This window comes from Ammospiza caudacuta, chromosome 8 (genome assembly GCF_027887145.1).
Source record: "Ammospiza caudacuta isolate bAmmCau1 chromosome 8, bAmmCau1.pri, whole genome shotgun sequence".
In the NCBI taxonomy this organism is placed as follows: Eukaryota; Metazoa; Chordata; class Aves; order Passeriformes; family Passerellidae; genus Ammospiza; species Ammospiza caudacuta.
In genome coordinates this window covers 18,891,445-19,468,160 of record NC_080600.1, presented here as the reverse complement: position 1 = coordinate 19,468,160, position 576,716 = coordinate 18,891,445, and the positions used below count along the sequence as shown (strand labels likewise).

Here is a 576,716-nt window from a genome sequence, read left to right as displayed (position 1 = left end):
GTTACAGCAAATGCCTGATTTCAAGTAAGTTGTTTACCTTAACATGAATTACCAGGACCATTACAAGACAGCTGGGATGTCTGGTTCATGTTTTGGTCAGCTCATTGGGCCCTACCCAGAGCGCCTTCCCAGCAGGCAGAACAGCCACATCCCACGGAGCCCTGCGGCTGGAAGCTCAGCCACATGCAGAGCCTCTTTGCTGGAGAAAAGTGCAAATCTGGTGTAAGCAGGTGCAAATGTCCCTGAAACCAACACTGCACTCTTGATACTCAGCATCTCTGGCAACCTCAGTTATGGTCTATTGAAGTTCTTATTCCCACGGTTTTTGTGAGATTGGCTGTCAGTCTACATCAACCATGGGAAAGATTCCAGCTCAAATACCTGCCTGAGAGAGAAAACTGGGACTGTGACAGCTCAGCTTAAAAGATTGCAAACAACTGGTTAGCTGCTAAGATGGTTACCATGAGCAAATAAATATAGTTTATTGCAATAAACTCTCCAGTTTATCCAGGGGACTTTCAAAACTTTAATAAATTCTCAGGTACATTTGTTTTCACACTGATATAAGAAACAAAACCAAATCTTCTACAACCCTCCTGGGGTCTACTTATGAGATGTCATGAAAGTTACACACTCCCTGAGCACTGAAGGTAAAGTATGCCCTTCTTAAATAGACCAGAAAAAAAATTCTGAAATTCTTCTGAGTTACAATCATGAGAAAAACCCCACAAAATAAAACCCTTTTATCACTCCCAGTGTACACAAAGTCTAATGAATTCCATGCTGAAAAATGCAGTTAAAGGTAGAGGTGGCTTGAGAATATGTTTCCTCTCCCTTAAAACATCACCATTAAAATATCAGTATGCACAGTTCTAATGCTTTAGATTAAAAAAGAAAAAGTAAAACAGAAACACCAGGGTACACAGCAAGTCCCAGACGTATCCTACACTGTTCTTACAAGCACATATTTGGCAGCTACACCTATGCTTTTAGTATGTGTTAGCATTATGAAACTCTTACCTCCCAGCTAAAATCCAAATCATAAACAGTTATCCACTGTGATTGTATTTCCCAGGCTTGATCAGGTGATTTACAGAACTAACATAGACTACTCCAAAAAAAGGTCTGTACTGCAACATTTGCACGTTATTAGATACATGATTATTTGTATAGCTCAAGTTATGCAATTCAACTTTGTAATGTTCTTCACAGTGTGAAGGCAGAGTTAATTCTAGTATTTCCATCTGACAGAATCTGAAACCTTAGTATTTATTCATAAACTCACTGGAAAACAATTTCAAATGATGATTCAATGTAAGAATTTCACAACTATTTGTGAATAGGAAAAAAAGAAGAATTGTTAAAGGAATTCTTTATTAAGAATGATTCCTTTCTGACTCCATAGCAGACTTCTAAAAGCTTAGCAAGGGAAGCTGCAGAAGTGTTTGTTAATGTTACTGGGGCTCCAGGTTTATTTTTGATGAAGGGACCTGTTCAGATTCTGGATAGGGCAGTTATTGTACGAATCTCCTCACAACCACCAGCACTATAAACTGAGCCTGGGATCAGAGAGTCATGCTGGAGCCCTTTGGATCTCTTCAGCATCCAAGAAAGCAAGGAAAGCTCTACAGCCCTCTGTATAGCACAGGGAGCCGCACTGCCTCCAGTTTATGAAGTAGATTTGCACAGGTGCTAAAGCGACAATGAACTATCAAGAATATTTTTCTTGTCACACAGTGAAAGGAATTGGAGGCAATCCTCTTCCCTGGATATTCCAATATTGCAGTGAGACTCTCAAGCAATGCAAGGTATTTTGGCCAGAAAAGTCAGCAAATGCAAACAATGACCAGATCATTAGAGCAAGACTTCAGTTTTACCCAATGACGTTTCAGAGTCAGATGAATATAAAGTTTCAAATGACACCAAAAACTTTTCATGCATTTTGTGGGTTTAGGACTTCTAAATTATACATTTCTATTAACATTACTTTAAAGGGCAGTCTTATCAATTCAGAAGAGTTCACATGGAAATAATTTAAACTCTACTAGAATAAATATTTCAAGCTCTCCCTTTTCGTTACATTCTAAGAATATCCTCATGTAACTGACAATTGTAACGTCCCTGTAAGATGAAATTTTTACAATTCAAATCCATAACTGTGTTTGCAATGCTTTAAAGACGGTGTACAATTGATTTATAGTGTACAATTGATTTATGCACTCTGTTTTTTCACTACCTGAAAAAATAGGCTGAATGGAGATGTTCCTTATTACAGATTTAAAATTTTTTTTCACCTGTGTTACATATTGACTCTTGATAGAAAACTTGTGTAGCTGCATATTGTGAAATAAGTACAGAGGAGTAGACCCTGACCTGAAGGTAAAAGACAGAGGCATAAGGAGGAGAGCAGGATGCTCTGGCTTAGCAGTGATAGATGTTATAAACCTCTCCCTACAGCTACCTTTGGAAAACCTGCAGTATTGCCAGGCACAGTGTTTGACCTTGATTTTTGATATTTGAATATCTCTAATATTAAAAAATTAGATTAGCTTTGTTTCAGCCAGGGAAATACAAGGGGAACCAGAGAGGAGACTTCAGGCTTCCCACAATCCCATGAGAGGGAGTGGTTGTGGACTTCCTTTCCTCTCATCAGCCTCTGTTCAGCAGTCTGACTGAACATAATTTCCTGCTTTATGTTGGTATTTCATGTTTCAGATGTATTTTTGCCATCTCTTCTTCCCCAACACTAACTGAGAGAATGATATAAAGTTTCCCAATCAAGTTTTTAGGGAATCTGAAAAACTTCATATCCGGTTATTATTCATGCCAGGGCTGATAAACAATCACTAGAAACCTAGTACAGGGAAGGGAAGGGAAGGGAAGGGAAGGGAAGGGAAGGGAAGGGAAGGGAAGGGAAGGGAAGGGAAGGGAAGGGAAGGGAAGGGAAGGGAAGGGAAGGGAAGGGAAGGGAAGGGAAGGGAAGGGAAGGGAAGGGATTCTTTCTTTACAGAGGAAGGCACTGTGCCCCAGGAGCTCTGCACATTTACCAGCTCTCCTGCACCTTTACTCACAGAAAAGGGCCCTGTGCCGTGACAATTCAAGCCACACCATCCACCCACAGAGCAAGAGGTGCTACCAGCAAGTGCAAAGAGCTGAGGCATCAGAGATGCAGATTGCAGATACCTTCATTGGCACCAAGAGGTGAAGGAGAGGCAGGAATCCTTAGGAGAAATCTACTTCGACTACTTTCTTTTTTTTTTTTTTTTTTTTTTTTTGGTGGCAATAGCAGTTATGATTTAGATAAAATGTATAATATATACTTTGACACAAAACCATGGTAAAACAATTTGGTCTTGGTGTTTTGTTTGCAGAAAGCATGACTTTATTGTCCACAGCTTTACAATAACACTGGGGAAAAAAGCACTGGGAAAAAACTGATGGGTCTAGCTAGCATCAAAGTACATACAAGGACAAAGTGTGACTAGAGTTTGACACTATGAAAACCAAGATGTTTCTTGTAGTCCTTACCTAGCTTGTGCCAGATTTGAGGCAAAGTAAAAAATTTCTGAGCTTAAGCTTCCTCTTTCTGTTCCTGATTTCTGAGGAGTTTTATCAGCTGATTTTTCCCCCTAATGAAAAAACAAAACAATTTGAAAACTACAGTCTCCTCTCTATTTCTTCAGGTTATATGCTACATTATAACTACTCCAGACTATTTATAGAACTAGGCAGTACCTTAGTTTCATACTCCAGGGACATATCTGTACCTGCTTAACAGGTACTCATGCTATTATCCCTCAAACATGCTGCTCTGAGTGTAGATGTCAGCAATTTTTCCCCACCTTCCCAGAGCTGCATTCTGAGGCATCCTAGGGTTCTTGCTAGCTCCAAGACACAGGACAACCATGTAAGCATTACCTACTAGCCAGGTAGCAGAAAAGAGAATGATGCCCTCAAAACTTCCACAGCCTCCTGGAGCTTTCTCTGTGCTGAATGGAGACTCAAAAATAGAATAAATTCCACAACCACATCCTAGTGTCACCACAGCCAGATCCTGACTAAGGTCCAGCTGTGGGTAAACAATACAGTCAGGACTCTGTCAGCATATCAACAGCAAGATACTATTTTCAAGGAACAGAATAATTTGGAGTAATTCATCTTCCTACAAAATTGGAATAGCAAAAGCAACATTTTTTCCCCAAGTCTTTTGGACACTGTTTCAGAATACATTTAGACAGTTATAGGAAGTTAAACACAAAGTTTCCCTGAGCACTTTGAAAGTGCTCAGGCATTTAAATGTCTTCATGAAGAAAGGCTTAGACCTCAAGGATAAGAACCATCTTTCGCTCTGAATATAAAAAATACCTGTCAGAGTAACATTACCTAAATGACAAACAGGGGATGGAGAAATTTGGGCCCTAGCTTGTAGGAATAAACTATTTTCAGTTGTTATCTGGAACCTTTCAGGATCACTTTGAAGATGAAAAAGAAAAAAAATGAAAAGTCACTTAGCCAGATGAGTTCTACCCAGTTCAACAGCAAATCTGGACTGACTCCATTGATTTTGGTGAAGTAATCTTCTCTTTATAAAAAAAAAAAAAAAGAAGAAGAGAAAAAAGAGAATATTTGGGGTAAGAGAAAGTGGGAGAAGGATGAAAGAACATGGAGACTTTTGAAAAGACTTCCAATTGGATTAAAATGATGATAAATGGAGGTGCAGCACAGGGGTCAGGCTGCTCTCGATAACAGGATCTCAGTGCTCTCAAACAGTTGGTGTCTGTCAGTTATATGGGAGCCCCCTCGGTCTCTTGTGACTAGAGTTTTTCATCGTGTGTTTCTGACAGGATAAAGCAGAGCAGCTAAACAGGATAATTCCCACATTCTGCTGGGTGAGTCATTTCCCTCATGCTTTTGAAAGCTTTGCAGGCAAAGGGGAGCTGTGCTGACAAAGCAGAGGAAGTGCACTTTTTTGGATTTCACAGGGCACCTGGTTCAAACATGTGTTGTGGTGACAGAGAACACCTGCAGCAGGGCTCAGCAGCAGTCTGGCAAGCACAGCCAACCAGCTCAGCTGGGGCTATGCACAACACATGGGCTAGAGGGCTTTGGTCTTTATTTTTATGTTGTTTATTTAAACCTTCTGGGTAGTAGGATGAAATCTTCAGCCAGTGCACTTTTCTCTCTCATTAGATGGCGAGAGGCAATGACTGAATTAATGAAGCTGGCCAATGCAGAAACAATCTCTACAGCAAAGAGCCCCATGTGTGAAAGAGTATATGTGCAGCTTATTGCTATTTGGCAAGGCTGAGCTCAACTGGAGCATCACAGCATTAACAGTGCTCCTGAATGCCAGTTTAGCATTATGGAGGTAAAAGAGCTGCCACTGAGAGCAATCTGAGTGGCTGGTGAGGTTATGGAACCTGGTGATTAGCAGACTAATTACCCCCTATGGCTCACAACTTATTAATCAACTATTAAAATAGTAATTTTCAAGAACAGACTCAGATGTGTCAGAAGAAAAAAGGCTGGGGTAATTAGTCTGTAGCCACTTTGGGCCAAGTTGAATTCAGCTATTCCTGCAGCCAGGAACGATACCTCTGAACTGTTGAGTGTTTCAGACCCTGCCAAGGACCCAGAGCTCTCCAAAACTTCTGAGTGAAAAACACCTTTGGCCTATGACTTCTCACAGCCTCCTCTTTCTTCCCTGTTCTGGTCATCCTTCTCAGCAGGATGTGTGTCCTATTCCCCTGCCCCAGTGCCATAACATCAGGCATTCCAGGCAGAAAATTACAGCCATGCTCTCAGTGTCAGACCTCCACCTGGCCCCTGGGTTGATGAGCTGACTGCAGTTGCAGCTGAGCACTGAACAGATCAGAGGCCAAATGTGCCTGGTCCACACTGAACCCCATTAGTGCCTTCATGCAAAGCTCTCCTTTAAGCTTAACCCTGTGCCAAACGAGGGAGAAAACAAAAGGCAAAATAAGGTTTCACTTAAACCACGGCTCAGCTGCACTCACACTGCTTCCCCAGAGCTGTAGCACCAGGATTGGAGGGGTTCTGAGTGGGCTCCAGGGCAGACATGCTGAGTGAAAACACCTGCCAGTGACACACCACCAAACACACCAGTGGACCCCAGCTGCTGGCAGACAGCAGATGGCAGGAGGCCTATCCCCCACTTGTTTTAACAATTTTACCTCAGCCCATGACTTGTGCTTCCAGCTCTGTGCACAGTGGCCAGCACAGCAGTCCAGGTGATCTCTTCATCACCGTTTGTTCCTAATGCTCATTCTTTTGTCTAGTTTTTATCCCTGCCTCTTCCATTGCTTTGGCAGATTTGTGTAAAAAGGGCAGGCTTGCTAAAACACTGTCCTCTTCTGACTCCTGCTTTAAACCCTCCCCTGCTGAAATGCCTGTAGAACATTTGGTAACAGCCAGGCCATGCACAAGAGGACACTTTTATCTTTCAAGCTAATGAAGAATGATTCATTGTTTCAGCTGCCTTTCTGCCTGGCCAGGGGCTTCCGCTCAGTCTCACGTATTTGTATGTGCAGCTAATCAGGTCTTCAGTGAAAGGACTGTCTTTATTACTGGTGTCCAGCACTTAGCACAACACTGTCCTGAACACATGCTGAGGCTGCTGTACAGAGTAGTAGGATAATTCACATATTTTCAGATCAGATGGGCTTAATGAAAACCCCAGTGTATTTCAAGAATTGGCCGAAGATGTCTCTGAGCACTAAGATCCCCAAAAAGAAAGGTGATGCTTCAGAAAACTCCAAAAGGGCAAGAATGCCTGTATCTGAAGGAAAAAAAAATATACTTGAGAAGAAATAATAGAGCTAAAATTCAATTCCTAGAAAAATGTTGGAAAAAGTAAAAAATTTACTCGTATAACTTGAAGGAAACAAAAAAAAAAAAAAAGAGTAATAGCCAACATGGATTTGTTACAAAGACACCATGTCAAACTAGTGTAACTTCTTTCTGTAACAGGGGAATAGCTGTAGGGGGAAAAGAGAAAATGTCATGTATCTTGACTTCAGTGAGGTTTTTGACACTGACATTTTACTTTGAAAAAGCAAATGAGGAAATGTGGGCCAGACAAAAGTACTCCAAGGGTCAGGCAGTGCAGACTTGGTTGGAAAATCATTCACTGTCAAAGCAAAAAGATGGGCCTAGTGAGGTTCCACAGGGATGATTTAATGTTCTCACTGGGCCTAGATGATAGATTAGTAAAGACACACACCAAAGCTACAAATGAGGTAGAGATCAACCAGAAACAATCTGCTGTGTTTGTACAGAACAAGGCTGGGCAGCAGGTCTGTAAAAAAGATCACAAACTGAACATGAGCTGACAGCACCATACCATTCCTTATGGGGAAGAAAAAGAAAAAGGAAAAAGGGCACATATCTTCCTGTACAAACAACATATGTATATATACAAACAACAAACAATAATATGTGTATCTTATGTAATAATGCTTTCAACCTATTATTAAGGCCTCCCCTGGAGCAATAACTAGGCAATAGACACCCAGACTGAGCTGGGAGACAAAAGGAGACTGACAAGAAAAGACAGCATAAGGACTGCATAAACTATTGTTGCTTGGTGTGGTGATGATAAAAGGAGGGGAACTGTGCTGAGTCCTGAAATGCAGAAAGACCAGCTTCAGAGGAAGCAGTGAGTTTGCTTTTCCACTGGTGGTGGAGAGGATGAGTCGTAATAGACTGAAACTACCACAAACATCAGGTTAATAATTAAAAATTCTAACAGCAGTATACCATAAAACTAGATTTTCTAGGGAGGCTATCAAATCACCAAAGGTTTCTAAAAACGTTAGATAAAATATTTTCAAAGAACAACATAGGTTTAGGTGCAAATGCCTTAGGACAGGGAGCTGGACTACACTTTCATATTGAAAAAAATAGTGCAGCTTTGGACCAACTTCACCCCAAAGTTCAAAAGCTCAAATGTTCTAATGCTTCTGCTTCCTAAAACTGTGATGTAATCAGGGAGGATTTTGTTTCTCCACGGTATACTTTACATAGGTATTCTTCTACATGCAAAATGCAAAATGAAGGCAAACATTATTATATTAAAGAATTTACACCCCGTTTGCACAGGAACAAACCCTTGTATTTACACAGTGTTGCATTAGACAGTAAGACATGAAGTTCAGAGTTGTTTCTGTGTTAGAATAACAAAAGCACAGTTCAGTTACCCTTTTGATATTGCATTTTAACCCTTTTTTCTCCTGAAAGAGAGGCATGCATCCATCTGTGCAGCAAACTGAACTCCTTTTCCACACTCCTTCTAACACAGAATCATATTACATTGCTCTGGTGTAGCAGCAGTTCTAAGGTGCTGTTGAAAGGAACAGGACAGACTCTCAACCTGTGATGTATGAGTGCAGCTCTAAGTGTGTCTAACACATCAGTACACTTGTTTCATGCCTAGAGTCAAATCATTGCAAGATGAGATCTTAGATCTTAAAACTAGGACTAAGCTCAGCTAACACTTAACTAGGAGACTTTCAAAGAAAAACCAAGGGCTAGGGGAAGTGTTCAACAAAGCTTTTAACCCGCTCCTCAGCATGGTGCTTGGGGTCACTCTAGAACAAAATGGGTCATGTTTCATACAGAAGAGTCTTGTGGTTACAAATCTGCAGAGAGAAGGAGAGGAGAGGAGAGGAGAGGAGAGGAGAGGAGAGGAGAGGAGAGGAGAGGAGAGGAGAGGAGAGGAGAGGAGAGGAGAGGAGAGGAGAGGAGAGGAGAGGAGAGGAGAGGAGAGGAGAGGAGAAATGGGAAGTTTTAAAAGGGAAAAGGGGAAAGCAAAAAGTAAAAGGGAATGAAAAGCAAGGGAAAAAAGAAAAGCAGCTGCTACAAAATGAAAGATATTTCAAAAGGAAAAGATTTGCTATAAAACACACAGAGGTAAAAGCCCATGTTTTTAATTTCAAAAATTAAAATGCAATGTTCCAACATTTTATTTTGTTTCCGGCATAATTTCTGTTCTCTTAAAAAACAATAGTTGACATATCAGCATTTTGTCCTAAGCAGTAATAAAAAATCTCCTGACATGCTGAAGTTTTCCACAGGACAGAAAGTCCAAATGTTGCTCATTTCTATTTAATTTTTTTTTCACCTTTTCTGCCAATTACATACTTTTGCCATCCCACAGACAAGAGGGTCTGTGGAAATGCCTTACTCTGGGAAAGGTGTCAAGAGGTTCCCAGCTATCCACTCTGTCATTCTCCCAGGGATTCCTGCTCTGACAGCAGGTTCTCCTGCTCTGCTTCGGAACTAACCCCTGGCTGTCTCTTGGGTTTTCCTGGACAGTTTGAGCTATAATTTACAGCAATTCTTAAGATGTTTCACAAATAGGCAAACCAGAGGTGCAGGCAGGAATGTCTGAGAAAAGGCAAGGGTAAACCCGGTGCAGGCAATGAGATAATCTTGTGCTGGGGTGAGGATGACAATAACAACAACATAATTAAGTCTTCTGCAAAAACTATGTATTTTCATGGGGCAGACCAAGCTGACTGTGTGTTCATCAAGTGTAAGGCTTGTTGCACCTCCTCTTGATAAACCTGAGTGCTGACAAACCTTACAGCAAGAGTGCAATGTGCATCATTACAACACAAACAGCAGCCAAAAAAAGCATTTGCTGTGAGTATGTGGCCATCAGCACTGGAAGGCTTCCCAAAAACACAGTGTTTCCAGCAACCCCTTCATGGATGAGAGGGAGGCTGTCCATCACACAGGGATCACCATTTTATTATTGCTGCACTGATTAGTTGGGATTCAGCCCAAGGAAGAGATGCCTTGGAGTGGTGTGCTCTAATTGATTTAACCAGCGCAGCACAAGGCCTGGTGAGTACTCTGTTTTTGTTCATGGGGAGGCAGAATCTTGCAGGAAGGTCAAGATGAACCAAAAATCTGTCATCTTGGGATAGACATTTGAGCCAGCAGCACAAGAGAAGCAAACACACCTTCCTCTGGTGACACACTTGTAATACTCCCATATTCACCAAATTGCTGTGGTGCTGTGTCAGCACAAGAGTGTGGAAAGAAAGCACGGCAGTCCAAAAGGGAAGCTGAGAGAAGGACAAGGATTGAGGACTGGCTGAACACTCCAGCTAAGAGGAAAGGGGTTTGCTTCAAAAGTGACCTGGCCATGGATGAAGGTGAGACCATCAGCCTCACCATAAGCATCAACATTCCATCTGCTCATCCCAGCTTCTCAACTAAAGAGTCAGCTGGGGGTTGGGGAAAGACATCTGAGAAGGGAAACACATTGTCCGTAATAGGCAAGGCAGAAAATCAAGCAAAATTCATTTGGATTCTTTCATTTCCTCAGAAGAAGGGAAGACCTGGTAGATTTCTCTTGAAAAAAGATGCAAAGGTGAGCTAAAGAAAGCCATACTGGGCTACCAACATTTCAAAGCCTAATACTGGGACTGAGGGGAGGACTCATCTCCTTCAAAGGGGATTTCAAGTTTTCCAAGAATTAAGTTACATCACATCCCATTTTCACTTTGATAGAAGTTATATATCAAATCAGAATAATTCATCTAAGCCTTGAAGATAATTTCTTCATCAACATGCTTTATTAAAAAAGCAATTGTGAAAAATCCCGACCTTTTATAGGTCACTTCTTTTTTCCTAACCAATCCGATCTTATTGTTCCTTGAGGTCCTAATCAATTATCAGCCCATTTATTTCACTTGATATGAAGACTGTGCCCAATTAATTCAGAGATGCATTAAAGTGAAAGCTTTTACAATTGAAATGAATGTTTTTCACTTTCTGTCATGTCCTGTTCTGGGAAATTAAGTTTAAATAAATGTTAAAGGAATTGTCAATAATGCATTGCAGAAAGGTCAGGGTGGTCAGGCATTAATACAAGGAGTGTTTTATTTCTTTATTATTAGAATGTGTTTTCTTCTTTTTTCAGGTAAAAGACGAAATGTGTACAGCTACACACCTCTGATACAGTTGAACCCTTATTGAAGTGAATTGTGATTTGATACCTTCTCAGGCATGGCCATTTCCTGTCTCTGTTCTTCTGTCTTAATTAATGCAAACTTAAATAGGCTTTCAATTTTATCATACATCAGGTAGACTGAACTCTGTACTAGTTAAACAGCTCATTAGAAAGACTGGTCTAAGTAGAGATGAGATCTCTGATTCTACAGCATAGTCTTCATGCATTTGAAAATGCAGTAATATCTCAGAGAGGTAAGACAGGCAGGCAGACTGGGTTTTTTAAATGGTAAATAATGTGCCAGCTTCATCCATATTCCTGCTCATAAATTTCTTTCCTTCAGTTTAGTTTAGTGGAATAAGGTTTTGCCTTGTGCAAGGTTTTCTGGATATTTTCTCTATGTGAATTTGGTATGTGGAAACTCTTGTCCCCTCTATCTTTGTAAGAGCCTTAGATGAGGGGACACCACATAAATCCCAGCAGGCTTATCAATAACGGTCTTCTGCAGGCACAAGAAACTTATCTTCCCTGCAACTCTGGCAGACAGGGAAAAATCCCCTTTGTTTTACAGAGGTGATCCTTAGAGAGGACCTAAGGCTAGGATCTGCAGAGGGACCTGGGCATCCCTGGTCACCCAGCAGCACTCTGCTGAACAGCCAGGTGGCTGTCTAATGAAAAAGAACACACAACACAATGTGGTCTTGTTAGTGTTTAGTAAAGGACCCTTTGAATTTTAGGGAAGATCTGGGAATCCCTCTGAATATGGAATACCTCCAGTACTCACATGTCTGCAAATCTGGGGCTACACACAGCCAGTTTTGTGTCAGTCAGGGAAAAAATCAGCATCTCATTAGTATAATACCAAGGCCTCAGTGTCATGGAAACCCTCTCTGTGGGCTACCTTGGGACTTGAGAAAGCTGGGCTGTGCCAACATACCATCTCTGTTTTCTTGTTCTGCTGGAGAGAGTTATGACAGAAACGAGCAGTGAGCAGCTTCCCCAAGCACTGCTTGGTTCCTTATCTTACTGTAGAGGAGCACCCAGTCCTTCCTCCTCTCCCAGAGCAGGCATTGAGCTTTACCACACAACACAGGCTAATCCCACACCACTCATTGCACATTGACTAAACGTGTCTGGAGAGCTGGGTTTGGCAGTTGCTTTGGGATTAGGCAGAAATAATTTAGAAGTGCTTTACAAAGCAGAACTGTACTTACCTCTTCTGCTGTTGTATTCCCTGCTAGAACAAGCAAGCCAATGTACAGTTACAAGTGTGTGAAAGGAAGGAAAGAGCTGGTGGCAGGTGGAATACATGCCTTCCAACTCAAATGCCAACAGTTGAAAAATGGATTGTTTTAAACCTGGAAGTTTGCACATGCAAAATGGCTTTGCTGATGCAGGAAAAAGCATCTTGTTCTTCCTCTGATGGCTCAGCTGGGAATTGCTGCAGAAAACATGCCATGTGGAGGAAGAGAGCTAAAACTAAGCTCCCCAGTGTTACCCATTTGTCTTTTACAATGTGGCTGCAATTATGGTGTTTTCATTGTTTCAACAAGCTGTACAGAATGAGCCAGGGTCCCCTCTGGTTTTAAAAAGTCCCTGGTCAACAATGATACTGCTTTACAAAATCTGGGTAGGAGGCTAGGAAACACAGATTTGAACTTCATGGGAAAACTTCTGTTGCTCTCCTCAGTTTCCTGCACTTTAATGACACCACTTGCAACAAAAAATTCATCCATCAAATGGGATACAAGTTTCTGTGTATAAAGTGGAAGCAGCTCAAAAGCAAGAAGTTCTTCAGTTTACAACCAGTTTGCCACGCAGCTGCCATTTTTCAAGGAAGATGTAAAGAATGCTCAGGCCTTCTTGTTTTATAGTTTCAGCATTCTTCTTTTTTTTTTTCTATAGCTTTTTAGTGTTTGTGAAAAGAGAACTACACCAGCCAAACAACTGTGGAAACACAGCTCAAATGCAATTAATTCATTTTCTGCTGGAGTTTGCAGAGAGCCTGAAACATCAACTCTGAGATGCATGATCTGATCTTGTCATTTCAAAGCAAGCCAGTTCACATTAGAACTGTGGTACCCAGCAATTCCACTGGCTCCTCCACAGTCCTTGGCATGTAAGAATGGTTAAGAGGCATAGCACTATGAAGATCTGGATTATGGTTAGGTCCTTAACCATGAGGCAGCACAGGAGATCCATGATTGGATTTCGTGAAGAAGAGCTAACTCTTAAAAGTTTGAAAAATATTGCTCCAAGATACTAAGCATCCTCAATTCCCACTGAGCTCCAAGTAATTAGGTAATGGAGCTTATTTCAATCTTTATCCCATACTCTTCTTAAAGCTTTAAGCCAAAATACATCATCACTCATTCTGAGCTGCTTCCTATCCTATGAAGCTGAACCAGCACTTACTACTAAACCTGTCTCTGGTTTCAAATTCATTGCTTGATATCACACCCCAGGAATAGGGCCAGCAGGTTTTTAGGGATTTATTTGCAAGTCCAGATTAGTACTGATTCATTTGCCACAACCATCTGTATTTCTTTAAAAGGGGTACTTATACCTTTAACTACCTTCATTTAATTTTATTTCTTAAGCATCAAACAAAATAACTGGAACTTTGTGGAAATATGGATTCAATCAGTGATCATTGGCTTTTTTTTTTTTTCTCAGTTATGAAAGGAGATGAGGTGTTTAAATTACTAGATTTCACATGTGGAAGGAATAAGTCTGAAAGAAATAGCATAGGATTCCTTCCAAGCTTGAATTACAAATTATCCCAGGACCCAGGAGAGGAGCAGAGCAGAGCAGAGAACAAGATTTGAGGAGATTCTTTGTCAAGTTAGTGTCTCAATCAGCCTTGAAAGGCACCTTGAGGACCCAATTTCTTCCTTATGTTGCATTCCTTCACTGGTATGGAAGCTTAACGGCTCCAGTTGGTACCTTTTTCAATAGCTGTTTATATGATGTGCTGAAGTATTTATCTTGCAATAATGCATGTTAATGTCAATTTTGCAAGAAAAATGAAGTAATAGATGCACTGCTTGCCTCAAAGAATTTACTTGTTAGCGTGAATCTTGTAGGTACATACTACTCACATATTACCAACCTACAGGCTCAAAGGGATTCTTTAAAAAAAACTCTTGTAAGGTTTAATATGTGAGTATTATTAAACTGTTAAGATATCAGCTAGGGGGAACTTCACATCTTCCTTTAAGCCCTTTCAATAAAGAAAGAATGGTTATCTCCATCCATTCTCTTACCATGCCAAGTTTCTTTTCCTTAACAGGCAGCTCTCTCTGGCAGGCCAGTAAAGTAAATGATATGAGTATTCAGATTAATAGTCCAGGAACTCTAATCAGCCATGTGCCAATGGGTGCTGTTCCTGCTCTGAATACCCACAAATGTAGAGAGAAATGTCTGCCTAGAGGTTATCTTTAATCTGGCATCAAAATAGGGGAAGACAGCTTCCCTCTCTGGTGCAATGCATTTCCCATGTCAGTTTGTGCCAAAAGCACTCTGCAGAGAAACAGCAGTAAAAGGAAAACCAGCAGCCAAGCTATTATATCATGTTTTAAATTTAATTTTTTAATTTCTTTTTTAATAATTGACCTGTCAAGATAATTACTGCAGATCATGAGACAGTGTCTCTAGCTCATTTAGGAAAAGCGAAACCATTTGGAGGAGGATATACATTTTCAAAGGGATCCCTGCCTGGAATGGAATGTAATTTCACTGTCATTGTAAGCATTAGGGAAGAGGGGCAGGAGGGGCACATGAGGGTGGGGTGGGTACTGTGGTCTTTGGTAATTTTAGCTTTTGTCAGGCTTTTGAGAGTTAAAAATCCATCGGCAGATGAGCTTGCTCTGTAAAGGCTCCAATTGAAATTAATGAGATAGATTTTGCTTGGAGATGACTGCAGTGCAACAGACTTTTTCAGTGACAGGCTAAGAATAATGCTACATCTTGCATTATTCAGTGTACAGTTTGCATAGTCTGTAACTATAAAGCCTTGTCCACTTTGTTTGACTTTTATGCTTACATCCAACGGGGCTTGTTTACACTCTGCTTCCCCTTCAAACTTTTCTCCTCCAAATACTCTCCAGGGACTATGATCTGGAGCATCTCTGCAGGCTGTTACACTGCACCATGCTGCAAAATCAACCCATTAATATGACAGCACATCTGATCCCCGCACTACTGTCCACCACCCCCTAGCTCTCCTCTGGGAACAGCTGCTTTTAAATGACAGACACCAGTGTCTCATGCTTTGATATTCAAAAGCTTAGTGGACCGTGCTCTGTGCACTGGGAAGAGAAATATAAGCTGAATCTGCCTGACAAGAATTCTGCTGCACAGTTTAACTTCCTCAGTTATTTTAATGCAGCACTGACCAGATAATAAAATCCTTAATATTGAATATGAGCTTCGGAAGTCACAAATGTCATCAGTTTGAAGTGGAAGCACACATCATCCATTCTAGTATAAAAGAAGCCTAAATCATGGCTCCTTTGAAATCAATATGAAAGCACTTCTTAGACTGAGCAGGCTAGAAAATGGTTGCAATTATCATAAAACATAAAATTTAAATTCCCGAAAGGAGCAGACAAGTTCTTTTTGGGTGTGGAGGTGTGGGGGAGGGGCAATGGGACATGACACAGCCAGATGTCTCGGTTGCTCACCAGACACTTTCCATTTTTAAGCACACTTCTAGGTGTAACAATTGATAAGGGAACTGTGAGAAAGCAGCCTGAGTATCACTGCTTAAAAGATCTGCTTGAGTCTGCATATAGCCTGAAATGCCAGCTTTGAATTGCTCCTGTCCAATCCGGTTTGGATTCCAAACTGGATACTTTCAGTATTACTAACTGCTCCATTGCTCAAAAGCCTTTGAAAAGAAGAGGAAGTACAGGTGTGAAATGAAGTACTAGGAGAGGGTGTCCAGTAATGGAGCAGAGAGATAGAGTAGCACTTTGATTCTGCTCAGTTTAGCTTTTAAATACTTGGACAGTACACTCTTGAGTCCTGGGTAGACCTATAGCCTAGACCTATTGTTCTGTATTTTTTAGTTGACCCTGAATTTAATAAGAGACAAATCATCCTGTTTTATTTTTGATAGGTAAGCTGCATGACAGACAGACTCTCACAGGATGCCAAAGACACCACTATCTGAGAGGCTACAGATGACCACTCTTGAATAATCTAAGGCTATGTGGGTAAGCAAGAACAAGTAGTAGAGGAATAGGATGTTTCAACAATGCAGCAGGACACAGTTAAAAATAAAGGAGAAATATTTCGAAATTATTCTTAACTTTGACTTAATAACCCCAAGGACAAGAAGGCCCTCATGGCTGTTGCTATATGACCAATCAGATGAAGAAAGGAGAGTTTCAGCTATTTGAAGCTCTATTATTTGCACTTCTTTTATTTTTACATATCTACCCAAACTCCAGCTACCATCCTGTGTAATGCTGTTTTCTGGTGCCTGGCAGGTTCTGGCGTTTTAATGCTGCTAGTTCATTGGGACATCTTCATGTCTGTAACAGAACCTAAATTTCACTGCAGAAAGGAAAGGAATTGACATGCTCTGAGTTACAATTACAAATTCAGCTTCAGAGCACTTTGAAAGCTGCCACGAGGCATTCCCAGCAGGAATTAGTGTCCAGCTGGGACCAAGCAACAGTGTCTGCCTGACTTCAGAAGCCATAAAAATACAGAAGCAACACTTAACACTGGAAGAAAATGCCTCTTTCCCCCCCTCCCTATCTTGCCTCTGCTGTTTAAATCGCCAAATAGCATTATTCAAAAACGGCTCCTTAGGAAGCTTCCATTCTGGTTTTTAGGAAATACTAAATGAGACATCAAGGCCAAATATGACCAGAAGTCAGCTTTGGTGAAAAATGCTGATGTTGAAACCAAGCACTTCATATCTGAAAGTCTTCACTGCTCAGGCAGAAGGGAAAAGAGGGGCAAGAAATATATACGTGTATGTTTCTGTATGACATGAGCTCTGTGTGTGGTTTACCATTCACAATTCACAATGCTCGTGCTGCAATTAAACAGAACAGAGTATGAACAAAAGCCCAGTACTGCCTTGTATTCATCCTCATTTTGGCTTGTTTCCTTTACCCAAAAGCTCAAAGGCTTTCCTGGCCAGTGTTTCTGGAAAGCGGTTGGCTGGTATGCAAGTTTCTAGCTGCTCCTTGACTTAGAGTAGGCCTGCAGGAATTCATGCTGTCCCAGCAAGGGGCTGTGGCTACCTAGGTCAACAAAAGCCCTGCTGCATCAGGGCTGGAATAAAGTCAAGAATGGAACTTCTGATAAGGTTTTCATGGTAAGACCTTCCTCTGGATATACTAAAGAGAACACATTCCTACCCCCAGCAAGCTCAGAGCAGCTGCCTCCAAGTACCTAAGTGCAATAGCTTGCAAGAAAAACAAAAAACTCCCTGACTCGGTGTCTGGCTTTCCAAACCTGCTACTACTTTAAAAACCAACCACCACACAGGAAAACAGAGACGTGCTGTCAACTCTGTTAATCACAACTGCAGATAAACCCTGATGACACAATATCTTTCCCAAGTGATATTGTGACCTAGGGCAACACAAGTGCCTCAGTCTTCCCTTTCCACCTGGATGTATCTTTCTTGGCACATCTGCTAATACACTGAATTGCTTGGTAAAAAATTAGAATTCGAAGAGCAGGGATGTATCAGTCTTCTGACTCTAAAAAACACATGAGTCAGACAATTCCTATTTAGTATGCAGGAGAGAAGCATACGTGCTTTTTATGGTTAAACATAGATACTACCTTTGTTGAGGAGAGGAGAGGAGATGTCCCCATTATTATCTGTGATTTATTTCTCCTAGCACTGCCTGACTGTATTTACAGTAAGTTTGTTCTTTGGGAAGCAGGTAGGTTCATCTACAGTTTCACAGTGGTCACAGGAGGATTTTCCTTCCCTCCTGGAAAGTATCCAGTCCTTCTTCTCTCTAAGGACAGGGTAATTCCCTCCCGCCTCAAGAAGAGCAGAGGGCTGGAAACCTGCCATGGAAGTCTGTCGCATCATTTTAATTTTACTGGTAACAATAAAGAGGGTCAGTGCCCAATTCTAGAGACAGTGACATGCATACTAAAGCTGCTGATTTTTCAGCCCCTGCTCCTTGAACAAAACGATAGAGAGCTGTAGTGCTAGATCTGTCTGTAGCATACTGTAGCCAGAGGGTTGCCAAGGAGCCAAATGCAGCAGGAACTCACCTCATTGCTTGGAAAGACTCAGAATTACATCTTCTGCTTCAGACAGGAAACAGAGTGTATGAGCCCTGAGAGTCTACCGTAGACATGCAGTCTGTAGGAGAATATAGCACCTCATTTTATGCTTTCCTGTCCTACTCCAAGCTTTCTTATTTGACCTGCACAGGTGTGTGAAGGAAAGTCCCAAACACAAAGGTCCTCTTGGGATGGCAGCTGAGGAAGCCGTGTTTACCTTTCCCACCTGTGCTTCCCCACCATGCTCTCTGTGCAGCAGTGCTGCCTTCTCCAGCTCACGCAGATCAACTGAGCTCTTGAGTAAGCTTGCTCTGTATGGCCACAGTCATCAGGTGAGCTGACACAGCTTAAATGTCAGGCTTTCACTAATCCCCTTCATTCTGAGTGAAATGTGATAGGCAGCACTCATAAAAGCAGCTTCACCAGTAGATTACATAGGAAAATATCTCCCACAAAGAGCTAAGGACAAGTTGCCAGCCAACTTGTGTAACAACATGACTGCAGATAGAAAAGGATGTACCACAGATGTGAAAGCCCAGTTTCAGACAGTCTCAAAGCTAATTAAATCACTGAGTCCAGCTAAGAATTTCTAAAGTTCTAAAACAAATCAAAGGGAAACACTGGGCACATATCACACCTTTTGGAGTGGATGCCTAAAATACATATTCACCTCTTGTCTTATGCAGAAGATGCCCATGCCAGTAACACAGCATTTTCTCTGTGATTTTTCTGCCCCCAAAACTTCTTCCAAATCTCTTTTAATGCTGCTAAAGGAATTGTGCATTGTTTTTCTTCCCCAGAATCCTTGTTTGCAGCCTGCAGGTATAAGCAGGCTTGCTGAGAACAAGAAAAAATTTACAGTGTGTTTTATGAAACAATATCATGCATGTAGCACTGCAGAGGTATGTGCTCCAGAAATCTGGACAATGTGATACCACATCCTCAAACATACTCACAGGATTGAGATAGTGATGTAGGTACATAAAGTTGTGTTCCCAGAGTAGTAATATTTAATATTATTGGCATACTAAGGAGCAGAGCACATTTAAATGCTATTTAGTTGCTCCTCCTCTCAACATTACAGTTCTTTAAAAAATACCTTATCAGGCTTCAAATAGCTTAGTCTATTGCTTCATATAAGTTTATATCTTTACTATATATTGGAATACCATTGTATATTAGAATAAGAAATTAGCTTTCTGTAGATCACACTTGTGAAATAAGTTCCAATGGCCAGCAAAGTTTTGGCTGAAAATTGTTACTAGCTAATGTTGTCAAGGATGATGTCTCCAAATAGAATAACTGTGGCAAAAGTCTATTGTGTAATCGTGCTGTGAGGCCCTCAGGCATTAAACTCAGCTGAAACTTCATAAGGGGGAAAAAAAAGAATAAAAATAAGGGAGAGGCTTCATGAAATTCCTGTGTTTTATTATGAAAATTCAAACTAGCACTACTTCAAGTTCTTTGTAGCTGAAACTGTCCATAGATTTCTAAAGATACATATGCCTCCAAAACCAGCAAAAGGCAGTCTGGTGTATAATTAAACGTGGTCTACCAGAACACTGAAGTAATTCCAAAATATTAGCTTATCATGGTGAGATGCTGAGTTGCTAGAAAGGCTCCTTATTTCCCATGTTCCTTTACTTGTAACTTTCTAGATTATCCAGATTTCTTCCTACAATCAAAGAACTTGTAAGACTTATGAATGTGTTTAGGTTGGAGTAACTCCCCTTACATGATCTTAAATGAGAAAGTCAAAGTACCCTATCCCTGCACTCCAGTCAGCCAACACCAACACTGTGTTCAAATGAGCTAGACTTGAAATGGGAAGAAAGGATTTGAATCTTGCACACACTTTTGTTCTGTTACATGAGGACATTGGCAGGCTTAACATGACAGCTGGGTTCTAAATCAGTTCTTACTACTCTAAAAGAAAAACTAAACTACCCCCCCTGCCCCCCACAGAAATGCAAAAAAAAAATACATCCCAAGCCCCTAAGTATGTTTGAGACATCCTCAGTGGAAAACATCTGGTTATTTCTTTTTTTTTTATAAAAAAGGAAAGGACATTAATGATGAACGAGAAAGAGGACAGAAAAACAACTATATTTTTTGTAACATCACTCTATAAATTAATGGTATGCTTCAGTGTGAACTCTATTCATTTCTGGTCACACATCCTGGGCAGAAACTTCAGTGACAGAAAAAAGCAAAGTCACAAGTGCTCTTTCCGTTCTGTGTTTGCCAACACACTTTCATCTGCTTTCACACGTTTTGACCCTCTATGTCATTTTGACTCTTCAGCCAGATCCTTTGTTATGTGAAAGGCCTTTTCTTGACTGGTACTGTCTGCTTCTGGGAATTCTCTTCTTACAATGAAACACTAACTAGTAAGTTGTTGGTATCCTTAAGGACACTTAACTCCAAGTGATTGTAGGATTTTTAAATTACTTATATGGTCCTTCTCAAACAAACTCCCATAGGAATCTTTCATGTTGATAGAGTCACCCATCCTCTTGGAACTGCTTCACAACCTATGAAGCTGCTGCTCTAAACCCCTGTGCTTTTGTTATACCCAAAACAGTTCATGTATGCTTGGTGTCAATTCCTTGTTATTACTCCTTCATTGACTGATTTTTCCAAAATCCCCCTCAGCAGCATGTATGCAGTATCTATTAATTGATGAAAAAGCTGTTTGCTCAAGCTGTTAGTCCATCTCTAATCAGACTGTGGGAGATTTCTATCTATACAGACTGTCACATGAATTTCACTAAAATTTTACCTCATCAGTTTATTCAGAGTAATTTCTTTCTTTAAAGTTACAGGACTCTCCTCACACCTCTGTGACCTAAGCTATCCTTTGGGTATATTTCATAGCCAGGAATTACAGTATCTTGCTGATTTTTGTCATTGCCTTGTATTTCAAGCTGTCTGTGGAATACTGTCTATGCTATCAAGGTCCTCTTCTCATCGTAAGCAGGAGTGTCTAGGGCTGTCAATCTTACTGCCATTCATAAGTACTAACATCCACTAAAAGTAAATTAGAACAAAAGTGATGTGACAATGAAAAGCTGTAATGTGAAGATATTGAAGAAAAAGGCTTCTGTTAAATTTGACTCACATGGAATGTGTCACATAACATGACCCAAACTGTTTGACAAGAACAAATTGTCACAAGATTCCCTATCAAAATAAGCCGAATCCATTAAAATATACAAATAAATCCCAGCTATGAGATCAGCAGCCTGTATTACAGGAAACTGTTTACTAGGTTACACTATTGAATTAAAAAATAGCAAATGTTCTCATCAATAATCAATCATTTTTTCATAATGGAGGCATTTTTAAAATCTTCAACCAAAATCAACTTCAAAACTAGATGGTGGAATTCCATAGGGTTACTATTATATTGAATAAAACAGAGATGTAAAAGATGAAAAAAACCTGACACTAACAAAATGTAGATTAACTGCAGAAACAGACAAAAGGCCACAGCAGCAGATCAAAGAGACAGCAGCTTGGCAAGTGTGATGGAGCATTACCATAATGAATTTTGTGAGTAAGCAGTGTCTTTTAAAATAATTCTTTTGATCCCTTAAGAAGGCATTAACTATGATCAAGAAAGGGTTTACTTAGCAAAAAATAAAAACTGAAATTAAAAGAGGAATAGGCTTATAGAGGATTTAACTTTAGCCCATTTCCAGCACCTCCATCATGATGTTTCATAGATTTGTAACAGGCTTACCCTGATTATCTAGTCTGGCCTTCTGAATTCCAGCCAAAAGAACTTCCTGCAGCAATCCCTGACTTGTACACTCCAAGAGCAATTTCCTCCTGTTTCCTTTCAGGATTAAGAATGAAAGTGAGAGACCAGTCAGACATTTAAATTTAACTAGATTTCAGATCAGTTTCCTGGACTAGAAGGAGATGCAGCTCATTAAATGCTTGAGTTGAGATTAAATTCAAGGCTTCCCTGTAACAAATGTGAAATTGAACCCTCCCAACCCAAGGACAGACAGAGGGAGTTGGGTTCTCTTAGGCTGCTAATGTGGGATAGTAAAGCCTGACAGAAAAGACCTGACAATCTGGGTTTGCTGTTTTCACTGTTGCTGACTGCACAGTAGCTTGGGCAACAAACACTGCTGACCAAACAGCCAATTCTGCTCTCCCATTTCTCTCCATCCCACAGTAAAGAGATCTCCACACACACAAACACACACACACATATACACACTTCTCTCAGGGAAAACAGGAGCCATCAGCAGTCAGAGCCATAGCTCTGCAGGGGACTGCAAACCAGCAAAAGCATGGGACTACAGTTGCCATGGGCAACTGGCTGCCTGTGTCTCTTCTGGGCTGTGCTGGGCTTTCAGTGAGCAGACAGACCACAGGAAGAGTCTAAAATATGGGAGGGACATGCCTTGTTCTATTCGAGTTTTGACCCAAACTAGACTAGCAAGTCTATAGGAATCACAGAGCAGACTGTTGCCCACCTTGGCATCCAGCTGCGTGCTGGATGCACAGGCCAGGCCAGGCCGTGCACCAGCACATCAAAAGGAGCTGTAACTGTCATTACAGCTGACACAATGAAGGTTTGGTGCTAATCATTGTCTGGAGCAGGAGTCTGCTCTTCTGAGAAATTTTCCTGAGTGCTGTTAAAGGGGCCCTGGTTGTTTTCAAATGAGCAAGTGAAATCTAAGGCACTCAGATCTGCTAACAATTATCTTCAGAGCCACTCTTGCTGCTACCTTTCTCAACCCTGTCCATCACACAGCTGCCTCAGAGCAGGAGCTGTGTGGCAGGTTGAGCACTCTGTGGGGTGGGCAGCCATTACATCTTATTAACTTTGAGAGACTAAGCCTTTTGTGCAGGAACTGAATATAATTAAGACACATTTTCTTTGCTAAACAGTTAGAATGAGGAGCCAGGCTTGGTCTTTTCTCTTCACCCTACCTGACCAATGAATTTGTGATAAATAGCAATGCTGAAGTTAAGAAAAAATCTAAGTTTAATTCTTGACAAAACAATTATAACACAAGCCAAAAGTGGAAGGCAAAAGAACAATGACTACATATTATTTAAGCCACATAGACATTTGATGCAAAAGGCAGGTATCTCATTTCAGAAAATGCAGAGATACTCAAAATGTGGGAACAACTATTTACAAAAGTTCCTTTCTGTACTTAATATGGCTGTTGACTTTGGAAGATTCCATTTTCCAGTCTTGACTTAAGCTACAGAAACTGCCAGAGCCATCTTAAATTATTTAAAAGAGGCTTCAACAAGCTGGATATCCATTCTACCCTTGTGGGAATTTCTGCAAGGAACTGATCAGGCTGAAATATGCCAAAAAACAATGTTTGGCATAAGTGAATAACTGTGGCTGCTGCTGCTATAGTAATTTAAGAAAGGCAGCAGCTGGGAAAAACTGTTTCTCATGGTAACCCTTTCCATGTGTGTCCTCCACCCAGATGTAAAGTCAAAGACCCTCCTCTCAAAGGAGCAGCTTTGAAGTTCTTAAGTGATATTTAACTCCAGCAACATAAACACTTTATCGTTGGTATAAAGCAACCAGTAAAATGAGATACCATACCCCAAAAACTCCAGGACTTCGGAGAGAATAGTTAATGCAGAGGATGGAGACAAAACCTTGCTTTGCTCAGGAGTCCTAAGGATTGTGCTACATTTGAACAGCATTATGTGAAGTCAGAGAATAATGCAAAGTCACTCAGAGAGATTTTTATCTCCTCAGCTCAAACAACAGTGGTAATAGAGACTCCACCATCTGAGTGCGCCTATGACCTGATTTTTGGCTGCTTCTCTGAGATACTTTTGAATTCATATGCTTTTAATTTTTGAAAGAAAAAGTGTTTGGGAAAGGAAGTTAGCCTGAAAAATATATCTGCAATCTGGGAGCTACAGTTAACAGAAAGGAATTGTCTGTTTCTTATTTTTGTGTATAAACACACAAAGTGATGCTGAAGGATTCTAGATTCTCCAAGTTTTTCAGAGTATAATGAAAAAAGCAGCTCCCATAATCTTACACACAGCTTGTCACATACAGATTGATGCTATTCACCCATGGAGGAGAAGCAATGGGGTCTTGGCATACTTTGCCCACTCCCAACAAGCCATTCCCAGAACCTTGTGGTACTGACACAAGGAGTTCCACAGACTCTTCAGCTACTCATTATGTTTACATAAATGAAAAACATTTTGATCACACAGCTGAATTTTAGAGTTGCATCTATTTAACACTGTAAAAATTATTTTACGATAGAGCAGGGCCAATACCTATGTATTTGTATGAAAACTGGGAGAGAAAGGGGAACATATTTGTTTGAACAAAATGGCTTATTTTCAGTGGTAGTCTCACTTCCATCCTAATTCTCTCCCATTAGTCTGCAAGCATCCACACTAGCTGCTTAGTAGCTGTAAAAAAACATTTAAAATGCTCAACGATGGCTTATAACACTATGTACAAATGGATATATCATATTTACATGACTACTTGTGGAGGAACTGTTCAAGAAACAAGCTGAAAAAGGCACGAGAGCTCTGGGGGAATGCTATAAAACTTGGGCCATCAAGCACACAGATACAGTATGACAGTCTGGTCTCAAACTAGAGCAGCAAACAATTAGTGAGAAATGTATTGGATGACAACCCTTATCAGCCACTTCTGAAATAATTGCAAGTATGTTTACAAAACTCAGAGTGTATTCAATGACAATTTGAAAAGTGAGTATGAAGCTCAATTCATTAAATAGGTTAATTATTTCAAATAGTTCAACTACTTCCTGTAAATCACAATCTGAAGAATGCAGCTCTGCCTGAGAAGGGCTTCTGTTTGGCATGGCTTGTCACCATGGTCTTTCCTATGCCTTCTGGTTTATGTAGCCTGCGATGGCTCCAATACCTGTGTCCATGCAGTTGCTCACTGCTTTATGAAGGATTGATAATGGTATTAAAATTACTATTAAAATTACTAAAATTGTTTAAATCCACAGCAAAGCAACAAATGCAAGCTTCTCCCCATTTTTGTCAATACTGTGAACATAGAGAGCTTGTGTGGATAAGCTTTATTCCTGAGGGACCCCCCAAAAAAGATTGCTGTTTGGACCTCCCCTGAGGCTGCCACACAGTGCCCAGCAGTTACCTGGTGTCTTCCTGCTCTGTCACCAACAGCCTCCTCAGTGGGGCATCAACACCCATTTCCTCAGCAAGGCAGGACACATCTCCTTGGCAGGCACTGGCAGCCATTTCTTCAAAGGGTTGGCCATCTGTCTTCTCAGAGGGTCACTGTCATCCATTTCTTAGGAAGGCAGCACCTGTCACCTTTGCAGGCACCTGAGGCCATCTCCTCAGCAGGGTACTGTCCGCCATTTTCTCACTGAGGCAGCGCTCATCCCCTCAGCAGGCACTGACCGCTGGTAGCAGGCCCTGGCACCCCTCTCCTCAGGATAGCACCGGCTGTCATCTCCTCAGCAAAATGCAGGCACTCATCTCCTCAGGTGGAGTTCACTCCCTGTCTCTGTGTGCCAGGCACTTCCCAACAACCTCTCTGGGGATCAGTGTGCTGCTGGCCCTGCCGCTGACCCTGAGGTACATGACATGGCTGCCCGCTGCCAGGTGAACTGTGTGCCTGAGGCGGCAGGTACGGCAGCCTGGGAGGAAGGCTGCTGGGATCAGGCAGCAGGGCGGTGCAGCTGGCACAGGAAAAGGTGGGGACTCACAGTGTTTCCTCAAGTTTCTGCTGCCCACAGAGGCTGCAGGATGGCAGCAGGGATGCCAGTGTGTTGTCCAGTCTGCTGCCCACAGAGGCTGCAGGATGGCGGCAGGCCCGTACATGAGGGCAAGTCACAGTGGGCAATCCCCACGTGAGGGGAGCAGAGCCCTGACTTGGAAAGTCCCAAGTAGCAGATGAGGCAGTAAGGTGTGCAGATGGGCACAGAGCAGGGCATCCAGAACTTTCTGTGTACAAAGTGTGTCTGTGAGGGCTGATCTCGTGGACTCAGTCTGGGCTACAGTGACACTGCCGACGTGTCAAAAGGGAGTGAATGCACTGACTGGTTTGAGTCTACTCCCATCCTTGCTCTCTATGTGACAACAGTGACACACAGCAGGTGAAATCCTAGAAGCCATGGTGACTGAGCTGTCCCAGTGTGAGTGATAGACCTTAAAGTATTTGACACAAAGTGACGACGCCATGCTGAAGTCCTGCAGCAGTGTGAGAGGCCTGGAACTTGTCCTCTGCACCCTCATGCAGTGAGCTGCCAGGTGAAATGGGACAGTGCTGCTGTTTCCTTGCACATTTGATGGCTGGGATGCATCTTTCTGAGGAATTGCCAGAGGAATAGCAAAGGATAAAGCTGAAGATGTCCAAAAGCCTGAAGGCGGGTAAGTCTGCTCTTGTCTTGCTTCCTCTTTAGACACTAGCCTTGTACTAGCTCCCAAGTACTAGAGAAATGGCAGACTTGGTGCGTTGTCTTAAATGCAATAGTAGAAAAAAATTTTGAAATGGTCCTTTGAATGCACAGGCCTGAGAAAAATTCAGTTTAACAGGTGCTGAATCACAGAGAATATGCTGTTGCTTCTGACTGAATGTCTTTGGAGAATCAGGCCCTGTGTCCCTTGTTACCTCACTAAGATCTCAGATGCAGACAGAGCAATAGCAAACTTGAAAATTTACAGATTCTGCCAGTTCACACTCATGCCCATTCATCTCCATGGACTGAATTTGTTAGAAAACCCTAAAACTAATGTATTTCTAAATACCTGTATGTTTGTGTAAAAGCATTGAAATTAAAACTATCTGTGCTTACTAGACAAACCTGTCTAGCTAAATCAATCAATATACACCCCTAATTACGAGAAAACTCTACTGACCATATTTGTAATTTGAATTATTGAAACAAGAAGAGCATTAAAGGAATAAAAATCATGGTAAAGGCGCATACTGCAAGCATTTCTATTCATGTTACTTAGTTTTTAAGTACTTTTTCTTACCTAAATGTAGTTGGAACATAATTTGTATCCATCTATTTTTTAAAACCTATTCTATTCCAAGCATCTTAAAACAGCTGGCTAAAAGGTAGGGCACCATAAGCATCCAGCAAGCTGCTCATTGCTGATGCTCTTCTGCACTACTGTCTTTTTTAAAGTCAGGAAACAGTGATTCTCCTCTTCAGGGTCCATGGCATTTTCTCATTGTTTTGCACTAGCACAGGGTGTTGCAAACAGAAATGCAGTATTTTTAGGATAATTTAAATGGAAAATATAACTAAACCCACACATTAAAATCTCCTGTGCATCTTCAGATTTGAATTGTCTGACCCTGTTTGTCTTTCACATTCCTTTATTTCCCAAATCCAATCCATGTCCCCAAATAATTTGACAGTGTGCCCTGAAATATCCAGCAAGACTCATATATAAGGTGGATATTTGTGGCATTTGTTAGTTAACAGGAAACAATTTACTGCTAAATTTCTTCTGGTGATATGTATTAGATTGCTGCTATGTGGTATTTGCTGTGGGCTCATATGCCATATAATCTGTGTGCTTTACAACCTATAAAAGATTAATCATAAAAGCAGGCTGTATCTTCGTCACAATCAAGGTAAAAAACTGCTTTTATGGTTGCCTGTTTTTTATTACCTACAGATTTTATAGTAACTATTAGATCTAAAAAATAAAATTTATGTATGTTCAAAAAGTTTAAATTCAGCCAGGAAAACTTTGCAGTCAGGAGAACATCCACAGTAAATGCAAGAGGGAACATTATAAAGTAGGTATCACTGTATTGGCAATATAACTCAATACAGAAGATGAACTGAGAGTGTATTTCTCATGACTGACTTTTTCACACTAGAAAAATAGTGTTGGGTTTGCATTCCAGGTTCTTGCTTAATTCATTATGCAGATATTACCACTACAGTAGACTATTTCTCAGCAGAAAACTCTACCTTGCCCAAAAACCTTTTGGATGCATTTAACCCACTGCTTTGCCAACAGGATTTAATAATTAGGAGACTTCTTCAGAAAGGAACTGCAACCAAGGATGCTGTGAGGGAAAAAAGTAGTAGAGGAAGACCTCCTACACATGTATTATATGTAAAGATATTTAAATTGTTGTTTTATGATGTTTGCAATGTAAGCCACATCAATCCTCCTTTTTTTTGTTAAGAGAAGATGGATAAGAGGTGAGTCTCAGAAGTACTTTGCAGAGGGGAGCTCAGACAGATACACAGTTGATTTATCAAGGAGCTCTTTCTGTTGTATTATTAGGCTAATGGCATCAGACAAAATGCACAATGATGTGGCTTCATGTTGTTTCTTATGATGTAGTAGAATTGTCTGAAAAAAAGTTTGCTTTCTTTAAGGGTTATCCTTACCTCAAAGCAAAGCTTTTTCATATGTGAAAATGTCAGCTGCTTTCATCCCAGGAAAATTACACAATTACTGGTTACCAAAATCATCACAGTATAAAACCCACAAGACCAGAAGTGGAACAGTAAGAAGGGATGAAGTTTCTCCTCAGCTTGTTTGCAAGCAGACTCATTGCAATTTGTTTTTCCCCATAAAAACACTTGAGTTTTAGTGCTAAAGAGTCAGTACAGATGCAATGTTAAACACCTTGCAAGACTTTCTACAGAACTGCAGTAGACAAGAGGTGCCAGTCCTGATACTCCTAATGTAAAAAGCAGGTTGAAATTAGCTAATTCTTAAAAACCTATACAGTCTTTCAGGCTTTCATTATACAAAAGGGCAAAGAAGATTTTAACAATCATGCACACGTCCCTTGTAAACTTGTATTAAATGTCCCTTCACTGGTTTTAAGATGTTGATCATACCTCTTTTAATGTCACCATACCACTTTTTTCCCCCCTACACAAAACAAAGGAAAACAAGGTAAGACCAGAATCTTCCAAACAGCTACAAAATTCTGGACATTTTCAACTGGTCTTCCTTAAAAAAAGAAAGAAGAGTATATAGAGAGAGGAAATGTCTTTGAAGGTGAATACAGAAGATCTCTTTAATAATGCCTCCAATACCCCTCCTTTCTTTGTCAACAAAATATTTGTATTCAGTTGATTCCACCTTGCCATGATGAGTTGGATGTTCCTATCTCTGGGTTATCACTGAGATATTTGAATCTGGGCAAGATGACAGAAATACACCATGGCAGCAGCATCTTTAAATTATGAACGGTGCAGGATTTCTCCGTAAACATCAATTTTTCCAGATTGCTGCTGCCTGAAAGCTTCAGAAGCTGTGCTTACAACTTGGGCCTACCCTAATAAATCTTGTGAATGTTTATGAGCAAAAATGTAGCTTGCAACAGTGCTGATTATAACAGCTCTGCTAGGGCAGGCCAGAACCACAGCCTGACAACCTGAGTAACGCTGAAGTGTTGGCACCTGTTCACCTTAATGCTAATACCTTCTTACATCCTTAGGCCAGCCCAGAGTGTTCACTCTTAGTGCTTCAAAAGCCTTTCTGAGCCTTGGAGAGAACTGTGCCACTATTGGAAAATAGGTGCTAAGTAGCCTGCATTAAGACTGTCAAACTGGCAATCCAGCTCCATCTGGATTCTGAATGATTTTCCATCATCATGTAACAGTATAAGGTTCATTTGCCATCTGGCTCCTGAATCAACTGCTGTCATATAAGCAGCACCCAGCTGGTCCAGGGTCAGAATTAATTTGTTATTTGGGAGATATCCATTTTTAGGTGCCCAGCTTGAGTAATTCTCCTTGTTGACTGGTTATCAAAGGGGGCTGCAAGCAGTTTTTTTTCTGGAATACTGGGAAACTTTAGCAAACCCTGTAGTGGCACTCACTGAGGTCAGTGTTTCAGCAGCAGAGAGGACTTGGAGCAGACATTGTTACAATAGCTAGAGTGTCTGCATGCACGAAGTTCGTTGGCTTATTTGGAACTCAGGCAGTTCTGTCCTGTTCTTACTGGTTTTGGTTGGCAGCTTTAGGAGCAAGAAATATTAAAGTGGAAAAAAAAAAGGAGTACCATCTTTAAATGCATTACTTTTGGGACCCGACTGTTCAAGTTCTGAAAAGTAATCATAGCTTCTAAAAACTTTCTGAGTATTTGCTTTATTCTTTTGGACATCATCAGTCTTTTCAGAGTCTCAGTTGTTTATTCTTTTCCCTGAGCTTTTCTCTGAACATAGCTGGTTCAAAGGTGTAATGAAGGGAACTCATTCAATGAAAGATTCTCTTTGCCCCAAGGAAACTGTGAGGTGGAGGAGCACTTTGCCATGAGCACTCCACAAACACGCACAAGGGGTAAAAGAGCCATTGGTTATGGGGCTCTCCAGCTACTAGAACACTTCATTTCTCATCTTTATTTCTTTTAGAGCCCTTTGTAATAAAACTACAGCCTGAAGTGGAAGAACTCAGCTGTAAAATTTCACTGCAAGGCAGCAAATTGCACTGTAGCATAATATCAACCTGATCTAAGATTCATGGAATGAATTATACATATTACATTGCCATAAAAATGAAACCTGGTGAAGTATTACTGTAATTTGAAAATCTAAGTAGATTTGTACAGTAAGATTTAAAATTTAAACCTCTTTAAATATTAAGCTGATTGGGAAAAATAATTTTGAGAAATGATATCCAATAGTAAAAGAATTTCCATTCAGAAGAAAGACAGCCCCAAACTAATTTTGTCATAAGAAAAAAAAATTAAGAAATCATATTCACTGGGCAACTTCCATCTAGGAAAGCACATAAAATCACAGTCACCTGAACAGGTTAACTCCCACTAATGTAAATTCATGCTGAATTAGGAATTCAAGGGAATGCAAGGTCTCATCCCCTCAGGATAACAGATTTGGGCAATATGAATTGTGCAAAATTTATTTTTATTGATTTATTTTGATCAAGTAAAAGAAAACAATTACTGTTGGTAGGTGATGTAGGACTTTTTCTATGTATTTCCAGCAGCAGAAACCATAGTGGCAACCAAATCCCAGGGTCTTGATTGCTGCTGACTGTTCTCAGGTGAAGTGGTGTTTTAGCCCACATGTTCCAGCAACCTTTACCTCTTGTCACAGCAGAAGAGACACCTCTGTGAGAGTGAAGTATCAGTTTCTATCCTTGATCTGCTGCTCAGTTGACCAGACCAAGGACCACACTCATCTTTCATCTTATTAACATTATCCTGCTGGAGTTTCATTTTACGTCTTCCTCTATAAGTGTTGCAGGATTTTATAGGTACCATTTTCCTGCTGAATAATGATTGACCATGATCCTGTTTACATAGCAGCATTGTTTGGCTCTGATAAGGATGGTGGTAGAATGTTTTACTTAGCAGAAAGGACAGACTTGCCCAAACACTGTCTCACAAATGTACTTACATTAGTGAGGTCATCTTGAAACTGATCTGAAATCAGACATTGGTTTTAATCTCAGCATTACTTGGTATGCTTCATACACCATGTGTTCTCTAAACAAATGTGCACTAAAGCAGGCTGGTGAAGTTAACCAGACAGATGGCTGAAATCCCACATGTGGGATGGATTGGTAAATGAATAGGTAAGGACACGGATGGGTGTTTCAAAAGGCAGAGAAAAGAGTAGTTGATTAGAAGGCTCGATAGAAAATGGAAGGTTTTATAAAAATAAATATGGGATAATATAAACAGAGCCCTTAATCCAGTTGACTGTAAATCCCTTTTTCTTAATTGGTTTAGAAACTGTGGGCTGTAATGTGAGACAGAGGGCTCTCAGCTGCTTTTCTTCTTTGTTGTCTGGAATCACATTAAGTGGGAAACAATAGCAGAGCTGACATCTCCTTGTCTGTAGGCGCACTTGGAGCTAATCTGCTATTGAGACTAATACAATTATATGGGATTATAGGATTGCCACTGATATACAGATTAGGGAACTCCCAAAGGGAGCTGCATCTTGGGGTATTACAAAGGAAGAAAATTTTTATACAAGGGCCCTGATTACCCAGAAGTCAAGGGGAAAAGCCACAATGACACATTCGGTTTTATTTTTCACAGATTTGTCTACAAACACAAGGTTCTCAACCTCAGGAGTAGGCAAATAATGCAAAAGACTTTAATATGTATTGTTTACTCCATACACAATGCTCAAGTGCTCTCTAAGCAATCCGAAGTCAAAGACAAAAATGCTTATTTCAATTGCTGTCGTGCAAGGAAACCACTTTAATGCAGCTACTTGAAATGAAGGCACAACCTAGATCCAGATTTCATATAGCAGCTAGCTGTCCTTGCTCTCTCCCTTCTTGTGCCTGCACAACATGTAAAGACATCACCCTGTAAACAGAGTGATGTACAGTGTCTTGGGTGAATTCTGAATGCCCATAAATACCACAGTTGTGAGCCTGGTCCTTACATCCTCTCACAGCTTTACTCTCTGTACTCTCAGAAGAATGAGCACAGAGCAGGGTTATCACAGCTCACCATGAATGTGTGTGCTGTAGGCATTGAGCTAACACTTCTGCTACCAGCTTCTGGGTGCCTTAAGTTTTTAATTAGTTACATTCTTAACAACATCATAAGGTGTGTAAATAAAAATGTCTTCAATTTAAAGCTTGTTAGCCAACTCACCACAAGTCACATAAAAACCTGCATTAGTGTAGCTATCCCAAGTCTCTAGTTACCAGGCCATGTTTCCAATATAACCCTTCAATTCATATATTTCATACATATTATTTTTCCCTGGCCAGTTGGCAACAAAATGCAAGCATGCTGTTCCCATCACTCCTATTCCCAACTCCAGGACAAACAGCTGCAATGCTGCTAACAGCATTTGCTCACTTGACAATAGCAAGTAAAGAACTTCAACATAGCTTCCCACTTCCTGTTCTAAGTTTGGTCCAGGCATCTAATAAGGGATTCCTGAATTCTAACATAGGAAGAAAAACAAACATGAAAATGAAGTATGATGATCTCATAGCAATGAATCACGGCAAAACTAGGAATAAAACTTGATTGACAGCAAAGCTCAGTACTTGCTGGATCATATGGTTGTAACTCAGACCTGGTCATTAGCAACTGTGGTGAAGGAGAGGATTGGTTTTCTCATTCACAACTTTAAAATATTTTTCCACCTATCCAGGGTGAAAATTATGAGAGAAAAATTGTAGAGAGAACTAATTCTGCTTCTTTTCCTTTTTTAAATTTAGGCAAGTGCATTTTTTATAACACTAGAGAGTATCTCCCTAAAAAACACATTCTGTGTATCTTGACCTGGAGGACTTTTTGCCTTCCGTGAGAGTTATGTGTGGGCCTAAGCACCCTTGGGAACTCAACCTTCATTTTCTTTTAGCTAAGGCACAAAACAAAGTAACCTGCAGGTCCTGAACCTGCATCAGGCACTACCCACTATTAAGACACTATTAAGATTGAAGGATTTAGTTGGTTGTTTGGCCTCCAGCTTCATCCCTCTCTTTCTTCTTGAGCAGAAGATGAGACTTGATCTTTCTTGGTGGTGCCTGAGGGTTGGTTTCAGGAACTGTCTTTCAATTGTCTGGTGTCATCCTTTAACAGACAAAAGCCAGTTCCTCTGTCTGAACCAAGCTGCACACACTGAACATTGTGTTATATATGGATCTGGAGTCTGAAACACTGCCTGAGCCTCAAGCACTGCCTGAGGGACTGACCTGGATTACTTCCCTAAAGAGATCATGCTACTTGCCAGGTCTAGCTGTCATCTGAGGAACATCCAGCTACTGCAAACCACAGAAAGAATAGTTAGGAACTGATTCTGAGAAGCAGTTAATTAATAGAGGAGTACATAAGACAAATTTCTATAAGGAAACTTAATTCTAATCATGGTCTCTGTGTGTATAATCAAGGGCTCTTTTGCTTTCTACAGACCCTCCCCCATGTTGACAGCAAGTTTGCAACAAGATGAAAAGGTGGCCTTTTTGTAGATATTCCATTACTTATAAGTTGTTTATCTCACTATTGACTTGAATAAGAGGGAAAATAGCTTCCTCTTGCCAGACTGCTGTGCTTGGGCCCAATCACTGCTCCATCCTCTATTTTCTTTCTTTTCTCCACCCTCCCCCTACCCCAGTCTTGCCCCTACCCTTTACGAGGGCATTTCCCTCTAATCTGCATTTTTCTGTCTTTGTAACAACTTCCAGTCACTAAAATTAAGCAGTTCCTGCTAAGGCTAATATAGTATCATGAATATACTCAGTGCAGATGAAATTTCAGCTCAAATACAGATCAGACTACCTGCACATTCAGAATAAAACTTTTGTGTCAAATCCTTGCCTATCTTGTGTGACTCAGTACAAAACAATACCTCAATACCTCTCCCTATAGATCTAGGCTTGAAAATACAGTATATTCATCATTTTATCCATTTTTTAGCAACCAGGAAGCTGTAACTTAATTTGTGGGAAAGCTCAGGTTGAGAAAGCACTCTCTCTAGGACATAGGTCATCCAAGCTTATTCAGCAGACTAAGAGTCTGTACCCCAAAATTAGATAAAACAGAGATTGGCTTCAATCACTCTTTGTGTTTGGTGTACAGAATTTTTAAAACTGGACTGAGTGGGTGAAAACAGAGGCTATGAGTCTGCCAAACCCCTTGGGCATTTAATCCAGCTAAAAGTGAAGACCTCTGTGGTGGAACTATCTGACAGCAAGACCAGACTCTGCTTGCAGATTTCTGTGTGTGTGTGTGTGAGATGGATACAGCTTCCCATCTGGCTGGGCACTGGGGGCAGAGAGAGAGTTGCAGGTGCAGCAGGGAATGTAAAAGGCAGTTAATGTGCAGCATGAACAAGAGTGCTATACAAAGCACTTGAAAGCAGCACAAGTGACAGTGCCTTGTTTTTATAGGTAAAGAGCATCTTGTTACGGTCTGAAGTGGGTTAGAGACTAGAGCTTACTGAGGTATTCTTGTAAAGGCAAGTGCAGCTTGGAAGGAGGAAATGGGGGGAGAGTGAGCCAAAGCAGCTCTAGCAAATGAAGTAGGAGAAAGACTGCCATGCAGAGAGCTGCTGCTGCAGAATCTCAAAGGAGGGTCATCTAGAAATAGGGCATTCTCTTACACATGTATGAGATGTCTGGATAGCTGTCACAGATCTGCTTACTTATAGCCCACAACAAGTACTGGTGCAGTGCTTCCAAGCAAAGTTGGGAGAGCTTTGCTCCAGAAGCCTGCAGTGTTTGACCAGTGTTAGACTTTGTGCCTCTCTCCTAGGGCTGCCACAAGGAGCCATGCTGTAACCTGTAGGTCACCATCAACAAAAAAGAACCCACAGCAAAACTTGTGCAAGGATCTATAGCTTTGATTTCACACATTCCCACAGGACCTGAAGTAGCAATAAGTGTTGCAACCAGCAATGGCCTTGAAAATATGAGCAGGTGAGATAAGTTTATCATCCCTAGTTAGCAATGCTGTGCTTTAGAAATGGTGTGCAGGGAGCTTGAACACAGCAACCTTTACAGCACATTCATCACCCACAATATGTGTATTCATATGTCCGCAGATTTGCCTAGGCAGACCTATGGGATCCACCATAAAGCTGAACACAGTTACATGTACAGGAGAATGTGTGGGATTCAGAAAATAAATGAGCTTGAACTAGTAAAGGGCAGATTAGATTCCTGCATACCTAAGCAAGAGATCACCAATACTATATAGCATAGCGTGGAGGGAAGTTGACTCAATAGCCTTTCTTTCCAGTGATCTACTGTACAACTTCTAATTGTGATGCAAGTGACACAGAATTACTTGTAATAACACGAAAAGAATCAATAATCCCATTTTTCACAGATATAACCTGAGTTTCTCAGGTGTTTAATTGCAATAATTGCCAGTTTTTCAGGTGTTTAATTGCCACCTGTCAGCAAAAATATTTGTGCAATTTTGGTTTACTTATTTATGGAGGATTGAAAAAGTGAATAGGATGAATTATTGTTCAGTCATTACTGAAGAAATACAACTGCAATTCAAGAGTGAGCAAAAATACAACTCTGCTGCCAGATTTATATACACAGCTTTAATCTTGGTTATATATGAGAGGAGCTGGATGCTTATGGTTTTCTAACCAAGGGACTATAAACTTTGAGAATAGACCAAGACAGAAAAATAATGTAATTCAAATGAGTATGGAGGGTCAATCAGAATTAAGAAAAGAGAAAGGAGAGGAGAGAAACTGATTTAATTTAAGCAGCATTAGGGGACTAGATATTAAAAATGTTATTTCCCTGGTGCTTGACTAAAAACTGCCTTGTAGACATGCAAGACTGTTTCTCATAATCACAAAAGGTATTAATATGTGCATGGAATGACAATGAAAATTCACTAAGTCCAAGGTTTCTAAGAAGAAAATTATAATTTTGGGGTGTTTGTACCATGGATTGTTAACCTTAGGACTCACAGTCTGTTCTTTGACCTTAAAATGTGTCTGACAAGTGAGAAGTTGAATGTTAAAAACCAGAAACCCCAAATATCATAAATCTTCTCCTGTAATAATAGAGGAAAACCCATTATTTTCTCTATATAGTGCTCACAGACTCTTGTGGGATCTTAAACATTGAAAGTATACTAAGATATACTTTTGATCCCAAAACATTTTACAAAACAATGTATCTGTCAATAAGCATGAACACAGATAAATGCATTCTGAAATTCAGCAACCACACAGAGATGTTCAGCACCACAGCAAAGTAGCTGAGGACACGAAGCAAAGGACAGGAGGTATTGTAAGCAAATAAAACTGTGAGGATGAAATTTGGGTGGCAGAAATTAATAGTCCAAATTGCAGCCTGATTAGATCACTTTCTTAGAGCTCACCAAGAGCTCACCGCATTTTTAATGACCAAAATTATTTCCAGAGTGATCAGGCCTTGGCTAGTCTACCTAGTTTCCAGCTATTGTTCCAGAAGACTCTAGGTGTAGACACAGCCTTCACAGCAACAGCTGAAGTTCAGATAGAATGTTCAAAGGTGTCTTAGAAGGTTCTGGATGCCTGTGTTCAGGCCTCTGAATCCCAGCGTAGGTCTCACCTAAAAGGTACTAAAACCATATTCATTCACCTAACACTGAAGAGACAAATAAGAGCTATTACAGGGTAGTCTGGTACTTCAGTGAAAAAGAACAGTGGAGGGAACAGCTGACCACAGTTTATTCACAGCCATGAGCAATGGAGCCGTCCTCTACCACATAACTCTTCAAGCAATCCAAAGTGGAGATATACCAGTGATGAGTTCCTGTTTACTTTAGGGTATTTCAACTTCCTTCACATCACTCAAGAGAGATGGACAATTTTTTCTACCACCTACCTGCCCAAAAACTGGGGCAATTACCATATGGGGGAGTACACAATCAAGGCTGCCTGAAGATCACTTTATGTTTTAGTGAGATATGGAAATCAATGTATTAAAAAGAAAGTATGTTATATTGTAAACTTGCATGCTTTTAAACAATATTAACAATATTAATTCAGGCCCTTTAGAATATAGAATGAAAGAGTATTTAAAAACTTCTAAAACTACACACAGTGAGCCCAACATTCTGTAACTGCTTTGTTAAAATATAAAATTTTTCAAGTTAACAAAATGGATTAATGGATAGCAAAGTCTGGAGGGATGAACGATGATGCTCATCCACTCTGACCTCCTGCACATGACACAGTCCAGAGCATTTCACCCAGCAATACCACCATCAAACCCAGTAATTTATAGCTGAACTGCGCCATTTCTTTCAGAAGGAAGGACATCCCATCTTGATTTAAAGACTCTAGGCGATTAATTTACCACATCCCTTTACCATCTGTTCCAGTGGTTAATTATCTTCGGTTAAATGTGTGTCCTATTTGCAGTCTGATCTTTGTCAGCTTTAGACTTTTATCCGCCTCACTGTGTGGACATGATGGCTCATAATACTTTGATATTTTCCATACATTAGGACTGAAATGTGATGCCTAGACTGAAAATTTCAGGTTTGGAATTTTGTTTTTGTTTCTCTTGTTGAAATCTTAACACAAAGACTTTCAAGGCATTGGCACAACACACTATAATTTCATTTTGGAGCAATTTCAATGGCTCAGTGTTAATGGCATATAGTATTCCAGATTTTGAAGAGTAAAAATATTATGTGCACTTCATCTGTTTGTTTAAAGTGGTTTTTCCTAATGAAGGCTGCACTGTGCTGAAATGTGGAAGCATGAGTTTGATCTAGTGGCAGGAATAAGGAGTGCTGAGAGTTTTAATTCTTGTACCCTGCTCCCAGTTCTACCACTGCAATGTGATTTGTGAGCCAGGCAAAATCACCTCACTCAATTATACTTAGAGGACTGTTACAAAGTGCACAGAGATTTGCTGATTGAACCACACTAAAAACAGTGCCTGCCTCTTTTGAAAGCTTAGTAGCCTCAGTTAAAGTGATTTCCAAGTCCAATCCCTACCCCAAACTTTTGAGTTCTAAGTCTATGATACCATTATAAAACACATTTTATCGACCAATATATAAATACATTTTTGTGACCAACCCAACACATCCCTATGTGTACCAGCCATGTACAGATGTAAAATATTATTTTGATGCTAGCATTTTTCTAATATTTAACTTCAGTTATTATATTGTCATGGTCCCTTTATAACTTTTTTTGTATCATATGTACTTGAATGATCTTGGTGCCTATTAAACCCACAAATCCATTAATTCTCTGATATTGGACTTGGACTGTTTTTCCTTCAAATGCTTTCCTCTATCTGAATAGTCACAAGTGGCTCAAGGATGACCATTTAAAATGTACTCTTTTATTCAAAAATGCTTTGCCTCTATAAAGTGCAGCTTTAAGGCCTCAGCCTGTGTTTTTGGCAGTACAGAGTTCAACCTTTTTCTCTATAAGCAATTAAATAAAGTTCTTTTAGGTTACTAAATTCTTAGAAGGTATTATCTGAGTGTACAGTTCCCCAAATACCTGACACTTTCACCACATAAGTATTTTTCTTCCCCATACCACTATGTCTTCAAATTTATGAACAGCATGCACTACTCTCAGTAAAGAAATCCACTATTCCCAGTTCCACAATTGCATTGGATTCTTTTTTCCTTCCTTGTGCCTTGTCCCATCTACAGAGTTGCCTTGCATGCCCCTTGCCAGGCCACTCACAGCAGGCGCACAAGCTCCCCACAGACACTTCCCCAGCCGCCCTCTCCTGTCTGTGGAGATGGAGCTCCATGTAGGGAGGGGTATTCCATGCGTGACTGGAATTTAGCCATTACAATCTACTTTGCAACTCCTCTTCTGGTGCCTGAGGCACAGCACGTGCTTTTGTGTGGTGGCAGCCCTCTGATTGCATGCACTGGTGCAGATTTGCTTAATGCAATTCAAATTCACACTGTTGGACGCTGCCAATAACTTCTGTGCACAGACAAGGTCAGGGTGATAGAACCAGCCATGCTCTGATAATAAAGATTCTGTTCTTTCCTCCAGAGGGATCAGAACACACAATGAAGGACCAGTGCCAGAGAGCACCATGCTATCTGTTTAGTTCATGAAGCAATTAGTGCTGAATGCTGGCAGAGTAACACAGATGGCCAGAAAACCAGAACTTTGGGAGTTAATGCCTTCCTATTCCTTCTCTCTTTCAACAGTTGTGGAATGCTCCTAGATCGCTTCAGTTGGGAGCTTTAATTAAGAGAATCCTTTTTTGTGCCTAATTAAAACCAAAGTCCAATTGGGTAACTTTAGAGATGTTCCCAAGAGGGCAGGAAGAATTTTTTTTTTTTTTTTTTTATTGAAAAGGAGCTTCAAACAACCACAGAATTATTACAGTAGTGTAAATGCAAATTGAGAAACTTCAACGAAGTCCAAATTCCTCTTGATTTCATTATCCTCTTCTTTGAATTGGTGTAATATCAAGTTTAACTTTCTTGACCTCAGCTTTTCTCAAACCAGCTAGCATATTCTGGATAATAGCTGTATTAGCTGAATCAAGATAAACTCCTGGAGACATTGGTCACATGGAGCTACAGGGATTAACTCGCAGGGAGGCAGTTTTTCTAAGTAATGAAATAAGTAAGAGTTATAACTGTTAAGAATGCTTTCTCCCTTCTACCTCTGTTTTATTTTTGAAAGATTATGTATTCCCAGAATACATCAGATATTGTGATCCTCTGCAATATTTGTGCTTACATTGTCTAGACAATAACAAAAGGTGACAAATGCTTTTTACCTCTCTACATAAACACAACATGAAAAAAACACTTCCCTTGAAGGATCTATTTATTCAGCTGAAGTTGACAATTACTAGTTCAGACACACTTGAGAGTACTAGAAACCTATGACTAGGGAAATACACTGTGCATCTAACAGAGAGTGACACTACAAAGCAGGATTATCTGCAGCAGGAGCTAATGGAAAATGAACCCCTTCTGGTGCAGAGTGGTCAGCAAGGACTAAGGTATCTGGCTGCCTGCAGCAGCAGATCTGGCACAGGACACAGCAGTGGTACTCTTATCAGAAATAGCTTAGAAATACTGCCATATTTCTGTCTTGCATTGACCTGTGCAAGACACTCAGAAGTCAGGCCAAGGTATCTGGCCATTATGCACTGGGAACAAAATTCCCTTGATATTAAATTTGTACCTTTTTATTTCATCAAGAGATGACTTGCATTTAGGCCATGGGACAGAATGAAATTAATTATCTCTTATCTGTTATCTTCTCTATTACTTGGCGCTTTTCAAATTAAGTAATCCTTGTCCTTTTTAACTTCATCTGGCATAGACTCTTCCATTCCTTCCATGCTGTGTCTTTAAAAATTTTGTTGGGGTTGTGTCCGCCTTGGTCTCTGCAATGGCCATTTAGAAATTAAGCCACCAGAACTGAATGCAGTAGTTTAGTTGGACCTATAAAACCTATCAACATAATCCTATTTTAATATGTTCTACATTATTCTTCTCTCATACAAGCTGACATTTTTACTGGGTTTTTTAATTTTTACCAGCTTGGCACATAGAGATGATATCTTTGTTGACACCTTTATTTTTCCCCACAGAAGCTGTAGCAGAGTAAAACAATCCCTGCATGTGCATGCATGCACCTCCAATACTTGTGGGTAGTTTAAGTAGTTCTTTGAAAAGTGCTTTGTTTTGCACTTCTCAGTGTAAAAACCTCAGACCTTATACCAGCAAATTGCCCTGAAACTTACAGGAAGTCTCTGGTCACATTCTCCAGCTTCTACTTTTCTTCCCTTCTCTCCCATCTCTGCTTTGCAAAACTTAATATCAGGGATTTCTGCAACACAGGATTCCCATTCCCTCCCTCAGTCTCAGCTCCCAGCCAGGGAGCGTTAGCAAGAAGTCAAGAAAAATGTGGCTCAATTGGAAACTTCCAGAGTTGAGTGATGAGAATAAGCAGAGGGAAAAATACATGGGCATAAGTGAAAAACAAGGAATTGCTGATGTTAATTAAAACAGAAAAATAAACTGAAAGGACTTGTGATAGCAGATAAAATAGTTATAAAAGGCAAGGAAAAAAAAAGGTAGCTATGACAAGCAGTAATGGTTCATCTTGAAGCAAAGGGAAACTAAATAAAGGAGTATAATTTTCTAACTTTAGGAATGGAGGAGTAGTGAGAAGTCTTGAATGCAAAGGCGTGGTAGCCTCCACCATTCCTCATAACAGGCAAGGCAGGCAGGGTGAGTTAGGCAGAGCAGATCCTGTTCTGGTTATGAAGACTCAAGAACTCTGTCCCACTGTTTCCTGTGGTTCTGCACAAGACATCTCCTTGCCATGTGCTGAGCAGTGTTCCACTCTGTTCACGGCTGAGGGCATGCAGCTTCCAGCCTTTACACAGGGTCTTGCAGTTGCTGATGATAAATCAGTACCAACACAGAATAATGGAAGAACTAAAAATGGCTCCTGGGTGTCATACCAAGTCAGTGGGAAGAGAGCTGTGTCTCACAGTGGTACTCTATAGCTCCATGAGAGCATGCACTGTCCCAGGAAAGGTTGTTGCTGACTCTTGTCCACCTGCTTGGTGATATCAATGGATCTCTTTCTGCCTCTGCCCTCTGCTAAGTCCTGTTTACATTGAAAGCTAAGGACAATCTTGCTAGGTGTCTGTCCAGCACTAATTCTAACACAGTTTCCATGTCAAGTCAGCCTGTTGAGCATTACCATAACACAACTAATAGGCAGGAATAGAAGACAATGTTGAGAATTCTTCCTGACTGCATATTTCTGTCAAAAAAACCCCAGTGGGATGTTACCTCTGCATCAGAGTAGCATCTTTAAGGGTAGAAGAATCTTTACCTATCTTCTACACTGTGAAGCGGCTCATGCTTTAGAATCAATGTATGTATACATTTATACCTACAATTGATATTAAAGATATATTTTATATATTTTTATATAAATATAAATATATATAAATATAAATATTTTCATATATATCAATATAGAATACATATCTTCTGAGAGGAAAAAAACTCAGCAAAATGACTAGTAATCACTATCATTAAAATTAATAATTTTGCTTGGATGCCACAGACCTGGACAAAATAAATGCAGACACAACCCTGCTTTTAACTTAGCTCAAGCCTGGTTCTACCAGGAACTGATTAATATAAGGCAGATAGTTTCATTAGGAACCCCAAGAAAGCTCTTCCAAGACTGAAGCAAAGCCTGTATTGAGACATAACAGCCACTACCATTAAACATGCAGAGCAGGATGAGATAAAACTTTGTTTCAGTGTTCATGAATTATATATTTAAAAATGCTTTAGAAGGAAATTGTTGCCCAGTCCCAAGTCTTCTCTAATTCCTTGTGTTCAGCCATCTACCCACTGTCTCTACCTTGAAGGGGCACTTCACATTCTCACCTGAAAAGATCCTACTGTCGTTGTGGGAACTGCTAAGTTTGTCCAAGTGCCCTGTATTTGTCCTACTGTATATCAGCTATTCAGGAGGAACAGCCAGTGTGCAAGATCTTATTGTTCCATAACTGTAGTGCCTTGAGGTCACACAATCTGCTCTGAAAAGAGTAGGTACCTCAGCTCAGCCACAGGGGAACAAGACATAGCCTGAGAACAGTCATGGTGGAGCAGCTAACCTGAGGTAATGTGATGCAAGGAAAGCACTGAGTGCAAGGAACCTGTTGTTGGATTCTGCAGATACAAAGCAAACCATGACAGAACTAAAGGAAGAAAAGGCATTGTTCATTGAAAACATTCATGACCAAATACATGTTTGAACCCTAAAGCTTCCTGTGTCCTGTTAGTTATCTGAGCTGTTGGAAGCATGTGTACCCTGACTACAGACACTCAAGAAGAAATTCACCCACTGCTCCTCACAGAACAGTAGAATAAGGGCTCTGATAGAACAAAAGATAATGTGCTACTTATTATGCAGAGTTTTCCTTCCAATAATTCCTCTTTTACTGAAGAATTCTATCTCAAATGCCCCTGATTCAAAGATTCTTCAAGTACTAGCTGCAGTATACCCTGATAATCAAAGCAAAACCACTTCATAGGAGTGTATTTCAGGAGTCAGGGGATTATAACATTTGCATGCTGTTTCTTACAAAACTACAAACTGGGCATAAAAATGGGAGCACAACACACTTGGTTCTCTTCTAAAAAACAGTCAAAATCCCAAGATCTCACATGGGGGGGTAACCCCTTTAATGACACGGAAACAATTCCTTCAGTGCTGGATTCAATTAACAATGAACAGAGACAGTTCCTGCTGTGCAAAGCCTCTCCGAAGGTACGGAGGTTTCAGGCCCTTCTTGACAGACAAATCAGATTCCTTGAATATTGCTCTTAGTCCATACACTCTCTTTTGCCATGCTATTAATTAGGAAGGCTGCCTGACAATTACTCACAGTAGTGTGCTGACGTGGTTTTCAGTATATGATATTCTTGAGAGTGCAATTAATCATTTGAATTGTTTGCCTGTGGAATTGTAGGTCATTCAACTTTTTCAGTGCTTAAACTTTCATGGATTGGTCTGGAGATTCCAAAGAATTGGCTGCTGTTTACACATGTACTGTTTTGGTTTTTTTTTACAAGAAACCCTTGAAAAGAAGTGAGCTTGTGAGTAAAGAATGGCCTTGCCAGACATGAGGCTCCCAAGAAGACAGACCATCTCACAATGATACAACATCACAAGGCAAATATCATATTGCATTGTCAGGATAACATGCAACAAGTGTTTTGTGGCTCTCTCAAAGTCTATTTGATGTGATCTATCCCTCCTTTCATTCCTCCTGTCTGTGCACAGAAAATGTGGTTTGTTTCTTCTCTCTTGCTGGATGCTTGAAAAAATCAGAGATGAAGGCTCAAAAAACATGCTGCATACCAGATACATTAGCTGCCCTCAAGAGCCACAAATAGCCCTATTATTCTTCCAGAATATTTATATTACAGTGATGCTTAGAGGCTCCAGCTAACTGCAGGACTGTATGAAATCAGGCTGTGTGCCATGGTACAAATGCCTGTTAACATACAGCCCATTTTCCAATGAGCTTGGGATGCTCACTACAGCCTCCTGTATATACAACAGAATTAAAGTTTTTTTCCCCTTCAAGTGCTCCTGTGTGACAGCAAAGTTCCATGTACCTGCCATGCTCTCACTGCAGCCAAATCCCTGGACTGCTCTAATAGGAAATTAGTGTGACAAAACTCAAGGTGCAATCTTATCATAAGGCAAGCTGGCATTTATCTGCAACATCTCTAAGTTGATTTTACCTGCTCATACAGTGATTCTATACAGTCATATTCCTTCTCTGTCTCAAAATATTTCTATTTTAGGTATATTCATATAGATTTGTATTATTTTGAAGAAGCAGGCTGTTTGGATAGTCAGCTCCAGGTCATATAGGAAGTGGATGTTTGTTTACAATATATATTAAAATTGTTACATATTTCAAGCCAAGGTGTTAGTAAGAAACCAGGGAGTTTTCCAGTGCAATGAAACCAGGGAGTTTTCCAGTGCAATAAAGATTATGTATATAAATGGATATGACTAGTACCAGCAAACCCAGCTCCTAAAGTCAGCAGTTTGAGGAATCTCTTCAGGTGACAGATTCAGCAATGCTAATTGCTGTGTTGATGAAGAGTTACAATAAAGTCTACTTCCTTCAGCTGATACACCATCCTTTTATAAGGAAAACCCTATCAACTGAACAGCAGCTTACATTGCATTCCTCTCAGGGTACCCTGACAGGAATAACAACCTCCCCACACACTGCCAGGGCTAAAGGTCTCAGGATTAGAGTGAAAAAGGTCAATGTTAATTAATGCTGTAACTAATCACAGGTTAAGTGCTTCCAGCCACAGGCAGCCTACAACACTGGTTTAATCTGCCCTATCTATGGTCTGGAGCTAATATGATTGTCATAATATTTTTTAAGTGTATGTGTATAAAATTTTGTTGCACATAATAGTGAATCAAGTATTAAACTTTCAAGAAGTCAGGCATTCTTTCATGACTGATCTTCAGTGCTGGATACCTTAATTTAAGCAGTTTACACAGAAAAGCACCCATGTATCCCCACCTCCCAATGCTGACTGTAGTTTGAGTCCTGCTCAGTGCCTGGACAAGCACAGCACTACAAGAGGCTGGCACCCAAATACAGTGGCCAATGTTTTGCTGATGGGTACACAGCAAGCTGCATCTAGAACTCATGGCCTTTGTCTTCCTGGACAGTGTGTGTGCCAAGGGTACAGTCACAGAGTTAATATAAGTTCTAGGATGAGATCAATAAAGCAAAACCAAAACCCCAAAACAAACAATAAAAAAAAAAAAAGGACCCAAAGAAGAACAAGTGAAGCCCTTTCACCTCCAAGTCATAAACATCTCTTTTTATCTCTGTGTCTCCTATTTCTGATCTGACAAGTATTACAAATGCCTAGCCCACACTCTGCTTCCCTTCAGTGATTAATGTGCTACAGTCTTTCTGAAAGCTTAAAGAGCTCTCCCTTCGGGCCACCACATTTGATAAAGAAATGAAGCCTGGCGATTAATAATTCCCGGGGCTGAGTTTTTGTTTAATAACTATTCTGTCAGTGATAGATCGAAAGGGCCAGGGTGTGGATGTGTGTGCATGTGGAGGGAGTAATTTGATTGTGGCCAGGAGATTCGGCAGGCTGGCATTACAAAGCAGCTCCTTAGCAGTTGCTGGAAAACCAGCATGACATATCACTCCGTTCTCTGCTTCCCCAGCCTACCCCTCTCAACAGAGCTATCTCATTAGTCTCAAGGCAGCCAATCCTAGCCTATGATTTGGGAAATATTTCCTTCTTGACATTCAAGAGAACAATTCCTTACCCAGGGAAAATTACATTTAAAAATAAATGGAAAAGCATCAATCAGCTAGGAAAATATATTCAGCTTTTCAGATCTCTGGAGAGAAAGGCTTTTTTTTTATTACATTTAAACAGGACTGAAGGCCATGGCTTGATTTTAAAAAACTGAGATAACTAAAAAGATAGCACTGTAACATTTGCATATTAATAGTTGTTTTCTTTATATAAAAGGACTGTATTTTTCATTAAAGCTACATCTTGGATATTTACAGACCTGTAGAGCTGTGCTAGAAGATACATGTTAGTAGAGACAGGCTAGACAGTACATCAAATTACAAAGTGATTGCAATGTGGTTTTTTAGATCAGCAAGCCAACTGTATTTCTATGTGAACTTTTTAAGAATTCTCAAGCCTCCTTTCAGGACTTAAAAATCAAATTAAAAGAGCGTTCCTTTAGAAACAATTCTCTCTGTTGAACAGTATCTTGTTCATTCTTGCTTCCCTAGTCCAGAAAAGTACACAAGTCAGTCAAGACGCTAAGGAATAATTTCCTCATGCAGAGTAGCTCCAAACTTGGCCCATAGAGGACAGTCTTTTTATAACAGCTCAGCCTATGCTCTGAGCAAAAAAGAAAACAACCACATAAGTGACAGCTTTTCTGAAGCATCCAGAAATCAGGGAGGGATCCTACCCCTTCCTGCACAAGTAACACCCAGGAACTGATACCCTACAGCTCTAGGCATCTGTCCTCTCCCAACCCAAGCTACAGTCAGGCCCCTCCACAGCTGTGCATCACCTTTCCCACTGAAGATTACCTCCCTGAGAGACAGGTTAAGTGACCCCAGCACATTTCACACAGATAAGCTGGATTGACTTTAGTATCTTAAATAAGTGAGTCTTTACTATGTCAGCTGATGGATGACAGATGACTTGGAAGAGTCACAGGAAGGAGTCTCAGCAGCCAAGGGTGCTCTCTCAGCATCATACAGCAGCAGAATCAGGAATATAATACAGGTTTTCTGGCTCCTAGTTCAGCTTCCCTGTGAATGAAGCTCTCTGCCTTTTCAATACTGACAGAAACATACATTCAGCAAACCCTTCTAATGAGATCCCCCACAAATGTATCTAAGAAGATATTTTCATATTATGAGAGTGATTATGAATCTTATCCAGGGGGTAAATAACGTAGAAAATTAGATGCGTCATTGCTAGGCCATGAAAGAAGAATTTATTACATCACCTTTTCCTAATGGGATATTATAACTGACCATGTATTATTTCTGCAGACTTGCAAGCTCTACCATGTCCCATAATTCAGTGCAAAATGTTGGAATTCAGGCTTTGCCCATATCATTACATGAAGATGAAATACTAGTGCTGCTTTGAATTACATTTCTATTCATTTTACTCATTTTTAAAGTATTTGCTTCCCATACACAAATTGTTACTATTATACAAAGACTCACTAAGGCACCTTGCTGACAATTTTTCCTCTTTTACTCTGAATTAATAATAAAATGCAAATCAGTAGCAGTGGGGTTTTTTCTTTCCACTTAATACAATGCTTGGATAACAGAGCATTTAAAGATTTATGATACATATTAATAGCATTTAAACACCCTTCAGAGTAAACACCCCTTTGTTTTTCATCCTCTCCAGCTATGCTTACCTTTTCCTATATTATGTCAGCTCTCTGTGCATCATACACTTTAAACAAGGCAACCTTATCACATTCTTTCTCCTCTGCCTCTTCCTTTTCAGTTGGCAGCAAAAACTATCTCACTACTTCAAGAAAAATGACCACTCATCCCATCTGCCACCTCCTACACTGCAGAGAAAAATCTCAATATATCTGCTCACCTAGATAAATCCTGGCAGTATTGTCAAGACTGAATATCAGGCCACAGTCACAAAGGCTGCTGCTCTATTAAATTCTTTAGCTGATAAAACACTGGTGTGATAGCTCTAGTCCATGCCATAATAAGCCATATTCAGTAGTTTGTAAAGTCAGACAAACAGCAATTTCTAGGACTGTGCCAGATGTTTACCTAATTTACCCAATTAAAGCAGTCTATTGTGCATACATTTTCTGCTGGTGACAGCACACAATTACTAGTTTCTATTCAATAGTGAAGTGACAAATTTTTTAAGAAATTGAAACCAAACACTGCAAAAAAATTTTAAGTTCTCTAGATTGTTCCTCTAGATTTTATGATTATTAGATTTTATATCTTTATATTATGAAATTTACACAATGTTTTTTTCCCCCTACAGCACTTTTAACTTTGTGATAGGAGAGTGATTTTGTGGACATAAGCTGTGTAAAGGAACCATGTTCTGCACCACCATACTTCAATTTCTCCCAGGAAAAGACCAGCCCCACAGTACTGTTAACCATTCTTGCTTTCCCAAAAAAATATTCCTTCCTCCCCTACTTTTCTTAGGTTGAAGTATTTTTGTGGTATCTTTAGAAATTATCCCTCTACCTAGCTCTGTTACCTGTTTTTTATACAGATGACACCCTGATAGAAATTTGAACACTATTGCCAAATTCAGCATCTTTTCGTGGATGTATTGGGTTTGGATTCATCACCATTCCAAGTGATTGTGAAACTGATCATTTCTAAACTGTCCTGGGGGAGTGGGGGGAAACCCCAGAGAGAATTACCTACCTCTCTTGTTTAAGAGGTACTAAAACCAGACACTAGCCCATCACTTGCCCACACCACCCAGGAGGCCCCAGCTACTGGTTAAGTCCACAATACTCAAGAAAGAATTTGAGGAAGTTGTCATGTGGTTCTCCAAAAACAGCCCATTTTAAAATATTGCTTATTTCTAGCAGGACATGAGCATCTGTTTCAGTAACTCAGAAGGGAATATTCCAACAGATATCAGGAAGAACATGGGAGGAGGTTCTATGCCAAGTACAGGCTGCAGTACTGGAGCACATGAGCAGCTCTGAGTGCCAGAAACCAGCACTGGGTGGCAGGCTAGGACAGTACTTAGCAGTGACTCCCAGCCCTGGTGCACCGCTTCTCAGCTTCTCCCAAAGACTCTCCTTGTCGCCTACAAAAGGCTACAAAAGCTTTAGCTGGGTGGTAGAGCAGAAGCCCATGCACCCAGCACTAGGGACTGCCTTGTCCTACTTGCTGTACTCAAGAAATCAGGTGGAGTTCTCCCTATCCCTGCAGCCAAAGGAAGGTGCAGATACTAGCTCATCCTTTTGTTTCTTTAAACTTGAAGTAAAAATGCCTTTGAGAGGGAAAAGTGGGACTGGAATTTGTCCAGGCAGCTAATTTTGTGGGTGTAATTTTAGAATGGAGCAGTCTGGTAGTCACAAACATTAACAGGTGTACCTTGCACTGCATCCCAGTGTAAAAACAGCTTGAGAGTCAGCAGCCTTCGTCCCCAAGGAAGCAACCACCAAAATATTCCTCCATCACCACTAGTAAGGGGCAGGAGTAACTTACAAGGCAACCCCCTGGACAAAGACCAGCCCTCCTCCATCCCTAGGAAAAGAAATTCATCTGTTAGGCATATATGCATGTGCCGGTCAAAGTCAGCACTTGGGGACAGAGACGTTTCAATTCTGCACAACAAAGCTACTGATGGTTCTGTGCATCTTGGCAATCTTCCTTCTGTGTGTTTGGGTGCTCTGTTGCAGTCCAGTTACTTTGTCTCCTTCTGGGCCTACTGTGATTCATACCAAATGTCTGCAGACCATCCAAACACCCGAGCCCTGTCTGAATGCATAAAATGCTAATCTCATTAGATTTCTCATTTTCAGTGTAATATTGTCACAGTGCTATGCACCACTGCCACAGATTAGCAGGCTTGCCAGAATGGAGACCTGCTAATGAGTTAATCCAAATAACACTCAAATCCCAAATCAGATTTAAAACCATCTAGACAGAGGACCCGCCAAGGATGGGTGAGGGGGAAGAGGGAAGAGCATGAGCCTAGTTTTGACAGAAGTAGTTGTCAATTAAGTGAGAGAGGAGTATAAGAGAGAAACAAGCATGCATTTTTTTCCTTGGGAGGACAGGCTCGGTCAAACTCCAAGTTACCATGCACAACCCAAATGCAAAACCTGAGAAATAATCTGCAAAAACACATGTATCTGTATGGACTGTCAGCTTCTGACTTGAGAGACAACTAGCTATAAAATCAGGAGCTAGAAAAGCATCTATTGACATAATTTCATTTATAGGGCTTGGAAGGTCTAAGCATCTTAGAGCTCCGAGTTTGATTCATTCCATCCAGGAAGATGGAACTGAGGGGAATGAATGGTTTTCATCTATAGTTTCTTATTTTACAAATAACCCAACATGCTGAAGAGATGCACAGAGGCTCAAAGGAAAGGCACCAAGGGAAACATACATCTTTCATTGTTTGCATTTGAAATAGGTTCCTAAAACATAGCTGCAGTCTGAAGGATAGAGCTGGCAGGGATCTCTTTTATTTTCCAATATGATTTTAAAAGAAATTTCTCCTTTAGTGGGAAAACACGGAATTACTAAAGCTGAAAAATTTCATGAGTACATACTGGCTTCATTAGGCCTCCAGTAAGAGAGTTCCATCTTAGGCTTGGGAAAATGTGGTCAGAGGCCAAGGAGGCCAGCATAATACAGACTCAGAACAGAGGAAAACAATAACACAAGAGGGACAGGGACATCTCCAACCAGGGTCCAAATTTTGAAAAGCCTCAGATTTATTTAATGGAGAGCAAAACCTTTTTACAGTATTGGCCTATATCTCTGTTGAATGGGAAGCCGTATTTTTGTCCAATTTACCAAAGAGTGCCTGAAAAACCAGTATAGTTTTCCATTGCACCTATTTCCTCCTTGTCCAATTGTGTATGTTTTACCAGAAATGTGAAAATTTTTTTGCCAACAGTAGACACTAAGTCTTACATCCTTTAATAAAAACCTAAGAACTTAGCACCTTGATTACATAGTTGCAGAGAAGGGAAGAGAAACATGTTTTATGCTGACATCATCAACAAACTCGTCTGCTAAGTTTTACTTTCATTTGGCTATTGGTGGATGGAGTTAGGAAGAAGAAAGTTTGAGTCTCAGATGTGGAATTCAGCTAAGCGAAACTGCTGAGAGAATTCTATTATGATTGGAAATGTAGCCATTTTTAAATGGAAACCTCTCTGTAGAAGCTTGTTTCATAAAACAAGTGTTGTGTTAAGTAAATACTTCCCAGAAGTCATACTTCTCAGCACATCCCTTGCTGTTGTACTTCACCTACTGTGGCAATTATCAGAGAACGCAAACCCACTGAGCTGAGTCAGAATCTGAAGAAGTCAGTTATAATCTCTGTTGATTTTGCAACACCTTGATGCAGGCCTTTAACTACATTGTGTGCAGACAGAATAGCTTTTTAATGTCTCTTTCCAGCTCTCACTGAGTAAACAAATAAATAGGATGCAGCACATTCAAAGAAAGTCCATTTGCTTTCTTGTGTCCATTAAACTGTCCTGATAATAAAGCATGCCAATATGCTGCCATTTTTAAGCATGGAACAAATTTTCCATCTTTCAAGATGTTACCTCTTTTTGTTCACTGATAAATAGATTCCAATGTAAAGGGAATGAAATAGCCAGCAATGCCAAACTTTCCAAATGTAGCTAAGCTGCCAGGAATATGCTTTGTGTGCACAGGTCCCTTCCAGAGACAACTGCCCACAACAATCTTCCTGCTCCATGCTAACAAGGTACTAATAACAATAGTAATCACAGTTTGCCTGCTCAGCTCACTCCAGGAATATGGCAGCAAATTGATGATCATTTCTCATTGTGAATTATGACACAGGCACATCACCTCACCCTTGGAATAAAACAGCACCTGCCAATCCTGTTAAAACAGCAAGGGGAAAAATGAAAGCCCTGCCGTAGCCAATCTGATTCCCTGCTGACTCTAATTACCCAGACGGGAATTTTACAATTGCTTCCTCCACCAACTCCCTCTCTGCAGTCTGCAGACTTTGGCTAGTTCTTTCTTTTGTATGCCTACTGCCACTGAGTAGATTGGGTTCCTAATGAGTCTTGACACTAATGGTACAGGGAGACAGTGCAATTACATATCCCTCTCCCATTCAGAGCAAACCTGGCAGGAAATGACCTGAGACCTCACACCCTTCTACCCCAAAGAATCCAGTTATAATGCCTCAGGAGCAGGGCCAGCTGGTGCACACTCCCCCCCCCCTCAGCACCCCTCACTGCACTTCCCCTTTCCATTGTGCAGGTGGCTGGAAACAGTTCTTCATGGCCTAATCCATGACCAGTGGGTTGAGGCTAATACAGAAGCCAGAGAAGCCTTAGCACATTTGGAACTGAAGCTCATCAAGAAAGGGAAAAAAAAAAAAGAAAATTATTTCACACATGTGCTGGACAGCTCTAACAAACAGTTGTTGTCTATTAGGTGTTTAACAATGTGTGTAACTCAGACTGCTTTAAAGTGGGGAGGGGAGAGATATGTGCTTCTGTGATTTCCACATTGATTGTAGTCCAGGTGTAAAAGAGACTGGAGCTACCTATTGAACTGTGAGCTAATTACAAGAAGAAACAGCTGTTGTCTGTTAATGAGGATGCAGATCCATAAGAAGCATGTTAGCTGGTGAGGAATAAATGTGTCTTCCACTCCTTGAGTAAGCAACAGCCTACAAAAGATGTCTTATATCTATGACTCATGTTACCATATCATCTGAACAACTCACAAATAATATGTTTGCCTCTGAGAAAAGCTCTGTAAGAGAGGAAAGCACTAGTCTAAATATACAAGTAGGAATATGCAGCAGAGGACCAAGGACATATAAAAAACTGATCAAAGCATAAAATAGGCCCAAATCAGCTTATTTGAACTCCAGTACAAATCTATTGTTTGCCTCATGCTAGTAACTCTGAAGCACTTTGCATATCATTGAAATACTTTCACTGCTTTACTACCCTGTGATAGCATAGTCTCCTATTAACATCACTGCTACTTCTGTTTCCCCTCAGGGCCCTGTAAGTCTTCTGCCTCTCAGCTATTTTTGTGACATACAGGATGTTTCTCTTAACCTTCAAAGAGTTCATCTGACTTTCAAAGTTCTTCCTGTTCCTCTTCGCCCTCAGGTACACAAGGAAGTCCCACTGTTCTCAGCTGCTCACCAGCTTCCATCCTGTTACCCTCCACACATACCCCCTGACAGATGCTCTGTACTCTGTCTCCTGGACAGCATTATCTGTGGTGGCTCTAAACCTGCCATCAGCAGGAGCTCTCAAATTTCAATGCTTACAGATTATTACAGTTTAACACCAAGGGGGAATTTGAGAGAATTTTTCTCCAGGGTAACTCCACTGGCAACAGTTACAGCACAGATAGTTTCAGGGATTATTTAAACGTTTTGCATCCTCTTTTCCTTCAAAACTTCGTCTAAAACATATATAATTTTTAGGGAAAAATTACTAATTTTAATCCTACTAATTGCCCTTTTCCTTTTTGACATAAGTGCTCTGAACCACATATCCTGTGAAGTTTTGAGGAATAAGAAATTGTGCAGAGAAAGCATCACAGTTATGCAGGTGTTGCTATTCTATAACCCTCCACACAAAGAATTCCATACTTGTAGTACACGAAAAAGGAGCAGTAATTTCAAGTGGCTTAGGGAACTCCTAATGAAGTTCTTGTTTTTTATTTTCCTCTCCAGTTTTAAAGTATTATTTACTGTAGTATTCAATTAAGAACAAGAGTTTACTATAGCAACCACAGCAGTGAGAGGTACTATTCATGCACAGTCCCTGAAATACAAGCTTTTAAGCATCTTCTTAGCAACACTTGTTGATAAACCTGCGACAGAGGAGAATGCTATGTGGTTTATAAGGAGTGACTTGCACACTAAATAAAGTCTGTTGTATTGCTTGAGATCTTCCAACTTCTCCCTTTACCTTCCTAGAGTTAGCACACCTGTTAGCAGAGAACAAGGCTAATAAGATAAAGACATAACCCTTGGATTGAGACCACAAAGGAGGAACTGTCATATGGCAGCTTTTCTCTCTGCCACTATGTGGCAGCAAAAGTTGCTTATGATTCACTACATCAGTATCTTCATAGGCATTCCAGCTGTGACCTTGCCATCATTCATTCTGGGGACCCTCTCTCATTCAGCATCTGCCAGCTGTCAGCTTGGAACTCCAGGGAAAATTACAGAAGATTTCTGGAAAATTACAAGGGGCAACAGAAGGGAGCATTTGATTTGTTTCTATTGTCTCTGTGTACGGCATTTCAGGTGCCTGCAGTTTGCCAGCTTCCTGAGTTTCTTTTGCCTGGGTGGCTCCATTCTTCAGTAATCCTCCACTTGAACTGCTTTCGTTTTTCTCATGTCACTCCATCGCACACAGTTCCTCTTCCCATGATGCCATTTGCCTTCTCAAATCCATTCCACAAGAATGGGAGAGCTACAAAGCATCCTCTCCCCTTCTGATGCAGAAACTGGGTATTATTTTACCAATGAGTACTGATCATTATCTTCCTTGTCAAGTTTTCCTTTCTCAAGCTGCAGTCCCTTTACAAAGGCACCTTCCAGACCCAGTAAAGCAGTAAATAGGTGTGCACTGGGAAAACCCACAATTAACAACCATGGTTAACCACAAGAAGATAAGACTATTTTAAACATGCCGATCTTTGTCTGTACTAGATGCTAAGTGGTGTTTGAAGTATACTCACTTTAGATGCTATGAGTAATTCTGCTTTCACGTTCCCACCTGCTTCCCCTATTGGCTGAGAAAGTAAATATATTCATGGTTGCCCTGGATTTAATATTCACTATTCACATTCTTTTATCGATTGAGGTACCATTGAATTCAAGCTGGCAGTGTTCCACACTATAAGACAGAAATGCTGATCACTGCATCCTGATGTCTCATTATGGCCTACTTTTTTAACTGATGTATTTTGTTGCATTTTCCATTTCTTTCCTAGAATCTAACTGCTAACATGGTCAGGTTACCACAGGATAGCTACCTTGGGACAGTTTTGTGGGTATGTGTTGGAGTTGAGAATGCTATAGGCACATACAGTATTACTGTTCTTTGCAGAAAGCTCTCTGCAAACATGTTCAAATTACATTCTATTGTGAATTTAGGGAAGAGTGTTGGATTGACATGAAGACCAAACACTCCTTTGGACAGGAGCTCCTGGTTTGTACTGTTACCTAGGCAATGGCTGTAGAAAGTGTCTGAGCACACATAAGTAAGGACCTGGTTGGCTGGAATTGGGTGCTGCTGATTACAGCTGCTATTTCCAGGAGACTTAAGGGAAACACAGACACATCCCAGACTCACAGAAAGAAACAGCTCTGAGCACTCATGCAATTACAGCTGCAGCAAAGGAAGCATTCTGGAGCATCAGGCTGCTCATTAACTTCTACTACCAAGGTTAACACCTATATTTTAGCTCTTTAACAGATGGCCTATGAAACTCCCTTTGATAATCTGCTTCTCTCCTCCTGCTGTAGGACCCAAATCAAGGCCTGATCAGACAGTTATCAAGCTTCTTTTAAAAGCCATGATCGATTTTAAGTGAAATGACATTGCACAAATTGTTTTAATTAAAAGAACCCTATTTTCTATTTGACTGGAATCATACTCCAGGTAGCAACAACACTGACAAGAAAATCAACAGGTGGCCTGTTTGCCAATTACCTGAGCACATCTGCTTTATTCAGCACATTTGCAGAAGGAGTTGGTTACAGTCAGACTTCTATAGTCTGATTTATTAATGACCCTTTTAAACCAATAGCTAGAAATTCAACTGAACCCCTTCAAAAAGATGTTAAGAAAGACTATGCTCTTTGACAGGCCAATGCCAAACAAGTAGTGCAGCCAGAGTCTCATTCATTAAAAGCCACGGTATTCAGCTCCAGCACATCCACCAGCTTGCTGGAAACCATGATTTTAGTACTGATATTTTCCCAAGTCCCACATTGCTACATATTTTGAATATTTTTTCCCAATATGGTCTGATTATTGCTAAGTGTGAAATCGCTGCCAACTAGTTTCATGCAGGCTGGATTTAATTTCAGAAATGGGTGGAGGATAAATACTACAAAAGGCTTTCTACTGCAAAATCCTTCAGTTCAAACTATGGCAAGCCACAAGCAGGCTTGGTACCCAGGCTAATCTTAATGTAACTTCTATCTCCAAGAAAGCTCTCTTCAGCATAAATACAAAGCTCTGCTTCCACAGCTGAGAGCAGCAGGAACTGCACATTCCTGCAGGCTGTGAAAGAAAATTCCCTAGACCTAGGCCCCCAAACTCACTAATCATGAACCTGAAATCCCTGTGTTACTGCCTCCAGGCTCTTGGTGCTCCATTTTACAGCACTCTCACTAGCACCCCAGGGTACTTGTATGCATTACTGCAGGACCAGCTTCACAGAAAAGGTAGCTGTAAGTTGCCTTCCTTTTATATGGAAGAAAAATCAATTGTTTTCTCAGTGTTCAAAGCACTGACACAAGTTGTAGAGACTCTGGATTCAACTCCAATCCTTGTCTGAGAGGCATGAGGCTTTAGCTCTCTGGTGGAACAGATTTAACCATCAGGCTAATTCTAGGAAGAGACCTTTGCTCAAACTACAGGACTGCCATGAGCAGTGAGGAATATGATCAAAGGAACAGGGAAGTTCCTTGAGACATAGCAGACATGGGTCCTCATTCTTTCACCAAAGGCTTTACATTAAGACTTTCTATTATTTACTTTATATTAAGAAGCTGCTGGAAAAAATACAACTGACAGACTCAAAAAGCCTAAGTGGGCAGACTTCTCACCTAACAGTGCTGAATGTGGTACCACAGTTCTAGAAAGGTATAAAAATTTAAATACATCTATCTCCAGCTTGCTGGCTTTTGTGAGTTGCTCTCTGGGATGCCTCTTTCTGAGTGAATACTGCAGAAAGAATATAGGTACCTCTGCGAGGTTTGTGATATTACAAGCTGTAAATTCTTACATCTTTGTGTCCCAGATGCTGACACAATTCTGTGCTCTTATGTACTTCAAGGGGCAATCTTTCACCCACACACTGATGGCTTATACCTCACAAGCTCAGGTTTGGAGGGCCACTCCTGAGAAAGAGATGCTGCCAGCCAAACTACCAGTGCTTGACATAACTCTACTCTCAGCAGAAAAAAATTGACTTTATAAACATACCCTAAAGCTGAGTAAGCTGAGAGGCTACAATGCATGCTCTATCACAAGCCTCTAGATTATCAGCAAAGATTAATAAAGTTACCTGTTCTCTACCTTGCTGCTATGACTAGGCCAAAACAGCTCTGCAGAATTGCAAGAAGAAAACACTTTTGCTGTGACAAGATCAGTTCTATGACTATGAGTAGGAAGAGAAATAGGAGCAACCACCTGACACAAATTTAGTGGGACAGCCAGTGGTTATTGAGGGCTTGCAAAAAGTGATTTCTCAGCTGAGCAACTGAACCAGAAAAAAAAAGGCATAAATATTTTATTTTATTTGGATTGAACCAAAGCTTTTGTTTTTAAATCTATCATCCTTCTTTTGGGTTGTATTAGTGCCCTATCAGGGTCAAAATAGGATATTTTATTTTCAAGGATTTGTGAGAAAAGAAAGAAATGGAAGATTAGATTCAGGAAGGTGAGAGAAGAGACTATCACGAGTGTAAGGGTGCCTCAGAAATGGCTGGCAAGCTTACCTCAGATTTGGGCAGTCATACCTCAAAAACTAATTAATAAGGGGGCAAAGATTAAAGCCCAGCTTCATGCTGAGTGTTTTGTACATTAGGTTAGAAAGCTGTGATCTCTCTGAACCTACAAACATTCACAATCTCCTGGAGAGATTCCAAAAATACCCCACTTCTACATAACCCATTGTCTGTTAGGCAAGGCCCCTTTCTATGGGAAGGGCCACTTCCCATAGAAAAAAGGGGGGAAATCCTCAGGTCAAAAATCAATTGGTGTGTAATCTCTCATGTCCCACAGGCTTCCACCATGTACCACTCTCTTAGCCTCTTCTGTTGCACAGTAAATTAGACTGTCTTCTGCCAGTAATGAGGTAGCTACAGCAAATCCTGCCCTAGAGCAAGAGATGGCCTTCTCAGCATCCCTTCCAGCCTTCTTTTTCTGCAATCCTGTGATCCTGACTGCTGAAGAAGTCCTGGGTGAAACAAACCCACTATTTACTACTTGCTTGTGCAGCCTAATAAGTTACCCAAGGATGAAGGAAACAGGACAATGGCTAGCAGGGTAAATTATGTAAATTGGTTTTCCCTGGACATCTAAATAAGCTGATTGTCTTACCATTAGGCAACAAATTATCTGAGGCCATAACAGAAGACACAAACAAAGTAACTACTGGATAAGGGGAAATGGCTAAAGGAATATAAAGTTCCTTTTTTCAAGGCAGTTGAATTTTAAATGTTAACTGGACTGCAGCATAGTGCATTAAAAACTCCCTGGCTTTTTTTTTGTGTTTTGAAATACTCTGCAGAGTGTCAGTTTTCCATGTTTACCCCAGGGTTATTTCTCCAATAGCAGTTCTCTCCCAGGCATGCACTATCAGTATGGATGCTTGTTGGAGTGACTGATCCTTTTTCCTGCCACAATGACAGTCTGTGGCATAGCTTTTTCTCCCATTAGACTTCCTGAGGAAAGCCAACACTAATGCCAGGTTTGGAGACAATACTGTCCTTCCATGGACAGTAATATGAGGTTGCAAAGCAAACTTTGCTTTCAAAGAGCCACAACAAAATAACAAATCCACCCCTTCATTTTCTACACTCTATTTTCCTAATTAGGTGGGTGGGGGAACAAATGTCCACATGCAGAAAGTAGGTGGGCATAGGCTGGATAAATCCCATGCTCCCAATTCTTGGCATGGAACAGCACAGCCATTATCCCTTCTAAATGTCAGGGAACTAGCTCCAACTCCATGAGGTGCCAGACACCTGCTCCCACTACTCCCAGCTTTGCCTTCTGCTGTTGCATCTCTCACTCACAGGCCTTGGTGTAATTCCACTCTGCACAAATTGAGCCATAAGTGCCAGGAAAGTGGGATTCTGTAAGCATTTCATAGAAAGGCACAGACCAGGGCAGCAACAGACCCACAAGGAGGGACACAGCTGCCACTTCCATGAGGATGAGCCACTCAGCACCAAGACTGTACATTGATAAAAAGCCAGGAGATGGTTAAAGCAAGATGCTTTCTTGCAAGCAGATGAAGTGAAATAGATTTGGGGAGGTTTGGTTTTTTTTTTTCGCAACAGGAAGAGGTGGAAGAGCCACAAAAGGCTATTGAAAGGCAGCAAGCTCTCCTGTCTGACACATGTCTGCACAGAAGCAATGACAACACAACAAGGCTGTCACATTGAAAATGCAGTTCTTCCAGCACAGGCTGGGCTGCAGGGCAAATCCTGTGCAGTGAAGTCCTTGGGTAGAAGGCAATCTGTCTTAGTGTAGGGAGGCAGCAAGGTGGGCAGAGCCTGCCTCTGGAGGTCATCATTCCCTGCCTATGATTAGGGCTCCCTATATGTTTCAATCTGTTTGAGGTAGAAAGGGCCAGCAGATCTATGAGCAACCATGATAGGTAGTACAAGATAGAGCTGCAAACAGTTAGGCAGAGGATAAAGAAGAAAAGGTGAGGATTTGTCTCAGTTTCTTCCTTTGGCTTTGTCCAGGGACTGTTTATCTTAGGCAAGTGACCCCTAATGGACCATTCAGCAGCAACCCTAACACCCTTCCCAGCCTCATGGTGCAGCAAAGCAGCCCAATGGCCAAAATAGGAGGATACTAGAGATCATTGCAACATTCTGATGTGGTCCAGCAAACTTACCACCATTCTTTGTAGAATGGAAGCATTTAATGCCCCAGATGGCTGTCAGCCCACAGCCTTACTGGAAAGGTGGTGACAGTGCCTCTGCCACAGTGTGGGTCTCTGCTCCCTGATCTGCATGGAATGTGCCATGGTGCTCACACTGCTCCTGTCAGCTGAGCTGGTTTCGTCTGGAACAAGTCAGAGAGCACACATGCAAGTGTGCTACTCTTCTGGCACATCTAGGGGAAGGCAGTGCCAACAGACAGAGGTAATAGCTTTTCCACTGGAGGCTTGTCAGCAGTAAGAGATATATCCTGCCAAGCTAGAAGCACAGCAAACATGGGTGGGAAAAAAAGGAACATGCTAGAGCCCAAGATGGTCATTCCTGTAGGGAATTGCCAGCATTCCTGTCTAGGTCAGACCACTATTTGCAATATATATTTCAGCAACTGAAGGTGTATATCTAGATTCCTTGGTAAATAAGAACATGCATAATTCCTGATGTACACCTATCTGTCACACAAATTTATTCATTTGTGCAGTTATTTGTCTTCTGACCGCTCTGCAGCGCATCACAACCCTTGTAGCAGAACAACTTCACCACTCTTGCACGTCTTTGGGCAAACTTGCAGGCTGCTGGCCATAGCACAGTAAATCACACAAGCCATTTAGCATCAAACAACAAAGGCAAAAAAAGGAGCCAGTACCTTGCTTTTGAGGGTCACAGCAGGTGCCACAGTTGAGACAGCCACAATACACATGATAATGAAATTATCATGACATAATTTCAGAAAGTTTCAGCCCATACAGAGTAACACCATACTACTTCAACAGGCTTCAAGCAGCTACCCCTCTTATGCTTTAGCCCAGCCTTTTATCCCCTCATGTTGATGCATTGCGCCTGTGTGCCCTCTGTTCCCTTTGGTGATTGGTCAGTGCCCCTGGGCACTCCAGGGCTCATTGCTGTCAGTGCTGCTCACCTGACCTACACAGCTGTAGCTCATTGGGGATGAGGCTCAGGCTCAGCCCCACTCCCAATTGCCACAAACTGTCTACCTGAATTATAGCTCTTCACTGGCTTCACCATTTTCATGGAAGTAGCAGAGCTGTTCAATTTTCGTAACAGTAGCAATGCTATCACCATGATATTCAGGTACTTCAAATAATCTCTTTAAAAAGCCCAGTGTGCTACTGACACATATTTTAATGCATAGTTGCAGGAGCTGTGGCACCACCTGAAGATAAGACATGTCTGTACTCAAATTGTGTATCACTCAAGAAAAATGGGACACTTTGGAATGACATGACCCTTTCTGCCACACCATGTTGTTCTGTAGGCTGTCCACTGAAGACACCAAACAACACACCAAACAAAGGACGAGTCTTCTTGTGCCTGCTGGGTGATTTCTCTGGCAAAGATAAGCACTGCTCTCCCCATACAAACCATTTGTCAGCTTAATGCTTCCGTGGATGTCAGTTCTGCCTGTGAGTGGACCTCAGAAAAGGTACCAGTTACACCATGTTAACTCAGAGGACTAGTATATTGATTGGCATAGAAACAGAATAATATTTCCAGACTATGTTCTGCCTCATTTCCAAACTCATGAGTCTTCCATGTGTCAGGTTAAGTTGCAATGTTTCACCTATTGAATTTTCTGTGAAATTGGTGAGGATCAATTTCAAAGCTCTTATGTAGGAATTCTGTCTGCGAATCATAAACATTAATCAAGCCAAACACTGTATGATAATAATGTTAATTGATATTACATTTCACCTAGCAATTCCCAACTAAGTTATAGAAATCTGAACAGTATTCATACAAGGCAAAGATATTGTCCTTCAGGAGACAAGAGGCTAACAGATGGAGAGAAAGGATGAGAAACTGAGAAATTATGTAGATTTCAGTCACATTCTGAGTCTTATTAAAAAACAAGTCACTTTATAGTGGAAGGTTTCTGTTACTGTAGTGTTGGTTTTTTTAAGGAAAGTCATTATTGAGAACTGCAAGATATGTGCCAAGCACATATTTTTCTTACAGAATTTCTTACTCATATAGTGCTTCAAAATCTATTGCTAAGGGCAAGTATTCTTCTGAAGTAAAAACCTCTGAAAATTACTATTGAGAAGATGAACATTCAGCATATAAAATAACATAAGACAGCAAGTAGCTGTATATGGAAAGGAGGAACAATACTTGTGTAATCAGATGTCAGTAAGGTTAAATTTTGATCTCAGATAACCAGTCTGAAATATGTCTGTTTACATGCTCACTAACCTGATGTCCGTTGGTTAAATGAAATCAGAATCTGCCAGGCAAACAGACAGTACACTTGAAATCTTTTTACTTCTCTGATACAAGTTCCATTGTTATGTGGATTTCCACTTCTGGGGTATTAACTTCTTTTCAGCCAGAAAAATCCACAGGATCCGTTGGTCTTGGAATCAGAAAGTGCCACCTGTCTGCTTCACCCAGTATGTATAAATGCAGATTTACTCTTTCAAAAAGAAATCTTTTGAATAACGAATTGTGGTTTTCTTTTAAATCTCCACAGGCAATCTCCAGACCTATTTTCCTTTTACACTACCTGTGGACTAAAACCTGCACACTGTGTATGAAGATCACTAAAGACCATTCTCCAGAGAGAGAAAGGGAGAAAGTCAGAGTCTAGTTGGAGCTATTGAAAAAGTTGCCAGGTTATGTTTACATTATGTGCTGTTTTGGAGAAGTGCCCAATTTCAGCTTTTATAGGAAGCATTAGCATGGTCAATTGTGCTATAAACTCATATCAGAGATGGCACATGGTCCTTCTTGGTTTGTTGCACAGCATCTAGCTTGAGAAAGGAAAGAAGAGGGAAGTGAAGGCATGGAGAAAGAAGAAAGTCAATAAATACTAAGGAAAAGAAAGGGAATTACTTCCTTCAATTTCAGGACAGAAGTAAGGTGGAGATGAGAACATGGAAGTTCCATTAATGTTGTTTATTTCTCTTCTCACCAGTGCAAACCATACCATGAAATTCAACAGATTGGTAGCTCTGTTTCCTTCTTCCTCCTAGTGCAAGTACAAAAGCACCTGCTGTTGCTATTGCAAGTGAAAAATAAATATCTGACAGGAGGGAGGTGCAAAAGAAATATAATCTGGATGGCTTTCTCCTCACTTAAATGCAACCCAATGCTAAAAAATCTCAGCTTGCACTCATTGTCCCTGACACAGAGGCCCAACAAAGAAACCATAAACTCTGACCTTTTTCATCATGCCAGGTTAAGAAGAAAAGGACATTTTGACTTAATTACCCTTGTTTGAAAGTGACCTTAATTTTAAATACAAAGCCATAACAGCTCTGACTGTTTTTCCCCAAAATAATTTAAAAGTTTCCCATGCAAGATTTTGGCCCAAAAGACCCACCCAGAGGAGGTGGCACAAATACCACAAAATACTGTGATTGGGATAAAAATCTCAATAATATCTCAGACCCCTGAGATGTACTGAGAGTCTCAGTAGACTGGTTTGATTTTCTTCTTGTAGTGTCTGGTTTGGAAAGGAAGCCAAATTAACAACAGATTCTTCAGGTCCCGCACATGAAATACAGGATCTTCTTCTAAATCCTAATCATCACTCTTCTCACCTGTCTTTAGTGTCTGATAGAGCAGTACTGTGGCTTCTTTCCTCATTTTGGGACACTTCAGGTCTGTGTGTTCTTCAGACTGCTGTATCCATCCTGCGCAGCTGTAATGGAGGAAAGGCAGTTGATCTCCTGCATGCAAGAACAGTGCCCGCAGCTACCTAGCATGACAGCCAGTGACAATATGACTTGGGGGTAGGCACAGCATGTCAGATGCTCCTTCACATTGCAACAGCCCCAAAACTGTTGTTTCACACTGAAAGAAGTCTGAGAACATCCATTGGGCTGGCTTGAACCACAAGAGTAGCTGAAAACACAGGTTCACATTTAAACCAGACCAAATAGCGTGACATAGCTATAAAGGTGCACCACACAGATGTCCTTGTAGGAACAGTACTTGGAGGGACTCAGATTAACCTTATTATTTCACAAATCTCTCCTCTAAACCTAAAAAACACTCTGTCAGTGTTTAGAAATGTTTTTGGTTTTGCCTGTTTACTTTAAACTAATTTCAGTGTTGCAAAGGCATTGTCTCTTCATTAGTGGGGTTTCCCAGAAAAAGTGTTGCTCTATTGTATATATTTTAATAATTAACTCAACCAGCATGTACCCACTAATTTCCTTTTCAACTAGCAGTGCAACCATGCAAGTGCAGCTCAGTGGATGAAGCAGCTATGAAAAATTGTTCAACTGTGACCTTAAGCAGCCTAGTTATGGCAGAAATCCTGTGCTATTAATCAATTACACTTTGTCTGTACAGTTGATTTTATACTCTTTATGAAGCCTTTCATTGAATAAAAGATAGTCGATAGCTTAAGAATGTAAAAATTACATTCAGATTTCAGAGCACCAAGAAAGTAAACAGGAGAATATATTTTGAAAATATTCTTATGCAGCCTCCAGATGCTGCAACATGTATTTTTGGAAATGTAGTAGGGCATTTTCTTCTGTTATTTGAGAAAGTGTGTAATCACCCAGTTGTTTGGCTTATTATACAAGAAGTTGCCAGCAAATAACTGTTATTTCTCAACTGTGAGATTTCTGTCCCTGGCTGACATTGCTGATGAAAGAGTTCCTGTGGTGAGTGAGGGTGGAAAGGCAGCCATTTTAGCTGGCGGTATATTATTCCCCATTCATATTACTTTCAAAAAAGGTGGGTGTTGACACAAAGGACAAACAGCATCATAGCTGGAAAGGCAGAAGGAAGCATGAGTTTGTAGGAAAAATGTTACAATTCAGCACCAGTGCAAGACTGTTGATGAGATGTTATGCTGAGGCTGGCAGGCAGCATTTAGTTTGATAGGTAAGATATTCTTACTTACACAGCTGCCTGCCAGAAGCTGTAGAAATCATCCTGATTAGAAAAAGGCAGTTGCAGAAGCTCTTCTGTCCCAAATAATGTTTCACTTGTGAATCCTGGCAATTCCTGAAAGTGCTGGTCAGAGGGATATATGTACCAGAGCATGCCTCTTACCTACTCAGCAGCACTCTGGGGAGAGCCAAGATGTTCAGGAACACAGGACACCTGGATTTCTGCAAGGAGGTGCTGAACAGTTAGACGGAAATCCCACAGGGGGCAAAAATTTCTTAGGAACTACTGTCTGTGCAGCACCCTGTGCTGTTGTCCTAACAGTAAAGGCTTAACAGAAAGAGAAAACTCCACATTCAATGACAAACACAGTTGGGGTTCATAATCTGAACAGCCATGTCTGACCTTTTCCTTAGCTGTCAGGGAAGAATATAATTTTTTTTATACAGGCAAATCCCAGAAATAATTGATAGAAATTGAGCAGGAGAGGCAGAGCACACAAAGTGAAAGGGTTAGCAGGTTCTTTTCTGAAAAAAGGTGTTGCTTCCTCCATAACTGATACCAAAGCAGCTTTGGGCACAATGCTTCCCAATGAGAGAGCATGTGGCCTAATTTGGCACTTCTGCCACCAGCAGGAGCCTCTTCTGCAGGCTATTCACAATCCAACTGAGGCTGGCATCCTTGCTTGCCTGAAGCTCACATGCTGTGCCACATTATGAGTGGGAACAGGACCATCCTAACAGATTAGCAGGAGAGCAGGCTTGCCAGAATACCAGTATGTGGATAATACTTAAGTGTTAAAGGGGGGATCTCTGTCCAAAAATGATGAAATGACAGTCTGTCTTCAGCTTGCCCAGTTACAGTTAGGAAGTCTGTCACAGGGTATCACAGCTGAGCTTTGCACACCCCAAAGCCATTTCTGCAGCCCATGTCAAAGAAGAAACTCTGTTTCAGCAATAAAGTTCTTAGAGGACATCAGAAATCCCCAGAAAGAGTCTCAGCAAACTAGTTGTTTTTCTTGCTGGAGTGTCTGGTTTGGAAGGGAAGCCAAATTACAAATTTCTTCTGATTTTTCAGGGTAATTTGTGTATCTGTGAGCTTCATGGTAAATTTTGCAGTGAGAAACAAAGGTTAGGGTCAGACTATGATGAAGTGTATGCAGATACAAGAAGCCTCTCCCCACTTCTTCAGTGCCTTGCGAGATGAAAGCAGTTTTCTCCGTTGGGCCTGGGTCCATTAGCTCCCATTTGCTCCTTGAAGAAGTACTCTGGCCAAATTAGCTGGCATGCTGGCTGTGTCTCAGCAAGCAATTCAGGCTAGCTACCTTCAAAACTTGCAGAATATGAACTGAATTTTTGCAGGATATTTGTTGTACATAACCAGGAGTTATGGTGTATAAGGCAGGGAAAAGTCATGCTTGCAGGATTAGCACAGCTCACTTGGTATCCTGCTTTACCTTTCAAAATCAGGGGTTTTCCCATCTGTAGCTGGAAGAGTGACTCACTATTTAGGCTGGACAGGTGATTTATTCAAAAAATATACTTCAGCACCCTTCACAAGATATTAATGTCACATGTGAATACTCTTTTCAGAAGGTCTTTGTAATAAAAGAGGGGAAAAAACAGCTATATTTGCACAAACCGTGGATGAAGTGTTTGACATTTTCAAAGATGTGGGCTGAAACACAGAAATATTTTTAATCCCACGTAAGATCTCAAGGAAATAATTACTGGGCCTCACAGAAAATGTAAATCAAAACTGCCAAAACTCTGTCAAGTAGATTTCATTACAGTTTACTTATTTAAGCTGAGAAAGAAAACAAGCAGAGTTCTGTGCAAGTTTGTACTCCTGCATCTCCTTTTAGATCTATCTGTTTACATTTTACAGTGTTTTAAGAGTGACACAAAGGTGGCAAGTTGCTGAATTCTAAATGTCCTTCAGTAGCTGGAACATTGCATTCCCATGCCTCTTGATGAGTCACATTACTTATTTGTCACATATGTTGTTCACACAAGGGAATGTAGTCAATGAAGAAATTAATCCAGGCAGCAAGCCATGGACAGATGAATGAAAGTGACCAAAAGCAGGTTGGAACAGATAGCAAGGAAGGGTGAAAGGACTGATGTATCTATGCAGTCTCCAAATCCTCCTGATATCAAACACAGAGGCTTTAGAGAGTGAAAACAGCACATAGCAATGCAGAAACCACTCTCTGCTGCTGAGCAGAAGCCTGGCTTGTTGGGACTGTGCTCCTCTCTTATCTTAGACCTCTCTCAAGTGCTTTTGCCCTTGACCTGGGGGCAGGGGAGGAGCAGCATTTGGGTAGGCTGCTTAGCAGAGATGTGAAGAGCCTATGGATCATTCATCACGACCCACTGGGAACACATTTTGGAAGGAATGAGAAAAGTGAATGCATTGCCAGCACTATGCTGAGCTCTTCTTCTTTGGAGTCCAAATTTCAGCCAGACTGTGAAATCAGAGGATTTGGAATTGAAACATAGAAAAACACAATTACAAAATATGGTTTCTACCCTATCATCTCGTTTCACCGTTGCCTTCAGAGGACATGTGGACACCAGGCAGGCCATTGCCAGATTTCTTATTCTAACACAACATCCTTTCATCGGCATTTTTTTGAATGGAAAAGTAGTATTCTGCTACGATAGCCAAAAATTAGCCCTGGTTATCTCAAACAGTATACCCAAACCCCTAATGCTTCAGAGCTAAGACACAAGGCTGTTGCCATTGTAAAGGCAACACAGTGGCTGCTTCTTCTATCCCACGCTGTTCTTGGTGTTTGCCCCAGCCAGAGATTCAGATCCTGGTCATGGTTGCAAAAACTTAAGCACCATAGGACAGTGTAAACTGTCCCTATACATAGGTGTCCCTATACATATTATGTATACATATACATAATCTAGCCTAGAATCAGTTGACTTACTAGGTAATGCAGAAAGTAAAGGAATCCTGATCCAATACCTAATGGCTGTGAACTCAGATGAAATTTGAAGTGATCAACCTCATTGAAGCTTTTCTCATGATTTCTTCTCTTTGACAGGAAACAAGTAACATTGTTACTTTTCTATCAAAGAATGGCTTCAAGAGCTCTGAATACTTTATCTTGAAAAAGATGGGCTCATGCCAGCTCTTTGGCATGATACCCACTCCCACTGCCCACTTCCCAGCCAGGGGTTGTTTCTTCGACAAGATGGCTTCAGGCCACTCATCCCACTGTGGTCTTCTGTATCCTGATCTATTCCTTGCTTCTAGCTCAGAGATGGAAGCCTTTCCCAGACCTTCCACAGCAGGAAGGTGTTGAGCTTATTTCAGTTCTGTTACCTGCTTTCAGGCATGCCTGAGTGGCAGACTGCCCTGGAAACAGATTCTGTGCCTTTTGCTTTAAGGGAGAGGTGTTTCCTCTCTAAGGAGGTGACTTCTGGCTGTGCAGGCTTGATGGACTCCATCAAGTACAGCTGTTATGCACAGGGTAGAGAGATGCATCTTGTGGCAGCCATGTGAGTGAAAGAGGGTTTGGTTCTGTTTGGGTTTTTTTCTTTAAATAAGGGAAATTTAATACTTCACTATTTTAGCCATGCTGCTTTCAAATCTGTCCTCTGAGAAACTGAGATCACTGAAGCCTAGAGACAAGGGAATTACAATTCTAGACTAATAAATTTTGGTCTGACCTAGAGCAGCTATGAATCACAAATAACCTCTCTTAATTCACTCATGTGAAGCTAACCACTGTGGTGTTTCAGACACTGAACTTTGTCCATGACCTCTTTCCTGGAAGGACAGTTGGACAGAAAATTTGTGCGTAGTGAAGCATTCCTCCTAGCCCAAATCCTTTTCATTAATTCAAAATACAATTAAAAAAAATATAGGAGAAGATGGAGAAGATGTCCAGTTTTAATACATTCTATTTTCTCCCCAAACCTTTCAACTTGAGAGCAAAACTTCTCATCTTTCCTTTGCTGGTACAGTCTCAGAAGGTGTCTTGGAAAATTGACGAAATAAAAGTGTAACTTGGGATCTCCAGCAGAACTTGAGCATGTTCATCTAAAGGCCTCATCCAAAAGAATTCTGTTGTCCCTCAATTCCCATCAAGCATGTTAGAATCTGTTGCTACCTAGCAAGGATTAAGTGGTTTACGGCATTATTCAGTTAACCCTGACAGCAACTCCACTAAAGCCAGGATGAGCCAGGCAGTAGAAACTGGATGGACAGTTTGAAGGAATTTACAACAAAGCCTGGATTTGTGCAGAAGTATTGGCACATAGCATGCAATTATGTTCAACAGATTTTGAAAATCTAGTCCTAAAAGTTAAAATCAGGTTTGAACTTTAGGTAAAACTCATATTTGCCATGGTTTGTCCCCATTCTTACAGGACAGACAAAACTAGCATTCAGTTCCTAAGGCTTTCAAATGTGATTTCCTGTCACTAAACCCACTGACCTCTGACATTCAGAAACAGCTCAGACTGTTCTTCACTGCTAGCATGCCTCCTTTGTAAAGCACACAAACCACTCCGCTGCTTGCACTGTCATTAGAGCGCACTTCAGATTCAAAATCAAAACTTTGTCTCCAGCATTCTCACATATACCATGGCTGCTTGCCCACTAGGGGACTCCTGATATTCTCATCTACCTAAATGAAAGATTAGCTGTCACTTCAAGCCCTCCAGCCACCTGGAACATGGAAATTCCATTTACATAAATTCAGGGCCCAGGTTGTATCTCTGCTCTCGCTGGCTGTCATAGCAGCCTAATTCATGGGTGGTAACGTCAGCCCTTCACCCTCGCATGGTGCCTTCGAGTTACAAGCAGCAAGCACAATGCTGAAGAAAAGAAAACACATTCTTCAATCTGGCACTGGACAACAGACCTATGAGACTTAAGGAATTTTTTATAATCAGAGGGGTTTTAAAGAGATAGTAAGTTACACTAAAAATAACTTACACACAAATTAGTAGTTAGTTCCTCTCTAATACAGATTTTCATGGAAGTCACCTTTACCCAGTAGTCAACCTCTGCAAAACCATCGGTGCCTAAGGGATCTTACTAGTTGTCTTGTGCTACAGAATGGATTATTTAAACATTTCAACCTTGGATTAAACACCTAGGGAAGCTTCAAATGTTGCGTTTCCACACCAAACAGCATCCAAATCAATTGTTGGCATAAACAACAGTCAAGCTGCCTTCTCTTCTTGCCAGAAGAATTAGGTCCAATGGGACTTAGCAATCATAATTTTTTCCACTGTAGCTTCCATCTCAAGACTTCCCACCAAGCAGCCACCCATTTTTTGTGGGTTCCAGCTATGGTATGATTTCCAAAAGACTCAATCTCAAGCCTAGGAAGGCAAGGGCATGGGTCCAGCTCCTCTCTGGGACATGGCAGATGATTCTCAGAAATCTGCAGGAATTTGTTTTGTACAAACCTGAGATGAATTTGATACTTTTTGAATTTCAATACAACTGGCAGAAATCTTATATTGCAGCTGTCTTCTTCTCATTTAGTCCATAGCTCAAAAACTAATATTATCCATCTATTAGCAATTCACAGTGAGTTATTTGTTTAGTAGCAAAGAAAAGTGATTAAAATATACAAATGGTGAAAATCACCTTCTCATCCTCTGCACTGCTGTATAATTCATGCTGAAGAACAAATGAGATTACAGCACAGGGATTGTCTCCAGGATGAGTTACATTTGTCCCATTTCCCATTCCTGTTATAATCCTTGTCAAGACAGTAGAGTGATATGTCCCATTTGGTGCCCCCTTCACAATATTTGTCAGGCTACTGCAATAATATAGTTGCTGGATACCCATATACACATCATGAATTATTTGTTGATGTAAGGAAAGGGTTCTTGCATTCTCTTTGAGTAATCTGTCCTTCCCTTTAAATCCAGAAGCAGGTACTGAGCAACATTATTTCTTTTTACTGCTTTTAGGGTGAGATTTGCTATGTTCATCCTTTTGTTTGGAAGTGGTAAAAGAGGAGGGGGTCTGCAGCAGAATGGCAGACAGAGTGTATCACTTTGCTAATTGCAAGGAGGGATCCACGTGCTGGTAGAGATCAAACCTACTAATATAATATCACCAGCCCTAAAGGGCAAATAATTGCAACAGATAAATCATTGTTCAATAAACAGACCATTAGAACAGCCTCTACCCTGAGCAAACAGCTTTGAGAAAACTTATCTTCTTATGCAAGCATTTGTGCAGGATTAATAGTCATCAGCTAACAGCATTTTTTAACTAACGTCAAAAATGGATAAGGTCCATTTGATCTGATATGGCTGCTGCTGAGTAAATGCAAATAGGAAAAGAAAATAAAAAAAATGAATGCATGACAAGTGGACAGTGCTTCAAAATTAATGGGAAAAGGAAGGAACAAACATTATGCTGTTTAGCTTGCACTACTAGGGATGCCTCACTTGGAAGGATACTTGAAAGCAGGGTCAAGTGATTACCCTAAACAAACAATCTTGTTATTTTAGGGGTTCAGTTTAAAAACTTACCTGCCACTCGTTGGTTGGAAACTGTGCAAGAACAGGCTCACTCCTGTCATCATCAATGCATCTTGAGTCTGGCTGGACTGGAAATTATATGGTTTTGAACACTGGGCCATAGTTGGGAAGTGCAGCTCCAGGCTGACTCCTGAAGGAGCTGTTCCCCTCTGGGGTGGAACTCACTGGAGCCAAGGCACCATGCAGCAGGAGTTAGAGCTGCTCCAACCTTCTCCCAACCCTGGAGCCCAGGATGACTAAATGCCAAATTTGAAAACAAGGGAGTTGAGGCTAAGGGTAAGTTGAATGTGATCAGAACCAGGACGTACAGAGACAAGGGGAATCCCAGTCCTACATGCCCAGAGCTGCTCAGGCAGCTTAGCAGCAGATGACTGTGAGCAGGTACCCATCATGAGCATTCACGGCTGTCTCTGCTTGTCTGCCGGCAGTAATCGGCGTTTACAGGGTGAGCTGCAGCTGTATAGGGGACGTGGTTTTGCTTCATGCTGGGTACACTAAAAGAAGTTGTGTTCTGGCAGTGCTGCTGCTGGTGCCAGCCATGCTGGAGAGGATCCAAAGGAGTGTACCAGAGAAGGAAGGAAAATTCAGGCCAGCTGAATCAGACTGATGGCAGAAGAAAAGCTCAGCTTTAAGCATTCTGCCTGCAGCAGAAAGACACCACAGGAACTAGGCAGTTTTTGGTGTATGCTGTGTCACAGGGACATAAAAACAACCTTTGTGTTCCAACCTGAAGGTCCCTCCAGTGCAGTTCACTCTCAGACCTAGATTTGGCATGGCTGGGAGCAGGGACTCAAGAAAATACTGGAACTATCATGGACACAATATGTAGCAAAGCAATCACATAGAAGGAGCACAAGAACATGCTGCCTCCTCAACAGCAGGGAAGAATGAAGTGGCCTGCCTAGCATGCCACTTAGGGAGGAAGGGTAAATGCACCAGCAGAAAGCCTGGTCAAAAGTAGCAGCAAGCTCACTGAGAAAAGGCAATCTCTCTATGATCCCAAATTTAACAAATCTGCTTATGAAGAGGGTGAAGGAAGGGAATTTAACACAGATAAATCCTGATTAGGAAACACATTTTTTCATCCCAAGTGAAGAGCCAAGGGGTTCACTGTACTACATATTTCTGCAGCAAGCAATTGATAACACATGACAGCTAACAATTAACAATAGAGACTTGCCTCTCCACAGAGAGGGACAGAGATGCCAACAGCAGGGTGGCCAGGGCAGCCATAGGCACAGAATGGGTTGCAGACCTTATTTGACCCACACGCTCAGCAACTCAAGGGCTTCCTCTCTGCTCTAAATGATACAGAAACCATTTTAGCTCTGTCCTAGACTGGATGTCATGAGACAGCTGTGCACTCATGGCATCTTTCTTCAAGAGGTTTGCAAGCTTAAGAATGCTAAATGATAAAGAAATCAAAAGAGGGAGACTATGATTCATGCTACTCACAAAAAAATTAACTTTTCTCACCACACAAACAGAAGCAGCAATACGGCAGTCACATTTGTATTTTGAAAGAAAACAGTAGCAATAGTGCTGTCATTTTTTTAGAGCATAAATTCTTCAAAGATACTTTTTATTGCTGTTTTAAATATGTATTTCCAAATGTGACATGTAGACATGAACATTGTGTACCAGTTTAAGAAAAAAACAACAAAACAGATACCACTGAGACAGTGACCAGATGCCTGAAGAGAATAGGAACAGAGAAAGCATAAGGATACTAATTCATCCCCCCTAATACAACCCTCCCAGCGCCCACCTTTTTTCAGCTCAAGAGACGTCCTCCCTATTCCAACATTTTCCTCCCTGAATTGTAATTTTTCAGTTATTGTGTTCATGTGAGAGCAAGGTTATAGTCAGCTGTCAATAATTTTCAGCAATGATCCACAAGGATTTCTTATTTTAGACTAAGAAGGGATACTTCATACTGATTAAATTTGTCATGAGCCAAATACCAAAAACAAAACAAAACCAAAAAAATTAAAAAACCAAAAAAAAAAAAAAAAAAAAAAAAAACAAAAAACAAAAAACCCCCAAAAAACACAAGTTAGGCTTACCAGAGGTGAAAGACTACCTGAGTTTTTGCACACATCAGTCAGACAACAAAGTAGGAGAAGAAAATCAATAAGCATAGGTTCCCCAATAAGAGCCAGTTTTGCATTTGCTGCTCTTTACAAAAGGTATGTAGGTTGATGTCACTTTCATACACTTTGAAAGCAAGACAAATTATTCAGATCTTTATTCGTGATTAAATACCTTTATTAATGTATTTCCCCTTGTTTTAGCTACAGCAGTTGTGTTTATGCAAAACCAGAAGAAGGTATGAATTCCCAGGAACCATTGTGGTCTTTCACAATGTACTGCACAAGGAAAGCAGGCAGTTGCATAATTATTCCAGCATGACATGTTCATGCATAAAATTAGGCCTTCTCTCCAAGCACTGTCTGTCAATAAGCCCTGCAAGTCTATAGGAGAGTTGTTCATAACACATTCAATTTTACCTATCAGTATGATGTCCAATTATTTGGGAAAGGGTGAAAGACTTTATGCCACATCTAAACATGACAGACATAACCTTTAAGTACTGGCAAATGCCAAGATGTTGCTGGCAGTAGGCATTCTGAATATGTTTGTGTTTTTCTTTGTACATTATTTCCCTCTTTTTTTAGATAAATGCAAATTGTTAAATATTTTAAAACCCTGCATTATCACATCTCACAAGAAGCAAGTTTGGAAAGCAGGAGAAGTTTTAAACTACCTAACATTTCCTAATGCATTTAATATCATATGGGTTTTGTTCCTTCCAAAGGTACTAAAGTAGCCCTTCCCTGATCCATTTTTCCAGCACACAAGTATAAAGCTTTTAGTTCAACACTAGGTGCAATCACTGAGCCCTGAAAAAAAAACAAAAAAAAAAACCCAAAAAACAAAGGAACAAAAACTCCCAAAAACCTAAAATAATTTGGTTGTATTATTCTAAGTAAAATACATCAAAAACCTCTGTTCCATCCCCAAAGGGTAAAGCTGATCTGTACCTCACAAATCTTTTGAAAGAGGCCAGCATGTCTTCCTTCTTAATACCTCCCAGCAGGGAGCACAACAGCAGGTCTAGTTTATCTTAATTATCTGTCTTTATCTCCATGGGTGAAAAGATTACTGCCAGTGTGTTGCTGGCTAGAACAGAAGAAGCCAAAGAGCATAAACCATTTCCCTTTTTCCACAACTTCTCTCACAGCTCAGGTAACTGCAATAGGAAAAACTGATGGAGGGAGTGGAGACCAGGAGAATATTTCCAGAGATATTTCTGTTGTTCTGGGTTATGCATTGCAGGTGAAAGTGGATGGTCAGTGTCACAGTGTGTGTAGAAGAAAGAAAAAAGTTTCTCTTTGTAAAGGAGGATTTGTTTTATCCTTGCTTACCACACAGGAAAAGAACAAAGAGAAAGCTGGCTGCAGCCACTGAGCCAAAAAAGAGAGATAGGGAGTATAAGGGATATGTACAGTGCTGAATGCCCTTAGGACAAAACCTGGCTTTCAAAATGTTCATTTTATAGGGTGGTGTGTATGATGGTTCTTTTTGCATTATGGAAGTTACCTTTTTGACAGTTACTGGCTCCATGCAACACCATACTTCAACTTCTCTTCTAGCTAGCTTAAGGAGCAGGGGCTTATGTTCCAGGGAAGGTTTTGTGGCATTTGATTTGAAGTCTATGGCTTATTGGAAATCCCAGTTTTGCTGCTTTGTGGCAATTTAGGTTGCTAATTTTTTAGTATCACTGTTGACTCTGTAACTAATGTGCCTTGTTTTTTGGTTCTTTGCCAGAATTAGGAGAGCCCAATTCTGTTTTAGAGCAGAACATCATAAACTGCCTTAGGAGTCTCATATGCTCCTCAGAGAAGTTGATGGGGAGTAAAACAAGATTCTCATATGCTTCCTAGCACCTAATTATTGAATCACAAATAAGATTGTGACATAAATCTAAGTTACCATTTTCTGTGTGCTTTGCTCATCTGTGGTGGTTTTTCCAAGACTGTCTTTCTCTTAGCTCTTCATGGCCCTGAGGAACAATCTTTTTTTGCTTCATTTGCATCTTGATCAGAACTCATAACTTAGTAGTAATTTCCAGAAATGTTAATGGAAATATTTAGCATATGAGACTCAACAGAAATACCTTGGAGAGGTGAAACAGGCAATTAGAAGTCTTCCAGTTCATCCCAAAAATTTACCTCTCACTGACCTTTTATCTGCTTCACATACTAAATAAACATAAACACAAAATCACTGCCTTACTGGCCTAATCTGGATTGTCATCATTACTCTTCCTCTGTGTATTATTTTGTATGAGAAATTAAAACACAGTTCAGTCACCTTTTGCTGCATATTTCATGTGATGGGTACTTACTGATGGTGAATTTTTCCTTGGCATTAGGAGCTGGACTATGGTGCACATCTCAGCCAATCAGATGAACCTTGAGGATTGTGACAATCTGCAGGTCTCTGTTATACAATGGGCTGTGGATAGAACTTGCCTTTGCTCTAACTCTTACAGAAAGGCCCAGTCAGCAGCCTGAGTCATTGCTAAAAGGGAAGCTCTGACCCTAAAGTTCCCCAGTTTAAAGGGAAAATGAAAGTTGGCCATAAAGTGAAATCAATGCTGACGAGTAGCCTCTCCTTTATCTTTGTGCAGCAAAGGGTGCATTTACAGGACAGAAGTCAGCAGGAAATTCTTTCAAGCAGCTTTGAAAAATTTAGCCAAGAATTTTTTTTCTAACAAACTTTTGGCAGCATGTGCACACCCTTCTGGTTTATGGTGAAGGATTTAAAAAGAAGATACCAGTAATAATAATATATTAATTTCAAAAACTGGCAAGTTTCCTTCCTCCAAATCAGGAAGGACCCTTGAGCCAGCTGGGCAATCTGAATACTGGTTATCAATGTTCTATTCCAAGACAGAAGTAAATTGGTAACTTATTTCAAGCATAAATCTTCGTCTCTTTAAAAATGATCTTTATCTTCTGGCAGTCCATAAAAAAACAAATCTGAGAAAGACCTCAGTTCTGACTGGGGCCTTCAGGACAATGCAGCTGATAAATTCAAGTGATGATCATGATGACCGCTTTAAGAAGCTGTAAAACTTTAACTGTTGGCATGTAGCCAACAAGTGAAATTGTTGCCTGTTCCACTGTTCTGGGAATTCCACAAAAGTCTGACAAATCTAAATTTTATTCAGAGACCTGTGTTTGAGGTTCCAGCCTTACAGGCCTCCAGGATTAGTGGCCCAGTGTTTGAGCATGACTTTTATGCCAGAAAACATGGGGAAATTTCATAGCAGAGACAGAATGAGAGTTTCAGATTAAGAAAATATCCATATCCAAAATATGTACCCACCTGCACTTTTCCAGTGATGGGCCAAACAAATTACTGACTCACTGAGTTTTTCTCCTGTGAAAAATGTAAAGTGAAGGTGGAAGAGTGATTCAAGCATGGCATTTTTCTTCTGAAGAAATGGGATAGGGGTAGCAATTGTGCACCTCTTTCAATGAGCTTTGGCTGATGTGGTGGTCTGTTCTTGGTGAATACTGTTAAAGGGAAGACTTTATTTTGTATCATAGTTGTGCAAATCTTTGTTCTGGAAAATGATAAAACATGCATCTCTTGTGTACATGTTTGGTGCTCAAGACTGTTAAACAGCAGTTTATGTTGTGCCAGATTTATTTTTGTTGCTGTCTTTTGTTATTGGAGATATTACAACAATGTTGCTAATGATACTAATCTTCAGTATACTCAGAGCTGGAGAAATCCACCTAGGCACAATCATCAAGAAGCATTTTCTTAATCTACCCTTGTGTGAATAGATGTGGTAAAACCCCACTAAAACAGGGGGGAAAGCCATCCATATTGTGCAGTTTCTGCTTTCCTCTCCCATCCAAGACCTATTTTCTTTTGTAACCAGCTCAATGACACTCCCAAACAGCTGTATGTTTTGCTTTTCTCTAGCTGGATTTTTCTAAGCAATCAGAATTCTGCTGCAGCACTAAATTAAAAAAATAAGAATAAATAAAATGAGCATTTCAACTACAAGCAGTCTTTGCTCTTTCACTGCAGTATGGCTCCTATCCAAAGCCAATTATGTAAAACAACAGCACCTCGGCACCATTACCACAGCCATCTAATGGGAAGAATTGCACCTGCTCAGAGCTGAAAACATTTTCAAGAAATTTAATTATTTTCTTACTTTCTCGCCTCAAGCATGCTTTTTACCTTACTTCACTCTGAAACGCCTTGGGTGTTATTCAGCCAGAACATATGGAGCACTATATAAATCCAAGTTGTTGCTAATTTTACTTAAAAGTCAGGTTTTATTTTCTGTTTTTAATTCTGCCTGTTTACACTCCTTGAAACATCTTTTGCATTGCCCCAGATGTCGCTTCCACAGTGCTTCATCTTTTGTACATGCTAATTTGCTTCTTCAGTACTTGTGATTTTTTGCTTCACACAGTGTTAGAGATAAATGCAATGCTAAAAATTAATTGTCAAAGAAAATAGCAAAATTATTTAAGTTCATGCCTTTAAATTCAGTATCAATTAACTTTAATGGTCAAAACCTTTTAATCAATTTATGAAACTGTGTAGATGATGATTTCCAAAGGAAGAAGTGACTCTGAGACAGCTCCATATAATAGAGAGATTTCTCTTTATTTTACAGCTTTCTGTCTTAACTTTTACCTACTGTGGATATAATTTGTAGCTTTTTGTTCTCATATTAGGCTTTCAATGATCTCAGTCAAGAATTCCAAGAATACTGATAAGAGCTCCTGGCAAAGCATGTTCCTTGTTCTGCAGTGGGCTATAAGACAGAATAATCAAAGCATGATTTACTCTCTGATATGGCACTAGTGGTCTCTCTAGAATATATATCAGAGTTCTATCCTGGAGGCACAGTGAGTTGTTAAATATTGGCCAAAGTTGTGGTGGTCTTCTGGAATGTTTTCATTCAACAACTGGGGTGCCCAGCAGGCTGTACTCATTTCCAAAGAGAGTTCTTCAGAATGAAGTCATTTTAATTTATAGTATAATACTTCACACATAAACAACACAATTCTTTGCAAAACTATTGTTGTTGTTTCATGTGTGCGCTCTTACTTCCTAAATGAAAAATGGTTAAAATGAAAGGAGTGAGTGATTTCTTCACTTTCAAGCAAAGTCACAGTGTTTTGTGTCTTCCCATCTCTTGGTTTGTATTGTGAAAATTCTATGTACAAGGGTATAAGGAAACAATAATTTTCTGTTTTATGTGTACCCTTTCAGTTTATACACTCTAGGTGAGGACTTCACCTGCTTCCAAATTATCTCAGGTGGCTGGCACCCCAGAAACCACAAACACTGCTTGTTCCTTGTCAAAGCTATTACCTTAGTATTTTTGAGACCGTGGCTACAAATCATTCCCTTTCAATTAATTTTTCACTCCTGTATGTACATTTCTTCACTAACATGAACTGAGAACTGTGAATGAAAGCAGTCATTTAGTTGAAACCTCTTTGATTTAGGCACATGATCAGACAACTTCTAAGAGCCACTGAAGGGTAGGGGAAATGGGGAGACAAGAACAGGAAGAAGAGAGTGGAGGGCACATGGGACTGACTATACCCAGGATTAGGGAATATATAAACAGAGGAATAGATCTTGGCCCCAGCATAGATTTTTCTTGGAAAGGAAATGATTAATGCAGTATAGTGCTGACCTGAATTCTTCTTGATATTATAGAAAATAATAAATTAGTAGACAAATACAAATTTTGAAAGAAGGAAATACATACTACTTTCCAAAACATGTGTGTTTCTATAAATTGAGCTTGTAGTGCTAATTGGGAAGAGATTAAAAAATCTGGAATTTTAGGTCTTATCCTCTTTGGAAGCTTCTACTCATTTAACCACCACCTATACTAACCTTCTATCTCCATAACTTGTCTTGATACTTGGGCACAGCTGAAAAGAATGGCAAGATCATCACTGTGCTCAAAAGCACTGGAATCATAAATAGTCTCTCTGGAGTCATTCAGGAGGGATATCAATAGAGGTGTGATGATGCCTGCTTACAGTAAAGTCCAAATTGTTCACCTCAGGATTCGATCCATGGAAAAGAAAAGAACAACAGCCCCTGCCCTTCAGTAGCACCATCCTAGGAGGCTGACAAGCAGTTCATTGTCAGTAGATGTATTAGGTTTGCACGGCAAGCATTTGGTACTAGGGAACTACAGGGTGGCTTCCCTGGGAAGCTGCCAGAGGCCTCCACTATGTCCAACAGCGTCACTGCCAGATGGCTCCAAGGTGGATCCATCACTGGGCAAACGAGAGTGGTAATGCCATGGGGTTAACGTATTTAATGAAGGGAAAGAAAGCCTACAGATGCATTTGCAGTCGGATAGAGGAGTGGGAACCTGTGAGAGAACCAGGAGGAAGTGTTCCCCACACCAGAGCTGAGATTCCCCTGCAGCCCATGTCAAAGACTGTGGGGAGGCTGCTGTTCCCCTGCAGCCCACAGAGATCTACAGAGAAGCAAATAATCACCTGCAGCCCATGGAGGACTCCATGCCAAGGCAGGTGGGTGCTCAAAGGAGGCTGAGGTAGTAGGAGGAAAGACGTTTTAAGATTTGTTTGTATTTTCTCATTATCCTACTCTGATTTGATCACTAATAAATTTAACTAATTTCCCCAAATATATTCTTTTTTGCCCATGAGAGTAACAGGTGAATAATCTCTCCTTGTTCTTATCTCCCTGTGCTATACCTGTCTTTTCATTATATTTTCTCTCCTCTGTCCAAATGAGGAGGTGGATGACAGAGTGCTTTGGTGGGCACCTGGCATCCAGGCAGGGAAAACCCATCACAGTAAATAATTAAAAAGGGGTTCTGTGTGATCCTGTTCCACATGGAACTTCTGAAATTTCATTAAGGCCCTACATCAATATATTATTATTCTCAGCAGTGTGTGTTGCTGCAAGAAATGTGTTGTTTTCTTGCTGCCCCTGACTGAAGATGTGTTGTGTGCAATGCTGTTAAGGCACCAGAGAACTCTGTCAAGGAAAAGAGCAGTTCCTTGGCTTAAAAACCCTAAGAGGCCTTAAGAGAGGCTTGTTGGTTCTGCACAAACAGAGCAGCATTAAATTACAACCTGAGCTTTTTACCAGGCTCACTCAAGTACAGCAAATACCAGCTGGAGGGTAAGGAGGGATTTGCTTTCCCAACTACTAGGAGAGGCATTTATTTCACTAAATTAAACAAATATCAGCCTGTTTATGGCAGTAAAAGTCAGCTGGACATCATGAGCTATGGTTTTTATTGTGGGCTGTTAAAGACCTGGCATCCCTGGGGGACCTGAAGGGAGCACAACAAAGCTGCAGAAAAATGTAAATGCGTGGGCTGTGGGTCAGCAGGATCAAGACATCTCAACATGGAGGTGCAGGACAGGTTTCTACCATGCAGTAAAACTGATGCTAATAGTGCTACACTGTTCACTCATGATGTCCTGAGAGACTCGTCTGCCTGCAGAAGAAATACTGCATGAACTATGCTTCTGCCTAGAAGCAAACCAACTCTATTCATCCTTTACATGAGTGGGGATATCAGGAGAGAATAGTCCCTGGACATTGGAGAATTAAGAAAAGGAAGAAAGGAGGCAGATGCATTTAAAGGAGAAGGACTTTTTTGCATCCTCCCTGCAACAAGACTCAGGAATGGCTGCGCACAGTCTCTCTAGAAGTGGGCAGGTGTTATTGCTAAAATAGAATCATAGAATGGTTTAGGTTAGAAGGGACTTAAACATCACCTAGTTCCAAACTCCCTGCCATAGGCAGGGACATCTTTCACTAGACCAGAGCTCCATCCAGTCTGGCCCTGAACACTTCCAGGGATGAGGCATCCACAACTTCTCTGGGTAACCTGATCCAATGCCTCACCCCCCTCAGAGTAAATAATTTTTTACTAATATCTAATCTAAACCTACTCTCTTGTAGTTTGAATCAATTTCCCCTTGTCCTATCACTACAAGCTCCTGTAAAAAGTCCCCCTCCAGTTTGGACTTCCATCAGTCACAGTGGTATGTAAATTCCCAGAAAAATAGCTTTTCTTCCCTACACTTGTATCACCCTAAGACCACACATACCTTGCTTTCTGTAACCCTGCATATGACCAACTCCTACCACTCGTCTTGTTTATTGCTTAGTCTCCAGATGCTGGCTGCAGATGGCCTGGAATCTCACTGCTATGCAACTTCACACAGCTCCATAATGCAAGAAAAGGGAGCCCCAACACACTGAATGATGGGGTTAAAATAGTTGGATTTCCAACCATTTCCATCAAATAGCTATTCTCACTATGGCCTGAGTTTGGGCATTTGTTGCCATTCATACACTGAATATCCTGTCAACCTGCAGACAGCCTGTGACTCTCTTCTCTGTGAGCAATCTAGGAGGCAATAGGGCATTCAGTTCCACAGATTGAGTGAGAAGGCTCCCTTTGTCGTCTTCAACTGATTTCAGGGCAGTTGGATTTTCACTCCCTCCCCAAATCTTTTGGCCTGTATTTTACATTCCCTGCTTTGCAGTATTAACACACTCTTTTTTCAATTTAATAAAGGCCCTTCTTTTATTCTTTTTCTTAAGTATATATGTCCATTCTGATAAAGCAGACAGCCTTGAAAATAAAAATCAGAACACACATACCACCAGGAACACGATAAACTTTCTGATGAAATGATTGTTGCTCTAGGCTTCTATTCTTCAGTGAATTGAGACCTTAAAGAAACCTTACCTGAGCTCTGCAGAAAATCTCTGGTGATGCCAGCATTTTAGTACTGCTCTTGAAACTCAGCATGGTGTTTTTTTCTGAAGACTGTCATTTTGCTGGTGGCATTAATGCCTGTGTAGTTGAGAGAGAGAAACAGGAGTGAATTGGCCAATGCTAATGCCAGTACACACACATGCAGACTTCCTTCATAAAATAAAAGAAATTGAACTTACTGAACAATAACTTAGCAAAATCTGATTTCTTATTTGTTCCAATGCCAAGAGGCATTTCCTTTGTCTCAATCTTCTTCTCAGCGGGAGTCCCACACTGATGAAGTGTCATCAAATTGTCATCTCCCACTGAGAGAGACACCCGCACTGCTCACTGATTGGAGAGATGGAAACAGGGACAGGTGTTTCTAAAAACTGTGGGGCTTTAAAATTAAAGGAACACAATATTTTTCCCCTTGTGGCACATATTTCCAAAATAGAAGAACTCTTGAAGTAAGGTGATGAAAGGGAGACTGAAGAAGACAAATAAAACTAGTTAGTGTGGCAAGGAGCTAGGTAACAAAAGTTTAAGACAGTCAGCCTCAGTGATGGAAAGGACTTTGTTTCAGGTCCCCTGAAGTCTTGATAATTCTGTGGCAGAGTAAGGCAAGTCTGTTGTTTGGGTCCATCTCACAATGGCTGTTCAATCAGAGGAGTTGGTGAGATTCTGAAAACAGGTTAATTATTGTTAAAAATAATGAGGGTATCTGTGCTTACATTGGTTAGGATAAAAAATGCAGGACTGGTAGAATCACTTATTATTAAAACTGAGCAGCTCTCTTCATGGTGAAACCATATTTCTTTAGCTTTTTTAAAGCATTTTAGAAAGAGCAATTGAATTTCTCAAAGAAATTGCTCATCAGTGATCTCCTCAGCTAAATGGGGATGATGCCAAGCCCTGCTTTTACACAAATGAAAACAAATGTGTTAATTTATGTGAGGTCCACAGCTGCTAAAGTCAGGAATGTGACAAGAATGTCCATGATAAGATGAGTAATCCTAACTTCAGTGTGAAGTGAATAGTGTTCAGTAAATAACCTGGGACCACACAAACAGAAGGGGAATGAAAAATATTGAGCAGCTTCTCGCACAGTGGATTTAGTCTGTCCCTTGCATTGTGAGACACAGGCCTTCTGGGGAGAAATAATATATGCTTATGCAATTAGATAATGCATGCACACAGGAGGGTTAATTAAGGTTGCACTGCTCTGACATCTCATATCTGTGTGTTTTTTAAATTTGCTGTCTTAGCTGCCTGCTGTTTTTCAAGGGATTGTTTTTAACTTTCATGTTGGTCTGTCAGAACAAAAAAAGTATTTGTGTTCTAATGCCCACCAGACTTTCATTTCACCCCTCTTGCCTAACTGTATTGAAGTCCCCCCTGCCCAACAGCACAGGATCCATCTTAGAGCTTAGGTCATGATCAACTCCCTACAGCATCAGCATATAGGAAAACGAACAACAAAAATTTAGTACTTTCTGTTTTATTTTGCCACTCCCATGAAAACCAACACTAAAGATGAGCAGTCACAGAAAAACACAAAATCCAGTCCTATCCTTTATGTGGAGATACTTTCAAAACAGGAGTGGTTATGAGAAAGCAATTGACTGGGAAGGCTTTGGTTAGTATAGGCATGGACACAGCTGAAGGGTCCCATCTACATTGGATAGATACATGCTGACTGAACAAAAATGACTGATTCCTTCTATGCTCAAAGTAATTCAATTGTCTCATGTAAGGACAAAACGTTTCCTTTGAATCCCTAGGATGGGGGAGCTTTTCACAGGCTATGAAATCATCAGTCTGGCAGCTCCACAGAATGGCTGGTTGCTGCTTCTGCTGAGCTGAGGGGCAATTGTCGTAGCCAGAGACTTTGTACTCCTCCTCTCACAATTAGGCAGGTAAAGCACTTAAACAGTGTATCTGCTGGGCCCTGCCCTGTTGTTTGGTTTTATCCCATTGACCCTCTTTGGAACACACCTGACCCCTTTATCATGAAGCTGAATAGTCACGCTATGTTTAGGCCTCCCAAGACAGCTTTCAGCAGTAAATTTAGACCAGACATTTTTGTGTCTCTCTACAGTAATTTTTCTCCAATTATTATTCTCATTTCATGTGCAAACCCTCTGAAAAGTCCTGCAGAAGTTAAGAGGGATGAAACCTGTAACAGTCTATAGAAGTATAACAGTGCTCTATTCTGGAGTTGAAATAGAGTCCTGTCTTCTGCAAGCTTTTCGAGCCTTCCTACCAGATTATATTATTTGACAAAGATGTTAATTATATTCTATTCTATAGGCTGTTCAAAATGTAAGGAAAGGTTATCATTTCCCCTTAGATTCTACAGGGCTTTACCACAGAAATCGACATCACAGACTAGAAAATGCAGTCACCACATGAAGTATGCTCTTGTCTCTTTTGTTAGGCGTCTTTTATTTTTTGTATGAATTATTTATTACTCATTAATACTGGGAGAAGTATGTGCTTCCGATCATGACCAAAAGAATGACAGGGACAATGTGGAAACAATTACAGGAGTGTTCAAGTTCTCTGAATGCCTGCAAAAATGGTTTAGTTGGTTGTAGGGGAAAAAAGGTTGTTGAATGTCTGGTTTTGTAGGAAGCACAAATACCCTGGTGATGAGTGCTATACAAATACCATATTACAGTATGGAAGCCTCATTTTGTACAAGTAATACACAAAGAGCACAGTAGTCTTTTACATTGTGACAGCTACTGTTAGATTTCCAAGAATTTGGTAGGATGAAATAATCATGACATCTCTATGTAAGGAGCTGAGCACAGAGTAGTACAGCTGCCCATCTACTCCTGAGTAAATACACTGTGAAATGGGGAGATCTCAAGGCACCAGATTCTTGCTTCAGAGCTCCAGGGTGTGCTCTCCCTGCAGAATATTTGAGGGTCATCCCCTAGGTAGGACCTTGCCATTTACTTTGCTTTTAATATCTCAAAGAGTTTTAATCTGTCTTGGGTACTGCTGAAATACTTAGACCTAACAGATTCTAATGCATTAGGGATACAATATACTCAACACACCCATCATAATTAAATCTTGACCTTTTCTGGCAGGTAACCCCAGCAGACTAACATCAATGGATTTAGTAGTGGACTCCTTCTTTCTAAAATAACAGTGTCTTCCCTTCTCCTAGTGGTTTTACATTGTTTTGGGCCTATATTTGTATAGCTGTTAGTATAATTAGTTGCTAAGATAAGTCATTCTTAAATGCAGGAGTAAAAGAATGGAGCAGAAGGCAGGTGCACTTGGAGAGCTGTCACTGAAGAGAGGATGTGGCTGATCATCTGAGTGACATGAACACACAAAAGGTTATGAGGAGTTATTTTCCACAGACAAGGAGCAAATGTCTGTGCACTCTGAATAACTCTGGTTTCAGATTAAAGAAAGCAGAGACAGAGGGTGAGGGGGAGTTTGAACCAAGTAGGTGGAGCTATGAAACAATTATGGTTGACTTTCTGTGGGGCTTATAGAGGCATCTTCTCGTTTTACCAATGTCATGAATAGATCTAGATTGCAATGCATCAACAGATACCAGTAGAAAGTTACTGGTGCTACTGGCAGCAGTGGTGGTGGAAAATTAAGAGATAGCTGTGTGTATAAGTGCACGTGCATGCACAGATGATTTGCTCTGTGACAGTGACTACAGTGGACTTTGCTCAGAGGGAGTGCTCCCTAAAGAGTGGCTTCAGGATCACTTTAAGCTTTAATGGAACACTATTAATAAAAACCACAAACCATAGGCACACATTTACATATTTGGCATATATCATTGCAGGAAGGAACAGCTAGGGTCAGCAGCAGAAATGGGGAGAGGGGAAATGAAGATTTTTGTCAGAGGTGCTTAAACCTCCTAAGAATCATAGACAGAAAAAAAACTGTGCTATTTTCCCTTACAGTCCTGTGCTCTTGTCTGTACAGGCACTGTCTGATCTTGCAACACTTTTAAAGTGTCTCACATGCAGACTCGGTGAAGAAATGGCTGATGTGCCCTCAATAGGGGACTGGCTCCTGCTGTACACAATACTGTATAGGCTTGCCACTGAGGGCAGAGAAAAGAAATGTCTCAACTCAACAATAACATGAGCTTCTGACTTTAGCTAAAAGCAAGACCAAGCTGGACTCGTATACTTCCTTACAGAGTTTATTTAGAGATCCAGCATAATTTAGCTCTGCAAGCAGTAGTCACACCATTTTCTTTTTCTCTACATAAATAAAACATTCCTATTGACATACTTGAAATATGAAGTCAGGTTGTACTAGGATCTTGGTACATACTTAAATTTAATCATGTAAGGAACCATTTTCCTTAGCAGGGTTGGGATAAAGAAATATCTGTTTCCCTTTTGCCTCCACCCTGACCTAAGTTTGTTGTGTTTCTAATTCCAGCTGGAAGTATGGAAAAGACAAAGCACAAAAAATGTCACATAAAAGCCATTTTGCCACAATTCAGGTCTTTTTCTGACCAGTGGCACTCACAAGTATTTCTTTTTATTCAAACTGCAAACCATAGTGAGAGTCAATTTTTTCCCCCACTTAAAACCTAGTAACAGAACTTACCTAAAAGTCAAGAGGTCACTGTTAAAAATCCAGATGTTTAAGAGTAATGCACTCTGAAGGTTCTTGTTTTTAGCTTTATAATTTTGCAGTTCTGTTGGATGACAGGTTTTCAGGCTCTCCTTTACCCCATCAAAAGGAACAGAAAGCATTTTTATAAGAGAAAGCTGAGATTCCCACAGACCTAGAGTTTGGAATTTAAAGAAAACAATCACCAAATATGGCAAGAAACTGTGAGCTGGAGATGTTGAAACACTATTATTATTATCATCTGCTCTCATCTTGTCTTTCCCAACAGGCTTCACACCAAACAGAGAACAGAGAAAATGCTCTCACCTAAGACAGGATGAATAAGCTGGTTACATTTTAAGAAGTGCCAGGCACCCGCAGATTTGCTATCAGTGGGAAATGCAGGTGCTCTAAGAATAAAACCCAGTTGTCAGCTTTTTTCTGCTGTTGACTTACCTTCTTGTTCACTCTTCAGAACACAGTCCCACTGCTTTTCCGTGTAATAATAATGGAGACTCATGGCTGTTCTCTGCCAGCTTCATCTATGGGCTTAGACAGAGTCATTCAGCCTCTTGGGAAAGACACAAACTGAGTGCTCTGTGTTTGTGGTCTGAAAGAGGGGTGTAACTTAAACACCTTTTCACTTTTCCCAGTTTATTTCCCACACAAACCAGAGTATCTGAGGATATGTATGACTATGTCTTCCTCCAGCACAAAGCCAGGATGAACCTGACTGAAGAATTACTTTTAGTTTTCTGTGATGACTTTATTGCAAACAGCAGTATATGTTATGAGGTTTGGGCTCAGTGGTGGAGTGCCAGACTGCAGTTAGTAGCCTGAGCAGGTGTCTGAAGTGTACCACTCAAAAAGCTTTTTTGTCACTCAGAGCAGGACTGTGACATGGTCTCTCTTCTCTGGATGTGGCAGAGCCAATGGCACTAGTGCTCCAACTGACTGGCCTAAAATCTTTCTTTTACTGCCAAAGGCTGACTATGGATGCCTGCTAGAGTGGAAATGGAAAGAAAAGTGACTTTGAATCATCTGATAGAAGGCGATGGTACCATTCTCCACAAATGTACCTCTGGTGGAGTACAAAGAAAGGCTTAAAGAAAGCTAAAATGTAAAGAGCATAGATTGAACAATAGGAATCCCAGTGATCAGTGACACCTGTGTGCATATTTCCATGCAAGGAAGGGGGATGGAGAGATTGTACCTCATCCTCTGCCAGACCTGCCCTGCTAATATGTCCTCAACTTAAGAACACCTATGAGCTAGTAACAGCTTAAAAGAAACCTGTATTTCTCTCCCTGATGGTCTTGCATTGACTGCAATTAAGAGGAGGAAGAAGGTAAGACTTAAATGAGTGCATATGCTCCCCAGTCCAGATGAGTTCTTGCTATTTGATTTTTTTTCCGTGTCACTTCACTCTGCTTGTTAAAGGTGCCAATTGTATAATTTCATGCTATGATGTGAGAACACTGTTCACACCCATGATAATGATGTTCCTTTCCATTGGCCTGCACAGCTTTTAATTTCTACTTAATACAGTATCAAGGTTTTATGTCCAACATTCTAAATGCCACAGCATTGTCGATGAAAAGAAATTACATTGATGAAACAGTTAGGCAGTGATTAATATGATCCATAACTCAGAGTGATGTAGCAGCCCCAGCTTTCTATCCTACACAAAATGATGTCCAATTACTTGCTATTGATCAGATATTGCATTGCACCAAATGGGATGCCAGCATCAATTCATTTCATCATATTGAATTTCAGCCAGTATCATGGGTATTTGGCACATGTTTTGCTGAAACATTTGTCTGCCATCACAGAGCTGATGAACAGGTTGGCAGGTTTTGTTTGTGAAAAGGGTGGGGAGGGGATGGTGAAAAGGAAGAGAAAGAAAATAAATGTGCTAATCCTGCTTGTGAATTTGTCCTCATACCTGGCACTGACAGGAAAGAATGCCTTCATGCATGAGCACATTTGTTTCACACAAGTAGCTGCAGGTCCCTTTCAGACGTGTTAACATTCTGTACTGCTCACTGCTTATTTTTTATTGATAATCAAGTGAATAATTAAAGCCCAAAAGCTATGTAAAACTCACATATATCATCTTCAATATGCAAGTAATGCACCTCTGCTCAGGCATGGCTCCTATTATGAATGATGGCCTAGAAATCCATGATTCATACCAGTGTGTATCACTTCCTCACTCTGAATTTGTTTGTAGGAGATGTGGGTGCCAGCCACACTCAGGGAAACAGGATGGAGGTACACAGAGTGGCCTTAAGATGTCTCTTCAACCCACTTTCCCATGAAATTATCATCTTGATTCTGTTTCTTCTTTGCTGTTGGTGTACTATTTTCCCAGCCGACATGCCATTATTTATGAGCTGCCTTTCCCTTTATTTTAATATTTTGTTTGTATTATTCTTGCCATTAATAGTTCACTTACAACATTTGTTCCACTCTCCCTTGAAAGAAAGCCCTCCCGTGGAAGCGCTATCGCTATTAACCTCTCTGGCAAAGATCACGCGTCGTGTGCCCACCACATGGAGCACTGCTAGGCCAAATGTAACAACATCTGCCACGCATTCAACAACTTCCTTTTGGATTCCTCACACTCTATTTTCACTTCCAGCTCTAAGCAGGAGTGAGATGTTTCTCAGATGCCAGAGGGCTGGGAATGTGCCATCCTTCCACTGCAAACTGGATGAGTTTTGGAGACAGACAAATTAAGCCAAGCACTAGAATAAAAGAGGAAATGAGCTGTCCACAGCTTATCTCTGTTGACCCTTAAGGCACCTGCCATTGAACTACTTTCCAGATCCTTGAAAAATACAGTGCTGGCAAAATTATCAGTTATGGAGCTCTGCAAATGTTTATGTATCTGCTCAATTTAATGTGCTTGAATGGCTCTGGGGCTGCAGAGGGTGTAAAATTAAGCATACATGGAAGTTTTTATAGGCTCCAGCTTTCTACCTTACAGACCAGATGGCATCTCTGTAAGCATTGTGGAACATTATATTTAGAACAATTCCATTTTTTATTCAAATTATTTGTTTTCTGGGAGCAAACAGCATAGTTAGTATGCTGCAGATGTTGAGAAATGTCCCTCTTTTCCAAAAAAGTTTGTGACTTCTGTCAATAGTGACTACAGATACCTCAGCCTACCTGAGCTTCTTTCTGACAATCTGGCTGGGATTACCAGATAGTGTCATTTCTTTTCAAGATACTTCACTCAATTCTACAGTAAACTTCTCTAGTGCCTGTAGCAAGTCTAGAATATATCATATAACGCAGGCATTCCTTATACTTTAAGTGTCTTAAGACAGATCAGTTGAATCATGTTACTCAAACTTGAGATCAAATATAAAGAGGAAAAATTACTGAGATCACAAAAAAAAAAAAGGTTAAATAAAGGAAAGAAAATTTGAATTTCTTTTTACTCCATAAGCCCTTACATTTTTCTTAATCAATTCTAGTGTACAGTAATAGTTTATTACTAAGATAGGATAATAATCACAGCTGTCCACTCAGTATTGAACTTCTAATTGAAGCCAAAGTATTTTCCATCCTTAACCTCATTTAGAATATTTTTTCCAAATGCAATTTCAAGTCTATGAGCAAATTATTACTCTGCACATATCTGGAGGGAGAAATATTCTTCTGCAGTTACTCAGTGCATAAAGCATTCAAAGGACAATTCCCCAGCAATACCTATTTTGCTGTGGCCAGTATTCACCAGCTGATCCTTGCACTTGGATTGCATCACTTAAAGACAGTTTTTCAGAGGAAAAAATCATCATTTCTTCAAAATCAGACCAGTGTCTCAGAGCAGGCATAAAGAGAACTGAGCAATCTCAACTCAGGAGACTTTTCCAATTTTGTATGTTTATATACTTATTTAATTAAAAGTGTCCCTCTTCTTTTGAATAAAATACCCAATACAGGATTAAGTTTCCCAATTATTCATAACTTGATCAGCTTCATTACAATTTTTGAATAGTCTGTTCTCTGGGCTGAACAACCTGGTGAAGAGAAATCTTCAGGGAGATCTCATTGCAGATGTCCGGTACTTAAGGGGGACCTAAAAAAATGAAGGACAGTGATTTTTAACATGGGCAGGTAATGATAGGACAAAGAAGAACAGTTCTAAAATAGAAGATGAGATGTTTAGATTAGGTATCAGGAAGAAATTCTTTACAGTGAGGGTGGTGGGGCACTAGAATGGATTGTCCTGAGAGGTTGTGGATGCCCATTCCTGTCAGTGTTCAAGGCCAGTCTGGATCAGGTCCTGAGCAACCTTATCTAGTGAGTAGCGCCCCTGTCCATGCCTGTGGGGTTGGAACTAAAAGATCTTTATGGCTACTTCCAAGTCAAGCCATTCTATGATTCTGGGATTGATCTCTCTGCATTGGACTACAAAGAACCTAAACATCTCAATATTTTCTACCACTTCCTCTTTTAAAGAGTTTGTGAGTTTTAAAGAGTTTTTTGGTCTTTTAAAGAGTTTTGTGGTCAAAAAGAAGAGGCAAGTCTGATTTTTTTTTTCTTTTTTGGCAGTAGTTCTGTGGGACTTATTAGTGCTTTTAAATTTTGGTTTTATATTAGAAAGGGGGGGTTTTTAATCTCAGTTGGCAGCAGACAGGTAAAAAATGAAAAGGAATAAGTACAGCTACTAATTAATTTTATCATACTTTTGAAAATTAAGTGCAAAACCCTTAAAAGTCAATAGTGCTGATGAAAATCCTCCTGTAAATCTCTGAAACAAACTTCAAACAAATTTGTCTAGCATTCTTCCTTGTTTTCTGCCTCTAGGTTCAGTTTCATGTGTGGTTGTTTAAACAGGGAAACATACAAAACACACTGGAAACTACCTAGATTGCAATCTCAGTGTTGAATCTTCAGCTCCATCCTTGCTTGCTTAAAGGGATGTTCACATCTCACCTGAGAATGTGAACATCAGTTCTAGCTGATTGTCTAATGCCTGCAGTTTATGTCCAGGGCTGGTCATAGAGCTTCCACCTGCTTAAGTGGGAGGATTGGAGCTCAAGGAAAACATAACATTGCCAACAAAGATCCTGAAAAGGAACAGATGAGGTCCTTCTCCCAGAACTGTAAATGTCTTCAAAGCCAGAAATTAATATTTAAAATCATAATTCTGGCACCCTGTTAGACAATCACAGCATTGCAGAAGAGCTGAGGTTGGGAGGCATGTCTGGAGATCCCCCAGTCCCGCTGAAGGCTGTGTCAGCTGGAGCAGCCTGCTCCAGGACATACCCAATCAGGTTTTTGAATAGCTCTAAGGATCCAGACTCCACAGCCTCTGTGCATAGTCTGTGCCAGTTCTCAGTATATTTCCTTATGTTTAAATGAAATTTCTTGTATTTGATTTTGTACTCACTGCCTCCTGTTCTGCCCTGGGCACAGCTGGGAAGAGTCCACTCCACATCCTCTGGAGTTTATACACATTGGTAAGATACCCCTCAGCTAAATAGTCCAAGATCTCTCAGGCACTCCTTGTGTGGTAGATGCCCTGAATTAATCTCTTTGTCCCTTTGCTGGGCTCACTCATTATACCTGTGTACCCCTCTGTGCTGGGGAGCCTAGAAATGGGCACAGCTGTGGTCTCACCAGTGCTGAGGAGAGGGGAAGGGTCATCTCCCTCAAGCTGATAGAGATACTCTCCTTGTGTTAATCACCCTCTCACTTTCAAACTATATCTGTTTGATTCTCATTTTAAAACTTGTTTTCATAAAAATGAAGAATAAATGGGGGGGAAAAAACAAGAAAAAAAAAAAAAACAATTAGAAAAGCCCAGAGAAGAAAGAGAAAAGACAATATGAGACAAGCCCTTGGAGCCCAAGGCCAGGGCTCTGACAAGAAATGTCACGTTGACACAATACTTGTAATAAATTAAAGAGCTGTCACTTCAGATGTTGCCATCCAGCCACTCTGGCTTTGACTTCACCCTTTCTTCTATGGAAAAGCACCAGGCACTTGAGGCACAGCTGGCACCAGCTATATTGGTTTCTGGTTTCTCTCTGCACTCCAAAGTGCCCTTAGCCTACAGGAAGCCCAAAGTCATTTATTTGGTTTCTCAAATATTTGTGCCTGTGGTACTTGCTCTAGGCTGGCCAGAGAGAATCTGAGATGAGTTTGGCCTTAAGCTGTATTTGGAAACCTGTAAGTATGTGTATCATGGAACAAATGAAGGGAAGATGGATGCTGCAATCACTTAACACAAGGAGCTAGGCAAATAAGGAAGTGATGTTGGATGAGCAGAGTGGGAGACAACCAAGGAAACAAAATTATTTAGCTAGCATATGATCCATTGCAGCAAGAAACTTCACAATTTCAAGAGGCTTTCCAATATTTATAAAAATGTAAGAATAGGTTTAAGCAAGAAAAGGCGTGAGGTTAAGTGTCATGTGATACCTGTGATAAGAGAAATATGTAATTGTGCTGGAGTGGAGGTGAAGCCTCTTCCTTCACATACAGTGCTATTACATTCTTTTCCACTTGGATGCCCTCTCCAAGCACACTAATCCATGGATCTGCAGAAGGATAATCTACTGACATCCAATTTTCTGGGATTTTTTTCCTGGATGGGCCAATTTGTTGAATGGGAGGTGTGGATGTTAACTCTTTCCTATGTAAGTGGACCTCAAGAACTAAAGATGGGTTTGTTCATGAGCAGTGAGCAAGCCTGTGTTTCTACCTGTCTTACTGATGACATTACTAAGTACTCCAAGCTAGGGAGGACATTAAAGACATTAGAAAGTAGATCAGTATTGCAATTAGCATACAGGTAAAGGAACAAGTTTGGCTCTCAAAATTAATAAAAAGAAGCAAAGAGAGAGGAGTAGGCTAAAATATTTTGACTGTGATTGTTGTTCAGATCTATTCCCTGGAGATCAAATAGAGAATTGTGGGCAAAGCCCAATTCTAACATAGATATTCCTTGGTCTCACAGGATGAATACATTCCTTTTTCCAACCACGAATGCCTTGAAGCTAGGATTAAAAAGGACATTGTGCTTTGCTAGTGCTCACTACTCCTGGTCCTGACAAAGTCACATTGTTCTCCCCAGGAGGAGGAGGAGGAGGAAGGGTGGGAATTGGGGTGTGACCTGCACAGCCTCACAGGGAGCTTTGAGGGTATTTTTCTCCTTTGCAAGACACAATGAAAATTTTGCAGCTGCTGTTGTAGGGGAGACAGTTTGGATGGTAGCTGGTGTATTTGTATTACACTCTGCATCCTTACAAGAGGTACTGGAAAACAATTTTATAATTTTAAAATGGTTTGATATATTTAGTGGAGAGATCTGTGTAGTGGTGCTGCCTGTGCAAACATGGGCTTAGGTCAGTGACTTGGCTCTTTCATTCTCTCACTGGTGTTGGGAGATCTTTCTTCTCAAGTAGTCCCATAGTGCACATACTACTGTTCTGCTTTCAGAAGAGGACATGCAGATGGCACTCAAAAAAACAGCCCAAGAAATATACCTGCCTCTGGTCAGGCCTGATGAAGAACCCTCAATGTGGAACTCTGTTGAATGCTGTGCATGGCAACAGTGCATTATCTCCCTCAGAAACCTCAGGCCTTCTGTTGAAGCTGAGTGTATGTGGACAAGGTTTCTCCCACAGTGTATCTCTGTAGGAAGTGTCTCTGCAGGGTATGCAGGGTATACTTCCAGAGACACTTCCTACAGGGGAAGTTTAAAGGGAGAAGACAAGGGAAAGCACAGTGATGGAATAAGGGAAGATTGGTAGAGGCTTTGTTACAAGGACAGAGGGACCTATTGTGGCACTGTCTTGGTCTGCTGAACTCCAGGCTCTGGACATCCTCAGCCACACCAATCCCCAGTCTGATCCAGCTATAGGCATGATGGATGACCATCCACCCAGCATGATCACTCCATTGAGGGAAAGGGAACACCTGTGGAGAGGACTTCTCTTTGACCTCTATCTCTAGCACAGTTGGGTTAATTCTGTGTAGAGGGACAGTGTCCAAAACAAAATTATTCATAAAAATCTCTTGTAGCAAGTTTCTCTCCAAAGGAAAATATCATTTTTATAGCTCACTCTTCCCTTACAAACACATGCACACCTCCTGTTTTGTCAATGTCTGGCTGAGTGTTCATCTTGTGGGTTGACCCCAGTCACCAGATAAAAGGGAATGTCAGACAGGAATTAATGAATCCCACTTCTTTCCACTGAAGCCAGGCAGAATAATTCCAATAATGATTTGCAAAATGGTCATTATTTTAATTTGTAGATCAAGGACATTGACTTTCATTGCCAGAAGACCTGTGTCGCACCTTGTTGGGGTTGTACTTTTCCTTTCCATTTCAGAGTGGCCCAAATCCCAGTACAGACAAACTGCAGCTCCGTTTCCGACCTCCGACACCCACCTCCTGGCTTCCTGTGCAAAGATTGAGCCAGGTCTTCCCTCTTCCTGCTTTGTTCATAGTCTTTCTCCCATCTCTCAGCAGATCTATCTCCCCCTCCAAATACAGCAGGGACAAACCTATTGTTTTTCTCCTGCCTTTGGATCATGACTTTGTGATGGATCACCCTTTAGCCCTGGAGTTGTCCCCATTTCAGTTCATACATCTTTCTGCTTCAGGTCCCTAGCCCAGAGAAACGGTCATCTCATTCCTGAAGTCTTCTGCCTGGGATGCAAATTGCAAATCAATTTGTGCAGAGCACAGGTAAATCATGAAGCATGCAAGCATTTGGAGTTACCAGGTATCAAAAGAAGGAGCAAATGGGGAAAGGGGCAAGTGATGTTTGTGGAATCTTTTCCCTTTCAGTGAAGAGTGACCCCAAACCCTCTGCTGTATTCCTGCTTTCTCCTTGCCAGTGTGTGTGAAAGGGCAGGCTGAAATTTCAATGCTGAGTCCATCCCAGCATGGATGGGATCGACTCGGTTATGAACAAAAATTCAGTTGATTTTTTTCTGTGAGAAAAAAAGTTACCACTACTGCTGGGCTGCTGCCTGTGTTATGGTAATTACGGGCCGTTGTCGTTAATGGTTGTTTTTGTATTAGTAAAAGCCCTGGCTGGGGCGAGGTAATGGCCCTTCTCTGAGACAGTGAAAGGTGGGGACCTTCCCAAACAGTGAGGAGAAGAGACTTAGAGGGGAGGGGTTTATGCAAAGTGACTCCAAGACCAGCATTCTTTGTGGGACCCCCCCCCCCCCCCCCCCCCCCCTACTCCAAACCCACGGAGAAAACCCCAAAAACAACGAGCCAAATAAGAGTTGAGAGACTGGAGTGATGTCTGGATGTGAGGAGCGGAGTGCTAGGCCTGCAGAGATGCTGGAAACCTTCATTGTTCCTCACCCTGTCTTCGAGAGCCCCCGGGCCAGGTCTGGGAGGAAGCGAGACTCGGATCGAACCAACAACATCTGATGGGAACTCCACGCCCTAAAGATTTCTACGAGGACCGGATCCCCCAGCCCTGCCCCTAGTGGACAGAGCTGCGCTTATCCTCCTCCTCCTAGTCGCCGTGGGAGACACGACAGGGACTGTAGCCCTGCCAGGCCGCCCAATCCTGAGCTGATCACTTCTAATAAAGGCATTAAGAAGGGGAAGTCTCCTGGCCCTGTTTGTTTCAGACTCAGCATTGACGCTTTGCTAATTCTTTCTGGGGGAGTGTCTTGCAATTCCTGCCTGTCTGGAGCTCCTAGTTCTGCTTATTTTAAATTAAATGCCTCATCTCCCAGCATGCTTACACGATGGCTTTGTGTCCCACACAGTTCACTGCTCATTCACCACCTCTAGCCCTGCACTGGAGACATGTACGCATTGCTTTGCTTAATACAAAATTCTAGCTAGAAAATTACCATCAGATCAGGCAGACAGACACAAGAAAGCATTTGCTGCTCTTCCTTTCCTCCTCTGTCTATCTGTGTGCAACCCTGCCTGGCTCAGGAGGGCAGAGGTAGCTGCAGCTGAAAAGAACGAGACAGATTTTCTTCATTATTCTATCAGGGCAGGAGACAGCAAAGCAGTTGACATGAGAGAGTGTCCCTTGAGGTGTCTAAGGCCTGGCTGGGTTGTCACGGTTGTGCTTTCCATGAGGACAAGAGCAGAGCAGAATTAGGGTTGGTGGCTGTTGCAGCAATCAATGAAGTAAAAGGCTTAGCCTGCTGTTTCCTTTCTCATCACTTCCATACTCATTTGTTAAGGTGGATGGCAACATGTCAATTTGCCTCTGGTCACTGTGAGGCTTCTTTTATTTCAAGCATGGCCATGTCCAGCAGCATCTGCAAAGGCACAGTGGCAGAAGTTGCAATCTTTGCATAATGGAGTTTTCAGGAAGAGGATCTGGGGTCAGGAACCTGACATCAGATATGTCCATTGCAAAAAATCAGTATTGGAAGCAAAGGAGCTATGCAAGATTCGCAGTGCTTATCTGAGATCAAAATATGGACATTCGGTATAAATGGGAAAAAAAAAAAGAGTTCTTTCTGCTAAGCCAGACAGCTGGCCAAAATTGCACAAACACGTTGCAATCAAAACACGTCTCAATAGCTGTGATTTTTTGCCGGTGGCCATGCGTGGATGTCACCTCTAAGGGGCAGTGTGTGTGTGCGCATTGAGCGGCTGGGATCAGGGCAGGGAGAACCGACTGCCGGCATCATTCCGCAGGGGCAAGTTGTTTTTCTGGCTGAGAAACAAGACATAATATATAAAATTGCTCTAAGGATAAGAATAGCAAACATGCAGCATAAATAATGTAAAGCTAGAAGAAAGTCCGGCATTGTTTAGAATATTTTATGAGGAATTTATTGTTGTTAATTGAAGGGGAGAGATTGATCACAGAGAAATCTAGTTCATTATTTAACAAAACCTGGATAAATAGTGTGTCATTTCTCTGTTCTGCTTAGCATTCTCCCGAAACCTTTCTGTTTATGGAAAAAAGGCGATTCAAACCAGATACAAAGTGATGCCCCAGGACCCCCCTTCCATTCCCACATAAATACATTATAAAATAAAGGCAGGCAGGATATAATGCTCTCTCCTTCCTTTCCTTTTTCTGCTCCCCGACATTTTGAAATTCCTGTTGAACCTCAGCATGTAAACAAGGGCTCCAGAAACAGAGGAAGGGAGGAATGCGCTGCGCTGTGCCCCATCTCCCTGGTCCCAGGGTTGCATGCGGCAGGGAATTGGAATGCTGATGGTTCCAAGCAGCAGCTGCAGGAGCGCTGTCAGCTCCTTCAGCGAGGAGCTGTGCCAGCTATCGATCCGGCACTGGGAGTCACCTCCCTGCATCGGCGCCCAGGGCCTGATTCTCACCAGCAGGACACTTTTGATAAAAAGGTTGCCTACGTGAGGTGGTTTAAAAGGTCTTTGCTGTTAATTTGTTAAGGAAGGAAGCAGAGGGAGGTGAAAAGCCATTATGCTAATTATTTTTTTTCTGCTTTCATTTTGGATGTAGTCTCCAGCCTTTGAATATATGCCCATAATGAGCTGGCTCTAAACAGAAATGCTACCAGAATTAAAATAAGACAATACTAACTTGGACATGCTGATTATACCCAGTACATTGCACCCACCCTCTCATGCCTGTCTAATACTCATTTTTCAATTATCAGCACCAGACTAGTGAAATTAAAGGGCACTGGGTAGATATTAGAGTCTAACCTTGCTTTTTCCATGCTGAAGTTGAGAAGGTTGGTCAGCTGAGAACTGCTGGATCCAGTCTCAGCAGCCAGAGAAACAAGTGAGAGGGTTCCATGACTAAACAAACCATTTCCAAGCCACTCAAAGAATGCTGTGATGGCATTGGGAAGGACCAAACTGGATTGATACAGAAGAAGCAAGGCTTTCTGGAGGCACAGTGGTATGCTTAATCTCCCATCCCCACAGCTGCTGAGATGTAAGCCCTAGACTGGAGTCACACAGGACCACACATTTCCCAAAGTGAGAATTACATTACCTGATTTCACAGCAGCAAGGTGGTTTTCAAATAAATCTTGATTTTTCTAGCTGTGTTTAAAAAAATTCCCAAAGCTCAAATTATCTCCATTTGGTATTTTATCCCTAATTAAACATTTTGATTTTCAGTTATCAGCATGACATTTTTATTTTTGAACCTCCATTTTATTTTGATTTTGTTTACACAATGTACAGATCAGTAAAACTGCTTGAATACAAATTTTTATTCAACCCAAAGCAAACTTTCCTTCAGTCATCAGCGCAGCAATGTTTTTGTACTTAATGTCAGCCTAAAAGTATTTTCACCCCATCTTTTTCCCCTGAAACTGCTAATACATCAATGTTTAACTCTAGTTTCAGTGGACCCTTCCTTTCTGCACCTCCCAGGCACTGAAGGACATCTAACCCTTTGGAGGGTTCGGGTCTTATAAGATCATCAAGGCAGACCCTCTTTCTGGATGTCTCCTGGTACTAGGGACAAAGACAATTGTGATTTCTTTTTAAATGACATCAAATCATTCTACCTGAGATTTGTCAGTGCTCTGCAATTCAGTTCATTAACTACTGCTTGTGTAAACATTTGAGAGATGACTGTCTATTTGCGTGGATAACAATATGTGAAGCTTAGTTATGGGAAAATTTTTGTGGTTTTAGCTTTCTTGGTTTTTTGTTCTGTCTTTCTTGAATTTCTATAAGGTTTTAATGAAAATCAGGCCTAATTCAGTCTGGGATTTTTTTTTTTCTGTCTGTGCCTTGATTATCGCAAACAATACTCAAGGGCTGTAAGGGAGAACAGCCGATTAAGAAGAAATCAAAGTATTTGGGTACTTTTTCTAACTACTCACCAGTCTCATTCTGCAAAATATTCCCACAAACCCAAGGGAAATCCCTGAGTCTGAGCAGTGGCACATGGGTGTAATTGCACCCATGCTAACCTGCAACAGAAAGAATTACTTTGACTGACCTTCTTCAGACCTGAAATGGTTTCTGAAACAGCCAGAGAAGAAGCTGCCCCTCAGAAGTCACAAAATGTCACTGCCAGATCACTTTGAGGTTTATGTCTAGGATGTGGTAGGGAGCTGCTCTCTGAGTGGGCAGGGGCAACTCATTTCCCTACGTTGTCTTGACTTTCCCTACCTGGATAGTTGTTCCCGGGCATGGATGAGTCCCTGGTAGTGGGGTGACCTCTCCTTGGGTGGGCTGTATTGTCCCTGCTGAATGGGCCTTCATGCACCTCAGGATCCTCCAATGGCTTGTTAGTTTTCATGCCTATCCCTCTCCACTATCTGTACAGAGAGACTCTAAAACCAGCTGCCCTAAAAGTCAGGCACACCATGAATATATTACAGATTTTTTCAGTATAGATGCTGTATTAGGCAGGTAAGTTTGTTTTCAAACTCACAGTTGGCTGCTTAAATACAGCCCCAGATGTCTTATGATAGAACTGCTACACTGACATTTTATTGTGTTTTTTAGAAGCAGATTTAGTCAAATGGTTACAAATAATTTGAACTTTGGAAAGCAAAATCCTTTTTTTTTTTTCCTGTGGGCTCAGTGCTGGAGAAAACAGGTGATTCATGATGCAACATTATGCTCTTCATTTGAGTGCTGCAAAGATTAGATTAAGCTTCTTGTGTACAGTGTTTGTGACTGAGCCAAAACACTGCCACGGAAAATCTGGTCCCTTCTGCTGCAGCACTGAGCACACAGCTCCTCACTTTGGGAGCCTAATGGTGCCAAGGGTCAGGCCAGGCACCAGTGCTCAGCTGTGGGTCAGCATTCCTGGCTCTGTATTTGCATGTCTTTATGTGTCCCTCAGGTCCATTTATCTTAGGTCTAACAGCATGGCCTTTCTGTGTCCTAATGCATTTGCAGACAGTGACACAGAACTGTGATATTCCCTTCCTCCACCTGTCTAACTGCTGAAATTGAGAGAATTGTAACAGAGTGATTTCCAGCAGAGAACAAGAATCAAGAGCAAAAGACTGAACCTTCACATGTATTCATGACCACGCACACTTTTATGGACCCAATAGTACTGTCAAGCATTTCATGGGGCTTTCTATCAAGGACACTATATAACAATAAGTTGTATTGTACTGCACTTTCAGTGAATATATGAGGTAATTGGTGTGCAGTTCCCTAGACTAATACTGGAAGACAGGCACCTGTAGACAGAGAAAATGAAGTTTAAAAATCTCTTTGCTGACTGCATTCCCTCAGCTGGGAGAGCAAAGCACAGCCAGTGACAGCCATAGATCAGTTGTTTTTAACCCACTTCAAGCCTGGGTCACATCCCTCCACTGCAGCCCCATCTTACTAGGAAGGAGCTGGGGACTGGTTTAATTTAGCAGTGGAGAGAGGGGTGTATGCTCACAACACCACCCCTTTCAAACCCCAGAAGAGGCTTGCCCCCTTTCTACAGTGCTAATTTGAGATGTGAGCTCCAGGACACAAGTGTTCAGCACACAGAAAGCCAGGAGAGTGAAAAGTCCCTGCCACCCTGAGCCATCCAGGCTGCTATGAAGGACTGGCTGCTTCCAGGTAGGGTGTCCCCCCGATAGCTCTCGAGGAGGGGGGGGTTGTGTAACACATTGTGTCATGGCCAGTCATGGAGCACTTGGGGAACAGAAAGAGCCAAGCCTGCAGTTCTCTTCTGAGCAGTTTTCCCCAGCCATCTTGGGTAATACAGGAGATGTGGGCTGCAGGCAGAGTGACTCCATATTTTCTCTGAGATTGCATTCAAAAATGATATTCAGCTATGCTGAATGAACCCATAAATGATATCTTTCCCCATTCAAGGTCTGATCTGTTAATCTGTTGTCCAGTTGCAGTCAGCTGGATCACTTAGGTTAGCTCCTCTGGGTGTGGTGTAAGCCCTCTTTGAAACCAACCCTTAGCACAGTGCATGGTTGTGAATCCTCCTGCTGCTGAAATGCTGGATATGAGCTAAAGCTAGTAGGAACAATGTATATTTTTTTTTCTTCTACTCTCTTACTCTGTGAGCCATCATAAAGTCATTTCATTGAGATGTTGAGTCCCAAATGTCTGGAATATGATTAGGCTGAGTCATCTTTTCATATAGGTTTCTTTATCATTATTATTTCTAACATTTACCCACTTAACCGTGAACAATGATATTTATAGGGAGCATGTGCATCTATACATAAATATTGCTGGTAATATGCCCAGGGACAACCACTTGCTAGGCAGCAGGACTTTAAAAATGTAGGCAGTTCATTAAAGCCCACCCATAGTGATTTATCCCCTGACCTGATTTCCACAGGAGGAGGTCATACTGGCAGTTCTGCCATGTTCACAGTGGCCAAAGAGCAGCTTACAGTGTTAGAAGCACTGTGCACTATGGTAATATTGCACTCAAGACAATCCATCACCCATTGCTGCCGGGCTACTTATGGATTCAGGTCACCTACCTGTGTGGGAATGTGAACTTGCACATCACCAGAGACCCTGGAGCTTTATTTCCACCACTCTTTGTATGCAGACCCATCCTCTGACCAAGTGACAGAACAGGTGCAAAGAACAAAGAAAAGTGACTTGAGAAAGGAGACAAGACCTATGACTTAGAGATTTGTCCCTCATAATAGAACAATGAAAAAGGCAGCAGTGGGATTTTAAAAGCAACATCCTGAGAAAAAATGAAATGGTTCTGTGGATATTCCTCATCAGATGTAGCGCTTCATGGAAGAGTGAGAAGAGACAGCACACTGTAAACTCTCCATAGGCAAGACCAGTGTTTGTAGTCTGCGTGTAGCAGAATAGCAAGCCAGTCTCTGTATGACCTGTCTTCCTGGGTGCTACTCAAAAGCAAAGGCTCCTAACAGGTTAGGTAAAATCATAAACAGAAGTATGTTTGTCAGTCTGCCTCTATAAGAAGCTTGTGTAGTTAACCACTAGCTATATAGCGACTGTGTTGTGATAATAAAAATAAAACAGATGCAATGTCTGGCATCAAACTTTTTCTTTTAAGATGTCTGCAGTATAACAATCTAAATGTCTTTCTATATCCTATTGACTATTTAGTCTTCCATGTTATTTTTTTACCATATCTGAAGACAAATGTTTTATATTATTCCTGATTTCCTTTAAATTGTCTTATTTCATGCTATTGAGCAAATTAATGCACTGAATCAAGGGCAGTTCTTTCTGTTGGGTAGCTCATCTTGCTCATTATTCATTTCTGAAGGAATGGAAATCCTTTATGTAACTTCATGCTTCTCTTGCTTACAGTACTCCCTGTAAATACAAGGAGTTGTTTTTCCAACATTTGCAATTGGGTTGGGAGCTGGCTGGAAATTGCCAGTGAAGCAAAGAAAGAGATAGATTAGTTTAACCCAAATCCAGAAGGAATCTGAAGTCCATTTTGCAGGAAGTTTGCTCTAGGATTGCTTTGGGCTTGAGGAAGCCAGCACATACGCTCCCAGTGTATGTCCAGGAGCTGCACTGTGTCTGCCTTGAACTTTGTGAACCTTTTCCCAACAGAATGTAACTGCTGGGCAAAATGTTCTGAGCAGAGCTGCAATATGCAATTAGGACTGTCTGGTTCCCAGGGAATCTGGAAGCTGAACTACAGCAAAATTGAATCTTTTTAAACCTTGATATTTTGGGAAAGAATAATCTCAACACCTGGAGAACACTGCAAAACACTGCAAAATATTCACACAGATTATTATTAGGTATTACAATATCTAATATAGTGTGTCCTATTCTTATAGCTATACTATATATATGTGTGTGTGTGTGTGTGTGTGTGTGTGTGTGTATATAATTTTTATATAGCATACCTTTTGGGGTCCCAGTGTAAGTCACATGCCCAGTGTATCCTCTGTCTTCTCCCAGTGCCCATGTCCAAGAGGCAGAGCTAGCACTGCCTCAGGCATTGAGGTTGCAGAGGCGATGTGGCCCTGCAGAGGGAATGCATTACAGGCAAAGAGGCCAGAACCTTGGCTAGTCCTCATCACACATGCCCACTAATGCACAGTTCATGCTGGCACAGGGAGGAAGATATTTTGTGCCATTATACGACCAATTTGAAGGATGCTCAGAAGCTGTGGGTTGTCTGTGAATGCTGCAGTCACACACATCTATGCATGTCACTTCTGAAGATAGTGGCTTCATCTGATGTGGAGCCTCTTGGTCTGATGGCTGAAAAAATGTCCCCTCCTGAGAGGGGAGTGAGTGACAGGGAATTAAGCTCCATTGCTTCTCCTGGAGTTAGAAAAACTTTTGTAGAGCTAATTTCTTATCTATTTGTTTTAGCAAGACAGGGCTGCATTTTCACCCTTGTAGGCTGATCTTGCTCATTCAACATTGTTCATTCAACAGGAAAGTAAATATCTCTTTGAGCTATACTTCTCTCCCCCACTTACTTGGCAGGAGACACCCGTAAAAGAAGAAGATAAATAATGTGTCAAACATGATCTGCAGAGGATTCAGCTGAGTGGTTTCTGGCTTCCCCTGCATGTCCTCCAGCTGTTATGCCCCTAGTAACTTCAATTGCTGTACACAGCCTTGGCCTGGCTGCAGTTTCATTCAGTTGGATCTATACTTCCAAATATTTTCTGCTATAACAATCTGGCTGGGCCAGGACTTCAAACCTCTTCCTTTGCGGACTGGGAAAAATATATAGTAACTATCTGCACTCTGCTATGAACAAACATTTAATAGCTGTAAGTTAAAGATTTCATTCAGAGCACTGGGTCAGCAAACTGCTTCTGTGGGAACCAGAGTCCCATGTGTCAGGTTCATATGTACCTCATCGCATACTTCCATGGCTTGGCTTGCCCAGGAAGGAAGACCATTTTTCTACCAGCATTTATCAACTTTTATGTGATGACTGGCAAAACTCCTTCATGAATTTTCCCTGAAAATTCCTTTATGAAAGAATATTACACTCAAACAAAGCTGAAAGGTGACTGCTTTCAACAGAAAGTTCCTGTTATTTGTCAAAAAGAAGTCCCAGCTGTCTTAATTGCAAGATTGTGATGCCCCACACCAAACCTGTTGTTCTCTAGCTTGCCCTGGGCTGAGATTGTGCTTGTAACAGCAGCAGAGCCACATCCCCACAGCAGGATTATCATGGAAAATGGTGGCAGATACCATGAGACTTGGAATATAGCCATGGTACTGAAGGGGCAGAGAGGAAGGGAGTGGGAGATATTTATACCACAAATATCCAAGAAGTATTTTAGAATGCAAATACTCAGGGGTTGATTTTTTTTGCCAAAAACTTGTAATTTCTATGAAAAAGATAAAGGGGGAAAGTTCTTAAAAGCTTCTACAGGAAAAAGATTAATTTCAGTCATATCTAATGACTATATTAAATGATGAATATGTTCTGTTAACCTAATTACTGTTTAGAAAATGGATTGCACATTGCTTTGCTATATGCACCTCAAACATAAAATATTAAAAATCATCTGCATTTTCTAAACTCACAGGGATTTTCTAGAATTAGGCACTCAGGGTGTGTGGGTGTGGAAAATAGAAGCCTTTAGCTGGACCTCTGAGAAAGTCTGGTGATCTGAGATTTTCCAAAACTCTTTACTCATTAGTGTTAACTGGTAATATCTGGTGACTCCTTCTCTGTCATTTAACACAAGAAAATTCCTCTCCATAAATCCAGTGACTAAAGATTTCAGGTCAGTTTTTAAGAGTGACACAAAGATGTTTCTCCATGAACTCCACAACAATAATAAACAATGCTTGGTGTGTAGATTTGTAGGTCTCCAGTAAACATCTTCCCTTCAGCTATTCAGTGAATTTTATCTGTGAAAAATATTTTACTCTTGGTATAAGCAGGTAACACCATCTGTATTCACTGAAGACCATACATGGGAAAAGCAAAATAAAATACAGGGAAAGCAAAATTAAATACCAGAACTGACATTAGCAAGGAGTAGAGAGGTCGCCAGAAATTTAGAAATGTCCATTTCAATGAGGGATCGAAGCAGGACAGTTACAGCAAATTGTGTCATGAGTGGCAATCAAACATGTAAAGGGAAGACAAGGCAGCTTTTTTTTTTGTTGTTGTTGTTTGTGGGATTTTTTTTAGATTTAAAATAAAAATTGTTTTTCTTTATCTGACAGCTATGAGGAAGAAAGATTTTTTAATTTTAAATTCATGTTATTAAATTAAAAGCTTATTTTTTAGAGAAGCATTTAATGTTAAAGCACTTGAACTTGGAAAATTTTTAATTTCTTAAGAAAAAAACACTGTCCTTTCCACAAGTGGATTATAGATTGATTACAGGACATCAAAAAGTCAAATAGATTGATTCATAGCTGTTAGCATGCTTGTGCTTACAAACCGCATACTGCATGTGTATTTGCTGTTAGTATGATTTATAATAATATGCTGATAATATTAACTCTATGCAAAAGCTTTGCAAACAGGGACCTGACTGAAACAGTTTAGAGAATAGTCAGGGACTGATTAAAGAATGGATGCAGCACACTGGGTTGTGCTGTGACTGACAGGGCAGTTTTCCATGTGCTTCCCTCAGATGGTAATTTCTGAGATTTCTTTTTTTAAGGGGATTCTTCAATTTTATTATTTGCTTGCTCGGCTCTGGAGGCAGGCTTGTTGCTTTTGGGAAATTATTGCTTCAGAGTTGTGATTTAGAGAGCTGGAGATGTAAGAGCAGGGAAAGAAGCAAGGTTGAAAGCTTGGAGGCAAAATGCAAAAGAAGTTACAACTGAGGTGGAAGAACATGGCACTGCTGGTAAACTTTGCAGATTAAATAAACTTCTCTGGCATGATAAGTGATGTTAATAAGCACAGAGCATTCCTGAGGCAAGATCTAGACTGCTTGGTAAGCTGGATTTTTTTAGAAAGCTTGTGTATACACACAGCCTCTGGGAAGGTCACATGTACACAAACCAAGAATGCAAGTTATATTTTCAGTTTCAGACTGGGAACTAGAAAGCAGAAATTCTGGAAACAGTGTAGGGGCTGTTTTGGATGAACAAATGAATGTGAATTCCCCATGAGAGGCTGGTGCTACAGGGGCTGATGCAATCCTTGTGATAGATTGTGGTAGATAAAAGGATTTAGTAGGGCTAGAGAGTGTTAGTGCTCATGCTCGGATACGCAGAAAATACACAGAAAACTGGACCAGCACTACAAAAACAACTGAAGTAAATTATATCTATCAATAAGAGATTTAAACTATTTTCTAACTTATCCACTGGAAGGTTAAGAAGTAATTTGACTAAGATGTTCAAGAATCAATATAATGATAGCATTTCTGATGCTGATCTTCCTTGTGGGAAAGAAATTGCAGCAGAAAGGAAGGCATACAAAGTACCAGAAAAAATAGATTGCCTTATACTAGTTGCTCTACAGGAGCTATGCACATGTGTGTTTACACCTCTTACCCTGGGAGACAGGCTCCCCTTCCATATAACCTCACCATTACTGTAGTTTGCTGTAGGTAAGAACGTGAATTTGAGTGATTACTTCAGGGAAGCTGACCCACAGTAATTTTTTCCCTTGAGGTGAACTGTTCAGATGTTAAAGTCCATAGAGAGGTCCAAGGGCTGTTAGCTGAGGCTAGCCACATTTGGATTAAAGATATGATGCATTTCTTTTTAACAGGGAGGGTTAAATATTTAGGTCAGGCTATCTAGGGATGTAGAAGGTTCTCCATTAGTTGCAGTCTTTTAATCAAGACTAGGTGCCTCTGTAAAAGACACACTAATTGTTCAAACTGAAGTTAAAGGTTCAACATCGAAATTCCTGGATGAAATTCTGTGGCCTGTTAGGCTAAAAGCTCATAATGAACGTTGCCTAGCCTTTCACTCTATTAATCTGTGAAAAAAATGAGCAGACCATTGACAGATAACCAGGTCCTCTGCAGTTCAGACTGAGGATAGCAAGAATGGGGTTATTAAATTTGCTGGAAAAAGTAAAAGAAATTTGCAAAGAAATCTGCCAGAAGAATGGGCAGAAAGCTGGGCTTGGCTACAGTAACTCAGAGCTCAGTGGAAGAACTTGTGGAACAATGTGGGACATTCTAAGAGGACAGGGAGGTTATTACTGGTGCAAATTGGAGAGACTGTGCAATGGAGTGACAGGCAGATCTTGAAAGAGGAAAATGAGTCCACACTGGAGGAAATGTCACTGCTGATTTAGGGGGTTACAGTGAGAAATTATTTGCCAGTTCTGACAGAGAAGGGAAGAGAGAGTAATTTGGGCAGAAAGGTGAGACAGCCTTGGGGGAGAGGGTGCAGAGATAGAAAGTCTGGACACTGTGGAAGAGAAGTGAGACAGACAGTAGAGAAGAGTTTGAAGGATACTTGCTTTGGAGAATACAGAAGTCAGCAGAGCATGAGCCTTTGTTCATATAGCATGTGCTTGGCTTTAATCACAGGCTTACCTGATGGCATTACATCCATGCTACTGAGGAAAAAACCAGGCCCCTCACATGATATAAAAGCAGTGCATTCAATTTTAACCACTCCATCACCAAAAATAAATTGTACAGTCATCCTATTCCAGACTACCAGATGGATGGCTGAATAGTTAGAACTCAGCAAGTTAGGTAATTTTGCACTGAATATAAATGAGAGTTACAAGATAAATGACATTTAGTGACATTAATTAACTGATTAAATTAAACCTGATATTTTAATCAGAATTTGTTTATGCAAAGCTCTGGATAAAAAAGAAATTGAGTTTAACCTAGTTACTTTTAAAATTCCAGTTACCATAACAACTTCTTGTGATATCAATTAAAGGTGGTCTTTTCTTTACATTATTTTTAGAATTTGAGTTACCATAACAACAGAATGCTGCTTCATTTGCAAAGAGTTAAAATACGTTGTTGTTCTTTGAGAAGCAATCAAAATACAAGTGGGATGCCAGGAATTAATACCCCAGAATAGTTGCACAAACACCATTTTTCAAACACCTCACTTGTGGCACAAGAGCCTGATGGATCTTCTCCAGTGTGACAGGCTCAAGATGTTCCTTGGTTGCTCAGATCAGGAAGAGATTATTTATCAATTGGAAAAGAGTGGGGCTGTCAGGCACCAGAGGTATTATGAGCTGTCAGATCTGCAAGGAAAAATGATGCAATAGCAAATAAATTCACCTGGCCCTCAAGTGTTTCCGCAGGGCAGGCAGGAGAGTGCCTCTCAGTGAGGCAGTGACCCCCTGCCTTCTCCCCAGAGATCCTTGGTGGGAAGAGAAAAATGCTGACAGATCATTTCAGGGACTGTGCGGGGCCCCCTCAGAGGTCATCCTTCTATTCTACCTCTGGTCAGTCTTCTCCTGGGAGAAGTTTTCCCTTATGCAAGAGCAACACCTGTTGACAGAGAGCAGCCTTGGTATAAACTGTCGACAGAGAGAACTGGATGCAGTTCTTGTCTCTGCCCAATCCCACAAGAACCTCCATGAGACAAAAGCATATGTAGGATTAAAAATCAGAGATGTCACAGTAACCAAGGTATAGAAAGGGCACCACAAATATGCACACACATATTTGTGTGTGTTCACCATCAAATTAGCTAACTGCTTACACTTATATTCCAAGCCTTATTTTAACATAACTACTACTCTAACTTACCTCCAAAGGGGAGGTAACTAACAACTACATACCTCTACAGGGTCTGTACAGATGGAGCTCTTCTCTTCTTGAGCTGGATCTTAGAGATCCCATTTACTTGTATGTAGAGGAAGGGAAGGCCTCTAAACACTTCAAAGCCCTTGAACCTGCAGAGAAAATGTCTTGAAGCAAAATATCAGCCCATGAAGCAATGGAGTAAGGTGTTTTTCACAGTCAGGATCCCACCTGTCATCCAGATGTAGTCTAGAAAATATGAGTAAGGTGGGCATCAGCTTCTGTGCTCACTGTCCTTCTGGGCATAGCTATTCATGAGAGGACACTGCAAAAAAACCCACAGTCCCTGTTATTCAGCTGTGGTTTCTAGTGGATCTAGGGAGATACTCTAGACTATTACCAAACTGGAGAAGAAAGGGGGATGTCAGAAAGCACAAGCTACATTTCCCCTACTTGCGCGCTTCCCACACACACTTGCACATTAACTGCAGAGGAAAGGCAGACTTATGCTGGATTTCTCCTGATGCCTTTTGGCGATAGGACAAAAAAACTGCTATAGCCATCTTGCATTGTTCTGCAGTGACCTTTGTTCCAGGCAAAGAATGCAGATGAAGTCCTGAAAGTAGGAGAGGTAAACCTGCATTCCTGGTTTGATTATGGTCTCCTCACTTAATGAGTTTTTAAGAGGAAGAGGAGGAGGAGGAGTGGGCACACAGGGGTATTTGCATGTGCTCTTGTGTCTGAGGCTTATTTAATTAAAAGACAATAAAAACGTCAGCTGCTGCAAGTTGCAATCTGGATCTCCTTCCGCTCCCCTTATCTCCCTTCCTTCTTCCTATTTTCCAAGCAAATAGATAAATCACGGGGAGGAGGGGGGTGTCAAAGGACAGGACTGCTGCAAAATGCCAGCTTGTGCTGATTTATGTTGGGCTAACATAAATTGTGAGAGGGCTCAAGGCAGAATCTCTGTTCTCTCAATAGCACCTCCAAAGTCAGTGTGTTTGTCTCTTGCAGCGCTCCACTAGATACAACTTTGGGGCAGCTTCCTTTTGAGGATGGATGGCTTGAAAACAGTCTCTTCTAGTGGCAGCCACTTTGGGGCAAACCCCAGCTGCTTCTCTGGGGTTTGCTCTGACACAGTCTCCCTCCTTGGATCTGCCAGTGTGTGTCTTCTGTGAGTGGTCCTGGCCCATTTAGGCTCAAGGGGGCTAGCTGCCTTGGTGAAGGCTTTGACATGGGTTACATGAGCTGGGAACAGCTCATGTTCCCAATGCAGACAAAGGTGTGCTCACACCAAAGGCTTATCTGGCCGAGCTTAGTGTGCTTCTCGCCAGCAGCAGGGAGAGGGCCCTGAAGATCTGGGATTGTGGTGGAGACAGCTTGTTGCCCTGGGACAAGGCAACATCAGTTTGTCCAGCAAGATTGTTTCTAACCTCCTACAGAAATCTGATTTTATAGAAAGGCAGAGAAAAGCTTTATATCCACTTCCCATTCCTTGAGATCATCTTGTGTTAGTCTCCTACCCAGCTGGGCCACACTGAACCTGTGTCTACATGCAATTTTATTACTTGAAGAGAGATTGAAGGAAAGTATAATCTCAGGCACTGTTTACCAGCTGGTTATCCTTCCCTCAGCAAGTCTGGGTTCTGGGTTGTTGGTGCTGTAGGGCAGAAGGTGCTCTGAGAAAGCCTGAGGGCATGGTGTAAATGCCAGAAGTGTCTAGCTCATGTCCTGCAGACATGAATCATGCAGCACATTTGGAGCCCCAAAGAGGAGCCCTTTTGTCTGAGTAAACTGTTCCTATTTGAACAGCAGCCATCTGCCTGGGACTAGTCAAGGTTTGCATGTGCTGAAGCTTGGAGTAATGTGTCCTGGTTCAGAACTAACTGGGTGGGGAACCCACCAGCCAGCAGGGCTGCTCCCTTATAGACTGAGCATCCAGTCCCTGCTGAGTCCTCCCCCTCTGTCCTCAGTCTGCCCTGTTGGGCAGAGTCAGCTGCTCAGAGATCCTGGCTCCCTGAAGCTGGAGTCAGAGTCAATTGACTGGTAAATGTGGCCAAATATCTGTGGTGTACCAAACACAAAAATAATTCTGCTGAACAGAGAAAAGCTGAAGTACTTTTCATGGCAGTGAGGGCAATAGTGCTCCTAATGTTACTTGGTATCAATCTGTTGCTAGTCTTCATGGCTCCTGAGTACCTTTCCTTCGGCAGCCTCTCATCAGCTCCTAGGAAAGCCAGCTGTATGGAGAGTGGATTGTTTTACTGCTGCAAAAAAGAGAAGCATAAGATGACGGAAATAAATGTATTGACAAGTGAGATGAATAAATGTTCCTCTTGCCTGCACTATCCAGAGGTGTTTGACATACCAAATTATGACCTAACTGTAGGAGTAATAGTTGCAGCTGTTGCCTTTGTAAAATGATCTGTAATGCCACATGCTAATAAGTAAGACAACACGTCTAAGTCATTTTATACCATGCCAGAAGACTAATCCCATGCCATGCATGCACAGTGCCAAAAGTGGTCATATCACAGCAGTAGGATCAGTCCTGGAATAATCACATCCTTAGGAAAAAATCCTCTGTGTAATACAATGAAATCCCACTTAAAGAAGTCAACCTTGTGAATCTATTAAAGCAGCATCCCCAGAGTGCTGCTACTGTAGCGTGTTTCTAGCACAAAGTGGAATGCTCACATAAAAATTAAGGCAGGAGCAGAATATTTACTCAGGTGAAGATAGTCTTCTTTTGGGAATCCTTATGGAGAGAGAGACTGAAAAGCTGCAGTTGCCATATGGAGGATATCAAAACCTAAAAACCGTTGTATACAACCAACCTGTCAGACTGGTTCCACACACCTAATCCACACAGAACTCCACTTGTCTTCTGGAGGAAACTTCTTTGAGCTAAGATGGGGGATCATCCCCCTAATCTAAAGAAGTTCAAGCCCTTGCTGCATTTTACAATTCATACATTCATCCTGAATAGGAAGAGGATGTCACAGAGTTCTGAAACAGCTTTGTAAGCCTCATCCTTTAGACCTACAATATCTGGATTATTTTTTCTGCTATTAGCTGTAAATACCACCTTTGAAAAAAATGCTTTTGACAACTTGCTTTTAAGTATCAACACGCATGTGTAAGTCTAAAAAATACATGAAAACTGCCTCACTAATTCAGGTGTGCAACAAAGGCAGATGTGTTTTCACTAATACCCAGGGCTTAATAATTACAGTATGTTAAGGCATATTTAAGCTTCAAAATCATAGTAGGTTTTTGTATATCCATGCAGAATGTCATCCAAGTGTATCTATTCCTTGCTTTTCTTTCACAGCATAGGAGGAAGTTAAAAAAATAAATAATTGAACATATTGGTCAGACATCCTCAGGAGCTGCTGAGTTTCCATTTTCAAGAAAAGCTGGGGAATTTGAATAGACTGAAGCCAGACTATTCATGGGACCCCTCTGCTTTCCTCAGCAGGGAGAAAACTTGACCTTGAATAGTTTCCTAGGCACAAACAGCATGCATCCACAGCAATAGTTGGAAATTCACCCTCCTGCTGCAAGTCTATTGCCTTCCAGTTGGTGCTTTACAGTTCGGCCTTGGGGCAGTAGCAGTGGAAGAGGGTACTGCCATCAAAGGAATGCTGTAATATTCTCCCCTTCCTTTTTCATTTTCAGACTGGCCAATGAATTATGTGCTGTTGTGGAGGATACACAGTTAGGGGTTTCAAAATATCCTGAGATCAGCACTTCACGGATGGCCCTGTCTTTTGCTTTCCTTCCCTCTGATGCCATTATGTCCTGTATGTCTTATGTTGATCACCATACAAACCATGCAGATCTGGAGAGGTCTTTGAGGCAGTAGGTCTAGACATGTTTCTGCCTTGAAAAGTACAACCTCTGGTCTGTCTGCAGGGATTTCATGCAAATTCATCCCAACTCAGTGAGTAGTTAAAGGACAAACACAATTTCTCTCTTTTTTCCCCCCAATATATTTACTGATCTCAAGAATTGTCATTCTGTCCAAGGTGGGTATATAGAGTATGAAAGCAGGTGAGACAGGTTTCCAAGGAGCAAAGCAAATAGATTCCCACAGAGCTTTAGCACATGCTGTTTCCAGACAGGTTTTGGTAACATTATAAATTAACAGGTGATGTGGGATAAAAGACTTAGAAAAGGTTCCTATGTAGGCAGAGATTACATATTTACCCAGTGAGTTGCACGAGTTCTCTTTGCCCAAGTAGCTCCTGAATAATCTATACAGCTGTGTATTCAGTATGCTGAAGATTTCAGGCCTCTTGGCAGCCCTACTGGAGAGGTGACACTACTATTCCAAAAATTCCCCTAAACAGATGGCCTCTACAGACCAGAAGTCCTACAAATGCCTTGGAGGGATGTTACTCAGTTTTGCATGCAGTAAATAAGAATGTATTCGGGATGGAACATTTTGAGGCTTAGTCACTGAAAACAGATTGAAGTTATTTATTGGAGGAGATTTTTGTTTGGGGACCAGGACAATGGCTGAGAAAAATCAGATCATTTTCAAAAGGGAATAAATCTACCCATACGGATTTTCTTTCTTCTTATCCGTCTTTCCCTCATTATTCATTTTTTCTGTCACTTTGTTGTCTTGATTTACTATAGCTTTTCCCAAAGCAAATTTTCTCAGAGAATGTCAGCTAATTAATTATTGTTTCAACATCATTTTTATCCCAGACCTTTGACCTCTTGGCAGCTTTGCAAAGCATTCTGAAGCATTTCATATTTGCTTAATAATTATTTCTTTTAAACAATAAATTGAGAAACAAGACAAAGAATGCATTCTCATCCTTCATTGCTATCCTTTTCAAAAAAGAAAGGAAACAATAGAGGCAAGTTAGAATAAAACCACAGGCCAAAATCACTTGACACAGATCAATGCATTAGGTCCCATGAAATAATGGCAAGCTCTATACCTAATACAAGGTGGAATGGAACATGCCCATTTATATTATTTTACTATTTTTTATCCTTAACTTTATTTTTTTTACTTTTATCTCTTGATTCCCTGTGTGAGTGCATGTTCTCTCTGGAGTGGGATCATTTGTCATTTATCTTTACTCTGGTGAGGAGGGGATTATTCCTTGCTGAGGCCAGTGCAGCACTGCAAATTATGGTAACAGCCATTCATGTAACTCCCATACAGGATGCTATGCAGGATGTTGCTCTGCAGGGCCAGGAGCTGGACTCAATTATCCTTGACAATCCCTTCCAACTCAGTTTGTTCTGAGATTCACCAAGTGATGCATCTGGCATTTTCCTTTGGAGGCTTAATCAGCATTCCTCTGCTTGCTTGCCTCTTTGCCTGCCTTCAAGTCCTGGCCAGAGAGTGCAAACTCCCATCACAGAGCTCCTCTCTTGCAGGATGTGGGGGAAACTCAGCTCTCTGCAGTCACAGCAACATCAGTGCTGGAAAGAGGGGAGAAGCCAGCTACAGGCCTCCTCGAGGTCTCAGGACTGTATTTTAGTGTCTGAGATGAAGTGGTGGCTTTATGTCCTTGATCCAGTTTGATGAGAGAGGAGACACATCTCAAAAGTCTCCAGTGATCTGGATAAGGCAGTGTATGCTAGGGAGTAGAAGGCATTAAGTCAGGACATTGATGTCTGAATGCAGCCCTGAAGGCAAAGTCCCAGGCTATTTGTGAAGCCAAATTTACTGCCTTGGCTGCATTTTACACAGATTAAGGGTTTGGTATTGCTCCAGCTCTCCTCCAGCTACTTTTTCCATACCCATCCTCATACCACCAAGGAGGTATCTGGCCTTGTTCTTTCAGACCATCCCAGATCGGTCTGATCATTTCTTCAGAGAGAGTTTTTAGCCAGAGAAATTAATTTTACTAGATTAATCCATTTGACTTGATCTGATTTCAGAAGTTCATCACCAGTTTGCTGAGCTTGCAACTGTCAGCCTTCTCTTATTGCCATGGATCCTGGGCTCCTGTGCCATTAAAGTGTACTCAGCACTACTCTGGCAAGCTGCATATATCTTTTGCCTTTATTTCTTTGCTGGAAACTGTGGGAAGGAGAGAAAGCATGAGAAGACAAAGCAAGGTTTCACAAGTTGTGGTCACAGTGGTCAGGAACTATGGAGAGAACAGTCCCTCAGCCAAAACACAGGGCCCTGAGCCAAGCTTTCTGTATCCTTTTTGTCAGTTCTCCTACACATTTCCTTGAGGATTTTGAAGTAATCATTTAAGCTAAATTGGGCATTTGCACCCAAAAGTGCAACTAAAGTGGCTTGATTTTCAGAGGCATGTAAAGCTTACAGCTTCTGTTCAAAAAAAGAAAGGCTGTGAGTTTCTTTACAGGGCAAGAAGTGCTTGCCCTTAGTGTCTTGGTTTCCTCATGTGATGTTCATCTCTCTTTGCCTGTGCTCTCCACATCTGTAGGTTAAGGAGAGCAATAACTAAATTGAAAGGCTCAAAGAGAGTTAATTCAGTAATGTTTGTGAAGATCTCTGAGATCTCAGATGGAAGGCACTATATAAATGCAAAGTATTATTTTATGAAGATCAGTTAGTAGCACTTCATTTCAAACAGCACCAATTATACACAATGTACATTGATATATACACTCTCTTTTCATAAAGTGCTGCTGATTTGATTCAAACTTACTTGCAGTCTGATAACTATACAGATATTAATAATGCCACAAAGAAGATACTTTTGCACAGTCTTTAGTTTTTAAATTTTTTTCCAAGTGTTGTTGTGTACACACTGAATGTCAGATTTACTAGTCTGTGTGCTGGCATGTGCTGGTGCATGTGCTGTGCTGGCGACACAAGGCAGCCATAAACTCTTGTATCTTCATGTCACCATAGTAGGGGTGTAAAAGCCAAAATGTGTTTGGTAGTGAAACTGGCTCTGGACAGGTTTAGTCTCTGAATGGTTATAGGTGAGATCTTATGTCCTTTTAATAGACTAACTCTTCCTTGAAGAAGTAACTAATGCTTTCTGTTATAAAAGCCTAAATGGATGCTTCAAATTAAGCTAATGCATATAATCTCCTGTCCATTTTCAGAATAAAATAGCTTAATTTACCCAGGTTCAAAAATAGTATCTAAGGATGCCCCTCCTTCCCCCAGCAGAAAAAATAAACACTGTTCCTGTAGCTCTGCCAGTCCTTTCTTTTTCAGACTATACATATGGCATCACTAAAAAAGCTCTTGAATCATAAAGCTAAACTCAGACATAGTGTGCAATTTTGTGTGTCCAACATTCATTTCTCTGACAAAATACTGGAAGGCAAACCAGGAGTTTTCTTTTATCCCCTCACCTCTGTCTCTTTGAGTTGCATCTATATTCCCCCATCGTATTCTCAGCCTTTGTAATTGTTTTAGAAGACTTGTGATATTTGGTTCTCTTTCTTTCTGTCCCATAGTTAGCACACTGCAGAGAAAAAGCCCAGAGGCATTGTAGTTGTTGAACAGCTTGAGAGCTTGAGCAAGTGTGTCCCAGTGGCTTCTGCATGGACACAAGTGGGCTTCATTGATCTGCATTTAACTGTATAGAAATAACTTGTGTGCTCTGTTCTGTGCTCACAGCCTTAATACATGCAGACAGGGGAGAGCCAATCAGGCACATCACCTGCCAGAATTTTTCTGTAGTCAGGAGTCACCAGACCTACCCCCTGTCCTTAAAGAGCAGGGACATGCTCAGAATGAGGTCCAATGAAGGGAATAAGTCCCACTACTCCTTGTAGATATGGACAATTTGCCAGCCCAGCAATAACTGCTGGCCAGCTTCTTCCTAGAGCAGAGCTTCAGGTGACCCAGGATATCTTGGCCTCCCTGCAGGTGGGAGCTGCCCTGCACTCCCTGGGAACATTTAGCTGCAGATGCCCAGTGCAGCCCCTCTGCCAGCTGGGGCTGACAGCACTGTGCACCAGGGTCCTGGGCAGCAGCTGGGCTGGGGGAGGGAGCTGAGCTGCCTGCAGAGGGTTCCAGCATCCTGGGAAGACACACACAGGTTTTACAACTAGGCACCATCCCTTGCTAGTGCAGAAGGCAGTGAGAAGATGATGTTCCTATGTCTCTGCTGGAAGTCTTTAACTCTGTGTTCTTAAAGACACAGACAGCAAACACAGAGGGCACTGGCACCCTGCTGACTTGAATTTGCAGTTCACTTGAGTTCAGTTTCAAAAAAGCCTTTCATTTGAGTACATAACATATCAACTTCCCCAGTACCTCACATGCAACTTAAGAAAAGCATTCACAGCTCTCTAACCTCTCACAGTGATTCAGACAGTCCTAGGCTTCAGAAAATACCTAGAAAGACTCAAAGAAATTATATTTTCAAATGAATGTACATTCATCAGGTATTCTCTGCATCTAAAAGCTGCGCTGTTTGTGAGTCTGATCTATTTTGAGGACAGCTGCATAATTTAGGTTATTGATGGAAGTATCTGTAAGATAAAGGTTTCAGTTTTCCCATTTTTTTCTCAGGCATATTTCACTCCCTCACTTTGAGTCCATGCCAGCACAGCGGGTTTAAATATTTGATGGCAAGAAAATTGTTTTATTTAGCTTATAGTTGAGCATAAGACTTTTCTAGCAACAGAACCACAAAAATCATCTTCACAAAAGATCTGGATGAGAAGGGTTTTATGTGCAATGACACGACATGATAAAAGGTTCAGATTGTACAAGTGAAGGCTGGCTATTGACACAGTGGCAGGGAAGTGAAATTCAAGGCTTAAACCAAGAACAAACTGCAGTGTGGCAGATACTGGCTGTGCATGAGAAATGAGCAGGCTGGGTGTTGAAATGGACACCTGAAAATCTGCTGAATTTGTATTCTCACATCTAGGACTAAACCTGCCATATTTCTAGGAATGACACAGGGTGCTTACAGCTCTTCAAAGCAGGACACCCTCACTTGCTTCAGACTGAAACGCTGGGAGTACCCCTGGCTCTCAGGTGCCTAGGAAAAATTTAGACTTTGGTATGAGTGGCCTCAGCATTATTTGCAGCATCTTTGCATTCCCTGCCATGGAAAAAGGATCACCCAGCTAAGCTGTGAAATCATTTCACTGTTCATGTGCACAGATATCTTTTTACACACAGTTTTATATTTTTTTTTCATTTTATTTCATTTTATTACAGACGTGTTGAATTTTTAAGCACCATGATCCAACATCTTCTCAACAAAGGGAACAGTGTGCAAAGTTCATTTTTCAGGCCTTCCCCTCTGCTGACCTAAGATATAACTCAGGGATAGATAATAAATATAAAATCATAGTTTAAATTTTAATGGGTATACCTTCACATGGAAAAATTTGCTAAGCAGAACACTTGCTTCCCTAAGAGAGACCCAGTGTATAAAACTGGGATATTATAGCACTCAAAATAATGGAATAAAAATGTCTGTTACTGTGTTTGCTTATTATACACTTTTATCTAACCACTCCTATTATTTTCCTTCCAATCTTTTAATGAAGCTACTGTGTGTAGAGATTTAGCAGGGTGCATTTCAAAACAAGATCTTTTGGTTGGGCAGAACTCAAAACCAGAGGCCTTTCACACTGAGTTAAAGCAATATATCTCAATGGGAAGCACAAGAGTGAGAATTCATTATTTTTTTCTCTACCTGGCCCTGGCTGTAAAAAGATGCAGCCATGCAGGTCAGCTGCAAACAGCTGTGGTGGTGCAAGATGTGAGTAGGTTTCAGCTGCTTGTTACTGCCCTTCATGTGGAGGTCAGGAAGCAGGGATCAGAGAGCTGGAGCCTGGGCAGAAGGATGACATCTCCCATTCCACTTCCATATTTAAGCTGTTAACAATCAGTGTATTCAGTAAGTTTAAATTCTGCCCCTGCAGAAATAATTCTGGTAGCACAGTTATAATAATTCATTAGTGAGTATGCAAAATGAGGAAAAACATGGCAGGCTTGAGGTGAAGAAAACCCTGCTTTCTATCTCCAAATTGAATGTGGAATGGGGAGTGGGCAAGCTGGGTTGCCAGGATCAGTGGTGTGGCCTTGTACAGCAAGGTTTGGTACCTCAACAGATGTGTGCAGCATTTTTAACAGGCATGGAGTTGACCTCACCAAAAATTTTCACCTCTGTTCAGGTGAAAGCTCAACCTCACAGGCTTAACTACTGAGTGAACAAGAATCAGAGGGAACAATTCCCATATTTGTCTAAAGGAACTGTAAGACTTAGAAGTGTAATTAATCATGGCAAGACCCAGATCAGAATTAGAATGTACATGGCCTATTTTTCAGGCTTTTAATGCTCTTATTCTTTAATTGAACTTAGTGTGGTTTCAGCTCATTTGAATAAAGCTTCAGATGTATTTGGATTTATCCTAATTTGAATGATGCCATATGATATTCCTGGGATTCAGTGAGAACTGTGGGATTCTCATAGGTATTTTAAGCTGAATTTTAATGGGAAAGGTTACATGGATTGTCACACAAATGGAAATTGCCATGGCTACCAATAATGCTAATCCAATGCCATGACTGACTAATCCCGACCACATTGTGCTCAATAAAGAACTAAGCAAAGATTTCTGCAGGTTGGTTGGTTTTCCAGCAATACCAGCAGCTATCTAACCCAATACAGCTTGAGGAATTTGCATGGATAATGGGCATGGATTGAACAGCATCCCAGAAAGCTACTTTTATAAATAATGCCTTTTGAAGATCACTAACAGAGTGCAATGTAGGGCTAGCTCATCTGAGCTCTGGGATGAAATGAAGATCTTATGCTTCCCTCTTTCATAGCACAGGGACAAGATCAACATACCAATTACTGCAAGAGATATTGCATCAACTCTCAAGTTAATGAAATTAAACAAGTCCCTGGAGCCAGCTGATTTTACTGCTTCATTAGTGGACCTTTTGCTCAGACTGTTCTCCCATAGCTCCATAAGAGCCTGAACTCAGGAGCTTGCAGCCAAGGAGCCATTTCAGCTCAGAAATTTTGGAGTAGGTGCAGGACAGGTCAGAAATGCAAGCACCTGAAAGACTTTGCAGCTGCTCTGCCAGGTTACCTGGCTAGATCCTGCACTGTGCTCTGGATGTGCAAGTGCAGAGAAAAAAAATGGTGAGCAGGGTAGAGAATTCAGCAAAAAGCAATGGAACCACTGCTCTGTGGCAGCCAAGCAGCTTGTCTTTAGCAGCAGGAGCAAGGCCAAAGCTGGGTCTGCATGGCTCAGAAGTTCATTGCATTCTGCCAATACACTTCAAAGCTGTTGTGTCTTCAGGAAGAAGGTCCCTAAAACTGTATTCCCTTGGACTCCAGGTTGTGAAAGAAGGCCAAAGCAAGCCCTACATGCTCCCAGAGTCCCTCAAGGATCTCAGGAAGGCTCTTGCAAAAACTTTTGACTGGTTGCCTTACCCCTTCACATAGGGAATAATTTCACAAGGACCTTGAGACTTCTTTCATTTCAGCTCCTGGAGTTACGCCTACTGCTGAGTGTTGACTGTGCTCAGAGATGGTGTCTGCTCTCCCTGCAGTCTCCAAATTCATGCAATTTTCATTCCCATATTTCACTTTAAAACACAGTACTACTGTAAAGACTGCAAATCATAGAATAGAATCATAGAATCATTCCAGGAGAGTTGTAGTGTATTTGGGGGCTCCCCAAATTCTGGCAAGAATTGAAGGGAAAATGAAATTTGTAGGTTTTCCTCCCAAACCTTGTTCGTATTGTAGCTTTTCACCTGCTCTTTTCCTCCTTAACCCCAAAGCTAATACCCTTGGGCAGAAAGAGAGCACCCAAATGTCTCTGTAAGACACACTCTGTAACTCATCTAAAGTGTGGGGTTCCCATGTGCTGATGGCTGACTTCTTATCTACTTACCCTCTGAGCTACTGAAATTACACTCAAGAGGTAACTGCTGAGCACCTGTCCAGGTATGCAGCAGAAAGGCTCTCACACAGGCTGCCTCTCAGTTCAACACGTTTCTCAATGACGCTTTCATTCCTCCATATCCTTGTTTTCCTAGCCTGAGGAGAGCCATCTCTGTGTTCAACGCCTGTCAGAAAAGATGAGCTACACTGCTGATTATTTGCTGCTGGGAAAGTCATTCTACTGAACTGTGAGAGAAATCATCTGCCCAGGAGTGCTGTCGACTGCAGAAGCACAGAGGTCTAAAACAAAGACACACACAAACAACTTCACCAAACCTGCTGGTTTGGGATTAAAAGTGATTTCAAAGGGGTGCAGGGGTGAAGATTGCAGTACCCATGGACAAGAAATTGGAAGTGGGTGCCTAATTACATTGTCTTTAATAACAGTCTCAGCCAACATCTGGAATTGTACATCTGGAATATGTACTTCATTGTAATTATGCCACCAATATTCTTCTCCTCTGATGCATAAAATACTTGAACATAACTGTCAAGACTATTCCTCTTACCTACCTCCTGTGCAGCTCCCTGGAATTCAATCCATCCCCAGGCCAGGCTGTGTGAGAGATGGAGTAGACTGTTAAAGAAGACCTCTCTGTTCATGCATCTGGATTTCAGTCAGTCTAATATGCAAGCCTGTTTGATGGAAATGTGATGTTTGGTCATGCCTGTGAAATGCCACTTGTTGTCGAGGAATAATTTGCTCATTGAAAGGGGACTTGGAAGACATTTTGATCAGGTGGCAGAAGGGTTTGCTCAAAGGTGTTGAATAGTGCTCTCGGCTCAGAACAGCAGCTGTATCCTCTGTTCTGAGCATGAGATGCAAGAGATCCCTTTAAAGCCAGGAAGGGAAAACAAGAGATATGAAATGGGGTGGTAAAAAAATAGTAAACCCATGAGGCCAGAATAGATGGGGATCCATCCTGATATATGAACAGTTTGTGATGGCTGAGACAGCCAGCCACAGCCTGCAGGTGATACCTAGCCTTCCCAGAATCCCTGTGAAGCTCTAATAGGAAGTTTAGGAATTCCCACTTGAAAGCTGCTGTCCTCCCTTTTTGCAATGATTCTCTACAGGCATTGGAGTTAATGTGAACTTGATTTTGATATCTGTTTGAATTTTTTGTATGCCATTCCTCAGACTATGTCTAAAACTTTGTTTCCAAAGTGAGAGCTAGATTTTTCTGAGTGTTCATCTCCTCTGAAAATCAGGTCCATCTTGTGTGAGCAGGTGGTTCCTTTTATTTGTCGCAAAACTAAAAAGAAGTTTTGATGGAAAACAAGTTTTATATCTTTTCTTTCATACAGACAACATGCAGAACTGCCCTTGGGGCTTTGAATATATTTACATCCTTTCACAATTAACCCTAATGGGACATATGTGGCTTTTTTTTCTTCTGTGAGCAGATACACTCAAAGCTGCAAAACATCCAGTGTTTAAATAGATCTCATTATATCAGCTACACCAGATCTCTCTTCTTTATATACAGAGGATTAGACTTCTTTCCACTGTCATGCAACATTAAAATAGGAAGGCATACACAAGGCTGACATGGATTTGACAAAAAATTAATGATTTGTACATCACTTTAATGCTTTAAATCTGCAATTCATGTATGCTAATTAGGTCATAATGGGGCTGTTTGAGAGCAGAACTGTCATCATGCTGCTCTGGCAGCTTCTGGGAGCAGAGATACAGCCCTGCCCTCCCTTGGTTGGCTCCTGGAGTCTGTGCTGTAACCTGGCAGATCTATGACACCATTTTTTTCTTACACAATTGTTTCCTGGATGTGGTGCTTTAATCTATCAGAGTTATGATGGCATATCTCAAATAGCGAGCTCCTGGATCCTGCAATACATCCTGGTGGGAACGGCATCCAGGCACTATATCTCAGTGATTGATTCCTTGATTTTAAACTGTCACAATCTATCTCACAGGGCAGCTGTCACCTTCCCAGATGCATGAAGTTGTATTTATGCAGTGTGCTATGAAAAAAAAATATATGATGATTTTGTTTACAGATAAGTAAGGTTGTAAAACTTCGAAAAACAAAAGGAGATTCAAAAACATGTCCATATTTTATTTTTCATCTAAAAAGCCTGACATATCTCTCTATTGCAGGAGAACAAAACTGCTCCCTTGTTCAGTTAGATCTCTTTAGTTTTGCACCAGTGGTGCAAAGACAAAAGCTGTCACAATAGAGGGAGAGAAAGCCAGAAAGCACCTTTACAAATGGGACAACAGGAAGCAGCAGAACTTGCAAAATGATAATGTTACAGAGTATCGTGCTGTGTGATAACATGATCCCCTGTCTTTGCTGACAGCTGCTCCTTACAGGTTCTACCAAAGCTGCTTTACAATTGGAACAAGAGTACCTTGTATAGAGATTCCAAAAAGCATGCAGTAAAAGAGGAGAAAGTTATGCCTTATGAGAGTTTCTTCAGGGAGAGTGTTATTAAGTGCCACAGGGCTGATTCAGGCTACCTGATCTTTCAGTCAGCTCCAGATCATAAAGGAATATTTTCAGGAGGCGTAACATATTCTTTGTCCTAGAAAACTGGAAGAATGAATGCCAAAAGATTATGGTTCTGCAAGGAATGATGTATTTTAAAAACTTGGTAAGCACAGGTCTGCAAAGCAACTGGATTATTCTACCTGTGGGATCCCACTGTTTGACTTCATTGTCTTCATTCTCATTCTCTTTCTTGTTTCATCTCTGTATACACACACACATACACACACACACATACAGACATCCATTCACTCATTTATAGTCAGAACTAAACTGGTGGTGAGTGTGCACTTTCTACAGCCAATGAAACCCATCCCAATAGGATATCAACCAGTCAGGTCTTTCCTTGGCCTATGCATCTCTGTTGTACCTTGTAAATATGGGGTGTTTTCATCACATTAGCACCGTTACTCATTAGTTTGTTAATAATCATTTTCAAGACATAAAATTCCATTTCCTTGCACTTCACATGTTCATTTATAGAAGCAGCAACTTTCTTATAGCATGCCTGTTTCATTGTCAAAAAGCACACATTCAAAGCATATCTTCGAGGCAAAGCAGCCCTATTTATAATCTCACTTTTCATGTGCAGTCAACAATCTAAATGAAAATATAGAAGACCTGCTATGTGGAATATCTTTCCTGCTCTGTGGACAGAGTGCAAGGTGATATCAGATGTGCTGATGTGACAAATATTGCAGTAGTGGCCCGTTTTGACCACTCTGCAATACTTTCATGCACAGAGCCAATGTAGACAGTATGGACTACAGAATATCTGGAGGTTTTGTACTGTACTCAGAGTCCCAACAGAGATTAAAGCTCTCCTGTGGTTGGTGCTGCATACTCATCCCCCTCCCAAAGCTTGCAGTCGAACAGACAAGACAGATGAAAGATGGAAAGTAGAAGAAGCACATAGAAGTGAAGTGATTTGCCTGAGGTCACACAGCAGGTCAGTGATGGAGCCAAGAATAAGAAGCCTTGCTACTTCTTGCCAGCATGATGTCCATTGCCTAAAGCTATGTACAGAATTTCTCTGAGGCTGAAATGCTCAGCCTTCTGAAGGGCTGCTGCCAGTAGCAGAGTGCAGCTGTGCCATAGAACAACAGCTAGTACTGCCTGCAAGGGAGCACCAAGCATGGCTCTGGCAGGGCTTAAGCACAGGGCACTGCAACGAGAGTTTGTGTGGCCACCCCGGCACTGGATCTTCACTGATCTGGCAGCCCTGAGGGGTAGGCACATCCTGATGCAGAGCAGGGGCTGTGTACACAAGAAATGTTCTTCAAGTCTTCACTACTAGCCAGTATTTGCCAACAGTGAAAAGTGATGAGCTTTCTCCTTCCCTCTTATCTAGGCTAGCTATGTTTTACTGATTGACAAAATTCTTATGCTTTTCTTACTCATTGCATCTTATTCATGATACAAGGGGTATCTTCCCTTTGCACAGGAAGTCCAGAGACTACATGGGAACTTGAAATATGTTTTTGTAAGGCCATCTTTTAAGACTTTGTAGTAAAGATGCCCTGCCACTGCTAATCCAGGTCTGACTTCCATGTTGGAGTAAAATAAATAAAGACAAATACCTCTGTAGCCTCACAAGTATCATTTAGCACAATACTAGGCAGGACAGGGACAACCCTGCTAATGACTTCCCCAGCTTTGCTGATTTTCTGAATGAAGTCTTCCCCTGATAGGACAAGCAGCTGTCAAAGGAAGCAACAGGGAATTCAAACAGAAAGCATTTGTCATAAGCACAGTTCAGATTTCCTTTAACTAGTATGCTGATGTTTCATGCATATTGTAATTGATTTAAGGCCTGGACCTTTCATCCTTGCTTAGTTGCATGCTACATGGTGTAGCACAGGAGTATGTAATGACTGCATGGAAAGTACAAGGTGCAAAATGAGATCAGCTGACAGCACTAAGGTGTGACGCTGAGTTTGGTAATAGTTTTAATCTGAGAAAACAGACTAAGTGCATGCAATCTTTAATATGTGTTTTGTTTGCTTTAGTAGAAATTGACTCCTAATTCTCTGGATACAGCAATTTTGTCAGCAAGCACATTAATTCCAGATTGATCTTTCCAGTAGCACATCATTTCACATGTAAACATACTGAGAAATAAAATTCTCACCTTTCCAGTAAAATACAGCAACTCTTTCTACAGGGAATTGTGGTATTTGGTGATTTCCCCCATATAGGACAGGAAATACATTGCTAAAAATTCAGGGTGTGAAAATACTGGCACAGTTTCAGTCCAGTTGTCCTGAGCATCATCACTTATGTCCTCAGAGTCACCAGTGTCATACTCCTTGTGGCAAAAGCTGAGCTCAGCTTTTCCCCAAATGACCCTAGAGCTGGGTATCCAACTGAAGATACCTTGGGTCTTAGTCCCAGGGATGTCAAACACCCACATCCACAGCAGCCATCCCACTGCAAACACCAACCACTACATGTCAAGAATGGCTGCCCAGCATGTGAATAGCACTTTGTCTGAGTTCCTGAACATTCTGTGGGCCCAGTTCCAGCTTTTTTAGAAATGGTTTCCCCTGCTTGAGGAAGCCAAAGGACCTTTAAAATATGTCTGACACTGCTTTCAGCATCAATTTAGTTGCCTCTCATTTCTGCACCTCTGTCAAGCAGCCTCCTCCATATGCATGTTGTCTGTCATCTTACTCAGAAAATGTAACTATAAAGCATAATTAGTATTAATGATGTGAGAGATTGAGTTTCTTATTTGTATTAATTGCTGCTTAATGCTTTAAACATCTCTAGCACTTAGAAGGATTTTAAATTAGAAGTATTCCTTTCTGTAGTGTCTTCTCGGAGGGGGGCTCTTACTGACTGGCACTGACTAACCCAGAGTGTGCCATGAGGTTGTTTATATGTTCAGGTCTGTTACCACTAAACAAGGAAAACACTAATGGAGCTTGCTTAAGGGGAAAGAATTATTTCACAGCTAGTGCTGCACTGTGCTGCGTGTTTGGATTTTAAATAAAAAATATTGCTGTGGAGCTGGAGGGGCCTTGTGTGAGCTCCCATTGCTAGTCCTACAGGTGGAGGAGGAGCTCAGCTTTTGTAGTATCTTTGTGTGTGGGTATGGAAGTCAGTGCCCTTTTCTCTGTGAAAGGAACTTCTGTAAACCAATCTCTTGTGCTACCAAATAGCAGCACTTGGCCTGCTTTAACAGCTGTAGGATGAGACAGATTTCCTACATGGAGTATTGATTTAGGCATTTATGTTTGTCATGTGTGTCCATGTATGCCCTTCAAAACCAGTGCCCCCCAGATTCTCAGCACAGTCCTGTGAATAGCAGTGACTGCTAAGAAGTCCAGGCAGTGACTTCTTTGGGAGACAGAAACAGTCTGAGAGATCAGCAAAAACGTCCTTGCTCTCAAAACGTGGTCCATACTTATGAATTAGATACGTGAACAAGGATTCTGGCTGGGCAGGTATATGGATGTATTGATGCACCTGTTACCCAGGAACACTTCCCTAAGGGGAAATGAAAATGAGAATACACTGCCCACAAAAGGTACCTCTGAATTATATGAATTTATGCATAGAAGAGGTTTTATTGATGTAACTATTTCACAAAAAGGAACTCATGTGAAAGCTCTTGGACAGACTGGGCCAGCACCTGGAAGCAGCAGTCTCATCTGTGTGGGGATCTGGTGGCATTGCTTCGCTACTGCTGCTTTGCAGTTTAATTCAGTTTCTGCATTCTGCTGCCGGTGTGCAAGTCATGTGTGGAAGAAGTAAATGCTGTGACTTATGGTGGTCAGATGGGCTGGTTTAAGAGATTTTTATGTTCAAGTTCTCTCTTATTATACCATAGCAGTTCACAATAGGATTGCCTGAAGGGAATATGTGCTGTCAGACCACCAGAGTCAGGACTGTATGACACTGCTGGACCAAGAAATTAAATGGTAAGGCAGAGGATGGTTCTGTCTTCCACATGTTCCAGAGTTCTTGTCAGTGCCTTGCATCCTAATTGAAAAGGTAATTCAACAGAGGTCAGGAAAAAATGGTTAAAGATTCCATCCCTTGAGCATTGGCTCAGACTGAGACTGCACTTGCTGAATGTACCCCAGAAGGATAGTGGCAGCCTGCAGGAAGGAGGAATTTCCCACTTTTTGCCCTCAGCTGGGGTGAGATACTTTCAGGGGTGTGGAGGCAGTTGCAGGCAGCCATTATCCTCTTAATATGATATAGTCCCTCCTTCTGCATGGTAAAAAGAATTCAAATTCTGAAATTCTCAAAATACAGACATGCCTATGCAATGTTGACTTCATCAGTATTCTGCATTTTCATTGGTAAGCCCAGTGCAGCCTGCCCACAAGTTTAGTGTGGCTATTGCAGAGGAAGAGGAGAGGAATTGCCAGCCAGTCCAAACACAGAATATTGAAAAGGTCAACATAATAGAGCAAGCTGCTATGATTCATAGAGACTTTAAGAGTCTAATATTTCATCTCATGACAAAGATTGTAATGAGAACTGAAAATGGCACAACATTAATTCATCTTTGTGACAAACACTATAATGAGAATGGAAGTGTACAAGCTTCAAATACTCTTGTTACTGATCTGTGGTCCTTGTTCTGCAACAGGACACAAACCTCAACCTGCTCACTTAGAAATAGAAATCTAAAATCAACGACTTCTACAGCTATTCTGAACAGCCTGTAACATATTCTGATGCTAATGCAAGCAGAAAGCAGCACAAGCCTGCCAAAGTCAACCAAATTTGCTGTGTTCTGTCCAAGCACACGTGGCCCACTAGCACAGCCTGGCTGCCATGGCATGACCCTGCTAAACTGTTTCCATGTCCGTGTGTTTGCACAGTTGTGGAGCCAACAATCTGTTTGCAGAGCCTTATGTTCACAATGGTAGAAATTCCCTGTAGATACTGTCAGTTCGCCTGGGGGCAAAGATGATAGGCTGGCTAGTAGCAAGCACCCTTATTTTCTGCCTCTGACTAGTCCTTATATAAGTGGGGTGGGAAGGAAGGTGTGTGTAGAAGTGCTTTCACTTATTACATTTTTAGTCGACATTTTCCATGTGATCTTCAGGGTCACAGCAATATAAGCAGAGCATGCGTTGCAACTCTAATTTTATATTCTGTTCGTTTGTTTTAAAAAAAAAGAAAAAGAAAAAAAAAAGAAACAGAGAGAAAAAGAAAATGGCATATGGACTCTGGCATCAGTTCTTGGAAATACTGAGATTCATTAAATAAATAGACGTGTACCGTGAGCACTGTGTTACAAGAGACTGCAATATCACACTTCACTTTCTGAGCACTGGGCACAGCCTCTGGCTTCAGCTCCCCAGTCTACTGTAAAATGGTGAGACTTTTGTCCTTGCAGACTGTCACTATACGACCCTTCCACCCTATACCCTGAGGTTTCCAGGCAACCCATCACACTCCAGGTACATCAGCCTATAGCTAAGATCTTGATCCACTCCCCTGAAGAGACTTGATAATTATGTGCCAAGCATCCTGGAAAGCTTTGTGTGTCTGATAAAAAGCAAAGCAGAGAACTAGCACTTCTCAGAGACCTAGCCCAAAACACAGTTTGGCTAGTGGGATCCAGCCGTGAATAGCACACAAAATGTTGCTAGAGAAGGGCCAGTTTTCTGTCTGAGAGCAGGAATCCACTATTGTGTGGTTCACATTAACCTAAGGGATGACATTTTAAAGAGAGATTCTTGTTGATCACCCTTTCCATTCCTTTCCCCCCATGCTTGCAATTGCAGAATTTCCTTCAGGCAGGGGAAGCAATTTACTTGCTTAAGTAACATTAGGAAAGCATTTAACGTATATTTAAGAGAGTCACAGTGCAATTTAGCAGCTGGAAACAAGGAGCAAATGAACACCATGTGACATACCAGCTCGTAATGGGCCATCCACAAGTACTGCGTGGAGCATAGTTTAAAGATCAGTGTCTTCTGTGTTTTAAAGAAATCCATATTAATAAAATACTCTGTCTCTTTTAAACACACATCCACAGGCACAGCGAGCTGTGTGTTTCACGTTGCAGACGACACAGCCAGAAGATGTATTAGCCACTAATGAAAGGCAGCGGCAGCTGCTGGAAAACACAGTCACGCTACACAGCAAGCTGGAGTGGGAAGTGAAGAGAAATATTGTATCAGGTTGTAACTACATGAGGAATTTAGATAAGCAGAAGGAATTTAGAAAAGCAGAATATGATCACCCACACTGAAATTTAATTAGCCCTCCAGAGCTTCCACCCCCTTACCAAAGGTGTCATAGGACTGCCAGCAAAGGCGAGCGGTTACTATTCTTGTGCTTGGCAATGTACAAACATGCAAGATGATATAATTTGTATCCTGAATACTTTACAGTTTAAAGCCCCCAATTAGAGTGTCAGGAAGGAAAGTGTAGAGACAACTGAGGAAAGGTGGGATGGGAGTAGGGAAGAGTATGTGTGGTTAACTCATGGTTTGGCCTTAGTGAGCATATCTGTAAAGTTTAAGGCGCAAATGTGTGTCCTTTTCCAGGGTCAGGGCTTTCTTGAAGCTACAATAGGGAGGAAAAGGATGGTCAAAGGATGGTGGAGAGCAACCTAGGGCAAATGTCCAAACACTTATGGTTGCAAACCTGACCCTAACCTGAAACTGGTTTAAGGATCTCCCTGACTTCATTGAAGGCCAAGTTTCACCACTCATACTTTTACGAGCAATTTTAAACAACTGTGGCATTTTAAACTGATTATTTTGCAACTGGTTTCCAAACATCTCTTTTCATGCTAAAATGTCACATTAATTTATTCTTAATTGATCCAAACACTTCCAATTTTCTGAATCCAAACAAGTGTAAAACTTGAGTAGTCAAGACAGTATCTTACAGTAACTTAGTATCTTACCAAAGATAAAGTTTCTGTAGGATACTTTATGTAAAGAGAAAGTATCTTATCCAATATTTGGTTCCTGTAGTTTAAATTCTCTAGCAGATGTCAAAGGTGGCAGCTTTATAGATATATAGAAATACAAGAATGTGTCTTGAAAGAAACGTGTGTTCCCTGAATTTTACTATTTTTCCGAATAAAGTTGTTTTAACTGTGGTTATTTAAGCTGCATTTGATCTCAGAAGATGTAAGGATGACTAGACACCATGGTTACTTGACTTCTGCAAGATGTAGCTGCTTGCCAAAATAGAGTTGGAAAAACTAATATCTAGCAAAACTCTTGTTAGAGGCTGTGGTTTTCTTTTGTCTCCCCTGAACAACATGAAATATGTCCATACTGACTAAAAATATTCATACTGCATGGCATACATAAAAATTCTAATTTATATTCTCATTCAAAATTAAGTTTTGTGGAAAATGCCTATCAATCTTACTTATAGAAAGGAAAGATTTTTTCCTATAGCTTTATAATTGTAACAATATGCAAATATGCTTTACTTCTCATTCTAGGGAAATAGGGCTTAAAATGTAGAGGGTGTTTTGAATTTTCAGAGTCTGAAAGGATAAGCTCATGTCTTATTTTGTGTCAGTAATGAACAGAAAAAATTGCTTCTCATACTTCCATTTGGCACTTATTTTGTATTTTCTGCAATTAAAGTGGGGCTATAGTCAAATCAACTCTAAAAATGACACATTTATCCTCTCACAGTGACTCCTGTATCAAATTCCCTCTGATTATATATCAAGAGATGATTTCTCTAGCTGTCAGCACTGCAAATTCATCCAGGGATCTCAAACTGCTAGCTGCATTCTTTATGCTTATTACAACATCATTCGTAACAAAGACCGAGGACTGTGGATGTGATTGAGTCTGCGAGATGCAAAGTCCAATCCAGCTCATTCCCCCATGGCACAGCTGGGGGCACAGCAACACAGGGAAATGCTCTGACACAGCTGAGAGCCAACATCCTCACCCATGCTATTTTCTTTCATAGGTGTGTTCACAGAACTCCCTCACACTGACTTTCTAACCCAGAATAACCTGTCCGGGTTGGACAGCCCTAAAGCTATTTGAACATCCCTTTGCATGCTGAATAACCTGCAATGACTGGGGTGCAGTTCCAGACTGCAAAATACAGATCTTCATTGAAACACAGTCTCTAACTTCATTTCAGCTCTCTTTTGTCTTTAAGAATGAAGAGATCCCAGTGTCTGTTTTGCCAGTTCTCATGTCACTAAGTACTTGCAAAGCTTTTAATTTTTTCTTTTTTTTTTTTTTTTTTTTTTTCATTTACATCAATCTCCTCTTGCTCAGCTTTGCACAGATAAACAAAGCTGCAGTCATAGGCGCTGAAGGCACAATCATGGAGCAGGCATGGTGTAGAAGCCCCGAAATGTTTGCAAGTGCAAATAAAGGTGCCTTCCCTTTGCTAGCAAGATTTATGGTAGCAGAGGTGTACCTTTCTTGTTCTTAGTTAATCTTCCACTATCACCAGCACCACAGGGACTCCAGCCTACCTGCCTCTGGGGGGCAAGATGGTTATTCTTCAAGCAATTTGTCCCACCAGAGGTCACTCTCTATGTGACAGGTTTAATAGTGTAAATGCTCCCCAGGCTGCCACTGCTGCCTGCAGCTTCTTGCCTTGGATCATCAGCAAAAGGAGATTTGTTCTCAGCTGGCAAACACTGAGGTGGGATTGCTGAAGACTCAGTGTCTGTTCCACTCTCCCAAATCCACTACAAGGGAAGGGAGCCCTTTGTGTCAAGGACTGGGGTTCACTGACATGCTTACAGTCTCCTTTGCTTACAAGACCATTGCTTAGGGAACTCTGCCCACAGAGTCCAGGGATGCAGGATGAAGGGCACCTGCATGGCTTCTCCCAGTTTCCAGTCCATAGAAAAGTGAACTCCAACTGGCATGTTAAGAGACCAGCAACTGTGTTGTGTCAACCATATTTATCATCAGGTCCAGGTGTGGGAGTATTTAATTTTACAAGTTATGTAGCAATTTAGTGTGCTGCCACCTCACCAGCCTGATGAGACATCTTCATGCTAATTATGCTCATTCATTAAGTGCACACTGCCATGAACATCTTTTTTTGTACTAGAGCATGGGTAGCACAAACTTAGCTGGCAAGAGAAATACAAAAATGGTTATTGTTGCAGTAGTGCTGGCACAGGAGAGAGACATTAACTTGCATACAGGCTCAATAATAAATGAAATGTTTGACAAAGAAAAATGAATTGGCAATGTTCCTCCATCTTTCTAAGAAACTGACAGTGTATCCTGCAGCCATGGGGTCCACATGCTGACAGTTACAAAGAGGTTTTGTGAACTCACTAATATAGATTGTGTCAGCCTGCCATTAATTTTGGAGTTCCTTTTCTGGGCAGTTCGTAAAATCTAATCAATGAGGCATTTTTCAAAAAAACTATGAAAATTTTGAGCCTGTAATTGTGCCTTCCTAAAATAATAACAGGGAATATGGCAAGAGAAGGAGTTTCCATCAACAATGTGCCTTTCTTCCTGGCTGCTGCTGGAATGTGTCCTGCAAGCAGGAGCTTTTCCCATTACACAATAGTGTCATGCAAAATCTTCAGTGATACAGCACTACTTGGAGGAATTGAAACTTCAGATCTGCTTTCCTTTCTCTCTTCTCACAATATATATGATGTTAATATAAAGTTAATATCATGGCTTTCCCCTTGCTTTTCCCCTACATAGTTTTAACTGTTTATTTACATATTTTCCTTTTATCTCAAATCATATGTCAGGCTCTACACATCTGAAGATGGGCTAGTTCCAGCCTCCCCATGCTTGAACTGCCTCTTGAACTTTCTCTGATTACATCATTATATATAATGATACATTATTAGTGCCATCAAGGCATGCAGAGCTGGTCACAGTGCTTACACTCTAAATCTGACAGAAGCCAAAAAGAGGGCAATAGTTTAAACAAAGGGGAAACTGGAGATGACATTGAGGAGGAAATTGATTGCAGAAAGCTTTATGAAATGAGCGCTTAGATGAAAGAGGGTTCTGAAGGAAAGAAAAGAGCTTGTTGGACTACAAGTTGGGGCTGTTCCAAAATGACGCCCCTACTCAAGACAGAGTTTCTGTTCAGGGTAGTATTTAAGCATGAAGTTAGACATCTGATGGACTGGGGCACATAGACCTTAGGGAGATGTACATAAAGACACAATGAGAAGGCAGACTCTACAGGAATGTAAGAGCAGGAGAACAAGAGGCCTCATAGTTTGTGTTCAGCAGGGTCAAAGTCAGCAAAGTAATAAAATGTGTGGGAGATTAGGGTTTTCATGCCAGAGGTTCAGGAGAAACAGTCTATCAGAGTGCAGGGAGAGGTGCTGCCTTACACTAAATAAACTCTCTGTTGGTGGGGAGGGGGCAGATGAACTTTCAAGCGCATGAACTTTTCTCCAAAGCTTTAGTAACATTGCTTAGTAACATTGTTTAGAGATCTGGACAGAAAAAAAAACAAATCCACACCTTTTCCACTCTCATACATTTTAAACTCTTTACTTCCTTAAATTAATTGCTTACTCTTTGTACCACTGTTGTAAAGTATGGACTTGAACACGAGGATTTTGCACTCTGGAGGAATGTTGAAGGTATGTTTAGATAGAGGACAGTGATAGCAGCAGACATGTCTCCATCAAGAAACATCACAATGGGCTTAAAGGATCTTGAAACCCAAACCTCTCATTTTATTTTTCTTATTTCTAAGTAATTGAATTGGAGGTTTCCAGCTATGCTTATTGTGTTGTATGGCCACACAAACAGGAGAAATAAAACTATGAGGGAAAACATGAGGCTGACTATCAGGAGGAAAAGAACAGTGTGAGTAGGAATAAAGGAACAGAGAACAGATCACCTGAGGAGCATACAGCTAATTTAAGATGAAGGAGACAATCTGCTCTTGATGCCTTTACCATACGCTTATAGTTCAATAGTGAAGTTTGACTATACAAAATCTGCTGTACTAGTATTAACTGTTATATTTTTATCTGTCTTCCAAGTACTGTATTGTAGGAGGATTATTTGATTTTTTAAAAGATGGATGATATAGAAGTATAGTGTAGGCCTGGATGGGGCCTACATGGATGGTGGTAAAGGCCTCCATATCGTTGACATGAAATAGGTGGTGCTTGTTTCAAGGGGCTTGTAGAATAACTAAGAAAAATACCTCTGAGCAGTCTTTCTTCCCCAAGAAAAAAAACCCCAGCCCTAAAACTTTCAACAATCTTTCATTTAACTCAGATACATTGCACACATGTGTGGTGTGTGTGGTTTCTATAGTATATGTGTTCTCCACTTGCTCATGATTGAATTATTTGATAGAGCATCTTTAAACTCAATATGACAAATTATTTATCTGCATATTCCTCTGAATAAATGCAAGTAAGGAGGAGTCTCATCACATAAAAATCAGCCACTCTAGTGGAGCTTGCCTTGACACACAGTTGAGTAATGACACTTTCTCTGTAGTTGCTGAACTGCCCATGCTGAAGGATCCTGGCTCAGCCAAGCTGTGCAAAGCAGCAGTGCAACTGAGGGCACTCCTTCCTGTTCAAGCCACCATTGTGCACGCTGACAGCTGGCAGGTGGTAACCTCTAACACTATGGTTTAACATCTTTCTCCTTTTTATTCAAAAGCAAGCCTGTAATAAAGTTTTACTGAAAAATAAAAGTTGTGTCAGTAACAGTGGGAGGTAGAACAAGAATTTAACAAGAGAAACAGTATGCTAGTGAATAAACTGTTAGTGGAGGTGTGAGTTACTGTGTCTTTGCCTACACTATTTGAATCATTTGCTTTCTTAAAATAAGAGCTGTTTATTTCAGACTGCATCTTACAGCTACCTTAGCTGTCAGAAGTCAAACATAAAAATATTCCTTTTTCCAGAGAGAGACATTCATCAACCAGTAAATATTACTCACTCCATTGATTATACTGTGATTATATTTTCTCTTTAAATAGCTGTTAGAATTGGCTATAAAAGACTCATTTGTTTCTGCTATAGATAGTCTCTTTCTTTAAATGCTTCATTGTTTTGAATTAGTCATTGCAGTTTGCACAGCTGAAATGCCAAATGTGATGCCTTTCTGGGTGATATTTGGGAGTTATCTCACTCAGTCGTTCTCCTCTTTATTTAATGGCCTTCCAAACAAACCTCCAAATCTTATACAAAGACTTAAGGAGTTATAACTGTCACCCACTTGTAAGAGATGCAACTTAACTTTCTGGAGCACCAGAAATTCTTAGAGACAAACAAAAAGGCTTCAGCTCAAGTGAAGTAGTTTTTATCAGATAAACAGGGTGTCTGGAGACCTGAGTCTCAGTCATAGCTCATCCCTGCCTTGCTTTCTTCCAGCATTTCATGCACTGTCAGCTGAAGATAGTGAAACCCCACATAAAGTGCTTTAAAATTTGCAGGTGGCAGTAAAAACTCCCTTTAATCAAGTCTATTCCTCCAGTTTTGAGTGCACTCTCTAGATAGAAACTGCCAGGCAAAGAACTCCCCATAAATATTGTGAAGCTTATGAACATTATCAACCCACAGACAACCCATCATGTGGTTAATTAATTAGACTGAATACTAATTAATTAAGGGGTATCCTTAGTGATTCTGTCCAGAGCCAGCTCAGCAGCACTTGCTTGGCCTGAGGCCTGAGATTGCTGCTTGCCTTGACACAACACTGTGCCATCATTTAAGGGAGCCATCGAAACTGTGGGAGCAGTGCTGTGTGCTGTGTGGAATTTTACCACACCTGGGTATCCCTACAGAGCAGCGTGCTGGCTGAGTGTGGGTCTGGCAACCCAGCACAGAGCCTGGGGACTGCTTTGTTCATTGTCCACATCTGTTCTCTCCTGACCCCTCTCTGTTGCCTTCACTACTCCTCTGGCAGTACAAAGCCCTCCCACCTGCCAGCTAAAGTTTTACTGATTCTTTTGAGGATGCTCTCAATATGTTCCCCTGCAGAGCAGCAGGGAACTTTCCAGCTGCAAGCAGCCTTAGCAATCTCTGCTGTACACCAGCCTTGCCATCACTACACATCATCTGCAGCACAGAGGCCTTTGATGGAACTGGAACTTGTCTTGCAAATGGCCAGTCTGTGTGGGACTGGCCACATAAGGGTAGGAAACTGCCCTCAAGTCTTTTCTTTAGATCCATCTCAAAGACATTTTTTAGGCTTGTTGCTGTGTGAGAAGGCAACCCTAGCAAGTTTTTCTTTGGAAATAGAAGTTTCTTCTGCCTGGAAAGGAGATAGAAATGTTCAGCACTTTCACAATGTCCAAGCACTTATCTACCATATATATATGAGTGAACAACAGTGTGTGGTCATATCAAAAACACAGCATGTTAAAGGTTGAGCTGTAACTCCTGAGCTCATTTTAAGTAATTTTAATAGCTCTGAAAGTGATCTGAGACATTTTATTAAAAGACGAATATCAACTGTTATAGATATGCTATGTTACCGCTGTAAGAGAAACAAAACTGAGCTTAAAGTAAAATTTTCAAAAGTACAAGTAAAACATGAAATGAGATAATCTAAGGCTCTGAAGTTATACTGAGATTCATTTATCCATTATCTTCAAATTAGGAACCACCTGTTCTTCATAACTGTCTGTTTGTATGAATGCGGAACTCTGAGTTTAATTAAGTATCGTGTGTGGGTGGAAAAGGCTTTCCAACAGCAGTGAGATTATTAATGGACATCTATATTGAAGTTCTTTGCATTTTTGAAATGCTAATTACAATGTGAATTTAGTTTTAAATTATTGCTTTGCTGTGGGATGGAAGTTGTCATTTATTATTAGGCAGATTTTTTTTTCAGGTCTTAGGAAAACATTGCTTTGTCTGTATAAGCACTCTGTAGTCCCTTATTTTTTCCTTATTTGCGCTATTTGCTCATGGTTCAATGTGCTGTAAAACATATCTCCATCTCTAGTTTCATTATTTTTATAGATTTTGGGTGGTTTTTTCTTTGGTTTTGCCCTGAAACCCTCCAAGGTTTCAAGAAAATGAAAGCTAAGCTTTTTTTTTAAAATGGCCTGCAGCTGAAACCTGAAAAAGGTGAACTTGTCTTAAGAAAATAGCCGTCACTGATTTCCTTGTACTTTAACATTTTAACTCCTAGTTTATTACATGTAGGTGGTGATGTTTGCAACATAAACCTAAATATGAGGGATGTCAGACCATGTTCTGTAGTAGTGAACCCACAATAATTCATACATAGTTTGTCAGTGCCCACAAGGAAAACAAGTCTCAGCTGTTGGACAGCCTGCAGCACAGCCAGCCCTTCCTTTGTACATAGCTCAAACTACACGAAAAGCAGTTTGGGCCCATGCTCTGAACCAATGTAATGCATGATTTGTGCTCTCCCTATTATCTCACCTGAGAAGTTTGAATTTGGCCCTGGCACAGGTTGAGCTGTGAGCCTGAGAGGTGCAGGCAGTGTAGCTTAATCAGTAAAGGCTCTCACAGACAGAAGAGGGTCTTTTGCATCAGGCGTTTTGTGCCCACAGTGTTTGCAAGCTGAGGGAAGAGAAAGGCAATGAACTAACACACCCAGGGACATATTACTTGACCTGCTTCTGCAGTGACAGAAAGTAGTTGGCTGAACACCCACTTTAGTCTGGGATTTTCTGTGCTGGGTGTTATTAGATGAAAGAGTGCTGTCTGGAGTAGGCTGCAGCCTGCCTGCCACTGGGCACAGGGTCACTTGGAGGCTAGTAGGAAATAGAAACCTCTGATTCCACCCAGACTACATTAAAGATCTATCTGCTTTGCCACTGATGGATAACCCAAAGTTTACAGATGGGAACAACAGGAAAAGATACCATATCTGGTCACATCTGAAGGACCTGCAGAGCATGGTAACTCAATTGTATGCAGCAAGCGCTTTGCTGGCATTGCCACTGATAGAACTCAATTAAAAGCTATTAGCATAACAAGCCATACAAGGGCTACCAGAGTGCAAGGAAGCTATAAAGCATCTGACTGGGACTAGGAGAGGACTGATTTGACAATTTTGATATTTTCTGTTCCTGCCTTATTTAATAGTGAAAGGTGACAAAGTGCTGATCTGCCCAATGGCATTTTTTCTTTACTTTTTTCTTAAGTAAGAACTACCTCATAGAGGTTTCTGAGGCCTACATCCATAATCTGTCTGCCTTAAGGCTCTCTTGAAAGAAAATAAGCACTATATAGCTCTTGTTATGAAAGTTGCACAGTTCATGTATTGCTCGGGGAGGGTACCCACAGCAGGAATTTTTTGATTGTGTGGGAGATCTCGTTAGGTATTTGTTGAAGTTTCCTTGGCCTTATAGTGTGTAGCTGTCAACATTTCTTTTCAGAGCATTGAAAATAAAACAGAGCTGTGAATTAGAGTAAATTCCTACTTTCTCTAGTGGTCTCTGAAGCAAAATTCTCATAGATATTGAGGAAAGCAGCCCTTGTCTGAGGCCTGTGACACCTGAAATACTGGAACAGTGTGTCCACAAAGGATTTGCCATGCCCTTAGCCTTGCCCTTGTTTTGCCTCACTCACCCACCCACTGTTTCTCCATGTGCGGGGGTTTTCTCCAAAGCTGCGTGCCACACTGCAGAGCTTCCTTCCCCTGCCCATGGGTCCACACCGATGGGGCTGGCCTTGATAGTGAGTAGCTGCCACAGGCTACAGGGGAAACAGGAATCTACTCTAGCCCTGGATCTGCCCATATCCATTACTGGGACTGGAGTTTTTTAAGATGACTGGAAAGAAGTGATCAATCAATATCTTTAAATTCTTAGAAAAACAATAAATTAAAATTAAATGGTAAAGAGCTTAAACAAAACTGCTTCAAAAATAACCTAACCTGGAGTACTGCATCCAGTTCTAGGGCCTCCAAAACAGGACAGAGACCAGTTGGAGCAGGTCCAGAGGAGGGACACAGGGATGATGAGAGAGCAGGAGCACCATTTCTATCAAGATATGCTGAGAGAGTTGGGGTTGTTTAGCTTGGAGAAGGCTCTGGGGAGACCTTATAGCACCTTCTAGAGCCTGAAGGGTGTCAGAGAGGGAGTTTTGCCAGGGCATGTAGTGATAGGACAAGGAAAAGCTGAAAGATATTTAGATTAGATAGAAGGAAGAAATTCTTCCCTATATAGATAGTTATGCACTGGCACAGGTTGCCCAGAGAAGCTGTGGATGCCCCACCTCTAGAGGTGTTCATGGCCACCTTGGCTGGGGCTCTGAGCATCCTGGTCTAGTGAAAGGTGTCTGTGCCCATGGCAGAGGGGTGGAACTGGATGATCTTTAAGATACCTTCCACTTCAAGCCATTTGTGGATTCCATGATGACATTCTATGGCCATTTCAATAAAGAGGAGATGCTTCAGGTTAGTTCTCAGTGTGACCCTTTGCCTCTTGGGACAGTAACACTTAGCAATGCCACAATGATATTGTGTCACTGCTGAACTTATGAGTTCCTGAGGTGAAAGCTTGTTTGATAATAAAAATGAGATTCATCTTTATTGTATTCCATAGTCCAGCTAAGGGCATATTTTGTGAAATGAGGAAAAATAGTATAATAATTTAATTTTAACTAGTTTTTCCTTAAAATATCTTTTGTCTGGTTTTTATATGTACAATAAGGTTTCCTTCCTTGCTTTGTACCTATGTAGTCATTCCTTCTTGTGTTATTAAAACTGAGCAAAAATGCCTTTAGGTGAAAAAAATCTTACTAGTGTGTTAGGTCTTTCTATCAAGAATAGGTCCTGATTTATGTTACTATTTGGGAATATTATTAAATCAAATTACTTTTGTAGAATGAGAAGATACATGTAAATTACAGAAAAATAACTGTGATTTAACAAAATAAAACCCTTTTGTTTTATCTATACCCTCTCTAAAGAAGAAATAGCAGTAATGTTATTAAATTATATAAAACCCATAGATTAGTATAAACTATCACCTGATAGCAACATTTTGGAGAGAAATATTAAAGAATTATTTGGTCTTATTCTACAATGAGTTCATCTAGCTTCATGCATATGCAACTCATTTCAATACAGTGCCATAATTTATTTAGGAATAACTTTACAGACTTATTTTGCAGTCTTAAGTTTAATACCTTCCTACAGATAAAACAACACAAATCAGTTATTCTCCATTTTGCCTGCATTAAATATTTTAGGGTAGGTAGGTCGAGTGGATAGCAAGAAGCTTTGAATCACATTTTCCAGTGCTTTCACATTTAAAGTTTTTATTTGATTATCTTGTGGGGTGGAGTCAAATGTGTTTCCAATTTTGTAGTGAATTGTTACAATCTCAAATGTCTTTTGTAAGCTTCTTGGCATCGATAAGTGTAAGTGGTTGTGGTTTTGAACCCAGCTCATAAGGACAGCTACAACACAATAATTCCTCCCTCTCTGCACATCAGCCCCAAGGCTCTGACTGGGGAATATTCCAAGTAAGCCAAAAGATGTGCATGGAAAAAATGCTTTGTTTTTAATAAATGTATAAAGGAACACACAAATGCAGTGTTTGTTCCTGTAGGCTAATATTTTCAGTTACATACTTAGTTAGATGTTTGCATTCACATATTTTAGCCCCCAAATCTAATCCTATTTGCCAAAGAAGTTACAGCATTCTTAGTAATGCTGTAACTTAGCCATGACAAAGAATCAGAATGCTGATTTAGACAGTTAAATTTGCACCTGCAAATTTATTGGAACAATGTAACTGTTGAAAATGATGAGTTTAGAAAATGTCTTCGTGATTAGGGCCACATGAATAATTGATTTTTTAAAAATGATGGCATCCAATTTTCGTAATTGGTTTAGATCAGACTTATTGTCCTGCTTAACTAAATTATTTCTTTTCCCTTCCCCAAAATTTTGATTAGTTAAATTAAAAAAAATCTGTAAAAAGAGGAGACAAAGACTGCAATTCAGAAAACTGCTTGAGGATGCAAAGGTGTTGTTGTTCTCCTCTTGTTCAGTAGCTCAGTGCCTAAGAACCCTTCCCTGAATGTCAAGAGACTGGTTCAAATCCTTCTGAGAACTGCTAAATTTTAAGCAGGAACCTCTTTTAGGTGGGTTTTCTAACTAGGCTAGAAGTACTTGGAACATGAACACAGTCCCTTCTCATGGGATTGCAGCTGTACTTTGTACTTGGGACTGCTGAAGTGTTTCATGTGGAGGATGATTCCACAGGCTCTTGGTTAGAGCACATGCCTGAGGCTTGCCCCAGAGAGTATTTTTTTCTGCTGAATATAGTAAAAATATCACTGGAAAAAGGACTATGCCAAAAAAATTATCTTCTCCAGTGACAATTCCTTCCTTGGGATGTGGAATTTGTGGTGTCTTTTCTGGCAAAGAACAGAATACATTTTGTATTCTGCATAATTTGCATGCCTTTGTAAAAGGAAGACCAAAACTGCATCTTTTTCTCATCCTGATTTTCCTCTCTCTTCCTCTTCTCTCATCAGGTGTTTTTAGTGGCACTCTTTATGCTGACTGGGTGAAGCTACACTTTCAGCAATGTTACAACTCATTAGCAGAGTTGTAGAGACCCTCTGTTCTGATACTGTGCTGCTCCTTTTCCAACTTGACTAACAGATCACCCTTCTTGCCAAAACACACCCTGCAGCCAATTGTCACACCAGTGCATATCTGGTAGCTATTTTAATGCAGCCTTGGAAAGATGAGCAATGGGTATAGCAATATTTTGGCATGAATATTAGCTGTTTAGTTTTCACATGTACTGTTTTAGGGAATGTGTTAAGTTTCCTAGCCACACCTTGAAACAGTTAAGAAATGGCATAAGGCCAGGTAAGAAGTGTAACTGAAATATAACATGAAGGGAAAGAATTTGGAGCATGGCAGTATCACTGTCTAACAAGTCCACTGTATAAAGGTGAAAAATAGTCAGAAGGAATATAAGAGGAAGAGCCATCCATTTCCAAGAGTAAACTGAATGCAAAGTATCCAGATTCAGGTTCACATTTATAATAAGGCAACAGCACACAGCTATACCTCCTCCAGTTCTTGTAGTTGACACCTCAGTCTGGCACAGTCATCTGAAACTGTAGGAAACATGACAAAGCTGGGAACTCCGTGTCTGTGAGGAGCAAGCTGCCATGGAAGGAGGACACTGTGTGGTCCCTTCATCTGACAAATCACATGAGAAAAGCTGAAGCCTTCGAAGTTTCATGTTTGCTCCAACAGGGATTTTTCAAAGTAAAAAAGCACTGGTTACGTCAGATGTATGATTTAAGTGGCAAAGAAGCAACCAAGAGAATCCCTAGATGAATTTGCACCTTGTTGACAAGCTTCATGTGACGTGCATAGCTACATCAAATGCAGGCAATTGTTACTTGTTCAGGAACAAAATTCTTTGATGTGGCCCTGATCTGAGAAAGCTGTTACGCCCATCTTTAAATATGTGCATAACAATCTAAGACAAAGAGGCTTTTCAAATGAATCTGGGTCATCTGTGGAGATACATCTAACAGAAATTATTAAACACAGCCTAGAAAGCAGTGTTTGCAAAAATAGAAAGCCAAGCTTGTCTCCCAGGGGCCTCAGGCTTCAAAATGGCTGAGGCCGCTCACAGGCACACATCTTTACACTTAAACCTGCTCAGTAATTCTGCATTGGTCTTTTGGGAGAGGACAGAAAGGGAGGAAAGTTGTTTTTTCTTGAAATGTTAGTTTTACAGAAGGCTTAATCTGTGTGAACGCTAAGGCAGAGAAAAATAAGGCAGGGCTCACTATTAGGAATGCACTAGCATAGGAGAGACAAATCCAAGGCTCCTGGGCTGATTTTGGACAATGTGAGCAGCTCAGCTGCTGCCATGGAGCCAGCCTGATGTTGTTCTTCTCTAGACACAGTTGAACAGCAGGGAATAGGGCACAAGAGCCACTCCAACTGCTCATGGGCTGCCTCCACTTGTCTGCCTTGAAAGCCACTAGGTTTTTCCATGTGGCTCCAGCTGCATTCCAAGGCATGTACATGCAGAATCACTGTAGGCAGGCTGGGGAGGGCACCCCTCAACCTTTACTCACCGGGGCAGAGGGTGGCAATGCTGTGATTGGCCACAGGGTCGGTTACAGCCCTGAAAGAAAGGCAGGGCATAGCCATGCCAGGTAAAATAAGCATGGCTGGAGACAGCTTTTCTGCAGGACTGGATAGTCTGTGCAAGGTTCTTTTCCTTGTGAGGGAACCAAAACCAGGCATTCTGGGCTCACCCCACAAGCTATTCGTTGCAGTTAGGTATTTTCTCCTTGAAGAAGCAGGACAAAAGGGATGTGATATGCTGAATCATTTAGGGGAAAAATCACCCTGTCAAGTGGATTATCATCAGCTAAGCAAGGCCCTGGAGGCCAAAACCTCAGTCTCTAAATTATACATGCTGAATGTCTGTGCTTTTACTCTTTGTTGAGGCAAAGCCTGCACAGTGGTTTCAGAGACATTAAACACGAAAAGAAAGTGATATCATAGCTGATACCTGCCCACTGATTCCACCTTAATCTTGGGACTAGCAGGTGTCCTAGACATGCCAAGTCCCTAGTAGGGAGGGAGGGATTTGTAATTGTTGGCAGAGATGCCAGTGGGGTCAGTCAGTTGCTAAAACATTAAAGCGTATAAAAGCAGGGAAGTGTGATTCTCCTAGAAGAATGCACACTCTGCACATGAGAGGAAACAGATGCGTTCTCAGGAGGTGGGTGTCACTCTTGCTTGTGCTACTCACTTCTCTGACATTTCCTCTGTTTAGTGTCTACCTTTTTCTCATGATTTCACTTTCAAAGCTACCTGTGCACATTAGCAGATGGTTGACTTTCTGTCTACATTTTCTTTCCAGGAGGTACTCAGAGTCAAAGTTTAAGTGAAAACACCCCTGAATTTGGCTTAACACCTGACATTGTCTGGATTACTTCAGGTTTGAATGTGACACGTGCAAAATTGCACAAATAATTTTCTTATTGGAAATTGTTCCCTGCAATTGCATTTCAATCACAGGGATTATATCCCAAGTCAGCTATTCTCCAGTGAATGATATTATTCTAACCCAAAACTTGAGATATTAAATTAACAGTTTCTTACCCAGGTGTTAGAGGAATGGGAATGTGAGATTCTGATGTGTATTTCTGGAAAAGAGCTGCAGCTTTCCCCTTCTCACTAGGTGCAGCTGCTCTTCTAGGACCTCCTGAGCTGACTGTACTGATCTTCCTGGGCTTTTTCTGCAATGAGTCCCTTCTTCTTCTCCCACTGAAATGCTGGCTTTGTGACAGTTTCTGTGGCATTAGTGTCTGCAATGGTAACCTCCATTCACTGTGCAGTACCACAGCCTCTGAACAGAGCATTTTTTTACATGCCTTTCCAAGAAAATTCAACTCACCTGAGGAAACGTGGAAAATAACCTATGAAGCACAGGGAATGGAACAGGGCCTTGATCTTCTATTTCCTTCATTGCATCAAGGTCACATGGTGCTTTGCATAGATGCACTAGGAAGCACAGAGCCCCCTTAGCCTTGATCACCACTTTCCTGGACTACAGGTAGCAACACAGTGGGAAAAGCTACACCCAAGAATTTCCACACATCCTATTTTTGTTTGTGAGAATGGGTAACTGCCACAATTATTTCAAACAGACTTGCATCTTATACCCAAGACAGTCAAAAGGGATGATGGTTCCTGCACTCTGCTCCTTAGGACAAGCCTGTAAGTACAAAGGCTTGTGATACTGTACTCTAATCGAGGGAAGCCAGTGTAGGGCTGAGTGTGCATGCACAGGTTTTGACATGCAGGAACTTCCCACCTCTAGTAACTGCCATCAGGACTTTCACAGCAGCTCTGCTCTGCTCCAGGACTCTGATCATAAGCTGCCCCCTTACTCTGAGCAGCAGTATGATTGAGTCCCCATTTAAAAACGGCATTGATTTTGATAGGAGCTTTGATAGAGTATGGCCATTGAAGGAGTGTCAGATTTGGCTGTTAATCTTCAGGATTGCTTCTTTCTGCTTGGTTGAGCACATGCTTCACGTTTGCTGTCTGCAGTGTGAAGGATTTAGGAACTGTCAATATCTATGTTGACATATAAAGCACTAAACACAGTAGGAGCAAGATGCATATTTGGGTCACTTTTGCTGAGGCCTGGCATTTTTACTGGGGTAGTTTAACAAGTCCTCACCTTCTGTCCCCCTGTAAGGGCCTATTGTCCAGGACCAGAAGTGGGGGAATCTTTTGGTTTCCTGTTCCTCTGTTGCTGGTGCTGCCACTCTACACTCAGACAGAAGCTGAGATGCAGGGTGGCTGCAGGTAATGATGACACCGTTTCATCTCCTGCCTTTGCTCTGTGAGGTGGTCTCTGGCACACCAGCCATCCTCAGCCTGGCATTGTTCTTAGAGGTGCCCTGCAGAGTGGTGCCTGCTTGAGCCCAAATCGGGTCTCAGCAACAGGGTGGGGTCTGAATTTCAGAGGCATTGACCCCATTGGAGTGCTCCCTGGTCATGAAAGGTACCCTCTGTGTATTGAGGGTTCTTTGAGGGAAGCTGCTTCATGTGTCTGTCTTTATAAATTTACAATGGGTGCCCTATTTTACTAAGAATGAATGGCTTCTGCTAGATGTCTGTAAAGACTGCAAGTGTTGTGGTTGAACTAACAGGTACATGAAGCATATATGGGAAATTAGAGTTGTAGAGGGAGTGATTCCTCTTTATTTGTTTTTTTAAGTCATGCCTGGCGTTTTTGCCACAACCTTAGCTGACAAAGCATTTTCTATCACATTGTCTCAAGACAGCACAGAAGATGAATGTCTGGAATATGCTAAGCTTTGAAGAAATGTAAAGATAAAACCAGAAAAGTAATTCAACATGTCCCTGAAGCTCTTAACCACAAATGATGACATTCTAATCTTTGTGGAAATGCAGGACAAGCACTGTCAGCCTTTCAAAGTGGTGTGTGTCACAGTGAAGACGGTGCAGAGCCAAGGTTGAACTTGGAAAAGGGTCACTGTGCTTTCATGATGCTCTCCCAAAAGCAGAAAATTCATCGGTGTACCAAATAAAATTCTGCTTTTGGCTATGATGTGGATGTCAGCTGGGCGTGGGATGCATTTCTAACTCTTCCTCAGAAGTTTCAGTTTGACTTGGGGCATGTGCATGCTGTTGCCACATCTGTGGAAACAGGCACACGAGCAATCTTTTTCACTACTTCCTTTGTGGGCTCTGCCAGAGCCTGGAAGCATGGCCCACAGACAGGAGCAGAGAGACGTGCTGCATTTGTAAAAATGCTAATTGTGCTGGGCTCAGGTTTAGGTGCTCTACTCTCATTTGCATGCAAACACACAGGAAAACAAGACCTGCAAATGTAGTTAATCTGCACGGTGGGAATGGGGTCACAGCGGGGTCACAGCCGTGGCACTGTGGCTGCTGCAGGCTGCCAGAGGCCAAGGGCTGAGACCTCACCCGCAGCAGGGAGGCAGTAATGCAGCGCTTTCCGAGGCACTCTGCCTCTCTTCCCTTTGAACTGCAGCGTGCCATGGAGGGGAAACGGATTTGCAAGAATTACCTTCAAAGTCAAAGGGCCTCAAAAGCCAAAGCTGCTGATTTTTGTAACAGCAGAGCAGTTTCTGATGTCCTTGCTGCAGCTGAAGAGAACTTGGCCTGCGGGTAGATTGGTCCCAAAGCCTGTGCTGTTTCCAGCCGAGGCAGGAGAGCAAAGCACAGCCAGGGCAGCAAGGGTGGAAGTCTCCTTGCCCCCAGAAATGTCCTGTGTAGATGCAGCCATTCCAGGAACAGGCTTGATGGAAAGGGGGTTCATTTCTGACAAACTGAACTTTATTTACACTATAGAGAAAGGGAAGTGACTTTCACTGACTTTTTGCCTAGGACCAAAGCTGAAGAAGGATGAGAAGGCTTGGCACAGGTTAATTCCAGGCAGGGGAGGAGGCAGATGCAAATGCTCTGCTGCTGATGGTGTTCTGTTATGCTGCTCTACAGCAAAGCCCTTAGCTGTCATCTAGGCATGCATAAATTGGTTTATTTATACATCACCACTGACTACAGTAACTCATGATTTTATCTGACTTGCTTGAAATGATGATTCTTTTGAAACAAATGCAGAAGTTAAACAAACAATCAAAAAAAAACAAACATAAAAGCAAGCCAGAAAGCCCCCAGCCAAGCAAAAGAATGCTACAACTCTAAAACTGAGCAAGAGGATCCCAATTGGAAAATGTCCTAAAATTCAAATTAACAAAAAAAAAAAAAAAAAAAAGAAGAGAAATATGTTCTTTTGGATTTTGAATCTTTACAGTGGCAACATATGATTTAAGAAGTCTCTGGCCCAAATAAATGCAGGTCTTGCTTGCTTGTTTTTTTAACAAAAACTGAAATGTTTATGTGTAAGTTGCCTCCATCTGCTGGGCTCTAAGGATGGTATTAAGTATCATGAGATTCAGTTTTGCCCATTCACAGTTTTATCTTAAATTGAGCTTATCAGCCAACAGGGGAGAAGTTTATTTTAGCTGTGAGGTCAGGACCATAAAACTGACTAAGTCAAGGAAAGAAAGTTACCTGACAACATCTCAAGTATGCCCATTGGATCAGGAGCACTACACACCATCTATCGCAAAAGAATACTTTATTTTTAAAGCTCTCCCTGTGGCTTCATAAGCTTTTGCCTCTGCCAGAAATGCAAGGAATAATAAAAGAAGACACAGTTCTAAATGCTGTAATAGATCCAAAGGGAGCAGATGAATACAGGACTGAACTCTCTGCTATGGAAATGGACATATCTGAATAGAAATTTCCCTTCAAGACTTAACAATGAGATTACAGCTCTTGAGACTGCATACTGCTGACCAGTACTACTTTTCTGGCACAATTTTCTGTAGTATCTTCAATAAAAATACCAAATTGGTAGTAGCACCCTTCTTTCAGAGACACTCTGAAAGACCCATGTATGTTAGGACAACTTTGTGGTTGAACCCTTATTCCCAAAGATCTCTTGAAAACAGAGAATCCTATGTGGAAAAGTGCTAAGAAGTCTGTTAAGGCTTCCAGCTGTTAATCTGGAAATTCTTTATAAAAAGAGAGTAACCTGATTCAAAATCTTCAAGTAAAATATTTTAAATTTATTCAAAATATCCTATTTAAAATTCATTGAGTAAATTCAAAATTTCAACAAAAGAATTCAAAGAACCATAAATTATCTGATTGGGGTTATAGATTCCCTCAAAAATCTTAATGACTAAAAAAAAATAATTCCCTATTAAACTATCAAATAAATTAGAAAAATGTAAACCATCTGCATGGCATATTTCACTTGTTGTAGCAGACATTAAAAACCTGAAAAAAATATCACATAAAAGTTATTGTTCGCATTTTGCAGCACCCAAAATATAAAATGTTGCTTTTTGTTCTTTTGATGTTTGCTTCTAAATCTCTAATAATTATATTCTGATGATTTGTGTGCTTAATCACTGCTCATTAACACCATTTTTCTACACAGCGCTGCTAAAAATATTTGTTTGCAGTTGCTCTTGTACTCTGAACTGTGCCATTTTCCCTGCACAGCATCCTATGCAAGGAGGCAGAACATTAATACTCTGTTCAGGTAATTCAGAGAACAGTGACACACTGGCATAATTAAATAATGTCATCAGACTCTGAGGTGAACTCCCTGTGGTGAGGCACCGCATGAGAAACCTCCTAATACAACACCTACAGCTTTCTTACTCAAAAGCAACTTTACTGTAATGTATTCCATTAGGAGAGCTGAAGTTTAATGGAGAAATCATTATTTTATTTTATTGGCATTTCATGGGTAACATGCTATGACGCTTCTGCCCACTGGGTCCTGTCATACTTTCATCCAGCTCAAATAAAGAGCTGTCTCTTCTCTCTCTGCCACAGAGGTGCTAGATCACTATGGTCCTGCCTCTTCAGTGTAATGACTTTAGATGGTCTCTGACAACAATGTAGATTTTGTACTGCTGAAGTCCTTCTGAGCTCTCCTCTAAAGCCTCTACACTTTTCAACAGCCACCTTGAAGTGTGGGCATCCAAAGCATGACACACTGCTCAAGTAACGGTGTCCGCAAATTCTAAATTGTCTAGCACTAAATCTGTCTCCAATATGTCTGTCCCAGCTGCAGCCCCAAGCATTTCTCCCTTCACACCATTCTCACCACAGCCATCAGGCAAGGTGAGATCCCAGTCCTGAGGAAAACAGCTGGGAGAGAGGCTCTGTGATGTTGCTGCTGCTCCAACATCAAGTAATGGGCAATATGTACCACATGGGTTATCACAGCAGGGCAGGGCTCCAGCTCTAATATTCATTGCCTGTGTCATATGCTCAAGATGGCTTTTCTCACAGCAAATCTGGACACATTTGTGGTGCTGCTGTCCCACATAATCAATGGAAAAGCAGAGAAAGCTGGGACAAAGCACCATTGCACCAGGGTGCCATACATGGCTTGGCTTAGCAGCTTCCTCAGGCTGTCATTCCTTCACAAGGTTTTTTGCTATTTTCGAGGTCTCCTGCCCTTCTTATTCCTACTGTGTTACACATGAGCTTGTAGGTTCCTACCTCTTATCCCCCTTGCAGTCAGGTTTGCTTTTTTTTTTTTTACTCATTCCTCACACTGACTCCTTGGCTCTCCTGTCTCCTGTAGTGTTTTATTTATCTATTTAATGCTGTTCTCATGATTATGGTATTTGGGCACCAAGCAACTCGAATAAACTCTCTCTTTCATTGGCTCAAAATGTTCCCATTTATGTCTGTTGCCTGGTAACAGCTGTTGTAACCGAAGTTGCAAAATTTTTAGTGAAAAAAGAATCCAGTGCTCCCAAACAGCCTGAACTTGAATAAAACTGCAAACAACAGAGCTGGAATTTTCCACGCTTTGGGGCTTTCCAGAGCTGATCTCTCGCTGTCAGCTTGAAAAAGTTCAAACAAAACCAAGTTCAGCCTCCTTAAAGTCCTGTGGGGGAGAATGCAGAAAGCCTCAGTCGTGTCTCTGCGCCTTAACTCCTGTCCTTGCTGCACTCACAGGAATGCAAATCACTACCTGAGCCCTGCAGCTGGCTGGAGGCTGCCGGAGAAGCTCGCTCTTGGCTGGAGGGTGTTCCTGACTCTCGAAATGGCAACAGAGGGTCTGCCTCTGTTTGTCTCTGCCAGTGATTTCCACCCTGCAGGACTGAGTTTTGAAGCTAAAAGATGTTTCTAATTAGAAGCCTTGCCGAGGCAGGCTGGGAGCTGGGAGGCTGCGGGAATTCGGCTGAGCCGAGGAGGCAGCAGAGGCTGCTGGCAGCCAGGCACGTTCCCCACCTTCCACCTGGGGTGAAGCCTCTGCGGATCCGGACGGCGCAGGCAGCACTGCCTCACATCTGGCCCGACTGTGTCGCAGAGCCCGCCTCATGCTTTGTGCCTTCATGGACTCGGAAAACAAGCTGAGGAGCAGAGTGATAAGAAGGTGGTTTGCCTGCTGAAGAAGCAGCTTTGATTCTAAGCCGGGCTGCAGAGGCGCTGTCTGCGGTTCATTGCAAAGACTGTGGCAGTTCTTGGCACAGAGCCCCAGGTTCTGGGATGCCTTCCCTTGGAGCTACTGCAAAACGGCACCAAACCATCACCCCAAATTAGGTTCTACAGCACCTAGTAATCCTTCTGCTGAGCAAGGAGCACCCAGACCTTGCAGGAACAGACCTTCATGTGACCATAAAATTAACTTTGGGGCCAAAATTGTAACGGCTGCAGGAAAATGTGGAAACAGTTGAGGTGGAGATTGGAGTGAAAAACTTACTGCTAACATTATAATGAAAAATCCATGCTATAGAAAACAGGAAGAAGGAGCAAAAGATTTCATGGGCCAGTTAGAGTGAAAAATAAGAATTTCCACACTTTGTTGTATCAATTGGAAAGAATCTAAAGCCACCAATAACATTATTTCATAGTATTATTAATGATTATTCAGTGTTCAAAGTTATTTAATGGTGAACCCAAACACAAACAAAATTAGTATGACTAGATCATAATCTATTTTTAAAAATATGAATGAGTTGTTGAAACAGCAAGGAAAAGAAATCAGCATGTGTTTGTCTGTTTGTTTGCTTTTTTCCTTATGGAATTAGTGGGTGTATTTCATTCCCAAAGCCTAGTGGAGGGCAAAAAGAGCATTTTGTCATCTATTTGAGTTCTGAAGGGGTGAGAAGCTGTTCTTAATTCCAACATGAAAACTTGCCCTCTGTGTTTGTCAATATGTGCACAGAGGATGGTGCAGGGTTTAACTGCAGAGTTAATCAGGGTAATGTTCTCATCCCAGGAGAAATCACCAAGATTTTCAAGCCTCAATTAAACCCCAAATTTCAAGCCTCAGATAAACCCAACTCCCACTAAGGGGAAGTGGCAAATATGCATTTGTGCTTCCCAAATCTTTGAGGTTCCTGAAAATCAGACCTCTTCCATGTGAGATTAAAGAAAAGAAACAAAGGAGCATGATGCTAATGGGTAACACAAACAATATTTACTTAAATTGTCATGTCCTTAATTACTGCTTAGATATAATTAATCTAAATAATGTATAAGATTTTATTTTTGATCCTTATTGATCTTTGCAATGTGTCTAAATATGTTGGGGAAAAGGAATTATAGCTGAAAAAAATATTATTTGTCATTAAACAGTGTGTCTTACTTTAAATATCAATGTTATGGCCTCCAGCATTAGCTTTGCAGTGAATAGTAGCACAGGAGTAGTTTTTCTATTTTGTGGACAGATCCAGCACTTGGTATATACTTGATATTATCTATACAGGTACAATCTTCATTTATTTTCTGAAAAAACCCTTTGGCTTTGCATGTAGCTAACAAGAACATTACTTGCACTTAACTTCCAAATTTCAGATTTCTCTTTTTCATCCTATTAAATGATAAGAAAGGTAAAATCTTGTTTGCCCCAAATGTAACATTTACTAAAATGGACAGTAGGTTTGCTTTGTGGAGGACTGTTGTTCTAGTTTCTTTTCCTTTTTTGTACCTTCCCTCACAGGTGTCTAGGTCTGGTCCATTGCCTTCTCTGTTATGTGCAGCACCCAAGCTGGCTGCCTCAAGCCTTGCAGAGGCTGACTTGGGGCAGCTTTGTCCCCAGCAGACACAGGGTGAGTCAGCAGTGTGGGATTCTCTGCAAAGAAGTTTTGGAAGAGTCCATGACAAACATGATTTCCATTTGAAGCCAGTGAATTCAATAGGAAATTATTTTCTTCCCTAGCACAGGAAAGATCAGTTTGTTACTGGGAGATGGGAGAAAACTGTCAGCAGAAGTATTTATGTCTTGCATCTATTTATTTATTTACCTTTTGTCCATCCCCATGCTTACCTGCTTTTTTAAAGCCACCCACACTGGCTAATCAGGAAATATACAGTACTGCCATCTGTGAAGGGTTCATTTCTTCTGTCCAGTCCAGCTCAAAATTCTTCTTGTCATTGCCAGGAGTCTGGGTTGAAGGTTTAAGTCAAGCCCTGTGCACCGCCCTCCTGTTAAGTGTAACTCCTGGTGATGGTGTCCTTCCACTCCTCATATCTTCCATAAAGCAAGGGAATGGCTGTTCAGGGATGAGGCTGATTTGAATGGCCTCTTCAGTCTAGTCTGTACTAGCTGCCAGCTCATCCTGAAAGGCTTGGGACAGCTGAGGTGGGGTTAGGGTGGATATAACCAAGGAGAGGGTGCATGTGGACGGTTGAGGAGCGGGGAGAGTTTGTCTTGCCTGCTGCCTCTGTGCTCCCAGGGTGCAGCCAGGGCTGGGCTCCCAGCAGGCACCAGTGGCAGGAGAAGGTGCAGCAGTAAGTGGGAGGCAGAGGAAAACTAGGAGCGCAGCTCCAGGCACACTGAGAGGAGCTGGAAAATCTCCTGATTTCCACAGACAAGTTTAGATGACCTGGGTTTCTTGCTATAGCTTGTAGAAAGCTGAGAAATCCCTTAGGAGAAAGAGAGAGATAAAATGATGGAGGGCTTTACACAAAGGCTGACAAGCTGTAACCAGAAGGCATACATTAATGAGAGAAAAGTTGAATTCTCATCTATTCCACCTGTGAATCCCAACTGAAGTCAATGTGGGAAGGCCTAAATGGCAGGAATATCTGAAAACCACTTGCAGTTTAATTATTGTCAAAAAGCTCTAAGAAGTATGAGTGGCGGAGGAGTTACGCACTCTGAATATATATCACCACAGCAAAATCCCTTTAGATGCAGATGAAATTACAAGGCAGTGATAGCTGGACCACAGAATAAAATCCTATTCAAAGACTGATGTAATGCATTTTTCCACTGCAGGGCAGGAGTGAAACTTCGAGTTATTGTGTAAAGAGAGAAAGAAACTTTGGCCCTCAGGGCTGCAGTAGGAAAGGTAGTTTAAAAAAGATCATTAAAGAAAAATCCCTCCTGAAGACTTTGATGTCTATTGATGCAAGGTGCTATTTGTTCTCCTACTGAAGACAGATCTGAAAAACTCTGCAATTACTAATAAATCACTTGCAATATTGAGCAATTACCAACAATGCAATCATAAAACAGTGCAATAACTAAATAATTATACGCTTGTTAGGAGAATATGTTATTTGGCTTCTTGGAAAGAAAGGGGAAGGAGGTGAGAATAAAAAAGACAGGATATTGAATACAACACAAAGAGCAACAAAAATACACTTTGCAGCCAGAATGCTGAGTAGCTGTAAATATGCAAGTCTGAATCCTAATCCTAGAGAAAATAAGAGCAAGTTTAACTATTGATAGGACTTTTTTTTTAAATAGAATGATTCATCTGTCATCCGAAATACTGAGTATGATGTCTGGACAAGCTTTTTTCTGTCTACTGGCCATGCTCTATCCAAACCCAGTCCTGAGAGTACAAACTGTCTCAGTGGAATTTGCTTTATTACTTGTCCTACTGTCCATAGGCTGCTACCTCCACTGGTGCCCCAGGAGCTCCAAGGAGAGCACTGTTCTGCAGTCACAAAGGCATGTCCATGCTGGTTACCCAGGCCCAGCGGGAGGAAGTGGATTCACACACTCCAGAGGCAGCTTAAACCCCTGCTGATGGATGGAGGCCACTCTTTCCATACCTGGTAATGGAGGCATTGGGAGTGCTCGAGCTGTAGATGTGCTGCACTGGGGCGAATGGGAAGCTCAGGTTTCATCAGCAGAAGCTAATTATGATGGGAGAGAGAGAGAACATTGCTGTTGTTTAGATTTTCCTCTTAATAAATCTGTGATTATTGCAAAAACAGCTGGAGAAAACATCTGCATAAATGAATTGCTTCTTGGAAGGAAAGGTGTGTATCAGTTACCATAATTCAGGCTGTTATGCTGTTGGCTTGGCTCGCTGGTGTTCAGCTGTTGCCTTAGGTGTGAAAGCTGGAATACAATGGAAAAGAATGAAGATTTTGAAATGCTTTTGGGAAATACTGTGAAGTGCTGTAGAAGCAGAAGGCACACTGTGTACTGTATACACTCAAGAAGAATATCTGTTGTTGAAGAGATCAAGAAATCATAGCTGAAGGATTTTGGATATGTTCAAGGATTAGGGACCATCTGGCAAAAGGATCATGCGAGGGACTGGCTCTGGTAAAACATTAAAGGAAAGGCAGGCTGCTGTGCATGCCTGACCCAGATAGTTTGGTAGGCACAGTCTACGTAAGTAGAGCACAATTTATGGAGCAGGCTGGAGACTGATACTCCTGTAAAGCACAATGTCATTCTTGGAATATCGAGCAATCCTTTTCAAAAGTGATGGCCAAGTACAAGAGGAAGGCAGAAGGAAGTAGGCTGTGAGTAGTAGGAGAGCCCAGACTCCAGTAGCCAAGGGCTATGCTCCCTTCCTCCTCCTGAACAAAGGAAAGGAGGGAGGGCTCTGCTCTAATCCTCCTTCTGGCATGCATTTTAAATAAATCCTTTGTGGTCAGGGGACGGGAACAGACACTTACACACCCTCCTCCTTCCGCAGCTGAAGGTAATGCAGCTGGCAACAGGCACAGCATCTCTTTCCACTGAGCCCTCTCTTCTCCCTGCCCTGTTGCTAGAGCGATTGATTTGTGATCTCAGAGATCAAAATTTCCTCTCTCTTTGAGATCTCCCAAGGCTGATCTGGCCTGGGAGCCCACAGGTTTTCCATGTTTAAAGCAAATCTTTCAGCTTTGGGGAATGAATGGGTAAAAACTTCAAGCATCTGTAGCTCATATGACTGGACAGTTATAAAACAGACTGAAAGGAAGAAAGGGAAAAGGCAAGAGAAAGTAAACAGAAAGCTGAGAATTTATGAGAATCTTTTTAAAAGCCTGCACTTTTAGCTGTGATGTAAATGGTCTTCTCATGGATTTTGTGCTGAAAAAGACATTTAAAAATCACATATATTAATTAAAATTATAGATACTGGCCAGATTACGACCCATATAGATGTTGCCATTAGCAGTCACAAACAATGGCTGCAAACAAAATGAAAGCAAAACAAAAAGCAACTAATGAAACCCAAAGGAAAAGAAATTAGTGTTAAAAGCTAGAAGTAAACAGAATCTAGAAATTACATACTCTTAAATAGAAGCCAGTGGTGGCCCTTGAAAGCTCACTTTTTTCTCTTGGATAATCAAAGGCCATATTGTGCCTTTAGGCACAGCTTTGAGTAAGGATAGATGAATAAATTGCATTGCTACAGGAGTAGCCTTAGGGTGGGAAGAACAGAGAGCCCGTGTAACACCTCCTTGCTCAGATCAGTAAGCAAAGGCAGCTCTGCTGTGCAGCAGTTCCAAGCCACCCTGGGAAGTGAGCAGCACTCTCCTAAGGAGGGTGACAGTGTTGGTGTCAGAAGAGAAAATCATCACTTATAAAGCTGTCATGGGACATGAGAGCATCCCATGGACACAGGCTCTAAAACACATGTTAAACACAAGATGTTTGGTATCAGAACTAATTTGACAGACCCCAGGATCTTAACCTAAATGTTCTTGATCAATGCTGTAGTAAAGGGCTGAACCTTCATTTTCTTCTCTAGCTCAAGAGGAGAATTCCTCCTGTGCAACTGTTAAAGATTTTTTGTCCACAAATTCCTGTGAGGAAAAAGTTAAGCCAAAGTGATTTTCAGGGCAGCCTATGTGCTCCTGCATAACCTCAATTTACCATACACTCTGTTTGTACATTTTGCTGCCTAGAGGATGAGCAAGGATTGTCATGGAGAGGTGTCTCCATGTAGACGAAATCCCGGGTAATAGTACACAGCTGATATTATCACAGAGTTAATAAACCTCTCCTTTGAGTTTAGGTGACTGTGGAGAATTAGGGATAGTCCAGAGCTGGGCATGCTTTCTACCATCTCACTGCCCAATAACATTCCCTGTCACAAAACAAGTCTTCCACATAGTGCTGTGTCTTTCTGTGCTGCTGCAGAGCAGAAGAGGACTTTGGTCCTTCTTGGATGTCCTGAAGAAACATCTTGTTGATCCTGGGCAAGATACATCACAGAGCAAGAATGAAACTCTGATGAAGTAATAAATAGGACCTTAGTGTGCCGTCATTTTGTGGTCATGAACCATAAAATCACCCTTCATGCCAAATGAGATGGAGATTGGAGTGAAGCAGAATTTAGTTGTCAAAATGAAAACAGTGAGTAAGATTATTTTGACATATGTGAACACAAATAAAAAAGAAATCTAGGATTATATCCACCTATGCTTTTAAGTTAGCTTCAAAAGGCTTTTCTTTCTCTCTCGATGTCCTAGAGATTGTATCACTAAGGTGTTAACATAACTTTGTGGCTGAGGACCATTTTGAAGAAATCTTTAAACATGTAACTTTTATACATAAATATCCCCTAGGGCTTTATTAAGATTTTCCTCCCCCTCTGGATTTCTCTGAACATACCTTTAGTTTTTTTTAGGGACTAATTTCTACACCTGCCAAACTTTTAAGAATGTTAATATCCTTTGGACCTATTTAGACAGAGCCATCTCCTGCCCACACTGTAAACAGAACTTGTTATCAACAGCTCTTATGCTTAATTAACTGTAAACAAATCATTATCCGATGAGCAAAACATTCCTTTCCACACTGCGGGGTGGGGTTCAACCCACAGTGTTCAGCTCTTCTGCACTCAGCCTTTTCTCCTGCAGGCGTGCACCCACTGCCAGGAGCCCGTGCTGCCCGTGGCAGCTGAAGGATGCCCAGTTCTGAAGGATGCCAGCAGGGCTTGGTGCAGCCTGGCAGGGGCTGGTACAGTCCGGCTGGCTGCCCAGCTCAGGGCAGGGCTGGGCCAGCACTCCCGGACCGCCCTGCAGCGCCAGCAGGGAGCAGGGATCCCTGCTCACCCGAATTCTGCCTTGACTAATTGAAAGTGGATTTCTCCCATCTGGTTCCAGACTTTTATTTTGATATTACAGGGGGTATAATACTGGATATTCAAGCACACTCTTCTTTCATATCCTTATAGAGCACAGATATTAAAAAAATATATGTTTTTCTTGAGCTAAATCAATATAGTTATATGAGCAGAAAGAAAATCCAGGGTGAACTAGGAGTGGCATCATGAATGGAAACTGAGAATCATCTTGCTTTGAAAGTCTCACAATTTCTTTATTTATTATTTCAACTTTAAATTAGGTTCCAATTCAAACTTTTGCGAGAACCTGATTTTATATAGATTGTAAAAAGATCTTTTATATTGTATTTTTAAAAATTCTACTGCATTTTCCAAGAATATTTGTTAGTTTGCTTTCCCTTTATTCACCAACATTGTACCACTGAGACTTGTCTGTGAAAGTGGTTTTATTGATTTTCATTATTCAAGCTGGGAGAAATGCAAAATATAACCAGCAGAAATTATGACCCTTTTTGCCTTTAGTAATCAAAGGGTTTACTGGTAACAACATTCAGTAGGGAGCAAACAAATACATTTTACTGTGTTACCGGAAAAAGTTTGAAAAATCACAAACCAGATCTCCAGGGATTATGAGATTGATTTAAATGAAAAAGGGTTTTTTTTTTTTTTTTGTTTTCATCTGGTTTAACTTTATCTCCAAATCCATTCCAGTCTCTGAAACCCCAGAAAAATCATACCTGAGTAATAACATCTTAAGGCTCTTTTAGGGCTTTTTCAAGTTCCTGAACTCAGACTGAATGTATTCCTCTCACACGCTATATTAATGGGGCTGAGTCAATAGTGCCCTAGGAGCATCTTCTTGGCAACCCTGGCTCCTGATGTCAAATAATTAATTGTCTAATGTGTGATGGTGTAGGAAGGAGACACTGCTCAGAACCAAAAACTAAAGGTCAGCACTTGTGTTGGCTTGTTAGCAGCAAAACTAGGGAAAATTCCTTTGTGTTTTTAAGCAGGTTGCTTAACCAGTCCATGTCTGCTGGCACAGTGATTACAAATCTTCACTGACAATTGCTGATTGTTTTGGAATCTTTAGATGAAGCCTCACAGATATAAACGCAAAGTGCTGATTATCTTTATTGTGATTTTCAGTTGTAGTAGAGAAAGTGTAAGAACCATTCAACATAGAAAAACATGATTTCAGAAGTTTACAATTCTACTCCTCTGGCTGGCACTGTGCTAAAGCCACTGTGGGAAGGAATGGTCAGCAGGGAGGGCAGGAGTGTTAGTGGGGCTCTATTGTAGGGGGATAAAATGTAAGTAAATAAAGGTAGTATAGAATGTAATCTTACCCCCTAAAGAGTTGCAGCTGAGCCAATTATTAAGGATTAGGAGCAGGCCTGATTTTAACAGGTCACACCTGTAGCCAATAAGAAGACTGTTATAGAAGAGTGGATTGGCTCGTTGAGGAGGAACTGGAGCCAGTTGGCTACTGTGAGGGCAAGGAAGAGTCAATGCCTAGAGAAGCTGCCTAAGAGAAATGTTAAGGAGGTATGAAACTCTAGTAATATGCAATCTTTGCAGTCTAATGACAATAGAGCTCTTGCAGTATCATGATAACACTGTATTGCTGCTACAGCATCTGCCCATCAGGAAATTGCCAGCAGTACCAATGTGACCTGGGTCAGGCACGGAGCTGTGACCACACTGCTGACCTGTGAAACATCACAGGCCAGCAGGGAGCCCTGTGCTTTCACATGGAGGGCTGACCCAGAGTAAGGGATGATGATGTTGTAAAGTGAGCTTACACTGGCTCAGCACCTTGTGTGGTGTCTGTAGAGTTTCCTATTCAGTGCTCAGGAACTGAGTGTACAGATCTGACAGCCCACAGCCTGTGTGGGGAGGAGGCAGATGGGATAGCAGACCAGTCAATTATAGGACAAACTCACATGAAGAGTGCAAGAAATTAGCTGAGGCAGTCATTTGGGCAAAGAACTTACTGTGGTTGATGAAAGTGGAGGTCTTGTCCACTCCCCTTCTGCTCCTAGCTGTTGGGCCTTGCTCTTGCCATCTAGCCTGCTCTGGGATGTGTCAGAACCTTCCCTGTGTGGCCTTTGCTTGCCAACAAAGCAGAAAACAATGTTTTCCCTTTTCCTGTGTTAATTTTCTGCCAGACTGATGCATTGAAATGGCTCAGAGAGATATCCAAGAAGCATCAGGTAGGAAAGGGAGGAAGGCAAGAGTAGTAATCCTCAGTGAGAATGAGTTGTTAAATCTGCTCATCCCCTCTCATGAAACTGATACCTGAATGTTGTGAATATTATCTCATGGATATGTATTTGTGTCTGAAGCTCATAACCAGGCTGCCTGCAAAGTACTGTAACCTGATATAAATCAAAAGAAAAAGGCTGCTGTCATGCTGTGCCATGTTCTCCCTTGGGCCAGCATAGGCTTTAAATCCCATTACAGAACTGAGTTCTGATCCATCTCGATTTTCTGGTTTCTGCAGAACTGATTTGGCTGAAAGCTAATCTGGCAAAAAAATTAATTTCCACAGCATCTCAATGCACAGACCTGCAACTGTGCATGCTGGCACACAAAAGGGAATGAACGGGAACAAACAGCTGGGGCCAGGAGGGAGCAGAAGTCCTCCTCTGGGGGGCAAAGCCAGTTTATGCTGCTTACAGCATTAGCTGGATGATGATCTACTTCAAATGAAATATGGTTCAGATTTCTGTCACAAAAGCAGGCATGTCCTCTTAAATGCACACAAGTATAGTAAAAACAAGACCTCATAATTAGTCAGTTTTAAAAGCTGCTGTTTTTTACTCTGAGTAAAGTAAATTGGACATAAAGATGAGATACTGATGACTTGATTCTTAGGGGTTTTGTGTGCCCAACAAGAAGTGGGTTTGGAACTTTGGGATTTGGAAGCCTTCAGCTCACAGAGGTCCATGAGGTATATTTTTCCAGGAAAGTATTTTTTGGTCATGATTCCTGATGATCTCATTCAGGAGCAAATGGTGTAGGGATCTGATAAGTTAAAATTACACTCTTCTCTCTTTCACTATATTGCAACTCATACTGTAGTTTCTTAAGAAGTGTTTTCTTTGAATTGTAGTTCAACACTCCTGCTCTTCTCATATTTAGCTTCTTGGCTGTCCAAATATTACAGCTTTTCTTGTTATGTTGTTACCTGCATTGGAGGAACTTGCTTTTGGAGAAGTGTTCTCCATCCCTGAGAAAAAAATCATCAGCTCTCTGATAGAAGATAGGATTTCTTTTCAGAAAGTTGTACAGGCTTTCTTTTCTGAAAGTTGTCTCAGGGATAGTTACAGGTAAACCCCTGATATGTAGGTGTTAATTGTTACCAGATGGCTTCAAAGACTTTCAGACTGTTTCAGCATAAACAAATGTGTAATTCACCCAGAAGAACACAATGTCTTATTAGCAATACCATGCATAACTTTCAAACAAACACGGGCAGACAGTAAACACACTGGTGATTCCTCTGTAACCTTTTCTCACTCCCCCTTGTTGATGTGCGGTAATTAAATACAACTCAGTTTCTGTAAGATACTAAGCACACACATTTAAAGACAACCTTTTATTTCCTTTCTTTCTGGAATAGCTATAGGTCCTTATAGTCTAATCATAGACACTTTGAAACCTGCTGCTTATGCTTCAGGTATGGTGTTGGGGGAAAATGTTTTTAATTTTTTTCAGACATACCAGTTGGTATAACACACATTCTCTGTCAACAAGCTCCACCCAACTCCAGTTACAGTGCAAATCACCTGCACTTTTCAGAATTTGAGGAAAAATAAAATCATACCACAGTTTTTCCTCAGTGTGTCAGACTTGCTTATAAACAGAGAGGGAGAAAGGGAGAGAGAAACAGAAGCCTTTACATTCACAGTCAATTAGTAACCTAACTAACCAAAACCATACAAGCACAGGGACCCAGGCTTCCCACCAGCACATCAGCAGCTGAACTCCTCCTGCCTCCTGCTTGCTCTGAGGCCGCTGTGTGGGACTGCTCCTCCTTATCATTGCTCAGGAGCAGAGAAGGAAGTGAGGAGCTGTTGCTCCCTACCCCAGGTACTGCTGTTTCTCCCTCCTTAAAAACCCAGTTTACAGAACTGGCTAGGAGTTATACCAAAGCTTCCCTTTTTCTCCTCCTTGATTACTTTTCATTAGTAACACTTTTGTAGCCTATCTGACTTGCTGGTCCTTCCAGCAGTTGGCAGAATCCTCATTTAGCATGAAAAATGCTTACAGTGGTGCTGATCCGCAAGACACCATTGAAACCATTGAAGCTTCTGCTATTGGGAGGCAGCAGTGAGCTGGCTTTGGGCTGAGTTGGCAGGAACACAGTGGTGGATCTGAAATGGCTATACGGGCTGACGCCAGAGAACCAGGTGTCCCCAGCACCATCCTAGCTGCTCTGGAGGTGTTTCTGGCCTACAAGTTGTGCTACCCTACCCGTGGTGTTTTCTGAAGAAACAGAAAATTCCTGTTTCTTTGTATTGCTTCTTTGCTCCTGGAGGGAAAAAGAAAGTAATTTTTCTATGGCTCAAAGCATGTGGGATGCACATTTGTTCACTTAAACATGCAAACACACGTACACACCCAGGAAAAGTTCTATATATGGCTTAATAGATTATTTCCCTGTGATTTGCTCTGAAACACTGCAGGCTGGTGGCAGACACTTCTGGGTTTGAAAAGGCAAGGAGGAATTGTTTACTACCTGCATCAGTCCCACACACCACAGCTGCCTGCTTCTGAGGAACCAGGATAAACTTTCCACTAGCTGGAGTTTATGTGGTTCTGTCCTCATCTCATCCCAAAACCTCTCTATTCAGTCAACCTTCAGCTTATGCTATTCTGGCCCACTTCCACTGCAACATCTCTGTTACTGTCATTTGGTTACATCACACAGCACAGGGCTTGGACTGCCCATTTGAATGCTAATGTGAACTGGTGAGGCAGTTCTACTGCAGTAATAGTCCCCTTGTGCTGTGTGATGTCATGCTGTGGTTTAGAGGTATTTTTATACTGCCTTTGCTTTGCAGTGATTTTCAGTAATACGCATCTTGGTGGGTAGATTGATCTGTTATGATTATGAGAAAACTGAGTACTTGTACTACGTTGTATGTGGTCTAGAGGTAGGTGACGTGTAGGGAGCACTATTTGGTTACCAAGTAGTACAGAAAACGGTACTTTGCAGAATAGCAGGTGTTTGGGGAGCGCTGCAGAGCCTCACACCCCATTATGCATGTGTATGGCTTTGCTGTACCACGACTTGAAGAGTATGGGCTGTCACTGTATGGGGGTGATGGGTTTCTCTGCGTGCTGTGTGTCCCGCAGAGCAGCTGTGGTGCTTGGCAGTGCCTGAAGGTCTCTGTATAGTGTGACAAGGTGCGCGTGAGGTCGCGGGTCAGTCTCTGAAGTTCAGGGTGGGCAGCTGTGTGCAGGTGTTTCACAGCTTCGTGGGACAAGGTCTGTGCTGTGGTCCCGGTCGCTGCACCGCCGAGCAGGTTGGGCACAATTTCTCTCTTAGGTGTGTTTTGTGTGCCACGGGGCCTGCTCGAAGCGCGAGGGATGCTCTGTGCCTACCGCGGTCCAACCCAGAGCCGTGCTGGCGGGAGGGCTGCTCGGCCAGCGGGGCACACAACTCTCCGTGCCCGGCAGAGCCCCGCGCTTCAGCGCAGCATTTCACGCCGGTGGCCGTTGCCGCGGACCGGGCTGGGTTCTGCGGCGCGGGTGCACCCTGGCTGCCCGTTCCGCACAGCGCGGCGTGCAAGGGACACCCATCCTCCGGCCGCGCGGCAAGGGCGCCGCTGCCCGGGGCGCTGACCCGCGGCCCCTTTAAGCCCGGCCCGGCGCTCCGTGCCCCGGGCGAGCGCCGCCGCCGCCCGCGGCCGCCCCGCCCGGCCCGGCCCGGCCCGCGCCTCCCGGAGCGCCGCGCGGGGCGGGGCGGGCACGGCGGAAGGAGAGGCCGCGGCCGGGCCTCGCTGCCGGCGCTGCCCGCGCTCCGAGGCGCAGCCCCGCGGGAGCACCTGCCGCCCGCCCCCGTGGGGCCGCCGAGCCGCACCTGCCGGCGCTGCCGGGCCCGGCCGGGCGCCGTTCGTGGGCGGGCAGGGCGGGCATGGCGGCGCGCTGAGATGAAAGTGACCGTGTGCTTCGGGCGGACCGGCATCGTGGTGCCCTGCAAGGACGGGCAGCTCCGCGTGCGGGACCTGACCCAGCAGGCGCTGCAGCGCTACCGCAAGGCCCAGGAGAAGGTGAGGGGCGGCCGGGCCGTGCGCGGAGCCAGCCCGGGGAGGGGGGCGGCGGGGGGAAGGCCCGGGGCCGCGGCGGGGGCGACCGGGCTGTAGGGACGCGGAGGGGCGGGTGGGCTCCGGGCCCTGCGGCCGCGGGAACACGGACACTGTCCACATTGTCCCCCTGCCTGAGTGCCCCTGGCAGACACTTTGTGTGAGCGGCTGATGCCGGCGGGCGGGGAGCGTGTCCCGCTCAGCTGCCCAGCCGGCATGGCTGTTACTGCTGTGCGTGTTGACTAACAAACTTGAAACAGACAAGAGCGTAACAATAAGTCAGTTTCGTTCAAGCTTGTGTTTTCTGGCATCAGCTGCTGGGTGAGGTGCTATCTGCATGGGAAGGTGATTTCCTTTACATGAAAGGAGCTCCAAGTTTTTCTTTGGCTGTAACTAATTGAGCATAAAAATATTTTTTCTTTTTTTCTCCAAGAGGCCGGTGCTGAAGGCTAATGGGATACTGTTCAGTGTTGATTAAAGGCCTAGTGTTGCAAATACTGCTCTGTGAAAGAGATTCCAGTTACAAACTATGAATTAAGGACTTGCAGTATTGTGTTCATCTTCCTAAAATGTCCGAGTAATAAGTACAGCCAACATCTTAAGGGCTCTGTTTTGTGACATGTGCTAATTTCTTATGGGCCCAGTCATCTGCTTGATATCCTGAATGCAAAACTGGAAGTAAATTCTTCTTCTTGCAGATTTAGTTTGAGAAAAACTTGCTACTATGTTAAATACATCCTGAACAGCTGAGACTGATCTAGTAGAGATTGCTATGGTCTCCATGTTGGTCCCTCTGAGCAAGTGTCAGGCTCTAACCTGCCTTAAGACACATAGAGCTTGACAAATATTTTTTCTTAAAAGTAGTTTTTCCCAATGATGCTGTCTTTGTGTAATAATTAGAAAATGCTTGTAGAATTCTTGGTACTGTTAGAGTCAGCAGTCAGTGAGATCTTTTGCACTGAAGCATGGTTAAGACTACTGAAATATGCCTTCAAGAGATTGGCTTTATCAGAAACAGAATTACTTTCAGCTGTGTTGAATGTAGAAATTTACAAACTGATTTCAGCTTGATTTGTGCTTGTGGTGAGATTGAAATTAGTCTCATGATGATGGCTTAAAGGTGGCCTACGAAGCCTTTGTATAAGTAGTTTAAATCCCTTTCCTCCTCTACTCTTTATTTGCTTTTTTTATCCCTTTAGAAAGAAGTAGAAGGGTGCCTGCCTTTCTAGGTGAGGCCCTGACTGTTCTAGAAGGCTCAATAAGCAATTATAGGATAGAAATTCCAACAGTGTGAGAGCTTCAGATAAATGCCAGACACTTGAGTGTACTGCTCTTCTCATGCATTTGTAACCAATTTGCTATTAATTAGTATCTTAAGATCTTTTTTTAATGTCTAGTAATAATCTCCTATGTTCTCTTATGCCCTTTGGGTGTGAGGTCAAAAACATCAGCTTTCTTTATAGGACAGCCAGAGGCCAGAGTCCACGTTTCTGACCTTGTAGTTCATGTTTCTGACCTTGTATTTCTTCCTTTGCAAATAAGCTTGGTGGGTTTTTTTCAGCTTATTTCCTTATAGAAATGTTGAGTTCCTTATTCTGCATCATAGGTGGACAAAGTGGTATGGGCCAGTTTGTTCAAAAATTGCTGATCACTTTGAGTAATGGAGCTTCAGAGCTAGAGTTTATAAAAGGATGTGTAAAGAGGCAGAGTGGGGGAGCACCCCAAGGACTTGAAAAGCAGAATAGGTTTTCATTCAAGTTACTAAAAAAAGTCTTGTACCTTGTGCACCCTCTCTCCCTCCCCCCTGCTGGAAATGTAAACAGTTCTGTTGTAGTACTTTGATTAGCTGGCTTCCAATCTACAAGGTTTGCAGTGCAACTGGCCAGAAAGATAAATTTCTTCTTATCTTGACAAGCATCATTCAACATTAGATTGCTTTCCTGGGGGGAAATTTGGGGTTGCTAAAACAGATCATACAGATGTCTCAAACAATTAATTTTATTACCTTTTGGAGTATTTTTTGTCTGATGTAACATGGTGGATTGGGTGTTTTGCCACTTTCCTTCTCTTAGCTTTTTCTGAAATTAACTTTCTTAAATGTAGAATCTTAATGGGAATGGGATTATCTCAAGATAATCAGCTAAAATGTGCTGTGAGGTGTGTGCATAAACAGGCTTGCGCTAAAGATAACCGAATATTTGTTTTTCTTTTCAAAATATTTAGAATGTTTGGAATACTTTGTGACAGAATGCTGCTCTTTCTTTTGGCGTGTTAAGTGTTCTTTTTGTAAGTTTTTTTTAAGTGTTAAAATGTTTTAAAAGAGCTAAGTGGAAAATTTTATTGTTAAGGTGCCTGAAATATTTGGAGAGGGAGGGAGAATTGATAGAAGGAATATCTTCAATAGTTGTAGAAGGGAAAATGAAAAAGGTAGCTAGGATACAAACTTTAGGAACTTTTTATTAGTTATGGTACTGTCAAATACCACGAAAATATTTGAGAGGCTCTGCATTTTGGGAGTTGTCCTGGAAGTCTAGTTTTGCTCTTACACTACAGTCACTTGTGTGGCAAAGGGGAAGGTACAACATTAGACTATTAATTAATGTATACTGTAAAATATTTGAATACACATATACAAACAAACATTTTTGAATTGGTTTAAACTACTTTGCACTTCTTTATATTTGTAGTGAGAGGAAAGTTGATGCAGTAAATGATTAAGTCTCTGGTTTCTGTGAGACTTTTGGTAGATAGCTGAGAACTTGGTGGGCAGTTGCTTATTGTAGCCTCCTGTGTTTCCTTAGCAAATTTGATTTGGTTTCTTGACGGGACTGTGTTGGCAAGGTTTGGTCACAAAGGCTCAGTTGCCTCAGTTAATGAAGTTGCTTTGTTAACTGAACCAGAACACTGGACCAATTTCAGTTGAGAAATCAGACAGTAATTACTTCTCAATGCTACTGAATTTAGTGGCTTTTAGAGGTACTGGAGTAGTTCCTGAATGGGCAGATCCTGTCTGATTCACTGGAGGATACAATTATTGCCTGGAATTAAGAACTTTTTGTTACAGTATCAACCAAGAGATTCCTGTGGTCTAGGATTTTGTGTTGTGAATAGTTATAGATGTTTAAGAAATTTTTTCAAACAGCTGCTTTGTGAGGATTATAAATAATTTTTCAGGGAAGTCACTGTCATCTCAGAAAAGTTACTTGAGCAGAATGAAGTTTGTTGGAATTCTTGTGACCCAGGATCTGCTCTTGTTGCTGTTTAGCAATGTACATTAAGGCTTCCTGCTGACAGGTAGATACAGAAGGATTAATGATTCCTTATCATCAGCCCAGCCCCTAACTTGATATTTTGGTGCCTTGGGGAGCAGTGGTGTGTCATGTGTTGCATTTAGGATTCTTTGCTTGAGTGAGAACAGATGTACTGCAAAAGATTTGAGTTGCTGTGCCTGATCCTGTTTGCTTCTCCGTAGCTGTAAGACCTAGCCTTGGATGCAGGTCCTTGTCGATTGTTTTTCAGTCAATTGTCAGAGACTTTTTTCCCCTTTCCCCAAATATATGAATGAGAGGAAAAAGAGGAGTTCTGGGTCAGCATGGGAGGGTTCCATGGGCTCTTGTGATGTTTGGATTTATGTGGCCCTGTTGAAGGCAATTTCTTAAAATGCAATGGGGCTAAATGCACTCAAGGTAGATCCTCTGTTGTGCTCACATCTCTCGCCTTGGAAATGCTGTTCTCCCACATTTGAGGCAACAGTTGAATTGCCAGCTTTGCAGTGGAGTCCTGGCTGAGCTGGAGATACTTGCTTGCTGTCTCTGAGGCCTTGAATGCTGTTGGTACAGAAAGTGATGTCTGCCCAGGGAAATGAGGCTAGCAAAGTGAAATCCACTGTGGCTTTTTCTTAAGCTGCAGTGAAACTTTTCTGAGGAAAATGTGTAAAACATCTTGCTGCTCCAGATGTTCTTTATCTCTCTGGAGGAGCCAGAGACAGGGAAGTGGTGGTTATCATCTGTGTGTTCATTTTCTAGTGTTTGCATATATGGCACTTACCTGCATGGCTTGATTGAAGTGACTACTTTGGCTGTCTGCAGTCTCCTTCTTGGAAGCCAGCTGAATGAGTGGGACATGGAAGTCATGCAGCAAAATTAATAATCACTGCATTTATGGTTTAAAATTTGTCACTTTAGGCACAGTTAAATTCTTGAGTGGCTTGCTCTTAAGAGCCTTTGTGAGCCTCCTTTGGGAATGGGGATGGAGACAGACCAATATTAGTTGCCTTGTCTTCCTGGAACTTGATCTCCACTTGCAACAGGAGTGTCTTTCCATTTGTGAGAACATACAGAGGGCGCCCAGTTAATCCTGGAATAGTGATGAGAATTTTGATTTACAGTCAGAGTGAGCAGGAAGCAGTAAAAGAGTAGGTTAATTCAATAATGGGGTGGTTTTGATTAGAATGAGAAAAAATAGGTGGTTTGGGTTGTATTGATGCTTTTTCCCAAATTAGATACACTTAGAGAGCTAATGCTGCTGGTTGATTGTTTGTATAATTTTGTGAGTTCTACTAATAAAATACTTTCTCAGTTTCTTTCTGTTCCTGCTTGCCGACCACATGACAATTAGTGTTCTGGAATTAGGTATTGCTATTGTAAATCAGCCAGCAAACAGTAGGAGAACTAAATGTTCTTGTAGTTTCTCTAAATATATTTGGGATAGGGAGAATGACAATTCTTCTGACTCTAATGCTTACAAAAGATGTTTGTAAAACCAGGAGACTTTTTCAGAAGATATATGTGAAATGTTTTGAAAGAAGTCCTTTTTTATGACTTTTTTTCTGTTTTGGGCAAATTCTAAGTATTTGGTCCTTTATAAAGGCAGAGTAATAGAGTTGTATTTGTGTGGCTCTTGTGTACTTTTGTCTTGGACTTGGTCTCTAGGTTTGGTATTTTTCCCTATCCTAGTTTGTCTTAGTTTATTTTGGTTTTTTTGCTTTAATAGGGATGGGGTGAATCCATAATTTGTTTTACCAAAACAATTCTAAGCTCTGTCTTCAAGTACTTTTTTCCTAGAAATTATTTTAACTCAATTTCCATACTTTTCTTAGTATGCTTAATCAGCTCCAGTATGTTAATGAGCTTATACATTGTTTTGGCAACTGATAGATTTCAATGAACAGCTTGATTATAATTTCTGCATTCAGCCTTCAGAGTTGTCACTATGATACTGCACTAAAAAATGAGAATAAAACTTGATTACACTGCTTTCTCATTACTATTGTATGAGTTTGTAACTGACTGATATATGGGAGTACAGGCTATATGAGTAGGGAAAGTAAAGAAAATGGAAGGAGACAAATGAATTCAGAAATTCCTTATTGACCTAAAAACGCTAGTGGTGATATTTCATTGAGATTGGGAACAAAGTGACAGAACTTCGGGTCCCTTAAAAATTTTCTGGATCACTTTTACAGGGACCCAGAAAAATTGAGACTTAAAAAGTGCCTGCCTTTTAATCACTTTTGTGTAAAGTATCTGCTGCTTTGTTGTATCATAGCCACTAGTGTTGAGGTAGTGACATTTTTGGTAGATTTTCAGACTCCTTTTCTCACAGATGTTTATAATCTCTGCAGAAAAACTGCCATTGAATTTAGGTTTGTCATAGAAAATGTCTTCTAGGACATTATGTACCTTCATAACATGAAAAAAGTTTGATCCCCTTTTTCCTTATAAGAAGTTGACTATTGCCAGTATTGGGCTTTTGGCTGAATACCGAGTTAGCTGATGTTCATGTTTTTCAGGGGAGCTCAGCTGAAGGTAGAGCTGGATAAAACTGCTGGAAATTCAACAGCAAAATGAGAGTAACCTGACCTGCAGTGTATGTGATACTAGTGGGTGTCCATTTTTTTTTCCTCCCAGATCATATTTATCAAATTCTGAACACAGTTCAGCTGTTACTGAGATACAGCAAAGGTTTGTGTAGTAACTGAATGTTAAATCAGCCATAGGAGGAAATCACTGAAGAGTAGTACGGAGTTCTAAGCAGTGACTGCTTGCTGTTGCTCTTTGCCAAGTTGAAGATGAACTCTGAGTAGACTTGTAGGAATTTGTGAAGAAGGAATTCAAACCTCAAGTGGTATTTCTGGCATGGGCTGGAACTGGGAGGTGCTTTTGCTTGCTGCATAAAATGCAGTTTTAATTGTTTTATTTGTTTAAGTATCTGAAAATTGAGGGTTGTGATTTACTGATATTTTCTGCAAAACATAATGTCTTTAGTTTAGCAGATACAACCATGTGGGCATAATGTTTTATGTTGTGTGACTTTACTTTCCTCTTTACTCATTCATCATGATAGGTCAGTTGAATTGCAACATACTGTGCTGTCTGGCATCCTGCTACTGTAGCAGCAGATTTCCTCCCCCGTTGAGCAAAACATTCTTTAGGCTTTCCTAATGATTCGAATGTCAGAGCTGCAGCTTTCCTAGGCATGAAGACCTATTGCTTCATTATTATAAACTCCCTCTAACCCCCTATAAACATGCCTGTGTTTCATCCTTAATGAATATGATAACACTAAAGGTCTTGAGCAATTAGTATAATTGAAAACAGATTCTGCTTTGTATTTTTATATTCCATTATTGAATCTTAGGCATAAGGATATACCCATTTTATGTCAGGGAAGTGACTGAACAGAAATGACAGGCTCATGTGAATGGCTTATTCATAGAAATTGTCTTGTAAATTCCAATGGAGTAGACAGTGCCCTGAATACATTGTTAAACTGAGAAAGCTGCTTCATATGAGAAATTCAGAAAATCACTATGTTACAAGAACTTTTGGGAAAAAAGCCTCTGCAGTATTTGTGTAATATTGTGATTAATAAAAGCATTTTTTGTTACCCTCAGGTTATATGTTGCTGTGGTAGTTCTGTAAGCCCTCTTGTCAGTACTTGATTACTTCCATAGAATTACTTCAATAACTTATTTGTAAAGGAAACTTAGTGTTATAACAAATTACTGTTTGCGCTGGATAGGACTTTTTTGGACTGTTTTCCTCACTTTAAAGAGAAAGTATGTAAGAGTTGGTTTTTTAAGTGTTTTGGGGTTTTTTCCTCTTTATGCCTAATCATTGTGCTAGAGACATCTCCATTAAGGGAACTACTGTAATGTTTTAATGAAATCGGAATGTCTTCTTTCCAGTGTAAACCTGTAATTGTTATGTCACCACTAAACAGATCCATTCAGAACTGATGACCTGGCGTTCTTGTGGCAGGTGCCACAGCGCTGCTCAGGCGTGTGGCTTGCTCTTGGGAATGCTCCCGAGGTGAGAGGTTCAGACAAGTTGCTCGTTGGTTTCACGAGAATGCAACATTTGTTGCCACAGAGAGACTTCTTACCTCAGTGTTTTTCTTTGTTGGCTGTTGTGTGCATGAAAAAGAAAAACACAGAATACTTGAATGAACATGCTTCTTATGGCCTGTAATAAGGATAGCGTTGGAATGAGGGGTAGGTAGGGAGGAAGATGGATGATTGTACTCTACAGAGACTGAGGGTTGGAATCACAGAATGCTGTCTGATGGATAGAAGCTAACATCCGGCACTGGACTCACTCTTTTTCCTGGCTAAGGATTTTGACCTCAAAGATGGGGCTCCATTGAGCCAAACAATTTTGCAGTACGGCTTGTCTGGTAGAATAGAACGTTTTTCAGATTACCAATAGAATACTGTCTGTTGGTAAATCATAATGCACACCCTCCCTATCATTTTCATTTACAAAAATGCAGTAATTTCTCAATCAGTAGAAGAAAATTAATGCTTAAAGGAGAATTACATGCAATCCAAAGAACAGAGGCCTGCATTCCTTGAAAATTGTGTGGCTTTATTTTTTTACTTTGACTAATCAGTTTCTCTACTGGTATCTCATTCCTAAAACCTTAAAAGACCTTCACGTTTTTGTGGAAGATACTATCTCATTCTCATCAATCCATCAACAGCTGAGTTGGTCTTTATTGGCAAACTTAAACATCTGAATTATAGATTCTCTGAGAGGACACAAAAAAATCCTTTATATAATAATCTCCTGTTTCTTTTGAATGACAATGTACTGTTCAAGTAAGAGTAGTTCCAGCTCAAAAGAAGTTATAATCCAGCAGGTCTCTTTGGTCCTTTGAAGGAGAGATGAGTCATAAATCCTGGTGTTAATGTGTTAATCCTGTGTATATGATATATTTGTTACATACATATCCTGTGTATATGCTGTATTTATTCTGTATCCAAACCCTGGAGCACCCATTTGTAGGCCATTTTACAATTAAGGGTTATTTTTTTGTACCTGCTCTGTAGCTTGTCCTCTTGGCTGGTGTGCCAGGGGGACAGGCAGACTTCAGTGTGTCTTTATAAGTTTTGGTGATGTCCACAGTAAAATAGTTCCCTATTTATGTTTCTCTTCCAACTACAGGTTTTGAGGCCATTTAGTGTTTGCTAGCCTTTGTTTATTATTTTTTTTAGTCTTGCAATGCTGGATGTCATTAATGGTGATAAGACCAGAATTTCATTGTGAATATCTGAGGATAATTCCATGGTTTTTCAATATTTTAAAGAGTTTTATTACTGCTAAATGTAGGCACTGTTCACGTCAGTTCGTGTAGGTTGGGCATTTTTTTGTTGAATGCAATTCATTGTGGTGCAGTTTGCCTAAAATGATGATGATTATAATTTTTTTTAAATCCTCTGTGATACTCTGTTGGTGGGTAGTATGTTGAGTGTCAGAAAGATTTCCACTAACATGCTCTGCTTGGCAGTTTTTATTTCTGACCACAAGCCAGAAGTGTAACCAGACTACAAATTTGAAGCTCTAAAGGCTTTGCTCATATTGGTAGTGTTGGCTGCAGGCTGCTTGGGATACAGACCCTTTGTAAGTGATGAGTTTCATGAACAAAGAAGATGGAATGTGGCCTAGAACTCTGCTTAACTAACTTCTTCTTGCAGAGCTTGTCAGAATTCCATGTGCCATCTCACCCTGCAGCTCCTTGCAGAACAGCCGTCCTATGGATTCCTGGTTGAACAACTATTAAAATTCTCTCTTCCAGCTGCAACTTTTTCTATAAGGCTTTCTTAACTATTTCAGTAAGGATTTTCATGGAGAAGTTTCATCTCAGAATTTTTTTGATCAGTCCTAGATATTAAACGCAACAAGGGCAGGACAGAAATACAATGGTGCCTGAGTAGGGTAAGCAATAAAGAAAGCTACTTGTGACAGTGTGTCTGTAGCTTTTCTAGAAATAGAAGTAATTCAGGGGTTCTGCAAATCTGACTGAGGCAATGTGGCTGTTTTGCAGCAGTTTCAGTCTAGAATGGCTCATTGTAGCCTTTTTCTTTCACAAGTAGTTGGAGCCTTGCAGCTGTGCAGTGAAAACTGTGCCTCACTCTATCCCAGGCAAAACCAAATGACTTCCTCTAGCTTGTGTCATACTTCATCAGTAAATTGGGTGGTGGTGCTGCATCTCACCTGTACATTTTTTAAAACTGAAACAAGCTTCTATTTTTGAAATAGATACTCCCAAAGTCTTCCATTTCCTGCTTAAGTTATTTCTCTAAGGAAGTTTTTTTCATTATCTTGGTTTTCATTTGAACTGTGGGTTAGTCTACTTGAAAGTCTGTATGGAAACCAGAAGTCATACAGGAATTTTGCTGAGTAAAGACTCCAGAGGACTTGCTTTTAGAAAAAAAAAAAAGTGCAGTACTTGTTAAGCTTGCAGGAAAAAAATGAGGGAAATATTGAATACATCAATCAAATGTTTATATATTGGGAGCTCTGTGAAATGCTGTTTGCCTCCAAATTACGTTCTTTCTACTCCGACTGAATTAAAAAGTTATTTGCAGTAACAATGATTTTTAAGGTATAATGATTTTTTTTGAAAAAATAAAATAATTGTCTGCAGTAGGGGGTTGTCAGCAATTTATTAGCTTATTTTTAAAAGGTAGATTATTTACTACTGAGTAGAAGTTGATTTATGGAAATATCTGGTCTGTTCTGGTGTGTCAAAAATGTATAATATTTTGCTTTGACTCTAGTTTTAATTGTATTTTCTTTAGGTTACTCACTCTACTGCAATTTCTGTAGAAATTCAGTATTTTCTCCAGGTTGCCCCCCTGGCCCTCTCTGTTCTATAGAATGGGTTACAACAGTGTACTAATATATAAAATTTGTTTAATTTGCATATTTTTTGAAAGTCTGTTTCTCACAGTTGCCTTATTTAGCAGATTTTTTTTTGTTAGTAATGTTGGAAATTTGACTTGTCATCTTCTGTTGCTGATGCCTCTCAACCCGTTCTTTATCTGCTCAAAGAATGGAACATTGGAGAGGCAATTGCTCTCTTCAATTGAATTTTCCCATGTTTTTGAAGGGTGGAAGAACTTGGTGAAATTTTTCAAGGACGGATGAGAGTTAGCATGCTCAGCCTCTACAGAATTAGGCTGGTTTGAAAAACCAAGCTGCTGCCAATTCACAGTTAATTTTCCCCTGCTGGCTGTAATAAATGTATCCTGAACAAATGTTTCAGGAGTTCCTGGCATTATGAGATACAAAAAGAAAACTCCCTGAAGAGCTGGAAACCTGAAATAGTTGTTTTAGGTGACAGAAAGGAGAAGGTTCATTGACATTTCAATATTGCACATAAAGACTAGCATTTGCATAGTAGTAGTCATGATGCAGGTGTTGTTTAGATTGCAATAAAAAAAAGTACATGTGTGTGGAAAAAAATAATTTAATGTTAGGATTTTTCAATTATAAATTATGACCCTTCTCTGTTAGGCAAGAAAATTTGCATGTAAAAATCCAGGGAAGACTTGTGTATTAATGTTTCAGGAGCAGTTATTTGGATAGCTCTCATTCAGCTGCTGACTGATGGGAGGTACTAACTTTACATGAGAAATCCTCATTGAAACCAGTTCACTGACTTCCTGAAGAGCAAAATGAATTCTTAATTTTTACTCTAAAAACTCATTATATCTCATAAATGCTTAGAAGAACACTCAGGACCTGTGAATTTTAAATATATTACTTCTAAGGGTGTTTTCTTCCTTGATTACTGTTACCTTGATACCCTGAGTCTGGCAAATGCTGGTTTAGGTAGTTTTCCGTTTAAATTGAATTTTGTGTGTTGTGGGGGAGTAATTGCTGCAAGTGAGAATGTGCAAGGAGTAGATGGTTTGTGTTTGTACATTCAGGGTGCTTTTTTCTTATTAGGCCTTTCATGTATTATTAAAAATGTAATGCTAAAGCTGTACTGCATTTTCCTCTGGTCACTTTGGGTCTCTGGTAGCCGTGCTTGCAGTGTGATTGTTTTTGTTTATTTTGTTGCAGCAATATTCACTACCATTTAACTCTTAATAGTGTCTGAATACATACTTTGGTTGTTTTTATTTATGTATCAGGAATTTTGCAGTTATATATGTATCATATTCTTTCTTGTGTAGTGTAACAAAACATCTTAATTTATATAGTCATTTTATTAAATAAGCTGTATTCAAAGACACTAAGAAAACACTAGGTAGATTTTTTGGTAACTTTCTATGTTCCAAATATAAAGTACATCTGTCAGTATGCACACATTATTTGTCCTGGTGTGACACAACTGTCTTTGAAAGCAGTGAAAGTGGAGGGGTCTGGCTTATTGTTTATAGCGCAGTTTGTTAATGGCTGGAGATGGGAAATGAGCATCTCACTAAATGGAAGTCTTGGTCAACCTCTGACTCTTGCCTTAAGGCTTTGAGAATAGACAATATGAAAAAAAATCTTCTTTCCAGATGGCTGAATGCTTGATGTGTCTTTATGTTTAGCTGTCATTCAAATGTGAATGCTGTGGTGATTATAAGTGTCTTCCATTTTTCTGGTTTGAAATGATCCCTTTTATGCATTGTGTGTTTAGAGATTAACTATTTGGCTTATCAATATGGATTTTACAGTAAAAAAAACCCAGCTTGATCATGTAGCAAAATCCAGGATGCTAATGTTCATAAGCAGACTTGACAGTGAGGGTCTTAGTTCCACATGCTGTGGTGCAGACCAAAGTAGTTTTGAAATAGATTGTAGTGGACTATTAACATTCTGCAAAATGTTGTTGCTTCAGTTTTGAAACATCTTATGTGTGATAAGTTTCATGCTAGTGGTTCTTGTTACTGAAAAAATACTATTCTGCAATCTGGCAAGAATAAGTTTTATGAAGGAGGCTTTGTGGAATGGAGTTTCTTTTGACTGAGAGGAAAAAAGCTAGATTTAACTTGTGAGAGGTGAGGTTGAATCATGTATTTTCATGATGCTTGAGTTCATAGTGAAAGATACAAGCTACAGTTTAATGATCAAACTCTTAAATAGTGTTGTAAGCTGAAGCAGACTTAATGGATTTTCAGGCTGTTTTTCTTGGAGTTTTCTGTGTGTTTTTGTTTTTGAACCTGAAGTCATAGTTAGTGTAAGAGATACCTTTTTAATAATGCAGCCAAAACTGCTGCAGGTTCTGTAGGAGTCCAGATCACTTACTTTGTGAGCATTAGACCAGTAAATTCTGATGTTATATTTTTTATTAACTGACATTGGCAATGTCCTTAGTAACCATTTAAATAAGTGAATGAACTGCTTCATTGTATACGCTGGTTTCCTTTTCAGGCACTGCATATGGTGATAAAATTTAGTGGAAATAGATCAAATTACTTTGCTGAAAAGCTTTCAGCATCTTGTGGCTGAACTTGTCACCAACCAGCTCTCTACCTGTTTTTTTGTGTGAGAGTTGGGAGCCAGGTCTGATCATCCCTGACTGAGCAGGGGGCTGTTACTCTGCAAGTCCTATTGACAGTGGATTGTGCCAAAATGTTCCTATAACATGCTTAGGGTTGAGCATTCTTGTGAGTAATGGCTATATTATGTCCACTTAGCTGTAGGCATTTTCAGTATATTTTTATTTTATTTCTTATTTCTGCTGGTGCTTGAGCATGGCATAGTATGTGGAGTTAATGTATGTGGGTACAGTTCTGGAGCCCAAAGAGAATGAATGAGGTAGCTGACTGAAAAGTAACTTGGCCTCATCATCAATGATGGATGGCATCAAGCTGCAAATGAAAATTAAGGTTGTAATAGCATCTCAGGATGGATGCAAAATATATGCAAGTACAGCATTTAAACAAGTTTGCTTACCAGCTGTTTTCATTTTTACTCTATTGTGGGGTTGTACTGGCTGGATTAAACTTCTGTAAGGAGGGGTTTTTTTCCATGTGGCCCCCTTGCAACCTATGGGCTGGAGAAAGTTGCTACCAAACAGTGACTGGAACATGTGCCTCGGGTGTCATTTTTCACATTTGGGCTAAATGTTGTACTTGACCTACTTAGACCTACCTGTCAGTTGTTTTGCAGTAACTTTTTGGTGCTGCCTTCTTTCTTCCTCTGAAACCTGTGAAGATGTTTGTTCCCAGCTCTTGTGATTCTGTTTTCCTGAAGACACTTAGAATACCAGAAGAAAGCAGCCCTTTGGGATAAGGGCAGGGCAAACCCTTCTGCACCCTTAATTAGTAGTATTAAATTTCAATGAAAAAGTGGATAATCTCACTCTCTTCACTGTTTTTTATCTGGCCAAAATCCCCTTCATGCGCTGAGGTTAGGCATATGGCATTTAGTGTTGATGATGTAATTGTTCTGGCATGTTCTGTGTATCAGTCAGGTGAAGGTGGAAGTTGTTCTCAGAAGCCTTGTTTGCGTTTCATCCAGTTCCATCACTTGGCTTTGGCAATATTTTTAAAGGTAGAGGTTGTTTCAGCAGTTTACCAGGTATATTTGCTTTATCTTGGAAGTGAAATACTAAAACTTACCCATGTTGTACTGTGATAATATGAATTTTATTAATACAGCACAAAATATGGCAGGTTATATAATAATCCCCACAGTGTAATATTGAACTGCTAAATATTTATATTATTTCTTAAACTTCCAGATTATTTTCTTTCAAACAATAGTCAGAACCACTGAGGCTGACTAGGCTTTATGGAGTTAGGCAGTGGTTGACTGTTAGCTGTGCCTTCAGAATGTTATTGACCCAATTGTGTTTTCTCCTGAGAAGTAAAGGGAAGAGAGAATCTGGTTCATTTAGTGTTTCACATGAGATGGAAATAGGTTACAGCATCCTCTAGTACAGATCTGCAAACCTTGCTCCAACACCTGTACGGTTAAACTCCTCTGTTTCCATCCCTGCACAACCAATTTTGAGTCTATTACTTTTCACTACCACCCTTTACAATTTTTCTTTTTTTTTTCCCCTTTTTGTTTTCATTTGTAATGAACTTACTTCTGCCTCACTTACTTACATCTTCTAATGCTTTGAAAATTTAACACTACCCTGGCTGTCTCAGCATCTTTACAGCACTGGATCTACGATTGTTCCTTATGGCTTGGTTTTGGAAGACAGTCACTGAATGTACTGTGAAAGGTCATGTGTTTTCTCTGAGTGAGCAAAGAGAGCCTTGGTCCACACTTAACTCCTCTATAAGGACACCAGTGAGCTGAGCCTGCTAGGAGGTACCATGGAGAGAGTTGATGTTGATATGGGCAGTGGTACCAGTGAGAATTAGTGGCATTTCTGAAATGGAACAGCTTTGGATGTGTGAGAAGGGAGTGGTAGTCTGACTCCTCCTACTGACACTACAAATCTGGCAGTCTTTGGCAAAATTCCTCCCCAGTCTCTGTTTGGTGATTGACTCATGCAGGAAATAGGGTGGTACTCCAGCAGAAAAGTCTTGCCATTCCTGAAAATGTGGAATTTCTGAAAATACCCAATGGTTTTCTGTGAGGAATTAAGGATATGTTCCTATAGTTTACAGCAATTATTTTCTCACTTGACCTTTATCTAAAGCTCAGTTTATGTTAAAAGTTTGACAGGATTCCAGCATGCTTGGTCTACATTGTCTAACAAGCATTTGTATTCAGTTTTGTTTAGAGTCTGGTGTTACTCAGTCACATCTTTGAAGCTCTCAGCTGCTTCTGATAAGCAGTCCTGTGTCAGCTGCAAATGCATTAATCACTTTATCAAAGAAAGGCCCAACAGTTGTAAATAAAACAATCTTAGATGGTTTCTAGATGCAGTGCTGAAGTGCTGGCTGCCCTTGGAGATGCAAATCTTTTATCATTTTTTGTTGAAGATCTGGTATCCTTCAGTGCTGAGTTTGTTACAGACTTGAATTATGTTAATTTGCAGCCAGCCTTGTTTCTATCTGTAGCTGTACTGAATGATTTGAATTTAAAGGATTATCAGTTTTTGTTGGCAGAATAACGGCATTGTTCACTCACTTAACCTGGACTTCACTTCTGAAATACGCTGCTCGTACACCCATGCCCTTCTTACTTTTTTTTCCCCCTTCTCATTTTTATGTGAAAAATGAGGTTTGAAGGAATAGCTTTATAGTTCTGTCTGCCCACTTAATGTTGAATTTTAAGAAATCATAGCTGTGGTCTTTAGCCCCCCCAGTGTTACCTTTAGGCAATCAAACAAAAAGCCAGATGCAGTGCTAATTAATTACTCACCAGGTGCCTGGAGCTGAGAAGCAGTTTGCTTATTAACATAACAATACTACTCTGAATATTGTAGATCACATTTGACATGGAGGACTTGGGATAGGAAAGGTAAGCCCTCAAATCTTGTAGGTTTATTTAGAGGTGCTTTGTTCTGGAATTTTTGTGTTAATTTGCACAAGGTTGAGTCTTCTGTGTTTCTGCATTGTTGAAGCCGTCTAATCTAATGGACTTGAAAAGCTAAAGGATATTCTTAGTTGATAACTGAAGATGAGTTTGTACTTATATTCTTACATTTGTGTAGTTGTCTTGGATTCAGTGCCTGGCATACAGTGTGCTCCACTTTTAACTGAGGCTTTGAAGGGGAGGTTTTGGCTGGTTGTTACAAGTGCAGTGTGTAGACCTCTGTCTACATGTGTATCTCCAGTTTTCTCAGTAAAGCTAAAACAGGCTTATATGGTCTTCTTAAATGTTGGAGTGTAATGTAAAGGTGGGCTATGGGATCCTCTGTTGATATATTCTCTGCATCCTGCTTTATTCGGGTAATATTCAGACAGCTATGTTCAGAGAGTGTTTTTTCATTCAGATTCAGTGTAAAATAAGAATGCTCTTATTTTTGAAGGGTTCTAGTGCTGCAAGTCAAGGACAAGTTGGAGTGTCAATTGAAATCATCTGTTTGTCAGAGTACAGATATATAAATCTTTTTAGATTCTGACAAACAGAATTCCATGATAGGGAGATTAGGAGCAGCTTTTTCTGTTTTCTTCCTCAGACTGAATATGGGAGTTAGCTTATCCTGACAGTTGAATATGCAGGGGGGAAAAATTCCTAACTCTCTCTTCATTTTCCTTTCTGATTACAGTGAAGTACCTTCTCTGCCTTGTGGAAAATGAAGACTTTATTATTAGTACATAGTCCTAGTCATTTCTCAAAACAATAATTTAAAGATGGCTAAAGGACAAGAAATCCTCTAGTTCCCTCTTTGCCAAAACTATCTCTGAGAGCCAGAAGAGACTCACTGTCCTTCCTTCTGCTGTGACCTGCAGTATACAAGTATCGAGTGACTCAAGTGGGAGGGTCCTTTTCACTGTGCTCCCCTTGTTTTTATAGCCTGTGTGAAGAACTTCCGCTGTATTCATGTTCTGTGGTTTGTCTACTGGGGTCTCAGGTCAGGATCTTTATCTTCAAGTGTAATCTGGTACATTTTTAACAGATGCAACTGTGTATATAACCTGTGTACCAGGTTCTTTGTAGCTCACATCTTGACTTGAGAGCTCTCTGTTAGATGTCTAAGCCCATCCTGCTGTAATGAGGTGGCTCTTATAACCAGTTTGAGTTATAACCTGTTTGAGTTTCTGTCTTCCCAAGGAAAACAATGTGTTAACTGTACATGAAAATGAATCAGAAGGAAAAAGTGCAAAAAGGATGAGTTTTATACCTCCAAAATGAAGTTTGGTATATGGTGGTGTGAAGAGAACAGACGAAGACAGAAAGACGTGATCATCAGTTGTTGCTGTTCTGTTTTGACTTCTAGTTATGGTGATACTTGGTCCTGTTAATTTCTCAGAGCATAATAATTTGAAGATGGCTAAAGATGAAGAAATATTCTGCGTTGCTCTGGTGACTAGGGATTGACTAATGGTATTTTGGACCATTTAGCATATCAATGATGAAGCTAGTGGTGAGCTGTACTTGTGCTGTGTTAGGCCTCATTTCAAAAACTAAAAGGAAGCTGTGCTTTTTAGTTGTTCACTGTGCCTGGGAAGAGCAAGAGATTTTTCTGCTTTTTTCAGGATTGGTAACAGATTGTTTTTGTCGCAAATTTGTGATAGTCCACTGGCTTCATGCATGAGTTGTTTGGTTGTCTGTTTTGTGCTCTTGCCATCCTTAAGGGCCAGGAAGGCAGTGTGGACCAGACTGTGCAAAAACTGTAAGTGCTCTAAGATAAACTCAATGTTTCTGACAAAGGTGAATGTTTCTCTGCTGACCTGATCTGATTAGTTCCCCTTTTGACATCAGGTTTTTAGTGCCTTCAAAGACAGAAACTTTAAAAAATTGAATATTTAAAGTGATCTTATGTAAATTATTGTGTTTTCAGAACTCCTTTTCTACTTTCTGCCATTTGGCTATATCACATCTCATCATGATTGGAAAAAAGAAGTGCTTGAGGGAAGATTACATTTTCCACAACTAGTATTAATAGATAAAATGAATGACTCTGAACAAAAATTTACTATGTGTGAAAATACATAGAATGAGATTTAATTTTTTAAATAGCTTGTTTATAGGGAATTGTTTCCTCTACTATAGTTTGAAAAGAGATCCTTCTAAATAGTAGGAGAAATTAGGATTTTTTGAAGAAAATAATCTTTATTTCACCTCATACTTGAATATTTAATTCATTCCTTTAAGAGTAAAACTTCTTCTGTGTTATCTTACTGTGTGAAGAAAACTTCCTAGCCAATCTAAAAAAATCAAAATGTGTGCTTTGGTCAGAAGCAAAGCATCATGGGAATAACAACTTAGATTGGCGTTACCTCTTGTGATCATGTTTTGGCATGAGGTTTGAAAGCTTGTTAGACCTGCTAAATTTATTGTGAAAAGGGAAGAGCTTTGTCTTCCATGTACTCACAAGTTTGATTGCTTGCAATGAACTTCTTTCTGTTCCCCATCACCCCTCCAGTTAAGGGTGAATTCCTCTCGGAAGATCCTTTCCTGTGCAGCTTTATTTTTATAGTACTTTATTTCATCTGGAGGACAGATTAGGAAGCATCCCTTACAGTCACCTTTCTAAGACTATTTCTGCTGTATGGCCTTCTGTGTTTTCTCTAGCTTTATTTCTGGATGCTTAAAAGTAGTTTCAGAGCAGACAACCTTGTCCTTTGCCCTTGCCTCAGCTTTAATTTCTGTCCTTGAGCTCACTCAGTAGAGATCTTTCTTTAATATTAATAACTTGAGAGAACGTGTGTCACTCCAGCTGGTAGAAGGCTATAAAGAAGTTTTATCTTCTCTCTAGCATCTTGCAGCATTTTCACTTCTAATACAAGCAGAGTCAGAGTGTTGGTGAAGGAGAACAATAGCACTATGAAATACATGAGGAATTTTTTTTTACTATCTCACTGTGTTGTAGCATGTTTCTCTTCCTTGTATTATCTTAAAGATTTCTGCTGCTTTTGAATTTCTAACTGGAAAGGGTTAAAAATGTGTTGGTTAATGTTATGCTATAAAGACAATGTAATTAATTAGAGGTAAGAATTTATTTTTTCAACAGTGAGACCTAAAAATATGAGCTTGTAACGTCCTCTGTTATGTGTAATGTAAACTAAACTCTGGAAGCTTCCTGAGCAATGAAACCTAAATATTACTTTGACTATTTTTTGAAGTTTGTGAAAAGGAGACCCAATTTGTACTCAGTTCCAAGTGTGTGTGTGTAAATATATGTGGGTACGATGTGTACTCATGGACATCATATAGGGAGGCTTATTCAGGTCAGGTCTGTGCCAGGAATTGCTGCATTCAGTAATGTCTGGAACGGACTTAATCTCTTGTGCAGATAGCTGTTCATCTTTGATTCTTACAGAAACTTCTTGTGGCTCCTTTTATTCCATAAAATTATGCCTGTAACCTACAATATTGTATGCAGTGATACAATTCTACATTTGTACATATGAAGAGAGTAGAAGTGGTGGTTTTTTGCCTGCTGTAAGGATGGGGTGTGATGCATATTGGGGCATTTGGTTTTTTCCTTTGCGTTTGTCTTAGGCTGTACAAGGACATCAATGCATGCATGTTATGTTGTTGCTGAGCTCTAACTGTTCGGCTCCAGATTGTGATAGTCTGTAGTGCGCAATGTTTACTTTGTGATCAGTTCTTGATTTTGGAAACTCAGTATTCATATCGCTGTAAAAACAGAGCCCCATCTCTACTGCAGTTGAAGATGACATCCCTGTTGGTGGCAGTTGAGATGAAATTTGAATAAAGTACCATTTCAGGCTTGTTTGGAGGTGGCTTAAGGCTCTTCTAATTCGGTGATAAACTTTGAGAAGGATTTTGAGATCAGGTTTGAGGCTGTGAACAATCTCATCAATATGTTCCTCTCCTAGCTGCTTTTTGTGCTCTGCTCCCCAAGCTGTGGTCTGAGAGTAACGAATACTTAGTGCTGTTTGGCTCTGTGTAATGAGGTTACACTGTGTACACTTAAAATGCTTATAGAAATCATTAAATACTACTTAATATATTGAGGTAATGCATCACATTACAATTTAGAATTGAAAAATGATAAGGGGTAGAAGACCTCTTTTACTGACCTTAACCTAAAATATCTCTTTATCAGAAAATATTTTATGATTATGGGATTTTTAGTTATACTTTTACTGTCTAAGTCGCAGAAAACAATATGACCAGAGGCCTGTCCTTCCACCAAGTTTGGCCTAACGTTTATTCCCTTGTTGTGTATGTGGAACAGACATATATGATTTCCAATTTAATGCTGTATTGCATTGGAGTCTGTTTGCTCTAGTGGAGCATTGATGTGGAGGTACTTCAGAAATATCAGCACAAGGAGCAATTTTAAGTCAGTCCTATTTCTGATTTTTTTAAGTGCATCCCATTGTTACTATATTTAATTAAAAATTCCAGTAGAGGGTTTGCTATTAATTTTATGCGTTCTGCACAGTGGAACAAAATACAGCATCAAACAATAATTAATTGTGAAATCATTAAGTGGTCGTGTTTATTTTATTGATGGTCAGCTGAAACATATTTAAACTTGTTTGGATTCTCTTGTTCATTAACAGTCAGAAATACCCAGTGTGAATTCTAACATTTATTAGCTACGTTGCTTAGGTTTCAGAAAAGGAGACTGATACTTTTCTATTGGAGTTGGGAACAAAAATAATCAAGAATGCACTCCAGCTTTCTGATACAAAAAAATGTGGATTTATTGATTTATTTAAAAAGCTAACAATAAATGAGAGTGCTTCAATTATAAATGGATTGGTTTTTCATTTGAGTGAATATGTTGACTGAAAATAAATGTGTAGAATTCTTGAACCTGTTTTAGACTATTTGAACAGTGATGGTTGTGTATTAGGTGACAACAGCTAAGTCAGAATTCTGTGACAAAATGAATGTCAAGCCCATTTTTTAAAGTTTATGTCACTTCTCTGCCTACATTGCACTTGTGCATTTGTGTGACCTGGCTTTAATTTAACATTTGGTAAATATTTGCATAGTAATTCCTCAAGTGTTCTCCCACACATAAAGGAAATGATGATAAACAGCTTTTAAGTGGCTTGATGTTAAACGCAAACATGACTTGCACCCTAAGGTAAAATGCACATCAGCGTAACTGTTCAATATTCATTTGCCAAGTGCTGTTATGAATTATACCAGTAACTTAGTCATACGTCTTCTATACGTAGATTGTTACAAGTTTGTACCTCAGCTGAATTTCTGCCTAGGGGCTATGTACTGTGCAGTAAGACAGCTTCTCCCCACTTGTGATGCTAGGGTTTTTTGGAACCATAGTTTGTTTTCATCAAGATGAACTTCCTAACAGGAGAGAATTTAGGAGCACAAATAGATTCAGGTAATCATACCTGATTGCTGCCCAGAGCTTCCAGGCTCTATTAGTGTTTTATTTTTACAAGAGTTTTTTTATTTTTCAAAACTTAAGTAATTATTTTTAAGCATGTCAAGTTTTAATGATGATGACTAAAAAGATACCATGAAGAATCATTCCTAGACACTCATTAATTAGAATACAATTTCAATCTCAAGCTAAAAAAACTTAGAGAAGTAACAATCAATCATCTAAAAAACCACCCCAAACTTGTCCTAGTATTTTAGAATACGGTTGTTAGACTTATTTTCCTTTATAATTCATAGGTTCTCAGCAAGTACCTGCTAAGTAAGTATGCTCTTAATCAATCTCTTCCCTGATCAAAAATGGGGTGTTATCCAGCATTTGCTGCTTTCAGCAGGTGAGAAGTGTTATTTTGTTGAAGCTGTCTGGCACTGACCCTTTGCACAGCCTGTCATCTCTGTTATGGGGTTCTGACTCGGACCATTCAGGAGACACTGTAGAATCAGCAAGATATTTTGCAAGGCTTTCACTCATATACTTTATGAACTATAAAGTTACTCTGTTACTTTAGAAAGGCAATCTATCTCCTGCCTAGGAGTTCTAAAACACATGGAAACCTGAAGTGTTCTTGATGCCCCTTTTGATTGTTCTATCATAGTAAATCATAAGAACCTTAAAATACAACAGTCCTTTTCCTGAGCAAGTTTCACTTTCTCTGATAATGATTCTTGGGTGTACCATGGTTATGTTTTGGACCTGTTCTACTCCTCTTGAGCTCTAAATAATGCGCAAAATGTGAGTTTGTGCTTATGCATGTGGATGCGGTGCTGTTTGGAATTTTGGATACTCAACTTTTATGTCTGCTGGTGGTTAATTGTGGAGGGATAGCATGTAAGAAAATAGTGCAGAAGGTAGTCTCACACCTGAGGAGTTGCAGCTGTACTAATCACCAAAGATTAGGAACAGGCCTGCCCTAAACAGGCCACAGCTGTGTCCAATAAGAAGATGAGTGCTGCAAAAGAGTTGCAGTTTGGTGGTGCAGTGAAGAGAGATGGAGTTTGTTGGTTGTGCTGTGAAGAAGGAGTCAGTGCTGCAAGGAGATGGCCATGAGAAATCACCAAGAAGGTATGGGAACCTTTGCAATAAGAGGACAACAGTTAATAGGTTGTTTTAAGTAATGAGTTTTCTAAAATATTAATGTTTTATTTAGTGAAGCTGTCTGGACTACTGGTGCAAGCAAAGAAAACACAGAAGAAATGGATATATAGATTTTAGTTGTTGGTTTTTTGGTCTTTCTGGTTGTTTGTTTAGTTTTTTGGTATGGATACATTGTATCCAACGCACGGCAGTGTTTGCAGTTCATTGAAAGAAGAGGAAATGTTCTCTGACTTTAAAATCTTTTTGAATGGCCAAGTGGAATTGCTGGTCAGATGAACCATTGTTACTTTTGTGACTGTGTGGATGATAACCTGGGCTATCTAGCAGTCATTACTGTTTGCTTCATCAAACATGTTTAAGAAAAGCTCCCTGTTTCCAGCATGGGTTTTTAACTTTCAGGGATGAAGTTTATATGCTAATAGAAGCCATTCACATTTTTATTTCTGAGGCAGCAAGCATTCAGTCTTGCCCTAGTCTGTGGTGGTTATTGTAACTGGAGAGTCCTTGATATCTGAAGGTTGTAGTGTGTTCATACTGTGTGTACCTGAGCCACAGTATGTGGCTAAGCTATTAAGTATTTTTGTTCAAAACAAGCTGTGAATCCTGCCCTGTTTTAGTTCTTGTATTTCAGTGTGAATTGTCATTGTTTTCTTTTAAAGAATCTTACATAGGCCACGCTTATTCCAAAAGATTGGTGAGGAATGGCATCTTCTGTTCTTTGAAACTTTTAGAGATTTTCTCTTGATATTGCCACTAATAAAAATAATTCAATTACTGTTTTTGCTGTGGCCCAAAGTAAAAGAGGGTTAAGAATTTGTTAAATTTAATGTAGTTTAGGGTGGCTGTGTGTCTTGAGCTTGTGTCCTGCCAACTTGCATCATTCTTTTGGAACAATAGGTTTTTGTGCTTGTTTTTTCTTTGTTTCTGTTTCAATGACTCATCTCTGTTGGTACAGTTACTGAATCACAAATAGAAGTGAACACTGAAAGCAAAATATTCTAATCAGCTGTGTATTTTTAAACTTCATCTATGTTCTTAATTCTTCAGCAGCGTAATAGAGCAGGTTTTAATGTATCTTCAGCCAAATAGGTTAGCCACAGAGGTTTGTCCGCTTAACAGGAGCAATTTTCAATTATGCTCTTTTAATGCTGTTAACTATTAAAAGCTTTGTGGTTGCATTAGTTAAAAGGTTCAGGAGGAACATGTGTAGCTACTGATGTGTTCTGGTTTCAGCGTATCATATTTTGTAATTTTATTGTTAGGGTCAAACTAATACTCATTTTCCAAGGTAACTGCATTAGGTAAATTGTATAATCTCAATTAAAGTGCTTATTTATTGCATAAAGGTATGTTTCTTTTCTGCCTTTTCATCTTAGAGTTTTATGGTTATGGTAAAAATACCTAAGCCCTGGGCCTAAAGATAGAAATTTGAGCTGTAATAGTTTTCCACACTTTATCACTTTGCAGAGGAAAAAACCATATTAATTGATACTCTTAAACTTTGTAATTTTGAGCATGTGATACTTAGAATGAACAAACATTTGCTATTTCACAAATGGGTGATTTCATTGCAAAATGAAATAACTGTAGTAAGAGGTAAATTAGAGATTAAATGGACATGTTACAAATTGACATACTTTTAGATGCTTAGTTGTGTGTTGTTACACAGCTGTACTGTATCTAGTTACACTTAACCCTCAGTTGCAGGTCATCAGTTGTCATCCTTTGGTTGTCCATTTCTGAAACATTTCTCAAAGCTATGTGTGTGCATGCCCCTTTCCTGGCCCTTAATTTTAGCATATTCTGGCCACTCTCCATAATATTTGATGGAGGACTCAAATATGCTTTATAATCCTAACCAGGCATGTTTTCTTTCTTCATTTGCTGTAGCAGATGCAGTGTTCATCAGTGCTGATATAGCTCAGAGTACTCACACACATCACTGTGACTCACTGAGCTGCCATGTGCTCATTAAACCACAAGAACTGGTCCTAGGAGGATAAGTCTTAACTAAGGCAGTTCAGCCATAAATACCACTTGGAAGTTGTGTACACAGGTAGCTGGTATAGTTTGGGGCAGTGGCTACAGGCTGTGTGTCTGCTCTCTCATTTTGTATTTCCTGTCAGGGAGAATTTGCTGTTGAGCCGTACACTCTGAGCCTTCTGGCTTCAGGGTCAGTGGAGTGATGGCTGAAATCCTGGTTATTGAAGGAGTTAATAACCTATGGAGAAAGCATTAGTTTTGGAGAATTAATCTGATCCCTGTTAATATGGTACACAGTATTGCATTGGAATTTGAGAGTATTTATTTCTGAAAGCAAACTGGAATTTACTTATTCATTTGCGTTTTTTTGCCACAATAGGATTATCTGCCTCAGAGAAAGAAATGATGGATGTATTTTATATGTCTAAAAATATATGGATATGCCTCCCCACAACCTGTCAGGAGGGCTGCATGCCAATCCATATATATATATATATATATACACATACATATATATGTATTTGTTTATGCTGATAATAACCAAAATATTCTATCTTTAAAGTATTGTAAAACAAAAAGAATTTTTTGTTCTTTTAAATTTACTATTCAAATTAGATAAAGATTGATAAGGAAACCAAAATATGTTTTAAAGATTTTTTTTTTTGTGTAGTGTTCTGTAGGTATTGCCTTGTTTTTCATCTGCAGTTTTCATTTGCTCTCAGTTTCAATTTTGAGCAGTGGCTCTGATCTTCTACCTCGTGATTATAGAGGGAAGTAGGTGGAAAATAAGTGGGACACACAACTGCTATGTCTGCTAGCACTGAAATCATGCAAGGGTAGGTTAAGAAGTCTTGTATCTGTCTTACAGGATCCAGCTTCCTGGGTAAATATTCACCACCTGGAGTATACAGATGGAGGAATCCTGGACCCAGATGATGTGCTGGCAGATGTTGTGGAAGACAAAGATAAGGTAAAGCTTGTATGAAAATGTTATGTGTCTTTTCAAGTAACAAATGCTGCTTTCTTATTTCTTGGATATATGGCAGGTGAAATGGATGTTAAATATTCTTAAACACGTCTGCCCATAACTGCTGTAACTCTCCCCTTTTGGAGCAGAATGGAGGAATGGGAAATATGACTCAAGCAGTGAGAAGAGAAGCCTGACAGGGTTCACTTAGGGCTTAACCTTTTAATGCAGTTCTGTGTTTCCTTTTATTTCTATATTCAAATACCATGGTGAAAAATGTGGGTTTTACAAGAATTTTTTTCTTTTTTATGCCACTTAAAAATAAATGCTGTGTAAAATGTCTTTTATAATCGCTGCCTTTGCATGGAATTAAGTTGTTGAGAATCATTCAAATGTCATGGTTGAGAGTGACAAAATGGACAAATCTTGTGATGACAAGAACAGCTCCTTGAACTGTTAAATTTTGAGAGGAGTTCCTATGATTTGCTACTGAAAGTCTGAGCAGGCCGCTGATTCATTTTAAAAGCTGTGAGTCTCTAAATTTCAATTAAAATAAGACAAATTTCTTGTCTGGGTAGTAGTAATTGCAGAGAAATCTTTTAATTTTATTTTTAATTGTCAGAAAAATTTAGTTTTAGGCAACTTATTGGCGACTTATTCAGCATAGAGAAGGAGGGGTATTATTTATAAAACTTTGCTGATTTTATCTTTCTTTTTTTCTTCCTAAAATCAGAAGAACAAAAATTAATGGCTTTAAACTGAAGATCCAAATATGGGATATGCTTGTGCTTTTAGATAAATTGCTTTGTCTATTTAAAGTGCCATATGCTTGATGACTTAAAAAATAATTTAGTATATTGCAAACAGAATTGGTAGTTTTGTATGCTGTGTTGATTCCTCAATGACTTAAAACAAAGCAGAACGTTTTATTTATGATTAATGGGATGCTGCTTCTTTGTATCTTAGAAAATTGTTTAGGGTGTACTTCAGTGTCATTTAAGGGTGGTTTGTGTGGGAATTTTTAAAAACAGTGGAACTGTATATTTTCTTTTTATCATATTTGTGTTTCTTGCTTGTCCATATTTACTGAAAGTACACTTAAAGCCCCTTAAGACTTTTTTTTAGGAGTGTTTGGAGACAAAAGGATTGAGTTCTGAAATTGAACAGCTGTGTATAAAGAATACAACCATAAGCATAAGATGTCATAAAATGAGATATTACATCAAAGAGAAATATTTTGCTGGTCTCATTAGTTAACGAAAATTAGCACGTTTACCCAGGATTTTCTCTGAAGTACTGGTAGAGGAGCTCTTGTGGAAATGTGAGCATCAATGTGCAGAACATTTGATATGCCATGTAGTTTTTAACTTGTGACCAGAGCCTGTGCTATACCTTGTCAGTGGCTGTCACTGACTGTGTAGCTGAATAAGCTTCTAGGTCACAGCTGTGGGTCTAAGCTTCCTCAGTTATGACAGTGCTAAGTGAGGCTCTGAGGCTGCCTTAGGGAAAACTCGCTGGGAAACTTGAGTCTTACTCTTTGAAGTGGTCTGGTGTGGTTTAGGAGTACAGCAAACGCCTCAATTTTTCTTCCTCTGATATCTCAATTACAGGGGATGTATCACTGTCATCTTATTTTCTTCAGAGTAGCTTGGTGAAACAGGGATAAGAGACTTGCTGAACAGAGCAGCTGCAGTGAAAAATCAGATTTTTTTGATTAAAGTAAGGGAGAATGTTTTAGGGGATCTGCTGGTCTAAGAGGTTGAAAAATTCTTTCATTTGAGAGTGGAATTGGACCATAGCATGTGTAAGGAGCTGTCCATACTACCTACTTACAAAGTTTGATATGATCTGATACCAAAGAACCAGCCCTATAAAAGGCTTACAAATAGTTTTGATAGCTTTACTGGTTCCTGTTAGTCTTTGAGCCTTCACCAGTGTTATTTCACACTGAGAATCTCTACTAGGGGATCTTTTAAGCTTTGCAAAAATGGGGAGGAGATGATCAGGTCAGATTGGCCTGCTATCTTATTTGGTGTTTAAAGTCCCTGAATAGATGGAGGAATTTTTGGTACATTCATCTCTGCTTGCCTTTGGTTATGATTATCTGTATATGCAGTAAATGAATAGGCCACAGGTTTGTTGCTCCCTTGTCCTTGTGATCCTTTGCTGTTCATCCAAGCCAGTGACAGAGTTTCACATTAAATCAGTCACTCTCTATAAAAATAAGCTTGCACTTAACCTCAGTGCCTTTAACCAAAGGTGTGTTTGGCACTGCTTACCATCAAACTCTTCTTCAGTGGCAGAGGAAATGCTGCTGCTTTTTGAAGAGATAATCTGCTCTAGATCGTACTTTGATAGGAGTAAATTAGCTCAGTTTCTTCAGAGGAAAATGTCTTTGCTAATCTATTGAATTCTTTCACTGTGACAACAAAACAGGCAGAGTGCTATCAGATAGAATTTATTTGGAATTTCAAAAGCTTTTGACAGTCCTTAACAATAGACTGTTAAGGAGGCACAACTACTCATGAGGTAAGCAGCAAGTGCTGTGGTGGGTTAGTGAATGAATGGGAGGGAACCAAAAAACGGAGTAAATGGTGAAGTTCAGCCCTGAAGTAATGGCGCTGGAATGTGTAATGCCCATCACTGGGAGTGGCAGTGGTTTTGAGCTCTGCTTACATTAACTTCCTGACTTCCTCTTGAACTCCAGATTAATCAAAGTTCAACTGTGCAGCTGTCAACTGCACAGTTATGTTGGACAGAGTGGCATTTTTTAATTGCCTATAAAACAGATCTAAATTAGTATTTCATAGGCTTGGTAACATGTCATGTGAAAGTGCTTTGGAAATTCTGCTGGCCGAGAGTCTCTCTTGCTGCTGTTGCCTCAGCAATAATCTGTGACCTAAATTGGTTGTCCAAAGCTAGTTGACATAGTTTTGTAGAATAGCTTTAAAATAGCTTGTCTTCAGCACATTATCCAGCAATTGGTTCATGTCCTGATATTCTGAATGATGAATTAATTAAAATCCCCAAATTTTGTCAGTTGAATAAGAACGTGCTATTTAAATTGTCTGATTTTAATGTTGAAGTTATAAATAGAGTCCTCTTTGTATACTGTTCTTAGCAGATTTCCCACTTGAAATGAACTCTTCAGCAAGAAAATGTTCTGAGAAAATTTCTTTACTGTGTCAAAGATAGAGTACCAAATGTTTCCTTTCATGGAGGTGCCTGGCACATGTCTGAAATGCATAAACTTAATATAACGATCTAAACTTGCTGCTGATGTTTATATGGAATCATGTTTTCGTATACTAGCAAACACCTGCGGAGGCTAAGATGATGTAAATGAAAGCCTGCGTTAGGTTAAAACTTGCTTTGCTTATAGGACAGCAAGCTTCCTCAATCAGAACAGTTCTGCTTTCTGAATAAATGTAGGGGTCTACAAGGAAAATAGATTTTATATCAAACTTTATATGTATATATGTGTTCATATTTTGACAGGATTAAATACAAGCAAAGCATGTTTACAGGTGTGCTTTTTTAACAGAGCCCTTCTGAAGTAGGAGATGGTCTGCTGTCAGGGTGCTGGGGGTTTTTTTGGATTGTTTTGATTTTCTTTTGTAGGGTTTTTTCATCTGTTTGTTTGCTTTTGTGTCTTTTTCTTGTTGCTTGGTACTTTTTGGTTTTTGTGGATATTTTGGGTGTTGTTTTCTAAGACTGTGTTTGCAAGGGCAGTATTGCAGTAGCTACAGTTGAGCCAACAAAGCTGCTGAACGTTTTTGTGAAGGTACATTTTCTGATCAGTGCTGATGTTGAAAGATTAGGCATGTCGTCCCAGGAGGTGATGTGGCTTTAAGCTCTCCAGGGACTTGTTTGTTGGCAGTGCCGCTGCTAACGGTGGGGGGTGTTCTGTGGTGTGGGGTGGCTTTTTTAGAAGTGGAAGAAATAAAAAAAGTCATTGTGATGGGCAGTGTGCTGCCACTGAAATAGCAGGATAACAGTATGATCTTAGAAATTTAGTTTTTTCTTGGGTGTCTTTGTTAAATATAGATGAGTAGGGATTTTTAACAGCAGCAGAAGCTTTTGAAGGACACAAAGCAACGTCAGTGAAATGCTGAAATAGTGACACTATATCAACATTTGTAGTGACTGCAACTGTCATTTAAGTGTTTCTAATGATGATATCAGGTAAATGATATGAATTAAGTGTAGCTCAGACACCTATTTTAGCTAAGCATTTAATGAAATATTAAATGGGAAAATCAATGAGTTCTTCGCAGCTCACTGCAGCAGAAATGCAATATTGAAAAAACATGTCTCCTGGATGGTCTCCTACTGCTAGGGAAATCAGCTGCTGGCTGTTCAAAATGGCTATTGGGCCCATGCATGCTCCTGATAAGAAGCTCTAGATCTGGCTGAAGCTTTTGTCACAAATGCTAAGTAACTCTTTGAAGCCCTACTTCAGACAGAAGCCTTTGCAGGTAGCTTTAGTTTCAGTGATGATTTTGCAAGTGTGAGGCTGGTTTGGAGAAGATTTTTCAACAAAGCAATAAAAATAAAGCAGATGTTAACTTCAAGACTGATATAATTATACAAAAGAAATGTTTTTCCAGGTAGAAAAGTATGCTGACAGGCGTGTTTTCTGCCAGTGGATTTGGAACTTTTCTGTTGTTTGCAGGCAGGTTTAGTCACTGGGAGTGATGGGTGTCTGCGTTTAGCACTGTAGAGCAGTTATTTTTTGACCTGGATTTGACTCTGTAGACCTTGAGGGTTGTCATTTTGACTGTGGAAGTGATGGCATACTCTAATGTGCAATGTGTATTTAAGTTATAATGAGCTAATTCTACCTTTGATCAGTTTCTATTCTATTCAACCATCAAATTCCTCATGAAAGAGAAGTGAATCAGAGCCACGGTAACCCTTAGGTAAATATAGAAGCTCTAACTGAAGTCTTTGAGGTGATAAGGAAAATTTCTACCTCAAGATGAAAAATGGCAACATTAAGTGAGACATGAGAAGGGGGCAAGTTGATAGAAAAGTCTCACTACTTTAAATAAAGGCCTGGGTTGCTCTGAGGCAGTTTCTTCTCACATGGACTTACAGCATTGCTGCTTTAAAAGCTTCCCCTGGATGCAGGTGGCAGAGGCCTCAATACTGTTTTAAGTTACCTCCCAGTGTGTCAGCAGAGCCTGTGAAAGTCATGCTTTGCAGCTTTTTTGTTGCATGACATGATTCTCAAATACATGATATAGTATAGTATGCAAATAATGCATACTTGAGTTAGAGAAAAGCTGTTCCAACTCCAGACTTCTAAGTAATTGAGTGTAATTGAGCTCTCTAGGGTTTTGTAACTTTCTGGTAACTGGGGTATTGACTAAAGGGGTTTTTATTCTTCAGTTTGTTGTACAATAGTATATTTATGTGGGAAAAACTGGAAGAGATGTGAGACTTCATTACAGCTGAAAATTTTTGCCTATGGAAGCTTATGCTGCAGTGTTTTTTTTATGTAGACTCCTCTACAAATTACTGCGTATTGGGCAAGTTTTCCTTGGAGAAGTTTAAAAAATCCCTTTTTTATAAGAATGTGGGAGATGTGTCTGTTAGCACAGAAAGCAGTTTGGTGCTGTTAGTTTCATGTAATATGGAGGCAACATTGGAAGTCTGCAATGGACAGGATAGTTCAAAATGGTGTGTTATAACTTGGATGATTTGTGTCTTTCATAAAACCTGAATCAAAAAGAAAGAGGAATCAAAGAAGAAAAAAATTACAACTTTTCTTCCTTTTAAAGTGGTTAATATTGTTCTGGACCAGGGCTTTGACACAATGTTTTATGACATTTAGTTGGTTAATACCATGTCCTGTTATTGCTCTAATGCATGTGCTCTTGCTGACTGTTGAGCTGGCTGCAGGAAATACACACTTCAGACTTCTGACACTTAGGGCTTCTGTCTTGGTTATGCTTCTGTAAATTTGAATGCCTTTTTGGGAAAATGGGTGTTAAGAGGCCAATTTTGATGTTTAGTTCCTTGCTGTTAATGAGGTAAACCAAGGGATTAGTAGATCAAAAAGCCTGTTGTGATCAATATGAGGAAAATAAACTTGCAAAAATTTGGCAAAACTTGTGTGTAAGGCCTGCTGTTCTTTGATTTGACTTTAATGCCTTTTTGGTTTTTTTCCCCCCTTATTATAATTGTAAAGTTATGATTAGTGTCTCTGCCAGAATATGTGTAGCTGTTTGTGACTCTTCCTCACTGCCTCTGGTTTTGTGTTTCTATTTTGTGATTTCAGTGATGAGGTACTACAGGTACCCAGAGATCTTAAAATTTTATTAGCAAAAGGATAACTAATTATGCCTTCTTCTTTCAAATCCTTAATTGTAAAAATGAAAATAGATTTAACTTATATTCTGAATAGCATGTTTACAACCTCCAAAAGCGTAATACAGTATGAACAGATTTGCTCAAAGTTTACAGTACTTCTTCATTGTGTAAATTCTTTGTAATGTTTCAGTTATTATATCCAATAATCAGGGTTATTAGGATATGAAATTGTTATTGCTGACAGTATTTGTTTATTTAAATATTCATATGTAGTTCTGAGTGATGAAGTTATAAAGACAAAACAGAATTGTGAATAAAAGCTCCACGCCATTTCTGTTCTGTCAAGGGAGTCCCAGTAGAGACTCTTCAGGTGTCTGATGGTTAGCAATAGATCATATGTCCACAAGGAAGGGAAGTATTAGGGCATATTTTAAATAATAACCTTTATCCTTGGTAGCCCCTAACGGTATGGAACTGTGGGACGCAAGAAAATCCAAGAACAAAACGGGGTGTCAATCCTTTTGGGCTGCATTAAAGGAAGCATTGCCAGCAAGCTGGGGGAGGTGTTTCTCCCTCTCTATTCTGCTCTCACGAGACTCAGTCTGGAATACTGAGTTCAGGTCAGGACTCCTCAGCACAAGAAAGATGTGGGCCTGTTGGAGAGGGTCCAGAGGAGGCCCACAAAGTAGATTTGAGGGAAGGAGCACCTATTCTGTGAACACAGGGTGAGAGAGTTGGGATTGTTCAGCCTGGAGAAGAGAAGGCTCCAGGGAGACTTCATTGCAGCCTTCCAGTGCCTAAAAGATGATAAAAATGAGGGAGAGAAACTTTTTATTTGGGAAGTTGGTGACAGGACAAGTGGAAACGTTTCTGAAGTAAAGGAGGAGACAGATAAGATATCAGGAGCAAATTCTTCAGTGTGAGGGTGGTGAGGCACTGGCACAGGTTCCCCAGAGAAGCTGTGGATGCCCCATCCCTGGAAGTGTTCAAGGCTAGGCTGGATGGGGCTCTGAGCACATCCTGGTCTGGTGGATGGAGTCTCTGCCCATGGCAGGCATATAGAACTGGATGATCTTTATGTTCCCTTCCAACCAAAACAATTGTATGATTTTTCATTGATTGTAATAATGACTTTTCTTGTCATCTTGACAAGGCTTTTGGACTCATTCAAAAGGACAGCACTGATGCTTGCTCAGATTTTCCACTGAGTTTGTCTAGGGTTTATCAATAGTTCAAAATCAATCAAACAAAAGAAAGGCATTGGGGCTGGAGTTGTTCTTATAGAGAAACTGTAGACCTTGATTTGCTGGCCCTTCAAAGAACTAAGATGGAGTTTTGTTTTTACTATTGACAAAATAATATGTAAACCAGTCAAGCTGCAGCCTATTTTTAAAAACATGTTTTCACACTTTTCAGGAGGGAAAAGTTTCATGCAATTTTGAGCCATTGCTTGTTTAGGAAACAGATGTCTGATTTCACTCTTTGTAGTAGGATACGCTGTAAGCCACCATATACATATAAATATATACAAAAAAGGATATTTTGGTAGGAGTTGGTCTGTTTATTTCTGACATAGGGTCTGAACTGTAAATACCAAGGGGAGGGGTCAACAAACCACTGTTGTTAGTACTTACTAAGCAGCACTTTATTTTAGTAATGCACTGTCTTTTAGAATACAGATTATGAAGCTTTGCATTTTTATGAAATTTGTTTTAATTTATTGCTGCAGAGGTGCCATGCATTATTCAAGATTATAAAATGATTTGGATTTCAGGAGCATTTGGATTTGCTGATGAGGATTTCAAGCTGTGTAATTATGAAACTGTATGCACATGGGTTGGAAGTTCAGAACTCATTAGTGTAATCATTGAAATAACTGTTTTTTAAGTGTGGTATTACATTCTGGGATGTGCAATTACACTATCATGTGCTTCTGGTTACTGGAAACATTCTTGTTATAAACTTCAGGTCTAGCAATATGCTTCAAGATAAGTTCGTAACTTTAGGAACAGATACATGGTCAGATGTTGCTTAGATTGTTAAAGAAAATTCAATTTTATAGACTCAGAGCTGTAGCAAGATGACTGTATGCATAAATTTGCCTCCTGTTTATCCTAGAAGAATTTATAAGCTTTTACAAATTTTGTGATGTATAATGTATTTTTTCTGAAAATAGATATCTTGTAACATCTTGCAATGGTTACTTATTTCAGCTCTATCTACTTCAGCAGTAGTGTGTGCATGAAGGTTCCTACCAGATGGACACCTCAGTTTTATTTTTTTCCAGTGGAATGTTTGTGTTTGAACATTCTCAACTGTGATCTCTTTCTCTGAACATCTGTAACTACCAGATTTTTTCCAAAAAGTGATAAGTATTCCATTACTTGTTTCAGATTTTAAAAAAGTTAAGTAACTGTGACAGTAGACCTGTGACACTAATAAAATTCCTGGTAGTTTTGGAATAAGATTTCCCATTTAAATGCTAAATGGGAGGTTTTGGGAGTTAAATTTCTCTTCATGTAAATTTCTCTTGATGTAAACTTGTGCTTTTCTAGTTTGATGTTCTTTTGATCCCTCTGATCTGTGTTTTGGCTCTTCAGAATATTAAAAACAGAGCAACGCAGAAAGTTTGGGACCTGGATCTCTTAGTTTTTGGGGGGTATTCAGCTGCATAGCTATGACACTTTCTCTTGACCTGAAAATGTGTTTTGTCATCTGGGCGCTAAGTACTGTAGCTAATTGGTGGTCTGAGAAGTGAGGCTGTCTGGTTTCTGTTCCTTGCACAATGAAACGGGTGGAGGGAGTGAGGGAGGTCATTCTAAGTGCATGTGGCCACAATGAACTGAATGAACATTCAGATTTCCTGATGAAAAGAAGCTTAATATCTCTTTGTGTAAGCATAACCTGGTGGAAGAGTTACTCCTTCTTAGTGATTTTCCTTGATGTAACAAATATTTGGAATTATGTATACACGTGTTGATGCTTAAGTGTCTTTAAGCACACACATGTTAATGCTTACCAAGGGAGTAATATGCATTGTAAAATGCTGTAGCCTTGTGGTGGGAAGATAATTTGGTGGATTGTCTTGCTATATAAAGTAACCTGAGCTCTTAAATACTTCCACGTAGGGGTTTAATTATAATATGTTTTGGAAGCTGAGAGAATTGGGGTTGTTCAGCCTGGAGAAAAGGTGGCTTCGAGGAGATTCATTGCAACTGTTCAGTACTTTTAAGGGGGCCTGTAAGAAAGGTGGGGACAAAATTTTTAGCAAGGCCTGTTATAATAGAACAAGAGGTGATGGTTTTAAACTGAAAGAAGGCCAATTTAGAGTAGATGAGAAGGAAGAAAATTTTTACAGTAATGGTGTTAAAACACTAGAGAAACTATTTATGATACTACTGTAGCAAATATCCTATTTAGATTGAATGAGGGAATGTGTTTTAGTTCCCTTTTACAGTTGGGACTCCAAAGATTCTTTCAGTACAAGGAATTAAACACCCACTGTGAAATCCTTTGTTTCCCAGTGGTGAAGGAGAAGTTTTGTACTGGTATTTAATTCCTTTTTAGACTGTGCTCTGGCCCAATGAATTGATGTTGTTCCGGGTACTGAAGTTTTGGGAAAATGCCTCAGTATAGTAAGGTTTCCTTATTTTATATCAGTACACAACTCCTGTATCAAGTTCTGTTCTTTTAAGTCCTCTGGCTCTTCTCTTTGGAAAGTTAAAGCTTGTTTAAAGTTTTGAAACACTGGTAGAAATCTGACTTATATTTCAGCAGTTGCAAACAATTTGTAATGGGGGGTGGTGTACTAGGGAGATGCCTAATTCCACTGCTATTGTGAAAGCAAATACCTCCTATAAGTATTAAAACAAAACCAGCTCAATTCTTGTGTGCAGGTTTGAGTCATCAACCCTTATTTTATTTAGGGCATAGTGGCCATGTTTGAGGAAAATACGTTGTAAATTGCCTATGAAAATGTACACATAGAACCTTGCACACATGTGCCAACTTCTTGAGGTATGCAATATGGAGTTTAATAGCAAGCCTATCCTAGTTAACTTCAAAAGTCAGAGAAGGGCACTGGCTCCATACTTCAGCTCAGGAGGCAGCTTTGTGGTTGAAGCATAGCTGAATCTTAAGAATAATTGGAATTTACTTGTTGTTTAAAACCATTTTGGACAAGTGTGAAAGAAGTGGTGTGAAGAGCAAAGATGTTAAACATGATTTTTAGAGTAGGCTTCCCATTGCCTTTGAGGACAGGGACTGTCATGGAGAAGGAAGCAATGTATCTCCAGAACAGCTGGGGGTGGGCTGAGCTCACAGAGGAGGACAGACATTTCTGGCTGTCAGAGTCTGGGTTCCTGGAGGAAGACCAGCCTGAGAACTGTGAGTGCAACTGTGCCGGTGCTTTCTGCTGTTACTTTACCACCTAAGGTAACAGCAGAAAGCAGTGACACAGTTTCTCCTGTGGCCAAAGAGCAGCTGCAGAAATGCTGACTTCTGAGAGGTTGTCATGTACTGTTCCCTCTTTCGGGACAGAATGCTGGAACTGGAGGAAAGAATTTAGGACATCTAGGCTACCTTTAGCTTGTTCTTCCTGGCTTCCTGTACCAGAAGAACCCTTAGGATAAAAACATTTGATAAAGCACTGCAGGATAATTGTGGCTGAATAAAATATAGCTTTTACTTCTCGTCTATTTAAAAATACATTTATGTTTGTAAAAGGACGTAGAATTGCAAACAATATATGGCAAAGGGTAGTTCTAAAAATGAAGTTGATTTGTTTTTACCTTGGTTGAAGTTTCTTTTTTTCTGTTGCTTTTTGTTGAAAATTGAGTTGAAGACTAGCAATAGTCAAAATGCATGAACAGCTAGCCAAATACAGATGTGCATTATGTGGTTTCCTATAACAGCATTCAAATAGTACATTGCGTTATACCATTGTTTTTGCAGAGTTGCATTTCTTTGTGGTTTGTGATTTTTTACTAATTAAAACTAGACAGTTTTCAGTTCATAGGGGATTTTTTTGGTTATTATCTTCCTGACGGAGCCATTTCATGTTGTCTTTGCTTTTTCAAACAAAATAAGAGCTAACTTTTCGATGAACTCAAGTTCTATGCTTATGAAACTATTTAGCAGGCTATAGTAATTATAGTAATTAGGTTTTTTTTAAAGTACACCTTTTCCAATGCATTTTTAAATTTAAGGTGTAATTCTCAAGGATAATAAAATGCACCACGGTAGATCATGCAATCAAGTTAATGTAATCAAGTTGCTAATAATTTTCTTGGAAGAACTTCTGTTAGAGAAGATGAAGACTTGTTCTTCTTTTGCTGAAGAAATATCTTCATTTGCTGTGATTGAGGTCCTAAGCTTAAGCTGCTAGGTTAAGCTTGACCCAGTGGCACTTTCAAGTTATGATTGCTTGCCTTCCTGGGACTACACAAAGATTACTGACTGATAAGAAATCAAAGAAGTGAATTTCAGAGAACTGAGATTTTCCTGATCTTAATGTTTTACGTGTTTAAAATCTGAGGAATCTTTCATATGGTGCTAATGCATTTCATATTAACAGTTCTGAAAGTTTTTCTTAGAAGACATGTTTCTTACATCCTTTTATGTTCAGCCTTTAAGGAAGGTTTTTCCAAAACTTTCCTTTATGTCTCATATCTCCCTGTAGCAGTCAAAGCCTCAAGGAAAAAATGTGTATGATCAAGAAGTACCTGTGGGTCAGTGTAGAATAAGGATAGTGAGATGGACAAACAATGCAGCAACAGGAATTAGGTGTCTTAAGATACTTTGCTGTCCTTTTGTGACATTGCAGTTAAACCGCTGAAGGTAGATATGAATCGTATTATATAAGAAGCTTTGATCACCATGTGTGGTGTATTTAGTTTTCAAGTTACCAGATCTTGTATGAAGCTAAAACTACCCCCTGGCTTTATTTGTAATCCTTGTATAGCACTGTAGTTCTTATTTCTGTGCCTCCTCCCTGCAAACTGGTTATAGTAACTATTAAATAAAGGAGTGAAGAATTTCAATTTCTCCTTTTGGATAACAGCTTCTATTTTGTTATTCTGAATAGTAGCAGCATTCACTTAATGGCTATTTAAGTAACACCTTCACAGCTAGAATACTATTGAGTCTCATGTATAAACACAACCTGGGAAAATAAATTATTTGGAGAGAGTAGAAGTTAATCCAAGAAATAAAATACAAAGTGCACTTTAGCAAAGATTGGTTCTTTTTTCTTCTCTGTAAGATTCTTTTTTTTTTGTGAAGATGAAAGCCTACAAAGATAAAACATTTTTGTGTTTAGAATCCCTTTCTCAAAAACCTTCCCAGCATCATCCAGCCCTCACAAAGCTAGCCTGAGATACAGCAAGGGACTTACAGCTGTATAGGGTCTCTTTACATCTTACATAAGTGATTCACATTCCCATTTCTCTATAACCATTTTAGAATGCTGTCCCAGTCTTCTCATGCCAAAGTGAAGGTGGCAGCAGTTGCGTACAGCTGTGCTTCCATAGCCTTTTAAGTTTCCTTTGTCTCTGGAAAAGAGGCTTTTTATGGGAGCTGAAGGCTTCTCTTCCAGAAGAGGCACTCATAGACGGTGCATGTTTCTTAGGCTTAGTGTTACCTTAGCTGTGCTTTGGTGGCAGCCTTGAGCCAACCTAAGTGTGCATTTGATTTCGAATTTGTCCCCACCCAGTCCTGATGCTCTTGTCCTCTGAACCATACAAGAGCAGTTCTACATTTAAACTAATTTGACACAGGCGTAAAATCTAATTGTTTTTACCCAGAACAGTTTTCCAAATTAATTACTTTTGTGGGCTCTGGTTTTGCCAGAAGTGGTGAGAGGCCACAGTTCTGGGTAAGGGAAGGTGTTGGCTGATAGCATTTATGAAGTGCCCATGCTGCTGTGGTACATTGGGAGTTGAGTCCTGTTCTTTGCTTGCAATCACTACAGGAAGAACTTCAGTACCAAATTGTGTTGCTAAGCAATAATTCACTAGAATTGGACAATAGATGTCCTTGAGAAAACAGGACCATCTTTCACTCCTTTGACTGTGCTGCTTTGTTGAGCTGGGCTTTCTTTGCTGTAGTAGCTCACAGGTTTCAGAAATTTTGTTGTCATTTCACACTCTAATTTTTGCCACTGTCCTCTGATCAAGGAAATTCCATTTGTTTCTTGGAAGGCAGAGAATATATGAATAATTTCTATAATGACTTAGAAGTTGTGACTGAACATGTAGTAAGAACTGTCCTGTACCACTTCATGTACCTTCCTGCTCTGGCTGTTGCTCTTGTATCCAGTTTGTTTGGAAGTTCTGTCTGTTCCCCTGGAAGAAGGTATCTGCTGGCATAGCCTCTCATCCTGCCCTGCAGGTCTGGCTCTTAAAGAGGTTTTAGAATTAAGTTTTAGGACAGGTGTGTGGGCATTTAAAAAAAAAAAAAAAAAAAATCTGTGTACTGCTTCATCCAAATGTAGTTTGGCAACCAAGAAGCTGTGTTTCATGAAGTCAAAAATATTGCAGAGGACTTATTTTTCACCTCCTTGGACCAAAAGAAAAAAGATTTGGAGAATTATGCTGCAGCAGAAAGAGCTTTGGAGCTATGCTGATTAGCTGTGCTGCTTCAAAGTTTAGAAAACTTGATGATTGGTCACCATATAGGGGAGGAAAACCTGATAATTGCAGCAGTTGGAACTTCAACTTTCCTTCATTAAAACTAATGAGGATATGAATAATTCTACAGTCTGGAGGTCTGAAAAGCAGTACAAGACCTGGAAACAGAGACTGTGGGTGGACTGAAAAGCATGTTCTTGTGCTGTGATACTTAATTGATCAACAACTGTTTCAAAAATCCAAACTTGGACATTCCTGTCAGCAGGCAGTGGGAAAGTTATGTCAAAAGGTTCATAATGCTCTGGATCATTATAAACGTCGGGCACCAGGTGTTTGTGGGCTGCCTGCTTTTCTGCTTTAATTAACCATATTTTGGTAGTAGAACTCAGATTGGAAGTTAATATGCGCCAATATTGTATAAGACCTACCTGGCTGGTAACCTCAGAGTAGAAAAGTTGAGGATGATTATGTACAGCTTCCTGATAGGCAAAGGGTGGCAGACCGTTTAGACCTACATGCACACCTGTACCCCTATATTAATGCAGATAAAAATGTGGTGTAACTGCTGAAAATTCAGGTGAGAAGTGGTTTCTTGTGGCTTATGTATTTCTTCAAAAGTGAAATTTTGAAATAGTCCCAAATGCTTAAAGCACATGAGTAAATACTTCCAATGATTCCTTTTGCTGTTGGCTGTCTGCTTAGTAACACTAGCCACTCTGTGGAGGATAGCTGAAAATATAAACATAGTTTAAATATCTTCAAGTAATATAGAATAGAATTGAGGAAGAATTACAAACAGGGTTTGAACTATTTTTATCTTGAGTTAACATTTGATTGCATTATAAACAGTGGGTGTTATTGAGACTTCCAGTACTTGGCTTTTTCCCCAGTATATTCCTGACTTTTAGGAAAAAAACCCCACTAAACCCAGACTTGTACTGTGAACGTATTATAAACACCATCTTAATTGCCTGTTTAATTTTTCTGCAGTAGAGTTTCGAGTAGTAGAAAATAGTTTCATCCAGTTAATGGAAGACACATTATTGACTGAATCTGATGCAGAGAAAATTGAACTACCTTTTAAAACTGAGGAACTGTTTATTTCTGGTACAGTGTTCTGTAAGTGCAGACATTAGTAAAGATAATTCCTAGAGTCCTTCTATCCCAAGAAAAACCAAAGCATCTTTTAGCCCTCTATGGTCTTTATGTACTGTTGCTTGCTGCCTCTAATTGTTGGAACTGGATGTTACCCTTCCCATTTGACCTACAATGTACTGTATTTTGTCTGGGAAACTAGGAACAAGATGCAGTACTTGGCCTCCTGTGGAGAGGGTAGTGAATAGAATATCCTTACTATTTAGGGATGAGAGCAGATCCTTTCTTTGTCTCTTAGTTCTTGTGTTAGGCAGAGGCACCTAACATTTTTGTCATCTGGGATAAGGCAGCATTTGAAGAGTGATTGACATAAGTGCCAACAGAATCAGATCTAGGAAATGTCCTGTCTCCCCAGGTTCCTTTCTCCAAAAAGTGAGAGAAGAAGCCAAGCCAACAGCAAAGAGCCTCGAGGAAAAACTCCAAACCACCACTGCATTATGGAAATAGTAGCAGCAACGCTTGTTTAGCTGGACTAGGGAGCAGTGGTTTGCAGATTGAGTGATTTCAGTGTTTTCTATCTCTGCATTATAATCTTGCAATCAACCCCAAGAGCTTGTTTTGCAGTTTCTGCCTGCCCATCTAGCTCCAGTATTCTGTTCAGGGTGCAATTACTAGGCAATTCCTGATTCATGGTTTGGAAAGGGGTATGTTAATCTGGGCAAAGAACTGGCTACAGTCACTTGTTAAAGTGGGTTCTTGTACTTACCTGTTTGAATGTGCCCAGTGTGAGCTTTTTCAATGTTGATTCCTTTCTGATAAGTAAACATTGTCTAAATGGTCTGAGAAAACGTGTTAATGTCATCAGCTCTGAACTTTTGGAGAAGCTAAATAGGCTAAACTCAGATTACTCACTTCACCCTAACCTGCAGCCATTTTCCATGTCTTTCTTCATTCTGTCTGATTGCATTTACATACACGCTTACACCTACACATTTTAGTATGACATTCAGAACTGCATGTGTTATACTTGTGTTTATCTTACTAATTGTATAAGTGCTATTCATTGCATCAGATACCTACATTCAGCTCTTCTATACAGCTAAAGGATTAGATGGTCTTTGTGGTATAAACTAGTAGCTGTACAAACTGTAATCTCATTGACTGGTCTGTTACCTTTGCTAAATCTCTTTAAATCATGTTTTTAAGAGAACTTCCAAATGTGCAAATCATATTCCTTATGAATCTTAACTTTTTCCCATTAATTCTCCTGTTTCCAGCTGCTGTCTTGCCAGGAAAAATAGATACAGGACAGTTGGTTGGATGAGCATATTGCAGACAAGACCATTTCTTTAATGAAGTCTAACACAAAGTCTGAGAGGCTCTGTCAGAGTGGCAAACAACTGCTTATCCAAGCTGAGATTGCTTTATTTTGGCAGTCTCCTCTAAAACTTGGCAAAGTACTGGAGCACATAAGGGAATTCTTAAAAATGTGTGTGTGTATATATATATATTTATTATTTTCTCTTCACAAACAACAGATTTAATAAACCTTGTCACCTGTGCTTTATGGAAGACTGTAGGTGTAGAGTGGAATGAATTGCAAGTGCCAGAGAGTTTTTGAGAATATTCAAAATAACTTTGAGAGCATTTGTAATAATAAAATTTACTGTGAGTGGAAAAAATCTGCCAGAAATACAGTGTGCAGGGTTGTGGGTGTTCCATACCATGGAACTGTGCTTGGGTTAGGATGAGTCCTGCCCCAGCCCAGCTTGTCCCTGGGACATTGTCTCTCTTTGCATTGCCACCTTGCCTGCAGAGGAATTCTGTCCTGCCCTGGCTGCCTCCCTGGCTGGGCTGTGGGCGGCACAGGATATTGTGGTACTGTGGGTGGGTGAACAGCTGGCTGGGCAGCACCCAGTGGGACCTGGGCTTGGCCATGGTGTGCTACTGACTGATGAGCACACTAAATTGTGTGGCAGGGTTCTGTCCTCTTGTACATCTAAGGGCAGAGTGCAGATTCTGCTGGAGTCTGTTGCTCCATCATTTTAAGTCTTTGACCTGCATCAGCTCTGCTGCTGATTATGTGGTCAATCCCCTTGTGAAAAGTGCGTGGTGAGTCTGGCACAACTTGTGCTGCTTCTTTGTGTGTTTATGGATGTGTTGTGCTACTGTTCCTTTTTTCTCTAGCAGATTGCTGCTCCCATGTTCTCTTCCCATCCTTTTGTAACCTGGTGTGTGGCATTTGAATGCTGGTGGAATCATAACTCTTGCTCCTTTCATTCATTAGCTAACAGTGTTAGTGATTATGTAGTACTTCTGGCAGAGGCATGGTGCATCACATTTTAAAATGGTTTTGTACATGTAGTATAGTCAAAAAGAAAATTTTGTGAAAGAAGCCTTGAAAAGCCAGTAAAGCATTAGAATATTAATCATCATGTTGAATGCACTGACATTTTAAGCAATTAAACATCTTCAGGAGAAGGAAGAGGAAACTGTCAGATTGGAATCATGTAGCACTTCTTAAAATTTCTAGTAGCTAGTGTTTTGTTAGCTGGCTAGTACTGTGAAAAACAAAGTTGTAACAAAGTTTTTTATAGTGGATCTAAGAGACAGGTCTTTGAACTTATACAAGAATTGCCTCTTCTGTTAATTAGATATTGATGTGTTCTTCTCAGTTGTTAATTGCAAAGGGCTCTTTAAACAATTTCTATTTAGTTCAGTTGTTTGTTACTGCATGCATTGGCTTTCAGCAGTGCAAAATGTAAATAAACTTACTAGTTCAGCAGTGTGATCACATACTTTCTGTAATTTGGATAATGTATTTTGGGGTTTTTAAACTAGATTTTATAGCAAGGCAGCATCTCTTCATTTATTTATCTAGATAAACTTCAGTGTTTGGAGAAGGCTGTTCTGTGCAGTGACTTGCAATGTAATTACATATTGTTTTGAGTTTGTGCTATATATCTCAGTTGAAAGCCTCTGCTCCAGCTAAAGCTTGGACTGAATAAGCTGAACTAAGGGAGCTTTTTGGATGATACATGAATAGATTACTTGTCTTTGAAAAATGCAGAAACATTTGGAGGAAAAATCTAAGGTGAATTGAAATATTTTGTTTCTTAGATTTGATACCATTAGAACATGGAATCACTTGGCCCTTGTCTGTGATGGCTTTGGGTAATGGCTGTGGATTATTCTGGACAGTTGCTGGGCTGTGCAGGAGGAGCATTGTGCCTCACCACATGCTCCTTTCCCCATAGATTTTAAATATACTGTTTTTCAAATTTGAAAGAAGGGGTGCACAGCAGGACTTGCAAAGTATTTAAGGACTGTGTTGTAACTTGAGGGACTATGTGCTAGTTAAGGCCCTTGGAAGTGCTTTTGGTGGTGAAGGAACAAAAGATGAAGATATATTTGAACAAAAGATGCATTTCTATTGTTTTAATGGTACATGGCTGAAAAGTAGGCTTCCAAATGCTCTAGCACCTGATTCCCAGTAATTTAAGCCTGGTTATTTAAGTGCTTAACAGCTGTTAAGCTATTCTTTCTCTCTTCTACAGTGTTGAGGCAACTTCAAAGGGTTGTGTATGCTTACATGTACAAGAATACATGACACATGTATTTTAATTGTGGGAAAACGAGTAATTAAATTGACAAGACTTGTGGAGTTCTCCAGGTACAGATAACATTAATTTTGGCATTCACATGCTCGGTTCCATATGAAATCTAATGTGTGGATACATAGCTTTCAAGCCTCTGGTTCAGGAAACCTTATTTAGAAGTACTGGATTTTCCCTTTGAGCTTGGATGTAGTCTTCTTTGTCTATTCCTCTTTTTCTTATTCCTTTCCTGGAAAAAAACCCAGTGCTGTTGAATGATCCTAAAGTTGTCAGTTTTTAAATCTTATTGTGCTTGACTTTCTGGATGTTCAATGCACAGTCTGGGCTTGTTTTGTAAAAGTCTGAATGTTTCTGTGCATCATTCAGCCCCTCTGCTGTGTTCCTGTCCCAGGGTACTTGTGGGCTCTGGAACTGGGCTCTGGCTGAGATGGATGGGGGCAAGCTGAACTAGGCTTTTGCTTAATCTCAAGGATGGTGTCTGTGTTTTGTTTCTTGGGAGAAGGGAAAGGGACAGAAGAAGATAATTCAATTTTAAAACTCCTTACAGTTTTATGGAGTCCTCATCATAAGGACAAAAGTGAAAAATTTGGGGTATGTTTTGTGATTTTCTTTTCTGATGAAAAACTAAGTAAGTGTTTAAGAAGCTACATTTTCATTTATCCACTTGATGTCAATGACAGGAGCAATCCAGTACACAGCTTTTTCTTTTTAAAACACTGGTTTGCAGCCTACTTAAAAGCGTTTTTCCTACATGTGGGAAATAGTGAAGTAATTAAACACATTTGGGTCTATGCATAAATTTTCTAAAATTAACTGTCTCTTTCACACTAATCTTTCTTGTCTTTAATTGGGTTGAAATGTGTGAAAGGGAAAAAGGTTTGATAGGGAACTATTTTTCAGAGAGTAGTTCAACTACAGAGCGCAAAAAGAAGTTGTAAGACATGCTTGGGCCAGGGAGGCAGGAACTTTATGTTAAAAGGGAAAATAGTTTGATATTGGTTTCTTCATTGTTTTGACTAAGTCATCTGCTATTTCCATGCTTTTAAGCCTCTCACTCCAGGGAGTAATTCAGCTGTACTGCAGTTAGGAACAAAATATTCTCTCACCTGAAGAATTAAAAATCCTTAATCATCAAGTTGTGGTTACCACTTACCACATCATTACAAATACACTTTAATTAGTTCTCCTATTTCCCTTTTGTTTCCCTAGCAGTTTGCCAACCTATTCACTAACAGCAGTGCTGACTAACCTCTTCAGGCTTCAAACATGTCTCATTTATAAACTAATGCAGGACCCACATGCACAAAGCCTGAGAAATTATTCCAAAAGGTGCCCAACAGAAGGATGCAGGATTTCAGGGAGAAATGGAAATGTGATGGAAAAAGAGGTCACATTTAGGTGCGTATTATGCTGTAGCACAAGTGATGTAAAATAGTGGAATAAACAGTTGAAATTTTTTGATTTGTAGCTGTGACTCTCTTTTTGTGTTTTACAGCTGAGTTCTTATCCACTCTGTTCTCAGTGCAACTGTTTCCTGTTTGGAAATTCTTTTCCAGTATTGAGTAGGAAGCTAACTTACTTCAGGTGTATGTATATGTATTTTAACCCTGAAGCAAATGGTTTTGCACTAGGAAACTTTTACCTTCAACTCCATCATCTTTGTTTTCAAAGTGTGTTTGCTGTTATAATAAACTAATTTTTTCAGTTAACTGGAATTTATGAAACATATCTTGAGATCAGCATTCAGTCTTTCACCTGCTATAACAAATTTGAGACGCATGGTTTTGAGTTTTGTAGTCAACTTTTCACTTCTAAGTAAGTGATTAATCTTTCTCCTTGTCATGTTTTGTGTCACAGTAGCACTGTCATTTTCTCCCTCTGACAGCCTGACACTGTTTAAACATCAGTCTAATTTTGCACATAAGCCAGTTTTAGAGACAGAAAAAAAATCACGTGAGGCATGTCAACTTATTTTCAGAAGCAGCAGGCTTGCAGAAGGCACAAGTTGATCTGTTCTGTGTTGATTTCTGCTGACAGCAGGCTGTGGTGTTAAGCACATATAATAAAAATCAGTATTTCAGACAACAGAAGTATGGAGAATACATATCTTACTGTGCAATGAAAAGGCAAAGCTTGTTGGAGGGAGGGAGAAGGTGATGGAGCCCATATTTGACTGATTTGTACTGGTATCTCTATCCTTTTAGGGAAAATGTCTGCTTTATGCCATGTGTTTTAGGAATTACAGTTTTCTTAATATGCAGTACGTCCTGATACAAGCATTGCTCTTAGCCTTCAGCATTCGAGTCTTCACCTTGAGAATGGTGCTTAAATATGCTGATTTTACCCTTCTGCAAGTTTTGCAAGTTCACAGTAAGTCAGATGGGAGTCATGTTGAAAACAGAACTAAGTGATGAGTTAGGAATGGCTTCTGTCTCCCTCTAATATAGGAAGTCTTGGGTGCTGTTCCTTACTCTGTCATCTGAGACACATTTGTGCGGCATTTTCTTCTGGTTTTGTCCTCCAAGAATCAGCACTTTATGACAAAATGGGAAAATCCTGCTCTTTTGTTTCTTTATAGATTGTGTAAGAATCTAGAAGCAGCATCTCTAAAGGGTTGAAGGCATAGCTTTTGTTGAATGTCAACAGCAGTTTCCATATATAACTGTGTATAATATAAGTATTCTAGAGGTGTGTGGACCTGCCTAGAAGAATAACTAACCAGTATTTATGGTTGTAATGCTGTCCTGCTGAGAGAACAGCTAAAGAAATGCCATTATATCTAGATATTTTTAGCAAACAAGAGAAGACAGAAAAAGCTGAAAGCCTCTCAGAAAACTTTTGTCAAGGTAACATGATAAACATAATTATTCTGCATATTTCGTAGCTACTCACTTAGCTTTAATGCAAAACCCCCTGTATTTACCAGATCATAGTGATGTTGTTTACGTTATGTGGGTCTTCTGGAATAGAGTTGATGGTCTGTAAAATGTGTTGATAGGTTTTAAGTAAAGTCTTGTCTGTTCCATTTCCCTTCAAGTATCCTGAACCACCCCTGTGCCTTGGTATTGAGAATGACAAATAAATACAAGCTGAAGATGTTTTTATAGACAGACATTTCCTGAAATGTCCGATCTCCCTACTTTGGCCATGGGTTTGAAATTTTAATTTTTCATTTTTATTCACTCCCCAACTTTTGAATGTTTAGAGTTGCAAAGGAAAGCTACAATCTCAGAAATTTTTGTAGAGTTTATTGTAATCAGAAATAGTTTTCAGTTGTGTTTTCTGTGAGATCTTTCTTTGAGCACAGACAAGACAAACAAGTTATATTAAAAAAGGAAGGAAAATAATTAATTCCTCATGCATCCTGTTTTTCAAATGCTTTTGCAGGATAGGTGTAGAAAATTTGATATAAGTTGGAGAGTATTTGCAAACAAAAAAAAGCTACAGTCTGAAATCTGGCTATATGCTATATGGAGTTCTCTACCATGGGAACAATATATGTAAGTAATAAAATGCTTGGTGAATCCAGGAATTGTCTTTTCCACAAGAAGGATGATATTTTCTATGTTTTCTGTAAGCAAGTTTTCTTTATTTTATGTAAGAATACATGACTGAAAGGTACCTACCATTTAGGGGTTTTACTCTGGAAATGATATAGCAGGAAGTTTGTTTTAATATTTAGTCAGTGTTTGGTAATGGTGGAAATGTCTATTAACTGAATGTTATTTTTAAGGACAGGAATGAGAATTGGGAGAGAAAATCCTATGGAAAGTGGAAAAGACTTCATTTTTCATAGGAAAAGCTTTTTTTGTGGTGTATTATTGCCAGCTGCTGTGTACAGTTGTCTCATGGTCATTGCATTTTTTTTTAAATTTTGAGGCAATGGACTGTTTTATGTGTGTTCTTTTGTCTTGGAGGAAGTTAAAGGTGTAATAACTTTGGCTAAATAACTTTATTTCCAAGTTTATTCTTTTTTCCCTTAAATTTTGCTCAGTGTCTGGGCTGAAGTAGACATGTCAAATTTATCTTCTACCAGGGGTAGGAATTTGAAGAAACTGGTGACTTATTTTCTTTGGAGTCTGACATTAGTAGTATTTTTCACTTTCTTGTATGACACAAGGAACCCTTTGTTTTTAGAGCTGCTGTTGTATGTTGCCAAGCCTGGAAAATGGAGTAGTTTCTTGAAGGATCATGTAATCAGAGTCACTGCTTAAAGAAGTGTAAAGGCAACTGCTTGTGTAGATTCATTTCTTTCTTCTTCCTTCTGGATTTCCCTTCCTGCTATGTATACACTTTCCTTTCATCTGCAGATCAGAAGGAGAAAGTGTTGCCACTGAAGAGAGGGGTATGTCAGACTCCTTTGAGTCAAACATAAGCCTTTTCTTCTTCCTTCTAGACTCTCTAATATTAGTTGATCTCTCCTTGCCTCTCCTCTGGGTTATCACAAGCTGTTGGCAGGATCCAGTCTGTTACTCTGTCCGCTCAACACGTGTAACACAGCCCAAACTCAAAGTGTCATCGGGGGAACTTAGGGCCCTTAATTGGAATGTGTTACTAAAGCTGATTTGTGTTATGCTGAACAGTGGTTATTTGCCTGAGAGATTTCCTAAAATCAAGGAAAATGAGGGAGCTAATGAAGGTCTTTGATGTCTTCTTTACAGAAGTTAACTGATGTTTGGGTTGCCCATAATTAATTTCATCGTTCAAATTAATTTCCGTGAGCTTTCCAAATTACTAGTGTTGCAGTAGTTCATAGCTCTGGTCTTTCTATTGGGTGTTGGTCATAGCTGTAGCATGGGGAAATTCTGTTTGTGAGGGAGGGCAGCACAGTTGCTATTTGGTGGAAGAGTCAGCTGGCTTGGGAACAGCGTTGCTTTCTGGGTCTTGTCCATTGTTGCCACTCTGTCCCTGTGTCCTAGTGACTACACTGAGACATTTGCACTTTTCTCTTTGTGTCTGCTCACAGAGGTGTTATGTAGTTTATCACAGCCTGCAGGCATATGTGTGTCTAAAGAACACTGGCTTGAAAAAATAAGAGTTTTTGTTTATACAGTCTTCACTGATTCTGTTTATAGATGAATTGGTTTAAAATAATTTGCAGAATGATGAACGACAAGAGCATTGGACTCACCTTTAAAACTGTTATGTTACAAGTTGGCAACTGATTCTTGTGGAACCTTACAGTAAAGGCAAAAGACCCTGCAAATTCCATATCTGCTCCTTTTGCAAGAAAACTCAGATTTCAAATCTCATGAAACTATAAACTGTTGTTTAAATGAACTTGGATGCAGCTGTTATAAATCTGAATATTTAATCCTAGGATTGTATTTTAAATAACAAAATGAAGTGAGTTTTAAAAGCTCTTCTATTACATTATCCTTGTGCTAGCCCTATTCCGTCTTGAATCAGCATCTTAGGGTGAAAGTTTTGTGTGGTTTTGCTCTCCCTGAGGAGATTTTTTTTAATAGTGTTTGGTCCTACCTGTCTAAAATTGCTGGACTGTGAACTGGGCTTTTCTTTTAGCACACTCAATGTGTGTGCTTTCTCCGTTTCGCTTGGATTGCTTACAGTTAATTAAATTTATCATAAAGGAAAGCCCAACAGGAGCTTGGTTTGGACCAAGTAGACTGAGTCAGCACTTGTGTAACCAATACTTCAACATAGTTCTGTTACCGTATTTCCTTTTTCATTTAAATAGCTCCCTGAGAAAAGCAGTTGTTTACTTCTGTGTTTTGGGTAGGATTTCTTTACCTTTGAAAAATCTGTTAAAAAAATGTAAATGCTCCATGTTGTATTTATATTAAAAAAATTAATACAATGGAAAGGACTTTTGCATAACCCAGAGCTGTGGGTTCACTTGTGTTGAAATCGCATTGGATTTTCTCTACAACTAGAGAACAAAGTGAAGATTGTGTGTTGTACCAAGTGAAGCTATTGTCTATTGAATGAAATAGCCAGTTATTCCAAAGGAAATTTTCCTTTGTGGCTAGGGCTTTGAAGTACAGTGTTAGCAGAGGAAGAATAGGAAAAAGGGGGATGTTTTTGCCCATTATAATACAGTAAATGTCTTACCCTAGTGATGGCCCAAACAGCTATGTTGCACCTAATTTCATCTTCGCTACTGCTTCTGCTGCTGGGCAGCTTCAAAATGATAGCGGTGATGTTCTCCTTTATATTTTTCCATTTTTCATAGACTTCCATTTCTGTTGAAAATAAAAGCACTGAAAGGTAATATTTACTCCTAGAAGAAATAGTGAGAGGTGGAAAGAACTCTTGACAGTTGTCCTGAGGCAGCAGAAAAACTAATAATGAAAGAAACAGTTCAGTGTCTGTAAAATGTCTGCTCTAAAATGAATACATCCTTCTGCCCTTCTTGGAGATATGCTGGTTAATGGAATTCTGGCAGACTGGTGAGTGTTGTGGATGATAACTGGTACCTAAGAATAGTAGATACTGCTGCAGTGGGAACTACTTAATTTTAGTGTTAGACATAAACATCATTTGCATATGCAACAAATAATGAACTCGGAAGCAAAAAGACACATTATGCCAAGTGATTTAGGTATTTTCCTTTCCTATAGAATGTTCTGTCACAGTGACTCAGAACATGGCAAGTTGCTTGAAGACATCAGGTCTTTTCTCAGAAGTACTTGAAATGGTACCTAGGCAGATGGAAACAGACAATGTTTTAGATATAACTGTGCAGCAGGACAGAGATTGTATTATTGGAATTTAGAGTTGTTTCCCTATTTGTGAAAGACTTTGGATCTGTTCTTCTCTCCATATTAGCAAACTAGAAATAATTTATTAGATTCTATTTCAATATCCAATATTTGCTTTAGACAATAGTAAAAGAGAAGGCAGGCTCATCTTCAAAACAAGCACGTTAATATTAGAAACACAGCTATATAGAGCTGTCTGAGAGTAGTGTCTTCTCAGTATAATCAGGCAGTAAAAAAATGTGGGCTTGATGTGCAATTCCACAGCCTCTATAGCATGCATTTAATAATTTATCTATATTTTTGTCACTGTTAGTCTGTAGAGACAAAATGTAAAGACTAATGAGGTAGGTAAAGTTCTGAGAGCAGATTGAGATTTTTTTTAAGCTTCATGATGCATGAGGCTATGTTGTGATGATAAGGCACAACCAGACACTTGACACCATTCTTGGATTATTACACACAGAATTTTAGTAGGAGCTAGATGAACCTCTGTTCAAATTTGAGGATAGCTGGTTTGCAGATAGCTGTCTGCAGCTCCAGCCTTGGATGACAGACTGATACATATAATTTAGAAATACTGGAGTTTACGGAACTATTTCTACTTCCGCAGACTGTCTTGTTCCATGTGTACACGGAAACTGCAAGATTGGTCTGAGAAGCTGGCCAAGCTTCAAATGTGTGTTAGCTGAAACTCTTTGCTTCTACACGAGAGTGGGACAGGGAATGCCTACCCTAATACCCCTGAAATCAAAATGCAATAGAAGATAATGTCAAAGCTTTATGAAAATTCTTTGGATATGCACGAGGTTGCATGAGCATGGATATGCACGAGCATATTTAATGCTTATTGTATGTCTCTTAGATCCTTGGTCCTCCAGCTTTTTCTGGAAGTGTAATGAATGTGATTATTTCTTTAGCACACTCTACTATGAGAAGCACTGGACGCTGACCTTCCCCTTCTTGAACCATGCGAATTGAAGCAAAAATGCATCACAGAAAACAGGAACATTTTTGTATTAAAGAATATGCTTTGCAGTTTTTTGGCACTGTATTTTTTTGCATTTTACTAAAAATGTGAACTGTAATACTTCTGTGAGGACATTTATTTTGAAATAAAATAATGATCTATGCAACAGATAAAAAAATGAAGTTATGTAAACCAGATTAGTGTCAAGTAATTAACTAGTATTAGGTAGAATTTGTAGATAGCCACAAGGAGTAGCGGAGTTTAGTCTGCATGCATGTGACAGTCCAGCCAGTTATGTGTCACTGCTGTAACGCCTATTAAAATAGATACAGTATTTTATTGATTAATTTCTTTAATTTCAAATGAGCTCAGTTTTTCCTTCCTCCCTTGTTTTGGTTTTGTTGGATTGGCTGCACTTCAGGAGCCCTGGTTTGTCTTTGCCCCTTGTGCTAGGTGGTGCTGCACATGCTCTCTTTGATTTAGCCAGCGCTGCTGCTAGGAAACCAGCCCGCTGTGAGAGTTGTTCTCTTGCCACTACTAAGTGTGGGTTACTGGGTAGTTACAGCTTGTTACAGAACCATTTAATATTGCTGCTTCATTTATAAAGAAACTATTTCAAGGGTGCTGGGGTTTGTTTTTTCAGTGCTTGCTCCTCAGCTGTGGATTTGTGCTGTTTTCGTTAGTGCTGTTTGTGTGTGCAACACCATTGATTGTGCAGAACTGTTCATATGGACTATTTGCTGCAGTGTCATTTCATTTGAAAACTCTACTAAGAATATTTTGCCTTCAGCAGGTTTACACAAAAACTGTATCTACTGTATGTTCCTTGTTCCCCCTCACATATTCCTCTATCTTTTGAAAGGAATATGTAGCCCTTTTGCCATTGTAATTCCCCTCCCTCACTAGCTGGATAAACAATTTCTTTTTGCATTATAACGATTCTAAAGAGGATGTAATAGTATATTTATGCTTGTGTTCTGGAAAAAGATGTATAAATGTTTTGTATTTTGTAAATATTGGAGAAAAAAACTTCAGCCTCTCAGGGATTTGGGATCACAAGCCTTGTTTTTCTGAAATTTGATGAGGTGTGGATCTGTGTTTTTCTTTGTTGTGTAAATGCCAGTAGTGCTTTCCTGTTTTCTGCAGGCTTTTCATTTGTATTTTGAGGGTTAACTTTTTCTGTTTTTCCTTTATCCTTCACTGTAACCACAGTAACCATTTTAACTGCGTTTGATTTAGTCCCAGTAGCAAAAAATTAATGTTTAGAGTAATTCATAGGCAAAGCAAACTTACCTCCTTATCCCAGAAAGTTGAAGAAATTATTTAACTGTTGTTGACTTCAAATTTACTGTATTATTATTTTGTTAGCTTTATAGCCTGACTGCATTTTAACATTTTTAAACTTCTACCTACTTAAATGTTTTCTACAATACTCGTCCATTTTCTTCCCAAGCCAATAGGAACATATAATACTTGGGAGTGATTTATGGTAGTTACTGTGATGTATTATTTTATGTGTTCAGTTAAATGCAAAATAAAGAAAAACATAAGAGAAAAACAGAAAATCACAATGCCAACATGAGAGCAGCAATTTAGAGAGGTACAAGTGCATTGTATTTTTTTTTAATGTATCTCTCAGGTGTTGTCCCATACTTTGATCTGCTGATAAACGGCAGTTTTTAGCTACTCTAGCAGCTTGTTCCCAAGTGTTCTGCACAGTACAGATACTTATTTTGCTTGTCATCTCTTCCGGGAAGTTCTAGGGAGGCTAATGCAAGATCACACTCATCATGGAGGCATGGGAGAGCAAGGATGAGAAAATAAGGAGGTGTCTCCCAGGTGGGAGCTCTGCTGTGCCTGCTGCTGCTGTGGGCTCTGGCAAACTGGGCAGCTCATGGTACCCGGGGCTTTTGCTCTTGCCAGAATGCAAAGATGCAAGCTAAAGTCACAGTTTTATCTGGAAATAAAAAGTTGTTTTGTTTGCTACTTCCCTAGGTAATGAATATATAGGAATTCTCTGCTTTACCTGGAACTTGGTCTTTGCCTAATTAATCATTAAAGGTTTTTAGCATACTGTGGTGGAGCTTATTATTAGAGCCTGCATGTATTTCAGAGAGCTCTGACCCCTTCACGAGTAACTATAGAAACCTCACCAACCACAGTTATTAGCTTAAATTATGGAGTTCATTTTTTAAATGAATATTGGCCAGAGTCAGCGGCTAATAATTTTGGTGTCTAAAATGATGAATATTGTAAAATTCTGGTTATTTAATTTTGAGTAGCAATGTGATAAAAGGACTATCAGTTCACACAAGTTCAAGAATTATAGAATACTTGCATGAATTACTAGACAACACTAAAAAAGTCCTTAGATACCTTGCACATTTTCCAAAGCTTTTGTGTAGAAAAATTATGCCCATGCCCTTTATGCCAGATTCAAAATTTAAAGGTAAAATTTACTGAGACAGCAAATAAAATGTCTTTAGTGTTTCTGTTTTGCTTTCAGTACATTTCTAATATATGTTATTTCTTAATGTTAGACTTGATTTACACTGGTAATTGAGGTACTGAAATAAATTCTGTGTCAGTTTGCAAAACAGCAGTAGGAGCAAGTGCTGCTGAAATGGAAGGGGAAAAGAAGAAATGTCAGATGTGAATATTGTTATACAACATTAGGGCCTATAGGAATAGCAGGTTTGAAAATAGGAGTAGCTGGTGAGATGGAGTTGTTACCAGCCTGAGTTTTGGAAAAAATAAAGGTGCTTTCTTTGTGGCAGGGGAACCCAACTCAGTCCTACATGTTGAAATTGCTGAAGTGTAGAAGGAAGTGTGATTTGAAGGGTAGTATTCAAAGATGATATTACTGTTTCATGATACTTACAGCCTGTGTGGGGAGGTAGCTTACTGGAACAGAGTGGTGATAATCATGATGGTTTCTGTATTGCTAGAACTGGGAAATGCAGGGGAGAGTGTACCACAACATCCTAACAGGAAATGAAGATGCTGCTCAAACCTCTTAGGATGGATTTTGTCCTAGTTGAGAGAAAGAGAAACTGACTTATTTCAGCAGTGGTGTTGTTGTTAAAGAAATAAATCCCAAACCATTGTGCTTTGGACCAGATAAATGATTTGGGCAAGATTATCCTCTCTGTTTGTGAGTAATTAGGATAGAGGGAGGAAGGCAGTGGGCAGAAATAAAACTTGTTTTGATGTCAGGATCAGAATGTTGAAACTAGCCAGTGGGAAGAAACACTTGCGTTAACTTGGCATAAATGTTGTCCCACTTGTGAGTCATTGAGCTGTTCGAGTAATTAATGCTGTCATTGTTTTGTTTTGTTTTTCTGCTCTTCTCTCTGTGTATCTCATATTATATTGCAGGTTGTTCAGTCTGCAGGTGTTTTCCTGGCAGGATGCCACTGACTTACTGAGACAGGGCTGGCTGCTGACAAGCTGTCCCTTTAGCTGCTGTGTCTCCAGGGTCCCTTCACATAAATACTTTGTGTGAAAGTACAATGAAATGATTGCCTTCCTGAACTGATGTTGAGAGAGACAAACTTAATTCTTACGGATGTGTTACTCTCATAGTGATGTTTTAATAACTGGACCATGTATAAATGTGAGAGATGGGATATGAAGTTGGGCAAAGTTTGCTGGTAGTATTTTTCATCACTGCCAGCATTTTAAGGGAAATCTGTTTATCAGAATTGTGGATCTCAAAAACTGTGTTTTGATTACAACATAACCTGGAATAGTGAATGTGTTTAAAAGGAATGAATACAGGCATGGAGTATAGCAGAATGTGAGGAAGGCTGGTAGAGCAGTTCCCTAAACCCCACTCTGCTGCACCCAGTTCTTAGCTTTGTTTTTGGTTCAACAGCCCAACAGCCCTTAAGGCCTTCTTGGGTAACACTAAATACTCTGGATCCCGAGTGCCAAAGGAAAGTTTTTACGCTGCCTCCAAGGTTTGTGTGTGTATGTTCTCTCTGCTTTCCTTGTGAAGGTTCAGCCTCTGAATGGCCCGTGGTGGAGACTCTGTGGGGACAGGGGAGAGGGAGTTGAAGTTTCTGTGTCAGCTGCCTGCCCTCTCCTGCACTCTGCACAGCTCACCCACTGCTCAGTGAGTTTACAGGCTGCCCAAAATGAAATGCAGCAGCCAGGAGAGTCCACCTTGGGAGCCTTTTATCCTACTGACCTGTCAAACCCTTGGGAGGGATAGTGGTATACAGTAATTGCAAATCCACAGTGACATGCATGTGTGTTTTGTTTTGTGTACACTTCTAACTTGTAAAATCAGGAGACTGATTTCTTATGTACCCTTTAATTGTTGAATCTGCCCTCCTTGTGTCCACATTGTCTGAACAACAAGCCTTTGTTTTGTTGTTTTTTATGCCTTTCAGCCCTTCTGGAGTTAAAGTTTGCAGCAGTTAATTAGCACTTGCATGTGTATGTTAAATATTCTAGAGCATTTAGGCATTGGATCATCATTAGAATTGTGCAAAGATTTACTTATGTTATAATCCATACTTTCTCAGTAATAGAAAGGACATTGAAGATTTTGGCACTCATTCTCTGGGTTTCTTGGAGAACAACACTGAATAAAACTAGGCCTTACAGAGGAGCCTGTGCTGCAGTGAGGAAGTGAGTGGTGCAGAAACTAGGACTGGCTTTCTTGAATTGAAGTGTGCTCATTGGTGTTTATACAGTGGGGTTTTTGGGGTTTTTTTTGCAGTGGTGTAAAAATATAATAATGATGTCTTAAGCATTTTTAAAGTAAAAATTTAGATAGTGAGGTGTGTAAGATTTTCTTTATTGAAGACTACAATATAAATATCAAACCTGATCTGTTTTTTATATACTACTTTGTTTCTGAAGAGATACTGAGGGGATAGTTACTGTGTGTATGTGATCAATAGTCTTCAAAATAATTTTGCCAGTGACTTTGTTAATCCTATTCAGAATGCAGTGATGAAGGGAGAAAAAGAAAAAAGTTCACTAAAGAATAATTAGCGGAATGAAATTGAGTTAGCAGGTGTGACATCCAATTATTTTCTTCCCTGGAGATAAATATCAAGTCAAGGTTGGATATTGCAATTGGAGGGTAGCACCTCTGCTGCTTTTGAATCAGGCAGAGTGAGAAGTAGCCATGTCGTGTGAAGAAAAAAGGTCATGTCTCTGACTGCTGTGGTTAATGCATAGTTTGATTTGGCAAGGGGTTAGCCACTTCTGATTGCTGCTTTAATGAGGACTTCCCTTTGTAAAAATCCTTGATTGCTACATGGAATGCTTGATTTTGATAGTCTTCTTGCTCTATGGATGGAAGCCACATGCAGAGGTTTTGAAAGACTTGTGTGTTCCAACACAGCATCTTTGAGGGCTAAGACTGAAGCACAGGATTGCTTCCACACACCAAAGGATTTCTGCTAGGCTTTCCTTCTAGGAAGGCAGTTTTAAATAGTTGCACTTCCTTGGCTGTGTGATAGCTGGGTTCCCTGATCCATGAAGGGGTAACCTGGGGTGGAAAAGCTGGCTGTGACAGATTGATATCAGATTAGCTGCACATGTGAATTGACCTTATCCCATGAATTGCAACCAAATAGTCTTCTGCAATGTATTAGGCTGTTTAAGACATGGCTTCATCTGTGAAATATGAGAGCTTTTCTTTTCCCTTCATTAAAATAATAAGAAAAACCTTTACATTTAATAGCTGGTGTCCTTCATTTGAATTTTGTTTGGAACTACTATATCACTTACTCAAGTTGACAATATGCCTATATTGTGTCTATTTAGTGTTCTTTTAATTTTACTGCTACCTTGGAATATATTTGTTACGTTCAGTTTTTTGCCATGGTAGTGTCCAGATTTTTTTTCCCGCAGGAAAGTACAGACATTTTTTCCTTTCTTGTTTCTTGCTTAGGGTTGTTCAATTCATTTTTGGACTTCTGACAAAATAAGCTCATGGCCAATTAAGAAAAGCTTAACTGTTTAAATAGCTGTCAAAAACAATGTCACAAGTACCTGTCCATGTAAATTACAGTTTTTGGAAAACTGTGTTCTGTTGGAGGAAAGTTTTATTACTAAACAGATGTAGAACTAGGTTAGAAAGTGTAAGTAGATGGTATAATTATATGTTGGAAATAAATGAAAAACACTGTTAATTGGGTTTTCTATCATGTGAAAATGGCCTGTGTCTCACCAGCTAGTTATTCTTTCAGTCCTTATTTTTAAATTTATGTTGAATTTGGCTGTTTTCCCCACAGACTATTTTTCTTTGAACTTTTGCAGTTTGTAACTTATGTAGTCAGCACTTTCTTGGGTGAGAGAGGTGGTTCACTGATGTGTTTGTATAGCTCTGAGAATTTCATTGTACTTACAAGATGCAGAAATACTTATATTTGTTTATTAATGCAGTTTTGGTATTCCTTCTAATAAAGTATTCCACTATTCAGACTCTGGCTTAAATTGTGATATATTAAATGCAGATGTGTCATGTAGGCAAGTGTTTTTTGGAATGAGATAGATGATCATAGTATGATGGAATTGTTTAGGCTGGAAAAGATCCCTCTTTGTTGGGCCCAACCATTAACCCAGCACTGCCAAGTTCACCACTGAATCACATCCCTAAATGCCACATCTACACATCTTTTAAATACCTCCAGGGATGGTAACCTCACAGTTTCCCTGAACAATGTGTTCTGGTGCTTTATAACCCTTTTGTGGTTATCCAATGCGAACTTACAATCTAAACCTCCCTGGCACAGCTTGACACCATTCCCTTTTGTGCTGTTGCTTCTCACTTGAGAGATGAGACAACCTCCCACCTGGCTACACCCTCCTTTCAGGCAGTTGTAGAGGGATAAGGCCTCCCCTGAGACTCCTTTTCCCCAGGCTAAACACCCTCGCCTCCTCCTCAAAAAACTTGTGCTCCAGACCTTTCACCGGCTTCATTGCCCATCTCTGGACACGCTCCAGCACCTCAGAGAAACTTAGTTCAGTTGACAGGAGATGTTCAGAGCTGCACAATAGAGATTTGGTACCAGGCAGTAGAACTGTAGAGTGAGGAGGCACTGAGATGGGGGTGAGAAAGCTGGCATTGTTCATACAAAGGAGGAAACCTGCTGCATTAATGGGAAAAACCACCCTCTTCACACAAGCAGTTGTGACAATGTGTAGATGCTTTAATGAAATTTAAGGGATGGATTTCATATTTGATTGGTTTGTGTGCAAATCTCAGTTCTTATAGCTTTCCTTGTCTGTATACTTGGGTCACTAGTTTTACTAGTAACTATCTTAGGTGGTTGTTTATTTCTTGGAAACAAATATGAGATTAAAGTAGTAAGTCATTAATGAAGCAATGATTCATGCTTGCTGTTACCCAGAAGTTACTGCATCTAGAACTAATGCAAGCAATCTGATGTTAATGGTGTCTTAGAATATTTTTTGAGGCTTCTCTGTGTAGCTGGAATAAATACATGCAATGTGGGAAGTCCAATAGGCATTCACTGTTGTACAGGAAATGAGGTTACTAAACATTGGGTTGGTGCAAGTTGCAAACCTCTCTTTGTAGTGCTTATATTTTTATATATAGAGTTTACATATAAGATCATATCGATCAGAACTGACTTTTTTTACTTGAGTGGCAATAAGAGACAGCTCTGACTAAGAATAATGTTTCTATTCACTCTTCTGAGTAATTATATGCCTTTGTATTTTTTCAGAACAGAATGCTTGGCAAACAGTTGTGTTCAGGTACATCTAGGGATGGTGGAATTCCATCTGGTCAAAATGGGTGTGTATATTAGCTGGAGAATATAATGAACTTGTTCAAAATATACTTTGCTGTACGTGACTTTGATTTTTCAGATTACCAGTGACTCATAAGCTTCATATGGCTTACCAAATCAGATTCAGAATGTTGTTTGGATATTTTTTAACCTGAGAATGACCATGTTTTCTCCTTTTGCAATTTGTTTCAGAAGACTTTTTGGTCACAGACTTTTCATGTGCTCCAGTACATAATTTCCAAGTTGATTATAGCTGTATTTTGAGAAAGTCAACAGCAGACTTTTTAAAGGACTTTAGTTTGTTTAAAATGCATTATGTAACAGTGACGTGTGCGAAAGTCTTCCTTCATAATATCATTATGCAATGTTTTTCAAAACCTGATACTAGAAGGAAGTGCAATTTGGAGTATATCTTGAATACAGAAAAGCTTTAGTTATTCTTTTACTACCATTGTAGCTTCCTTGATTTCTCCTCTGCCCCTAATGGGAAATGGAACAAGTGGCTTCCACCTTTGTGCTGTCTCTTGTGTTGTCAATCTGTCCATGTATGGCCACTCACGTAGCAAGGCAGGGTCTCTTAGAGTTAGTCCAAGTTCTGATCTTTGTAAGACAATACTCAGTTCATACCTGCCCATGTATTTATAGCTGTAAGAGTAATTTTTAGCTCTTTCTTTATGCTAAACAGTTCAAGAATTTATGGTAGAGGTACTACTTTGCTTTTAAGCCCTTTGAGTTTGTGAAAACAAATTTAAAATGATGGCTCCTGCCTTCCAGTGTGAATGTTTGATTTCATTGTGTTTGCCCACATACCATCCCAAGTAGATTGTAACTTTAGCTGGCCACTATATAAACTATTGGTAAGGACTGGCCCAAGTAAGGATTGTTGGCATGGTCCCATAAATACCTGGAGTGTTATGAAAAAGGTTGCTGTTTTTACAAAGAAGGAGATGATTTTCTGGTTTGGGAATGGTAAAATTTGACACTTCCAATCAGTTTCTTCCCATTACATGTAGTTTATAGTCAAGATGGAGTGGGGATTAAGGAGTGGGACAGTGAAGGGTGGAAGAAAGGGGAAAGGAGCAAAACATTGCTTTAAGAACACAAATCAGCCAAAAGGCCATGACACATACTTATTTCATACTTTTTTGAAGAGTTAAATAGACCTTTTGTTGTGAAGGAAAGACATACTGGGTTTTGTACATCTTCATACTTTCCCACTCAAGTAAGCATTAACCAGCAGTTGTCAGAAAGTTGTAATTCATTAATAATAAAGCTTTTCTGTCCAGTGATGTTTTTCCCTAAGACAAAACAAGTTCAGGATCATGCTTACTTGCTATTTAAGAAATTTATAATCTGGCACTGAGTCTTGCAGGCCTTTTGGGACTCTGTCTACACAAGGGACATTATTTTTTCCAATGAAAGCAAAGTTAAATACTGTGGCACATAAGAACACATGAATTGCTAGGCAAGGAAGTTTTCTGGGTATGAAGTCATCATTCCCCAAAAGAAACTCACCCCTTCTTTTTATTTGATTCTGACATCACTGCTGAGAATATTATTTCTTTTAAAAGGTTACTTCTTTTAAAAGGTTATTTCTTTTAAAAGGATTTGTCATGGTGACCAAACAAGCCTGTAATCAGCACAAGGGCAGGTTTATTCTAAAAGCTGAGTGTCCTTATTAGAATCAGCATTAAGTGGTACATTTTCCTTGTAGCAAATTTCACATATATCTTCAGCTCACAGGAAAAGCAGTAGTACAGGAACTAAACAATACCTGTATACAAGCTCTGATTTTCTGTTCTTAGAAATGTAAATGGAACTTTCTGCTAAGACTTTGTAGCTTTTCCTTTCTCTCTGTTATCTTTGGGCATTTGATTTAGAAGAATTCAGTGAAGTTCTTGCCTTGTGGATTGAAAATCCATACTCTCTCTCCATTAATTCCTTTTATTTCACTTGGTACGAAGTACTTTTATTTTTTTTTTTACTCTTATTATTAATGTTTATAGGCTATAAACAAAATGCATGATACATATATGCTCAAAATTTTCATTCAACCAATAAATTGTTGACCCATGGTATGTTCAATATCATAGTTGGTGCAGATAATGCATTGCTCAATTTCTCAAATGCTTCACAGAGTAGGAAAATACTATTGGGTTAGGAAATGAAAGACCATTATACCAGTTTCTTGTCTTTTTTATTTTTTAACCTTTTCTTCCCACTGGTAGTCAATCATTTGGTTAGTCCTAATCATATACAGATGTTATCTTGAAAAGGTTGTTGTAAGGGCTGGAGAGTAAGCATAACAGATAGTATGCTTTGATGGAAGGGCAATAGTATGATGTGCAGATACATTGTAATTTATTGTTTGACTCTTCGCTGGTTTTTAATATTCTGGCTTTTTGTGCAGTATGCATGAGTTCTCACAAGTGAGCCACTTTAGACTGTCAATTTGACAAATGGTACATATTAGTTTTTAAAGCTTATTTGTAGCTTCATACTGTCTTTGAATATATTCTTTTTCTGCAGTGTGTCTAAGGTACTCCTTGAACATCACTTGAAATGTTTGAATATTCACAAATATTTTTTGTTTAGTTAATTTAACTGTCATGTTCTCACCTCTTAAAAGAAAAATCTAACATGACAGAGCACTATAGGCTTTGCTTTCCCCTGTAAGGATTAGGCTTAATACATCCTTACAGCGTTTTGAAGGAGTCTGTCCCAATCTGTACTTCCAGTACACTGTTCTTTGGCTCCTCACATCGATGGTTGTTCAAACATGAATGTCTGTTATGACAGATCATAAAGGTATCTGCTTTATTAGGTGAAAGTATCCTGCTCTTCCATGGGGCTATAGTTTATAAAATTAGTTTAAAAGAAACAAGTCTCCATTTTTGAACTGTGTTCTTTTGCATGTTAGCAGTCCCTGTGCTCTCTTTGCTCAGTGGGAACAGGTTGTGGGTTCTGCAGTAAAACCATCTGTAATGGAGGTGCCAAATTCCTCATACCTGCTGTTCGTGCCCAGTGACTTCTGTGGTTCTGGGATCACAGTATGAAAGGAAGTCAATTGAAATTCTTCACTCCCAAAGTTTAGCATGAGGAGATATAGATATTCAGATACAGTAAATACCATAAACTGCTTCTTTTACATCGTTTATGGAATGGTCATGACAGTAGACATTTTTTGTTTTGTCTGGTGCCATTGGATCCTGTTCTGGCACTTTTTTTGGTTGTAGTATTATAGAAAGAATATTCAGTTTGTTGATTCCTTCCTTTTTAATGTTTGTAACTGCCTTTGAAGTTCTTTTCTACAATTCCATTACATTTGCCTTTTCCTGGTAACATCAGTGAATATCAGTTTATGGACATGTATATATGGCAGCCTGTAAGAAGATGGTGTGTGTTTGTTTCTCACTGTTGAGGACTCTGCAGAGTTTCTTGCTGATACTCCTCAGCCTGTGTGGTGTTTCCTATAAAGCCAGTCATCCCTTGCTGTGCCTGTATGCTTTCTCAGCAGGACTAACTTGTGCTCTGCTGGATCAGAGCATACAGAGAATTCACAGGTGAATTGTGAACCCCTGGCTCTGGAGACTTTGACTGAGGAGTTTGCAAATGCAGCTATCAAAAGGATGCTGTTTATCTAAAAAAAAAATCTGTGGAGAAGGAAAGAAAAGGGGAAAAGGAGGAGGTGTCAAACTCTTTAAATGTTTAAGGCTTTTTTTTGTCGTATTTCCAGTTGCTGCACACTGGTTTCCTATGCTTGTGATTCTGGTAGGTTAATGTCTTGTGGGATGTCTGAGTTAGCAAGGATGTGACAGAGTTTGTCAGCAGCTCCTGTCAAAAGAGTAGGTTGCAAGTGCTCCTAATTTTCTCACTGCTGATTGTTTTTTGGTTTTTTTTGTTGTTTGTTTTTTGCACTAATCATCAAAATTTTTTTAAAATCAAAATTTGAAAGCCAGTAAAGTAATACTAACGGTCTTTACTTTTCCCAGTTCAGGATCCTGGTCCTGATTTTCATGTATATCTCATATCTGTGACAAAAGTTTCTTGAAGAAGTATTATTGAGAGTGTTGTCAAACTGGAAAACACCAGGTAGTGTGTTATCTACTCAGAGCAGCAGCACAATGTCTTGACTTCACAGTCTGAGCTCTTTTTTTTGTCAGAGGACAGTATGGACCCAGAATTGATAGATTTTGGCACCATCGACAAATTTACTATTGCAGTGCAGGACCTGGTTTTTAAAGCCTGTTAAAGATATTCTTAAAGTAGTATGTCCTGCATTTCATTCTGTAGCATTATTCTGATATTTGAATATATATATATATATTATGCTCTGTTATGCCATATCAAATGACATTGCCCTGAGGGCGAAGGTGGAAAACCTGAGCAAAGAAAGATATAATTTTTGTTGGGTAGGGGAGCTTTGCGCTGTATTGGAAAGGAATTCTGGCATAGCTTCCTTGTGTGTGTCTGTGTTTGAAGTGTGGAGAGAATAGCAAGGAAATAGGTTTTCAGAACACCATACAGCTTGCTTGTGTTATAAGCTGTTTCCATTTCTTTTTCTACTGATAAGTAACATGGTGTGTTACCAGTGATACTTCCCCTACTCCCTTATTCTCTCTAGATCAGAGTTAACACTTGCATTGAATTAAATGCTTCAGTGAAGGGCATGAGTTTAAGACAGGGTGAGTGATAAAAATTGACATCTGAAGATGGGCAGGGCTGCACAGGAAGCAATTGGTTTGGAGTGCTGGTGGGTAAGTCCTTTGCTGTTACATAAGCGAGTAAATAAAATTAAATAGTGGACATTTTGCTGAGATCCCTTCTAGGCCTTTCATGTTCCTTTGCTGCAATAGTTTCTTTTGTTTTTCACCTATATGTTATATAGATAAATCAGTTTCCAACTTATTGGGTTAAGACTTGTTAAATATGTGCCAAGCTTGGTAAGGAGAAAGTAAACCCTGATCTCAAAATGTACCTGCTTCATTTTCAAAAGAAAGGTCAAAAAGCATTTTGTGTTAAATTAAACTTGAGTTTCTGAATGTGTCTTGAACATCTTACTGAAGCAATTACATGATTTTTTTGGATTAACTCAATGCTCGTGCTACAGAACAGACAATTATAATAAATAGTCCACTACTGAACTTTGAAGTGCTGTTTGGTAATATTAAGTAAAGCTTGCATGTTTGTTAGCAGCTTCAGAACTCATTCTTAAAACTTACTAAAATTCTGAACTTTTGTCTTTTTCCTGCTGACATGTTTGCACAGTGTAAAGCATGAGATAAGCCACATTTTTTTCAATGAGAGAACAGCTGAGCCTGAAATTAGTGTCACTCCTGAATTCATTGTCTGGCAATGAGCTCTTGCTCATTAGATTGCATTCTAATGCTTCTGCTTGGAAGATTGGTATTCAACTGTAGATATTGTCAATAAGGAACATTTTAAGATCTGTGGGCATTTGAAGTTTTATTTGGGAAAATTTTGGTAAGTTTAATAGTCCTGCTGTAGCTGCAGGATGCCACCAGTAGTAGCAGTGGCCTCAGCATGCACGTGCAGTTTGTGTGTGCCAGACAGGGTGTTATGGTTGGTGTTGGTGCCATAGCTGTTCCCATGAATATTCCCATGATGATTGTGTGAATAGTTCCGGCGAGTGGTAGGGGTGATAGTACTCTTTGTGATTTTTTTTTTTTTGTGGATTTCAGGGTTGGGGTGTTGGTTGGTTTGTTTTACAAGCCTAGTTCTTCACACAAATCCTTTTCTGAAGATATAGCTTGAATATGAGGCCGGGCTTCCTATGGTGAGGTCTTAGCTTTCTAGCAGGAATTGGGGAATGTGTTTGCCTGTGTCCCCTGTGTGCTGGAATCTACTTCCTTGGAGTTACCTGTCTGACTCCACTTGGCTTCAGACTGACAGTCCCCTCCTGCCTTTCAAAGGCTGCCAGGCCAGCTAAAGTAAAAGAGACAGCCTTAGAGTTAATTTGATTGGCTGCAGTCCATTCAGAAAGTTAGAAAACTCTACAGAGAATCATATTTTCACTTAAATACTTCTGATTTTAGTGTAGCAACATTAATAATAAAATGCAGTAATTTTAGAAATTAATTTCCTTATATTCTGAAGTTGTTAGGAATAATGCATAAAGCACAGTGAAGCATATAGGTAAGTGAAGTAATATAGTTTAAGATGCTGCATTTCCAGAAGTCATGTTAATTTCATAGGAAATTTAATATGTGAATAACTCACTGTGAAGACAAAAAAACTTAGAAATTATTACTTCAGAAAGTTTTATGGTAATTTGTGAAGGCTGCAGAGAGATTCCATGCTGTGATGATCATAATTCAGAAATGTAAATAATAGACCATTTATTTTTCTCATTGCCTATTAAGCATAGTCTCTGGAGTTACAAAACAGAAGTCAGAACCTCTGGGTGGCTACTTAATTTTTAAATATGTTGATAGAATTAACAGAGAAGGAAGAGGCCTGAAAGCTTATCTGTCTTTGCTTTATATGTTATGGAATTAAAACCTGATCTAGTGGTTTCTAGTTTTTTCTTTGAAAAAAGTGATATTCTTTTAAATGGCCAGAATTTAATTGGAATGCTTGAGAGAGTTCAGTTTATTGACATCTTTTGTAGAAGTTATTTTAAATTGTAGGATGGATGGCTGATGCAAGGTTTAGGAAAAAAAATAAAATCCAGCTAACAAAATCAAGGTCTCAAGATCAGGTGAAGAATGCAATGCTGTACTTTGGAATTCACTAATGATTTGATTAATATGAAAGAGAATAATTGTTCACCAAATGAGTAAATCTTTGCTGTGGACAAAAGCCTTTTTTTCTTTTGCATATGTGAAGATAACAAAACCTCATAATACTGTGATTTATCCAGGTAGCTTAGCAATGCTGTGTACAATCCACTTCTTTTGATGCTGCTTTTAGTTCTAGACTCTCCCAAAAGAAGAACAAACAAAACCCCCAGGGGAATCCGGTGGTGTTCTTGTGTGAAGAACAACTACCAGAGTAATGGAAATGTAAAAAGAAAATAAGATAATGATAAGATGCATTAGAAGCTTGAGAGTAAGAGAACTCAAGAGACGTTCCAGTAGTAGATATTCTTGTTTAATGTGTGGGAAGGTGAGAGCAGTTTGTGATCTGCATGCAGCAGGATGTGATATGGAGGGATTAAACCAGAGGTCTCATAACCTCTTCATGTTTCTATGCTCTTGTCCCTGCCGAATTTTTGGACTCTGTATGACAGAATATTGAGGATCTCCAGCAGTGGTGAAGCTCAAAGCTACTTTTTACTGATTGAAGCATTCATTGGCATCACTTTTGGGGTAGTAGAGTCAAATTCCTTTTTTAGCTGAAACAAGCAAAAATTTTAGAAAAGTAATAATCTGTGTAGATCTAAAAGGAACAGTGTTTCATATTGTAAATGCAAAGATTTAAAAATTTATGGAAGTAATTAAAGATTAATAAATGTTCTTAAAACACTTTTATAAGAGTAATTCATCTAGTAATTCTATAATAAGAACTGTTGCAAATCTGGATCTTGAGAAGAATTTATTCTAATATTATTGCTTCAATAGACTGTATGCTTGGTTAAAGAGAAGCAGTATGCTCATGGGAGATTTTGCTTTTAAGGTTTGTGGCTCAGAGCAGTGCTCTGTGTGTGGATATTGGGGCAGTTCCTGCTATGCCTTCAGTGTGAGTGCAGGCAGGAGGATGGCTCGGGGACAGCTGGCACCACAGGGTCCCCTGGGACAGAGCAGAGTATGTCCTGGTGCCTTGGCTCCAGAGCCATTCATTCAGCTCACACTGATGGCCTGAGCTGCTCAGTTGCTGTGGAGGCAAGTTTTTGAGCATCATTACAATTTTTCTAATCGACTTGTAATTATGCTTTTAGACTGATCTCATCACCCTGCAGTTTGTAAAGTGTCCTGTTTATAATTCAGATTTACTTAGGGCAAAACTGGGGAAGCACATCCAGAGCTAACTAAATTGTAAGAAGGAACTTGAAAAAGTACAGTCTTACTTAAATCAATAAAATGGAAATCTGTGGTGTTAGACATGTTCAACACCTTTCAAATATCCTCCTACATTTCATTTTCCAACACCAAACTCCACTTTGCAAGTCAGAAAGACAAGTTATTGGTAGGATGAAGATCACTTTTGTGATCTTGGGTCATGAAGAGAGGGTGCATTTCCACAGAGGATTTGTTGCAAAGGGATCACTGTTATTTGTGCCATTAAGCCAGTAAAAGAGAGAAATTATGAAATTATTTGTGTAATTTTTAATGATGTTGCCTTCAAAAGTTGGAATAGAACCTGCAATCATAAAATGCAGCATTAAGCTTAGTTTTGAAACAGTTTTTGATTTGGATTGACTTTTAATAGAAAGATTTATGTTAGAAATGAATTGAAAATTTCAGTTCAGTTGTTCCCGTGTAAGCGTTCCCAGTGTGCTTTCTGCCTCCCATTACATTCGACGTACTTTTTGGCAGCCTGACAGAAACAGCTTACTAGACAATGAACCTGAACTATATTTCTTAATTTTTCTACCCAGTGATAAAATGGAACAGTTATGAAAATACTGAGCTGTCAGCAGTCAATGCTGCTCTCAGCATTGCAGCTCTGTGGAAGCGCTGGACTGCTGTGCATTCTGTCAAACTGGCTACTTTAAACTTAAAGCAGGGTTTCTCCTTTCACATTAGTGCTGCTTTTAGTTGACATCACTGTCTCTGCAGTTTATATAGTATTTGTGTTCAATTGTGCAAAGCTTCACTAAAACTGGGTCACTAGTTTTTATGAATGCAGTTCTTAAAAAGTAAAAGCACAAGAGCTTTACTGCAGAATGTACTGCTCCATGTCTGTGAGAGAGCAACTAAAGTGCCATAAAAAGTCCCTTTAAATATGAAACTGTTTGAACCTGGCAAATCTTTGTAGAACTCTGACCCACACATATTGCTTTAAGAAATGAAATCTTGGAAATTAATTTGTCATCAGAAGATGATATGAGCAGAAAAGAAAGGTGAAGCTGGAGCAGAACCTCTTTTCAGGAATAAGGATATAATGAACAAAAATTGACTTAACTCTAAGCAGAGAATTTCTGGGGATCATTAAATTTCCCAGAAGGCGAAGTCAATTTGCCTTTGGCTTCTGCCTTAATGTAGCAGTGACATGTAGTAGTTTTGCAGACACATTGTCCTCTAGAGGATCCTAATTCTTAATTGTATAAAAGTTCTAATTGTTCCATTTTTAAGTACTAACTTATTTAAGTTGTGCATATAACTTAATTGTGGTATGAACATCCTGTATGAATCTAAATGAAGCAAATAAATCTCACAAGTGCTACTTAAAAAGAAAGAATTAAGGACATGCTAAAGCAAGAGATTAAGTGTTTCACTTGCTGAAATAGTTGTTTTTTTAAGTAATGTTGTTACTGCAATGTTTGCAAGTTCCCTTACTGTACTGTGCTTTTCCTCCTGAGATGGCATCAAGAGTCACTGTACAAGACTTCAGCGAACATTACACAGAATTTAACAAAATTATGCTCTTCGGTATTGAAAATCATGTCTGAGTAAGGTGTTTAGGTCGTCATCTGGCTGTTGATAGCTGGTCAGGACCTCTGGTACCTGCTCAGGTATAAAAGGCTGGAAGTAATGTGAAAGCTGAGGCCAAGGGAGGTGTCATGATTTCAAGCTTGTGTTCCCCTCACCACATGTGCTCTTGTGTGAGTCTGTGTGGAAAGCTGTTTTTGGGGAATGGCTCGTCTCTTATATGTGCCTCAAAATTGATGTTCTGGTGGTAGAAGCCTTCAAAGACTCAAAGTAGAGATGTCTGAAGTTTTTCTGGCACCTGCTTATGAGTACGGTAATGAAAGAAAAAGGGCACTAATAATTTTAGTTATTAACTGTAGAATGTACATTTAGCTTAAAAGGATATTGGAGATGCTTTCTTGCAGTGTGTCCTGTGTAACTGCTTCCCAATAGAACAGGCATACTAAGAATTTCATCACTTTGGTTAAAACTGTGTAATCAACAGCTTAAATATAGAAGGTACCTTAAAAAAGCAGTGTTGAGTGAGGAATAATTGACAATTACTTGGACATGCCTTAAATTGAATAGAATTTCCAAAATTACCACAAATAGAAATATTGATGAAATAACTATCACTGAAAAAAAATGGTGTCTCTGCTGCTCTTCTAAGAAGAAAACAATAACTTTGGGTAAAAATAATAATTTTTAAAAAAATTGAAAAAAGCAGTACTACGTTCCTTTAACAGGAATATCTATATTAGTAAATTATATTTCATAGTATGGTCTGTGCTTTGGCAGTGTTGATACTTCTTGACACAGTGTTAATATTACAAAATACACAGTGCCTGATGACTCTGGGTTTTGATTGGATTATAACTTTGCCAGACATTATCTACAAACAGTGAATTCTTTTGGGCAATCGTAATAAGTTTCATACATGCATTAGTTAACGCTGCATTTACTAGGCAAGAAGAAAGAGCAATACTTAATTGGAGTATTTAGACTACTGTTTCAGCATGGAAAGCTTCCCCTTTTACTGTATTTACTGATTTCTAATTGGAAAAGATAGACTTCCAAATAGTAAACCAACACAAAATGTTAGGTGTCCTGGGTAAACTTGGTACACCTTTAGTATAGCTAGAGCAGATTTGTAATGTATATGGTTTATATGAGTAGCCCTTGTGCAAGAATGTTTTTGAAGTGGGTTTCAGTGGATTAATTGAACACTGCTTAGGAAGTCTACACAACTAAGTAATTAAGGCCAGTGGTCTGTAGCAGTGAGTTCATGCTATTGGGAACACAATTCTAATATCACCATGGCTTTTCAAAGAATCATGGCCAAGTGTTTAGCATGTGCCAACATTTTATTCCTGGGGGGGGGAAAAAAGGAAAATGCTAATGCAGATTGTATTGCTTTAATGACTAAGTCTAGCAGGGTTTTTATTAAAAATGCCATATCACAGGCACTCTTTAATATGATGGACCAAAACAATTAGGCAGGGAAAGTCACAAATGTAGCGTTTAGTTTAAAAAACAAACACCACCACCCTCGGTATCCTCCCTGCCCCAAACTAGCAACCACTAACCTCTCTGTTCCCAGGTTACTTCTTGAGCTATGAATGTGACTGAAAGCTGACTCCCATCCCTGGATGCCGGGAGCTGCTCAGCTGCACTTCACTTTCATCACTTAGTAGAAGCAAATGTTGCTTTATTTGTAGACACCCAATTTCCCTCCTTTGCAGCACTTCAACAACCATTCTTTTGTTTTAAATAGTTACAGACATCCCCTCTGGATGGCAGAACAAGGCAACACAATTACTAGTTGTGGATCCACAGAATTGCACTTCTTAAAATAGGGATGTGTTGCTCACTAAGGTGTCTCCGCAGTCCAGCTGAGCTGACAGGCTCTGTTAAGCTCTGCTCAGTTTTTTTTATTTACAGGCTTTTGAGATTATTCTCTTGGTTGCTCTGGACTTTGCTAATAACTCTGCTGAAAGAAATTGTTTTGGAGCTGTTTTTCAGTAACTCCATGAGATTCAGGCAGTGATCTTAGCAATGGAAAAGAAGGATGTGTTTTATGTTATTTAATTGTAAGCTGGTACCTCAGTTTTTTGGTTCATTTTGAGTTGCATATCTATAGCAACTTTTTTGATTAAAATTCCAAATGTCATGGTTGTGGTAGAGAAGAAGCATTAAAGAAATAAATGCAAGAAGTACTTCTTAAGGAGGGTGACCCTGATTTTACTCCTTTCAAACTAGAGCAATGCGTTAGTGCATTAACTCTGTGTAGACACTTATCATGGATCCATTACAACAGATCACCACTTTTTTCCTAAGGACTTCAGCTCTTGGGTATTTGGAGTTGAGACAGATGAAACTGTTATTTCTCACAAATGAATCAGATGCTTGACAGTCAGTTAAAACTTAATTTATGTGCAGGATATAGAGAGTGAATATGGCAAGATTCCAGATTTTTCTGTTAACTTATTCTGTGACTCCTGATGAGCATCTCAGCCCTGAAATGAGATGGGTTGCTGATGCAGACATAAGATAAACTCATCATTTTATGGGAGCTTCAATAAACTACCCTAGAGCATAATCCATAGCAAAGCAAAAAAATCTCTTGCTTTAAGGAATTTTCTGGTAGCCTTCAGAAGGGTATTAATAGAACTTCTCAAGCTTAATGTTATTTTAAGCCTGTAATGCGACCATTGTTTGTTCTTAAAAGTCAGGAATTTTAATAAGATTAATATGAAGACTAGCAGAGCTCAACCTGAATCAGGTTTTATGGTGTTGTCAGTGTCTAGGTAAAAGTCACTTGTTTTGCTAAAATATACGCATTAAACCTCAGCGGTAGTTTTAGTTGAGTATTTGTCCTTAACTTATGTAAAAAACCCCTCAGCAAAGTAAAGCTGTCTAAATTATTTTGACATCTTTATTAAAGGTTTACAGCAAACATACTTTCTGTTCATTGTGGTGGTTTATAGTGTTTTATTTTTTTGAAAATCAGGTACAAGTCTGCTTGTTCTGGGCTGTGTTCCCACCTCTGCAGGGGTTTTAGTTAGCTTTTAGAGTGGCAAGGTGGTCTCAGGGTGAAGTGGACTATGCAATGCAAGGACTAGCAGGTAGCACTAGGAGAAGGGAGCAGTGCAGCAGGATGCTGTGGGCTGTTGGGCAAAAACTCACTGGATGTGTTGAAGAAAAGGATGTATTTTACTGAGGCAATTAACTTGTGCTCTTGCAGCACGCAGGACTTGCAAAGAGTCATAAGAATAGAAACTGAAATAAGGAGAATTGTAGCAGGGAAAAATAATTTAGTTTAAATCTTGTACGTAGATGTTTATAAACAAAAAGTGCTGATGGATTATTGAGTGATGTTGTTGTATCAATTTTATCTTTTTTCACCCCCATTTCTGATGCTGGGGAAAAGCAAGATGAACCACCAGGGTGCTTTTTGAGTGGTATGCAGTTAGCAGTTGTGAATCTCTTCTGCTCTGAAAGTTCTGCCAGGGCTTGCTCACTGCAACATTGTGTTGGTTCTTACAATGTAAACCCAGACAGAGTGAGAAGGCTTTAGCAAATAAAGGATTGCTACCACTTAGGTAGTGACTCTATCCCTCAAAGAGCTTTGCTTGGTGTTTAAGAAAACAAAATGATCGTGTGTGTGTGTCTTCCCTTGTTTATCCTGTATGTCTTCTGCTGAGTCTCGTTAGGTTTTGCTGTAGAGCAGGTCCACACTGCTATTTATTACTTCAAGTGATGTGTGTTTTTCTCTGCTAACAGATAAGGAACAAAAACCAAAACCCAGCTGTCTGAGAATATCAGCTATGACATAGAATAAACATTAACAATTTAGTCAAAGTATTTTGTTTTAACACTTCTAATGCTAAGCAGAGACATGCAGTTCAGAAAGCACATATTCATTATTTTTCCTAGTACCTTCAGCTCTGGATGGTGGGTGATGGGCAGTAGCTTAGCTAACACATGTGGAATCCTGCAAGTAAAGAAGGGTGAAAGGCTACTCTATAACTGTCTTTCTAGAGTTCATGGGGAAAAAAAACCCCAAAAACTGAGATGATAAAGTATGGAAGGACTTGTTTCCCACTGCATGGTGACAGCATATGAGCATCTTGAGATAGCTTCAGTTCTTTCAGAAACTAAGTATAGAAGATTAAAAGGAAGGTTGTATTTGTGTTTGCAATATTGATGACTGTGGAAAATTAAATCTAATCTGAGTGCTTTATTTTGTGAAGATTTTTTGCATGTGAATGTGTGAAACTGGTCTACAAAGATGTTATGGGAGAGTTTTCTGTAATTGGCTCAGGAGTACATGGTCAGAGATGAGAATTTTTTGAATAGTAGATTTCTGTTTCCTTCCTGTTCTGGCTTTCTTCCAAAGGGAGCTAAGTGTAATGTGAGGTCAGGTTTCCCTGCTTCCTTGTCCTGTGACTGAGAACAGCACCATCAGCAGTATCAAATTCTAGAAGCCAGCAGTTTTGGGTATAAAAGCAGATTATGTTTTCAGTTGGTCTTTAGTTTTCCTCAGTTTTGCTTGGACTGGTGGTGCAAAATAAGTTGTTCTCATCTGTGCTAAGACACTGTGAAATGTGAGATGAAGATGAACTGGTCACATGTCTGTGCTCATGCAATCTCTCTGGGACACTGGAGTTTTTTCAGTGTTGATTCCTGTAGCACTTACAGCCATTTTTTACAGGCAGGGGTCTTGTGGTGGCCAAGTTGCTGCTGTTTAGCTCAGTCTGTATTGATAAAGGCACTGTCTTCTTGGATGTTGAAGAATTCTCATCCAGGATTTTGATGTAGGCTTTACAGTGGAGCCAAATTCAGTAGTGTCAGCTCATTCTCAGAATTTGTGAAGATTATTTCTTTCGTTGGGCTTAGCAGAACTGTTTTTCTTGTAGGCACAGCATCTGTGAAGCATGAGAACAATCCAAATCATAAGGATGCTAGAAAAGAGAGCCTAATAGGTACTAAAAACTTTTTTTTATTTTCACCTGAGGATTATTAATTTTAAGTGTATTCTTCTTAATATTTGATGTGTCATTCTAGCACAGTGGTTAGATGTTGTCACTTTAATCTGTGATCAAAACTTTTCCACAGTTGGGGTAGAGATACTTGGTATTGTAACATACAAGGATATTACTCTGGTAGTGAGTAAATATGCTGTACATGTAAGGTAGTCTATGTGAAATTCAAAATACTGCTGGAGATTTTCCTTTTTTTTAGAAGTACTGGCCTTCCTAAATAAAATTGACAACATTTTAATGTCTGATGCAATTTCACGATTGTTCAGCAAAATACTGCACACAGAAGAAGGGGAAAATATTGGAATGGAGATGTAGTAATGGAGATATAGTAATGGAGAATCCTAAAGAAACTGTAGCTGTAAGATACTATAGGAACTCTTTTTGGCAATCGTAAAGAATCACAAGAATTATCCCACATCAGTGTGTGTGTGTGATTGAGTTTCCTTGGGTTTTTGGTTGCATTTTCTTAGGTGTCCCAGTGATTTCCACCATACAGAGCTAGATGGAGCTATAAGATCTTCTGTCAATAGGTATAGTGCTAGGGACTCTTGCAAGTTCTCAAGTTTCTGTATTAGCTTTTGGGCTGCTGTTGTCATGAGGAGTTACAAAGAGTGAGCACATGTAACCCATAAATGCTTGGTAAGGGAGGCGGCACGGTTTAACCAAGGGCTGCTTATCTAAGCATACTGTGGCTGTAGCCAACTGTTGCCTTACTTGAAATGCACAAATTTTATTTGAAACTTGCTCCTGTGGGCCATCAAGGTGCTGTTAAAATTGTTAGCTGACGTGTCATGAAGACAGTCTGCATAAAGTGTCAATGATACTGGAAAGGATCGCAAATGTGATGAACTGGGTGAATCTACTGAAAATCCTGTAATCAAAGAAGAGGTTATGTAGCTTACAGGATTGAGTTCTGAACAAATACATGGATGTGGTAGCTAGTAGCCAAATTTTAATAGTGCCTGAGAATTTTAACTTGTTTTCCCCATTATTTTCTCCTCTTGTTGTAACTGCGCTGTTGCTTTGTGCTGCCAATGCATGATAGGTAGGAAAAGAACATGAAGTGCTAAATTTTTTGTTTATTGTTCCTGTAAGAATCCCGTGTGTTGGTAAGATGGTTCAATAAAGGTCACCTTTGAAGTAGTTAATTGCAATAAATTAGCGTGTTGGATACTCTAGCAGGATTGCTCAGGTCCTTAGCTGTTAACGTATGCAGATTATCATGATGGTGAGCACCACCATTTTTAAGTTTTCAAACACCATTGGAATCAATTAGGTAGTTTATTAACTGCTTAAACTCTTTAAAATACCTCCATTTTATTTATTTTAATTTTTGCTTCTGGCTGTTATTTTGACTTTGCTGGGGACAGGCTTGGGGACTACACAGGAACAGAAAAATACTTTCTGCATTCCAAATTTATGAGGTTTGAATGTTGCAAAAGATGCTATCTTGACAGGCCCAAAGGCTGCATTTCTATCTGTAGAAAACAGGCAGCACTCCAGGGAATGGTGGTACAGTTATATCTTTTCCAGGTGATGCTCATCACCTCTGAAGTGACCACCTTGAATGAGGGGCTCAGTCTCCAGTCTGCAGTAGGTCTGCTAGCAGAGAACCATCAGCATCGGCACCTTTGTGTTTATGCTCATCTAGAATGTGAAATGGTCAGTTTCTTTCTGGAAGATAGGAATTACTTTTCTGGATTACCTGTTCTTGTTCCTGTATTTCTTAAAATACACATAGTGTTCACAAGAGTACAGTTTCTAATGATTTTTTTCCCTGACACTGCTGCACTGTGGCAACATATTGCTCTAATTTTATGGGCATGAAGTGCTGTTGAGGAAGTGAGGCTTGGAGTTGCATAGGACAGTGTGTCACAGGACGCTGAATAAAAGCCAGCACTCTGGGATCTTTTTTATATCCTGATCCTAATCAAGCAATTCTTTCTCCCTAGTTTTGGATTAAGATATTAGTAATAATTTTGTAACTAGTGCTTGGTTTATGTCATAACGTACATAGTATTCATTACATGTTTTCTTTCTTCAATGGAACCACAGTTCTTTTCATCTTTGCATATTGCATATTCCACTTTGAAGTTAGGCTGCTTGATTTTTTAAAAGTATTTACAGTAATGAATGGACTATAAAATGATTCAACTTATGAAGATATTTGACAAATTTCTGTAGCACTGTATTAAACATTAAAGTATTATAGGTTATACATAATTGCAGTATATGGGTTGATTACTGTATGGAGATATTACAACACTGACCATTTTTAATGTATGTTTCTTTTGCTTCATTTGGAACAGAGCTTTGCTGTAATTTTTTATATAGGAGAAATTTCAGGTAATCCCCTAGTTTTCTCTAGTGTGAGTAAAATCCATTCAAGAAGCTCCTCTGTAAATTTCAACATGGTAGTATCTACAGGTGCATTTTGAATAGCTTGATCCAAACAACAAATAAAATTAGAATTTTCTTTCAGAGATGAAATTTTTAGTTGGTGTGTTGTAGCGCTGCTGGCCGACCAAGTGTGTGGATAAGAACAAGGGCAGCAGGGTATTTTGTTAATATATTTGTCTTGAATTGTAGAGAGAGACTGAGATGTCTGAAATGGATGGACACCATCTGCTGTTATTTGAAGTTTGTGTCTGCTTCAAAATGTATTTACAGTTTTATCTTATGGGAAAAAGTGTTTACATCCATGGGAGAGTATTTTTCTATTTGCCTGTGTTAAAAGCCTAGTAAATTATGTACTCTGAAAGGATTGCTGGAAGAGTTTGTCACTTTAGACAGAGATCTTAACCTTAGCATTTAAAATGTGGTATTATAAAGTAGATTATGTGGATTCCCTTACAGGCTTGTAACAATTTAATATTATGAGGCATATAACTTTGTGCATGCGCTCGTGTCTTTAACTTTCACATGCTCAGGAAAGTGCATCTTCCTTAGTAAGATTGGCCAAGCCCTTTGAACATGGCTGACTGAATTTAACTGCCAGAGTCCCTACTTAAGCACCTTCTCTTGGGTTGTGAGCAAGTGCAGCACAAAGCCACCTCAGGGGCGGTAGCAACTGTGAAGTAAGGAAGGCCCAGCTGTTGCTCTATTTTCTACCAGCAGAATCTGGGCAAATGTGTGTTTTGGCCACAAAATAAAAAAGAGAGAGGCAATGAGGCTGCATTTCCTTATTTCTTTAGTAATATCTTTAATGGCACTTGCCAGACCTAATGTTCCTCCTTTTTTCAGTCATTTAATACATTTGTGCATATGCTGTCTGGGTATCCTGAAGCTTGGTTTTTTGCAAGCTCTCTTCATACTGGAGCAGAATTTATGGTGCAATGTCAGATAGCTTTCCAAGATGCTTAGAGGAGCACAGTTGGTCATTGCATTGTCTGAAAAAGCTGAAAGATTGAGATGCTGGTAGAGACTTGTGGATAGGCTGGTGTGTTAAGTGGGCAGTGGGTCTTTTAATGTCTATTGATGAAGGAAATTCATTGTATCATTTTAACAAGATACTTAAGCTTGTTTTTCTTTAAATACAAAGGCTAGAAAGAAGGAAATTGGAATTTGTTCATCGGCTATTTGTGTCTATTGTGGAAGAGAAATAATAGAGAACAGATAAAAATAGATAATCAGCAAAGTGATTTACTGCTGCATGAGTACTCCTAGATTAATGTAGTGATAATGTGCTGTCTGGAGCTGGGAAGATGCTCAGAAGAAGAGTTAATGATACTTTATTAATAGTTAGCTTTTATTTTGTGTACTCCTACTGTCAAGCTGCATTGTTACTGTGATTGTTTGTGCTGTTTATTTCTTTCTGAGATGAAGAAATCTGCTAATGTCTTTCTAATGCATATGTGAATGTACACGTACATCTGTGTCCTGCAAATGCTGTCTTAACTTCCATCCTTAGAAAATGTATTGTCACCTACTCTCAAAGTTTTCTGTTTTCAGCAATTAATCCATCCCTTGGCCATGAGATTGATGTGCCTTCAAATGATATGAAAAGAAGAAAGCAGTGTCTTCATTTGCTTTGTAAATTTGCTGGTTGGTGGAATGTACCCTCATGACTGGAAGTATTTCTTCAGATTGCCAAAAGTAATAAACTTCCTTTAAGTCAAAGCTGAAACTTTCATCTCCTAAACTGTGTCCCACAGCTCAGCTGCAGTTGGAGATAAGATCATTTATGGTGAAATATGCACTAATGTGTTTTGGGAGCTGGCAACTCTCTGAGTGAAAGACTCTGTTCTGTCTCCTATGGTAGATTCCAGTTAGAGGGAAGAACTGGATGGGAATTTAAAAAAAGCTTCCAATATTTGGGGAAATATCCTAAAAGGGAAATAAAAACTATTCAATAACACATAGTTTTTACAATTTCAAACATTGTCCCTTGTGATTATTAGGTTCTAGTTAGTTGTATGTGAATGTTAGTGTTAGTTCCCATTTTTAGTGATTCTGCGTATTGTTCAAATGCATATAAAATGTACTTTGTGATTTCATAGCTTGCTTAAATACATTTTTTCTAATGGCGTTCAAGAGAGGTGAGTGATCAGAGATCTGTGGGAATGGATCAACCAAGTTGCTTTAGGTAAGGAACAGGTTTCTCCCTGCAGGATGCGTCTCGCACTGCAGAAGGAAGGATTACTGCCTTGTCACAAGGCTAGGAAGACCATCTGGTAGGTATCCAGGTATGCCAGTTAGTTGCAATTGATGAAATCCTGATAGGATTACAATGCGCTCTTGATGATCCATGGGTCTGTGTTGAAGAGCATCCCCTACTAATTTGCAAGAGATGGAAAAAGAGAAACCTGCCTAGAGGCTGCTGTGCATCGTGGGGCTCAGGAGCCTGAGCTCTGGAGCGTGCCTGTCATGGCCTTCTTGGTTGCCAGTACCAGATGAGTTGGAGAGGGATCTGTGCCAGCCCTATACAAAGGCCAGGCACAGTACATGTTTAATTGGACACATACTGATGTGAGCTGGGATTTTGGTTTGCAGAGGGAGTGACAAGTCTGTCTGCTTGCAACAGTCAGTTAAACTGCACAGTGTTTTCTTTGCCTTAATAGGAAAAGATGTGGTGATTGTGTAACTATTTGGATGCATTTCACTTCTTATGTTGAGCAGAAAATCCCATCTGGAAAGAAATTCTTCTTTCTGTACAAAGGAAGGGTGTGGGCTATTACCTCCCTTTAGCAAACTGCTTCCTTTTCTCTTCTCTATCATTTCCAGCTGAGAAGTTTTCTGATTGCCCCTGTTCTGCTTTATTACAGGACATTCAAAAGAGTGTATAAATGAAGAGTGCTGTTCTTACTGTGAGGGAGAGACTTGGGGGAGATTTTTAAAATGTTTAATGTAGTCATAGGACATCAGTGGAATTGGATCTTCTTTGACTAGTAGCCTGAGTGTTACACGAAGTATTTTTGGAAGACAGCAAAATGCATGTTTTACAACTAATGAAGTAAAAATCATTATTTTTTAGAAACTTACAGCTGTTGTGTAGCTGCACAGCAATTACTTTCCCATGGGCAAGTTGTCTTTTAAAATAAATAAATAAATTTGCATAACTCTATAGGGAATAAGATAACTGATGTAATAATTACTTAGGAGCTGAGCCAGCATACTGCAATTACTTTAAAGCACATGTGCTGCACTGTCTCTCCATATTGATATGCTTCTTGTGACATCCTTCTTATGACACATTCAATTACTGTTTTATTATCATCTTCCTATTTAAAAAAATACCCAGTGACTGAGCTAGAAGCAAAGTAGTCTGTTCACTTACTCAACAAGAATGGTTTAGTGGTTTTTTTCAACCCTACTTGTAAGTATCTCTGCTGCATGAGTTGACCTCATATCACTGCAAGTTATTGATTATACTTATGCCTGTGGTTGGCTGAGAAATAACAGTTTGCAACATTTCCTTCAGTCCAGAGAGCTTGTGATGAGATGGATGTGGTATTGATTAGAATTTTCAGATTTGTTGAGTATCATCATCTGCATTCTCTATGCAGCACATGTGGCAACTACCAATCCAGATTGGGGGCATTTCTCATCTTTCCTTTGAACTTGTTTTGTTTGAAGTATTCCAAACAGGTGACAGTGCAAAATATTTTGGTAGATGCTTTATTTCCATGTGTTTTGCATCACTTGCTTATTATCTGTTTTAAAGATGTCATTTTCTTCACTTTTAAATTGTTATTTTTTTTAGTCCCTTTGAAAGAGCTGTATGTCAGAAAGGAAAAAGATGATGAAGCTGTAAAACTATGATGAAACAGTTTCCACCAGATTTAGAACTCTTGTGTCTATAGAAGTTACCTTATTTCCCAAAACTCCTCTGCAGAGGGGATCATGAGCAGTCAGTGCTCTCTGGTGACTGCTCTGGCTGTTGGGATCCTGGAAAACCGCTGTCAGCCTCTTGGTAACTCCGTAGTGACGTGAAGCAAGTCACAGATGAGGAACTGCAGCCCCAGATGTTTGTGTGCGTCAGCCGGTTCCTGCTGACAGGAGCGCGTCCATGTGCCGTGCACATGGGCCTGTGTCAGTGTGCTCAGGAGGGGACCTGGCTGGGAAGGTGCCATGCACAGCATGTTCAGCAAGGGTGTTCATATGTCTGTATAGATGGTGCTCACCTCAGCTTGCCGCTGAAAACTTTTTTCAGCTTGTTTAATGAGTGGAGTTGACAATGAGAGCACTATGATAGTTCTGGTTCCGTGTTGTAGTTGTGGTAATTAATATTTAGCATGGTATCTAGTAATTTTCAGCTTCAGTGCACTTTACAAACATTAATTAATTGTGAACTGCACCCCTGTGCAGTAGGTAAATGCTTTCTTCACTGCTGTTTTTTAGAGCAGTTGGGAGCCCTGAGACTTGCAGGCTCACTGGGTCCCACTTGGTGATCTGCACCTCAACATTTTGTACAGTCCTTTGTTAAATTACCTAAGTTGTTATTAATTCTGGGTAAAAACAAAACTGTTGTTAGATTATTATTGCATTACTTTCTGCAATACTGTGTGTTCTAGATACCACAGATTATATTAGAAGGCAAGAAATTAAATTTATTTTGCTTATTCTTTGGATGCTTCGGATCCTCAGTTTACATTGTGGTAGTGGGAGAATTATTTGGAATAAATATGAGACTTCTCTATGGCAGTCTTGCCCTTGTCTTCTAAGAATGCACTTACTCTGCTTTAGTTCCTGTCTTCATTAGTAATGCTGGGTGAATATGTTATGAAGTGGCTTTGGATGTGTTGCCCTCTGCTGTGTCCTGCAGAACGTGGAAGTGTTCAGTGTGGGTGATCCGTACAGATGAAGGAATGTGTGTGCTGGAGTGAGTTTGTAAGTGTTCTCCCCCCCCAGCCCCAGTTTGTGCAGTTTAATGGGAATAAAGCCATTTGTGTGTAAGTGTTGCTTCTGTGTAGGTCTGGCACGCAGACCGCTGTGGCTGTGTTTATGCTGTTACCTTTGGCTTTCCACTGTGCTGGATCTCAAGTAGAACATTTGACTGAAAACTTTCAGCTGCTACTGCAAAACTTTACCCTGGTAGCTGTTTTTACTTAGAGCTGCTGACAACTCAGGAAAGCATTTGAAAAACATTTTGCTTACCGGAACAATTCTGCTGACGTATTTTTCCTCCTATCCTTTTATTACTAGCAAAATTTGCATGAAAACAGGTCTCTGTGTATTAAGAGTTCACAATCCTCAGCTTGACAGTGTAATTAGAGTGGTGTTCAACTTGCACAATGGAGCTAGAAGGAATTTGCTTGATTTTCCTGTGAACCTGAAACTTCAGGCCCTGTTTAATCATCTTAAACCAAATTTGTGTTAATCCATGTTTTGGTATGTAACTGAGGCAAGATTCAAAATGAAGTGTTGTGGACAGAGGAGGGCTTTGTATGTAGCAAAGTAAAACAGACGACTCATGAGAAAGCGCTCCCTCTGTCTCCCTCAGCCTGTCAGGCTGTGCCCTGCTCTAGTCCTAATGACTGAACCTAATCATCTCCATGGCCCTAATTATGGTCCTGTGGTAGGCTGAGATATTAGGTGAAGAATAAGCAGCAGGAGCAGATCAGCTCTTGAGTACCAAATGTCTCATTATGCTGGAGATCAGTATTAAAAATAAAAAGGAGGGAAGGGTCAGAAACACACTGCTAAAATAGAATCCAGAGTAGCAGAATTTTCATGCAGTTATATTAATTTCTTACTAATTCTTTGTCTGAAACATGTGGCTTAGCAGCCCAGAATTTTTATGGTTCCTTCTTCCTCTACAGGCTTTTTTGTAGCATGTTTGTCCATGTTTGGCTCTGGTTTTCACAGCAGACCTGTGTCCCTTCTCGTTTTAAGAAACATGTATTAGAAAGGGTGCAGTTGGCTTTCATTAGCTCTTTAGTAAAATAATTCATGATTTCAGACATACATATTGGCTTAATCTGAATGGTTTCTCTTTATTACTGCTCTTTTGAGGTCTGGGAGTGTTCTGGAGTGTTTTTTACTCCTCTGACCCAAATGAATAGTGTCTGGCCACTTGTTGACTGCTGCAGCAATTTGGAAGCATTTATGTAAAAAAGTTAAGGGCACAGTCTAGGGATTTCTTTGATTTAAAGCTTCTGTCAATGTGTTTTTAAGAAATCAAGGTTACCTTTTATATATAATTTCTGAATAATGTTATGAATTTTCATTGTCATATTGTATTTAGCTTAAGCAGTAGTAGAACCAGACTGATCTTTTCAGGTTTTGTGGTTGCTTAGAGGGCTTTTTGGGAAGATGATTCAGATGGAGTAAGTCAAGTACTTTGAAATTAGTAATAATGCTTTTGTAACAGCACTAATGTATGCTTACGAAAACCCCATATTTTGTTTTTTTGAATGGAGTAAGCTACTCAGTAAATGTTAGATATTTATGGCTCTTGCCTAGAGGTGGTACAGTAGGGCTTTTTTAGTCCATGTTTTAGAATATCTTTCTTTTCTCCTTTTGCTACATTTTCATTTAAAGAAGCCACTTTAACATATGCAGAACACAAGTCATTCAGCATAGAGTTAGTCCCCTGCATTCCCTGGAACTTAAATGAGATGCTGGCCAGCAACCCCTTCTCTTTTCTGTGTGTTCATCGCAGCCCTGTTCTGAATGACCTTCTTATGCAGTGCAGTTGGCTGTTAGTTCTGCTCAGGTGGTGGATGTGCTGATCATCAGCTCAGAGAGGACTGAAATGTGAGCCAGCAGTACACAGCAACCTGTCCTGGCATCTTGGTCAACAATTCTCTCTGCTTGATGAGACCAATCTGTCTGCATAGCAGCTCTGTTGGTAGCTCCATAAGAAAAACACCCATCTATCTTTATGGAAGATAGGAAAGTTATGAAAGTTTTTTGACGTATGCATGGAATAACCTATTTCTATGTCATTATGGGCTGGTAGGCTGTTAGCCTCTGTGACTTGGACTCTTGGACAGTTCCAAGAGTCCCAGTGGTTAGAATTCACACAGTTCCCATCAGAGAAACAGGATGTCAAGAGTACAGACAATGCTGTATAAATGTTGATTTTATTACAAAGACCTCTTTTTGTTTGAAAGAAAAAAAGCAAACAAAAAACCTTTGGAAAGAACAATTTCTTAAAAGATATTATTAATCGGTATTTCCACACACAGAAGAAAACAAAGCTAGATCAGAGAGCATTCAAAAACAATTACGTATTTACATCCCTGTTATCTTTATCAGTCCATTTTGGACCATGGAAAAAAATTTTTGTAGTCTAGTTTTTCATTCTATATGTTAAGATGGAGTATGGCTTCAGTAGACCTAGAAATGAACTGGAATGCTTTTAACAGCTCTGTAATAGATAAAGTATGTTTCACTGATACATGCAGTTTATATCTTGGTTTGCTAGCTGTAAATGAGATTAATAATGCTCTAGAAATAATGTTGGTTGCTTCTAGAGATGAAAGGGAATTCAAAAGATAATGACTTATGTAAATTAAATTTCTTTGTTCAGGAATACTATAGTAGACAGTGATTAACTGTGAAAGAGTCTTGCTGTAATAAAAATTTGCAAAGCTATAATGTTTATAAAGACATTTTTTATTGCAAGGTTATCTCTGTATGTCTTTTGAGAAAGTTCTTTAAGGATTGACCAGGCAAATGGCTGTTAGTCAGTGTCCTGCTGTTACCCTAAGGCATTCATGGGGAGTTCTCAAATAGCGTGTTGTAATTCTCTCGGAGCTGCAGTGAGACCAGCAGCCTCATTTCTTATTCAAGGTTGTTTTTGTTGTACTGTACTGGATTATATTGTGATTGGATGTCCCCTAACAAAGCTGTGCAGTGCTACTTATGTGGTGCCTGTGATTTGCTGGCAGCTCTGTGACAGTTGTTTCCTATGGCAGTGGTGCTCATGAGCATGAAAAAAATAAAACCAAGAAAAAAGCAGTATTAAAGACCTATATATCAGCTTCATCTCCCTGCAGCTCCATTTGTTTGATTAGTATTATGATGGTGTGACAGGGCAATATATCAGATGTAATCGATCTGATTAGTGTGGAGATGATATAAACACAGATTGTATTGATGTTTAGTAATATGGGCACCCAGGGTAAACATAGATGTTGCATAGGCTGTGGGAAAGGTCTCTATAATGAAAACAGCAAATACAGCAGATTTTTGAGTGAAGTTATTTTTCTGCCAAATTTCACAGCAAGTTACGGGTAGTTTGACTTTGCAGTGTTGAAGAGGATGGCCAGATGGGTTGACATAAATTGTTTTAATTGTTTTTTGAAATACTCCTCTTTTTCCCCAAGGCAGATCTGAATCTTGGTTTCATAGTTGGCTTTATGTTGAGTCAATTCTAACAGTGTGGTAAAGATTGCAGTATTATTAGACATGAAAACAAACACTTCTTTCAATTTTGTTTTTGATAAAACATCTATTATTAAAATCTTGATCTCTGGATAATTTGACTTGATAGTGAATTATCAATTTTCTGTAACTTAACTTGGGAAGAAATGTAAGTCAGTGCAGTAAAGTGTTTTTGTTGGATTTTCCAGTGAATGACTGATAGGAAATTACCATGAATGAGGGAGTAGAATGCTGTATCAAAATTCCATAAGGAAAAAACTACTTAAATCAAATTTCCCCCACTTCAGAAACAATTGTTTGGCTGCATCTGTTTTAGTGCAGGCTCCTTGATTGCCTAAGGTGTGTCATGCGGAGAGCTGCAAGGCTCAGCCCTTGTAAGAGGTGGGCTGTTGGGGGACATCACAGCTCAGCACCCTGCTAGGGAGGTTACCAGAGAGGAGCTGTGCCCTCTGGGCAGGGGGCTGAGCTGCTGCTGATGCACTGCCAGGGCTTCCTGGGCAGTGCTGAGCCCAGCACCATCTTTGGTAGCTGTTTTGGAGCAGGCACTTAGTTTGGAAGCACACTGCTGAAAGACCTACTTGCACCTTTAAAGCAAAGCCCAATGCAATTACTTGTGTTTCAGTCCTGAGCTTGTCCCAAAGGACGAGCTTCTGGCTGTGCCTCCATCCCACCTGGCTCTGCCTGCTCCCACCTGCACGGGCAGTGCTGGAGCCACGGACATGCCCTCAGTGTTTGGTGTGCTGAAGATGTGCTCGCAAAGCTGGAGAGCACAGGGACCACTGAGGATGATTTCTGACCTGGCTCATTGTCTGCTGCATGAGGTCTGTTCTGTGTTGCTCCTCGTGCCACTAGCAAACAACCCAAACAACAGATGTGGACTAAAACTTTGCTCTTAAAAGACTACAGTGGAGAAGAGGGGTGGGAGGAAAAAGCAGCAAGTTGCAAGTTCTGTTTTCTAAAGGTTTTCTAAATTGATGATTATATGGAAGATGGTGAAGAAAGAGATGGTTGAGTCCAATGTTCATTTGAGATCTTTGTAAATGCAACCTGATTTTAAATTAAATAAGCTTTCTTTTTAATGACTGGTCTTTCTATATTCAAGGTCAAGAATTGCAGCTTCTTAATTGTCAATTTTCCCCTTTTTATAGGCAAAGACATGTTGCATGGTGAAGCAAAAAGGAATGGCTGTTACACTTTTCAGGCTATTATTTTCAGACTAAATTTGCCTGTTTAATTTGTTCAGTTAAACAGAAAAGCATTCTTTCCTGTCTTCTTGGTATGGTTCAGTTATACAGAAAACTGAAGTACTGTTGGGAATTTTCCATTTTTAATAAGAAACATTTTGGATCGGATCACAAGCTAATTTGTGCCAGCAGTCTGGTATCAAATTCAATTTGTGAAGAAGAGCAGTTGATTTGCCCACCTGCCTTATATCATGGAACGTATTTCATAAAATATGGAAAAATATGCACTAACTTGCACCTGTTTACACATTCAGTAGTAACTGCTGATTGTAGGTATTGCTGGGTATTAATAACATGACAGTATTGAAATTTCAATTTCATAGCAAATGTATGAAAGGATGTGTATATATGCAAAGCAGTTAATAATTCCTATGAACAGAAAGTATTTTATTTCTAAAATATAGACCCTGGTAGAAGAGCCTGTTCTTTCAACAACTGTTTCTTTTCTTTAGTCTCTACAGAAGGAAAAATTCATTTCAAGATGGTCTGATTAGTCATGTGTCCTTATGGAGTTCTTGATATTGATGTGACTTGATGCTGTATTCCTCAGACACCAACTGCAGTTCTTACATGCTGCTTGAAAACTAGAAAACTTTGAGAAGGGGTTTTTCCAATGTCTTGAATTCCTTTCAGTTACATTTATGACAGTTTCCTTTTAAAAATATTGTTTACAACACATCAAAAGAAACATTTGAACAGTATTTTGAAAATCTAGGTTCTACTTCTGTGGGTTTTTTTTGGTAGGCTGGAATGCAGGCTCAGATTCCAAAACTGTTGTTTGTTTGCTTGCATGTAGATTCTGTAATCTCTGAACTCTTCATTAGTAGTAGTAGCTACTGCAGTGGTGTCCTTGTCTTCTTTGGAAGTCAGATCAGTTAAGATGACAGGAACATCACCTGTTGAAGTTTAAAAATCTGTTGAAAGCTGTAGTCAGTGGGGTTCTTTTCAAATTGGTCTCTAGTGACCATCTTCAAAGGCAATGTGATGGTCTTGGGTTCTGTGATGTCAAAAGCTTTGAGGAGAGTGAGATGCATTTGTAATTTGCATCCCAGTTCAGTATTTACTACGACATTAAATGATAGTTAAGCACTGATGTCCCAATTCGTTTATGGTGCTGTGACCTTTCCACAAGTGTCTTTTTCCCAGGTTCTCCCCTTGAAGAAACTTGTTAAAACCCACATATGGATTGTTCATGAAGGCAATTACATTAAGTGTGTGTGTCTTTTTAAAATTTTATTTTAAAATAAAAGAATTAAAGTCATAACATTGCAATTTGCCAAACACTTTAAATAAAGGGATGATTACAATGCAGAATGTAAAACTGAAACTGAAAAGGAATGTAAATGTTAAATTCTGTGTAGAAGAAATAATTGCATTTAGCGATAAATAAAGCTGGATTTTCAATTCAGCAATATAATGAACATTTCTTAAAGGGGTTCTGTACCTTCCTGCAGTGGAAGTGTCTCATTGCTTTGCTGTAACCATTTTTCAGCATCGGTGCCTTGTTTCAGTGTTATAAATCAGAAGAGTAGACTTGCACTGACCGATCCAGAGAGCCGTGTAAGAAGGTGCTCAGCACGGGGCCTTGTCTCCAGACCAAGGGGATTTTGTTGGAGTGCCTGAAGCTGAGCATGTGTTTAGATGCCCTGGCAGTGATAAGTAACGCTTGAGTCGGAGTCCAGGTTTTTTCATAGATCTCAGCACTTTGTTGTAAAACTGGGCGTGTGGTGTCTGAGTTCCTTTCCAATTTAGTCATCTTCCTAGCATTTGGCTGAGTGTTAAGACTGCATCCATCCTTCTTGCATACTTTTTTTCCTGATTAAATGCTAGACTTGTGGTGCTGGAAGTGTGTAATTGTTCAGTGCTTACTTCTTCCTCCTTTCTTTAATTTGAGGATTTGTTTTGACAGCTAAAATTCTGGTGGTTTTCTCGTTGTCTGCTGCAGTAGAACCTAGGAACAGATGCCAAAGCAGAATGTTTGTGTCCTCTTTTAAATAGTGAAAATTCAATTTCTCCATTAACTCACAGTTTCCCCACGCAGATAATGATTTTTGCTTTTTGATGATTGCATACCATCCCACATCACAAGATTTGGTCTAGTGGTTTAATGACTTAAAGCTAACATAGTTAATATGTTTTTATTTGCTGGGAAAATTTTTAAATTATTTTAGATATAGTTTTGGTGCTTGATCTAATGCATATTTGGTGTGTGTCTGAGGTTTTTCTTCAGCTGGTACAATTAATCTTTGTTTCAGAGCAGATTTTTATTTTGTGCAAAGAACTACTAAAGTACTCTGTACGTGAAATACTGGGTGTACCTTGCTTGCCATAGATTTGTCAGATTTTGTTGGCAAGGTAGCTTCTAAACCACTATTTTCTTTGTGTGTTTGCTTTCAAATAATTATGCTTGACCCCAAGTACTAAAATAAAGATATAAGTGTGGATTAACTTTTCTGTGGATCTGCTACTGACTCTGCAAACCAGGTTCTTATGCTGCTATTTCCCTTCTCACCAAAACTTATATTGGTGTGTAAATTTATGATGTCAAACCAAGTTGAGATGTAATTCCCAGGGTGAATGCTGGAGAGATGCCATAATTTGTGGGAGCTACTGTAGAGATTAGGCTTTATTGAACTAAGATTTTTAAAGAGCAAATTTTCAGGAGCTGTAGTTTAAAAATGTGCTGGACTGTGTTAATTCTTTCTGGGCTGCCTTGAAGGGCTGGTTGTGGCTGTGGCTCCAGCATCCAGGGATGAGCTGGCAGATGGCTCCCCCAGCTCAGTGCCCACAGCTGGGGCTCATGGGCTGTGCAAGGGCTAAATCCCACATTGTTTTATTTGGCTTGATTTGTTAGGGTGTTTGGTTGGCTTTTTTGTTTGGTTGGGTTTTTTTTGTTTTGTTTTAGAGTTTTTTTTTTTTTTTTTTTTTTAAATCAGATCTCTTAATGCTTCTTGTATTTAGTATGTAAGCTCGTTATTGTGAAAAGCTTTGGGATTTATGTCTTAAGGTGCACTTTTTTTTTTAGTCAAATGAAAATCTAAATGAACTATCTGGATTTCAGTTTCTGTTTTGAGAAGTGATGATTTTAGGACCCTGTGAACTTTATTTTTTAAGTAGAGTTCTCACAGTCCACTAAGCTAATAACTTTAACCTTGTTATTGCAGGTTCAGTATTTGTTTCTATAGAAACAATTGTTGACAGGTTTTTTTTAAACTCTTCCTAATTTCTCAGATTTCCAGTGAGTTCTAGAAAACAAGTTCCCAAAACCCTTGAAATTGGTAATCTTTGACAAAACAGAAATGTGTAACTTTACCTAAGCAGTAGAGATTGGGCAGATGTTGACTGATTGAGAAGTGACTTAACTTGCTGAAAATATGTAGGTAATACTTCTTTACATGGTGAAGTGATTCATCTGCACTACAATATGTTCAGCATATTTTTCAACAATTTCTGATTGACAGAAGACTCTTAGTACCAGTATGGGGTTTGATTTTGACAATTTAAATATTTCAGGTGCTTCCTGTGATTTCTCAGCTATGTTCTTAGTCTTTTAAACTTTATCTAAACCTGAAAATAACTGATAGTTTTGCCAATTTTTTTCTGATAAATTATAGTAAAGCTTTTTTTTTCTGATAAATTATAGAGAGAGCTTAAAGATTTTTACAATAATGGTTTTATTTTTTTAAGTAACCATTATTGTCTGCAAGGTCGGTATATGTTCTGATGTAGACTTTTTAGCTTGTTTGCAGTGAATGTTATAGGTGTTGAAAATCAGCTTATCCAGAGTTTGCAGGTGCCCAGTGTGCCCTCAGCAGTGATTGATCTGCAGTTCCATTCCCAAGGCAGAACTCGCTGCTTGTTTGTGAATTGTTCTTGTTGATATTTAAGTTTTATGATAGTTATATTTGTATTAAGGATAAGTTTTGGCAGATTTGTCCATTTAAAGGATGTTTAATATCTGAATGTGTTTGCAAAATATTTCTGTATTCCGGATTTGTGATGTGGAATTATTCTTAATTTCTTTGCATTATATATTGGATGATTATCATTATTAAGGAGTTTGCATCTGCTCAGTTGCTCCAGGTAGGTAAAAAAAATGGTAAAGATTTTGCTTTTATATAAGACAAAGTAGACTTATTTTAGGAAAAATAAATCACATTTTAAATTATGTTTTTGGAGTATTCAAATCTACTTAAAAACAATTTGACTTTCTTTATTTGATGCTGGTTCTTTACTCTTTTGTGGAACACTTACTTTCAGTTGTTAACTGCTCCTCAGAAAATGGGACTTTTTCCTTCACTCCTAAGAAAACTGGGAAGGTGCTGTCCAGTGGTAGAGGGACATCGGAAGGCACAAACAGAGCCAATTAACAGCAAAGATGTGCTGCTTTTTGGATGCAAGCTGACAAAAGCAGAGAAACGAAGAGGTACTGCTGATGGTCTGCTCACAATTTTTTTATTGTAGGTATTTGGTATGGTCACTGTAATGGAGAGTGGTGCAGCATTGCTTTCTGCTTGAAGTTTAGATGTAACTAGAAAAGTGAAGGTTGAGAGCCTTAACTTAGCATTCTCTTTTTTTTTCTTTTGTCAGCTAATGTTTCACCTTTAAAGCTAAATATTTGGTTTGGCTGCCATTTTATCAGTCACTTTGTATACATGTGATTTCAATGAAAAATAATTTTATCACAGTAATTTCTTGGCTAATATTGTATTAGATATAAAGAAATGTTTGCAAACCAGACAAGATAAACAATTTCCTTGTCATTACTTCTGTATTAGTGCATTTCTAAAAAGAACTGTCACATTGCCTTTCTTCAGTAAAATAAACTCTAAATTCTTTGCTGGAATAAAAATTTTAAATGTTTATATTGAAGGCAAAGTGATTAATCTGTGCAGATCACCCTTGGTACCATAATGCCTAACATTGGAACAATTAGGGAATATGGGGAAAATTGCATGTTTAAATAGTGTGAGTTCTGCAGAAAAAGATAGTGCCATGTTCATACTCCACTGAGCCCACCTTACCTCCTGAACTTCTAGAGTACCAGGTGTTTATTCGCCTACAGAGTTGCCCAAAGCTGGGATCATCTCTTCTGTTTAGTCTTCCATGGATTTGCTAGGGATTATGTTGAGTTACAGTTTCAGATACACCCGTAGTCTCCTTGTTTTCTCTTTCCCAGTCCTCATCAGTGGCATCTATTTAATATCATTGTGGCTGTAAGTGCTGAGGAAACATGAGGGAAGACAGTGGGTGCAGTCAGTGATGGACAAGGATGGGTAAGAAGTGGTTCTTAGAATGAATATAGAGAAATTTATTTTGAGTCAGGTTAAAGCTGTTTGGGGCCCTAGTGATGCCATTAGTCCTCTCTGCCCTTACTGGCCTTCAGATTGCAGCTGCAGCTCAAGTGCAGAGGAGCTTGGATGAGCATTTGTGCCATAGGGATGCTCTTCTTGCCCTCTGACAGCATCAGTGAGCAGCTCCAACCTGCAGCTCTACTTTGCTTCCTGGTGAGCGGCAAAGGTCTCGGACCCTCTGCAGAAAGTCACCTGCCAAGTGCTTTTACTTTTCCTCCTGTGGGCTGGCGGGTGTGCAATGGGCTGTGTATGACAATGGACTGTGCTGTGCTACATCTTACTGGGAATTATACAGCCCTTTTTGCTACAGTGGTTTTGCCAGCACTCTGAGAAGCTGCAATCCCCAGCCATTTTTGATGCAGACAGTTCCCCAAATGGATACATGGATTCTTACACCCCTGTAGGTCAGGACAAATTCCCCAAATGTAGCTGAATAGGCCAAATACTGCAGGACCTGGGGTCTAGCATGTGCCCATTGGACTAACATAGAAATTTGTGAGTTTACACCATTTTCAGATTTAAATATTTCAGAATACTTAAATGTTTGCTTAGGTTACTTCAACTTGTAGATTAGAAATGAAAACAAGTTACTTAGACTGCAATTCTAAGTAGCACTTCTTTGACAGTGCTTCTTTGAAGCACACTTTAATATCCATGGCCCTCTTGGAATTTGTAGACCAAATGCTTGTTCCAGTACTCCTTTATTGTCTATGATCTGCTTCTTCTCTCAGCCCTGTGCCTTAAAATTGCTGTCTTGAAATAGTGCAGATGAAAAGGAAATAGAAAAATGTTTCCAAAATCTGTCTTGATTGAGCAGCAAATGCTCAAACAAGATATTATAGCTAGTAATGTTTTGTTTCGTTACCAACTGTGAACTCTCAGATCTGGTCTATGCTTTCTTGCCATTGCAGCTGTAGATGTCTTGAGAAGGTTTTTTTTTAGCATACTTGCTTAGTAAGGTATTTTATTTTCTTTAGCAGTGTGCCTTAAAAGCAACAACAACAACACAAAAACTCTGCTCCAGACTACAGTACGTGACATAAGCCAGACTTTTATGGTATGGTTCTGAGCTGTAATACAGCATTTTCATAGTGGAGCAGGTAGTGTCAAAATAAAAAGGTGTTTATGCTGAAAAGTATACTTCTAACATGCTTTAAAGGGCAGTTACATGGTATGGGAATTGAGCTGGGCACCAAGTATTTTCTGTAACTTCTGTGTCACACAGAGGCATCAGGTTGGGTTTTTTTCCCCTTTCTCCCTACTCTGGTAATGCCCTGAGTTTATGTAGGCCATGTAAACTTCTATATATGCACATTTTTCATTACTTCAGGGTTAAAAATTGGCTGAAATTTTGAAATTGGATGTTAAAATTTTAGATGTAGCAGTCATTTAATAATCGTGGTTTTTTTCCTCTGGTTGTGTTGCAAGTAATACGTACAGTGCAGCCTTTTAAATGGTCTCTCTCAAAGCTTTGTAAAAATCAGATATGAAGTAATTAAAAATTCATTTGAGGTTTTGGTTGTGAATTTGACTGATGAAAGGTTGAGTGGTCAGTTAATAAATGTTCTTGGGTAGCCTGACCTATGGCTTCCTCAGGGTCACTTTGTGCCCTCTTCTGGGCCTTGAGTGTTGGGATCATCAAGTACATGAAGATTGTCTTTCTCAAAAGGTTGAGTGAAATTTGGCAATGGAAAAGCAAAGCAGGCCACAAATTGGCAGAGAACCTGAAGTACCAGCTGATTCTAAGCTCCTACTCTTTGTACTCTTGTATTAAAAAATTAATTTCCATATGATAATGTAGTAATTATTCCACTACAGGAATACTACAGGATTGGTTTTGTTTTGATGTGGAGATGCAGAACACTGGGAAAATAAATGGTTATTTCAATAACATGCTGTTTTCACTGGACCTCTAAATGTGATCAGGCAGGAGATCAATTATGCCTCTAGTCCTACTTTGTCTTAGGCGTTTAAGCTGTGTCCATCTTTGTTTTCTTAATCTTTTTATATAACTAGGATAAAGCCTGAATTTGGAGGGCTGGTCCTTCAAACATAAGGGCTGCAAACTGAAGTTTAGATGGGGGAAAAAAAATCAGAATCTTGCAGAAATTCACAAGTAAGCCCCAGCTGGCCTTGCAACACTTGTAATCTGTGGATTTGCAACAGAAGGTGTCAAACAGTATGTATATGTGCATTGAATTGTATATATATTGAATTGGATACAAAGTACTTTGTAGACCAAAATGAAAACACTTTAATTGAAATAATGCGTATTTTAAAAAATCATCATAGTGGTTAGAGGTATGTGGCAAAGGTAAAGAAGTCAAAACCTTGAGGGCAAATAGTTTTATGAAAATAGGTTTTTTAATTGATTCTCCTAAACACACTAGAAAGTATCTGTTCTCAAGTATCTCATGGATCTCAAAATAGCCCTGTACCAGTACTAATTGTTTTTAACTGTGGAGGTGAGGACACAAGCACTAACACTAGCATTACTCACAAGGCTGACAGAACTGTTGTGTGCGCAGACCTGGCTCTCTGTGGCTGTCTGTTGACTTAGAGGTGACATTTTTTTTCTTATTCTTTTCTTCCACCACTCCACACATGTGCTGATAAAAATAAAAGTTAAGTACATTGAACTACACTTGGAGGGAGAAGGGTGTTTCTGGAGCCATCAGTCCTAGTCTTAAATGAGAATGGGCTAGAGTTCCAGTTCTGCCCCAGAATGTGTGCTGCCACAGACTTCTGGTGTGGTTGTCAGCAAGGGCCTTGTCTGCCCTGGTCTGTCCCTCCCCTGTAAGCTGGACATGTCATTAATAGTGGCAGGATGCTGTTAATGACTAGCTTGTCTTCTGATGCCAGCCTTTGCAGTGACCATCAAAACTGGTTTCTGGGGCTCAGTGGTTGTCTGATCTCCTCAGATCCTTCTAGGCTGCTGCAGAGTAAATGTCTAGCAAGTGGTAGAGACAGCTTTTTTTGGCTGGGTTTTGGAGCAATCTCTCCAGTATTCAGAGCTGTGCATGGGTAGACTGTACCCTAAACACTTTATGGTCCAGATATGTGGCTCAGCATAGGTAAGATTTGAATAATCTGCAGTGATCAAAATGTGAGATGGGAGGTTAAAATCCAGCCTCTGTGCTGGTGGTGACATTTGGCCTTGCTGCTGCTTTCATGGTGGCGACCCATCATATTCTGTTGAGGTATGGATAGGGTTTTTTCATTATAAGGAAATTTGTCATTTTCTGGTCTGAACTCACCTACTGGCAGTTGCCACAACTGAAAGACTCCTCTGAAAGATCATCTCCTGGTTGTGAGAGGAAAAAATACCATCTCCATATTGCTATTGAGGTATTAGCTGCTGTGTCTACCTAGGGATCGCAGGAGAACATCCTGGAAAGCGCTGCAGAGACAGAGCTGCAGGATGTTGCAGAGCTTGTTTAACCTGGAAGGGATTTCCAAGGCAGACTGGTGTTAATGGCCACACGAGGCAGCTGTTGGGAGGATATTGCCTCCTTCCAGTGCTGCTTCTTATCCCAAGGACCAGTCCTTTGAGTTTCTTTCCACTTTTGGCCCGTTAGCTCTTCCTGGTATCCTTTTGATAGACTATTCTCTTGCATGTGAAAAATTCATTTTGTTTTATGTGGCTACAGAGTGTTTGATCTCAAGCCTTCCTGTTGTTTTAGCACTGTGTGTCTCTTGTTAATGCAGTAATCCCTGCTGTAATGTATCCTTGCATTAGTCACTGCTATCAAAGGCTTGATTCGGCGTGATTTAATGTAAGAAATTATTCTGTTAGCCTAAATGCAAAAATCTGTTTTTCTTTTCCCCCCTCTTTTGTTTTTTTCCCCCCTCCATCCCACTGTGCATTGTATAGGCTTTTTATTTATTCCGCCAGATTGACAAGATTATAAATGAGAGCTGCATGTTGAAGCCTCTAATTTTTCATAAGTAAATGAATTAATTTATCATAGCTGTTGTGTTTTATTGCTGTCTCGATGCCAGACTGGCCAGCTTCTTTATTCCCCTTTTACTTTCTAAATACTGAATCCATGTCATTGTGTTTGACAGCTTTCTGGTTCCCCTGTCAGATGCAATTTGGTGCTAATCACATTTTCTTTGCGTAGTGTCAGTGTTACAGGCCATGCATAATATTCCTGTATGTCCACTTATTTACTTGAAACACAGCTGAAATGTCTTGGGCATTAATCTGATGAAGCTACTACATTAGAATGCAAAAATGATGCTCAAGTAGTAAGATAATGCGGTGTGGCAGATGTGCAGTAGATAACATTAAGGCTAAAGCAGTGATCTTTATCAAGCTCTGAAGCATTTTATTTGTTGGTTTTGCATACCTTTTCCGAAAAAAAGATTATTATCAGTTTTGCTTCATTAAAATGGTGTCACTTAAGATGTAATTACTTCTTTATGATCAACTATGAGAAACTGCTTCTATTCTTCCCTCCACTCCCTATTTTTTAAATACAAGGGTGTTTCCTGTTTTGGTTTGGGGTTTTTTTTTTGTTCAAGTCATGGGACACACTTCATATATGCTGACTTTTAGTGGGAATGTTCAAGTCTTTCAGTTACTCTTTTGGAATGTTTCAACTTCCTGTTAAAACTGTTCACACCTCTCTGCAGATGCTCCTATTAACTGAGCGCTGAATATTTAAAATTTCAGTAAGATACAGTAGTCTGTTATTGAAAACTAGAGCATGCTGTAGGTGTTCTCTCCTAACTCCTAAAAGGTAGGTTTCCAATGCATTTGCTTAATTGCATTGAAACTATACTTCATAATATGTTTTTTCCCAGGTACCTGGTAATGGTTTTTATTGGTATGTTTTGAAGTCCTTCTTTGCCAACAAAGAAAAGTTCATGTTTTTGGAACACCTTGAAACTATAGGTCCCCATAGTGCATATCAGGATTTTGGGTTTACTACTGTTTACCTACTGAATTACACATGTTCTTTGGTTTCTGGATGTTTTTGTCTACTCCAGAATCCTGCTGTGTACTCCTCTGCTGCTGTATAGAAACAGTGATGATGGCTTGTGAAAGGTCCAACTGCTTTAGAGGCTATTCAAATCTATTCTCCCTTTGAAAAAGTGGATTTAAATACGAGATTTGGGAAAGGATGTAGTGTTGATTTGTCATGAAATGGATGAATTTTGAGAAATGTGTAGTTTATGAAAAAATTGTGACTAATGTGTGCTTGTCAGTCCTGTAGACAAGGATTTTTTTAGCAGTGCTGTCTACAGATGAGCCTTGCAACTCAGTCTTTATTTTAGATTACATATGGATGTTAGGAGTAAGAGTTTCTGTGAAGTGAATCAGCAGTTCTAAAATTTCCATCGCTTGGTATGGGAATTCTGTTCCCACACAAAGAAATCAGAATCTGGAAAACAAGCTTTATGGAGAGCATGTGAATTTTGCTTAGCAATATTTACATGTATCTGCAGACAGACTTTATGTGCTCCCAATAAAGCATCTTGGCAAGTAATTAAAGTGCAAGTCATTACCTAGTGAGGTTTCTATCAAAGTTATTTCATACAGACAATTTTGTCTGTTCTTTGAGAGCTGTGGATTCTTGAAAACTGCAACTTCACCTGAAACCCTGAGTAAAGAATTCTAATTTCAATTATCTTTCATGCAACATGGCTCATGATGTTGACATTATTTCCTTGTAAAAAGAACAGGTTAAAATTCCTTTCTGCTTTTTGCAGTCAGACTGCTGATACTTACCTGCAGGACTGTTGTGGCCTGATAGATGACACAGGGAGTGGGACCTTCAGTTCTGAGATGTTTCATTGGTTTTGTGGCCAGTTGTGGGTAAATGATTTGATGTAGCACATCAGTTCTTCTGTATGGAATAGTAAGATCAAGACTTTGTGAAGTACTTGAGCTGTTAACAGAAAACATTAGTAAGGAGAAAAAAATATTTTTGAAAGAAGTAGGCTGAAGTCCGTGCTTGTCATGGATGTTGTGTATGATCTTTGATAAATCAGTTTTTTTGTGCATTTATGTCTCTTGGTGGAGTAGGAAGGATAATTCTGTGGTACTTCACAAGTCTTCATCAATCATACGTGTACCACACACATCTGTGCACTTGTATTTGGTGATTTTTGTGACCTTCCATTGTGAATGCATAGATAGTGTGCTGTTAGTAGCAAATAAGCTTAGTGAAACCAGTGCAGTTTTCTGGATGTTAGTTGCTTCAGTTAAAATTAAGGAACTGGAATGTAGCTGTGGAGATTTTATTTTTGTTCGTGCAAATGGAAAATGTTTAATGGCATAAACACATCATCCACTGAGAAAATATGGGGAAGTTCTTCATATTGTCTTACACTTTTGGTAGGACATGAATTCAACGTTTTGGGGTTTTTTTTAAATAATCAAATACAATACAAAACAATTCCTGTTTATTAGCAGAGCTGCTGGCTTTTTGTGTTCCTTTTTAGAATTTTTTAACAGTAGTTGTATGTACTTTATATTTCCAAAAATATTAGTTTACATGGTCAAAGGCATCTAAATCTATATCATGACAGTGGATCTAGAACTGAAGATGGGATTTTTGATACCTTAAAATCATTTCACCCCATTTAGGTAAAATTATAGGGCAGTTCATTGAGCTGCTTTATATGTTAGAGTGTAGATGTGAATTTTTTAAATTTCATTTATATTTTGTTGTTGATTTGGAAAAACTGAAAGAGTTCCAAAGTAAGATTGAAGTGAGTATATTCAACCCTTAGCCTCTGTGCTGAGACTCCCTGTGGTGATGATTAATTGGTAATGTGAACATCTGTGAGGGAATAGTGGAAGTGCCAGCCTTTTCAGAGGAGCTGTGACTGGTTGGTAGGCTTCATGTTCATGTGATGTGGAAGAAAGTACCCACAGTAGTCACTTGCTGTTAGTGACTCAGATGATTTAACTTGTGTTTTTTAATAACGCCTGAGGAAATATTAGTTGAGTGACTTACTCAACTAAAGAATGTTGGTGAAGCTCTGATCTGGTTGGATGTACAATACATCTTGTGCATTTCTGCTAGTGTTTTGGGTGACCTTGTTTTGGGGAGATTTGTGGACTAATCAGGTTGGTCAACACATGTTGAAGATGAGGAAGAGTAATGGTTGAGTCCTGCAGGTGTGAGTGGGGATATTACTAATGTAGAGATGTGCAGTCAATTTACATGATTCCTATTTACATAGTACTGATCTGAGAGTCTTGGACTTGTGGATTTCCAAAGAGAGAATGTGAGTTGTGATGAAGATATATCACCCAGGATCCCCTTTCATTTGCTGATAGCTGCAGTGTAGCATTTGCTGGCCCCTCTCTTATATGAAGTGTCAGGCTGCTCTGGCTGTTCCCACTAACAGCACCACGTGCCATCATATGCAGTAGAGGGAAGCATGTAAATGGAAGGGTGCACCAGGTCTGGTGGCTGACAGTGTTCCAAGTGCCTGCTTGAGCTGGGCTATTCCATCTGCTGGCAGGCTTCTGGCTGGCAGCTGCCACCTTGGTGCAGTTGAAAATGAAACATGCTGCTTATATGATAAAAAAGCCTTTTTTCTTCTTCCCCCCAGACGTGCCATATTGTGTCTTTAAAAGAGCTTAAAGGAAACCATCGAGAGACTTCTAAAAATGAGTGATAGTTTTTCAAAGCTTGCTAAAAATACTGGTATGCAGGAAACCCTGTTAAGGTTGTTTTTCAGTAACATGTACATACATACCTGGTGTGAAATGAAAGTTGAAGCAGTGCTTGTTTGGTGCTCTTGGATAGGGAAACTTTCAGAAAGGATTAGGTGCATAATCACATCAGCAGTTGTTGCCTCTTTTGTTGGCTTTTAATGCAGCTGCTAATGGAGTCAGGTTTTTTTGTTGGTTTTTTCTTTTAACAAAACATCAGTTAATGTGAGAATTAATATCTGATAATGGGGAGCAAGAAATCTTTGAATGTTAATGGTATTATGTATGCTCTCTCTACCCTTTTATATTTGCATTCTAATAGGATTGGAATCTTTTAATGGCACAAAAAAGTCTGTGAAGAGATTGAGTGTGGGTAAACCCTTAGTGATGCACTTTTGGATGAGATATTTGGGTTGCTGTTGTATTTCACTCTCAGTGTAACAACTGTGTTGATTGCAGACTGGGAAAAAAGCTTTAGTAGTTAGCGGGTTATGTCCTGATATCCTGTTTCCTAACCATAGAGTGAACTGCCTGAAGTCTTAAGTGATTGAATAGTAAACAAAAATGCATTTAAAGTAATAGGATTTCCATTAAATATATTTCTACATTTATTAAAAGAATAATTGATTTTCAGTCATTGATCCCCACTAAAATGTTGATGTGCAATCAAATGTCTTTACATTGAATTTAACGCTTCTTTAAAAAGAGGAAAATGCATTATATGCATATTTATGCAATGATACTTAGCATACATTTATTCAGTCTTAATTTTTACATTTAGCTTAGGAAATGCTGAGTGACAGTTCTGATTTAGTAGACTATTAATTCCTTCTTCATGGCTTGTGTCAGGCTAGTTTCAGTAATTGAAGTTCAATTAAAGCTGTGGAGAACTAAAATGAATTTTAGTTAATAAAAAATGGGAAACATTCTGTATGTGTACTGGGAAGAGTTTTAAATTTGAAGCTCATATAGTGAACAGAAGCAGTTTGCAGGTGATGCATGATAGACTATGCAGCTGATAGAGGAGATGAGACCAGGAGGAATTTCTGAGGCTCATGGAGTAAATGGAGCTCAGTTCTTGCATTCAGTTGTTTTTCAGAGGCTGTAAAAGAGTAGGACTAGTAAATTTCCCTGATTTGTACTGATCAGATGATTTTTCAATTTGAATGTGCTTCTTGAGTTGAGTTGCCTAGATAAACTGAAATTAGAATATACACTTTGCCAAGAATTGTCATCTCCTGCTCTTGGGAGCTCATCGTTTTATCTCTTCAGAAAGCTCTAGTTCCATGAGGCTTTCTCTGTGCTTTCCCCCCTTGTGAGTTTCCTTCAAATGTTGCACAGGAACACGCTTCTTGTGGGCAGGTCTTTGGAGGGTAGGAATTGACTGTGGAATCCTCAGATTTTTTTAGTCTAATTTGCATTACTTTACAGATGATGCAGCAGCCTACCTGTCTCATGCTGTCAAGCTGTGGGTGAAGTGCAGATTGGAAACTATTAGCATATAGTTGAAATAATGGTGGAATGGGGTGACATGTCCAAAGACTGATGCCTCAGATGAGTCAAGAGAAGCTGTAGTTTTTCCTGATAGAATCTGAAAGCATGGGATGAGAGAGGAGGCAAAATGAAGCATCCTTGTAATTACTGTGATTACTTTGGACTGGAGCCCAGGGTAGAGGATGGAGCTGCCCTCCTTGCCTCTTCCCTGTACTAAAGCTCTGAAGGCCAAGTGGCCAAATACTAAGGAGTCATTAGTAGGCTACTGGTAGAGGGAGGATTCAGCAGACTTGGAAGCACAACTCTGCAACTTCATTTTGATTCCAAACTGTGTACAATTCCCATGTAACCTAAGTACCATGTATAGGAAAATGCGAAGAGCAAAAAAAAGTCTTAGTTACAAATATGGTCTGAACTTCTGTTTAGAGTATGTATCCTTTGTCACATTTTTTATAATGTCTTTGTGTTTCACTTGTGTTAGCCAAACTTACTTAAAATTAATTCCAAGTTAAAATGTAGGCAAAAAATGTCTTTTGTCTGTGCACAGTGTTCAGTTCTGTTTTGATTTATCCCATGTAGTAGATACTCGGCAGATTTTACTTTGTCATGTAATGTCTTTGAAGAGTAGATGAGTTTCTGTTGTTTTGTGTTTCTCAGCTTTTCTGAAATCTCTGGATCTCCATGCAAGGGATACATGGGGGATGCATTTCTCCTGAGCACTGACCTTCTGGGGCAGGCTGTCAGAAATGCCATTCTGGTGTGATGTCAGTGTTAGACCATGGCGCTCCCACTGAGAACAGCAAAACTGAGCCTGGTCTTCGGGCCCAGGCTTCAGCATCAGCCTGTGTGGTACCCTGATTTAACTTCTAGATCTAATTACAGCCTGGGAGAGAAAGGAGTGCCATTTTTTTGTCTTAAACATCTCTCTCCAATTTGTGTTGAAGTGAATAGTGGACATCCTGGGGTTTGCCAGCTGTGGCTCCCATTCATTACTAATGGAGTGTATTGTATTTTGGTTTGGGCTTTTTTTGGTATGTTTATAGGTATGATTTTTGGATTGGTTTCTTTTTTACAGGCACATAGATCTTTAAATCAGAAGTAAAGGTACTTTCAGGGATCTATGTGAAGACCAGTGTCAAGTTCTGCAGTGTGTGGGGGTGAATTACTAATAAAAAGCTATTTAACTTATATTGGATAGAAACCCCTGAGACTTGATTTCAGCTAACGGTGAAAAAACTCTTTTAGTCTCTCAGACAGAAAATAATTTTACTAGAGAATAAGGATTCAAGGCAGAATTAATAAATTTGTTAACTTGTCTGGAACTTTTCTGTGTGGATTTTTTCTCCCCCTTGGGTTTTCTAAAGCCTCAGAAAGCCTCAAAGAACAGCGTGCTATCATTATGAAGGTGAGGCTTACCTGGAGGGGACTGAATGCTCAGTGTGGCATTGCCACAGCAGAACAGAAAGCCATCAGCATGCAAGAACTGAGTCAGAGGAGCAGCAGTGTCGTTCTTGTAATATGGTATTGGTTTTGTTTCCCACACTGGAAGAAAAATGTTAAAAATATCTTCCATGAAAGTTGACCAAGAACGGAATCAATATTGTTAGCCTTTTCTAACAATTTAAACATTCATATATTTCAGACCCTTTGAATAATGCTGGGTAACAAGGTGATGTGGCAGTGAGGAAGGCAAATGTGTTTCTCCTGTGGATCCTTTCAAGTAGCAGTATACCTGCAAAAACACAAATTCTTTGTTACAAGGTCTGCTGAGACCTCAGCATGGATAGGTCAGGAAATAGTCATGATCACTTTTTGTGGGTGCTTAAAATACTGAGCTGGTTGTTTGACTTCAGTTTTGATGGCTCTGTGATGTTCGAGATTTTGGAAGCTGTAGGCCAACTGAAAAATTTCAGGAGAATTTTCTATTAGCTGAAAGTATTTTATGCCTTTCCCATTGTGTGGTTTATTAAGTAGTTTAGCTTGCTTTTGAAAGTGGAGCCTGGTATATCATTCACTTTGAGGGTTTTTATATAAAAGTGCTTTGCTTTATAAATATAATCATTTGTAACGAGGAGTGGAAAATGGATGAACAAGCTTTCTCTGAAAAATCACGTTTGAAATTTCTGAGTAATCATCCGAATGGTCTGAAATCATTTATTCCCAGGACATATCACTGTTTTGCAGAATATTCAAACTAGTGTAATCAAAATTAAACTATGCCCTAAGCATGAAGATTATTTTTTCCCAAAAAGGAAAGCTTTGGATCACATTAAACCAGTAATTTGGAGTGATAGGACTCTGTTAATTGAATTCTACATCTTGGTAAATGTATTCTTCACTGTTTTTTATTATCTACTAAAATTTTTTAGTTTAATTAGGGTAGGTAAGAAACAATGCTCAGTATATTGCAGTGTATCCAGTACAACAAAAAAGTTCCCTGTTCTTTCAATGTTTTTCTTGCAGAAAAAGTCTCCTTAAGAAATGTTAAGATAATTTTAATCATCGCTCAGAGGTTAGACTTGCAGCCCACATTTTTATAACTAAATGTTACACAAAACTTTGGATCACATAAATGTTCAACAGTGTACTAAATAGGATATTGAAATTCAGCATTAGAAGTGAGGTTTGTGTCAAAATCCACCAAATGAGCAATTACAATATCACTTACTGAAAATATGCTTTGGTTTTACCTTTTGGATCCTATCCTGTTGTGGAAGGCCAAGGACATTGTCGATTACTATTGAAATTTTTTGAGTGTTATTTTTTTATTGTGCATTCTATTTTGATGGGATGTGTTCATATATGAATAACAAGGATCACTCCATGGGTAGTAGAAGGATATTTATGTGATGTCTTGTCTGCTTGCAAACACATTCATGTCCAAGGTGTGCATAACAGACATATGCATGTACATAGCTGCTACTAACTTTGCAATTAGCATTTTGCTCAGTTGAATTCTACATTTTAATGCTCAGAAAAGCCTAAAAATATGTTTAATTTCACTGTGGATCTTGGACATGATGTCAACATTTCGTTTGTTTATTAAGAAATTAAGAAACTTATCTATGCAATTATGCTGTGGGCAGCTAATGTTAGGGTAAAGAAATGTCTGAAATTTATAATATGTAGACCATTCTTTTAAAGAGCATAATGAGCAAGGCAGCAGTCGGATGTCTGTTGCGAACTGATTGCTGAAATGAGTAATTCTTATTGAAGAGGTTTTGTTATTGCCAAGGATGTGACTATCTCTAGAAATGTTACTTTTAGTTTCATTGTTTTCACAGTAATGGTGCATTACAGTGTCAAGTCAAAATAATTTTTTCTAGCCCTTCTGTTCTGTTAATTCATTTGGGAATATGTATTTGTGTTTGGAACTATTGCACTGCTTCTAAAGTTCCTAAATATTTCACAATTTTGCCTGTTACTGATGTTCTGAGACTGCATAACTTTGTAGGTTTCTTCTTCAGTTTCTGTAGTCTTCATAAACTAGTTCATCTTTAAAAAAGAAAAAGAATACGCAATTCTTCTGTGAGTGACAATGATTGACTTTGTAGTCTTCTGTTAATGAGCGTGGAGAAACAATTCATGTGAGCTAGCCAATTACTAAATACGTTCTGAGAAATTTGGTGATACTTCCATTGCATTTCTTTTGAACGTCTCTCCCCTCTCCTCATGTTCCTCTGTCTCAAATTTTATGCATAAGAGCATCATGATGCTGTTTAGGAGCTGTCTTTGGAGACATGATTGCTAGAGGTGAAGGTCAGCTGACTTCTGGTGCTGAAGCATATGGGGTCATGCTACTTCTGCAAATGTGGTCACTATGTGAAAGGCAAAAAGTATTTATTTTCTAGTTTTTTCAAAGGGCTGTGCATACTTTATTATAATGCACTAGAAAGTGCACTAGGAATACTGTGTATTGACAGAATTAATAACAAACTAGAAGAGACTGATAGCATTAGTTTATCATTAGGGACAGACCTTTCCTCATCAAGGTGACAACCAGTTTTGTAAGCTTACTTTTGCCTTTCTAGAGCCTGACATATAAACTGTCAGAGACAGGGCAAATAATACAGTCTCACTAAGCAAGGCATCAGTAGAAGTAGGACTCTTGGCAGTTGTAAATACTGAAATGTTTTTCTGCACAGACAGAAACACAGTGTGAGAACTGCGTGACGTGTGGCAACATCCCAAGATTTATCAAGCCTGTCTGTACTAATGGAAGTTGTTGTGTGTGCTATGCTGTACAGATGGTTTTACACTTTCTGATGGGTTTTACAATTCAAGCATTTTTTGTACTGCTTTTTTTTTCTACTTCCAAAGTTCCATTGCCCCATCCTGCAATGTCCTCTAAAAAGATCAAAGCTGTTTAAACAAAACCAACAGCTAATTCATATGCTGTCATTGAGTCACTAGGGCTAAAGCAAAAATGTATTTTTGCACATGATGCATATTGTCAAGTCAACAAGACAGAAAATAAGAAAGTGAATTTGGTAGAATTTGTTCTAGGTTTGTCTGAGGTTTGCATCTAAGAAAGCTAAATATACACAGTAGCCAAGGGAAGCAATTCCATCTGTCTGGCACCTGTGAGGCCACAGCTGGACTGTTGTATTTAGTTTTGGTCTCCTTTGGTACAAGAAAGACACTGACATATTTGAAACCAGCTCAGCACAGGATCACCAGAAAACTCAGGGACTGAACATGAGACTTGGGGAGAAAGGGTGAGTGAACTTCATAGGATAATAGAGAGTGTAGAGGAGACTGCATCCTACCTTCTTGCAAGTCCACAGTGAGAAAAGAAGAGGTCATGGACATAAAATAGTCATGAGGGAGATTCTGTTAACATATGAGACTTTTTTTTGCACTACAAGGGTGGTCAAGCGCTGAAACAGATGCCCAGAGACTTGGGAAATATTCATCCTTGCAGATGCATGAAAATTGGTTTGGCTCTGTGCAACCAGAGACAACTTCAAGTTTGAGCCAAGTGCCAGTATGACCCTACTTGGTGTGAAAGAGTAGACCAGTGACTTCCCTTTCAAGTTGAATTGTTTTGTGGGCCCTCATTAAATTGTAATCTAGAAAATATAAGACGGCTGAAGTGCTCGATACAAATTGTTTTTAACATCATAAATCATTGTGGGGAGTATTGACAGCCATGCAAATTCCTAAAAATTTCATTGTGCCCTGTGGTCTTAGTTGAAGTGGTATAATGCCTCTTCACCACAGTTTACTTTAGTTCAAATTTCTGAAGATTTTCACATGCCTATATAATCCAAAGGTCATTTGAAGCCAGCTCAGGACTTGATAAGCATGTAGAAAGGTATGGGAAGAGGTTGGTGAGAATTCTTCTGAATGCCAGGCAAGGTGCCTGCTAAAAGTAGGAGTGGGAATGCCTGTGCCACAGTAGGAGCTGGAAGCAGCTTGAGCTTTCCTCATTTGGCTTTCCACTCCCTGCCTCAATATGACCGTGTGAGGCTTGGAGTATCCAAAGTTCCTGTGGGTTCTCTCTCAATAAAGATGCTTGTTCTGTCAGGTGGAGTTTGTGTTGCTGTGTAACTAAGCAGTTAATTTAGCATTGAAGTAGTATTCTAAGGTAAAATTCATGTTATGAAGTTGCTATAATTAATATTATGAGAGTGAACATTCATTGCTGCTTACTCACAATATAGTAACTAAGATGTCACTTTTATTTTTAAGTATTCGCTTGTTTCATGGCACAGTAAATTTTTCCTTTTCGATGATGGATTCCAATAAGTGCATTTGACAAGTATGGTTCTAGTAAATAATGCAGTAAATAGTAAATAATCTTTGGTATTAATTATCTGCATTTTTGTAGTGCCATTTGAAATGGACTCTCCAAAATTAGCTCATTTTCTGTAAAGTCCATATAGGTGAAAGTACTCAGTTTCAAGTTAAGCAGAAAGGAAATAATCAGTCTTGCATTCCACAATCCTTCCTCAATTTGTTTTTTTTTTTCCACTTGGATAGAGGAAGAATAAAAGCAAAGGGCATTTGTTATCTAGCAAAACTCTGAAGCTATTTCACATGAAAGCATAATGAGTGTGACAGGCTACAAATAGCATTGAACATGAATCTTTTACAGAAGAAAGGAGAAATGTCCTTTGGTATATTTACTTCAATCAACCCTAATAAGGCTTGTTTTATGTGTTTTATGCATCCGCCATCATAATTATAAATCCTTGACATTTTAGCACTAGCATTTATATCTGCCAGGGAAGCTACCCGAAGTCAACCCTCAAGGAATGTCTGTATTGTACTATGGATCTCCATAACAGCTCTCAAGTAGTTACTAAGTGGCTTAAAAAATTACATCTCAGTCATGCTTGAAGGGCTCATCAAACTTTGCCACAAATATCAACGTTAAGTACCCAATCAGCTGCATTGTTTGAAGTACAGTCACGTGTGCCCACGAAGGAATAGGTTGGACAGGAAGAAGAATTATAGAAGGACTTATCAATCAGGCAATGGTTTTTTTTTAATAACCTTTCAAAAACTCCTTTCCCTTCTTCCTGAAGTAGCTGGGCCTGGCAGCTGCTAGGCATGCTGCTTCTCTTCCTATTGAATATTTTTGCATTCTTGGAAACTTTTCAGAGCAGAGGCTACCAGTGTCTGTATGTGTGTAATACAATTCTGTTCTTGGCTGCTTTCGGACAGTACCAAAAAAATCTGAATAACGAGGATAGTAGAAGTGTCAGGTGGTCTTTGGGAAGACACTTTGGTGTACGTTTTTTGGCATGTAGGTAAACAAGATGAGCTAATCATTGTAGCTTTTATGTAATGTATCTGTAATTTGTTTTCATATGTAGGTGTGAAAGAAGGCTTGCCATATGGTGTGTATATTGGTATTTTTCCTTGACAGCCTTTATTTTAAGTTTAAGGAATTCCAAGGCATACTATTATGCAAGAATATAATTTCAAACACTCATCACTGTATGCCACAAGAATACCTTGAAAGAATATTGAAGAAAGGTTGTAGAGCTCCAGGAAAGTTTTAAATTGAAAAATTAAATAATGCTTTCATCCATTTTGAGGTACCCTAATTACCTTAGTTCTATGTTGCACTGTTACCAGGCTTTCATCTTTTAACCATTTGAACAGAATTCTTTCATAAGTAATATATAAAATCTGATTTTACATTAATTGGTTTGTAGAGTGTGGCAACTTTTACAGTGGCTTTGTGAATACTTTTTTCTTTTTTTGGTTCAACATATGGTAGCTCAGTCTTCTTGTCCCCTTGTGGGCATAAATTAAAAGTATAACTCATTGAAGTTCTGATTTTTAAAATTATTTTTAAATGTTATTTTGAACATTGCTGTGTTCTGGTATCAGTGTGTCACATACAGGGACACTGTGTATCTTTGTATCTCTTTGTTACCTATGCAGAGGTACAAATGCAAGATTAATCCTACAGATCCCAAATTGAGGGACCAGACAACAGGGTAATGTGTTTGGTCCTGTGGCAAACATCATTTTCTGCTGTAGCTTAAGCCATCACGTCTCCTTATGCCATGAAGCTCAGTGAAATAGTCACTGAGCTTTTCATTCACTCCTGGCAGCTCTTTGTTAAAAGTCAGTGCTTTCTGTGAAAAGTCTTTTGCTAATGAACCCAAAAAAGGGAGCATGTTTTACCCACATAATTTTATGAGCAACTGAGAACCATTCTCACAGGAGCACTGGCCTTCAGAAGCAAAGATAAGGTTAAAAGAAGTCTTTTTTTTTCCTATATGGGTATTTGAAGTCATGGACAGAATACCTGAGCAGGAAATAAATCCACAATTTTACTGCTGCTGGTTGTCCCTAAGTGAGAGAAGAATCTAGATAAAGTGAATGTGGAAAAAAGAAATTTGGAGGAAAAACTTCCATCCAACCTAATGAAAAAATTAATAGAAACTGAGAATTTAATTGCATTTTGTGTTTTTGAGTATGTAATTTCAGCTGTTGAAAATTGTATCTTTTCAATTATGTATAAATGCTAGCCTATGATGGAGAACTTCTCTTAGTGATTTTATCCTGACAGTAATTGAAAGCTGATTAATTTAATTGCAAACAAGCTTGTATTTTGCCATTTCTTCCTTAGTTCTTCATGTAAATGCCTAGTGTTTGGGGTCAGAAGGGAACTAGTGGTGTCTATTTTCTAATTCAGTACAGAAAAGCTAGAGAAATATACAGGTTTTAACCTTATTAACAATAATCTAGTTGTCAAAAGTGTAGTTTGAAGAGAAATAATTATGAAACCTTTTATTTAAAATGGTGTGTAGGGCAGTAAAGTCAGCTGTTTCTGACTTAAACAAGTGCCTTAAATCGCTGCTATTTCTTCAAAGGTGAGGATGTTTTTCTTTAGAGTTCTGAAACTCCATGAAGTTATGTTTAATTAAGTTTAATTAGTGAGGACTGAAACAAAACTGTTGGAGTATTAATTTGGAAGGACTTGTGATACCTCTTGTGTGTGTGGTGTCCCTCCCCATGCCCAGGGAGACACAGTTGTAGTGTGCCTTTGCTGGATCTTAATCCAGTGATTGTGGTGGGGAATGGAGTCACATAATTTGTACATAATCTTGTTTTACTTTTCTGCAAGCTTTGCAATTGAAATATCCGTAAAGTATTGGAAGAGCTGCACTGTAGGGCAGCATACAAAGTTATAATTTGGCTGTATCACTGTGTCTTGTAATAAGATACCACAAAAAATGCTAATAAAGTGGAAGTGTTGATTATTGCTGCCTTGTGCTGTGACTGTCAGTATTGGTAAAGAGAGTTCAGTAATCAAAAATGATGGATAAGTACTAAATTTTGCTAATTTATTGATTTTCTGTGTAACTGGTAGGATATGAATAGATATTGCAATAACAATAATAATGGTTGTAGAACCATTTCACCTATACAGAAATACATATATATCTTTCACGATAAATATTCATGTTCCTTAAATAACCTTTAAAAAAGATATGCCTGACTACAGCAAGTTTAAAAAATGGTACAAATTGCTCAATTTACAAATGTCTACAGTAATATTTTGATGTGTTAAGAAAACCTCAATCAGCTGACCTTCTGAATTCTCAATATTTGAAAATATTGAACTGGTAAAAATAAACTAGTGTTGCCAGCAGTAGTGTTGTTTTATTGATATGTTTGTGGGGATTTCTTAATGCATCCTGAAATTCTTTTCAATCAGAAGATTTTGGCAGTCTGTTCCAATTAAAGAATTTTCCGTACTGGAAATGAGAAGTCAATTATAAGAATTATTTTTGAGTTGTTAATTTACATAACCCTAATTGTATTAATTCCCTTCAAGGCTGAAGCAGATATTTATAATACTTTGATTGATTAGCAGTGTATTTGTGTTAGAATTGCTACTGATAAGATGCTGCTGCACCTGTGGTCCTGAGTAGTTCTCTCTCAAACATTTTAGAAAACAAAGTTTATTTCACTGGAGAGGAAAGGCATCACATCTTTGCTACCTCCACAGGCAGTATGGTAGCATCTCCTTTCCGAACTTTGTAAAAAATGGGAGTTTAGATTGTGTTACTTAATTACTGGTGTGTTCCATACTGTAAAGAAATAGGTTTGTTTTTTTGTTGTTTTTAGTCTGTCAAAATAGTGCCTGGGTGTAGATTAAGGAACTGTGTGTTTCTCTCAGAAGTCACTCACAGAATGTCAGCAGTAAGAGGCTTCCTGTTTTCAGGCAGGTGTTGGGCTTGTGTGGTCTGGCTCAGGTGCAATCTTTTTGCAGCTGTTTGCCAGGCTGTATTGCAGGTGTTGGCTTGCAGCTGTGCCCTGTGTGCTCAGGCTCAGAGTGTGGAAATAGAGTGCTGGCGTGGGTACACTTGGGAAGTAGCGTTGTCATCTCTTCTCCTGCCGCTGCTGCAGGAGTTGGGAGGAGAGCAGCCAGCATGTCTCCATGTGCTGAACTTTCTCGCCTGGTGAATGAGAGGGTCAGAGTGGCAGGTCCATCAAGAGGCAGAGATGACAGAAGCATCGAGTCATGTGTTTGTGATCCTTCTGTATAAGGTGAAGATCTGGGGGCTTTACCCACACTCAGGCACTGTGATTTCTGCCCCTCAACCTGGCTTATTCCTGAGCAGGTACCCAGGAAGGTGTTTGACTTGTGACCTCAGCTCTTGGGCAGTGTCACCCAGTGCTAGGGCAGGTGCTTCAGGGACCCTCAGTGACATGAGGATTTTGTCATTGCAATCAAAACTTTGACCTGGTCCTCTGCAGGTGGGGTGGGCACTGCTAATGCCCTTGGTCTTGTGCAGGGCCTTTGAAGGCAGGACTCCCTCAGCCCTTGAGGCAGTGCACAGCCACCCGAGTCCCTGCACTGAGGGGCCCTTCAAAAGGAGGCCTGGGGATGTGGTCACCCACCCTGCGGAAGTCACAGGTGACTGTGGTGAGGAGCAGGAGCAGCCTTGCTGGGAGTGCAGGGAAATGGCTGTGCTGTGGCCATGATACAGTGTGACTCCCAGGGCTGGCAGATGGGTAAGGTGTCTGCCATATCTCACAGTGTCAGGAGTCTGTGACCTGACTTGCCTGTTAAAACAATTTTATATTATTATTTCTGCACAAGATTCATTTGAACTTTAGAGGACAGAGGAAAGGTGTGGTGCTTAGAAACCACAGTATGCAACAGCACGTGGCTGCTGCCCTGGTCTCTGCCTGTGACCAGTGGAAAATACTTGCAGAAAGCACATAGAAGTAGAGTGATTATAGCATCAGTTTGTCCTGGCTTGCCCTTCCGGTTTATACTACTACGTGTTTTGGAGATTTCTAAGACTGAGCAAGTGCTTGTACTTCTCTATTTGACTGTTCTTCTGGGTTTTCCATGACTTTGTCTGATTGTTTTTTAACCCATTCCTACGTTTCACCTCTGCAATATCCTGGGGCAGTAAGTGTAGAATATTCTGAAGTAATATAGCAGTTAGTATGATTTCTATGGTGTGAAACCAAGGGGAAACTCATCTTGGTCTGGTTGAGGAACTCAGTTGTTCCCATTAAATCACAACCGAGTTCCATTTAGTCCATTCTACATTGTGGATGCTCAAATGAACTTTGTATCCTGCTATTACCCAAAGTGCTTTCAGTGCCACAGTCCTACACAATCTCCAATTTCCTCTTCATTAGTAACAGCCTCTTTTGCAGAAATTAAATTTCCACTGCAAAAGTGAGACTGAGAAAACAAACCTTTTGGTGTACAGTATTGGTGGAACTTACTGAATCAGAATGAGCTGCCATAATAGCAGGAACATGAATAGTCATTTTAGAAACAAATGAAAGATACATTAAGATGGGGGTTTTGATTTGTTTCTTCTTGGTTCTGGAGAAAATTGCTGTGATCTGTTCGTATCTGGATCTCAGTCAGCCTTTTTGGCTATATGTAATTTTGGGACATAACTAATGCAGTGTGAACACTTGGGTACTTTACATTTTATGCAGGAATAAACTACAAAGAGAGTTCTCCTTGTTACTGGAGTGAATCCTCTATATGCTTTGGACAAGTAAAAAGCAAATTGTGTGTTGTGAAAACTTAGTTGTACGGCCATGGAAAAGAAACAGGCTCCACATGGAAAAAGATAGCAAGTTTTCTACCGAATTACATAAGGGGTTTTGTGTGTCTCTGAAATGTGTCTTGGTAAATATGAGCTGACACATTTCTAGCAACCAAATTATAAATGAGTGGAAGACCTGAAAATGTCAGTTTCTTCCTTTTAGAAGCACTTCAGGATTTTTCTCTCCTTTTCCTTCGTACATTCGTTTCTTCCCTTGGGCAAATGAGTTTAAATGTTTGTTTCAGTATACTGTTTTTCATAGGATATAATTGTTGATGCTTCCTGGAAGTGTCAGAGGAGATTTGATGTACTAATATATTCATAAGAGAGAGCATATGTATACCTTAAAATAACACAGAGAGAGAGATAAAAAGTAGTAAATCAATCCTTTAAAGTTGTTTCTGTGTATATCTTGATGTTGCCTAACCAGTTGTGTGTGTTGTGGTATTTTTCATGATTAGCTGGGAAAACAATAGAATAATCTGAAGGAGTGCAGAAAAAGTAAAATAAATGAGCACCTTAGGCAAAGTGTTTGCCATTTAAATGGCACAAGAGTTATGTCATGTCAGGTGGTGGGGTAGGGAAAACACTTGAACTGTTACTCTTACCTCCTCCTGCTTTTGGAGAGGACTCTGGAGTACAACGCATCCCAGAGTTGAGAACATCATGTCTTCTATTTAGTTTTAATTGTATTTTGGTTTGTTTTCCCAGAGCTGTAACATGCTTAACTGTTTTACTGGAACTTTAATACAACTTACACCTAGCTACATGTGTGTGAGTCACTTCTTGATGAGGCTGCATAATCACAGTCTGATCACTTTATATTAGTAAAGACCAGAAGGATAATCTTTGTTAAAGACTAGGTTAACAGAGGCAAAAAATAATTAATCTGGTCTTTATCATTTTCATGGCCACACTGGTGTGACCTTGGACAGCAGACTTCAGAGCCTTCCCATTAGCCTGGAGTGGTGTAGGAGCCAGTGACTGAGTGACAGCTCTCAGAAACTTGTACCTGGTCCAGGCTTGCAGAGCAGGATGGGAGGAAGGGGCAGATATGTGGTGGGTAGAGAAGTGCTGGGTGTATGTGTGTGTGTGCTGTGCTGGACCATGAAACTTTCATCCTTACAGAGACACAGGTTGGACAGCTAGGGAGGCCTCATGCTCTGTCATTGTGCTGGATGGATCTTGTCCTTGGAATGCAGTTATTATGATCTTGCAAATAAAACGTGCATCTGCTCGCTCAGTGCAGCTTCTGTGGTTGTGTTACCTTTGTGCAGCCTGTCAGTCAGTAGCACTAAAATTTTTTAGACTTAATAACACCCTCTACCCCCAAGAATTAAATTATGTTTTTATTCTGTGTTTTTAAACATGTTCATCTCTAAGTGTTTTGAAATAATGTAAAATGCACACTAATGGTAGCATGCTAACTCTGAGAAATATGTCAGCACAGGGCAGTGCTGAAGCATATACTTAAGTCATATTGAAGTCAATGTATCTAAACACAAATGCCCGTGCTTTCTGGTATCTGTGTGTTTGTTGTTAGCTGTTCTGAAATAACATCATTAATTTTGTACTTTAAAGGAAGTATAAGCTTTTGGGTTTTTTTAAAAGAGTGAAGTTTGGAAATACTTTATATAAACTAGATTATCTTTTGTTTTGATAGCTGATTGCCATTTATGATGAACAAGAAGGTCCCCGTAAGATTGATGGCACCAATGGGAATTTGACAGACAGAAACAGCCCAGACTCCTTTGAGACAGAGGTAGCAACTCAGCTGGCTGCCTTTCAGCCCATTGGTGAGATTGAAGTGACTCCTTCTGCCCTAAAACTGGGTATGTATATCTTGTATAGTTTTTTTCTTTCATTTTTCTTTATCTCTGTATGTCTGTAATCTGATTTTATATATTTTAAGATTTTTTTTTTTAGCATCCCATTGTTTGCCTTGCAGTTCAATGAGGGCCATTGAGGGGAAGCCATATGGGGAGTGTCTGAGGTCACTTGGTCTGTTCAGCCTGGGAAAGGGGAGACTGAGGGAGACCTCATTGTGATCTAAGGCTTTCTTGGGGGAGGACATGGACAGCCAGGTGCTGATCTCTCTGGTGATCGGTGACAAGACCCAAGGGAATATGACATGAAGCTGAGTCAGGAGAGGTTTAAAGTTAGGTAGTAGAAAAAGGTTCTTCACCCAGAGAGTGGTTGGGAACTTGAACACATTCTCCAGCACCAAGCCTGAGTTCAAGAAGCATTTAGACAATGCTACTTAGCACTCTTGGGGATGTCCTGTGCTGGGCCAGGAATTGCTGACAATCTATCATAGTACTCTGAAAGAGCACAAGATGAAACCTTTGCTAAGTATTTTCAAATACCACAGTCATTGAAAAAAAACCCAGGGTTTTTTTTTGAGGAACCTGGGCTCAATGAGTGTAAAACTGCTATGTGCAAGTACTTTGACCACTTAGCTGAGCTAGTGCCCTGTTTTGTGTGTGGGAGGTGGGAAGAGGGTTATGCTGGTTTCAAACAGTTCTGCTCTTTGTCTTTGAAGAAGTTGCACAACTGGGCTTCCTTGCCTTTCTGACTTTCAAGTGTGCAGACTGTGATTAGGAAAGGCTGCTGCTTAATTGCCTCTTATGTCAGAGGGTACTGCATGAACTGCTGCAGCTCTGGTGCCCTGTGTTGTTCAAGTGTGCCTGGATGGCCAGGAGTTCAGACTGGTTTCCAGTTGTAAACAACTGGAGTCTTGTATGTTCCACACAAAGCAGTTTGAAAAACTTTCTTGGATTGAGAGTAGGCTGAGCTGTCACCTAAGTACCTTCAAAATAGAAGCTTTCAAAACTAGATTGAAGGTGAAAGCTGTGACTGTCTGCCTGTAAAGCAACTGAATGTTGCTCAGGAGAGCCTGCTCTGCATCCCACTAGTGCCCATTGCCAGCTCAGCCCGTGTTCCTGAGCACTGCTGGCAGTCTCCCAGTGCTGTGCAATAAAATCTGAGTGTAAGCAGCTGGGGATACGGTAGAAGTTCTATCTCTGGTTGTGCTACTCTCAGGGAGTAGTCTGATTACTACTTGAGAAATGGAATGTTCACTTGTCTATTTGAATGACATTTTTAAAGGAAAACGCTGATTATAAAAAGCAGTGAGCTAAAATAAAATTTCAAATCAAGTTCACTGGATGAAGCTGTGTAACTTACCTTCTAACAGAAGTCTGTGCTCCTTTTTGTGCCCACTTTAGAAAATTCTAAAATTCAAGCTGCATGAGAATTTTTAGAGTAAAATTTGTGTTAATGGATCGTATCTTGTTTTTTTCCATATTCTAAAACAGAAAAATATTTTTCCATATTTAATGACACACAGGAATTTCTCAGAACTCATATCTTGAGACAAGACTTATTATTGACATAACTTGCATGTATTTGTCTATGTTTGGTAAGCGTGAGATACAGAATAGCTTGTAGCTTAAGGTTCAGTGGTTAAGAGTTTTGCCACTTAATTTTTTGCATATTTTTAAATTGTGCTGTTACCATATTTTAGCATGTTTCAGAAAGTAGAGGTTGTTCTCCAACTAGCTCTAAGCACTAGTTAAAAAAAGCCACGTGTTTAGTCTTGCATACTATTGTTACAGAAGTTGAGGTTTGGAGAGAGGAGTACTTCAGCTTCACACAATTTCATGTAAAGCAGTTAAGGGCTCAAGCTCTTGAGCTCTTTAGTAGGCTGCCACATAGTTATTTTGCTAGTGGTTATGAAATCCTGCTGGAGAGCATAAAGCAGATGTAATATAATGTACAAAGAGCAGTGAGGGTTCTATTTTTGTTTTCAGTGCAATGCTAACGTATATTTGAAGTTAAAATTATGCTTCCCTCTTATTTTAAGAGATCATAAATGTAGTGGGTTTGTCTCCTCAGTTCTGTTTCAGAATGGTTTATTTTACAGGGTAAGTGAAAGATTTTCTACCTGTTAGTCCTGTAACTTAGTTTGTACTCTGAAATGTAGTTGTTTTCTCTTCTGGATTTTACTTCATGGTTTACAATTCTTTGGACATAATTTTTGCCTTTGTCTTTTGTGTGCAAGTGCCTGGTCCTTAAATTATGTGACTATTTCCATTAGAGGCAAATTGGAAAGTAAATGAAGAAATAGAAGGACAAATTGGTTGCATCAATATCTTTGATGCATGAACCACAGTAGTCTGGCTTCCTGTCTGATTATTGAATGGACTCCCACTTGCTAGCAGAAATAAATAATATTAATTTATAAAACTATTCTTCCTTTGGGAGCAAGGATGTGATTGAATATATATATGTAGGAAAAAAGTGTTGCTTTCCATGTTAGAGCTGTGCTTCAAGAACTGTTGTGCACTTACCTTTCCGAGTATTTTTCCAGAATGCTTTTAGGAGGGAAATGCATTGTTATGTGAATTCTCAGATTGTGGAACAATTTTGCCTGTTAATTTCTGTTGGATATTTTATATTTTATGAAATCAGATCCATGTTTTTATGTAGAAATAATGCCTGGCTAAACGATCTGCTTCTGTAATACTTAGTGCTTGGTGCTTAATAAGCACGTGAAACTAAACGCTGCTGTTGTAAGACGTGAGAGAATTGCCACTGGATTAGAACAGACACATGAGATACTGCCTTAAAACATTTCCGTCTTTTACAAATTGTATATGTGACCTAGTTAGGTTAACTGTGTATTATACCAAATCTTAAAACCCTTCTTGTTTAGATAGAGATGGCAATAATTTTACTTTTTTGGTATTTTTTATTGTATGGTTACTTCTTTGAGGGTGTTTTCCTGTTTGTTATTCTAGAATAGCAATCAGCTTGCCTGTCTGAAATCATAGATTGTCCATTATGTAGTTGGTTACCTTTTATTTTTCCTTTTATCATCTGTAACTCTGAAAGTAAGCCAGACTAAAAACAATCTTATATTTCACTCAAAAGCTAAAATAACCTTATATTTTACATTGCTTTCATATATTGGCAAAAATTTAGAGAAAAAAAGTAAATTTAATTTACTTGATATCAAATTACTTTCTTAGTATGTATTTCCTTAAAACAGTTCAGGAAATTATTCAGCTATTTGTTTTCTTTTCCCTGAAATAAACACTGCTCTACTTTTAAAGCTAGCTTTGTTCCCAAACAAGTGTAATAGTGGGTTCTTATATTTAATTTAAGAAAAATGCAGGAATACTTCAAGTGTTCCTGGACATGGCATCTTCTGCGTCCATAACACGAGGTGAGGTGCAAACAGATTTAAGTGCCTCCCTCCCTGCCACACATCACTGGATTATCAGCTGCTGTTGCTGACAGTGTCTTTTAATAGTCAAAAAGCAAAAATCCCAATTTGACAGAATCTGCACTCGGGTAAAGAAAACATTTCATGCTACAATACAAATGGTATAAAGCACCTGCTAATATATATGACAAAATTTAGAGAAGCACACAACTGTTTAATGTGTTCAGGCAGCTGTTTGAAACAGGGAAGAAATTGATCTACTGATTTAGTTATTTCTGTAGATAGGAGAGCATTGAGACAGTTGCTAAGATGGCAGCAGAGCTTGTCTTGTATTATTGTTTCTTGTGAGCAGAATTTGCAAGAGTAGAATAATGATGTGGCCATGACAACAGTTTTCAAAGAATGATACAGGCAACTAAATGCTGAAATAGCTGATGTACATTTGAAAAATGTATTGGAGATAAACTTCAACATCTCTAACCCCAAATACCATTACAAATTCTTCACTGTCTTTTTTTGGTACCACGTTTCTGAGTTATAAAACTGTGTATAGACAAAACCCTGCAATGAGCAGTGAAATCACAGTGTGTTGAATACGTTGTAGCTGCATGACTTCAGCCCATGGTGAGTGTAAGGTAACACACATCCCAGGGAAAGAGATTATGGCCCTCATTAACTGTCTTTTAATTTTCCGTGCACCTGTAAGCGTGCCAGTAGTGCTCCTGTTTCCCTTTTGTACCTCATAGTTTACTGTTGTTTTCTAGTGGTTTTCTCCACATGGTGGGTTGTGGAACAGGAAGGGGGGGGGACTTATTTTCATTATGTCAATTTGTTTTTTCCTTTTCAGTCCATATGGGCAGGAAGGAGAGAACACTAATTTATTTATGGAGGATCCGTTTTATGGGCAAGTCACTCTAAGCTGGAAATGCCCTCATGACTGGCTGTGTTTTGTTTGCTTCATTTGGTGGTTGAGTACACACAAAATTAGTTGTTGCTTTTGTCTTGCTCATCTCCTTGGTGTTAAGTAGTCAGGATTTTGTCCAGAAGAAGACATGCAGCATTCGAAGATGCTCGTTGATTTTGAAAGCTAAGATGTGGAAAAAGTAAGGTTAAAGTGGGCATCTCCATGATTTTTTTTTTTTTGGTCAGTTGCTTTATTTATTCTTTTTCCCTTTATTTGGGAATTGGTTTGAAGAATCTGAAGCTGTTTTCTGAGTGCTGTCTGGAAGCAGAGACAAATTACTTTGTTGGTAATTACAATAAAATTATGCACTTAATTGATACCTTTGCTAGTGTTAACAAATAACTTCATTTAAAGTTGAGTTTAGATAAAGAAATAATTCCTCATAACAGTTACTGATAGCAGGTTAAAAAAATACTCTTGTAAACTACAGGAGTTAACTTCTCCCTTTGCAAACTTTTACTGTTGAATCGGGCAGTGTCTTGATTTTGCCATTGAAAGGTCTAAATTCAGTATTTCAAATTTTGCATGACTTTGTTTTATAGCAAATCCCTGAGATTTTCTCCTTTTATAGGTACATGTCTGCACATCTGATCAGTGGTCTAGGCAAGTGGAAGACTTATGTGAAAATAATGATTGGAATGACTGATTACAGTCTCTCCTAAAATAAGCTTACAAATGCTAATGGTAGTTGAAGTAAAAGCTACATGCAGGCATTTGTGCTTTTGGGCAATCAGTTCTTTCGGTTTTGGACATTTAATGTAGCATCTTCTCAATGAACATTTTTTCTCCTGAAGACAGAGATTTCTGGCAATGTTTCAACCCACAGAAGGGCTAGTTAGTGTGGGATAATAAGAGTAGAAGCCTAGAAGGTTTTCATTGTCCATTTTTGATGCAATTGATGGTGTTCTGGCCGTGTCATTTTGACATTTGGGAAAGGTTACTTTGCACTGTTATGGAATTGCCTTGAAGGTGCTTCAGACAGAGAATATACTCAGCATAATGTTTTCCTGTGGTTTTGGGGTTTTTCTAGTTTAAATTGTGCTTCATGGGATTGTTTAAAACACTTTGGTTTGCCCTATGTGTTTGGGTTGCTAAGTCAGTCAGCAGAGGTGCTTTCATTGACACTGTCTTAGTTTGAAGTCTAAGGGAATTGAAGGGAAGGTTTCTTCCCTGAGTTTTTGGAAGTTTCTGCCCTGATAGGCCTGACAGGGATTAAATTGTTACCTCCAGGGTACGGATGTTGACAATTTCTGTGTAACTTCAGAGCTCGGAAGGAATTTCTTTTCTTTCTCATCTTCTTTGAAGTGGAAGCATTGTAACTGGGCTTGGGGGCATTTTAAACAACATTTATTTGATTAGTCCTCTTTCAAGTTGGAGTTGAGATACTACAGATACGCAGATCTGTACAAACACAGATACATGTTTTTAAATACAGAGAAAACTACATTATTATGTATTTTTAAAATCTGTGAAAACATACAATGTGAAACTATTAACCTGATGAACCAAATGTTGTTAATGCCTTATGTATAGCATACAAGAGTAAATAGCAAAGACGCTTTTTCTTGCATGAAAGCCACCCTCTTCTTCTTAATCTTGCAATGTCAGTTTATTGGCTGAGCATTCTGATGTTTGTCAGTACATTGGAGTGTACAGTACTCAAGTCACAATTCTGTCCTGTAAGATCTCCTGGAAAAACTGACATTTTGAAATTGGTACTTTTCAAAAGAAATGCATTATGGAAGAACATGCTGTTTTCTGTGGATTGAGGGAATACTGCTGATTTCCTTAAGGAAATATGTCTGTGTTCTCTTTCAGTGCACTGGGTGGTTCCTCTCCTGGTAATGATATCAAGTATCGTTCTCTGCTGTTCGCCATAGGCGTTGTGAGGATGACACTGTACTTGATAGATTTTCCTCCTCTGTGGCATCCAGTGTAATCTGCTTTAAAAGAATTGTGATGATAAATTCAAGTCTACTTGCATTTCTAAAACAAATGGTTTCTGTTCTCAGGCAAGCTAAAGGTTTGAAGATAACTTTTCATTTCAGTCAGAGGGAAAGTCTGGTATATTTTGACCTCATGACTTAAGCTTGGTCTTATTTAGTTGTCCTTGATTCATGGAAATGAGTTTTGCTTTATCTTTGTATTGCAGCAGAATAATACATTAATGGTTTCTGTAAAGATGTATATAAAATTTCCATGTGTTTTTCTGTCTTTGAGCTGCCTGTTTACAAAACAAGCCAGTGTTTCCTTCCTTTCACTGTAACCAGGAATTTAGTGCTAGGGTAGGTAATAAATTTATGAGCATAGTTTGTTACTAAAGTATCTCTTCTCTTTTTAATAGCCCTTCTGTCTCTGATTTCCCAAAAGATTGTTCCTCATCAATTATTCTGCCTGTCTCTGTTCCCTTTGGACTTGGTTTAATATGCCTTACTATGGAGTAAGATGGGTATCTCCATGAAAATATGTTAACTAGAGAGAAAAATCTTTTTCCATCGCAAGTTAGACACTTTTGTGCAGTAGCTCTCTAGCTGGGATGTTGATTTCCAGCCTTTTATTGCCTTGGGGAAGGTTTTGGGGAAGGTAATGAATGGGACTTAAAATGGAGTAAATTCCATTATCAAAGTCAATGGTGCTTTTTGACACACTCTGTGTGATGTCAGTGCTTTTACTCAGATTTTGTCCGTTTTTATGGATTTTGTGATGTTGCTGGTTTTGTTGGTATTTTTTGTAATATGATGCATAGCTGATTTTAGAGGTAGTATCTTTTAAAAAGAAAAATACTAACCCACTTAGCTAAGTATTTGCAGCTGAGGGTTTTGAGAGGCTGTAGTATGATATCATACTTCAAAACTGTAGGTCGGTCTTTGTCAGTACCCTTTAGTGCTGAGCAAGACAGAGGAGAGTATGTCTATAATTCTGTACAGTACTTGTGGTATATTAGCTCTGAGGCAATATGGCAAAATGTGTATTTCAGGTAGAAAATGAGCCTGCTATGCCTGGCTGATGGATAGTTTAAATTGTTCAAGTTAAAACAATTGGGACTCCAGCTAAAGGCCTGAAGGTATTATATCAATAAAAAGTTATTATTCAGTTTCCTCACCATGTAAAAACTTGAGTATCAAACACAACTATTGTTCAACAAATTGCACAAAACAACCTACGCTGATTTTCTTATGAAGCAGTCAACTAAACTATAAAATTTGATTTTAAACACCAAAGATTGATGAGCTGTAATAGGACTAGACAATTTCACAGGACATGGCTCATCAGTGTCTTGAAATATGGTTGTCTAGATGCCACAGTGTCTAGATTTGGAAATATTTCAAAGGTTGTTTTTTGCAGCCTGGTAGGATGCAACACTCTTAGGCTTTGTCCCTGAGTCTTTGCTACCACTGTTAGATTCAGGATACTGGGTGAGGTAGACCCAATACAGCTCCTCTCATGTTCAAGTTTCAGATGCAGGAGGTTTCACTATTTTATCTTTGAAAATTGTCAGGAACAAGATGGAAATTTAAGACTAAAACTAATTTACCATGACCAGAATAGAAAATAGTACCTGCAAGAGTAAGACATCTCTTTTTATGAAAACATCAAAACAGAAAAGGTTCTTAATTTAAATTAGATATGTAAAACACCGGTCATATTTAATTATGAAGAAATGTGTCCTAATGCTGTAATTTGTGATCATCCTTTAAAATACAGTTAAAATACTCAAAAAAATTGCTTTGCAACTCTACTACTTGCAATAAAATGCTGCCAAAGTGATATTCAAGCTGTACAGTTTAGCTGCCAAAGTTTTAAAGAAAATTAAATCATTGAACCATGGAAAAGTGACTGCATAAGCACCTGTAACTGATGTTTGCTGAAGTGCTAAACCAGCTTTTGGCAGCATGGCTTCTTTTGCAGGTGCACAGAATATTTTCTTTGTGTCAGTTTATTCAACTAGTACAGTTCATTAAGTATTTCATTTGAAGTTGAGAAATGGGCTGGGAATTGAAATAGAAGAAATACTTATTTTCACCTTTCAATCTGTGAATAAAAATAAGGTGTGAGAGTCTAAGATCTATTAGTTTTAAAATCTTATAGGATATATTACCCTAAAATGATTTATTTAAATTCAGTAACTACAGGTGATATGCTGCTTAAAAACCCAATGTCTTTATTAAGATGAATACTTCTTGCTGTGTTCAGCAAATTGGATGACTAAGACAACTTGTGTTTTAAGTATATCTGGAGTTCAGTTTCTTTTGACATCTGAATGCCATTGGAAGGATATTAAAAAATAACCAACCAAAGCAAAAACCCCAACAAAACTCCCAAACAAACAATCAAAACTAAAGCCAAACACCCTGTGTATATGTGTGTAGGGAAATTCTAATGGACCACAACACTTGTTCCCCTCAAAATAATAATTGAAAAACATAGGATGTTTGAAGTGGCTGTAACTTTTAATCTTGTGTCTAAATATGGAAATCGTGGGATGTACATCAGTCAGTAGATGGAAAATACTTTGATTTATGAAGATGCTTCATTTGTACAAGAATAAGAGAAAGCCTGGCCCATACTGGAAAATGCAGCTTCTTTTTTGTAATAGCCAATGTGTTTTCACAAAACTCATGATCAGTTTGCCCAGTAAGGGAAGGAGTTGCACATTTTCCTTGAGTTTGAGTTGGAGGGGGCAGGGGAGAAATAATCACAACTGCCTATTGTGAGCTGATTGATCCTTGCTCCAGGAATCTGCTGTAGCTCCCTCCCCTTTACCCAGTCTCTTCCATGTGGCACCTGTAGCCAGGATCCTTTGGAGCAGAGTCATGTTGTTCCCTGGACTGCAGTTAGTCTGGGTGCTTTCTGTCTGTCTGATGAGGAGCACTGTGTTTATAGAGGTGAGAAGATCCTGAATTACTCTCTATCTGGCATATGGTATGACCTTAAGTGAAAGAAAAGTATACCTGGTTAAGGTCCAAACTCAAGTCCTGTCCATCTGGAAGCTCTTTTGAGAAAACTGTTTAAATAGGAAGAAGGTACCAGAATTATTTCTACAGTCTCTGTAGATGGGTATGTGCTAGCGCCTTGAGAAGTGATTTACTTCTTATTGCATGGATGTGGATTTTGATCCTGAAAACAGGATTTATAGAATTCAAATAATATGTTTAGGTGATTCTTACATGTCCATCTTTGAAACTGCCAAAGCTGTAAATGTAAATATTCCATAGTTGTTTCATTAGACCCTGTTAACACCAAAGAAATTGCATTCTGGTCATAAAAACTGAGAGAACAGTTCTTCTTTCATAACTGAAACCTCACTTAATACATTATAGCACATGGAACCAGAGAAAACAATTTTTTAAAAATAACTGACACTGAAAAATATCACCCCACAACAACACCTGTTGAAGCCATTCCTGAATTTTACTTGTAGGCTGTTGCTTTTGTTTTTCTTTGTAAGAAAAATTACACTTCATTTGGAGTGATAAGGAAGTACTCTCTGCTGGGTTGACGTGTAAAAGACAGCTCTTGCTGGAACTGGTTTTTCACCTGTTTGTAGATTTAAGTCAATTGTCTTAACTGTGATGCCATCCTAGTTCATTAATCTTCTATCCATGAGAAGTTAACAATTGTACTGTGCATTTTGGGAAGCACAGCTGTAGATTTGAAATTGTATAGATAAGTGCTATTATAAGGAATTTGAGTTAGCTTTAAACACAGAAGTCACATCATCATAGCACTGAATATTAAAAAATAGAAAAAGCTGTGCAGTACCAACGCAAGGTAGAGCATACAAGCCTGTGTCAGCTACATTCGAACTACATGGCAGAACCATTCCATAATGCCTCAGGTGGTGGTAAGCAATATATCTGAGGGTGAACAAATTTACACACACTGATTGCTTAGTGCTCTCAAAAAGTGCTGATTGGAAGAATTGTCTGTATGCCTGTTAATGTAAAAATTGTCTGATAAAAAGGAGAAAAATAGGCACATATATTAATAATTTATGCCTTTAAATATAAATTAAAAGCTTGCTTGTAACTTTTTTCCCAGAGCCAGACCTGTTTCATGACAAGGCCAGTTTAAAAGCAGTTTTGGCTTTTCAATATAAATGGTTTTGTTTTGTGTCTGTTCAGAGCTCTGCTAGCCAAGAACTGTCCATGCTGAGGTGCAATTTTACATTTGTGTGTGTATCCATATAGTATTTAGGTGTTTTATTTCAACTGGCTTGAAATATTGTGATTTGCTCAGATGGAGCTCTGGAAAAATATTTGGAGGCATCTGCAGGTAAGAAAATAATTTCTTTCTGTCCAGGCAGGGGTAATTTGGAAGCAGGCAGCAGAGTAATTGTCATTGGTATGGCCTTCAGTAGCTGATAGTTTGATATACACTTGATGGACAGCTCTCTTCCCATCATAGTCAGCATTTTTATATTCAGGAGCAGAATTTTAAATTATGGCTTTAACTGCCTAGGTGATTTATTGTAAATCTCTTTCTGCCCACTTATAGAATTCTGTCCAACTGTATCTTTAGTTTGGCTCTAGAGTAATCCTTCCCTGTTACCTAGAAAAACAAACCAACCAACCATGTTAGTTGTCACTAACATGATTGTGCAGTAGCACAATACACCTGTGCTTGTGTTTCCTGCGTTCCTTGGTTTGTCAGCTTACCTAAAAGTTATCTGTGAGTGTTTGCATCCAAAGCATTGCTAAAATCAGTTTTTAGTACATGATTTGACTGCATCATAGATAGCTCAGCCTGCCAAAAATTCTCGTGGGTGATAAAGTCTGGTTGTCTTCATCATTTTTCAGCAACCTACAACCTAAATCTCAAATAAAGGGATTTCTGGCTGGAAGCAGACTGTGTTTTCCTGAGCAAAGAGATGTTAGAGCAAATGAATGAAATGAAGGAAAGAAAGGATAGGATAAAAGGATAATATTTTTTTGTGATATTGGTCATCTTGAGTGGTACTCAACTGTCTAAATGTAGACCTGAAATCTGATGCTAGAACTCAGAGTCTGGAAACCCTGTAGAGCTTAGGGGGATCTCAGCAGGGGCAGCTGGAGCTCCAAAGTTCCCCATACCATGTTCATGTCTGGAAATCCAGATCTTGCACTGTTTACCTGCAGTTGCACAGTATTCTTGAACACATCACTTCTGGTTTGTCAGGGCCCCCTAACCTCAGATGCTGATTTTTGAACTATCAGAGGGCTTCAGTGAGGCAGAGCACATTCTCCTGGTCATGGTATGTGTTAATGTATGTGTACAGCTTTTTTTGTGAAATTTAAATGACTAGCAAAACAAAGTAAGACAATTGGGTTACATCTGGTATGGAGATGTTTCTTCTGCCATTGTGTTATGAAAATTTTCACTTTCTAATTGTATACAAATGGCAGAAATCTGTCTTCTGGTTTGTTTTTTTTTCCTTCCCTAATGCAACCAATTTAAATCTAAGTGTGGTTTCTACCATATGCTTGTTTCAACCATATTTGCAGTTAAAAAAAATATTTCCAAAACATAAGGGTTCAGGGAAAATACACTGTTAACCATGAGTCTGTGTAGATACTAATTTTTGATGGTGATGCTAGCAAAAAGAAAAGATTGATCTACATAGGTTGAAAATAAGTGATAGACTTTAAGCAAGGATAACTGCAGGACTTTTTCCTCATCACCTTTGTCTCACAGTATGTGTTGTGAGTAAGGCTGACACGTGCTTAGAAGGTGCTATGGTACTATAATAAAAGGTACTCTGCAAATTTTTAAAGAATGGGAGGTTAAAGGCTGTCATTATGAGAAAAAATTTTGGACATGTGTTTCAGTTTTTGTTGTCTGCAAATTCCTGATGCATTGCTGCAAGATGAGGATAACTATTTTTTAGAACTGAGTTCCTAAGTTTAAAATGCAAAGTGCTACTCTGGCACAAAACAGTAGTGTTTATTAAAAAATGTGTTTCTATGATAAACTTGGTATGCAGGAAGGAGTTTCTTTCTCTCTCATCATGCATGGAAAGATGGATTTTGTGCTTGAACTTACATTGGTTGTTATAAATGTTCAGCACAAATGTAAGAGCGTGAGTAGAATAATGTGGAAACGCAGCCTGACTAAAGGAAAGCTGTAAGGAAAAGGCAGCATTCTGTTTCCTGACAGAAGAAAATGGATGACAGAATCTCTTAAGAAAATGCATGCAATTTTCTACAGCATGTCTGTAATAAGCAGTATTGCTGATGGTTTTTCAGTACGTTGTGTTCATGGCTGAGGAAGATGAATGAATTCAAGGTATGTATGGATAGTGGATGTGGTCCAGCTCCTGAACCAGGCTCAGTCTGGGGCAGTAGATGTGGGAAGTTTTCTCTTTGGGAATGCAAGGGAGTGTGCTTGCTTTCAAGAGACCTGAGTGTGCAGTGCAGAGGAGGTGGGGAAGGCTGGAAAAAGAAAGGAGCCTGTGGGAGAGGCGCAGGCTGGAATGCAGTGAGCAGCATGGAATGTGTTCTTATGGCAGGGAACAGCCGAGCCACACAGGAGATGAGGGGAGATGGAGCAGAGTTCATTAGCTCCAGGAGCTGTGGAGAATTGCTCTCTCATGAAAGGGAATAAGGGACTCTCCTGAAAAGGAGAGGCAGTACAGCTTCTTCTCATCTCTTTCTTCTCATCTCTTTCATCTCTTTGTCCTCTTTGCCATGGATTTTCTCCTATTAACAAGAACGTTTAGGTTCAGTTTATCTTTGTGTAATAAAAGGTTCCTTTTGTGTTTTTGTGGTGTGCACATGTAAAACAATAAGGGCCAGAGGGACTGTTTTGTATAATTTTAACTAAAGACTACAGCTGACTTGTTTCACAGAAATGTTATGATGTGTGATATTTCTGTACAAGAAATTATGTTACATGTCTGTTAATGCATTTAAAAAATGAAGAAAATAGAATCTGGCTTTGTCTTCAAGGAGAAAATGATCTGTAGGACCCTAAAATTTACAACATACTGGGAAAAGAGAAAACATTATATATAATAGCCAAAAAGTCCAGTTGTTTTTCTACAAGTAGGGAAGCATTCCAGATGATCACCATAAATGTCATTGTTTCATGGCAATAAGTAAAAATTTGCAGGAATAAAAAGAAAGAAAATAGCTGCAAGGCCATCTTCCCGAACTGGAGAACAATATTCTCTATAATCCTGCTGCTCCTGCAGACGTTGGTTTCAAAATTTAGATAGTTGTAAATTTTGTTTCTGTTTCTTTGGAAAACACTGACAAAAACAAGTGAAAGGAGATCTTCTGAACTGAGGATGGGGACTGTGGTAAGAAGGAGGATCTTGAAGCAGTCACTACAGACAGCAGACAAAAGTGCTGAAGTGGTGTGGTACAGGAGACCTCTTCACCTGGAATGTAGCTGCTGGAAGGTTCTGGAACAAGCAGGGCTCTTGTCTCTCAGCAGTCACAGGGTTGGGAGCTTTCATCTTTCTCTCAGCCAGAGAAATGAGGAATTAGTTGTCGAAGACAGCTCAGAAAAAAGAAATCTAATTTCAGAGTGTTGGCTTTGGGAGGAGGATGAGCTTGATATAAATGATCTTTCTGTGTGGGGTCACTCATCCCACTCCCTTCCCATCTTTGTCCTCTTAAGTTGACTGTGGGGAATTTTTTGTAACCTCTTTGAGTTACTGTGGATTTCTCACCTTGGAAAAAAGAGGACAGAAATGAGGAAGGGGGCTGGGATAACGGCTTTGAAGAGTATAAGAAAGCGCATGCTCATTGAGTTGTGCAGGTTTTACAAATAAAAGTACCAGTGCAAAGGGTTTTCAGTAGTTTCTCTGTTCATGTTTATGTCAAAATGAGTTGGTCACCAGGTTGTGTTGAATCATACAGAAATGTTTCAGCATCTGTTTTCAAACTGTTTTATGGAAGACAGACAAAAAATCTGACACAGGCCACCAGAAATATACCAGGTGTAGGTATTTATCTTAAAGAAGGCAGTAATTTATATTTAGCTTTTGTATACCTTTGTACCAAATATGCCTAGCAGAGAAACCAATTTCTCCTCAGCTTTATGTGAAGAACAAGCATATTTGGGTGGAGAGATTTGGTTCATTTTTACCTGTTGACACTTCTGGAAAATCACACAAAATTTGGTGATCAGTCCATTTCTACCCAACCTCCTTGTAATAGCATGGATAGCTCTTGGTACTAAGATGATAATCACCTGGCCGAAAAACCAATATTCACATTCTGATATTTAAGCATTCCCTTAATACCAGGACACAATTTTAAGTCTTACTTCTGCTTTTCTTACTGGTTTCCTGCAGAAGTGAGCAGAGAAAGGATTACCTGCATATAAAAATTTACCATGAGGAAGGGTTAAGAGCACTGGGTTCTCTGGTTGCCCTTTATCGACATGAGGTATTTATTCCAGCTGTACTGACAACATTTTGCTGAAAGTGAATGAGGTAGAATCTCTCCAGCTTTGTTAGCATCTAACAAGAAAACTGTTACATATTCAAACTTCTTTTCTAGATCTAGTAATTATGGCTGCCATCAGCCCCAGTAACTGTAATTAGTATTATAACTGACAGCTGTAATCTCAGTTTTGGTCACTTGATGGTACATGTGGTCACAGATACATGCAACCAGTCATTTGGTTTTTTTGAGGAGGTGACTTTTTCTCCTGTTTGTCAGCAGTTTTTACCTAATTTAGGTAGCTCATGGGTGGAGGTCTATTACATCAGTGCATAAAAATATTATAATTTCTTTAGCTAAGTAAATCTGAAATGGTACAACCCTATCAAATCTAGTAATTTAACAGGTGGATATTACCACAGATAAGTTTATATTTAAGTTCTGCACACGTCTCTTATTTAACCACATGAAGCTTTCCCTTGTGCTAATTTAGCATCCCTGAACCTTTGAATTCTGTTTTTTCTCACAGGCACACCACTCCTGGTACGGAGGAGCAGTGATCCAGCCTTGGGTGCACCTGACTTCCCAAGTGCTTCTCATCCCAGTGACCACGCTCTCAAGCATCTTGTGGCAGTAGGTGTCATGTAACTCACCTTTTTAAGACTAAAACCTTTCTTACCTGTTGGTATATAGTAGTATGTATTTGGATCTATAACAAAATGCATCATACTCATTTTCTGTAAAGTAGAGAATTTCCTCTGGAAAAAATAGTTATTTTAGATGATACAATCAATTAACAGTGGTTCTGTATATATATATATTTTTTTAAAATAAGTGGTTTATATAAAGTTCAATAGTGTCATAAGGCATTGGAATATGGACTGAACTTCCAGCAGTTATTATTTGTTCAGTGTCATGTTGCCCAGTTTACCATTGCTTCTTTGGTCTCGCATCCTTTTTGACTTCTCTCATTTTCTAATGGCATTTCTGTCATCTTTGGTACCCTGCTACTATCCTGCATGGTCTCGTCTTTATCTCACTTTTCTGTTTTACCAGACTCTTCCCTTTTGAGGACAAATTTGTTTTCAGTATAGTTATTACTAAGTTCTATTGCAAAGCCACAATTAGTGAAAATGAAGCAAAAACATATTCATATTGCAGACTGTCTTTAATCTTAAAGTGGTGCTGTCTTAGTCACACTTGGGCCACATGTTTTACTTTGCAGTATTAAGACCTGAAGCTTTGTGTGTGGGGGAAGTGTTCCTACATTACTTACAAACTAATGACATTCTTTAGAACCTCTCAATGTCAGCTGGGATACATAAGTGTCTCGAGCAGAATAAAGCTATTTTTTAGTGTCTGCCTAGAAAGCTCTGTTGGATCTGCTGTTATTTAGACCACGTAAATTCTGGCTTAAATGATGCTGCTGTTTTCATTTGCTTGTAATATTTATGCCTTTTCCCCTCTAGATTCTCTATGCAATGTTGCAGTTCACTCCCTGTCCCCAGCTGTGCAAAACAATCTGTTGCTGGTTTATTTCAAAAAAAAGCAAAGACCCAGAAACCCTGGGTCTTTGTTTGGTGCAGGAGGGATGTTTCAGACTAGATCACAACTAATCTAGAGTAATGTTCCACAAATGGCTGTGTTGGCACGTTAGGGAATAGGGGGAGAGAGCTGGGGTTCAGTGACATGCTGGAGGTGGGAACCTTTCAGCTGAAGGTGTATTTATGACCAAACTTTCAGTTAAGTTCACAGGAATAAAGGAAGTAAATACACAGTCAGCTGACTTGCATGCAAATAATGTCTAGGAGTCTCACTCTAACACTATAATTCTGAAGGCCAACACAGGATTTTAGTTGACTGTTCATTGTTTCTCTTTGCATGGCCAAATGCATGTGCATCTAAATATTTTGTGTGCATGTTATTTTACAATGGCTTGTGTTATTTGGTAAGTGGTGCAATTTTAAAAGTCTTAGTGACTCTCCAAGTAGATTATGATGTTACACAGGACTGAACTTTGTCTAAGTTCTGCATCATTTGTTAGACCTGTTTGAGCTAAGATGTTTTTCTTGATGTTTGTTGCAAGCATTTGCATATTAATGAAATACTGACTTAGTCTCATAAATGAAAGTACAAAGAAGAATTCTTGGTTAACAGTGCAGATCTTAGACTCTGGGCAAAGCTGAGAAACATGTAATGTGAGTACGTCAGTATGTAATGCTCGCCCCTGGTATTTTATAACCATAAAAATGACACAAAAGAGTGGAAAAATAAGTAAAATCTGTTTCATTCCAGGCTGTGTTTTCAATGCTTTATAGACCATCAAGAAGGAAAAAATAGCATTTTGTTGAGTTGGGGTTTTTATGTAATTTTAGTGGTGACAAGTGCATTTTATGCCATTATATGAGGATTGCAGTAATACTTGGAGGTTAAAACATCACCATGCTTCACTGACTTGCGTCAGTGCAAAAGAGTCCTCTAAGCCTAAAGGAATTCCCTGTGCTAAAATACATTTATCAGAGCATTCATCTGTCAGCTGCAGGGGTGACAGTAAAAGCTGGACTAGTAACAGGGGTGGAGAAGGACTTTTAAAAATATATCATGTAAAGGGGAGGTGGGGGGAGGCCCAGAAAGTTCAGAGTTGTGGTTTGGTGTTGTTCTGGTTTTTTTGTGAAAGCAAAAATTTATTACAGCACAATACGTTACTCTAACTCTTGTTTTCGCAACAGTACCATTTCTAAAAGTCTCATTGTCAATCATACTGAAATATGCTTTGGCATAATGTTCTGGGAAACACAGAAAGCTTAAAAACATAGGTTAAATTAGGTACAGATTGTTTTAAAACATGCAGAAAAATCAATATCTGACAAATGAAAAAACATGGCAGAAATAACTGAACACTGCATTTTGAAAATAGCTGTAGTCTTTCAAGTGTTAAAACACTATTTAGAAAAAATTCATTTGTTCTGTACATTGCTGCTGAAAATTTAAAACTAATACTGAATTTCCTTTGCCACGAACCAGAGTTTTTCATGTTGAGCTGCTTCCTTTAGTCACATGCAAATTAGAAAACCCAGAGCTGTTGCTAGATGAAACATGTGCATGTAAGTGAAAATTAAGTCTCTGTATTTATGCCCCAATTATCTTAGCAATTATTTTGTAATTGAAACTGACTTTCATAATTAGTTGAGCTTTTTTGGCACTTCTGGTGTTTTGGTGTTTGGTACACGTGGAGCTGGCAGTGGGCTCTGTGTAGCAATACCCATATACCTTACACTGACACACCAGTGCTTCAGTAGATTTTTGTGAGGTGACGAGCATGGGATTCTCTGAAGACAATGCTGATTTACCTTCTGGAAAGTGCACTTCAGTAGTACAATGAGTAATGCATGAAATAGGACAGCAAACATGCAGTAATACAAGAAAAGAACTTTGCTATCCCATTCAGGTGAACTGGTATGAGCCATTTGAGCTGTTCACAGTATTTATGGTAGAGTATGTGTTCAACCAGGGGATGTGTTCTGTTTTTCAGATGTTGTCCCATCTATTCAAAGGAAGATCTGATTTTTTTTAATGCTGAGTGATGAATACAAAAATAACAAAACCTTTTCCGAGTGGCCAGGTAGTTTGAGGAGAATTTGAGCTATACTTTCCTATTTTCTCTGACACATCTTAGCTGTAGTTTTAGCCCCAATTAACAAAGTACTTCTAGATCAATCAAAAACTGATAGTGAAGTCCAGCATCTGTTCCCTCAGATTGGAAGTCATTTAACAGATGGTACAAAATTTGAGTTTCTTTTTTCATCCAAACCTCTCTTTCCTTATTGTGATAGCTGCCACTGGAAAATTTAGAGACAGTAATCATGGAAAAATAGGGGTAACACACATCAGAATTTGTTCTTTGTGTTGAAGAAAAAGTATTTGTTAATGAAGTTTTTACTTTATTAAAGCTACTCTTTAGCTGTTCCACCTAGTTAGGATCACAGAGCCCTGGCCAGGCTTTCAAGAATTAAAACTTCCTTCCCTAGGTATCCAGAGAGGACTTCAGGGATACAGAATTAGTTTAATGTGCTTATGCACACCTGTGGGCTGGGCAGAGAAGTGATTGAGAGCAGCCCTGCAGAGGAGGACTCGAGGGGTGATGAGTGATGAAAAACTCAACGTGAGCCAGCAGTGTGCACTTGCAGCCCAGAAAGTCACCTGGACCCTGGGCTGCAAAAAAAGCATGATGAGCAGGTCTAGAGAGGGGATTCCACCTCTTGACTCCATTCTGGTGAGACCTCACCTGGAGTGATGCATCCATCTCTGGGGTCCCCAGTACAGGAAAGATGTGGACCTTGCAGTGAGTCCAGAGGAGTGCCATGAAGCTGGTAAGGGGCCTGGAGCACCTCCTCTTTGAAGACAGGCTGAGAAAGTTAGGACTGTTCAGCTTGGAAAAGAGAAGGTTGTGTGGAGACATCATGGAACCTTCCAGTATCTGAAGGGGACCTGCAAGGAAGCTGTAGAGGGACTTTTCATCAGGAACTGTGTAGGGGGATAGAATATAAGAAAATAGATAGTGTAGAAAGTAATCTTACCCCTAAGGAGTTGCAGTTGGCCCATTATCAAAGATTAGGAACAGGCCTGACTTTAACAGGCCACAGCTGTAAGCATGAGAAGAAGAGTGCTATAAAAGAGAGGGAGGTGTCTGGTTGAGAAGGGAGCTGGAGTCAGTGGCTGCTTTGTGAAGAAAGAGTCAGTGCTCTGAGGAGCTGACCATGAGAAACACCATGAAGGTATGGAACTTTTGTGATAAAGAGACAACAGTATGGAACCCCTGCAATTAGATGGTTTGTCCAGAACTGTAGTGACAGGACAAGGAATAATCGGTGCAAACTGTGAGGGGACATTTAGGTTAGATATGAGGAAGAAATTCTTTATGGTGAGGGTGGTAAGACACTGGCTCAGGTTGCCCAGAGAAACTGGATGCCTATCCCTAGATGTTTTCAAGGTCAGGTTGGATGGGGCTCTGAGCATCCTGGTCTAGAGAAGGGTATCCCTGCCTGTATCAGGGGTGTTGGGATTAGGTGATATTTATGGCCCCATCCAACCCAAGCCATTCTGGGATTCTGTGGTTCTACTTCTCTGAAAAGTTCTGTGCCCATAGCTTTGCTCTGGCAAAGGCCAAGGGCTGGTCCATCTGCTTTCTGGCTGCAAATAGCTTGGCCTCACAAAGTGAGTTTTGCAGTGGTCGTGTGGATCTCAGCTAGAGATCTGCTCTGGAGTGCAGCAGGATTGAGATGGATTAAACCTTCCAGAAGAAACAAACATTCTTGGGGAATTTAACACTTGCTCAAAACTTGTCCTCAGTTAGCTGAGTGGAGCTGCAGTTTCAGATTTTCTTTACTTTCTTCAGAAGTTCCCTCTGCCCATCATGGTAGGGATGAGATGCAGCAAGGCAGGAAGTCTGAATTGCATGGCTGTGTTGGTTTGGTGTTAGGGGAAAAAAATACATTTTGCTGCTTCTGCTCAGTCCAGTTTATTCAGGTAGTAATTGCTAATGTATATAATGTATATAACATCTGAACTTTTGTTTCTGGAGCTGTTACTTCAGCTTGTTTCTGTTTTTGCCTAGGGACAGACTTCCTCTACTATCATAAGACTTGATTTGTCATGAGTTTTAGACAGAAGATTGTGATCCTATTTGAATTGATAAGAATTTCACATTAATTCTGGTGGGACTAAGGTTTCACCCCCTCTTGTTAACTTGCTGATTGTTATAGTATGTGGTTTTCTGCATGACTTTCTTTTATAGTTACATATTTCCTGGACAAATGCTTAGGTTATCTCGGAGTTAATCAATAGGACTGGCGGATTAAATTGTATTTATCCATATTTAAAGGTACAATGAGATGCTGGATCAATTGAAGAGCTGCTCCAGTGGCTCAATACAGTTTCAATTTTTGCCTAGATATGACTTGAAATTGGCTGTATTTTATGCATTGTGGACATGTAATTTGCAATTTTGAATAAGGTTGATATATAATTAGAACATTTTTATGTTTCAAGCTCTTGTTAAAAAGGGTCAAAACCTCCTCTGATTCTTGTGGCTGCTAATTGTGGTTGTGGTGTATTAGCCTTCCTGATTAGGAGTCTGTGAATTAGCATAACATCCACATGTGTAAAGATGCAGCTTCATGAGTTGTTCTGTTTGTATTTGATATTATATACAAATGTAAATGTAAAGATATGCTACATATGCTATGGCTATGAGTAGTACTTACAAAATGTGTGAGTATTTTAGTAAAAAACCACCCAGAAATATTAGAAATATCATGCTATTTAAAAGTAGGGCAGGGCAGAAAAGATATTTTTTGGCACAGTGATGGAATAATTCCGTAGAGTTTATAACTTGATTCAGCAGATTTATACTAAGACTTAAGCCAAGAGACTGCACTGCCATGAGGGTTGTATTGTCTGATTTTAGAGGATAGAGCTTTTGTCTACTCTGTTACTGGAATAAGTCAGATAGTTTTATTTTATCTTTTTGTACATGTTGGAATTCCAGTATGAAATTCTCCCATAGTTATGTGGTAGAATTATACAACACTTTGGGTTGGAAGGGACCCTTAAAGGTCATCTGGTTTCATCCCTCCTACTGTAGCATGAACATTTTTCACTAGATCAGGTTGCTGAGAGCCCTGTCCTTCCTGATCTTGAATGCTTCCAGGGACAGAGCATCTTCCACCTCTCTGGGCAGCCTGTTTGTGTTTTACATACTTTGTAAAAACATCTTTCTTTTGTCTAGTCTAAATACGTCCCCTTTTAGTTTAAAACCATTACCCCTTGTCCTACCAGCTAAAAAGTCTGTCCCCATCTTTCATACAGGTCCTCTTTAAGTGTTGCAGGAAGTGGACTCTGGGGAGACCAGATATTGGGAGAAACACAGGACTTTTTCAGGAGCTGGCAGTGCTAGTGCACTTGTAATGCTTTAAATCCATGCTTGTTGATGTGTAATAATCAGACATCAAAGTAGATTTTGAAATAGATCTTAGCTATTACCATGTGTTTTGGAGGGTAAAGTCCAGGCTGCCTTCCTGATGTGTTGTGGTCTTAGGCTGTCATTCAGACCAGCAAGGTTTTTTTAATTCTGGAAGGCACTTACTTTTTTCCGGTAAAAGTTTTCCTATTAATAATTTAACTCTTGCTCTTGAAATACTGCAATTTGGAACTGAAGAGAAGATTTGGGGAGATTTAAAAGGATTTTCTGTCATTCAGCTGGGGAGTTCCAAACAGTTGGAATTTTTTAAAAGGGAATTCTGATGTGGGTGAATCCATTTATAAAGCAACTACTGTGTGTCTGTTTATGCTGTGAAACATATATAGAACACTTCTAATCAGCACAGGAGCTTGTCAGTATATTGCTTTTGATGTCTGATTAGATGATCATAGGGACATCTGCAGTGAGTTAGTTTTGAAGTTGTTGGTGTGAGCACTGCAGGAACCAGAGCTGTGTGGCACTCTTACACCATGAAAACTGCTGCTCTTAAAGAGCATATTATAAATCCAACTATGCAGCGAGCTGAGGGCTGTCGAAATAACAAAAGCCATTCCTTCTCAATACTCTCTGCTGCCTTACAGCCCTCCACTGCTTTTTTTTTCCCTTCTTGTACTGTGTGCTGTGGCATTCTGTGTCAAAAAGAAATTATTTTATATTGTATAGGAAAAACTAAAAAATGTAAATTAAATGTTTGTCAGAATACTAAATTGTGCATCTGAAAAAGGAGTGAAGTGCCCTGTGATCATTTCCTCTTTTGAGGGTGCAGATCAGCATATGTGTGTGTGTGGAGAGGTGTTCTTTTTGTTCCTTGCACAGCCTGTGTGTCAGAGAAATGGTATTGTTTTACCTGTATTGTTTAAAATGAGCAGTGGGTGTAATTTCCATATTTTTATTTCAGCAGGATAAAAGTAGATTTTTTTGTGATTTATTGTAATAAGAGCTAATAATGAATGTTCTGTGATGTTAACATAGTATATAAATTATCAGTAAAAATGGTGTAATCAGTAGAAGTTGTTATTCGTTGTTAACAGGTTGTTTCCAATGTGAGGAGTGCTGGCATTTTACTGACTATTCATTAGGAAAATCATCAAAGCTCTTCATCGTTCTTATGTTAGTAGGAGAGTGAGTTTTGTTTCCTCTTTTAAATTAATTTTGGGCCTTGGCTGTGGTTTTGAAGATACCTTATTGTTTATACACCTTCCTCCCTTGTCCTCTGCCTTGTGCAGCCAGGTCAGTAAGATTGTAGGTGATCCAAGATGGCCAAGAGACTGAAACTCTTTGTTTTCCTAAGTCGCTTGTGTTACAGGGAATGTAGAAAAATTAAAGCGTGGAAATAAGAACAGTTGACAAAAAAGGGGAAAAAAGGTCTTGCTGTCAATGCTGTTGACACATATTCATCTCTATAGCTACATCTTTGGGGTCCTACAAAATACTGTCATTCCATCTGGAACAGCTTTTAGCAGGCAGTGTATGCAACAGGCTCATGGTGCTGAAATTGGAATGAAACATTAGCAAGTTACTTCCATGTCTGACAGTCAAAAGTGGAAGATGACAGTCAACATGGCTCATGCGTATCATTTACTGTCAAGCTCTAGAAACATTTAGCTAAAATAAAATAGGTTCTCAGTCAGTGTTCTTCTGAAATGCCTACTACTAAGTAACTGTTTGCATAAATATAGTAATCTAATGGACCACTAGGAATAATGGTAGAGATCTTTGCTTACCTAGACACAAATGTTGCTGTGACTTTAGGAAAAAAAAGATTTTGGATTTTTTAATGTGTCATTCTTCCAGTGCACTGGAATGCAGGTGTATGAAGTTCTACTCTTGTTTGGTTAATATTTGTGTTTCTCCAAAAGTCAGATGTGTGGCTTTGTTTCTCTTACAGGGTTGACAGTTATTTACACTCTAAGAAGATGGCATTTCTTTTTTATGGTTTTATTTTGTTAGGTGAGGCCTCTTCATCGCTAAATTACCCAACTTGTTGCAGACACTTTAATCTGGGGATTTGTTCTTCTGTGTAGCTAGTGTCTCAGTTAATCTGGATTTACAGGTTTTTGAGCTGTGATAATAATAATATAGGTCTCTCTGAAACTTGCACATAGCGTCAGAATTTTTTTATGGCAGCAGGTCCTGATTTTTGGCCGTGCCTGTGAAAAAATTTCTGACATTGACAACTGAAATGAAGGGAGGAATATTTTAGTGCTTCTGTGTACTATGTCCTTTTGCTATTGCAGGTGTTCTGACTTGTTGGAGTCAGGAATAATAAACTAAGATCAGTGTGAATATAGACTAAAATAGTAAGGGTGAGTCAGTGAGCTCCAGGATTTTGAACAAACATTCCGCTTTTGATTTTTGTCAGTAATTGCAGTGATTGCTTCTGGCCTCTTATGTGACCTTTTGTTGTAACGTCAGTGGTGTAATTTCTCTGAAATAACTTTAAATAAATAAAATTAAAACAAACAGTATGCAAAAACCAAATATGCAAATTTTCAGCTAAGAGGAAGTGATTAAACTGTAGAATAAATGTGTTGATGCAAGAGCAAATTGTTACCACTATTTGTCTCTACTATGAGGGACAGTAATTAGCAGTTTGTGAGGCAGCCTGCTATTCAAAGATGGACATACCTGTGGTCTCACTTGGCACAGTTGTTCTTATGATATTTTTCAGATCCTAGGAACCATATTTGTCAGTTCCAAGTGTTACACATTCCAAGCAGTATCATAAAGGAAAAAAAAAATGCTCCCCAGAGAGACCTTATAGGAACAGTTGTTCCTGTAAGATTATTTTGGGGTTTTTTTCTGAAGAACTTGAGTAGTGGCTTGTGTTTTTTTAATAGTCTGCTTTAAAGTACTAGTAACAATAAGTTTTGCCCTTAATTCATCTTGATTTAATATAGGTTTCAATATGGATTCTCAAGCGTCTCTCTAAGATTCAAGTAAAAAGTTTCTTTTTGTGTCAGTCCCAAGGGAGGCTATAATATCCTCTTCTCTGTACTTGAGTATTTGAACCATACCATGTAATGTGACTTCACTGAAGCATCTCGTGATATCTTTGAGAGCATATACGGTATCTCAGAGTTAGAATTACTCTCTGGGTTGGTATTTGTGCTGTTGTCTATGTAGCAACTGTCTTGGGGTGACATGAACTTGGACCTGAAATGAAAGAGCTGCTGTTTCTTGCAGCATAGCATGCTTGCTCCATCGACCTAATTGGGTACATCTGAGATGATTACGTGTTTTAACACCTGGGGAGATAAATTGTCCTCCTCCTTTTTCTTTCCTCTGCCTTTTGGAATAACCAAGTACAATCAAGTTCATGGTACATCTGTCAGCTTTACAGAAACAAAAGGAACCCCCTTCTTTTCACCTGACTTCACGTTAGTCAAAGAATATGGTGAAGGTTCCTCAGACGTGGTGTTCACTTCCAGCCCTGATCCTCCCTTTCTTTTATGATCTGCTTACCTTTTTCTGTCCTTCAAGCAGCAGGATGAGAATCAAATAGAAATACATTGTTTTGGGGTAAAGTAAGTTCTGCAAGCAGCATTACTGAGCAAGGGCTAGTTAGTCTTTGTTGTATCATTTTTTGCCACTTTCCATTAAAAGCCCAAATGAATTCTCTTTCAGAATAGGCAGAAGAGGCATATTCCAAGGGGAATTTTATAAAACATATCTATGAGAAATTGTAAGCATGATAAAAGGAGTAGAGGCCAGGGAACAAAACCAGATTTAAATGGATTTTAAGTCACAAATAAAAAAACAATCTCTTTATCAGCAGCTAGAATGATATTCCCTTCAATTTGATTTTAAAAGATGTAGCTAAAATATGGATAATAAATACATCAGTCAAGGCTGTGAAATATCACAGTTCTTACAGAGAGATGTGTTTGTTGCTCAGACATTTTAATGGTATTCTTTTCAGCCAAGGAGTATAGTCTCAACTGTATATTTGTTTTAAAAGAAGATAGGAATATTTTCCTCAGATTTGTGTAGCATCACCATAGCTGCCTAGGTATCACATATTGCTGTGTGCTTCTGCAAAGCTGTGAGTATTTTTAATTAATGATATTGGTGAAAATTCTGTGGCACAAATACCAGCTATGAGATCAGTGTGACTGATGTAAAAATGTATCTGTATTTCCTTCATGTTTGGATGTTCTGGGATTTTTATCTGAGAGAGCGAATTCAGTAATGTTGCATATCTGATGGAAGAATATTCTACAGAAAGTACACTGAAAATGTTGGTGACTGAGGCGGTCTGATGGATAGTGGTGAGAACACTTAGAATCGAAGTGTTTTGCTTCTTGTGGAAAAAATGCAAAATTCTTTATTATAAGTCCTTATATTCCTACCAAGGAGGTTCAGGGGAGCAGAGATAGAATGGGACAGAGAAGTTTTTATACACTATTTTTATTATTTATTAATTGTACTGTAAATTTCTAATAGCAGAATTAACGTGGGGTAAAAGAAATCAGTTCCACTTCAGTCTTCAGACAATTCTGTCTCTTGTTAGCTGTTGTTAAGCTTGAGAAATGGTTCATCCTGTCATCCAGAAGAGAAGGGAAATTGGATTGCTGTCCATAGACAAGTCCATCCATTGACAACAGGATGGTATGAGGTGGATGCTGTCCTACGGTCAAATTGATAGTCTGGGTAGTACATGCAAGAGAATTTATGGGGTATGTTTTTTCTCTGTGAAGCAATTCAGAACAGAAGAAATACTGTAAGATTAGGGATTACCATGTTAATGATAACAAAGCTATCCTTGAGTTTACAAAACACTGAACCTGATGATTGCTTAATATCTGGCTGTGATTTGCTGCCTTTTCACCTTTCATTGTCTACTTTTGCCATATTCACAAGGCTGTTTTGAGAGGCCTGTTGATAACTTTATTGTTTTATTGTCATCAGTTACACAAACTCTGTTTACAGGTAAAGTGAGGTCATTAGAACCAGATGCATGCACTCATAAATAAATGTTTTTTAAAAAAAAATATTGGCAGTATTCCAAAAGTTTATAAGACTTTTGGGAATTTAATCTGCTGCCAGTTACATGTATTTTTAATACTACACAATTGTCTAAAACATCTAATTATTGATGCTAGTTCTGTTAAAATTGCTTTTATAGTAATCAGGCTTCTAGTGTCTCTGTTGGTTCCCTGTTAAGGTCAGAAGCAACTTGCAGACTCTAGGTTTATAGTGATTTAAGTTTTCTTCTTGAAATAATTTGATATTTAGAATTTATTACACATCATTCTATATTCATATGAATGTGATGGTGACTACCACATAAACACTTCTTTATTATTTGTTTAATAAGCAAGATTAATTCATGTCTAGCTTTCTCTTCCATTGCTGCTAGTATTTAGTTCTGTAAGAACCAAACATGCACATTCAGGGCTGGTTGGCAACTCTCTTCAGTCTGGGCACCATAAACCAAATGGAAAAATACTCTTTGGTGTAATATATGCAGTTGATAACAGGTTTGTTTTACTTTTAAAGTACTTAAAATAGCTAGGCTTTTGATAAACAGGTATTATGTTAAAAGGTACACATTAAAGTTAGAAAGCAAGTTCATAGCTTTCACCAGCTCTCTAAGGAAAAAAAGTAATTTCCAAGCAGAAGACCGAAAAATGTCTGTACATATTGGGGGAGGTTGGAATGAAAGTGTGTCTTTGGGAAAGCAATATAAACTAATGCTACCCACTAATTCTGTACATCCATATGTAGCATATATATTCATGTGATGCCCTTTGCCAAGAAAGTATTTTAAGAGAAATGAATTTGTACCTCAGATACATTGTTGTGAAAAGAATAGGAACTAGACCCTAATATATTGCAGTTCACAGGTAATGAAAGGATGTCTGTGCAAAGGAATCTGACCGTACAGCTCACTAGACAGTAAAACTTATTTTCTAGCAACACTGAAATTTGAGAAGGGCCTGGCTACCTGGGGGCACCTGCCACAGATCCTAACTAGTACTGTTGGGATCAGCCCCTTGACCCTCTGTAGCCTCCCTCTTAACTGGGACCATATTTACTAACTGTTTATTGTCCTGCCATGACTTGGGCTTTTTGAGCTGGGGATGGAGCTGGCAGGTTTGGTGTCCTCCTGTGTGCTGGGCTGTTTCCCCTGCTCTGTTGGTGCAGCTGCCTGGGGTTAGGGCAGACAGGCTGGCTCAGCCTCATCTGTTACCCTGTTATCTGTGCAGCTGCTGCCCAGCCTCAGCTGCCAGCTTCTGGGCCTGTGCCCTAGCTGGGTACCTGCCCCTGGGCTGGTGGGATCGCCCTGTGGGGTTTCTGCTGCCAGGGTGGTTTCTTGCCTTCCTGCCCAGCCATTGACAGGTCATGTCAGGGATGTCCCTTGCAGACTCAGCTTTATTCTGGGCTGTATTTTTTTAATTTGGACTTTAAGTAGCTCCAAGTCAAATAAGAAATGTTAGCCAGCAGAATTGTGGGGATTCATATTGATAATTTTTCCTTGCTTTTGGAGTTAGATTTGGCTGTACACTGCAAGTGGGGAATAGGAGACTCCTATTGAGGAAGACAAATTGTTTCAGGAGTGTTCAGCCTCCAGTCTAATATATTTTTCCTACTACAGATAGCACTTCTGGGTTCATTATAGCTTACTCTCACAAGTCGTCATTTCTGTCTCAAGGCTGTTGTGCTTTCCAATGTAAAGCAGATTGATGCTGGCACATTTTTTCTATTTTAATTTTACAAAGTTGTCACACTGAAACTGTGCCTCATATTGGAAGCGCTTTGAAGTGAAGCGATAAACAAAGGGCTAAAATAAAATTAAAAAGGAGTATGAACAACATTTCATCTTGGTTTTTCTTTTTTTAAGCATAAGCTGAATGGGTGTAGTACCCTTGTGCCACTGTAGTAAGTCTGCAAACATTAGCAGATCAATCTAAATTGAGTTAGTGTGTATGGAGTAAGCAGAAATAGGTGAAAATTAGGTTATCTGTGCCCAACTCTTTCTATTTCCTATGAACAATGAGATATAAACTAGTTTTTAGATGTGATTAGGTTTTGTTTATTTTTGGAGAGGGGCAGAGGCAGAACATGTGCTGTACCTACTATAGTTATTAAACCAAGAAACTATATAAAAGTCACAAGCTCAGTTGTGACATTTGCAGGTAAAGGTAGAAAGCCCTCCTATAAATAAATCAGAAGTGATTCCAGGAGAAAAACCATCAGTAGTCCTTGGTACATTTCAGTTTTATCTCTGAAAAACAAAAGCCAGGAATTTTCTGTCTCTTCACTAAAAATACCCACTCAAAAAAGTAATTGTCTTTGTCAATGTCAGAAATGCCAACCAATTTATAATCTAAAGTATGACTTATAACTTCACTTTTTTTGGTTTGTTGACTCCCAAAAACTTTCTGGTGAAGACATATCTTGTGCTGGATCTTCAGAGTTTCTTTTTATGATGTTCTAAAAGTAGTCAAGGAATTTAGAGGTCTGTTGACCACAAATTGAAGTCATTGTCTGCGGCAATAAAATAAAAAATGCCAGTAGCAAGTACACACTTACTGTTATAAGTCTTGTGTGCACAGTTACTATTAATCTTTGATTTAAAGGGGAATGACAAGTCTTTGTCCTTAGACCAGCTTTGAAATGATGTAATGTGTAACAGCTTTTACATGCCTATGGAAGCCTTTTATCCACATCCACATTAATGCACCTCTCTTCACTGGTGAGACGCAGGAATTGCCCAAACAAGCACGATTTCTCCAAAGCGGCAGGGTGAGGTCCTTTCCCAACATCACAGTCTTACCTGTGCAGGAGTGGCTTGTATTCCCCTTTCCCAGCAGAAAGGTAGTTGCCATTTTGTTTTCCCTGTGCCATTCAGTATCATCACCAGTGCAGGACACAGGTGCAGATCTGGGAGACACAACTGTGAGCTTGCACTTTGAAATTACTTGCTTCTAGAATCCAGCATTTATTTTCTAAACTGTACCTTATCTGTGTCCTGAATTGTGTTTTAAGTCTCTAAAAATCTGTCCACTTGCAGAGCTGGAAATCGAGTCTTGTCTTTTCCACTAGTTTGAGCAGGGTCGTGAGCAATAGTCTTCACACATTCTTATCTAAAAACTTTTATGCCTGTTCAGCCTGGATGTCAAAGAATAAAAGGATCCTCTTACTAGACTCTGCTAGTGGTTTTTTTATTGACAGGGGTTTCCTATCACTCACATTTACCAGACAATAAAATTAAAGCCAGGTCACAAAATATTAACAATTTCAAGAATCATTCCTCAGTGCTGTTTGCTGATTCCCCCCCACCCCCCGAAATGCTGGTTGTCTTTCCTGTTGCCATACCAGGAGGGTTTTGTGGGGAGAGCATTTTGCCCTTAGGTTTTCTGGCATTCAGCATCATTGTGCCTCTTTTGCCTTCAAGAGAATTGAGAGGATGAATAGAATTTATTTACTCTGAAATGTTCAGGTTCTTTCTGTCAGACCAAACTTCAAGGTCTACTGCTGTTTCTTTGTCATCTCTCACTTCAAAGGTATCTGCCCTTTGTCTTTTAAGCTGAGCTGTTGTTGTTGGGGCCCCTTTGGGTTGCCTGAGGCTATCAGATGTCCAAATAGCTATAACAACAGAAATAATATTTTCTTTCGTATGCTAAACAGTTCCTGTTTGATTGTTACCAGTGTGTAAGGCAGTTCAGGCTTAAGGAAAAAAAATAAGCAAAAATATACTGTTCAAACTTTATTTCAGTTTGCACTCAGCCCCCTCAATCCTTCCATTTGTGTTTTCCAGACTTGATGGTACTGCAGCTGTTGGTATTGGATACAGCCATGGGGATACTTGGACAAAGGAAATTAACTAATTTTTAGTCCAAATTAAGTGTAATTATACCTGAAAGTGTTCTGGTTGGGTTCCTGTTTTAAGTTCCGGTGAACATTCACTGACTGAACTTGTCTCTATTGGAATTTGTAGCCATTTATACTGGAAAGGGTTATTTGCTGGGAGACCGCAGAGCAAATAGAAAGCCTTATCTTGGTCCTCTTAGAACCTGGACTCCTGTGCTCACAACACTGTGCTGTAGTCAGTTCACGCTTGAGGAAACTGTTCAGACTAAGTTCTGAGCTGGAGTTCAGCTCCCCAGGCCCTTGTATTTGTGCTCTTCAGGCTTGATCACTTCATTACCATTGTACAGGAGTGAATGTAAATTGCAGAAGCTCTGAGTAGCTTAAAATGCAGCAGTACATCAGTTTTGCAACACAGATCAGTATTACCCTGTTATTTCAGTGTTTTGTTTCATGGATCCAGTAGTTCCTATTAAAATTTTAAACCTAATTCGCAGTGGTTTTTTTTGTTGAAACTTAAAGCCCTGCATGAGATTATGCACAGGCACTTGAAAAAATGCCATTCCCTCCATGATCTTCTTTTCTACTGGGGGCAACTTTTGTCTAAGATGTATTGCTCTTGCCTGCAGGATGTATCAGCTCCTGTACTATTAAGCTCATTTTCAGAAGAAAGCAGTGAATGCTTCCTTCAGTTGCTTTTGAATTTGGTAAAGTTCATCTCTGAATGAGAGGTTTTTCTGTAGGAAGTCTACCTTGTTCTTTCCTTCACAAAGTAACTCATTGAAGCTATTCCTTTCTACCTTTTCTTTCTATAAGAAAAGGTAATGTCTTTACTTTTGAGTACCCAGAATGCATTACAGTGATGAGGAGCCACTAAATATGCAGATCAGTAGTGCTCAATATAAGAAAGATGCAAGCAAGCTCTTGTAGCTTACAGTGTTTAGGGCTGTTATAATGCAATTATAAAATCTTCAGAAAAGAAGCTTTGCTTTTCTATGTGATGGCAGAAGAAACTCGACTGTACAAAATGCTTTTAAATTTGTTTTTCCAAATAGTAAATTTTGATCAACTTGGCATAGGTAGTAGCAGTGAGACAAATAAAAAAATCTATAAACCACAACCCACACCCTTATACCCAGCATGCTGCCAGTCTCCCTGCATTTCTGGTTGTGAAGTATTCTTAATTACTATCTGACCTGGATAAGTAACATTGAATTTCTTCATAAATAATAGTACTTGAAATATTTCACTGGTATATAAAACTGTTCTTTGTGTCTAAGCATATTGTACTGAAGTTTTAAAGTTTAAATAATTCACATGTATAAAAGCTTTGTTAACTTTTCAGGCCACTCAGATTTTCTGTCAACACATTTCTTAAAATTAAGGGAACTGTAAGTTAAGGAAATACTCATGTTTAAATCAATCTGGCTTCACATGTCTTAGCTGAGAAGCCTCATAAAGAACTGAGATGTACTGAACCTTGTCTCTTGTGCATCTGTCACCTTCCTCACTTTGTCTTAACTGACCTTGGCCCTCTCAGGTAGCCAGACTTGATTTAATCTGCGATTTGGTGCCATACTTTCAGTTTCCAAGTTCTGAGGAACTGGCAACAAGTCTCAGTGTAGTTTCTCTGTGTATCTGAAACCATCTTGAGCATCTTGTGTGGAGGGGTTGGAAATGGTAGAGCTTCACAAAAGCATGCAAGGAGACAGGTTATAGCTATTTCCTTCTACTTTGTGGCAAACACATACTAAATATGTCTCTGACATTTTGTTTCTAGGAAATCACCTTTTTAAATTTTAAAATAAGAATTAACAAAAAATGGGATTTTTACTCAAAGGCCTTCTTATTACCAATACTTCTATTCGTACACCTTCCCTGTATTTTTCTCAAAAGCAACGAAACAGGCATTGAATTGAAATAGTGTGTTTATCCAGGAGCACATGCAAGAAATAGGACATTTGGTATCTCCTGCTGCTCTCTGTCTTTTGGAGTGTTACTCATTTGTCCATGTCACCTGTTGTGCTCACCTAAGCAACAAAAATGTCTTCTCTGACCTTTGTTCTTGCAATTAGAGATGTTGCTATTAGTCAACAACTATAGTACAATTAAGGCAACCTTAAAAAAGCTGTTTCTGGTGATGATAACTTTATAGTGTGAAATTGAAATTACCCATGAGATTTTGTTTGCTTATTCTCTTCAAATAATTTAAAAAAAACATGGTTGTGAGAGTCCCCATCATAATCTGATTAGTGGATACAACTGTGCTCATTAAAATGTCCTGAGCTTAATTAATCTGTAAGGTTTTATAATTGTTGTTCTATTTTATTCTCAGCAAATATGCTCATCTATCTTTGCTTGTGATATTTACTTCACCCAGCTTCCTTTCAATTGTGTGATAAATCTTGTCTTTTTACACTGCAGTTTTTAGTGCTGTCAAGTTATTTACTAACCAGTGCTGTTGTTTCAATATGTAGTTAATAATTAACATGGAACCAGATCATTTTATGAAGGGTTTTTTATGATGACTTTTAAAAACCCTAGGAGAGGTTGAAAATACCACTATGGTTCATAAGGATTTATTGGAAATAACAATATGCTCTCAGGTGATGTGTCTCTAGTCTAAATTGCCTGCTAGGTTTAAGATAAGCCAGTGATAGTAATGTCTTGGCTCACAGGAGTCAACTCAGGTTTATTAAGAATTTTCACTCATAAATTCAGGATAACATTGTGCCTGTACTTTCAGATCCTAAAACAAGGTTTTGTATACAGTTCAGCAGAATTAAAATGCTACAGAGTTGCCTTAATTTCCATTGAGAATTGGGATTGAGATCAAGGGGTTTATGTAGGACATTGTATTTTCTCCCATTTGGATGCAAGCAACTCAATTCTTTGAAGAGATTCAGACAACATTTTAACCCTTATTTACTTGTTTGATGCTCTTCAGAATAGATGGCTTGTTTTTTCTCTGAGAAATTCTATTTTAAAATTTGGTTTAAAGTGTGGCAACAGAGAAATTAGGAGTATGTCTAGTTTAGGGGTTGCCTATCAAATAGAGGCAAGACAAATTTGTGTTCTATTTTCCTTAGGCTATCATTTATTTTCTTTGCTACAGTGTTGAGGAGGTTTTGTTGAGAATGAAGATGGGCAGTTTGGTTTGTAGAATGCCCAGTGCTAAGGAGAGAATTTTTAAAGATAATTCCTTCCTCTACTGAGATATACTGGGAGACCTCCATATTATCTTTGTGGCCAGTTAAGATTTTTGGAAGAACTTTGTCTGCAAATTTATCATTCACATATGTACACAGACACACACACACAGAGGTGTATTTTTATATGGGTACATATGGGTACTTTAACATCTCTAAGCATATGGAACAAATGGTTAAATATACTGTTAGTCACTGATTCAGGACAATATACTGTTAGTCACTGATTCAGTAAGTTCCTTAGACTGGAGGAAACTGATAAGTTTTAAATTAACTCAATATGAAACTTTAGCAAAGTAAATAAAATTGCAGCCCACAGAGTTAAGGAGGAATACTTAACTTCCTGCAGGAATGAAAGTGCCTTTGATCTAAACAGGCAAAGTAATTCTTAGTACCTTGTATTCAAGGGCTGCGATCCCAGCTGAGGAAGCTCTATGGTAATCACAGACTCTGGTTCCCTGGGACAATGTGGAAGCATCTTGGGAAAATACTGGATGAGTGATCTGAGAGTATTCAGGTCCTTGCCATGCTGTAGATTGACTCTCACATGGGACCCAGCTATTGGACTTGGGTGAAGATTTCTGATTTCCTGGAGTATAATAGAAAACATTTTTCCTACTTTAACTTTTTAGCAAAGTATTTCCCCTGTATCATTTTACATTCCTTTTTAGTGTTTTTACCTTTTAGGCAGAGTGCAGCAAAAGCTATATTTCAATATCTCTTCTTTGCACCATATTTTCACGAAATTAGTCATTCTCATGTCTCACTTCTTGATATCCATGTGAATTGCTGGTGAGTCTGTATACCACCATCAGACAGAAGAAGGGTCTGGTCTATGACTATTGCATTAGTACCTAAAGGGCACTAATTAGATATTGAGAGATGCATCTGAGTGTTTGGTGTTCATATTGGCTGTTGTAAGCTTAGTGTTCAGCCATTGATAAGGACCCACAAAAAGGGATGTACACCTCAGACATCTGGGGAAAAAGTTTTAAGTTACCCTTGTATGCTTCTGTTTATTTCATAGAGTGGGCTCTGCCAGTTTTTTCATGTTTTTATGCTTAATATGGCTTGGTTAATGTTTCTGAGACACCTGGGGCTTTGACTGATTATACTGTTGGCCACTGCATTGTGCAGACGTGCCTGTGCATTCTGGATTACAGGAAATGCTGTAGCTGTTCTACAAAGATTTAGTCAAAGCTAAAAAAAGTCATCTAACTGCCATCTGTCTTGTGGCTCTCCCATCTATGCAATCTTCAGGCTCCAGCATTACTTGCACACAGAATCACATCCTGATAGTCTCTCTAGCTTTGCAGTGAAGGTGCTCTAAATATTCATGATGTTATGTATATACCATTATTAGAAATCCTGGGCTTTAAGCACACTGTCATCCATTGTTCAGTAAACACAATTACATTGCCCTATCGTTCATCTCTAATGAATCCATGCTAATTGATTAATCAGTGCTGTTGCTCCACTGTGATAATCCCATATGAGGAATAGAAGTAACGTAACTAGCAATTACTAATATACATTGCACACTGAGGAAAAGTTAACATAATACCCTGTAATAATAATACATCATGCACAGGGCAAATGCAGATCAGCAGGAGCAGAGCATGGCCCCAGCCAGGCCTGTCATTCCCTGGCACAGCTCTGTCTTTTGGGAGAAGAAGTGGCCAGGTGGACTGGACTGTAGTGGTCTTTGTGTGTGTGACCCAGGGATTACTGGCACAGGGACTATGCCAGGCTGTCCCCAATGAGTGGGGTGTTACAAAAAGGCATGTCTGAGAAGATATGGCAGTCTTTTTCATAGTTTCCTCTCATGCTGGTTACTAGGATGACTGCCTTCTTGGCTTAAATAGGGCTATGGCTGTAGCTGTTGAAGTAAGAGAAGAAACATTTTTATACCTTTGCAGCATCTTACTGATGTTGCTATTCCAAAGCAGTGACTACAAATTTCTGATCCAAGTCAAAGCTTAACGTTGGTTCTCACAGGCTGTGAGCAGTGCTTGGTAGGCTGCTGGTAACCATGTGGTTATTCTTTTTGTTACAGAATCAATGGATCTGTGGATTCCTGCTGACCAACCTAGCATGTTTAAGGCATCTCATTATACATGCCATTCACAAAGGGAATTAACAGAAAAGTATCAAATGCAATCTTTAATGAAGACTCATTTAAACTTTGAAAATGGATTTGATTTTTAAATTTCGGAAACCCCACTGTCACTGGTGGTGGGGAAGACACATGTAATTTAATTTTGATGCAAAAACAGGTGAAGTCATTAAAGAATTTTTTGCAAGGAATAGAGATGCAAGGTTAAAGTATCACTTATACATTGAGCTCTTGGGTAATATATGTTTTTTAGAAGCCTTTCAGGTAATATTGAGGGCATATTGTTGTAATGAAAGCAGAAGGTTTTGATTCAGTAGTGCAATTACATATGTTAAGTTTCCTTTATCGTGCGTTAGGTTTTTGGGATTTGTTTTTAAGTGTTCAGAATTAGTATGTGGTTGGAATAAAATTCAGATTTTATGTGTGGGAGAAGTAGGGATGTGGCATCATAATACTATTGTCTAGGTAAGATTTAGATGTCCTCTAAGTATTACTTTCATGAAGAAGTTATCCTGATGTAATGCATAGTGGGTTAAGAGATTTTTTTTCTTTACTTTAAAAAAGGAATTCTCTCTAAATGAAAAAGAAATTAGTCAAAATGTAGCTTTGTAGTTTGCAAATCTCTTGTAAAATGTTTTGTCAATTAAATCTTGGGAGGCTTCAAGCAGTGAGTCAAGCCAGGGAAGGTCATGCTGGTATTCTCTTGGTCTGAGAAAATTTGGTAGATTTTCTTGTAGAAACATTAATTTCTTTCCTGTTTTTTGCAATGTTAATTGCCTACTGGCAGTTTGCAACCAAAATAAGGGACTAGTGTGCATTTGTGGAGCTAATGATAGTACACTTTTAAATTATGCTTGTTGCTATGGGAATAATTGCTTACAAATAATTTCTATAGTAACTCAGATGTCCAAAGTTTATACACTTTTAAAAAATATATATTTTTGTCTCTAAGTGGATGATACAAAAAAAAAAAAATCACAAATTTTAGCTTGGAAACACCTGCTTCTTCGGTGCCTTGGCACTGTTGATACCACTGCTAAATATTCTTTATAAATAAAAGGTCACCCATGTATTTCTGGACAATAAATTTAACAACAGTTTTTAAAATATGAAACTAGAATAAAAACACCACAAGGTAAATAAAATGAAAATATTAATGTCCTAGCAGATAGCAGGTCAGCCAAAATATTTCAAGTGCTCTAAGCATGGCTTAGTTCAAATCAATAAACTTGCTGAGATGCAAATACTACAGACTCACGCAGAAAGTCCTCCTGATACTGCTCTGTAGTGACTCTGTAGGCTTGCAGTGCAGGCAGAGACCTCATAGGCAATTAAAATCAGCATGATAAATGGGGACAGTGCTAATAAACGTATCCTCTTTTTTAAAGGTGCCAGTGATTATATGGTTGGCCAGTTAACTGCATCCTTTAGGTAAATATTCCAATAGTGACAGCTCCCTAAAATTGTAAACATATACCATATTACTTATGTTTCCAGTAGTTTTTTGTTTGGTGTTGGTGTGTGTGGCTTGTTTGGTTTGGAGGTTTTTTTCACCCTTACTGGAGCATTTCCATTTATTTTAGGAATTGGTTTTGGGCCAATGAAGGTGCCAAATCCTAATATTTATCAATATACTATCAAAGCTTCTTTTAAAAGCAGCTTTCTGCTGTAGGGGGGACAGAATATAAGAAAATAAAGGTAGTGTAGAAAGTAATCTTACCCCTAAGGGGTTGCAGCTGGGCCAATTAGCAAAGATGAGGAACAGGCCTGACTTTAACAGGCCACAGCTGTAAGCAATGAGAAAAGAGTGCTATAAAAGAGCGGGGTGTCTGGTTGAGAAGGGAGCTGGAGTCACTTGGCTGCTTTGTGAAGAAGAGTCAGTGCTCTGGGGAGCTGTCCATGAGAAAACACCAAGAAGGTATGGAACTTTTGTGATAAGGAGACAAAAGTATGGAACCCTCTGCAATAAGACGACAATTTCCTGTTTTGGAAAAGGCATTGCTCACACCTCAGTCTAGAAATTGTTAAAACTTCTGAGCCTAAGTCCAGAGTTTTATGTGTATGACAGCTTCTTCTGGAGACTTTTAACTGAGGTCTTTTTTTACATTTTTCTCCTTTTCTCAGCCCTTCATAAATTGAAGTACTCAGGCACTCTAGCTGCACCTCTTCCTTCACTTCACTTTTGCAAGAAAGATGTGAACTCTCTAGCACTGTTATAAATAGTGAATTTTTTTCTCAGTGATAGAGAAGTTTTTAATATGAGGATTCTTGGAGTTCTCGTGCCAAAATCATGTGTAACAATTTTGAACCCCAGGCATAAAGTAATCCTTGGTTCTCTTAATAATGAAGAATTTACTGTTTATGTAGGACTTTAGGAAACAGAGTATTGCTTTTTCCATGCAGACAGTGGTTCTCAGCTAGATTTTTGAATGATTAGCATGAAACAGATTGGGAGTAGGTATAGCAGGAAGGATCAGGGAGAGCATTTTGAAGGTTGATGTTGGCAAGGTGTGTTTTACATACAGAAGTTGAACATGTCCAGAAGAGCTCAGTGGGAGTGCAGTGGAGGGAAGCCTGGCTAGTGTAGCTTGTGTCCCTGAAGAACTGAAGCTCCCCTGGTGTTGGTTACAGCTGATTCTGGTGCTCCCTGGGAGCTATGTTTGATACTAACAGTATCTTCCCAATGTAGAAGGCAGGGACTCCAAGGTGTCTGCTGGCTTGGGGCCAGTAATAATTAGGAGGGTAGAGGGGGTTACCTCCCACACTTAGCCCAGGAGATGGGTACCCTTCCCTGGTGTCATGGCTCAGCACATCCTGTGTGCTACTAAGAATTTTCCCTCATGTTATTCTGACTGAAGTTGTGGACCACTGAGCTAAAGCAGAAGCAATCACTTTGAAAATGTGTGTCTATGTGTGCATGATGTTCCTGTCCCATAGTTCCTAAAGATACTGGGCACTCCCTTGGACTACACATGTGATAGCTGGCTCTGAATCTGCTTCAGTGCCAGCTCAGCCAGAGTACTTGGACATGCTGGGGACTGGGATTTCAGGCAGCTCAGTGTTTGCACTGAGCAGTGTGCAATCCACCAGTGCAGTCCAGCTGTAATGATGACCCTCAGCAGAGAATTGTTACAAACAATTTGGGGGAATAATTTCTTACTCCAGACTGATTCTCAGGAGAGTGTCCATTTATGCCCTTGGTTTTAAATGCCAAGATCACAACTCACTACAATATTCAAGAAATCCATTGGTAGTTGAGGGGAAAAAATATTGCTGTTGTGGTTCCTGAAACTGTCATGTAATTGCTAAAAGCTGTACTATATTATGGCTTTTCTTTGTGCTCTGCTAATTAAACATGAATCCACTTGGATGTTATTAAAAATATCTGAAGACATACAGCTATTCTTATGTTGAAAAATATCTTTTACCAGTCCAGTTGAATACGTTTCAATTGACAAGATTGAAAGAGGCTGTGTGATTCTTATTTTCATAATAGTTGGCTGCCTAAAAATCATCTTTAGCAAGTGATTAATTGCATTTGTAGATACAGCACAATTGCATCAATTATCCATTTCAAATTAATTTCATTCTGAATAGTTGAGAGGATGATGTAGTTTAATCAGTAAGTGAAATGGAAGTATTGTAAGCTGTTTAGAAATACTTCCCACGTTCTATGGCACAGTGATTTCAATCAAGCAGACCACTGGAAAAATAAGCAATACACAGTAATAAACATTAATACTTTTCCTTCAGTTTAGCAGCATTTTGTTAGCCTCCTTTGCATTGATTTCCACCTTTGATGTATTGATTTTAGCAATGCAGTGTGAATTTTATTTTATTATTCTTACTTAGGAGGAAAAAAAGGAAAGTTATATTAAATTAAAAAATTAATCTGGAATTTTTTGAGGCATTGTTATGCATGCCTTTGCAATACTAAACCATTCTTGCATATATTTTAGGAAGCAGTTTTGGATTTTTATGTAAAGATGTGTGGACTGGAAGATTGGAAGTTAGTCTGTTGTTATCTTGGTAATGAAAGATTAGCCAAGCAAATGAAATGCAGATGTTGACACCAACTTCATATCTAATCCTTGAATGAGTGAACAACACCCAAAACCACAAGTGGTGCCCAACACAATTGCTCACCACCTCCTGACTGATGTTCAGCTTGATCACTGAGTAGTGTTTGGCCTCTCCCAGCCAGCTCCCCCCAGTTTGTCCTGACCACAATGTTCTAGGCTGTGAAATAACTCTTCAGCTGTCCCAGCTGTGCTCACTTATGTGCACCCCCTCTCTGACAGAGTGTGCAAAACTGAGAAGTCCTTGACTTAGGGCTAGCGCTATTCAATAACAACCAAAATATCAGTAGTTTATCAACATCATTCTCTTACTAAATCCCAGACATAGTACTGTGCCAGGTACTAGGAAGAAAATTAATTCTGTCCCAGTCCAAACCAAGATCCCTCAGTTACAAAAGTTTTTTCCTACACAGAGGTGTTACTGCTACAGTTATAGTACAGGTTTCTACTTACTGGAAGCTTGTTATGTATTTCCCTTGTCAGATTGTTCCGTGGCCTAGGGATAATGTGACTCTGTAAAGATAAAACAAATGTTTTCTCTATGAAGGGTTTTATTGCCACATCTTCAATCAGGCCTGTTGTGAATTTAAGGCTAAATGGAGGAGGAGATGCTGATACTGAATATTTTGAAAGCTTGTGGTGTGCTGCATTCTTCGTTTTGCAAACTGAGGCTGAAGAGTATCAGAATGAAGGGCAGTGGTTATTGTGATTGAACTAAGTTTCTTAGCTGTTTCAGGAATACACAACTTAGATTTTGTCCCAACAGACCAAGTGAGCCACAGAGAAGCCTTTTGGACCTAAAAAGCTATGTACAGTTGGCCAGAACTTGAAAACAGCATAGAATGCTACTGCTGGGCATTACAGCAAGATATGTCTAACTTTGCTTCAGATAGGGTTATAGTATTTTAACCTGTGCTTGGTTATATTATTCCAGAACAGCAAAGGGCCTTTCTGTATGTGTTCCATGAGTTATGTGGTCTTCTCTATGCAATGTCAGGTATTGCATTTGTTGTTCTAGGTAAAGGTAAACAACTTTATAACACAGGCTAATTGGTTTGGGAATATTTATGAAAGTGTTGATTTTTAAAGCTAAGTATAGTGCTGTGGCTTTTAAAACTCATTCTGGCTGTCAGAAATGCTCACATGATCCTGAAAGTGTTGCTAAAAATGTTCAATTTTTAAATACAGTAATTAAAATTGTCTGTTGTGAGAGCAGTAGATGAGACATTTCCTGCATTTGTAAACTAAGCATCCCTTTCACCCCCAGGTTTCCTTGCATCTCACTGTTTATGTTGGTGAGATCTGAACTCTTACTGAACCTTCTTGGAAGAAGGTTTGCTGTTGGCCAAGCAGGGAGAGGGAGTTCTGCAGCCTGCCACCCTGCTCCATGACCTTCTGCTCTTTGATTTGGATACTTTTCCTTTGTTTTAAAGAGCTGAGGCCCTCAGGGAATACAGTACTGGAAACTGGAACTTCAGACATACATTTTCACTTTTAACTTTGTCATTAGAAGAAAGTCTCAGATAAAGATACTTTCCCTTGGGTATACCAGACTGTTTGAGTCCTAATTTGAGTAGATGTGTTTATTTCTTCTATTAATAGATCTTATATCCTTCAAGTTTATTGCTAGTGTTTGATGACCATTTTATACTTTCAAGAGCATCCTGCACTCAGAATTTTCTTCAGTTCTTTATTTAGAGTTCTCTTTCTCTAAATTTATCTATTTTGGGATTTTTCTCATGTTGGCTATTGTATAATAAGCTTTTTCAATGATAGGATGGTTTTTGCTACACAGCTTTCCTAAAAATGATGTGTTGGCAATTTTATGCTACCCAAAAACTTACTTGTCTTAAGAATGAATTGTGTTCCGAGCCTGCTAGACAGACTTGAGGTGATTTAGGGCCTTTCTATAGTGACTGGTGGCCTGTGAATATTTCTGAAGTTTTCTTGCTGAGCTAGGTGGTGTAGTCTGTTCTTGAGTGAATGTGCAAACTTCAGCTGCAGAAGAACCTCAACAAAAGATTTCGTTTCAGTTAAAATGGAACTCAAAACTACACTCTAGCCAGAGTTTAGGTAACAAATGGTAACAAACTAGTACAGGTTTTTTTTTGGAGATACCAAAATCCATATTTTTTGGGTTGCTATGATAATGAGGAAAAAGAGCTGTGGGACTGGTGGGCAGCCTAGATGTCGAAGCAGCTACTGCTGTGTTGGCTGCTCAGGGCTGCATCCTTTTAAATACAAATTATTGGTTTGACCATTTTCAGTCAATTCTGTCTCTGTCTCTTTTTCTAGCAAAAAAATGGATACTTTGTCTCTGTCCAAAAGTGCCACTATTGCTTTTCTTCTCAAATATTTTGTGGGTTTTACGAAACAAGCCTTTTCAAAAATTAAAGAAAAAGACTGTAGACTTGGTCATACTCCCTAAGCTCAATAAGACTATAACTGACTCATCATGTTTATTGCTGGGGCAAACATATGCCCATGCTGACTTGAGAAGAGTGGATGTTCACAAAGGAGAAAATGTCACTACTGGTACGTACTCTGTCACTCCTGCTGCCTCATGTACCTCTTTACCTAACTTGAGAGCTGTCACATAAGGAATACAAGACTCTTCCTGGCATTTGGGTTGCAGTTGTTTGCAGAGGGCTATTTAATAGAATCAGTCTCTTCTACTTACACCTAATTTGAAGAACGTGCTTTTAGTAGCACTAAGAAGAATTGCTTAATTCAAATTATGCCTATGTAAATAAATTTTAAAATTACACTGTTCTTAGATGCTTATGCTTCCTTGGCTTTTGCTTTTACCACACGATTTTGCATTTTATTCCTGTGTCCTAAGTGAATACTGCAATTCTGTCGCTGTAAATCTGTTGCAATGTCAGCTGAATTTGAGTCAAGGTTTGTTAGTCAGTTTGTCCTTAATCCTGCTACTATTGAGAAACTGACTATCAGTCTTTAAACATTGAACGAGAGATTGAGCATTTTTATGTGTATTGGGTCATTATCTTTTGACAGTGTCTTTAATTGTGCATTGTTGGTTTGCTATTATTCTGCTTGTTTGTCAGGAGATGATCTGTTTAAATTTACTGTGCTTCTAATGTAATGCTCAAGTATGAAAGGAATTTGTCCATTTATAGTGATTGTTACGTGACTGGAGCTCTAATGTCATTCTGAGAGAGCTCACTTAGAATGTCAGTGTTATGATTCATGTTTCCTTGATCAGTTAAGCCTTCAAATATATCTGGCTTTGTGTTTATTGACTTGAGCATGTGATAATCTGTGATATGTGGGAGCACTATACTCCTACAAATCTAAACAGGCAGTGGTGTGCAGGATGGGGCCTCGGACACTGAGCTTTTTCTGACATCCTTCAGCACACTTCTCTCCAGTTAGGAGAGGATAACTTTTCTTTAGAAGCTTTTACCCTTAAATTTAAACAAGCAAAGCCTCCACACCACAATAAAAAAACACACCAACCCAAAAAAACCCATAAATAAAATAAACAATGCAAACTGTAAGTGTAATGGACTCCAAATTTCATCCTGTAATTCCTCACAGAAGGTTTATCTTGTGGAAAGATTAAAATGTGGATGTGTATGACTGTCAGGTGCCTCACAAGGCTACCCTATTATTTTTTGGCACTGGAACAATCATGCCTTGAAACATGAGACATGTTTATCAATCTGTTTTTGAAGATCTCTTCCAAAGGTCTGATACCTCTAGTATCTATTACAATCCTCTTATCAAACTTCAAGATACTTTCTCCTGGTCTGGCCTTTAGCAGAAAAGAAGGCTGTTTGTTGCCATCTTTCTGTAAGGACCTCTTGCTTATCTTGGAGTCTTACTGTGCTCTTAGCAATGTTGTGCTGTGCCACACAGCAAATTAAAGTGTGAGATTATACTTGTTGATTAAATTTTTTTTATTTCTGGTCAAAAAATCTGTGAATCAGTCAACAGATACAAGATACAAGATTGTGTTCTGAACCTCTGTGTTTATCATTGCTGGGAAATCTGTTTCCCAAGAAGTGGGAGATAAGGCACAAGCATGGATGTAATCTCAGCACAGCAATAACAGCAGTAACCAAAAGCCCAGAGACAGAGGAGTAGCATAGCTTATGTTGCTTGTGTAGACTGCAAGGGAGGCTTCAGATGGCAAAACACTTCTGAGGCATGAGTAGCATGTTCTGTGTCATGTACTGTGTTGCAGTCAGTGTCTGGGAGAAAAGGATCTAGTGAATCACAACCCTGAATCTGCTCATGGTGTGACGATGTTTAACTTTCCATAAAGAAGGGCCTTTGTAGCACCAGTGTTTTCAGTGGGAGGCTAGCGGAGGTTAGCATGGTTGCGAGCATTATTGTTAAAATTGTGTCTGATTTTTGTTGGTAATGCACTGCTTGAGGTCAAACTCTTGATTTATGAGATTAGTATGGAATATACTTCATATAACAACAACTGTTCCTTGACATGTGATTCCGCTGTGGAAAGTGATTGGAAGAGATGGCACATACTCAATACGTAGCTTTTCTAAGTGGTTCTTTATTAGTGACGGAAGTTGACTTTGAGTGAACTATATTGGTCTTGCAGTTGAAGCCAAGTCTATTGGCTTCTGCTCTAATTAACACACAAGGAGCATCACTACCAGTATTCTGGGTTCAGAATCACCATGCAAACCAAAAAGGGTCCAGCTTGGTTTATATCTCAAGGGTTTGCTTACAATGCTGCTCATGATTTTGAAGCACAAGGCAACCCACACTTGCCCCCAACTCTCTTGATACTTAGAAACTAAAAATAAGTTCTACCAATCTTTGAGGGACTGGAAACACCAAACCTTTAGAACCTCATATTTTGAGAGAAGCTGAAACTTCTAATAACTGGTGCAGAACTTTTATTGCAAATTAAATTACCTATCTAGTTGGCTTTGTTCTTTGAAATTAATTTATAGTATTGCTACCTTTTGCCTTGAGACAACTTAATATGGCAAGTGTATACACTGGAAAACTGTACCACTGCAACAACAAAAAATAATGATTAACTTTAGCCTTTATCTAGTTAGGATCAGGCTCTGAATTGGATTCTCTTAGTGTGTTGACAGCTGAAGATTTATGTCTTCCAGCTCTATTCCTGTTGCACAGTTGACAGAAGTGACCTCTCCAAAAAAGGTCTTTGTTACAGATTTTGCTCTGTTTACGTTATTGCCATAAGGGTTGGGATGAAGTACAGTATGTTAAAGCTAATACATCACCTGCTGACAGTGGTCTTATCTCGTTGGTAACTATTTCCCTCTCTCAGTATGAAAAAAATGCAAACATGGAGTGCAAGGATCACAAAAAGAAAGTTAAATAGTAGTTTTCAAGAGCTTTAGCATTGTCCATCTGTGTGCACTGTACTTTTGTGTCTGATTGTCCAAATGGCTGCATAATTTCTTTTTCCGGGAAGCTACTCTGAAAATATGTCTTTGCTAGATAAACACTGCCAAGGGATAGAGCACAAAAAAAAGCTGTTTGGTTTACTCAGGGTCTGTGTCATCTCTTGGGAGAAAGGAAGTGTCTCAGAGTGGGAGAGAATGGCATTCAGGTTAGATAGGCAAAGAAGAAGGTAAAGCAGTACAACTTGAAGACATTAAGCTTCTCCAGTGGAAGGGCGGTGGGATTGGCACAAGGAGCAGGACTTTAGATACCTTCCTATTTGTCCAAATGCTGTCACAAGTGATCCATCCAGAATGAGTCTTTTAGTCCTCACTGTCAGTGAGATGATGTAATTTCAAGAATGAATTTCTCTTCAAATACAGATTTTAAAACATAAACACGGCATTATATATGTTTTATTATTATGCATTATTATGTACATAGTTTCAATATACCCTTTGAAATCTCTCAACAGGGTGCTTCCCAGGCATCTTTTCAGGATGGGGAGATGAACCTCACTGGACCCACAGAACTGCTGTTGGCTCAGAGGGCCCGGCTCCCTAGCAGGTAGGAACATCTTCTGTTTGGTGCTGGCTCAAGTGTGGTTTGTCAATTTATGCAATACAAGACTGACTTCTCACTCCAGCTGCACCTCTGGTTCTGCACTGTGCTTCTTATCACCATGATCTCTTCCTCCTCCTGCCTTTCCCACCCTAAAATTGCATTTGATTCACATAACAGAGCACATATTTGAGCATGACTATGTCTTGCACTCATTGATGAATATGAAGGAATTTTTGTGCTGTTTGTAGTATAAAGGTAGGGGGGAAATCTAGGTTTTGGTTTTTATTCAGTCCTGCAAGTGTTTCATGTCTTAAGATAGAGAATGTTTGTAATCATATATCTCAATAAATAACTATTTAACTGAACTGTATAATCCTAAAATTATCTCCTTTAAGTGTCATCTCCAGTATTGAGTGGTAAGGTTATTACTTTGCTATATCCTGTAGTAGGTTTTGTATCTGTGTGAATACACAGTGTAAACCATTGCTAATATTTGCAATATTTCCCTGTGCATTCTTTCACTAAAGAAGCCTGGTGGAATAAATCCTTTTCTTCTCTGCAGTTATAACAAACTAGAGATGGCCTGTGCTGTTCTATCTGAATGTGGTCATGGTTCCATTGACGTTTTAGGAAATAACTTATTTTAACCAGTCTAAATTTTAAACAACACTTAAATATATAATCTCCATTGGAAACCAGTGGAATAAAACTTGAGAGCTGCATAGTGGAAACTAGAGGAGAAGAAATTAGGTGTTCTCAAGAAGTTCAGTAATGAGTAACAATGTTTATTGTTCCTGAAATCAAAGGGAAAATTCTAAATGGCTGAAATGAAATTGAAAAAATAATGGGCTTGTAGATAGCACTTGTTACACGAAATTATCAAGCCAGGGTGCCTTAATTTCAGAGAGTAAGTTGGTCAGATCCTTGGTAGTGTTGGAGTGTTTTCATGCTGCTGATTTTCTATCTCATCATAAGCTCAAATTTCAGTTTTGACTGGTGATTCAGGTTGTGTTGAAGTCAACTTTCTGGGTAGGTAGAGGAATTCAGTACTTTGTCCATTATCTTATGTTTGTTGCAGAACTCTTGAGATATATATAGCATGTTGTATAATTAAATTAAAAAGTGTTACATGACAAACCTCTATGTGACAGTTAAAATGTGAAAAATTAATCTGTTTCAATTTTAATGATGGCAGATAGTCATTTGCTATAATTCTGCAGCTTATAGTTGTTTGTCAAAACAGTATAAGATAAAACTCATGAAATAAACAGTACCTGTATGCCTTAATCTTAGAGCATTTATCCTTGCAAACATCTGAGAGAAAAACAAGTCTTAATATTCCCTTTTTACCTACATGGGGTCTGTGAAAGAGGCATGAATATGTACCCCATGCCTGTGGGGAAGTTAGCAAGAGCAGGGACTTGAACATTGCTGGTGATCTGGGCCATGCCAGGATTTGTGGAGAAGGATCACTTTTCCTTTCACAGCATTTCAAGGCAAATAAAAATTTGTCTTTCCCTTTAAGAGAATTAATTTCTCAGTTTTTCTTGTTCTTTGAGTCATAATTTCTGTAGTTTCATGGGCAATTTCATCATCTTGGTACAGTTGTGTTTTTCAACTCAGTCTCTCTGGGGTTTTTGCTCTCTCTTGAAGGCCTCCTTGTCACCCAGTTCCTATGCCATTTTGTAATTCCTTCTGCCTGCTGATACTGATGCATATTTTTAGAATGGTGTCATAATGAAAAGGAACTGGAGTGCTTTTCCAGCTTTCCCTGCACCTGCTGGGCCTCTAAGTTACACGCCTGCTGATTAGTGTTCATCATGCAGGTATAGAACTTAGTTCAGTCACTAATGCGTATTTTCTGTTTGTGGAATGTTGCTAAAGATTTCTACAGCTTGTTTCACCTGAGGTAATTATTATGCATCACCAAATATATGCACTCATTTGTCTCTTGATCCGTTAATTTGTAATGGGGATTAATCAAGCTCTGTGCACACTGTTCATATTTACTGTTTTCCTTATGCCTTTACTAGGGTGTTTTAGGCTATCTAAGTCCTCTTAGGAATTTTCTGAGAGCATATTATTGTTTATCGAGTTAAACAATTCATTGCTTGCATTTGGGATTCTTCAGAAGGAGGTTGTGGTACTTGTTTGCTTCATTATTCGGTGGCTTTTGGAAACGTTGACAATGACAAAACCCCTTGTGATACTTTTCAGAGGTATTCGGATTTCTCAAGTGGCTAGGTCTACTCTGTCACAAACCAGACAAGAATAAGCTTAGGTTTCTGTAGATGTCTTACAATTTTTGCTGAATTCTGCAAACTGTCTTGACATAGGAACGTGGAAGGAAGAGTGATAAAGAATATAGATGGGGCCCACTTGATTGATGTTAGGGTATCAATCAAGTAAGTGTTGAACAGACAGGGAGAAAAGGGAAAGCTGGCCGGAACAGGGTATTCCCAAGAATCTTTTTGCATTGGTAATAGTTTTTTTCTTTTTGAGATGAATTGTCTTAATCTTGATTGAGATTGCATTGTCTGAAAAATATTGGCCAAAACCAACCAACCAAGTAAATAAAAATCAAAACACAATGGAGAGAAAGGAGCAGTTTTACATAGTCACAGTAGAGTAATAACCATAATATGCCTTATTTGTGGTTGCTGTGTTCTGAGGTGGTTTTTAAAAACAGTTTTACCTGCAAGAATTGAGATGGGTACTATAAGGAATTTTTCATCAAAATTGTGAATTATATTGGAGTATTTTTAAAATATTCCACTTTTTCAATGAACATGAGAAGTTCTGAATGCAGTATTTTGTAAAGCAAAGTTAGTTCATAGCTCTGTGAAATTCACAGGAATTTCAAAAGTCAATGAATTTAAAATTTATAGCAATGATTTGATTTTTGTTTGGCTTTTCTTGTGAGTCAAGTTTTTCAACTGTTTTTCCAAAAGTGTTTTCATTAGGAGTAGAAGGTTTATAAAGGGAAATAATGAGTCACTAGAGACCATCTGTCTGTCTCAATTATCTTTATTTGATTGAATGCAAGTAAGGAAGGTTTTATTAATAAAATAATAATAAATAATAAGGCTATTTTTTCACAAGCAGTAAAAAAGCATCTTAATATCTAAATTGTCTTCTATGTGAAAGAGTTACTCAAAACTCTGCTTTGTTCAGGTGTTTTTCTTGTTGAATTTTAAAGTTGTTAGGGCCATGAGAGACCACCAGGTCATTAACCCTTCATTTAAATAAGCCACATCAAGAGATGTTAATACAGGTAATATTTCAGCATAATTGTGAGTTACTCCATGCTGTGGACAAAGGGCTATGGAGGAAGGAAGACTACTACTGGCTCTGCTGCTTTCCCTGTTTTCCTTCCTGTCACTGGGTTTGGTAAGCTTTAAGGCCTGTAATGCTTGAGCAAAATAGCAGCTTCTCATCTGAGAAAATGATCTGAGCCTTCTCATCAGAGCACCAACCTGTCTGAGGTCAGGGTCCCTTTCTAACTGCAGCCAATAATGGGTATTTCAGAGGGAAGCAGAGAAAGAGTGTCATGTTTAATATTGCATGATTAAGAAGCCTAGTCAGTTGAACTTTAAGATCCAGACTTGGATTGTTTTACATCCCTCACTCAAGCAGGAAAACGGTTTGATTTTAAAAAAGTCAATTCGCTGATTTAAGTAGGGGAAATCAATTTCACATGGAGTAAATGAGTGTCAGTATGGAGGGGTTTTGGCTTCTCTTCTTAGAAGTTAATGGGAAGTCCCTTTGCCTGGATTCTCTTAAAACATTTCACTGCAGAAGTACTGGGAAACTTTTCAGGACTGTATCCCTTGGGAGTCTGAAAATTTTGATTTGACCTTTTGCGAGTTGAATTTTACTATAGGAGAGATTTAAAACATTGGGTCATTGGAATGTTTTTCAATAGATTAAGTAATGGCAATTCTCTTGCAAATTCTGAAGGTGGCTTTTTTTGTTGTTGATTTTCAAGTAAAGATGATATTCAGGGTAAAGGAAGCCAAGCCAGTGTCATCAGTGTACAAAATTTTGTATTTCTCTGTGCCTTTTTTCATGTTCTGTACTAGGTCTGAAAGATTTTCATAGTAAGAGCAGTGTCTTGATACTCTGTAGATGATTAGGTAGGTGCTTGTCACAACTTTAAGCACTGAATTCCTTAGCACACTGTACATGGGAATACTGGTTTTGAAAAGCTTGCTTTTCTCAGTAAAAATTACTGTGTTAAGGAACAGTAAACACGAATCTGCTTGGAAGTGGATGTTTAGCTTAATAGCAGTGGATTAGTTGGAACGCAAAGGGTAATTTATGCATAGATAATTCATTATGTGTTTTCATTATGTTCGCTTTTGCTGTCTTCCCACTTCTTTTTAGCAGAGGTCAGGGTCAGTTCCTTGGTTTAAGCACTGTAGATACATAATTAAAGTGTAGCTGAAGCATTTTTTCCTTCTCTGTGTTTTCCTATTTTTAACCTACTGTGTCTTTCATTAGTCTAACAAAAGAGAATTGGAGCCATTTGATTTAAAGAAAAGACACAAAGCTCCAGTGCTTGCCAGCTATCTGATTTCTCTCTAAAACTTCAGGGTTAATCTTGTGAGGACTAACTAATTTTACTGGGGGAAAAAAAAAGTCTGGAACAACTAGATTAATGCATTTTAGTTAGAAGATGATTTGTTTCCTCTTCAAACCTGCAACTGGAAGATTGTGGCATTATTTCATAGTAAATATTTGAACTTATGGATAGTTTGTTTAGTGTTGTGTAGGATGGAGCAGCTGCTCTGTTCCTGTCTCTTACAAAAGATTGACCAGTTTCCTTAACTGTACCTGGAAAACTTACCCTTGCCTGCACATTGAGTTGCTTTCTCTCCTCCTTGTAGGGTGCTTTCTAGCCCTATTTAGATATTTTTCTGATTTTCATCATTTGCGTGTGTTCACATTACATAACATCTTGAGTTCCAGCTGCTTCTTCAGGACTTTCAAGACATTTTAAGCAAAGGCTTGAGCACCTAGCTGAAAACAGGGAAGGAAATATGTGAAAAAGGAGGAGGTGGATGAGAAGTGTGACAGGTTTAGTTTAGATGAATACTCTGAAAGCTTTCTTTGGATGAATTTTTTATCATCAGTACCTGTATTGGTTTAGTATATGAAAAAAGTACACAGCAGAGTCATCAGACTCTTTATTTGGATAAATCTGTGCATGCTTCCTCTTTAAAATGCCCTGTAGGAATTTGCCATGCCCTGTAAGCCTTTGCTCTCTACCAGACATCAACACCTTTTGTTGATGGATGCTCTCTCTTCTGGAATGGCAGTGTTGGAGGAAGAGGCATGAAACTGGAGGTGCAAGTGAAGAACATGCAAGGAGATACAGCTTAATAACTGCATCTGTGAGCTCTCTACATCTGGCTGACATTTAATTTGCCTTTTGCTTGGCTGTGGTCAATAAAAACACCACATAGCATGTTCAGAATATCAGCTGTGCTTTTCTGTTTGCAAGGGAAACATTGACATTCTGCACTAAAAGATTTTTTTGAGTTATGGCACCTTACTAATCGGTACCTTTTCTTAAAAATGCTTGAGAAAGTGTTGACTATGACTAAAATTGCGAAGGAAAATGCTACTGGAATGGTAAATACTTTGTGTTTACTCAAGCAGTAGGTTCTTGTGACATACACATGATGACAGGTTTTGCCCAGTAACCCATGCAGTAATCAGCTTTTCTGAGGTACTGTCTTCACTGTGTTGCAGAACAATTAATCTGCTTTAGGCTGTGCCTACTGCATTCTTCAAGAGTAATTCTACCAAGCCTTTGTAGCTGGGGAAGCTCAAAGCACCTCAGTGAACTCAGTCTTGCTGCAGCAACACATAATGTTTCTTTCTGGCAAGGGTTCCCTTTAAAGCATCTGTGTGCTCAGTGTTGGGTTGGGTTCTTCAGTGTTCTTGGGTTGTCTGCAGAGAAGCTTTCAGCTAATAGATCTTTTCCCATTGTGTAAATCACAAACTGCTAATTCTTGATACAGGTTTCAGGAGAGGGAGCTGTAGTATTCCACAGCCAGGACACTGCAAATCTGAGGAATAGATTGATTCACAATTTAATATGACCACTAAATGTGCAGCACTCTGTTTAAATTTTGCTTTCCATGTTGCCAGTACTGTGCATGCTCACTACTGTGTACACTTTCTCTATCTCTTTGCTGAACAGTACCTATCAGTGTTTTTAATAATATGCATGGCAAGCCTTGTTGACAAATGTGATAGATGGTAAAGAATCTGTCAGAAATCAATAATATGAAACAAAGAAGAATTTAAATAGTAAATGATGACAGCCTCTTCAGGCTAAAAATCAATAGTATAGCATCTTGGATCAGGTCATGCTGGACAGGTGTTCTCCCCTGAGTGAGACCTGAGGTACCTTCAGTGCAGCTAGGGGGAGGGAGGTGCCAGCATGTGTTGGAAGAAGGCTGAGTGCTGTGTTTCTGCCTGGGGTGAACTTTGCACTTCAGAGGAATTTCGCTGACATAAAGGCTTTTTAAAAGTTTGGTCTTTTTGACTCCTGTAATAATGTATCTCTATGCATTCCACAGAGTAGATTCTTCAAGATTTCCTGAGGTAGGAGTTCTGCCTGTTTCTTGAAGAGCAAGGAGGAGATACTCAGCCTACCGATGCTCCCAGCCTATGATCCCCAGCTAGGGATTTTCCTCTGGTTTTTTAATACTGATTTGATGGGCCAGACATGTGTTTTCTTTTACTGCAAAATGCATTTAAGATCTGTATGGGAGATTTCAAAGGGCAGTAGGTCACGAGTAGGTTACTAACTTCTCGAATTTTTTTTTTTCTTATTTAGGTATTTGTTTGTTTTTAAAATGTGTTGAATATTGCAAAAATTCTGTAAATTACATTCTTTTGTCACAGCTATCAGCCTGTAAGACAGTAATTCTGCTTTCTCCTACATCTTTCTTTAATTTTTTTAACCTAGCTCTGTCAATCTGAAGAGTCGTAGCACCTGTGTCCCCCATGTGCCTTTAGAGTTTAGTAATTAGTATTCTTAGAGCTCATCCTATTTAGAATCTCACTCAGCCATGCCCTGTTCCTGAATACTTTGTCCAGTACAGTATAAACTGTAAGCCAGCATGAAATAGTACAGTGCTGAGTTCAGCTGTCCTTGTGGGCAGATTAAACCTGCCTGAAGAGGGACAGAACAAGTGAATGATACCAAATGTGTCTGAATCGCTAATCTTGGAGGTTCTTAAACAAATGAAAAAAACCAAATCAAATCCCAGATGTTCTGGTTTTAAAATTTTTTAACTGTCATGCTTGCATAGGTATAATATAAAAAATAACATGTCCTCAAAGGTCCATGAAAGTTGGTGTCAAAGGCTGTTTTCTTCTTGGATGTAACTAAGAGTCCCATTTGTTTGAGAAGGAGAAGTCTATTTAGACTCATGGATTTTTAATTAACATTATAATTTCAAAGTTCTTAATACATGTATACAGTGTGCTCTTATTCTGAACATTTAGTGCTCTAGAACATCTGTAAGTTTTAGGATGTACCAAAATTTTTTAAAGTAATATATAATGTGCACGTGGGCTATTTGTTTTCACAAAGAAGCCTATTTTTCTTAGTGTGTACATTTCATGTTCAGTTTAAAAGTAAGTTTGTATGTTTTCTTTGGCTTTTGGCCTACTTATAACTCTGACTACATTGATTTAATATGACAGCTCACCTGTCTGTCGCAATAGCCCTCGAAAAAATTCCTGCTCTTTCTTACAGTTGCTTAGGAAGACAACTCCTCCCTAGAGCACACAGGGTTATTTGGGGACAGCTGTAATTTACTTAATTTTTCCCTGTGCAAATGAAAGCCCACTCACTACTTCTGATTTTTTTCTGAATCTAAAGGGGTTGGCTGCTTAATTTACTTATGCTTTTTGATTTTGTAGAAGTTCAAAAGACAATATAAGTAGCCCTTTAATTATCTTTCTTTGTGTGTTAAGAGAATTGGAGGAAGTAAAAGATGGAACTGAAAGAGGAGTTAATTTCCTATGCATGCATTTTTGAGGTTTTTTGGTAACCACACTGATTAGCTTTTCTAACCAGCCTCACCAGAAAAAAATGTATTAAAAAAAATCTTACAGGAAGATTTTTGTCAGGATTTCCCCATTTGATTAATGAAGTGGTGAATACAGGAAAGAAAAATCCACAAATGCCTGTTGATGGTGTCTGCTTTATAAATACAGTAACATGTATAACATGTAAATCTGTTACTTCGGGATCAGTGGTGGCTTGTTATTCAGGGTCTTTCCATTTAATATCTAGAGAACATCAGTTCATTACAGTGCCAGCATTCTTTAAAGAACAGTTTACAAAAAATAAAAGCTTCCCAAAACTCACTCTGTTCCCTAATTTAAAAAAAAAATTTATAAACTTATTTTTCAGTCTTATTCTATATTTAGCCAATCAAGCTAGGAATTATTGTATTTAGGGCAAATTGCTTCTCATTAATCATTGTGCAACTGGATAAAGATTCATAACAACAAAAAAATATTCCTGTGTTATTAAGAAGCAATGCCATATTTTGTCTAAGGTCATTTGAGTAATTGTGCTCCTTGTGAGAGGGCTCAGCTGTGCCGCTTGGGTTCATGTTGTACCTAATGTGGTGTGACTGTGTTGCCATTTCAGGGGCAATCACAGACTCCTGATGGGTTTCAGTGTGGATTCTTGCATCAAATCAAATGATCATAAAACCATGGTTCAGCAAGATCAGTCAACTGGTGCCAGAGGAAGTTGTGGTACTTGTGAAAAATCATCTGAGGTAGGGAGGGCAGGGTGGTAGTAAAGAATCTGCTTGGTTGTCTTATCTAGCGAACGTGTGCTCTCTAGACCTGGTGCACAGGGAAGGATCAGAAGTCTCTTTCTCTCTAGCAGTTTGCACTTGATCAGTTAGAGTGAGTGTTTAACTCAGGGCAGCATCTGAAGTGGCCATTTGGTTCAGTTTCACGTGTTCTGTGCACACTGAAGGATTGGCAGGCAAACAGAGCTCACAGCTGGAGTGTTCTGAATGGGTGTGCCCAGGAGTTGACTGCTGGCCACCGATCCTGGGTGCTGGGGGTGTTCAGTGCTGTGGGAGGGACTATTTTGGAAGATGGACACTATTGTGGAATGAAGGAACCATGTCTGCTGAAATGCAGACGTTGCTAAATTTTTTAGGTTCTAGCCAGTTCAAGTACCTTCCTTTTCCAGTCATGTCACCCAGAATAGAGTTAAGGTCACTGTGAGGCTGACAGTGTACAATAGTCAATAGGAAGTGAAACAGCACATGCCATGAAACAGCATAAGTCTGTCAGAGATAATACAGAGGTTTTTAATAACAGTGTTAGAGGAAGGAAACTTGATAAAATGAGCCGAGTTGCACTACTGATCACAATTTGTTTTGTTCTTTGTTCATCACAGAGGTTTTATGCAACTGAGGGAAGAAATCAGTATATTTAAATATAATTTGACTTGAAAGTCTCAATGTCCTTTCTGTGTGATCTTTGTGTTTTAATGTGGCCACATGGGAAAATTGAAGCAACTCACATGGAGCTTAAATTAAGAACATGTAAAATAACCCTCCCCTCTGCTTTTTTTTTTTTTTTGATGATTAAGTCTCTCCTCACATAAAAGCTTATTATTTAGTATTCTAATTAATTTACTTGAAGGTTAACTTACGAAAATGTCTACTATTTGATTTCTTTCCCTTTTAAAAAGCAGAAATGCTAATCTAAAATAATTAAAGAATTTCATGGCTGTTTTACTTTTCATTTTATTTTCATATATTAATGAGCTCTGAGTAAAATATTTTTTCTACCCTTTCTGCTATCTGATCAATCAGGAATTTGTTTTATTGATATATGGAGATATAGCGATATTCGAAGACTATGGAGAATTCTCTGAATAAGCTTATGAGATTTGTTTCCATGTGCTCTTTTTCAGTGAAATGACAAAAACAGTGGAGATTTCTGGAGAAGGTGGACCCTTGGGAATACATGTAGTGCCCTTTTTTTCATCCTTGAGTGGAAGGTAAGATAGTTTCTGCATTGCTCAAGGAGTATATTAATGAAAGAATTTCAGTTGTGCTTATCTTAAAATGCCTGTTTACCTGAAGGAAGACAAAAATTGGTCTATGATGCTCGTCCATTACCAAAATATTTACTAGTCCAAGTTCTGTATAAGGCAACCATAGAATCATTTAGGTTAGAAAAGACCTCAAAAATACTTGAGTCCAACCATTGACTGATCTCTCCATCTTGTTGACTAGACCACAGCCTGAAGTGCCATGTCCAATTGCTTTGAGTCAGTACTATCATCTGTATTCATATATGCCCTTTTAATTGTCCCAGCTTTTATTCTCTGAATGGTAAACTGGACTCAGTAGTTTTGTGTGGTGTTGGGTTGGTTTTCTTGTGCTCTTGTGGGCTTGTTTGTTTTTGTTTGTTTTGTTTTTCCTAAATTGAATATCTCTGCATAGTCTCTTCCTTAGTGACATACCAGACAAGAAGAGTCAAGAAATTGCTTGCCTCCTCATACCTCATACTTTTCAAGCCATCTTTCAGATTTGATTGCATAGTATTTATAAAATGTGCTCTATACCATGAACCCTTTTTTGTCACAATACAATTACTTTAATTATAAATGATTTAACCAAGTCCATCGAGATCACAAAAGCCTATTATAGCAGCGTGCTCATACTGATGTGCTGTAGTTAAGACTGCGTCAGCATTTTCATTATAGCTGTTTTCCAAGCTATGTAACTAGGATGTGTTAAAAAAAAAAAAAATCTAGGCTGAAATTTGACATACAGAGGCTTAGCCAGAGAGTTAATTTGACACTGGCAGCCGTGAATAAGAGATGGGAAATTGCCAGAGCCATAAATGACACTGCTTTATAGTAAAATGTCTGCCTGTTACACAAAGCCAATTATTGCAAAAGTAAAAATTGTCTAATTCTTGAATATTTCTTTACTTGTCAGAATTCATGTAGGACAGAGAATGTGAAGGATTGAGTTACCTTGTAAAGGTCTGTTTTCTTGGCAAGATCTGAATTTGTAAGTGGACCCAAATTAATTCAGATTGTTTTATTTACCAAAAGGGAAAATAGATGTCCATCTGCTGCCTGTAAAATGGCATCACTGTCTCAAGAAGAAAGTTGGTCTTCAGTGGCAACTGTCAGAGATCCAAGTTGTGTCCTTGGCTTTTTGGGCTGCCTGTTGGTCTTGAGAAAACCACCTGTGTTTGTTACCCGTTCTGAGATGCAGACCAGAGCTCCTTGATATAGGCATGCCATAAAGGCTGTAGTGGGTACACCATACTTCAAGATCTTTCAGTAAAACAATTTTGATGAAATCGCAAGCTATTAAAATCAGTAATTGTTGTGACTGAAATGCAGTTTTGTACTTAAGTATTGCTATGTTGAGAGCTGCTTTTAAAGACCTGCAAGAAGAAGAGTTCTTGGTCTACATTATATTCATGTTAATGTGTCCTTACTTAGAAATGCTTTTGGGGATCTGCTAGAGTAGAGGAGGTCTTTGACAATTGAGGTACTGGTTTAGGTAGTTGTCTTTACATTTTAAGACAGCTCTTGGCAGAACTGTACTGATACCTTTGTTAAAGCACTGGACTGGCTTAAATGGCTTGACCCTCTTTTTTTCATCTATTCTGAGACCAGAGTATAAATTGTGACTCATCATAACATGAGAAAGTACAGAAGAGCATATTTTATTTCTTTTGGTGACATGATAGAATTTATGAGGACATGCTGGCTCTGACTAGCTGGGTCTGGTATTTCAATTGTAAAGTTATCTTCTAATAAGGTAATGCGTGCTTTAGCATGGTGCTGCTGCAGGCCAAAATTTTTCTACAGGTCATTAAAATCATATTAATTTACAAAGTCTTAGTTTATACAGGAACTACAAAAGTAATGGAAATAATTTCCCCCTTTTCTTTTGCACTTAAATATCATTAAAAACAGGAAATTAAAATTTAATAGTGAATTAAAATGGTAAAATTTAGGCTGTGTAAGAAAGTAATGGAGGAATGAATTCAAACTGCCCCAGTCTATATAACTCAAGGCTCGTGGGCAGTACAGCACACACAAGTTTCAGACAAGTAGGCCATCCTATTGCATATATGAATGCAGTATCCAAGCACACAGGATTAGTGAGCAACCAACTTAATTTGTAATTTCATTTATTTCTGTACTTTTACTGGTTTGCATTTTAGCATAGTTGTATTTAGGTAGTTCTAGTTGTATTTAGTTAGTTCTTAGGGTTAAGGTTTTTGATTGCCACTAGTTGGATGTCATCAAAAGGGCTGTGGCCCCTCACCATCACTACCCTTTTTAATCCTTGGGGAAGGATAACACTTGTTACAAGAGAATCTTTATGCTGTGAAATCACTTTTTTGTTAGATACTGCAAAGAACTAATATTCTGTAGAAACTAGTTTTTCACTTAGTAATTGATAGGACAGAAGTACAAATTTTTTATTGTTCTTAGACAGTAAATCTAAAATCAAATGCTCAGTGAATATAGTGTTGCTTGAATTAGTTAATGGTGTACTGTGAATCTGTTGAATGGACTTAGATATGAGAGGCAGTCATGAATCTGAGACAAAAATACAGGACTTCTGCTTTGTGGCTTTGTGATTGGAGTGCTGGCACATTGAAAATTGCACATTAATATTTTATGAAGTATAACCAATAGAAAATGGTCTCTAAAGGTCATCCTTGATGACCATCTTTGATGGTGAAGTGGTATGGAAATTTAGTGGACAAAGATTGATTATAGAAGTTCTTTACAAACGCACAGTTGTCAGGAATTTTTGCACACTGTAGTGTATCATTGGCTATAGCTATGTTGAATGATAGTTTGCAACACAGCAGTGTTCCAGGTAGGCCAGGATTAGCCAAGTGCTCCTAGCAGAGTTAGCAACACTGGAATTTTGGACCATCCATACTGGCACACTTATTGCATTATTCTGTGCTGCACCTCCATTTTCACTTGCACTTAATTTGTTAACAAAGATCTTGGGTGTTGATGTTCTGCTGCTGTCCTGCCGCAAGAATGAGTAGTATTGCTGTCTTGTATCAAAGCAAGGGGCTTTGGCAACTGAAAACTTCATAGGTGTTTGCAGAAGTAGAAAAGTCAGTTATTTTTTCATCTCATTCTAACTCCTGTTTATTTTATTGTAGTCAAGGTAGAAAATTACTTTTAATCTGTTTGTGCTTTTACTTGAAGCAGTGGCAGAAAAATGTGGCATAAGCTATACTGACATTTTTTTACTGGAGAGGGGTCTAGGTGTTTTCCTCTATTTCTCCAAGTATGACCTACAGGACTTAATGCTCCCCAAGTTCTTGCAAGTTGTAAAGCATTAGTGTACTGCAATTTTTCATGGTATTTTTTGGAATCCCCCCTATTTCATTAATTAATCAGCTGAAACCTTCCTCTAGGTTAAGCACTTCTTACACAGAGAGGTAGTCTACTCTATCATTTCATACGCAGTAGAGATTAATATCTATTTTTACTTCTCTAAATTTGTATCAGCACAATAAGGACAGTTTGCACCAATGTTTTGCCTTTTAGGATGCTGGGACTCTTCATCCGTGGTATTGAGGAGAACAGCAGATCTAGGCGTGATGGTCTTTTCCATGAAAATGAATGCATTGTGAAGATAAACCATGTGGACCTTACAGATAAAACCTTTGCACAGTAAGTGCTGGTTTATATTTTAACTAGCCAGGATATTATGCAGTGCTGTGTTTAAGTGATTTGTAAAGGGATTAATACTCATTTCAGAAAAAAAAAGCCTATAAAATTGCTATGTGGCAGAAACTTCATAATTTTCTTTCTGAAACCTCCAAATAAGATGTAATTTGAGGAGTTTTAGTGAACTTACTGTGCTTACCTAATTTAATAGCATTAAGTTTTATAGTTGCTATCTTCCCTTTCTAGTTCTTCTATTACTTTTACCATATTTTCTTTGTAATTTTTTATTTCATAAGACCTTCAGAATGAGTCAACATAACAGCATAGTGTTTAATGTTCTTTTGCAAATGAAATAAGATGTTTTTATTGTGCTGCAGCTTTTCAAGCATTAATTTTTTAAAAAATACTTCTACTGTCAGACTATGATTACTTGAGCTAAATGGAAAGTCTTACTTCTTATGACTTTTATTAAAAGTCTGTTGACATTTATTATCTATCTCAAATAATTTTTAACTAACAGGTTGTTTTGATCATCTATGGATTAATGTGGCATTGTTGCTCAAAAGAATAGCCTCTCAAATTTCACAGATATTTACTGTAGTAATTAAATAGTAATTTGTTTTTGCTCTCAATCCATATGTTCAGACAACTGAGTGATTGTTTATAATATAACAAAAACTTACTGAGATGTCAAGGGAGTCGAGGCTTAACTTTCTAAACAGTAAGCCAAATGTTCAAGGCTTCTAGACTAAAATCAAATACATTAATTTCACAGTTAGGAATAAATATTTACAAAATAAGTTTTCACGAAACCAGTGTAGTTCTGTAGCATAGGTATTCTTGTTTCTGAGACTGCTTTTTCCCCTCCTGATAGCTTTTTAGCTACAACTTTCTGCATATTTGGTGGTAAAAGCACTTTGCTTTTACAGAACGGCTCTATACGTACCATTCTCTTCCATCCATGCAATTCCTAAATAAGATATCAATTTTAGCAGAACATAATTGTCTGTCTGTATCTTGTTAAAACATTCATTGCCCCACTGTGCAGTTTGGTAATGAAATTTTGCAAATAAGGTTTGCTTGAATCAAAACCTCTCTTTTCAAAATCCTGTGTGATCTTTTCTTTACAATGTGTTGTCTCCTCTGTGTTTTCTTCTGAGTGTAACTACATCTCCAAAGGCTTTCAGCCCGTGAGGTGTTTGTGGAGTGGAGGACTCTGCATGTTTTTCTGTAAGATTACTAGATTGTGGGGCAGTAGGAAATACTTCAGGAAATTTTCTAGTTCTCTGTCAGACTTTCCTTCAAAATGCAACATGCAGGACACTTTCCAAAAGCTTGTGTAAAGTTTTGGGATTTGGAAGGACTATTTACCATAAGAGTTAGCTTAAAGAGATTGGTCTTGTTAGACTCTCTCTCTCTGTTATTGGGAGAGAAAAGTGTCTTAAAGGTGACTCAGAGCAGAGCCTAATTTTTTTGGGCTAAGTTTCCTTATGTTACAAAACCAAGTAGTGTGGTTGCAGTGGCAATTGAGGAAAAAATACGAGTATTGAGGGCTTAATGTCTGTTTGGGGACAGGGGAGAACATTTTAGATGAGCTCTAACATATTCCCAAATCTTGAATTGTTCTGCTGAATTATTTTCCAAAATAGTTTTCTTCATCATCTCTCTTCCCTGGCTGTGGAGACTGGCTGAAGGCTCTTTCCAGGCTGAAGCTAATCTCCGTGAGCATGCCTTTCGTTTTCATTTTGCACGATGTAACTGTGCTAACCTGACAGAAGTCCAAGTTAAAGAAATCCACTAATTGTAAAAGCTACAACAAAGTGTTGTTCCAGTGACTGTTGACCCAGAAATAACAATCAGATTCTCCTTAGAGAGGAAAATCTGTTGGCTGGTTTCAAATTGACATTTCTTCATAAACCTTGTAAAAGCTGTTTTAACACTTGGACTGTTACATGGTGTCTCTTTCTAATTTCAGCAGAGACTTTCTAGTATTGCTCCTGACAATTGCTTCTTCTGCAGCTGTAGCAGCAGCAGCCTACTTTCTGTATTCCCACGTTTATAATAGCTATATATTGGGACTGTTGGTCTACTTTTTCATTTGCTGCTAATCTATTCAATTACATTCTGTTGTGCTGCAGAGTTTCTAGCACCTCTTTTAACTGACTCGCTTACTTCTTTAAAGTATGCACTTGAGGTCTCAAGAAATATAAATTTCTCCATTCATTAGTTTTTCCCTTTGAAGTGTAGCCAGTTATTTTGCCCCTGAAGACTGCATTTAGACTTTCCCATAGGATGTCTTGAGTGATTTCCACTAATTTTTGTTTGAAGGATATCTTATGTTTTTTCTTGCATATATTTTAAATATTAACCTTTTGAAACTGAGTTATTAAATTACCTTGTAACATAAGACCAAGCAGCTACTTACAAGGATGAAGATGGGGTGTGAAAGAAACAGTTAACATTTTCCATCTTTTATGCTGGAAGTGTGCCATGGCTTCTACTATCAGGGTAAGGTCTGTCCGTGACAACTTTGAAAGGCTATAGGTGAATGGATAACCTATAATCTCTGCTGAGACACTGGAGCCCAGTCTGTTACAGCTCTGAAACACAACCCTTGAGGGTGATACTAAAAGAATGCCTCCCTACAACATTCTCCCTGCTGTGTTTCTTTTCCAAATTTGAGATTTCTGTCTGGCAGCATCACCTCTCAGTGAATGTTGCTATTCTGATTCTTGATGCTTTTGCAGTCAGTGTGGCAAGACTGGTTCTTTCCCTCAGCAGTACCCATTGGGACTGACCCCTGACTTCAATGTCTTCATGCTACAGAAAACCCTCCTAAAACAGCCTCTTTTCCACCACCTGCAGTTGCAAGGTGGATATATTGTGCAACTCTGTTCATCTGGGAAAGCAGTAGGTGTGTTTGCAAGACATTTATATTTGCAGTGCCTTCCTTCCTGTGTCAGTGTAAAAAAAAATAAAAATTCAGAAGTACTTTAAACATTGATTCCTGTTACATAACTGAGTGTAAATCCAAAGCCAAGACTTGAGCAAAATAGTGACTCAGATTGACATACCACAGAAGGGTAGGAGATAAATGCAATGTTCTTAGAAGGACTCTATGATTTATTTAAAATTTAATGTAGCCATTACTTTCCCTCTTGCCTCAATTCAGCTAAGCAGAAGTTTTCAGTTTTTAATTCTCAAACTGCACTTGAGCTACTACCTCTGTTCATACTCAAGTGGTCTTCTGCAGTATGGAAGAAAATCCATCCCTTTCAACAGAAGGTAGGAGAGAAAAGCATAGAAAGAGGAAAGTCTCCTTTGTTCCTTTAGAATCCAAGGTTTGTAACATGGCTGGATTGTCCAAATCTACAGGTTAGTAAAAATCCAGGGAAGGCTTTATGAACAGTTCTTTTGGCCAACTTGTCTTAATCCCCCTTACAGTGCATGGGAATCTGAGCATGGTGTTGTTACCATGGTATCAGTTCACAGAATTATAGAATGGTTTGGGTTGGATGGGACCTTAAAGATGATCTCATTCCAACCCCACAGGCATGGACAGGGATGTCACATACTAGATCAGATTGTTCAGGGCCCCATCTAGCCTGGCCTTGTACATTGCCAAGGATGGGGTATCCAGAGCTTCTCTGGGCAACCTGTTCAAGTACCTCACTACCCTCTGAGTAGAGAATTTCTTCTTAATGTCTGGCTTAAATCTTTCTCTTTTTGTGTAAAGCCATTCTCCATTGCCCTATCAGTATCAAGGGGAATAGTTCCATTAAATGCTCTAACACAGTTTTTGGTGTTGCATTTGAGCATATCTGTAAAAGCACGGATTATGTGAAATCTTCATATCCATATTGCAAAAGGTTACTGCTTGAAAGATGTAATATCAACCTATTTATTTATCCATTTATGTAAAAACACAAATAATTGCACCACTTTGGTCATCAGATTTTTTTCCTAGTGTCTATGTATCCCATACCCTCATCCTATTTTATTGCTGTGTAATCAGCCAGGAGTTGCATTAGGGATTACAAAGGAATCTGAGGTGCAATTAGACTGGATTTGGAAAAAATGGAGAGTTGAGCTTGCTTGGAGTACATGTATTCACCAGAACAATTGGTGGTGAGTGCTTAGTGTGCCTCTATGCCAACAAGAAAATACATAACAGACAAGCACTTCAAAAAAGCAGCAAGCTCTATCTTCAGCAGTCTTTTGCCATCAGAACTTCCCTTTCTGATGCTCTGCATGAAGAAATGTGTTCATCAGTTTATTCTGGCTGGTATGTTTTCATAGCAGCTTAGGAATTCCAACAGATATGCTGCTCCTACTTGAAATGTAAGGAAATGCTGTAGTTTCGAAATCTTATTTCATGTGTACTTTTCTAAAAAAGGGATGCTATAGATGTAAACATAAAGTAAACTTTCATCTTATTCACTGTAAACAACTTCAAATTTTGCCCACGTTTTCTAGTTTGTCATACGAATTTTGTTACCTTTCTTTTAAAGGGCTCAGGACATCTTCCGTCAGGCAATGAAATTTCAAAGTGTCATCTTGGAAGTCCTTCCTCCGTATAACCGAGACCAGTATGAAAAGTCTGCTATAGCTCCTCTTTGTATTCTGAATAATGAAGAAGGAGTTACAAAAACAAAAATTCCACCTCCTCTTCATCCAAAACCTGCTGTGAAAACTATTAATATTTCTGGAGCAATCTTGGAGTCAGGTGTACAGGGAGCACTGCAACAAGCTAAGAGCCCCAACCTCCCACGTCTGGGTAGAAAGCCTTCTTCTCCCTCACTGTCTCCACTTATGGGATTTGGCAATAAGAGAAATACAAAGAAAATAAAGATAGACCTGAAAAAAGGTAAGTCTTTGTGATAATATGATTAATTCGGTATCATGTTCTCTATAGTAATACCTTAACCTTTTAATTTAACAAGTGACGTTGAAGACACAAGTTATTTATAATTTAAAAGTACCAAAACTTTCCAAAGGTATAGCAATGTAAAGAGTAAGTTTTCTACAGTGGGCTTTTTCATAAATTTTGGAGGTGTGTTATCCAGATTTACTGATTAGGACATCTGTTACTGACTGTGGAAGCAATTTCATTAGCAACAAGTGATTTTAAGAGATAGTTCAGTCTTTTCACATGTATAGAATCAAAGTTTGAACTGTTTGCTGGTCACCTTTGTTATTTTATTTAATTGACTAATTGACCGCAACAGTGTTATGATGTTCTTTTAAAGATATGTTTAAAAATCTATTCTGCCATTTCATGTTTTCCAAGAGCTTGACCAGAGATTTACCTGTCTTTCCCTTTTTTATTCTCTCCAAACCTTTCTTTTTTTCTTGCATATTTATTCAGCTGCCAGGAGGCCAAATTTGTGTGTGTATAACTTTAATTGCTGCACCATGCAGCTGTGTGTCTTTGAATGGAATAACAGGTTTATGAACATGTAGTAAAATGTGCTTAAGAAATTTCTAATTAGCATTTGTGTTTTTTATTTGATTTCTGTCTCCGATTTGGCTGGGAGTAAAATTTGATCCTAGAAGTGGCCCTTTTGAAACTGTAACTTTATGCTCACAACACATTATGAATGTAATCAAGCTCTCATTTCTTAATTTTTTGTTGTTTCTTTACCTAAATCACTCATTTTTACTTCTGTACTCTTCAGCTTTGTGTTAATAAAACCCATTTAAGAATGTCCCTATTCTAGATCTAATGCTTTTGATTTTGAAACATTTATATTTCTGGAAATTATATCAATGTGATACTGACATCATGATATCTTTGAAAACTACTACATGGGTAGAAATACCACTCAATATAAAAAGATTTTTATGGCCTCTGCTATTCCCAGTGATTTTAGTGGCTTATAAGCAATACCTGCTAATATTTATTTTACTCCCTAATTACTTGTTATAGCATATCTGTTAACACTCGAGGTTGTTTATTTCTAAGCAGCAAACAACTTCACTTAATGGAAGGTTAGAAATACCTCTTTGTCCTTTTTGAACAGCACATCAAGTTTTCCATTCAAATCATGTGATATTTTTCCCATTTACCAAATTTCAGTAAAACCTGCTAAATTATATTTATGCTTATAAATAATTCAAATTGCTCTGATTCCATGAAAAATGATTGACATTAAAGTGAAGATTAATATTGTAGTGACCTATACAAAAGGAAAATGCTTTAAAAAGAGAGTTCTTTCTTGTTTTTTATTATTATTTGCCTACCCAAGTATTTGCATCTTTTGCTGTTTTAAGAGTGTCTGGGTATATGTTTGGACATCAGTAGACTTCTCCAGACCATGCTTGTGTTTACAGCTTTTTGTTTACCTTCTTTTTTTAAGAGTTAACATGAATGAGTCTCCAGGATTTTTAGGAGTTAACATGAATGAGTCTCTGGGATATCTTGCTGACATTGTTTGCTTACTTTTAATGATCACTGTTTACATGTTGAAATTTATGTTGTGTGTTCCCCATCTGACATTCTAGGTCCAGAAGGACTTGGTTTCACAGTGGTTACCAGAGACTCTTCAGTACATGGTCCTGGTCCAATCTTTGTGAAGAATATTTTACCAAAAGGTGCAGCAGTAAAAGATGGTCGTTTGCAGTCAGGAGACAGAATCCTGGAGGTGAGGATAAACATCCTTTGTATTTGCATTGCTTAAAATTGATTGCTAGCTCTGTCATAAATGTTCTATTTCCTCATACATATTATTGATGTATGGAACTACAGTCCTTGCCCTTGGTTTAAAAAGTCATGCTCACAGTTTCTATCTCACTTGTTTGTCAACAAGTGCTTTACACCATGAGGTGGAAAAATGGTTCTTTTCACAAGGGTCCTTGAGGTGATTGAACAAGGGGAACCTGATAAAATCTTGGGTTTTAAAACAGATAAATGTATTGATTTAAGACCAAAACATGTCTAGCCTCTTAAGCCATATACAAAAATCTCCAGTTAATATCAAGCTGGTAAAGTGCTCATTTTAAGGCAATTTTGCTCAAATTGGTCTGTTGAAAATTTTCAGATATCTTGTGACTTACAGTCTTATTTTCTAATGGGTTATTTCTACTTACTAACCTCAAAAAGCTCTTAAGGTAAACAGTTTTAATACTAAGGTCTTGTTTCTGCACTTTTCATCTTCAAAGTGCTTTACAAACTAATTAAGTCTCACAAACCCCCTGCAAGGCGAGTAAGTACTACAGAGCTGCTTTAACAGATGGTGAAAATGAGGAGGAGAAAGGTTAAGTAATTTGTGCAGGGCCAGAGGGGGAGGCAGTATGGGAGCTGTTGCTGATTCTTCTTTGCTCTCAGTCGCTGAATGACACCTGTGTTAGGTGAGGAGAACCTAATAAACCTGCTGAAAGGCAGTCAGAGATAAGACACCCTCTGTTCTTTTGTGGCTGATAGGTGAATGGACGGGACATCACTGGCAGGACCCAGGAAGAGCTTGTAGCTATGCTGAGAAGCACAAAGCAAGGCGAGACTGTCTGTCTGATTGTGGCTCGTCAGGAGGAGGCCTTTCTACCTCGAGAGCTGGTAAACTTGTTATTCTTTCCCAAAGAGTGACTTTGAAACAATTCCATGGTTAAATACTAGCCCAGGAAATAGAAATTGTCAGCTGAGAAATGACAATAAGAGGTAGTCACATAAGACTTGTTTCCAAGAAGTATTTATACTCAAATTTGATTTTGAGGGTGTTTGATTTTTATCTACTATAGATGCAATTCCACACAATCCGATTTTTCATCCCCAAAAATGACAGCATAAGCATAACTCACAGGGGAATACTGTAAATTAATTTTGCAAGCGTGAGGTCAAGCATAACTAAAAATGGGTTATTCTCTTTCAGAAAAGCAACAAGCTCTAAACCAGAAATTTAAAGTGCATGTAATTAGCTTGCAGCTTATCACTGGCAAGCTAGTGAGGGTGGCTGCCACCAGGAGATGTCTCATAAGCCAGGTGCCCAGTTGCAGGAGTGGTGAGGAATAGAATTCTGCTGCACTCCTTACAAATTTTGGAAGCAAGCTTTTCCTTGGCTGCTAGCCTTTGACTTAATAGGCTTTTGGTTGTCTTTTTTCCTTCTGAAGTACTTAATTTTCACTTTTGTTTTCTATTAACACTGCCATGAAACTCTGTTCTCTTTTCTCTCACATAGGGAACTGCATCAGAGTAAAAGTGCTATCTGATACATGCTTGCTTCCCCTCAGAGAAGGTCATTTCTTTGGTTCCCTCTTCCTTATCTTGATTGATGGCTATACTTGACCTTTCATTAAGTCCTCAGGATAAGGGAAGGACAGCATTTCCTGCTTTTGTCTCATTTTATCTCCTTCAAAGAACACAAACCGCCTTCATCCTTTCCTTAAGATGCTGCCTTCTTGCTTTTCCTTTAGACTGTTGTCAGGATCTTCTACAGAAGTACTCCGTTATGTTTTCTCACAGAACATTGCTGACAGTTTTCCTCTTGTTTCCCTGTTGCCAGTAGGACCTTGCTGAGGTCAGGGTTGCCTGTGACAGGATAGGGAGCTGGAAGGGTGTTCAGGTTCTCTCATGTGAGTCGTTTCTCTTGTGCTGCTGCTGCCCACTTTTTCTTGTGAGCAGTTGTGACGTGTCTTAGCTAAACTATTTTTGTATCGATTTTTCCTTTTTATTGTGTAATTTTTAAGGAGCATAATGGTGGTTTTCAGCCTTGTAATTGGGCATTTGTTGTCAGTGATTGCCAAAGCACCAAAGTTGGTCATTGAATTGCTCTGCTGAGTAAGCCCTGAGTTGTAGAGTCAGTGTCTGTGTGGATCAGAGGGAAATTTGAGTATCAAAGTACTAAATTATCTATTCTATGTAGAATTTCTTTTCATTCACCAGCTCTTCTAAATAAGAGCTTGCTTTTTGAAATCACTAGCCATTAATAGTGTTTTCTGGGGTTTTTAAGTTATAATAAAGCACATTACTTTAAAAATGTATGTTAAAAAGTATGCATTCTTCTCTTTTCTCTCCTGTTCCCCCAACGTTATACTTATTATGTATTGTCATGGTGTGAATTCTTCTGGAAATCACTGTAGCAGTGTGTGTGTATAAAAGATTGGAAGAATCTAAAAGCTGTTTATAATTTCTACCTGCCACAATTGTGTGATAATAAATTTTAGTCTCTACAGCAAGGATTAACTACCTTTCAATGGGTGATTTACTTATGACTGGCATGATTGAAATCCAGGAAGTAGCCACATTTATCCTGCTGGCTTGACCTTCTCTTAGATTGCTTTCTCTGTGATAGAATGATGCAAAGCGATGGCCCTGACTGTAACAGTGAGGATGGGGGAATTCTAATACTTCTCTGTGTTCCTCATTATCTCAATCAAGTACAACATAATAAAAACAAGAATTACTGAAATATATTACATAAGTTTATGGAACCAGCCCATCTAAATTAAAAAGCCCTTCAGCAACATCTGGTAGCTTACAGCAAAAGTATGAGTTACCATCCCACTAAGCTACCAGATGTTGATGCTAACATGCTAACACAATGCTTGTTAGAATTCATGAGGTGTCTGAGAATAGTCTTAACAAAGATTTTTTTTTTTGTGATGGTTTAGCTTTTTTGTTTGGTTTCAGCTTTAGCCATGATATTACATTGGACTAATCCTCTGCTACTTCAAAAGTTACAGTACTGTTTTATCAAAGAGCAGAAAAATGCCAGCACTTTAAATGTTTGTTTTTGGAAGGAAAAACAGTGGATAATCCGATGTTTTTCGAGGACAAGCTGTAACTGAGCGCCCTGACAGTGTAACATGCATGCAAAATTTACCTGAATACTTGGGGATGTTTTTAATGCCTGGCAATAATATGGTAATTGCTTTATCAGACTTGTTCTTGCTTTGTGCAGGTCTCCAGGGACTGTAATCTGAGTTGTTTTCTTTAGATTCCCTGTTACCTGTTGAAAGAAAAAGGAGAAGGGCCACTCCCCTTCTAAATGTACCCTCTCCCCACAGTTTCCTGTGGCAAAGATACATCTGGAGGCTGGACCTATTAGGAACCCATGCACAAAAACCACTTTTGAGCATGTTGTTCCCTAGAACTGGATTTTTATGTGGATTTGCTGGAGAGAATTTGAGAACTGCATGGACACAAAGCAAATAATGTAATAAAGTCACATTGGGTTACATTTTGTTGCATGGGTCTGTAATAATATAAATTGACTTTACCTTGTAATAAAGCTGCGGCTTGGGGATAGCTTGGTCTCACGAATATTTTCTCTTCAGTATGATAGATGGGAACAGTGTTTGGGTGTTTTGTTACTGTGATCTGTGCTTATGGATTGCTAGCCAGTAGAAAAATATATTCAGAGTAGCAAGCCTTTGTCACAGCAGCCAAGATATGATGAGGATGAATCAGTGTTGCAAAAAAGTATTATTAAATTTTAGGCAATTGGGGCTTTGGTTACACTGGTTCTTGCAGCATCCGAGAGTTACAGAGTTAGTGTTTGTGCATAACAAAGGAAAAGAATTGAAAACCCTGTACTTGTAGGGTTGTTACTCGTTAAAAAAAAAAATGGAGGCTCTAATGAGATTATATTAATATATATATTGAAACAGATTAGTGAAGTAGAATTTGGACCAACCACAGGCTGTCCTCCTTATTATCCAGTTAGCCAAATGTTCCCAGTAATTCATGCCAGCTGTTGACAATGTAGCAGCTAAGTAAGGAGCTGATTCCAAAACTCCAGGGGAAGATCTTGATTCACTTAATTACTACAGTCTACGGAGTGTCCAGTGATTATTGTGTTTTTTAAGGTGCATTTGGGTTTTAAACTGTGTAACACTCTTTTCTAGAAGATGGTGAAAATTACAGAGAAAACCTGGTTGAACTGAATAGGTTTAGATTTTACAGCTCTTCTCAAAGTGAATGGAATGCACATTATGGCCATCATTCTATTGTGTTTTGGAAATAGAGTGTTTTAATCATGTGTGTCTGTTGCATCATGTTTTTTTCTCTAGGGAAAATGTATGATCTGAAAGTGCCATTTCTTTTAATAATGATGCAAAAAATTATTTACTCCCCATTTTCTTTCTTTGTCCCTGCATTGGTAAAAAAGGGAATATTGCTTGAGTGAGAGCAGCTCTGGTGCAACCCATTCTGTGCTATGATCCTTTGCAATTCTTTATTTCGTATGATGCACAGCAGCAGAGGAATGTGACTGTTCTGCAATTGCCAGAAATAGTATAGCACAAAAAAAATTTGCTTGCATTTTTCTCTAAGTTAGAGCACATGCATTGTAATTTTTCCATATCCTTTATTTTTTGTTTTAAAAATCTCTTTGACTTACAGTTGCAACTGTAATTGCTATTTCTGTGGTTTCTTGGCATATTAACTGATGCCTGAAGAATGGGGGATGAAAGGGAGCAAACCATAATTTTTATAACAATAGCTAAATGAACAACAATGTACTTAACTTGGTATTGGTCTGTAAGTCTTTTTTTACATGTGTATTATACAGGATGGAAGGAAGCAGGATGAGTGGCAAGTTCAATTAAGCATTTTTTTCTACTTACCATATGATTAACTTTTATGTTTCAGTCTTCCCCCAGTTAATTTCTTCCACTGCCTTGAACTTATATGCCTGAAGGAAAACCAGTTGGTCTATTTGTTTTAATATTCAAAGCTTAATTTCTATTACTTCCTTTTAATTGTTGCTTGCCTTTTTATGTGCAGGAAATAATAAGTGAAATTACAGCCTAGACTTAACCATTTTTGCACCTGTTTTTGTAGTTCAAAACCATGATTCTAGTGCTCAATTATCCAGAAATGGACAAATAATTTCAGGCAGAAAGTGATTCCAGCAAGCACTATTTCTCTATTGTTACCTCTGTTCTAAAGGAGATGAATTGGATAGGAAAAAAAAAGTAGTATATATTGAATTTTATTAGCGTACACAAGAAGGTGTTCTGTGTAATGAAGACAAGGATATTGTGAATGTACGTGGCCCCTTTCTTCATTTATAAACTATGTAGATTTTTTAATATCCTGGGGGTTTTAAAGAAAAGTTTCATTTTTGACCTATTCTCTTCATCTGGAATAGTTGTGAAGCGAATGTAGGTTGTGTCTACACAAACATATATTTTTCAAGACAAAACATTGTGTGCTGCAACCCCTCAGAGGTTTTCAGCTTCATTATGTATTTCAGAAGATGGTTACTATTTCATTATGTCTTAGAGTACTGGAAACTTTGAGGTTTGTTGATTAGTTGTGCTCTTTGCAAAAGTCAGTGAGAGATCAGTGTTAAGAAGAAATGTGACGATTTTTCCTGTCACGTTGAAAAGTATCTCTTTATCCAGGGTTTGTGTGTGACTCCCTAATTTACCAAAGCAGAATAAATTGCTTGATAATCCATGTACCTTTAAAAAGTGGTTGTTTTTTGAGCTCTCATATGCAGTGAAGTGTCCATAAAGGTACCAGCACAGCAAATGTGATTTTTCTATGTGATAGCAGTTGTCATCCTTCTTGAGGCCACAGACACCTTATTGCATCTAGTCTACTGTTGCTTTCTCAGTCAGGCCCATCAGAGTGTTATGATCTAGCAATGATTTACCTTTCAGAACCTACTGTTCCTATATTCTAGCAAATATGAAGAACCTTAAAAGGAGGGTCTGAAAGACCTGATCATAACCTTCATTGCCTGCAAAATCCTCTGATGGTGTTCTGCCTGCTGGTAAAGAATAAGTTGGAGAGGATGCAAGTAAGGAGAGAAAAGCATAATGTTTTCTTGCATTATGAGGTAATATATTCATAAGATGTGTTATGGGATTACTGCCCAAAATTCCTAGATTTAGGAACCCTGCCTCAGAACACTGCAAAGTGAAAACTGCTTACTTGATAATATAAGTCTTAGCTCTGAGGTTGCCTGAAATTATTTGGAAACCCACTTTAATGTATGAAATCAAAAGTATATATTCATCAGAATAGAGGCATATAAAATCTGGTCTTAACAGAAATTGAGTCTTCATATGTTTTAGATGCATTTACCCAGGTCTACAGCATTTGCATTTAATAAAACCAGAGTATTTGGGCAATTTTTAAATCCTGCTAACAAATGTAGTGCCTTGCCATTTACAAGGGTCACCAGTTCTATTCCATATACTATATGAACATTTCTAAAATCTTTCTGTCTTGGAATACATAAAGAACTTAAAAGTTTTCCTAGACTGACTTAATGTAAAACGTACGCATGTGGTGTTTGAAGTAGACGTAAAAGAATTATAACCTGCTTATTGCTTTGTTTACTATACCTTTAAAACAGTAAGCACTAAAATGAGTGAAGAGTTGGGGTTGTATGTCACCGTGTTGTGACCTGTGCCTGAAATGAATTCTGAAACGATACAGTAGCAGCACCCTTAAATTCACCCTGAAAATACCATGCAGCCTTCCATCTTCATGTGTGATAAGATTTTAGGCTCTGGGTGCCAAGGGATATTAACTGCACAGGGCTCCAGCTCAGTAGGGTGCATAAGTATGTGGCTTACCCCATCCGTGGGCTGAAAATGGGTGTTTTCACAGTGAGACTGACTTTGACTGAGGACTGAACTAGCTACTTTTTCACTTTACCTTTAAAGCTACAGTTATGTAGCTTAAAAGGTAAAGTGAAACTGCATTTTTTTAATGTTGAGCAGCAGTGCACACTAAGTAACAAATACAAAACTTTTGCAAGGGTCAGCCATTTCCTTGGTGGATTCTTCAATAGGCAAGTCATGCTAACTGAAGAATCTCCATTTCTGAAATGCACTATATCTGCCTTGGATGAAGAGGCTGAGTCTAATTTTGTTGATTTTTGAAGCTATAATTCGAGAAAGTCTACATAATTCAAACCAGACACATTCTATCTAACGTGACACAAATTTGTAGTGTACTGTGTTAACATTAAAATTATCCAAGCATGCTATCATGTATCTCCATGGATTTGCTACTGCCTTTCTTGTCTTAGCAGGGTGTGCCATTAGTGGCCATTTACTTTTTATTGTAGTATGGAGTACAGATAATTTTAAAGCCAATATAAATGTCAGAAATGCTAAAGATGAATACATGCAGCAATGATTTCAGTTATTTACTAGATTGTGACAAGATTACAGCAGTGTATTACCTTTGAGTATTACTTTTAAGAGTGTTACAATATGTCTATTGCAAAATACAGTGCAGATTTTGCAGTGACTGAATGACTGACCTGTCAGCAATGTATTTCTTAATTGTGGCTAAGTGCTTGGAAAGAATGTGGAGCATAATGCAAATAGGGAGTATCTTCTCTTCAAGCTTTTCTGCCAATTATAGTTATGTGGTGCCACAATGTAAATATTTTTATCAGAAAGTCATTGCAAAAGGATGCAAATGTCTTATTTCCTTTATAAACCTTTGAAAATAACCCTCTTGGGTCTTTTGCCTTTTGCTGTTGGCTCTGAATGGCACCCCAGGGAGTTGACATCTCTTATCAGAAATGAGCAGCCAGGCAAGGGGCAGTCAGCATATTGAGAGGCCATATTAGTGTGTTGGTCAAGGGCACCAGACAGGTACTGAAAGGTCTCATGTTGTGTCAAACAAATGCTATTTCCTTCCTGCCTGAGTGAGAGCTAATTTTTTTGTAAGCTTCTCTTTTGGCAAAAAACACAATAAGGATATATAAGGCAACCTTTCCAGGGAGACATTAGCATTAGGTTATCACAAATCCACAGATTAAAAGTGCTGTGGTCAATGAGAACAGATATTGTAAGATTAAATAAAAGGACTAATTGAAAGTGGTGTCCCATGGTAGACAGAAGATTGACACAACATTGTGTAGATATAACATTGACACAACATTGTGTAGATGGACTAAGTAGAAAGTGGAAGAATAAAATGCACAGATACTTTTCTCAAAGGTTATAGTTATGATTGTACTGCTCTGGTGACTTAGCAGTTGAGTGTTGTGGGAGTAGGAGAAGGCTTAAAAGTATATTCTCTGTGGTGTTTAAAATACTGAGAATTTATTGGTGAGATGAGTAATATTTTAGATTTTTTTTAATAATCCTTTATTATAATATATTTTAATTAAGAAATTAGATATCTGAGGTAGAGATGTGCTTCTAAAAATTAAAATCATTGGCAGGAGATTAATTAAATGTATCATGAGACCCTTAGGTTTTTAGTCTGCATTGCTGAATATTATTTAGTACTGTGTTATTAGGGCTTTCTGCTTTCATATCTAGCAAACTATGTTCTCTCACTTTTATATAAACTCTACTCTGAACTTTTCGATCTGGTTTCTGGTGATGTCAGAATTGATTTTACTGAAGTTGCATGCAGGTATATCAGTAGATTAAAACAGTTCTGTCCTGATTTCCCTTGAGAGAGATAGTACCTATTTGGTTGTTTGCTCTGCTGTGTTTAACCACCAAATCTGGACAGCAAGTGAAAAGGTTTCCTCTTAGGTAACTTCTCTCTGTTGCCTTCTGGTTCAGGAAAGAGAGAGAAGATCTTTGTCTTTCCCAAGCAATTGAGAGAGGGGGGGGGGAGCTGCTTAGTGTGCTGGATGGTGCAGGCAGGAGGGAGCTTTGAGCAGCAACTGTGGCTGGCAGTCTACTATAAAAATTAGAGAACAAACATCACTAGGCTGCAGGAATGTGATTATCAGGAGGGGACTGTTCAGAGCTTGTTGCAGCTGTAGAAGCCATTGAAAGGTGACAGCTAAGATTTAGCAAAGCTGAAGGAAGGACCTGCCTAGCAAGGACAAAATAAGCAGTGGAGACTGACTCTTGAAGTGTTGGGTTGTTTTTCAGTTTTGTGTTGGAGTTTTGTGGTTGTGGGTGTTTGTTTTGACTTGTGTCTCTGCTGAGTAAATTCTATTAGTACTTTAGATTGTTCCTGTCTCAATGTACCCCTCTTAAAGGAAAGAAATGAGCAAAGGGAACAAGAGAACTGCATGGATGAATAGAGAACTCCTGTCATTACTCAAGCCTAAGCAGGAAATACACAGGAGGTAGAAACAGAGTCAGATCACTTGGAATGAATATTGAGGGGTTGTCAGAGTAACTAAAAACAAGATAAGGAAGGCCACAGCCTTGGAATTAAATCTGGCCGAGGATGTCGAGGACAACAAGAAGAGTTCTTCATATAAATACCTCCATAACAAAAGGAAAACCAAGGATAATATGGTGGGGGCACTACTAAACGTAACAGGGAGTGTGGTAGCAGAAGATGCAGAGAAAACAGATTTACCAAACACCTTTTTTGCATCAGTCTTCATTGTCAAGGGGTTCTCTGGGATTCTCTGGCCTGGGAGACAAGGGTAAAGGAATGTTGGAAAGAATTTCCCTTGGTCAAGAAGGATTGAGTTATAGACCACCTAGGCAAACCTGACATCCAAAATTCCGTAGACCCTGATGCAATGCATCCATGAGTGCTGAGAGAGCTGTAGAGGCCATTCATAATCATCTTTGAAAGGTTGTGGAGGTCAGGAGTGGTGCCCAAGGACTGGAAGAAAACAAATATCACCCCAGTCTTCAGAAAGGGCAAGAAGGAGGATTCAGGGAACTCTATTTACATGGATAACAAGAAGGTAATCAGGAGTAGCCAGTGTGGACTCACTAATGGTAGATCATGCATGACTAACCTGATTGCCTTTTACAATGAAACAAGTACCTGGATGGATGAGGGACGTTGTCTACCTCGACTTCAGCAAGGCTGACACCACATCTCTCACCACAGTCTCACAGGCCAACTCAGGAAAGGTGGACTGGGTGAGTGGACAGTATTGAGAACTGGCTGAACAGTGGCACTGGGTCTTATTGGATGCCTTGGTGTCCCCCAAGGTTCAATACTGGGCCCATTATTCATCAGTGACTTGGATGAAGGGGCAGATGCCTCCTCAGCATGTTTGCTGGGAGGAGTGGCTGATCCCCCCCAATTCTGTGCAGCCCTTCAGAAGGACCCTGACAGGGTGGAGAGATGGGCAGGGAGGAGCCTTCTGAAATTCAGCAAAGGTGAGTGCAGGCACCCACATCTGGGGAGGAGTAGCCCCACACACCAGCACAGGCTGGGGACTGCCTGCTGGAGCAGCTCTGTGGGAAAGGACCTTGGGGTCCTGGTGGACAGTGAGCTGTTCCTGAGCCATCAGTGAGCCCCTGTGGCCAAGAAGGGCAATGGGATCCTGGGTGCATTAGGAAGAGCATTGCCAGCAGGTCACAGGAGGTGATCCTGCCCCGCTGCTCAGCCCTGGTGAGGCACATCTGGAGTGCTGTGTCCAGTTCTGGGCTCCTCAGCACAAGAGAGGCAGGGAGCCCCTGGAGCCAGCCCAGAGGGTGGCAACAAAGATGATCAAGGAACTGGAGCATCTCTATTATGAAGAAAGGGTGAGGGAGCTCAGGGTTGTGGAGCCTCCCTCACTGGAGAAGAACCATCTAGACACAGTCCTGTGCTGTGTGGTCCAGGATGGCCCTACTTGTGCAGGGGCATTGGGCCTGATGACCCACTGTTCTCCTTTCCAACCTTACCCTGGTCTGTGTGAAAGTCCTAGAGTCTGTAGGCCAGGCCTCAAAGCTCTAACCATCCTGAGGGATCAACTCTTAGCTATCTGGACTTCGATTTATGTGAAGAATTCTTGTTTATCCTGCTACAGTTGAGTTACTTTCCTATGTCTGCTGTAGGGAATAGCTTCAGTGGCTACTATTGTTTAATTCCTGAACTGCTGGGGTATGATACATATTTTATGGAAAATACATTATGTCGTTGTTGACTGGGCAATTTAAATAAATAAATAAAATAAAGCTGTAAGTTTTTTCTGGGCTAGGAACATATTTGTGTTGCAGCTCATTTCATTCATTCTGTGTTTGAGTGAGTTCAGAATCTAGGATGATCTTGGGGTAAGAAGTGTTTCTAATAGAATTCAAGGTTTAGTGTATTGGGGAGGGTTTGCTTTACCAGACCATAATTCAGCTGGTGGTGGTTGCTATATTGTGAAGTATTAATGTCTTGGGGTAATGTTTTAGCAAAGTCAGGGAAATAGAAGCAGTAGGAATCCAGCTCTGTGAGTCACTGTCAGCATTTAATATTCATACCTGCATATTCTAGGAACAGAGGCCATCATTCATTAAATTAGTTGCCCAAATGAAGCAGTTAATTGATGAGCTGTTAATTAAGGATGGCTGGAGCTCTTTTTGTCATCAGTGAAAAGGTATTGCTTGGGAAGAGCATTATGATCAGGATAATTATTTGAAAATATTTAGAAATTATAGGATGAAATCAAGATTCTAGATTTTGTTTATCCTTTTTTTCTCCTCTGGTTTTCCTCCTTTCTGCTGCTTCTTACATGCTCCAACAAATAAAATTTTCAGTTTTGTATTTGCACCAAATAGTCTTGATGTTCTAGACTTTCTACCACGCATTTACTATCCGATGCTGTACAATGAGTATCTGAGCAAAATTTTAAGGAAGTAAAGACAGAGTTTACTTTCTGAATTAATCACTGACTTGTAGATATGCATCTTCTTTCCTCTTACCCATCTTGTGAAATCTTTGAATTGACTTTCAGCCTCCATCATGGGTAACAAATTTTTGATTGTACTGTTGGATGAAGCTCAACATTACTTTAAAATCAGCTTTTACTGGATCTTTGGATAAAGCTGAATATAAATAATGAAAAGGAGAGATGGTTGGGATGATTGGACTATGTTAAACAAGTAACTTGTGAAGGACTTAAAAACATATTACAGGGTTCTCCAGTAATAGGTAAAAGCAGCTTACATTCAATTTACTGGCATTTTGATATGATTAAGTGATCTATTTCATAGAATTTTTTTAGCAAGGAAAATGGTAGACAAATGTCACAGATTCCAATTTAAGTACTAAGGAAAACTTAGGAAATACTGACAAAAGTTTGCTGTACTTGTGTGGAGTCCTGCTGAACACACCTGGTCATGCATAGAGCGATATGGTAGCTTACTTAACAAGCTCCAGTGCACAGCATAATTATGTTAGAGGAAGCTGGGAAATGGAGAACAGTAAACAACTCTGTTGGGTGACCAAATTCAGCTTTAAATGAAGTCCTAGTTTGTACTGAGGTAGTGCTATAAAGCAGTTTGTGACTGCTCTGGTTAAGACAAGCAGGAGCACCAAGAGCTTTGTCCTGAGCTAACCACCCCCCTCACTGCCTTTCTTGGGATATGGGCCAAGACACAACCACAGTATTGACATGGAGAAGGGGCAAGTCTAGTGCAGATGTCACAGATTAAAGTTGAAAGAGAGCAGAAAGACAGAGGAACTGCTTGCCTAGTGAAACAGGAAAGTAATACCAAGTCCTGTCCTAAAGGCAGGAGTCATCACATGTCTGAGACCCTGAGAAGAATTGCTTCTGTCCAATTCTTGACAGGATGTGCCAGTTGAGTAGAGTTCTGATCTAAGAGTTCAGAATCAATTGACAAGAATATGTGCAAGTTGAAAAAATCAAAAGATTTGGCAGAAAATCTTTTCTCTAAAACCTTGAGAAAGTTAAATACAAAATGGTTATGTTAGAAGGCCGGTAGTGGTTTTTTTCCTTACACTGGTTCTTCTGAAGTCAGAGGAGGAGTGTTTACAAGTTATCATTCTGTATTGCTCACAGCTGTTACAAATCTATAGGTTTTAGGGGGTTATGTTCAGGATGTCGATATCCAGACTAAGAAATAAAAGTGACAGATGTGTGTAGCCGAGAACTCTTTACTTCTGGTGAACAAAAACAGAAGCACAAATGTGTAACTTTGGTATTGGAGATGAATGCTGGTATCAAGACAATTGTCAGTGTTGGTGCTGTCATTTTTATATTTGGCAGTTAGGCAAACTGTATTGACTTTAATGTCATGTAGTTACATTCCAGGAAAAATTTAAACATGGTGCATATTGTGATTGAGTTTGATAGTTTTCTGGCTGATGGGATTCCTCTCTAACCAGTGGTTGCTCCTCAGCAGTGAAAGGGTATCTGAAATAAATGCAAGTATACTTAGGTGTTACTGTTTCTTCAGGATGTTAATTTCTGCCCTTAGTTCTGGGGTCATACTTTTGTTGATCAGACAGCATGATAGCTGAATGCACAGGTGTACTCCAACTGCTGAGGAAACATCTGTACTGCTGACACCTTTGCTGACAATTGCATTGATACTGTCTGTGCTGCAGCTTAGGTCCTGGAGGTGATCTCTCACTGGGGAAGAGGAGTGGCCCAGCTGCTGCACTCCTTGCATGTGGCCTCTGCTTGATAATGTAATATAAGAATTTGACACCCTTGGAAGCAGCAGTCAGTCATCTTTCAACTTGTAATCATCTGCTTCCTTTTCATAGTTTTTTTTTCTATTAATTCTTTAATACCACTGTTTCAAAGAATAGAAAATGTCCCAATGACAAAAAACAAAAGCTTATTAATTGTCTTAGAGTTATATGGAGAAGGAAAAATGGAATGAAATTGAATGTGTTGCATAACATTCTGCACTAACACTTTCCATGAACACTTCACACTTCATTCCCTAATAGGTCTCCTTGTCCTTGTTTTATTTTTGAGGTGTGCCAATGTAAATATTTCAAAGAAAACTTTGATTTTATTTAATTTTATGATTCTAACCTGCTTTTAACAAGACAACCAATCCTCTTCCCTTCTGCCCAGCAACAGAAAGCCCTTCAAAACTGCAGATGCAGTGTACAGTAAAAGAAAGTTCTTTCTGATCTTCTGTAGTTGTGTATGCTTGACTTGAACAGTCTTGTAAACAGCTCTCTAATCTAGAGAAAATCTTGGGATTAACTGATACCAGAAAGTAAAAGGAGCAATCACACCTCTATGGAATCAGAGTATGTACTAAGGGAGTTAGTGCAGAATACATTACTGTGCTTTCAATTTTCACCTTTGCTTTTGTTACACCAGCTTTGCTCTGCAGACAGGTTTAAGGGAAGGATAATTTTTTAAGGATGAAACTCAATTTTCAAAGGGGCATGGGATTTAACAGTATAACTGTCATTATAGTTTGTGAGCTGCATGTAAAGATGTTGAGAGTTTTATGGCTCACATTTTTAATGCAGCTGTGTATAAACGTCTTTTCTACATTCTACTGCAACATTAGTTTTATATCATGTGGAACTAAGCTATTTTACCTTCTATTTAAGCATATTCCCAGGTATCATTAAAAATAACATTTTAAGCCAGATTTTGTGACAAAATGTCAGCTAAATGCACTGTTGATTATAAAGCTGTTTCTTCAAGCTATTTTCTGGAAAAGAGGACTATTTCTTATTGTACAGTTCTGTGGACACCACTCATGCTGACTTATCACCCCTGTTTTCATGCTTGTTTTCTCCAACAGAAAGGAGAGCCAAACTGCAGTATTTTTTCTCCAGAAACCACAGAGCAGCTGACCTTTGAGATTCCTCTGAATGATTCTGGCTCTGCTGGACTTGGTGTGAGCTTGAAAGGCAACAAGTCTCGGGAGACAGGAGCTGATCTTGGGATTTTCATCAAATCTGTTATTCACGGAGGTGCTGCTTTTAAGGTATGGAAGAAGCACGTCAGGAGCTGAATGTGTTAGAATACTGTCATTTCTATGGTGAGGGCTGAATCTTACTTGAGAACCATTCTAGGTATAAATACCTTTGTATCTCATTCCTTTGGGTGAACTACAAATATAACACTGTCTCATGGTTTCTGGGGTTGTGTGCAAAGCAAGAAAGTCTGCCAAGGTGAAAATGAATTGTTGCAAACCTTAGGGAACATTTGGATGCTGCAGGAAATGGGGAAGGGGAAGAAGAATAAAGATAGATATGAGTAGAGGATGCTTCCAGCCTCCCCACGGCCTACAGGAAAATTTGATTGCTCAGTGACAGAGAAGTTGGTAGCTACAACTCTGCCTATAAATAAAAAATTCTCATAATTTTCTTCTTTTTTTATTCAGAATATTTTTATTACTGTATTAAAAATATGCCTTGGCAGAGCTTGATATCAGTTGTGCAGAAGTTATCAGTTTTTCCTGAGGTGTATTGAATTGGTAATATTAAATTGGTAAATGACAGTATTATGGGTTGTTCTGTTCTTTCTAAGCACTGTACAAGGACTGTTGTATATTTTATCATTAAAAAGTATTTGACTTATTGTCAAATCTTTAGGAAAGCTGTTGACTGCATGTTTTTGCCCCAGGTCAAACTTGGAAAAGGTAACTTCTCTGAATTGGAAACAAATTACTTAATTTTTTAGAGCTAGTATGTTAAACACCTGTAGAACCATAATGTAATTTTTCTCTTTTATCTCAGCAATTCCTTGCAGTTGTCTCTTCTGTAAAAATACCTTTTAATTCAGTGTTATGTAAATTGCTCTACTGACATCAGCCTGCTGAGTAAGACAATTCACAGCATTAAAAATTCAACCCTCATCTATTTACAGCAGCTAGTAAATAGCAATAATCAAGGTTTTAGGTTTCATAAGAATGTTTAATAGTTCCTTACTTCTATTATTTACCTTTCCTAGTCTCACAGTTATTTCAAAAAGCTTGGATCTTCATCTGATTGCATTACACCAGAACTGAGTTAACACACTTTTGGCCAAATTAGGGCTGGATAAACTCAATTCATGTGGGTGTCTCCTGCAAAGTACGACTCATTTTACTGTGGAAATGAGGCTGCCCTCTTTGTTTTCCCAGCTCTGTGTCCGCACCAGTTGCAAGTTGCAAGACAGTGCATTGCCATGGATAAACTCCTTGTTTTGGATAGCCAAGCTGTGGAGCCATATTTCATATTAGTGGGCTCACAGCCTTACTTGTCACATCTCAGACCCATAAGACAACCTTTTTCTGTACGTTCGCTATTCTCTATTCCCCCACAGTGACTCATTCCAGAGCAGTTAATTTTGGTTTGAGATGTCTGCAGACTATTAAAGCAGGACTTCTGTGCTCACCCCTGAGTGAACAGGCACCATGACTGGGAGATTATTTTGTCTTGTGATGGCCTGTAGTCCTGTGACCTGTTCTCTATTCTACCTCATTATAACCCTTCCAGCAATTACACCTGTGTTGTGGTAATGGATCTGAATGTAGTCTCCAGAGCAAATGAGACAGTAGCTGAGGCTCTGGCTTCAACCAGAGCTGTTCAGACACTCTGTCCTGTGTGCAAGTGCTCACAGAATGCAGTGTTTTAAGACTCGCAGTCTACTGTTGTGTAATACATGGAGAACAGCTGGCTTTCTTCTGTCTAATGACCTTTACATAGAACATAATCTAATCGGTGGGTATTAACAATTAATAAAATTTCTTGTATCAAGTTAAAAAGTGTGCACATATTTGTGCATAAATATTTAAAGATGTTGTCCTATTGTCCTTATTTTAAATCTCTTCTTGGAGCAAGTTTTGAAATAAAAAGCCTTTCTTTCCAGCTGGTAGTTGTCCAGAGCCTTTTCCCATGCTATTCATTGGTATTCTCTGAAATGGATTATTATGGATTAAGACATGTGCATTTGCTTTTCAGTGTACAGTGCTTTCTTGGGAAACTGTCACAGGCGGAAATCTTAATCTCACTGACATGAGAATTCTTTCACTATTTATCACTTCTGCATTCAGAATTTAAATTTTTTTCGATATTGGTGTAGCATGCTAATAGAAGTATGAACTTTATCCCCTTGTCTTTATAGTCACTGTTTGTCCTCAGAAGAAGAAATGTAATACATAGAATTTCAACACATTTGTTTCACTGATAAGTAATTGCTTAATCCTTCTAATGCTGTATAAAGGTTTTGAGATATTAAATTTCTTTACCCCTGTGTTTCTTAGAATGAAGAGTAGACTGAGATGCACACCATCTTTTTATGTTACCATTACTTGTTATTGGCTTGATCCAAGGTCTGAAGAGAGGCTAATATTTTTAATTTTTTTGATATATAAACACATTAATCTAGCTCTAATGTGTTAGTGGCATTGTAAAGTGTAGTAGGGGACATTTTAAAAATCATAATGGAAAACTGAAGTATCCTATCTTTTATGATTATTCTTTTGTCCTAGCTAAAGGTTTTAGAAAATGTCAATGCATGTAGCATCATACCTGCTACAGTAAGACTCAGTCCTCTTTAATGCTCTTCCTACAAAATCAAACAAAAAAAAAGCCTTAAAAGTTCCAGGTTTGTATTCTAACACTGTATCCCACAGGAATAAAACCAGTTGCTTTTGTTGATTGAACCATTATGTCCCTACTTAGCATCTGTTTTTTAACATCTCTAAGATAAAGAGGTTACTGGATTACTTGATATTTTTACTTAGGCAGAGCCTTTCATGTGAAGAAAACAAACAGTTGACTGAATTTAAATGCATTGTTATTCCCCTAACTTTGGGGATTTCAGCCTTGCTCACCTCAAGACATCTTCACTTTTCATTTACAATGCGTTCCTGAGGATCAGGTACTTGCAGTCCACTTCAGCTGAAATGAAACAGAGCCATTACAAGAAATGATGTAATATTTTCTATGTGTGCATTTGTTCAAATGAAAATGGTGTAACTCAAACATCCTTGGTCCTTCTGAGTGCTGCAATAAATGTTGCTCGTTATGTGCAGTGGATGGAGAAATTGGATAATTCCAATAATTGCCATTAGGGCATTTCTGACAGAAATGTCATTGGTGTGATAAGGGAAATAGCTTATTGTGCCTTGATTAAAAAGATAAGTCCCTGAAGATTCCTGCTCTACTGTAAATAGTGGGAGTGTTGCGAATGACTGTGAGAATATGGCAGCCATGTGGTAGTGGATTCTGCCCCTTGCTGTGAGTTGTCATAAAAAACCCAGTATTTTTTTAATAAGTGAGGAAGAGTAACATCAGCTTCTATTAGAATAACTCACTCGCAGTTCCAGAGATGGCATTTGAAAACTGTTCTGCTGAAATGCCAAATGTTGTTTTCCTGCTCAAAAGCCACAAAGAAACCTACCTCTCAGAGATGAAAGAAGAACGTGTTAAAACAACATTTAGCTTGTTTTGAGCCAAGCAGATTTTCATGCAGTTCAGGCTTCCAAACCAGGCCATAACACAAGGGATGTGAAAATCTGTGTTTGGAAACTGTTTAGACGTGGGGATTTTTTTTTTCCTGGTCTCTAAAGAGGCGAAAGGTTTTTCTGTGAAGTAACTTCTGCCTGTTGTGTGAAAACAGCATTCAGCTGTCTTCCAGCCTGGCTTATATAGGTGACTTAGCAAGTGTGGTTGATCAATATTTATGAATGATGCACATTTTTTTTCTTCTATCGCAATTGAAGTGTCAAATTCAAGTAGAATTTTTCATGTAAATGCTGCACATAACAGAGGGGCAAGAAGGGCAGATGTATCAAAAGAAGCCTTTTAAGAAGTCATGTAATTAAAATATAAATAAAATCTCATACAGAAGTACTACAAGAAAAATTGAAAATCGGGCCAATACAGAACTTTGTGAGGCTCAGTGATTAGTTTAAAAATGTGTGCTGTGTTCAGGACAGTTGCATACTTAAGTGATGTAGTTGTGACAAGATGCATTTGGCATTGTATTTGTATAGACTTTAGAAACAGACTTTAACAGATATTTAATACATTATAGTATTTTTTCCGGAAAGGAAAGACAATAATCCAAGAAACTGTAGGACCATAGGAGGAGGACATGAAGACCTGTAAAATTTTCAACGTTTTACAGAAATTTACAAAAAATAAATTTTGTTTTCCTCAAACTCCTGTTGCTCTGAATAGCTCCATTCATTTCAGCAAATTTTGATTGGACACAGAGGAATTAAAACATGTGCAAATAATAAAATTTTGGGTTCAGCAATTTTAACCCTTGTCTCCCCTCTTGTGATGGGATCATTTGTATATAGAGAAAGAGTGAGGTTAACTTACTGACTTTGGCTGTATGTACATTTAAGTTGGCATAAAATATTCAGCAGAGAGGTGGGAGAGGTTTCAGTATATCTTCCAAATGGCCTCTCCTTTTCTATCCTCCATTCCCACACCCTCTCAAGAAATGTTTTATTTCTCCTAATTTTCCTTCTCAGAGTGGCTCGTCTCCTAATTATTTCTTTCCATCTTCTTGTCCATCCCAGTTTATTTTGGATTTTATTATGTACTGGTTTTTTTCAGCTTTGTGGTTATCTGTACTCTGCTGTAGTAATGATGATATGCAGTTCCAACAAAAATAACACTTAATAAATCTGGGTGTGTCACAGCTACTGTAACTCACTCAAAAATGACTTCGACTTGGCAGCAGTTGCAGAATAGTGAATTGATCTTAGTTACAGAAAAAAATAGAAATCAGTATATATATATTTTGTACTGCTCAGATGCATGAAATATGTAAACAGTTCAGATGAGTGCCTTATGAAGAGTTTGTGCTGAACCTGTGAATCAGATTCAACTAAGCATTGTACTTCTGTGCAGGATCTTCCCTGTTATGGTTCCTTCACCACCTTCTATCAGACGTCTTTGGTTTCTTTCTCCTCCTCCTCCTTGTTTGAGGTCTAATGCTAGCCTGATAATTGCAAACTTGACAAGCTTTGAAAGAAATTCCTCTGTCTCAATTAAATAGACCTTATTTTCTGGTTAGAGAGAAATGTCCATGGCATGCTGTTTTATGAAAAGAAATAAATCACAGATCATAATGACAACAGCAATAGGACTCCTAAATCACAAAATAGCAGTGGTCCACAATTTTATTACACTCACAAATGTCACCTTGGCAAATGAAGCTGAATTACTTTTTCAAAGCATAGATTACTTGATATGGCTCAACCCTAATTTTGTTACTGGCAGCAGTTTTGAATGTTGTAAAATAGGGATAGCGTTAATTAGTAAGGATGCTTAAGTTTTAGTGACCATTCTGTGCTGAAGACGCTGGCCCATGTGATGGCATGAGAATTGTGACAAGATACACACCAATAAGATAGTAAGACAAAATTTTTTGAGCTATGTTTTACCAGATCTTAATAGCAGATAATTATGCATGAAAAATACATTGTAGCACTCCTTTGTGGTTGCAGTGTGGGTACTAATAGTTATAGTGTGAGCCCATTAAATTAACTAAAAGCTGCTTTTCCCTTTTTTTGAGGATGGGGTGGGTGGGTTGTTTTTTGTGTGGTTTGTACTATTTTGGTTTTGCGTGTTTGGTTTGGGTTTTTTCTTAATTATTGTTTTAACTGATACAAATAAATGGCAAATGCAAGAAAAAGAGCAGTCTGTGCATGAATGGCTATGTTTGTATTTGCAGTATGAACTCTTTACAAAAGTTTTGTGAATAGAGGGAGACAATTGCCAATTACTGGAAAGAAAGTTATTTCTGGCGCTGTCCATTCTTTTATTTATTAAGTTACAGGAGCAATGTCTGATTGTCTGCATTGTGCTTTCCCATATGTAGCACCTCTTCTTAATAATCCCTGGGGTTTCTGAAATTGTCTCTGTTTGTCGCTTGCAGGACGGTCGTTTGCGAGTGAATGATCAGCTGGTTGCCGTCAATGGGGAGTCGCTCCTGGGCAAGTCCAACCACGAGGCCATGGAAACGCTCAGGCGCTCCATGTCCATGGAGGGCAACATTCGGGGCAGGATCCAGCTGGTTGTGCTCCGCAGGCTGGAGGTGCACACAGAGGTGAGGCAGTATATGAATTTAGTAGATCAATGTTGTTCCAGTCCCAGTGGTTTTGCACATCAGAGAGGATGGCTCAAGTCTTGGTCACAGAGAGCTTCTCCTGGCAGAATTAATTCTCCTCTGGAGAGAGGACTCACAAATTGTTTCTGGTTGATATGTTCTCGTCTTGCTGTGCTTGTTGAGACTGAAAGTTGCCTCTTATTTTGATTCAACAGGTATTGGAACAAAAGAAAATATGATTCCAAAACAAGTTAATTTAGGATAAATGTATTGATGTAGTTTTGACTATCTGCTTTTTCCTCAAGGCAATTGCTTGGATACAGGCAATTTAAATTATTCTGATTTCATTTGTTGCTATAATCAGAGACCTGAATATCTTAGTATGACTAGGATTTTGCTTTACTCTTGCTTTTTCTTTTTCATTAGTACTTAATGTATTTTTTTGAGTGTGTTTTTCTGGACTTGCTTTTTTTTTTTTTTTTCTTTTTCTCTTGACTTTCAAGGTATGAAATATATTACTATTCCTTGTCAGATGAACATTTCTTCAGGATGGGTTTCTGAGTTAAGATAAAATCTATTTAAGTAAGGTAACAAAATAAGGAAAGAAAGGCATTTTTAACTATTATGTTTTCTAGACATTATAATTGATGTTTGCCAGTCGCTACTTATTTCAAAAAAGATTGATTTTATGATCTCCCTTACTCTCTCTTTCATTCATGCGTGCACACGCATATGCACGCTCTTTTCTCATCTTTACATAGATAATATACGTGTATACTGTCTGCCTTTTCTAGTCACTCCAGTTTTAATTTTAACCTTTGAGCAAATATTTTATAAAGCTTTAAATATTGGTAGTGTTCTTTAAAATGAAAGTACATACAAGTAGATTTGGGGTGTAAAAGGTTGTAATAAATCTCATTATAAAATTCCAAGTTATTTTAACCTTCTTATTTAATGAGCATTACTGGAACATTTTGAGAACAATCTTGTTTCTGGCTGTATTTGCATAAAATTCCAGAGGAAGGAAGAGGATGCAGGTGTCTTGTAATTTAATTGGTTCTTAAATATTTTTCTGATAACTTTCTATGTAATTTACTAGCATCATTTATTGATTGAGAAATGGATTTAGAAATATATGACTTCCCAAATATTACACTCTTATTTTGTTGGGAGGATGCTTTGGAAAAGCCTTATGATGTCAATTGTGCCAGGAAAATATGAAAAGTATCCATTAGCTATTCTGGAAGATGTTAGAGGAAAACACATTTTTGCTTTGCTTTTATATGTGACAGCATCCTGCTGTAAGGAAGAATTATGACGTATATGTCATATTTATTGTGCACTTTTGGGGTATAAGAAAGATAGCCCACCTTCAAAGAAACTTCAGTTCTGCTAAAGCTGAAGCTACTTCTTTTTAAAAAGCTTCCAATCAAACATCAGATTGACCTAGTAAAAGTATGAGGCTGCTTTTTATAGTTAAGTGTATCGTTTTGAATATTATCCAGATGTATGAAGGAGGTAAATAATCTTGACTCATGCCCTATGAAGAATGCATAATGAGGTCTTGATTGAATCAAATTCATTTTAGACAGGAATTAATTTTTATAGGGTATTCTTTGCGTTCAATTGTAATTCCATTTGAGTCTGGAGACTGCAGCAGAAATGGGTTGGTGCCCATTCTTCCCTTTCCACAAAACAGCTACCCAAGCACTGCATCGCAGCTTGGCAGAAGGACAATATGTTTAGAAATGCATTATTGTTTTTATTGGGCAGGACACTAATGGTGGTCTTCCATGACAGCTATGTTTTATAAGCTGAATACTCGAATTAAGTTGGTTACTGATCAGTTGTTGGGATATTGATTGTGTCATTTATCAAAGAGCTGGAAAAGCAGATTTGTTGTTGCTGTTAATTCAAGGCTCCTTATCCCACTTTGTCTCCAGTGGATAGTTTAAAAAAGCAGTAAACGTGGACTTTACAAACTAAGGAAGCTGATGTAAACTGAAGACTCCAGTTTCAAGAGGAAACACAACTGTCAGTGTCTGTATGTTGTGTGTGTGTGCTTCTGTATGGAGCTTGAAAATACCCTTTTCAAATGGCTGATTCTGCAATACGGAAAAGAGAATTTTACACATGCTGCCTGTCCACTAAGCTTAAATTTAAAGCCATATTGTCACCATGAGTATCTCAGCAGATTTCTGTTCTGACATGCAATTTTTCCATTTTATTAAGCTTATTTTCATTGTTTTTATTCAATCACTATTTTATTACAATTTTATTTTTTTAAGTTACATTATTTTATTTGCAAAAACAGGTTGCAAGGAGGTGTAACATGCTGTCCTTCCTTATGTCTTGGTTTGCAGGCAATCACTTGCCAATATAGCAAGCCTCTTGCATCATTTTAAAAATAACATGGGTTAGATACATGCATTTCTTCTGTAGATATGACTATGGAATTTAAAAATATGTATATTTAGTATAGCATTTGCTGACATAATGAACATGCAGTTTAAAAATAGAAGCCAGTTGGATCTCAGTTCAAAAAAACAGATATAAAATCACAGAACATCTAAAGGTTGCTTTGAAAGCTAGCCATAATATTTCCTCTGTGTGGGTTTTTGGTTTTCCCTGAATAATGACTACGGAAATGTCTTTCTGGGTCTGTCCCAGCTTTAGAAACTGTGATTTTTATTCTTTTTTTTTTTCCCAACTTTTTTCCTTTGAGCAACTGCTCAGGAGAATAAATTAGGCACTATGGCATGTATGGGGGTGGGGGGTAGGAAATGTCTCAAAAGAAAAGCTGACTAGAGGTGTGACAGGAGTTTGTTTAGCTGCTAGCCAGAAGACCTGCGTTTGGGAGTTTGGTGTAACTCCTTACTTGCAAAGCTGTTCTAGTGTGTGATCATCAGAACATATGCACTCAGTCTCGGGGAGAAGGGAACCAGCTGGCTGGCAGAAAAATACCATTGGCATTGCCCATGTTCTTGTGTTGACAATGTCACAAGCTGCCCTCCCAGATGGAGAATTTGAATGAAGCCAGTTGTGGGTCATAAAAAAAATCTTCGTTTTTGTGCATCATTCTTAATGGTTGTTATTGCTTGGATGTTATTTCATGGTGAGCAAAATCAGCCTGCAGTTTTGAAGAACTCTCTCAAGTTTCTCATTTGAGAGGAGGCAATATACAGTGAACACATTATATCACAGTGTCCATGCACCATCTGCAGTGATGGATGCTCTTCTGCATTGTTGAATATGCAAATTTTGTGTTGCAATGTGTGGTTCTGTTTTTCCCTTAGGAGCGGTCAGACCAGGGAGTCTTTCAAAAATCAGCCTTTGATGGGAGTCATAACTTTGCAGCTGCTTCACGACGCAATGATACCATTCTCCAGCAATTTGTAACATGCGGTCCTCAGGAAGGAATAAAAGGTAGTCTCTACATACCCATCTCTTTGCTGAGAGAGAGAGAGAGAGAGTGCTTTGTGGTTTTGTTTCCTGAAATCCACAGCCACCAAAAGCAGTTAATTAGAGTAAGTGCACACTATGTTACTTTGAGGCTTGAAGATCCAGCGAGGGTGGGAGAGTTGATTCAGAAGTTGTGAATGAGATTCCTGGCACAAATTCCAGTTTAAGTAACAGTTTCTAGCTCGCTGCCCCAACACGTAAGGCTGGATAAAAAACAAATGATGAGTGCAAAATATATGTTGTCAAAATGTTTATTTTCTATATATCTTTAATGAGCGCAATGATTTTTACATTTAATTTCTAGATTATGTCCTAGGTTATTATAAGCTTAATTAATTTATACTAAAACATGATGTTCGGAAAGTGCACTTGCTTATTTTAGACTTTAAGGTAAAATGTGTTCAAAGGTTAGAAACATTCCCTTAATTTACAAATTGGAATTATATTAATGAACTCATTAAAAAGCATTAGGTAATTGTGTAAATTGTGCAAAGAAAACCTACATGTGCGAGCATATGGAAGCATACCAGTAAGAGCATTTAAGGCCACTTCTTTTCCTTTCTTTTTTTCATTTCTGATGGCATACTGTACTATCTGTCCAATTTGCTCCTGACTCAGCAAGGTACTAGTTATTTGAAAAGTTTAAGTATTTGAGATGGTCTTGACCCCTATCCTTTTAAGTGTGCTCTCATTCTTCAAGTCAAGCACATAGCTAAATACTTTTCAGTAGGAAAAAATATTTTCTTTGATGTAGTTGAATTATGCATGATCTTTCCCACTTTCCTAGACAACTGTGGAATCATGGTAGCCTGCAAAAAGTAATATCCTAGGCTGCTGTGATGACTGTGTGGGGTACTTTTAATCAAAACTGAAGAGCCCTTATCTGTAAAATTCAAGAGAAACTCCTATGGAATTTAGGGATAACTTATTTGTGTTGACTTCAATATTTTCATAGTGTGTCTCCAGGAAAAGAATTAGGTATAGTCTGAAGCACTGTAAACATTCAAAGATCAGATCCTTTTGCTTAGATCTACCTTATGTTTTTCTTGTATGGAATTTACACTAATTCTATAGTTTCAGGAGAACAGGGTCCAATCCTTGGAACTAGCCTGCTCTGTAGAGTTGGGTATTACCAAAGATAGTATCAGAGAGCAGCAAATACCTTTAAATGCTTCCTTAAAAATCATAAGAGCGAATGCTCTGAAGCCATTGATGCAGTTGAATGGCAACTGCTAACCTGTCACTTGAATTCCAAACAAACTATGTCGAAGAGTTGTACTTTCAGATAAGGATTCTTCAAGTGCAATCCAGAAATCAGGATGGCTAGTTTTCAGCTCAGTCATAAAATTATTTTAAATAGGCATCTTTTTAATTAAAGAATTATGGTAGGAAGGCATTATAGCAAAAAAAGTGATGGCCTCAGAGGAGAATGTGCGAGATGTCAAAAGGAAGCTTTGGAGTGCTGCTGGCACAAGGAGAATTTGGCGTGGCTGGGTCTTCACAATCATGGCTTGGCAAGTGACTGCAATTGGAGTCAGTGGACAAGAGATGACAAAGAGGTTGCTACCACTTGCTCAGGATATTGTTGTATTGCAATTTCTGTTGAAGATTTGTTGTTTGAGTAAAATTTCAGTGATCTTAATGGAAAACTGTACAGGCACTTGTAGCAGGAGGGTTGCGGGACAGCTCTGATAAGAAGTTGTTTTGGTGAAAGACAATTTGGGCTTTACACATTTCTGCAATGTGTGAGACTAATTTATCTTATTTTGAAATCATAGTATTAATTATTATTGAACTCATGCTCATTCTGCTTTCCATATGAGCCTGTCACCTGTTTCCTTCTATCACTGGTTTTAATTATTTTTTTGCATTTTTCTTAAAAAGTTTTGTCCTCAGTGTTTCAAAGCATCTGTAAGGGTGAAACATTTTTCCTGTGCACAACCCTCCTTTATGAACTTGAGGTTGTGTGTCTGTTTAAGGACATGAGCCACAGACCCAGTGAGCTGCTTGTGTCAAGCAAGAACAGATCCTTATACATGCTCACAGTGTGCTATCCACATCTTGAACATGGAAGTGCAGTTGGTACATTTTTGCAAAGGATAGTAAAACAGAGATTTTTAGCATAGTATGGGATCTCATGTAAGAATTTAATGTAGGAGCCGTATTATGTTTCATAAAATGTCACTTTTTTAATCAATGTTTTCTAATAAGTTATTTCCAGTACCATTCACTGCTCCTACCAATAAAATTCTTATAAAAGCTCAGCAAAAATACACTGAAGCTTGGCCTGCTAATATTGCTGTCTGTTTTAAGAGTCTTTTTTATTATACATGAGCAAGAAAAACTAATGTCTAGGGAAAAGTGCTTATAGCCAAAACATTAAATTTTGTCTTGCCTGTGGATATTTAAATAAAGGGGGAGGGAATAGTGATCCAATATTGAAATGCCAGTGTTTGTTCTATTTTTGCATGAATAACACTTGCTGCCTTCAGGTCCTCACTTCTTTTGCTGCCAAGCTGTTTCACGGTGTTTTTTAGAACAATCTCTTTGAGAATTGATACTTCAGTGCCAGGAGCTTTACATTTCTGGTGTTGAAAGATTACTGGAATATGTTTCATTAGAGGTTCTGATATATTTCTTATAACCCTATATCATAAATAGTTATAGGGAAAATGCTGTCATCTCTCTGTTAAGTAGCAAAATAATCAAACTTTCTCTACTATCACAGACTGCTGAATCCTCATGGTTGTACAAGCACCTCTGTTTTCATACATATGAAGTAACATCAACATAGAAAATTAAGAAGTGAAATTTTTAATTATTTGGATTTTCCTTGTAAATGCTGCGCATGTCTTATAGACAGACTCAGTTTTTACTCCGCCTGAGTTACTCTTTTTTACTCTTAGTCTATTTAATATCTGAAAATTCAATGCATTTTGTTCAGTACTTAGATTTATCTGGATCTGTTAGGGTCATTTCCTGAGGTCTTGAACATGGAGCCAGTGACTGCCCCTTAGATTAAATTCTCCCATTCTCTGGCTCCTGCTCCCATTTTACTGGGAGCTGTAATCCCTTGTGATCATTTCCGATTCACTGAGGAAGTCTGACGTTTTTCTGTGTGTATTCTTTTGTTACTGTAAGAAGAATACCAGTGGTAGCCCATGATCAAACAGCCTTGGTGAAATGATGTACCAATTACTGTGAATCTAAGTTAGTATAACTACATTATATACTCAGTCTCTTGCCATGGCTATGGGAGTCTGCTCAGAAAGGCTAACCACAGTGTAGGTGTGGTGTAGTTCTATTTCTTTTTAGTTGGTTGGGGTTTTGTGGGTTTAGGGGTCTCTTCCTTTTTTCAGGGTTTTATTTTGTTGGGCTTTTTTCCCTTTTCTTTTTTTGGGTGGAGATGTTAAATTTTTTCCATCAAGCATCTCTTTCCTTCTTTTGATACTCAGTGGTTTAGGGACCTCCTAAGTCAAAGGTACTGTCTGGACCATTGGGCCATGGATGCATCTCTAACTTTTGGTACACTTCTTAGTCTTATTTAAATTGTTTTTTCCAAAATATCTTCATGGCAGTGAATTCTGTGGAAAACACTACTTTGTGTTTGTCCTAGGTGTGCTACCAGAAAGTTAAACTGGTTGCCGCCTTCTTACTGTGCATGAAACAGTGGGAGTTTCCTTGTCACTCTAAGCATAGCTGTTACATTTTCATAGACCCCTCTTGTATTTCCTTTTATTGCTTCTTTCTCTAAACTAAAGAATCATAATCTGTGGTCCTTGTTAGGAGCGTTTGTACCTGTGTCCAACTATCCTTGCTAGCTTTTTCGTATGCTTCTGAATTATACTACATAATTTTTCAGACAGGAAGAATGAAACCTTAGACACTGTTTAAAAATGAGGCAGACCATTAATTATTGAGTTCTGGTTGGAGTGTTTGAACTTTTTTGCACTTGTAAATGACTGCCTCCCTTTCACTTCCCTAAGCATATGTTGGAAGAACAATCCAGTGCACATCTGATGTACTGTTACAGAGCCATAAGGGCCTTTGTGTAAGTCTCAGGAGTGCATCACTTTGCAGTCTCTGGCAGGGAATTTCACTTGCATTTCTTGCTTGTGTCCTGCAGCCTTTTTGCAGAACTTCATAGTCTCCTTCCTTTTGGTGATTACAGTTGGTATCACATTGAACAGTGAGTTTCTCTTTTGTTCTAAGTTGTTTTTCCTGTGAGGACTTGCCTTTTACTTGTCATTTGTTTCCTGTTCTTATATTCAAACCTGAAAGAATGGGCATTGCAGTGCAAGAAGTCTGTGTGTATATAAGGTAGCATACCGGTACTTTACATCAGACTGACAGTCATTTTTAAGGTCTCATTAAAGCTTTCTTCCTCATCTGCTTATCCTCACTTTCTTTTGATGATGCTTACACATTTGCTGAGATACAGGGTTCGAGCTATTTTATATTAGAAGGCTATCCAGCCAATAGGAATTTTATAGGATCCTTGAGCTAATAGTGTAGGCTTGTGGGGGTTGTTTATTGTTTGGTTTTTTTGGGGAGATTTTGGTTGGAATTTTTTTCCCTAATATTTTTGTTTGCTATAATAAGTGCTCTTATCACATCAATATAATCTGTTGCTTTCTCCTTTGATCCCTCCTTGCCAACCCTTTTTCTCTCAGGTTAGGTTAGTGCTTTCAGACAGGATTGTACAAAAAGACTGCCAACATTCCATGCAACAGAACAGGTCACATTAAAGTGTGGCATGTCATTATTATTAGATTGCTTACCTGCCATTGAAACCCAAGGAAGTGTCCATGTTTCCTATTAAGTTTGGGAGGGGTTAAGACATATTCTACATTGAAAAATGCAGGGACTTTTTCTTAGATGGTACCTTTGGGATGAGAAGTGGATTTATAGGACAGTAATGAGCTAGCCTACAGTGAGCACAGCAGTCTTACTAAATATTGCAGGTATTTAAGTGTTGTTGCTTAGCAAACCACTGAATGGTTTGAGTTTATATTTGTCTTCGTAAAAAGTAATTTTCTAGTGTTAGCTGGATGTTGTTTGTGAAGGTAAAGAAGGAGTTGCAGTAATAGGAAGGTGACGTCTGTAATTAAGAAATGCCTCTTTATTCTCTTGCTATGGAATAATAGAAATTTTTCTTCTTCTGATCTCTTTGCTGAGAATATGGTTCTCTCCTGTACATCAAAGATGACAAATGCTCCCCATCAAAGGGACTGAAATAATGAACCTACAATCAGTCTGAATGCAGCTATGGAGAAATGGAGTAAAGCACTCCATTAAAATGGAGTAAAGCAAGTTGTGCCTTACACTCAACTTCCTATAAGCACAAAGTTTCCCTATATTTACCTTTAATTATATATATGCAAATCTGAAAATCAGCTCTTCAGGAAAATCCCAAGGGGTGTATTTTCTGCTTGGTGTGATTTTAATTCTAGTTTAGTTAGTTTAGGGATTTGAATAATTTGTGATTTACTTCAGCACTGCTTGAGGCCTTCCAGTCATCAGTCAGTGAACTGGTGTAATGTAGTTGTTTCTGCAGGTTATTTAACTCCTTTCTAAATTTTGTTTCAGAGTTTCCAGTTTCTGATCATGGCAATGGTGAAAATGAAACACCTCCACCTCTCCCACCACATCCTAGTGAGGATCTGCTGAATGAGGATTATAATCACAGGTTGGACTTCAGCACTTCTTAATAGTTACAGCACTAATTGCTCAGTAGTGGTTGTGATAATAGTTCTAATTGATTATAAAACCTCTTTTGTTTTTTTAATTTGTACTACTTTTTTTAGTCACTTCTAAGGTCTTTTAACATAAGCTGTGAATGTTATTTTAGCATTTAGTGTGTTGTTTATTTCAGTTGTACATAAGCTGCAGTATGCTGGGTATACATGATAGATGATACCTGACTTGTGTTCAGTGAAACAAAAAAAATCTCAAAGCATAATTCCAATTTTAAAAAAAGTTAATTTAAAACTGTACTGTGGGTGCAATGTGTAAATGCTGTGTGAAGTCTCTTAAAGCTTTAAAAGTCCAAGCCAAACACAGTTTGTAAGAATCTGAATCTCCTTCTGTCACATGAAGATATTATTGAGATTACAAAATGAATTTTCAGTAAGTCTGAACATTGAAATGTATAGGAGAAAAATTAATGAACACTTTACCAGTTGTAAAGGTATTGGGTAGATTTTTCAGATACTTCTGCAAAGCCTGCCATGCTTGATAGCAGCTATAAGCTCCAATTTCCTTAGTAAATACAGAAGTTTGGAGGTGCAGAAAAAAGAGTAAACATGTAGAAGTTCACAATGGCACATTCTCTCTATCTCAAGTAGCACAGGATTCAAATGAAAGGCATAATTTCAGCCTCTCCTGATGATGAGGAATGTAACCAATCCTGATGATGATGCTGAAATGCACCATTGAACATTGTTTCCTCATTTGCTGTGTGTTCAATTTTGATAGTCATGCATCTACTGCAATGCTATTAAGGAAGTATGCATTTCAGCTAGAAATGTAGCCATGTGTCTGTCCTTGTGTGCTGGGGTGTGAGTAAAAACTATCCTTAAGTGATTGGTTGCATCAAAGAGTAGATATATTTTATTATGGATACCTTGAATGCTTTATACAAGACTTGCATATCTATTTTCATTTTGCTAACATAGAGTAATTACACTAGAATAATTTTGTTATTTCTGGTCTCCCAGGCAGGTACATATGACATGATAAACAAACAAGTCTACACAGATCAGTGCAATTCAGCATTACATTCTTAACTGCAATTGGTTGTTAGAATCTGTTCCTAATTTTTCCAGCAAGCTCACAGAAAAACATTCTCTTAAATGCTAACGATGTATTAAAACGGTGATGAATTTACAGGTCCTTTGTTTCACCCTGACTTTTCCAGTGTTGTATTGTTTTTCCTTTTAGAACTAAAGTTCTCCTGAAATTGAATTGCTGTATCAAGTCACACTGATTTCACTGAAATTGCATTTAAACAAAATGAATAGGAAAATACGTAGGAAAGTATTTTGACACTGCAAAACAAAACCCTTTGAGCTATTTCGAACTAAATGTTTTTGGTTTTCCAAATCCTTTCTTGCTTAAGAATACTTAAAAAAATAATTTCTCTTTCTAATCAAAAAAGAGACACGTAGGATTTCAGATTGCATTGAGCTGTTGCATTTTGAGCTAAAAGTTACTTGGAGTTTCACTCAGGTTGCAATTTTGAAATGTTTAGAAAGTTCAATTCTTTAAGGTAAAAGAATTGAAAAAAAAAAGACCAAAGCAAAATAAAATTCAAAGCAAGCAAACACAATACCCTGGAATTCTTCAGTTGTAGCACGCTCCATAAGACCTCCAGCCTCTGCTTAAGTGGTACAAGGCTATAAAATAATTTTATATTAGCAGATGAAGTAGAATTGATCCAGACACATTGCAGTATTTCTCCGACATTCTGTAGCATGTTATTTGGAAATGCAGTTGTTAGATAGAACAAGCAAAATGAAAAGAAAGTTCGTGCTGATCACTTACATTTATATTTCTGTCTGTGATGAGAAATCAAGTGACTGAAAGTGTTAAGTCTCAGAAAAGGAAGTTGAGGATCAATATCTGATTTGAAAAATGCATGCTGTAAGCAACTGAAGAAACTCGTATATTTGTGCATTCTTTAATTAGTTCACTTGTGGTTTGAAATGGTACCTTAACATTTTACATAACTTTTTTTTTTCCTCCCTACAGCCCTATCATAAATTCAGCAGTGCATTTAACAGATCAGCACATCAACTTCAGATCTTTGACACCAGCCAAGCAGTCTGAATCAATTAATCTGAAAGCCTCAAAAAGCATGGATCTGGGTAAGAAGGGCTGGGGTGACACATAGGTCAGCTTTTTAGCCTTAGCCCATCTGCACCATCTCTGTTTCTTGCTTTTGTTTCTTTAACATCTGGGAGTAAGTTCTGCAGAAGAGCTACGGTGATTGGGACAATGGTCAGCCTCCTCTAGCAGCTATTTGCAAATACACTTTTATTGGAGCTAAAGAAAGTTTGTTGGTTTTTTGTTTGGTTGGGTTTTTTTTTATTTTTTTGTAAAGGCCCATTGTATTGAAATACTAGCTGAGGAAAAGGGGAATGATGGAAAAATGAGCTCAAAGAATGCTGTACAAGTTTTATATGTCTAAAATATAAAGCAAAGCCAGCAATCACAAAAATAATTTCTTTTATAAAATATAAATGATTGTAAAACTACACTGGACAAAGGGTAACATTCCTAACACAAGTTGTTTATTTCTTCATTGACAATGACAAACACAGGCAAAATGTTGCAGTAGGTCTTTATGAATGCTTGAAGGGTGTAAGGTTATGGTTCTCTACCCATCCATGCTGTGCAGGAAATCTTGCGAGGGGGGGTGAAGTAGAAAGTAAAAGGCTCTTTCAATACCAGGAAAACATTTGCAGGTGGAAGATTGAAGGGTTATTGCAGCTGAAATACCAAGCCATGGTTTAATGAGGGTTCAAGAAAGCTTGTTAAGTCTCAAAAGAAACCAAATAAGGTTTTCTTTTCCTTTTAATTCTTCTTGGCCACACTCATTCTTTATCTGTTGGTTGGTTTTGGGTTTTTTTTGAATTCCAGTGTTGATGGGGAGACTTGGAGGACTATGGTTAGGATATCTTTAATAATAGATTTGTGTGCTTTGTTGGATCAGATTTGCTACACCATTAATAGAAAGCGATTCATTTTATATACAGTTTCAAGGTAGCTTTTTCTTAACTTGCAGGGGTTTTTTTTCTATGAAGTGTTCCACACTGGTCTTAGGTTTTGTATTGTTGATTTTTTATTGTCATCTTAGTAGGGTATTTTGATATAACATTAAATGTGTATACTCCTCTAATGGCGTGTAAGGAAAGCCAGGCAGTTATTAATGCATGAAATGGCCTAAGAATGGATGTGAATTAATTGAAGAAAGGTTTTAAGGCAGAATTGTGACACTACTGCATGACCAGGCAAAACATGTAATTTGCTCTTCTGTTCCTGTGTTTTAATGAAGAGTTATGGATTAGATATTTTTAAAGAATGAAAATGGTGCTCAAAAAATGACTAGGTTTACAGACTTGAGTCAAACCATATATTTTATGTAGTGTACTAGAAAAATGAATGTTCAGCTTTACTGAGCCTTCTTTTAGAAAGGTTTGCTTCCAGCTCCCACAGAAGTCCCAGGAAAGAATGCTCATGAACACCAGTGTAAAATTAGTCAATTGTGTGTGACAGCATATTCAGAACTTCCAGGTAACTCATACTTCAAGTTCTATACACAATCCATTCCTGACACCCAGGAGCAATGCTTTGAGAATATACATGAGTCACTAAATCATGGTGGCTAAAATCTAAAATAAAATTGGATGCAAAAATAAAAATTGGACACAAATGTCTCTTTTAGAGTCTTCAAAAAATGTTGCCTGTAGAAGGTAGCTGTTGGAAAGTGGCCCTTGTGTTATAAAAGTAAAAAATAAAAAGGGCAATAAGCAGTCTGATTGAATATGTGAAGGTAAATCTACTTGAGACGCGCATATAAGGAGTTGGAGGGACTATGAAAGATCTGCACCATATTGTTTTATAAATAACAATAGATTAAGTAAAATTCCTTGTACATAGCTTGGCAGTTAACGAAACTGAGGAAGATGAAAGCTGGGACCTTTTACAGTCATTCTCTAGCAAGCAGTGAAGTTCCATGTTTGGCCTTCCGCCTTTTGAAAGACTTAAGGCAGAAGCTGCTGTCTAAAATGGGAACAGAAATGGAAGAGAAACATGAAAATCTCAAGTGAAGTAACTGCAACATAAAGTGGTTCAAATACAAATAAAATCCCAATAGCTTGATATAAAAAATGTGCTTCCAAATAGAGCATTCAGATAATAGACTTTCCAGGATGGATTTTTGGGAAAGCAAAGTTATTTCTTAGGGTTTTTTTACTTGCTTCTTGCTTATCTGCAGTCATGACCAATGGTAACTTCTCACCCCAGCATACAGCTGTGTACCCATACTGATTTCAGTGCACTGCTAAAAAAAAGGAAATAGGGAAGTAATCTTCCAGCAGATTTGGCAGCAAAGGAGAAATGTCCTTTCTCTGAGAAGATCTAGGCCCTATTTTTCCAGTAGTCATGGCACACTGTCCACTTAGTACATTTCTTTTGTTCTCAAGTTCTGCCAGTCCTCTCAAAAATAAATCTAACAGGATAAACAGAAAAAAGCACAGAACTGGAGTCCAGGAGGAGAGCTCTGAGGCCTTAGAACACATGATTTAGATGCAGTTCTTTTCTTTTTAAACCAAGTTGCCTCTCAATCACGTGTCTCCACAGATCTGTGAAACCGTCTAGAGACCCAGAATTACAATCACAAATTCAGCAGACAACAGAATTTGTCTAATACAGGGCAAGAATGTGAAATCTGTACTGCTACTCACTTAGGAAACAATCTACTTCACCTAGAAATGTGTGTAATGCACCCATTGCTCAATTACAGGGTTACAAAGGCTGGGATTGCTCAATGACATCGCCATGCAAAGGCTCATTGAAGGGGGGTGACAATTTAAACGGAAGAAAATCCAGATATCACTGTAGATTGTGAACCTTTGTGAAAATAATAAATTCATTAAATTAGGGAGCTAGGGAAATTGTGTAGTAAGGGTCTTCCTGGCTTTGATGAGGCCTGATATAGATACAAGAGGCAAATCTGTAAAGTAAATATTAGTCTATAATTACACATGTTCAAAATGAAGACTCATTTAACGTTGATGTTTCTTTTTTCAGTTATATACATATTTAAGCCCAGAACCCTTTGAGTACTTAATCTGCTTTCCAGTCATAGCAATTTACAAAATAGTAATTTCTATAAACTAATATCCTCAGTGAATAATATGAGGTAATAAGGATGGATGATGAAAAAGTGTTCAATACTGCTAACTGTGCATCAGTTTGTTATCACTCTCCAGAGCAAAGCCTACAGTGAAAGGAACTTGGCACATGCATCTGTAGGTTACTTGCCAGTGGGGCAGCTGGAGTTGAGTTTATTGACACTTGGTGTATGTCAGGACTGTTGGCTGGGCAGCTGGACAGGAGCAGAGGGTATGAACCACTGCCACCTGCTTGTTTGGGCTGCCATGCCATGAGTCCTGTGGACTGGCACAAGTCTTAACTGCCAAATTCAGAGATAGCATGAACCCAAAAGTAGCATTGCCTGAAGTTAGTGTGTTTCAACAACTCAGTTTCTTTCCAGATGAATTAGTTTTTGCTTCAACCTACTTTAAAAAAATAAAATAAAAATCAGTGGCATATGTTATTGAGTTACTGTTGTAGAAAATAAAAAAAGAAAAAGCACATGTAGTTGTAATGATAATTTTTTTTTTGTTTTGCAGAGATGAGCAGAACTTGCCTCATCTGTACAGATGTCCTTGTGCAGAGTGTATGGGGGCAGGGTGACTGGTGCTCTGTTTTGGCATCCATCATTTCCACCGTGATCAAATGCTTCTCAAAATTTACAGCTTCATTCAGAGTAATAGGCTACAGATTAGTTCCATGTCAGCCATAAGTCTTAATGTTCTTCCTTGCTGCTGTGTTGAGATAATGACAGCTCTTTCTGGATCACTGGCAGAGTTCATATCCTGTGTCTTATGGTAGATATTTCTTTGCCTTGCCTACTTTTATTTTGAACTGGTGGTGATAAAAAGAGCACAGCCCCCCTGTTTTCTTCTGCTGATTCTGGCACTTGACACATCCTCTCAGTTGCATGTTTTTTTTTATTCTTCAGCCATGGTCATCCATATGTTAGCAAAGCAAAGATCCTACTTATAACTGTGACTTCAAGAATTTATGCAGAGCCAAACAAAGTCTGACTTGGTACTGACCAGAGTTTCACTGCATTCAAAGCTTGGGCTTGTGTTAAAAATAAGCAAAACAAAACCAAAAATGGTGGAAGTAAATGTTGTGTTTTCTCTTCACACTGAACTGGAACACTTTTTTTGGAACTTAACAGCAGATTGAGAATTAAGAAATCAATGGCTTCTAAGTAAGTAATTGGAAGGATGATTTTTTCTTTCTTTTAACAACCTTCTGTACACACACATTTTCCCTTGCATTACCACAGTTCTCTAGAATTTCTATATAATATTTTGTCAGAATTCATTTTCAATAGTTTGTTCTTTTAACTATATTAAAAAGGAGTTTTTTGTAATGTTAATGTGAAATTGTATTTTAATGTTACATTGGAAAGTGTAAATCAGGGTGCTGTATGAAAACCAAAGGAAAGAAGGTGTGTTATTATCTATCTCCAGCACCCTTACTTTCCATAAATCTTTATGCACAGGAGTGATTTAGACTCTGCATAAATGTACTGTAAAAACTACAGCCATGGGAATTGTGTGCAAACACATGAAAGTGTGGCTTGTTTTAACCTGAAGCAACATGAAATTGAATCATATGAATATATAGCATTTTTGTTGGGTATCAATGCAGGCGAAGTACTGTGTAGATTTATATTTGAGGATGTTGGTATAATAACCCATGACCACTATCCCAAGGTGCTGTTTAATTCCCTCTTCTTTTCCTCATCAAAGGCAAAACCCCATAAATTTTAACTGATTAAGCTCTATAGCCTGAAGAAATGGATATGTCCTTTACTTGATTTTAAATGTGAGTGAAATATTGTTTGCTGAAACATCATTAGACATACTTGGAATCCCTTAACCTTGGGGCATATTTATTAAAATATCGGGCAGCTTACTTATTTAGGAATAATTAGCAAGTAAATGTGCAAGGTGTAAGGTATGGAGTATTCTGCAATGAAGCCAATATTTAACTAAATGCTAATTTCTTTTTTAGTGAAGGGATGCCTTCAATTACAGTTCATACTTTTAGAATGCCTCAAAATGAAGGGAAACCTGCATCCCATATCCAGAAGGATGTGGAAAATGCAGTCAAGATGCCATTAGCTGCTTCATGGTTTGCTCTGAAGCAGATTATTTTTACTCTGGGTGTAATTTCTGTAAACTGAAATAAATATCTTAAAACATAGGCAAATGAGGACCAGACAGAGCTAATGACAATTGGTCTTTCAAGCAATGTTTGGATTCAGATACAATTAAAAGAGTACATTTGGGAGTTCCCTAGTGAGAGTTATGGTATTAGTAGGACAAAAAGTAGTTTGGTATTTTAAAGTCATTGTTTTGTTAACCATGTTGTGTGTGTGGAATACAATTATTTGTTTGCTTTGACTTGAAACCAATTTCAGAACTGCATTTAGGAGCTAGTTAGGCTTGTTAGGGCATTAATGAGGAAATGGAGAAGACAGATCAGAATTCTAAGAGTCTTTTCTATGTTAATGGCTTAGTAATTAAAAAAATCATCTTTGGAAGAGAGATTTTTCAAGAACAAAAATGTTATGGGTTAAGGAAAAACTGTATCACTTATGGCGGTGATTATCTTTGTCATCAAGGGCCAAAAGAGATTTTAACATGATTCTAACTTACGTCATGAGTAGCTTTCTAGTACTGTCAGATTAAATGTATATTTTCTGAGGCTCTGTGCAGAATCAGTTTTTACAAATGAGCACAATGCCGTTTTCATAGTTTAAATGAGTTTCAAATTTCTGTAAGATCTGTAATTCAGGAATTAAACAAAATCATTTCTTAAGTGATAGGGATGCTGTTAACTGAATTGAAATGAGACTGAGATTAGGTTTTTTTCTGTATGAAAAGAGAGGCTTTTAACAAGGCTAATTTTGTTACTCAATTTTACACCAAATCAGTACAGTTGAGGGGACAGTGAGTTGTCCCCTAGCATAAAGGCAGACGTAGGCAAAAGATAATATCAACTGTTTGAACTGGTTCTGTAGAAATCTTCAGTACTCAAAGAAGTTTATTGTGGAGCAGACTGAGAGCATTATTCAAGTTGTGATGGTGACACAGTTGAGAATGTGGTAACACATGCTTGAGGTGGTATTTTTTAGGCTGCTTTAGTGTAAGTTTGAGTGGATCTGTTAATGCAGTTAGATTATTAAAGTGTTAGGGGGAGAAAATAGCTATTAAGCTAATGTATAGCTACTATAAGAAAGAAAGGAAGGATGATAATGAAGTAACTCTTAAGAACACTGGTATAAATATGTTGTCTAAACTTTGTATTAAATCTGTTCCCTATCAATGTTTTCAATCAGTGAATGACAGATTAGATTAGGAACTTGCAGTTTAACCCTAGGAATTTGGAAGAAGTGTTAATGACATGTGGAAGACGTGCAGCAGGGGAGTTTTAGCCTAGTGGTTTCTCTGGAACAGAGGTGAGAGAAAATTACAAAAGACAACAAAAGAGTAAAAGAAGCCACAATGGCCTCAATCAACAGTGTAACCTTCAAGAACGAGTAGTTATGGCACTACAACAAAGTGAAGAAATTTGTATCATGCTGGCTGAGAAATTGTAAAACAGTGATTTTTTTTTTTCTGCCAGGAGAAAAACTTCCATTTAAAGCTAAATGTGCTCAGTGGACAGCCTCAACTGTACTTCTGGTTCTTCCACAAGTAGTAGTAATAGCAAGTGCAAGCTTAAGCATTTTCATTCTCATGTGCTGACATATGAGATATATCCCTTGAGGATCTTCTCTGAGTACAATTGAATTGAAGTATTAAATCAGTTCCAACAAAAATTGTTCTGAAGAATCTAATTAGAGAAAACCTTGTACAGGAGAGAAAAAGAATCCAGAATCATGGTTTGGATGTGATTTATTCCTGTCTTTAAATGTGCTGAACAGGAAATCCCAAATGTTGTCTTAGATGCCATTTTGGAAAAGGTTTACCTGTTTTTTTTATTTCCTACTTGATAAGTATAATTTTTCCTTGGCCCTTTTGCAAGCTTTTTGGTAATCTCTGAAGAAAGCAGAAATTTATTAAGGACCCCTAAACCTTCAAGAGGGAGTAGCTGGTGGATATCTAGGTCTCCCCAGAACGAATGCCCTTATGTGGAAGAAAGGTGAGGAGAGGGAATTACTGAACAAAAATATTTGAAGCCAATGCAAGTTTACCCTTCCTGATACACACGTTTTTTCACTAGTGTGGATTTTAACCTGTGGTCTTTGTACGTAGCACTTCGGGGCAAACCTAGAACAGTGAGCAACAAGCACCAAAGTGGTAGTTGTGAGAGAATTGACACCATTTCTCCAAGTGATTTATGCCACTCCTGGATGGGGAAATGCTTCACCCAGAAAATAAAACCAGCAGGAGAATTATGTCCCTGGCACTATCACTGACTAAAACTAATTGATGATACACTGTCTTCATTAAGATGAAAGGGCTGAGTAAAGATAGAGGTCACCAGGAAAAAACAGTGACCCATTTGAGGCTTTGCTTTCTTATCGTATGTTTATACCATAGAAACGGATGGATTCTGAGAAGTGTGGAAGCATCATTTATATATATATATAGTTTAGGAATACAGCCCTTGTGAATTGATTACTGTACAATAAGAAATTTCTGTTTGGCTTCCTATTAATTAACAAAGGTATTTGTTAGGAAATTTGTTTACTAGGAAATTCTTTTGTGTTTCAGTGTCTTATATTATTATTCCTCATAATTGTAATTTTAATCCTTGTTTGCTTCTTTTCTGAGTGCAGAACTGCAGCCAGTCTTCAAAGGTACGTGTATTTGTCCAGCAGAAACACGTGACTCTCACATGTTTAGAAGATTTTTTAGTAGCTCTTTGTCAATGTGCAAAACTGATCCTTCATCAAGGAGTCACTTAAGTTGAATAGGGGAACCTTGTATCTTGTGAATGGTAGTAGCTCTTTGGTTTGGGGAAAAATAATGCAATGGTTCAGCAATTGAACTGGGCAGAAAGGGGGAAATTTGTTATGACAATTGGCAGCAGCATTGATTTGTGCTTCTCTAAACCACAGTTTGGAGCTAGATTGTTAGCCCGTGTGTAAGCCTGGACTGGATTTGGCACAGACTCTGAGAAGTACAGAAGTTTGTTGTGTACTAAACCATTGGAAGTCATGCAATTCAAATGAAATGGCTACCTTGAGCAGGGCACAGAAATGGCAGTCAAAACATTTATGTAGAAGGACACAAAGGCATGTTGGGTAGCTCTACTGTTGTTAAATAATAACATCTATTTTCTTGAAGTAAAACAGCACTCCAAAGTATTACCATAGGAAATACTAAAAAACTCATGACGTAAAGAGATGGGATTTCTTACTTTCTGTTGTGATTGTTGGCATAGTTTAAAAAAAAGTATCAATGGTTTACTATCAGCTGGGCAGATTTTTTTGGTTTAGTAATATTCCTTCTTTCAAAATCTGTGGTCTTGCTGGGCCCCCAAATGTCCATGTTTTTATTAAGTAGCTGCAGAACTTCTTTCATCTTTTATTTCAGCAATTACTTTGAGTACTGACAGTGAATGCATAACTGGTTTCTGTGGTGAAAATGTGGTTCCTAAATAATAGATGTAACTTAAAAAGAGCTGGTGTGATTTCCATGGGCAAACATTAATAACTTCATGAACTAACAAATCCCTGGGGTTCCAGGGACATTTCAAAATGTGAAGTATTTGATGCACAAGTAAAGGAGAAGTATCTTCTTGTTTGTGAATTTATTTATTCTCTTGTCTGACTCCTTCCCAGATTTTTGTTTGAGTTTTTTCTTTGGAGTCCCAAAATAACTGGTTTCTCTTTTTTTTTGAGGTGTTATGCATTTAATAATTCTAGCTCAAGAATATACAGTAATTCTAGTGTCTTCATAAAAATATTTACTTGTGCATTCCCAAGTGTGGTCTTCTTGAGTTGAAATATTTCTGGTATTTGCAAAGTAATTACTTTCTGATGTTGCAATATAAAAATAATCAGAATTCTTTTTACTTGAGTTTTAAGAGTAGATGGTATTTTTTTCTTGTTTAAAATCTTTCATGTGATTTTCTACAAAGACAGGCCAAAACTAATAGAATTTTAGGAAAGAAATTTCCTCTTACTACTTGCCTTTTTTCAAAGGCCAAGAACTAGAGAGAGACTATTTTTGTCATAACTGAATGTTTGTATCAGTTTTGAACAACATGCAAAGAAGTGTTTTCAAATGTCATTTTGTGGAACAGCATGTCCCATGTACTTCTTAAATGAAACCTTTAGTTACAAAGTTTTCAACCTTGGCATACAAAGTATTTATCTTCTGTTGGCCTTTTTCTGGTTTTGTTTTTGTTGGATTTTTTTCTGTGGTCTTCTCCTTGTTCCAGGGGAAATAAGGGAAGCAATGGGGTTCTTATCCAATGGACTTTTCTGGGCTACTTCTGTTCAGTCTAATGAAAGATGGCCAGCCTAAAAGGCCCTGCCTAAGCATAATAACGCATAACCCATGGAATGAAAACTACCCTGTGGAGGTGCACACGTATTTTGCTCAAACTTTGATATAGAACTTTAATATTTGTGTTTCCCAGGTTTTGTGCATGTATGTGCTTAAACTCATAATGCTAACCTTGTATTTTGGTAAGATTATTTTTCATTTTTAATCATTTTTTTCTTCCTTTTTTCCCTCCAGTATTAAAATCTAATTTTTGTGTGTGAAGCTGGTGTGTAAAGTATGATTAAGTTAAATGGATTTATCCCTTTTAATAATGTAAAACTTAGTTTCAGGCAAACCAAGTCATCAGCATAGCTTTAAAAATTTACTGTGAACCTTGGGTTTTGTCTTTTTTTTTTTAAGTTCCTATGTTCTGTAACATTACCTGCTTTAAGTAATTATCATACATTATACTGGTTGCCACTAGTGACTGCTATAATTAAGGCTGTGAATCCGTTTCCATTATAATCCCTTGTTTTCACACAATCATAACTTGTCAAAACACTAACCTTTAGGACCAAAGTTTTCCTCAGTTGTTTTGCTTAGAGACAAATTTAGGAGGAGGGAGCAGGAAAAGGAGTTTGAACTATCCTTATAGTAAATCCTTGTCCAGTCTTTTTGCAGTATAGGCTCAAACTGCATAGCAAGGAGTCCGATAGTTATCATTTCCAGGGACAAAAAAAAAGTTGAAAGATCAAGGACTTGAGTTCTGGTTGCACTTCTAATTTTGACTAGTCTCATTGCCATTTTGTTTAGCAGAATCTCTACATAATGCTGCAAGGAGAATTAGTCTTCCTTTATTAGCACCTACATCCCATAAAAACCATACACTATGTCAATTTGCTGATATCAGGTGGCAATTAGGTCACAGGAGTACAGAAGAGATAGAGTGGTCATTTGTGGATTTATGACTCCAGTTGTGAATCCCAGTCCTGAATTTGATGTTGAGTTTTGAGGGTAAAAGCTTCTCTAAATGTGGAGAGGCAATATAAGAAAATATTTACTCTCATTATTTTCCCAGTAGCAGTTCCTAAATGTCAGTAATTACTATACTGCTCTCTCCTAGGTAGAAAATTGCAGGTTCTGGTATTATGGCAGATAACGCTCTATGTAAACTTTTGATAGTGACTGCTGTACAGAGCTTGTTTAAGTTTGCATTTATGGAATTTTTGGTATGACTTGACAATTTATTTTATCATATAAAGAGATTATGTTTTAAGGTGAGTTATAAGGGAGTGCTTGGGTAGGCAGAGTTGAAGGATAAGCTTTCAACCCTAACATTCATTTCCTGTTCTTGTTTTATCATCCCTAACATTACATTTACTGATGTTTCTTTGCATAGAATTCATTTTAAGAAATAGCGATTGATTCTTCCCCTCCGCCCTCCAGGACAGTATTTTAATTAGTTTCTTGAGATATATGACAATAAACTGAAGTTACTGAACAGAACTTCAAATTCCTGTTACATTCAAAATTTGCTCCTCCACTACTGTCTGCAAACTGTTGCTACTGCATGCATCTTTCTTTAGAAGATGTTGTGAAATACTACAAAGTTACAGTTTATAGACAAAATAAAACATAAAATACAAAAAAAAGCATAAGCCTTTAAAAAGATCAGGGTTTGGGAGACCTTATTATCTGCAGAGGTCCTGTGAGTCATTCTTGCAGATGGGAAGGTTTCCACATCTGGATTCTTTTTACAATTGAGGTCTTTGATCTGAAAATGTTACAACTCTCCTATGCCCTGTGATTTGTCTGGCAAGATGAGTTATTTACAAGTGCAATTGCTCTTCTGACAACTCAGTTTTGAGTGTGTAAGTTCTGAGGTCCTGATCTGTAATCCACAAGGACTGCTGGTAGTCCTTTTATTGGTTTCAGAGGGCTTTGATTCAGATATTTGGACTTTGAAGCACCCCATGTGGATTAGGTAAAGAAAGACTTTTTTTTCAGATTATTATAATTTAAAGATTCAGGATACTGTGTCTGAAGTAATTTGACAGTGTTTCAAAGGCTTGTGAATTTAAATAAGTTTCTGATCTTTGTGTCTTTTCTTTTATTTCTCCAGTGGCAGATGAAAGCAAAGTTGGTTTGTTGGCCGGACACAAATCGGGTAAGCTGTCCTCCTATTTTGGAGAAAAAGTCAGCAACTTGAAAGTAGTATGGGCAGTAAATGAAGTCAGCTTCCACAAACTGTGATGACAAAGACACTTGAAATTGAGGCATTACTTTGTAAGCACTGACTCCGAGTTGAATGATGATGAATTAGGAGTTGCTCTTAGCCAGGCAGTGTACATAGGCAAGTCATTTGCAGGAAGAGCTGTAACTTTATTTTTCAGTCCAGGTGTTGTAAATTGAAGAAAATGCACTTGCAAATAAGTAGAAGTGTGCTCTTGTGGAGTGTAGAGACTTAAACTGTACACACTTTGAGAAATACAAGTATTTATTTGCTTTTTCTTATTGCTCAGAGTTGCACTTCCATTTCCAGAAATACTGAAGACAAACCTAAAATAATTTACAGAGTAAAAAAAAAAAAAATGTTACAGCTTTTTCTTTTGTCGTGCTTGTGCAGGAGAAATAATTTGTTTTTTCTTAAACTTTTCAGGCGATAATAATAAAAAACATTAATCCACAGTGCTGCAATTACTCTATCTGCTTACTAAATAAGTTCTACCAACCATGCCAGGACATTGTACAACTTGCAGCTGTTGTATTGAAAAACTTGCAAGGCATTGTCATGTAAGATGGTAATTTTTCATGAGCTTTGGGTAAGCTGACATGAGAAACCTTAAACTTCCTAGAAAACTTCAGTTATTCAGCAGTGCCTTCTGATGTTAGAAAATCCTGAAGTTTCAAACTGTACCTTCGTAGCACATTGCACACTGCCTTTTCCTGCTCCATGGATAGGTCTAAGAAGCTGAATTCATGCAAAAGGAGGTCAGCTATGAGATTCCTGATTGTTTATGGTATTCTTTCTCTATACGGCTGGGTGTCCTTCTTCTCTGGTGTGGATTTTCCTTATCTGAAGACCTTTTCCTGAACTTAGTAGACAAATTCTTTTTAAATTTTTTTGGCTTCTTTCCTAAGCTTGTGAAGTTCTTGGATTCTCTTTCTGAATCAGGGAATAGTTCATATGTCTTGTAATATTATCACTCCTGGGAAGAAAAAAATTCTTTCAACTTTCTCTTTTGGGAATGTGAAAGCTTCAAAGAAATGATCTTGTCAACTTGAAGAAGCTGAGGGTGTTGCCCTTGGGCTTTTCCCTGTTCAGAAAAATTACTACAAACATTGCAACATCATGCAGTTTACCAAAGATCAATGGAATTCACTGCTATCAAAGAATATTGAGGGGTAAGATTATAACTCTTTGGCAGTCAATTGTTTTAGGTACATTAAGCTTTATAATTTTTAGTAACATTTGATCTTTCTTCTGCACACTTCTGCAGATTCTTGAAAACTCACTTTGAAAAGTTTTCTGTTTGAAGACACCTACAAATTTTATGTGAACATATGGACCTGTGTTTATTGAACTTTGACTTGTTTGCTTTACTTATTCCTCACAGATCTCTTACATATACCTAAGATCTTTTTTCATAAACTAAAATCAGTGGCCAACAAATCACCCAAGGAATAGATACAAAAATTCCTCAAGTTGTTTCTTTTTTTTTCCCCTGTAAGAATAAAATGATTTAGCTAACTTCTGAGACAGTTGGTGTGTAAATTATTTTTATTGGTTCTATCCTCTTTAAATACCGTTCAAATACCATTGAAAAACATTTCTCCTGCTCTCTATGTTCCACTTCCTAACGCTTCATAAAGGAAATCAAGCTTGGTTTCCACATTTTTCCATTCAAATGTTTAATTTAAAGGTCTGTTCAAGAACATGGTGTTCTTTTTCTATGGTCCCTTTTTACTCTATGCTTTCTGGAAATATATGTCATATGTGTAATTGTCTGGCATTTAGTCCCACCACAAAACTTCTGTTTTCACATCATTCATTGTGCTGCCTTCATGTATGTACCTTAAGAACGTTAAAGGGAGACATTGCAGCTTCTTGTGCTATGAGCAAACCACAGTATTTTTCTCATTACAGAATGGAGAGTTTCCATCCTATTCTAGACTTCAGGAAACTAAATGTACTTCTCTACAGAATTAATTATCACCTACTAACAATCAATGCAATTATCCTATCTCTCCTTCAACATGACTTGTTCTGTAAAATACACAGCTGAGTAATTCTCTCTAGGGAAATATCCTATCTATTTCTTCTGGGGAAGTGGTTCTTCAAGCATTTAGTCTCAGCTTTTGGAACAGTTACATTATCCCTCACATATCACATGTTACTCAGGGTTATCACAATTCTCTGTAAGACTGAGGCATTAGAAAGATCTGTAGCTCTAGCCCCGTTTGTCATTTTGTATATTGCACCCACAAGCAGTAGTTCCTTTCCCTCCCACCTTACTTAAAGAGTAATTCTCTAGATTTGGGTTTTAGAAGTATGTCAGCACATATCCTGAGCTTGTAAGCATGTTCTGTGGAAAGGTGGCTGGAGCTTTGTTCCAAATACATATCTGACCCTTGCAGAAATCTACCTGTGAATTCTGGTTCTCATACCTGGCCTGTATTTCATCCTACTGGATGGAAGACTACTGCTGTCCTTACAGGTGCTCTTAGTATTGAAAATACTAAGAACACTATTGAAAATATTTTCTGCTATGCCATCAGCAAAAGCACTGGAGTGCTGTATTCATGCAGCCTCCTGGTCCTTTTCTGGAAAAAAAAACCAGATTTCAGTCTGTATGAGTGAGTGTGTGTGTATGCAAGACAAGTTCTCTGAATCCTCTAAGAAAGAATTTGTCCTCTGTAACCTTCCTGCCTTCCTGTGTGCTCAGCAATGGTATGCCAATACCAATGATGAGAATGAGAAGCAGACAAGTAGTGCCTCTGTTGTATAAGCAGAGAAGATCCTTGAAAATTCACAAAGATGAAAAATCAGCAGCTTTAGCTTAGTTTTTCATAAAACTCCTAGCTTTTTGTAAAAGCAGTTCTAGGACAGTTAAGAGAATATCCCTTATAAAGAAGGGCAAGAATTGCATATCAAATATAACCTGATTTGTATCAAATAATGAAATTGACTACTGATGTTTCTGCAGCTATTTTAATTTTTTTTCTAAAATTCTTTTTTGTGCTCTGATTTACTGTTTAGAACACTTTAGTATGTATTGACTGTCTGCTGAGGTCTCTGCTGACACAGCTCTTTCAGATGATGCAGTGCTGGAGAAAAGCTGATGAGTCTTTCTTTATGAGCTCTGACATATTAATTAGCAAAATGGTCAAAAAAGCTTTCTTATTTTTATTTTAATGTCACTAGACCATGCTTTTGGCTGGGCTTGTGTTTCAAGACAGTCTTGAAACAAGATGAGTAAGATCTTATATTCTTGCTGGCTGCTATGTGAGGAACATGTGACTGGGCTATGGCTTAGTACCAGCAAGGCTGAGTGATAGGGGGTAGTTCTGCTACCAAGCTGAATTTGAATTAACGCTGTGTGGTAAAACCACAACATGTGCCAAGAGATAGGGTTCGGACTTGAGTAGGAAAAGGCCCATTGGGATAGTTGGAAGAATGCTTCTGGTCAAGCTCTGTCCCTTACTGTTAATTTTGCTGCCAGTGCAGTTCCCACATGGCTGTTCAGCCTGTGGGTAGGGTTGGAGTTCTGGGAAGGAAGGCCTGGAGAGGCAGCTGTGCAGCTAAATCCTGCAAGGGCAGCCTGTCCTGGGGCCCGAGTGCCATCACAGCTGTACTGCCTCATGTGTGGATGACTGAGTTGTGGTTAAACTGTAATTCACATGGAAAGTGGAGATAGTTTGGAATAATTTAGGTTAAAGGTCTTGGTGTATCTCTGCATTCTTTAATGCCAGGATGTACTCTGCATTAAGGACATTTTACTGAGGTTTTGTTAAAGCTAAGTGTGAGCTATTGGAACACCAGAAAAATCCAGTGGTTTATGCATAGTTTTGTAGCTCAAGAGGCTTCCTTTTAATCATGGAATCTGGTGGGGAATAATAGTGGATTTAGGAAAGACTACTGAAAGCTTAGTGCATGCTGCTGGGCTTGCTTGAGGCTGGTGCCATTGTAATAAGTTTCATTTGCAGGTAACACAATTATGTCAAAGAAGTGGATAGGGAAGTGCTGTTCTCCTCTCCTGATGCCAGACTTTATAATTTTATTAAATAAGCCTTCTTGCTGCTGTAGATGTCATTAAAGCTTGGCTTTTCAAGGGGAGCATTGGGTTTAGTGCTGAGTTCATAAGGATTTACATAGTAACTTGGTCCACAGTAGAAAAGACTCATGTAAATGGCTGAGCTGCCTGACATATGCAGTGAAGTGCCTGTCCAAACAGCCTTGCTACTAAACTGAATGTGTGTATCATATGGAATCACACCCTTCCCTTTGCATTTCTGAGAGGAGAAAAGGTTGTTTTTAGTTTATTTTATTTCTCTGAGAATAAGAATTGTAATGTAATTGTAATGTAATTGTAATGTAATTGTAATGTAATGTAAATGTGATACTTGGCTGCTTCCATCATTCTTGCAAGTGTGAACAGGACTTGTCTATTTCACAGTCTGCAGTATACCTCAGCAATAGCAGTGTAGCCTGACCTGTGTGTCTTGGCTTGGATACTGGATATAAGCAAACTCTGGTGTCACTGGAAGCTGTGCAATGTGATTTTTTTTCCCATCATTCAGCCCGTGTGATGCTTGGTGATATTTCAGTGTGACTGGCACAAAAACAAACTCAAGTACCTTTCTACAATGCTTTAGTTGACTCTATTACCCACACCTCGTGCCTCTGTAAGCTTCGAATCATTAAGCTGTGAGTTATGTTTGATGGTTTATTGTGGGGAATATTTTTGCAAGATTTTTCACTCTTTCCCTGTTACATTCAGTTGGGCATCTCTCCTGAATGATTATATTCTTGTGATAGTGTTGTTGTTCATGTTATTATCAACATTATCATTATCATCAGCTTTGATTATGATTCTCCAAGCCAAGTGTTGTTTTGAACGTACAGTTCCATATTAATTCTCATCTGAGAATATCTATCAGTTCATGCAGCTGAGAAGCAAAAAGTAAGGTTCCTCTTTTCCTGCAGGTCACTAGTGGAGTTAATGTTTTCTCCTTTATTTATGTCTGGCAAAGAATAAAGTCAAGGATATTACATTGAGTGTATTATATTGTTGGGGTTTAAAACAATTTCTACTCCAAAAATTAAAACACTCAGCTTCCATTGACTCCCTTGCTGCTGTTGTTTTTCTCTTTTCTTCAAGCACAACTTGTCTAGTGAACGTAGGAGGATACATTAACTTACTTAATACTCAATGCAAATATGGCTTTGCTACCCTTTTAAAATGAACTTTATTTTTTAACATGTATAATAGTGTTATATATTATGCTATATGTTGTTGTAGCTATTGTCATTGGTTAGAGCTTGGAGGGTATGGGGAGGATTAACGTTGCTAATTTCACAAAAACTGTATGTATTGGTGCATGAGAAGTTTGCTTTGTGACTGACTCAGGAAAAGGAAGGCTGGACACTTAGAGTTCTGTGATTCAAACCATTATTCTAAATTAACAGAACTTACTGTATTATTGAATTTTAGTGAAAAGCAGGCTGTAAGTCAAAATCCCTTCTGAATGTCAGGCTAGGGGTCTTTACCATCCCCTATGCCTGCCAGGTCTATGTGGCTGATAAACAGCTCTCAGATAATGTAGTTAGATGGTTCTCCTCTATGGAAGGAAACAACCACTCATTTTTACTCTTGAGAAGAATAATTTTATACTCCCAGTAACTCACCAGCTGTAACTATTTCTTTGACAGATTTCTTTCCATTTTTTTGATGTTTTTTTTTTTTTTCAAGACTTTATTAGCTGGGTGATGATGATTTGTTGTGACCCCTTTTTTGTTAGGTCTTGAGAAAGTCATCTGTAGATAAAAATCCCTCACTTGAGGGTGATGTTTGATGTTATGATGTTGATCTAAAAGCTTGCTGCTGCTGAATAAAGCAGTCTTGGGCACCATGCCTCCTATCTGCAGCTGCGTGGTTTCCATTATTCCATTCTTTACTCCAGTCTCACAGCTTAGCTGGTGAGATGTTTGAGAGAACTAGATAGCCAAAAATTCAAACGTGAAGGACAGAAATGAATAGTGCTGAGATTATTTCCTTGAACCACCCATTTGAGACACAAGCTTACATGCCATAAGAAGGGAAATTCAGCAAGTGGATGGATGAGAACCGTGAGGCAGCTGTCTACTAAATCACCATATCTACCATGTCAAATGATACCCTTATTGAATTCAGATGCCAAACTTGCATTAATTTTTAAATGTTTTTAATACTGTTTTACTTGCCATGAATAAAGCCACTTTCTCAGTAGCAGGACCAGGGAATAAAAAGTGACAGTAAACCTCTGCAAACTGAACAAGAGCATCCCTGCTGTCTCATCCTTAGAATGTAAGAATCTTTTCTAAATTCACTTGTTCACTTTGATTTTATGAATGCTTTGTGTTCTGTGACTCTTAGTATGCTTTGTATTAAGATACGACAGATCAGTGCCTGTTGATCTTTCTTTGAATTACAGTTATTAAAGTGAATAGATCTGATCTGCTGAGAACAATAACAAGCTTGCAGGAGAAACCTGTTTTCCCTCTATGTTCTTGTGTGGGATTTAGGATCTAGAGCAAAACTGAATTTAGACCAACAGCAATGCAGATGCAAATTCAAGGGTCTAATTGAGTTTTTACAAAATCACATCTTGACTGAATATTTTCCGGTTATCCCATGATAGCCTTGTATTTATAAAGGCCAAGCCATGTGTTTCTGCCCCCTTTCTCTCTATGCCACCATTATTATTCCTATAATTCCATTATGAGCTGTTGTGGGAAGCTAACCTAGCAGAAAAATAATTCTACAAAAAAGAATGGTATTTTTCTGGTTCAGGAGAAGAGAAGAATGATTTTGTAGCTGACACTTTTTGATCCTGGGATCAGCCTAAACTGAAGAAGTTGACTGGGGTGGAGGGGGTAGGCAGACACATCTGACGGAGCAAGTGTGGATGAAAGAAGATTTGCAGATCTTCAGAGATGTCTTTGTGCTGAAAGAAAGGAAGTGGGGGAGCAAGTTTGAGTCTCTTTTATTGTCCTGAGGACTAAACTGAAAGTGAGTTTCTGAGAGGTTTGCTCAATGGCCAGTGAAAGTTGTTATTGTGTATTTTTGACTGTGTGATGTTACTTGCTCTAAATGTACTGTGTCTGTCTCTTAGTTTTGTTTGGGCTGCTGTGCTCTGGGTCTGGTCCTGTCCTAAGGAGTGAGAGAAGATTGAGCAGTCCTTGAAAGCGGCTGGGTCTGACAAGCAGGGAGATGCTTTTGTAAGGGCCAGATGGAGTGAACAGGCAGCTTGGACAGAAAAAAACAGTTTTTGTTAAGAATCACAGGGAGTAGGTTCCCTACCCTAGGTGAGGTTTCTTTCAGTCCAGCTGATCACAGAAAGCTGCTGAACCAGAGAACCAATGACACTGTAAAGGCCTAAGTTATGCAGAAGCATTTATTTCATTCTGTCTCACCCAGAAAATGATAATTTTCTGTACTATAAAACCAACCCCTGGCTTCAACAGCAAAGCCCTTTTCATATTCTCACTTCAACAGCAAAAGTGCGTGTGCATCTACCGAGTAGGTCTTTAAGAACTTGGACTTCTCTGTGAATGAATCTTGTGCCCTGAATAGGGACCAAAGTAAGATATTTCCATTTGACAAGCATGAAATAAAACTTAAAAGTTCCTGTGGGTAATAACTTTAGAAAGTACTCCTGTGAATGCATAGCTAGGGAACTGCCTGCTAAAGCTGTGACATGAGTTTATTAGAGCAAGATGCCGAAGAGGGATTCTGTTTTTAAATGTGAGTAAACTTCAAGTGCATAACAGAAAGGACAGCCTTTTCCCAGAGGAGAAGGCCTGATCTGGCAGATATCCAAACTGCAGTGTTCTAAAATAAACAATAGTGGTGAAAGATTTGCTTCCTTTCGATCACATCTCAATAATATGGGAATTATGTACTACTTAGTATGAATCATTGGCATCCAAGGGTTGCAAACCAACAGCCTTTTTTTCCTTTGGGGATATTCTTTCCTCTAGAAGCAGAGAAAAGGATAGGAGCTTTGTTCAGTGTGACATGGGAAATTTCAAGCTCAGCAGTTCCTCAATGTTACAGCTCCATTATGATACAGAAGTGGGAAAAACGATTAGGAAGAAAAATCAGACACACAGGTATTTTTTCCAGCCATGCATTAATACTAATTTGACTTTTTTACTTTTTTTTTCTCCTCTTTCATTTCCTGAAGTGATTCTGGGCATATTGTTGTATTAACTGAGGCTTGGAGGTGGGTTTTGATGTTCACATTCCACAGTTGCCACTTCTCTCCTGGGTCAGTATTGCTGAATATTGCTCTGTGCAGAATTCAGTGAAGCAGGTCAAGAGAGCATTAAAATATCCAGACAGTGTAAGCAGTGTAAAATGAAATAAAGTGTAGACTTTTTAATTGTTGTGATGAATGCATCCACATAAGGCCTGCTGGTATTTGAAATAAGTGGTCATGTGTCTGTGGTAAATCCATTGTGTGCCAGCCTGCAGTGGGCTGAAGGAGTAATGTGCCTGCAGAGCAGAGCTCTGTCTGTTGTGCACTGAAATTCCCTCTCTAGGAAACGGCGCGGTGCTGGCAGGAGTTACCAGCTGTGGGCTGTTTGGGGCTTGCATTCTCTTCCTGAGACCTGGCAACATTTTCCACTGTGACTGTCTGTGCTGAGCCTGCCACATTTCTTGTCTTTGCTGAAAGTTTCTGCTGTGAGTTGGAGCTTCCTGCTGCCTTGTGTTCCAGGTTGTTTCTGACTCATATGAGCGTAGGAGAGCTTGTAAATATGGTGGATGTGTCTAGAGGAGGAGTGCAGAAATAAAGCTATTTCTGAAAGAAAAAGCAGTGTAACTGTGTTAGTGGAGAATTTCACACAGGGTCATAGATATGGCAGTTCTCCAGATGTGGTCGTTAGGACACGACATCTTGGTATCTCGGGATCCTGGAATATCACATGCAGAAAGAGTTATTACTAAATTTTAAGTGACTGGAGATGGCAAAACCCCAAGAAAACAGGCATTAGGCCTAAGCAAAGGTTAAGCAACAGTATATTTTAAATTTGAAGAATGTAAATAAATCAGTGCTTTTTAATAAAACTGTGAAGATTCAAAGGAAGGCACAGCAGCCAGCAAAGCAAGTTTAATGTTTAAAATCCGAGGCTCCTCTTGCTGTATGTTGATCTTTAAAGTAGAGAGTTTCTCTGGTGATGGTGCCTGAACAGATGGCTCATGAAAGTGCCTACATGACTGATAGTAAGCTGGTTTCCATCATGGAGCTCCTTCCGTGGCCCTAAGAAGAAAGCTGAGAACAACAAGTGAATCCATCGTGTCTCCTGCTTTTTTGGGGCTCTGTAAGGTTCTTCACTCATCAGTCCTTTAGCTGTTGACAGCCAGACTGCATCCTTTTCAGAAAGCAAAACAAATTCCCTCAGTCTGTCTTCTGTAATTGAGGAGAAAGTGATGATGTGATTCTTACGCCGCTGCGTAATATTTACTACCATCTGCAGTTAGAACTGGAGTCACAGCCTTCCTGTCACTGTTTCTCTGACTATTGATTTCATGTTCCTTTAAGCAATACCTATGCTTTTTTTCAAGATTTGTGGTGAATGATCTGCAGGTATTCAGGAAAGACCTTCAGAGTATTAGGTGCTGAAAGCTGGCTGTGATCAGTGCTGGCAGCTACTGTGATTCTTTCAGTTGCTTGTTGCGACTGAAGAGACCAGCAGCCACTGCTGAATGCCTCATTTTATTAATCCTTTCCCTCCAGGAGCTGTTTTTTTGCTGGGCATGATATTCAGTGCTGGCAGTGGGTATTGTGAAGTCACTGGTGCCAAGGAGTTAATGAATTTGGAAAACTTCCCAGATAATACATCTGGCCCTCTAACTTATATTTTGGAGCATGGAGTATGAGATATAGAAAGAAGAGCACTGAACTAAATGAGCTCCTGGCTGAAGAGAGGAAGGGTACATACACTTTTCTAAATTAGTTGATTGAAAGTTAAAAATTATGTAGTCCCAAATAAAATTTACTCTTGTGGGGTTTTTTGGGATTTTGGTTTTGAGGTTAGTTTGCTTGTTTACGTTTTTAAAAATTTTGTTATACTGTGTATTTGCCAGTTGCATTATCTTCTAAGGCTTGAGTATAGAGAGGGAAGCATGTTAAATTCTCCACTTTGAATGATTTTTTGCCTTCATTTTTTATTTTGAAATCCCATCATGTTGCCATGTCAATAAAAAGAACTTTGAAGTTAATTGATATTTCTAGTCTAGCTCACTTCTGGAATAGTATCTTGTACAATATTTGCTTCCTATAACATTTGAAATAAGCCTTTATTGTATCAAATGGGTTGCTGGTGCTATTTATTAATACACATTTTTGTGTAATAAAAGATGTGCAGTGCAATATGGTTCAGAAATTAACTTTGAAGAAAAGAATTACATTGCTATTTGTATAGCTCATAAAATAGCATTATTTTTAGTGGGTCTTTCAATACAGCAGTGCTACTTAGCACTTAGCTACAGAGCACTCCAGAAGGACTGAGAATATCATCCCTAATTAAGTGTCTGATAAGCCTAAGAGCAGAGCAGGAGAGTTTTTCTGTACATAGCAGTGACAAATGGAGAGCATATTGGAGAAGAGTAGAAAGCACTTCCTTGAGATATCATTGACTGTCAGCAGGTGCCTTCCCTTTGCCTCAGGCAATGGCCCCATGCTGCCCTTTCAAAACCTACCTCCTCTTGTATTTACCCATTTTTCTGCCTGATGTTTAAATAGATGAAAGTTTTCATTTGCTTTTATTTAGTCTTGCATGGGTGATGGAGTTTCTCATGGTTCTCATTTGGCCTACAGGTAATAAGCGTAATGATTGGTACCTTAACTCTATGAATGTACAGAAGATCCCTGTTAACATGAGATCAGACTTATTTATGTTTGCTTGGGATTTTTAAAAGAAATTGAAATGTTCCTTCCCTCCATACCTCCCTCCCCCAGGTAGTGTGACATCTATGCTGATGCTGATCTATATCTGATTCCTGCCCTTTTTGATTATTCACCTTCAGTTGTGAAAAATAACCTTAATCCTTCCCCCATCTTTGACTTGGTTCTCTTATCTAAAAGCAACTTTTTTGGACTGAATATCTGTCTGTGAGGAGACCACATCTGTGACCTGCAGGGTTCACCTGCAGGTTCTGAAGGATGGAGGGAGCATAGTCCCAGGAACTGCGGCTGCAGAGCATTTTTCAGTAGACCTCCTCCTGTTCCAGAGTTGCTCAGTTCACAAACTAAAGGGAGGAAAGAACCATTCATCCAGTGAGACCAGTGGGCTCACGGCAAAGCAGAGAATTCCATGGAGAGAGTCAGACTCTAGTTCTGCAGTTTGCCCAGTTTCAACATGCTGGCTTCCTTAGAGCCATAACAGCAGCAATATCCTGACTCTGCTGCTCTGGCAGCTTAAATACGGACTGTGGCCCTCTCAGTGCTGGGGTCAGGACCTGGCAAACAGGAACGGAACTAGTGCTTGGTGCTAGAGGTCTGCAGCCATTACTGAAAGGTGATTGCACATTCAAAGATTGCAAATAAAAACCTCTGTTACCTTGCTGTGGCAGTTTTCAAGTGTTTCTATGTCGAAGGACCAGACCAGAGAATCTGGCATTGATTTGTTTAGGTCTCTCATGTAATTACAATTTTTGTTGCTATCTGCAGTTAGCATAAATTCCTGTGTTTGAAAAAGGAGTTGTATTTTTGGTTGCCAGTTGTAATGCTGCTGTTGACAAACAGAGATGTTATAAAAGAGAAATTCAATATAGTGTAGTTAATCAGATGCCTCTTTTTTTATTGCTTTATAATCTTCTCAGATGCCTAATTTTGAAAGCAAAATGATAAAATTGTTTGATTGAAGCTTCTGGAGTTTAATTCCTTTTTAAAAAATAGCACAGTAGTTTAATTTTAAAGGTACCAAAAAAATGAGCTTTACATGAAGGACTAAATTTTGCTAGCAGTTGCATGGAATAACTCACTGCTTATGACTAATATGTCCATCACAAAATAGCTGCAAAGAATAATTCTCAGTCTGAGTTTAGACTGAAAGAGCAAACGCATTAAAGAAAAAACATACAGGAGAAAACAATTTATTGCAGTCATTCTTTTTCTGCCATTCTGTAAGGAAATATGGATAATTCACTAAATCTCAGAAGAAAGCCCTTTGCTCTCCTTTACTCAGGTTTGGTTTTCCATTCTCTTTTTGTGTAGAGAGTATGGGTGTAGTATGCAATAGTCGCTATGTTATCACCTGTTAAGTGTCATGCGTGACACATCCCATTACAGATTCTATGAAACTGGAGCCGTTTGAAGTAAAACTTTCCATTCAAGTGTCAACTGAAGCGTGGGTTTTATTTGCTTTTTCTTTGACAGAGATTGTTCTTTTACTGTCTCCTAAAATAACTCTGATATTTGTTTTTGTTTAGGAGAGGAAAAGGTAACAATATCTAGCTAGAGGCTGTGAAGATAGGAAGCTACCGGGGAAGTGGAGGGGAGCTAGAAAAGGGTGCTGGGAATGGGGCAGAAAGGGAGATTGGGCATGTCAGCAGGTGAGAAGATGCAGTGTGGGAAAGGGTGACATTACTGAGAGAGAGGGGGAGACAAGCTTGTGTTGATCTAGGACAGTGGGGAAGAGAAAGGTGGCAACCAGCTGTGCAGGACGGAAAACTGCTTTTTATGTACAAACAAAGCTACAAAACCCCACAAAAACAAAACAACCCAAAAAAAGTGACAACCAAAAAAACCCCACCAACACCCCACATGTAGAAAAATATATACAAAAACTCTGTTCATTAGAAAAATATAAATTTGAAGGCTTGGGAACCTGAATCTTCATCTTCCTGTTTCAGTTCCTTGTAGCTGCGACACAGGTTTTGCATGTTTGTCTAAAAATGAGATCACATTAGTGTTTATTGAAAAACCCTTGCTACCAAGGCTTTGATAAAGAGGCATGAAGGCTGTTTACTGCTGATGTCAGATATCAAAGTCTGTGCTCAGTACAGATGGGGAGGGGAATTGCTCTACATGTGGAAGAAAATACTAGACCTTTCCTGAAAGAGAAAAACCGGAGTTTTGTAAATAAAATTGTCATGATATATTTGGGACGTAAAATGAAAGTCTATTAGAATGTGCACAGAGAGAGAGAAATTGGACACCTCTGGTATAGCATTTTTCAAGCCCAAGCTCTTTACTTTGCAATTTTAATAGTACTCTTTTAAGGTCATTTTTTGTATATGATTTTAATACTTAGTCTGTTGCTTTAACTACTTTCATTAAAATTTTATGAGCCTTTTCAGAAAATCAGATGGGAAATGCAAATAAATTATGTATTTTATTTAGTATGTAGTAGATACAGTATTACTGTATGTGTAAACAAATAAAAATGTTTATTAATATAACAAAGACTATGCTGAAAGATCCTGCTGTAGTCTATAAACCACATAGGCTATAAAGAATCACTTTGAGTTTAAGTAGCTAGTGCTGGACCAAACCTCTGGATTTGGAACAGTACAGAGTGACAGTATAAAAAGATTCATTATCTTAGCTATTATAAATAAAGTGGGGGGGATGTCATGAATTATGAGGCACAAGATTGAATCTGAAAACCTTAAAACATTCATTTTCTGAGAGCAAGTACTTAATATTTTATAAAATCCCACAGAGTTCTCTGCTATCTTAGTTTTGCTTTTTCACCCTTCTTCCTCTCCTGGCAGAGCTCACCAGTAATCTGTTAAAATTCTGACCTGAGCACTCAGCAGTCAGCACAGTGCTATGTGTCAGTGATTAGCTTACCTGTCTTTTTACTGCTCCTTCACCCTGTGAGATGCCAAAGCAACAGAGAAAGTATATGTAGTAGTGAATGTTATCAGTGGGGAGAGATGTGGATATATACTTGATTTCTTCAAGCCGGGTAATGTGTTCATTTAACTTCTGTTTGATGAGAAAACCCCAGCATCATAGGAGAAAACTTCCTAGCACTACTTGTACAGATCAACACAACCTTGTTTTTATGGTGGTTTGGGAGGTGTTTTAGGGGAGTTTTGGGGAAGTTTTGACATTGTTCTGTGTGTGTTGTGCTTCATGTCAACCCTAGACAGAGGAATCCTCTCACCTAGAGTAAAAAAGTGGTAAAATGATCAAAATGTGGAGCGAACTCTGCCCTTGTTTGTTTGAGCAGTTTCTCACCTCACAGGTAGCCCTGCTGATTTCAGTTTCCTCAGACCTTGGTGACAACAACCGTCTGCAACAATTACTCCTTTTATACCTTATATAACTGGGCATTAAAAGCTCCACCTCTTTCTTTCTATCTTTGATCTTGTTATAGCGAATGCTTTGTGATTCAAATTAGAAGAAGGAAAATTAGACATTTTAAGGAAGTTTTTATAGCTAAAGAAGCAGAAACAATAATTCTTCTCCAAGTTTAATGATGAGTGATGAGTTTACAGCATATGAAGAGTCTTCACTTCCACTGTAATTTGCATTAGCAGAAGAGAGTGCCTGTTTCAGTAGTGATTTTTAGAAAAGGAAAGCCAGGAATAACTCCTGTAGTAAATAGCAACTATTAACAATCAGAAGGCCAACAATACTAGAATGACTAATACTGAAATATACTTTTGCAATTAGAGCTTTCATGTCTTTGTAACCTTTAGTAAGGAATTGTTCTTAAACTTCAAACAGAATTTCTTAGTACCTTCATATGAATCAATTGCCCTGTAGTTTTCAGTTAAGCAATTTAATTGCTTAATCAGAATAAGAACCTAGTGATTAAAATTTAAGAGTCATGTGGTACCAGGCAATATCAATATTAGTTTTTACTCAGGGTAGCTGGTTTAGATCAAACTGAATGAAATAGAAAGCATGTTTGCAATATGCTTTAGCATGCAGGAATGTCATCTAAGTCTTCTCTAGAGTTAAGAGTACAGACACTGAAGAGTGACATAGCAATAAGACTGTAATAAAGCTGCCACAAAACACCAACTCCAAATCAGAGAACTTCTGCGCTAGAACAGCTTTGAGGGTTGTTGGATTTTTCATTATCTATGTTGAAAAAAATTAGCCCTTCTGTGAAGAGCATCTATGCAAGAAGGGACTATTTTCTTAGAACTGACCTGAAATACAGAAATAGCAAAAAAAGTTTAAGAGAACATAGTGGAATTCTGTGCAGAAATCTATAGTCTTACCACTCAAAAGTGAGCCAGTATTGCAGGAATATGGGTAGTCTTGATCAGAAATTATCAGATGCTAAGTATTAATTCTCTTTTGAGTTGGTATGACACCAAGTGCAGTGGGATTTTGGCTAATGGTTCTGTTTTCATAATGGAGGCAGTGAGGAATTTATGGAAACAGGAAGCAGCAGCAGCACTTTTTGCTGGTGGAGTTGTTCTGGATGCCTTTGATCAGTAGCACATCCTAGGAGGTTAACAGTCATACTGGATCGGATTAAAAGTCTGCCTCTGTCCTCTTCCTGATAGTATCAAATGCTAATGCCTAATGAGAAATACATAGATATGACAAGTTTGTCTTCCTTTCCTCCAAGAGTTCTCCTTGCCTTCAGATATTCAGAGACTTAAAGATGGAAGGGAAGAATAGCTTCCTTTTAGCTGATAATCTTCAACAGATCTTGTTTCTCTTGAGTTTTCTTACTTCCCTTTTAGCATATGTAAACTCTTAGTATCCACAACAACAGAAAAAATTATTCACATAAGTGTTTATCAGGGTTGTTGCTGTGAAGAGAAATGATGACTGATTACCTGTTTCTTTCTTTCACTCTTTCAGCAAGATCAGAACCCAAGTAGTAGCTTTCAGCTCCTTCCTGGGGGACTGCTTTTTCGCAGGGGGGCCAATTAAGCATCTGGTATAACAGCCATTACATTTTTATTCTAATAACATTAGCCTCAGTGTTTCAAAATCTGATTTTAACTTTTTGCTCTGAAGTAAATTGCATAGTATGTTTCACTTTCCAATGTGAGGGTTGATATACTGTGAAGCTGTAGAAGCAGCTCTGAAGAAGAGGCTGTCAAACTCCTCTGATTAACCATGTGCTAATATGCATGAAGTTTTAAGAATTGTGTTAATACTTTAGTGATTGATTGCCATAAGTGTGTACTCAGCCACAGTATGGCTTGTTCTGCATTATCTTTTTTGAGGATATGGAATGGCATGCATTATACAGATTAACCAGTTTTCCCTCTGAGTGTGGAGAAAATACTTGTCCACAGTCAAAAGACTAAAGAAAGAGAAAATATTTGATGAAAAATAGGACACAGGGCCGAATACACATGCAAGTGTTCACTCTTGATACACAAGAAAAAATTAGCATAATCATTTGGATGTTCATAAATCTATGGGCCCAGATGTGATCCATCCGAGGGTGATGAGGGAGTTGGCAGATGAACTTGCAAAGCCACTCTCTATCATTTACCAGCAGTCCTGGCTCACTGGTGAGGTTCCAGAGGACTGGAAGCTGGCCAATTGATACCCATTCACAACAAGGATAGGAAGGAGGATCCTGATAACTACAGGACAGTTAGCCTGACCTCAGTACCTGGTAAGTAATGCAGCAGTTTATATTGAGTGTAATCACACAACACTTACAGGATGGCCATGGTATCAGACCCAGCCAGCATGGGTTTAGGAGGGGTAGGTCGTGTTGACCAACCTGATCTCCTTTTATGACCAGGTGACTCTCCTGGTGGGTATGGGAAAGGCTGTAGATGTTGTGTACCTGGACTTCAGCAAGGCCTTTGACACTGTCTCCCACAGCATTCTCATGGAAATGCTAGAGAAATCTGACAGAGCTGCTTAATATCTGTGACATTGTTCAAAACGTTTGTTCTTGATGTTTATGAAACTGGCATTTAATGTAGCTGGAGCAAAAGCTTATGATCTCAAGAATATAAGTGATATTTGTTATTTAGTTTTAAAAAGCTACTGGACTAATAACACAAGCAGCAGTCGTGAGTGGAGAAGTGATGTGTTTGCAAAGAATGAAGTTGTATAGCTTTATGTTGTATGACTCTATACAGCCAAATATATTTGCCTTCCTTTGTAAATAAACTGTAGACAATATCTGTGTTTTGGGGGCAAAGAGACATCAATGTGCTATCCTTCAAGTATTAAAAAAAGAAAATATAAAATTCAAAATGAGATTACTGTAGAAAGGAAGATATTGTTGCAAATGATTCAGGGTATTAAATGGCAGTATGTCATCTGCAATATCATATTAGAATTTGAAAGCCTTTTACTGTCTAAATCTCAAATTAGGCTAACAGGAAAAGGTTTATAAAAGGTTTATCAGTTCTTTCTATTTATTTGTGCTGTATATCTGACAACATTTTCTTGAACACACATTTATGTCCTGGTTGGGTGATGATCAACAGTAACTCCTGCCTGGCACATTAATGTCACTGTTTTGACTCCATGAAGGTGCTCTGCCTAGAGGTCAAGCCCTGCTAAAGTAAACTGTCAGGCTCAAAGAAAACCAAAGCTGTGATTAAGGATTTGCAGATTCCTATTTCAGAAGTTAGCATTATCTAGCATATTTCGATGGATTCCATCAATCTTGACCAAAAACCCAGTACAACATCAGCAAAGGAAGAAACCATTACTTAATGTAAGAAAAAATCAAAGCACATTGGTTGGAAAGCATGGGGTTTTTTAAAATATGTTAATATTTTTTAGTTTTTAAATGCTGTAGAGCTAGAAAAAGAACACAGTAAAATCTGCTATAATGTGGCTAAATGTCTTCCAAATTATTTTAACTTTTCTTTTTTTTTTTTGACTGGACTGTACTCACCAGATGGACATACAAGATAAAAAATAACCCATGGGAAATACTGCAACAAACTATTCTTGTGAACTACAGTTGGCTGAGATGCTTTTGCCTTAGAATGCACACATGATGATGTGTTTAAAGGATGAAGTAATGTTTCGAAATTGCTGGTAATCTATGATGATGCATCTTTGTGCTCTTTATACTTCTGAAGCTATTAACTTCTTTCCAGACATTTGATTCCTTGAACTAAGTGAAAACAGCACTTTAAAAGAGTGAACAGGTTCCTCTTGAAAGGCACATGAACCCGTTTATTTCTTCTTACTCTTTTAGCAAGACCAGGGTGTAGCCAAGGATGGCTTTCTGGATTGTTAAAATAAAAAAAACCTTTTTTTAATCTACAGTTCACTACTTTGAATCCACTGCAGGCTGAACTTACGAACATCTGACACTCATGCTGTAACTTGGGTAAAATGAGTTATTGTTGCAGGCCTCTCTGTGGGCAGGGATGTAATGCCAACATGTGGCTCTTGCTGAGTACAGTGATCAAAAGACAGATACAGGCTGGTACAAGATAGCAGACAAAAGTGGAAATATGCTCATTTACTCCAGCTGAGGATTTGGTCACCAGGCTTGAACCAGACTGAAAATTGACCTACCTGTCCTACTTCTGGAATCCCTTAAGCATAGGTAGGCCTCAGTCTTGGATTAAGGCTCTTGAAAATTGCAGTTGCTGTCAACTGTTCCACATGAAGATTAGAGTTCAGTGTTAATTTAGGATATTTCACTGTACTGATGCATTTTGATTGGATTGCTGTCTATTTGAAAAAACCTGCCTGTTTCTGTAGAAAAGTTGCCTTTGTAGTACCAGATTTTGAAATTTTGTTCAAGAATCCAACCAGCAAGGAACTGAAGGAGATTAATTTGGGCACTGAGTTTTACACCTGATCCATGGCACTGTAGCAATTTTCTGACAGAGTTGTTTAAGAATCTGATTATCCAAGGATTGGATTATCTTGATCTACTTGTAGCTAGACTCTGGTTTGTTTTTCAAGATTGTATGGGATCACTGAGCAGAATGATGTGTTTTCTAGTAATATTGAGTCCCAGCTTAGAGGAAACTTTTATTTTTCTAAGGTATGCTATGGGTTTGTCTGTATTGAAATGTCATTTGACTGTGCTTAGCCAGGCTGTCCTGGTTGCAGTATCACTGTGGCTGCTGCTTACCATCCTGAAGACATTTGGAATTTTTGATCAGAATTTAGGATAGGAAGTTGAGTAATGTCTCCAGAAATGTCTGCATTGGTTGATAAGGGACATCACCAAGAAGAATTGGAATGACCCTTTCTTCTGTTTTGACACAACATTTCTGCAGTCTGGTGCCATGTTTTGTGTGTGCATGGCACATATGTGTGTGCATTACACTTCACATGTACTCTCCATTTATTGGGTTATTGAATGGGAACAGAGGAATGTCATTTGTACACAGGTGAGACAAATGGGTAAGAAAAGTTTGTATTGATTTGCTGTTCAAATCATATTCTAAGTTGCTCCATGCAGGAATTCTATTGGTTTTTTTCTAATTTGCTATTTAAACACATTGTACCAATGCAGAACTGAATATTGAAAAGATCCTAAATACATAACTTGGTAATTAATATTGTATTGTCTTGAGAATACTGAAAATTGCTGCAGGAAAAACTAAACTTAGAAGTTTGGAGAGGTTCCCTTTTCCCTGGGAGATATTAAAGGCTAAGTGTACATTTGTTAAATGTCTAAGATTGTAACGAGTTTTCAAAAAACACAGATTTATGAAATGGTCTTTATTTAGAATATCTTTTATCCTTGTCAGTATTCTTTTTTTTTAATTCAACCTTTCCATTAAAATGGCACATCATGACATGCCTAGCAAGGGAGCTGCAAACCTCTTACAGATGCTGAAACATATATAAATTGTAATGCAGTAAATTGTACAGACTAGACCTTAAAGTTAACCTGTATGGCTATAGCGGTATTTTGTTGGGTTTTGGGGTTTTCTTAAACAAGGCTGGGAATGTAATAGTGTAATCCACTTGTGACTCATGTCTGTTAAAAACTCAGAAGACAGCCAGATGTTACTGGGTGTGAGTCTGTGTCCGTGCACTACAGAACAGTTTAGCGAAATCCTTTGCTGGAGCTCTTTAGAGGAAAACTCCCTTGCCATTAGGTCCACGAATTAGACTTGTTTTTCCTAAGGACTCATTTTGTGGAAGAAAGCCTTGAAAATACAAGTTTGCCCAGATCTGGCTAATGTTAGAAGAACATGGAATGTAGATGTGAAAAGTGAGCTTTCCTTCCTAAAAGTTGCAGTGAAGGATCTGGTTCACAGCGTACTTGCACACAAAGCTTGAAAGGTTTCCTTTCAGTCCATTTTGAGTTATTGGTGAATAGATGGGGGAAAAATTATTACCCAGATGGAAGATTTTTTCCCGCTTTAGTTTTTCTGATGTGGCAAGAGGCTTTTTGTTTTTCTAAAAATAATCTTGATCTCCATAATGAGCGCAAGTGAAGAAGTTTCAGTACAGAGGATAGTTTGAGGGGGAAAAAAGAGAAAAAAGTTGAGGCATATAAAAAGAAGCTTAGTTCAAGTCCCAGTATCAGTACAACTATGGCTTCTGCTTTTAGGAATCTGTAATAAAATACTGTTATCAACTTTATAAGCATTCAAATGATCTTAAAAATCTCAGTAGGTAATAGAAAGGAACCTTTGCTGAGGACTTTTCCTGAAAACCTCCATAATCCTTTCAGATTCTGCAGGGATTTTGAGTCTCAACCATGTCAGATGTCAGATAACTCTTTCTCTTAGTTAATAGTAGGTTTGACAAAATTCTGCATATTCCCATTTAAGAGTTGGATTTTTTAAATGAACTTTTCAAAACTGTTTGAAGACAAATACTTTTGAACTCATTAACAAAGCCATTGCAAAAATATGTATGACTTTGTTGAATGGCCTTTGTGTTTGTGTTTTAATAGCGATAGATTGATTACAGGTGTATGTCTACCTTCTTTATAGGTTATCTGCTGGTAACTTCAAGCAAAACATGCATTAATTTCTTAAACTGAGAAGTAACCTATGCACTTTCCTTTGAAATACAAATAGATCAACAGAAGAAAATAGATTTTCATAAATTTTCCTGGAATTCAATCTATAAACCAAACCAAATGTAGATGAGGAGTGAAAGGTGCAATTCACTACTTCATTTGATCTGCTTTATTTTAAAGTGCTGTAAGGAACAAATTGTTTTGCATTCCTATGCTAACAGGACACACTAATCACTGGGAAAGGTGATTCTGGTTTTGTTCAGGGCTTATGAATTAAGGGTTATTACTGGAAATGGCTCATTTACTCTGTAGGGCCTGAGACAGAGAGTCTGAATCCTCTGAAGCTTTTGTAAATACATGTTGCAGAATCTTCCCAGACTGAGAATTTTGCCTGTTTGTAGCTGGCTAATCCAGAAGTGCTTCCCTGATAAGGTTAATGCCCAGTTAATTGCTCCTAGCCTTGACACACAGTTTAATTGTTAATTGGCCAACATATGCTTGTTGCTTGCTCTGTGTGGAATTCCAGCGGATGTAGTGATGCAAACTACACGCTGGTGGAGGGCAAACAAAATAAATACAGTATTTTATGTTCTTTTAATTCAGGGCCAAGTGGATTTGGATGAAGTGTTTATTTAGTTTGCTGGCTGCTTCAGATGCTGTGGCATATTGATTCCTTTTATTACTAGCAGCCATTTAACCTGACCTCTCTCAGATCCAGTATTTTAAAAGCCATAAATTTTAACTTTACTTATGAGCAAGGACTGAAATGCTGTGAAAGCCTTTTTATTAGCAGAGCTTTTGCCTTACTCCATGTTCATGTGTCACCCATGGCAACAATATTTAGAGCATCTTAAATTAGAGCGGCTGTTGGGCAGCTCAGTGGTGGTGGGGTTAGCAATAAGAAGAGCTCATAAATATCTCAGGCATGTAGGATTCACTGATCAAAGTGTGGGCAGGTACAGAAGCAATGCCATGATTAGCAAAAGGTATTCTTTTCTGGTTATTTTGTTAAAAATCTTTCTTTTCTTAGTCTTGATGCTTACAGATAAGGAAGATATTTTGTTAAATTGCTGATATTGAAATGTCGTTTCCTTTGCTGCCTTGGCTTTTTGTTTTTTTTAAACAATAATCAGCTTCCTTGTTTCATTAGCCTAAATTAATCACTAAACAACACTTAAAGCAATCTTTAATGTGGGGCTTATGTAAGTATTTATAAAAATATGCCCAGGCCAAAAATTGATGCATAAAAATGACATACCACTCTTTGAATTATAAATAATATGATTGTTTCAAATTTCTTTCTGCATTCACATGTAAAGAACACAAAAAAGCTTTAGATTAGTGATGTAAACACAAAGCTTAATATGAACCTCTTGCATTCTTCTAATTTGTTACTTCTCATTTAAATTATTAATTTAAAAAAATATTATTTCAGGCTTGATGACTAAGATTGAGTAATAATTCAGCAGTTTATTTCAAAGTAGGCTTAAGACTTAACAAAATAAATCATAACTATAATTTTAATGTACGTTTTGGCTTGCTTTCTTCTGTTTTAGTACTAAAGAAGTTTCCCCATCTGTTTCACAGATCAAAAGGTAATGCTCTAGATGTTAGCCTCATACTGTCAGAAGTGACTTTATTTAAATATTAGTGCAGGGACTCTTTACTTCATGTTAAACTTTGGCCTGGGAACAAAAATGTTGGTTTAGTTTGAGAAACATAATTTATATCAATTAGTCTCAGAAAGTGTCACATTTCCCAATCTTTTAAAGCTGGATTTAAATGTTTGACCTTTTCAGAGGGCAGGTGTGGAAGTAGAAATAAAGCAATCACAGGGCACTGGAATTTTTTTGCTACTACTCAGTTCCAGACTGATCAATTTACAAGGTGCCTGAAACCACTGGGGAATCCTGTTTTCTAAAAACTGGACTTTTTCCTGTCTGCATTGCTTCTCCTATTGCAGTTTTCCTTTAGCGGGTTGTAACACCTATATCTCAAGTCAGTTTATACATAAATATCCTTGAGGAGAAGCTTTGTGCAAGAGAAGCAGCTTGATTTATATTGGGACCTGTTTGGAGGGCAAGTGCTTCAGTTTGCACCAACTAGAGGGAGGGCAGGAATCTGCTGGAGAAAGAGGGATTCAGATGTCTAGGAAAACTGCACTGGATGCAGGGCGATACTGTGAACTGGAGGGTTATGTGAGGGGGTAGACTTCTGTAACCAGATGTAGAAAAATAATTATTTCAGCAGATAAGATCGCAGGGTTTCTATGCAATGACAGGCTTGGCTGCATTTTGTCTGATATTAGCACTAACCTGGGAAGTGCATGTGCCCCTTCACTGAGGCTTTCGCTTGAACCTCTGCCTTTGCTTCTAATTCTTAGCTTTAATATTGTTGCACTGGGAAACTTGTTAGCATTTTTGAGATGTTTAATGCCATACATATTCTTTTTGAAATAGTAGCACGTTCCAATGCAGCGTTGTTGTTTGTTAGTGGTAAGCCTGTAGAAAACAGCGACACCAACTTGCGTTTCTAAGATGACAATAGTGCATTTTCACTTTTTGCCTAATGGCTGCCTTATTGCAAGCATTTCCTTTTCAGCTGGCTAAGGCTCAACATATCTTCTGGGCCTCAAATTGTGATCTGTCATTATTCATAGCTGAAATTGCAGTTTGTGCAAATGCAGGCTAAATTGCAATCATTATATGTAGTAAAATAGATTGAAATATCTGTAAATCTGAAGACTGTAGCTGTCTCTTACAATCAGAGAACATGTTAAATTCTCCTATGCTTTGATTTCTCTTTATTAGATTTTGTTTCTCTGTCAGTTGCAGGGTTGTTCTGTGTTCAGTATTTCTGCTTATTATCTGGAATGCTTAGATTGAGGTATTAAATGAGAAAAACTAGATATCTTGTCTTTAATATATAAGTGCAAGATAGTGATTCTTCTCTTGCTTTTCATCAAACCCTTAATCTTTTCTATGTCACCTGTACAAATTAGTGTTGAAGAAAAAGCTACCATGTGATCTAAGACTTTTCTACAGAAATCTTGTATTAAAGCTCTTCATTTGAAAATCACAAGCTAAAAGATGTAATGGCTTTCAGATTCCTCCTTCCTGAATCATTCTTTGCATTGAATTGGTGGATGATTGAAGGAGTATCTGAATATAAAAATATAAGTGAGAGGAAAAAATCCTTTGTAGTTAGGCATACTGTGAATCCTACCAGAAATAAATGAAACTACATTAAACAAATGGTTAAGAAAGAATGGAACATGAAGTAATCTAAGTCACCACATGATGTTGCAATCTTGTAGAGTGAGGAGTTGGTCTGTTAGGTTGGGGTAGGCCTGAGTTCCGTGAGCCCAAGCTGAATATCATGGATACTAGTGGAGGTGTGTGTCCAGAGCAGAGCAGGCACTGAGCTGTACCTGCTTCCGTCAAAGCTGTTGGATTATCTTATCTCCCTCTGAGTGCTACCACTGAAGAAGTCACCATCAGTGCTTCATGCTCAGTTGTTTGCCTGCTGAAAGCAGTCCCATGTTCTCTCCAGCCTCCCAGCATCCATAGGGTGGAACACTCACTGTTTTCAGAACTATTTTCTCTTCCCTAGGACTACATGAACCTCCGCTATGTGCAATGCAATAGGAACCAGCACTCGGTGTGTTTAGGGAACTGGCAAAAACAGAATCAAATTATTTATAATTTGTTTCAACTTTTTGTTTATTGTATTTTCTCAGTCTCCGCGATGATTTCCCTTTTCCTTTATAGTTTTTCTTTACCTCACTGTCTTTCAAAATGTAAATAGTAAGTTAGTCTAGCTCACATAAATATTTTCCTCTAAGTATTCTCCTTTAGGCATATTCCTGTAGTTTTGGTTTTCAAGAAGAAACATTATCTAGAAAATAAAGTTAATGATAAATATATAAAATGTTTACTCTGTAGGGTGTCTTGGGAGTTGTATTTCATGTAGAGTGACAGTGATTCATGGCTTCTCTGCATTTTGATTCCCTCTGTACGTGCCTTTGGGGTGGCTTGCATCGCCCACAATGCTGTGTCATTTGTTTCCCTTTGATTTTCATGACTGACATCTTGCTTTTGGCATATTTTCTTCAGCTGGGCTATTAAAAAAAAAGAAAGGAATGTGCAGATGTGGGAAAAAGATAATATTGGAAAGACCTGACTAATAACAGTAGTAGTAAAAGAGCAGAAAGCAGGTTTACTTAAAGTGGTACATTAAGAATTTAAAAATCTGTGTTAGCCATGTTGGCATCGAGCAGAAAATTAAACCATGTGTAACACCATCTTTCAGTTGAAGGATGATCAGTTACAGATAACATCTAAGAAGCAGCAGTTTGATTTCAGCCAGTCTAGGCAGGTAGTGATGTCAGCTGTTGTCTTCTCTTATAAATTCAGGAGAGATATATAAAGTAATTCACCATTTATAAAAACAATAAAGTGGATGCTTCAGTTGGCTTTTTATCATTGTGCTACCAGAAGCAGTAAAAGAGCTCAAGAATTTCAAATCCATGAAAAGAAACATTTTAACACAATGAACAGCTGAGTTCCTTATTCTCAAATTATGTTTTTGTATTAAAAGTCCAGGTAAGGCTAGATATAGACACACACCATGTGTCCCCAGAAATGCTTGTTAATAACTTGTAAAAGATAAGAGAGAGGTTTTGTTGTTCATTTGTTGGTTTGGGTGTTTTTACCCATGAGATAAATAAACACATTTTCAGGCTTACAGCAGTTCTAAAGGTCTGCTGAAATTAAAAAGGTACTGATGTGGGCAGGGGAAGGCAATTTTCCAATTTGGGCTGCAGCCTTGTCCATTATGGAGTTTTGTGCATTTTTCTGGAAAGCATCCAGTAATAGATGCTGGCTCAGAAAGCAAGGGGCCAGGTCTCCTTGCTTAGGGAAGCTTTTTAGCTCCTGTATCTTTAGCTGTGCTCTAATAAGTGATAACTGCAGCTCTGTAATGAAAGGGGGGGGAAGGAATAAAAGCTGAATTGTAAAAAATTAGAAAGTGACATTTCATACCAAATTATTACAGTCTTAGAATGGGTCAACTGAATGCTCAATACCAATCTGTGAGTGAGGGTTCTCAGTAAGTTTTGAACAAATGAGGACACCTTGGTGTGCTCGGGTGTCTAAGGGCTGGGTCCCAGTGTGTGTGGGGAGGCTGAGCACACAGCTTGCTGTCTGTTACGTGTCCTGTGAGTGCCTCACTCCAAACTTCAGGTGTTGGTTGGATTTTCTTAGGAATGGCCTTCATACATTGCAGTCTTCCAGTCTGAGGAACTGGCTCAGCTTTGTATAAAACAGGCTGTAACCAGCATTTAACTTGAGACTCTTTTTCCAGGTAATGGAGCTTAGAGCAGTAATTGAGTGTAGTACAGCTTGCACTGGGATATGTTTGTGAGCATTTCTGTACTTTTCTGGCCAGCCAGGCCACTGTAGCAGCAGTCTGGGGTCAGCGTTGGCTGCTGGACCTCCCAAATCCATGGGCTCACATGGCCCTGCTGGAGGCAGGGACGTGCCCAGCCCTTCTGCAGTCACCTGAAGCCATTCCCAGTGGCTGTTCCTCCCAGGAGGCTCGGAGCAGAGTGCTGGGGACCCAGTGCCAGCAGGGCCCCCAGACCACAGCCGCAGCCCCTCGGTTTGCAGCCCAGCCTGGCTGCCTGCTGGGTTGCCCGGGGCCAGCAGCTCTGCCAGTGTGTTGCTGTGCTCTGTGTCTGGCCAAACAGCCCACCAAGGCTGGCTGGTGACTGAAACTTGAGAGAGCTTCCTCTGCTCATCAATGCCTTTCACTTGGCCTTTTTCCTTATCGTTGTTTTTCCCTTGGTTTTTCTCCTTCTCAGCCTGTGATAGGCAGCACAGTGCCTCCTACTGATGCACAAGATTTTAGTGATTTTTAGCACCTTTTTGTTCATGCAGGTCTTTCCTCTAACTTTGCTTTAGCACTTGCTAATTTGTCAATAATGGTAGTCTCCAGAATGGCAATTAGGGAACAGAAGAAGGTTGCACTGGGTGATGGAGCAACCAGGGTTCCCTTAAACCTGTTTGTCTCCACACACACCCCCAATCCCCTACTTGTTTTCAGCTACATATCAGTCTGCAGGTAAAGGAAGTGTAAATTGCTTTATGTAGACACTACTGACAAGTCTCTATTTGGTGCCAATTCTCAGCTTTTTTACTTTTAAGAATTCACTGAACATGCTGTTCAGAATTACTTGCACTCTAGAATTGCTAATATCACAGCAAATCATACTAACATATCTGTCTTTTCTGTGACCCTTGAATCCCTTCAGGCTTTACAGTATGGACATGGAGGTGAAGGGCTTCTCTTATGTTATCCTGTTCCTTTTGTTAGTACTGCTTAAAAGTTGAAAGCAAAAGCACTTGAGTTCTCAAAGACAGAAGGCTTATTGCAAGGCACAGTCTCTTACTCAGTGTTTCTAAGGAACATTTACTGTTCTGCCATATAAAAACTAAGTAGATGCTACAGAGACTTTTAAATTAAGCTGTGAATTTCTTCATTGATTGGAGTGCATCTATTCATTGAATTTTGTTCTTTACCTATTCCACTATCATTTTTTAATACTAATTAACACAAATGCTGCTACAAAATAAAGCCTTTCTAAGGTCATATAGTCAAGCAATCTAAAGAGAGAGAAGGTTTGGGACACTCAGTATTTCCTCTGTTTTTCTGTGAAGTGCTTTCTTAAGCCTGTAATCAGGGAATGAGGTAGCGACAGCAACATCATTTATGTTAACCTGTGCTTTGCTTGTTTCTTGAAAAAGCTCTGTGTGTGTTGGTATCATAGCACTAGTTTCAGCTTGAAGGAAAAGGTTGGGTAAAACTTAGAGAGAACTAATGATGTATCTTCTCTCAGAAGAAATGTGTTTGAAAATATCAACCATTCATACAACCTATCTCCTTCTAAAAAGCAAAACACTTGTGTAGCAGTGGTTGTTCTTGTGAGTCTAACGATAATGCTCTCCTTAGTGCTAATGATAATGCTAACGGAGACTGTTGGCACTGTCCAGGTGGACATCACTGGCAAAGGTGGGGGAAGCAGCCCCATCCTCATCCCTGGTGAGGGCTTTGCAGTGGCACAGAGCGAGCCAGCTATGGCCCATCACTTTGTCAGGTCAGTACATTCTGTGCCATTCCCTCCAAGTCTGAATGGGGATATCTGCTGAACTAGGTTTAACTTGATGTTATTTTTAGAACAAATTACATTGATTGCATACTATTTCAAAGGCCCCAAGTAATAAAGTACACAATTAAATGTATCTGACTAGTTTAATTTCTCTGTGTGGTTTTTGGAATAAAACCTTAACCATTTCTTTTCCAGACTCCTCTGGCAAAGATTTTGGTCCTACTCTGGGATTAAAGAAATCCAGTTCTCTTGAGAGTCTTCAGACTGCTGTGGCTGAAGTAAGGAAGAATGAACTCCCTTTTCACAGACCCAGGCCTCACGTGGTGCGGGGCCGGGGATGCAATGAGAGCTTCCGGGCTGCCATTGACAAGTCTTACGATGGACCTGAGGATGAAGAGGGTATGTTGTGCTGAAGGCACTGACTGAGGGAGCCACCTTCACTTAGCACTGCTGAGGGCCAGCTCGATGGAGCACCATGAGCCAGTGATTTAGTCCCACTGAAGCTGATCACATTTTAAAAACTGTTCACATCTTCCACTGAATAGAGCTGTCTTTGCAGTACCCCATCCAACCTTGACTGGGTTTAGTGTAAAGTCTTTCACTGATCTCCTTTGGGGCAGGGGTGGGTTGGAGGATTTAGAACTCAATCCTTAAATAATTATGTTTTTCAACTTCAAGAAGCAGCTGCTTTCTTCAGATTACATTAAAAATTATCTCCCTTGTTTTACAATTCCCCCTTTTCCAGCCAGGAAATTTGTTTCATGTTGTAGATAAGACAGTGTATTGATAGCACCCTGCTGCTCATTCTTTCACTATGGGTTTTATAGACCCCAGTCTGGAAATACATCTCCTTTAGTATGGAGTGTAAAACAGTGCTTGGATCCTGAGCCCCCCCCCGCAGAAGGAATACGGCTCTTTTGCAGCCAGACAGTACATTTTATCCATTTCTTGCTCAGCCACTAAAATAGAAAGATTCCAGGGAGTGAATGAAGTCATTTTGTTACATAGGTTGATTTTGCAGTCACCAGAATCTCTTGTGGAAGTAAGCTGTGTGTTTGAAACCCAGCACATGGTTAACAAGCTAGATTTCAAAGAGAACAAGTGCTTTGCTGTATCAGGATTTTTATATCAGGAACAATGATTAGAAAACAATTCATTAAAATAATTCTGCATTTAATTTACAATACAAATCTGTTTGAATCCACTAGATCTGCTTAGTCTGCTTTTTAAATTATTCAATTAAATGAGTAAGTGTGTGAGTCATTTGAGCTCTTTGTAGACACTCTTGCTGTATTTCACATGTTTGCATTTCAGTGGCCCATAGCCATCCTCACTGCTTCTTTTTCATTCTGTGCAGATGGTGGCTCTGATAAGAGCTCTCACTGTGGTCAAGAAGCTCAAAATGTGGAATCTGCCCCTCCAGGGAACCCTGAACTAGAAGATGCAGAAATCAAAGCAAAAAAGGACAAAAAAAGTAGGGAGAAAGAGAAGAAAAAGGGCAAGTCTAAAATCAAAGAGAAGAAAAAGAAGGAAGAAAATGAAGATCCAGAAAAGAAAAAGAAGAAAGGCTTTGGTGTCATGTTGAGGTATGGCATTTTACAAAGCAAAACAGCCATCCAGTCTCGTTATAAGATAGGAAACAACTGATGCTCTCATAAAGTAGTGGAAAAATTATTTCACTTGGACTCAAATAATGTTTATGTTATTCAAAAAGAAAGCAGTTTATACTTTTACACCAAACTTGTAACTGTGGCAGAAGACATTTGGCAGACAAAATGTCTTTTTGTGCCTTTGAAATGCATTCCCATATGTCAGAAAAGATTCAAGGTTTTAGGCTTAAAGCAAGCATGTATCAGTGGGGAAGGATTTGTGGGGAATATTTCTGAGTAAAACAAATCCTGCTCCCAGACTCAGACCTTTGCTTTCTCTTCCCTTTCTTATCTGCTCCCTTCACAAGCTGCAGGGAGAGCAGAATTCTTGTGCTATTGCAAAAGGTCTACTAACATTTGCAGTTGCTGAAAGCCACTACCTATGATAAAATCTTTACTTCGTGGCTTCAGGCATTGCCTGCAGTGAACAAAAGTTCACTGTCCTCCCTGCCCAGCATGCAAGTGTTTGGATTTCTGCTGTGGCTATTTGTTCTGTGGCTCTGTAAACTCTGAGTCGCCAGAGTTGTTCAGGCTGTTTCCTTGCTCTTGCTGGAGCTTTTGGTGCTTCAGGTGCTGGTTGCTGACACCCTTCCTTCCAGTATCTGTTGGCTCTGTAGAGTATTTAAGTGTTGAAGTAGCTCTTTGCATTTAATACAGAGTATGTGATGAAAAATCTTGGTCACATGGAGGAGATTAAACCAAAGGAACATGTGGTTACTCATGGCACTGAGCACTTAACATTGGCTTTGGTGTTTCTTGTCGTGCTGTATTGTAGACAGTACTCATATATACAAAAACCACAATCATTGCTTAGGCAAGGATGCATTTAAATAGTAATCTAAGAAATGCAGCTGCAAGATCATTCACTGATCATGGTGTCCATTAGGACATATAATGTATGAACTTGCCTTTCAACTTTGTGTCACCATGTTCTCTAGAGTAAAATTACTTGTGTTATATTAATATGGAAGGTTTTAGCTTTCTTGCATGTATCAGCAATTGTCCTATACAACTTTTGAACCCTGTGGAGACACTGTCAAAAATATTCAGGCATACCTGTATTCCAGATGTACATGATTTCAACAGTTGTTAGTGTTCATAAGATATACCTGGCTATACCAGTCTGCTTTCAAATGGGCTTTTCAGGAGCAGAGGAGGTGTGTACACACACTTGTGCATTGCACATGCATTTGTGTTCATGTTGTTTAAAGAAATTTGACTTAACATGGAAGGGTAGTCAAAAACTGAATAATTAGGAGGGTGACTTCAAAAACTCTCTTGTGTGTCTTAAGCTTTATATCTCTTTTCATTCTTCTTTTCAACTCTTTAGCATGAGTAGGAAAGAGGAGGGGAGTGGCACAGAGGTCTGACAAAAGGATAAGTACTGCTTAATGTATCAAAGATACATAGCAGATTCCAAGTTTGAATTGTAAAGTCTTACAGGGATACTATATCTGAGCCAGAAAGAACATGGGATGACATTAGAATCCAAAACAAGCTATTGTAGTTGACAGAAATTCTGATAATGGTCAATATGCAAAGCCGGGAACAACAGGTTACCATTTGTTGTGATTCCCTCTTTCAGAATATATTCCACATTTTGGTAGTACACAAGGTTTATACATCTGCTCTTTCTATGATCTTGTCTTTGATTTAGATAGTCTTCCCAGCTGACAGTGTTAATAATATTTGTCTGTATGGCAGCACAGAATGGGAATTTCTATCCCACACCCCTGAAAATCTCTACAAGACAGCAAAGATGGAAGCATCATGTTGTAATAAAGAGAGAAGGAGAAGTAGGTAAGAAGTAACAGTTCAGCTGAGAGGTTTTTAGAGGTTCTGTGTCCTTGTTGGTGTATCTTTCCAGAATTTATAAAACTTGAAAAGAAATTCCTTCCTGAAAAGGTGAGAGTATTAGGGAATACTAGCCATGATAGAAGTGAAAGAAAGCTGCAGACCTGTAAAGTAGAGCTTGAACAAGAGCAACCAGTGTGCATTTATTAAATAATTGGGGGCCATATGTCCTGGGCAAGATGAGCAAATCCAGGCTGGTATTTTTTCAGACAGAAACTGGCACATATGACTTGAAAAACAAAACCAATTGATCTGAATGTTTTTAAAAGAAATAATAGGGAACTAATAGTGGAATTCAGAGCAGATCAAATACCAACTAAATATTAGATTCAAGAGGTATTTTTCAAACTGGAGTCTTGTACTGATGTGAAGGTGAATGTTAGGAGGGATGGGGAGGAGGTTTGAATGATAAGTATTTTAGCAACATGAATGGAAAGAAACATCCAGATTTTTTTATGACGTTGTGGGAATGAAACTGGCATGGTTTTTTGGTAGAACATCTGTGGAAGCAAAAAGAGAAGTTTAATATGACAAAAGTTGTGAGTTTCTGCAGCAGGCAAGGTGGCTACTAATTCTTGGTATCTTAAGAGAAAGTAGGGGGAAGTATTTAGAAACTGAGATGAGCCCAGTTTTGGACATGATGACTTTAAATTGGAAAAGGGACCTGCCACAAAGGGGGCATTGGAAATGTAAACACTGTAGTGGAGCAGAAAGCTTGGTGGAGAAGGAAATCTGTAGTGTGCATTTTATAGGTACGGCGGTGGTTGTGCTGCGATCCCCCATGTATGAGACCACCAAAAGAAGGAACAGAACCCTTGTTAGTCTGACAGGAAAGATAAAGCCAAGGGAAAGGGAAAAAAGTTATTAGAGCAAGTGGCAGGGGTAAGAAGAGGAAATCTATTCCTGGGACCAGGCAATGTCATGAATTTTTTCAACTGGTCTGGTGATTGCAGCCATGTGATGAATCCTGCTGGGAGCTGGAACCCCCACTTTGGTATGTTCATGCTGTTTGTAGTTCCTGGGCAGCTTTGTTCAGAGCTATTTCAGCTGTGCCTGCATGGTTCTGCTGTGCTATGGGATGCATCCAAACAGAAAAACAGACTTATTGAACCCATGTCAAAATTGGCTTGAGATAAGTAGGAACTGAGCATCTGTGGTGAAAGCTCCAGGACCAGAAGGACAATGAAAATGAGAGATCTTGCCAGAAAGCTCAGTGCTAATTAAGACACATGCATTTTCTGGTGAATGACGTGGGGTCAGGTGTAAAGGACAAAAGAAAGTAGAATGTGAGGCTAAAACAGCTGCTGGAAATGTCCTACTTGTCTTCAGTGGGATTTTTGTGCTATGCTTGCTGGGTCACACATACAGCAGTAAGAAACTTTACCTTGATATAGTGGCCGTGTGAATTGGCTGACTTCTCCTTTATAATCAATAACAAAGCATTTCAAGATATTAAAACCAAATCCAAGTATTCAGCTGTAGTACAAGAATTGTTGAGCTTTAGTCTTTTGCATCTGAGATTTTTGAACATATTGGAATTGCTACTGCATTGGTTTTTTGCCTTTTTTTTTTTTTAATTTAACAACAGAAAATAGCAAAGCTGTTAGCAGTTGCTAACAGATTTCACTTAGTGCCTCATCTGTTGCTCAGCTGCTATTTACTTGTAGTTCCTGGTCTTTTTTTACACATACAAAAAGAAGAATGATTGCTTTCCTGCTAAGCTTTGGCTTGATTGAAGCTTTATTTAGGTGACTGTGATTCAGGGAGACCATCAAGAAATCATGCTTTTTTTTTTTAATCATTGTTGTTTCAAAGACCTGTTTTTTCACTCAGTATTAACTGAAACTCTTGGCTGCAGCATATTAATGGCTGTAGCATTTGGGCAAAGTAGGTTAATGTACTGGAGGTTTGAAATGCAGATGACAGTGGTTAAAGTCTCTATAATCCAAAGTACAGTTTCACTGTGGTGCGGACTGCACAGGGCTTTGTTTCCTCGGTTGGTTCTGATGCATGTAGTGCCTGCTTTAGTTCTGAAAGTGTGTATGTGCTGTCCAAAGAACAGAAGTTGAGTCTCAACTGGTTTTGTGTAATATTGGCCAAGGGGCATTTTACATATTTTACTTTTTGATGTTTTCTGGCACATCATGCTGTCATTGTTCACTAATAACCCATCACTAGACAACAGACTGAACAGTAAATTGATACTGTGTATCAAGAAAACAAGTACATTAAATACTTTCAGTAGTGGAGCTGTGACTAAAGGTATACTTCAGTCTTGGGGACAGGCTAGAGTCTAGCATCTACACTTAATCTTTTTCAGAACAGAAATAATACTGAGTTCTCTGCAAGAGAAGAGCAGCAAGATCGCACAATGCCACATTTAATTCTTGGCTCATCCCTTTTCTCACATTGAGCTGACTGATTTCTTCTGGGCACTGTGAGTCTTAGAAGACTGCTGGGCATCAAATGAGCTTCCCTGTACTTCTTTTTGAAGGTGTTCAGTATTTTCAGGAGAAACACTGTAGTGAAATAGCATATTTGTGGCTTTGAAAAAAAGGTAGTGTGTGGTGTCATTGCTTAGAACTGTCAAAAGCTCTGTGAGCAGGGCTCTGTAGGCGGTTTGGAAGGGTTAATTAACCCATTGGTGCAGGGTGTTAGAAATCCCTGATGCTGAACACTAATGCAAAATGTATTGTCACTTAGGACCAAGAATGCAAAGCTGATCTAACCAAGAGGTTGATAAAATAAATTTTTAAAATATTCCTCAGTTTGCTAGGTGATGAATTCCAGATTTTAAGTTTGTGGTCTATATTTATTGAATTGCCATGCTTTGAAAAACTATCAAAATACTGTCTTCTAACAAAGGTAGACTGTGTGTTTCTAAATTAAGTTGGCAGAAGGCTGAACCTTTAAATCACCAGGGAAATGTGACCTCTGCAGTTCTGTATCCTAATCCCATAGCAGTTGTTACAGTGCTGGAGTATAATAGACATAAGTCTATGGCTCTCTCTACCTTTTCCAGAATAGTGATTGTAAAAATTCTGGGCAGCCCTTTCAGTTTTATGGATATGAAGGTAAGATAGCTAATGGACTGCAGCCACACCAATGGCATTTTAATAGGTAGCTCCCCCAGGCAGAGACCAGGAGGCTGAAGTCATAATTTTTTTGTGTGGCATAAAAATCTAAGAGCAAGTATGTAATTGGTGACTTGGACTAAAGAGTTGTGCTGAAGCGGAGTGCAGTGGGAGAGCACTCTCTCATTCCATCTTCAATTCTAGGCTGGACTCAGGAAGAAAATACAGCCAACCTTGTTCATATAAAGCAGTGCTTGTCAGCTTGACTGTTTCACTATAAAATATTTTAAAAATTAGTATAGGTGAGAAAATGTCTATCCCCCAGGAGTATTGCACTTCAGCCATGACTTGCATATTTGTGCACATATACGTATAACTGCAAGCCCAGGAAGCAGGAATATATATGTGTGTATTAGTTAGATTTGCTTTTTGCTCTTCAGAAAGAGTGCAATTTTCCACATAATAGTTCATCTTAAATTATTTACCTTCCATTTCACAATATGAGCCATGAATATTTTATTTTTTGTCCCTTTAATTTGCCAATTTTCCTTTGAGCTAAGTGCCTTAGTGATTTTAATTTTTCACTCTAGTTGGAAGACAGAAATGACCCTTTTTTCATTACTACTATTATAGGCCTTGTGCTCCGAATGATACTTTTTACAACCAGCACTGTTGAGCCTGTAATGGTATTGCAGAGTAGATAGCATAATATACAGATATTGACTTCCATTAAGTGTGGCACTATGATAACTTATGGAGAGATTTTTTTTTCTGCTCTGTTGCCCTTAGAAGTTGAGTGTTGTAGAAGAAAAGGTAGCAGTACATGAAGAAGGAGCAAATAATAAAGATGTGGCTTGTTGGGGAGAGGTGATGTATATAACTTCTTAATGTATTTATCTGTGTATGATGCTGGAAATCAATATGGACGTTGATAGATAAAAAACCCCACAACTAGATTAAATTATGTTTTAATTAGGCTAAAGTTATTTTAGATTTTTTGTTCTCAGTTGCAAAATTATCTGAGATGGATGATGTGTATTCGAAAGACAGCATCAGTTAATGAGGCAGATGAGTTATTTAGAGGCCTTGATTTCCTTTTGCACAATAAAATTTTCATTTAGGTAAATTGGTAAATAAAACTCCACTTTCCTTTAAAGAGCATAAGAACATGAGAGAGAGGATATAGCTAGTCAATTAATCTAGCGCAAATTTGTCAAGTATTTTAAACTAAAAAACCAAGCATTCCATTTTATATGTATGACTTTTGCTTTTCCTCCACCATATTAATTCTTCCTTGGCTGCATTCATAGTCAGACTAAAGCAGAGAAAATAAGGGGGTTTTGTACTAAAGATGATCATGCAGACTGCCTACTAAAGGCTGATTTGTTTAATTAAGCATCTGTTCTCCCCTTAATACGCATGCATAAATCTCATTAACGTTAGATGTATGCAAGTGCAGTGAAGAATAGACCCCTCACTCTCATTACTGAACTTGGATAACAAGATTTATATTTACTTAACAGATCAGAGCAGAAAGTTCCCTCTGACTATTTAAAAGGACTCGAAATTGCAAACTGTTTGCAAGGAGCATGCTTTTTGTGAAAAACTTGCATGTTCACTTCAAGTTGAAATATCATTATTCAAGTCATTACTAAGCAAAAGGAAAAAAAAAGGCATCGTGCTTTGTCTGTGAGGATTAACTTGAAATTCTTCTTTAATGGATACTTGCCTATTTAATATTGACCTCTGTGCATGCTACAATTGCTAAAAGCAAACTCCAGGTATTTTCTGGAGGTAGCAAATTTCTTCTAAGTGTCTGTCTCTAATCTCTCAAGAAATGTGTTCTGCAAGAAGAGTCCTAGAAAGCAAAGTGTATTCTTGGGGAATACTGAACACTGCAGCACTGTGTTCATCCGTCATTCACTAGAGTTGGCTACTGAATCATTCCTTGCTCTAAAATCCAGCTGAGGATAAAGTTTGAATTCCATGTTTTCCATATAAATTGTAGGACATTGGGTATTTTTGTAGTAGTACAGATGCATTGTGGTTTAAGGTCCTAGAGGGTTTAAAGTCATGCCCAAAAATATTTGAATTGAGGCTTCCTGTGCTGTATTTTAACCAATGAATACAAAGTTTTGCTCAGGAATATAAGTAGAGTGTAAGTTCTACCTTATTACCAAAAGAAACAACAGATTTTGCTGATTTTCTGAATCAGTAGTTCTTGTAACATGACCATGGTAAATGGAGGGGTTAGGAGGAGAGACAACAATTAGCAGAGAAATGATACAAAAGGGGACTCCTGACAGATTCCTTAACTACAGAGTGCTGCTGGGTGCTGGTTTAATAGGTATTGCCATTAACAGCCATCTGTAGAGAAAATTGAATATACTCATCTCACTGAATTATGATTTATGGCACACAGCACAGTCAAACTAAAGTAATATTTATATTATAGTGCAGAGTCATTGATTAAATGCACATGGCATCTCAAATCCAGTTGACATTTTAAGTCGAAATGATTGCAGACATGTGGTCATTTATTTAACTATTACTTTAAAAAATGTGTCTCTACTTGTTATTAATAGAAGAAAGTCAGACCTGACCAATATTTCAATAGGCTGACCTTTTGTTTTGCTGACATATAAAAGGAACAAAGCTCCTTTTGGGGTAGTCACAATTTCAGAGCATATGAAGTATGCCAGCTTTAGAAAAAACCTGACCCCTTGAACTACTCTGTCTCTTTCTTCCCTTTTTTATTTCCACGTGGGATTTTTGAAAGAAAATGAAGAAGAGATGGTTTAGGAGATAGGAAAAGTTTTAGGTTTGGGGTTAGATAGGAAAAGGTTTAGGAGATACTGTGAGAGAGGCTTTCTTTCAAATGCCTGCTCTGCTACTGATTTCTCAAGAATCACTGGTTAACTCCACTGCTCTGAGCCCTACTTTTTACACAAAAATTATCCTCTGTGCTTGTAAAAAATGAAAATAACATTTCTCTGCTTTGTATTGTCATTGTTCAGCTAAACCTGTTAAAAATTATAAATACATTTAAAAACCAGTTTAGTTACTTCTATGAAAGTGTATCAGGCAAATAGTTTTATTCTTAAGAAAATGAAAAAGTAGTAAGCTTTCATATGACTTTCTAAACTAATTTTCCTCTCCATACCCATTCCTGCTGCTGCTACTGCATGTGATGGTGATCTGGGGTTTCATTCTCTCTGTACTACCTCCTAGCCACAGATGCTCTCACCTTCAGAAATGTTTTTTGGAATATAATGCCTTAGAATTAAAGTTGGCTTTCTATATTTTACCCTGATTTTATGTGGTCTTGCTAAAAAAATATTTTAAAAATTGTTGTTTCAAATTTGCCACGGGCAAACTATTTGTTCCTCTGCAGATTATTCCTCTTGTTGGCCTTACTCTGTCATCTGTGATCATGAAGACTGGCAGCATCTTCCCCCTTTCACAAAAGTCCTATGTGGGATGTCATCTTTTCATGAACCTTAAATCCACTCAGTGGGGCAGTGTCTGAAATTTGCTGACTTACTACACAGCACACTGAAGACAGCACACAGAAATTTCTTCCCTTTCTGCTTGGACTTGTGTTGCTTCGAGATTATGTGAGTCTCTCTTGAGGCTCACACTGGTTCCTGGTTCTGAGTGCTCCCACCTACCTGTGCCACCTCCAGCTCTGTTCCCTTCCCACTCTGCTCTGTGTTACCTGGCCAGTGTGGTCACCTGCTGGGAGCAGCCACAAGCACTCACAGCCAGCCTGTCCCAGCAGCATTTTGCTTTCTACTGCAACATTTGCAGCGAGTCTGGGCACAAAGTGTTTTACACAGCTTTCCACTTCCCTGAGAGTTGCTTCTGCTGCAAACCATCCATGTGCATGAGCACTGGAACAGCTAAATGAAGGATGAACAAAGTCTTTACATCCTTTCTGCCCAGTTCCTGCTTTCTATCTCTGTCCAACAGCAGTGAGAAAAGCTCTTCACAGCTTCCTGCTCTGCACTGCATTTGGCTGTGTCCCATTCACCTCCACCTCTCCTCATTTGCTTGGATGTGAATGCAAAGGTGCAGGATTGATCCTTACCCAGCAGTTCCAGCTCATTCAGCTGTTAACTTAGCAGGTAACTGCTGTTCCTATCAGCTCCCGCCCTTCATCCTGGACAATGTATGTTTGTCACCAGGTTTCTGCCTTTGTTACTTTCTCCTCCCTCTACCCCACTCTGCAGCCTGGGATCTCCCTTGCCCTGGTTGTCACCCAGCTTATGCAGAGCCTGGAGCCATAAGCCCAGCAGAGTTCCTTAGTTTGGGCTCTGCCCTGAGTGTGAGCTGCTTCTACTCTGCACTTTGTCGTGAGCAGCAACTGCTCTGATCTCTCAGTTGTCACAGTGCTGTTTGGCATTTACCATACAACTTAATTATGCTATCAAATTCTCCCCTCACAAAAATATTTACATTCGAAGAATCTTCCCCACTTGCTGTCTTTATTCAGTGAAAATGACATCTCCACGATCTTGTCTTGGCCCTCGTGCATGTAAGAGAATTTGGTCTTGCTCTTTAAGAGGTCTTGGAATAATTCTTAGGAGTGAAAATGAAGAGGTCTTCTCCTTTTTCCCTTTCTGTTCTTGCAACTTCCCATTTTTGCTCTATTTTGTTGTTGTTGTGGAGAAGAAACAGTAAATAATGAATAAAAAAGCAACCAGGGTAAATATAAAATTTTAGTCAAATGCTGACATGAAAAAACCTCTCCCCTTCTGTGTGTTAAAAATTCTGTCTGTGTTTATTTAGGACAAGATACGTGAGGCACTGAGTATCAGCTCTTTAGCATTTAACTGCAGTATTAGGTTTGAAGTAATGAACTGTGTGCCTGTGCCATTCATTGTCCCTTATTTGAAAGCAGTGAATACCTGGCCCCACACTAACCCCAGATTATCATCAGGTTGGTTGGTAGTAATGTGTAAATAGAATTGTAAAGCTATCATGTGGTGACAGAAGGCCACTATTGTTGTTTGCTATTTTCCTTCTAGCCAAAGAAACCTAGTGAGTAATGAGTCAGGCACTGTTCATTCTACCTCTGTCATCTTTGTGTTTAGCTTTTTATCCTCTAATGTGGAAATCTGTATTACAGTAGCTCAGTATAACAGACATCCTAATGTTCTGGTTTTAATTAAAATTAGATTGAGGAAATAAACAATTCAAAGAAGTTAGCTTTCCTTTTTATGTCCACCCCCACCCCCTGCAAATACACTTTCCATATCCTCATCTGTGGTTGGAAGTGTTTGTTTTCACTCACACATTCTTGGATTGCTCAGCCTCCCAAACAGACAGCTTCCCTGACAGACAGCAAGGAAGGACGCTCAAGGAAGCTCACTTCTATTCATTTAGTCTTTTTAGCAATTCATGTTTTTAAATTAGTGATTTTAATTTTTGTCTGTTTGGTTTGATACAGGCTACAGTGTAAAATGCAAGTTTTTAAATAAATCTTTGTCAAAATGAAGACTTCACGAAACCAAACTGCGCTGCTTCTGAGAAAAAATTTCCACAATACAGCTGCAGAATTATTTTAGTGACTATATGTGTGTATGGATACACCAGAGAGTTAGTTACTCAAAAATAAATTAGCAAATATTTCTTCCCTTTAAAACAGCAGATTATCATGATTGTAACTGCTGCAATAGGTTAATGTACCTCTTCATCTCTGAAGACCTCTGCCTCATCTCTTTTGTAATTAATTCCTACTTAGGCTATTTTAGCTTGGTTGTCATTTATAGCTTCCCAAACCATCAGTCATCTGCAGGAGTGGAGGGTGCTGTAGGCAGGATCAGGCAGAGCTCCAGGAGCTCTGGGCTGAAATGGCTTGGGAAGATGGGAAGAGAAATTTCTAGGTATAGATTTGCTTTCAATTCTCTCTGCCTGTAGCAGTGGTGTAAGCTGCTCTCTCCCTACATGTCAGATGTTTGCTAATTTCAGTAACTGCACAGTGCAAGTTGTCTTTTCCTACGTGTGGTTTGAGTGCTGACCCTGGTCTGTAAGGCCACTCTGAGAACCTCTAAATCCTGTGGTGCTGCTCCTCCAAACTGCACAGTTTGTTGACTTGCCTGGGAAGTCTGTGCACCCAGTGAGTAAAGAAAACTGATTTGGCAATGTGAGCTTGCTAATTCTGAGTGGATAACTGGCTTTAGTCCCCAGTGCTGAAACAAAGCGAATTTTGGGTTATTGCATCTCCTGCATGGAAAATACTATTTAAAATCTGTGTCTTAGAGAAACTTGAGTATTTTACAAATACTTATATGTTTGTGGCATGCTTGGAGGGGAGGAAAGAAGCCACACTCATACAAAATATATGTTCTAGTGATCGCAATTGGAAACACACCAAATTTTAGACAGTCTAAAATATGCTAACAAACTTATTCCAATAAAAATATATTTATTTAGTTCATCCTTAACATTTATTATGGTTTAAATACCAGCTTCCTCTGTCTTATGGGGATATTCAGATTGGAGAGAATGAGTTTAATCCTTTTTTTGTTTTAGGCTAGAGTTTAAAGAAATTGAAAGATGATGTTCCTGTCATAGTGGGAAGAAGGATCACTGCTGGCCCTAGATCTCCTGTGGAAAACTTACATTATACTGTAAACTGCTGTCCATGCACTTGTATGGAATTGAAAGTGGAGCACAGACAAAATGATCTTTCACTAGAGAAGATTAAAAAGAAGGGAAAAAAAAGTAACCAATTCCTCTAGAGTAGGGGGGAGAAAAAAATGAGGATTCAGGTTCAGAATAAGTGAATAGATAAGATTTACCTGAGTGTTAAGGCCTCAATCCAGCAGAATAAAGCAATCAACTACAGGTGTATTATATGTTCTTCTGCCTCTTTTTTCTAGATTTTTATTAAAACAATACATTCATAGTAAAAGGATACAGTAGAGGGCTAAAGTTGAAATACTTAAGTAACTCTTTTGGAAAGTGTATTTGTTGTCTGTAAAGATTGTGTGTGAGAGTATAATTCACTCATCACATGTAGAAACTCAAAATTTTCTACCTTTGCTATTTTAGCCTGTTAGCTTATTCTTTTGTTTATATGGAACTCATGTATTATCACATAAATCTTTGAAACTATTGTGTATTAGTTTCCAGAGTATCAAGTAAAAGGCCATCTTTCTTTTTTTTGACAAACTAAGTATTTCTGTCTCTATTATTAAGAACAGCAAAATATTAGAGGTGATGGATTTATGTGTTTGCATAATATAAATACTCTAGGGGAGGGGAGCAAGGAGATGCTTAGGAACTACACAGGCTAAAAGGAGCTTCTTTGCAGTAGAATATTCTTGTCACATAACTACATCTGCCTCATCTTCTCAAGGTCACATAGGCACTCAGAACCAGCCCATGCCTAGAAAAAAGTGTGTTTGACAGAGTATTGTTATTAATGGCTTCATGGGACACCAAGACCATTTGTTGCTCTTGGCTGTCAGTTTATTGTCTTTCTCAGTCTTTGTTTATTTTGTGTACGTCAGCCATTCACTGTGTACCTTGGGACACAAATTGCCTATAACAGATCAAATTTGCTGGTCAAAGGTTAAGTCACTCTCCTGAGGCTGTTTGCCTGAGATAGCACTGGTGTCTGCTGGCTTTGATACCATAGTTACTGCAGTAATATTGTAATGACTTTGCACAATCATTAAAGCTCAATAGAAAGTTCGAGCCTTCCAGGTAGAAAACAACAAATTCCTTGGTCAATTTGGGCTCTCCTTACTCATGCAGATTTCTTTGTGGAGAATCTTATGTATTGTATTTAGAAAATGCAGGTCAGAGTGAAACCACGAGAATGATTTCTGTAGAGAGAAGTTCTTGTCTACAGGGACTAGCATTTTATGTTGTCCAACCATGTTTAGACCAGCTCCATCCTTAAGTGTCTACATAAGTAAATGGAAAATTATGTTGAACATCTAGGTTTCTGTTTAATATCCACCATGCAGAGCAGCTATAGACCTAAACCAAGTCTACAATATAAAGGTTGATATGGAAATCTGTAATATAAATCAGAGGAAATTTGATATTTAGCACTGATCAGAGAAGGAGAAAAAAATACTAGATTAAATTAGTTGCATAAAATGTTGCACTAATTTATGGGCAAAAGGGAAAAGATTGTGAATTAAGCCCTGAAGTAGGAGAATCTCATACTTCAGTGCTTAATTCACAAATGAGGTTTTCATTCTGTTTGCAAATATTGACTGAAAATTAGATTTACAAAGCAATTAAAAATTAAAAATTGTGGTTGGTAGCTTTCTCAAGGACCCACTTTCAAAGGCTGACCAAACAGAAGAGTGAGACCAAAATAAAACATCAGGGAAGAAGGAAAAAATGCCAGGCTGGAAAGGAACTTAAATTGATACAGTGTCTGTATACAGATAATTGAAGCCATGAGATTTAATTAAAATTTCCAAGTGGATGTTGCTATCAAGAATGAGGCAGTGAGACTTAAACAGAATTTCTCTGAATGCATATGGGGAATTTTAGAAGCAAGATAAGAAAAAGAACAGTTTTACTGTTGGCTATAGAGAAAGGTATTCACTGAAAAACAGCTCAAGCTGTGGGCATTTTCCAGGACCCCTGGGTACCAAATTTCAAGGATAACCAAATGTTCTATAAAAGCATGTTGTGATCAATTATATTGAATGGCACAGAGGAGTTGCATTGAATCAACACAGATGACAATCCATTTGGCAGAGCAAAGAAAGATCGTTACAGACCTTTAATACGGTGGTTTCAGTTTTGTATCTGTCCATTTTGGAACTTGGATTTGTAATAATTGTATTGGTCTTTGAAAAAACAAAACTTTAATAAAGTCAATATACGGTAGCAGTTCTCAAACACAGAACAAAGAAAGACAAAAAGTACAACAGCACTGAGGTTTTATAACCTCTTGCTTTAGTGGAGATACCATTTGAGCATTTAAATGACAGCGCAAAAAGTCCAGGTGGTCAGACTGTATTTTGCACAGCCAGCTGTGAGATTTAGGGTAGAAATGTTTACTGTTTCTGGCAAAAGCAGAAGGAATAGGGATCAGCTGCAGAATTGATCAGACCTGATTGCAGAAAGTGCAGCAGAAATACCAAGTGAAGCAGAGCAGAGTGATCTGAAGGAAGAGTTGGGGACCCTAAAAAAGCAACAGTCATTTCAAAATACTGGAGAACATCCTGGAGCCTGTCAGTCTTCCTGAAATAAATAACAACAGATGTTCCAAAGTGATATGGATTGGTCTTAAGCCACAGAAATACAAACATGTAATGGCTTTGTGGCAAAATTCTCCAGTCAAAGCTTGCTGAACTTTGTGGAAGTCTTGTACCGGATGAGACCCACAATGTGTTCCTGGGTATGAACAGGAGGGAGGTTGAAATGAGCCAGCATAAAGTTGTGATTAATGCTTTTTTCCTTAGGCTTATAAGGATGTGGGAGAAATAACTCTAGTCCCAGTTCTGTGTGGACTTTGGAGTGACGGAGGTCCACTTCTTCCCTCAGCAGGGAACCTATGACCAGTATATTGGAGTTCTCTGTTTCTTTCAATAACTCAATATCAGATTTCTTTTCCTTCAGAAATACATTTTAACTGCTAGTCCTGAAAACTGCAGTCTAAATGTAGAGCCATTTCTGCTACTCATTTATTTTCACTGATATACAGAGATGTCTGAGACCAAATTAATCTTGTACTTGCAACTTTACAATCCCATTGTTTCTACTTTTGTTTCACAAGAATAATTACAGATGGAATTTAGCCTTTGTAATTCATAAAAAAAGAACAAAAGGTAGGGTTTTGAATATTATCTTTGCTGGGGTTAAGGTTCAAATTTGAAAAAAAAATGGGAGAAAGTAGGTTTATTTACTTAATAGATGGCAGATTTCCCAGAAGTAGCAGATCCATTTGCGCTGTGTAGCACTCTGTGTTAGGTAGGAGAGGAAACAGGATTTTTTGTCCCTAGGAATTTTTAGATATTCCTATAATATTTTCCCTGTGTTCAGACTGTTTCCAAACTCAAATATTCCTATTGGGTTAATTCTGGAAAAGAAAAGGGTTGGGTCAGTTAAAAATACGCTTTTTTGTTCTCACTTCTTGTTTTTAGAGCCTTTTAATAAGGACTGAGATGGATATTAATGTGACGAGCCACTTCATTTAAAATCCCTTACTGTGAAAATACTTACTGTGAAAATACAAGAAAACTTGACAATTTAAAAAATCCATTTGTGACATTACTGAAGAAAAAAGAGAAATTGCTTTCCAAACACCTAGTAACCTCCACAGCCTGCTTGCTTACTAAAGTGTACCATCCTAGGAAAGAGAAATGATATTTTATAGTACTTCAGGAAAAGGCCCATAGTGTGATTATTGTACCCAAGTTTTAACATCATAAAGAAGTGTGCATGATTGGACTGAAAAATGTAATTTCTTTTGTATAGTCATTGCTGCTAATAATTTTAAAAATCTGGCCTGTGACACTTCTAGAACATAGAAAAGAGCTAAAAAGAATTTTTATGTGAAATCAACTCCTGATTCCAAAGATGTCTATAGCAGTAATAATAAGCTTCTGATAAGGCACTGACTCATGGCTGTGAGGAACAGATGGTGATTGCCAGTCAACACCCAGCTGCAGCCCATGAGGGTCTGGTAGGATTTACTGTGGCATTCAGAGTGCTCTGAGGAAAGTAAGAAACCTGCTCAAAGTAAAACCAAACATCATGGGCTAATAGACATAGTCAATGGAAGGCCGCTCAGCAGATTTAACTGAAAGGTTATAAGATAAAAATGAGTATTAAAAAATGATGGCAACTCTCCAGGTGTGGAGAGGGAATACCAAATGCAAAAATTGAGGCATATCATTGCCCTCCTTTATGCCTCTTATTTTGTTAAAAGTGAGGCTGACCCAGTGTGTTTTCTTTAAAGAGTTGAAGAGGAATACTGATTTAAGGCTGCCTCAGTAGTGCCCTTCTCTCTGGACCCCTGAGCCCCACCCTGTGTTCACAGTGACTTCAGTGCCCTGTTCTGCTGGGTAAGGAACAGTGAGAGAAGTGCATCCACCCTCCAGTAGCTTTTCCCAGTCACTGCAAAGAAATCTACCACGTAATGTGAATGAATGAATGAATAAAGCAAATACAGTTAGGGATAAAACAATCCCTTTTCATTCCTTTCCTTTGAGCCTCATAGCAGTAGCTTTCCATGTTTCCCCTGCCTATGCCAGCCAAGGATATATTTTCTTCAAAGACTGCCCCACAGAAGTCCCAGGGCAGGATTTTCCTATGTCATAACTGGTTACAGTTTGTGTCCATATACAGATGCCCTTTGCAGCTTGTTTCCAAAATGAAAGTTGGCATTATGCTTGTTATTGTTCAGCTGTACATAAACTGAAACAGACTTTCAAAAATCATTTACAGAAGATTTGCTGTGACTATTGACATTTTCTGACAACCTAATTTTTCTTGTAGACCTTCCACTCTCCTCCCACCTCTCGCCACCTCCCAATTCCTACCATGCAAACAGCAGAAATGTATTTGGGAAAATGAAAAAGTTATGAATCAAACTTAGGAGGTATTTTTAATTGACCCTGGGTAGGCATTTAGATGGAGCTGAAAGAAAGGTTGCAGATGTTCTATATTAAGAAGTCTCTTTATATTAGATGATGCTGTGTCCTGCATCAAATAATTGAGTAGTCTCCTGTGGAAACATGCATTTACCCATAGTACATTCTGAGCAGGTTCAGTTGTGTACATATTTCATCTGTCACTGAATTACCTAAAAAGTCTATGGGTAACCAGATCCCTGGGATGGGAGGGCTTGTTTGATAAAGAACTTTTTTTTGATTCTAAAACTTAACAGATTTGTTCTAAAATGAAGCCACTGATATTTCTCTTGGAACCATAGGCTGCATAGCTTAAAAGCCCAGCATGTCACGTAGAGACTTTGTTCCAGTTATGTATTTCATCGTTGTCCCCATGTAATGTAGACTGGTTTGAGGCAGGGTTTCTTTTTTTGTGGTGCAGTTGTTGTTGGGGGGGGTTTGGCTCTTTTTATTTTTTTGGTGGTTTGGGGGTTTTTTCATGGGTTTTTTGTTTTGTGGATTTTTTTTAAATCCTAACCAAGAATTGTATTAACCAAAACTGCCTATGTATGCATTCAGTTACACTGAAAATGGGTAATGCTATCAGGGAAAAATTCCAAGAAATTATAGAGACTACAATTAAAAAATATTGATGTTTTCAGTATTCAGAGTAAAACAGTATGAACTGGAATTGAGTTTCAGGCTAGAGAAATTCTAACTTTAAGTCTAATTCAATTTGAAGCCTTTGTTACAAGCTGCCTCTTACAATATAGCTGGGAATCCATAATACTGTATAGTTTCACTTGCATTATATGAAAACATGATCATTTGCCTTTAAAAAAAAAAAAAACACTTCATTTTTAATGTTGTAATCTTTTAATAATGAGTGGCTGAACTATCTCTGTAATTCATTACCCTTTCAGCTGTTAGATGATGGGATATGTTATGGTTTGTCATTATTCTCCATGGTGGCAAGGAGAACAGACTGGGGATTTAAATCGCCTTCCTCTGCATGGGCTATAGACATGCTGATGACTTGCTGTGAGATTACATTTAGTTCCAGGATCTCTGGTGCTTCAGAGTGTAATGCATTCGCTTGCTATGATGAACAAAAGCTTCTGATGGTTTATGTAGGTATACTAGGAGTGAAATGAAAGAGAAAAAGCAAAAATGCAAGTAAAATGTTGCTTTCTTTTACAAATGACTGGTTGAGTTCAGAGGAAAAAGTAATAAATGTATGTGAGAAGGGAAACAAATATATTAGTTGAAATATTATATGGACATCTACACATATGCATGTAGATATATAATGTGAAATGCAGTATAATCTTAACATTGTTATGTACATACTTAGGACTACACTGGCTCATTACCCATTGCATCAAGGATGCTCAAGTGTTTATTATGCTATTTACCAAATTATAGCTATTTCCTGAACAGCCGGCCTCCACTGAATATGCTTGTATTCTGTCCATCTTTAATAATGAAGCCTGCACTTTGGGACAGAAACATAGTCTGGCAATGATCAGCAGGAAATAAGAGAGAAATTGGTAATCTCTTTAGCTTTACTGTTTTATCTTGTTTATTTGCCTCTCCAAGTTTTCGTCCGGGGAACTTGGGCAGCAGAGGTCAGGCAGCTGAATTTCCTAGTGAATATTATGAACTGGGCTGGGGAGCAAAACAAATATGTAGTAATTTTTTTGTTGTGGGTTTTTTCAGTTGCAGTCAATCTAAGATTTAGCTAGTCTACTCTGGATGGAGTGTTGTAATAATTTTAGTGAAAAATATCTATATGTCAATTTATAAATACTGGTTATTTACTTCAATTTCTGCATAGGTACGTAAAATGGATTGTAGATTAATAAACACTGCTGGGAGGTAGAGGGATTCAGAGAATATTTGGTAATGTTTGAATATTACCATTTATGGTGGTGGGACTTTTACTATTTTTCAAATGTATGAGTCAGTTACACACACTGTTCCTCATGCTTTGTAGCATTACTCCAAAGTTTAACTTTGTAATGCGGTACTTAATCATAAATCTATTTTATTTCATTTTAACATTCAGAAAAATATCCTCAATGAGGTTTAAGGGAACTGTTTGGAATATAAATGTTGGCATATATTCCCTTCAGTTATTGAAAAAATAGTCCAATCAATCTCTAGGTTGGCTTTTTAGCTCAAAATGCCTTAATGTGACAGGAATGCACTATAATCTATGAAAGGAACATCTTAATTTATCACAGAGCCCATTACTTTGAGTTACATTTTGTGCTCTGGGTATCTGTACTTAATTCTTCACAGATAACATAGAATGAAGTCTTGCCTGTAATGTGTTTTAGAAAATTGAGTTTGTTTTCTTTTCCAAAGAAAAGAGTGGTTTCTCTTACTGTGGAGGTAAGTGTGTGCAGTGCCATGTAAGTTTTTGAAATGTGCTTGTAACTCTACACAACTGATGTTCTCGAGATCATAACAGCCAGCTGGGGAAGCTGGGCACTTCTTTGTGGAGAGAACACATCTGGATCCTCTGCAGCTTTTGCATTTTCCCCTCCACACCACTAACTTCAGTACTTCATACTCATTCCTCACATACTAGAGAGGGCTAGTCTGGATTAAATGCTTGAGTTTGAGTTAAAAGTACACTGAAGACAGACATGTGTTCAGCATTATTCTGTGTGTTTGGACTTCGAAGAACCACCAATTCTATACAGAATTCCGTATGATGAAGAGTTAAATTCTGTTTTAAGGTACTTGAATCTACCCAAGACTTGCTGCCAATTTTTGTTGCTAACAGAGATGTTCTCCAACCCCTAACTTTGTGCATCTGTATTTGATAAGGCTGGCAAATGGCTTTGATTAGGATGAGTTTTCTTGGAGTGGCCATTCAGAGGCAACTTTCATCTGTACTCTGATGTGTGTCATGAAGAAAGGTTTTTCACATTAGTAAAGTGTTTAATTACATTGGAGCAGCTTTAGTTGCTTTGGGTTTTAGAATTATTTGGACTGTAAAAGTGAAATGTAACAAATGTTACCATCTGCTGTTGTCATCCTGCCCCCACTTCCCTCTCAATGCCCCAACAGACTCTCTTCCTCTGTTTCATCCTTATTGTCTCATTCAAAATCTTGTCAGGGTACTTAAGGCATGTAGTAGCTTCAAGGCATGAAGCGGGAGATCAGCTTTTCCCAAACAAGATTCCACACTTGTTCTGTGAATTAGGGGTTTTTACAAAGGTTAGGCAGAACGATAACAGCACCTTTTTCTTCTCCTTGAAAAGTAAACTTGACACATCTGTTACATCTGAGGATTGGAAATTTCTGGCTTCATAGAGGAAAATGTGTCACCATGGTGTATGTTGTCTGACCTAACTATCCTAGAGATTTTTGTTCCATTTATCTCCTACACGCTTTATATAATGAAGGAAGTCTCCCTAGGCATGATCAACCACAGAGAGTGAGTAAAACAATGGTTTCAATCAAGGTTTCTGCTAGCCCAGGTTAGTTGTTACTCTTCCATCAAAGGTGCTACCTTTCACCTTGGCAACCAGGAATAATTGTTTTCTTCACAGACATTGTGTAGATTTTCACTAGCCACTGGTCACAACCTTGTGCTTAAATTTATAAGATGCTTTTTCTATTTTTGGGATGGGGATGAAAGGGATGTTTGATCCCTTTCAGAAAAATAAATTCTCTGTGACCTGAATTTCTGGAGTTCTGTGATGATCTCCAATGTGACTATCTTGATAGGAAATACTACAGATTTCTTTGTATCAGGCCAGACTGTATTCCCAGCATGTGTGTGACACAATTCCAGCAAACTTGGGTTAGTTTTTCCTGTAGAAATCTGTCCAAAGCATGAAGGAGCTACCAAAAGAATTGAAGACCTTAAAGCCTTAAAACTCATATGCTGTCCAGTTTATTATTACTGAATTATGTTCAAGAGTCCTAATTTCCAAGCACGATACAGAAATTTGAACCCAGCCGGAGTTATTTCTAGGAGGGATGAGGAAGGCAGTGAAAAGCATTAGTGATGATTTTGAAAGCTCAGTTTGGTTGCCCTGAGTACCCAGCCTTGACACTGAGACAGTTTTACAGTTTTCTAGAGAGCTGGAGTGCTCAGAAGTGCTCAGTTGTAGAGTTAAGGCCCCTGGAAGCCCTGGCTTCTTCCAGCAGGGTGCAGCTGCCACAGGGCAGCAGCAATGCCGTTAGCAGGCGAGGGGGGGAGAGAGGCTGATTGGGTTTCCTCCCATCTCCTTGGGCAGCAGCATCCCAGCAGGCTACTCAGGGGATGCTCTGGAAGGCTCCTTCCAAGGGACTGGGATGCCGGGGAGCAGAAGGGCTGGTCTGCCCTGGAGCTGCAGGCTGTAAGGTCAGACTTCCTTCCAGGAGGTCAGGTGATCTGCTAAGAAACACAGTTGGAGGCCTTTTTATATTTGATGTTAGATTGGTGTCAGACAGGCTTTTTCATTACAAGGTGTTAAATGTCTTACAAATCTTTGTCAGATTTTTTTTTCTTCCAGTTTTGCAGGGGTCTGTGGGGGGCTTCATAGAACCCGCCAGAGCAAACAGCAACTTTACCCTAAAAATTGAACATTTAATGCATGTGCAAAAAAGAAAGGTGCAGCAGAGCTTTATTTGGTATTGCATAATGGTATGGACTGTCTTTTCCTACTAAACATTCAGTGCAGTCATTTTTGAGTTCTAGTGTCCTGTATTTCTGTGAACAGGGTTCATGTGGTCAGCACAGGATCCAGAAGGTAATTTACCTTGAGGTCTTAATTGATTACTTAATTGTTACTACTGACAGAGTAAAGCAACACATCTCATTTGAGCAGGAACAAATAGATACTTCTTCTGCAGAGTTTTTTCTTCCTGTGCCTGCTTCTAGTAGTGGTTTTCTGACAATTATCAGGATGGTCCAGGAGCAAAATATCTGGGGTGAAGAGAGCTTCATTTTCTCTCAGGCCTTTTTTTTTTCATACTGGATCTACCTTTCTCAGACTGGAATATCATTATAGAGGCTTGATACCTATGCACATTTAGCTGTATTTTCTTAGCTAAGCATAAAATTAAAGACCCATTTTACTTTACCTGTGTGGAGAGAGCGAGAGATATGCTTTATGTGCTACATGGGTGTTAGTTACTCTTTGGTAAAGAAATTACAATAACCACACTGCTTGGAAAGAGGATTCACGTTAAGGCAGGTCTGCAGCATTGATCCGGTCAAAGACTCTGCTTTGCCAACAAAACATGTATCTGTCATAGCATTCCAAGCCATTTCTCTGTGTGTGTGTGTGTGGCAGTGAATCTTTAATAGATATTCCTTTTTGTTTGAATTCTCTTACTTTTCTCCTCCTGTTCCAATAATGTCACCACTTGGATTAAATATTGCACTGTGGAAAAGCTTATGTGCTAGAGGCAAGAGCTACTGAGACAAAAGAAGGTAAATAAGCAAAGGTAAAAATGTGCATTTTTAAATGTAGAGCAGCAAGGCCTAAAATGTGAGAGTTGCAAATGTAATTATGAAAATGTCAACAAATATGCAGATGTTTTATAATGGCTCTTACTGAATGAACTTGTACCCCAGCTGACTTTTTAGAGATGAGCTGTAAATTCTTTCCTTTTTTTCTCCTTCTTGGGCTGCTCCATCCCACACATGCAGGTGTCACAGTATTACTTTGAAACTAGTTGTAGAGATGACCCTGGTTCATCTCCCTGGGACTGTGTAAAGCCCACATAAACAGAGTAGGGATGTGTTAGAAGCATTCATAATCATTCTGAGAGGCCTAGGACTCAGTCTGGAAATGAAGAATATGTCAGAGATATGGAAAGCTTAATTGACGGCCTTAAAAAAAATCAGCAACAAGTAACCTGATAAATGGCGCAGACTGTTAATTAGATGTCTAAATTTACCAATTGTGTCAGGAAAATTAGGACACTGGGAACAATATGTCCCTAAGCTGCTCACTAAACAACTGCTGTACTATTTATTTATATTTATCTGATGAAAAAGTATGTGCTGAAAGGATCACAGGCAGAAATCTCTCCTCTCTCAGTAGCCTGAAGCTCCCAGGCCTCTCTGCTCACAAGGCCTCTGTGTCCTGATATTCCCTTGTCTGAGCTGATCACCGTAATATGTGGCCACAGGAAATATTAAGCTGTTAAAGAATTTTCATCGTATTTATACAGGAGAGAACAACAGGAGACTTCTGAGGCCTAATGTACAGTGAAGACTACTTATAAATTTTTATTTCCTTCATCAGGAATTGGTCTGGGCCCACAGTGATGAGATAAAGAAGGAAGTTAGACTCCCACTTAGATTTCTATTCTTTAAGTAGGTACATATTTAATTAAGTATGTGCTGTAAAATGTGGTGTGTTTATATATGGGTATGATTATGTGCATATTTAAATACATGTATAGCTAACTGGGCACACATTTACATCATGTCTACACAAGGACCCTGTTGCCCTGGTCATGGAGATGCTTCCTGCTGCACCTCCAGCCAGAGGGCAGCTCCGAGCCGTGAGGAACACCATGGCTCACTTCCCATACCTCCTGACCCTGGCATTTATGAGGATCAGAAGAGATCATCGTTTAAGTGATCACTGATTGTCTCTTAATTAGAAGTGACTCCTTAAATTTCGAAGTCAGTCTACCATCCTTCCCCAGTCTACTGGGCAGGACTGACTACCTAAGAGATAATAATGATGTTTTGAAAAATAGATGTTTTGCTTCTTTCTGACACTTGGGAGTGACAACTTTCCAGATGTATTCTCCCCAGAGCCTGCTTTGGGCTGGTTGGTTTGTTTTTAATTCAGAAGAGAGATGAGAAGGTTTGCAGCTGGCTGTGTGTGCAGAGCTGGCTGTGGGAGGTGCCTGTGTGTGCCCTGCTGCTGGTTGGAGCCGATGGTGCCGGTCAGCGGCCACAGCCCACCGTGAGCTTGGCTGCAGCCCTGCTCTCCTCTCCTCTCCTGCACATCAGCAGGGGCTGCTGTGCCAGCCCTGATTTCTGCAGTGCTGGGCCATGGTTGGAGCTGTGCAGAATGACTGAGATGTGTTGGGCAGGTGGTGGTTTGAATCCTTTGAAGGGAAGGTCAAGTACTCAATGCAAGCTTCGATAAGAGGGTAATCCTAATTAGAACTTGTAACGGTTACTGGTTGCAGATCCAAGGTGTAAAGGAGAAGATACTGGGACTATTGGGATGGCAAAGATTTGGATGGGGTTTTTTTGCAACTCTAGCAGTGAGAGAGCACAGTGATGTCTGAGGTAACTGGGAGGAATGTGTTCATAGGACAGCCTAGGGAGAGATGTCCCCTCTATCCCACTGCAGCTGATTCTCTGCAGCTCTTGAGCAATCTACACCATCAATGAGTTGCTAACAGGAAAAAATACTAGCTAGGCTAGATCAGGGAATATAATCAAGTCTGCCTGCTCTACAGGCACTCTCAAACAGAGCATTATGATCTTCTCGATTTGTATAGGTACATTTCTGGCATTGAATATAAGTGGAGAGATGACATTTTTGCTATGAACATATTCTGCCTAGGAGAAGGGTGTTGAAAAAGAAAATTGGATAGCAGTCTTGCAACATCTTTTTTCAGTATCATGTTGTACAAGATATGGTCTTGAATGAGTGGGGATTTTTTTTAAGAGTTCAGATGAGAAGTTCTGAGGAGCTCTTGAAGTAAAAGTAGATTGGATCAAAAAATGTTCTGAATAAATTTACAATATTCACTTTTTTTTCAACTTTGGTATGCCTGATTTTCTCATTGAACAAAACAAGGTCTGCTCTACAGTTAAATGTCAGATTTATTAGATTTTACAACAATTCTGTGTATTCTGATTTCAGTTTCACTTGTTCCAATACTGACTGACTTCTGTCAATACTGAGGTGAGGTGAGGGGTGTGGATAATGGTGGATCAGAACGCAGACAGCAGAGCTGAAAATTGGTTAATCTCAGAGTAGCTAATATAGGTTGTTACCTCAACCTTAGCATTACCTCAAGGACTCCAGCCTTTGTCCAGAAGAAAAACTATGGGACAGACTCTTTGCATCCTACTGCTTCCTTGGCAGCCCTTGCTGCGGCATTCTGACTGGAGTTCTAGGCTTTGTCACTGTCTAAAGCCTGTGGGATATCCCATTCTGCTGGTGATCAGGAGACTTGCTGACTGACCTTGTGCACAACAAAACTGTTTTCTTTTTTTTGCAATTTGTTCTAGATGAGGGTAACAGGCAGAAACCATAGGAAAGGCAGAACTGTGAGGATCCAGCCAGATAAAGAAGTTTCATATGTCATTGAGTTTTGGGCTTTTTGCTGATGAGGCTTCTTCTCAAATACAAAAAGAATCTGTTTGCGTAGGATCCTATGCATTTCAGTTCAGAAGCACTCATCTGTCCTTAATCACTTTTGTAAGACACTGCAGAGGGAAATAAATCATTCCTGCTTTGGTGCAAAAACACGTGGAACAATATGAGGATAGAATTGACAGGTTCTGCAGCTTTGGGGAGGCCACACTTTGGGCCCTTGGAAATCATGCTATGTAAACAAAATTAAGAAGGGATGGAAGGGATGTGTTTCACACCACTGGCAAAAACCAATTGAAAACATCAGTTTTTCTAGCTTTGCAGACTTTTGTGAGCTTTAAAGAGTTGAGGAAATTGGTACAATAACTTAATTTACATGGATTAAATGTTGGTTTGTTAACAGAATGGAAAGATCATGCAGTTTTTGCATTTAATTTGTTCTGAATGAGGGTAACCAGTTCTGGATGAGGTAGAACCAGTAGAAAAGGCAGAGCTGTGAGAATCCAGCCACGTAAGCAAATTTCAACTGTCAGTTTTTGAGTCTGGTTCTGTGTTGCTGTTCTGTGAAATGGTAAGCTCTGCATCTACTGGGAGATATAAAAAGATGAACTGGAATGAAATAGACCTTTCTCTTTTGGCCTTGCTTCAGAAAAATGAACATTCCTTAGGATAGGCTGTGATTGGAATCACAATGACATGGAAAGCATGTCTTGAGCTTGTCTCCTAGGCCATGCTCAAATTCAGGGAGCAGCTACTAGAAAAAGAAGGAATGCCCAGGTGGGGTGCTGTTCATGTCCCTGTTCATATCTGGCTTTGACTATTTGTGCTAGTAAGTCAAATTGGATGTGCTGTCAACTAAATATATTTTTAGAAAATGCTGGTAACAAACATAAAATCAACTCACAGGTCAAGATATTTAGTGCACAGCTTTTTGCTTTTTAGGCTCTCCATTTCACCTTCTGGATATGTCTTGAGCAAGATAAGAACCTTTGGGCACTTTCATTTCTTTACTTTTCCTTTTTCATTTGATCCAAACACCACTAGCCACATTAGGTACCTAAAGATGAAATTCTTACTGTCCTCTGTGAAACAATAAAGTACCCTATATGAAACCAGTTTTCAACCAATCTATTAAATACTAGTGATTTTTGTTAAAGATTTCCAATAGAAGCACTAGGACATTAGCTGGTTTTTACAACTCTGCTTATTTAGAGAATATGCCAGCTAATTGCTAGAGGAAGTATACCTAACAGTACAAAAGATCTAGTTGTTAATTCCAACTATTGTGAGTGGACTTGAGGGGAATGGTTTTTTCCACATGTACAGCTATTTTTTTCCAGTTATTGAAAATTCAGGATCTTGAATTTGACCATGATTTCTGCTTTACATTCCTGTATCCTGTTGCTTTTTTCTTCCCCCCCCACCCCCCCCCAAGAATCACTGGACTGTATTTGTAATGATACTTGTCTTTCCAGCAGCGGCTGGAAAAGAGACAGTGGTATAAGTGAGACAGGAGGGGGCAGGAAGATGTATGACTGCTGGGAGAGGGGTAAAAGGATTTCATTTTCCCCACATGGGAAGAAAAACTGAAGCCAGACAACTGGGCTTTTTAGTTATAAGAACACAACAAAATAACATCATCATGGCATTCTAAATCGATAATGCAACTTTGTCTGAAATTCTCTACATCTTTAATGCAGTTGTCTAGATAGACAACAATAAGACTACAAAGACAACTCAATTATCATGACAAAAAGTTGTTTTAAATGTTGTAACTAATAAATCAAAATAAATAGTGGTATAGAGAGATCAAATTATGAGTGGTATAGATAGTTGATAAATTAGGCACTCTTTTTACTGTTTCCTATCATAGGAGACCAAGCATGCAGCAAAGAAATGGAAATGCAGATGCTTAAGTTGTTACACAGTCAGGTCTCTAGTTTGTTTTACAGATTAAATACTTTCAGCTAAATGTAATTCATCAATTGTGATCGCTCGTGTGGTGCAATTTGTGTTCATATGGTTGTGGGGGTTTTTAATGCAGTAAATTTTTGGGCCTGTTGCCAAAACATGTTTTTCAGGAAGTGCAGAGTGGCTTCTCCTCCCCTGTGTTTGTGAAGGTAGTTTTTAAACAACGATTTATCAAGTTAAGAAATAGAAACAGTGCATGTGATCAGTTGCAGTTCATGATGAATAAGCAGAATGTTCATGGTACTGAATGCTGATTGTATTCAGTAATTCATGGGTAACTTGTAAGCCAGAATTTCTCCCTGTGAATTGTTTGATGGACAACAGCTAATGTCTGATACATTCAGGAGAAACTGTGATTGTATCAAGCACAGTTTGGAAACAAGAGACTCGGGTTCACTGAATGACTACATAGCCTGGAATAGTTTTTTATCAACACCATTGAGATTTTATTCATGCAGTGGTATTGGCAGCTCCTGTGGCAGAAGTTTTAGAGAAAGAGAGAGATAGACAGACTTCATCTGTGTTGTTCAGCCTTCTATGCCACTATGGGCTTTGAATTTAGCTTTTTTTTAACCACCTTCATAATGAAAATGTTTTTTAGAGTAACTTCTTGGAGCTAAGATGGTAACATGCAGAATTTTCAAGGTCTCTGTTCTCATTTTGGACTCTTGGTAGAATTAGCACCAGTGGTTTGATATTGGAGATATTTGAATGAGTCAATGTAACCTTATTCACGTGGAGCTGTGAGAAAAGAAGTCAAAGCCTTTGTTAGGTGAACAAAGCCTTCCTGTATCTGAACAAGAAAGCAGAGATTTTTCCCTGCACTGTCACACAAAAATTACCTGTCTGGCAATATAAACAGCAATAACAAATAACCATTTTTAAAATACTTTATGAACATTTGTGTTTGGGAGTCAATGTGAAAGACAAGAAATATGAAAAAAGAAAAAAGTTTTCGGAATCTGGGCTGTTGATGGTGTTCATGCAATTTCAAGGTACATGATTTTAGTAGCCAGCAAAGTACTTCATTGTTTTAAACACTGTTCTGGCAATTTTCTCTGACTTTGTCCAGAAAAATGTAATTCTTTATCTGATTGCACCAGAATTACTTCTACTAAGAGTCAAGAAACAGGAGTGAGTGCTAGGTTTTTATTGAAACGTTCCAAAGAAATATTCTGGCTCGCAGTTCATGACCAATACTATTGCAAACAGATGTGACAGAGCTGTGTAGTTCATATAATTGACTAAACTTTTAGTCACTTAGTTCTGATTTTATTTTTTTTTAATTTATAAAGTGGTATCAAGGAAAGGATTTTAGTAGGTTCAGTTTAGCTAATCAGCCTGATGATGCCAAATGAAACCTTCCCCATCCTGAACCATTGTCCATCAGCTGCTAGAGCCACATTTTGTGAGTATGTTTGAGTCTTTTGCTTTCACCTGTGTTGGTTAGTCACTCTCTCTTGGCGTGAAAATAGCAGTGGAGTCCTGGAGGGTTAGTCTGGCTGCCTGGTTTTTATATGTGCTATGTAGGATTACTCTTGCTGAAAATAACCAGTAACCAAAAGCCAAAATGTATGAGAGCTGAAAATATTTTCTTAAAGCTTAAATTCAGCCATAACTAATCAATTTGATTCCTAATAACTGTTTTCAAAATTCACCAGCACCTGGTGGCAGAAGAGCTTGGCAAATGCAGGCTGAAGTTCACCTTCCCTGAACATCCCCATTTCCTAGGTCCTGCTCCTGACGTTTCGCTTTGTGTCAGGTTTGCTGTACTGAGAATAGGGAAGAGCTTCCTCTTGAGAGCTGTGGCAGAGGTTTTTGCTTCATTAACTGGCAGTGGGTATGTCTGACTCCTTCAGTGCCTCCTTCAGTCCCCGAGTGGTGTTAATTTCCTGCAAAATACAGGGGAACATATTCCCATCAGTATGTCCACACAACTCTTAGTGATGCTAATGAGAGCTGGGTGCTTGTGTCAGAGGGGAAATTGCAATCTGTGTGCCCGGACTGCATCCCCAATCGCTGAACGGTGGGATTGCATTGTCTCACTGCTTCTTTGTTATGGATCGTGTCTTTCAGCAGCTTCATTGGTTTTCTCTTCTATTGCTGTAGCTATCCTAAGCCAAGTTTTCCTAAGAAAACCACAGAATAATCTAGTATCGCTTTTGTCAGTATGCCACATTAAGTGCTGTGTTTCTGGGAATTTCTGGGAAAATAGCAGAGGGGAATTTTGGCAGGTCAGACAGGTTCTTCTAGACTTGCTCAAAAAAAAAAAAAATGGTGAATTTGTTTCATATAGATATCTGTTTGCTTGAAAGCTTCCTTTAGTACAATATGAAAGTGATTCAGCCCCCTAATCCATCACTGAAAGTCTCTGCTACCATCCAAGACACTTAAAGGAATCACATTTACAGTTCTAATTGATAGCCACTGTTTTGGCAGGCAAACAGATTTCTCCTCCCAGTGGCTTCAAGCAGTTGGCCTCCAGCAGACCTCACCAATAGCACAATTCTACTGAAAAGAATATACAAGCTAATAATAAATCTGTGGGGAAGGATATTAACCACAAACTACTATGTCTAATTAGTAATGTACAATAGCCAAGGCCAGGGAGGGAAGGTATTATTTATCAGAAGAACTGATTTTGACAGTTTAAAAATGCAAAAACATCTATTATTTGTTATGCCAAAACACATCTTTCAAAATACAGCATATACATAACTCCTCTCTTACTTTGGCATTATTTTGAATGTTACTGCTTTGTAAAAATGCCAGATGTAGTTAAGGCACAGAGGACGAATTTGTGTTGCTTTATCTTTAGAAGTCCATTACAAAACCTAAAAACAAGTAGGGTTTTTTTGCCTTTACAACCTCCCTTGCCTATTCAAGAGCCATTCTCTCCCTCTTATATCTCCCTTCAAAAGCATCTCTTTACTGTGAATTCTCTTAGTTCAGCGTTTATCAAGTACTCTGGGCCTGAGTTCAAATAAGGCTAATGCATCTTGCTGAGAAAGAGTGGTAGAGATCTCTCTGGAGAGATCTCTCAGCCCCTGGAGAGGTCTCTGCATGTCCTCACTGCAGATTGCTGCTCAGTGTCTCGGAAGCAAGAGTGCTGGTCCCCAAGACATTCCTTTTGGGCAGTCTCCAGCAGAAATCCCCAGAAAGAGCTGTTTCTGTAGCAGTGCAGCAGTAAAGCATATGAAAGGAGTGTGGAGCAAAGAGGAGGAGAGCAAGTGTGTTGGGGAGAAGGAAACGGATGAGGAGAGAACTTAAAGGAGATGGGGAGGTAGTCAAGGGGAAAAGCATCCTAGCAAATGGGCTAGAAAGTAAGGCAGGTGGATATGCAGTGGTAATGGAATCATAACTCTGAGCTGATCAGAAGAGAATAGGACCTTTTAAACTGAGCACATAATTTTTACCCTTTGTGACTTGATTTCTTCGTACTGGAATGGATATAATGATATATGCTCAACATTAACTACTAATTAAAGTCACTAGATTCCACAGAATGGAGCCTTCATGAAGACTGGCATGTTGTCTCGATTGTAACAGGGAGGGGAGTCTTCTGTATTCCTGCTATTTCCAAGGATTTTTTCCTTGGAGATCTTTTTGGAACCTGCAGTGTGCAGGTTTGCTTCATGAAAGTCAGATAAGCCCCAACAAATCCCCACTGTGACATGTAAGGGGAGGAAGGCCTGTGAGAAGGTGAGCCCTGCAGTGGTGAGATGATTAGCAAGTCTGACACCTCAAAATATCATGGCTCTGAGTGCAAATGTAGCAGGTTTTCAGTTTCGTTTTGCAAATGTCGTGTATTTAATTTGCCTCATGAGTTTTGTATCTGCAGTTCTGTTAATGTCACAGTTCTATGTTGTTTTTCCATAGCCAAGAGGGCTGAGCAAAAAGTTTTGTAGTGCAACTGGAGATTCTTATGAAGTGCATGAGCAGCTAAAATGCTAAGAAAAGCACTGAATACCGTGAGAGTTATGACATGAGAAAAATGAAAAGTCCTTCTCTGACAAACATGCATAATACATATACATACACATGTAGCTGATACTTTAGTGAAGTCTGGGGTCATGTGGCTGGTAATAAGCAAAAGAGATACCCAGCACAGAAGAAAACCTGGAACCAAAGATAAAATTCAGTGGCCTGTTTTTGTCAAGTTTGGCACCCAAAGAGCTACTCTTTAGCTCCCTTCAATTGGTCTTTTCCCTGTCCCACCTTTAAGTGGTTCTCCACTACCTGCAGAGGGCTGCAGGTGTTGCTGGGGCAGAGGTGTGCTGGCTCTCACTTGACTGCAGGATTTTGAAGACCACAAAGTCAGCAAGTGGTTCTGGAGGGGCTGCTGGCAGCTTCAGCAGACTGCACAGCCACTCTGCGTCTCCTACTTTGCCTTCATGACTGCACCTTAGAGGAATAGCTCAGTCAGCCACTTTGCTGCATGGAAAAGGATAACAAATATCCAGAAAAATAAATAGCAAGCCTGCCTGCTTCTTTTCGCTTTCCCTTTCCTGAGAATATGAAATGGAGATTAGGAAAGCAAAGTCAAGGGCTGGTTTTTTCTGTTGGTTTTGAATGTGGAGTTCCCATGCCCAAGACATGGATGGGACTGTTGTGTTCCCCTGGGGTTGGCAGGTTGCCATTAACAGAGCCCTTACAGGGAAGGTGCAGCAATGTTCTCTGCACAGTTTGGAGCAGAATTAGTATTTGCTTCAGAAGAAATTACATGCTTGTAAAGGGAAACCAGAAGGGGAAAATAACTGCTGCTCTATGCAAGCAGGGACAAATAAGAATATATGGGAATAATTTCTTACTTTGGTACAGGGTAGTTCCACAGTCTGGTGGACAAATGGGCAGTGCTTGTTGCATTGGACAGACCATAAATGGATTTTTTTTTTCCTCCTTCTGATCAAGCTGTAAATCACAGCTGTCCTTGTTTACTGCAGACTTTTCTTTTGTGATATATGTAACATAGGATGCTGAATTTTTGGTCCTGTGACCAAAAAGACTAGCAATGTGGTCACTGGATGATTAAAACATCATTTGATGGAAACAGGTGTATAGCTGGCATTGAACATTACCATTTTCCTGGTCAGATAATGGAAGAAGTGACCCCCTTTAATAAATGCTACCTCCAGGACTCAGACTACCTCAGCATGTTTTCTAAAAATAAACTCCTTGAAGTATGAAGGATGACTCTTCACAGCTGCCTTCTGTTGTCTAGGTTAACACAGTAGTTGATGAGAGTTATTCTATTCCATTGGTTCAGTAGATGGACTTTGTTTACACTTGAGCTCAGGTGGCCCAAGTCTTAGGGTGCCATCACATTCCCTCGGGTTTTGTCTTTGGTTCATTTTTTATACTGCACAAGTAAGATTTTGCATATGGTACAGATGAGCAAGAGTGCTCTGCTGGTAAGAATTTCCTAGTACCCAATTATCAGAGTGAGTTACAGTAACTCACCTCTGTCTTTTTAAGACCAAGTTCTGTGTTTTAAAAATAAGGTTATGGGGGGGCTCAAAGGCTTTGGAAAGATGGGTGAGAAGATTTTGGGGGTGCCATTTAAATTGCCTCCATTTTGCAATTTCTAGGCAAAACATCAGCCTCCTGCATGTCACATGGGAAACAGCATCCAGTCTTATCTGGTACTGAAACAGATAATGTTCAGGCAGTGATACCAGAAATGAAGATTTTCCTTTATTGCTGTCCACATGGTTGATACTCTAAAAGTAAACTTTAAACTTCAGTGTGTAATTTAGGGCTTCTGTTTGACATTTCATTTCTGTGTGTGACCCTCTCCACTGATGATTATAGATTATTTACCTGTGAGGTGTTACAGCAGGCAGCTTTTCAGATTCCGTGCTGGGAATTCTTTCAGTAGCCCTTAAGTCTGTGAACAATGTGATGATCCATGCATTAATACAAATGTGATTAAGTATCTTTTCTCAGCTTTGTTTGCTTTGTTCTACTGATGCCTACAAGTTACATAATGAGTAGCATGTACAGGGTCTGCATTAAAGGCAGTTTCGCATTGTAGCAGAATTTATGGCAAATTTATTTTCCTTTTAGCAAAACTTCAGTGGGGAAAAAAATTGCACTGTTGATTTATTTTGAATGAACTCACAGAAGTCTTACTAAGTGTGCCATGTGGAAAGCTCCTTGAAGTGCTGAGGGTTAATACTCTCTGCTCTTAATTTCAAATTCCAGATAAATATGGTTTCAGCTTTGATCTTATCTGGACTAATTCTTTGTCACTGTACTAATTAATTCAGCATGCTGCAGAAAAGATGCTAATTTGGGCATCAAAGAAATAAACGGGTGGGGGAGGTTGTGTTTAATCAGAGTTCTTAAAAGATAAGTTTTACTCCCATTAGACTGGCTGTGGAAGTTCAGTCATTTTAGTCTAGCTCCAGCAGTCTGATACAGTAAATAAAAAATAAATTAAAAAATACAAAAATGGCACTTGTTTGCTTAATTTTGATGTACAGGAGCATAATAAGGTGGATTTTTTTAATATTTGCAACTTCTGCATAACTTCTCTCTTCCTGCTGATCATAATAATTTTAATTCTGATCACAGCATTAGCATAATGTGGATATCTCTAAAAATAATCTGAAGATCGCTAAATATGAGGATTCTCACATTCAGGAAGTTCAGCTGCATTTGTGAAACACAAATAATAATTGTAGAATAGCACACCTGGACAATTTGTTCCATGCTTCCACTGATGTAATAAATCAGAGGTTAGGTCCTTTTTTCCCTTTGCAGGGGAGCTGGTTTTGGTTGCCTAAGCTGCCCTGTTGTTTGCCATGGAAAGCTTCTGCTTTCGCTGGCCTCCCCTTGTTGCTGCCCTGGGAGTGAGCCCTAGTAGTGGGAGAACAGGGAGGCAGCAGCCCAGCTGCAAAAGTCTTTCCTGCAAGCAAGCCTCACCAAATCAAACTAGAAGTCATGTTTTTCCTCTTTATTTTCCAATTCCCTTTCCAATTTACCCAACAGTATTGGTGTTGTACGGAGCACTGTCCCGGAATTGGAGGCACTCCCGACCCCAGAGCAGGGAGCATCAGGGGCTGAAATAACCCTCTCCTGTGTTCATCATCTTATTGGCACCTCCCTTTCACCCTGCCAAAGCAGGGAGGTTGGGTCAAGACCTGTTCCTGGGCAAAGGCTTTGTCATAAGGAGGTTCTGCTGTAATGTGTGTTGGACACTGGGAGGGGCATCTCCATGTTGCTGGGGCTAAATCCTCCACAGAGGGAATAGGATCCACTCTGTGGCAGCAAGGGGCTGGCAGAGGACCAGGCAAGGAGATGCTTATCCCCTCCTGTCCACAGCCCCCCAGCACTCAGCTGCTCTTTTTCCATGTTTTACCAAAACAGGTTCTTTCCTTTTTGTAGTTTTTTTAGCTGTTGCAAAGCTCTTGATCCCGATGGTGTAATGCTCAATGGCACATTTCTGCCCAGTAAATAAACATTTAGTAACAAACCTTTTAGGTATTTAGAGAGCCGCTAAAAATGTGAAAGATGTATTTCATTAATGCTGCTATTAACATAAATGTGAAATGAGCCTGGCCTGTAATCACCATCAAGTCTGATTCACTAAGGATCTTTACAGCAATGTTTAATACTCTGTAAAAGTGTATGTATGAAAGCAATTAATCAAAGCACAGCGCTGCTTCTAGAGTATTTCTTCTACCGTAAAAGCTGAGTGATAAAATAACTTAAAACACACCGCAGTAGTGGCAGTTAATAAGCTTTTTATAGTCCCTGTGTGGACCTGAAAATCATACCTTATTAGTATCTTTATCTTTCTTTCTCACTTATTCATTCTTACTCACATTTAAATTTAATTTTAAGAGTTATTTCTAGCGTTTCATAAGGGACCTGCTTTAATAATCTCAGCATTTTTCCCCATTTTGCTGTGAAATGACTTAGAGTCAGAGCTTTTGTTATATGTACTTTACAAATCACTCTGGTTTTTTACAAATCATTTCTGGAGATGTCAAGATTTTCTGACAGTGTTAGGATTTGTGCCTTGCTTGACTGTGTCGTAGGCTCTTCTGAATTGTTTTCCACAGATGTTTGTACTTCCATTATGTACCTTGTTAGCTGTAGTGGAACCTCCTGATCTCGGGCAACTGCATTAGCTAAGAAATCCAAATTGCTGAATTTAGTCAGCAAGCAGCTTTCAAGGTTCCACCCACCAGATGTTTCTGCTGCTTAGAAGTCTGGGTCTATAGACCTGCCTGCTTTTTAATCCTTGAAGCAAATATCAACACATTTGAGATCTGGCTCCACACGGAAACGAAGTGTTGCCATGACCACAGCTTTAGGTCTTGCATGCAAGACATTTATCCCAAGTAATAACAGAGCAGGTTCTGTAGTAGGTTTGTTTTCATTTTTATCTCTTAGAATCCTTGGAAAGAAGCATACATATGCTTTAATGCTACAGCAAATAGAATGGCAATAAATACTGCAAGACAACATACCTTTGGTATTTAGAGACTTTATTTCTTTAATGTTTCTGAGGGGAATGATTTCAGTTGTTTGCAGGGCACCCTTTGAAATTAATAGAAATAGGATAATGCCTCACTCTTGCACAGCATATTTTCAGCAGCTGCATATGGGCTTTTCCCAAAAGCACGAAGCGCTCAAATATCTGTTCACATAAAGAAAAACCCTTTATGTTTTTATTTACAGGAGAGCTCTGCTCTGAGTAGTTGGAATATTAACTTTCCCAACTGAAAAGTATACTAAGGTAAACAGGGCTGTAACATCTTAAACTGTGCTTCCCAGGCATTTACAGTGAATAATCAAAGAACTGGGGCATTTACTCAACCTGGGAAGGCATGGATTTATTTCCTTACTGTCATTGCAATGACCAGTGGCTTAATTTGACATAAATTGATTATAGATGGCTATAGAATGAGAAAATAGAGCTGATCCATTTGTTTTCAGCTCTTCTAGTTATATTTCTCCATTTGTTATAAAATCTTTTCAGAGTAATGAATCCATCAGATATTAAGTTGAAGCAAATTTCACTGTGCACAGTATAGCAAAACAGACATTTTAAAAATTTGTGTACCATACAATTTTTCAGTAATGTTTTTGTTCTGCTGACAATAGTATTAATATGGAAGGCAGATTTTACCAGTCCAATTATTCATTGCCTGGAGAATTGGCATTTTCAAATCCTAAAGCCATTCAGTTTCTATAGAATTTTAATATGGACTTGATTAATTCCATAGTATAATTTGACAATAAATTTTATCCTGTTCTTGTTGAAGTCAGTGGAGGCCCTCATACTGATAATATGATCAAACCTAATCTGATCATGCAGCAAGTACTCTTACTACCTCTTTTTTTTTGTTGTTCCAATAAGCAGCAGAGACTATTAAACCTCACAAACCCATGCAAAATTACAATGGCTGGAAGTTAATTTTGTCATCAGAAGCCTATGGCAATTAGAACACCTCAGTGAACAGACCATAACTTTTAGGACAGGGTGTATAAATTCAGGCAGAGATAATACTGGGTTCTTTGTGGTTTAATGCTGTCTGTGTATATTTCTTTTCTTAATGCTGTTAAATTTTGTGGTGCTTTTATTTTCTAATATTTGTGGAAGATTTTTGTTGAGCTGAAAAACATAATAAGAGAACAGAATGAAAAATAGTAATAATAAGAGAATGGATGTTTAGCAATGGGCAGAACAGGCCAAAAAAAAAAAGCTACATCTGACTATTTCCCTAGCGTTAAGCTACATGCTGCATACTTAGTGTAACAAGTCAAAATTTTAAGCCCAAACAAATCTATCTGAAGCAAAAAATTGCAAAGAAGTAGTCATAGAATCATATCATGGTTTGGGTGGAAGTGACCTTAAAGATCACCAGTTCCACCTTGCCATGGGCAGGGACACATTCCACTGTCCCAGGTTACTCAAAGCCCCATCCAACCTGGCCTTGAACACCTCCAGCAACTCCAGTTTCCCTGGGCAACCTGTTCCAGTGCTTCACCATGCTCAGTGAGCAATTTCTTCCTAATATCTAATTTAAACCTACCCCTTTTCACTTTAAAGCCATTCCCCTGTGTCCTATCGCTCCTTGTCCTTGGGAAAAGTCCCTGTCCATCTCTTCTGTAGCCCCCTTTAGGTACTGGAAGGTGCAATATGATCTCTCTTTATTGAACTTTCTCTTCTCCAGGCTGAACAACCCCAGCTCTCTCAGCCTTTCTTGATAGGAGAGGTGCTTCAGCCCTCTGACCATCTTTGTGGCTTCCTCTGGACTCACTCCAGCAGCTCCACACCCTTTTGTATGTTGGAGGCCCCCAGAGCTGGATGCAGCACTCAGGATGGGGTCCCATGAGAGTGGGGTGTAAGGGCAAAATCACCTCCCTCAGCCTGCTGGCCACACTGCCTTCAATGCAGCACAACAACAAAAGTTGTTTTCGTCAAGACCAACTCATTATTCCCAGTTTATAATTACACTGAAACTTGCCAAATTTATGGCAGGAGCAATTCTACCAGCAAACAGCACTGTTTTTGTAAGGTTTGTCATGTTGGCAGTTCTTGCAATCAAAATTGTCACTTTATTTTATTTTAAATGTATTTCTCCAGTAAGCAAGAAATAATATCTAGACTTGAAGGGATGTGTGTTAAAGACTTGGGGTTTTTACATTTCTCTTGAGTATGCAACATATCCAACTTCAACTCCCTGCAGCAATACAAAATGCCCAAGAATAATGTTTTCAAAATCAATACATGCTACAGTCGAATATGAAACTCCACAAACCTATAATTGAAACTGTGAGAGAAAAGCAGGCAGCCTGAATATAAACAAAGTACCAGAGCTGGATTATGACCAAGATGCAAGTGTTAATATGGCCTCCTGAGAAAACTGCAGTGTGATCTTCCCAGCATGACCAAGTGTCAGAAAGCAGGGGTGTTTCAGGAGCAGCCTGCTGGTGCTCATACCCAGGTGATTTCTTGTTTGGCTGCCCAGCATCTCTGTAGAGAGTAATATATGCAGAGTTTCATTTGGCTTTTCTTTTTCACCTGGGTCATTTCATACCTGTTCACCCACCTTACTTTGTTTCTCCTCACTCTATGTACAACCTCTGTCTCTCTTGTGTTTCCTGACTGTTGCCTTCACTGCCACCACCACATTCTCATGGGGTGTGTGACTCCAGTCTCTTGGAACTGCTGGAACTCAGAAGCAGTGAAATCAGTCTGCTGCTGTACACTCAGGAAAAGCGTGGAAAGTATATTCTGTATTTCTGGAAGTGCTGAAATGAGTAGGGACCATGAAAAAAGACCTGAAGATTGTTTGTAGACAAGGTGTGTGTTTTGAGCAAAGGATCCCTCAAAGAATGCAAGACACCATCTATCTCTACAGCAGCACATAGGAAAAAAGAGAAAACCATGGAGGCTCTCTGCTCCCCAGCACAGTCCATGACAGAGGCACTATAAAGCATCTCATGTTACTACCTGTAGTATTTGCCCTTATGATTAGTGCCACATGCTATGTGTCTGTCTCTCACATCCATCATTCCCTTTCTAACCAAGTTCTTATTGTCTGGAAAACTTGCTGCAGAGTTCCCAGTCACTTCATTTGACTACAAGCTCAGAATTATTAATTAAATTCACAAAAAATTTGGATCATTATCTTATGAGCCTGACTATTTGCAAAATTTCTGCTTTTGCCTGTGGAGAAGCATAAAGTCAATGATTTACAGCTTAAGTATAGTCACAGTAGTTCAGCTGTTCCACTTGAGGCAGTTTGGGCTGGCATGAAAAATAAAAAGGGTATAAGAAAGATCACGGGGGCAATGCTGCAGACTTTCACAGAAGAGTTGGAGATTTTGAGTCAGAGTAATTAGTTTGTGATATTTATAAATATTGTATATTTAATCAAGAAGTAATTAATTTTCTTTACATTGTTGTCATGCATATGAGGACACATTAATTTGCAGTGGAAGATACAGATGGGTCATTTACTTGTGAAACTGAGAATTTTAAATTTGTGCAGAGGAGGGGAGGTTTTTAAACTTTTTATTTGGTCCATAATTCATGAGCATATTTGACCCCAGTATTCTGTCTAACTCCACCAGAAATTAAATGCAGCTCCCCAGTTCAGCCACCTTTTGTAGGCTGGGTAAAGCAGACTTGTTATGCATATTTGTACAGTGTATAAAACAACAGTGCAAGCCCCAAACCCACTGGGGCCTCTGGAGGACTTTCACAGCATAAATATTACATGATGATATATTACTAGGCAGAAAGAAAACTCCAGAAGTTTAAAAAAGAGCTCTTATGAACTGTCTAGATTTGTACTCTTAGAACAAAGCAAGATTTTATTCTTTCTGATTGCATCCTCATTTAAACAAAGAACAAATGCTAAAATTGGGGCGTCATGAATGAGAGACAGTAGTTACTGGTAAGAGCAAAATGGTGGCCCAGTCTGGGTGCTGACACCACAGCCACTGCAGATGACTTTCAGAGAGCTGTCATGTGGCAAGAGGAGCCTTCAGCCACTTTAAAATGTGCCATGTAATATTTCAGCTCTGCAATGCCCTGCACTTCAGGTTTGACAGGGCTTTTCAACTAAGTTTCAAGCAATAGCTTCCAAAAGTACAGGGTCCAAATCAATTTGTAACTAGTCCTTCCTCTTATATATGGCCCAGGTAATACTGATACCATATCTTCCAATGTGGGAAATTTATGAGTCACTAAGATAAAAACTCAGTGTTTTGATTGCCTAAAATTTCTGTGGTTTATGATAGATAAGTACTGTTTTTTCTTCTGTAATTATTTCCTCATGACTCCTTCTTTGATATCTTTAACAGATTTGGAAAGAAGAAAGAAGATAAAAGTGGCAAGGCAGATCAGAAGGGGATTCCAAAGCAAGGCATGCTTAAAGAGGAGGAGCTGGAGAAAATGAAAGATGAGCGTGAAAGGTGAGTAAATGGCAGGAGCATCTTTGTTCATCAGGTGAGAAACCTCAGAGCAAGGGGTTTCCTGAAGGAGCAGCCAGCCTGTCCCAGACAATGCCCACTGCAGTCAGGTCCAGGCAAACCAGAGCATTGGGCTGCTCCTGGCCGAGTCAGAGCTGCTGTGTGACAGGAACTTGTTGTTCTGCAGTTTCTGTGAACTTCACTGTTGCATTCAAATCCCAGCTTCTGCTTTAGCTGGTGAAAATCAGTTCCTTCAAATCCTGTTTCACCTCTGCCCATTCCCAAGGCCAGCTGACTTAGTAATTTTCTCCTTAGCTTCTCTACAGCAAGAACCTCCTCCCTTCTCTCCTGACAGTTTCTGCCATTGTTTTCTAGCACTTCAGACCTCTTTGGCTTCAGCTGGCTGTGCCATCAGATAGTAGTTTTTGTACTTTGGTGTGTTCTTTTCTGCACAGTGTTTGTTAATAAGCCTCGTGTTGCAGAAATACATATGCAACAAATGTTGAATATGCTGAGGAAACACCTGGAAGAAAGCAGGTTCAGATGGTTCAAATCAGTCTGCAGAGGCAGGAGTCTGCCAGCAGTGGGGTGGCAGGCAAGAGGGGCAAGGCAAGAATCTGGGTGAGTGCCTGCTAGGTGGTGTTGTATTTCTGAGGTAAGACCCAGGAGTCTGTCCTGTTCATAAAATACAGTTTTCTATGCCTGGTCTTAGTGAATTCCTTATCTTTCCAGATTAAGAGATTTTACAGTTTTCTGCTTTTCCCCATGTCTACTCTTCAGGAACCGGAAACAGTTTGTCAGTGTCAGCAAGGTTCAGAAATCTCCTCTTTCCCTTTCTCCAACACATCCAGAAGTACCTCATATGCTGAAAAAGGTCTTTGTTTCCCTCTGATGGCTGCTGTCAGAAAAGTTGAAGAGCCCATAGTTTCTGGCTCCCAAGAAGTATCTGCAGATGTTGTAAAACTTTAAAAGTTGTAGTAATACATTGTCAATGCAAGTAGAAAACTTGTCAGAGGTCTCTCTCCTTTACTGAAATGTCCTGCTCCTGGGAGAGAATGGAAGCAGACATGGTTCCTTTTGTGCAGTGTTTTCACATGGGTCAGCCTTTGTGGTACTGCGTAGTGCCCAGGGAAAAGACACCCTGCTTTCATTTGAGTCATGCAGTGCATGGTCAGCCCTATAAGTGGTAACTAATGGATTTGATTGGGGAAGAAAGTCAGTCCAAACCCTTGAAGTCTGCTGCTAATTTTTACTACTTTAAAAGCTAGCAAGGTATCTAGTTACTACAGCACTGCTACTGGATATGCTTAGCCAGTGCTTAAGTATTTAGTTCATCTAAGTTGTGTCAGGAGAAACTTTGTACCATTTGTTTTAAAATTTCTGTGCCGTGTCCTTGATTTTTGCCAGATTGATGAGTGCCTTTATATTAAACTGCTGACTCCCAATTTGGATACTGGCAATTTGAGAGGTATGTGTCCTTCATTTTAAAGAAGCCAGTGTCTTTTATTAGGATCCTGGCAAGCTAAGAAGCATGTATCCCATCTGTTAAAGGGCCCGTGTCATTTACTAAAATGTTGGCAGGCTGGAAGGAATGAACCCTTCTGTCTAGAGGTCTAACATTCCAATTGGACACAAGATAATTGTTCTTTATATTTCTTTAGAGTTGTGTGCTTTTTTTTAATTACAGTCACCGATTGACAGTAACTTGGTACGGCTGCATTAGAAACTGGCAGCTCAATGTCTTCATCATCCTGGTTTCTCTAGTAATGATTTCAGTTTTGACCTGGAAGAGTTTGTGACTGAAATGGAGAACAGCAGGTGTATTGAGAAGTGGATGAACCAAGATGATATTTTTAACTCACTTATTTGATTCTTCTTCTGTAAAGCACAAGAATAGGAATATCACAGTTTTGTATCAGGTAGTATATCTTATATCTCTGAGGGATTCAAATTAAAAAATTTTTAAAAGCCCAGAAAAATAGCAAAGAAATTTGCCCTATGTTATCCTCAAAGGTATGCAACGTGTGCCATAAAAACAACCAATTTGCTTCAACTTTCTAAATGAAGTAAGAGCATGGCTGTGTGTTTGTCCACATTAGACTGCCTACAGGCTTACTATTGAACCTTTCTTGAGCTGGTCATAAAATAGAAGAGGATCTATTTTAGTTAGAGAAAAATTATATAAAGAAGCTACTTCTCCTATATGGGTAAAAACTGTTTGGGAAATTGATTAAAATCACTAAGGAAGCATTACCTGACTTGAATGTAGATCAGTCTTTTTGCTTAGTTGTTGACTGTTCACCTAAAGATGATGCTCAATAAGACAGTAAAGACAAGTTTTATAGCTTCGTCCCAAGATTTAGTAATTCTATAATGTAATTCAAGTCCAAGATTTTAATGCACATATTGGCAAAGAAAACCTTGTGGCACATTCACACCATAGATCATCTGCTTCTATGACTTCACTAACTGCAATCCTGCATATTTGGTCTCATATTTATAAAACTGAAGCTTAGTAGAACACATTCATATTTTCAGATATGTTCTTGTTGGTTGAGATGAGCGTATGTTAAAATTATGGGGGATGTAATAGTAGAAAATATTAGAGAAATTCAGCAAGTTTTGTCCTCTGATACCTGTGATCAAATCCTATATTTATTATCTTGAACAAGCTAAAATTGCTTTTCTAACATTTAGCCTTTCTAGAATAACAAAATGCACATCTAATTTTACTTTTCCAAGATTAGCTATATAACTAATTCTTGTTCAGATCCTCAATTCAATTATTACAATCCTAAAGTCAGATACTTTGTTTAAACAGTTTTCTTAAATGCTGACTGCCTACCATACTAAAAGATACTATGATTTGTCATCTGACTGTTATTTTTTTTTCAGAGGCCATGTTGTCCATTTTGGACACTAGTGGAAGAGGTTAGAGTAGTTGCTTCTTGGGCTGGGTGTGACAGGATTAATGATCAAGTGCTTTTCAGCATCTTAGCAGCTGTGGAACTCGCTTGGTTTTGGATGTTGGTTTTGCATGCAATATATGCTTGGCAGCTCTCCAAAAAACAGAATACTGTTCCAAGATCTCAGCTGAGAAATATTTTTTGGTAGGAAGTGCATTTTCAGTTTACAGGACTAGGCTGTGTCTCATAGTTTTGCAGTTTTTTGGTTGGTATGGGATAGGCACAACAATATTTCACAAAATCCCAGGGATAGGCTTGCTGTACAGACTACAGCCTTCTTCCAGAAATTTTGACAAGCTTTAGACATGCAAAACTGTCAGATGTGTTCAGTGCACAGTGCTGTGCAGTACAAGCTCAGTGACTGGTTCTGATGGGAGACATCAGCTCTTGTGAAGTTGTGCTGCATGAGTGTAAGCCCATCATGCCTGGAACAGGTTGGATTTCCTGCTTGCACAGAGAAGGAATTGAACAGTGCATGTGCAACGAGTCTGGCACATCCAGAATGTGTTAGAGCTAGTGGGCGTATGCAGACAGAGTATTCAGTGCTCACTCTGTAATGCAGATGATTCCCAAAAGGAGAGGATTTGCTTGCACTTTGGTCCTCAGCATAAATTTGCCTGGCAACTCTTTTTATGGGCTGCCAAGTTTCAGATTTGAACCTCAGAAAGTGAAAATAAATTTACTATTTTGCTAGCCTAGTAATTTCTATTGCACATTGTCCCAGTCTCAATTTTCAGAACAATTCTCAGTGCTGCCATGTAGCTGCAGTTCTCTGAAGCAGCCCCACATCCTGCACTGAAATGCTGATATCTTTTTTTTTTTTTTTTTTACTGCTTTTATTCCCTAGCAATCCCCAGCAAGATGAAGGTCTCATTGTGTTCATTACTGTTAGGGAAGCTTGGGCCTGACTCCAAGCACTTACAGTTGAGGTGGAAGAGAGAAAATCTGACAGGAAAAAAGTGTCCTCTGGGTGGGAATGTGACATGCAGGCAGTGCAACTGCTTGTCCAGGTTCCTGAAAAGTCCCTGTCAAGCTAAGAATTGATTCCAGATCTCAGCCCCAGGCTTCCTTTCTTTTCAAAGCCAATACTTTATTATACAACTACTACTTCTGCAAGCTTCAAGTAGTGAACAGGAACTTTGGATGTTAGGCATTCCTTCTTTAGTAATAGCCTTATCTGTGTCAAATTGAATATGAATTCAGCACCTCCTTTAAATTATTTTCTTCTCCCCCTACCTCCTTTAGTTTTCATTATGCCAAGGTGATGCAATGTCAGGGAATTTTGAGTGGGGAAAAGACAGGAGCCTCATGATAGTTCAGGAGTATTGACTTAACTGGGGGTACAGTTCTTTGAGGTGATGGTTTGTCCTTCCTGACACAAGTCACATGCTTCATTGGACTGAGGCCTTATTTTAAATAAACTCATTGTTTTGTTCATGCTTCAAAGAGTTTGGCTGTAATAAAGCATGTGCTCCAAAGGTTGAGAATCTGCCCATAAAAGGAAGAAACAAATGCTATATCTGCGGGTTATTTTGATCAAGCTGACTCAAATCTGTATTTTTAGTGTGTTCAGTGTAAATTACTCAGAATTTATCATTTTAACGATAGGATGTTTGCTACATTTTTAAATACTGGAAGAGGCCTTGTCTTTTCCTTCCCTCAAAAAAGATTTCATCCCTTCCTCCATTTCTTTCCCACTCATTTATGGTTCTTTTCATTTTCTAACATTTGAAAGTCATTGTAAAATGAACTGGATAAATATATTACATGCATGAGTTTTACACATCATAATTTGTTTGCCTTTTAAATACAAATAAAGTGACTATCAATTGAAAGAAAAATATTTTTTCCTGTTTCTTTAGTATTATTTTACTGTGATTTTCCTACTGAGACCTAAATTTCTCTTCCAACAGAATTGAACGCTTACTTGACATTAGAATAAAATTTACAAAATGAAGCACCTTGTTGAAAATTGGAGGATTTTTTAAAGTAGCATGAGAGTTAGTTAATGAGGAGGCACTCCATGTGAAAAATAATCCTCTGCATATTTTTGTTGGAGTAGTTTTGTTAAAACAGTCTTGGTTTTGTAGTCCACATTGGAGTTAATTGAGGAAAATTTTTTAGTAGTATTGAGGTTTGAGTCGAGTGTTAGAGAAGCAGAAGGAGTATTTGGCCCCTGCTTTCTCAGTGTATGAACTGAATGCTTAAGTTATACTGTATCTCAAATAGGGGTAAAACTAAATGGTTTCAGTTTTTATGTTAAAGACTGACTTTCCTTTACTTTTCAGAAACCTTCCAGCAACTGAAGAGCATTTCTCTTGTCTTATCAGCCCTGATGCTTGTTGCCTGTTCCCATAGTTAAAAAATCAATACATATGGTTTTGGTATTTGGCAAACAACAGTTTAATTTTGCAGCTGCAAGATCCCTGCACGAAGGGATACCTCTTACAGAAATAAAAACATTTAGAGTCCACTTAGAGAGGAGAGAGTACTTGGGAGTGAAACTTCATTCCCTTTCTGTCAGCATTTGTTTTATTATATTTAATTACAAACAGTTTGTACATTACTGGAAACGAAAATTAAAATAGATGGATATATGGCAGTATGGTAGAAAAGCCAAATTGCTTTGAATCAAAAGTTGAAATTCAGACTGTTGCAAAAGTCAAAGTAAGATTTTTTTAAAATGCATAGTGCATCTTAGAGCACGTTCATACACATGCACATTGTTGGCGACCCCATGTAGCTTTTGTTCCTGTGCATTCCACCTGCCAAGTCTAAAAGCATTATTATGGCTGTTTAAAGTCCATATTGATCTCTGATAAAATGTTCATAATTGCAATTCTCACCATTAAGCTCTGTGCTAAACCACATGTTTTTGGGACACCTGAGCTTGTGCATCATTATTTATTAAGGGTTAATCCAACATGCTATATCTGTTCATTGAGTATTCCTGACTTTACAGCACAGCTAGGTCCTGTGGTTTAGACAAAATAAAGTGTTGGATGTGATCCCAGTTTTAATACTCCCAATTTATTATAACCATTGAACCCTGATCAGATCACAGATTGGATTGGGTCCCAGTTTTTTAAATGTCCCAATTTATTGCTGGCTTGCAACCCTGATAAGAATACATATTTGATTAAGGCTTCAGTTTTCAAAAATTCCAGTTAATTACTTTTAGATTCTTATTAGATCATAGCCATATAGTATGCTATGTTGAAGTTATGAAAAAATTACTGGATGCTGTTGCACAGGTCAAGGTCATAGTTTCATTTTGTGCTGACAGTATGAAGTTATCAGATTTCTGTTTATTACTGTGGCAGCACTTGCACTGGACAGGAGGACAGATTAATCCCAACCCATTGATTCTGAATGATTCTCATTTTAGATCTGCTGCTGCTCTGCATACCAGAACATGTAATAAAAACCTACCATGGAACACTGGGAGATTGATGTTTGGTTCTGAGTAGCCGAGGTGAATGGGTCTCACCTACTTCCACAGGTTTTGTTGCAACATTTAGAGCCAGACAGCAATTTCAGAGCTGTTTCATGTGGCTTTTTTACTGCTGGAGGACATTTTTAAGACAGCCCTAGGTCTACAGTTGGTCCCAGATTGTGCAGGTTAAGAACTGATGATAACAGAGTGGAACAAAGGAATTGACCTTCTTCTTTAACTGTGACAGCGTGATTCCAGGCATTGCACACTGATGGAAATAGCACTTCCTGGTGTCATAGCTGTGCTCTCAGAATCTAAGCATGGAAGTCTCATCCAAGCCATTAAGCATCCTTGTTTTGCTCGTCATTGAGACACTGGTGTCATCTGGAGACACGTTTTCACAAGGTGTGCCACCTGTCCACCTAAGAGGTCAGAGCAGCTCAGGGGCAATGGCTTAAATGGGCCAATGCATGGCTCTCTTCTGTATATATCAGAGTTTTATTACTTGATGGTTGTTTTGGTTCTGTAAACCTGAAATGCTCGAGAAACTTACAGACCAAACTAATGAAGTGAAACAGGCCCAGGTACTGGCCAACCAGGCTAAATGAGTGTTTTCTAGGAGATGGACTGTCCTGGCCTAGGGATTTCTTTGATGCAGTACTGAATGTAGGTCAGCTTTTTCCCACTCTGGAATCAATAAGAATTACTTGGAAGCAGCATTTCATTCCTTGCCCTTCCATTTGTGATTTACGACAGTCTATCATAAATCGTTGGCATGCACTTTGAAGTAGTGCCACAGCACAGAATTCCTGTTCTCAGACTCCCTTAGCTACTACAGCATAAAAATGAGAATGTAACTCGTGGGTATAGACTGGCAGGAAATCTGTTTGCATGTGTAAATCTCCATAGTGATCTTAAACCAAGATACCTGAAAGCCTTAAAGCTTTGACTGCTCAGGCAAAGCTGAGTTTTGCTTTCAAATCAAGGAATGTTAATTAGAAGCAACCTGTGAATCCCAGACTAACAGATGGAGGCTGTTCCTGTTCTTGTACTGAGAAATTCTGTTCAATGCGTTCTAGGTTCAGTGTCATGTGTAGTGTAAAGAAATGTGCATGGAGTATCATATCACATGAAGCTAGGCTTGTTCCTTCCACTGCTAGGATTTCATTCACATGAAGGCATAATGTTCATGCAGTTGCAGAGATGGTTGTGTGAACTCATGAGGTGTCACTAGGAAGTGGAGCTGCAAGTACCTGCTCAGGAGATGTCCCAGGAATACTCCCTTACTGACAGAGGTGGCCCTGGGGACTCAGCAGGTGCCAGTTTTCCTGGGTCTGTCCTGAGTTGTGTTACAGGATGTGGATGTGAATGTTGGGTTTTCACGAGGTGTTAGATCAATGTTGTGCCTTCCCATGGTCAAGACAATGTCTCTGGTATTTTTCTTAAGACAGTGTTACCAATCCTCTGTAGTTTTGATTGATACCTGCTACAGCAATTGCTGGAGCCAAGACAGTCACTGGCAGCAATTCAGTTCATAGGTGGATGTCTCTGTCTCCCCACAGCTTTTCTGCAGGTGTACTGTGGTTGCTTTATACTTGTTCTCTGTTTATCTGATGAACTTCTCTGAAACAGTTTGATGTGTCAGTTGGAGAGGTTGGAGGGATGATTATGTGGCTTTGACTGCAATTGGTATTATGTGCCTTCCTGACATTAGGTTCTCAGTATCCAAAGCATATGCAAAATTAAGTCTTCTTTTCCAAGAGTATTGTTATTTTAATTCTCTTTTCCTGACTGTTTGTTCCAGAGTGAGTTAATGTTCACAAAAGGGACTCAGGTATGATATGCACAGCACCTTACATATCTTCTTAACACCAAAGTGCAAATGACAGTAGCCCGAGACTTCCTTTAAATCACCACTGGGAGCTGGGCCTTGCAACTGCAGCTAAGGGGTGCAAAGTCTCTGCAGATTCAAGGCCATTTTGCAGGGAGGAGCTCTTAAAGGTGTCACAACATCTCAGGTGAAAGATGTCAAAGTAATTCTGACAAACCTGGAATGTTTCCACTCTTTAATTGCCATTGTCACAAAACAAGGAACATCCTATTTGCAGGAGACTGAGAAACCTGATCTGTGCAGTCAGCCTTGTTTTCAGCAGGAGATTGAGCAGGATAACCTTCAGAGGGTTCCTTATAATCTAAATTTTACTGATATTGTCACTTCAAGATGATAACTCCAGGGTAGTTGTGAGTAAAGAAAATGATACAATGCAGTAAACTATAGACTATAAAATACTTGGTTTATCTGATAGTTTGCTTTCTTAATCTGCTGCATTTCATACCCACTGTACAACTAATGTGGACAGGCAGAAAAGCTTTCTCTGATTTAACAGCAAGGGTAAAAATCATGTTCTCATTGAAGTTCATAGGACAGGAGAAAACACTGACCTCATTAGAGCCAGGATTTTCTTTAGAGGGCAGGATCCTGTGTAAGCTGGTAATCACTCCTTGTCACCTCTGAAATAAATGGAAGAACATTAAGACCTCAGTCTTGTCTATCCAAAGCTCCCATTCCTCATTTTGTGGTAGGAAAGGGCTATGTTTCATCTTCGGTTTTTCATAATCTTAAATTTTAAGATTGGCATTGCTCTATCTCCTCCTTAGGTTTTTCTGTTCTCCCTTTCTTTTCTTACAACACTCCAAAGGCAGCTTCTTTGGTCAGTTCAGTATTTTACAGGCACAGGATAGTTTTCTGGAACAGGCAACATTTTATGGATTGGTGGTGGGTTTTTGTCTTTGGGGCATTTAATGATGCTACAAGAGCTGTATCTTGTTACCCTGAGTCTCTAACTCCCTTGAATTTGTGGCTTGTCTTTCTTTATTTCTGAGACTGTTTCTATTCTTATTTACAATTACAGATACTAATTATGGGGGAGATGTTCAAATCCAGCACAATAGAATGAGCTGGAATGAAGAAAGATTTGCATAGCTTATAGGGAGGATGTTTCTGACAAATATGGCTCCAGTAGAATACCCTGAAAGATAATATTAAATTAAATATTGTTTGATTCTTTGTGAGTCCATATCAGATGTCCTCAATTTGCTGGCAAGAGGTGTTTTTTTTAATTTTTTTTTTAACTATGAGGGTCACCTGCCTCTTGAGTTTTGTTAGGTGATGTTGTTTGAAAAAATAAAAATGAGTGTTCTCCTGATAAAAGAGGCAGGTTTGAATAGAATTGTTAATGTCATTATAGGCCTGTCTGTAAAACAATTATGAAATTTTAAAAAATTAAAAGCACTGTACTGAAATTATCTTCTCTGATACTCAACTGAAATATACCCATTCCCATCAGTGATTATGGCTTATGAATGTCTGAAGAAAAGATGTATTCATTTCACCATTATGTAAATGAATGAAAAAACAATATTTTAGTTACCAAAATATATTTTGCTAGCAGCTAAAAAGGAATTAAAACATTAAACCCAGTGGAAATCTAAGTGACCTCCTGCAGAAATAGGCTGCGTGCCCCTAGACAACCCGTTACTCAATATATGTATGAATTAGGTAAATGAGACACAAAAGCAGATACTAAATCAGATGTAAATTGAGTAATCATTAGAGTATGTAGATCTCAGAGAGAGTCACATGAGTGGAGAAAAAAGCTATAAAGTAGTTTTTATTCTGCTGTTCTCAAGGAACAACTGAGTAGAATGTTTAGCATCTCAGTCATCTCAGAGTACTTTAAAGATTAGGTCCTCTTAAGTTTAGGTATACTTTAAAGTGGTGGTATGCACACTCAATTCGCTACTTTTATTCTGCTCCTCTTATTGCAAATGGAATAGAAATTATCCTAAAGACCTGTGGCCCGTTTTCTGTTACATGTTTTGTCTCTGCTTTTATTCTTTGTTCTCCCCCAGGGACATCTTTCATTGACTTCCAACAGAATCTTGCTCATTCATGCTGCTCATGCTTCCACAAAGACTGGTTCTTTTACACCACCATATCAGCAATTTTGCTATGTTCGTCTGAAGTATAAATGAAGTCCCTTTGTTTATACATTATTTTGGTTAGCAAATACTTTTTGGGTCCTGTGTTTGACTACTTAGATATGCACCTTAGTGCTCAAAACATGTCATTCTTTGTGCTCTGCTCAGTACTAAATACATGGTCAGTGCATGGTAAATTAGAAAAAAAAAGTTACATCGCTTCTACTCTTTCACTGGAAAGTCAGAAGAAACAGGGTTTTCTCAGAGCTCATGGGGAGTGCCATGGAGGAGGAGTTCAAACACCTCCGAAAATGTGCCTTTTGTTGTGGGCTTGTTTTGGTTATCCCTACATTCAGCTGTTGTGATGTGAAATGCAGCCTTGCAGGTCTCCAAGTAAGAGAGGCCATGGTCCCTCCTGGGCCAAGCTTGCCCGTGCAGGTTTTTCACTCTGGTCAGACCTGGTGGCTGTCAGTGCCACTGAGTTGCTTCGGGTGTCTCCTGTTGGGGAGCGGGCACCCTGTGTCCAGCCTGGTAGACAGGAGGGTCCGAGTCTCGAGCTGATGCACAGGGACCCTCATTAGCCCCTGCCTCAGTGTGCAAAGCTCATTTTGAGCTGGGGCTGCTGCTGGGCTCCCAGAAGTGCAGGTTGGGCTGCAGCTGGTGTCTTGCAGTTTATTTCCCAGCGAAGGCCATCTTTGGCTCCACAGCTTTTAATGACCCTGGCCCTCTTTGGGCTGCTGAATTAGTAACATTAAGTCCTGTATTTTAATTTTCACAGAGTCTTAGAAGCTTCAGCATTTTCTTGTTGCCCACTCACAACCCACCCACCCAGCTTACAACTGCTGGGCCAAGAGATGAGACGTATCTCTTACAGCTTTTCATAGCCCCCACATTCCATTCCCAAAAGCATTTCTGGGTCTTCTCCAAAAGTCACTTCTGCTCAGCTCTTCTGAAGTTTTCTTGAGGTAGTTCACATCCCTTGCTGCAGCTGCTTCACTGTGTATTCTACAGTCTTTTAATCCAGCTTTTGCCTGTCAGTGTCTCTGTCACCGATGTCAGGCTAAAGCACTTTACATTGTGTTTGTCACAGGCGGTGAATACATATGTGGTCATTGACAGTAGCTCAGCAGAAACACAATAACTTGTTAAGCCACAGTAACTCAATCCTGTGTCTGAGCTGCAGCTGGAAGGAGCTGTTTAGGCTGTTAACCCTTTCCTGGCTGCTGCACTCTAGGTGTGTGCATCTTTTCATGTGTTGCTAGATGAGAACTGACCATGTATGATTTGAGCAGCTATGTCAGATGGGAAGAGTATCTGAAGGATAAATGAGAGCATTCCTTGATTTATAGCTTTGGGGGTGTGCTACTGAACAGCACATGAGATATACAGAAGTTTTCAGAATACAGTGTCCTACTTCCAGAAGTACAGTATATATAGGGATTCTGTCTTCATTTCACTTCTACAAATACAACATGTTTTCAGAAAGTTGTCTGGAGTTCTATTAAGGTTATATATGTTTTTATCAAACTGTATATTTTCTGAAATTATTTCACCTAGAATCAACTAGGTTGGAAAAGACCTTTGAGATCGAGTCCAACCTATTTGTTGTGGGGAATGACTAGAGTAGGATACATGTTTGAATGCTATTGAGAAAAAGATGGGTTGCAAGAAAAAAAAGAAAGGGCATTTCCTGATATGGCACTGCTGTTGCCTGTCCTGGCTGCTTCTGTGCCAAGGCTCTGTTTTTACAGAAACATAGCTAAGGGGAGTTGGTGCCATTGTGCAGGGGTTTAACTGCAGAGCACAGTGTGCAGGTGGTCATGAGATACAAAAGGAAATATGTTAATTTCCCTTTATTCTGTATGACTTTTTCTTTTCCCTTTCTCTCATCAGGAAGTTTGTAGAAACTTTAGTGCCTCACTGAATTGTTGAGATGGTGATCTGCACCTCTCCTCAGCTCTTGTTTTACTGCCAGCATCGTAGTGCTGAGGAGCATTTTATCTTTCTTAATAATTTACACCAGTTGTTTAACCAGACCCATCCAGTGCTGCAAGTTGGGGGCTGTCTTGTAGTAACTGTTCAATGAGTTGTTTGGAGTTACAGTTGTGTTAATTTAAAAGTCTTGGATTTTTAGGTTGGTAGGTTGATTTGGGGGGCAGGGGTTGGGATAGGGAATAAAGATTTTGCTGTTTCTGATAGGGAGAATTTCAAAGGCAGGCGGAGAAACGGTGAATGACTAGAGGGGGATACAGAGAAATGACCTGCTTAGTAGAGTTGGCAGAGCATTAAAGAAGTTATGGAAGGAACAGCAATTTTTTTTCCCCTCACTAAAGAACTCTTGAGGACCTGCTGGTATGTGCTATGGATAAGATTGCTTTAAAACTGTGAAAACACGATGCCGAAATACAGTGTGGAAATTTAAAACTTCACAAAAATGTGAGAAATTTCACACGTGAAAAACATGTGAGAAGGCATAAAAGGACAGGTAAATACAAAGAAAGAAAAAACAGCAATCTGATAGTTTGTTTCCCTATATTTGAACATTTGGATTGAAATGAAAAAGAGATCACTGAGCAAATTTTATAGATTTGTGCAGAAGAGTAAAAAGAAAACAAGAAATATAATGTAGTTGTAATAGATGTATTGAAAGGATGAAATTCTTGATCATAAAGAATTTCACATAGCTGGGTATTGACTGGTCCATATAATATAGAATGGAAATAATTGTTTTTGAGAAAATTTGACTTATAATACTGGCAGCAATTGAAGATTGTGCTCAGAAGGAGAAGCTGAAGAAGCTAGGCTTATTCATGGGAACAAAAGAAAATTGTGGTGACCTAATTCCAGCTTTTGTTGTGCAGAATATACCAGTATTGATAGCAGGACAAATTACTCTTTCTATCAGACATGAAAGCAAGATTAGCGTGATGCTGCTGGCTGCACTACTCTTGCTTTCAAAGCAGTCTCAAATACCTGGGGGACCAGTGATGTACTGGTCCAGGGAACATGAAGGCTCATCATTTTCTGAGAAATTGCTGTGACTCATCTCGGGTCTGTGCTGTGCCTTCTGAACTGACATGTGATACAACCATTCCTTGAAATGTAGTGTGCTCCCATTTTTCTGCCTGTATACTGTGTGTATGTGTACCCATGTGTGCCATAGGACTTGTATCTCATTCCTTATATTCCTGCACTGAATTCTGTGTTTAGGGGGTTTTGGTCTCTAATTGAGGATGAAACACTCCAGTTTCCCGGGTTAAACAAAATGAGTGACCTCAGCTGCACTGCTAAGTCTCGCCCTCGAGGCCTTTCATCATCTTGGTTTCCCTCCTCTGGACACACTCCAACATTTTGATGTCCTTTTTATGTTGAGGCACCCAAAGCTCAACCAAAGCACATGCTACCCAAGGTGGGGCACACAGGATTTGAGTATCAGAGAGGAGAAAGCTCATCTGCTTCACTGAGGGAAGGCAGAATGAATAGGAGGCACCCATACCCTTGACAATTGTATCATCTGTGAAAACTCCTCCTGCTCTAAAGTATGATTACGTTTTAAGTGTTGAAAACCAGCATCACCCAGCACAATTAATGGAGATGTGAAACGGGAAAGTATGAGTGGTACACATTGATGTACTCAAGTACTTGTCTAGAAAGGCATGTTGTTCTTGTTAGAATTATTTGTGAACCTTTTTATCTACACATTATTTCCAAAGTATTAGCATTTGTTTTATGATACAAATCTAGTGAAACAAAATAACTAGTATGAATCCCATTCTGCACTTAGTAGTTCCTGTCTGTCAGATGGAAGCTCCCAGTGTGCTCGTCATTTTTCTAGGGAACATTTTTCTCCATGCCTTTTAAAGACTTTCTCCTGAACACCTTCAATTTTCAATATGCAGGGTTCTGAGGCCATTAAGCCTTACTTGGTTAACCAAGTCTGCCAGACCCTTTTCACTTTTACTGCTGTGGTACAAATTATTCTGTTCTTTCTACACTGCTGTTGCACTTCCAGTTACAGTCAAAAGCAAATGTTGACTTCTGTCAGGCATTGCATCTCTGTATCTTTCTTCTGTTCCTTGTTTCTTCTTCCATGCTCCTCTATTTTCTGTAAATCCTATTTATTACATACTGTGGTCAGCATTCTGCCAGATCCATCTCACTGCACTTAATTACACTCTGTTGAAGAATAGCTGAGCAGTTAACAGAAGAGCTCGCAGTCTTGCTGTACATTTTTTTTCTCCAGCAGGAATGTTGAATCATTGAATATCATCTTAACTTGAAATTTACCTGAATATGTTTTACTATTCCAAAGAGATTACACAATGGCCCTGATTAGCAGCAGCATTTTGTAATACCATTTAAGGCTTTATCACAGTGGAATACTGCCAGTAACAGTTTTTAATTCACTTATATGTACCAATTCATTTCTGTCAAATTTCTGTTAATTTCTTTGCTGTTTTATTTTGTCCCTATCTGCTATATAAGGCGTGATTTTCACATTTATTTACCCAAAATACATTTTTTTAAAAATTAAATCTTCAGCAGATTAATTGAGGTACTTTGATTTGAGACAAATGTGCCATCTCTCCATTTATGTTCACGTATAATCTACTTTTCACAAGTTAATCTATTTAGGAGAACCGTGGTGGGTCAAGTAACCAGGGTTCAGTAACAATTTTGCTGGCTAATTTAGATAAAAAGTTCCAGGATTTGGTTAGGTCTGTGCAGCTGCAATGTGGAAGGTAGGTGTAGAATTAAACCTGTATTTGTTCATGCATCCACACTTGTGAAAAGCCTCACTATATTCAGCATTAATTTTTTTTCATCAGAATGGTGACCAAGCTTGGTTACAAAGGTGATTTGCCAGAGATAAAGAACAAAATTCCTGCATGAACCACTCTGTTTTATCTGGCACCAGTTTCACAGTGTACTGAAAGCTCTAAATGGTTGGGTTCAGGGTTGGTGTTTCAGATTTCCATGATGGTTACTGTTGAAGCAGATCCCATTTTACATTTGTTCTTTGCTTTTCATTTTTAGGATTGGTGCAAAGCATCAGGAGTTACGGCAAAAGCAACTGAGGGGCCTGAGTGATTTTTCTGCTGGTCCTGGAGGACCTGACATTGATGATGATGAGGTGGATCCAAACTATGCCAGAGTGAACCACTTCCGAGAGGCTTATCCCCCAGGAGGCATCTACAGACCCTCATCACCTGCAGTAGGAGAAACCTTTGTTTATCTGCGGGATTATTCCTCAGCACCAATGGAGAGGGAGCACTTGGAAGGATTGTATGCAAAAATAAACAAGCAGCACTACCCACAGACTTCTGGTGACAGGTAATATTGCCACCTGGCATTACAAAAAATGTCATCTGGGTAGGGAGGGAGCCTGGGCCTCGGCAGGGGAGTCAGACATGGGACTGTTCTGATGGCCCAAACCCCTGAATTTACTGGCTAGAAAGCCATGAATTTCCTCTTACCAAAAGCAAGATTTGCTGCTGCAGTAACCCCAGAGCATCTGAGCAAGACAGCAGTCAAACAGAAATCATTAAAGAAAAGTCCATATTTCACAAACAGAATGAATGAACTGACTGCAGTCCAATTCCTGCACTGCTGAAAGAGTGTTTTTTCCTCTTTCAATCGGGAAAAGTTCTTACCCTGCAGCAAAAATAATCTCAGTTTTCAGATCTCTTTCAATCCTGTAGATCATCAAGTGTCTATTAGTAACAGGTTTTGTGTGATAGCATGATATATTGTATATGTTTATGGTTTAGATTTTCCCAGCTGTGTGATATTACACACTTTCAATTAGTTTGGGGAGAGGACTGAGAATCATGGCATTTTTATGCAGACTGTGAAGTGTGGCTCCACAAGACTGATTGCCTTTCACAGCCTTTCCAATAACTAAATGGGAAGGGAAGAACAATTTTTAATCCTTACTGTCAAGCTTCCAGCATTAAAGAAAGCTGGTCAAGTTTTTTTCTGGGTTAAAGGCGAAACCAAAATTCCTTTGAGTTGATAAGTACCCACCATTACAATGATTTTAAAACTGGTTGCTTCTGGAATTTGGGGCTAAAAGAACATGAGACTTCATTTGTGGCATTAGTATATCAGTCTTGGCTTTTTCAAACCAAAGTACAAGTGTGTGGGCAAGTCTGTGTGAAAGGAAGAGGACAGACAGAGGACAGACATGGGGGTCTTCAGTAACTGTACATGCTGTGAGTTAATGTTACAATCTGTAGTGTCTCCCCATAGCCTCAATCCGTGCCATGTAATACCACACTCGTTAATTTTGGAGAAATATGTCAGCACAGATATAGGAGTGTTTCCAGTTTGTGGCATCATAGTACTTTAAAAACATCTACTGAGTCATTGTTATAAATACTTACAAATATAATAAAACACTTCTGACGTAAATCTAAGTTCAGAGCAGGGAATGGGCCATGTATCTCTCTCTTTCTCACCAAAATACAGTATGGTAAAATTCTTTCCAAACATAATGACAGGGGTGGTTTTTTTATTCCATTTCATTAACTCCTCCCCTACTACATAAAAAAGAGGTAGTGATCCCAGCTTTTTACCAGCTAGGGGGCTTCACTTTACTAGAAAAGTCTTGAGGTAGTTGTAACTGAAGTCAAACGAAAGTTGCATGTAGTAAAGGGATCAGAAACTGAGTTTGTGCTGACTCAATAAACCAAGATCTGAGAATTCCCAGTGGAAGATGTCTAAATTCAGGTGTGTATATCCTCCAAATATGAACATATACATGTGTAACTCAGCTAGACTAAGACATTGTTAATAAAAGTTGCTTTGTAATTTCAGTTTTAACAGGATTTTATAACTTTACGTTTTAAATATATCATCAGTTTTGAAGTGAGGCCTATAGATTGTCTTTCCTTGCAGAAAAAAGAAATGCCTTCTTCTAGTGCATTGTTTGTATTGTGGTTTTGACTACACTGTATGAACTCTTGACTTGCTATGGGGACAAGATTGAATTCCCAACCAAGTTTGGATTTGGTATTGGGATCCTGGATTTTAATGTGGATTTAGCTGTAATTGCACGGCAACATGATACTCAGTTGGAAAAACTAAACCCAAAACATCAAGCAGGCAGGAAAAGTTACCTTATAGCTGAGCCCATGATCAGAAGTCACACTTGAGATGCTGTTCCATCTGTACTGAAAGACCAACAGTCCATAACTTTGCTTTGTTGAATTTCTCAGGCTTGTAACCAGATTAAGAAAAAAATAGGAAATGTGAGATTCTTATTAGGCTGTCTTTGTTCTTTTTTTTAAATCTTTCTTTTCTTTGTCTGAGAGACAAAATGGTGTTGTTATTCACCAGCAGAAATGTGCCAAACATGAATAATTCTATGTGAATTTATGCAGTGGGTCGTGAGGTCTCAGCCAACAGTTGTTGAATAAAGTGTCAACTTCAGGCAAGGAAATCTTTCTGTGTTAGAGGGAGAGTAGTGAAAGGAGAAAGAGATGTGGAAAGAAAAATCCCTGGATAACACGTTAATTAAGAAAACAATCTGCTTCCAAGGGTCAAGTATGAAAACTACCTTGTGTGCCTCAGAATGATGGGAAAGGGTTATAATGGATGGTTGTAAGCCAAGCCACGGTTATTTTGTGTTTGTGGGGCTGAACATTTATCAACACATTGGTCACATAAACACTCATGCTTTGCTCTTGCTAGCCCATGCATGCTTTCTCTCAGAGTTTTGCTATTAATTTTACTTCAGATGGATGCTTTTTTCTCCCACATGTGACTCTCAAGTTGTAATATAGTGCATGGAGACTTGATCAGTGACTAAAGTAAATGGGGCTAGGAATAGAAGGAGGATTTGAACGCAGAGTGAATAGATTACTTCATTTCAGTCTGAGAGCTCCAGTTATGTATCATTATGATTGAGAATTAAAATGCATTGTTTGAAACAAGAAGTTAATTTTTATTTTATGTTATTTTTGCAGAATAATGTCTTAGCATAATTAATGCCTTTTAAAAATGGAAGGCCGTTTGTAAAGTATGAAACTTAGTGGACAGAAAAGAGCTGTTCACATTTTGCACATGCTTTCCCTTTTCTCATCCAGGAATCCATCGGGTATTCCTGGTTCATTCTTTGCTGTAGATTCACAGTTTAAGCTGAGAATATCCTTCAGCGTGCAGGAAAGCAACAGACTGCACATGTATGGACTCTGTTGCTGTAATCAGGATGAAGTATGTTTGCTGCCTCCAACACTGCTCCTCAGGGCACACAGAAATCTGCTTCACATTGCTCCTTGTGCACTAATGTCCCATTTACCTCCGCTTGCATCTGGCATCTCAGGGGCTTTTTGCTTTGGGTTTTTGGGGGCTTTACTTTGTGTCTTATTTACAACTGTTGTGTAATGTTCTTCTGCACTGCTTCACAATTGTTGACTTTCATTCCAACGATGACTATATTCAGTGAAATAGAAGTAATTTTTTGTGTATATTTTGCTGAAAGCTTTGGAATTCTTAACTAAGAGAGGTGCTATATAAATGTAAATTTTCCTTATTAATGAATATAGTGAAAGCATTAGCATGATCAGTGTATTCTGTGAATGTTAAGTTAGAGTGGAAAAAAAATTAGCTGGCAAAATCACACATTTCTTTGTAAATCAAGCATTTTTTCTGTTTATTTCTAATTAGCCACAATTTCTGTAATGCAAATGGCATCCCTAAGGATGGTGCAGCCTGCACAGCCACCTTGTGCAGCTGGGGAACTCACAGGGTCTTTGCCTGAGCCGCTTTGCATTTCCGAGCCTGCAGCAGCGGCTAAGTGATCTGTGGCCCATATGTTCCTGAAATGGGTGGTAAGTCACATCTCTGAGTTTAGTCATCAAGGCTGTGCCATGACAGTGCTAAGCTGCACTGTGGCAGAGCCTAGGTGTCAGACCAAAGCCAAAAGAGCAGATGCACAACACTATTATCACTTAAATGTCAGGCATGTCACACGGTGAAACCCTTTCTCGCATTTCGAATAAACAATTTCGTCTTTTTTCTTCCCGTGAAGATGGTGCTGTCAAGTATATCCAAACACCCCAAGTATATCTCTGGAAAGGTTCTAGAGACTTTGCTCAACTTATTTTCTCAGCCCAGAACTATGAAACATTAAAGTCTGATGCCAAATTCATTGCCAAGTATAATTCTTCACTTATTTATGTGACTTATCTTGGGGAATTTCAAAGTGCTGGTCTGACGAAAACGAATACAGTTTTCCTTTGTTTAGCAAGAATAGATTCAGAGCTGTATCTTGTTGCAGTTTTAAAAAAATACCAATAAAAAACAGAGCTCTTTTATTACATAGGAGCAAAGTCCAAAGCCCCAAAGTCTGATCCAGCTTTTTTTTATTTTTGGAGATGCTGTTTGGGGGCCAACTGTGGAAGATCCTAATTTCTATAACGATAATTAATTAATTGAAAAATAAATCTTCCTTGTTTCAGGGTGAATGTTCCCTTATGGCAACTTGCAATCTTTCAGAATTCTCAGTATAGCAATATGCAAAGTTGAAAATGGGAAAATTAAGCCCATACCTCTGTGTCCCTCACATCTCACTCTCAGAGCTGGCCTGAGTCAACAGACAGAGAGAGGAGAGAGATGCTGAGCAATCTGCCTCTCCCTCTAAAGGATCAAAGGAAGATATTACTGTGCATGTCCTGAGGAACCAAGTGCCAAATGTAAGCAATGTGTAAGCCAGAGAGGAGGGTATAAAAGGGTCCAGAGTTTTAAAATTTAGCAAAAAGAGCATTTTTTACTTAAAGACTAAATGCTTGTCTTTTGGGCAGGTATGGGCCATTCCCACCCTGGTCAATCCGAAGCCATAGGAATCCTGAGCTGCACAGAAAAGTATTTGTTGAAAAAGGGTGAGCTGGGGTTGCCCAGTTGTGGCACTTGGCCATGTGTGTCTCATGGGCCAGAAGCTGATGTTTTCTTGTTCTCAGTTCAGAGCACCACGGGCATTGCTCATCGTGCATCCATTTACAAACCTTTCCTCAGTGACTAGCATAAAAGCAATCCACTGCTCTAGGAATGGATGGTCCTTTACTCAGAGAAGATTGTTCTTTTAGATGGATATCATGGAGGCAAGGTGGAAAGTGAATGAGGCTGTGTAATATCTATGTGCCCTTTGCAATTGTACCTTGCATTGCTGTGGAAAGAGAAATATGGTCATGCATTGGAATGTTTTGATTTACCAAGTTTAACAAGTTACAAGCAAGGTATATAGTTTCTCTTACCTTAGAGCCTCTTCTGCTTGATGTCCTAAAATCATCTGTGCTTTTTCTTTGTCTTGTACTACTCAATATCCCAAGACTCTCCTGATTCCTCTGGAATTTATTCTTTCTGAAACATACCACAGGGCCTTCTGAACCTTTGGCTGCCATCTGATCACTGCTTCCCATAATGTTAAAACTGAAAACGTAGTGTTGGGCAACTTACTGTCTGTCCTGGCTGATAAATTTCTGACAGCAGTTAAATTTAGAGTGGCATTGGCAGTACAGCAGAAATTCCATGGTTTCTGGGGGCTCTCAGTAGAGCTGTCCTGCTCGTGGAAGCAGGGTAGTCCAGAAAGCCCTTTGGCCACCAGTTCCAGTGTAGGCTGTGCCACTGGAGTTAGACTTGTATTGTGTATTTTGCTCCTAATACTACTGGCTGTTTTCTTCCTCAGAAAGGGTTCATGGGTGCTGCATACTCACTGTGCCAATCAGGGGAAATGCTGGGTAACTGGACTGCCTGAGGAGACGTGTTTAAACAAGCCTTGGGTTTATTTCCCACCTATATGGGGAAAAAAAATTTAAAATCTCCAGATAACATTCAAGCAAAATTACTTAATGTTTAGAGTTCGCTCTGCTTTTTCCCAGGAACTCCTCATCCAAATCTTCCAACTTTGGCACCCAAGTCCTATCAGTCACTTCTCATGAAAACCCAGATTTCATGGAACTCAGGTGACCCTGAGCACTTTGGAGCGTGTCTAAGGAGAAGGAAGTTGTCAAACTGCTGCTGCTGCCATGTAATGTGTGCATGCTTGTTTGAGGCCATGCATTCTTCAGCAGAAATAAATTCTGTCAGGAATAGTCACAAATCTGCCTGCGTGCATCCTGCCTGCTAGGGCTTGCATTTGGATCACCTCACTTATTGACAGATGTGTAAAATTTTATATACTGCACTCCCACAACTCCCTTGTGAGTGTCCTGCTGCAGATGCTGAGGAGCCTGAGTTTTGGCAGCTGTGTTAAGCATTCAGGTTTAGGTTGGGGCTTTTCCCTCCAGCCCTGTCTTTTCTTATGTGATATATTATTCTATGGAATTATTTTACATTAATTCTGCATATTTACTGGTAATGTCCCATTCTTTCAGCTGTTTGGATGCAAATGCAAAAGATAGGTCCCTGAAGAGAAAGCCAGGTCTGTTACTGGGAAGATGAGACCATAGCAGAGGATGTAGTGAAATGCAGATGGTGTTGTCAGCCTCTTAAATGTACAAATAAAGACAAAGTAAGATCGTCCATGCAGCTGGAATGAAATCATATGGCCTTGCATGTGTTCCTGCCATAGTGTATTTCCTACTGTGATCAGAAGATGCTAAATTCTGTTTTATGCAGGATGTAATTTGACCAAAACCTCATGCTTGCCTCTTTAACCAGCAGCAGAATGATGTGTACATTAACTTTTCTCTGTGCAATTTTTTTAACAAAACACCATTTGATTTTAAATGCTAATATGTGTGTGTGGTTAATTAAGAAGCCAGAATTGACTGTAAGGTTGACTATAAGGCTCCAAGAAAGAGAGAGGAAGATCGTTACACTTCTGCTTATAGATAGCTGTTTGTGAACCAGCTGATAATGTGCAAAATTAAGATTTTGTAAGTGGCATTTTAAATGAATGGTTAATGGCTGACGATTAATTAAACTGAGTTGTTTAATAGAGAAGCTGTTAAAATCTTGTTTATAGGCCAGCCACTTCCATACTGAAAGTGCAAACCCTAATAGCATTTGGTATTTCCGTTTAGTAGACAAGCAAAGTATCTAGACATTTTCGTTGAACAGAGAGGTCTACCTTAGTGGATACACAGTATGGATGTACCATTGTGTACTGTGTTTTCTTCTTCCAAGTTAACAGTTGTCTGGTAGCAGCACATAGAGAGAAATGCATTTCCTCTGAGAATTTGGTAATCTTAAATAAAATTGTTAAGTCTTACTTTAATTAAAGTGTAGGGAACGTGATTAAGTCTGATGTGATTCTGTTTTCCCTTTTTTTTTTTCCTACTCTCCGGTAGTCTGTTGTATTTCATACACTTTAGGGTTTTCAAAATACCCAGCTTTTCATTCCTCCAGGTTGTCTTCTGTCAGAATGAGTCTCTTTGGCCCCATCATTAGCCTTGCAGAGTTGCTCTAGCTAAGGAGAAAAAAAAAGGAAGTATGTTTCAGTCAGGTTTATTCTGTACCGCAGTTCTGGTTAAATGATGAATGAGAGCCTCGTCCCATTTCCCTGACTGAAGAGAAACAAGCAGAAGGTCATTATGCTTCTCACAGTTGTGAGGCTTGTCCTTCCAGCAAGTCCTTTGCCAAGAAACTGTTTGTTTTTCTTTTGTTTTCCCTTTCTCTCAGCCCAGTTCCCAATCTTTTTTATTAACCATCTCCCGTTTTCTCCCTAGCTTCTTGACATACTCATTTTGCCATACGATCTCCTAGCTTCTGGATATGCAAGTAGTTCAGAGAAAAACCCTGGTGACTTGGCCTTGTGCAAGCTTTGCTGTGTAGCCCACTGTAAGATGAATCTAGGTTGCTGACCTCTGGGACCTCACACTCTATCCAAAATCATGACTTTCAGAAAAATCCTCTCCTACATTTTTCCCTAGCTGCTAGTTAAATGGGAAAAAGGGGGATTCTTTCTTTCATTGTAGAGATAATCTTGACTTAGTAAAACTGAAGGTGAGGGTGTGGGTTTTGTTATGCTAGACTTTTAAGTCTGTGAATGAATGTGTCTATTTTGGAGGTGTAAGAGTTCGACCATGAGAAGCCTGTTCATGTGTATTAGCACCTGTATGTTCACACTCCAGGTGGTGGGCGTGAGCTCTCGGCAGGCTCTTTCTTGACTTTCCATTTCATTGAGATAAATTAGTGATCAAACTATTCTGAAAAGCAGTCAAAGTTTAGTGGAACACAAAGAATAATTTCCCCCAAGTCTGAAAGTATGAAGAAAAGATTACATTTATTTGAAGGAGGAAGAAAAAAGGGTTATTGCTGGACTGCTTCAAAATGCTGAGTAGGTCCAGTTAAGAGAGTAGTGATACCTGTTCAGTAAGGGTGGAGAAGTAACTCTTGTATGTGACAGGGAGAATGTACTCACTGGAGCCCTGAGAATTTTTTTTCAGTGTCTTCACTTCTGCTTGAGGTTATGTAAGGTCGGTGAGACCTGTGCTGACAGGTTCCCCTGAGCTACAGTTAAAGCAATTCCTAGCCTTCCTCCTAATTAAACAGTGAGAAGCATAACAGAGCCCTGAGAGTCTTCAAGCAGCATCTCACAATTTCTCATACATGCTCAAAATAAATTGGTTTTCCTAGGTCCCCAGGAAAGCTGCTTACACTCAGTGAGAAGGCTGCAGCACAGGGAGCCATGGGGTGCTCCTCAGACCCACCAGCATTACCAGGTTCTGCTGCCACCAGGAGCAATGCAGGAACTCTGGTAGGGTTTTCCAACATGGCATGTCCAGGCAAAGTGCTCAGCACCCTGTGGTACTCATACAGCTTAACTGTGTAGTGAAAGCCTCACAGTGGAAATCTTTGTCATCTCTATGTATCCATATCCATAAGATGTAGAAAATTCTTACTGTATACTGATTTTTCTGCAGTCACAGTTCACCTGGAATTTACACCAGCAGATCTTTAAGATTTTACTACTAATTGCAGCATAATAAGATATAAAAGGTCTAAAGGGGACACAGATCTGACTTCAGAATGAATCAGTGGGAATCTTCTCCTGGAAGTTTGAAGCATCTAATTGCAGGATAAAATGACTGCTCCTAAAAATTATCCATGATCTTGTTCCCTGTTTGTGTCGAGATGCCAGGGGCAAATAGTTACCCAAGTGCTTAGTTGGCAGCATTGTTGACAGAAAGTATAGGCAAAAGCATGAACCAGATCTTTTGATTAGCAGAAAACTGTAAAAACTGATGTTGTTAGAAAAGCTGAAAATCACTCAATATTGTGCTAGCAGAAATATTGGGAAGAATGATGAGATGTGATGGAAATTACTTAATAGGCAACAGGATGCTGAATAAAAAGACAATAATTGTGATTATTGTCTGACAGCTGTGCAGAGTGTACAGTCGATGACAAACTCTAAAACGTGCTGTTTTTCAATCCATGATCACAAATCCACTGGCACAGACAGTAATCCAAGGGGTCATAGTAAGCCAAGAAATAGTTTATTGTTTCATCAGCTCAAGTCTTCTGATGTAGTTAAGTTGGTATATACTCTGAACCCCTGTGACTGCCCTTGCATTCCCGCAAGGGGACCTGGCACCATCTGGAGCCCACGTGTACTGTGGCTAAGGAGCTGCTTCTCTGGCAGGTCATGCAGCAGCAGGGCATTTGTTGACATTGATCAAGGTATCAGTATTGATCTTGGGATGGTCTAAGAGAATTGTGACTGCTTTGTGGAGAGTCATGTTAGACTCTCATAGAAAATGAAAGAAACAACTTGTCTTCAACTACACCGTGGTCTGCACCTGAGAGGTCTTTCATTAGGACAGAGACATGAGAAAACCATGTTGTTTCAGATAGCCACACTGGTTATCTCTTTTTATCACTAACTTGTCCTTGATGTCTGGAGGCCATTTTTAGCAAGCAGTGAAGGGTTATTGCATGAAAGATTTTATACTCTTCAGTTGCCTGCAAAACAGGTAGCTGCTGTCATTTTTCCTTTCCACTAAAGTGAAGTGGAGAAAAACAAAGAAACAGCCCACAATAAAAAAGATGCAAGAGGAGTAAGTGTGAGATACCTCTAGGAAGTGCTAAAATTGCAATAAATATAACATGCTTGTAGAGCAATAAATGTTCTCTTAATTTATTTTTCTCCTGTGTACCAGCAGGTCAGTGTGACAGTTTTGCAGTGTCACAGTCCTCTGCTGAACATGTACTCTGGGAGGTTGCTAGCCCCCTCCCTCCAGTGACTTGGTAGCAGTAAGGAGGAGCAAGAAAGTGACAACTAATGTTTTAAAATTTCAAACAGCATCTTATCATTCAGTCTTTGACCCATATTTATGGTTTAATGCCTCCAATCACTTAATTTTAATCTTAAATAAAATTTTTCAGCATAATAGTATCTTAGGGGCATTTCTTCTCAAACCAGTATTAGCCAGAACATGTCCTTCAGCCATGGAGTTTATCTGTTATAAACACTTCTGCCCTTAGGCTTAGATGCCTGCTTAGTCCTGCATATGGTTATTGCCTTGTAATGGGACTAAACTGTAAGTTATAATTATGGTATTTACATAAATGCATATAAAACAATTATTTTGAGACTGGCATGTAAGTTTAAGCGTGGAACATGTTTCTAATGCAAGTGTTGTACATGGCCTGGCAATTGAAAAGTAAGCAGCAAGGCATCTTCAGAGGAATGGAAACACAATAAAACATGATGAGTCTTGTGGAGAGGCAGGGAGGGGGCAGCTGTTTTCTCTGCCTGAGTCACCCTAGTGCTCAATAATTGTCTGAAAGGATTGCTTTAACTGAGCACTTATGTGCTGGAAGTGTGCTGCAGACCAGGGGACCTGGGCTGCTTCTGCTCTGCTCTCGGGTCATGTCAGAGGAGGCCTCTTCTGGCTGCAGTCCCTGCTTTACATGCCAGCAGAAACTTCCATAATGTGGCAAAAGGGTGTGAGGCTGTGGAGGAGGGTTGGGAAACAGCATCAGAGCAATAAACCTGTTCTCTAGTTGTTATTGATTGGTAGTACACAAATGACAAGCAGTCTGTAGTCCTTCACGTGAATAACGTGTTGTTTTCTTCCTTTAACATTATCTGCTGTTCCTGATTTAAAAAAAAAAAAAAAAAAAGGAAACCAAAAAACAAACCAGGAGACAATTATTCTGTGGCTCTGTATACAATGGCAATGTTTAAGCAGCAGCTGCTTTGGAAAGGGAGAGTAAAGGGGACTGGGGGAAGGGATTGATCTTTTCCTCCTTTTCTCTGTAAATACCACTGTCTGCATTGGTGGTGATGCTTTGACCTCCTTACTACAGAGCTTGAAAAGTCTTGTGCTCTAAGTGACATGTTCTGGCTCCAAAAGTGGATAAGCAGAAGTCTCATTCTCTTTCTTTGAATGCTGTAACAAATATATTATCAATCTAAACGTGATAGGGCTTGAGAATTCCTCCCAAAATTTAGACTCATTAGTCTGACTACTGGCATTTTTTTCTGTGTCTGTGTGGCTTCTGAAAGAAGTGTTCTTTCATACCTTTTTGCCTTTAATCTGCACTCTGCCCACTATCTCATTACTATTAGCTGTGGCAAATATAGCAGATGTCTGAGCAGCTTCATTGTTCTGTTGTTTTTCTTTTCCAGACTCTAGTGCATAGATAGATGTTAATTTCTCTTTTGTGTTAAAACTCGCCTCTGAGGAATAAGATTACCAGTGTTCAGTCTTTGGCCGCTAGATACTGAGGTCTCATATCTTTTGAATGCTTTGTCTCAGTTAGTGTTTCTACTTGCTCAGTGCATTTAAAGTGACTGGTCTGTTCTTTTTTAATGCCCGTAGAACCTTAAATTAATATTCCTTGACTTTAGGAAAACAATTTTAACGTGTTTTTAAAATGTTAAGCAATGATACACAAAGACACCTGCTCTTTCAAGTGGGTGGATATTGAAAATCGTGCCAAGAAAAATGCTGTTTCTCAGAAAAGATCAAAATATGCATTGTTTAAAGCGTGGCATAAACAACATAGATTATGTAAGAATCGTGGGCCCTTGTTTGGGATGAGATCACTCACTTTTGGGTCCATACCTTTTCTACTAACAGTACTTAAGGTTTACATCTAAAAGGCCATGCATGAATTACTGCTTTCCCCACCAACTTTGAGAAAGATAATTAGAAAGGAACAGGCACTGTATTAGCACAGTTCCCACCATTGCCACTGGTGTGCTTGAGTAACACAGCAGTAGGTCCAAACCTTTAAGAAAACGTTTCTTTAAAATGAGTCAGAGAACAACTGACAGATTTACAGGTAACAAATGTGAACACCTTGGATTTGACATTTTTTTAAAGTACAAATTTTGTCATTTGTATAGTTACATAAGCCAGAAATTGTAAATTTATGTTGCTCAATCTGAAAAGCAAATGATAGCATGTGGATATCTGCTATCATTTGTGTCTGCTGCTCAGAGAAAAAACTGATATGCAAGTCCTGTTTCCGTCAAAGTAAATGGCAAAATCTCCACTGGTTGAGATGGGAAATCAGAATTTACTTCCCTACCTGGTTCTCCCTGGCATAATGAAGTGATATTTTCTTTTCTGTTTTATACTTATTATTTTCATAGCCAGGTTACTGAAATTTGAGCATTTCTGCCATACGTCTGCATGACTGTTTTTATTAAGTGCTTTTATTACCTTTTGGCCTGTTCTTTACATCATGCTATAGACAAATGATTTTTACTTTTTTTTTACCCCAAAGTTTAGAGCACAGAATGCAGAAAAGTCTGAAACATTAATTGGACTAGACTGCAGCATTTAAAGTAACCTATTCTATCGTCCATTTACCTCCCACATGAAATGAAAACTCTATTTTGATCTGAACTGTCACAGATAATTTCTGCACATAAAACACATCCAGAGACAGCTTTCAAATGGAGTTGTCACTTCTTATTTAGCAGGCTGGGGACTCTCTATTGTTGTCAAACCCTCTTTGCAAAAGCATCACTAACACACTGGTTTGCACAGTTGTATGTAAGAGGAGGAATGGTTGTACAGCTTCCATGAAACAAAAAATTGTATGTAGCTGATGAAATACTCTGCAGCTGATCTTACCTACTATTTAAGAGAAAAATCCTTTTTTTTCTTTATGATTACTATTTTTGAGCAGATTTTCATGCTGTGTGCTGGTATAGGGAGGGGTTGTTTTTAGTGTGAATAGTGACAATTACAATTTAAAAGCTAGTAGCCAACATTCTGTTATTTTCCCTGACCTGTCCTGGACCAGAAGTTTGGCTTTAATCTCTTCACAAATTTCAAGAATTCTTAAGCAAGCGCGCTGGGAATATCTCTGAGTTGTGAGTAGAGAACTGGTGCCTCAGAGTGTATCCCAGCCAAGATGCTCAGGCAAGGCTGTAGGGCACTTGTTTCCAGACTGCTATTCTGATGGTGGCCAACGTGGCCATCTGGTGAGGCCGGCTGGAAGACCCAGCTATGGCATCACAGAAGAAGATGACTTAAAACTTAAGAATTACTATTCTTCAGACTTTATTTTTATAACATTCCATTTGCCTTTGAACGTGATATGTTTTCATAAAATAAACTTGCCTCCTGGCCTCACTTGCATTCTCAAAAATTTATGCTCTTGGAATAGGCAGTTAAATAGTAGTAGTGTGTGATTTTTATGGTATTTTCCTCACAAAGTTGGAAAATTGACCAGGATTAGGGGGTGAAGAATTTGGTTTGTGTGATGAGATGTTCTTTATTGCTGTCTCCACAACTACTTATGCTGGATTAAACAGCAAAACACAAGCTGGCAGAATGCTCTTCTGACCTAATTCTGCACCACAACACAGATAGGAGACTATCTGCTGATCTAACTGATAAGCATGACTTTGTCAAATCCAGATGGATGTGAAAGGAGTGAAACAGAGATGAGGCCCAAGAGCCAGAGTCCTGCATTTTCTGCAGCTGCCTGAATCCTTTAGATATCTTCACTCTGCAGCTGGGCTTGGGGGGCAGGACTGGAGGGAAGGAAACTGCCTGCTACGGTGTGGAATCTACAGGAAAACAAACAAACCTGAAAGCTAGCACCTTAAACATTACTGGCCAAAGCAAATTGCCTGTTTTAGGGACCATATCGTCTGTAATGAAGCAAGAGATACAGAATGGAAATCACATTCCAATTTCTAAGCTGTATGCCAGAAGATTTGAGGCTTCTTTGTTCGATGTCTCTCAAACTCCCTCTTGGAGAGTGATATGATGGGGAGGGGGTTTCTCTGTTCCCAGTTTTGCCTATAAATGTACTGTATTCATGAATCAAATTTAGTGGCTATCCCATGGGGAGCAGTGAATTAGATGGAGAGGAAAAAAGGTAGTTTGGTGCATTAGTGGAGGATATACTTGAATGCAGAAAAATGAGGGAAGGAAAAATCTTATGGTCAATGTACTTAAGTTAGAGTTGAGCACATTAATGGGGTTTTAACTTTGGTCATGGCAGAAAAAAAGCAACAGATGGAAGCACTCTTTCTTTCATTGGGCTAGCTTTCTTTCCTCTCTCTTGGTGGGACAGGTGTACAGACCTGGACTTGATTCAGCACACCCAACTATCTGCTGCTCCAGGAATGGAGACTCTGATCCCCGTTTGTGATAGTTGGCAAGCTTATAAAGTTGAGGACTAGGGAAGTGAAGGGATGTTTATCCTACACCAGAAATAGTAATTTTGCAGGCTGCATTCTCACAGGTGTTCAGTGCATACTCTTTACAGTTAGTTACCTGACACCAAAGCAGCTTGGTCCTATTGTCCAATAGCTCTATCAGGTTGTTAGTTCTTCTTCATAAAGAAGTGTATATTCTGTCCACAGTGACTTTAAACAGCATTGAGGCCTCACAGACTCTGGATTTGTCTTCACAGCCTGCGTGGGCATGTTACATTTGCCTCCTTCTTAAAACATCAAGTATCATTGTCAGGCATCTTTTGGACCAGTGTTGTTTCCATATTATCTTGTGCTCCCCCACCTGCTTTTACTGATTCCATTGCTCTGCAGTGCGTGGGAACAGGACTGTCTATGGACTATACATCTGTTCAGAGCCTATTGCAGCCTCTGCGCGTTCTTCCCCTGCAGTCAAACCAGCTGGCCAGTGGCCTGCTCCAGTCCCACAGTGATGTGTTTTGGTTAATATTGGTGTGTCCTGAGAGCACTGTACCATCCAAAACACCCCAAAACTTCAAAGTTTGCTTTTCTGCAGCTCTGCTTTCGAAACATGAAGCAAACATGTCCGGCAGCAATGCCATTTACTGACTCCTGAGAATATCCTTAGTGGTCACACCCTCATTTCAAAGGCAATATATGGGGCCATTATCTGAGTAAATACAGTGCCTGTCACTGAAAATCCATTGATGATGATGAATTCTAATTACTGATGACTGCAGCCAGATCCACAATGGTGAGCAGGGGGTAAAACATTAGCCCTTAAGCTCTGTGAGTTGCCCTCTGTAAGCAGGTCAGGGTTTCACAAGAGCTCAAGGAAAAAAATTATATATATTTAAAAAAAATTTTAAACCCCTGGAGTCTTAGGGAAGAGGTGAGGAAATAAGGAGACAAGGAAAGAAGAAGGAATAACAAAAATAAACAAAACATCCTTTGGGGGGAGGGGAAAAGCAGATTAAAAGATTTTAGAAGAGAAAAAATTAAGGATTTGAACAGTGACAGGATGTTCTCTTATAGAATGGTGGAAATATTTATCTGTGCAGAAGAATAAACTTGGGTTGGAAAAATTTCAAGAGTTTCAGGGAAAGTTGAATTTCTTGGTTGTCTTCAAGGAGATACATGCAGGGAAACCATGGAAATAATATACTGCTAGAAATATGCTAGATCTGTGGTGGGGTGAGGGCATTTGTGCTTTAAAATGCTGCCATGTAAGTATCACTTTAGTGTCCTGAATGTCATTGTTAAATGAGGTTAACTTGTATTAATCTGAAAGAGTTCAAGATTTTCATGTTTCTAAGTAACTTATGTTTGTGTGGTGTGACACTGCTGTATACCAGTGGAAACTTAGCGCTAGAAGCGAGCACATTCTGATTTGCAGAATGCGGATGGGTGGTACTTCCCCTCCGTGCTGGATAGCGGCAGGTCAGTGATTGTCCCTGCCCTGTCCCCTCCTGTGCAGGGTGAGCAGGGCAGGTCCCTGCAGCGGGAGCTGAGCCGGGGCCTGCCCTGCAGAGCCTCCACCCGCTGGCCCTGGCTGTGCTGCTGACAGGAGCCTTGCCAAGCATCCGCTCAGCAGCGAGCTCAACAGTGATCTGAAGCCACCCTATACAAGTGTCCTGAGCACGGATGATGGGTTCTTTTGTTTATTTGTCTTGTTCAAGTTACAAAATAGAGGTGGTAAAAGATGGTATTTGCTTTCCTAGTGTTGACTCAGAGTACCTTTGCTATTAACCACAGCCCCTGCCCAGCCTTTTCTGCAGTGCTCACTCGTCAGCTTTGACCATGTTCCCCAGAGTGAGATTTCTCCTCGTTTTATAATGAGGAACAGGACGTTCAGGTTTTTCCATGTGTTGCCACCAAAACCAATATTACAGCCGGACTCAGCAGCAATGATGGCAGCACACAATAATAACCATCCCACATGCGATTTAGATTAACTGCTCTTCTGTTTAGTTCATATAATGGCTCAACAGCATGATCTGATTTGCTGTTTTCACATAATCCATCATTAATTCTTTGAGTTACAAAATGACATTTTTTAGTAGCAGATGGAGGGAAATGGGCTCCCCTACATTCAGAAGGGAACTTCACTTTCTCCAACTTTAGTTATGTTGCTTTATTTATCTGACTTTTATTTTAAATGTGGTTTCATTTTACAAGTATGAGGATTCTGGGGAGCAGTAATGCTTCTGTTAGAGGTGTTGTCTTTAGGGCTTCCTTTCAGCATGAGTGGAACTAAGTAATAATCACTGACCACAGGCCTCCGGCTCTGAGGGTAAGGGAAGAGAGGAGTGGGTGTTTCAGCAGCATGCACAGATTGCCTCCTCCTCCATCTGAAGAAAATGCTGTTGTGGCTGCCAGAGGAAGCTTTTGGGCTTGTAGAGGACAGCTGTGGCACCCACATGGCTCCTGTCAGTGGTGGCAGTAACTGGAATAGGAGCCATAATCCAATGCTCTCCTACCTCCAGCAATGCAGGAGAGCAAGTAGGAGCAGCTCTTTGGGGAGTCAGAATTGTTTCCAGAGCTTGGAAAAAGAGGACAAAGGCAGTAGAGGTGGAGAGTTGCACAGAGATGGGGCAGGCTGTCTCCTTCCCACCCTTTCCAGGCGCAACAGGTGCATGCAGAAGCTTTGCACCCACTCTTCCCCAGTCTATCAGTCCTTTGCTAATTGTCTTCCCCTGCCTAAAATCTTTTGGTCCTTGCCTGCTCTCCTCCCCTTTTCTCCTCACAGCCTGTTGGAATCTTCCCTGCCTCCCTATGAACATTACTCTGCTGTTGCTGAATTGCATTTTGCCACCCCATGAATGAGAACAAATTAAACTACTTTATCTTGATCATTTGTGCAGCAAAATGCAATTTGCTTGTGTTGCTGCAGGTCCTTGAGCCAACTCTGTTCTGGACACTTTTATCACTTTGCAATCTAATCTGCTGAATATCTCAGATCCTCTTGCATTGAAAGAAAATGTGGGTTTAAGACAATTTCTTTTTAAATCCAGCTGTGTATTTATGCATGCACAAACCCACAGTGATATACATGTCCTCATATATGTATATATATGTATGTACCTCTATAATAAATAAAAAATATATATCGCATTGAAAGTCCACACCTAACTTGCTAATGTCAGCTACAGTTGATGGACAGCCAAGTCAGACTCTTTTTATAGTCCATTTCTAAAATGAAACCATAAATTTTAAACCCAGGCTTCCTCATTGCAGAGAAAAAAGCTTTTCCAGCCTATTGATGAAATATAACATTTGATAGGATTTATGAGGCCCAGATTCAGGAGGATAATTTGCAGAGCACTTAAAGCTCCTTTTTCCTGCCCTTTGCCTTCCCTCCTCTCAAATACACATACCAAAAAAAGCCATTAGTAAGGAAAAATTATTAAGGAAGATTTTTCTTGATTCCATACAAATGTCAATTTGTGAGAGAGAAAGAGGAAGAAAACAGTTGCAGGAGCTCTTACAGTAAAGGGGTCTAAGTAGAGCCAGGCTGATTATATGAGAGTAATACTGGCTTTTACTGATAAATACAGAGTGTGATTATTTGCTGTAATACAGCCATTTGTAAAGTGTCTGTGTGTATGATTTTTAATAGTACTGGATGGAATTTATTTTTTTATCACATTGAGATATTCACAAACCAGCCACATAAAGTTAAAAATAAACCAATACCCAGCTTCTTGGTATCTTGATAAAGTTTCCTTCTGGCTTGTATTACCAGAGTGATAATTTCAGAGGAAAAACATCTTCTGTAACTTGTGATCACAGTATCTGTCAAATGGTAGGAAATGAAGAAAACTGCCAGACAGTGTCAGATTTATTAACAGCTCTAAGAAAACCAAAATTAATGCATTTTCTCTTCTTTGATGGGTTGAAATGTCCATGTGCTGTACTTATCTTAATGGACAAGTGAAGGAAGTAGCACTCATCAATTAAGTCTCTCATTAAGCTGACTACAGCTTAATCTGGAGCACATGCAGGAGTACTGGGTCTGTACCAGGCTGTACCCTCAGAGGTGTTGCAGTTGTTGTCGAGGAATGCTCATCCCACAGATGCCAGGAGCAACGTGCTGGACCAGGGAGAATGCAGTCCTATATGGCAGGGAGGCGGACAGCCATGGAAACAGGCTGTGCCACTTGTGCCTGGGAAGCTGCTGGCCTGACTTCCATTGGAAAACTGTATTTCCACGTGTTGATAACCAATCTTCATCCATTTGGGTTGAAACCATCGATGTAGGACGTGTGCTGAAGCTGAATTTTTATGGAATCAGATAACAGCTGGGTTTTTTGGGGGGCAAGGGGTGTAGCTGGAAGAAGATGACAAGGGGTTGTTTTGTCTGTGCAAAAAGTAAAAAGCAGCAGCATATATTCTTTCAACATGAATCTATAGTCTTGCCATATGCTGGAATGGGGTCTTTTCATTTTGGAAGGGAACACAGCCTAGTCTTACACCAGACTGTGGCTTTTGCCACCCTTTGAACAGTGACAGTTTGACTAAGTTATAAGATTTAGAGTACTTCCCACACACATGATAGAAACTTGGCTGCTAATTCACCAAAAGTACTTGTCCTGAGCTGCCAGAGCCGATATATGTTTTTCCAGCAGCAGGTTCTGGCTGCAGGGACCAGATAGACTCCTGTTGTGGGAATGAAGGATGAGGTAAACAGGGTGTTCAGTGATGATCAGTGTTCCCAGGCCCTAACACCACCTTCTTCCAGGATGAAAAAGGGTGAGCTGCTTTGAATGCCCTAAAAAATGCCATGGGGGATAGGACAAGAATCGGAACAGAGGAGAGTCTGGAGCAGCTAGAGGATGGGGAGAATAAAGGGGATTGCTGGGCCAGGCCACAGCTGTGGACAACTTGTGGATGCTTCAAAGTAGAGAGAAGTGTACCAGTACTGCAGGTTTGGTGCTCTGTTGGTGTGTCAGGCATGAGCACCTCATCTGAACCAGTGCCAAAAGGAAGAGGTGCTGTTGGATGTCCCATGCCACCTGCAGCCCCATCCTCACTGGCAGCTGCTTTGGGAGGTGCTTCTGGGAGATGGGTCTCAAGGAGTGCTGGAAGGAGACATGCTGACCTAGGTGCATCAGGAGAGGTGTTTCTGTACTACAGCTGCCTGTGGGACAGAGATTTGCTTGTATGGGGAGCCAATAATGGGTGGAGGAAATTGGCATACGTGGCTGAAAGATAAGGAAGGGAAAGACTCCCAGGCATCAGGATGAGAACAGAGAATTGAGGCAGCAAGACAAAAACAGCTGGGAAAGGATTTGTAAAGTGGGTTTTTAGACATGGCAGTTGAAAGCATATGAGAATCATTCTGTAGAGGCAGAGGTGAGCCTGAACCAGAACACTTGCTCCAGCATTTCTGGGACTCCCACCCAAACACAGAGAGATTGGTTTCATCTTCCTTTCCCAGGCAAGGTATGCCAAAAAATGGTTCTGGAGAGTTTGAAGATTCCATTATTTAACTTTTTTACATTTGAATTTAGCATTTTTCAAAGCAATTACTAAGAAGGAGTAGGGGGCTTACCTTCAGTCTTAAACACCTCTGTTCTCCAAGTGGAAAAGCAAGTGTAATTTCCTGTCAGAAGTGCAATTACAGCTGTAAGAAGGAGCTAGAAAAACAATGTACATCAGTAAGTCCAGGAGCTTCTATTGCCTGCATAATGCAAAGCAATAAAGTTGCACTGCTAACTTGAGGCCTTCAAGTTCAGAAATTCTTCTCCAAAATGCAGTTTGGCTTGTAAAGAGTTCAATTCTATTTATGCAGGGCTTGTGATGGAAGTGGGTTGAAGGAATGTGTGCTCCCCAGTCTGTGAATGCAAACTAAACAACAGGGGTCCCAGGAGCCAGCTGCACTGAGGGAATGCCTGAGGGGTGAGGCTGCTGGAAGGGTAGATAGGGTGGCCTTGGAGGCAGCAGAACTTTGCAAAAATCCATCTATGACTTCAGCATCTGTCAGGGTTTTTGTTGAGCAATAACCACAAGCTAAATTTGCCATATATAATTCCAGAGAGAAGTCAGTGGTAACTGATATTTTGATTTTTGAATGTGTTCCTGTGAAACTGCTCAAATCTCAGTTGTAGTTTGGAAATACTGCCCTATCAGAGAACCAAAATGAATTTACCTTCAGGGCAGTCCCCATGGTAAGATTGTCGTACAATTTTTAGCCTTTTGCACTATTAGGGTGTAGAAAATATAACTATGCCTATTTCTTTTGCACATCTGTTAAATGTTTCATGTGTCATTTTAGTATATATTGTGAATAAGTGAACTTCAGATCGTGGCACTGGAGTTAGGATGTTCTGAAGAGTGTGTATGGATTATACCCCTCTGCAAGAAGCCCCATATGTGAAAAGAGTCATTCGAGCACACCCAGGGGTGCTTCTGCTTTGCTGTGCCTTGCACTCGCATCTAGCAAAATGAGCTAGAAAAATTTTCACTTGTTGTCTTTGCTTTTCCTTAGCTTGTAGTTGGAGCATTGAATGCTTTCTGTGTAAGGCTTACATGCTTCACCTTGCATGTGCCAGTGGCTTAATAAGAGCATCTGCTGTCTCTCTGTAGCAAATCTGATGATTTTTCTATGCACATATATTTAGTTGTGCATATAAATAGAATCCAGGCACTGTTAGATGCATATGAAAGTGAACGTCAGATTGAAATGGTAACATATGAGGTTTTCTGCAGTTCCATTTATGAAGTATCAAGTTAAAAACAAAGCTGTGAAGTAGCCAGAAAACTTTTTATTTCTGCAGCCAAAGGCATATGCTTGTACAGCTTAACGTAATTAGGTCCCGATATATTCTTAGAATGGTCAGTATTTCATGGGTTGTATCATTGTCTGCGAGCTGGTTTTTCATTATGGTTGGGCTTTTACACAGCAGAAAGTAGGAAAGCACTGCTCCAGATGTCTGGCTCCTTTCACCGACTTTGTTGCTGTCTACAGCAAAATTTGAGTTTTAACTCTACAGAGCAAATTCCCTTTGAATCTTTGGATATCCTTAAACAGTATAGTACTGGAGTATGTGTAAATGTCTACAAAGTACAGTGATTGGAGTGGCTGGTTTAAGAGGAGCTATAAAATGGTTCCAGCTGGAGTGCATTCTTGAGGTAAGCTCAAAATGCACTCCAAATTGTCAGCACACTACTCAGAAAAAACACAAGAAACAAATCATCTTTAGTGTGCTTTGCTTCCCTTAATGCACATAAGGACAGTGTAAATGGAAGCTGGTCAATTTTCAACAGTTTGTGTAAAATTGTCCCTAGGTTTTGCTTCTGTACTTCAGCCTTTGTGAATAAATGCATCACACGGGGTTGTAAGTATACCTGTGTGTATTTCTGTGCTCATAATGCTGTCTATATTTCAATAAGTATTGTGTATCTGTCCATTAATATTTATATGGAACAGAGAGCTTTGGTTCTTGCAGTTTTTAATAAACATTGATGGTGTTACTAGTTTATACAGAGCATTCAATATGCTCCATCAAAATGGCAGCTCTAATTAGGTTCCTTGAATTAGCTAATGGATTTTGAGAAAGATAGCTTACAAAGCTCTTACAGCTGTCCAAGATACTCCTGCCATGGCAGAAAGACAAAAGGCCGCTGGAAGCTGCAGATTTGAAAGCATTAGAAATGCGGCTGACAGTTAAAAAAGATAAATTACATTTGTTTTTTTTTTCCTGTAAAAGTCCTAACACTGGATTAATGTTATTCTTGTAGTGACCATTTATTAAAAATACCCAAAAAAAATCCAGCTTTATAGTAAGGGTGTGTTTTGGCTCTGAGAGCTGTGCTTTACCCTGATGCTTTGCACATGATGTGAATTCTTTTTCAGTTTTAAAATTTAAGTTATATCTGCCGCAGAATTCTAGACACAGAACTTGTTTTTTAGTTGATGTCAAGTTGCCTACCTCCTCTCTCGCTAAGCCAGGTATTAAAAAAGCAAACCACATAGAGGATTAGTTGGTGCCACTCTACCAGTGGTGTGGATTGGCACGTATGTAATAAAGAGCAGATGATACAGACTCTAGTGTGAAACTTGGAGAAGTAATTTCTGAGAAAATAGATGGTTACTCTGGGCTTTGAAATTTTCAACAATGTTTTGGAACATGGGCAGTGGCATCTACTGTGAGGGAATTCTTAGATCCTCAATTCTTCTCTCACAAGGGAGTGCAGAAATTAGGACTGCACTGAATAGTCACCTTCTCTCCCTCCTGCTTTTGCTTTGTGTGTGGTAAAGAGAATTCCTGAGGGACTCATGAATGGCTAATTCATTGGAAGTTTGTAAAGTAGTTATTATTTCAGCTTTAGTGATTAGTTTAATAAACAGTAGTGCAAAAAGCAATAGCCTGTATGTGAACAAAACCTAGCTGCCAGTTCCAGGCAGGTGTGATAGTCTTTAAGAAATAGAGTTACATTTCTACACTGGAGTTTAGCATTCAGCATTTGCTTTGTTGGATTGTTAAAGCTGCTGTCAATGGAGTTTGGAGGGCTGAAAATCTGCTCTGTGTTGATGTGACCTATCTATTGTAAATATGCCAGCTGCTTTACATCAGTAAAGTAAAATACCCCCTCCCAAGCTGTGTTGTAATACAAAGTGCCAAAAAAGGCAATTTAAGTACTTTGCCGCGTAAATCCAGATGAAATTACCTTGGAGAGAAGGCCTTCAATTATGCCTCACACGTGACTTCTGCATGATGGATAAAAGGCATAATTGATATCATCTTTAGTGAAGAAACCAGAAACTGTTGCATTGTCTAGAGGCTACTGAAAATACCAGGAAAATCTGTTTTTCATTATTTTCATTGTGTGTTGTTTATAGAGAGTTTGGTTGTTGTCAGCAGCCGAGTCCCTAATCTCCCTGCTTTCCTAGCCCTTCAGAGACAAGTGCACGTCTCATATCAACAAGACAGCAGTAAACTGGTCCCATGCCAGAAACAGACATTGCCATTAACCAGCCCAAACTGGAAAGGCATCTTTTTTTACTATTAGTTAAGATCTGATGATTGCCTTCTTTGATGAGGCACAATACATTGAGCAGAGAAAAGGAAAAAAAATGACCTTTCTTTGAAATAAAGATGACAATCTGGCTAAAAACAAGAAAATGTCTGCCTTTTTTTCTTTCCTTTCTACTTGATTGCAAATAATGTGTTTCTGTTAGAGTAGCATATACCATATCTGCTTACAGTGAAGTTAAACCTCAGTGTGCGAATTTTGTTTCCATAAAACAACAAATTAGGCTATACCTCCCATTATTCCTGTCCAGTTGTAGTCAACTATAAGTTATAAAGAGAGTAATGGGGATGAGAAGTGGCTGGTTTGAAAAGATGATGCTCATTTGAATATCTAGGCTGTCTGCCATGACAAACAGGAAAAGGTGTTGTATGTCGTGTGAAGGAAGGGAAACATAAAAGCTTGCCTTGTGTCAAGCCACTGAGAGATATTTTATAAACAGTTTGGAAAAACTGAAAGTGATACATATCTGTTGGTCTCAATCTTCAAATGGTTCTTTTGAGGTTTTTGTAAACATATTGTGAGCTATTTGGGGAAAGAAAAGGTTAATGACATTGCTAATTCATATCATGCAAGGTTTTCTTTCCTTCTTTCTTCCTAATGAGTCTGTAGGAACCTGAGAATATCATCTTCTCTCTTTCCACTAAGCTCCTAATGTCAAGAGGTCAGTAGTGATGTTACAGGGTCAATAGGACTCAATTTACCTCCAGACAAATGGTAGTCATGTGCTGCCCTAGGAGGCTTTGACCTTTTGGACAGAAGTGATTGTGCTGCTTTTATGTTCACCTAAAGAATTGAAAGGTGACAGCATATGTTTCACTGAAGCACAGTTATGAGTTTTTAAAATATTGTAAAACAGATTAAGATTCAGGGACTTTAATATACAGGTTCAACTACATGTAAATGACTTCTTCAGTGTAATTTGTTTTTCTGCAGTTTGTTTGTTTCTTTATATGTATTTATGTACCTAGAGAGAAATACATCCATCTAATGCTGTCTCACAGTCAGTCCATCTCTGCAGACCTTCTCAGACAGTCCTGCCTAAATGGAACAGGGCTCCAAGTCTACCTACCAGTCACTCTGCACAAGAGTCCAAATCAATTGTCCTCATAAAGCCCCTCTCCATTGAGAAAGACAGTAGTTGTGCATACATCAAGGATGTTCCTGCCCACAGCAAGAAAGCGGGTGTTGTGGAGACAAATAAAGCCATATGCACAGTTCCAGTTCCTAGAAAGATGTCGTTCCTAACTTGGGTCCTCAGTGTGAGGTGTGTGTAGCCAAAACCCAGGCTGGCTTTGGCTGAACATCACAGGTGGTTCCTGAACCTCCAAGGCAACATCAGGGATGTCAGCAAGGCATTTCTGACAAGTCTTTCCTAGCAATACCATTTTCTTACTCAAGTGCATATGAAAAGAGCAAATGTTCATATCTCTCTAAAATCTCTTTTTCTTGGTGGTCACAAAGATGAAAGCTGAATTACAGTAGAATTATGTTCTTACCATTGATTTTCTTTTTATCACTTCCCACTATTCTTCTTACTATTGAGGTTGCAAAAATATCTTCATACAGGGTAGAAATGCAAGGACTGGAACTGAAAAAGAAACTTACTCAAATATTTATTTGTTATAACTTCAAAATGGAAGTTTTATTTTAAGTGAAAGATAGATACTCTTACATGCTCTGTTGGACGCCCTTATACTGTGTATCTTTGTAGACTACTGTGTTCCTTTTAGTATGTAAAATTAGTTTTGTTTTTTAGCAGATCATGAATGGAAGATTGTCCATTCTCTAGAGTCTGTGGATCACGTTTTGTCTTGGATTTGTTTGTTAATGGAAAATTCTCTAAAAGAATAATTTTTCTTTTTCTTCTTTTTTGTTTGCTTGTTTTGTTTTATTTTAACTTGGAAGCACCAGTTGTTTGCTTAGGGGACTGACAGTCAGCTGGGTGAAATCAGTGTTTGAAAGAAGCGGCTGGCAAAAAAGCCCTGTGCAATATTAATGTGTTTAAGAAAACCACTGGAAACAAAATGTTTATTGCCTCTTTAAATGTATGTTTATATATAGCTTTAAGTGGTGCATCTTACTTCATGTGTGCAACACTTGCTTTTAATTTGTGTTATCAAGAAAGCTGCAGTAAGAAGTCACTAATTTAAAAAATGGCATTTGAACTTGAATGATGGAAATACAGATTAGCAATTTAGAGGAAGAACACAGAGGATATTTTACTGTGTTAAACCTGAGCCATACATGTTAAATACTGATTATGGTACTCTAATTCTTTGGAAAAAAAACCCTAGTCTGTCATATTGAATATTATTCAATATGTCTGTCATATATAATATTATTGCTATGGCGCTTGTTCATCTCTCTCTTCAGAGGTGATGGGGTGAAATTTCACCGTCATATTTTACATAATGTCAGTGAGCTGGAAGCTCAGTCTCTGCTACATTATGGTTCCCCTTTTGTCTTGGGCTGTCTGTTCCAGCTGTATTGGTTGAGAGGCAGTTTGGAAGCTTGTCCCTTGCAGTGGGCAAGGTGGGTTCTGTGTGGTGCTTCCAACAGGTGCAGGCACAGGGAGGGACGGTGAGTTCTGGCCATTGTGTAGTTGGTGGCACAGCCCCAGCTGCTGGACTAGAACGATCGTGTTGGTTCAAACGATAGCACAGACTTGTTTTCTCCTTCTCCCAAGCCAGAAGAAGTCCTTATTCTCCCAATAAGGACTGTATTTAACAAAACTACAGAATGACTACAGGAATGTACACTTTCCTCTTTTGAATGTTCACATAAGTTTGTTGGGTTTTTTTCTATTTCAACCAAAAAAACCAAAACATTGCAGTGTGTGCAGCTTACTGGAAGAACTGTTAAACTTCCTTAAGTTTGTTTATGACTTGGGATTTTGGACGTGCTTGTTACTATTGTTTGAAATCAGTACCTGAGTCTTCACAATTCTTTGAAGTTTCTCAGAGATTCATTCCTACACATAGACATTATTTTAGAACTTCCCAGTGTCAGCTGCTCGTGAATCAGCCTCCTTACATGTAGCACAATTTCAGGAAATTGTTCTGAAAACAACTGGAAAATGCTGAGCGAACAGTTCTCTCAGTCTTGTGACAGAGAGAAGTCAGTGAGTACATTAAATTTTGGATGCTAGGAACATGTGATGGTGGGGGGAGTGGTAAAAGTGTGGTTGCATGGTTCTCTGAAGAATGTGTAGCATGGCTCCAGAGCCATGTCAGGGAAGCAAGCATGCACAAAACTGTACATATGAGAAAGACTGTAATATTTATATCTCCTCAAGGAGAGAGCCCTGCATTAAATGTAAAGCTACTGTAAAAGAAATCTGTCTGCTGTACTTACCAGGCTTGCTGAAAAGCTTCAGTAAGTGTCCTTAATATACGCTGACTTTGATTGGAGTATTGTTTCCGTATTTCTTCTGTAAGCACAGGTTCCTTTACAGTATAAATAGTCATGCATCTGAAACATTTGAACTGGTATTCATCTGCTGTTTCCCTGTCTGAGAACTGCTATCTGATCAAACCAATATTTTTTAATTATGTATTTATAGGCAGATGGGAGAATAGTTTACAGTCAATGTATGATCTTCTCTGCAAATCTTGGAATATTGTGTTGGGTTTTTTTTTAATATTGCCTTATCAGTTTCTTTTTTTTATTACTGATGACTTCATTCTGTTTGAATTCAATGCTTCAGTTTCTTTGGGGTAAACTAATAGATTATGTATGCGATATTTGCACAGTGCTGATTGAATTCATCTGGTGAGTTTGAATGTGGTTCATATATTCACATAATTGTCAGGAGCCAAGTTGAAATTCAGAGCTGTTTCATGAGCATTGCACAGGGCATCATATTTATCTCACTTTACTCAGGAGTGGGTAAAACTTCCATGGTAAGCTAGAATGCAGCTCTTTCAAAAGCCAATATCTTTTACATTTGTGCCTGTAAGCAATGGAGAAAAAAAAAATGTGGAGCTTTAACTGTATCCTGAAAATATGAAGTGGATGTACTGACCAACTCTCTTCCTACCTGTTCCTTTCACTTTTCTAAGAAATTTTGAACCTGCTGGCCATTTTTGACCAGACTTGACTGGTGACTTGATGTTCAGGAGATACTGGAACACAAAGTTTCAGTAAGTGCAAATAAGCAACCTGCTAGAGAGGCCCGGATGAATGCTCATGCTGGGGAGAAACACTGCAGTGTGAACTGTTATCAGACACGAGAGAACCCACAGGAGAGAGGCACAGGAAATCAGACTTCACGGAGCTGCTTGTTTCCACAGAGATTATGCTTGTGTTTTCACACTAATCCAGATGGATAACTTTCCATGTGCTGCTATCTTTCATTTAAATGTTCCTACTCATTCTCATGGCTAGGGTTTGTATTTTAATACTGCGTGGCAGAGGTTTGCCAAAGCAAAATCTGTCAGGCCCTGTCTTGTAATAAATATAATCAGCAGCACCACTCCCACTCACTGGCTCAAAGGGTTTGAGCAGAAGGAAGTTCACCTACAGGAGACTGACAGTGGAGCACAGGCTCCTGATTGTCTTGCAATGTATCAATCTCAGATTTAATTTTAAAAGGTGGGGGGAAACCCAATGTATGTGGTATTTTCAGATTGTCTCTTCAGCCAAAGTACCTGGTGGTAGAAAATGGGTTAGACCACTGGTGACAGGTGCCGTACAGTGTGCAGAGAGCTGCAGGAAACCAGATTGGCTGGAATCAAACTAGACCTATTGCCTGTATTTCAGTGTTTTCCTCTTAACTAGTGCTGCTTTGGGCTATGTTGTTGGCAAAGCAACAGGGACAATACTTTGGGCTTATCTGTATGTTAGCAGCCCTCATTAAACACTTTATCTTTATTCACAAGTAATGTCAGGGGATTTCACAGGTATTGTAGTGCTCATGAGCTATGGACCAGGCTTCACTGTTCTAAGTGATAGTTTCCATTAGCTAGACCTCAGTTTCAGTGTTTTGCAAACTGGAAATGGTTCTTCACTATTTGACAAGAATTAATGCAAAGAACAGAGGCAGTTATCTATGGAAGGAATAAAGGTGAGGAGGGAATATATCTTTTTTTCCATCAATAGTCCACAGAGTTTGTGCAAGCTTTCTGCACTGTCTTGGCAGATCATGAGAAAAATCTCTTGTGCTCTGGAAGATTTCAGTAAGTCAGCCAGAGAAGCTTGAAACCTCTGGGACTTTATAGAATGGATGGATAACTTAGGCTTCAGGAAAGGAAGTCATTTGAATTTTCATGGCAGCATACTGATGCTGCAAGTAACCATTTCCAATCCTAACTGCATATTCAGTTGCATTTCAGCCTATGTGGAATTTCTCTTAATTGGTAGTTAATTTCCAACCAGTCTAGATTGCTGATACATACTAGAAACTAAGTATTATTGAACTGATGGGTTAATGTCCAATATTTTGTGTGTGCTGTCCAAATTCTGTTTGCTATGCAAATCCTATAAAGGGCTTCCCTAGATTCTGGCATACTCATAGAGGAGTGTGATGTAGCAAGATGCTCCACTGACTCTGTGCTCATGCGAGCAAATCTCTGTCTCTGTAATCCACTGATGGTGAGGCACAGTTAAGGTTATAGATTAAGTGAATATACAGTGAAGTGCTGCAAAAACAATGGTTTGAGTTTAGGAGCAGCCACAAATCAATTGTATAATTAATAATACCCTGAGAATGCCAGTAAATGCTACTTAACTTTTCACTCAGTACTCACCCCAGTGCTGACTACAGCAGGCCTGGAAATATCTGCTGGAAACTTAATTTTTTCATTTAAAATATGAGCAACGTTTTTTGAATTCTTAGCCATTTTCAGGATTTTATTTAATAGTTCCTGGTTATAGCTTGAGCTTCTACAGTTGTACAAGCCCAGCTGTAAGGTTTTAGAAGGCTCACTAGGGTCAAAATCCACAGAAAGGCATGTGTTCAACTTGATAAACTAAGCAACTCCACCGGATTTACCAGAGCAGTTTGCAGTGTATGCAGTTCTGCATACAAGTGAGTCTTTGTGGATTACTAAGTGAATTACTGTTTAATTACCACTTTAAAACTGTAGTGTCAAAATTTAATAGTGTGCTTTCCCATCTCTCTTGCCTACCCTGGATTTTCATGGTTGATGTTTGAGTTCTTTGTATAATTGGGAGGGAGTTTGTGGTTTTTTTATGAGACAAAACTTTTTTGTGCTTCTCTGTGAATAATAGTTTATTCTTTACCTAGAACATATGTAATTTTAGGGAAATTCCACATTTAGCATGGGAGCAAAAGGAAACATTTTTTGTCAGCTTATCATCATCATCATCATTATTATTAAAATATGATAGTCATTTATAGCTGCTCACAGGAATGTTAAAAGTTTTCTTGTGCTCCCCCATCTGTCTGCATCCATCTGTTGTCTCTTGTCTTGTACTGGAATTGCTAAGTTCTTTGGACAGGGACAGCCTTTTTTAAAAACAGGAATCAAGTTCACAATTAGCAGCTTTGCCAATATAAGAAAGCAAAAATAAGGCTGATAGGGGCCAGTGGGAACTACGCAAATCAGGAAAATCAAACACAATCCCTTTGTCTCGGGTCTGGCAATTCTCTGTGTGTACCTGGTGTCAGATATGTGCGTTGATAGGAGTTTCATTCAGCTGTTTTTTCCCCCAGCGGCTGCACAGGTGGCGGGAACGCTGATCGGATCCAGAGGCTGCGGAAGGAGTACCAGCAGGCCCGGCGGGAGGGCTTGCCCTTCTACGAGGACGACGAGGGAAGGACACCCCTGCCAGACTATGACCAGCGCTGGGTAGGTCCTCAGTGGGATCATTAGGACTTTGGCAACACTCAGAGTTAGCAAAAGATTCTGGTTTGTTTGTGTTTTACAGAAATCCTCTATTGGTTTAATATGAATTTAGGGACTTCATAGAAGCAGAGAAATCCCTGATGCCAGCCCACCAAAGAGACAACACGCCAATGAAATGTCTCTTTTTAAGAGAAAATGTTAATAATTAGAACTTGGCTAAAATTAACTTGTCCATTCACTGTGTCTGATTTAGGCCCAGGTTTCCTCCATTAAGCCCAAGACAGAGAGTCACTGCCAAACTTTGTCATGTGTGGTAGCGTCAAGGGCTTTTCAGATGGATTTTTGGTACTCTGGCTGTTCATCCAGCGATTATCTGGGTTAACAAGAGCATTAGAAGAGCAGCCTCTCACAGTGCTTAGCTGCGAAGTGAGAGAAAGGAAATAGAAGCATGTCTGTCCTACCCTTCCGTCTGCACATGGGACAGTAGCAATCTGGCCACGTTACAACCTTTGTAACTTTTCTAAAGTGAAAAATGTAATAATTTGCTCCCCTGCATCAAATTTCTTAAAATTCTATGAACACTATAGAACTATATTTGTTGTATGCATGTGTATATGGTGTATTTCCTGTTTTACATCTAGGCCTCACACTACACAGAGGCATATTATCTACCCCACTACTGCAGAGTAACCCATAACCTATAGAAAAACTAGAGATTGAATCAACAGTGCTAGCTTTTTTAATCTGTTAAATAAATGCAACAGCCATAGTCTATGGGTACTCAAGAGGTCTGCCTGAGCAAGTTCTGAACTTGGACACTGTCTCCTTAGAGGTAATTATAATCAACCAGCATTCAAAAATGTAGTTTTGATAAAATGCAATTTATGCTAAATTCAAAATTATAGTTTAAAAAAGACAGAATTGTGTGAAAATCTTAAGAATGCATATACTTCTGAAGTTTGAACTAACATTGGTTTTAATGTCTCCAAACTATCGGTACGAATGCTGAAGTGAAATCTGCAATGACTGCTATATTATAAAAAATCCTATGCAAGAGTAGACTTTATTGAAACCACAGAGAGATGCAGAGTTAAAAGGGGTGTTTTTACATAAATTATCATATATATTTGTTCATTAACTCCAAAACTGTTGTTGTGTATATTATTCTTATTCAAGTACTAAAAGTGTCATCTTCAGCAAAATAATTCTTTCCTTGAAGCAGTTAACTTTAATCCACTACCTTAAATTTTTTGACCCAACTTTGTGAGTCAATGTACCTGCCATTCTTCTTCTGAATTGCTTTTGTAAACTAAAATAAGAATATGCATCAAATATGTCTTCCTGTTGAAATTCTGTGTTGTGGTAAGTGTCCTCACAGGCCTTAGACTGGGTCAGTGCTACCTTTTCAGCAGCCTGAGGATTTCTACCTCTTATCTGAAACTGATAAAACTTTATTAATGCTCAGATGAGGTTGGGATTTGTTATCCAGTGTAGTTTCACAAGATTCACAAAGGTTTCTTCTAGGTAATCCTCTATAAGCCTTTCCTGTTAAGTATAATGCCCAGAGATTACTGATTTCCAAAGCTTTGCTTTTCCCATGAGCCATGTTGTCCTTAATCAAAGCACCTGAAAGGCTGCTTAAAGTACCTTAATCATTAAATGATTCATAATAGTGGCACCAGGATTGCTGGTTTTTGTCCTTCCAGTGCAGAATATTTGTAAACAGTTTTGTTATGAGGAATGGCAGTCTGCTTAAAAATCAGAGTTTACCTTGAGGGCTTTAGTACTCTGAAGTTTGTTGCTGCAACAGTTCTCCTTGTTGAAGCAGTTTATAAACTTCAAAGACTTCTGGTCTCTTCATTGCAACAATATCATCCATTGATCCAGCCAGCCGTGCTTTCATAGGCACTGTCTTTTAGTCTGGGAAACACCACAGCCACAGCTTGCTGTCTTTTGACTCATGGCTGGAAGTTCTGCTTCTGCGTGTAGTTCTACCCTTAAAATACCTATGTTGCAATCTACAGAGACAGAAAAGAAGGAACAAAAATAGAATCAAAATATTAAAAAGAAAAAAAGATGTCTCAAAGCATCTTGCTAGAATGCTGCCTCAAGTTAGCTTTTAAGCAATGCCATCATTCCCACCTTGGGCAGCTGACCCTCAGCAGTACTGTGGTAACCCAGATTGAACAGCAGCTGATTTTTTTCCACCTTTACCTATCAGTGAAGAGACATGTTGATGACTAATTGCATAATTGCAAATAAATAAAAACTTACTCTAATATTCAGGATGTCAGGTCTTTCTTTAGAGAGACAACAGACAGCTGAGGAGGGAGAAAACCTTCTGGTAGAAGTTTTCTTGCTTCCCAAGTGAGGTTGTGGCACCAGGGAAGCTGCAGCTGGAAAAGAGATGCTGGGTCTCTGTATTTTTAAGACTCAATTAGTCCTTTCCTTACTTTTCTCAGTCAACTGTTTTACCTAAGCCAACTTTCCTATAAGATGTCTTTCTAATGTACAGCAGCTGCTGTAATCACTTCCCACCATCTCCTGAAACATGCAGATAAATTGGGAAATGCAGAGGATAATTTGAGAAGACACTATCCCATCGCAAATCAGCAGCCTCAAAAACGGACCCTGGGTCTTGTCCTCCAAAATAGTATCTGAGAACTCATGAAGCAAATTTCTATCTGATAAAGCTGACATTGACAAGTGGCCTTTAGCTGACACTGTAATGGGACAGAATTTCTAATAGAAGGGGTATTTCTAACAATCTACTTTTTTTAAGTGGGATAAATCAAGTTAAAGCAGAGCCAACTGAAAAGCTAGCATTGTAAGGGAAAATGATCTCATGACAGGCAATTGGGATCCATAAATGTTTTAAAAATAAGGTCAAAAATTCATTTTACATAGGCCTGCTATTCTCTCATCATCCATTCCTCCCCCCTGCATCCATTTTCCAATTCTCCTCTGTTCTTCTCATCTGTTGCTGGATGAATTTTTTGCTCTCTTGCGCCTTCATTCTGCTTTCTCTTCCCCACAGTCTATTCCTTTTCTTTTTGTAAGAAACTGAATAATTCAGTTTAGTGTGTCTCCATAAACAGACAAAATGTCTCTCTGCTATAGAGCCAGACCCTTTAAAATTCTTTTCCAATTCCATTGTGCTTTGGTTTGTTGTCAAGTTTTTAATCCTTTGGACTTTCTCCACACTCCCCCCCTCTGCCCCTGCATCATCCACCCCCTCTTTCAGGTTTATAACTAGGATAAATGATAAACCAAATTCTGTATGGTGCATCACAAGACTTAAAGTAAACCTCAGCTAGTTAGCCAAAGGACAGGCTGATAATAAGCATAAATATTGTCTGGAAAAATGAATGCCTTTTGTTGTCAGTGTAAAATGAGATTACCCTGAAATTTTCTGACAGCTAGGGAATATTGGGATGAATCAGCTCTAAAAAGGGTTTAGGCATGTGCATACATGCTCATGTCTTAGTGGGACATCAGATACTCAAAGCACTCGTGAAGATACCCAATAAAAACCTAATCCGGGTCTCCCAAATGAGGCAGATGTTTGTGTACTATTATCATAGCTGCAGTATCAGTCAGACTCTGAAAGAACTGTGTAAGAATAAGCTGCAAGAACTTAGTCTCTCTAGGAGCTGGAAGGGTTTTCCACAGGCAGTCTTTTTCAGAGCTTTAGAGTCACAGCCTAATAGCAGATCATGAGAAATAGCTAAGGAGCTGTCAAGAGAAAGCCATGCAGTTAGCATCTGCACTTGTATTTAAGGGCATTTAAATAATGAGGAATTAATCATCTATTTGAGGATTTACTTGGATTGTCTTACAGACTTTGTACAAATCCAGTTACTTAAAACATCAATTCTTTCCTTCAGGATGGCAGTAAATCCTTGAAACTTTATCTTTTTAATGTACATTCAAGGACTACATGTAACACCAGCCACATTGCAAATAGTTCTTCACCTGTTAGTGACCACAGCAGCTTCACTGTAAAGAACCTCGGGTTAACTGTTTCTAAAAGCCATTTCCTTATTTGCAGATAGGATTTGCAAGCTTGTAAATAACCTAAAGATACAAGAAAACCTGTCTCTGGATCCTGGCTGTGAACATTTCAATTGAAATAAACCTGTAATGTACTGAGTTTTGTCAGTTCCCAGTTGAGAGTAGGAAAAAAGAATCATGCCTCTGTGTGTTAAAGGCCACGTACTTTATTGTGTGCCTGGCAGCATTCCAAGCCTAAAAATCAACGAGAACAAAGAAAGGAGCATTAATAACTGCATTATTTTTCCATAATGTGTCAAAGGGTTCTGCGCTTCCTTCAGGATGAATAAGGAGCTGTTTGTACTTTTCACGATCAATTAATTCCATGTTCAGGATGTTGCATTTCAAATAGGTTAGGTTCCTAAAACACGCAAACGTTTGTGTTGGACTATGGTTAGAAACCAGAATTCCAACTTCTAGAATAGTAACATTCCTGTCTTCTAGCGCAATGGGAGAAGCCGACAATTTTATGTGAAACCATATAGCAGAAACTGATGCAAATCCCAGACTTTCTGAGTCCACAGACTATTAGTAGAAAACATTAAATAAAAAGAAAAGAAGAAAAATACAATAACTTATTTAAGGTATGGCTGCTTTGAAAAATACAGATCAGAAGTATTTGTTGTTAGAATACTAATTAAGAGAGTACTCAAAACATTTTATTAAAATGTATGATTAATTTACTGATCAAGAACTTTTTGATTCCAAATTGTCTCTGCTTAATGAAGTTTTCAGATTGGGATGTATTACACAGAGCTGTTCTAACTAAGCAGAGTGATTTTGTAATTTACAGGCCAGCTTTTGGGGGTAGTTTTGGGGGGAAGTTATTTGGGAGAAATTCCCGCCAAACCTCATGTGAAAAATAAACTATTCCAAATGGCACATGCAAGGAGAGCCAAATTCAATTCCATTAATACTAGTAATAAAGAGTGACTTCTATAACTTGTTTGGAATCATTCCTACTTATACAAAGGTTAGATTTGGTGCAGATTATCTGAACCAGAGGGCAGTCTGAAGTGCTCATGATTTCAGGCATGCACTTTCTATATGCTCTCATTTACCAGGGAGTCAGTTCTGGTACCATATGTCATCTTATCAAAGCTCATTGGTGCTGCTTATACCCTGTGAATTCTGTGAATTCCAGAAATTCATCATGACATCTATTCCACAAGGTGCTTCTGCATACAGCTGGGTTTTGTTGTTTTTCAATGCAGGGGGGTGATTCTGAGGATGACAAACACTAAGCATTTCTCTTATTTCATACAAGTTGCTGAAAGAAATCAGACAAAAACATGCAGTGCTGCCAGGCTGTGGCTGTCTTTGCTGGCTCACAGTACTTTGAGAGATTCAAAATGTGAGAGCAATCATGTCCCATGCAGTTAGGACAGGTTCTTCTGATATTGCCCCAATGGAGCATTAGAGTGGGGCATTGCAGAGATCATGACAGCTGCCACAGATCAACTTGATATGATATGAAGGGCCCTAGAGGTTTTCCATTGTATACATTTTGCCTAATTTGCCAGTATGTTAAGGGAGGCAAGAAACAAATCTCTAACTGATAATTATATTGATGAGGGGAGCCTGTGAGCAGGTAATCCATGCAGTTTAGTATGCTGAACAGTTACTCTGTTTAAGCATATAGCCCACAGCTCTGCAGCTTTTATCTGTTGGCTTTTTATTATGTGGGCAGGAAAAATGGGCACAAATAGCCTTTTTGGAGCTAGCTGTAATCTGGCTTGACTGCAGTTCTCAGAAGTAGCTGGGTCTTTGCTTTGGTTTTGGCAAGCTCCTGCCAGTATAGGCTTCAGCAAGTTTCTATCTCCTTGTTTGTCACTCTGTAGACAAGGGGCTGTGTGGCCACTTTCCCTGAGCATGTGTGCACACTCTGCCAAATCTCAGGCCAGCATCACATGGTAAAGCTGCAAGAGGACTGAGATTTTAACACTGACTCTTCTCACATGGCGCTGCCAAAGCCAGTACTTTGCACCTTGAGCCTTCCCTCCCTTACTTAGCCTCAGTGATCCTGCTCTGTGACAGCGTAGTCCCGGCCCCCAGCAGCTCAGTGCCCCATACACCAATAGAATCAAATACAGCTGCTCCTGGGTCGGGCTGCAGGGGAGGGGGGAAAGTTGGCTTCCTTTTAAACTGACCTCCTCTTCCTCGGGCCATTAGTAAGAGGCCCGCTTCAACTTGTGGAAGGGGGCCCCAGTTACAACACTCATTTTTTCATCACAAGACAAATCTGTTATGCCACTGAAATTCATGTCTGAAGCTAAGCATGCACTTAGCTATTTATTGGATCAGGCCTGAAATCAGGCCTCAAACCCGATCCCCATCAGGCACAAGCTCTGGCCTTTACTACCAGGTATCCGGTGCATTTGTCAAATAGATGCTGTCATGGTTGACTTCTTTTTCAATTCTTAGTACTTAATTTCCTTGAGTCATGTTCATGTTCAGTGTTGCAGATTAAAAAGAAATCTCCTCCCTAAAACATACCTATGATCCAAAGAGTTGCCTGGCTACTGCTGTCCCAGACAGCACCCCCTTTCCTGAAGATGCCGGTCACTGTCCAGCTCAGCCTGCTAGGGATAATACCCCGCTAAATCAGAGAGTGGTTTGGAGAAAGGACTGCAAAATTTGTTCATTTAACATCAGGGAAAGCAGAATGACCTCAGTGAGGCAAACAGCATTGATTGTCCAGTGTGTGCAGAAATTGAGGGTCAAAGGGTGAGTTTGAAAGAAGCTGGGTCAAGTAATACAACTATGTTATTGAGGCTGTTAGAGAGCCCAGATCTTGTATTTGTTATAGTTAAGTATGTGACAGAAGCCAACTGAAATAATGGACTTTTCATTACTTTTGATTTCTGGATTGAGTTCTTCTGTTGTATTACTGTGCAGCACTTCTCATTCCTGCAGTACAAGATCTGAGGGAGGCCTTGGCTCTTCTTGAATTTTGCTGAAGTTCCTTGCTGCAAAATGCATTAACAGAACTGCTCCCTACAGCTTCAGCAGTCAGGGTGTCAGTGCTCTGGCTACATTGTTGTCTTGCAGTTAGAAAGCCACTAAAAAGTTCAAGATTTTTTCACAGGCAAGGTGTGAAAAGTAATTAGAATGTATCACTGGTGTTGGGCGTTTGCAATTATCTGTGAATATATAAAGGCCCTATTTTTCTCAACAAACAGGCGACATTGCTATAATTATTTAAAATGAAAAAGAAAGTCAGTGACTCAGACATGGAGAGATTGTATGGATAACTTTATTAGTTCCCAGTCTAAGGTCTGTTGTGCAGATCCTAATCTAATATCAAGACTGCATTAAAATAAAGTACAAAATACGGAAAAAGAGAACTGCATTTACCCCATAAGGCTGGTGCTGAACATAATTTTGACTGTTCTGCTCATGGCCAGCTCTCTTCAATGTTCAGCTCTAAGTCTGGCTCTTAAAAAACACTGGAAAAGGGAGTACTACTATCTTCCTTCTTGCTCCGTACAGAATCTGACTAGAATATATTCCTCCTATGAGATGTGCTTAGTGTTGAGAAGTTCTGCAAAAGTTAATAATCAATTTAATCTTTGTTTGCATTTGTTTTTTTAAAACTTCTTTAGTGTTTTTGCTTGGTTTTTTAAAACTTCTTTAGTGTTCTTGCTTGGTTTAGTAAACTGAATTTGCAAGCAGAAATTTCCCAATGCAGAATGGCACCATGCAGCCTAATCTGAAGGACTGATTTTGATTTGATTTTCTTGGTGTGTTTTTGAGACACTAATCAAGGAGTTTTTCAATGTTAAACAAGTGGTTTTGATGCTAAACACTAAGACACATACTCCTGCCTGTGTTTTTGCTGCATTTCATCATCAGATGGCCTGACTGTTGTGTTAAATGTCATGTTGCCCAATATTAAGTAGCATCATTCCAGCCGAACATGCGTCATAATCCTGTATGATAGGAGTTACTGACTCTGCTGTAATCCAGGTGATAGTGGAATGTCTGCCTTGCAAGTAGAAATAAGAGTTGCTGCCTCCAGGGGTGTCCTGCTGCTCAGGACAGATGATATGTAAATAACCCAGAGTAGCATAGATTTCATGAAGTACTATATCAAATTTAGCATGTAAGTTGTGAATGCATACAACTGAGCAGCAGGTATCTCCTCTACAATGCAGTCTGGTCACCAATTATAAGATCTTTCTAGATTAGGCTATTCATCCATTCTCTTGCTAGGCTGGAATAATGATTGTCAACATTATGATTGCAAATAATGCCCTTCTGTGTTAGGAATGCCAGGGCTGCATGTGACAAGAAACAATGGCAGGATCTCTGAGGGAACCTGGACCCTAGGGAAGCCTGGATCCAGGTTATGCTTTCCACCATCAGCTCTTCCAAGAAAAGTCAGAGTAGCAGATACCTAGAGTGAAAGTTTGAAGTTACTGTGTGACCCAAAATGAAGGGAGTCACTTGGATTCAAGAGTTGCTGGTAATGCAGTAAGCATGGCTATATTAAATTATATTCTATAGGTCATAATTTGATGATAACTTCTTCAAGATAAGATAAAAATTTATAATTTGAAGTACTTGACTGTGCCTTCCATCTCTGGTCTGCCATCATCAAAACAAAGTCATTCTGACAATCTAAATTCACTCTTTCCTGTGCAGTGATTATAGGGGAATTTAGCAAAATGCTATCTAGTGATACCCACCAGTGGATCAGTATGAACATTTACATTTGCGTTTGAAGCTACTTTTTAATGTATTTCTCTTAATTTGCTAGGAAGATACTTGTCAAGTTAGCAATTAAACTGTAATTTGGTCACTGAGGTGTTTATACAGATTAATAGATCTCTCTCTTAAGCGTATGCTCCTGGGTTTGCAGTAACAGCTATACTGCGTGGTAGCATGACCCCACTTGAGTTTCACACACACATGCACAAAATCAAATTCCATCACATTTTAATGCAAATTTTACCTTTGCAAATGATGGCCTGAAAAGAATGAGTTTCCATGGTAACCTTAGGGAACACATAACCTGTTTATCATAACTTCTCCATGAAGCAAGACAGGGGGTGGGGAACATGCTTTGATGTCAGCTATATTTTTCTGCAGACAGCATTCTGCTCTAGCACATGTAGAGAATTTACCAAAATACTTGCGTACTGTCCTAAATAAACTTTTTTTCTGTTCTTAGAAACAAAAGCAGTTGTATGGAATAACACAGGAGGTAACAGGAGGTAACTGCAATTGGCAATATTCAACTCCATTAACTGACCTTTCAGCTCCTGTCTATTGTTTGACAACTAGGTCAACATTTTGAAAGACCAATCAGAAATTAATAGTTAACAGATCTCTTCCATCACTTTATCTTTTCTTGCTTTTCCTCCATGCTTTAAACTTAGCCCTCAGGTATCCCTGCTGCCTTTCAAAGCCACTTTTTTATTTTTTCTTGTTCTTTCACTTCACTGCTGAAAGTACTTCTTTGAAAAATGCCTTGAAATATCTCTGAACTCCTACATTTTGGAGCTACCATGGAAAAAAATATATTGATTATACTTCACATTCGGTGCTGACTTTCACAGTTGAGGTGGTGGCTCCTGGAGCTGCCATTAGCGAGAGTGAGTTTGATGGCTGTGAGCATCTGTAAGGTTGTATTTTTCCTGCAGATGCACAGTAACTCCTAGCTAAAGGAAAGTATGTCTGCAACATTTTTTTTAAGGTCATTAGGAGTAAGGAACAGATGTTGAGGTTTTTCAGAATGCTGCTTTGAAGTGCCACTTTGGAGTCAACTGACAAGACTGACCCTATAGGCAGTGATTTTTGGGATTGGAACACAGAGGAACCATTGCCCACAGTTACCCATCTGGTATCCATCTGGTACCAGCAAACAACAGACAGTACCAAATCACAGAAAAACTGTACCAACTGCTAAATTGGTATCAGCAAGCAAAGAAGGTCACCACCCAACAGCAGTTGCAAGCAGGAGAAACAATGTCTGTAACATTTACAGACTGGTATCTGAAGATCCGGAGGAACCTGATGCCATAGCATATGGAAAGCAATTCCTGTCTCTAAGCCTGCTTATGCTGATGTTGTTTGCTCAGTATTAATCCAGATTTGGGGAGGGGTTTTGGGTTTGTTGGTTTTTGGTTGTTGTTTTTGGGGGGTTTCTTTGTGGTTTTTTGTGTGATTTTTTTGGTTGGGTTTTTTTTGTTGTTAACCATATTGAATTTGCTGTGTGGAGAGCTTTTGTCGTGATGCCATTGAGAGAGTGCCTCTCTTTATTGGCATCTGTGTTTAACAGGATTAAGGTGGATTTAATACCCTGTGCTACAGACTAACCATTCAAATTCTAGGAGTACTGTTCCATAGTGGTGTCAAATCACTATGGAAGGAGTTGAAGTTAACTTTTAACTCCGTGACGATTTACTCTGCAGCTTTTCTTTGATGTGAAGTATTCTTGGGAAGAGCTGTGGCAGGGGGTTGTTTTCCAGTTTTACTGCCATCTTCCTCTTCTTCCCTCTGGTCATTTTCCCCCTTCTTCCTCCTTTTCTTTTCTTGAAGCCGTGCGCTGGTTTGTACAGTAGCTAAGTGCATAGAATGCAATAATACAACAGTGAGAGATTTAGTGCCTCTAGGTGCTACCCCTTCTACTCTTGAGGACCTCCAGCAAGGCATGATTTTATAGACAATGAAAGGCTTGCTCTCCCCTGTGAAGCCGCCTGCCTGCAGGAAGCTTTTCACTGTCTATTTCCACTACTTGCTCTGCAATTTAGTTCCATGCCCTGCTATTTCCCCCTCCCCTCCCCTCCCTCTTTTCTTCTCTGACATACACATGCATAGACCCCCTGCATACACATTCAGCACCAACACCAGATGTAGGTAGACACAGCAAAATAGCGTTATCTCAATGTGTGCGTTGAAACGCTCAAAAATACAGCAAACATTTTCATTTTGCCATCCTCATCTTAAATGGAAATATTGATCTGTCCTCTGTTTGCTTTCCAGGTACTGACACTGTCATCTCATTTTCCCTAAAAAGAGCACAAGCTCATAGCTGAGCTGCAAAGCATGGCCATTACACCCTGGCATTGGTGCCAAGAACTCTGCTGACTTAGCTAGAGAAAGATGCTGAAAGCCTGACTTTGAGAGAAAATTCAATTCAATTCACTTCATACAATGTCTCTCATGAAGTATTTCAAAATGCCTTATATCAGGAGATAACATAATGAGAAAATGCTTTAGAGAACTGGATATTCAGATAGCAAGACAAAATGATACACAACAATGAACTGGAGTAAAAGAAAAGATGACTGTCATTTAAAAGCAGTAATCATCTGGATAAGTAGTCTTGTAAACTAATTACAGTGAGAAGAGAAGCAAAGAATGGAAGACTGGGAAGAACAAGAAGCAGCTTAGTTTCAAACAGGGTAAAGCAGGGGACTGGTTTCGTGGAGGGAGAGGAATTACACACAGTATTGTAGAACAACTAAAGGAGATCTGCTTTAGAAATGTATCCACACATATGGATTGGTACGCTGTATATTGCATCGCAAGTGTATCTCCATGACAGGTTAAATTACCCTCTTTAGTGCCTGGGAAGAGATTAATTACTTTGGCCTGGTTCAGGGTAAGACCAATTGAAGTGCCTCCTTCTAGTAGGAAAGAATCAATGCTGATGGGTGCTGTGGGTTTTTTGGGTTTTTGTTTTGCTGTTTTTAAGTTTCTCTCTCAACTCAAGGGAAACTTCTGTTTGTCTCTAATTTGAGAATAGGTTTGCAAGTGAGGGTGTTGCAAATCTGGTGCTCATTAAGGACAATTAAGAGATAGAATTAACCAAAACATATTATACAACTAATGGAAAAGGAAGCCACCCACAGAGACTGACACAGGCCAGGAAATTATCTCATTTTGCTTGGTCAAAGGAAACCGTAGTTCTCCAGCACCAGGGATTGGGGGATCGTGGGGCAAGGGTTCAGAAAGCAGAGTATTTTCTTGGTGGAACTGTGTAAAAACACTTTGCAGTTCTGGCTTCACCTCATCTTTGCTGTTTTCTCTCTCTTTAGTGTTGCAAGATACAGCAAATGCTGAGAGCTTGTTTTCTACAAAACTGAGGCAATTGCCATGTTTTTAAACTGTTATGGGAACAGCCTGTTTCCCTTTTAAAGTTCCCATCTGTGTTTGTATTTCCCTCAGTCTATTGCCTTTATAGAGAATTTTCTGCTCCCTCTAAATCTAAACCATTAGTTTCACCTCCTTGAACAAGAGGTAGGGCATTACTGAGGAGGAAAAGTAAATCCTAAGATAATCAGCCCTGCTTAATTTCACCATGGAACACTGCTGTTTTCAGTGTTCTTGGTGTTCATTGCATAGGGAGAAGGGACAAGTGACTCTGAGTATGTACATTTGTGTGTGAGCATGTGTATGTATATGTATGTATCTTGAGAGAGAGACAGGCAGAAGGGGAGCATTTAATTGCCTTGCAATCGGACCAACCAAGTAGTGTTCTGATTGCATACAGCTGATTTTCTAAGTGAAAATCTTCAAACCTATTCAACAGCAAAACCAAGATCATCAGTGACTCTGGAGTGTGTGTCTGTGTTTCTTATAGGGAAGAGGAAGGTTGGTTTGATTACTATCTCTTTTTTCCTTTGGACAAGGGTGTTTTTCTCATCCAAGGGAAATGCATTCTAGCAGCATGAACATAACTATTAATCAACACTTAAGTGATAATCAGTGAATGAAAAATGATGACCAGAAACTGAAAATGTACTTGCATAGCTACTTCGGTGCTTTTTCTTTGAGATCATGCCCTTGCATTTTAACATGAACAATTCTTATAAAATTAGTGCTGATATATTCCAATAGGAAGTGATTTAAAAAGCCAGCACTTACTTTTCACTTGAAAAAAAAATACTAACAGGGAATGATATATTAAGATCTGCATAAGTAATGTTATATAGCTACCTTGGTAGTCTCTGAGATAGAGTCTCAGTTTATATGAACCAATAATATCTTACAGATTTACTTAAGAGATGAAGATGCAAAAATCATCACTGGAATGCTGTATTCAAATGTGTGAAGACATGTTCAGGATACAGAGAGATAAATGTTTTTCCTGTGTATTTTTGCTCAAAAAGGAGATGGAGGCACCAAGACATGCAGGTATATGTTAGCTTTGGGAATGCCTCCAAGAGGAATCAGATGCTGTTGAAGTTAAAACAAAACTCCCCTCAGTATTTAGCATGCTTTTCTGAATCATGGCCAGGGTATGTGGTGGCATCCAGCAGAAACCAAGGCTGTGTGACTCTTCTCCTAGTGAGCAACACCTTGCTTTTGTTCTTCAAGATGTTTTTTGACCAACTTTGTCATGGTTCTAATACTATCAAGTGTTCTTTGGAATAATCTCAAAGCCAGATTAGTGTAAAATGCTTAAAGTAAGTGTGTGCTTAAAAAAAGAAAGCACAACATTCCCTGGGACTGAGCCCAGAAAGCAGAACTTTAGGAGACTGCAAGGTCATGACTTGGTAATTGGGCCATGAACAGGCATCTAGAGCTATCCATTGATTCACCTTTCCAAATTATTTAACCTGTGTTTTCTGTTGACACAAATATAAAAAAGTTCATTTGCCACACTACCCAAAACAAACTTGAAGACATTGGACCATGATTTGAGAAGCTCTGACAATTGTAGTCCTGAAATATCTGTAAAATGGAGCAGGAACAGGTGTCTCAGGATCTGCTGGGAAGATACTGCTTCCTTCCTTATTCTTGGGAATAAGTTTGTTTGTAACAAACAAGTTTGTAACAGAGAAGTTGAAAGTGCTCTTTCTCTTCAGTGGTGGAGGTGCTTTTAAGAGCTCCTGTGGAACATCATCTTGGCTTGCTATCGCAGCTAAGAAGAAAAGCACAACTAAGAATATCAAAAAGAAGTATTAAAGGTGCTGTCTTATATCCAAACAATGGTAAAGCAGTACCAATGGGCTCATAGAACATTAGACTCCTCTTTGAGGACTACTTCTGCCATTAAAATCAATGCAACTTAATTAAAGCAAATTATAGATAGATACATCTATAAATAAGATATTAAAGTGCGCCACTGAATATGATAATTGCTGCATATTTAGCAATCAGTGTGTGTGTTCTGCTTTTGCCAGGAGGGATTTCTTTCAGAGGAATCAATGGAGCTTTATTAAAAACCATCTAAATTAGAGGGAGAAATGATGAGTGTTATAATAACGCGAAATCACTGTTTCAACTTTCATTGCAAAACTAGGAAAGCAAAATATATCCCTCTTTGTGTATGTATGGAAAACATCAGGAAAATTCTTTTGAATTGTAGACAGTGGTAGAATTTTTAATCTTTACCTTTTTATGCAAAACAAAAAAAAAAAAAAACCTGGATGGAAGAATCCTTGCTTTCTGTGGAAATGCTGGACTCTCCAAGGGTGGGGTAATGAGGATTTCACAGCAGTAAGGAATTAAGAAGTCCCCATCGATCAATTTCCTCTATTTCACATGGACCATCCAGTTCAGTGCCTTACATCTCCTGCCTCTGTTTCAGCAGCTAAAGAGAGTTAGCAAGTCAGATTGTGCTCTTAAATTTCACTTGCAGTTCCCAGAACCAGGAAGAGTTGAAATGCAAAAAATAAGTCAGTTAATTTTGATGCTTCACCTGTGTATGAAACATTGAGACCAGGGTGGGGAATAAATCCACTTTTACCTCTCCATTTTTCTTCAGTTTTCACTTAATTGAAAACAAAAACCAACTGTGTCTCAGCAGAGGGGAGACCTGAGGGTTAAAGGGCAAATTCCGTTATACCACAGCTCTTTTTGGCATGCTGAATCTCAACCCATGTGATTAGAAACGCTCACAGACAAAAGAAGAGCTTTGAGAACAGAGGTCAAAACAGCATCTGAATCAAGTCCTTTAGCAGATGATCACAAGACTATTGAAAAATGCACTAAGCAATGCAGCAGTTCTATGTGTCATGTTTATACACAGACTTTCAGGCAAAAAGCAGAAGTGGGTGGCATTTTCAAAGCACTTGGATTGATGGCAGAGCAGAAGCTTCAATCTGCAGCCTTCCTGGGGTGTCTCCTGTCTTATAGTGCATGTCAGTTGTATAAAATACAGTGGTAGTATCCTGCCATTTTTATGGGTAGAAAACCACAGTGCACAAGCTCAAGTGACTTTTCTGAGCATACAGAGTGAATAAGTGAAAAAGCTAGGAGTCCCAGGACTCCAATCTTCATAAGCTTTTTCTGATATCCCATAATTTTAAATAAGTCAGGTGTGGCTCAAGTGGAGTCAGCAGTGTTTTGCCCTGGATTCACAAACATGTAGCTAAAATCCCATCAGCCTTGAAGAAGTTACATTATTGCTACTTACTTAGTGAGCAGAACACTGTCCAAATTTTCTTTCTGATCTTAGTGATAATTGAAATGTTTGAAGGAGGCTTATTGTTCAGAAGTTAGGAAAAAAAGGGCTGAAAAGTAAAAGGATAGTGATACTTAGCATATGAAGAATTAATACTCCTGAATACAACACCCACTGAATATTTTTCTTTTTTAACAGTACGAAACTTTTGACTCTGAGCAGAGGAGTAGCTGGTTAAGAAGTTTTGAAAGATTTTTTTTTAACCAACTGACCTCTGCAATGATGATGAAGTTTTCTATATGCAAGTCTGAATACCTGCAGGAGAGGGAACAGCAACTGCAACTGTATGAGACAGCCAACCTAAAAATGTCTCTGCATCATTTATTTTCCTTATAAGCAGTATCCATGGTCTTGGGTTTTCACTGTGCTGGCTTCACTCAGGATGGACATTGAGCAGGGAGTCAGGTAGGAATTCGTGAGAAGAAGTAGAGCCCCAGGCAAAAACACACTGTCCTGCTGAATTCCGCTGGTAGGGGCAAGGAGTTGTTGCTGATTTCTATTTGCAGTGTGGTAGCTCTCACCTTGAGCTGTGTGTGGATGCACAAGAAAAAGTAAATTCTGGTCTCATGAAGTTTAAACTTCGAAAAAGATTGCTATAGTTGTTATTTTTTGTACCACAGCACCTGTCCAGCCCCTAACACCTTGACCCATAAGGAAGGGGCAAGGGAGGCTTTTCTGCTAGCAGCTAGAATTGTAGCCTTCAGCAAATGCTCCAAGAGGAAGGCAGTGTAAGATAGGTGAGAGGGAATGAAATGCAGGATCTCCTAGGGAAAAAACAGTCACATGCACTTTTCTGTACAGCTTTCTCTTCCCTTAAAGAATTGTTATTCTGCAACCTCAGAATTCTCCTGTAGGCAAATTCCAGACTTACTCAAGACACCTGCCCACAGGTATATTCTATTTATAGCTTAAAATTTATTTGCAGGTGTTTGAATGCTCTAAGATATTTGTTTCTGGCTTGATCTATGCTGTCCTTCAGTCTACACTTCTACCAGCCTGGTTCTTCTGCTGGGAACTGGCAGGGGTTTAATTAAGGATGCAGAGTTGTCACAGGATATTTTCTGAGAAGAGATACCTTTCTATCACAGAAATCTTGTTAGCTAGTGAAAATTATGGTTTCTAAAAAGAGAGGCTTAAACAACAGAAACATAAACTAGCCTTGTGTAAAAACCACCTCTCTGGCACACAGAAAATCCTGACTGTTAAGGCGTTGAGTTACATGGAGGCAGCGTCTTGCCAGTTTTTCTGGTATCTTATCTCTGAGTGTGGCCACTGCTGTGACTGGGATTCCCAAAGGGGCAATTAGGAGAACAGCCTGCTGGTGCAGAAGTTCTGCTCTCCCATTCAGCTCTCCAAGGCCTTGCCTTTCTTCCACCTGCCAAGGACTTTAGTGTCTCCTGCTAACCAGATGTTAGTTGGTTTGATTCATATTTGTATTTATTTGTTTTACATTCCACAAGGGCCTTGGCCATACCAATACTTTGCAACAGTTACATTTCAGGAATTGTTTGCTGTTGTTTTTTGATTAAGATAGTGTTTTCTTTCCTCGATTTAAGCGTGCTGCTCTTTTAATTGCACTGATAGGATGATGGCTGTTTCTGTGTTTATCTCTGCCCATTACTTTTGCATATTCATGTTTTGCTTGTTAGTTGAGGCCGCTCTTAAGAGATGAACTGTTCATAATGATGCCACTTATTTAAGTTGATGTTGTTTATTTAAACCCTAAAAATACAGGAGCATATTTTGGATCATTTTTTCTGTTATGCCTTACCATACATTTGTGAAATGTGTGTTTCACCTGCTGCTATGTTCTCTATTGATTGGGGTGTTGGTCTCCTAAGCTCTTCCAGCTGCCTCTGTAGGGACTCAGCTGAGCATTGCACCTTCTGTCAGCTCCAGCTCCCTTGCTGGTCACCTTGTGGTCACCACCCATTTGGCTTTGACAGCACTTCCAGGTTTTAATCCTGTTTTATTAAGATAACTGTTTCTTCACCTAAATATTGTTGTGATTATTAACTGTGTGTTAAAACTTTCACACCTGGTCTGAGGGCCAGCTGCATATGTCCTGTTTTAGGAAATGAGGGGAACTTGGAATATTTTGATCTTACTAATTAGTACATTTCACACGAATTTTTAGCTTAGACTCTTTCTGAAACATAAATAACTTCTACTGAGGAGGTGTTTCTATTTTCACAATTTCTCTTTTCATCAGGGTAGTATTTTATTCCAGGCACCATTTTGGCACTCCAGGCTGAGTGATGATACGCTTTTACTGTCGCATGGACAGATGGAGAAGGAAAATCAGAAGAAATGGCTGAGCCTTTAATTAGCTGTGCAGAGCCAGAGCATGCTTTTCCAGTGCACTGGGGGTTTTATATAGGGTGTGGAGACTCAGCCGCTCGATGGATCCAAATTAGCAAAATTGTGTATCCGCCACCAGGGTGTTTCTATGGTAACTGTCTCTCAAATCATATATACAAACAGACCTGGCAGGGGCTATTGCCTTCTATTTGGTCTGCAGGAAATCATCAAAAAAGGGGTGTTTTCAGGCTGAAAAAAAGGCCTTGTGATGTAAATATTTTTTACTTTTGGTGGTTGGTATAAGTTTTGGGATTACTGCTTGATGCTGGCACAATTCTGGGTGTTTGTGTTTTTTCATGTTGCCTGGCTGCTGTTACTCCCTTTAGGTGTGAGAATGCAGGAAACTCACCACTACCAGACTCATGCACATAATTAATAACCTATCTAGAGCTGCACAGGTAGACCATCAAAAACTGCATTTTTTTGTGGTGAGAGACCAGATTATACATTTGTTTCTTTTCCCCTCATTCTTCTTCATAAAACAGGAGAAATCTGGAGGGTCTTCTCTTACCAGTGTACCTCGGAACTTAAGGGAAATTATGAACCTGATGAAATTAGTAGTGTAAGAGCAGCCAAAGTGGCTGTGACTCTTCACCTAAGTGACTCTATAAAGTCTCTCTGCATGTTACTTTTTCTCGTGGAAAAAAATGAATGAATGATCCCTTTAGCCTACTGCCCTCTTTTTGAAATGTAGGGCAATTATTGTTGGTTTTGCTCATCCAAAGTCAGGCGCTGCTAAAGCATGGGTCATTTCAAATCAGAGGCATTTCTTTCTTGTGGCCAACAGTTCTGTGAGGATGCCTTTCTGTTTTGAATGAGATAAAGGAAGCTTGCAAGAGGCCTATACTAAATAATTTTTTTCATTTACAGGTATCTTACATGCTTGATGAGTGCCAAGGCGCATAACAAAATTTGTCTGGAATAATTTCTCAGCCTGCCTAGCAGCTGCAAATGATACTTCCTCTCTTTGTATAGGACTCAGTTTATGTAATGTACACAGAAATGCTTTGTAAAGGTAGATAACACTTAATACACCTGAATGCACAACTTTTCTCATTGCAGTGGTTTATCATCTGTTCAGTGAAAATGGTGTATTGTGCATAAATTACAGGACTGACAGAAATGTACTTTAACCTGTAGAATGCAAAAATCATGTTAATTTTTGTTTTCTCTTTTCTCTAATCAGGCATTTGCCAAAAGCTTGGTGTGATTTATTACTTTCTTTTTAATGAATTGTTAAAAATGTTTGAAAAGGCATTAAATCTTCCTTTCTGCTATTAATCTGTAAAAGGGGAAGGGGATTTTAAATGGCCTCTTAGTATATTGCTTTATAAAACTGCTGATTCTAGCAGCACCAGAATAGGAATACATACTAATGTAGGAAACACTGAAGGCAGTCAGAGGCTCCTCCATTTATGGAAGAAAAGACTAATAGCTCCATTTTAACAAGGCTCTTAACACTTTGGGCCATCAGCAGGCATTGAGTGAAATTGGGAGAGCTCCTGTGTGCTAAAAGCATTGAAGTTCACCGTTTGTACCCGGTTGGAGCCTTCCTGATAGAATTGTGCTCTCCAGCCAATGCCCGTTGCCATCTTGAACACAAACCAAGTAGCGCTGGCATTTTGGCTGAGTGCACTAACGCTGCACTTTTGAAATGGCACCAGAGCATCATAAATGCACTTAACTCCCAGCTGGATACTAAGCTTTACAGGGGCGTTAGGGAAAGTTTCTGGATTCATGTTAAGAATAAAAGAAAACCTGTTTGTATCATATTTTATGCTAAAGCAAAACAAGCTAGTGGAGGGGAAAAAAGCAGACTTGGTACTAAGATGTTAGCTTTGATTCAGGTAGTTATGCCACAGTAATCAGAAGGGGCGTGCTTAGTTAGATGATGTCCTCATGTTACTGGATTCCAGGAAAAAGGCCAGCCAGGGAAGAAGAGAGAGTATCCCAGCTAGTAGGCAGATGAAGGAAAGGTGATGAAGATTGTACCTGCTCTAAACGCTTCTTTGATACAGAAGCCTTTCTTGTTAGCAGTGATAAGATTATGTATGGCATTTGAAGCTTCTTTGAGCCCCTGCCTTTCTTTTGTTGATTTTTGGCATGTTGCAGCATCATGTGTTCTCTGCTTATCATTTTGAGATGCATTGTTAGTAGCTGGGCTGCATAATTGATCTTCATCTCTAATTACTCTCCTCTCCACAGGTGCCTGGAAAAGGTCCAGATGGGAGCTCCTACAGTCTTCACTTCGAGGGGGTGGAAAGGCAGTATGCATCCTTACCCAGGTACAGCACCAAGCCTCCTTCCAATGGGGAGGGAGGGCAGCCCACAGCTGATGTCCAGCTCTAACATGAGAGATTATTCTGCACTTTTGTCTTGTCAACTTTTGCTGCTGATTTACTGCCATTTTATACCTGTACTATTAATTTGGACTTTTGAATTTTTAAAAAACAGGTCTCTCATTGAACATGTCAGCAAGAGTCATGATCCATGGCTAGAGAACATGACATTGAGGGAGCTGGCTCTGCAAGAGTTATAACAGGTCGTAGCAGGGCATAAATGACTGAGTTTGTAGTGATATAATCCCAGCTGGCATTGACAGAACATAGCTGTGGAAAGCTTCCACTACAGCAGCCACAGCTACTGAAGTCCCACTGTTGCTACAAGGGCTGTCTGACTACAGTCTATTCCATGAGAACATCTCTGTGCTTTTACTAAATGCTCTGGATATGTGAGTGAATTCTCTGAGGGCTTTTTTTAATTTTTAATCCTTATCAACTGAATGAAGAGTAATTCTAGTCTGAAACCAGTGGGGTATAACAAAAAGTAAGCATTTCAGGGATTTCAGCCCCATTTCTATGGGAGTTCTAATAGCAGAGTATAACACAAATCAAGCCAGAAAGGGGAGTGAGAGGATGCTAGAAGAGATAGTGGGAAGCAGGGAGAAGAAAACAAAAACAGAAAAATATTCTCCATTTAGAATTAGAGGGCTGGGCAAGTCCTAGGAAACATGGTCCAATCCACTTCTTGGACCTACAGGCAGGCTGATTTGTAAAAGCAAAGCAAAAATAGGTATCTGTAAGAAAGAAGAGATTTTTTATTGTGAAGTAGTGCTGGCATTTAGGAAATCGGTGAATTGTTTCTTTTTGCTGCTTCTTTTTCTACTCAGCCATTTACATTCAAAGGTGAACACTGAAAGATTGATTGATAAATATGTAATGCTGTGTCCAATTCCAGACAAAAATACAAAGAATATTTTGCTTTTGTTAACCAGAATATAAAGGCTGTCTCACAAGGCACTGTTGGATGTCTGTAGGCATTTTTAATGTATATGATTTCTAAACTAAAGGATGTGTCTGCAGTTTACTTCCTGCCTTTAAATGATATTTGTCAGCCATTTTTTCTTGGACATTCATCCTATGCAGTAGCTGGCTTTTCTGAGAGAGTCCTGCTTTCCAACAGTGTGTCTTGCATGTATTTCCTGGCTGACTGTGGGTGTTTACTCTTCTGGGTAAATGGCCATCATTTTTTACAGTCCTCCAACACTCCTGTTTCCTCATCATGTTTCTAGCAGTGATTTTTGCATGTTAGTTAGGTGTACTTTAATTTTGCACACTCCTTTTTTATTTATTTTGAACATTTATTTTGTTGCCATTTTGTTGAATACTTCCTTGTGGATTACAAGAAAGTAAATTCATAATTGGTGTTCAGTGTAACTCTCTACAGAAATTTTTATATTTGTATGTCTTCTTTTATTCATTTTCCCTTTAAGAAAATTAACCATATTTTTTCAGGTGTTGTAAACTGAAAATTTCCCAGTGAAGTAACTTCCATAAGCCAGAATTATTTTGATTTCCCCAGTATTTCTTTCAAGGGGAATGACCAGAAGTGAGCACTACAGATGTAGACATGCCCTTGTTTTATGTAGTAAGCATTCCCTGTATCCCTTCTGTCCTATTCTTTTCCAAACTGCTGCGTCCTCGGCATGCTCCCTAGGTGTATATACTGCTCATCTCTACAACCTGTGCTTTTGTGGGGTTTGGTTGGTTTTGGGGTTTTTATTTTGGGTTTTTTTGGGTATTTTTTTAAAGTAGATTTATCTGAATAAGATCATGAATTTTACAGTATTGTTCTCCAAACCTCCATTTAATTTGCTGGAAACACAACTCTCCAGCTCTTAGAACAGGTTTGAGTATTTAACTAGTGGGAAATCTCCATTGAAAAAGTCATCCAAATATTCCCTAAGCTTTTGAAGATCACTGTGAAAGTGTCCTTTCTCTCTGTGCCTAAGGAGATTATGCTGGAGAGTGAGAAGACCTGCACTTCAGCAGGGCCGTTTGTGCTGCTCAACCCAAATATTTACACTGCTGCACGCAAGCCAAGCTGCGTCTCCAGAGGGTTTCCACCCTGGCAGGAGCAGAGCTTTGGGATATCACACACCCTTGGGCGTGCCTACAGTTCAGCAATCGGCTGCTGCTTTTTATACTTCAGTTTTGTAAGTTTTGCAGTTTCATGTTACTGCAGTAATTAAGCCCTGGCAGTCACAAATGACTAGATTGTACAGTGAAGTCTAAATCCAGATGAAGGGGATGCAGTCTCATTGCCAGCCACTAATGGAAATGAGTGATTTCTTTTGTTCTCATGGCTGACTGCCCAGGAGTATAGAGGAATCCAGGTAAAAACCACCCATTTGCCAACCAATTCTCGGCGGTGGAGGATCTATGAAAACTGCTGTAATGAGCAGCATTATTAAAAAAAAAAGGAAAATAAATTAAGAGAAAGAGACAGAAATGTAGAAAGAAATGAAGAGGTAGCATTTCCTCAAAAGAATAGCTTTCTTCTCCTCAAGCATTTTAGTATTAGTTCACATTTCCTGCCCTTGAGTTTATTCCCCTGCTTTTGTGCTGTCCTCACTGTGGTGAGGCCACTGAGCCACATTGGTACAGATGCCATATGGAGCTGTCTGCATACTTAGCCATTTAAGCCCAGTTTAATAAGAGATACTTACAGAGGCTTCAGATGAGGGTTGTAGATGCTTGGAAACAAATTCCTGTTGCAATATTGTGTTGAGTCCAGGAGGATGTGACCTTTGCCTGCCGCTCTGGTGTGGCACACACAAGGAGGGAGAGGAAAGCGCTTGGACTGCAGCCAGTTTCACGGGATGAGGAGATCTGTGCTATGTCAGGAGTAGCTGGGACCAACACAGTGAAACTGTTCTGCTCACCTGAAAGCCACCAGGACTCATGCCAGTGTGTGTGGGCATGGAAAAATCAAGTAAGAGAGCTTTGGTCTTCCTCCCCACCAGACAAGAAGGAGGAATGTTCACCTAGCAAAATCTTGATCAGTGTTTGATGCCCCTAAGACACTGTCCCGTTCCTTTGCAAAGGCATGCATCCTGCATGAAGTCAGATCTGATCATACCTGCTGCTGGCTTGAAAAATTCTAAGCTTTGAAGCATCATTGTGGCTTTGTCTTTTTTTTTTTTTTTCTTTTTTCTGTTTTTTTCTCTGAAGCTGTTAATTTAAGTCTAGATATTATGGGCCAAATTCAGGTGATACAAGTCTGTATCAACACTATTTGAGGAATTCAGCTGTCAGGTGTGCTTGTCTTTTCAGTAGGTGCAGCAGCAAATTACTGTCCTGGTCTCACTGAAGTAAGTGATGTCCTTTTTTCCTTTGAGTGGAGGATCTGTTCCTGTGTAAGGTTACATGTTTAATTAAAAGGGGAAACAGGAGGCAGCAGCCTTTGGAGAAAGGCTTTCTGTCTGACTGGTCTAAGGAGTGGTGAGCTGAGCTACATAGTTAAGTTTCTACATAAAATAATGCCAGCCTGTAGGCTCACTTTGGAAATGTCTACCGAGGCAAACATCTGAATTAAATGATAAGTGGCTGTGGCAGCAGAGTGGCAGGTCTTCATCTCTCATTGCATTGTGCTGTTCTGTCTGCAGAAAAGCAGCAAAGTGGGAGAGACAGAAATGGGAGGCTTTGCAAGAGAGATACAGTTCTTTGCACTCAATACTTATGTGTTGCCCTGAGGCTATTGCTAAGTAGTGCTGAGTAGTAGTATTAAGCAATATTAAATCCTCCTGCTTAGGAGAACGTCTTGATTCTTACACATCTTAAGCCTCTTCTTTTGGGAACAAGAGCAGGGCCAGGTTGTGGGAGCCAGAAAAACATTTGTATCTTTTAAACTATTTTTAATGCGTACTTTCTTGATGTAATTCAGAATATTTTCCTGATGGAGCTATGGAGCAGATATGAAGCTGAAGCTGCTCTGTTTGTTCATAGTTCTATTTTTGAGCTTGCATTTATGGAAGTCTGTCTTAATGTAAATCACAGTTTTGCTAATGGCAGCCTTGTTTGGAGAAGCCTCGCATTGAAGGACACGTTCTTTTCTGTGGTGGTGGAAAAGCTGGCTGTGACCAAAAGCAGACTGACAGGCACTGGGACAGCAGTGGTTGACAAGATGAGTGGGGATTAGAAAGCTCAGCCATCTTTCCAATAAGAAATGCTGATTCCAATGGAAAAGTAGTACTTCAGACTTTCTCTGGAATTATCGTATTATTGAAGAACACATTTATGTCAAGAAAACAGGGAGAGCCAGAAAGGCTCTGAGAACATTAGAAAATAACTGCTAGCATGGAAAAATGAGTTCAGGCTGTGTAGGTGGGTTCAGCTGTGTTGCTGTGGCTGGGACGAGACTGCTGAGCAAACTGCTAATTTGCTCACAAGTCTGTCTTAAATGTAACATGCATCCTGAAACTGGGAAGCTTGGAAATGGATTAAGGAGCCAGCCTTGCCATACAATGGCAATGGGTAGTTTTCCCATGCTGGAAGCTTCTCTTCAGGTTGACCATGCAACTTGCATGATGTGAGAAACAGATTTGTGAAGGATTCTCAAAATCTGTCTGAAAGCTCTCAGAGTCTTGTACCTTTGTATGCAAACTCTAAGGTGTGCTGACTTAGAAAGGCTGTGGAATAGAGATGGCATTGTTGAGAGAGAGATTGAACTAGAAACAAGTTTCAAATGATGGCCTTGCAAAAAGACTGGATATTTTGGAGAATTAGAACTGCTAAAGATGCATTGTAGCAAGACCACGTGGGGTAAAATATTAGAGGATTGGTGGAAGAAGTGTTAACAGCATTGTGAGGCAAAAGCTAATGGGCTGAAAAGCATTTATAAGGTATTATAACCAGGAAATAGGTTGGCTTCTGATAGAATGGCGTTGAGTTTTACATCTCTTATGTCTCACCCTTTATTCTGATAACAGAATAAAATCTTCTAAAGTGCCTCTCTTTTGCCCTGTCTCTGTAGAGCTGGGATTTTCCAACACACTTCTTAAAGCAGTAGCTGAAATCAGAACACTCTCCATTTCTAGGTATGATGCCAGAAAGGACACACATTTTTGGTCACCTTGTCTGAGTCCTCCAAGACTTTCTACATTTCTGCGTCAAACTAAATTTGAATTTTGATCCATCCCATTACTTTTGTAAATGTCTTTACAGAAGCATCTAACCTGGAATTAGAATGTCACATTGAGGAGAATTCATTGCATTCTTTGGAGGTTAATTATTTTACTGCTTAAAGAGATTATGCCCTCTTTTTTCCCTCAAAGTCTGACATTACCCCATTTCAATTTCTAGATACTGTGGTAAATATTTTTTCTGCTAGATTTTAAGAGCCAAGCCTGCAAAATTCCTTCCTTGGAGTATTTCTGTGCAGAGATCATTTATGTTATGTTTTCACCTCCCTTTCAATAAATTAAATAGATTGAGCACATAGGTCTTACACTGTAAAGCAAGAAAATAGCATTGGCTCATGGGGCCAGAGTAGCCGTGCAGTCAATTTAGGAGGTAGACTCTAGAATTGAGCAAAAACATTTTGAGCCCTTCAAATCAAAAGTAAAGTTTTGGTAATATCTGTGTCCTCGACAGATAAGGTTCCTCCAGCAGAAGAAATGGATTACTTAGCATGTTTCCTTAGCTGCTTCTTGCACTTGAATGTTCTTGCCTTATTTTACTGAGTTTATTTCAAAATGCAAGATTTCTGTAATTTAATTGAATCCTGAAAACATCATCAGAAAGTGACTTGACACAAATCACGAGAAAAAGTTAATTGTCTATTAAATAAGACTCATCATTCACCATTGTCTAGCAGAATCTGAAATTAATATACTGACATTACTTAAATATGTATATAGTGTATTCTCTTGGTTAACAAAAAAGAAATCACAGTTTTAGTGCAGACTATAATTAGCTGTAAATCAACTTGTCAGAGCATTACCAGCCTCTGGGAATTGACTAGCCAAGGACCACAGATAAAAAAGCAAGGTTTAAAATTAATTATTTAAATCAAAATTCCCTGCATGCTGGTTTAAATCACAAGAATTTATTTGTTTTGGGGGTTTTTTTTTTGTTTGTTTTTTTTGTTTGTTTGTTTTTTGGTTTTGTTGGTGTTTTTATTGTTGTTGGGTTTTGGGTTTTTTGGGTTTGTTTTTTTTTTTTTTTTTTGCTTGGAATCCCTTTGATTGAACCTACTCCATCACTTGAAAATCTGTCCTCTTTCTTATTTTGTATACTTCGTTTATGTTCCTGCCTGGCATACAGCAGTTTGTGTCACAGCATTGACCCTGCAGTGCAGCCATGGTTCTGGCCATCAGCTGGGGCACGTCCCACTGGTGCTGCTGTTGACAAGTGCCATGTGATGGCACAGGGGTTCTCAGTGACAGTGTTGCTCTGTCCCATCACACAGCTGCTGTTCTGCCAAGCTGTCTTCCAGACCCCTTCTTGGTGCTCGGACACTCCTTGGTAGCAGCTTTGCTCTCTGTCTCACTGTTCTCTCACCAGCTGGCTTCATTACATGGCTCTACTGAAACTGTGATTCCCTCCAGGTTTTATTGGCCCAACATGGTCCTTTATGGCAGGCAGAGTGACAATGATGATGCAGACTGCAGGGAATAAATACCATTGCTGCCTTGCAGTATTGCTTAAATTGGAGCATTGTTCACCTGGCTAGAAAGAGCATCTGCAGTTACTCTCTCTTAGAAGGGGCCAGGGATGCCAAAACTTTAATAGCAGTGAAATAATTTATCAACCCTGTCCAGAATCACCCACATCTTAGTCTGTCAGTGAAACCATGTTACTGGACATACATTGCACAACTACAAGGTGAGCGTGTTAACTTCTGGTGCATAATATAATACCCAGGATTTTTAGTAATGCCCAGGATTTTCCTTCCAAAGGGGTGAAAAGCAGGTTGATGGGAAAATACAGTGTAGTTCCAGGTGCCTGAATAAAGTCCGTATCTCCCTTGTTTCTTACACTGATTAAAATAAGAGGAGATGGTCAAGGGGAATATTTGAGAACCAATTGTAAATGGTCTTTTTTAATTTTTGACATAAATCATATATTTTTTAATATTCCCCTGGCATAACTTCAAAACTAAGAAGGCTTAATAATTTGGTGTCTTAAACAGGATTGGAAATAAATAGGGTGAACTTAAAATGAATGGCCCAACTAACTTCATCACCCTAGTCATGTGAAATATAAATAATATTCAAACAGTATATTCTGCAGTATACTTCATTATTAACTTTCTCTTCTGTTTTAATCATCTAAAGTGAATTCAGGGATATTTTTTAATATGATTTTTATCTTGACAGCTGTGCTTTTATTGAAAATGCAGCAAAATCTTGTCTATCTGTATCTTCCAGTGTGGTGATCTCATTACAAATGAAATATATGTATGGTTTTAGTTGGATTTTAAGTGCTGGCAGGTGAATTTAGAATCAGTTTTAATGGAAATACTGGTCAAGGACCTCCAAGATATGTTGCAATAAACCAGCCAGGATGAAATACAGACAAAGAAAAAAGATCATTCTTATATGCTAGAGCCCAAGCTTGGGAACCAAGCTGATGTGCTCGTTAAAAGATTAGCTTAAATCCAATTTCAAACAGTTTTAAGGTTTAGCTAACTAATTTTTCTTAACGCTGGAAGGTACCATAACTGATAGCTGTAGGTCTACCCAGGCTCTAGGAGGTGTCAGGGAAATCGTTGTACATCAAGGCCAGAGCCCAAACCACTACCAGAACAGCAGATCTGTGGCACATACATGCAGCAGAGAGCTGGAAGTGCTCTGTTGCAGCTTTTTCTGTTCCACCTCAGTTTCAATCCCTTTGCTCAGGTGTGCCATGGTACCTAATATCACCTCAGTGCCATGTGTGAAGTGTGAAGACTTTATTTCATATATCATGTCAAAATACATTTGTCCAAAAATGTGGAGAGTTCATAAATAACCTGTGTACACCTTCTACAGGGAGAATCTCAGGCATTAAAAGACAGAACAGGTAGGAAAAGGGTCAGTGTACTACAGACCTTTCAAAAAATAGTCATGTGTCTTTAAAGACTTGACTGAAAGGAGGAAAGAAATTTGTAAACAGGATCACAATTTCAGAAATCTCTGCGGTGAATAGAAAAGGAAGGAGATTTAGTTGTAAAACATACCTCCAGCTTTCTAATAAAATAGAAATATCACTTGAAATGAACATGATGCCTCCACCCAAGCCAAATTAAGTCTAAATAATGAAAAAGTATACTTTAGAAAGTCAGAAAGGTCAAGGTTCGTGACATCAAATCATGGATTGCAGCTGGCAGGCCACCTCTATAATTTCCATGGGAATAACTAAAGAAAATTGACTAAAGAAAATGCCTGTAACAACTGGGACATAGCTTGAAAAAAAACCACTAAAAGCCAGATGTCTCAGAAGAATACTTTGGAAGTGTAGAAGGAGGCAGACAGGGATGGGGTTTGTCAATTTTCCTAATAAGTCAGTCAACTCCTCATAGCAAAAAGCCAGTTAATGCAATATGGAATAGTTTAAAAGTCAATTAATATTTTGAAACTAAGCAGCCAGCCTTTTTGCAAGGAGATACTATGCCGACTAAATAAAAATACTTTCAAGTGTCACATTTACAGAAAACATGGATCTGGTATGAATTTTAGTGTATAATCAGGCATAAGGACCTCCCACTCAAACTGAGGGCACCAAATTATGCTTAAAAATATGGGAGATGGAGGAAAATATTGCATTTGAACAAAAGGGCTTGAATTAATATTATAAAATTTAATGAAGTCTTGGAGACATTGCCTCAGAAAAGAAAGCTGTATTAACTATGCCTCCAGTGAGTAAAAGAACAAAACAAATGTTAGGGAACAAAATATTAATGAAAGAAAAAAAGTGTCAGTACAAAATGGTTAGGTTGAGATGAAGGATCTGTGGAAAAAAGATAAGTGAATGCAAATTAGGAAGAAGATTAAATTAAAAACCAAAAGCATATATCCCATAGAATGCATCAACAGAGTGATGTGCTGAGTGAAACCTGGGGAATAAGATGTGTGCTCCAAAATGCAAATACATCCATTGCATTGTTAAGATGGATATTGAAATGGCTCAGGAGACCAGCAGACTGGGAAGCTCAGCTGGCTGCTTTGTAGGTATGGATATTTGGAATAAAAATATTGCTGCTTATGCTGGGTTGTAATTCAGAACTCATCAAAAAGTGTGGGCTCTAGGCTGCAAAGGTGAGAAAGAGCATTGTGAAATAAGACAACTCTGCTGCAGTTCTTGGCTTAGGCTTTCCCTTGATAGACACGTCCAGAGGTGCAGTTGAAAGATGGCTGTCAGCAAACGTGCTTTAAAAATACCTAACAAAGGAAAAGTGTAGGAAGCCAACAGTATCAGGTGTAAATATGTATTATTTTTGAGGATGTTGGGTTAGGAATTTTTTAGCAAGCTTCCTGCAGCTCTCATTTTTGGCATAGCAGACTCAGAAAAAAAGAAAAAGAAAATAAAAAAAAGAACAACCAGAAAAAACCCCACACCAGAATCACAGCCCTACATGACCCTGTGTTGGCACAATGGCAAGTTTCAAGCCTCTAATAGCAAGCCATTTAAAGAGAGTCAATTACAGGTATGAATTGTGGGCATGTTTAGGAAAGAGGAAAGATTATGATGAAGTAGGAAAGTGGATTGTATGTGGACAGTCTTAATTGCATGCTGCAAGGTAATGACAAGCTGTGAAATCCTAAGACCTCAAATCTAGTTCTGTGTTCTTTTACAAACATGTAGGGGACAGAGTCGTGAGCACTCTGTGTGCCACCCACCAAGAAATGAGAAGCAGGGTGGGGGAGATGTGAGGAGTGCAGAGACACAAGGGCAGCGCACTGAGCAGACCTGCCCTTGTTTGTTATCCTTGCTGAAACCCTGCCTTGTGAGGAAAGAGCTTTTATATAAACTGGTGATTAAAGGAAAGAGGTATCTAATTTGGGATTAAGAGAGTTGCTGAAGAATTTAATAGTAAAAACAGTTGCTAGAGCAGCTGTTTCAACACAGTTCAGACAATTGGCAGCCAAACTGCTTCCATTTCATAAGTAGGCGACATATTTAATTTCTCTTCACAGAAGTCTTAAATATATCAGGAGAAAATGGACAATTTTAGAGGGCTTTGTCCAAATGCCTTTGCTCACATTCACCAAAGGCTTTTTTGTTGCTCTTCAAGCATGATGCTTTAGAAAGTCATGCTTTGGATGTGTTGATCCAGCTTGAGAACAGCCAGAAATTTACTACTAGAAGCTAGTTATGAGCCTGGTCCAGAACCACTGCAATCCGTGGATGTGTTCCTAATGATTGCAGTCAGTTTAGGATGAAATGCAACCACTGTTGAAGCATACTTTTTGATTTCTTTGCTGTCTGGGTCAATCTGGTAGTAATTTGACAAACTCTGATTAGGTTACTTGTTGTTTTCCCCCAGAATTCTGCCCACCAATGTTAGCAGTTTCTCTCCAGATTTTGGATATCCTAGCAAAAGAAATACATCTTTTCCTGCTCTATGTGTTCTTCTTCAGCCCATCCAATCTTATCACAGATATAAGTGAAATAAAAGTAGTCCTTAAAAATGAATGTGATTCAAGGTTGTTGAAGAATTGCAAACATTCAGATCACTAGTGGTTATGGAACAGTCACTTTGTTAACAGCAAGCACAGAGCTAAAACTCCTATTCTACCCTGTTAGAGAAGATTAATTCCTGCTTTCTTAAGAATCTTTACCCTCATTTCCAGGCTTGGAAAAGATTGCATTGTTCTAGCATTTAATAGTTATGTAAATTAGCACTGATTTTGTCATTTAGCACCTGTGCAAAATTTTTTGCTGGAACAGTTCTTTCAAATATGGCATAAACAAAGCATAAGATGCACAGTGATACTGTTCTTTTCTGGATGCTTATTTGGAAAAATATGCATGAGCTATTGAGCATGTCATGGATATGCAAAGCTTTGTAGGTGTGTGGTTGGTCTTAAATAACACATAGGCCACTAGTCAGACTTTCAGCAAGCTTTATTTTGAAAATATATTAAATACCATCATGCATATGCTAAAAACTTTACCACATCTTTAGGGTAATGGTAATGTTTTTACTCAAAATCTTTGTCTGCCGAACATAACTTAGGCTGGATATAGAGATATTGACACTACTTCTGCTGGCTTCTGCCTGGTATTGCTGTGGCCTCCACTGCTTCTGTCCTCTGTTCTGTGTGAGCAGATGGGATCCTGCAGCTGTTTGAATAAATATTAGTTTTAAAGAATTATGCTGCTCTGATTAACCATTCAATGAGGGGGAAAATGGCAGGGGAGAGAGCACCTAAGGAATCTCTCTACTTCAGGCCTCTTGCCCAATAGCATTCATTTAAATGTTTGAGCAGTGATGAGGTGAGGAGTTATATAAACGGGAAGCCGTTCCTCACATCACTATCTTCTCTCTGCATAGAGTGTAATTGATAGCTTATGTGCTTGCAACAGCTGAAAAAATAGAGCAGAACATGCAAACACATCTACTGTATAACATACGTGGGAAGCAAGTGGAGGAGAGTGTTAACTGTAATAGAAAGTGAATTATCTGCCATTTTTGTTCCACCCCAGATGTAATTCAGCAAGGAGATTGAATCTGTGCACTAGATAGTCTGAGACCCTGCCTTGGAAATTGGCAGTCAGAGTTCCATCCAGAGGGCAGGAAATGTGTGAACAAAACCCAGCCCAGGTTATCAAGCAAAACCCCAAGCCAACAGGGGTCCTTGGATATTGAGTAGCTGGCACTTTCCTTCATTTAAAGTAGAAAAATAGCTCTTGTTTTACAGGTGAGGGGAGATGCTTTGAGAGCAGTCTGTCATAGATCATGGCAAAATCTGGCAAGAAAAACCAATCTCAGGATGATTTCACAGTGAAAATTCATTTGACTGGATTTTTGCTTGGATCTAGGGGCTAGTTAGTGCACTGCTGTATATATACCCATATGTCTCCAGGTTTTGGACCCTCATTTAGCATTTTTGCTATGAGTTTTGGTTCAATCTGAGATCCTATGCTTTAAAGAAAAGGTATGTTTGTTTACTGAGAACTGACTTGTCTTCAGTATAGAAAGAATGTATTTTTAGAAGCATGGTATGGCCACAGTTTCTTCCCTTGTTTTGCTTTCTTAAGGAGATAATAGTGATACACTCTTGAACTGAACTCAACCAGCCAACACAATAGCTGGGACAAAGCATGTAGGAAAAAGGATGCTAACAGTGCTTCCTCCAAAGATGCTCAGACAGCAAACACACTTTACAGCTGTACATTCAGCGATTAAAGATTTCCAGAATCAGTTAAAAGCTTTGAGGGTCCCAGTAGCCGTGCTCAGAAAACCCATGTGGCTTCTCTGTGTGTAGACTTCTGGTAGTCTTCTAATTAGCTTTGTAGAGGTCTCTGAAGGCATTTGGGTTTCTCACTGACTGGGGAATTAGGCTGAATTTAGACTGCCTGAACATGCCAGTGCTGGGATTGAGCATCTTTGAGTGTTTCTGTATGGATCTCCTCGCCCCTCTGGAATGGCAAGAGGGAGCAGCGTGGTGGGATGGGCTGTGCTGTGGTACTGACTGCACCACACTTTGTGGCAGAAAGCACAGAGCAGATCAGTTTAAAACAAAAGGGAATTTAAAAAAAAAAAAAAAAAGGCAAATTCAATTAGTCATTTGAAATTGAATTGGGGTTTACAACTTGAATTTTTAGGCCCAGATCCATCAGAGCACTTAAGCACCTGCTTTACCTTGAATACAATTTGCTTTTCAATAGCAGTTATTTGCTATCAGAGAGCTCCAGGAAACCTGGGCTTAAATGGACATTGTAAAGGATGAAGGAAGGATGGCAGACAGGCCATCTTGGAGAAATTCCTCTTTTTCACTCCCTGCACCTTATGTGGTTTAAATAGTGCCTCCTTAATGCAATGCTTTGTGTTACCTACTCTGTAAATAATGTCAGGAAAGGTTATTTAATGATAATTTGACTTTTTCTTTGAAAAGACTTGTTACTAATCTTAATGTAAAATCTCTTCAGTATTATTGAGGGGAATAACAACCTAATGTCATTTTGGTTTGATTTCTTTGTATGAGGGGGTGGCAACTCTCCCTTGTCTCTCCTCACCAAACATCAGAAGCAAGATCTGTTACTGAGAGATTGCTGCAGTGGTACTTGGTCTTACAGAGATTTCATCAGAAACATTTCATTTTTAAGGAACAATGGAAAATGTTCAGCTGTCCATTATTACACTTCTTTGTACACAGTCTAAAAATATAAATGGAAATTATAATTACATCTGTAATTCTGGGTCCCAGCTGAAATCGCTTTAATCTCAATGTGAGGGAGAAAAAATCAATACAGAACCCTTAACCCTGGTCTTTTCCTCCTTAGATAGGAGGAATATTTCATTTTCAGTTGTGCTAGTTTATACCACAAGTTTTATAAGTTTTTCAAGGAACTTTAGTATACAGAGACGATTTTGCATCCTCAAAATGGCATTGCTACTTTGTGCTTTTCTGATTTAGAAATTGTAATGATGTTCTTGAGAAATGGATTATATTGTAGCTGCTTGATATAATATCATGTTTCTCTCTTTTACTTTTTGTTCATTAAAAAGCGGGGCCTTTGAAATGTTGCAAAGTTCTTTTAAAGAAAATCCTATTTTACTGGCAGTAGAATTACACTTTTTTTTCTTTTTTTTTTTTTTTTTCTTTCAAGAGGAATCCAAGTCAGCATTAAAGATTTAACATTGGGATTTGGAAAAGACATCTTTCTCAACTCACCACAGGCTCTCTCTACTCCATTCTGCTTTTTTCCTATAGGCTTCAAATAGTAGGTCTGTCAAGGTTAAATATGATCATGTTTGGGGGTTTTTAATATCAACATCTGCAAGTACAGAAATGTCATCACGTGTTTTGTGTTTCTGAAACCTTCACCTTTCTGCAAACCCAAGCTGAGACCAACAGTTGCTTTTGTTTGAGTTAACATCTGAGGAGGAAGGGTGAGGTTCTTTTATGCTCTAAGACCTTTGCAAACTATTAATTGTCCACGAATTGCAGCTTCCTCTGAAACATCTGGTTCTGGTAATAGTCCAGACATGATGCTGCAGATTAGGGCACACTCTGCTACATTGCCCCAGTTGCCACACTGTTAATGATCATGGATCTAACATCCACAGAGCAGAGGTGTGCTGTTCATCTTGGCAGAATATCTTCTTTCTTTGTAATTGCATGTATGTACCATTTTCTAGATCATGGGCACTCAAAAAGTAAAACATAAATTAGCAGCATTCTGGTCAGGCTTTTCTCTGAATACCTGAAAGACACAACTGAAAAGGAATGTTTCCACTTGAAGTGAGGCATTTCAGCAACCTACGTTTAGTACCCGAGGTACAATTTATTTGCTGTCTAAGGCTGTCAAGCCTTAACTTCCTGATTTCATTCCAGGATACAGATGTTTCATTCTCTCCCTGCCCTTTCCTCCCCTTGCAGATACCATTCTATACAAAAGCCCAATCCAAAGATCATTGAAATGCTTCCATTGACATCCAGAGGCTTTGGCTGGGGCTGGACGAGTCTGGGGCACAAAGTTCTTCACTGCATCGAAGTTATTCCCTCTTCTCAGTCTGGTATCCAGGCAAAGCACAGATGTTTTTCCATCTTTACTTCCCCCTGCAAAGTATCTTGATGGGCTTTTTATGAGCTTTCCACTTCAAGTCTATCACACTACGCAATCTGAAAATACTTGGAGAGATATTATAGTAGTGACCTTTATTGTTCATTAGTGAATCAGCAGCCTAGCTTACTGTGGCTTTAAATTAGCTATATAAATTGGTTGTTATTTTCAATGATGATTCCCTTGATTTGAACATACTAAAGCACAGATAATTGATTGATTCATTATGTAAAAGATTGTTTCAAGTTAGAGGGTGGTTTTATTTGATTTTTTTTCTCCCAGCCAAATTGAGATATGCTGTCTAGAATCTTGGCCAGGTTCTTACCAGGTTCATATCCGGAAGCACTCTTGCTTCTCTGTTTCTCAGGGATGGCACACAGCAGCCTTCCTGGGTGGGTGGGGATGCCTCTTTGATTGTGGTGCTGTTCCTTGTAATGTCAGCTGAAGCTGCTGCCAGCATAGAGTCCTGCACATAAGACTTTGTTGCAGATGCAATTTCAAAATAAATTGAAGTCTATACCAGGTAGTGCTGTCCAAAACCTCTCTCTGTCTCAATGCTGACTTGCCTCTACCCTGTATTCCAAGTGCTATGCTGTCACCTCTCTCAGGTATCACTAATTTCCAGCTAATGACATTCCTTTGCCAAGGATGCAGTGTTTTGGTGTGTCTTTAAAGCATTTTTTTTTCTTTCTTCAGCTGTGTGCTCCTCTTTCAACTTCAGGAACCTGATGTCTTCTGTTCTAGATACATAACTAAGCTGATAGAACTGTTACAACAGCCTGTACTTGCTTTCTCTAAAAGGTTGTTTTGCTCTAAGATCTTTGCTGTTGCAAATTTTATCTTGTTGTCTGTCATGCAGCACAGTGTGCAGATGGCACGGAAGTTTGTTTAGAAGCTACACATCTCATTTATTGGAAGTGTTGGGGAGGATGCATGTAGATCAGGGACATTGGTGAATACACCAGTTCCCAAAGAGCAAAGGATGCTGCATGCCCAGGGACCATACGCATAAATCTGGCTGTGGGTGCATGGTGCTGCCCCAGGCCAGGAATGCATGGAAGAAAATCACACAAATCTGATGATGTCTCATGTCATTTGGGACACCTGGCTGGCACTGCCAGGGCTGGCGCTGCTGGCAAGGAAAGTGAAGAAGAGAGCAGTAGCCAGGCCAGGAGAGGATAGTGGTAAAAAATGTGATGGGTTCTAGGAATCCAAGCCTAGTCCTTGCTGAAGGAGGCAGAGAGGACAGTGGGGGCTGTGGCATCTTGTGCTGTTGTCCTGTCCACCCACCTCCATCTTGTGGTCTAATGCGATGACCTCTGACTTCCAGATTTGCTTAAGGAAACAATGTTCAGCAAATTAAATAGGGAAGAACTGAGCTCAGATGTGTATGAAAGTCAGCAGTTATGTTGTTTTCATGTGGGAATGGAACATATTTGTGTATATCTATAGGCATTAGAGCTAATACCATATACATGAGTAAAAACTCCACCTGTGCCCATAAAGCAGTTGGAAGTTGTATTTTGCATTTCCTCCATACTCAGTGGTTCAGGTCTCAAAGCAACCTCACAGTGATGTACTTGGCAGTGGTGCCATGTGTGCGTGTCTCTTTCAAGCACAGCTGTTCTACAGGACATCTTGAGGGGGTGTTTGCAGATTCTCGTCTGTGTCTCACTTCTCCAGAATCTGCTTCTGCTCCCAGGATCTGGCGCGCCAAACCCTCCTCATCAACTCCTGAGCAAGTCAACAGCCTGTCCCAGGCTGCTGCCTAAGAGAATGGCAGGGCTTTGTAAATAAAGGAAACAATTGAATGATAAGTTCACACTTCAGCACGCTGCTTAACAACCTGATAACCGTTAATTACATACAGTATTTTTAAATGCAGCAACAGGGAGATAACTCGTGCAGAGGTGGAGCACAGGCCCTTGGGCCTCACGACCGGAGTTTAACCTCTTACTGCCCATGCCCCTAAAGAGACTGGTGGCTGCAGCTCCGAATGTCACCAGTTCTGAACTTCTACTGGCCAGCAGTGACTCAGGGTCATGCACGTGAAGTGTCCTCAGCTGCAGGGGGGGGCAGGGGGAAGCTCTGCTCAGTCCCAAATCTCGTGGGTCCTGCTTTGAGAGCAGCCTGTGAGCTGACAGGCAGAAAAGGTGGGGTGATAAGCCCAGGGCTGCCTCCAGCAGAGGCAGCAGGTAGAGCGGGTCCAGCCGGGAGTTGCTGCTGCTGGTGTAAGTGCAGGAGCTCTGCAGGAAGGAGCCAGCACAAACACAGCTGGGATGGGCGCTGGGGCCGGCTGCGAGTCACAGCAGCTGCGTTCAGCGCTACCGCTCCCTGGGCTCCGGGTGGGACATTTCCGTCTGTCCCAGCCCTGTGGGATTGAGGGTTTGACCCTTGTTATTTAAAGCACAACTTCAGGACATCTGCTGTCAGAGCACCCGCAAAGTTTGTGGCTTAATGCAAGTCTGATTAACTGATTTGCCTATCCAAATCTGGAGATTTACACACTTCTATAGAGGCAGCTGTAAAGTTATAACTTCAGCTGTTTGTCATGCCCTGAGCCTTTAAATCTCAATTATGAAAGGTGGTGTTTAATGGCTAGCTGGAAAATGGGTGGTTACCAGAGTGTTAATGGAGTGCGGCAAGCCAGGAAATGTATAATCTAATGCCTGTATAGAAATGAAAGGTTCTAACAAAAGAAAATATTGGGGGGAGGATGTACTTACAGGCTGTTTGTGCTATTTAGGAGAAAATCAGTACATGAGCAGTAGGGAAACAATGGGGACTGAAATACTACCTGAAGAAAGAAATAAGAGCTGCTTGTTTTTAAGGTACCGCTTGCTCCCCCCCCCCCCAAAAAGCCATCCTTCTTCTCTGGGTCTTGAGCTTTGCCTTTGTTACAAAAGGAAAAAAAAAAAAAAAAGAATGATTTGTCACAGTGAGTTTTACAGAATGTCTGGACCAGAAAGAAACGTTGAAGGAAAAAATAACCAGCTATGTATTCCTTTTTTACTGAAGCATGGTTTTACTACCCAGTTTGTGCCATTGGAGGCAGAATTGACAGCCATACTTCATCATGGCAATGGGAGAAAGTGCTGCAAGGAGTGCTTTAATTTAAATGAGAAATGCTCTAAGAGGAAAAAAAAAGCCTAAAAGCTTGGTAATAACATTAATAACCACTTCTTACAGGTTTTTACTAGCCCACTAAAGATCAGACAGCATGTTAAGGTCCCAGTGGCTGAATAGTAAAGACCTGGGCCCAGGTTATTATTACTTAGGAAGATTCTTTTAATGATTTCTGTTATTAGTTGAAAATCATTTGAATAGTACAGCTTAATGGTCACCATGCTTTAAATTCATTTTGAATGAAAAATGAGAACAGGATAGAATTTGGGTTTATGCATTTCTGAAAGCACTCCACAAAACCAGGTGGATAGCAGTTGTGCTCTGAATGGGCAGGCAAAGGGCAGAGGTTTCCCACAGACTCCGTAATTTCTACTCAGATAGCCTTCAAAAAAGCAGAGACCTCCAGAAGGGGTTGGGATGAGGCAAAGGGGTCTGGGTGGTATTTCTGCCTTTTGTGATGCTGCTGCACAGAAGCTGAAGTGTTGGTGTCTCACCTCTGCATCTCGCTCCCCTCTCCCAGACTGCCTGCTCTTGAGGAAGGCAGCTGCCTGTTCTCAGGGCAGGGGCAGCAACTCCTGTCTGTTGGGAGTTGCTACACGGTAAGACAGGGCAAGTATTACCACAGCACAGCTTTCACTTCAGCATCTTGCTCCTGTAGTGGCAGTACTTTTTTGTATTCGTTTGAATTTGCATTTAAATGCAAAATTCAACCGAGAAGCCTAAACAGTTGCTTCTCTTGCTGGCTTAAGAAGCATATGTCCTTTAAAAAGAAGTTTTCTCCCCTCCAACGTAACTTGGTTAGCATCTTCTCAGAAATGTGACTCAGAAGACCAAAGGCCAAGAACTCTTTTAGTCTATAGGAAGAGCTTTTGGTCCCCACTGATCTGCAAAACAAAAGACCAAAGGGACCTTGAAATCTCAGCCAGGTCTCTCCCCAGCGGAGCATGGGGGTTCCTGAGCAACAAGCATGACTGCTTAGCATTGAGAGTGGGTTACCAGTGCCCAGAGGTTAATGACTCACACGGCATTATGTTGTGCTGAATAATGAGGAACATCTGAAATGACACATGTTGTAATGACTCGCTACTTAAAGTACCAATCTACTTAAGATCCCTTTAAGCTTGAAGAGATCACAGAATAACAATGTCTTGTTCAATAGGTGCTACTTTATTTTATGCCTTCTGGTAGAAGAGATGTACCATGCCTGAGAGCATATGAACAAAACAAGTGAGGACTTGAGTAGGAAGGATTATTGCACTAGTTGTTGTGAATGCTTTTTAGGGATTTATAGAGCACCAGCTAGCACATTTCAAGTTTTATTTTTGTTAATTTCAGGGTTTTAATCCTGGTTGTCACAGTTCCTATATTTGTAGGTTGGATTTAGGGAAGGAGAGAAAGGGGAGCTTTGTCTGCAGGATGAGATTATCAGAAACTGGTCTGAGATTTGCTGTGGAAACTAAACTAATGCTGGAGCAAACCAGCAATGCTGTCTTATGGTTTGGTTGCTGATGGGAGGGAGTTTAATTTAATGGCACTCTAAATTCTGATGTTAACCAATCTGTGACATAGTTTGCTCCATTAGGGATTGAGAACAATCTATTTTCTGGCAGACAAAATAAGTTGTTCGTGCTGTCATAAGAAGTCATACCTAATCTTACGGAAAAGTTTTAGACCTGTCAGACACTGCTTGCCTGTCTTACTGTTGTTTCTGCAGTCTGCTCTCCTGCATGGAAAGCTGGTACGTGACTAAATTGTACACTTGGTCTTAGATGTAAAAGCAAGCGTGACACCTGAATATCTCCAATTGCTAAAAATGGCCCAGGGAGCAGCTGGGGCCCAACACCTCTGTGGTGTGGCCCTCTGCAAACAATAAAGGACTCAGTTCTCCAGCTGCTTTAAGGCTGGACTTCAACTAGAGAAATATAAACACTTCTCTGCACTTACCTGCTGGGATTGTGGTGCTTTAACTGTTTGTTTCTAAATATTTTAAGCTGTAATATTGAAGAGAGAGAGAAACTGTGCTTATAAACTCTTATATTTGGGCCAGTTGGCACCACTTTAGACTTTGCAAAAGTGTATGCAAGACAGGAGAATCAGGCCTGCCTGTATTGCATCTGGAATGTATTGCTCGAATTTCAAACAAACTTATCTGGACTCGTCCTTCTCCAAACCAAGACCAAATAGGAATTCTTTAAAAAGGGAGGAGAGATTCTTCCACCCTTGCACCCTCCACTCACACACACACCCCCACCACCTTGAAATGCAGGTCATTAAAAGATCATTATTTTTATGGGTCTGCAAAGCCTGCAGAAGTCAGAGCTGTGTAATATACATTGCAGAGTGTTCTGCTAATCCAGTCCGACCGCAGTCGTGCCTGGCCCAGGGAAGAGGGTCTGGTAACTGGAAACCTGACACTGAAGGAATTCCAAACACAGTCCTCAAACTAAAAACAGCTCTCTCTGCATGACATGTGCTACATGAGAGCCAGGGATTGTATTCGTTTATGTTATCTGATTTTTCAGCCTTGTATTGTTGATAAAAGAACAGGAGAAGGAAGCACCTCCACCAGCTCAGCCCATAAATAAAGTGTGTATGGTGTGGTAGAGGTTAGTATGACATTGCAAGACATCTGCCTTCTTCTGTGGGGTACAAGCCTCTCTCACGGACAGCAGCCACGGAGCACTTCCTTGTGCTGTAGATTCTTCCCAGCACTAAGATACCAAATTTGATTCCCAGTGAATTTTAAATGCAAACCCTTTATTTGGCTGTGGGAAGTATTGATCTGAAAGGGCAAAGAATATTTATTATAGGATTATCTCACCTATTAAGATACAGAGACCCACCTTAATGCATTTCAGTGATTTCTTTGAAATCTGCAGTGATTTGAAATTTCATTAATTTATTTATGTTATATGCATGTTGAATATTAAGCAACAGGAGTTCTTAGAGCCACTGACTACAAACAGCACTGCAGTATCTTTAATACTTTATCTGAAGAGATAGGCACTACGTGATCTTTTCAGTTAATTGTTTTTAGTGTTTGTTGAGAAGAGCTTTATAAAGACACAGTGTAATGTATTTGATACTTCAAGATTGTTTGTTTGCATAATTTAATTCTTACATCAGCTTCTCTTTTCTTCTTTAAAAGTAGTTCCTCCTGGCTGAGAACAAACTTCACACAATCACACTGCATACAGTGGAGTTCTTCACTGAGAATTTGGACACAGATAGGATGTTGTTGCTTTCTCCTGTTCTTTAATCACAGCCTGGGCTGTCTGATGCCATCACCCAGAGTCTCTGTATGTCTTGCTTAGACATGAAAGAGGCTGCAGCCAAATGTGGGCTTTCCATTTGCTACTTAGTCTGTGGCTGTCTTTGAAGTTTATTTCAAGAAGTACTCTCTAACAAAGTAAGGCGGCAGGTTTTCTTGTGAGATTATATCCCTTGCAAAATACTCCCTCAGCAGCAAGGAGGAGATAGTGATGTAAGAAGAGAGCATTCCCTTCCTTTATTTTTATCAGGTACTAAGAGGGTGACCTCTGTGACTTTCCCTGTAGAACAGAGGGAAGAAAAACCCTTTGTCACAATGAAATCCAAACCCCCAACGTGATGGGGCACAGCACGAGCAGTTAGACCTTCATTTTGCTTTCCTTTCCTTTCAGATAGCCCAAGCACATGTCTCCAAGGATGTTAAAGGTGACCTGCAAATGGAGGTTATCAATGAAATGCAGTAAACCTGAAATGTAATTTTTTTTTTCTGATTAGGTTTTTGAAGCATCAGGTATTTATGCCAGTCTACTCTGTAAGATTTTCCACAGTTGAAGAATAGCTAAAATGGGGGTTAAAAAAAAAAAAGAGGAAACCTTCAGATACCTGTCACTAAATAGTATTTTGGGTAAAGGAAGTCTTTCCTAAGTGTTCCAAATCCTGTGGTTCAGTTTTAAATAAACCCAGAAGCTCTTAAAAATTCTGCAGTGAAGCTAGAAGATACTCTATTTTTTGTCCTTGGAAGATAAATAAAGCAGAGAGAAAAACAAACCTGCTTTAGGCTTTACCTGTCATAGAGAAAATAACAACACATTAATTGAATATCAGTCACAAATTATCTGCTTTTCTTGGACAAGTCTACTTTGTGCTCCTAATGCTCAAAATGGATCACAGTTGTTAACTGGTGAATCGTTTTAAAAGATAAACTGGTAGAGCTGCAAACCAGCATATGAAGTGAAACATGTTCACAACTGCCTGTATGTGATGTGTAATTCCTCTGCAGGGGACGGAGGATGAGACTTTGCTTCCTCAAAGCAGAAGGGGCACCATTTTAAGGGACACCTTGCTCATGACATTTTTGACAAGTGTTTTCATTCTGCCCCACCAGTTTCAGTGCTTTGTGGAGCCTGGTGCTTCTCTCTCCCTTCATTCATTTGCTTCCTGCAGCAGCAGCCGCTGCTTTTAGCTAGACCCACATCCATAATGCACTTTCCAGTGGGACCCAGCAGAGCTGAACTATCAGCAAAACCAGGTTTTGAGCTCTGAGATCAGTTCCTTCCCAGGATGTTGTGTCAGCTTCCCTGCCTTCTGCCTGCCATTAATTGCACTGTATCCCCAGGTCAAACAAATGGCCAAAAATCTGGAAAACAGCTGACAGTCAGAGCAGCTCCTACTCAGCATGCCCTCTCAGAGGGCACAGTCCTGGCCTGGTCCTTTTGAGTGGCTGGACCTGCTTGACCCAATTTGTGGATTTTTGATCACTCCCCTGGGTCACTGATTTTCCACTTGAGATTATTGTTTTGACCCCCACACCATGGGTCACTGGGGAGGTGTGATATGGCCCTGTGAACTCTGAACTCATCAGAAGCCAACAAAAACAGTGCAGAGAGGAGAATTTCATTAGGACCTCCTCAGAGGTGGTAGTGTCTGCTGAGGGAAAAGGTAGGAGTTTTTTTCCTTCTTGCAGAAACAAGCACAGCATCTACAAGGGACTGCCAAGTAGAAAGTGTTTGGTTTGGTTTGTTTTGGCAATTTCTTTAAGGATAAACAACAGCATGTACTTTTACACCGTGAGCTATCGAGTGAGAAGGTGTTGGTTCAGAGGAGCTGTCCTCTTCCTCCTGGGAACTGGCCTCAGTGTCCCAGACTTACTGCTAATGGTGACAGCATTTCTGCAGGCAGAGCTTGGTATTTGCAGTTGTTTCTTTTACCTTAGAAAGATTAACTTTCTGATGCTTAATTTGTCACACTTGAGGAGGGAAGGGCAGTTTTTTCCTGTTTTTTAAGACTGGTCAGGTAGAGGTTCATGGAGACTCTGTAGGCTGGTTGGTTGCACTGTGAGCAGCTCCCTGAGAATGAACTTCACCAGGCTTGCTTGGTAGGTGAGGAAGAATGAATCCTTGGGAAATAATTTGGCTTCAACATGCTGTGCTGGTCATAAAAGGGAAAAAAAGTGTTGTCATTGTAGCTTCTGTACCTGTGAGTGTAACACTCACTGGGATCGCTAGGGAAAGTGACCTGGAGAGTGTGGAGCAACCATGAGGATATCTTCTGTGAAATCTCCCTCAGTCATGCTGCCCAGAGTCAGCCTTTTGGACAGTTACCAGTGTTTCCCAAGGTTTTACTCAGGCAAAAATTCTGCTAATTGTTGGCTATACTACTGCTTGTATTATCCCCAAGGCTTCTAAAATAACTCACATACCCTTGTCTTCCTGGGGCTTTCCTAAAAGGTTTGTGTGAAGTGGATTTCTGTCAGGTCTCTGTGTACAACCTGTCATGACTCTGGGCAGGACACTCAAGAATTACACCAGCTATGGGTGTTTTGCCCTCAGAGAAAGGAAACTGGTGCTGACAGTGAACAACTTGGGGTTCTATCTTTTAAAGAAAGATTTTGCTCTTCCCACATGTTGTTCTGCAGTTTGTCTACCCAGATATAGATGGTGTTAGCTGTAAGTGAAGCGATGGTGGATTTAGTTTGCTAGGAGAGGGAACAGCAATGGAGATCTGATGGCCTCAGCTCAGGCAGCCTGGGGCCATTTCTCAGGTCTGGCACACTTTGATTGCCCAGGCACATCTTCACTTCACAGTCCTGGGCCAGAGCAGCCTGAGTGCACAACCCTCTGCACAGCCACAGCTTCTGTGGCAGCAGTGTAACACTCATTCCTAAAACTGGGCTGGCTGAGTTTTCCTGGGAACAGCTCTTTTGGCTGGATGGCAAAGCACCCCTCTTTTCCTGCATCTTGCAGAACTCTGGTGTCAGTTGAGGCATGAGTTATGTACTGGAGGCTCAGTATGTCATGCTGGTGGCTCAGTCCCATTGTCAGCCATCATTTTGGTGCCAATTCATCCTGAATTTGTTTTTTTAGAGTAATACAATTTGCAGTTAAAACTCTGTCCAAAAGCTACCACTGGGTTTTCAGTGAATTCTGGGTCAGGTTCCAAGCTCAGTCCTTTTTTAATGTGATCCACAAGAATTTCATTGATTATAGCTGCCAATGAGAACACCTTATAAAACCAATGTACATGATTTTGAGCATGATCCTTATATTAAAAGGTGATGGGTGTAGGTTTGACACTTATTCCTCTTGGTGTGCTGCTTGACACAAAGCAGTTCCTACCACTGCAGAGCCTTTTATGATTGGAAGTACATTTTTGTGCACAGAGACATTAAAGCTGAGTGTGATGGGACTGACTAGTGAACAAGCCTTCATGCATATGGAAAAAATCGTGGAGCAGCTCTTTGGGCTGCTCTGGAAATGAGGCTTTGTTGCAAGGTGTAGGTGTGTGAGCAGTGACGGTAATTGTCTCAGTACCTACGGTTAAGAGTGGTTTGGTATCTCAGAGAGTGGCTTCAGGCCCTTCAGCACTTTGTCTGGACTGTCTCACCAGGAGGTGGGGGGGAAGCTGGGAGTGCCTGTCTTTTATAATGTTCTGTTTTTAAAGCAGAAAGTCTCTGGGGAGCATAGGGTCCTAAAAGTCCAAGGCCTGGAATGCTTCCTTTTGCTCTTTCCATTTTAAACAGGAAACATTTGCACTAAGTTATTCCAGGAGGAGAATTGTAGGTTCATTTCAAGGCAGATAATGTTTGTTCATTGCCTATGTCCATGATTTACCCCATGGGCTTAAACGAGTGCAGCAGAAAACCACATGTTTTGTTTTACTACATGTTAAACAAGTTCCAGCGGAGTCTGGGAGCCCAGGTTAAGAAAGAAGGAGCATGCTTGTAAAATCTCTGTGTGAACAAGAGAGTCATTGACAAATTTTGAACACCTGATCTGTTGTACCAGAATGATTACTTTTTTCATAATCTATGCAAAGAATATTTAAACAGTTGATGAGTTCAGTCCCAAATACACAGAGCAGGTGTAATTGATCTATATAATTGATCAACTTCCAGCCCCTGTTTTGGGTCAAACCTCTGTCTTCTTCCCTAAGCTCTCATTTGGAGAGAAGCTTCCTGTGCAGTCAATGAGGGGTTTTGTCCAAAGTGCAAAGACATTTGCAGTCAGACTGGCAAAAACTCCTAATTAAATTGAACTTTTGGGGATGCTCTGGTGACATGTCTGTGAGAACAATTATTTTTGCCATTTCAAAAGTATCACAAGTTAAGTTGTAATAGGAAAAAATATCAATGCTTCATTAGTGAAAATCATGAAATTAAGATGCAGAAGGCTACAGAGAGGACTCCATGGCACATCCTCGGGGATGGCACATCCTCGGAGATGACACATCCACATGTTGCTTTTCACGTGAACTAGGGCTTGTGAAATCCATACTGATGCAGACAAGTTACAGGGCTGTTGTAATATCAGGCCTTTTAGATCACAGATTTTTTGAAACCTCACTGGCAACTTGCCCATTAAACACAGGTATTGTAGCCTGACATCCCCAGTGTTCTTCCCCAGTTTTTCCAACTATGGTGTTTGGAAAGTTTTACAGGCTGACATATTGGGAGAGAATAGTGGGAAATGGCCTGGAAAGCGTGAATATTTGTGCATGTAAAGCTTATGGGATTTGCAGACTTGCAGACCCAACTCATCTGTTTATCCTCAGGCTAGATAAGATTCAGTCAAATATGCATTGTTTAAAGGAGCTTTGTTTCCATTATGGCAAATGGATCACAGGAGACTGACTTTGGAAGCTGAAGGGCTCCAGTGCTCCCCCATTGTAAAAGGGCTGTGATGTGTACTGGACCCTTCCTCAAGTGTCCTGGCCGTTACAGACTTTTGTAGCATGCAGGTGGGAAGCTTGTTATCCTTCAGAAGTTCTTTTCATTCATCAGGACTTGTCATGCTTGAGGTGGCATTTCCTCTCCCAAAGTAAACATAGATTGTGTGTACAATAATGTATCACTGGGCTAGTAGACTGCCTTTTTATGTGCTTTATTATGATTTTTCTTCCTCAGGCGTGGACCTGCAGAGCCACTAGAATATTTAACAGGGCCACGAGTAACGTACAAAGAGAGAGATCTTCCCTACTACCACGGAGGACAGCCTGTTATCCACCAATCCAAGGGGAACTACATCCGTGTGCCGGACACAAGAATGGCAGAACTGAGGTACCCTCAGTATTACCCAGGCCAGCCCGTGGCAAACCAGCATAAAGGACCCCTCCGGCAGGACGTGCCGCCCTCCCCTCCGCAGTCCCACCGAGCACCAGCTTACAGTGAAATGGTCCGACACCGTGGGACCAGTCCAGACCAGTACCAGTACAGGCAACAGGATCCCAGGCACAAGAACCCCATGACTGCAGCTGTATAGCCCTGCACTGGACTTGGGCACATCATCCTTGTAGAGTTGTTCCTAAGCGTAGCTGCCTGTAAGAATGGCACACAAGACCTGGAGTCGTTCTTACTGAGCTGGGCTCAGCCTAGGTGCTTTCTAACAGGCGAACTAAAGCCACGTGAGGTACGATGTGTTTTGAGTATGTGAGGTACCAGACAGTTGAGTGTTTTTTAATTCCTTTTAAAAATAGAAAGTGGCTGCTGGGAATGAAACACAACACTTAATACACCTCAGGGCTATTTACTGAATCCAGTTACACCTTTACAGTACATAGCTGTCTGTGTAAGGGCAGCGGAGTCACCAGAGTTTACTTCAGAGTGCTGTTGTAGAGCCTTTTAAGTGAGAACACAGCATGCAGTACGGACTTCTTGCAGAGCTGGGCATCTTGTGTATCTAGTGTGTGATCATGACAAGGGACTGCCACAGAGATGGTGGCCACATTCCAGGCACGTCCTGGCCAACAGCTCTGCTTTAAGGATGCTGCAGTTCCAGATTTGTGATCTGGCCTCTGTCTTTTTGGTGGTGGCAGCATTTATCTTGTAGCCTTCATTTTTTGCAGTCTGTGTATCAAGAGTCTTCTCTTATTGCACCTGCTGCAGTTGGAGTAGTGTAAAAAGCCTTATCCCCTATGCTTGGGCAGGCTGTCAGAGGACAGGCATCCACCTGAGAACTGAGTCTGTAGAGGGGGGAGTGCGTGCTTGTGAGTGTTGGTTAGTTATACAGTGTGCAGTCTTCAAATGTAAACCCTGGAGACCAGATCCTCAGCTGCTGTCAGGAAGTGTCGCTTGAGGGGTTTCAGTGGAGCTGGCCTATAGGGAAGTGACCAGGGGGGTGACTATGGGCATGGACTCCATAATTCATATTACGTTACTGTGTCAGGTGCTGCCTTGGCTCCATCAAGGCAGCCCATTCCTGGCCCACTCCAGGCGGTGTTGGAGCCAAGTGCCTGCCAGCAGTGTGTCTGTCCCAGCCAGCCCAGTGCCACCACAAGGCACCTGTTCCTGGGGGCTGCCTTCCATGCATGGGGGAAGCTCAGCCTTGGGCTGCACCGGGCCCACTGTGCCAAGTGCCAAACTACTCGAGTTCCTGCAACCAGAGGCCATGAGGTCTGTGAGGAAAGGCGCTTTTCACAGCCAGGGGTGAGGGAAAAGACAAGGAAGGTAACAGGAAGGGCTTCAAGACCCTGGGGCCCAGGAGGAAGATGTGAGAAGAGCTGTTTGTAGCAAGTTATTTGCAGCTGTGCATTGGAAGAGAGAAGGTGTGGGTGGGGAGGGGGTGTCAGCAGCACAGCAGAGCCATGGTGGGGGGACAGGGTGGTGGGGTACATGCTCAGTCATTTGCCCCAAACAGCCTGGGTTTGCTCTGCAGCCAGAAATGTGTGTCCCCAGCCACAGGGACCTGTGTGACCTGACCCAGTCGGGCTCTGAGCATTTAGAGATCTGTCTCAAGGATTTTGTCAGGAGGAAACCATGCAGTATTGTGACCTAGAAATATGTTATTTCCAAGTGTCCTTAATTCCTCGACTTCTGCCTTTTGGAAGTGTCACTAAACCACTAGGCCTCCTTTCCTCATCAGGAAAAGACTGTGACCTGGCCAAGGATTAAGCATAAGGATTTCTTTGATGTCATTTTGACACATTTGGTATGCAACATATCAAATCACATAGATCACTTCCCAGGTGTTAAATACCATCAGGAGGGTTTCTGCTAGGAGTATGTCCTGCTAGCAGGTAATGGCCCTGATGAGAAGCAGCATTTAATCCCAGCCTACTTTCTTCTCCGCTGATGGTGCTGGTTAGAGCCTGGCGTAACCCTCAGGCACAAGAAGCACTTGCAGCTGCCTGAGTGGCTGGCAGGCTCTAGTGCTTGCATTCCCATCAGCCTCCACCCACCACAGGCTGGGAAGCAGGAGAGAGGAGACAGCTTTCCATGGCAGAGGAGCACCTCCATGATTCACATAGAGGGCTGGACTCCCTGGGGCAGGGGCAGGCACAGCTCTAAATCCAGTCAGGAAGAAGCATTGGTGGGAGGGAGAGAGGAAGAGGAATGCAACTGATTATGAAGCAAGAGTTTTTGCTTCTTATTCCATTTCTTTCTGCTCTCTTCCCTAGTAATGTAGGAGGGAAAAACCTCTGGAGGGAGTGTTGGGTGTAAATCTGGATGTCTCTCAGTACCTTCCATAAATAAGGCACATTCCCCAAGGAAACTGTGCCTGTCATGTACGTGCTCTGCACAGCCCTGTACTTCTCTCAGAAAGCTTTAGATGCTGTAGGATACTCAGCCAGGACTTGGCAGCCACAGGATAGCCGCTGGTGTTATAAAGGCCTGTTGAAATTGAAGCAAAAACAAATTAAAATACTTTCCTTTCCCTCCTTGAAATATAACCCCTGATACATTTGATCCAGCTGCAAAGAAACTAATGTTTGCGACAGTGGCTTTATCAAGCCAGGCCACAATTAAAAACAGCTCTGAAAATAAGCTACTGCCTTTGTAAATCACTCACAACTAACCCTTCAAATGGCATCACAGCAGAGTGAACAGAACTTATTTACAGTATTTCATGAGCCAGGGCCAAATAAAATCTGGATGGAAACAGCTCCTAGATTATTTATAGCCTTTGAGGGACCTGCCCAATGTCTCCTCGTAACCTGAATCTTTCCTTAAGAGCTCCCCTTGATGGTATTGGCTCCACTCAGTTGAGGCAGACCAATCAAACAAACACCTTCTGAGCTGTTAATCTTACCTTACCCAACAGGTTATTAAATGATGCTTCTGCTCAGTAAGCAGAAATCAGTAGAGAGCTTCTTCCAATCAAAAAAAAAAAAAAGAAAAAAAAAAGATGTAAGTGTAATATATGGATGCATCCTACAGGTAAGGAGCTAAGGAGGAAAAACAGTGTGACCTAACTGGGGGAGCAAGACCAAAAAGTATTACAGAGCATCTCATCAATCTCTGGTGCCATTGTTCTGGGAGAAAATTGCCATTTCCTGATTTAATATCTGGTAGAGGTACAGTATTTTCAAAAGTATAATGTGTAACTACAGTATATATAGTCAGCTTTTCTGCAGTATAAAATGTATGATTTTAGCACCATATTGTGGAAAAATATGTACCGTGCAGAATTCACGAGGTGCTACAACTGACGGTTGAAAATACACACTTGCAAAATCCAAAAGAGCCGTTAAGTAACAAGTTGTTCTTTTCCCATATGTCCATATGTTTGGGAAAATTATGAGTCTGAAATGCTCTTGACACGTAATTGCCTCGCACTCCCTCATCCAAAATGTGCCAGTCCAGCAGCAGAGTCCCTGACGTAGTGGGTGTGAAGGGAGAGTTGGGTTTGCCACGGGAGCAGCCCTGTGTGTGTGTGTGTGAGCAGGCATCGAGACCGAGGGAGAGAGGCCCGCACTCACGTGAAGCTGAAGCTTTGATTTCCTGAGCTGGTGGCGTGCAGCCTGCATTTCTGGCTCTGGCACAGGGCCAGCCAGGCCCAGCAGTTGAAAGATTAAGAGATAGAAAAAAGAGCCTGTGGATTTTCTGAGTGACCACCCACTAGTGAGCCATGATCTTGGCCTGTGAGCTGACTTTACCACTGTGATATATTATGATGCAGAAGTCTCTAGGCACCCCTCAAATGCGTAAAGAAACATCAACTGCCCTTTGTGGGGGAAAATAAGCATAGAGAAGAAAAAAAAAAGGCTCTTGCCGTGAAAAAGTGCATACAGTCCTGAATTCCAATTCACTCCAGCTTCCTGATCTAGAAATAGCTTCACATGCTGCCTAATTTTTTTACAGATGAATTGTGCTACCTCTTCCTCCCAGCCATCACAGATTTGTTTATCAGAGTCAGTGCTGTGAGTGAATCCTAGCGACTGCTCTGCCAGGGCCACATCCTGACACTGCTCTGAGCAGGGGCTGCTTTGCACTTTCAAAAGGCCCCACACCTGTGCTCCCCATCACAGTTGTCCTGCAGGGTCCTTAAGCCTTACATGCAAAATCAGAAGTGCTATTCACTATCTCTGCATAGGAAAGAAGGCTTTGGAAGACACTATTGTGTTACTGTGAGGGAGAGAGAGGTACTTGTGATCCTGACAATATCTGTGTGTTTAAGTAAAACTGATTTTAAAATCATGTGTGATTGTTTTGGGGGAGAAATTCAACACGTAATTTGACAGGTTTTTTTCTAGTACCATGTCAGAGATTTTGATCTTTGTTACATATGGCTATATAAATTTTACCTGGTTTATTTTGAATTAAAATAAAGGCTTTAAGACTATATATGATTATGTACTTGTATGTAGAGTTTTTCCCTTCTTTGTGTCTACAAAGTCATCCTCAGCCATGGATGTGATTTGATATTAGAGGATGATACATGATCAAGCTGGATTAGAATTGGTAAGATGACTTTTTTAAACAAAAAAACAAAACCACAGCAGCCATGTGCTACTTTGTAGGGGAAAAAAGGCATCCCAGGGCTTAACTTGATTCTGTCTCAAATCTGCATTGTCTTCAGCTGTATTGCCTGAATCCTGATTCTATACCCCAGGATTGAGAGGAGAAGCAAGAAAAAGTCCCTTGTCAGCTCAGAAAATTTCAGCTTAGGCAGCTGCTTGTTCAGTGCTGAAGTTCCCCAGGCACTTTCATCTCAACATGGAGCTCTTCTCTTGCTGCTGGTACCAGCTGAGGTGTTCTGCAGCCTGTAGCAGCTGCCAGAGAGCTGAGAGGGCTGGAGACCCTGCCAGAGATTTAGGATGCCTTGAAAGTTCTGCACAGGCTCTTCACATGAGGTATGTTGGTCATTTAACTGAAGCTGGTAACTCTTATTTTCACACATTATGTGCAAGATAGATCTTTGTAGGATCAGGCTGTGGGTTGCAGTGAGATCTGGGCAAGAGTGTTATGTTAGGTTGAATAATTTTCAAAATAGAAACTTCAGTGAAAAGGCATTAGTACAGAGAGAAGGAATAATGAAGCCTAAGATGGAAATTACAGGTTACTGTGAAGAAAAAGGAAAGAATAAAAGAACAAAATAGACAGAAAGGTGTAATAGAAATGGCAGAATGGTCAATAAAAATACATGTGTACTGCATTCCAAGACATCTTGAATGCATGTCTTAGTATTTACAGCCGCGACAGCTCATGGATAACTGTCAGTCAATTTTAGCATGTATTAAATTATAAACCACATAGATGCCATTTTTTGAACCAGTCAGGTCATAACTTGCACTCACAGCTGAAAACTGAACAAATAAAAAGGATACCTCAGTTTCTCCTGCTGGAGCTGTACAGAGGAGCAAAAGACAAAGTAGGAGTGTATTGAGAGCTGGAAACTCGGTGACCACAGTTTGAGATCATAGTCCTTCTGCCTTGGTGGTCTCCTGTGGTTTCCCCACAACAGCACTCAACAGCACTCCCCGGGAACCTGGGCTCAAGTTAAAATCTGTTTTTCAGACTGCTCTATCTGTGTAAGGAAGTATGTGGAGCCATTTGACTGTTCATTAATTGTAATGAACAAGACCATGCCCTCCTGAGACCGGTATCCGCTGTAAGCAGAGTGGGATGCAGCGCCTTTCCGCACGGAAGCTCTCGGAGCTGCACTGCCCCAGCAGCAGTGCAGTGACCTGCTGCAATGTGCTCTACCCACAGCAGAGCATCACAGTCTCTCAGGCATGAGGAACGTGGCAGCTGGGCTGCTTGGGAAGCTCTCAGGAAGCAAAGTGTCATTATCAAGATTGAAGTGGAGCTGAGCAGCTCCTGCAGCCTCCCAGACGACATTCAGGGCTTCTGGTAAGTCCCAGAGGATTCTGGCTCAAAGGCTCTGGAGGTCTCCTCAGGAAGGTACTCAGACTCCCTTTGCTTGGTGTGCTCATCCCTACAGAGGAGGTATGGAGGTGCTGAGGCATGCCTTGGAAAGGATGGAAACAAGACAGAAGGGATCCTAATTCCCAAGTGTGGGATCTGCTCCAGGGGGGACATCTTGGCTGATGGTTTTCTCAGTGAGCTGGATGGGAATGATCTGACACAGGCTACCAGAGAGGATTGCTCTGGGAATGGGTAAGGAGGGGTGAGGGAGTGGAGAGTGAGAAATTATAAGGAGAGTCAACTGGAGCAAAGGAAAGGGGATGAGGAATTAAAATAGATTGAAAAAGTGTACAGGGAGTGTCAGACCTTAACAGGAAATAGGTGGGAAGGAGAGGGGATTGTCCCCGGTGTGTGAAATTCACAAACCAACCAGGAAGGTGGAACTCTGATAATGCTCCCCAATTTCCGTTTTGCATCCCAGACTTGTAAGATCCCTCCACTGCTCCAGAGTCAAGACCAGGGACAAAGCAGCACAAAGCTGCCTTGTGCCTTATCAAGAAGGCAGAAGAACAAGTACGAATTGTGAGGAAACCCATCAATCAGTGTGGTGAGAGAGACACCCATCACACATCCCTGCTCCCTCCCTAGATCACATGCTGGCACCCAGATCTCACAGCCTGTTCCACACACACTCCCCTTCATCTCCCTGGGTACCACCAACATCACAGTCCCCTTTCCTGACTGCCTCTTTCATCCAGTGGTTCCCTTTGATCACTGATGTCCCCAAAGCCACATTGACCTTCAGTACAACTTTTGCCTTCACTGCTGAGAAATCTCACATGCCATCTGTGAGCGTAGCTAACCAACACCAATGATTTTGCTGGCACCTGAAAGAGTCAAACGGTGTGGCCCCCAGGACCACCCCACATGGTATGGGGTGGGACTGTGCCTTCATAACATACAGGGACAAGTCATTTCTGAGTCAGTGCTTTGTGGGTATAGATTGTAAGAAAGACAAATATTTCATCTGCTTTTTTGCTTGTCTAGAACAAACCTTTGACATGTGCAAAAGCTATTTTATTGCTGGCGTGGTACAAAAATCCTGAACCAGTTTCAAGGGCCAAAAAGGTGATTATAGTCTTTAAAGCAGAATTAATTCTCAAACTGTTCCCAAAATATGCCTGACAAACTAACCCAAGCCAGATGAGTTGGCTGTGCTCATGGTAAAAGGAAACCTCTGTGCAGAGGAAACAGCCCTGCTTTGATTTTCCAGAAGAATATCTGCATTTGAAAGAAATAATTTATTGGGAAATATGTACAGTACAGTAAAATAGCAAAATGAGACATTCAATGAGGCTTCTATATAAAGCTGTGCCCTTTGCCTCTGGTGGATAATGAATACAAATGATATAAAGAAGCAATGAACATTCAATGTTTTATATTTAAAATACATTTGTGTGAAAAACAATGTGGCACAGATAAAGGACTGAAGGGTTCTCAAAGATAATGCCAGAAGCTGCGAGATTGTAGCAGCTTTGTCATATAAGTTTCAAGGTGTAGGTTTTTAATTTTCTCTTACGAATCACAGAAGCAGTTGTGAAAACTGTCATTAAAATTCATGGCAAGGAAAGTAAACTTACATTAAAACCTACCCTGTTCTTCTCTGAGTTCTTGGTACTGACTAGGAAGTGTCTGCTTCTCAGCCAAAACCTTACCTACACAATCTGATTTAGTCTCTAGGCTCTGTTAAACTGGAGTTTTCATGTATCACATCCTTCAATCCAGAGTACAAAAGGGAAAAAAAAAACTTAAAAATTGCAAGCTAGATTTTCAAACCAGCAAGCTATGATGTTGAAAGGTTTGATTTGCCTTTTTTTTTTTTTCTAGGAATAAAAAGACAAGGAAAAACAGAGCAAATATGAAGAGCTTTGTTTATAGGTAAATAAAAATAAATAAACCTCCCCTCCCTTACTCCTAGGTATAGATATGCATAATGTATATGTATATGTACACACACTTAGGTATTGCTGCTTTTGATCTAAAAGCAAGTTGACTTTAACAGCTTATTTCTAGCCTCTCCCTGAAGGAGTCAGTATTTACAGCAATGTATGCATGAGAGGAAGGCAGTATAAATGGTGAGCACTTGGTTCATGAGTGGTTGGATGTGCAGAGCGGCTGAGCCCTGCAAGCAAAACAAGGAGGCGGCTCCCAGAGCAGCATTTCCTCATGCTGCTTGTCGCTCCAGTGCCTGCATCCCTGTAAGTGACAATTTGCAGAGGTGGGCTGTGTTTGCAGGGCAGCCCCTGCCCCAGGTGTGGAAAGGATTGGCAAGGCTGCTGCAGTGGGTGAGGGCTCCTGGGTGGGCACCAGGGCCATGGGGCAGCCGCAGCACTCGCAGCCCAGCCAGGATGGGCAGGGTGGGTGGCACTTCCAGGACATTGAAACCAGAGTATGAGTTAGAGCAGTTGTGGGGCTGCTCTTAAGATTGAAGCTGCCTGACAGTCTATTGGTTACTTTGGCAAGCACAGGAAATCAAAGGCCCTCTAAGCATGCTCAGTTTCCACTCTGTATTCACATTTGGCCAAATTAATCACAACTAATTCAGTTAGCGGAGTGTTAGGTTCAAGAGGGTGTTTCTTATCTCTTCACAGAGGCTCATGCACACATCCTCCTCACCATGGAAGATGTCTTTCCTACCCTCCTTCTTTGTGCCTCTCTCCCCTCTGTTGAAAATAAGCCCTCCAGGCCAGTCATTTTTCTTTATATATAGTAAGAGGACAGTAAGGCCTCAGTCCAATGTGCATTTAATGCACTCCTGCCTCATCCCTCCCTCCTAGCACTTGGTCCCACCCCATCCTCAAGTCCTTTCTCCTTCCCCAATTGTAGGGATTTTCATTGCTGTGAAAGGACAATGGAAACTGAGCTGCTATTGGAAAAAAGACTGATTTTTTTTTTCTTTGCTGCGCTGTTTTTGACGTGGATCATTTCCCAACTCAGTTCCTCAGATTGCTTTGATGGCACAACAGAGTGGATAGAGCAGTGAGGGAACCAGGCTGGGGGTCAGGATGGGTTGGAGAGTGGTTAGGCTGCTGTTGCTACAAAAAAAAAGGGAAAGAAAAAAAGAAAATAAAAAAGAAAGAGAAGAAAAAAGGAAAAGGAAAAGAAAAAGAAGAAAAAGAAAGGAGAGGAGAGGAGAGGAGAGGAGAGGAGAGGAGAGGAGAGGAGAGGAGAGGAGAGGAGAGGAGAGGAGAGGAGAGGAGAGGAGAGGAGAGGAGAGGAGAGGAGAGGAGAGGAGAGGAGAGGAGAGGAGAGGAGAGGAGAGGAGAGGAGAGGAGAGGAGAGGAGAGGAGAGGAGAGGAGAGGAGAGGAGAGGAGAGGAGAGGAGAGGAGAGGAGAGGAGAGGAGAGGAGAGGAGAGGAGAGGATGCTAAGTCACAGCCAAAGCACAGTGTATTAGGGGCTTGGATTTAAAAAGTCAAGCACCATCTTCTGCAAGGGTTACATTCCTCTGCACATTTACTTTTGGCCAAATTTCCTGACAGCAAAGGCAGCATTCACCAAGTTTGATTTCTTTAGGCTCTCTCTTGTGGATTTTGTTCTGTGTTTAGCATTAGGAAAATATGGGAAATCCTGAGGCTTCACATAGGTTGTGGATTTTCCCCTTTCCTGGGGATTACTTGCACACAGAGTCAGCAGGGAGCCCTGGGACCCCTTGCAGGTCAGAGGTAACACACACATCACTCACCTTGATGGTCTGGAATAGGGATGCCCAGGAAGCAGGGCAGTCATGGGTTCAGTTATGGAGGGCACACTGAGGTTTCCATGTACTTGGGCTTCCTCAGCTCAGGACAGCTGCTCCCAAGGATTCCTGTGAGAGGGGGACAGGGGTCAGCAAGGGTGCAACCAGCAGGTCCCAAAGCGTGGTCAGGGTGCTCACTGTCACAGCCCCAACTCTGTCACAGTGGATTTTCTGTAGGACTTTTTTGTCCTGCTGGCAGGGACCTCCTCAGGGATGCCAGCAGATGATTCAAGTCACCCTGTAACATGGTTTGTGTCAGTCATGGGTCTGGCCAGCAACAGTGACATTCAGCTAATGCTCCCCCAGCCTCGGAGATGAGAGGGGAGCATGTCTGTCAGCTAAGTTTCAGGTCCTCCCTGGCCCTGCAAACTCTGGGAGAACAATAGGAACCTTTGGCACACATGGGTGGTGTTTTGGGGCAGTGTTTCAAGGAGTGTAGCTTTTGTTTTGGCTGTTTGGTTACATGTCTCCTCTTGGATGTTTATGCTGAACAAAAGGCACTTGTTCTCTCACTGACTTCAAGGAGCTTGAGTCCAGCTGGATTTGTGCTTTAGGTGTAGAGTGCCAACAAATACCCCCATCAGCAGCCCCATGCGGAGAGAGCCTGGGGACAGCACTGGTCTGGGCACACCCTGCTGTCAGTGTGCTCTCAGGAGCAGGAATGAAAACACAATTTGTAAAACAGACTTACTGGAATGGGTCTGGGTACCAAGCCCAGAGGGCAGCTCTTGGGGCTCTCTGCATTGGGGAATGCTTTGATGCTTTGTGTGCCCAGGATGTTCAAGTTTATCCTCTAGCTGCCAAGTAACCTGCTTGTCTGCTTTAATTTGCTAAGCCTTTTTATTTTTAAGAAATCCTTTATTTATTAAAAAACTGCACATTTCCAATTAGTTCGCTCTGCTCCTTTCTTGCCCTTCTCCCACACGTCCTATAGCAGAAGCCTCAGCTCACAAGCCGGAACAGCAGTCAGGGTGCAAATATAAAATATAAAATAGGCCCAACAGCTGCCAAGCACAGACAGGCACATTGAGTGGGTGCCTGTACAGGGCAGGCAGGCTCCAGAGACAGTGATTCAGCGGCAGGCAGACAAACATGCAGGCTCCTGCCAGGTCTGTGTGCAGGGGAGGGCAGTGGGGTTGCCAGGGGCTGCATGCTGGGGTCCCAGGCCCCATGGAGCCGCCCTGGCACTTTTTGTCAGCACTGGAAGATTGTTAAGCAGAGCATGGGCTCAGTTTACTTTTACCCCTGCTGTCAGCCTTCATAAGCCAAGATGTTTTAAGTTATCCTTATCCTCAAATTAATAAATTCTGCTCTGTAAGAGTGTAAACACAGGAAAAGAACTCGACTAGAAAAAAAAACACTCAAAAATTCAGACTGGTGCTGTGCAGTAAGGACGTTCCTTTTCCTGACAGGATATGGGATCAGAGTTTAAAAATATGCATTATGAGAGGTGTGTTGGGGGCAAGGGGGTCAGTAGAGAAATCAAGCCCATTGTTGGCTGAGCAGGAGAGGCTGAGAGAGGAGACAGTTCAGCAGCAGGTGCTGGCAGTGTCCCTGAAGCCATGGCTGCCGGTGGGCCAGGAGGCCGCGCAGGCCTGGCTGAGGTGAGGCTGGGCCGGACTGCAGGGCCACCCACAGCCAGGGCCAGGGCAGCTGTGGGCAATGGCACCACAGAGCTGCTGCCCTGCAGGCACAGGGCCAGCCAGCCTCAGGGGCAGCCCCACATGGTGGGTGCGATGGCCATGAGCAAACAGTTCCTGACCGCTTCCCTCACAGTCGGGGACGCAGGGGATGGACGGCCATGTTATGCCCCATGGCTACTGTGGGCTGGTAAGGAGAGCCTCCAGCCTCCTCAGCCAGCTTCCACACAGGCAGGGGAAGCTCCATGGTTGTGAACATCCTCTACCCATGTGTCCTAGTGACATAGTATCTGCTCCAAATGCAAACCTCCTGTTGGGATGTAGCTGATTTTCCCCCTGGCAGAGGTTGGTCATGGAGAGGGTAACCCTGGTGCGGGTGCATTTTTACTTTTGTCTGCGAGGGTCCCCTCAGAGGTCCCCTCTGTCAGAGACACAGCGCACGCAGGACTGGCTGAGCAAGTGTCTGGCTGCCCCCATGCAGCCCCCAGGCCACACCAGGAGAGAGGTGGGATCCAGGCAGCATGCCTGCGGACAAAGCCAGGAAGCTGTTGCTGGTCAGGCATTTCAGGGGAGGGCATGATTTCCACAACAATAAACACATCTGATTATTTGATTAGAGGGAAGACAAGGTCCCCAGGAGGAGGTCCTCACACACAAAAGACAAATAACTTGTGCTCCCGCTGGCAGTGGCAGGGCAGGAAGATGAGGGCAATGTCCTATTGAGGCTTTGATCAGCCAGGGTCGAGCATGCAAGCTAACATGGCTGAAGAGGTTCAGGCTGCAGTCCCACTGCAGGACCGTGCCTGGCCCTCTCCCAGCCCTCCACTTCTCTTTTCTGCAGTCTTTCACCCCTGTCTAGGAAGCAATGTGGGAGCCTCCTGAGGCAGATTCTGCCTCCCAACATCTCCTGGCTTCAGCAAGGCCATGTCCACTCCGAGCTTCTCCGTGCCGGGCATCACAGCGCATCACTCTACTTCTGCCCCTCGCTCATTGCATGTCTGGGATAGACCAGTGAAAGAAGCTTCTTGGTCTCATGGTATGCCTTTTGCCATGGTGCAAGCGGAAAGATGCTGAGGCAGCAGTTGGAAGACAGGAGAGTGTTAGAAGGTAATTTTCCCGTTCCATTTCTCCTGGACTTATACTTGGATAGTCTGGCCATAGTCATGGGCACTTGGGGATTTTCCTGGCTCCTGGAAGGTTGGGCTGCCCCCTTTCATCCTGCCATAAGAGACCCTGGGGACTCTGCATTTTAAAAGATGGTTCTTAATGGTACCAGCAGCTGTACATCCTGTGATGAACTGATGGCCCAGGATGGAGGTTGGATAAAGTGTTCAGTATAGATGTTTTACAGCTGCTCTGTGCCTTCATAAGATGGGTGGCCCCAAAGCCTCGGTGCCCCAATAGCTTGATCCATATGAGTCCCTCCTGCAGAAGAGCCCCAGAGCAGGAAGGCTCTGTATGTATAGAAAAGGGCTTGAAGATCTGAGCCATACTTTTACTTTCCCTTGGATTGTATGTGTAAAAGTAACTTGTATTTGGCCCACAGAACTGTAGTGCTTGGAAGTGAGAGCAAGAAAGTGATGATTTTGCACTTAGAGACCAGAGCTCCCAAGATCTTTACAAACACAACACAACCCTTTCAACTGGGAGAGGCCCTTGCTGATCTCCTGTATTGGGGAGAGCGCTGGCTGAACACAAAAAATCACTGGTACTCCAGAAAGCAAGGTAAGCAAAGAAAAAAACTTGTTTCAAATACTAGTTTCTACACAGAGTTGTATTGCATAGATGCAGTATATAGATCAATGGGTGGGCAAGCTCTGAGATTCTGGTCCTAGGTTATATTTAAGAGTTTATTTAATATATGAAAAAAAATCTGCTTCTCCCTTCGATATGTATGCTCTGTGAGAATTTCTGTGCAGACATAGATGGAATAGGCTGGAGCACTGGAAGTTTATGCTGTGCATGCTTCATAGCTTCTCTCAGTCCCCAAGCACTTTTCAAGCTGTCTGAGTGGCCAAGGCCACAAGGAAATGCTTGCCAGTCTGTTTGTCATCTCACACCCTCAGTAAATCATCCCAGTATCATCTGGCTCAGAGCTCTTAGAAATCTGGACAACCTTGATAGAAAGTGTGGGTAATGGGCTGGGAAATCCAGCAGAAGAGTTTTAGGGAACATGAGACCACAAGATACGAGTCTTCCCTGATCTGCCACAAGACCTTAGGCCTCTGCCCAAGAGTACAGTTAGAAAGCAGCCCCTTAAATGGATGCCACATCAGAGATATTGACTTACCAGTGGCCTGGGTACAATTACCCATGAAACTTCAACCTGGGATATGAGTATCACTAAGAGACAAACAATCCCATCTGCAGCCTGCCCCTCCGAGATGTCTTCTCTGTTTATAGAAAAGAAGGGGGTGGTGAGCGTCTGTTAAAATGTGTAACTTCCTGGCTTCATCTTTGAGGAGTCATGTCTTTTAGTGGGACTTGTCAATCAAAACTGTCTAATGGCACAGCGGTCAGTGCTCCTCGTAGTAGCTGTGGCAAAGAAATGGGGATGCTGCGAATAACTTTTCTGTCCCAAAATATTTTTATTTATTTGAGGGTCTATATGTAAAGGGAGCACTGATACTTCACGTGGCTGGTGCTCTGCAACCAGCATACCCCTGGGGAAGCAGAGATCTCTGGAAACCTGCAGGGAGAGTGAAGGAGGGAAACCATAACCTCAGGGAGCAAAGAAAATTTTGCAAAGCAAAAAGAGATGCTTGTGTAAACCTCCCATAACTACCACCTCTGAGGCAATTGCCAGAAGAATCACTAGGTTCGGTTTAAGTTAATGAAAAAAACAGGGAAGAAAGTTGTCCTTTCCAACCTGCACCCACATTCTCATTTAACTTGGGCAAAAATAAAACATGCCTAGATATGAATTCTGCACCAGAAGTAGTATTTTACACCAACTCACAGAGGGTAAATGACTTCTTGTGGTATATAGCAGTGGGAATTCAGGCATGTAATGTAATAACAAGAAAGGATTTTTAGATTTGTCTCAGAAACCCTGCTAGCTCAGACATTATAAAAAAAAATGCCAAACTTTTATATCTCTGTGAACACAAGACAAGAGTAAAAGTTCCTTAAAGATAGTGAAATATGTCTCCAGTTTGAGAAGAGCTGTCTATTTTGAAAAATTGCTGCAGAAAACATGGGCAAACAGCACCTCACATCTGAACAGCACATTACTGTTCCTCAGTTCTTTACTTGTGTAATTAAATGCCGCATTAAATGCTTAACCAACGACTTTGCTTAATAAACATTTCCTTAGTCATTTGCATGGGATGTGACAGTACCAGATCTGAGCCTCAATCAGGGTGTCCAAGCAAAATCACAAAGCAATTGGCAAGGAAAAGTCTTCTAGTGCTGCCTCTTGGGGTGAAACAGCAACACAACACAGCAGACCAGGATGGGACATGAAAAATACAGAATGCACTTAGAGCTGACAGCCATAGTGTAATGTGACCCCAGTCACATTGGTATTTGATTAGCAAACACGACTGGGAAACAGCCCTGCTCTTAGGAGAAAGAAATCTTTCATATCCCCTACAATCAAGCCCTCAGCTTTGTTTTATCAGGGAGATGGCATCTGAATGCTTCAGCAGAATAGGCTGTTCTACGAGGGCACATTGTCCCCCGTGTGTCCCTGTGCACAGGACTTTCTCCAGCGGGGCTGGATGAAGGAGAAGCAGCCTGCAGCAGTCCCTAGGAGATCTGTGCCAGACTGGTGGCTTGGGAGCCTTCCAAGTGCCCACTGTGTGCAGGGCTGAGACCATCACACTGCAGAGAGGGAGAGCTTGTGAATTTGTGTGCCAGGCTTTTTAGTTTGGTTATTGGAAGGTGACTGGCAGGTAAGGGGAACACAAAATTTGTGTGCTGCTTCAGGGTCACCAGCCACGCCACCAGTGTTGAGCTCCATCTCTCTCTGTGGGGTCTAACAGGAGGACAACCAACAAGTATTCTTCTCCTTCACCTCCTCCTCCTGAGGCTGCAGATCGTGAGTTCGTCTGGCACAAGAGCACGGACACTTGCTAGCCTCTCTAGAGCGGAACTCAGGATAGCCAACCATCATGAAAGAATCTTTTTAGGGGACAAAATTAGAGGCTCCAGCTTTCCTCTTCCCCCTCCTCACCCACCTTCCCCCCCTGCTGCTGCACCACACGTCTGTAATATTTTATTTCAATCAGCTTTGTTTTGCTTCTGAAATCTGCCTCACTCCCTCTGTCCAGACATTTCATTTCCCTTGGAGACAGGTAAATAAGTAAATAACCGTAGTCAAAGCCCTGTGTGAGTACCAAGGCCTGCAGTGCTAGGAAGCAACTAGTGTGTCTGATTTTGCAGTGAAAGTCCAGGTGCAATCTCGGCAGCACAGCTACTGTCTGCCTTTCAAGCAGATGTCTTCATCTAAAGCCCCCACCACCACCCCACTCCCTTTGTGCATCCTCACAGGGAGGACGGGAGTGGGAGACAATATAAATTAATATCCATTGGAATGACAGCAGCTGGTGCCTTGCATAGCTGCAAACACGTGTCTTAGAAGTAGAGTGATTAGTCGTAAAACTGTAGAGCTGAATGTTTATGCTTGATCAATTACAGGGAAACAATAGATGGTGTTTTTGTCCAAGTGGGAGGAGTGAGGGGAGGGAGGCTTCGGCCATGAGATGATTTTATTCTTTTTTTCTGTAATGATAGCTTCAAAGAATATGGGGTCTAGTTACCAAAGAGACTGGCAAATGGCAGCTTCTGAGAAACCCATTGGTTGCAGGCAGCACTTAGCAGTCTAAAGCTCACACAGATCTTTTTTTTCCAAACTTCTTAACATTTATGAGGAATGGATTCAGGTGGATTCAAAGCATGGAGCATGTGGGAATGAATTAGGCAAAGCTTTCTAGTGCACAATCATGTATGCATTATGTGTGGAGACCTTCAGCTGGAAGGAGTAATTTTATGTCTGTTTCTATACTTAGAGCCTCTCCTACTGCCCCAGTTAAGCAGAAATGCTCCTGTCAGAGCAGTGTCATGTTAGTGGCTGCAGTGTGGCACAGGACTCTGCCTTCGGCTCCAGCTCTAATTCTTAGCAGCACTAATTGCAAACACAGTCTGTGTCACTCCCCACATCCGCAAAAAAAAAAAAAAAAAAAAGGAAAGGAAAAAAAAAGAGTTACATTTTGCAATAATTCTAATGGAAATGCTAATGGGATGAACAGCAATATGAGGCCAGTGGGTGACCCAGCAATTTCATCTGTGCTGGCAACGGATGACCATCTAAACGATGTTCGGGTAATTCTTCCTCTCATTAGCAGCACAATAACTCATACACACAAATCCATAGGCATTTGCTATAATTTTTTAACATGGCTGGAAATAGAAGTAAGCACATGCAGTATGCAAGCGTTACAGCATGTGTTGGCTGTAAATCTGTCTGGAAGTGGCCTGATTCTGTTCCTGGTTAAAGCAGTGGGAATTTTGCCATTGACTTCAATAGAAGCAGGATGGGATTTTTTTGGACTTATTTTAAAGTGAGGCTTTGTTTCTTTGGAACAAAGTTTTCAGATTCACAGCTACATTTCACTACTTGGCTTGAACTCATGTCAATTCACCTTTCATGTGTTTAACAGATGGGGCTTCTCTGCTGCTCACCTTCTGTTTGGTACCAGCACTGTAACCAGTCTCCACTGGGTGAGAACCACCTGTGGCTGTGCTGGGGGACTGAGCCAAGAGCAGGAGGGATCTCACATGGACATCTCTGGGCACCTTTGATTCAAACATGTAAGAGCACTTGGAAGACAAAGCCACTGCTTTAATGTTTTCAGCAGGTGGAAGGTCAAAATATTTCTTAGAGCATCTAAGATTAAGGTGAGTGGTGGTGAGGAGCATGGGGAAACTCTGCTCTGCCTGCAATGGGTCTAGTATTTCTGTGTTGTGTCATGCACAGTGGGGGTAATTGCAATCACTATGGCTTTCCCAAACTACCTGTAGCCCTTAGGGATAGCACTGTGTTGCAAGTGCTAGGATATACCTATATACACTTAGTTAAGTGTGTAAGGAAGAGGCTTATATATGGTATAAGACCATGTATTTCTCTGCTGCTGCCACAGCAACTTTTGAACCATTTCATCAGAAATATAAATCTCTGGCAAGATTTCCAAAAACACCTGGGGAGATAAAGGGACCACATTAGTGCCACCATGGCAGAAAGACCTGAGCTCAACCTTTATTATACATCCATGAATCCAGCCACATGCTAAGCAGCTCTAGGAAAATAGCATTCATTTGTTCCATTGCTCACACAACTAATTGCTTCATCGATTTTCATTTGTGGTGGCCACAGTAGGAGGAGTCCAGCTCTTCTCATCAAAGACTACAGTTTCATACTGCTCTTTTCTAGCATTGTCTCTACTCTCACTTGGCTTCCTTGCTGGGCACTTTCAGCTCCTCCTTCCAAGCTCTGCCTCTGCCCTAGTCCCTACAAAGAGTCATGGGCTCCTCTGCCAGCTGTCTTCTCACTTTCCAGGGAGACACCTCTTCTCCTTCACACTTTGCTAGCAGTGGGATATCTAGACCCTCTCTCTCATTAGTCACCCACAACATCCTCTCTCAACTATTGATGCTTTACAGCTTTTCCCTCCACCACCCCCACTCTGAAATTCCCATCACAACAAAAAACTCAGGAATGAGACAATAAATATGTACTATTTCAATAGGAGCCTTAAAAACAAAAAGCTTTTGCAACAGCTTCCCAGTCAGAACCACAGAGATTATAGTAAGACAGAAAAACTTAAGAAAGAGCAGCTGTAAAATATATTTAAAAGCCTTTATTCTTTCCTATCACAATGTGGCAAAAGAAACTAAATACAGTTTTCCATTTGTTTAACTAAAAGCTGCCATTCCTCAGTCTCTTTGATGATAATGATACCCACAGTTAAAATCAAACTGCAGCACACACATGGAAAACTTTGAGCTCTGTACCAACTTTACACAATGTATTATTAATAGCAAGGTTTGTGAACCCAAATGCTCTCAGGTGCTGAGAGCAAGGGGAAGCCTGACTGTGCTGGGCTCATGGTTGATGCTGATAAATGCTGCACACTGAGGAGGCAAAAGAAAAACCTGCACCTGAGGATTGTCTGTTACAGTAACCACTGGATCCTCTGTGCTGTGCATAGGGAGAGACCAGACAGGAGTGCAACATCAAGCAAAGAAGTCAGGCAAGGGGTGGGAGGGAAAAGGTATCAGCTGTCACATTTTTCTTACATGGAAAGGAAAGAAAGTATGGTAAAGGTCTGGTACTACGCACAGGATTACACTGGGTAGCTCTTGGGTCACTTGTCTGGCTCAGAATGACCAAAAGACCCCACTGCCTCTCCAAATCTGAAGCTGCGTGGCCACAAAACCACCTCTCATTTCTGGGTTCCTGATAACAGTTATTCTAGTGCACCTTTTCTCTTCAGCAGATTCTTGCTGCTAGGCCCTAGGTTTGAACTTCTGAGAAGCACACCCTGAATTTGCAGAGGAGTCATGTGCTCCTAATGTCCTGTGAAGGCAGCTGAGCACAGGAGTGTTTTAACTGCCCTGCTGTAGAAGCTGGCCAGAAAATTGTCTGCTTCCTGACTGTTGTTCTGCAGTCCCAATTCCCTGGAGGATCCTTTGGTGCAGTTATTTGAGGCGTGGACTTCATGGCCACCCTATTGACTGTGAAGCAGCCTTAGCACCATTGATTTCCAGAAGAAGCTGCACTAGAAAATGATTAGGGTCTGTGTGAAGAATCCTGAGGAGAAAGGAGTGACCCTCTTGGGAAAAAATATCTACTCTGCAATGATAAGGAAGCAGCCCCATCCCTAGAAGGAAAGGGTGATGACTGTGACACCAAACATTCACAGAAAGGGAAGGGAAGCAGAGTACGGCTCCCCCAAAATTATGGATTTCTTGTCTAGGAAGTGGCATAAATGTGAGGTCTGACTTGAGATGTGCACTTATGTCAAAGGGAGGATTATGAAGATGATCTTCAGCCTGATACATCCAGCAGAGCTGTCTCCAGCAAGACCATAGTGCCACGAAGAACTTTGGAGGAGGGGAAGCATGTACATAAGTTCTGTGCCAGACATGTTTTGAAATGCTCTCAAAGCACAGGAGTGTTTGGCTGTGGTGAAAACATAGCTCAGCATGGCTTACAGCTATCAGCTGGGATCCTCTAGATCTGTTCTGATCTGTCTTTTATTAGCAGATTATGCATGGCTTTTTCTGTTATGAGATTGCTTTTTGAGGTCACTGACATATGCTAGGTGAAGTCAAGTGAAAAGCAATGGTTCCCTTGACATACTCACCTAAGTGTTCTGTGTTAAAAACCATCTCCAAACAACAATTCAGCAGCATCAGAAGTTCCTACTTCTGATATTGCACAGGCATAGTCAAATGGCAATCTCTCCCTCAACAGTTTACAACTTAACTAAATGCTAAAGTAATCCACCGGCTTGTCATCCATGTTGTATCTGGCTCTTGGTTTTTGTCTGCTTTGTCTCTTCAGATTGTAAACTGTTTGAGGCAAGAACTGTCTCTGAGTCTGTGTTTGGACAGAAGAGAGGTCCTGGTCCTTGCACAGCCAGGTACTATAATAAATACAAGGCACAATAATTTATTTTAAAATGAACATCAAAGAAAATAAAAGATTAAAAGGGAAAGAAAACCTTTCACAGCTCAAGGCTTGCCCCCATGACAGTGCTCCAGAAGAATGTGCTATCTGCTGGAGGGAGCTAACTGCTAACCCCAGTTGCTGGGAGGGCTGTGTGACGTACCACCACGGAAGTCACGCCAGAATGTGCCTGGGATGGGGAGGGAGGGAGGAGGAAGAAGGGTGAGGTCAAAAGCTAAACCATGATAAGAAAAAGAGAAATCCCTTTAAAATACACATATGTGTTTTCTTGCCAGAATCTATCAAGCCAACAGCCAAAGCATGGTAATGGCATTTTGTTTATATGAGAAGAGAAATAGCTTCTGTGCTAAGAAATATTTTTTTTTGCCAAGTTTCAGGAAAAGGGGGGAGGAGAGTGTATAAGTGACTTGCTGGTTTAAGAATTTGTGTATTTTTGAGGAGGTGTTTTAGTAAGACTGGTGGGGTGGCCCTTTCTAACACTGAGCACACAGCCCTGTGAGTGCTTACTACAGACCGTGACAAATCATGGAAGCCAGCCCAGCAAAGGCAACGGCAGCACTTACAGTAAAAGACATCATGCTGGCTTTGCAGGGCTCAGCCACTTGGGTCACATCCAGCCATCAGGGAAGGTGATGGATGAACTCGCACCAGCTTCAGCAGACTTTAAATGAGGCCCTTGGTTTGTGGGTAGAGGTCCACAAATCTGCCCCTCTAATGCTGTCTATGGAAAATTTGCTGTTGACCCTAACTGGAGTGCAGTCCAAGTGAAGCTTCTCCAGAATGCCCATGTGCTGCTCTGTGGGTAGGAACCACAGTCAGTGGGCCATTTTGGGTGCTTTTAGCAGATCAACATATAGAGTCACCTCACACTAGAAACTTTTTGATTTTTCAAGAGTCTTAATTGCACCCAACAGTTACGGTGGGGTAAGATACTTAAGCCCCAGTCAAAGCTCACAGTAGCAAAGCCCACAGAATTTCCAGGGTCTGTTGGAGGAACAGATGGCCTTTACAGCTCCATGGTCTCTTTGCAACTGAGGAGAAGCTGTGGAAATCATCAGCCTCCTCAGAAGCTGGGGGACCAGTGGGTGTTTGGAGAAGGAGCATGCCAAAGCAGAGAGGAACCAAGTAGGTTATGTGTGGAGATGGCTCCCTTCAGGCTTGGGGTTTTGCTGCAGTGGCTTCTCATGCCCTTAGCAAAGCGACATGCCTGCTGCTACACTACAGCAATTCAGGATCTGTCCTTCCAGCCTGGGTCACTGTGTGCCCCCCTCCCCTCCTCCATTTTCTCTTCCAGGTCCATTCACTGTGCCAAACAACAGCATGCAATCATCTTGTGGGGGTTATTTCTGCCTAATATACCCACCCAGTGGGATTTCAGTGAACATTAAAGTGGTAGATGGAGCCTTTAATGAAGTTAACCTGCGGAAACCGGGAGAGCATTTGGTTGAAGTATACCTGAAAGCCCAGGATTACACCGCAGCTGCTTCAAAAGAACCCACTGCCTCCTTTCATACCACTGCTGTATTGAGAAATAATACAGCACCCTTATATTCTGCCTAATTTAGTCAGCTTGCTGAGGTCTGAAAGCTTTCTTTATTAACTCTGAAGATGCAGGGTCTTTCCTCCCCCGTGTCAGTGCCACTGCCCCCCCGCAAAGCCTGCTGCACGGAGCAGGCCCCCGCAGCACCTCTGCACCCCTCCCGTGGCTCAGCACCTCCTGAGCCGGCAGGAATCGCCCTCCCTCTCTCTGCTAATCCCATGATGGATTTTAACTCCACTGTTTTTCTTCCTCCCTGTTTCCTGTTTATGCATTTTCCCCCCCATCCCCTTGTTGTGTATCTTTGTTTCTTTCACCTCTCCCCTTCTCCACTCTTCTTTTACCTCTGCTTTTTTCCCTCCTTCATCTCATTTCTCCTTTCCAGGCTGCCTCGGCACTCCCCTCATTTCCCCTGCAGCAGTCAGTGCTGCTCCCGTACTCTGCCCAGAGCTCCTGGCACCGCAGCAGGGCAGTGCTGGCCCAGGACCCGTGGGTATGCCTGAGCTTCAGGCCACACCACAGCCGGGCAGAGGGAGAGCGGCACGCCAGCAGTGCACCCCCTGTGACAAATATCCGTGTGCAGGAGAGGCAGGGGGAGAAAGCAGCTCTCTGCCGCCAGGAAGATAGGCTGGCAGCTGCAAAAATGGGGGGGACATGTTAGAAGGAAGTGAGCAATTACAGGGTGAGTGGGCAATATCAGGGCAGGAGTGGGGTGGGAGGGCAGTAATGGGATGAGCAAGGACTTGCCTGCTACAGCCCCCGAGAGCTGAAGGAGCAGCCTCTGGGCTTGCTCTGCAGCCGCTGCTCAGCAGATTAGCAGACGTGGTACTCCCCACGAAAAATTAACAGGCCAGCTTGCTAATTAAGCCACCTCTAGACTGAAAGTTTATGGACTTGAATGCAATGTGCCAAACTGCTTTGTCCAAGTTGTGGTAGTGGCCTGCTTTTTTGAGTATGGACAAATTCCCCAGCAAACAGTCTGAAGGCTACAGCTAATGGGATGCTAAGGTAATTATCAGCTATTTGTGGCTATAAAATGAGATCTCGTAATCATGCACCTGATAGACTAATAAAAACATTTTATATTATGCACTTAGAGCTTTTTAGCTGAGGATCTCAAAGCACTGTATGGATGAGGAAAAGTGCAACAAGAAGTCTGCATTTCTGTGAGGAACTGGGAGAAAACCCACACCGTCTGCCCCCATGCCCTGCGCTCCCGCTCCTTGGATACCCTGCCAAAAATGTTTGAGTCCCTGCTCTCCTGCTGACTGACAATACTTATGGTTTTATCTAGGCTGGGTATCATTTTTCCCCTCTCTCATTCCTAACCCTCTTTCAGTCCTGCCGTGTTGTTTTCTCTGGAAGGCTGTCAAGATCTGCATTGGAAATAGTATGTTTTGACGTAAAACTGGGGGAGACACCCTGTTTGTCCAACTACTCTGGAGCCCAGAGAAGGTTACAGGAATACATGATGCCTTGGTTTGAATTTTATTTTCTTTTAAAGCAGGCTTGAGAAAGGCTCTAAGGAAAAAGTTGGGGATTTCCTGCGTTACAGACACCTCCTGATGGTCAGTTCACGGGGAGAGGAGGACTCATTTAGAAAGAGGAAGCTGTGATTGAAAATAAATGAGGCTGCATGATCAATGTTTAAAAGGAGCTGCAATTAGAGGGAGGAGAAGAGCAGATCTGCAGAGTGCCAGGGAAAACCCTAGGTACACAGGCCCTCAGGTCAGCAGCAGGGAACTAGGCAGTGTCTGAGGAGGCTTTCTGCTGGAGGGGAGGAGAGATGGGGGAAATTTCACTGTATCACAGCTCTGACTAATGCTTGGGCTGCAAAATTCCTTCAACCAAATTTAATGCAGATGGTATGTTAAATATTACAGTACCATTAAATTACATATTGTCTCATTTTCAGTGAGGTTTTGTGGATGTTTCTGACATGCAGACATGGAAAAATGCTGCAGTTCCCAATGGGTTTGGTGAGTGCTTACTTGTGGGTTTTAAAAACCCACAGGAGGACTGAGCAGAGCCCTGAGCCCTTTGGCAGAATCAGGACTTCCCATCATGGAGAGTTGATGAGGTCCAGCTTCCCTTGGGGCACAGAGCAATACCCACAGCAGCAGCAGCAGCAGCAACTGCCCTGGAAACAGGCAGAGGTAAGCTCACAGTACATAGCATCACCTTGTGCTCAGTGCCTTCAAACCTGAGAAAGGGTCAGAGTATTACATGCTCCCAAAATAAGTATTTTTTACATTTTTCTACCTGAGCTGCAGTAATAGGTATCACCAGCTCTATTATCATCCTGTCCTGAACACTTGCAGTGGTAGAAACTACAGTAGTGCTGCCTGGTTCTTTAGTTGTGCCTTTTTTTTTTTCGTGACAGTGGCATGTTGGGGAGAGGAGACTCGAGATCCGACACTAAACACAGGGCTGGATTTGTGGAGAGCAATTGAAAAGCAGCTGAGAGAAACCTCTGCGGAGCAGCAGGTAACTTCATTTCCCATCACCATTTTCTTTCCTGGGGTTATCTTCTCTTCATTCAGTAACAGATCAGAGCTGTTATCAGTTCAAGGTTTTGTTTGCCCTCTTCTATTGACCTTAACCAGTGGAAACGGAACATAATGGAAGAAAAATTGCCCCTGTGCCATATGGTACATGAGATGGGGCTGTCTCTGATTAGGGCTTGGTAACCTCTTCCTTTTCCATGCATGTCTTAAGAAAGGAATGATTCACACTGTGGGTTTATATTACACTCTGATATCTGTGTTATGTTTTGCAAGGGCTATTTATACACACAAAAAATCACACTTCGCTAGCTTGATAGTAGTCTAACTATAAGCGAGTAGTAAATAATAGTTACATAATTCCACATCAAAATACAATAAAAAATACAGGAGACACTGTTGCCACTACCTTTGCATTGACTTCAGCGGGTTTTGGAGCATATTTGAGCCACAGAAGATTCAAAATCAGGTATCAAAACACACAGAAGGAAGAAGGATGCTACAGCCCTCAGGGTAGCGGCTGAAATATCAGATCTATCTGTCAGGCCAAATCTGTTGCTGTCAATGAACTTCCACTGGCCTCAGAGGAACTCTAAGCGTTTGTGTTGTGTGAATGTGCTTAAACAGGTTGGCATCGTGATTTCATTGACGTGAGCTGGTAATGCTACTCGTAACTGATAGACAGCAGAGTACAAAATAATTAGTCTCATCACCCTAAATGAATACCAGTGAAATGTTCTTACTTTCCCTCTCACCCACACAATGATGTATCTCACTTCTGCCACATGCCAGTATCTTTTCACTAATTACCAAATTTAAAAAAATGAGATAATATAGCTTTAATAGTTTTGTATACTGTTTGTTTGGAAGTTGGAATCTAAAATCTAGGGACTCATCAACAACATAAAGGAATTGTTTTTAAATAGCTTTTTGGTTCAGGGTTTTAGGGCTCTTTTCACTCGCTTTGAAATTTCACCTCTCAAAGAGGATGGAGGTGTGAGTTAGCCCCAGTTTGCCAGATACCAGCTTTTAAGCCTGTTGTGGTCTGTGAATATAAGCAACAAGTAAACGCATGGTCCCAGCAGTTCCAGCCTGGGCAGAGACTCCCCACCCTCACAAGGCAAAGGCGAAACTTTAGGAGCACTGCTAGGATGACTGTGAACGCTGCTCTCAGTTTGTATTTTTAAAGAGCATCTCGGAGAAAACGGGTTTGGAGCGTGGAAGTCAACTGCGGTGCAGTCCTGGAGGGGGTTTGCATTTGTCCCTCGTAGAAACCTCTGCACCGCACCGAGGGTGCCAGGAGCGAGGCAGCGTGCGCTTCCCGCTGCCTCGCTCCGCTCTCGCAGGCGGCTCTGGTCGAGCCTCGGCGCTTCTGGGTCTCGGCCGGCAGCGGCGGAAGCCCACGAGCAGGGACAATCCTTGTCCTGATGCTCCCCCATCCGACAATTTCTGGGTGTCTCCCTTCGCACAGCCGACTCTTTTGCCGTTATTTCCATCGGGTTTGGTTCCTGCCCGCGCTGCGGGGCCGTCAGCGCCCGGGCGGAGGCCGGCCGGACCCGCGGCACGG

At 39.7% G+C, this 576,716-nt stretch overlaps 1 protein-coding gene across 2 annotated transcripts; it reads left to right on the top strand.

Moving 5' to 3' along the window:
* The first annotated feature begins 164,675 nt into the window (after positions 1–164,675).
* PARD3B (par-3 family cell polarity regulator beta) lies at positions 164,676–552,423 on the top strand. 2 transcript variants are annotated; one of them, XM_058809264.1, is made up of 23 exons: positions 164,676–164,795; positions 189,964–190,065; positions 278,593–278,761; positions 294,026–294,129; positions 324,641–324,732; positions 334,709–334,795; positions 338,354–338,479; positions 342,988–343,343; positions 344,981–345,120; positions 345,900–346,028; positions 359,822–360,007; positions 365,908–366,078; positions 369,375–369,504; positions 375,130–375,229; positions 377,293–377,408; positions 388,978–389,022; positions 417,344–417,547; positions 418,506–418,734; positions 458,428–458,538; positions 473,956–474,252; positions 504,252–504,387; positions 524,426–524,505; positions 550,796–552,423. In XM_058809264.1, exons 1-23 carry the CDS (start codon positions 164,676–164,678, stop codon positions 551,148–551,150), a joined length of 3,585 nt encoding a protein of 1,194 aa, XP_058665247.1. In that variant the 3' UTR covers positions 551,151–552,423. The 2 variants fall into 2 exon arrangements, with proteins under 2 accessions (XP_058665247.1, XP_058665248.1); XM_058809265.1 differs by lacking the exon at positions 388,978–389,022.
* Positions 552,424–576,716: the final 24,293 nt, after the last annotated feature.

Bases quoted from the DNA above. Each gene is read 5' to 3' on its own strand.
- PARD3B (XM_058809264.1), top strand. From the start codon at position 164,676: ATGAAAGTGACCGTGTGCTTCGGGCGGACCGGCATCGTGGTGCCCTGC. The intron at 338,480-342,987 runs GTAAGTGCTGGT...TTTCTTTTAAAG, and splicing joins ACAGATAAAACCTTTGCACA to GGCTCAGGACATCTTCCGTC. The intron at 458,539-473,955 runs GTGAGTAAATGG...TTTCATTTTTAG, and splicing joins ATGAAAGATGAGCGTGAAAG to GATTGGTGCAAAGCATCAGG.